This window comes from Eptesicus fuscus, chromosome 17 (assembly GCF_027574615.1).
Source record: "Eptesicus fuscus isolate TK198812 chromosome 17, DD_ASM_mEF_20220401, whole genome shotgun sequence".
Taxonomy (NCBI): domain Eukaryota; kingdom Metazoa; phylum Chordata; class Mammalia; order Chiroptera; family Vespertilionidae; genus Eptesicus; species Eptesicus fuscus.
Genome location: NC_072489.1, coordinates 16,462,176 through 17,038,891, shown reverse-complemented (window position 1 = coordinate 17,038,891; position 576,716 = coordinate 16,462,176). Strand labels below are relative to the sequence as shown.

General features: G+C 40.6%; 12 protein-coding genes, 1 long non-coding RNA gene, 1 other non-coding gene and 4 pseudogenes across 32 annotated transcripts; 7 read left to right on the top strand and 11 right to left on the bottom strand.

Moving 5' to 3' along the window:
• Positions 1–28,096: 28,096 nt before the first annotated feature.
• On the bottom strand, positions 28,097–111,220 carry P4HA1 (prolyl 4-hydroxylase subunit alpha 1). 3 transcript variants are annotated; one of them, XM_054728759.1, is made up of 15 exons: positions 111,059–111,220; positions 89,376–89,483; positions 86,079–86,175; positions 84,764–84,915; positions 82,232–82,369; positions 68,647–68,886; positions 66,164–66,360; positions 63,034–63,210; positions 60,909–60,979; positions 44,640–44,739; positions 37,674–37,727; positions 35,633–35,698; positions 31,717–31,785; positions 30,968–31,064; positions 28,097–29,186 (listed from the first exon to the last, which is right to left on the bottom strand). In XM_054728759.1, exons 2-15 carry the CDS (start codon positions 89,461–89,463, stop codon positions 29,116–29,118), a joined length of 1,617 nt encoding a protein of 538 aa, XP_054584734.1. In that variant the 5' UTR covers positions 89,464–89,483; positions 111,059–111,220; the 3' UTR covers positions 28,097–29,115. The 3 variants fall into 3 exon arrangements, with proteins under 3 accessions (XP_054584734.1, XP_008143614.2, XP_008143615.2); XM_008145392.3 differs by lacking the exon at positions 111,059–111,220 and adding an exon at positions 108,850–109,041; XM_008145393.3 differs by lacking the exons at positions 60,909–60,979; positions 111,059–111,220 and adding exons at positions 59,829–59,899; positions 108,850–109,041.
• On the top strand, positions 47,064–47,199 carry LOC114232950 (small nucleolar RNA SNORA29). The gene has a single exon (XR_003619062.1). It is a non-coding gene; the product is annotated as a small nucleolar RNA SNORA29 (small nucleolar RNA).
• Positions 47,959–48,716, bottom strand: LOC114232884 (enolase-phosphatase E1-like; annotated as a pseudogene).
• Positions 111,221–121,164: 9,944 nt separating the features above from the next.
• NUDT13 (nudix hydrolase 13) lies at positions 121,165–141,475 on the top strand. Of its 2 annotated transcripts, none has more exons than XM_054729215.1 (9): positions 121,165–121,184; positions 130,410–130,501; positions 134,132–134,271; positions 135,464–135,598; positions 137,016–137,122; positions 137,876–138,001; positions 138,164–138,275; positions 139,559–139,713; positions 140,692–141,475. In XM_054729215.1, exons 2-9 carry the CDS (start codon positions 130,419–130,421, stop codon positions 140,890–140,892), a joined length of 1,059 nt encoding a protein of 352 aa, XP_054585190.1. In that variant the 5' UTR covers positions 121,165–121,184; positions 130,410–130,418; the 3' UTR covers positions 140,893–141,475. The 2 variants fall into 2 exon arrangements, with proteins under 2 accessions (XP_054585190.1, XP_008143610.2); XM_008145388.3 differs by lacking the exon at positions 121,165–121,184 and adding an exon at positions 125,952–126,044.
• A 2,154-nt stretch (positions 141,476–143,629) lies between these two features.
• ECD (ecdysoneless cell cycle regulator) lies at positions 143,630–171,176 on the bottom strand. Of its 4 annotated transcripts, none has more exons than XM_054729203.1 (14): positions 170,995–171,176; positions 169,546–169,794; positions 166,014–166,131; positions 163,851–163,938; positions 163,586–163,764; positions 162,139–162,331; positions 160,582–160,710; positions 158,361–158,489; positions 156,448–156,533; positions 149,004–149,110; positions 148,688–148,871; positions 147,253–147,320; positions 145,222–145,436; positions 143,630–143,914 (listed from the first exon to the last, which is right to left on the bottom strand). In XM_054729203.1, exons 2-14 carry the CDS (start codon positions 169,748–169,750, stop codon positions 143,684–143,686), a joined length of 1,932 nt encoding a protein of 643 aa, XP_054585178.1. In that variant the 5' UTR covers positions 169,751–169,794; positions 170,995–171,176; the 3' UTR covers positions 143,630–143,683. The 4 variants fall into 4 exon arrangements, with proteins under 4 accessions (XP_054585178.1, XP_054585175.1, XP_054585179.1 ...); XM_054729200.1 differs by having other exon boundaries at positions 169,546–169,763; XM_054729204.1 differs by lacking the exon at positions 170,995–171,176 and adding an exon at positions 170,796–170,969.
• A 68-nt stretch (positions 171,177–171,244) lies between these two features.
• FAM149B1 (family with sequence similarity 149 member B1) lies at positions 171,245–216,235 on the top strand. 4 transcript variants are annotated; one of them, XM_008145387.3, is made up of 14 exons: positions 171,245–171,481; positions 177,641–177,745; positions 178,240–178,369; positions 187,308–187,450; positions 188,220–188,336; positions 196,151–196,318; positions 198,089–198,276; positions 203,032–203,156; positions 205,159–205,265; positions 206,103–206,327; positions 210,414–210,537; positions 210,771–210,896; positions 213,785–213,863; positions 214,975–216,235. In XM_008145387.3, exons 1-14 carry the CDS (start codon positions 171,414–171,416, stop codon positions 215,046–215,048), a joined length of 1,779 nt encoding a protein of 592 aa, XP_008143609.1. In that variant the 5' UTR covers positions 171,245–171,413; the 3' UTR covers positions 215,049–216,235. The 4 variants fall into 4 exon arrangements, with proteins under 4 accessions (XP_008143609.1, XP_054585182.1, XP_054585181.1 ...); XM_054729207.1 differs by lacking the exon at positions 214,975–216,235 and adding an exon at positions 213,957–214,086 and having other exon boundaries at positions 206,213–206,359; XM_054729206.1 differs by lacking the exon at positions 214,975–216,235 and adding an exon at positions 213,957–214,086 and having other exon boundaries at positions 213,785–213,842.
• DNAJC9 (DnaJ heat shock protein family (Hsp40) member C9) lies at positions 206,288–221,368 on the bottom strand. Of its 2 annotated transcripts, none has more exons than XM_054729208.1 (5): positions 221,038–221,368; positions 220,740–220,880; positions 219,804–220,058; positions 217,730–217,813; positions 206,288–206,365 (listed from the first exon to the last, which is right to left on the bottom strand). In XM_054729208.1, the coding sequence occupies exons 1-5, from the start codon at positions 221,215–221,217 to the stop codon at positions 206,312–206,314; spliced, it is 714 nt and encodes a 237-aa protein (XP_054585183.1). In that variant the 5' UTR covers positions 221,218–221,368; the 3' UTR covers positions 206,288–206,311. The 2 variants fall into 2 exon arrangements, with proteins under 2 accessions (XP_054585183.1, XP_008143608.1); XM_008145386.3 differs by lacking the exon at positions 206,288–206,365 and adding an exon at positions 216,172–217,386 and having other exon boundaries at positions 221,038–221,364.
• A 1,715-nt stretch (positions 221,369–223,083) lies between these two features.
• On the bottom strand, positions 223,084–224,572 carry MRPS16 (mitochondrial ribosomal protein S16). Its single transcript, XM_054728742.1, has 3 exons — positions 224,447–224,572; positions 223,730–223,990; positions 223,084–223,322 (listed from the first exon to the last, which is right to left on the bottom strand). The coding sequence occupies exons 1-3, from the start codon at positions 224,457–224,459 to the stop codon at positions 223,189–223,191; spliced, it is 408 nt and encodes a 135-aa protein (XP_054584717.1). The 5' UTR covers positions 224,460–224,572; the 3' UTR covers positions 223,084–223,188.
• Positions 224,573–224,618: 46 nt separating this feature from the next.
• On the top strand, positions 224,619–225,821 carry LOC129151991 (uncharacterized). Its single transcript, XR_008558700.1, has 3 exons — positions 224,619–224,877; positions 225,014–225,136; positions 225,744–225,821. It is a non-coding gene; the product is annotated as an uncharacterized LOC129151991 (long non-coding RNA).
• CFAP70 (cilia and flagella associated protein 70) lies at positions 225,790–329,230 on the bottom strand. Of its 4 annotated transcripts, none has more exons than XM_054728738.1 (27): positions 329,142–329,230; positions 327,768–327,954; positions 314,645–314,743; positions 314,394–314,473; positions 309,392–309,571; positions 305,713–305,895; positions 303,774–303,868; positions 298,693–298,792; positions 296,308–296,442; positions 292,132–292,257; positions 291,825–291,905; positions 279,697–279,788; positions 267,401–267,461; positions 266,891–267,085; positions 264,973–265,104; positions 259,311–259,436; positions 250,342–250,475; positions 250,108–250,223; positions 249,415–249,681; positions 244,768–244,920; positions 244,130–244,251; positions 242,389–242,541; positions 241,454–241,615; positions 237,271–237,360; positions 233,684–233,785; positions 227,845–227,892; positions 225,790–225,915 (listed from the first exon to the last, which is right to left on the bottom strand). In XM_054728738.1, the coding sequence occupies exons 1-27, from the start codon at positions 329,202–329,204 to the stop codon at positions 225,835–225,837; spliced, it is 3,363 nt and encodes a 1,120-aa protein (XP_054584713.1). In that variant the 5' UTR covers positions 329,205–329,230; the 3' UTR covers positions 225,790–225,834. The 4 variants fall into 4 exon arrangements, with proteins under 4 accessions (XP_054584713.1, XP_054584714.1, XP_054584715.1 ...); XM_054728739.1 differs by having other exon boundaries at positions 244,130–244,248; XM_054728740.1 differs by having other exon boundaries at positions 244,768–244,893.
• LOC114232883 (elongation factor 1-alpha 1-like) lies at positions 251,228–252,550 on the top strand (annotated as a pseudogene).
• LOC103289558 (nucleolar and spindle-associated protein 1-like) lies at positions 293,221–294,465 on the bottom strand. The gene has a single exon (XM_054729318.1). It carries the CDS (start codon positions 294,463–294,465, stop codon positions 293,221–293,223), a length of 1,245 nt encoding a protein of 414 aa, XP_054585293.1.
• Positions 329,231–339,219: 9,989 nt separating the features above from the next.
• Positions 339,220–365,243, bottom strand: ANXA7 (annexin A7). Of its 2 annotated transcripts, XM_054729340.1 has the most exons (14): positions 365,177–365,243; positions 357,434–357,488; positions 355,523–355,727; positions 354,634–354,732; positions 354,008–354,072; positions 353,247–353,312; positions 347,946–348,048; positions 347,642–347,736; positions 345,868–345,981; positions 345,461–345,631; positions 343,177–343,347; positions 343,021–343,096; positions 341,449–341,561; positions 339,220–339,646 (listed from the first exon to the last, which is right to left on the bottom strand). In XM_054729340.1, exons 2-14 carry the CDS (start codon positions 357,485–357,487, stop codon positions 339,524–339,526), a joined length of 1,455 nt encoding a protein of 484 aa, XP_054585315.1. In that variant the 5' UTR covers position 357,488; positions 365,177–365,243; the 3' UTR covers positions 339,220–339,523. The 2 variants fall into 2 exon arrangements, with proteins under 2 accessions (XP_054585315.1, XP_054585316.1); XM_054729341.1 differs by lacking the exon at positions 353,247–353,312.
• LOC103289581 (uracil-DNA glycosylase-like) lies at positions 357,946–358,858 on the top strand (annotated as a pseudogene).
• Positions 365,244–371,661: 6,418 nt separating the features above from the next.
• On the bottom strand, positions 371,662–374,673 carry MSS51 (MSS51 mitochondrial translational activator). Its single transcript, XM_054728709.1, has 4 exons — positions 374,667–374,673; positions 373,239–373,805; positions 372,846–372,939; positions 371,662–372,518 (listed from the first exon to the last, which is right to left on the bottom strand). Exons 2-4 carry the CDS (start codon positions 373,729–373,731, stop codon positions 372,299–372,301), a joined length of 807 nt encoding a protein of 268 aa, XP_054584684.1. The 5' UTR covers positions 373,732–373,805; positions 374,667–374,673; the 3' UTR covers positions 371,662–372,298.
• A 21,047-nt stretch (positions 374,674–395,720) lies between these two features.
• Positions 395,721–396,351, top strand: LOC103289579 (ran-specific GTPase-activating protein-like; annotated as a pseudogene).
• Positions 396,352–399,699: 3,348 nt separating this feature from the next.
• PPP3CB (protein phosphatase 3 catalytic subunit beta) lies at positions 399,700–455,435 on the bottom strand. 5 transcript variants are annotated; one of them, XM_008145379.3, is made up of 14 exons: positions 455,257–455,433; positions 439,543–439,743; positions 438,726–438,850; positions 436,302–436,413; positions 433,342–433,487; positions 432,958–433,097; positions 432,776–432,853; positions 432,576–432,670; positions 429,466–429,591; positions 418,681–418,758; positions 409,089–409,173; positions 408,334–408,431; positions 403,260–403,289; positions 399,700–401,954 (listed from the first exon to the last, which is right to left on the bottom strand). In XM_008145379.3, the coding sequence occupies exons 1-14, from the start codon at positions 455,339–455,341 to the stop codon at positions 401,776–401,778; spliced, it is 1,578 nt and encodes a 525-aa protein (XP_008143601.2). In that variant the 5' UTR covers positions 455,342–455,433; the 3' UTR covers positions 399,700–401,775. The 5 variants fall into 5 exon arrangements, with proteins under 5 accessions (XP_008143601.2, XP_028007121.2, XP_028007123.2 ...); XM_028151320.2 differs by having other exon boundaries at positions 409,089–409,170; XM_028151322.2 differs by lacking the exon at positions 403,260–403,289 and having other exon boundaries at positions 455,257–455,434.
• A 2,796-nt stretch (positions 455,436–458,231) lies between these two features.
• Positions 458,232–573,371, bottom strand: USP54 (ubiquitin specific peptidase 54). The gene is made up of 22 exons (XM_054728697.1): positions 572,903–573,371; positions 526,887–527,458; positions 524,563–524,655; positions 506,122–506,256; positions 502,359–502,472; positions 501,911–501,993; positions 501,387–501,492; positions 501,131–501,277; positions 498,933–499,082; positions 496,843–497,011; positions 495,348–495,518; positions 492,315–492,446; positions 491,769–492,149; positions 491,112–491,343; positions 485,941–486,065; positions 481,751–481,918; positions 478,959–479,078; positions 477,831–478,026; positions 474,690–476,086; positions 466,038–466,156; positions 461,490–461,568; positions 458,232–459,513 (listed from the first exon to the last, which is right to left on the bottom strand). The coding sequence occupies exons 2-22, from the start codon at positions 527,031–527,033 to the stop codon at positions 458,954–458,956; spliced, it is 4,824 nt and encodes a 1,607-aa protein (XP_054584672.1). The 5' UTR covers positions 527,034–527,458; positions 572,903–573,371; the 3' UTR covers positions 458,232–458,953.
• Positions 573,372–576,716: the final 3,345 nt, after the last annotated feature.

The window sequence follows — 576,716 nt, the reverse complement described above, 5'->3', positions numbered from 1 at the left end:
AGGGTAAATGTCATTACCATTTGAGAGGTGAGAAAACTGAGCTACAAAGATTAAATGACTCGATCAAAAATGGCCAGGCTTTCAGTGGTAAAGCTGGAATCAGGGCCAGGTACTTAATTCGTGTGTCCCAGTCAAAATGGAAATGTGGAACTCCTTTTCAAAATTCAGGAAAAGGTGCCATTAAAGAAACTGAAATACAACCCTGGCTGGTGTGGCTCAGTTGGTTGAGCATCATCCCATGTACTGAAGGGTCATCAGTTGAATTCCTAGTCGGGGCACATGCCCGGGTTGCAGGCTCAATCCCGTGCAAGAGTCAGCTGATCTACATTTCTCTCTCTAACTTTCCTTTCTTCTCTTTCTAAAAGTCAATAAAAACTTTTAAAAAAGGAACTGAAATATAAAACTTTTCCTTAAGAATATAATGGGGCCCTAACTGGTTTGGCTCAGTGGATAGAGCATCGGCCTGCAGACTGAAGGGTCCCAGGTTCGATTCTGGTCAAGGGCATGTACCTCGGTTGCGGGCACAACCCCCGTATGTGCAGGAGGCAGCTGATCGATGTTTCTCTCTCATCGATGTTTCTAACTCTATTCCTCTCCCTTCCTCTCTGTAAAAAATCACTAAAATATATTTTTTAAAAGAAGAATATAATGGGGTTATATTGATAACTGAGTAACACTATAAAGTTATAAATTGCAAAAGTATTTTGGTGTCATAATTTATATAATACAATATGTGATACTTTATTAATATGTGATATCTCAATTGATCATAAGACTTTCTGACTTGCTTCTCTGCACATTCATTTATCAGATCATCAACATTTCTACTTCAATTAACATTTTCCATTTCAATTGAGAGCAATGCCAGTTGCTCTTGACAAAGGCAAGGTCACAAATAATATTTTTTCTTTATTATTTTCATTATCGTTGTTATATAATATTATATTAGTTTCAGGTGTACAACTCAGCGATTAGACATCTATAAAATGTATGAAGTGATCACATGGATAAATCAAGTACCCATCTGACACCATATATAATTATTATAATACTAGGAGCCCAGCGCGATTCCAAAGCACGGCGCCGCCCACCCTGGAGTCACCGGTCTGGCCCTGCCTCCCTCCCCAGGCCCGCAGCAGTCACAGCTGCCGCCGGTCCTGCCCTGCCTCCCTCTCCAGCCCTCGAAGCAGCCGTGGGGCTGCTGATCAGGCCCTCCCCCAGCACAGGCACACGGAGGCCCCTGCCCCGACCCTGCGCGCACAACCTCCTCCTGTCTGGTGGACCCGTTACAGCGTCGGGTTAATTGTCATATTTCTCTTTTATATATATAGATTATTAATTACTAGAAGCCCAATGCTTGAAATTCGTGCAAGGGGCTTGGCCCTTACAGCCTCCCAGTCCCAGCTTCGTCCGGAAGGTCGTCCAGACCGTCATCAGGACTGTGTTCCACGGTTCGGTCTAATTAGCATATTAGCTCTTTATTATGTAGGATATTCCCTACGCTGTACTTGACGTCCCCATGACTATTCTGTAACAACCAGTATGTATTTCTTAATCCCTTCACCTTTTTCACCCAGTCCCTCAACCCCTTCCTACCTGGTAACTGTCAAAATGTTCTCTGTATCTGAATCTGTTTCTGTTCTGCTTCTTGTTTTTTTGTTTTGTTTTGTTTTTTTAGATTCCACATATAAGTGAAATCATCTGGCACTTGTCTATCTCTATGTGATGTATTTCACTCAGCATAATACCCTCTAGGCCAGTGATGGCGAACCTATGACATGCGTGTCAGCACTGACACGCGTAGCCATTTCTGATGACACGCGGCCGCTGAGGCGACCGCATGCCGAGGATGAAACATTTGCTGCTCCTGAGGATGAAACATTTGCTGCTCCCGAGGATGAAACATTTGCTGCTCCCGAGGATGAAACATTTGCGAAATAATGTTTTTTCCTCAAAGTGACACACTACCCGAGTTATGCTCAGTTTTTTGGCGAAGTGTGACACACCAAGCTCAAAAGGTTGCCCATCACTGGTCTAGGCCCACCCATGTTGTTGCAGATGCAAGATTTCATTCGTTTTCATGACTGAGTCATATTCCATTGTGTATATGCAGTACTTTTTTATCCAATTATCTATTGATGGACACCTAGGTTGCTTCCATATCTTGACTATTGTAAATAATACTGCAATGAATATATATATTTAGCATTTTGGATTTCTTTGGATAAATACCCAGAATCTTCTGTTATAGCCTTTGTTTTAAATTCTATTTTGTCTGATATGAGTATTGCTACCCTAGGTTTTTTTGTTTTGTTTACATTTTCATGACCTATCCTTTTCTCACCTGATTGATCTGGGAGGACTTACAAAAGAACGCTAAGTAAAAGTGGAGAGAGTGGGCACACTTGTCTTGTTCCTGATCTTAGAGGAAACTTTTCAGGTTTTCATCGCTGAATATGCTGTTAGCTGTGGACTTTTCATATATGGCCTATATTATGTTGAGGTGCATTCCTTTTATACCCAATTTACTGAGAGTTTTTATAATAAATAGATGTATTTTGTTGATTGCTTTTTCTGTGTCTATGAGATGATCATATTTTTATCTTTTATATTATTAATGTGGTGTATCACATTGATTGATTTGCATGTATTAAATCATCCTTGCATCCCTGGAATAAATCCCACTTGATCATGACATAGGATTCTTTTAATGTATTGTTGGATTCAGTTTGCTAATATTTTTTTGAGCATTCTTGAACCTTTGTTCATCAGGGATATTAGCCAGTACTGTTCTTTTCCTGTAGTGTCCTTCTTGTTTTGTTATCAGGGTAAGTGTTGTCCTTGTGAAATGACTTTGGGAGTGTTCCCTCCTCTTCAATGTCTTGGAAGAGTTTGAGAAGGATCAGCATTAATTCTTCCTTGAATGTTTGCTAAAATTTACCTGTGAGCCCTGTTTGGTGGCTCACTTGATTGGAGCGTCGTCCTGAAATGCCATGGTTGTGGGTTCAATCCCTAGTCTGGGCACATACAGGAATTAACCAGTGAATACATGGGTGAGTGATGCAGTGAATCAAAGTTTCTCTCTGTCTCTCTCTGTCTCTCTGTCTCTCTGTCTCTCGGTCTCTCGGTCTCTCTGTCTCTCTGTCTCTCTGTCTCTCTGTCTCTCTCTCTCTGTCTCTCGGTCTCTTTCTCTCCTTCCTTCCCTCCCTCCCTCCTTCCCCCTTCTTCTCTCTCTCTCAAGTAATCAATAAAAATTACCTGGGAAAACATCTGTTCCTGGGATTTTCATATATATATATAAACACACACACACACATATTATACACACACACACACACACACGTATATATGTATATATATACATATATGTATATATGTGTGTATGTATATATATACACACACACACACACATACATATAAAATTTTTTGAGAGAGAGAGGAAGAGTGAGGGATAAAGAGACAGAAACATCTATGAGAGAGCTCTCATCATCAATCAGCTGCCTCCTGCATGCCCCATACAGGAGATCAAGCCCACAACCTGGGCATGTCCCTTGACCGGGAATCTAACTGGTGGCCACTCAGTTCATGGGTTGATGCTCAACCACTGAGCCACCCTGTCCAAGCTGTTGAGGATTTTTGATAACTTACTTATCTCATTACTGATTTGTTCAGATTTTCTATTTCTTCATGATTCAGTCTTGGTAGGTAGTATGTTTTTAGGAATTTATCCATTTCTTCTAGGTTATCCAATTTGCTGCTGTATAATTGTTCACAGTAGTATCTTATGCTCCTTTGTACTTCTGTGGTATCAATTGTAATGTCTCCTCTTTCATTTATGATGTTATTTCTTTTTTTCTTAGTCTAACTAAAGGTTTGTCATCTTCGTTTAATTTTTCAAAAATCAACCTGATTTCATTGATATTTTCTGGCCTCTTTCATTTATTTCTGCTCTTTATTTCCTTTCTTGTAACTTTGGGCTTAGTTCTACTTCTAATTCCTTGAGGCTTACGTAGGTTGTTGATTTCAGATGTTTCTTTTTCTTTATGCAGCTGCTTATGGACATAACTTTCCTGAGAACTGCTTTTGCTGCATCCCATAAGCTTCATTTATTTCAAAACATATTTCTCCTTTGATTTCTTCTTTGATACATTGGTTGTACAGGAGTGTGGTGGTTAATTTCTACATATCCATGCCTTCTCCACTTTTCCTCTTGTTAATGATTTCTAGTTTCACACCACTGAAGTCATACCAGGTATCTTACATAACTGCAATATTCTTAAATTGGCTAAGACTTGTTTTGTGACCTGTCGTATGAACTAGCCTGGAGAATGATCCATGAGTGCTAGAGAAAATGTATTTTCTGCTGATGATGAAGGGAATTTTCTGTTTGTGTCTGTTAGGTTCATTTGGTCTAAAATATAGTTCAAATCCAGCGTTTTTCTTATTGATTTTCTTCCTGGATGATCTATTCATCTATTGTTGAAAGTAGGATATTGAAGTTCTTTATTATTATTTGTTTTCTATTTCTCTTATTTATAAATTAATTTTTTATTATTATTTATTTAATAACCCATATAATGGACATCACTGTCTTGGTCATAGAAAATAAACTTTCAGACTTTTGCCATTAATACGATGTTAACTGTGGGGTTTTTATTGATGTACCTATCATGTTTATTCCTAGTTTGTTGAGTTGTGTTGTTTTGTGAGTTTTTGTTTGTTTTTACTAGGAAAAGGTGTTGAAATTTGTCAAATGCCTTTCCTATATCAATTGGAATTATCACATGAACTTTTCATGTGATAATTGTATCACATGATAATTGTATCACATGATACACCATTGTATCAATGTGGTGTGTCACATTTTATTTATAATATCAGACTTGCATTTCAAGAACAAATCCCACTAGAAATTTTTTAGCTGAAATGACTAAGGAAAAGATAGAATTCAAGCGACTAAATCATAAAGGCGAGTGGAACATTACTATCAATTTTACAGAAATAAAAATGGTTTTAAGAGCGCTATGAACAGTTGTACTCCAACAATTGGATAACCTAGATGAAAGGGACAAATTACTTAAACACAGGCTAGAGGACTGCATAATAGAGAAATGGAAACATCTGAATAGACCTATGACTAGTTGCAGTTGAATCTATAATCAAAATCCTCCCAACAAAGGAAAGCCCTGGGCCAGATGGCTTCACTGTCGAATTCTACAAAACATTTAAAGAAGGACCAACACCAATTCTTCTTACTCTTCAAAAGGTTTTGGAGAGGAAAAACACTTTTTAACTCAGTCTAAGAGTCCAGTATCACTCTGATACCAATGAGAGACAAAGACATTACAAGGAAAGAAAAGTACAGACCAATATATCTTATGAATATTGATGCAAGTGTCCTCAAAATACTAGCAAATGGAACTCATCAGCATATAAAAGGATAATACACCAATACAATGTGCCTACCGCTTCTTGGCACCCTCCCACTGACACTGAGCTTTCAAAGCTAGACATTCTTTTCCTTTTGAACATAAGCAGCCTTTTATTTCTACTTTTACAGCAGCCTTTCAACCTGGTATTCTAGTTATTTGTATATGGCATGTTTCCCATATTTTCCTCTATACTCAATCATATAATCTGCAAATTATGATAAGTTAATTTTTTTCCTTTTAATCATGTTTTCGTTCCTTGGACAAGGCTTTTAGCTTCTTATAACATAGTACTTTATCTAATTTAAGCAAAAATATTATTTAAAATACTAATTAGGTAGCAAAATCTACAGGGGAAAGGATGCTGAGCTTGGATGCTACTCAGCAAGGAAAAATGCTGCCACTCAAAATCTACCTAATAAGAGTAACATGCTAATTGACCGTACATTTGCAATGCCCACCAGCCAATCAGGAGTGAGTATGCAAATTAATCCAACAAAGCTGGCAGGTTAATTTGCATACACAGGCGCCGAGAGGCTGGGGACGGGGTAGGCTGGGCCTCTGAGCAGCGTAGGAAGGCGGAAAGGCAGCGGCTCCGGCCAGAGTGAAGGCGGTGCCGGCAGCCAGGGAAAGGAAGGCCCATTCTGGCACGAATCTTCATGCATCGGGCTTCTAGTTTATGAATAAATGTCCAATACTCTGCCATAGAAGCTGCAGAAGAATCACCATGATGCATGCCAAAGATTCAGTCTTCCCATGTACAAATGTTTATGTTCTTGTCATTATTTTTACTTCATTTGTGTGAATGTATTTGTTATTATCTGTTAATTTATTATTATGATTATACATGATCTTCCTACTTTTGCATTTTGACCTTTGTTCTAGCCTTGGTTGATCCACTGCTTTTACTAAATGTTTGCCCTTGTCAATGAGCATTTTTTTTCTACATTTTCTTATTCACATTTTTTATCTTTGTTTTCTACTTAAAGAAGTCCCTTTAACATTTCTGATAATACTGGTTTAGTGATAATGAACTTCTTCAGCTTTTTGCGAGGGGTCTGGGCAAGTCTTTATCTCTTTCAATTCTAAATGATAGCCTTGTTGTGTAGAGTAATCTTGGTTGTAGATGTTTGCTTTTTATCACTTTGAGTATTTTGTGCCACTCCTTTAAAGAGTTTATGTTGAGAAATCTGACAATCTTATGAGAGCTCTCTTTTATTTATTCATTTTTTTAAATCTTTATTGTTGAAAGTATTACAGATGTCCCCTTTTTTTCCCCCCATTGACCCCTTCTAGCTCGTCCCTGCCTTCTGCAACAGGCCTTCACCACCCTATTGTCTGTGTCCATGGGGTTATGCTTATATGCATACAAGTTCTTTGATCTGTTCCTACCCACCCACCCTCCCCTGCCTTCCCTCTGAGATTCTGCAGTATGTTCTATGTTTCTATGTCTCTGGATCTATTTTGTTTATCAGTTTACTAGAGGCCCAGTGCATGATTGAATCATGCACGTGTAGGGTCCCCTACACGCTTTCGCTTTTCGCGGTGGAGCTGGGTGCCTCTCCGCTGGTGCACCAGGCCTTTCAGAAGCCTCCGGCTCAGCGGAGGCTTCTAAAAGGCCTGGTGCCGGAGCAGATAGGCACCCAGCTCCCCCACTTTTGATGGTCCGCGGCCGCTAAGGGGGGCTGCCACAGACACCTGGCTACCCTGCCGTTGAGAGGCGCAGCTGGGTGTCCACGGCAGGCCCCCTCAGCGGCCGCGGATCTGGCCGTTGAGAGGCACAGGGGGTGGGAGTCCTGCCCCCCTGCGCCTCTCAACAGCAGGGTAGCCCCCCTCAGTGGCAGCAGATCCGTGCCTCTCAATGGCCAGATAGGCCACCCCAAGTCCCGCCCCCCAGCCTTTCGCCGCCCAATCGTGGGCGTAGCAGAGTGATGGTAATTTACATGTTACTCTATTATTAGATAGGATTTTGTTCATTAGATTCCATATATGAGTAAGATCATGTGATACCTGTCTTGCTCTGACTGGCTTATTTCGCTTAGCATAATACTTCCCAAATCCCTGCATGCTGTCTCAAAGGATAAGAGATCCTTCTATTTTACTGCTGCATAGTATTCCATGGTGTAAATGTACTACAGCTTTTATATCCACTCATCTACTGATGGACACTTAGGCTGTTTCCAGATCTTAGCTATTGTAAATTGTGCTGCTGTGAACATAGGGGTGCATACGTTCTTTCTGATTAGTGTTTTAGGTTTCTTAGAATATATTCCTAGAAGGTGAATCACTGGGTCAAATGGCAGTTTCATATTTAATTTTTTGAGGAAATTCCATACTGTTTTCCACAGTGGCTGCACCAGTCTGCATTCCCACCAGCAGTGTACTAGGGTTCCCTTTTCTCCACATCCTCACCAGCACTTGTCATTTGCTGATTTGTTGACCATAGCCATTCTGACAGGTGTGAGGTAATAACTCATTGTTGTTTTGATTTGCATCTCTCTGATGATCTGTGTCTTTAAGCATTTTTTCATATGTCTCTTGGCCATCTGTATGTCCACTTTGGAGAAGTGTCTACTTAGGTCCTTTGCCCATTTTTTAATTGGATTGCTTGCCTTTCTTTTGTTAAGTTGTATGAGTTCCTTATATATTTTGGATATTAACCCTTTATCAGATGTATCATTGTCAAATATGCTTTCCCATACAGTGGCCTCTCTTTACATTTTATTAATGGTTTATTCTGCTGTGCCAAAACATTTTATTTTGATGTAGTCCCATATGTTTATTTTCTCCTTAGTTTAAATCTCCTTAGTTTCTCCTTAGTTTCCTTTGCCCTAGGAGATGTATCTGCAAACATATTGTCTACAAGAGATGGCTGAGATATGATTTCACGATTTACACTTAAGTCTTTTATCCATTTTGAGTTTATTTTTGTGTATGATGTAATTTGGTGGTCTAGTTTCGTTTTTGTTTTTGCATTTATCCAATTTTCCTAACACCATTTATTTCTTTTAATTTAAATTCCTTATTGTTGAAAGTATTACATATGTCTCCTTTTTCCCCCATTGACCTCTCCCCAGCCGTTCCCAACCCCCAGCACATGCCCTCACCCCCCTGGTGTCTGTGTCCATTGATTAGGCCTATATGCTTACATACAAGTCCTTTGGTTGATCTCTTCCCGCCCCCACCCCACTGCCTTCCCTCTGAGGTTTGATGGTCTGTTCGATGTTTCTATGTCTCTGGATCTATTTTTGTTCATCAGTTTACATTCATTATATTCCACAAATGAATGAGATCATGAGATACTTATCTTTCTCTGATTGGCTTGTTTCACTTAGCATAATGCTCTCCAGGTCCATCCACGCTGTTGCGAATGGTAAGAGTTCCTTCTTTTTTACTGCAGCATAGTATTCCATGGTGTAGATGTACCACAGTTTTTTCATCCACTCATCTGCTGATGGGCACTTAGGCTGTTTCCAAATCTTAGCTATTGTAAGTTGTGCTGCTATGAACATAGGGGTGCATATATCCTTTCTGATTTCTTGGGATATATTCCTAGCAGTGGGATTACTGGGTCAAATGGGAGTTCCGTTTTTAATTTTTTGAGGAAAAAAGTGTACGAGGGTTCCTTTTTCTTCACATCCTCACCAGCACTTGCTGCTTGTTGATTTGTTGATGATAGCCATTCTGGCAGGTGTGAGATGGTACCTCATTGTCACTTCAATTTGCATCTCTCGGATGATTAGTGACTGAGCATTTTTTCATATGTCTCTTGGCCTTTTGTATGTCCACTTTCAAGAAGTGTCTATTTAGGTCCTTTGCCCATTTTTTGATTGGATTTTTTTATCTTCCCTTTGTTAAGTTGTATGAGTTCCCTATAAATTTTGGAGATTAACCCTTTGCACTCGCTTGCTTTTTTCTCGATTCCTTTATCCTACTCGGGATTTAATTTTTTAAGATTTTACAAAGCGTGGCAGTAGAATAAAAAACTGGACTTTCTTTTCATACAAACTTATTTATTTGGATTTTTTTATATTTCAAATTATTGATACATTCAAAGAGTAATTTTAATCTTGACATCCGAGTGCAAAAGGTTAAACCCTTATCGGATATCACATTGGCAAATATATTCTCCCATGCAGTGAGCTTTCTTGTTATTTTGTTGGTGGTTTCTTTTACTGTGCAAAAGCTTTTTATTTTGATGTAGTACCGATTGTTTATTTTCTCCTTAGTTTCTATTGTCCTAGAAGATGTGTCAGTAAACATATTGCTATAAGATATGTCTGATATTTTGCTGCCTATGGATTCTTCTAAGATTTTTATGGTTCCCCAACTTATTTTTAAGTTTTTTATCCATTTGAGTTTATTCTTGTGTATGGTGTAAGTTGGTGGTCTCATTTCATTTTTACATGTATCTGTCCAATTTTCCCAACACCATTTATTGAAGAAACTGTCTTGACTTCATTGTATGCCCTTGCCTTCTTTGACAAATATTAATTGAGCATAATGGCTTGGGTCAATTTCTGGGTTCTCTGTTCTGTTCCATTGATCTATATGCCTGTTCTTGTATCAGGCTGTTTTGATTACATACTTTGTAGTATAACATGATATCTGGTATTGTGATCCCTCCATCTTTTTTTTTTTTTTTTAAATATATATTTTATTGATTTTTTACAGAGAGGAAGAGAGAGGGATAGAGAGTTAGAAACATCGATGAGAGAGAAACATCGATCAGCTGCCTCTTGCACACCCCCTACTGGGGATGTGCCCGCAACCAAGGTACATGCCTTTGACCGGAATCGAACCTGGGACCCTTGAGTCCACAGGCTGATGCTCTATCCACTGAGCCAAACCGGTTTCGGCTGATCCCTCCATCTTTGTTCTTCTTTCTCAAGATTGCTGCAACTATTTGGGGTCTTTTTTGGTTCAATATAAATTTTTGGAGTATTTGTTCTAGATTTGTGAAATATGCCATTGGTATTTTAATAGGGATTGCATTGAATCTGTAGATTGCTTTGGGTAATATGGACATTTTAATGATGTTCATTCTACCAATCCATGAACATGGTATGTTCTTCTACTTGTTTATATCTTCCTCTATCTCTCTTTTCAACATCCTGTAGGTTTCCAAGTACAAGTCTTTTACCTCCTTGGTTAAGTTTATTCCTAAGTATCTTAATTTTTGTTGCTATGGTAAATTGGATTGTTTAGTTTTTTTTGTCTGAGAATTCATTATTGATGTATAAAATAGCCATCGATTTTTGGGTGTTGATTTTGTATCCTGCAACATTGCCAAATTCATTTATTAAGCCTAGTAGTTTTTTGGTGGAATTTTAGGGTTTTCTATGTACAGTATTATGTCATCTGCAAATAATGAGTTTTACTTCCTCCTTTCCAATTTGGATGACTATGTTTTCTTCTTGTCTGATTAGTGGCTGTGGCTAGGACTTCCAGTACTGTGTTGAATAAGAGTGTTGGAAGCAGACATCATGTCTTATTCCTGTTCTTAGGGGAAATGGTTTTAGTTTTTGACCAGTGAATATTGTGAGAAATACTCACCTGTCCGAATTCAAAAAAAAGACTCAGAGACAGAAATATGGTGAAAATGAGACTTTTAATATGTTCTCGAGAGCGGGTGTCCTTTGCTGCAGGCACACCTGGGGCAGCGAACACAGCCTATTTATTCAGTCCCTCCTCCGGTTCCTCATTGGCCAAGCACTATGGGGTCACCTGTTTTCTCATATGTCGCCTAGGTCTTGCTGTCTCCCATTGGGACATTTTAAAAAATTGGGCTGAGGCCTTTCTAACTGTCTCCACCTCCCCCTCTCTGGCTGAGGCAGGCGCCCGGGGATAGGGGGTTTTCCACTGTGATACTGGCCCACGTGTACAGTTCTTTGTTCTTACATCCTCTTCCCTCCTCCTTACATTCTGTTTGCCCTGAGAAAAGTCAGAAAATTCCACCAAAAGCCAACCATGCTGGAGATAGATCACAAAGGTCATTTCCTACAATATGACATTTGCTATAGGTTTGTCATATATGGCCTTTAATATGTTGAGATAATGCTCCCTCTATTCCCACTTTGCTGAATTTTTATCAAACATGGGTGTTGGGTTTTGTTGAATGCTTTTTCTGCATCTATTGATATGATCATGTGATTTTTATCTTTCAATTTGTCTATGTGATATATCACATTTATTGATTTGTGAATATTGTACCAGCCTTGCATCCTGGAATAAATCCCACTTGGTCATGGTGTATGATCTTTTTAATATATTGCTGGATCTGATTTGCTAATATTTTGTTGAGGATTTTAGCATCTATGTTCATCAGGGATATTGGTCTGTAATTCTCTCTCTTGGTAGTGTCTTTATCTGGTTTTGGAATTAGGGTAATGCTGGCCTCATAAAAAGAGCTTGGAGGTATTCCTTCCTCTTAAATTTTTTGAATTAGGTTGAGGAGGATAGGTGTTAGTTCTTTGAATGTTTGGTTAAAACTCCCCTGTGAAGCCATCCAGACCAGGACTTTTGTTTGCTGGGAGTTTTTGTTGTTGTTTTGTTTTTTATTACTGCTTCTATTTCCTTAGGTGTTATTGGCCTATTCAGGTTTTCTGATTCAGCTTTGGGAGATTATATTTTTCTAGAAATTTTTCCACTTCATCCACATTGTCTAGTTTGTTGGCATATAGTTTTTCATAGTATTTTCTTACAGTCCTTTGTATTTCTGTGGTGTCAGTTGTTATTTCACTACTTTCATTTCTGATTTAATTTATTTGGGTCCTCTCTGTTTCTTGATGAGTCTGGCTAATGGTTCATCAGTCTTGTTTATCTTTTCAAAGAAGCAGCTCTTGGTGTCATTGATTTTTTTTTTGGGGGGGGGGGTATTTTTTTTAGTATCTATGTCATTTATTTCTGCTGTAATTTTTGTTATTTTCTTCCTTCTACTTACTCCAGGCTTTTCTTGCTGTTATCTTTCTAATTCTTTACATTGGGGGGTTAAATAGTTTATTATTAATTTTTCTTGTTTTTTGAGGTAAGCCTGTAGTGCTATGAACTTCCCTCTCAGGACTGCTTTTGCTGTGTCTCCTCATTTTGGCTGCCTGTTTGGGTTTGTGACTATGTATTAGGTAGATCTACATGCTTCTCAATCTCTAGTGCAGGACAGTGTCAAATGCTGTTTCTGACTAATTAGATCAGACCAAGACTCAAAGCCTCCCCACCTCTGCCTGCAGACTGATTGGATTCAGTTTTGAGTAGCCCCACCCCATTCTCCACAGGAGGGGTGAGAGGTTTTCCAACAGGGTGGGGCAATTGCTTCTGCCTGGAGGCTAATTGTTATTCTCTGGTCTCTTAATGGGCCTCAGAAACTTCACACTGTGGGGCAACTGACTTCCCCCAGGCAAAAACCTCCTGGATAGCAAAGGCATGCCTGGGAAAGATGTCCTCCACAGTGTGAGGGAATGCCTCAGCACAGGAAACTGGGGTGTCTGCCTTCTGAGCTCTAACCCTAGAGCCCCCAACCCTGGCTTCTGCTAACACAGCTCCAGTCCACTCTGCCCTCCCTCTGCCAGAGCCCAAGATGAGTGGCTGCACACAAAATTTTGTGTGTTGGCCCTTTAAGAGGCTGCCTGCATTTCCAGCTGTCTTTCCCTAGCAGACAGCAACCCTGCTGATTTTCAAAGCCAGATATTTTGTGGACACCTTTCTCAGTTCGGGTGCTCTCTGCTGGGGGTCAAGCTTGGGGTTTAGACCCCTGAGTTCTCAGTGGCAACCCCCCACAGCTGTCATATCTCTCCAGACTTTAGCTATCACCACACAGTTACAATTTTTCCTTATGAGAACTTTTAAGATTTACTATCGTAGCAAATTTCATGTACATATTACAGTATTATTAACTATAGTCACTATGTTGTACATTACATCTCCAGTATTTACTTATTTTTTAACTGGAAATTTGTACCTTTTGACCACTTTCACCCATTTCATCCCATCCCTACCCCTCACATCTGGCAACCAGTAATCTGTGCTCTGTATCTATGTATAAGTTTGTTCTGTTGTTTTTAGATTCCATGTATAAGTGAAATCATACAGTACTTATCTTTCTCTGTCTGGCTTAGTTCACTTACCATAATGCCCTCAAGCTCCATCAATGTTGTTAACAAATGGGAAGATTTTCTTCTTTTTTTATGGCTAAATAAGATTCCATCTTGTATACAGTTGGCCCTCTATATCTGCGCCCATGGATTCAACCAATGGCAGATTGAAAATATTCAAAAGAAAATGTCTCATTGTTGCTGATGTGTACTATGTAGTTAGACTATATGGTTGTGACTATGATGGTTGTGTCTATACTGAACATACACAGACTTTTTTCTTGTCTTTATTCCCTAAACAATATAGTATAACAGCTATTTACATTCTAGTAAGTATGTTAAGTAATCTAGAGATGATTTAAAGTAGATGTGTTTAGGTTATATGCAAATACTGTGCCATTTTATATAAGAGACTTGCATATCTGTGGATTTTGGTATCAAAAATTGGTCCTGGAAAATAAAATGGTCCTGGAACCAATCCCCATGGATACTGATGAATGACTGTATATATCACATTTTTTTTCTTGCAGTCATCCATTGATAGACATGTAGGTTGCTTCCATGTGTTGGCTATTGTAAATAATGCTGCAATGAACATGAGGGTACATGTATCTTTTCAAATTAGTGCTTTCATCTTGTTCAGATAAATATCCAGAAATGGAATGCTAGATAATTCTATTTTTAATTTTTTGAGGAATCTCCATACTGTTTTCCATAGTGGCTATACCATGAATACATTCATTTTAAATCTTTTTGGTGTCTATATATATAAACAGATAATATGCAAATTAGCCAGGCATCATGACTGCTCAGGAGGAGTTGCATGGGTGGGAGGAGACTGCATGCTGCCCCCAGCCCCAGCGGACACACACCAGGGGTGGGGGCGTACTCCGAGCGGCTCTGAGCACGCCCCTGGTGGGTGGTGGCAGTGGCAGGAGTGAAGCAGCCCCGGTCCCAGGTGCCTGGCAATGGCACGAGCAAAGCGGTCTGGGTCCTGGGTGCTGGAGGGAAGCCGGTGCCGGCAGCCAGGGGAAGGAAGGCCTATTCTTGCACATATCTTTGTGCATCGGGCCTCTAGTTATACTACAAACACTAAAAGCTAAATATTTTCCTGTAGCTGCTGCTATATCTCACATGTTTGATAATTAGTGCTTTCATTGTTTTTCATACCTATTCTATGAATTTTCATTCTGTGTGTAAAGCTCATTCTCTAGATTCCTTGGGAAGGAATCACAGGAACAGTATTTTCTGAGTTCCTGCATATACGTAGATTTGTCTGTGCCCTTTATATTTGAAAGCTGGTTATGCTGGATAAAAACTTTCACACTTTCTTTCCTTGACTCTCTTAAATATATTAATCTACTTTCTTCTGGGATAAAGTGTTGCTGTCAACAACTGATGATTATCTGATTTTCTCTCCCTTATAAGTAATGAGGTCTTTGGTCAAAACGCTCAAAGGAATTTTCCCCCCTCTTTAAAATCTAGTAATTTTACAGGAATGTTTTGGTGTTGGTCATTCTGGCTTATTATTCTCAGGTAGACAGTGGGCTCTTTCCATACATACTTTTAAATATTTTTCTCTTAAGAACATGTGTCATGTGCTTGGCTAGGAATGCTATTGGCCAGGAATGCCTGAGACACTTGCTATGTCTGTATTACTTGTGGGGAGCTCCTGGGCTAGAGCCAGTGTTGTGCCTGGAATAGCCCTAGTGGTTCCTGTTATGACTGCGGGGCACACCTCAGCAAAAACCATCAGAAAACCTTAGAGCACAAAATTTATTATTCACAGTCCCTGGGGGATACAGGGCCTGGCTAGAAAGGGGAGGATCACAGACCTGGCTTTATTAGGGATTGAGGGTGGGGTACCTAGAGTTTCGAGGGTTTATTCTTTATTGGAAAATTTAAAGTCTAAGAACAAATTTAAAAAGAACATAAATTAGTGCAGGGGAAGGGAAAAGCAGGGGCACGCGAGTGGTCAGTTTTCTAGGTTATCCCAGGTTTTTAAAAGGGGAGCTTCACGAGTGGGGGAAGCCTGGTCCTTGTCTGGTTGTTTTGCTTGTTGCTGTCACACAGTTGGGTGTGTTTATTCAAGACGGATGGCTTTGGCCGAAACCGGTTTGGCTCAGTGGAAAGAGCGTCGGACTGAGGGGTCCCAGGTTCGATTCCAGTCAAGGGCATGTACCTTGGTTGTGGGCACATCCCCAGTCGGAGGTGTGCAGGAGGCAGCTGATTGATGTTTCTCTCTCATCGATGTTTCTAACTCTCTATCCCTCTTCCCTTCCTCTCTGTAAAAAATCAATAAAATATTTTTTTTAAAAAAAAGAAAAGAAAGACGGATGGCTTTGAAACAGATGCCTCGGTAATCTAAAGCTTAATGTCAGGCCCTAGCCAGTATGGCTCAGTGAATAGAGCGTCGGCCTGTGAACTGAAGGGTCACAGGTTCACTTCTGGCCAAGGGCACGTGCCTGGGTTGCAGGATCGATCCCCAGTAGGGGGCGTGCAGGAGGCAGCCAATCAATGATTCTCTTTCATCATTGATGTTTCTATCTCTCTCTATCCCTCTCCCTTCATCTCTGAAATCAATAAAAATATTTTTTTTATAAAAAGCTTAATGTCAGGTACTTACACTATAGAGAATGTTCTTAAAATATAATTTCTAAGCATTATTTTCTTCACTTGGTTTGATTTAGGAATTCTATTATCTTTGTTAGGTCTTCTTTGCTTCTTTTGTTTTCTTCTAAATTCTTTATTTCTTTTTTTACTTTAAAAGTTGTCCTCGCCCTAGCTGGTTTGGCTCAGTAGATAGAGCACTGTGGACTGAAGGGTCCCAGGGTCCCATGTTTGATTCTGGTTCGATGCCTGGGTTGTGGGCTCGATCCCCAGTAGGGGGCATGCAGGAGGCAGCCAATCAATGATTCGCATCATTGATGTTTCTCTCTCTCTCCCTCTCCCTTCCTCTCTGAAATCAATAAAAATGTATCTATCTATATATCTATATATATATATATCTATATATCTAGAGAGAGAGAGAGAGAGAGAGAGAGAGAGAGAATATGCAAATTAGCTGGGATGCTGTAACAGTCACGACCAGCTCAGGAGGAGGCTGCACGCGCAGATGGGTGGGAGGGGACTGCGTGCACAGTGAGGCAACCACGGAGAGCGCAGGCCTGGAGTGGACACACACACAGGGGGGCTGCCCCAGCTGCCGTGGTGCAGCTGGAGCAGGCCCAGAGCGGACACTGCACCTGAGCTGCAGAGGAAACACCTTTTCTGACCACTCACTGGCTAAGCTCCCTGTACGCCACTCACAGTGTTCTTGGTAACTTGGGTAATAAGAATCCAAGAAGGTGATTTAGGGTTTTTCCACCTCACTCCTGGAGGAAAAAAACAAAGGTCCACTGCTGGAGGGCTAAGAAATGTCATATCCTGCCCTAGCTGGTTTGGCTCAGTGGATAGAGCCTTGGCCTGCCGACCGCAGGGTCCAGGTTTGATTCTGATCAAGGGCATGTACCTACATTGCAAGCTCCTCCCTGGCCGGGGCCCAGGTCAGGGCTCATGCAAGAGGCAACCAATCAAAGTGTCCCTCTCATATTGATGTTTCTCTCTGTCTCTCCCTCTCTCTTCCACTCTCTCTAAAAATCAATGGAAAAATATCCTCAGGTGAGGATTAAAAAAAAAAAGAAATTTCATATCCTATGAAAGAGACATCTTGAAAATGCCTGAAGGAAGTTGTCTTTTTTTTCATGGTGAAGGGACTGGAGTCCATGTTGATGAAAACACCTTGGTGGCTACAGCGGCTGGCATTGGCAGCAGCAGCAGGGTGACGGGGGTGGCGCCTTCCCCTGACCAACCTGGTCGCCTCTCGCAGAGGGAGGCCAGACTGCAGCTTAGGACCGTTCCCGAGTGGGCCTAAACCGTCAGTAGGACATCCCCTGAGGGCTCCTGGACTGTGAGAGGGGGCAGGCTGGGCTGAGGGACACCCCTCACCCAGTGCACAAATTTCATGCACCGGGCCTCTGGTATACATATATATAAAAAAGTTGTCCTCCATTATATCTCTATTTACCCATTCAACTTGGCTATTGTGAATAATGCTGCTATGAACATGGCTGTACAAATATCTCTTTGAGTGTCTGCTTTTGATTCTTTTGGGTATATACCCACAAGAGCAATTATTGGATTGTAGGGTAATTTTATGATTACATTTTTTTCAAGCATTTTTATTATAATAAAATATACATAACAAAATTTATAATTTTTAAATATATTTTATTGATTTTTTTTAATAGAGAGGAAGAGAGAGGGATAGAGAGTTAGAAACATCGATCAGCTGCCTCTTGCACACCCCCTACTGGGGATGTGCCCGCAACCAAGGTACATGCCCTTGACCGGAATCGAACCTGGGACCCTTAGTCCGCAGGCCGACACTCTATCCACTGAGCCAAACCGGTTTCGGCCAAAATTTATAATTTTTAACCTTTAAGTATACAACTTAATGTATTAGTGGCATTAAGTACATTACATTGTTGTTTAACCACTACCACCATTCATCTCTAGAAATTCTTTACCTTCTCCAATTTAAACTCTGTATTTAAGCAATAACTCTCCATTTGCCCCTTCCCCTAAGCCCCTAGCAATCACCATTCTACTTTGTCTCTATGAATTTGACTTTTCTAGGTAACTCATGTAAGTGACATCATACATTTGTCCTTTTGTCTTTGGCTTATTTCACTCAGCACGTTTCTAAGTTTCATCCATGTTGTAGCTTGTGTCAGAATATCCTTCCTTTTTAATCTATTGAATAATATGTATAGGCCACATTTTATTTATCTGTTGATGGACACATGGGTTGCCTTGTGAATAATGCTATTAAAATTAGTGTACAAATGGGTCTCTTCATCTCCTGCTTTCATTACTTTTGGATATGTATCCGGAAATGAAATTGCTAGATCATACGGTAACTGTTTTCTTTTTTGATGAATCACCATACCATTTGCCACAGTGGCTGTACCATTTCACATTCTTACTATTCGCATGGATTCTAATTTCTTGATAGCCTCACCACACTCATTTTTATTTTTTGTGATAATAGCTATCTTAAAGGGTATGAGGTGGCAGCTCATCGCGGTTTTGAGTTGCATTCTCAAATGATTAGTGATAAGCATCTTTTCATGTGTTTATTGGTATATCTTCTTGAATTGTCTATTCAAATCCTTGATCCATTTTAAAAATCAGGTATTTTGTGTTATTGTTGAGTTACAAGGGTTTATTTCTGGGCTCTCTATTCTTTAATTATTTATTTATTTAAAATAACTCTTTATTGCTGAAAGTATTACATATGTTGAAAGTATTACATATGTTGAAAGTATTACATATGTTGAAAGTATTACATATGTTGAAAGTATTACATATGTTGAAAGTATTACATATGTTGAAAGTATTACATATGTTGAAAGTATTACATATGTTGAAAGTATTACATATGTTGAAAGTATTACATATGTTGAAAGTATTATATATGTCCCCTTTTGTCCCCCGTTCGCCCCCTCTAGAACCCAGGTCTTCAGCACCTTATTGTCTGTGTCCATGGGTTCTGCATATATGCACACAAGGTCTTTGGTTGATTACCTCCCTCGCCTTCCCTCTGAGATTCCACACACCATTCTGTGCTTCCGTGTCTCTGGGTCCACTCTGTTCATCAGGTTATTTTGTTACTTAGCTTCCACATATGAGATAATGTGATACTTGTCTTTTTTCTGACTGACTTACTAGTATTTCACTTAGCATGATACTCTCCAGGTCCCTCCATGCTGTCTCAAAGGGTAAGAGATTCTTCTTTTTTTACTGCTGCATAGTATTCCATGGTATAAATGTACCACAGCTTTTTTATTCACTCACCTACTGATGGGCACTTGGGCTGTTTCCAGATCTTAGCTATTGCAAATTGTGCTGCTATGCAGTAGGGGTGCATGCATTCTTTCTGATTGGTGCTTTGAGTTGCTTAGGATATATTCCTAGCAGTGGGATCACTGGGTCAAATAGGCAGTTCCATATTTAACTTTTTGAGGAAACTCCATCCTGTTCTCCACAGTGGCTGCACCAGTCTGCATTCCACCAGCAGTGCACGAGGGTTCCCTTTTCTCCACATCCTCGCCAGCACTTGTTGTTGATTTGTTGATGATAGCCATTCTGACAGGTGTGAGATGGTACCTCATTGTCATTTTGATTTGCATCTCTTGGATGCTTAGTGACTTTTGCATCTCTTGGATGCTTAGTGACTTTGGGCATTTTTTCATATGTCTCTTGGCCATCTGTATGTCCTCTTTCGAGAAGTGTCTATTTAGGTCCTTTGCCCATTTTTTTTAATTAGGTTGTCTTTTCTTTCTATTTTTATTTATTTTTTAAATCTTTATTTTTTAAAGTATTACATATAGTATTACATATGTCTCCTTTTTCCCCCATTGACCTCTCCCTGGCCATCCCTCCCCCCCAGCACATGCCCTCACCCCCTAGTGTCTATGTCCATTGGTTATGCTTATATGCATGCATACAAATCCTTTGTCTTCCTTTTGTTAAGTTGTCAGAGAGACCCAGAACATCCTTCTTTTGGATGTTCTGGGTCTCTCTGACTCAGCTGCAGTTTGTTGGGTAAGCTTCCTTTTAACTTACTTTTGTTAAGTTAGATATTAAAGGGTTAATATCCAAATATTTATCAAATATTTATCAGATGTATCATTGCCAAATATGTTCTTCCAGATAGTGGGCTCTCTTTTCTTTTTGTTGCTTTATTTTGCTGTGCAGGAGCTTTTTATTTTGATGTAGTGCCATTTGTTTATTTTCTCTTAGTTTCCTTTGCCCTAGGAGATGTTTCAGTAAACATATTGCTATGAAAGATGTCCGAGATTTTGCTGCCTATGGTTTCTTCTAGGATTTTTTAAAAATATATTTTATTGATTTTTTTTTTTTTTTTTACAGAGAGGAAGGGAGAGGGATAGTTAGAAACATCGATGAGAGAGAAACATTGATCAGCTGCCTCCTGCACACTCCCTATTGGGGATGTGCCCGCAACCAAGGTACATGCCCTTGACCTGAATTGAACCTGGGACCCCTGAGTCTGCAGGCCGACACTCTATCCACTGAGCCAAACCAGTTAGGGCTCTTCTAGGATTTTTATGCTTTAACAACCTATATTTAAGTCTTTTATCCATTTTAAGTTTATTCTTGTGTATGGTGTAAGTTGGTGGTCTAGTTTCTTTTTCTTTCTTTTTTTCTTTTTGCATGTATCTGTCCAATTTTCCCAACACAATTTATTGAAGATTCTTTTGACTGCATTGTATGCTTTCGCCTCCTTTGTCAAATATTAATTGAGCGTAATGGCTTGGGTTGATTTCTGGGGTTCTCTGTTCTGTTCCATTGATCTATATGCCTGTTCTTGTCTGGGCTCTCTATTCTATTTCCATTGTCTATATGTCTCTCTTTATTCCAGTACAAGACTATTATTTTTATTTTATTGGAGTTAAGTTTTAGATTCAGGAAGTGTAAGACCTCTATTGCTACCTTTTCAAGATTGTTTTGGCTGTTTAGGATCTATTGAGATTCCATATTAATTTTAGGATGGCTTTTTCTATTTTTGTAAAAAAAAAATCATTGGGATTTTGATAGGGATATATTTCCATCTTTCACTTTCAATCGGTGCATGTCTTTAGATCTAAAGTGAGTCTCCCTTAGCCCTAGCCCATTTTGCTCAGTGGATAGAGCATCAGCCTGCAAACTGAAGGGTCCCAGGTTCAATTCCAATCAAGGGCATATGCCCGGGTTGTGGGCTCCATCCCCCAGGGCAGCTGATCAATGACTCTCATCATTGATGTTTCTATCCCTCTCCCTTCCTCTCTGAAATCAATTTTTTTTTTTAAGTGAGTCTCTCTTAGACTCAGGTAATGTTTTTTACCCATTATGTCAATTTATGCCTTTGATTAGGGAGTTTAATCTATTTACATTTAAAGTAATTACTGATAGGGATGGACTTACTTTTGCCATTTTGTTTTTTCTTACAGCTTTTTTGTCCTTAATTTCCTCCATTACTGCCGTCATTTGTGTTCAGTTGATTTTTTGTAACAACCTGTTTTGATTCCTTTTTCAATCCTTTTGTATATATTCAGTAGATAATTTTCTTGGTGGTTACTATGAGGATTACACAGCATCCTAAAAGTATAACAATCTAATTTAAATTGATACCAACTTCAATTGCACACAAAACTCTACTGATTTACAAATTACATCTTTGTTAGTGAAGTGACAAATTACATCTTTATACATTGTGTACCCATTAACATAGATTTATAATTTTTATGTAGCTTTAAAATCATATAGAAGTGGAGTTGCAAAACAAAATTACAATGTTGATTTTTCTATTGCTCATATATTTACTTTTATTATAGCTCTTTATATTTTGTTATGGCTTTAAGTCAATGTCTAGTGTCTTTTCAACTTGAAGCATTTCTTGTAGGGCAGGTTTAGTGGGAATGAACTCCCTCAGCTTTGTTTACCTGGGAATGTCTTAAATTCCCCCTCATTTTTGTAGGACACGTGGACTATAGAATTCTGTTGACATTTTTTTTTTCTTTCAGCATTTTAAATGTGTTATCTTACTGCCCTTCTGGCCTTGTAAGATTCTGCCAAGAAATTCATTGATAATTTTCAGAATTCCTTTTATATGGTATCAGTTTTCTCTTACTGCTTTCAAGATTCTGTTTGGATTTCAAGAGTTTGATTATAATGTGTCTCAGAGTTATCTTTAAATTTATACTATTTGGACTTAAGTTTTTGGGATTTGTAGGTCCAAAACTTCAACTTTGTAAAGTTGTTGGCCATTATTTTTTTTAATGACTTCTCAGCAACTATCTTCCCCAGAGGTTCATATAATTAATATACTGGGGTGCTTGACAGTGTCCTATAGGACCCTCATTCTTTCTTTTTGTTCCTCAGATTTGTATTTTAAATCCCTCTCTTTAAGTTTGCTGATTTATTATTCTGCCTATTCAAGCCTGCTAGTGAACCCCTCTAGCAAATTTTTCAATTCAGTTACTGTATTTTTCAGCTCCAGGATTTTTGTTTGGTTCTTTTTTATCCTTTTGCTGATATTCTCATTTTGTTCATATAACATTTTCCTCTTTTTAGTTCTTTGTCCATATTTCTCTTTAGCTCTTTGAGCATATTTAAACAGGTGTTTTAAAGCCTTTGTTTAGTGTACCATTTCTTCAGAAGTGGTTCTTTCCACATCATTTTTTCTCCATTTGAATGGGCCATGTTTTCCTGTTCTTTTGCATACTTGGTAATTTTGCTTTTTGGTTGAAAAGTAAGTATTTGAAGAAACACTTACCTCTCTCAGTCTTTGCAGACGGGCACTGTGCTGAGTTAGACTTTCAGTAACGAGGGCATTTTCTCATCCTTAGAATCAGCCTGGGATGGTAGCTTAAGGTCTCTTCTTGACATGTATCTTGCCCTACCCTGGATTTGTCCTTTATCTCCCCAAACATGTGCGTACTTTTTAATGTCTTACTTTCCCTAAAAGTCTGCCCCAGCCTGTTCTTAAGGCCTCCTATTGCATTCCACTGCCTCTCATCCCTTGCCTCCACCACCTGCAAGTCTGCAGTCCCCCTGAAGCTTTAACAAGCAGTGCCGGATGCTTCTAGCTCCACCCTTTCCCCTATCTGAGCCCTGAGTTAGGTTAAACCAGGGGTTGGGAAACTTTTTTCTGCCAAGGGCCATTTGGATATTTATAACATCATTTGCAGGCCATACAAAATTATCAACTTAGAAGTTACCTTGCTATGTTTGGTCAAACATTTAATTAACTCACCCCTAAAGCCTTGGCAGGGCCTTACCAAAGGATTTTTAGGGCCTTATACGGCCCGCAGGCCGGACATTCCCCACCCCTGGAAACAGACCAGCTTCCAGACAGACTAGAACATTATAAACAGGGTCTGCTCTGCTCACTCTGGTTCGAGAGAGGGAATTGGGTATTGGGCAGCTACTTCCTCCCTGCTATGCAGCACCAGGTTTGGGGTAGGGCAAGGATAAGTAAAAGCACCATGGAAATTCCTACCATTGTGATTTTACTTGAATGGGTCTTCACTTGGTTTCTGTAAACCTCTGGCTGTTTTCCAGGTTTCTATAAAGTTACTTTACCCCACAGCTAGTTGTTCCCCCATGGGCACATGAAACAAGTGTCTGGAGATTCTAGTCCAGTGTCTTCCTCTAGAACTGATATTCTGGTTGGTATAAGTTTGTAAAAAATATTTTTATTATTGATTTCTGAGAGGAAGGGAGAGGGAGAGATAGAAACATCAATAATGAGAATCATTGATTGGCTGCCTCCTGCACACCCCCCACTGGGGACTGAGCCCGCAACCTAGGCATATGCCCTGACCGGGAATCGAACTGGTGACCTCTTGGTTCCTGGGTCAACGCTCAACTGCTGAGCTACACCCGGCTGGGTGGTATAAGACATTTAAGAAATAGTCATATTAAGTGGTTTTAGAACTAGAGGAAATGTTGATCCAAACCTGTCACCTTAAGGACAGAATGCTAAAATGTAAGCATGTTGATTCCTTGAAACATTTGCAAAGCTAAATTATTCTGAATTATCTTTCTCATTTTGCTAAGACATATAAAGTCTGTCTTTCCTACCCTAAGACCCAAACCATGCATATGAAACTCTCTTAGTGCTCTTAAAAAATGTAGAATCAAAACAATTTGTACTGTTTTACAGCAGTGCTATTTAAAGCTGGTTCTCACTGGTATTTTAAAACTTATACTATAATGTAAATTAACACACTGCTTTCTTTTCTTTTTTTTTTTAAAATATATCTTATTGAGTTTTTACAGAGAGGAAGAGAGAGGGATAGAGAGTTAGAAACATCGATGATAGAGAGACATCGATCAGCTGCCTCTTGCACAACCCCCACTGAGGATGTGCCCGAAACCAAGGAACATGCCCCTGACAGGAATCGAACCTGGGACCCTTCAGTCCGCAGGCCGACGCTCTATCCACTGAGCCAAACCGGTTTCGACAACACACTGTTTTCTTCATCATGAAAAGCTTGCTATGTAAAAAGCCAACCACCCGGCCAGTGTGGCTCAGTGGTTGAGCATTGACCTAAGCACGAGGAGGTCACCAGTTCTGTTCCCAGTCAGGGCACATGAGTTTCAGGCTTCATCCCCAGTTGGGGGCGTGCAGGAGGCACCCAATAGATGCTGACTCTCTACCATCGATGTTTCTCTCTCTCTCCCCCTCTCCCTTCCTCTCTTTCTAAAAAAAAATAAAAATAAAATAAAAAACATATTTTTTTAAAAGCCAGCTGAACAAAACCATGTACTCTTTGATGTAGCTTATTTCTATTTTGACATAATCTCCTTATGTCATTGTGGACCAATAACAAGCCGCATGCCAATTCTTCTGCAACCCACACCAAGGGCACTCTTCCAAAGAACTTGTCATTATTACCGTACTTGGACCTCCCATACACTCTTTTCCCATAGTCAGTAAATAAAAATGGAATACGGGCAAGATAATACTGATTATTTTTACTCAAAACCACTTTTTTTCTCTCTGATAAAAATTTTAGAGGTGTTTCATGTCACAGCACCCTTTTTGCTTCTTAAACGTAAAGTAAAAATAGAACATGAACTAAATTCAACTATTAGTTAGTTATTTCATCTTCTAAGAACTAACAACTACAGTGTTTCATTATACAGGTATCAAATACGATATCTGTCATTAGGTGTTAACCATTATGTACTTATTTACATAATGTGATTTAACGCCTGATATACCCAAACCCATACAGAAACCTACATTACAGGGGAGTTTAATTACATTTATGGCTTTCAAGTCGATATTACAATAACCCTGGCTCTCTGTGGACTTAAAAATAAGAGAAAGCCTCTTCTAGAAAAGGTTGACTCAACACACGATTCATCAACATGAAAAGCCCTGAAATGTAAAAGTGCACATCATGCTGTTTGTTCTATTTAAAATGTTCTATTCTGAATCTTTTAAGGTGCTAAGCCCGAGACATATTTGTATTAGAAATAAGCCTGTTAGGAAATTGGAACAATCAAATAACAAAATCTTGGGATTTTCTTTTTTCATCTATTTTAGGGCCTATTTTATCTGTGATTATCTTGCTTTGTAAACCAATTTCAATAGAAACGTGCTGCAGTGGGGATTCAGCAGGTCTCCAACAGCGGCCTGCAGGACTTCCACTTTTATTTAAGATCTGCTTTTACATTTGATAGGGCTGCCTTACTATCAATGTGCGTTTTTTAGTAACTTGCTCTTCCTGCATCAAAATACAGTTTTATATTTAAGTGAAGGCTACATTTACATGAAAAGTAAACTTTACAGTCCACAAATAAAGGTTAATAAAGCAGGCAGCCAACAACTTCACTGGAACATTACAGTTCATTTTGCAAAACTCATCAGTATGGTGGGTAATATCCAAGGACATTAGGAGAATAGGAATCTGAAATCTGGCCATTTGGTTCTCTCTAGTGTTGATCATTCCTTTTTCTCTGAGCAATCTAATGCCGTTCTTCCAAAACACCAACTCTTACCGCAGTGAAGTAAGTGCTAGCCATACAGACTGAGGGGTCATGTCCATCCTGCCTTCTCCTGGCGATCTCTGGTTTGTAATTCTGTTTATTCTGCCTCAAGTGACTTATAATTATTTAATCATGGTTGGCTGTTTCTTGTTGTGTTGTTTTGGTATGATACTGTGAATTTCTTAATGGCAAGATCCAGTAATGCAGTTGTTTAGCCCATGGGGCCCTGCATATAAGTTGTTCATTTTTCAGCAGACACTTAAGTGGATACCTTGTATACACACAACCAGTTACACATGGCTATGTAAGGATATGGATATTTAGGTCCTTCTCAGTAGCAATAAGATCATACACATATACACACACTAGTTTACATATTATGTCTTTTCACTTTCATTAACTCTTCTCAATCCTCTTACACTATAATTACCATTTCATTATATTTTCAACAAAGTAGTTGATTACTTCTTTCATCATTGCATTTACTGTTTCGCTTTCCTGAGAATGCTAGTCATTAAATTAAAATAAAAAACCCTACCAAGTTACTACAGTTACCTCACTCACTCGCCCTGCTGTCCAGTGTTCTGGTGGTTATTTCATGTTGGTGATGGCTGTGATAACTCCGTGCTTAGTGATGAATGACAGGCACTTCGGGTTGACGAGGAAACCACAGTTCCCACATTTTCCATGACAGCCCTCAGTGATTTGAAAGTTCACCATTAAACAACAAAAAGGATTGCAAAGATCACTGGACCCAAAGCTTTATACTGGAATTTTTTTCTTTTCATTTGGAAAGAATAGTAATTATGAAACTTGAGAGGTTCTGTAAGATCTAACACTGAGAAGAGTTTACCAATCCCCACATGGGGTTGAATATAACAAGGAAATCTAAGATTATGGAATGTTATTTCCTTCTGACACTACTTGCTACAACACATGGCAATAAAGGTTTCCATCCTTTGAACCCCTAGTTTATTACTATATATTTATTGATTTCAGAGAAACATCAATCGACTGGCTCCTGCACGCCCCCTACTGGGGATCAAGCCCACAACCTGGGCATGTGCCCTGACCCAGAATGGAACCATGACCTAAGAGTTCTATGCTCAACCACACCAGCTGGGCTATTTCTAAATTTTTGAAGTAATGTTGCTTCCTTCTAAAAAAAAACAAAACAAAAAACGTTTTTTAAAAAAATCTATGGCCACAAAATTTGAGTAAAGTACTGAACTTAATTCAGTATTTTTTATAAAGTAGTCGTGGTGGAACAAAAGGGTAGCTGGGAAAAGGACTTTTTTTAAAAAATTGGTAAAAGTAATACCTTCTTTGCCAGAGAATCAAATTTTTTCTTAAATATTTAAATATTGCATAAAGGAAAAAGAGCCCTTGTATGAACTAGGATTCACCATGAGAAATGTAAAAAGTTAGTCTAAGGCAGTGGTCGGCAAACTCATTAGTCAACAGAGCCAAATACCAAAAGTACAACAATTGAAATTTCTTTTGAGAGCCAAATTTTTTAAACTTAAACTTCTTCTAACGCCACTTCTTCAAAATAGACTCGCCCAGGCCGTGGTATTTTGTGGAAGAGCCACACTCAAGGGGCCAAAGAGCCGCATGTGGTTCGCGAGCCGCAGTTTACCGATCATGGGTCTAAGGGGTCATTAACATACTTCAATAGATCCACAGCTTTACACGACCACACCATGTATTTTAGTAAGAGAAAGTCTTAAGTCCCATTATTGTAATAACCCCATAACCACAGAGCTCCCTTTGAAGGAAACATATTTAGGTTGATTAAATAGCTGAGAGTTCAGAGATCCTCTATTTTTCTTCCATAAAAATGAGATACCAGAGTGAATGGAAACCAAGAGGATAAGCCCAAGTCCTGTGTACTAAAGAATTACATAAATAGAAGTAACCTGTTGTCGCTATAGCATGCATTCACATATAAAAATACCACACGGAGAACAGAAACATTTTTAAAAAAAAGATTTAAGATCATAAATAGGTCATCGTTGTCACAACACATTTCAGAATTGAAAAAACAAACATTTTGGCTTTTTAGGAAAAAAGATATTTTTAAAATAATCAATTTCTCATCATTGAAAGGACTTGTGCATTTTTAAATTTCCAGTCTCCTAAGGCACAATATTTATTTAATCAGAAAGCCAGTATCACCACCCTGCTGTAGCAAGAATAAGAGGCAAGGTATTAGCATTAATAAAAACAGCAAATTTTATGGACAAAATCATCAGTCATTTAGGAAAAAGGACAAAGAAACAGACCAAGTGATGATCAGTTTAGTTAAGAAGCCCCAGTGTTGTTGTAGAGGACTTTCTGTTAATTTTTAAATCAAAGTATTTTACCTCAGATTTCATTACCCTCAAAGGAGCTGTGAGAGGAAGAGGGGCTGGTAAAACACAGTGCACTTTCCTCAAACAGGACTTGGGAAGGAAAAATCTACTTAGAACGTGGAGGGAGGGGCACACGTCGTCTGGAACCGAGCAGAGAGGCCTCGTTCACTCCGGGTCTTCAGGCAGAGCCGGAAACCAGACAGACTAGGTGACACAGTACCAGGTACATACTACAGGCATCTCTTCCTTAACCGCACGGCCCACTACCCGGCCACCCACCAACTGAGATGCAGTGCTATGCCATAATCAGATGCCTAAGGGGTATTTTTTATCTAACCAGAATGTTCTTTAAAATGTAACAAATGCAAAAATTCCTCATTTTTAACTGCCTTGCTTTGTCCTCTGTGATACCAACTGAACTTTAAGGTTTGATATTGTACAATGTGGTGATTTAGTGTTACTTTTAAAAGAAAAAACCCACAAAGTTAGTGATTGTCCACAGATGAAACACTGGATGAGGTTCATAATGAATCAGTCATGGAGTGTATGTTAGTCACTTGTAAACTCTTGACAGTTAAGACGGGGAACTGTGTATCAGTCACATCCGAGCACAGCAGGAGAGGAAGAGACACCTATGCGTCATTCCAATTCTGACAAGGCGCACGGTCTGCGAAATTCTTGTCCACGTTCATGGAGCCATTTATTGGATACTGTGAGAGAACAAAATATGTTAATTTTCCCACTAACTAGTATTTAATTTATTGATAAGAGCTAGTTCTAGAATAAAATGTTTACATGGTCTAAAAGTTCAGTTCAAGACCAAAACTAGATAAAGGCAGATGCTACTTAGTCTTTTAAATACTTCACTAAATGTTAGAAACACAGATTTTATTTTTTTAACCCTCACGTGATTTTTTTTTTTAATTTTAGAGAGAGAGGAAGGGGGAGAGAGAAATATCAATTGGTTGCCTCCTGTAAGCATTCAGGCCGGGGATCTAACCCAGTACCTTTTGGTGCACAGGACGATGCTCCAACTAATTGAGCCACAGAAGATTTTAGAAATGAGAGTCTACATATATGTGTATCTTAAAGTTTCTAATGTCAAATATAATGCTTGAAATGAAACACAAGTGAAATTAAAATGTAGGTACAAATAGAACAGAACACTGTTTTCACCTGTTTGCACAATACAACCTCTACTACAAAGACATTTTTAAGTGAACATAGCCTCCCTCTCAAGGAGCAGCTCTATGACCAGCCCTACTATTACATGTTCACTAAGTTTCCTGGGTTCCAAGATACTGTTTCCTAATGTAACCCCTAATGAATTAATTCCCTATTCCTTCTCCTATATCACAGAGTCTAATCAGTGGCATCAACATGTACAAAATATCTGAACTAGGACCCATAATTCTTACCTACTCGTTTACCTTTCTCAGCTCCTGTACCCAATCTTTTAGTCATCACACCTGCCACTTTTCTTTGCTCTCCAATCCTTTTGCTGTGGCCCGAGTCCACGCTTTTATCATCATCCACTTAGACAATGGAAAAATCTTTCTAGACTGATCTCCTTCACTAGCCTCTCTTCATTCTCGTCCAGTGGTTCCCAAACATAATCATCAGGGAAGATTTTTAAAATCCTGGTGATCAGGTGTCACTCCTTAATCTTCCTATGTCTCATACGGTAGGCACTAGACACACAGGGCACTTGAAATTTAGCTAGTGACACACAAATATTAAAATGGATGTATGGGGTTAAAAACATTAAAACAACTTCACCTGGCAAATCCTGCACAGTGAGTGCCTCTCTCACCCATGACAGTCCTGGACCCGGTTCCTGACATGCCTGGAAAAGTCTTTTCTATCCCCAAGACGAAATTTAAAAATGAGGCTTTGAAGAAGCCTCCCCAAGTGTAAGGAGTGGCCAGCTTCCATTCACACCTCTGTACTCGTATGTCCGCCACAATCACTGATCCATTAGCCTCAGGCAACTGTGAGCCCCTTAAGGGGAAACACTGTCTTACTCAACTTTGAGTCAATTAATGATTCTTAGAGTAACAAGTGGAAATAATCTGTCATCAAAATTCTGACCTATTAAAAGTACATTTATATTAAGATCAGTAACTTGCCCTGGCCAGGTGGCGGCGCTGGTGGGAGCATTGACCCGTACAGGAAAAGGTCACAGGTTTGATTCCTGATCAGGGCACATACAGGTTTCGGGTAATCCCCAGTCAGGGCGAGTACAGGAGGCAACTGACAGATGTTTCTCTCCCTCCCTCTCTTTTTAAAAATCAATAGAAAATATATCCTCAGGAGAGGATTAAAAAAAAACTGGTAACTTGCTTGGTTGAATCCACTCAATGTTAAAGTCATAGCAGGCAAATTTGTCAAAAGTTTTGTTTTCAATTTCTTTTAAGATGTAGATTATAATAATTTCAAAATATGGAACAATTATCACAAATTCTGTTCAGAGAATATAGAAAATATTTACCCCATTTGTTTCCAACTAGCACTGGACACGCTGCATGCCGTGTGCTATAATCTCCTTCTCCACTGGCAAATAGGTTATACCAGAAAACAGCAGTTCCCTGTGGAGAATACATAATTACCCCCAAATAAAACTTCAGGTTATAACTCTTTGCAGTAATTACATTTTCCCCTGCTCCTCTGAAAGTACTCCTCTATGGCAGCTCTATCTTCCTCTAATATAATTCTGAAAATATGATTGTCATTTATAAAATGTTGGTAATCACATGAAAACACTACTACCCAGCTGCTTGACAAACCGGTATTTGCCAAAACAAAACTAACATTAGCAGGCTGGAGGGGGAAACTCATATGGAACCTATTTTAGAAATGACAACTTTTAAATACTAATCCTTGGTGGTTCATTACTCTAGGCCAGTGGTCGGCAAACTCATTAGTCAACAGAGCCAAATAACAGTACAACGATTGAAATTTCTTTTGAGAGCCAAATTTTTTAAACTTAAACTTATTCTAACACCACTTCTTCAAAATAGACTCGCCCAGGCCGTGGTATTTTGTGGAAGAGCCACACTCAAGGGGCCAAAGAGCCGCATGTGGTTCGCGAGCCGCAATTTGCCGACCACGGCTCTAGGCAGTCATGGTAAATGGTGCCATAGAAGTATCCATAGTCTTACAGAAATATACTACCTTTAAACATTTATTTCGTGGTTTAATTAATGAATTGCAGATGTATCTGACACAAACCAAGTTTACCTTTTTGGGCCAAACACTCGCTCCAACTTCGGGGAAAACAGTCGCTCCTCCTGCTGACACATCACTCATCTGTAAGAGGTAAGAGAATATTACCAATGTGCTGATGGAATAAAGTTAAACGTGCCACTGTGTGGCGGATAGAATATTGAATACCAGAATACGTTAATATCTGGAATTCTACTTACATAGATGGGTTTGTGCATGATACTCAATTTTTAGAAAACAAAAGATGCTGTTTAGGTTTGCATACTTAAGTAAAAAATATATATATATAAAGCAAAGGAATTATAAAGCCAAGAAGAGAAATGGGACTATAATTTGGGAAGTCACTTCACTTATAGACAGGTAAAAAGAATGGTTTAAAATTGATAAGCTAGCCCTGGCCAGTTTGGCTCAGTGGATGGAGCATCAGCCTGTGGACTGAAAGGTCGCAGGTTCAATTCCGGCCAAGGGCATGTACCTTGGTTGCAGGCACATCCCCAGAAGGAGTTGTGTAGGAGGCAGCTGATCAATGTTTCTCTCTCATCAATGTTTCTAATTCTCTATCCCTCTCCCTTCCTCTCTGTAGAAAATCAGTAAAATTAAAAAATAATAATAATAAAATTGATAAGCCAAGTAATACAGGGGTATAATACATATTTTATTACACTAGAATATAATCTCTATGGGCAGGAATTTTCATGTTTTGTTCATTGCTGAGCTTTAGTGTCTAGAACAGTATCAAGAATAGTAGGTGCTCAGTAAATGAAATAAAAACCAAGAGAAAAATAACAATCAGTTTTGTCATTTCTTGTGGTAGGGAATCAACATATATTAACTGAGAAGTAGAAGATGAAAGGATTCTATAGTTAGTCTTAAAGGTAACCTAGAATGAAAACACAAACCTTCCAAATTAACTGAAGCACATGCACAAAACAAGGCAAAGGAAACAAATCCTAAAGTGATTTTTTTCAAAAGCAAGTAGAAGGTATCGACAGATTAAACCCCCACTCTATGCTATGTCCACAAGTCACATCTAATGTGAGTGACTTACAAACACTGAAAACATAAGGTTTGCCAGGCAAATGCCGTACAAAGAAAACACCAAGAAGTAGGTGTTTCCTTTAATATTGGCCAAAGGTTCACAAACAGTGTGAGTTCAAAGTGGGATTGTTCCCAGGAGGAGTGGCAGGAGGCTGTGGGGACAGGGCTCACATCCTGGGCATTCCTAAAGCATATCACTTGTGAACAGAAGTGGAGCAAGCCAAGAATGAACACACTAGGACAGAGTGAATCTGACATTCAGAGCTATGCTCAGAGAGAGAGAATGTGCTGGGGGAAGCAGGCCCCACGGAGGCTAACAGGACTTTGTGACCAACAGGTACCAAGGCCCTGTTCTCAGAGTCCCATGTTGTGGGCCACCATGGAAGGCTGACGGAAGGGCCAGGAAAGAGGGGAGAAGAAGATGAACTTCCACAGCTGTGGTGCTTCCCAAACCACACCACCCTTGCAGGCTGGATCCCCTCTGAACAGACTGACCTTAATATCAGACGAAGTCTAAAGGTAAAAAGCATTAAGTGAGAGAAAAGAGTATTTTACCATGAAAAATATATAACCAGTAACAAAGAATATTGATGTTTCTCTCCTTTCTCTCAGAAATCAATAAAAATACACACACACATATATATATATTAAAAAAGGGAAAATATTTAGAAAAGGGGGAAATACCTTTGGAGAAATTATGTGGCTCACCTAGGAATAGTATTCAAATAAGGGGGAATGAATATTAATCTAATCAATGTTATATGATTAGAAGGGAGTATAATAATTAACATAATCTAATATAAATGGATATTGGACCAAATAATATAGCATCATGATATTCATAAAACGAAGAAACAAATACAGCCAAAACAAATGTTTAATGGCTCTTAAACAACTGAAAAGATACTCAACCTCCCTAATCAGAGAAATGCAAATTAAAACCACAATAACTGCCAATCTGCTAAATGAAAGGGGTACAGACCAAGAAGTTTGACAAATATATCATACTTAAAGGTGGCATATAAATTGATACAATCTCTGAAGAGTTCATCTCTAAAAAGTAGAAGACCCACAGCATAAATTTTATATAATGTATCCACTTCTCTCCTAGTTTTCCCTTTGTGATCATTTGCTCTCACTTAAAATTTATAAGTCTTAAATCCTTTTTTGATGGTACCTTAAAACTTCTCCCTCCTCCTCCAATGGCATCTTAGATCTTTTTGGAAACAAAATGGAGTTATGAGAAGATGGAAATAGTGAAGGAGGGTGAAGAGGTTGGGTTGGATGCAGGGAGTGAGATACAATAGTTATATAATTTAAGTGGGGGTAGGGGATGGAAATTAAAAAAAAAAAAAATCCTCACCTAAGGATATATTTATCAATTTTACAGAGAGAAGAAGGGAGAAAGAAAAACATTGATGTGAGAGAGCAACAACGGTCAGTTAGTTACCTCCTGTACTCACCTCAACTAGGGATTGAACCTGCAACCTAGGTATGTGCCCTGACCTCGAATTGAGCCCACAACCATTTTAGAGTACAGGACGATGCTCCAACCAGCTGAGCCACCCAGCCAGGCTAAGATATCCTACCTAATAAAATAGTAATATGCAAATTGACCACACCTTTGCTACGCCCAAGCCACGCCCGTCAGCCAATCAGGGCGAGCATGCAAATTACCCAACAAAGATGGCGGTTAATTTGCATACGCTGAGGGAGAGAGGAGTGAAGACAACTTAGAAGGAAGAGGGAGGGAAAGCCGGGGCGGGGCGGTGGCAGCCGCTTGCAGGATTCTTCCTGCAAATGGGCTACTAGTCTTTTATAAGTTAAGATTACAACATTGCTGATTATATTTTTCCAAATATAATATTCTTATATGCTCTTTTTACATGACATTGTTCGTGAGTGGTTAGGTCTGTGTCCCCTCCCCTTGAGCCTTGGCAGACCTTTGCAGTTGCCTCAATTAATAAAATAGAGCAGAAGTGACACTGACTTCTGAGGATAGGTGCTAAAAGCCACACTTTCTGCCTATTTTGGGGGGACACTTGTTCTTGCAGTCACCATGTGAGGAAGCCCCATGGATGTCTTCTGGCCAACAGCCAGCCTCAATGTCAGCCTTCAAGATGGACCCTACCTCTCATCATCATCTGACTGCACACGCATGAGAGAGCCAGAAGAACCCAAGCAAAACCCAGTGAGCCTCACAACTGTGAAAGATAAAATAATTTTAAACAGCCCGGCCAGAGTGGCTTAGTGGTTGAGCATTGACCTATGAACCAGGAAGTAATGGTTCAATTCCTGGTCAGGGCACATGATCAGGTTGCAGGCTCCCCCAGTAGGGGGCATGCAGGAGGCAGCCAATCAATGATTCTCTCTCATCATTGGTTTTTCTCCCTCCCTCTCTGAAATCAATAAAAATATATCTCAAAAAATAAATATTAAACCATTCAGTTTTGGGATGATTTGTTATGCAGCAATAGTTAACTAGGGCAAAGAGCACAAAGTTTTGAAACGTTAATAATGTGAGAATGGTTCCCTTGATGGGCATCTAGGGTGCTACTTCTTGATCTGGATGCTGACTATATGAGGTGTTCACTCTGAAAATTTGTTGATATATATCATATCAGAAAAGTAGACCAAAAAAAATGAAAATGTGAGTGTCTGCAGTCCCCATTTGCCTGCAAATATACAAATTCATATGAACGAATGAAGCAGCTTATATACACATAGATACACAGTGACTGTCTCAAAGTAGTGAAACTACCAGTAATGTTAACTTCCGTCTTCAGGTTGTAATATTATAATTGAAAAAAATATTTTTAACTCCTGAACACATCAAAATAAGAGTCATGTGGTCAAGTCCCAACTTAAAATAAAAATCTTAGCTATAACTTACATAAAACAGCCATGTTGCAATTCTATTTCCTGTCCCCAGCTCTTTGAAAGCATCTGGCTCGTCTTTCTATAAATAAAACAGAACTAATTTAATGGTGAAAAATTCAGTAATGCAAATTTTCCAGTGGCAACTAAACATGGGTAATATGCTGAAGGGTATGCCAAAAACAACCCCAAAAGGTTCCTATATAATATCTAATGCACAATAGCAGTAGGCATTCATATTGTTGGTTCAGCTTGTACACTGATTACTTTTGATAAGACCGCGGGGAGGGGGGGGGGGGCCGGGGGGAGAGAAACAGATTAACCTAAATAATGAGAACCAATAGCTACTATTCACAAAATATTTAAAACATCAACATCTGTAGCTCTAGCTTCCCCCATTTATAGCTCAAAATGTTTAAAAAGATCCAATATTAATCTTAGGAATATTTAGGCAATGACAGCTTTTTAGCATCCTGCTTTGATACTATTTGTTCTCCAGCCTCTTTACATCTATTTTATATTTTTTATCTTCCTGTTTCTCAAAACGTATTCTTGGAATCTTTTTAGCTTTATCGGCCAATTCACTTATTTGCCTCAGCTGTCTCTAATCTGTTTTAACTTATCTACTAAATTTTAAATTTCAAAATATAACTTTTCAACTAGAACTTCATTTTTCAAATATGTTAAATCATTTGAGAGGTTAATTTTATCCTACCTTTTATTTTCTTAATGTTATATAGTTATTTTATATTCTGCACCTGGTAATTCAAGTATCTAATATCCTACAAGTGTCTCAATCTGTTGGTTGCTTTAGTCTCACCAATTGTGTCCTATTACCACTTAGTCATTTTTTAAAAAATGAGTTTGTATTTAGATGCTTAATCTTTGAAATTCTCAAGATGCTTCTCTTCAGGGAGCAAAGTATCAAAGAGCACTACTAAGTGGAACCACCTTGAATTAACTTCCTCTTCCAGGGAGTACAAATTGAAACCTGAGCTTCATGTGAAGGCAGGCCTATGCTTTAACTCCCACAAGCAGCTCCCCAGACACACCACACTCCAGCTAGGATGGTGAGAGGCAACTCTCCTTACGGCTCCTGACTCAAAGCAGATTATTTTCAAAGCCATTCTGCCTTTTCTGAAGGTGTAATCCTTCTGGAGATTTAGGTTTTATGCAGGGGTCTCAGGTTCAGTAGCTTACACTAAGGCTGCTAATCCCCAAGACTCTAGATTCCTGGAATACATGTCTTCAGCCTCAGCTTTTTTGTCCCCCTTTAACCTCTAATTTTAGTCTCTAGGTTTTCTTTGTTCAGTTTTTGCCTTTGGGAATTTCCTCTACTTTCTTCCAGGTTCAGCAATGCATTTAAAACTATTCTTATTTTATTGTGCGTCTAGGTGTTTTTTACTGCTAAAAAGGCTTTACAGAGTATTTATTCCACCGTGCATCCATGAATTCCAAATAGGCCATGGAATTTTTTCCTTTTTATTGAATTTACCGGGGTGGCACTAGCTAACAAAATTATACAGGTTTCAGGTGCACAATTCTACAACACATCACCTGTACACTGTATTGTGTTCACCACCCCAGGTCAAGTCTCCTTCCATCACCATTTATCCCCTCTATACCCTCCTCCACCTCCAACAATCACCACACGATTGGCCTTGTCCATGTGTTTTCTCTTTTTCCATTTTTGCTCAATCTCTCCACTCCCCCAGCCCCGCCCCGCTGAACGAACAGCTGTCAGCCTGCTCTCTATTTGTGTGTCTGTCTCTATTTGGCTCGTTAGTTCATTTTGTTCATTAGATTCCACATATGAGTGAAATCATACATTACTGGTCTTTCTCTGCCTGCCTTATTTCATTCAGCATAATGCTCTCCAGGTCCATCCATGCTGTCTCAGAGTAAGATTTCCTTCTTTTATATGGCCGAGTAGTATTCCATGCTGTACATGTACCACAGCTTTTTATCCACTCATCTCCTGCTAGCACTTGGGCTAGGCAGCTAACATGTCATACCTAAGCTTCAGTGGAACTACATTCCCTATTGTTTTTACTTACCCGTGCAAAATCAAAATGGGGTTCATACTGTCCTCCCACTCCATAATTTGCTACCTGAAGGAGAGAAACAAACCATGAATGAACTACCAAGATGACTATTCAAAAAACCTACCGGCCCCATTTTGGCCTCATATACCGTGGTTAGGTACTTCAAGAGAAATGAGAAGCAAAGCATTGGAAATCAATTAGAACTCCTAAGGAACCAAAGATGAAAAACTACGGATAGCTACTATATGCTATTGTAGAACCTTAATTAATATGCTTCAGCAAATGTTTGGGGGACATATTTTCCTTTAATATATAACAAACTAAATTTTGAATTAGAATTAAAATTTTCTAGAACTAGAATTATGAGGTTCCTATGATTCATTTTCACTAAACACTTTCCTTTGGAATTTAAATAAAGACTTGTTTTCTAAAGCCCAAAATGCTGACCAACTCCCAATATTTTCTAATAAAGTCCCCCTTCCCTCATATTTTTCCCTGTAAAGAAGGGAAGAAGTTAACACCAACTTAACTATTCCTGCTGGATGGCTCCAACAACTTCAGGTGGTTAGGACAATGTCCTAGTGTGAAGCAGCAAAAGAAAGTTAAGAAAAACATTTGGTCTAAGTTCAAGTTCCAGCTTTCTCAGTTATAACTTTGGCTAAAACCTCACTTGTAAAATGAGAAATATGACACCTTCCTTTACTCCCTCCTTCCATCCCAATATGATAAAATGCTGACAAAAATAAAAGGAAAATGTAAAGAGTAATGCTGATCAGCCCTAGCCGGTTTGGCTCAGTGGCTAGAGCGTCGGCCTGCAGACGAAAGAGTCCCGGGTTTGATTCCAGTCAAAGGCACGCACCTTGGTTGCGGGCTCCTCCTTAGCACGGGCCCTGGTGCATGCAGGAGGCAACCAATTGATGTGTTTCTCTCACATCAATGTTTCTATCTATCCCTCTCTCTTCCACTCTCAGTGGAAAAATATCCTCAGGTGAGGATTAACAAACAAACAAAAAAAAGAGTAATGATGAAGTGAAATGAGAAAATAATTACAAGAGTGTTGCCCATAGCAAGTCCAAGTCCTATATAAATTACTGTTACTCTGCATAGTTAACTTATGTTATAGACACCTTGAGCTGGATCAGCCTGTTAAGTAGAAATACATCAAGTCGCCTAAAAGAGCCTGTGAAGGTTAAACAGGGAAAGAAAAAGACATATCAAAGAGTTTCTAGGAATAATTGACAGCTTAATTGAGCAAATTTAAATATAGGCAGTCCTGCTTTGCCCAATTCCAAAATGCACAAATCTCAGATAACATTGTTAGCTAACCATTAACACCAGACCCCAACACACAGTTGAAATTTCAGTTACCAAGTACATTGTGAGTAATGTATAAAGTACAAATGTCACTGTAAGGTCTTCAGTCCCCAGGTTCCTATGTAAATAACAACTGCACATCATGATCAATGACCAATCACATCCCTTCTTTCAAAGTCTATCCGTGATTATCATTGCACATCTATTATGCGGTATAACATACTGAATAACATACTGGATGAATAACATGCAGACAGCAAATCATGCAATTATGTTGCCTCCTTATCTCCCAGGGAAAACCCATGTGATATTTTACAGGAATATATCATTGGAAAAGGGAATTGCCCAACAAAGATAAAGTACAACAGAAATGGAAAGCAATAATGCTTTAAGTGAAATTCAAATCAAACTTAAATGGAGATTTAGAAGAAATAGCTACAGGAAATGCTTCTACTTTTGCTGTTCAAAAACTCTATACATATTTTGAAGATGGCCACGGAGTAGGTGGAAGCTACACTCACCTCCTCCCAGTGCCAAACCAGATTTACAGCTAAATTATAGAGCAATCAACCTAAATAGCCAGCTACACAGAAGCATTCTAACAAAGGATTCACAGAAGAAGCCACAGAGAGACCGGTAGGAGGGCTCAGGCACGAAAAGGGCTAGCCCTGCACCCACAGGTGGCAGCTGAGAATCTGAAGGGATATCTTGGCTGCAAAGTCCTCCGTGAGGAGCATGGGCCTCACCCAATGCCAGGTTCCCCAGACCCCAGAGCCAGGAAGAGGAGCCCACATAGCACCTGGCTGTGAAAAGCAGCTGGGACTCTGTCATCCTGGAAGAAGGAGTCCGCTAGAAACCAGGTGCTCTCTTAAAGGGCCAATGCACAGGAACTTGTTCTCGGACACCTGGGGCTCTGGTAGAGGGAAGGTGACTCAGGGCATAGGGGAGTCAAAAAGAGAAGATCTGGGTGGCATGGCCCTGAGGTCCCTGTGCTGAGTCCCTATCCCACACCGCCCTCAGGCGGCATCGCCCCAGGGTCAAGCACTCCTATTCTTACAGCACCAGCTGGGCAGTGCACTAGCCCAGTCCTCCAACTACTGGCACCACCCTGCTGAGCTCTAGACCTGCAGAAAGATCTGCTGGCTGCACCAGCGGACCTTTGGTGCACTCTTTTTCTGGAGAAGCGACTGGCAGAGACTCAGTCATTGAGCTGTGTAGCTTTGGAACGGGGCCATTCTTCCCCCACTCCCACACTCAGCTGGTGCCCACCTACCTGATGTTTTCCTTACGACTCCCAGTGGCCCTGCCCCGCTTAGCTCAGTCCCACAGGGGGATCAGAGCGCTGCTCAGGGCCGGGACCTTCAGAGTGTGTCTCCCTGGGAGGCTCTTGTCCAGGGCTCAGGCAGGTCCTGAGTTGTGTGGCTATGGCGCAAGGTGCCATTTTTACCCCCAATCCCCTAAGTTGAGCCAGTACTATGGCTCCAACAGGAGACTCATTTGACCTGTCCTTCTGGCTCTGCCCTGCTGATCTTGCTCCTGCACTCCTCCTGGGGGAGCTAGGGTTAGAGACTCTAGCAGAGACTGAGAAGTATGGCTGTGGAGTAGGGGCCACTTTCCCCCCAATAACTGCCTGACCATGCTGCCTCCAAGCAGGAGACCCACTAGCCCTGTCCTCCCGACCCCAGTCACTCTGCCCCATGGAGCTCATGCCTATTGGAAGGGTCTGTGGGTAGCAGTCAGCCTGGGCCCACCCTAGTCTTTCTTCAGAAGGCTCTCAAGGAAGACCAGGCAACCTCAGGGGGTGGTGGAGTGGCCAACAGGTAGATGTGGACCTTAGGGTGCCTTGGACCTTTTATTGCTCTGCCTCCAGCTCAGAGCTGGACAAAGCCAACCCTCATTCACAGCTTGGTCTCTCCCACGTACACTCAGGCCCAGAAGAGGCAGCCACAAACAGCAAATTACATGGTAGCTCCAGACAGGTATCCCAGGCAGCATCTGACATCGACCTGTACCAGAACCCCACCCAAGTGGACCCAGAACCAACACAACCAATAGTGGGCTTTAACCACACCAGAGCTCACCCAACTAGCCGCACAAGTGGCACACCCTAAGAGGGGTCCTGCTAGGCACCAGACCCTGCTGGGAACAACTCCACCTCAGGGGCAGCCCCTGCACAGTGGCTGCATACACTGTGATTGAGATCTTTCCTTATGGACAGCCAGCCTGAGAGTTAACCCCACCCAAAACCAAACCAGCAGCATTCAAGACTCAACTACAACAGGAGGGTGCACACAATCCACACAAGAGATATTCTGGAGCACTCAGTTCAAGTGATCTAGAAGACTGCGCCTCTGAGCCCCATAAGACACCTACAACATAAAACCACCATAACAAGTTTGGGAGTCATAGCAGATATACCTAATACACAGAGACAAACAAAAAAAAAGCAGACAAAATGGGGAGACAAAGAAACATGCCCCACATGAAAGAACAAGAGAAATCTCCAGAAAAAGAATTAAATGAAATGGAAGTAACCAAGATACCAGATGCAGAGTTCAAAACAATGGCTATAAGGATGCTCAAGGACCTTAAGGGAAGAATGGATGATCTAAGTGAAAATAAACAAAGAGATAGTAAGCATTAAAAAGGACATAGGCCCAGTCAGCATGGCTCAGTGGTTGAGCATTGACCTATGAATCAGGAGGTCACAGTTCAATTCCCAGTCAGGGCACATGCCCGGGTTGTGGGCTTGATCCCCAGTGTGGTGTATGCAGGAAGCAGTCAATCAATGATGCTCTCTTGTCATTGATGTTTCCTCTCTCTTTCTCCCTCTACTCTCCTCTCTGAAATCTATAAATATCCTATCTAATAAAAGAGTAATATGCAAATTGACCATCACTCCAACACACAAGCTGGCTCCCCCCATGTGGACACAAGATGGCCACCACAAGATGGCCAGCAGAAGAGGGCAGTTGGGAAGGACCAGGCCTGCAAGGGAGGGGAGTTGGGGGGGGGGGACAGAGGCCTGCAGGGGAGAGCAGTTGGGGGGAACCAGGCCTGCAGGGGAGGGCATTTGAGGGGGGACCAGGCCTGCAGGGGAGGGCAGTTGGGGGTGACCAGGCCTGCAGGGGAGGGCAGTTAGGGGTAATCAGGCTGGCAGGGGAGCAGTTAGGCATCAATCAGGCTAGCAGGGGAGTGGTTAGGGGGTGATCAGGCTGGCAGGCAGAAGTGGTTAGGGGCAATCAGGAAGGCAGGCAGGTGAGCAGTTAGGAGCCAACAGTCCTGGATTTTGAGAGGGATGTCCGACTGCCCGTTTAGGCCCGATCCCAGTAGGATCGGGCCTAAACGGGCAGTCGGACATCCCTTGAGGGGTCCCAGATTGGAGAGGGTGCAGGGTGGGCTGAGGGACACCCCACCCCCCGTGCACAAATTTCATGCACGTTTATACTAGAGAGTATAAAAGAATAAAATCTTGCCATCTGCAACAAACCTAGAGGGTATTGTGCTAAGAATGAAGACAAATACCATATGATTTCACTTAAATGTGGAAGCTAAAAAAGAAGATAAATGAACAAGTGGAACAGAAACAGACTCATAGATACAAAGAACATTTTAATAGTTGCCAGATGGGAGAGGGATTAGCAGGATGGGTAAAAAAGGTGAAGGGATTAAGAATACACACTGGTAATTACAGAATAGTCATGGGGATGTAAAGTACAACATAGGGAACATAGCCAATAATATTGTAATAACTATTTATGGTGACAGATGGGTACTAGATTTATCAGGGTGATCACTTCTAATCACTGGGTTGTACACCTGAAGGTAATATAATATTGTACATCAACTTTAATTAAAAAATAAAAAATTATTGCTCTGGCTGGGTCGCTTAACTGGTTGGAGTATCATCCCAATATACTAAGGTTGCAGGTTCAATCCCTGGTCAGGGCACGTAAAAGAAGCAACCAATGAATGTATGAATGGGTGAAGCAACAAACTGATGTTTCTCTCTCTCCCTCTCTTTCCCTAAAAATCAATCGATCAATAAATTTTTTAAAAATTATTAAAAAGAAAAAAGTATAAAAAAATATATGTAGGATAAATAAATATAGGATGTGTGTGTGTGTGTATACTGTGAAAAAAATACATTTGTGATTCATGAGAAGAGGTAAAAATAACATTAACAGCAGTTTGGAAGAAGCTGATTTCAATGCTCATGGATGACTTTGTGGGGCTCAAGACTTCAGTGGAAGTCCCTGAAGATGTGGTGGACATAGCACAAGAACTAGAATTAGAAGTGAAGCCGGAAGATGTGACTAAATTACTGCAATCTCATGATAATGAGATACTGCAATTTCAGGTGTTGCTTTTTATGGATGAGCAAAGAATGTTGAGATAACAACAAAGGATTTAGAATATTACATATATTTAACTGATAAAGCAGGGCAGGATCTGAGAGATTGACTCCAATTTTGAAAGAAGTTCTACTAGGGTTACAATGCTATCAAACAGCAGTGCTTGCTACAGAGAAATCATTCATGAAAGGAAGAGTCCATCAATGTGGCAAACTTCACTGTTGTCTTAAGAAATTGCCACTATCACCATGATCAGTTAACAGTCATTTTAAACACTGAGGCAAGTTCCTCCAATAAGCAGCAAAAATACTACTGAAAACTCAAATAGGTTAGCATTTTTAGCAATACAGTATTTTTAAATTAAGGAATGTACATTGCTTTGTAGATATAATGCTACTGTACACCTAATAGACTATGTATAGTGTAAACATAACTTTAATATGCACTAGGAGACAAAAAATTGGTGTGAGGTTACTTTATTGTGATATTTGCTTTATTGCTGTGATCTGGAACCAAACCCATAATATCTGCAAGGTATGCCTTGCAGAGGTACTTAAAGTATATGAGGTTTCTTTCTGGGGAAATGAAAATATTCTGGAACTAGACAGTATTGGTGGTTGCACAAAGGCCAGGTCCTCTTTCCGGTAACAAAACCAGTGTAAATCTTATGGTACAAGAATTATGTCTCAATAGAAAAGAAAATTTAAAAAAAAAAAAAAAAAACTGCCCTGATTACCTGACAGGCCTAGGAATGAAAAGTACACACATTGTAGTGTGCTTAATAAATATTAGTGTTACATTTTTCTCATTTCCCTATAAATTTATACTCAACAGTATAAAAAATATATGTAGGATAAATAAATATAGGATGGAAGAGAAAGGGAAATATTTTTTTAATTTTTTTTATTGATTTTAGAGAGGAGAGGAGAGGGAGAGAGAGAGATAGAAACATTAATGACGCGAGAGAATCACTGATGGGCTGCCTCCTGTGCAGCCCCTACTGGGGATCCAGCCCACACCCGGGCTTGTGCCCTTGACTGGAATCAAACCTGAGACCCTTCAGTCCGTAGGCTGGTGCTCTATCCACTAAGCCAAACCAGCTAGGGCAAGAGTTTTTAATGTTTTGATAAATTTTAACAGAACAATCATATAATTTTCCCACTGATTATTAAAATCACTATTTGTGATTAAATTGAGTACTGCCTGTGCAATATCAAGAAATCTCATCTGAAGCATCTTTTGAAAAAGTGTAAAGTTAATTTAAGGATAGTGTGATAGCATGTAATTCAGGGATAATGTGATTACCCACCTGTAATTCCTCTGCTGTGGAAACATCTAGTCCTGTTAGATCTTGTATTCTCATATTAATTCGAGACACCACAGGGTTTTCATAGCCAGAGAGCCAGGCACTAAGAACAAGAAGAAATAGTCTTATTGATAATGTTTCAATACATGAAGACTATTAGCTGTCATTTAAAAAGCTGTAATATATGGGACAATAAGTTCTTATCTATAGGCATTTAGTTGATTTGCTTGTTTAATATGATGTTTACTAATGAATATTGCCTTTTTTACAAAAACGTTATATTTTACAGTTAGAAGCTGGAAAGGAAAATTAACCTCATTATGGTTTCTATGAAAATAAGTGGATTAATTTAAGAAGGCTATAGAGTGCTATTTACATTGAGAATTTTTTTCTTTTGGTAAATTCTGGAAAAATCCATACCAAACTTAAAACAACTGTTCCTTCTAGATAAGGTATGGGAACTGACTGCAGTGGAGGTCATAGGATTTGAGGCCTGATTTATACAATGCTAATATCTTATAAGAAAAAAATTTCATATTATTTGCATAAATAAATAAAAAAATTTTGGTTAATCCTTACCCAAGGATATTTTTTCCATTGACTTTTTTTTTAGAGAGAAAGTGGAAGGGAGAGAGGAAGGGAAGGGGAGAGAGAGAAAAAAACATCAATGTGAAAGAGACACACCAACTGGTTGCCTCCTGCATGTGCCTAGATTAGGGCGGGCCTTGAACCTGCAACCCAGGTTATGTGCTCTTAACCGGGAATCAAACCCGAGACCCTTCGGTTCATGGCCGACACTCCAACCACTGAGCAACACCAGCCAGGGCTCAACATATTCTTGCTAAAAGCTGAAATTCAACTGTCTGGCAAAAACTCAGTCATGAATGAATTTCTTTTCTCCACACTTACACCTGTGTCATGGAACCCTACTGAAGAAGTCATGAAACAGGGTGGGTATGTTCCACTAGAAATAATGAGCACCGACTTCAAAGGGCCCTTACTCTCACTCCCTCCTATACTCTGAACCCCAACCCACCTCAGCCTCTCCCTTCACTCAAAAGATAGCATATCTCCCACCTCACCGAGAAAACAGAACCATATCATCTACCTACATTTGCATCTACCTGTTCCTTTTAGTTCGTTCTAGTTCCTTCATTACAGCTCCAAGAGATTTCTCTCCGTTTTCTAAGGCAAATCCTCTGCCTTAGATTCTGTCTCCTGCATTTTAGGAGCCGTAAGTCACTGATTAGTCCTTTCTCTATTGTATAATTAACTTCCCTTTTCTATAATTCTTCCCACAGCTTTTAACTGAGCTAAAGTCTCTCCCATTAAATAAATATTTAAAAGTTTTCCCCTTAACTCTTCATCTCCTTCCAGCTGCCAACCTCTTTCTCCTCCCTCTTCAAGTCAACTTTTTCAGAGACTCCTCATTTCTCAATCTATTCCATCAAAAATTTTCTTACTAATATCACCCATAACTCTACTAGATTTTCCAATTCTCGTTGTATTTGCTCTTCCAGTAACATTACAATGTCCCTCCTTCTCAAAACTCTCCTCGTTCACTCATTCTCCCAGTATCCCTTCAGTCTCTGGCTGCTCCCTCCCTGTCTCCCTTACAGACTCTACCACTACATCCTGCCTCCCCGCCCCCCCATGCTGTGCCCAGCAACACTTCAAAAACATGCTTCCTCTAGCCCTAAGGCTAGTGGCACATGCTCTGCTCTCTGCCCAGAATAGTCTTTTTCACTTTGCAAAGTGAAGCTTTTGAATTATCACTCTTGTCATCTCTTCTTGACTCTTCCCCATGCCAAGCTCTGTCAAAGCTTCCTAATTTTTTTTTTGAGGAAGAGGAAGGAGGAAGTAGTTACTACTAATCATAACATGAAAATGATATGACATGAGAGTGCTATAAAACTTACATTTCTCACATCCATTTCAGAGGAAAATATATTAGGATTCTTTTGCATGGACTGACTTCATTCAGTAAAATCATTTTTAAAATAGTAACTGTGGTATGAAGTTGTCAGAAAGACCACTATAAAATATATAATAATAATAATAATTGACAGGATAAGAACCACATTCATGTACCCTTTTCATTGGTAAGGCAATTGTTTGCTATGAGTGCCACAATGATTAGCAATTTTCTCTTTAAGTAACAGATACTCAATTGTTCAAGAAAGAAATGAGTTCTCTAATTTTGCCCTCTTTTAAAGCACAAGCAAATATCTTTGTTTTTGTATATGTAGGGAAATACTGTAAAATGCAGCTGTTGTAGTCTTCTAAATTTTTCCTCACAATTAAACAGCGGTAATTGTTAAAAATATACCTTTGTGAAAAAAAAAATAAAAATAAAAATAAAAAATAATAAAAAAAATAAAAATATACCTTTGTAACATTTACAGTTTTTAAAATAGCAAGACTTCCTTTCCCATTTGACTGCCACGTTTTCTCCTAATAGATACTAGTGGCTATGCTTATGGGATAGATTAACATTACCGTGATCTGAAGGGGAGGATTTGTTTGTGTCCTCCTTCTGTATGAAATGGCTAAACAGAAAAAAATAAATAAAATAGCACGACTTCTAAATAACTTCTCAAAACTAGCTATTGTGGCACATAACCTATAACATTACACATATGATATGCATTTTAGTAATTTCTTCCATTGACTATACTTTGCCCTCAATAAGGGTTAGTATTGCGGTTTCAAACATTTTTACATGTTACAGACATTAAGGTAAGTTTTCATTTCACTGAACTGAGTTTTTTTTTCACTCAGGTACTTATGGAAGGGGTTTGAGCACACACATTTTGCATATATATATGTGTGTATATGTGTTTTTAAAGTAAGTTACTTGTACTATTAAAATAAAACTAGACTCCAGGACCAACTATGAGAAACAATTTTTCTTCCTTAGAAATCCTTTTCTAGGTTGAGAAGGGAAAGTACTGTTTGCTGAAGGATTTTTTGAGGCTATCATCTTTTTATCACCTATTAACACCACATTGCCATGTCTTACTGCCTACATGCATGTCCACTTCCTCAGCAGCACTAGCCTCTAAGAGCAGCGATTTTCAACTGAATTTTTAAACATGCAATATCTGACTAGTCAGGGCCACTGACCTCTCTTCCCTTAGACTGTCAAATAAAAAGTAAATTTTAAAAAGGACACCTGCCAACACAATAGCATTCCAGTGTGAATGAGTCAAAATTATACCTTTTTGGTCAGATCAACAAAAAACATATTTGCTGTTGTGCCACAGAATTTTGGTAATTAGTGTGTGTGTGCCATGAAGTGAAGAGGTCTGAAACTCGCGTCCTAGAGTAAGTACTGTGTCAGAAACAGGATGTTGCTGACTTGAGCACCCAATGCTGTTTGCATCTTTCAGTAACTTCCATTCTCCACTTTAGGCCCAATCTTGGTTCCAAAGTATCAACAAAGCTCAAGAATAGCTTCCTCTGTAGAACACCCAATGTTTCTATGCCTCTGTGCACTCCGAATAGCTACACACCTTCACTCCAACCCCTCTGCCTTTCCTAACTACAACTACATCTCCAGAGAACGCTGCTTCCACTTACCCAGCTGTGAATGCTGCCTCCACCTGCAGCCCTGTGTTATTTCAGAACCATGGTCTTTCGGTCTAGGGACATCTGCCGGCACATGTTATCTACCACAGCCCAGATCATCTATGACAGGTCATCCACCCCATTCCCATATGCTGCAGGGATCAGAGCACCCCCACCCAGTGGGAATCCTCTTCAGCCTATTTCCTCAAAAGGTTGAGGTCTTGTAGGCACACCACTTCTTTCCCAGAAGTGTCTTTGCCTGCATATACTCTTAACATTTTCTTTGATGAAATGAAATAAAATTCTTTGTAACTTTGATGCTTCACAGCTCACGGTGACTTTGGTGGGCACCTGCTGAATGCTACTATGGGCCTCTCCCTAGTGGTAGGGAGGATGGAGAACGGTGCCCTTTGTAGCCCTAGAATAATCTTGGGCTTCTCACCGCCTCCATTAATCAGGAGCTGGCAACTGCCTGCAGCCGGCAGCTCTTCGGGAAGAGGCTACCTTCATGCACCTGACAGTAGAGCAGGCAGCTGCCCCTATATGTTCTTATAGTACTATATATATATCCTCCCTTTGTAGCATTTATCACAATAATTGTACATTAATTTGTTATTTGATTAAGGTAAGATGTCTTCATTTAACTACTAGTTCCCAATACATGTAAATGCTGCCTGGTTTTGCTCATCACTTTATCTGCAGAACCTATTACAGTGCCTGGCACACAGAAAATGCTCATTCATTTATTTGCTGAATAAATGAATGAATCCTGAAGACTTCTTAGAACTAATCTAAGACTTATTCTATTTTAGCATATTTATCTGATGATCTCTTGCAAATTTATTGGGACTGCCTGAGTAGAATGTCTCAGTGTAGCAGAAATAGGAAGGATCCAATAATTTTATTGTTATGAAGGATGTAGTTTATAAATATACTAAGAACTTATTTCTCCCAAAATATGACCAAATTTCTAATGTAGTATAAAAGTATGTAGAACTAATATCCTACCTAATAATAGACAAATATGCAAATTGACCATACCTCCGATACACCCACAAGCCACACCCACCATCCAATCAGAGCGAGTATGCAAATTAACCCATGCAAGATGGCTACAGCCACAGAGAGCAAGGTTTCCCAGGCAACAGAGGGAAACAAGCTCTCCGCCAGCCGTTGCAGGCTAAGCCTCCACTCAAGCTACAAAGTTTCAATTATAGAAGGTAAACAAATTCAAACAGAAATGGCAGCAGAATGGAGCTTGAGAGAGCAGGCCAGGGTTGCCACCAGCAACAGGGGAAGCAAAGCTTTCCGCACACCCTGGCCGGGCCCACCTGCTTAAGGCAACAAAGTTTCAATTATAACCCCAACAGAAATGGCCGCCGAGGAGGGAGCCCCAGGCTTGGCTCTGCTCCAGGCTACAAAGTTTCAATTGCAGAAGGAAAATAAATTCCAGATACCAGGGCCTCTGCTTGGGTTGCCAGGGGGCATGGCCAGCCTGCAAACCACCACAGGCCCCTTGCTCAGGCCGCCCCACGCCCCAAGGGAACCCCTACCCTGATCAGGGACACCCTTCAGGGCAAACCAGCTGGCCCCCACCCCTGTACCAGGCCTCTATCCTATCTAATAAAAGAGTAATATGCAGATTGATCATCACTGCAACACACAATATAGCTGCCCCCATGTGGTCAAAGATCCTACCCCCATGTGGACACAAGATGGCCAGCAGGAGAGGGCAGTTGGGAGGCACCCAGCCTGCAAGGGAGGGCAGCTGAGAAGGACCAGGCCTGCAAGGGAGGGCAGTTGGAGGTGATCAACCCTGCAGGAGAGGGCATTTAGGGGTGACCAGGCCGGCAGAGGAGGGAAGTTGGGGGCAAACAAGCTGGCAGCAGAGTGGTTAGGGGGTGATCAGGCTGGCAGGCAGAAGCGGTTAGGGGCAATCAGGAAGGCAGGCAGGCAAGCAGTTGGGAGCCAGCAGTCCTGAATTGTGAGAGGGATGTCCGACTGCCCGTTTAGGCCCGATCCTACTGGATCGGGCCTAACGGGCAGTCGGACATCTCTCCAGGGGTCCCAGATTGGAGAGGGTACAGGCTGGGCTGAGGGACAACCCCCCTCCGTGCACGAATTTCGTGCACTGGGCTTCTAGTAGTAGGATAATGTACCTATGTTTTCTGCCTATCAATAATTTGATATTTTTAACTTTATAAGCAACCAACTACTGACATAACTTTTATAGATAAGTGCAACAAAAGATTGGCAAGTGGTCTAATATAGTATCAAACTAAATATTTTTTTATTGATTTCAGAGAGGAAGGGAGAGGTAGAGAGACATAGAAACGTCAATGATGAGAGAGAATCATTGACTGGCTGCCTCTTGCAAGACCCTTACTGGGGATGGAGCCTACAACCTGGGCACACTGACTGGAATCAAACCTGAGACCCTTCAGTCTGCAGGCTGATGCTCTATCCACTGAGCTAAACCAGCTAGGGCTAAATACATCTTGATAAGACATTTCCTATTCCATACTGGAACCTAACACGCACAGAGAACCTGCTTTCTACTACAGATATCTTCAACATCCTTGTTATCAACTCCCTGTTATGTTCATCTTTTCCTTGACAATGCTTTCTCATTCTTCAGTCTGAAGTCTCTTGCTACCCGGAAGAACACCTTCTCTTTGCCATTCTAGCAACTACTATTTCAGACTTTTACTTTACATTTTGCAAAAGCAAGAAATGCTTGTTATAGTCAACAAATGGTTCTGGGACACTGGATAAGCACATTCAGAAGAAAGAAGTTAGACCTGTAACTCTCACCATATAAAAAGTAATTAACTAAGAAGGTTTTAAAGACATAAATGTAAGAGCTAAATATCATTAGCCACCCAGGAAATGCAAAGCATCCCGCCACACCCCCGGCCACTTGACGCCTATGTATGCAAATTAACCTGCCATCTTTGTTTGGTTAATTTGCATACTCACTCCTGATTAGCTGGTGGGCATCATGAAGGTATGGTCAATTTGCATCTTACTCTTTTATTAGTGTAGATGTTTTCAAGTATCACTCGAATGCTTTCTTTGAGTAAGGAGCAATATTCTCACACTGCATGACTATATTTCTAATACATTAGTAAGGAAGGCATGCTCACATAGACAGACAATACCATTTTGGAGGTTTTAAAGACTGTTACAAAAACCTCCAAAATATGAGTGATATAATTTGAATACTATCACTACCTTCTTCTTCTAAGTCAACAGACATGAAAATGAACATTTTACAATCAGCTAACAAAACCACTATGTGACTTTTTTAAAAATCTTCACCCGAGGATATTTTTCCATTGATTTTCAGAGAGAATGGAAGAGAAAGGGAAATACAGAGAGAAATATCGATATGAGAAAAACACATTGATTAGTTGCCTCCTACATGCACCCCAACCAGGGTCTGGGCTGGGGGGAGCCTGCAACCAAGGTACAGGCAGTCCTCGGGTTACGTCGGACTCGAGGTACATCATTTCGTGGTTATGTCGCCATCTCCCATTTATTTATTTTAAAAAAAGTTCTGTCATTTTGACATATGTACATATGTGCTTTGTTTTTTATTTATTTACCACAAGTAAAGGTCAGGAATTGTTATCTTTCTTTTAAATTATTTTTACTGTTTCACTTCATTACTACTGTGTATGTGCTCCATGTGAGTGACGTAGGTGCTTATGTAGGTGGGTTCCGACTTACGGCGAAAATCGTGTTACGTTGCGCCAGAGGAACGGATCTCCAACGTAACCCGAGGACCTACTGTACATGCCCTTGACAGGAATCGAACCCGGGACCCTTTGATTCTCAGACCAACACTCTATCCACTGAGCCAGATTGGCTAGGGCCACTATGTGATTTTTTAAACCTTTCTATTCATTCATTCATTCATTCAACTGCAGTTTACATTCATTATTTTGTACTAGAGGCCCGGTGCACAAAATTCGTGCACTGGGTGGGGGGATGTCCCTCAGCCCAGCCTGCATCCTCTCCAATCTAGGACCCCTCATGGGATGTCCGACTGCCGGTTTAGGCCCATGTAAACAGTAATTGAATGAATGAATAGAAAGGTTTAAAAAATCACATAGTGGCCCTAGCCAATCTGGCTCAGTGGATAGAGTGTTGGTCTGAGAATCAAAGGGTCCCGGGTTTAATTCCCGGGCATGTACAGTAGGTCCTCGGGTTACGTTGGAGATCCGTTCCAGTTGGGCCTAAACCGGCAGTCGGACATCCCTCTCACAATCCGGGGACTGCTGGCTCCCAACCGCTCGCCTGCCAGCCAGCCTGATCACCCCCTAATCACTCCCCTCCCAGCCTGATCAACACCTAACTGCTCCCCTGCAGGCCCAATTGCCCCCAACTGCCCTCACCTGCCGACTCGATCACCCCCACTGCCCTCTCCTGCTGGCCCAGTAACCTCCAACTGCCCTCCCCTGCAGGCCCAGTCACTCCTAATTGCCCTCCCCTGCAGGCCCTGTCACCCCCAACTGCCCTCCCTTGCCAGCCCGGTTGCCCCCAACTGCCATCCCCTGCAGGCCTGGTCCCCCCCAACTGTCCTCCCCTGCAGGCCTGGTCCCCCCAACTGCCCTCCCCTGCCAGTCTGGTTGTCCCTAACTGCCCTCCCCTGCTGTCCTGGTCCCCCACAACTGCCCTCCCCTGCTGGCATGATCACCCACAACTACCCTCCCCTGCCAGCCATCTTGTGGCGGCCATCTTGTGCAAGGGCATGAGGGTCAGTTTGCATATTATCACTTTATTATATAAGATTAGTTTCGGGTGTATAGCACACCATATGATTTTTCTCCCAAAAGATCACTCAGGGCCCAAAGTACCAGTTACAGAGGACAAAACTTGCCAAATTTTTGTCTCTAAGTGCTTGAGTTAACAACGAAAGGCTAACCATCCAGACTCGTCCCTTTCACCTTAGTGGTCAATTACACAGCAATAATATAGATCTGTCCAGTTCTGTTATCTGAGAAGCACTGATCAACCCAATAGAGGCTAATGCTGTTGTTAAAAGTTATTTCAATTTTTAAATAACTGAAACCAATCAAAGCTATTTATCTGTCTCTATATTGTAAAAATATTAATATACTTTTATACTGTATTTGTTCCTTATTAACATGGATAAATTAAATTTCAAGCACAATAAAATATCTTATTGTAGAAAATCTGTACTCCAGTGTAATAAAAAAAAAAAGACCACTTCCAAGAATAACCCAACAGAAACAAATAAGCTTTTTCTACCACACAGAATAGATTATTTGCATATCTCATTTATATTACTTTAACTGGATTTTATGAGCTCATAGTTCAACTGTCTTTTTGGTACACATAACTGAATGCTTACCTTTCAAAATACTAAAATTCCATTCCTCTGATTTAGCCAAAATTATTAGCTCCTCCATTAAATAGCTGTAGTAAATATTTAAGGTTTTTTTTAAATATTGGCAAAGACAGAGATGGTGTGCTAAAAGTTCATGGTCAATAAAGTAAATAAAAACTTTATGGTTTTTAAACAGTAATGGATTTCCACACATACTTTTCCCCTCAAAAAAATCTATTTGCTACTATACTGGAACATGTTTTTACTTCCACAGAAGATGATGTAATCACTTAGAAATTTCTCAAACTATGGATATTTGAAATTCCCTTCTGACCCTTTCAAAATACAGATGTTCCCAGTACAAGAGAGATTAATTAACATCAAACACAAAAATTCTTTTACTTTGCATTTAGATGCCTTTTCAGAGGTGTAATTTATGAAGGAAACATAAAACACTCACTTATTCTGCTTGTAGGAATCTTCAAAATTCTGACTTACAGTGATGGTTAGAAAATATCTCGACATAGCTATTAAATCCCCAAAATAGTAAAATCTTTTTCTTTGTTAAAATGTGAATTGTATTGGACATTTTATGGAGTAAAATCCTCTTTAACAGGTAAGACCCTCTCTTTCAACATATATTTTATTTTATTTTTTAAACATTTTTATTTACTTCAGAGAGAGGGAGGGTGGAGAGAGGGATAGAAACATCAATGAGGACAGAGAATCATTGATTGGCTGCCTCCTGTACACCAGCTATGGGAAATCAAACCTGCAACCTGGGCATGTGCCCTAACCCGAAATTGAACCATGACTTCCTGGTTCATGGGCCAACGCTCAACCACTGAGCCACACTGGCTGGCCATATATTTTATTTTTAAAACTATTTTCCCAAGAGTAAAGATAAAATCACTGTGCTATGGAATTCCCTTTTAACTATGGAATTCCCTTTTAACTAGGATGTTTTAAACAGAAACACACACATACTTTGTATACTATGCCAAGACTGGATGAATTTATTCTGGTGTTACCCAGTCTTCTAATGCTACTCACTAAGTACTTTCTGCTGCTATCTATATATATAAAAGCCTAAATGACTGTCCAACCGGTAGCTATGATGTGCAATGACCACCAGAGGGCAGATGCTCAACACAGGAGCTGCCAAGCTGCAGCGACTTGGCAGCTGCGGTTCTTGGGTGATGCACCAGAACCAGAGAGGAGGGAGCCCGATTCCAGAGTACATCACCTGAAAACCACCCTCTCGCAATCCGGGACCCCTTGGGGGATGTCAGAGAGGCGGTTTCAACCTGATCCCTGCAGGCCAGGCTGAGAGACCCCACCAGTGCACGAATCCGTGCACCAGGCCTCTAGTATATAATATAAATTATGTTTGTGCCTTTCTCAGAAACTTAATAAAATTGCTTCTCAGAGCTATAAAATTAGAATATTTAAAAAATAAGTTCAAATGTTTAGAAATATTTAGTTCTCAATAAAAAAATGTTTGTAGGTCACCTTTCCAAGAATAATTATTCTGACTTGTTGGTAAGAGTCCAGTGACTCTGTGGACTGGATATTTCTTCAAAAGGTGCACTGTATGTATGAAAAATGACTTCCAAAACACTAAGTTCATTAAATTTTGTTTCATATCCTTCCCAAAAGCATCCAAATCTGGAGAATTTGGATATTTATAAGCTTTATGACAGTTAAAATGCCTAAAAACCATGCAATAATCTCTGATAAAATATGTAATGGCTTAAGTTACTATTTTTGAAAATAGATGAGGTTAATATTTTTAGACATGACACATAATACAAATTAGTTTCTGCAAATCCTATCATCTATTAGTGCTCCTAAATCAAAATAATATTATAGAAAATTTAATTATGTCTTCTAACTGGGGCAAGGGGGAAGGCAGTAGTATAGGGTAGACAGTCAAGAAACCAGGATATGTTTGTGGGGATGATTAAAGTTAATATATCAAGAACATAAAGCTCTGCCCCAAAAGAATAAGGAAACATCAACACAATCCCTCCAGCCTTCCTAGTACTTTTGCTATGACTTAACAGCAGTAATATTCAAATCTTTTTCATTTGAGTACCTCCTAAAATAGTTTTTCAAATCTATGTACTCTTTTGTACAATTTTCTAGTTGACAACTAATATTTTTTAACATAATAGTTTCAAAGGATGAAAATAGTGGTAATTTCTGAAAAATGATGACTTTTTAATATATGCAATGGACTCTACCATAATGATTTGATGCCCTCTGACATCCACTTTAAAAAAAAATACATGAATAGCCCTAGCCAGTTTGTCTCAGTGGATAAAGCATTGGCCTGCAGACTGAAGGGTCCCGGGTTCAATTCTGGTCAAGGGCATGTGCCCGTGTTGTGGGCTCAATCCCCAGAAACGAGCATACAGGAGGCAGCCAATCAATGATTCTCTCTCATCATTGATGCTTCTCTCTCTCTCTCCCTTCCTCTCTCAAATCAATAAAAAAATATATATACATATTAAAAAAATACATGAATAAAGTGATTTTTAATACTTAACAATTTTACATCATTTTCCCCTTGGACTTTCATTTCAATTCCATTCTTATCCTAGAACTGTGGTTCTCAACAGGGTGGAGAAGTGGAGTCCTGGGGGATGGTGGTGGCGATTTGCCTACCAGGGGACATTTGGCAATGTCTGGAGACATTGTTGATTGTCACAACTGGGGTGAAGGGTGTTAGTGGGTAGAAGCCAGAGATGCTGTTCAGCATCCTACAAAGCTCAGGACAGCTCCCAATGACAAAGAATTATCTGACCCAAAATACCCATAGTACTGAGGTTGAGAAGCCCTGTCCTAGAGTGATATATTTCTATGCCTAAAAGTTGTTTTTTATCATATTACTAGAGGCCCAGTGTACGAAAATTCGTGCACTCCGGGAGGGGGGGGACAGTCCTTCAGCCCAGCCTGTGCCCTCTCACAGTCCAGGAGTCCTCAGGGGATGTCCGACTAACAGCTTAGGCCTGCTCCTGGAGAGAGTTTAAGCTGCAGTCTGGCCTCCCTCTGTGGGAGGCGATCAGATGGGCCAATCAGGGGACAGCACCAGCCAGTGAGCAGCCGGCCCCACCTCCCCATCTCCCCTCCACAGCAGTTGGCTGCCACCACCTCCCCCCTATCACCATCCCCTCCCTCTGTCCACTGGCACGTGCCTTGGCTGGCCTGGCACCGCCTGCTCACCAGCCCTACCCCCCACTGACCGGTTGTTCTACCATTTGGTCAATTTGCATACTACACTTTTATTACATAGGATACTTCTCTACAAAAATATCTATGCAAATTGATAAAGTATAAATCTATAACAAAGGTCTAAGTGTTAAAAATGTCTTCTGGAATGATTTATAATTATTAGTAATACAGTTAATCTAAATAACATGACTAAACAATCATTATCCTACCTAATAATAGACAAATATGCAAATTTACCGTACCTTCGCTATGCCCGTGATTGGCCAGGAGGCGCGGGGGGGCGGGACTCGGGGTGGCCGGGGTGGCCAGGGTGGCCGATTGGGCTGGCGTGACGCTGAACTCGCGTCGCCAGCGGCGGCTTGAGCTTAGTGTCTGCGCCATGGCTGTGCTGCGGCACAGAAGGGGCCTCTGGGGCAGCGAGCTCACGTCCCACCGCGGACCACAAAAGCGGGGGAGCTGGGTGCCTGTCTGCTCAGGCACCAGGCCTTTCAGAAGCCTCCGCCACACTGGAGGCTTCTGAAAGGCCTGGTGCACCAGCGGACAGGCACCCAGTTCCCCCACGATCGAAAGCAAAAGCGTGGGAGCTGGGTGCCTGTCCACTCAGGCACCAGGCCTTTCAGAAGCAAAAGCGTGGGAGCTGGGTGCCTGTCCACTCAGGCACCAGGCCTTTCAGAAGCCTTCGCCCCGCTGGAGGCTTCTGAAAGGCCTGGTGCACCAGCGGACAGATACCCAGCTCCCCTGCGATTGAAAGCGAAAGCGTGTAGGGGACCCTACACGTGCATGATTCAATCATGCACTGGGCCTCTAGTCAAATATAAAAAGTGAAAATATATTAAAATGTTCCTATTGAGATGGATTGGGCTTATTTTGTTATTGTCAATTAGGTATTGTACCTGTGGATAAATACTACTTATTGCTAGAATGAGACTGGATTCAGCTCAATTATATTTCTACTAGTAGCCCTGCACATGAATCCGGGCGCCAGTAGCTTGCTAGTAGCTCTCCACTCACTGCCCCACCCTCCTGCTGATCCATGATCCAGTCATTACATGGTCGATCGTTAAGCTTCACCAGGTAATGACCATTTGCATATTACATTTTTATTATATAGGATTTTCATTTTTATGATATCTAAGAAACCTTATTAACATAATTAAGTAGATGGAAAAAGAGTTCTATTGGAATAATATAACTTATTCTGTGAGCTCCTTTTACCTTAAATACATAAATTACAGTTATCTCTTATTAAAAATTATTTCAGTGATCTAGACTTTGGTAGATTCTCTTTAAACATTGTTAAAGTGAAAGAATTTAAAACCAATGGATTTGTTTATAATCTTTAAAGACATTTACTTTCTTAATACCTACAGCTAGGTTACCCAGAGATTTTTAAACCCCTGCTTTAATATATAGACTAAGTTAGGCCTTGTTCTATGAAGAGTCTTAGGGAACCCCCTTCAATATGAGAATACAACTTCACTTAGCTGGCAGGGTTTGGGGAGTCACGGCAGGGTGTTTTTTATTATTATTGCTAGAGGCCTGGTGCACGAAATTCGTGCAATGGGGGGGGGGGGAGTTTCCCTCAGCCCAGCCTGCACCCTCTCCAATCTGGGACCCCTGGAGGGATGTCCGACTGCCCGCTTCTCCCCTGCAGGCTTGATCGCCCCCAACTGCCCTCCCTTGCAGGCCTGGTCCCTCCCAACTGCCCTCCCCTGCTGGTCATCTTGTGGCAGCCATCTTGTGTCCACATGGGGGCAGGATCTTTGACCACATGGGGCGGCCATCTTGTGTGTTGGAGTGATGGTCAATCTGCATATTACTCTTTTATTAGATAGGATAGAGGCCTGGTGCATGAGTAGGGGCCAACAGGTTTGCCCTGAAGGGTGTCCCGGATCAGGGCGGGGGTTCCCTTGGGGCATGGGGTGGCCTGGGCAAGGGGCCTGTGGTGGTTTGCAGGCCGGCCACACCCCCCGGCGACCCAAGCAGAGGCCCTGGTATCTGGGATTTATTTATCTTCTACAATTGAAACTTTGTAGCCTAGAGCAGAGCCAAGCCTTCTGCTCGCTCTATGGCGGCAGCCATTTCTGTTAGGATTTATTTATCTTCTATCATTGAAACTTTGTAGCCTTAAGCGGAGGCCTGGGCCAGCCAGGGTATTCGGAAAGCTTGGCTTCCTCCATCGCCGGGGAAACCCAAGCCTCCCTCCTGCTCTCTCCATGGCCGTAGCCATCTTGGTTGGGTTAATTTGCATACTTGCTCCTGATTGGCTTGTGGGTGTGGCTTGTTGGTATAGCAGATTGATGGTTAATTTGCATATTACTCTTTTATTAGATAGGAGGATTTATTTTAGAGAGAGGGGAAGAAGGGAAGGGAAGGGAAGGGAAGGGAAGGGAAGGGAAGGGAAGGGAAGGGAAGGGAAGGGAAGGGAAGGGAAGGGAAGGGAAGGGAAGGGAAAGAAAGGAAAGAAAGAAAGAAAGAAAGAAAGAAAGAAAGAAAGAAAGAAAGAAAGAAAGAAAGAAAGAAAGAAAGAAAGAAAGAAAGAAAGAGAGAGAGAGAGAGAGAGAGAGAGAGAGAGAGAAGAGAGAGAGAGAAGGAAGAGAGAGAGGAAGGAAGGAAGGAAGGAAGGAAGGAAGGAAGGAAGGAAGGAAGGAAGGAACAGAGGGAGGAAAGGAGGGAGGGAGGGAAATAGAGAAACATCAATCGGTTGCTTTCCTTACACACCAGGACTGGAACTGAACTGCAACCTGGGTATGTGCCCTGATGGGGAATTGAACCCGCAACCTTTCAATGCTTCAACCAACTGAGTGAGCCACACCGGCCAGGGAAGGATTTTGAAATTTAATAAATCTCTATTAATTGCCCATGACCATGTTTATTAGTCCATCATGAACAGTCAGGTGTGGTTGTCATCCAACACCTATGCCTAACAGCCTAGGTCTCTGGAACCATATCATGAGTTTTATGAAAATTAGATTTTCAATAAAGAAATGGTCCAAGTATGACTCAAGTTCTCTCCATTACTCCCTTACCTCTTAGATACTCTGTACTGTGCTGTGGTCAATTTTCCAGTCTCAGGGTCATGTACTGTAGCTCGGCTCAGCTACAAAAAAAAGAGAAAGGACAAGCACTTACTCACGTAGCAGGCAATTTTGGACTTTGGTTTGATTTTGTTTTGCCCAGCCACAGGTGATTGGAAGGGTTCAGATTGGTCTTGATGGTAGGTAATGGTTTCAAATCAGCAAAAACATTTAGAAAGGTGGCAAATAGAAAAGCCACTTCCGAATCAAGAGAAACGAGTTGACAAATTTTTGTTGTATATTTATTGTCCTTTCACTTTTTTTAAAAAAAAATCATTTGAAGCTGTATGTAAATGACTTATATAGCACTGGGTTTCACAGGAACTTTCTCAAATTTAGAAGTTTAATGTTCTTTAAATATTATGACAAAAGAATAATTAATAGTCTCTTTAAATTCATTTTTTTAAACTCTCAACAAGACAAAACTGTTGTTAAGTCTCTCTGACAAAATAAAAGGCAACTAAATTCACAAGTAATAGCAGTTGGAACAGAGAGCAGAAAAATAACTGTTCTTTCCATCGCCAACTTTTAAGTCAGCAAGTTTTTTAAAATAAAAACTCCAACAGGAGAAATACAGATTACTCCATATTGACAATGGTATTTTACAAGACATATGAACAAATGCCAATACAATCACCATGAAGGCTGATGTGAGTTCACAGCAGCATTTATGAATGTTAAGAGAGCTGCATAAACAAAGACCGCTGCTTTTGCTTTTTCTCCCCCTTGGCAAGAAAAGGGAAAAAGAAAACAAGTATCAAGCCATTTCTTGGACATTTAATTCCTGACCAGAACAGAGATGCAAAGCCTATTAATTCCCTAAAAATAACAGACCAATTAAAAATTAAAAACAGAACTTCTAGTTAATGGGAAAGACCTGTGAAACACGAAGCAGTTTATCCGTGTGTATGTAAACAGGCGGTGACTGGAGCTGGAGACTGAAAATGACCTACTTCCTTGAAATGAGTAATTCCTGTAGGATGTACAAAACACTCATTAGAGATCAAAATATGCAGCATACACATCTCTTACCTTTTGCTAATTCTGTAATGTACCGTCTCCAAGTCTCCTGTTATTGGATTTGAAATGGTGGCTCGCCTCAGCTGTGAAGCCAACCATCAAAATACTTGCATTACAAAACAAAAATGAATCACATTTACCCAACCAGTCAGAATTCTCGGATTTTTATAATGGAAGCTGAAAAGAGAAAATAGCTGCAGAGACTTCCAATCACCTTGTGTTGAGCTTTGAAAGCCCATGTGTTTTTTTAGGTTTTTATATATTTTTTAATTATTTTTAAAATGTTTTGTTTTGCATAAATAGAGGGTACTTGAAGAAAAGAGATTAAAAATTAAATTTCTCTCAATGGTTAGAGGATGTAACAGTGAGAAAAAGAGAAATTTCTAAAATTTGAAGTCTAATTTATAGTTATAAGAATGGTTATTTGCAATTAATGATCCATTCCAAACTTCTGATTTTAATTTTTTTTTAGTGATACTATTTCACAAAGGTTAATGTTCAAAGTTTATTTCAAGGTCCATCTTTTCTTCCTTCAATATATCTGCTCATATATTCACTTATACCGTGAAATAATCTTGGACTGAGCACAATGCAAATGAAAAGAACTCATAATGTAAAAATCATTTTAAAAAATGACAGTCGAGACAATGATTTTAAACTTTTTTTAAAAAGGAGGATGATTCTGAGGTTATCAAAAAGAATATAAAATTTTTACTGCCCCTGAATCTGTTGACAGATTAAAAATAAAACCACTGAGGCATCCCTTTGGAAGACTTTGGCCTCCATACCTAGAGACATGGACAATCTCCAGGATGAAATGAACTCTGTATAAATATTCTACCAAGATACTTTAGTTTACTGGGCTCACTGACTGCAAATTATGGACTACAATAGAAATCTTGGACTACAAGAGAATGATAGAATATTATGTAATTGTAAGTAGAAATTTTTAAGGATTCACTTGTAAATCAACCATATTTATTAGACTGCCTTTTCCATTTAAAATGTAATCTTTGGTAAAAAAAATAAAAAGTAGCCATTTGGAAAAGCAGTAAAACTTAACAATTCTAACTTTAAGGTCATTTTGCAGTACAACTATCCAGATAATTCAATCTTTACAATATAACTAGGATCAGCAAATGATGCCATGGGCCAAATTCAGCCTGCCACCTGCTTTTGGAAATAAAGTTTTATTGGAATATAGCCACACTCATTATATTCAATGGCTGCCTTTGCACTACAACAGCAGAGTTGAGTGGTTTTGACAGACTGTATGGCCTGCAAAGCCTAAAAAGTACTTACTATCTGGACCTATAAAGAAGAAATTTGATAACTCCTGTGTAATAAAAGAGCAAAAATACACCTACTATGTATTAAACAATCTCTTTATGAAAGTAATGGCAGTTTGTACTTTACAATGAAGACTAAACATGTTTTAAAAACAAGCTGATGGTAAAAAAATAAATAAAAAAGGCAAGAGCTTAAAGGGTAGTCTTTCTCATATTCTCACAAAAGAAGAATTTCTGCACTAAACACTAAGTTTATAGGATTGCATTTACATTAAATTGTTTTTCTTATTAAAATAAATGATGTAGGTTGAAGTCAGAAAACTATGATGTTATTATTTCAAATTAGTCTGATGCTTGTGCCTAACTATATATTTCCAGTAATAATGTGCATAAAAGGGAATAAAATACTTTAAATATTCTTTCAGATAAAAATAATAGAAGAATGAAAAAGTTTATTTTTGATTAGTCTCTGAGACTAAAGGGCTCCAAAGTACATAGAAGACTTTTTCAGGAGGATGCTGAAACAAATTTGTTAAGTGTGAAATAAAAATCTCATCTATAATTTTCATAATTAAGAGTTTAAAATCTATTTCCATATATTATACAATGTCACCCCAATAAATTTAATTTTTAAAAAAACAATTTGCAAGATATATTATTTGTGTTGATAACAAACTAAGGAAAAACTGGTATAAATACAGCTTAGTAAACAACTCCATTATGATGTGGCGACAATATCTAAAACTATCTGTGCGGTTACTGCCATATCAATGATCTTTTCTGTAATCTTGCAAAGGAAAAACTGATACACAGTTATGTAAATTAAGAGGGGGAAAAAAGTTATTTACCCTTGGTTTTGCTAGATCTTTGACAATTTCAATTTCTGCATCAGAAATAATATCATGGAAGCGAATAATACGAGGCTTGTCCCACTCATCCTCCTGTTTGGCTGGAGCCAGAATAAATTTAGGATTCCGGTTTCCATCATGGTAGCGGCAAAAGAGTTTTTTCTGTCTCCGAGGAGTCTAAACATAAAAAGATGATAAATATATTAGAGTAGTAATATTTTTAATGCTTGTTCCTATACAGATCAGAAACAGTAATCATGCTCATGTACACACAAAGTTATCTGTGGAAGAAGACCAAAAAAAACAGTTCTCGACAAATACTTTGCATCAAACAGGACTTCAGGATTTTTTTATTTTTAATATACATTTTTATTGATTTGAGAGAGGAAGGGAGAGGGAGAGAGAGATAGAAACATGAATGATGAGAGAGAATCATCGATCGGCTGCTTCCTGCACACCCGCTACGGGGGATTGAGCCTGCAACCTAGGCATGTGCCCTTGGCTGGAATCAAACCCAGGACCCTTCAGCCTGAGGCCAACACTCTATCCACTGAGTCAAACAAGCTAGGACAGGACCTTCAGGATTTAAAAAAATGTATTGATTATTTTCTGGGAGAGAGATGGTAGACCTTAAGTAAGAAAAAAGGTAGGGTTTTTCTTTTTATCCTCTCATCAAAATAAAGTTCAGGTGCTATAAATATGAAATAAATGTTTATGGAAATATGAAATAAATTATCAGCATTGTTCTAAACTTCACAAAGTAACTGGGCAACACTCTGAAAAAGTTTCTAAAAGGAAAACAAAACAAAAACAAAAAACCTAACCAACTTTTGTTAAAAACAAACAAACAAACAAACAAAACCTCTGTTAAATGCTTACGGCCAAAAAAAAATTTTTTTAAAGGTTGGGTTTTTTTTTAAGCCAAGATAAAAATGGGTAGCTCTAAACAAGAGAAAATAAGTTATTAAACTAAGAAATCAGGTGGTTTTATTAGTGGGTATTTAAAATAGAGTGGTCAACAGAGCAAATAAAAGTTTCTTTCAATCACCTATGTAGTATTAATAATTAAGTTAATGCATTGCTGATTGTTCTCTTGATTAAACAAGTATGTCATATATGAAGTAGGAATAATATTAGTTTTTGTTTTAATTATTAGTTAACATACTAAAACAATGATTCATGTTTATTCTCCATGTACTTTATTTACCTAGAATAAAATCCAAAGTTTCATATCAAATAAATGTTTTACCTAATAATGATATGAACTTATTCTGAGAAAAAGAATGCTCCTTTGATCTTGGGCAGGTTTGGCATGTGTGTGTCACATCAACAAACTGACAAATTAGCAGACTAATGTTTTTTACTTATAGATCTATTTTGCTCTCTTCTTTAAGAGTTATTAAGAGCAATAAAAAACATGTGCTGTCTAGCCTTTTTGGCTCAGTGGATAGGGCGTCGGCCTACAGACTGAAGGGTCCCAGGTTTGATTCTGGTCAAGGGCACGTACCTCGGTTGCAAGCTCCTCCCTGGCCCAGGCTCGTGCAAGAGGCAACCAATCGATGTGTCTCTTTCATATTGATGTTTCTCTCTGTCTTTCCCTCTCTCTTCTACTCTCTAAAAATCAATGGAAAATATTGATTAAAAAATAAAAAACAAACAAACCTGTACTATTTGAAATTTGAATACTTAACTAGATTTTGATGATATAATGGAACCACTGTGAATTCTTTTAGGTGTGATAATGGTATTGTGGTTATTTTTTTTAAAGTCCTTATCTTCAAAATATACTAAAATATTTAGATGTAAAATTTTTAAAAATGTTTCGTGAGGCTAGCAAAGTGTTATTATCCTTGTCTTTACTATTAGCTCCCAAAGAAAAAGTAGACTTGCTCTTCCAGAACTTCATCAACTTAAAACACCCAAAGATGCCAACAAAAATATGATCGACGTTTTGCTGTTAGAGGTGATGCTGTCAACAGTAAATCATCAAATATCAAGAAGTCAACAATACCAAACATAAAGCCCCGCCTGAGTTTATCAGTAGTAGAGAAAAAGTTAAACACTACGTATTCAAATGTTTACACTTAAAAGTACTTACTTTTAAAATTTACTAATTCACTTCCTCCCACTTACGCCAACCTTCAACTGAACACTAGTACCTTAAAAGAGGAGCCCATTACCAGTTAATGTTGGGAAGCAATGTATACCACATCCAGAATGCACATTAATATAAAAGGGCTCTGAAAAGTACTGAGGCTGAACAAAAACCTGTTTCCCAGACTTGAATGCTTTTGTTTTTGGCCTATTATCTAGCACCGTCCTAAAGTACGGTACTCTAAATTACAAATGCATAAATATAAGTACACAATAAACAAAGGGGTATTTATAGACATATTTTATTATTTTAAAGAAAAGTTAAAGCCAAAATCTCTTAAAAGTCTTTCTGCATTTTTAATATTTCTGAAATAGACAAACGTTTCACTAAACAATCCTGTCAAGGTTGAGCAGGAGCAAAACCACAAGAGATTGTTGTGTAGATGAATCCATTGTTTCAGAGGATAGATTGGGAAGGTATATTATTTCTACTGAAGATGCGGAAATCTCTTTTGTATTGAGACATAAGCAGCCCTGGTGGTGTGGCTCCGTTGGTTGGAGTGTTGTCCCATGTACCAGCAGGTTTGGGTTCAATCCCCAGTCAGGGCACATACTCTAGGCGGCAACCAATCAATGTATCTCTCTAACATCAGTATTTCTCTCTCTTTCTCTCTCTTCCCCTTCCTTCCTCTCTAAAATCAATTTTTTAAAAAGAAAGAAGAAAAAAACTTTATCACTTCCCTTGTATTATCTGATCCTTCACCTTTTAATCTATAAAAAGGGTAATATAACCAAAATTACAGGGAATGGTGTATGATTCACAGGCTTTATTTTAAAGCTATTTTATTAACACTTGGAGCATTTTAAGTGTGAGCCTCACAATAAGGTGATGTGGCATACAATAATACTTCCTGCAGTAATTCTGATTTTTATCACATAGACTTCAATATAAAAGAACTTGATTCTCTCTAGAACTATGTACAAACACATACACACACACACATATGCACACACACAATTGGCTTTTCCACTTTACCATTTTGATACCCTCCCCACGGCACAGCATTTCGTACTTCTGTCTCTCGGGCAGGTAATCCACAGCAGCCCCTTTTTTCTTCAGCGTGGTTTTCTGATCAGATTGGTCATCTGAAGCAGATTTATTGGCATCTTTTTCTTTAGCCATTATATACTCAAAATATTTTAAGTTACCATTAGCTCTCTGATGTTCCGGATCTATTAGAAGAGAAAGAGCACATCCATGAAGAAGCTTATTGTTGTGCAAACACCAGAATACAGTAATATAAAACAGAGGGCCATACAATTTACCTCCAAACCAGTATGCCTTCGAGAGTGAAGAAGGCACTAGTAAAAATTATTATGCCAAACAACAGGTGTAAACCAGTACTGCCCCAAGTAAAGCAGGACATACAGTCACCCTACAGAGTTCTGGAGACAGAAGCGGCCATTTATTTCAAAGTAGCAATTACTGCTTCTACTTTGAGAACTTACTAATTAGCCAAAGGAACTATGTCTGATCATTTTGATGTCAAATGGATTTTTAAAATATTTCTCATTCTTTTTTTAAGCAATGGAAAAGATTTTTTCTGAGACTGAAATGTAATTACCATGGGGAAGACACTGTGTAAGTTCAAAAGCAACCTTTACCACAGATAAATTATAAATGTAGAACACAGCCTACTTCTGAGGGCTGAGTGGATTTTAGCCCCAAAATTCTAAATGAGACAGAAAAGAGAAACTAAAGATGTAATTTTCAAATAAGCCGGAATCCACTAAATACCTCTGAATTGCTAGTCATAATTTTTAGCTATGTCTCAGTAGAGGAAAGAGGACTTACTCCACCCATCCAGGAGGAAAAACCACCACCACACACACAAATAAAAGCGGCAGAAGAGTTTGTAGAAACTTCACTTGTGACATTAGTTGACGTATTTAGGAAATCATCTTATTTCTAAAACATTCCTTGTCTTTGAGAAACTGCTCATAATATATGCTGTGGTATACAACATGAGCCTAATTTTGTAAAAGAAAGGGAAAAGTGTGTGTGTGAAGGGGGTATATACAACAAGGAAACAAAAAAAGTTTGTAGGTATCTTTGGGTGGTTGGCTTATGGATGACTTCTATATCTTTTTCTATTTTTAAAACTTTCTTACAATGAAATATATCCTAAGAAACCAGAAACACCAATCAGAAAGAATGTATGCACCCCTATTACATAGCAGCACAATTTACAAAGCTAAGATCTGGAAACAGCCCAAGTGCCCATTAGTAGATGAGTAGATAAAAAAGCTGTGGTACATTTATATCAGGGAATACTATGCAGCAGTAAAAAAGAAGATCTTACCCTTTGAGACAGCATGGAGGGACCTGGAGGGTATCATGCTAAGTGAAATAAGTCAGTCAGAGAAAGACAAGTATCACAGGATCTCACTCATATGTGGAATCTAACAAAATAACCTGATGAACGGAGACATGGAAGCAGGGAAAAAAGTGCGGAATCTCAGAGGGAAGGCAGGGGAGGGTGGATGGGTGGGAGGTAATCAACCAAAGACCTTGTATGCATATATGCATGGCCCATGGACACAGACAATAGGGTGGTGAAGGCCTGGGGTGGGGGGTGGGGGCGGGCTATAGGGGGTCAATGGGGGGTAAAATGGAATATATGTAATATTTTCAACAATAAAGAAATTTTTTTTAAAAAAGCAACTTTCCTACAATGAGTAAAGGTTTTTTTTCTTAAGTCAAGAGGGGGGGAAAAATCACTAAAAAATACTGGCGGGGGGTGGGGAGGGTACTTGAACCAATATCTCAATTTATTCATTCAAGTAAGATATAATAACCTCATTATCAAAAGTTCACTTTCTGATGGCCAATCTTTTTGAACTGTTTCACTCTTCTAACATATATATTTATCTATTCATAAAAATATTAACTTTTTTAAAGTCTAAAGCTTCATTATATACCAAAGGCCACCAGAATGTATTAGCATACAACTTTACCTCCAGAGATTCTGATTTAGTAGGTCTGGGGTGGAGCTCAAGGAATTTTCATTTCTAATAAGTATCCAAGTAGTTCTGAGGCACATGGTCCCTGGATCATACGTAGAGAAACACTACAACTCTGTCCAAAATACTAGTTGTAAAATCCTCATATGCTACTGCATTTTTCTATCATTTTAATATGAAATGCAATTAACCAAAAACACCCTTCAAGGGAAACTAGTTAATATTTAATATAGCAACATGGTAAATAAATATTTTTGACTGAGTTAGCTAGACTAGGTCCAATTTTGAAATTCCTGAAGAGGACAGAGCAGAGACACACCACTGTTGTAGTACTACTAGGTGAGAAAAATCAATTGCCATTTATTTAGAGACTAATCAGAAAGAGGATCAAGTATGTCTGACAAACAAGGTGCTTGAATTCTGACAAATAAAAAGTACCACAGCTATATGATGAGAAATACATCTATAATCTTGAACTATGTCACGTTAACATACCTAGTTCAAGAAGCTTCTTTGTAAGCAGAAGTGCCTTATCGAGGTCTCCCTGCTGGTACACGGCGTAGCTCAAATAATCTAGGACAGAGACCTTATCGGTGGTAGAAACCTCGCCTTCATCCAGCTGCCTGAGTGCCTGTTCCATCCACAGTTCCGTATGGTAATAATCTGCTTCTGTATAGGCCACTTTGCCCAACTCAAAACAGTCCTCAACTGTTAGAAAAGATTTGTGTTTTACTCCTATGGAAAGAAAATACAGAGCACGTTAGGATTCTTAATACTACTTCATATTTATTTAGGACTATACAGCTTTCAAAGTGCTATCTCACTTTCATTTGAATTTCACAACAATCCTCTGAGGGAGGAAAGCAGGAATTATCCTAAATTTATAAACCGAGAAAAAAATTACAAGGTAATGAAACATGGCAAAGAATCTAGTGGACATGGGACCTAGATATCCCAATATTTCAATTATCAGCCATCATACCAAAATGAAACATCAATTAAGTTGGAACGTGCAATTTTCTAACAGAGCAGGACTCATCATGTGCATCATGTGAGATATATCCATCTTCCTCCTACTAACCATCTGGGCAAGAGATGGATGGACAGGAAGAGAAGCAAACCTGTCAATTGGTTCCCTTACCTCCTCCTTCTCCTTCCCTTTCCAACATTAATGATATGTAATTTATATACCATAAAGTTCACCCATTTAAAAAATATAATAGTTCTTGGTATATTCACAGAGTTGTGCAACCATCACCATAATCTAATTTTAAAACGTTTTCATCACCCCAAAAAGGAAACCCTGTAACCATTAGTAGTCACTACTCATCTTCTCTCCCTCCCTATCCCAGCTCTAGACAACCACTAATCTACTCTGTGTATCTGTAGACTTGCCTATTATGGTTATGTCATATAAATAATATCATGAAACATTTGTTCTTTTGTGACTAGCCTTTTTCACTCAACACAATGTTTTCAAGGTTCATCCACGTTGTAGCATCCTTTTTATTGCCAAATAGTCCACTGTATGGAGAGACTATATTAGTTGTTTCCATTTCTCTGGCTTTTATGAATAAGTTACTATGAACATTGGTGTACAAGTTTTTGTATGGACAAATGTTTTCATTACTCTTGAGTAGAATTGCTGGGTCCTATGGTAACTCTATGTTTAACATTTTCAGGAACTGCCAAACTATTTTCCAAAGTGGCTACCCCATTTTACAATCAATCCCAACAGCAATATATGAGGTTTCCAATTTCTCCACACCCTCTCCAATACTTGTCATTGTCCATCTTTTTTATTATAGCCATTCTGGCAGGTATGAAGTAGTATTTCACTGTAGTTTTGATTGTATTTCCCTAATGATGATGTTGAATATCTGTCCACATACTTATTGTCCATTTGTGTATCATTCTGGAAAAATGTATGTTCAAATCCTTTGTTCATTTAAAAATGTGGTTATTTGTCTTTTTATTACTAATTGTTAAGAGTTCTTTACATATTCTAGATACAAGCTCCTTATCAGACATATGATTTTCAAATATTCTTTACCCACACTGTGGGTTGTCTTTTCATTTTCTTTTAACTATTCTTGATTTTTTTTAACCCTCACCCAAGGATATTCTTTCCATTGATTTTTTAGAGAGAGTGGGGGGAAGGAAGAGAGGCAGAGGGAGGGAGGGGGAGAGGGAGAGGGAAAGACATTGGTGTGATAGAGACATATCGATTAGCTGCCTCCCCTACGCAGCCTGACTGGGGCCAGGGATCGAACCTGCAACCCAGGTACCTGCCCTTGACTGGGAATCAAATCCACAACCCTTCAATGTGCAGTCCGACACTAAGCCACTGAGCAACACTGGCCAAGGCTATTCTTTTTTCATCCTCACCTGAGGATATATTTTCCATTGATTTTTTTTTTTTAGAGTGAGTAGAAGAAAGAGGGGGGGGAGGGGAGTGAGAAAGAGAAAAACATCCATGTGAGAGAGACACATTGATTTGTTGCCTCCTGTTCGCACCCCATCCAGGGCAGGAGATCGAGCCTGCAACCGAGGTAAATCCCCTTAACCGGAAACTGAACCCATGACCCTTCAATCTGAGGACTGACGTTCTAACCACTGAGCACCCAGCCAGGGTGACCAAGGCTATTCTTGATGTTTTATTCCAGTGTCTTTTTACTTTCTTGATGGTGTACTTAGAAGCACAGAAGTTTTAATTTTGATGAAGTCTAAGTATTCTCTAAGTATTCACATTTTAAAAAACAAACATCAATCCCTTCTGCCTACCATACAAAAAAAACACTCAGATTTTGCAATATTCCCACATACAATCTGAACAAGTACACACACTCCATGATTACAAAGCACATGATGAAAAAAGCCACTATGAGCAAAAAATAGAAACTATTACAAAACAATATTAGACATCCCCAAGTTCTTCAGATATTGGTGTTATCAGATTAAGAATACAAAATAACTATGAATAAAATGTTTAAGAAAAAACAGAATATATGAACATAGAAGATAACCTAAAAAAGACCAGTCAGATTTGAGTAGGAAAAAAATAGAACAACGTTTTGCTATTTTAGCTTTCACATGCTTTAGCTCCTTGGATTCTCATGGCAATCTAATGAAAAAGGTACTATGTCAGACCCCAAAATGGATATTGTCCACTACGCTACTTACATTTTCATGTTTCTACATTGGACAGTGTGTTGTCACACTTCATTGTCAATACAATATAAAACAATATAAAAAATTTGAATAGAAAAGGACAAAGATAGGCTATGAATTAAAAACTGAGCCTGTGACAAATTTGTTTTCAGTAAAAATGATGTAGAAGAAGGAAAAAAATAAGAGATAAGGGGGAAGGGGAATTTTTCCCAACTTTGACATCATCAGTAGAACAGTAATTGTGAGACTCACGGTGGTTTGACATTGATGTCAAAATATCTGGTCTCCTACCCCAACTTTTTTGGCCTAAATAAATGGAGAAATATACCATTTTCATGGATTAGAAAATTCCATATTGTTAAAATGACAATGCTGCCCAAATTCTCCCCAAGATTCAACACAATCTCAATCAAAATTCCTACAGGCATTTTGTAGAAACTAACAAAACCATGGGAAGGCAACAATATGAAGAAATGGGAACTCTCATACATTCTGGTGAAAGTATAAACTGGTGCATCCGCTGTGGAGAACCATCTAGTCACATATAGTAAAGGTGAAAGTATACACCCTTACTTCTTGTACCCTAGACACACTCGTGTGTGTGTGTGTACAAGGACATAAACAAATGTTTGCTGAAACCTTGTTTACCATAGCAAAAAATCGGAAATAACTTAAATGTCCATTCATCCACAGAAGAATTAATAAATCAATTGTTTCATACACTACATACAGCAGTTAGATGAAGTTGATCAACATGGATGAATTTGCTCAAAAACACTGAAAGGTCACAGAGAGATATAGAATATGATAATTATTTGTTCAAAATTATAAAACACAGCAATACAACATATGTAGTAAAGTATAAAAGATAGAAGAATACACACCAAGTTCAGAATAGGCATTATTACCTCTAGAAAGGAAGGGGAGGTGTGCACAGAGTCTTCAAACATATCCTATATAATAAAGAGGTAATATGCAAATTGACTCTCATGCCCTCACAAGATGGCTGCCTAATACCAGGCTGGCAGGGGGGTTAATGAGGGACGACCAAACAACTGAACAGCAGGCTGCATGGGGCAACCAGGCCAGCAGGGGGGTGAGTGAGGGACGACCAAATGACTGAACAAGCAGGCTGTGTGGGGCAACCAGGCCAGCAAGGGGGGGGGGGGCAGTTGGGGGTGACCAGGCTGGCGGCGGGGGGGGGGGGCGTTAGGGGCAACCAGGCAGGTGAGCAATTAGGAGCCAGTGGTCCAGGATTGTGAGAGGGATGTCCGACTGCCAGTTTAGGCTTGATCCCCGGGACATCCCCTAAGGGGTCCCAGATTGGAGAGGATGCAGGCTGGGCTGAGGGAACCTCCCCCCACCCCATGCACGAATTTCATGCACCAGGCCTGTAGTATGTGATATTTTACTGTAAACAACAGAAAGGTTTGGAGAACAAATAAAGCCTTAAAACTGTTTATTAGTTTACTTTAGGGTTATTTACAGGATATAATATGCTTGGGAAATTTCAGCCACTATACTAATAATGAATCTGCATGAAGGAAAACTCAGTAAGAACTAGCTCAAAACAGTGACTTGATGAAGAGAGTCAATAAGGAGATACAAAGTGCATGAGAACAGATGAACACTGCCCCAGTGAAAAATCATTACACGTATTCTCAAAGTCGTTTATTTTCAGTCATTCTCTATGAAAGTCTTACCAACTGATCTCTACATTAAAGGCTAGATACTCAGAGAACCCAGTGAATTTCCCAAGACTAGACACAACAAAACCAGGGTTCAATAATATTCAATGCCATTTTAAAGGGTAAAGTTTTAAATGAGAAGAAACATAGTAAACAAAATGAAATTTATTGTCCCCCCATACACCAAATCTGCTTATCTTGTGTTCTCTATTTTCCTGAATGTAATCCATCTAGTTGTTGAAGAAGCCAGAAACCCATATCCAGTCCATCATCAGATTCTACCATTCCATCTCCTAAGCAGGTTGATAGCCTACCCACTTCTCTCCATACCCATATCTACAAATGTCATTTCTCATTTTAATTTTTACAACAGCCTCCTCCCTGATTTGTCCCTACCCCCAGATCTCAATCCAAACTCCATTCTGCAGCCAGAATATTTCTAAAAAAGAAAATCATATAACTTCCCTGTTTAAAACTTCTCAGTGGCTCCTCGTTGCACTCAAAAAAGTGAAGATCCCACATGGCTTACAAAGCCCTTCAAGAAAATAGCGAGTGTTGGCAAGGATGTTGAGAAATTGTGCACCAGTGGTGGAATGTAAAATGGTATATCTACTATGGAAAATAGTATGGCAGTTCCTCAAGAAATTAAAAATAGAATTACCATATGACCCAGCACTTCCATTTCTGGGTATATACTCAAAGAATGGAAGGCAGGGTCTTGAAGAGACATTTACACACTCATTTTTGCAAAAGAGCTATTCACAATAGCCAAAATGTGAAAGCAATCCAAGTGTCCATTAATGAATGAATGGATAAGCAAAATGCAGTCTACACATATAATGGATTATTATTCAGCCTTAAAAAGTAAGCAAATTCTGACATTTGCTACAACATGGATGACCTTTGAGGTCATTATGCTAAGTGAAATAATCTAGTAACAAAAAGACAAATACGATTTAATTTCACTTATGAGGTACTTAGAGTAATCAAAATCATAGAGACAAAGTAGAATGATGATTTCCAGGGTCTGGGGGTAGGGGAAATAAGAGTTATTATTTAACGGGCAAAGAGTTTCCATTTTACAAGATCAAAAGAGGTATCGAGATGGATGGTGATGATGGTTGTACAACAATGCGAATGTACTTAATACCACTAAACTGAACATTTAAAATCGGTTAAGGCCCTAGCCTGTTTGGCTCAGTGGATAGAGCATCGGCCTGCGGACTGAAAGGTTCCGGGTCAGATTCATACCTTGGTTGCAGGCTCCTCCCTTACCTAGGCAGGAGGCAACCAATTGATGTGTTTTTCTCACATGGATGTTTTTCTCTGTCTTTCCCTCTCTCTTCCACTCTCTCTAAAATCAAGGGAAAAACATCCTCAGGTGAGGATTTAAAAAAATTTAAAAATAAATAAAATTGGTTAAGATAGTAAATTTTGTTATGTTTTTGTACGATAAAAAATAATTTAAAGCAAATTATTACAAAATAATCAGCTATAACAACAAAAAAACTTCTTGCCAAAATATGTCAGAAAGCAGGATGTTCTACCCTGCAGGACATTTTAAAAATCTGCATATACCCAACAGGTCTTGGTTTTTAATCACTGAACACATAAACTTTGATTATCAATTCCCTCATAACTTTATATACAAACATTGGGTATTATAAAGAAAAACATTTGGAAAAATTATTGTTTCTTTTTCTTACACACTAAAATTGCCTACTTAAGTTTAGTCCCTGTAATTATAAGCTTTCAAAACAACAAGCAAGAAGCTTATCCACAACTATTAAGTCCTACAAAAATGGAGGGTTGTTTTGTTTTCAAGGCTGTGAAACAAACTAAGGTTAAAAATCTTAAAATAGGAGAGGAGGAAAATGGCGACGGAATAGAGTCGGGTTTGGAGTCTGTTCCTGGGGCGGAGAGTCGGAGCAGCAGAGGCTTGCAGAGGGAGTGTATGTGGGCAAGCCAAGGGACAGCTAAACTCCAGGAGAAGGCGGGGGAGTGCTGGGCAGTGTTCCTCTGACCGCGCAGCACCCACAGGGGCTGGGTCCCCTCCTGGAGCTGCGGGCTCGCCGGGCGCCTCGCCATCTTGCAAGGAAAGGAGGATTTTAGTGGAAACCTGACTTTCCGCGACAACTGCTAACACTGAACTGCTGGGAGCACCAGACCACCGGTCCCCTATCAGCGCAAACATTTGGATTCAAAGAAACTCTTCACTGCACCACGGAAAGGTCAGATTTTGTCTGAAATAAGCTGCGGTTTCTAATCCCCGCGGTGGGTGAGGGAGGCGCTGGGTGAGGGAAGTGCGGCAGCCGCAGGACCGGCAGGAGCCGGGAGGTCTGTGCCTAGAAAAATCAGCGGCAGTTGGAACTGCCGTGATCCGTGAATGAGGAGGGGGGTCTTCTGAGCTGCTAACAGAAGTGACCTCTTGAAAGCAACTCATTTTAATCTGACGAGGAGGGTCAGACTAAGAATTTTCAAAGGAGTGCAGGCTCCTTAGTCTGGGGCACAGACCCACGGTCCGCACACCTGGGCTCTTTCCGACTCTGATTGCTAAGCCCAATACAGAGGTAAACCCAGGTGGAAACCCTGAAAGACTGCAGGGGGAAGGTGTTTTTTCGGAACCTGGGGCCAGAGCTGCGTGTGACCATCAGAGAGGCAGCTCTGAGGCGCACATCTCTACAAACCGGTAGTGAGTGCCATAGAAGGGGAAAAAAAAAAAAGAAAAAAGAGCTAGAGAGCCCCGGAAGTCAATTCAGAAACACTGCCACCCAGGGGCTGAAACGCTAATTGTCTCTGGTGTAATCAAAAATAAATACGAGAAATTAAGATAGGGCTGGCTTAAAAAGCAGGACTGGCTTCCAACACTGAGGAGCCCTGGAATGAAGCTGAACTGAAATACCGCCCAGACTGGGAAAAAGGCGTACCAAACAGAATAATAGAGGAAGTGAATGACAGCCGCTACTGCACATTTTAGTCTTCCTATTTTTTAATTTTCAATTCTTTTTTCAATTTTTTAAATTTTTTATTCTCATATTTTTTTATTTTCATTTTTTGCATCTTTTACTTAAACTAATATTTTTTTCTTTTTCCTCACTTGATTTTCACCTTTTTAATTATTACATTTTTATTTTCAATCAGCACTATTATTACTATTATTTTACTTTTTTTTTTTTTTTTTTTAATGTCATTTGATTTTCTCTTTCTTTTATTTTTGGATTAGTGTCCTACATTCGATTTGCATCTTTCCCTTACAATCGCTTTACCCTATCTCAAAGCTAACATTATGCCATCACTCTCCTAACCTTTCCCCTTTTGCTCCCAGTTTATCTTAACCCTTTCTGGCTTTAGATTTTCCCTACTTTTTCAGTTTACTCTCTGCTAAAACTTCACCCTACTTATATATCTAATTCCCAACCCCCTGCTCCAAATCCATACAAACCTCTCTCTACGCTACCTTTAAAAAATTATTTTTCTCTCGGGCCTTTTGTTGTTGTTTGCTTGAATGTTGATTAGATTGAATTTTTATGCTTTTTTATGAGATTGTTTAGATTATTCTTTTTGTTGGTTTGGTTGGTTCTTTTGTTTGCTTTGTTTTTGTTTGTTTTTTACTTTTGTTTTCCCTTGCCTCACTTGATATTAGCTGCTGTTGCAGTTTGTATTAATCTCCAGGCTCGTGTTGCTGGAATTTGCTGGGAATAGTGGTTGTTCTAGTGGAGTTTACTCCCCATATATATAGTTTGTTCCCCTTTTCTCTCTTAGTATCATTCTTGTCTCTCTTACTTTTTTTTTCTTTTCTTTTTCTTTTCTGTTATTTCTTTTCTTTCTTTCTGCTCTTTTCCCAAGTTCAGACTCACACTCTTTGTTGTTGTTTTTTTCTTCGTTGTTGTTCTTTCTTTTTACTCTCCCTCTTCCACTCCTATTCCCTAATTTGTCTTTCTCTGGTGGTTACCTCTATTGGAGGTTATTAATATCGTGAATACAATTCTGTTTAGTGCCTTGTCTGTTGTGCCTGGTTGTGTTGTATTTTATACCTTTAAATCAACGCCAGAGAGAGAAATCTATATAACCAGACATCCGGAGAAGAGAGACCATGGGGAGACAAAGAAACAGCCCCCACAGGAAAGAGAAGCAGGCATCACCAGAAAAGGAAGTAAACGATTTAGAGGCAAACAACCTATCAGAGAAAGAATTCAGAGAAATGGTCATAAAGTGGCTGAAAAGGATGGAAGACAAATTCGACAATATGAGTAAGAACCAAGAAGAAATGAAGAAGAACCAAGAAGAAATGAAAAGTGACATCGCTGCTGTAAAGAACTCAATAGAAAGCATCAAGAGTAGACTAGATGAAGCAGAGGACCGCATAAGTGAGCTAGAAGACAAGATGGAAAAAAATACCCAATTACAACAGCTTCTAGAAACAAAAATTAGAAAGATTGAGGAGAGCGTAAGGGAACTTCGGGACAATACAAAACAAAACAACATCAGGATAATAGGGGTGCCAGAAGGAAAGGAAACTGAGCAAGGAATAGAAAACCTGTTTGAAGAAATAATAACAGAAAACTTCCCTGATATAGGGAAGAAAAAACCCACACAAATCCAAGAAGCTCACAGAGTTCCAAGCAAAATGAACCCCAAAAGACCGACGCCAAGGCACATTATAGTTAAGTTGGCAAACACCAACGACAAAGTAAGAATCTTACAAGCGGCCAGAGAGAGACAGACAGTTACATACAAAGGAACCCCCATCAGACTAGCAACTGATTTCTCAACAGAAACTCATCAGGCCAGAAGGGAATGGAATGAAATATACCAAGTCATGCAAAGGAAGGGTCTAAATCCAAGAATACTGTACCCAGCAAGGCTATCAATCAAAATTGAAGGTGAAATCAGGAGCTTCACAGACAAAAAAGGACTAAGGGAGTTTATCACCACCAAACCAGCAATGAAAGAAATGCTAAAGGGTCTGCTGTAAAAAAAAAAAAAAAGAAAGAAAGAAATAGAGAAATAGGAAGCAAAGAAGGTACACAGGGGTATAGAATAAAAATGGCGTCAAATAAGTACCTATCAATAATAACTTTAAATGTAAATGGATTGAATGCCCCAATCAAAAGACACAGGGTAACAGACTGGATAAGAAAACAAAACCCAGATATCTGCTGTCTACAGGAAACCCACCTCAAAAAAAAGGATGCATACAGACTGAGAGTAAAGGGATGGAAAAAGGTTTTCCAGGCAAATGGAAATGAAAAAAAAGCTGGGGTTGCAATACTTATATCTGACAAATTAGATCTCAAAGTGAAGGACATAACAAGAGATAATGAAGGCCACTTCATAATACTAAAGGGAGAAATCCAACAAGAAGAAATAACTGTGGTAAACATATATGCACCCAATACAGGAGCACCAAGATACATTAAAAAACTCCTGGAAGATATCAAAGGAGAGATTGACAGTAATACAATCATAGTAGGAGACTTCAATACCCCACTATCACCATTGGACAAATCCTCTAAACAAAAAATCAGCAAAGAAACATCAATCCTAAATGACTCACTAGAACAGATGGAATTAATCGACATCTTCAGAACATTTCACCCCAAAGCCACAGAATATACATTCTTCTCAAGTGCACATGGGTCATTTTCAAAGATAGACCATATGTTAGGACATAGGCAAAGTCTCTCCAAATTCAAGAAGATAGAAATCATATCAAGTATCTTCTCAGATCACAGTGGCATAAAACTGGAAATCAACTACAATAAAAACAACCCAAAGAAATCAAACACTTGGAGACTAAACAGCATGTTATTAAACCATGACTGGGTTACCAAAGACATCAAGGAAGAAATAAAAAACATCATGGCAACAAACGACAATGAAAACACAACAATCCAAAATCTATGGGACACAATGAAAGCAGTCCTGAGAGGGAAGTTCATAGCTCTACAAGCCTACTTCAAAAAACAAGAAACAATGGTAATAAATTACCTAACCCAACAACTCAAAGAGTTAGAGAGAGAGCAACAAGATAAGCCCAGTGTAAGCAGAAGGAAAGAAATAATAAAGATCAGAGCGGAGATAAACGACATAGAGACCAAAGAAACAATACAAAAGATCAACAAAACCAAGAGCTGGTTCTTTGAAAGGATAAACAAGATTGATGGACCTCTAGCCAGGCTCACCAAGAAGCAAAGAGAGAGGACCCAAATAAACAAAATCAGAAATGAAAGAGGTGAAATAACAACAGACCCCGACGAAATACAAAGGGTTGTTACAAAATACTACGAACAACTCTATTCCAACAAACTGGACAACCTAGAGGAAATCGACATATTCCTAGAAAAATACAACCTTCCAAAACTCAATCAGGAAGATTCTAAACAGCTCAACATGCCAGTAACTATGGAAGAAATTGAAGCAGTCATCAAAAAGCTTCCGGCAAACAAAAGCCCGGGGCCAGATGGCTTCACAGGAGAGTTTTATCAAACTTTCAAGGAAGAACTAAAACCTATCCTCCTCAGACTATTCCAAAAAATTCAAGAGGAAGGAACACTTCCAGGCTCCTTCTATGAAGCCAGCATCACCCTAATACCAAAACCAGATAAAGACAACTCAATGAAAGAGAATTACAGGCCAATATCCCTCATGAACATTGATGCCAAAATCCTCAACAAAATTCTAGCAAATCGGCTCCAGCAGTACATCAGAAAGATCATACACCATGACCAAGTAGGATTTATTCCAGGAATGCAAGGATGGTACAATATCCGCAAATCAATAAACGTGATACATCACATAAACAAATTGAGAGATAAAAATCACATAGTCATATCAATAGATGCAGAAAAAGCATTTGACAAAATCCAACACCCTTTCTTGATAAAAACTCTCAACAAGGTGGGAATAGAAGGCTCATACCTCAACATAATAAAAGCTATTTATGATAAACCCACAGCAAACATCATACTCAATGGGCAAAAACTAAAACCATTTCCCCTAAGAACAGGAACAAGACAGGGATGCTCTCACCACTTCTATTTGACATAGTACTGGAAGTATTAGCTATCGCAATTAGGCAAGAAGAAGAAATAAGAGGCATCCAAATTGGAAAAGAAGAAGTGAAGCTGTCCTTATTTGCAGATGACATGATATTGTACATAAAAAACCCAAAAGATTCCATCAAAAAACTAATAGACTTAATAAATGAATTCGGCAATGTAGCGGGATACAAAATTAACGCCAAGAAATCTATGGCTTTTCTATACACCAATAATGAACTTACAGAAAGAGAGACTAAAAAAGCAATCCCATTTACCATCGCACCAAAAAAATTAAGATACCTAGGAATAAACTTAACTAAGGAGGTAAAAGACCTATACGCAGAAAACTACAGGACACTGAAAAAAGAGATAGAGGAAGACGTAAACAGATGGAAGAACATACCATGTTCCTGGATTGGTAGAATCAACATCATTAAAATGTCCATACTACCCAAAGCAATCTACAGATTCAATGCACTCCCCATCAAAATACCAACAGCATATTTCACAGACCTAGAAAGAACTCTCCAAAAATTCATCTGGAATAAAAAAAGACCCCGACTAGCCTCAGCAATCCTCAGAAAGAAGAATAAAGTAGGTGGGATCTCAATACCAGATTTCAAGCTGTATTACAAAGCCACTGTTCTCAAAACAGCCTGGTACTGGCACAAGAACAGACATATTGATCAATGGAACAGAATAGAGAACCCAGATATCGACCCAAACCACTATGCTCAATTAATATTTGACAAAGGAGGCATGAACATACAATGGAGTCAAGACAGTCTCTTCAATAAATGGTGTTGGGAAAACTGGACCGATACATGCAAAAAAATGAAACTAGATCACCAACTTACACCATACACAAAAATAAACTCAAAATGGATACAGGACTTAAACATAAGACGGGAAACCATAAAAATACTAGAGGAATCCACAGGCAACAAAATCTCAGACATATGCCACAAGAACTTCTTCACTGACACTGCCCCTAGGGCAATGGAAGCTAAAGAGAAAATTAACAAATGGGACTACATCAAAATAAAAAGCTTTTTTACAGCAAAAGAAACCATCAACAAAACAACAAGAAAGCCCACTGCATGGGAAAACATATTTGCAAATGCTATCACTGATAAAGGTTTAATCTCCAACATCTACAGGCAGCTTATGCAACTCAATAAGAGGAAGATAAATGATCCAATAAAAAAATGGGCAACAGACCTAAACAGAATATTTTCAAAAGAAGACAGAAGGAAGGCCAAGAGACACATGAAAACATGTTCAAAGTCACTTATTATCCGAGAGATGCAAATCAAAACAACAATGAGGTACCATCTCACACCTGTCAGAATGGCTATCATCAACAAATCAACAAACAACAAGTGTTGGCGAGGATGCGGAGAAAAAGGAACCCTCGTGCACTGCTGGTGGGAATGCAGACTGGTGCAGCCACTGTGGAGAACAGTATGGAGTTTCCTCAAAAAACTGAAAATGGAACTCCCATTTGACCCAGTAATCCCACTCCTGGGAATATATCCGAAGAAACTAGAAAAACCAATCAGAAAGGATATATGCACCCCTATGTTCATAGCAGCACAATTTACAATAGCTAAGATTTGGAAACAGCCTAGGTGCCCGTCAGCAGATGAGTGGATCGGAAAACTGTGGTACATCTACACAATGGAATACTATGCTGCCATAAAAAAGAAGGAATTCTCATCATTTGCAGCAACCTGGATGGAATTGGAGAACATTATGCTAAGTGAAATAAGCCAGTCAATGAAAGAAAAATACCACATGATCTCACTCATTTAGGGATAGTAAAGAACATTATAAAGTGGTGAACAAAAAGATAGATACAGAGACAGTAAAGCATCAAACAGACTTTCAAAGTACAGGGGGAAAGTTTGGGAAAGGTGGGGGAGTTATGAAATCAAACGAAGGACTTGTATGCATGCATATAAGCATAAACAATGGACGCAAAACTCTGGGGGGGAGGGCATGTGTGGGTGTGGGGTGGGGGGGGTAATAGTAAGATATGTACACATATAATACCTCAATAAAAATATTAAAAAAAAAAAAATCTTAAAATACGAAGTCTTTTTTACATTTACGTTGTCCTACTGGACTGCACAGAGAAACCAGGTGTTAGGCATTTTATAGGCTAAGAATTCTTACCTGGAAGATTACCCTTTGAGATAGTATCTGTATCCAAATTGTAGGTGTCCTGGAGACGCAACAGAGCTTTGGCGGCCCCAACCTGATCTTCATCATTAGGGAAGTACTGTCTCTGAATGGTTAGGTTAGAGATGAAGCCTTGAAATAAGAGAGAGAAAGACTGGAGAAATTCAGACTTCAAATTTCCAAATCAGATTTTTCAAAACTGATTTTGTTATAATTTTCCACCATACTATGTTCCACATGCTCAATGAGAAAAAAGCTGCACTGAATCAGACTTGACATGCCTCTAACTCGATCAATCTTCCCAAACCCTTTCAAATGTTGCTTACCGAGATCACTGCATAAATTACGTCTGTGTGTAAGTAGACAAAGATCAACTAACATAATAATTGAGCTTTTCGTTATACAACAAAGGCTCCACTAAGCTTGAAAAATGAACAGATTTATGGATTTGAAAATGATATTCAATTAGCAACCAATTATACTTTCAGATAACAGATAGTAAGTAAAATGTATGCTCTTAAATTCTGTTGTTTCTTCTTCCATGTGCCACACATTATATAAACATAAAAATAGAAAGTTTGGTGGAATTATTTAAGGGGAGGAAGAATTATTAATTAAATATTTAAGATTATCAGGTAAGCTAGTTTTATTAAAATATATTTAGATATACTTAATTATTGAATATAGTATTCATCAAGTATATTTTTTTTAGCTTTAAGGGCAGCTCTCAGTCACAATATCCACATGGAATTTTAAAAGCAAGTTTTACAGATAACTATATTTTTTATGCCCTAAAACAAAATCCTCTCTTGAATGACTACCACAATTAAAATGTCAAAGTCTCAAGGTTTATCTTATAAAATAGCTCAGGACATACAGATCATTATTTGAGAATTTTAAAATAAATAAATGAATGAATATTTCTTCATGACCTTTACAATGTTCTCATGGTGTTATATAAGAGTAAAAATATTCACAGTTATTTCCTCTCATTGTGAAAAAGTATTCATAGTTCTTGACTTAATTTTTCTCTTCAAGATTTCCTATCCTATGCAAAATAATTTAGTTTACTGCTCATAAATGTTTGTAAGCACCCTTGCAGTATTTCATCTATATAGCTAGCTCAATTTTCTCCCCCTCTCTTTTAAAAAAAATAATTTTTTGCAACCTTCAACAGATATTTGAGCCTCTACTATGTACTAAGCATAATCCCTTTACTTCCTTAAACTTCAGATCTAGTTTTCTGTGTCTGTATTAAGTATCTTAAATTACAATTTATTGTTTCAACTACAAAAACATTCATTATTACTGTTTGCAACCTCCATTTTAAAATTTACTGTCTACACTAAATAAAACAATCCTAGGGTTTCAAAATACTATGTTGAACACTAACACTTTTTCTTACAAAGTACCACTACTCCCAATACATTAAAAATTGATTAGAAAATAAGGTTTACCCCAAATTTTAAAATAATAAACAGAATTACAAAACCACCATTAATACTGGAATTCTTCAATTAGGTGCAACTATATATAGTTCAAGATAAAATACATTTTTAAAAAAATATATTTTATTGATTTTTTTACAGAGAGGAAGAGAGAGGGAGAGTTAGAAACATCGATGATAGAGAAACATCGATCAGCTGCCTCTTGCACACCCCCCACTGGGGATGTGCCCGCAACCAAGGTACATGCCCCTGACCGGAATCGAACCTGGGACCTTTCAGTCCGCAGGCCAACGCTCTATCCACTGAGCCAAACCGGTTTCGGCAAGATAAAATACATTTTTGAAGATTTATTTGGGATCATTCATACCCTTCAATACAATTAATATAATATGCTGACTTTATAAATACATTTTTTAAAGGATAAATAGTCCTTTCAATGCGCAGGAAAAGAACAGACATAGCTCTAGCACAAGTCAAAGCCAAACCCTTCAATTTCTACAGTCTGAAGGTAATCCTAAAATTGCCCTAGCCGGTTTCGCTCAGTAGACTGAGCATCGGCCTGCAAACTGAAGGGTCCATGGTTTGATTCCAGAAAAGGACTCATGCCTGGGTTGCGGGCTCATTACTCAGTAGGGGGGGGTGCAGGAGGCAGCAGTTCAATGACTCTCTCATCATTGATGTTTCAATCTCTCCTTCTCCCTTCCTTTCTGAAATCAATAAAAATATTTTTATGAAAATGACTACCTTCAGAAATGAAGCTATAGGCCAAATAATCAATTCACATTTGTAGATTTCAAAGCAAAAAGCAGTAGTGTTAGTCACTAACAGCACAAATTACTTGTTTTGACAATGAAGTTTTATTTTTATTTCTTTGTTTCCAGTTTTTATTCATCTTTATTTTTTATCAAGAAATTTGGGATCTAGAATAAATTAACTCTGATCAGACCAAATATACCCCAGCAATAATTCAGTTACAACACTGAACACTTGATGTTCTGGGAACTGAATATATCGCTACTTTTGGCATTTCTACAGGCGGTAGCAATAGTGCCTTACTTTTTGAGCTCATTAGTCTTACCATCTGACATATCCTTAAGGACTAGATTCTCCAACTCACTCCACTCAGTATTCAGACGTTTCATTAACTTGAATGCGTTTACAGGGTGCCCGACAAATCCTTCTGGATCTTTGGTCGCTGTGCTAGTTAGCCGATCTAACTTCTCTGCCCATCTATACATGTAAATGTATAAAAAGAAAAACACAATTTAGTAAAGCACTAAAAAATAAAAAGAGACTAGATTACAGTTTTTTTTTAATTAAAACAGTATCTAAAAATTATTTTTAAAAGTAAAATTATGAAGGTTTTTTAAAAAGCAAAATTCTCTTATGGGTAAAATCTAGAATGGCAGAATCAAAGTATATAACTACAAGACTTTTTTTTTAGTTTTGTTTCTCCCAGGTAGTTACAGTAAATGAAACTTATCTTAGTAAAAATTATGATTGGATCCCTCTAGTAATAGTCTAAAAATTCCTTTCCCCTCAGGTCCTTAAAGCCAAATAACTGATTATTACAAAGTATAAATTAGCTCAATCCAAACTCAGTTATATCTCCATTTAAATCAAACATTCACCAAAAGTTCACATTCATTACCTAGGAACTATATTTAAAAAAAAACAAACAACAAACTGATTACTTAGCTACTCGTTAAACAAAAGATAATAATTCTCAAGTGAGGATTAACTATGAACCTGAGTCAATTAAAAATAAATTACCGCCCTAACCAGTTTGGCTCAGTGGATAGACTAGAACATCGGCCTGCGGACTGAGGGTCCCAGGTTCGATTCCGATCAAGGGCATGTACCTTGGTTGCGGGCACATCCCCAGTGGGAAGTGTGCAGGAGGCAGCTGATGGATGTTTCTCTCTCATTAATGTTTCTAACTCTCTATCCCTCTCCCTTACTCTCTGTAAAAAAATCAATAAAATATATTTTAAAATAATAAAATAAATAAATAAAAATAAATTACCATTTGAGGAAAAACTATATAAATTAAATAATACTAACCACACTTATCACTGTAATCTCTAGAATGGAACCATAGGAGTGAAAGATAAGTAGAATTGGGGAACTGCTCCAGAAAGAAGCTTGATTAGGGAGGTTAGAGAACAGAAGCTATTAGGAACCATTTTAAATAATTGTCAGTCAACAACCAATATCCATTTATATTATCTCAACCCATGTTCTTCCATGTGAACTCTTGGCCCAGGCCTAACTATTGTTTTCTGTGCTCCTATTTAGGCCATTTCAGCTGGCTTTTTAAGACTGATGGCTTTAATTTCTACTCAAATGTTTTAGCTCTAGAAAGAAGTCATAATAAATAAAACACTGCTTACTTTTTTATTTGTTCTAATTTATCTTCTTCTGCCTTAATATAGTCTTTCAGGGAAGTCACCAGATCTTTCTCTGTATGAATCAAATCAGTCATCTGACCTAAAGAGAAGAAGGAAAGATTAGCAAATACCCATATTCATCAGCACAAGTATTTTAGACTAATCCTCCTATATAATAAAAGGCTAATATGCAAATAGATCGAACAGGGGAACCACTGGTCGCTATGATGCGCACTGACCACCAGGGGACAGACGCTCAATGCAGAAGCTGCCCCTTGGTGGTCAGTGCGCTCCCACAGGGGAAGCACTGCTCAGCCAGAAACACTGAGCCGGGCTAACAGCTGGCGAGCATAGTGGCAGCAGCAGGAGCCTCTCCTGCCTCCACGGCAGTGCTATGGATGTCTGGCTGATGGGCCTAAGCCATCAATTGGACATCCCCTGAAGTATTCCAGACTGCGAGAGGGTGCAAGTCGGGCTGAGAGACCCCCCGTCAAGTGCATGAATTTTGTGCACCGGGCCTCTAGTTTAGTAATCATCAAGAATGCTTCATGCTATGAGTCAATTTAACTGGCATAAATCAGATATGTTGGAGAGAGCATATTTTTCTAACTTTTTAACCAGATAAATAAAAATAAAGCCAAAAATTTTTCTACTCATGTGTTCCCATTCTAATTTTCAAGCTACTTAGTTTTGCAAGCTTGAACTGTATTGGCAAATTATCTTTTCACCTGAAAATGTAACAACAGCTCTAGCTGGTTTGGTTCAGTGGTTAGAGCGTCAGCCTGTGGACTAAAGAGTCCTGGGTTCAATTCCAGTCAAGGGGCACATGCCTGGGTTGTGGGCTCGATCCCCAAGAGGGGGGTGGTGCAGGAAGCAGCCGATCAATGATTCTCTCTCATCACTGATGTTTCTATCTCTCTCTCCCCTCTCCCTTCCTCTCTGAAATCAATAAAAATATCTATAGTAATAAAAGGGTAATATGCTAATTAGACCAGGTCAACCGGACATCTTCCAAACGTCCAACTTCCTTCCGGACAAAGCCATGGTGGTGGGGGCGAGGCAGAGGCAGTTAGGGGCAATCAGGCTGGCAGGGGAGCAAGCAGTTAGGGGCGATCAGGCTGGCGGGGGAGCAAGCAGTTAGGGGTGAGATCAGGCCGGCGAGGGGGAGCAAGCAGTTAGGGGCAAGATCTGGCCAGCGCGAGGAAACAAGCAGTTAGGGGGCGATCAGGCCGGCAGGGGTGGGCAGTTGGGGGCGATCAGGCTGGCAGGGGAGGGCAGTTGGGGTGAGATCAGGTCGGCGGCAGGGGGGGGGGGTCCAGTTTGGGGCGATCAGGCCGACAGGGGAGGTCAGTTGGGGCCAATCAGGCTGGCAGGGGAGGGCAGTTGGGGGTGAGATCAGGCCGGGGGGGGGGGGGGAATTGGGGGCGATCAGGCTGGCAGGGGAGGGTAGTTGGGGGCGATCAGGCTGGCAGGGGAGCAGTTAGGCAGTGATCAGGCTGGCAGGGGAGCGGTTAGGGGCAATCAGGCAGGCAGGCAGGCAGGCAGGCAAGCGATTAGGAGCCAGCAGTCCTGGATTGTGAAAGGATGTCTGACTGGTGGTTGTCCCTGCGGGATCAGGCCTAAACCGGCAGTCGGACATCCCCTGAGGGGTCCCAGATTGGAGAGGGTGCAGGCCTGGCTGAGGGACACCCCCCTCCCCGTGCACGAATTTCATGCACCAGGCCTCTAGTATTTAATAAAAATATAACAACACTACTTTCCAAGGATCAATGTCTCTTCTTTCCCAACTCCTCCCTCACCTTTTATTTGTTTGTTTAAAATATGTTTTTATTTATTTTAGGGAGAGAGAGAGAGAAACATCAATGAGAGAAACATCCTTCAGCTGTCTGCTGCATGTCACCTACTGGGGACCAAGCCCAAAATCTGAGCATGTACCTGACTGGAAATTGAACTGGAGACCTCTGGTTGCAAGGGACAATGCTCAACCACACCAGCCAAGGCACCTTTTTAAAAAACTTCTGAAGCTAATTAGAATTAAATTTTTAATCCATAAGTAAAAACTACACTAACAAAAAAGTATTCGTCACAACCGAAAATCAAATAATCCATACTTCTTTATAATGGGATGAGAGAATTCATCATTTTATATCCTGAAATTACTTGTGTTTTAGTTAGCTCTACAATCATTCAAGGGCTGGTCAACAGAAGGAAGGAAAACATCAGCTTTAAGACAGGTAGTATGCATACAGGAAAATATAAAAGGATGTATGTACATCAACCCACGAGGAATTATTTCTGGGGAAAGAGGACATGTGGATGTCTAATATTCCATGTACTCTATTTTTTCCCCTTTAATCAGTGTTATTTTTACAATACTTAAAAGATTTTTTTTTTTTAATTATGATGTACGCCCAGCCAGTGTGGCTCAGTGGTTGAGCATCAACCCATGGATCAAGAGGTCTCTTGGTTCTATTCCCAGTCAAGTCATATGCCCAGGTTGCAGACTCAATCCCCAATAGGGGACATGAAGTAGGCAGCCGATCAATGATGTTTCTCTCTCATCAATGTTTGTATCTCTCAATCCCTCTCCCTTCCTCTCTAAAAAAAAAAATAAAAAAATCAATAAAAACGTATTTTTAAAATATATATTATTAGTGTAATGATATCGGGGTCTATATTTTTAAAAAATTATGATTTAGGAAAAAATAAATTGTATTCACAGTAGATTCTTAAATGGAATATATGCATTAAATTATATGCTCAGAATTTTCTTTGTTATGTTTTCCTAAATTTTCATTAGTTTCTAACCTGTAAATGAATTGCTTTTGTAATCAGAAAAAAATATTTAAAGAAAAACAAGCCCTAGCCGGTTTGGCTCAGTGGATAGAGCATTGGCCTGCAGACCAAAGGGTCCCCGGTTTGATTCCAGGCAAGGGCACATACCTTGGTTGCAGGCTCCTCCCCAGCCTGGGCTCTGGTCAGGGCTTGTGCAGGAGGCAACCAATCAGTGTGTTTCTCTCACACTGATGTTTCTCTCTGTCTTCCCCTCTCTTTTCTACTCTCCCTAAAAAATCAATGGAAAAACATCCTCAGGTGAGGATTAACAAAAAAAATAATAATAACAAAAAAAGAAGAAAAATTTAATTTAAAAAACAAAGTATCTTTTAGTGGGGCAGGGACTAAAGCAATGCTTCAGTCCCTGGAAAGACAGTGTATTTCTTTTTACTGATTTAAAACAATAAAAAAATGGAAAATTTTAAATGCAAAAATAATACAAAACAAAAAAGAGTTCAGACTTACCAATTGAAGTAAAAAAGCCTGGATGGGCCAAAGACTGGGGAAGTAGAATCCCTACAATTAAAATATACCGGATCATCGTGGAAGTCATAATTTTACAGGTTCACACACCTACAAGAAAAATATGGCCATTACAAAATTATTTTTTTTTTTTACAAAACTTTTTTAAAAGGGTAGGAAAAGCTCCTAACTTATTTTTCTAATAAAAATGTAAGTCAGACCCTAAGGTTGCCCATGGAACTGTTGCTAATTATTGTAAATTGATTTAGTTATTTAATAAGCACCACTATCATATTTTTCATATAATTAGAGTACTAACTTGAGTTTTCATATTAAAAAAAGACGTTTGTTATCACCTGATAATTTATGCTTAACAAGTCAACCTGAGTTTATTTTCTCCTTAATACTAACTACTACAATTAGAGTAAATGGGTAACAGCTTTCATATAGCCTGAAAAATAACTTTCTGTGATCTGAGCTAAACCATCAATTTCCCATAACATATTTGACTTTGTTAAAGTAACTTAATTTAAATATTACCAAAATGCATTCTACTAAAATGTTAAGAGTATGTTTTAAAGTGAAAGAAGGTTTCAGAGATTTCTGATTAACCTTCTAATTTCCAACTTGATCCATCCTTTCCCTATATAGTATTATTATTTTCTTTCTTTTTTATTTCAGAAAGGAAGAGAGAGGGAGAGAGAAATATCAATGATGGGAGAGAAGCATTGATCAGCTGCCACCTCCACGCCCCCTAATGGGGATCGAGCCTGCAACCCAGGCATGTGCACTGACAGGAATCGAACTTGGGACCCTTCGGTCCGCAGGCCGACACTCTATCCACTGACCCACACCAGCCAGACAGTATTACATTTTAAAATAAGTTCAATTAGCCAGGCCGGTGTGGCTCAGTGGTTGAGCGTCGATCTATGAATCAGGAGGTCACAGTTAGATTCCCTCTCAGGGCACATGCCCAGTTTGCGGGCTTGGTCCCCAGTAGGGTGTGTGCAGGAAGTAGCTGATCAGTGACTCTCTCATCATTGATGTTTCTCTCTTTCTCTCCCTCTCCCTTCCTCACTGAAACCAATAAAAATATATTTTAAGCCCTAACTGGTTTGGCTCAGTGGATAGAGCATTGGCCTGTGGACTGAAGGATCCCAGGTTCGATTCCAGTCAAGGGCACGTACCTTGGTTGCGGGCACATTCCCAGTGGGGAGTGTGCAAGAGGCAGCTGATCGATGTGTCTCTCTCATCAATGTTTCTAACTCTCTATCCCTCTCCCCTCCTCTCTGTAAAAAATCAATAAAATATATTAAAATATATATTTTAAAAATAAGTTAAATTAAAAGTTGGGGATTTGGGAGTGATGAAAGATTTCTAAAATTGAATGTATAGACTGATGGTTGAAGAACATTGTGAAAGTACTAAATTATGAACATATAATTTGTATGGAGTATGAATTATATCTCAACAAAGCTGTTATTTTAAAAAAGTTGTACAGAATCCAAAAAGAATAAACAGCCCTGTCAATTTAAGCTAGTAATTTCTCTCCAAGGACTCAATGTTGAGTTTCTTATCTACTGTGTTCTATGTAAAAATCCTCAGCCTAGTACATAGCTGTGGTTTGTTTTTTTTTAACCTGGCAGCAAAGCCGTTCTTTTTAACTCATCCCTGTAAGCACTGTCTTCCTAGAATGTATTCTCCGTAGTGGATGCAGATATCAATAACCAACAGAAGGGTTTTACCCTGCTTTCCCAAATGCCCTGTTGGCGTTCTTCTCTTGCTCCTTTTCCATCATATACATGGACTTTAAGTCCTTCTTATTACCTTACAGGAGAATAAGTTACCATTACAGTTCCATTTGCCCCAGCAACAAGCCACTGGTTACTCTGACTTGTCATCCTATTTTTTTGTGCAGGTACCTCTGTCTGACTCTTCCCAAGAGACTTCATCTAAACCAGCAGGTTCAAGTCCACTTTGGAAAGCAACCTGTTCCAAAAACAAAGTAAAACCCACTTTCCTAATTTGAATCTCAATAAAATAGATCACCAGAGAAACCGACATTCTGGAAGTACTCCTAAGTCTCCTCCCTCAAGTTTGCTGCAAACTTCCAGATACTTCCAGAACCACACAGTAGTAAAATCCACTGCTCTCTTGGCTGCTTTACAGTAAGTCTTTTGGAAAGCTTCTAGAATGTCGCAGCTGCAGACACACTTCCTCTCCTGGGCTCCGGCCAAAGCACAAGGCTTTTTCAAAATCCTGGACTGTCTGAAGAGTCTAGAATCTTCTCACTTTAAACAGGTTTCTGACATAATTTTCTTCATAAATGTTATTTCCAGAAAATACAAATGCTTTTGCTGCACTAGATGTAGGCTAAATCAGAAATGTTGTCTAATGTTTAACTCTAATAAGAAAGTATAGATTTGTCAGATAAGAGGTTATTATCATTTTTTCATTGCTAAAATATATTCTGTCACTGAAATTTCTGTCATCTTTCCTCGTCCTTAAGCCTCACAATGAATCAAGAACCAATTAGCCTACACACATTACTAAAAAGAAGCTTGAAAATTTCATTTTAAAATGATAGAGCTGCCCTAGCCGGTTTTGCTCAGTGAATAGAGCATCGGCCTATGGACTGAAGGGTCCCAGGTTTGATTCTGGTCAGGGGCACATGCCTGGTTGTGGGCTCGATCCCCAGTAGCGGGTGTGCAGGAGGCAGCAGATCAATGATTCTCTCTCATCACTGATGTTTCTCTCTCTTCCTCTCTGAAATCAATAAAAATATATTTTAAAAATAAATAAATGACAGAATATAAAAATTAAAAGCATTAATCATATGGAGACTAAACATACCTTTACCTTACATTATGCTGCAAAATAAATTCTAGATGGATTAAAGAGTTAAAGTCAATAAAAAATAAAATAAAAATTTTAAAAAAGATACTGATCTCTCAAAGCAGAGAATTCCTAAATTTAAAAATGAATAAACAACCTACTGAAAGCCAGATGGTATTTAAATACACAAAACAGCCCTGGCCGGTGTAGCTCAGTTGGTTGGGTATCATCCCAGGCAGGGAAAGGTTGCTAGTTCAATTCCCGTTCAGGCGCATGCCCAGGTTGCAGCCTCCATCCCAGGAGGCAGCTGATGGATGTTTTGCTCTCACATTGATGTTTTGTTTTTTTCTCTCTCTCTCCCCTTTTCTCCCTTCTCTTAAAAAAAAAAATCAATAAATACACAAAATAATTTAGGTCTATATATGTTTAAAAAAAACAAATGTAAATCCTAGCCAGTTTGGCTCAGTGGATAAGAGTATTGGCCTGCGGACAAGAGTCCCTGGTTGGATTCCGGTCAAGGTCAAGTACCTCAGTTGCAAGCTCCTCCCCAACCCAGGGGACTCGTGCAGGAGGCAACCAAACGATGCGTTTCTCTCACATCGATGTTTCTCTCTGCCTTTCCCCCCATCTCTCTCTCTCTCTCTCTCTCTCTCTCTCTCTCTCTCTCTCTGTACTCTCCCTAAAAATCAATGGGAAAATATCTTCAGGTGAGGATTAACAAAACAAAACAAAAAGAATAACTATAAACTACAAACTGGGAAACTAAAGAAAATACAGAGGTCATTTAAGGCACTCTTACAACTCAATAAGAAAACCACTGACGTGTTAATAGATAAGTGGATTAGGAATGTAGAAAAATCACAAAAGAGGACCTACAGATAACCAAACAAACAAAAAAACCCTCAGTAATCAAGCACACAAAAAACTGAAATAAGATAGCTACTTTCTGCCCATTGAATAAACAAACAAATTAACAATTAAAAATATCTAATGATGGTGCTATATGTAAAGAAACTTAAAATGAACATATCCTTTAACTTGTGAATTTAAACAGAAAAATAAGGTTTGAACATTAACATCAACTTTCATTCATTACTGATGGAATAAAAAATGTTACAGCCACTTTGGAAGTCAGTTTGGCAGTTTCTTAAAACATTAAACATACATTTACCATACAATCCAGCAATCATGCTCCTTGGTATTTACTCAAGGAATTGAAAACATGTTCACATAAAAACCTGCACACAGATGTGTACAGCATCTTTATTCATAATGGCCAAAACTTGGAAGCAGCCAAGATAAATTGTGAATGTGTAAACCGTGGTACATCCAGACAATTGAATATTCTTCATTGCTAAAGAGAAATGAACTACCAAGCCATGAAAAGACATGGAGGAACATTAAATGCCTATTAGTAAGTGAAAGAAGACAATCTGAAAAAGCTATATACTATATGATTTCAAGTATATCACATTCTGGAAAACGCAAAACTATGAAGACAGTAAAAAGATCAGTATGTGTTGGGGGTGAATATGTGGCGCAGAGAGGATTTTTAGGGCAGTGAAAATACTCCATGATAAATACACACCATTATGCATTTGTCCAAAACCACAGACTATGCAACACCTAGAGTGAAGGGGTAATGTAAACTATGAGCTTTGTGTAATATGACGTGTCAATGTAGATTCACTAATTGTAATAAATGTACCACTCTGGTGGAGGATGTTGTTATGCATGTGTGTGGGCAGGGAGTATATGGGAAATCTCTGTACAGTCCTGTGAACCTAAAACTGCCCTAAAATAAATAAAATCTTAAATAAATAAAAATGAACATTATACAATACTCTAGTGCAGTGGTCGCCAACCTTTCGGACCTCACGGACCACTGGTTGGCGACCGCTGCTCTAGTGGAATCTGTATTGAGTGAGATTCAGTTTCTACTACTCTGACAGAATTATAAATATTGATCAAAATAAATTTTAAAAATTAACCATGTGTTCATAACCATGCAAGAAAATATGCAGAAAATTCACCAAAATGTAGTTGTCTCTGGACAGCAGAACACTAGATGATTTGTTTTGTTTATCTGTATTTTCCAGCATCCTAGGGTATATTAACTTTTATAACAAAAAATTAACTCTATACAAAATAATAAATCTAAAACATTAACTCCCATATTATGGCACCCTACGCCTTTAATGGAGTGGTTAACTACTCTCTAGCACAAAAAAGTAGCTAACTACACGTTTAAACATGTTCCACATGTTCCATTTTCCAGCTCTGCAAGACTCCAGACTTCTCTCCCTGCTTCAAAGACAGTTAAGCTTATTTGAAAGTAACCCACATATCTAGTAGGGAACTGTATTGTCAGAATAGCACACTTTTCTATTTTCCCTCTTCCCAGAGATGGACACATGACCCAGGCTAAGCCAGTCACTGGCCCTCATTCCCACGAACATAACTGTTGAGGGGTGGGATTTGTGAAATGGTCAAAAGCAGCTATTACTGCAGTTGCTAAGCTCAGAGAATATGAATTTGGAGCTGCCTGTGACCATCTTTCCAAGGATACATAGGAACCCAATCTACAAACAGGAAAAAGTCCTGCAGAGATAAGCAGTTCCCGGCTCCTCAGTACTGATTCTTCCCATTATTGCTTTGAATCTGTGAGCTACTCAAATAATCTTCCACCCAGCTAAGGGAGCTTATAAGTCCCCTCCCTTTTTTTATCCAAGTGCCAATCAAGGCCTCCTGTGAGTCCCAGGAGTCCCTCTTGCAGGGGCCAGATAAGTTCAAACCTTATAAATCCAGGACTTATAACAGTTGGGGCTGTCCCCATTTGGTTCTATAATTAACCCTCACCCAAAACACTTGGTAAAGCTGAGGAGGGCCCAAGGCTGTTCACTCCTTCTCCTCCCTCTACGCACCCCCAACAGGATTTCTGTCATTTGCAATAGGAATTTCAGACACATAGAGCATTACTCCCAACTGTCACGCCAACCTAAGCTAGTTAAAAATAATAATAAAGACAGCCCGGTAGAGCAGTGCTTCCCAAACTTTAGCTATATTGGAATCACCTACAGTCTGAGGTACCGAGACAATTTATTCAAGTTCTCAGGTGATGCTGATGCTACTAGTCTGGGGATCAAACTTTGAGAAACGCTAGGTATAAACATCCCTTCAAATCACACAAAAGGTGCTCCCTGCCTTTAAAATAGATCTTCCTTCAACTTATTTTCTTAAAAAAAAAAAAAAATCACTGAATTTCTAATTACTCTAGGGAATGGTTCCTCTAACCTGTCTTAATATTATGTTTCACCCATATTCCTTCAGAAACCTTAAGGGCATGTATGATATGACATAATATGTAAGTATATATCAATGAGGGGTTTTTAAAACACGATGGTTTCCTTATTAATGAAGTCTCACTTCCATTAATTTCCACACTCATTCAGTTAGCAGCTTTTAAAGCAAATCATATTTACAAGCATCTAGTCAAACATCCCAGAGACATTAGGGTTTTATCAAAAATAGTAAGACATGAATGTCTTCTGTTTTAATGCTCAAACAAGCTTGAAATACAATTGCAATGGGTTTAAGAGGTTGCAATCTCCTTTAAAAGTAAGGTAAATCACAGCTCCCTGAGAAGACAAACAGGAAAGAGAAATAGAGAAGGAAGAGAGGAAGAAAGCCAAAGAAGAGTCTGAGATAAAAAGATAAATTTATACTGGAATAAAATTTAGTATGAAACAGTATGGACCAGCGGTCACCAACCTTTCGGGCCTCACAGACCACCAGTGGTACGCGGACCACCAGTTGGCGACCGCTGGTATGGACAATATTAAGTTATCAGCTGAACAGTAAGTTCATGGGTATTTATTATCTAATTTTTATAACATACATGCATATTACATATAACATTTGGTATACATGAATATTATGTTTTAAAAACTGTTAGGGGGGAAGAAGATATGAAAAAAAATATTCCTGGGAAACATATTCTCAGGTGGGCCTGGATAAAAATAAATTACAAAGTGTATTATTAATCCAAATCTTTCCTAGAGTCTTTCTTCCAAGAAAGTCTAGTCCCCATACACTCAAAGGTCAATAAACCTGGGAACAGATTTTAAAACAGTTCTATTACATTGTAAATATTTACAACTTTGAGTTGTCAGAATTCATTGAATTGTACAAGTTATTCAATGAATTACTAGAACAGGGCATCTAGCAAATAATTCTATTAGCCTTTCAGTCTAACATTTTTCTTCCAAGAAAAACATTACAACATTTCTAAAAGTTTGTCTTTCCCAAACAAATCATTCAAAAATTAATAAAGCAGACTAAAGAATGCTTGATATTCTAATCTAAACTTTCTCTGACACTAAAAATTTTCCACAAGGCTCCTTCCAGCTCTTAACATACCTCCCACAACTGTTCCAACCCTGCTTTTAGAGGACTCCAGCTTTAAGTTTGTTTTTCCTACAGATAGCCCATATTCAACTGTTGGTCTTCCTGACATGTGTTAGACTTTAATCTTTTTGACAGTTTTTATGACCAATGCAAAAAAAACAACAACAACATAATTCAGGCTTTTAAATCAGACCAATACAATGTGGTATACCAGTACATCAAAAAATGTGGCATGTCTCTTTCATATAAGTAGGATGGATTTTCCAAGACTACTAAGAGTGATTACTAGTTATATTCCTGTTCTTCCCAATAATCCCTCGGCAAATTGCCATTTGTTTTAACTTAATTCCATGAATTCCAGTCATATTTCTGATCCCAAAGAGAGTGAGTTACATCTTTAGTACTTACAATCTCATGGACGAGTGCTTTAATGGTATGACCAACTTTTCTATCAAAAACTCAGAAATCACGCTAGCCTCTTTCCCACAGCTTTCTGTACTTGAGCAGTGAACCCAGTCATAGGCATAATCCCAAAAGAACAGCATTTCAAGCTTCGGTTAGAAAGAAGCTTTAAATCAAGACATTGTCCTTAACTGAAAGTGCTGCACAGGCTGTATTTTGGAGGTTCCTCCAAAGTTCAAAACTTCCCCTTCCTTTCCTGTCAGAAAAAACCTGAAGATAACTTAAAAAATACCTCTGCTTTTTACCATATAACACCCCTACTTCCTTCCTTATGGAAAATGCCGCTTTCTACCATTTTGACTGCCCCATTCCACCTGTAATTCATCCCTATAATTTCAACAGTCATTTTATATAGCACATTTCCCCTTACCAAATAGCTAGTCAAAATTCTTTACCAGAAATTCTGAAAATGAAACTGAGAAAGAAATGGCACTCTCTCTCTGAATGCCTGGACTATATAAATAAAGCTCAGGAGAAGTTAGGGACCAAGTTTTGACATATGGGTCAAAAAGCATACGAAGCATATATGAAAAGATTAAAAATGAAGCCGATATGCAGAGAGGAAGACAGACGAGGGACAGAAGAAAGCATTGTGATGTTCCTGTTACTCTTGAAGTCTAATCACACTCCTGACCTCTGGTTGCTGAGACAGCTCCCTATCCCCACAATATTTAAATAAATTCCACTTTGTGCTAATATGAGTTAGGTTTCTGTTTAACCCAGAGTCCTAATTAATATAGTTTCTCTCATCAACCCTATACTTAAAATTTCAACTGCAAAATAAATAAGACTTATGTTTTGTTTTGTTTTTGTGGGGTTTTTTTATATATATTTTATTTATTTTTTACGGAGAGGAGGGGAGAGGGATAGAGAGTTAGAAATATCGATCAGCTGCTTCCTGCACACCCCCTACTGGGGATGTGCCTGCAACCAAGGTACATGCCCTTGACCGGAATCGAACCTGGGACCTTTCAGTTCACAGGCCGGCGCTCTATCCACTGAGCCAAACCAGTTAGGGCAAGACTTATGTTTTTATTCCTCCCTCTTCCCTATCACCAGAAAGCAGTATTATTTTTCAATGATATTTTAACTCTTTTTGCTTAATTGTTGAGAGCCAATAAATGCTACTTCTTCTATACCACAGATGCAGAGTTTAAGAATAAATGTGGGCCAGGCCGGAGTGGCTCAGTGGTTGAGCATCGACCTATGAACCAGGAGGTCACGGTTTAATTCCAGGTCAGGGCACGGGATACAGGCTCGATCCCCCATGTGGGGCATGCAGGAGGCAGCCAATAAATGATTCTCTCTCATTATTGTTTCTATCTCTCTCTCCGTCTTCTTTCCTCTCTGAAATCAATAAAAATATATTTTTAAAAAAGAATGTGATTTTAATCTATTTTTTAAAGATTTAAATTGAAATTTGAATTCACAATTGAAGTTAAAACTCAATATTTAAAGTTTTTGTTTCAACTAAGAAAGTCAAGCTCCCCTACACCAGAAACATTTTACAAATAAATGTTGGCTGATGGGAAAGATTTGAGAAAGAAATTAATCTTATTATTAAAATGGTGCCATTCTCCGCTGACTTTTAAACTATGTAATACTAGAGGCCCAATGCACGAAAATTCATGCAAGAATGGGCCTTCCTTCACCTGGCTGCCGGCACCGCCTTCGCTCTGGCAGAGCCGCCTTCCCGCCTTCCCGCCTTCCCACGCTGCCCAGAGGCCTGGAGCGGCTGCTGCGGAACGCAACGATGCAAGGGTCCTGCCCTGCCCGCTCGGAGCCTGCATATGCAAATTAAACCCACCATCTTTGTTGGGTTAATTTGCATACTCACTCCTGATTGTCTGGTGGGTGTCGTGAAGGTACGGTCAATTTGCATCTTACTCTTTTATTAGTGTAGATACATCTCCACTATTTTGAACACTTCAAAAATATGTTTTTATTTATTTTAGAGAAAGAGTGGGAGAAAGAGAGAGAAACATCAATGATGAAAGAGAATCACTGATCGGCTGCCTCCTACACGCTCCCTACTTTTTAAATACTTAACCAGTGTTTTGATAGTCATGTTATGAAATACAGTTGCAGATTGAGCCCTGACCAGGAATCAAACTAGACACTTCTTAGTGCATGGGTCAACAACGATCAACTATTTCGAAACTTTAGTTAGAAATGCACCCATTTGGTCAGTCTCTTCCATGTTTCTATGTCTCTGGATCTGTTTTGTTCATCAGTTTATTTTGTTCATTTGATTCCACATATAACTGAGATCCTGTGATACTTGTCTTTCTCTGACTGGTTTATTTCACTCAGCATAATATTCTCCAGGTGCCTCCATGGTGTCTCAAAGGCTCCACATTGGCCAACTATATTAGATTGAAAAGCTTATCACTGAGAATCAAACCCAGGACCTAAAGACCAGCACCACCAGCCAGCATCAGCAACCATGGACCACCTCCAGCATCCACTCTGCTTGGAATTGCGGATCCCACAGGACCACAAGTAGCCTCTTGCATCAGCTTAAAATAATAACCTCTTGCTCAGCCTGCCCTGTAGGAACTGATAAATTGAGTGAGGTTTCCATTCTCCTGTAGCCTTAGTGAAAAGGTTGGCTGTCTCTCCTTGGTTCAGTGTTAGAATGAAGAGCTGGTGCTCACTCAGAGTAATGGTGCGTGTTATTGTGTCTCCCCTCCACCCCAACCCTGCTCATCACCATTTACACAGAGCATCTCCAGACTTTGTTTCTTAGTCCTCAACAATAAACAGAATTGCCTCCCTGAAAGAAAGGAAGAAAGGAAGGGAGGAAAGGAGGAAGAAATGCATTCCCCAATGTAGGAAAAAGGTCAGATTTATTGTTCCCAGTATGGAGAATATTAAAAAAATTACCATAAGTGTTATCAAGAACCCCAAATTAGTAAGATTCATCAGGAATGTCCACCTTTATTAGATGGTCCCTCTAATAGGAAGCATAATAAGCATAAAGGTAAGGTTATCAAAATATGAGGTCCAATCTGACCATCAGCAAGTAACAAAAAAAACAAAAAAACTGTAATTTAGAAGTGCCTAGGATGATACCTGGCACATAGAAGACACTTAAGAAATGTTATTTCTGGATGTGGGGCAAGCGCTGAATAGCTGGACTTGTTGCCAAGAGCATCTCAAGGCACGTTGGGAAAGAAAAGGCTTGGAGAATGGTGGGAAGCCCACACAACCTCAAACCTGGGCTAAGTGAGAAGAAACAAGTAGCACAGAAGAAACAAGTAGCACAGAAACAAATAGCACAAATCAGGCTCTTTATCGTTTAGGAATTCACGTGGGAAAAGAGAGTGGACAGAGGCAGTGGAAGGGAAGAAGGAAAACAAGTAAACATCAAACTGTACATGCTTTCCTTGTTGCTTAAATGTTGGTATTTCCAAATGTTAATATATAATTCTCATTTTAAGAAAGAATTTGCAGTATCTTCTCTTGGTTGTATTAATGAAACTGTATTTCATAACATGACTATCAAAACACTGGTTAAGTATTTAAAAAGCTGTAATATAAAAAGCAGCAATCCTTTAGAGATTTAAACTGTAAAACTAGGTTTGTTTTCTAATTTGGAGACTGCTAAATATATATATGGGAAGTTTTAAAGCCTGATTTTTAAGTTTAAAGAACATATTTAGATACATACGTAAAAACTTTAAAACTATATACAGCAATTAAAAGAACTCCAAAAATATTAACAATGTCTCAGAAATGGGTTCACAATCACTTCTCTTCACTCAACTTCTGCTTTTTATTTAGTAAACATATTGTTAATAGACTATTTCTATAAATAAACAAACAAATGAGCTAAAAAACAAAGTCAAAGTAGCACTAAAGTGAACAGACAAATTCGAATCATGGACAGAGTTCGAAAAATCCAAATGATTAACTCCACAGCTCTACTAGTTGGCATAATACCACCACCACTCCCTTATGCTCCAAAACAAATTTCATCCTGATAAGAGAACTTCAGTGTCTTCACCACCCTAAGGGCACAAGTGAAAAGTAAAATTTTGTACAATATATATTTTAGATTTTTTAAGCTTCAGTAAGGAGTATGAGGTGAAGGCCAACTATTCCCCAAGTAGAGTTTTCAATAAAACATCATTAAAGACTGAATTTTTAAAGCAAGTTATACTACTTAAAAAAATAATCATTTGAAAAAAGTGGCATTCCCTTTAGAAAAGAATGTTTTTATACAAATAATAACCAATCACAGGAAGCAATAAAAAGTTACCTCATTCGTAATACTAATAAATACATTAATTACCTGAGAATAAACTTAAGAAAATTTAAATTGACCCTAAAATGTTTAACTCAAAATGGATTAAAGACTACTTTGAAGTTTAAAACTATAAACCTCTTAGGGGGGAAAAGATATAAACCCTCATAACCTTGATTAGGCAACTGGATAATAATACCCAGGCAAGTTTCTTAGATGTGACACCTAAAGCGCAAATTTAAAACTTCTGTCCTTCAAGTAAAAGTCAATCCACAGAATATGGAAAAAATTTGCAAATCATATTTCTAATAGACCTTTAGGACCTGGAATATATACAGAATTCTTAGAACAATGAAAATATTAAAATAGTCCATTTTTTTTAATGGGAAACGAATTTTTTAATTTTTTATTTACTTATTTTTCAGAGAGAGAGGAAAGGAGAGAGAAATATCAATTTGCTATTCCACTTATTTATGCATTCATTGATTGGTTCTTGTATGTGCCCTGACTAGGGATCGACAATGCTCTAACCAACTGAACTACCTGGCCAGGGTTTAAATGGGAAAAGGATTTGAAGAGACATTTCTCCAAAGAAGATATAAAAAAAGCCAATAAATACATGAAAAAACACTCAACATCATTTTATGGAACTGCCAATCAATACCACAAAGGATATCACTTCACAGCCCCTAGGATAACTATAGTGAGGGGGGAAAGTTGATGAGGATGTGGAGAAACTGAAACACTCATACACTGCTGGTAGGAATGTAAAATGGTAGAGCTACTTTGGAAAAGTTTTTCAGTTCCTCAAAAAAGTTAAACATAGCCCTAGCTGGTTTGGCTCAGTAGATAGAGCATTGGTCTGTGGACTGAAGGGTCCCGTGTTCGATTCCGGTCAAAGGCATGTGCCTGGGTTGCAGGCTCGATCCCCAGTGAGGGGCATGCAGAAGGCAGATGAACAATGATCCTCTCATCATTGATGTTTCTATCTCTCTCTCCCTCTCCTTCCTCCCTGAAATCAATAAAAATATTTTTTTTTAAAGTTAAACATGGAGTTACCATATGACTCCACAATTCCACTCCTAGATTTATACCTGAAAGAAATTAAAAATCATGTCCATACAAATATTTGTACATGAATATTCATAGAAGTATTCATAATAGTCAAAAAGATGAAAACAACCCAAATGTCCATCAGTTGAAGAATGGATAAACAAAATATGATATAGCCACACAATGGAATATTATGCAGTGGTATACATGCCACAACACAAATGAACCACTAAAACATTTTGCTAAGGGAAAAAAATCTACAGAGATAAAAAGTAGATTAGTGGCTGCCTAGGGGAGAGGGACAGGAGTAATTGCTAATGAATATGGGTTTTCTTTTTGGAGTGATAAAAATGTTCTAAAATTGATTGTTGTGATGGTCCCACAGCCCTGTGCGTGTATTAAAAGCCATTGAATTGTACACTTTAAAAGGTCATTGTATAGTATGTGAATTATATCTCAATACAGCTGTTTAAAAAAAAATCAACATACATTCTCATTTCACTGGGTAAATACTTAGGAATAGGAATGCTGAGTTGTATGGTACATGTAAGTTTGTTTACCTTTATTAAGAACTGCCAAATGTTTTTCTAAAGTTACAATACCACTTGCATTGCCATCAGCAATGGAAGATGTACCAATTGCTTCACGTTCTCATTAGCATTTCATATTGTCATTTTTTCCTTCATTTTTTTAATTTATTGATTTTCTCACTAGGTATACAATGGTATCTCGTTCTGGTTTTAATTTGCAATTCCAAAATTACTAATGATTTTTAATATCTTTGGGTGTGTTTATTTGCTGTCCATACACCTTGTTTGGTAGTTTGTACTTATATCTTTTGCCAAATTTTTAACTAGGCTGTTTACCAATTATTACATTTTCTGAGTTCTTTTCTTTGTTGTTAATCCTCACCCGAGGATATTTTTCCATTGATCTTTTAGAGAGGGGAAAACAGAAACATCGATGTGAGAGAAACACATCGACTGGTTGCCTCCTGCACATGCCCTGACCAGGGCGCAGGCTGGGGAGGAGCCTGCAACCAAGGTACATGCTCTTGACCAGAATTAAACCCGGGAGCCTTTAGTCCACAGGCCAACGCTCTATCCACTGAGCCAAACCAGCTAGGGCCTGAGTTCTTTCTATAATACTAGAGGCCCGATGCACGAAATTCATGCAAGAGTAGGCCTTCCTTCCCCCAGCTGACGGCACCGGCTTCCCTCTGGCACCCGGGACCCAGGCTTCCCTCAGCCCCGCTTCATCCAGCAGGTTATCCAGAAGGACGTCCGGTCTAATTAGCATATTACACTTTTATTATTATAGATAAGTCCTTTGTCAGAATGTGAAAGAGGAATATTTACTACCAGTGTGCAGCTTGTCTTTCATTCTCATAACACTGTTTCAGTTGTTAATTTGGTTGAAGTTGAATTTATCAATTTATTCATTTATAGATAATGCTTTTGGTGTCATATCTAAGAAATCTTTGCCTGACCCAAGGTGAAAAAGATTCTGTTGATATTTTCTTCAAGATATTTTATAGCTTTCGGTCTTACCTTGAGGTCTATGAATCATTTTGAACTAGTTTTTGCATAACGTGTGAAGTATTTTTTGCATTGAGACTATAATAAAGGAAAAGATGCTACTTTATTGTTGAGTACCGATTGCTCTGAAATCCTGTTTCCCTCCCTCTTTTGACCCACATCTGGGTGAAGCAATAAGAGTTCAGCCTTTCACTCCCTCTGTGTTGGTGGGAAGTTACACACATGGGAACTATCAAACAGGTCCCTCCTCCGAGCCACAATATAAACTAAAACCAGCCACCCCGCTTCACTCTTGCTCCATTCTGGACAAAACCTAAGCCCTTGTCCTTGAAGAATCCTTTTGCACTTTATTGTGCAAGTAAACTTTATTTCATATTTCATATCCATTGGTGCTTTTAATAAATTCCTAGGCAGGGGGGCTGACTAGTGTCTAATAGGGGATATTAGGTGCCCAAATAAAACAGAGATTTTTTTGTATGAGTATCCAATCTTACCTAATAATAGACAAGCATGTAAACTGACCGTACCTCCACTATGCCACCAGCCAATCAGGAGTGATATGCAAATTAATCCAACAAAGATGGCGGTTAATTTGCATACTCAGACCCCGAGTGATGGGGGCAGGATGCAGGCGTTCAGCCCCACCCCCGGTCTCTCAGGGCCTCTGGCAGAGTGGGAAGGAGGGGCCGGAGCGGAAAGAGGCGGCTCCCAGAGCGGAAAGAGGCGGATCCAGGGCCTGAGCGGAAAGGGGCTGGGCCGGAGTGGAAAGGTGGTGCCAGCAGCCAGGGAAAGGAAAGCCCATTCTAGCACAAATCTTCGTGCACCGGGCTTCTAGTTATTCCATACTATCCTTTCTGTACTGAACTGCCTTTATAACTTTGCCAAAAACAAAATGGCTATTTTTGTGTGGATTCTCTACTTTGTTCCATTAATCTGTATGTTTATCTTTTCTCCAATACCACGCTGTCTTGAGTACTGGCAGCTATACAATAAGTTGAAATCAGGTAGTGTGAGTTTTCCAACTTTGCTCTTCTTTTTCAAAACTGTTCTGCCTTTTCTACTTCCTTTTTATTATATCAATTTTAGATTCAGCTTGTCAGTTTCTCTAAGAAATTCTACTGAGATTTGGATTGGAATTGTATTGAATCTACAGATCAGTTGGAGAAGAATAGAAATCTCACCAAGAATGAGTCTTCCAATCCATGAATATGATACATATCTCCATTTATGTAATTACTCTTTGGTTTCATTCATTGGTGTTTTATAATTTTCAGTATACAAATCTTGGACATATTTTTCAATACTTAAATATTTTATGGTTTTTGGTGCTATTGCAATGGTACTTTTAAATTGTAATTTTCCATTGTTATTGCTAGTATAAAGAAATACAGTTGAGCCCGGCCAGCATGGCTCAGTGGTTGAGCAACAACCTATGAACCAGGAGGTCGTGGATCAATCCCGGTCAGGGCACATGCACAATATTTCCATATCACATATGCATTTTTGTTGTTGTTAATCCTCACCCAAAGATATTTTTCCCATTAATTTTTTTAATGTTTATAATAAAACCCAAGCTAATATTTTTAAATGTTTTTATTGATTTTTAGAGAGAGAGGAAGGGAGAGGTATAGAGAAATAGAAACCCATGAGAAGTATCATCAATCAGCTGACTCCTGCCCACTCCGTACTGGGGATCATGCGCACAACCTATGTAAGTGCCCTGACTGGGAATCGAACCAGTGACCTCTTGGTTCCTGGGTGGATGCTCAATCATTGAGCCACACCAGCCTGGATTTTTTATAGAAAGTGGAAGAGAGGAAGGGAGGGAGGAGAATAAGGGGTGGGGGAGGAGAGGAAGATAGGGAATGAGAGAGAGAGAAACATCAATGTGAGAGAGATACATCAATTGATTGCCTCCCCCATGCACCTGGGCCAGGGATCAAACCTGCAATCCAGGTACATGCCCTTGACCAGGAATCAAACCCAAGACCCTTCTGATAGATCCTCCCTTCCCCCAACTGATGGATGGAGTATGACGTAAACTCCACCTGCAGCCGGACATTCCTGAACACCTTATATGGACTGTACATTGAACCACCAATCAGCACCTGCCAAATACCCTAAGCCCCTGATTCCTAAATCCCTAGGTGCCTAATCATGTGCCTTACATGAAACCACCAATCAGCGTGTGCTGAGTGCCCTCTTTTCCTCCCCTCAAAAGGCGCTTACACCCCAGCTCGCCCTCTCTTTTTCCCTCTGGAAGGGAGCCGGCAGGGGTCTTCTCCTCCAATAAAGCCTGTATCCTGGTATCCAGGTTCTCCGGCCTCTGTTTCATCTTTCACCTTCTGTGCTTGGGTCGACATGCTAACCACTAAACCACACTGGCCAGGGCTGTACTTGAATTTTTTGACCCAGGATTCACACCTATTAGATTCTCAATGGATTCATGACCTCAAAAGAAGTTGAAAATTGCTAAGTATTTCACAGGGTACACTTTTCAAATCTAAAAGGAGTAATTAAATAAAATCGGTGGGGGCTTGCCCAAGGCGGGAATGGCTGTGGGGGGAGGGGGTAATCAATTGGGGAAAAAGGAGACTTATGTAAACCTTTAGACAATAAAAAAATAATTAAAAAATAAAAATAAAAGGAGTAATTATATCCCAGTTTATTATTAATTGCTAAGTAAAATCAGACTTTCCATTCACAGAAATGAAGGTTCAGAAGCTTAATGACGACATCCCTGGAATAAAAGCAGGAGTTTGAATTTAATTGCCCTATGAAAGATACTGCTTGTCAGTATACAACCCACTCTGCAGTTTTAGAAAAGGTTAACATCTCCTTACCAAAAATCCAAGCTTCACCTGCAACAACCTGAACTACCTAGCTGATATAAACTTTCTTTTTTTAATAGTCTTTTGCACTGCTTAAATAATTATTATTCTGCAATAATTAAAAGTTATATACAATCTGTCATCTATTTTGCTACCTTAATTACTAAGACACAAAATGGCTATTGTAACTATATGCCTGCCAAAGCCCTGGCTTTCGGTACTTCAAAATAAAATACATTTTAAGAGGTCAAAGGAAACAGCATTAGCCATCTAAAAAAAAAAAAAGAAAGACAAAGTAGTCCTTTTTTCCAGTTAGTCTATGTTAAATTTATAAGAAGTATTTACCATCAGCTATTTAAATGTTCCAAAGCAAAAAAAAAAAAAAAATTGACATAACTTTTAAAGGTAAGTGATAACACCTATGTTTCCCACAGAAGAAATATTTAAAGTTCATATTTTTCTAAAACTACACTCAGGCTAAAACCAAAGTTAAAGAAAAATCATGAAGTGTCTATTTAAATTTCAAATCAAGGCTAAACATCTTCAAGACTGTCCACTTTCAGCTTCTTGGATATTCTCTGCTAAGGTGTCCACTTTCTCCATGGAAACTTGATCAGAAAAAAATCCCTTTGAGATGTGTTATAAATTAAATTCCAGTGTTCCTGCTATGCGGGATGAATATTTCATTTGATTATTTTAGGAAAAGACTAGCCTCATTCATAAACTACGTCTGAACCTAAAAGGGGAAATGTGTTTCCTTCCAGAACCTTAAAAAAAAAAAAAGCCAAAAAGTTGATGAAAGAACCCTGCTGCCACGTCCTTTCCCCTCCCCCACCCACGTAGCGGCCGCTTCATCCCTGAGCGCGCATTCCTGGGCAAAGTGGGAGCCGCGGCTCCCGGGAACCAGGAACAGTTCAGACCCATTCCTAAAAGGAGAGCGAGCTCCTTACTCATCCCCTCCTGAAGCAAACGGTGCAGGAACTCCAAGGCTTCTCCACTCCACCCCGACGCAGAAGATGGTTTAGTGTCTAAAAACTAAATTGTGTTTATTTTTTATTTTTACTTATTTATATATATTTTTTATTTTTTCCCCCATCACTATTTATTCCCTCTGTGCCCTCTTCCACCGCGCCCCCTGCGCCCCCGCAAAAAAACAACAACACAACACCGGATCGTAATTAATACCTTCAATTGTTTCGGAAAATAGTCTCATATTGACGGTACCGTTCTTCCTCCCCCTTTTAAGACACAGATGCGGGGGCCACGCATGTACCCTAACTCCAAGTTCTCACACAACCATGGAACACGGGTGGGCTTCAAAAGCAGCTAACTCCGCCGAGAGGCAGGCAGGCGGGGGAGGGGGAGCGGCCCACGCGCCTTTGGAAAAGTCTCGGTAAAAAGAGGGAAGGGATCAGCAGCCGCGCTTCCCCGACGACCGGCCGCCCCGACAGCCGACTTCCTCCACCCAAACGTCGGGAACTCGCCGCCCGGGGCCACGTCTAGCGGCTCCAGCGGCCCCAGCTGTGCGCAGCCCCGGCGTGAAGCCTGAACTTCTGCCCGGACCCGGAGACGCTCCCTCCGAAAGGGTGAGGATGCCCGGGGAGCCGCCGCTCGGAGCCTCACCACCCGCTCTCCGGGGCCACAGGCGAACCCTCCGCTGCCCTGGAGGCCAGACACCCCCCGCCCCGCACGCGCGTCCCCCACCAGCTCGGCCGGGAGGGCCAGGTACGAGGGGAGCTCGGGGAAATCAACAGGGTGATGCCTCCCGGGGAAGAAACATTCAAGAAAGTTCTGGTCCTCGGGGCGGGGACAGAGGCTGCCGCAGCCCGAACGGCCGGGGGCGCTCACCGGGCAGGAGGTGGGAAGGGGCGCACAGACGCGGGCAGAGGGGCCTCCGGGCCGGCCAGGGGTCGCGAGGCGCAGGGCGAGGGGCCGAGCCTCCAGCGAAGAGGCTGAGGCTGCAGCGGAAAGCTGGAGGACCCCCACCCCGCAAGCCATCCCACCGGAGGGGGGCAGGGGGCCGGACCACCGGGACCGTGGAGAAGGTCCACGGCTGCCGAAGGGCCTCGGCCTCCGTGTCCTCGGCCCGGGGAGCGTCTCACCTGGGAAGCGGGGCGGGAGCGCGTTCCTCAGTGCCCTGTTGCCTGCACCCGGGCGGGCTCCCTCCTCCGTCCCTCTGCCCGCTGGCGGCGCGACTGGGCAGCAGAGGGAGCCAGTAAGCCTTTTATAACCCCGGGCCGCGCCGGCAGCGCCGGAGAGGGGGCGACCGCAGCCTCTACGTGAGCCCGATCACACCAGCGTCCGCCGAGCGCGCAGGCGCCGCTGGCCGCCCGCCCCCGCCCCCGCCCTGCCCCGCCCACTCCCGTGGCCCACGCCCGCTCTCCCCACGAGCTCGTGGAGGCTGCGGCCGGGAGGGGGGCCCGGCCAGCGGCCCGGGACGCAACGCGCCTGCGCAAGGTTCTCGCCTGGCCACAGTCACCGTGGTTACCTCGAACGTGCCCAGCTCCTTTGCATCAGGTTCTTCGGCGCCTTCATTTCAGCGTCGGCCTCTGGCCTGAAGGACGAAGGCACCGGGAAGGAGATAGCTTAAACCGGAGAAGCGGAAGGGAGTAGCGTAGAAAAAGGAGCCGAAAGCGAGCTTCCGGTGCATCCCGGGTATCTCAGCGGTCCTGGCCCTGAGCCTTTTTTGCTTTACTAACTTCCCTTTTTCACCTCTCCTGTCGTGCAAATCTCTCTTCGCCTTTATATTTTATCAGTAGGTAATGGACTCTGTGCTCCAGAAACAGATTTTATTTTATTATTTTTTAAATTAAATCTCTATTGTTGAAAGTATTACAGATGTCCCTTTTTACCCCTCACTTGACCCCTTCTAGCCCGCCCCCACCGCCTGCCCGGGCCTTCACCACCCTGTGTTCTGTGTTCATGGGTTATGCATATATGCATACAAGTTCTTTGATCTCGTCCCACCCCAGCCAGCCTCCCCCGCCTTCCCTCTGAAGTTCTGCAGTCTGTTCTGTGCGTCTATGTCTCTGGATCTATTTTGTTCATCAGTTTGTTTTATCCATTAGATTCCACATAGGAGTGAGATCGTGTGATACTTGTCTTCCTCTGGCTTATTTCGCTTAGCATAATACTCTCCAGGTCCCTCCATGCTGAGACAGATTTTGATTTTGATTTTTTTTTGGTTCAATTCCTGGCCTAGTCCCCTATAACGTTGGGCATTAACCCCTCTGTGTCCCAGTTTCCTCATCTATGAGGGTAGATACCTCATAGGATTATTGTGAGAATTAAATGACAATGTATGTAAAGCACTTAGCACAAGCCTAACACAGAGAAAGGATTGGTAAATAGATTGTGTTGTTGTAGCACAGCATGTCAAACTGTGGACCCACGCATGAGGCCCACAATGAGTATTTTGCAGCCCAGCCAATGCAATGGTATGTAAGAAACATTTTAATAAAAATGTTGTAACTTAATTTTTACAATATCCTGTTATACATAATTATTATTAATAATGAACTACAACGTTCACTAATGACTGATTACTGTAATCGTGTTGCATTCATTTCCCTTATGCGCCTTACGTGCAGGCGCACCATTTCTCTCCACTAATACTAGCAGCAAATATTTTAGCAGCCGATTGCCACATCATTAGTCTTGTACTGACTTGTTTGGTGTGCGCAACAGGAAATATTCTGCTTTCGGAGAACAAGAAAAATAGGTTTATTTGTGTTACACTTATTAATTTGTGCAGTTATTCCGTGGTAAGTTAATGTTCAAGAAAAAATATTAATTTTTATTAAAATGTTCTATTATTTTATGTTAACGATGACTCATTTCTTTCAGCCCTTTGTATTCAGCATGTCTCTATCGAAATAAACCTACGTTTCTATGAAAATTGAAGCTTTTGTTTTTTTGCGGCCCACATAAACTTACACCTTGTTTATTTGGCACGTGTTAGCCTTTGGGTTTGACATGCTTGTTGTAGCATATAAGGCACCCAATGTTGTCTTAGTCTTAGTCAAGCATTTGCCTTGGTCATTACGTTGCTAAAAGAAGAAAGCTTTACTATCAGGAAGCATACCATGAAGGAGATAATCTTTCCCTTGTCAGTGAAAGGGAAGAATGACTTCTCTAAGACTTATTCTTTAAAAATTGCTTCTAAAGTTTTCCATTGTTGCTAAAAAGCATAGTAATTAAACACTAACATTTGACTCTTCCCTAGGAAGTGGGGTCAATTATACAGACGCAGAAATAGAGGGAGGGTCCTTTGGGAGCCCTAGGCAGTAGATACTGTAGTGCCCCCCTTACCTGGGATTTCGCTTTCTGCAGTTTCCGTGGTTTCTGCAGTCGTGGTCTGAAAATATTAAATGGAAAATTCCAGAAATAAACAATTCATAAAGTTTAAATTGCACGCTTCTGGATACCATAATGAAATCTTGAGCCATCCTGCTCCATCCCTCCCAGGTCATGAATCATCCTTTGTCCAGCTTATCTTCGAGGTCTACCCTTCCTGCCCATTTAGTCACTTTGTAGCCCTCTGGGTTATCAGCTCCGCTGTCACAGTATCACAGTACTTATGTTCAAGTAAACTCTTTTCCTTAATGGCCCCAAAGCACAAGAGTAGTGAGGCTGGCAATCCGGATGTGCCGAAGAGAAGCTGCAAAGAGCTTCCCTTAAGTGAAGAGGTGAAAGTTCTCACTTAAGGAAAGAAAGAAAATCATATTTTGAGATTGCTAAGAATGAATCTTCCATCTGTGAAATTGTAAAAAAGGGAAAAAGAAATTCATGCTGCCCTAACTGGTTTGTCTCAGTGGATGGAGCATCAGCCTGCGGACTGAAGGGATCCAGGTTCGATTCCGGTCAAGGGCATGTACCTTGGTTGCCGGCACATCCCCAGTAGGAGGTGTGCAGGAGGCAGCTGATCCATGTTTCTCTCTCAATGATGTTTCTAACTCTCTATCCCTCTCCCTTCCTTTCTGTAAAAAAACCAATAAAATATATTTTTTTAAAAAAGAAATTCATGCTAATTTTGCTGTTGCACCTCAAACTGCAGAAGTTACAGCCACAGTGTGTGGCAAGTGCTTAGTTTAGATGAAAAAGGCATTAAATTTGTGGGTGGAAGATGTGAACAGAAAACCTTGTGTTCCAATTGACAGCAACATGTTGCACCGGAAAGCACTGAGCCCCAGCAAGGGATCCCCTGACGTGAGTGACCATATTAACATAACTTTTATTTCAGCACATTGTTATAATTATTCTGTTTTATTATTAGTTGTTAATAACTTACTGTGTCTGATTTACAAATTGAATTTTATCTCAGTATGTATGTATTGAGACAAAACATAGTATATATAGGGTTTCAGGTATCCCCTGGAGATTTTGGAACGCATCCCCCATGTATAAGAGGGAACTACTGTATAGTGATGTTTAAATCAGCTGTCTTAAAGCATGGTTGGGAGTCCCTAGGGTCAAAATTATCTCATATTAAGACTTTACTTGCCTCTTACACTGTAATTAAAGTACAGTGGGGTTGTCCAGAGAGAACATGTTCTGTGCAACAGGTTGAATGCAGAAGCAGATATGAAAATTAGGCCAGATATTAAAGAGGTTTACAGAAATGTAAAATAATGCCACTCTTCTCACTAAACTCTATTTGCTTTGGAAAATATAGTTATTTTTCATTTTAAAATGTTATTTATGTGAACATGTAACAGACTTATTATTGTTTTAAATGAATTAATAAAAAATATTTTACATTTGTTTTGTCTCCTGATATAGTCAATGTTGATAGATATGAGCCACATAAAAGCTTTTGGGAGTCCTCAATACCTTTTTTTTTGAATATATTTTTATTTATTTCAGAGAGGAAGGGAGAGGGAGAGAGAGATAGAAACATCAATGATAAGAGAGAATCATTGATCAGCTGCCTCCTGCACGTCCCCAACTGGGGATCGAGCCTGTAACCCAGGCATGTGCCCTTGACCAGAATCGAACCCAGGACCCTTCAGTCTGCAGGCTGACACTCTATCCACTGAGCCAAACCACTAGGGCCTCAGTACCTTTTAGGAGTGTGAAATGGTCATAAGACCAAAGCGTTTGAGAACCATTCGTCTAAACAAAGAGCAGTGAACCAGCCCCTTGACACAGGAGGCCAAGATTTGCTAGAAAATCTTTGCCTCGAATAGAGTTGTAACCAACTTATCCATTGGCCCTATACAGAGCTGAAGATGAAAATTGACAATTTACCCTGTAAATAAAATAGCTCCAAACCTTGAGGCAGATTTCCTGTGAAGCTAAGAAAGCTCCAGGGGCCTTCATTTGCACTAGGCCTTCCCAAGGCCCAGAGAGGCCCCGGCAATGTGTAAACATCTTAACTGCAATCTTTAGACTGCTAATTCTTTCTTCACCCATTTCCCCTCTGCCAGGCCTCCTCTTGTCTAGTGGTGTTGGAGTGGTTAGCAGGCATTTAAAAAATTTAGCTGAAAGGAAGTTGAATTAGAATACATTTGGTATGAGTTTAATGGGATATATTTTTGTAATTTACAGTCACTTCCATGTATAGTTACGACATTGCCAGCTGTCCCAGTGTAGGAGTGGCATCCAAGAATGCTTCTACGATTCATTGTGCTGACCCACCCAGCACTGTAAAACAAAGGTGAAGGGCCAGGCATGTATAGCTATTTTAAGGTGTCCTATGTTCTAGCATCAAAATATATGGGTAGTGGAAGAGAAGCAAAGTTGAAAGGGTAGGGAGCCTGAAGCTAATCTATGGGAAATTCTTCCAATTATTGGATGTGAGAAACTTTAATTAAAGATTTAGTACTTACGAATGCTTAGTCAATAAAAGGAAATATTTTTGTCAGAATTTAATGAGGACATCCACAACAAACTAGTTAGTGTCATCTTTTTTTTTTTTTTTTTACAGAGAGGAAGAGAGAGGGATAGAGAGTTAGAAACATCGATGAGAAAGAAACATTGATCAGCTGCCTCTTGCACACCCCCTACTGGGGATGTGCCCGCAACCAAGGTACATGCCCTTGACCAGAATCGACCCTGGGACCCTTGAGTCCGCAGGCCAAGGCTCTATCCACTGAGCCAAACCGGTTTCGGCTAGTGTCATCATCTTAAAGAAAACTGAGGTGTGGCTCAGTGGTTGAACATCAACCTATGAACCAGGAGGTCACGTTGGGATTCCCAGTCAGGGCACTTGGCTGGGTTGCAGGCTCCAGCCCCTTTATAGGGCATACAGGAGGCAGCCAATCAATGTTTCTCTCTCATCATGGATGTTTCTAACTCTCTCCCTTCCTCTCTGAAATCAATAAAAAAATAAAATCAACAAAAAGACTGTGTCAAACAAGCATAGTTTTCCTACACATAGAAAATAATAAAAATAGATTTTATTTCACATTTTAATGATGTTTCTTTCTTTGACATTGAGCACCTGTATGGTTAACAAAAAGGGAAGCCAAAATAGAAGACTCTGTTATTGAAGGTGCTGTTGACCAAACTGCATTCACACATATGAAACAGTGAAAAATCATTGAAGAGCATAGATAACTTTAAATTGTGAGGATTATAAAATACTACATAGCCTTACTTGAGCGTTAGGAGAATGAATAGGCAATATTGAATAGGTTTTGAATAGGCAATTTTTTTTTTATGAATAGGCAATAGTGAATAGGTTTTGTTAGCTGGGGATTAAGATGATGGAAACAATATTTTAGAAATAGTATGCTATGTGAATTAGAAAAAGAAAGTAGAGTCTAGTCTAGAAATCTAAGACTCATTGACTAAATATTTATGGACACCTAGTTACTGCATCCTAGACACTACCTACTAGGCTAGGGAAGATCAAATTGTAATCAATCTATGTTCTTAAGGAGCTTATAATGTGATTGGATAGAGTGAAAACCTGCACTTGTGGCTATCGGAATACTGTACGTTCATCCCATAAATATTTGCATGCCTATATGAGCCAGACTATGCTAAGTGCTGGGTATATGATTCCTGCTGTCATAGAATTTAGAGTCCTTTAAAGGAAACCAACAATACACTAAATAAGTAACTAAGTAATTAAACAAAAATAAATATCGATAAGTGTAATTAAAAAATAAAATGCTATGGAAAAGAATAATAGGAAGACATAATTTAGATACAGATATATATTTAAAAGCATATGACCTCATATTGTACCTTCAAATAAAGCAGGACATACTAGTTACATAAAAATTGTGCCATGGTCTCTCACTTGGAAAACTGGCGGAATAGTGTTATCAACAACCAAAATAAGGAAGGTGAGAAAGTGAGCCAAGTTTGTAGAGAAGCTGCAGATTTGAATCTTATTGGATTTGAAATGACAGGGGCCATCATAGGCTTCAATCAATAATCAGTTTAATATTAAGCAGATTTCCATATTCCAATAGAAAATGATATAAAGGTTAAAATTCTGACTATTTACAGTTCTAACTTAAAACTGATATGTGATTTCTTTAGATTTCATTCTCCTCAGCTTGAGTTAACCACAGTTAACTACATGTGTTTTTCTGCTGTGAGTTGGCAGGGAAGGCTACCTGTGATGTTTACTAGTGTTGTTCACCAAATATTTCTTGGGCTTTTCTCTTCCCAGACCCAAAGGTCTGTTCTTCTCCACCTTCTTTGAAATTAGTTGTGGCCAACTAACTTGCTTTGGCCAATGAAAGTGACATGTTTGAAGATCAAATTGTGTTTCGCCATGTTCCCTCCCCACTGTTGTAGTTAACCATGAAAGCTTGTACCAAGCCTTCATCAGTCCAGGTCTCTGAGTTCCTACAGTGAACAGAACCCCAAACTCTTCCCTGCCTTGACAGTCTCCACTGGATGAGTAGCCTCACTAAAAAATGAACTTCTGTTATGCTAACTCATTAAAACTTAGAGATGTTTATAACTGCAGCATTACCTCATCTATATTAACTTATATACTGCCTGAACAAAGAAACTCAAACTTTTCCTTTATAAAACCTATTACCAGAATTGTATTTATAGATTATATTTTGTACCTAGAATGACCATTGTGGGTTGCCTACCTGGTAGTATTCATGTCTCCCTTCTCCAATCTTATTAAGACTTCCCAAATTGCCCAGCCTTTCAGTTTAGGATTGACTTCTACCTCTGCTTAGGGTGCAGAAAACTGCAAAAAAAAATTTTGCTCCCACCCTTACAATGAGAAAAAAGCCAGATAATCTACAAAATCGTAAAATCTCTTGAGCATATCAGACTGCTGAGGCTGAAAGACAGGTAACCTGAGATCCAAGGAGAAATAGGATACCCATTTGAGATCATAAACAGAGTAAGAAAAAACTAAAAATTTTAACAAATCGGTAAAGGCCATTGTAGGTTAGCATGTCAGCTGGGAACGTCAGACACAAGGGGAGATTGCACTCGTAAGTTCTTCCCACAATCTTAGTGGTGCTCAGATGAATGATTATGGGCAGGGCAGGAGACCATGAAGGACCCCTCAATGGTGCAAGCATAGAGATAATTGGTAGCTGCTAAGAATTGAACATGAAGCCTCCTCCCACTCTTTTTTCTACCTTTTTTTAAAAAATACATTTTTATTGATTTCAGAGAGGAAGGGAGAAGGATAGAGAGATAGAAACATCAATGATGAGAGAGAATCATCGATTGGCTGCCTCCTGCACGCCACACCTTGGGGATCGAGCCTGCAACCGGGCATGTGCCCCTGACTGGAATTGAACCCGGGACTCCTCCAGTCCACAGGCCAACACTCTATCCACTGAGCCAAACCAGCCAGGGCTTCTTTTTCCTATCTTATAAAGCAAAGCCCCAAGCCTCTGGAGAAGAGGCAGCAAACTCTCTGGCCCCCGAGGCACAGGTAAATATCTCTTGTAAATGGGGGAAATATAGAGGAAAAGGCCTTTATCCTTGGGGAAGAGATGGGAAATCCTCTTTTCCTCAGGATCCTACACTAATAGCAAGCTGAAGTCCACTATTGCTGAGGGAGGAGTAGGAAATTCTTGCCCAAGACAAACCATAGATAAAAGGCTGAGTTGGCTGCCACAGAGAGGAGAGACTGAAAAAGTCCCACCTCCCAAGGCACAGGCACACAAGGCCTGTCTAAGATTGAGACTGAACCAGGACAACAGAGAATCTCCATCACAAACCCATTCTAATGCTGAGTGTGGGCAGAGAGCCTCTCTGGTGGCATAAGAATGTATGGACAATCAAAAGCCAAGGGGAAAGCAGGAACACAGCAAAATCCTTTGGCACCCCAGCCATCACACTAAACCCCAGGAAACAGCACCTTCCTGCTTAAAAAAATAAAATAAAAATTGAAGTATGTGACTTAATAAAGATAACTATAGCAACAACAAAGCCCTAGCCCAACTCAACTAATTACATTGGTCCAACCCCCCACCTAACAACCTGACAGAAGAAGTGTCTTCATTGCCAGGTATGGATAATACTTACCAGAAAAATAGTGCTGTTCTGCACAGAATGTCCAGCACTCATTAGAAAACCATGAAACACAAAACAAAAAATTCCATTGTCAAGAGATAAAATAGTAAACAGAAATGGACTCAGAGATGAGCCAGATGTTGGAATCAATCAGATAAGGATTGAAAAAAAGTGAACAACATGCATGAATAAATGGAGAAGTTCAGTAGAGAGATGAAAATTATAAGAGTAAAATGAAAATACTAGGAGGGAAAGATCCCATGGTATTCAGAGATGAATAATCCTTTTGATGGACTCATTGGTATACTCAACACAGCTGAGAAAAAAAGATAAAATCACCCAAACCAATATACAGAGGGGGGGAGGGGGAGTGAAAAACAAGTGGAACAGAACATCCAAAAACTGTGGGATAATATCAAACAACCCTACATATGTGTAGTTGGAATTCCAGAAGAAGAGAGAGAAAATGGGGCTTTAGAAATATTTGCAAGTGAGAGGCGTCAGCAGCCATGGCTCCCAGCATGCCCTTGGCTTAACTGGCCCTAGAGAGTCCTGAAGGCATCCAGGCCATGCTGCTGGGGAAAGAGAAGCTTGATTCTGTGATTGAATTCCACATCCCAAACTGTTGATCTGAGAATCATAGGAAGGTGATTCACCCCCCTAAGTGGCTATTCCTACCACAAGGCGTTCAACCCCCAAAAAAGGGCCTAAGAAAGATGACATCACTGGGTCTGCTGATCAGATGATAATGAGAAGGCCTTGAAACTCCACCTTGAGACCTACATTCCTTTGACCTCAGGAATTGTTTGGTTAGGGGCTCAGAACGTAGAGGTTATAGCCTAAATTGATCCAAATAGAGACCAATCCTTTTGTTTCATGTCTGAGGGTGGACATACTCCTGGAAAAGAACAAGATCTCTGGGAAGCCATTTTCCTACCATGATAGAAGCCAACTTGAGGATAAAGCCAACATATGAAATAGGTCAGAGCTGAGATAAACTGAGTAAAATCTTAATTCAATAGTATCTGAGGCCTTACCTACAGTTGGATGTTTTAACTTGGCAATCCAATAAATTTCCTTTTTATTTAAGCAAATTAAACTTGAGTTTTCTCAAATCTCAATTGCAAGTAACCAAACATATCTTAACTGATGTAGTACCCTAACGCTAGTATTATGAGTCATTTTTAGTGGGGGCTCCAACTCAGCTCTCAACTGTTCTCTTGTTTTAAAACAAATTTCTAATTTCCAAAGGAGATGTATTTGTTTTCCAAAAGTAAAACAATGGTGTCCGAAGAATACTATCTTATAACAAACAACTGTTGTAATGAGGAAGCCTATTTATTTGTTCCCTCATTCAGTTGTTCACTGAGCACCTACAATATGCCAGGCATTATAACAGGCATTGGAAATATATTAATGAATAAGTTATTTACTTATTTTTAATCTTCACCCGACGCTCCTACCAACTGAACCGCACCAACCAGAGCAGGAATACTTTTAATAGATCTACTGTGCTAAACTGGTTGCACTAATAGTCCCAGTTCTTCCCTCCTTTCTGTATCCACTCCTGTGTGGTAAAAAAAAAAAAAAAAAATGCTTACCTTGTCCCAAATGATGTCTGCCTTTTGCCCTGTTTCTGGGAGGTAAGCTCATAACTGATGGGCATGCTCTTATTTGCTTGGGAGCCTTGAGTCACACAGGATAGCCTAACAATGTGATTTAGGGTGGGAGTTGGCCACACCCAGTATACCCAATAGTCTTAACGTAGGGGTTGGCCACACCCAACACTGTGACTTAGGTTGAGGACTTTGGGTGACAGAACCTCAGCACAGGTTCTGGACACCAATGCTTGGGTGAGTTTCCTTGGTTGGCAACATCCTATGTGCATTGTCACACATTGATGCTGGGAAAGTAATGCATCCTGGCTATGGGAAGAGGACAATGGAAGCTCCACGTTTAATGCTTCCCTAGCCTACCCTTGTCTGACTTTAGCCTGTACCCTTTCCCTGGTAAGCCATCTCCATGAGTATAACAGCTTCCAGTGAGTTCCACGAGTCCTATTGAGAGTGGTCTTGGGAACCCCTTGAACTTGCAGTTGGTATCAGAAGTGAGGGGGATCCCTTGTGGGGACTGTTCCCTCTCACTTTGTAGTCGTCCTAGACCCCTCACAACACCCTGTACCACGTAACCTTGCAATACCCTCTCATTTTAACTCTGAGTCTGACGGTAAAATATGCTTTGTGATGCCTGTGCTTTTGCCCTCTGCCATCATCATCAAAAGAATGTGCTCATGCTAGCTCACCAGCAAATGAGAGATAAAGGATGCAAGGCCAACTCGCCCCCATTGTCCCAGACAAGACCTGTTCGATCAGCTGGCAGTGTGCTAGAAAATGAGCCTGATCCAGATCAGCAGAATCACCCAGCCCGCCACTCCACGTTTGTGAGTATAAACCCTTGTATGCCTCTGTGATTCTGTGGTGTTTATAAAGCACTAGAGGCCCGGTGCGTGAATTTGGGGCGATAGGGCGGGCAGGCTGGGGGGAGGGGCCCTGGGTGGTTGGCGGGCTGACCCCGCCCCCTGGTCAAACTCCGGTTGAACTCCCCATCAGAGGACGATTTGCATATTACCCTTTTATTATATAGGATTATTGTGATAGTGGATAACAGCTGCCTCCTAAACTTCCACTGTAATATAGCAATAAAGAGGATAATGGATCATGTAAATCAGAGGGGAAATCTCTAAATTTTTTTAATCCAACATTGAAATTTACTGATCATGTGTTTTTATTATGCCTACATTATAAAATATTAGAGATTTAGCAATATCTCCAACTGAGGCCTAGGAAAGTGAAATAATCACCAGATTAGGTAACAGAAAAAAATACATTTGCCTTGGGAATATAACCACACACAGTATACACTTTGTCTAATACTCAGAACTCTTTTGGATATTCGGGGAAAGATGAAACTGTACCAGACACTGGAAAAGTGAAAAGCTATCTGTAGTTACAACACATCATCAAAAGCCTTTTGCCAGACCTTTTCATTGCTAATGAAACTGACCATTTTATATCTTTTTTGTTGTTGTTGTTTGTTCATTTATTGATAATAGCCATTCTGACAGGTGTAAAGTGCTATGTCATTGTGGGGTTGTTGCTGTTTTTATCATTTTCTATCTTTTTCTATCTTCAGCCAACCTGCTGATTGAATTGCTAGTGACTGCAATGAAATAGCCCACAGGAAATCATGTTTTAAAAAGGGGAAGAAGAAAAGCAAAGAGTTCAACTAATAGGAAACAGAAACCGTACTCGGTCTACTGACTGTATTTTACTAACAAATCATGTCTTCTAATTAATTTTGACCTTGGTATACCCTAATTGTTCTGTTTCATCTTGTCTTCCAGGTGTGCATGGCTTTAGTCTTGGTTCTGTTCACTGCTGCGTGAACAGAACCAAGACAAATCAGTTAAGCATTGACTAGATGAGGAGAAGGAAACCTACCATACTTCACTCTTGAAGAGAAGCATAAAGACCTGTCAGTGCTTACGGTACCACTGACTGTGCGAACAGACAGGGCTCTTTGCCTGTGGCTTATTATGTAAGGGGCCCTCATGTAAACACCTTCCCATCTCTGTCTACTAAGATCTATTTCTTGTCCCACAGGAAGTGAGACAATAATCAACTCTAAGTCTGCTTACAGAATGAACTTAAAATTTCTCTCCAAGTTTGCTCAGGAATGCCCTACATCCTAATGTCCCTGCCTGTAATTGGTCAAAGATAGAGTAAATGGGCTGTTGTCTCACCTGCTTGTGTGCTCCTGCACACACATACACACACATACATGCGTGCGCGTGTGTGTGTGCACACACACACACACACCATACAACATGTGCATGGGTAATTTTTTGATAGCAGAAACAATGTTATTTACCATTGTATCTGCAATTCTAGCATGAAGCTTGCCACATGAGGGGCTTGCAGTAAGTATCTGTCCAATGAATTAAACATATCTTTAAGTACATTGTTACTTTCACAACCTAGATTGTGATCCAATAACTTGAGGCTAAATCTATTTCCTTAACAGTGTACAGTATTAATTTATTTTTATTTTTGCTAATCTTCACCCAATGATACTTTTTCCATTGATTTTTATTTGTTGTTGTTGTTAATCCTCACACAAGGATATTTTTCCATTGATTTTTAGAGATAGTGGAAGGGAGGGGGAGAGACACAGAGAGAGAAACATTGATGTGAGAGAGACACATGGATTGGTTGCCTCCCATTTGCACCCCAATTGGGCCAGCGATCGAGCCTGCAACCGAGGTATGTGCCCTTGATTGGAATTGAACCCAGGACCCTTCAGTCTGCAGGCCAACACTCTAATCACTGAGCCAACTCCGCTAGGGCAGATATTAATATATTACATGGTTAATACATGCCATTGCTTTGAACTTATGCATGGGGGAGAAAAGATGATTTTTACCTCATGTCCTAAAAAAACTATGAGGATTAGCCCTGGCCGGTTTGCCTCAGTTGGTTGGAGCATCATCCTGTGCACCAAAGGGTCTTGGGTTTGAGTCCTGATCAGGGCACATGCCCAAGTTGGGCTTGGTACCCGGTGGGGGGCCTGCAAGAGGCAGCCAATTTATGATTTTTCTCATCACTGATGTTTCTCTCTCTCTCTCTCTCTCTCTCTCTCTCTCTCTCTCTCTCTCTCTTCCTCTCCCTGAAAATCAATAAAAACATATTTTAAAAAACTGCAAGGATTGTAGTTATCTATACTTTTGTTGCATTTATTAACCATGCATTATGATTGTTTAACACAGCTAATAATTGGTTAAATATTTTAACAGCTTTATTGACCTATCTATATATATAAAAGCCTAAGCAACCGAACAACCGAACAACCAGATGACCACAACCAGTTGACTGGTTGCTATGATGTGCACTGACCACCAGGAGGCAGACACTCAATGCAGGAGCTGCTTTCTAGTGGTCAGTGTGCTCCCACAGCCAACCTCCCACGGCCGGCCAACCTCCTGCACTGGCTGGCCCCCCCAATTGGCCCCAATTTGGGGGACAGCCGGCCAACCTCCTGAGGTCCCTCCCCCAGGCAGGACAGCCCTCCCCACATCAGCCCCGATAGCTGGCCAGGCCAAGGGACCCCACCCATGCACGAATTTATGCACCAGGCCTCTAGTAATTCAAATAATGTACCACTTACTTAAAGTATGTAATTCAATATCCTTAAGTAGGTTCACAGAATTGTGTAATTATTAAAATCAATTTTACATTTTCATCGCTTAAAAAAAGAAAAACAACCTCCCTTCCCAATAGTAGTTACTCCCCATTCTTCCCAGCGCTTCCCTAACCCCCACCCCTAGGCAACCTCTAAATCTACTTTCTGTGTTTACAGATTTGCCAATTTTGAACATTTTATACAAATGCAATATGTGATCTTTTGTGAATGGATTTTTTTCACTTAGTGTGATGTTTCATGCTTCATCCAGTACTTCATTCCCGTATATTGCCAAATAAAGTACTATTATATGGATATATCACGCTCTGCTCATCCATTCATAAGTTCATGGACACTGGAATTGTTTCTATTTTTTGGCTATTTTGAATGATGCTGCCACGAAACTTTGGGTACAAGTTTTTTATGTGGACATATGTTTTCAATTCTCTTGGAAATATACCCAGGAGTGAAAATGCTGGGTCATTTGCTAACTCTATATTTAACGTTTTGAGGAACTGCCAAACTGTTTTCCAAAGCAGCTACACCATTTAGAATCCCACAAGCAGTGTATAAGGATTCCCTTTTCTCCACATCCTCACCACTCCTTGTCATTATCTGCCTTTTTGATGTGTCCATCCTAGTGAGTATGAAATGGTTATCTCGTGATTGTGATGTGCATTTCCCTGGTGGCCAATGAGCCATCTTTTGGTACTTATTGGCCATTTTTCTACCTCCTTTGGATAAATGTCTATGCAGATCCTTTGCTCACTTTAAAATCCAGTTATTTATCTTTTTATTATGAGTTATGTGTTCTTTATATATTATAAATACAAGTCCCTGGTCAGCTGTATGATTGGCAATAATGTTTCCAAGTCTGTGGATTGTCTTTTCAAATTCTTGATGTAGCACAAAAGTTTTCTAATTATGATGAAGTCCAATTTTTTCTTTTGTTACTTGTGCAAAAAAAGTAACTGGGCTTTTGGCAGGAATGCATTGAATCTGTAGATCAATTTGGGGAATATTACTTTCTTAATAAAATTAAGTCTTTCAATCTGTGAACATGTGATTATTTCCATCATTCCAATATTTTCCCATGTGTATGTCAGCTTCCCTGCCCCATACATCCAGTCAGATATAACCCAGGTCTATAGCACATTATGGTAGTCAAAGGTATAGTTTCTGTTTTCTCATCAGTCAAGTGCAAATAATAATACATATATCATAGGATGTAAGGATTAATGATAAATATGCAGGACACTTTGCCTAGGACTCAGTAAATGCTCAGTTAATTTTAGCTATTAGTCTTAGTCTGTTTGGGCTGCTATAATAAAATACCACAGACTGGGTGGCTTATAAACAATGGAAATGTATTCCTCACAACTCTGGAGGCTGGAAGTCCAAGATCAGGGAGCCAGCATGGTCTGTTCTGGTGAAGGCCCTCTCCCAGGCTGCAGACTGCAGGCCTCCCCCGGTATCCTCACGTTGTCTCAGGCCTCTTATTAAGGACATTGACCTCATTCAACAGGGTTCTGCCCACGTGACCTAAGTACCTCCCAAAGACTTCACCTCCTAATAGTATCACCTTGGGCTCTGGGATTTCAACATATGAATTTGGGGGGATGTAAACATTCAGACCATAACACTAATTTTATTATATGGCACTTCATGTTTAGTTGCTCAAAAACAGTTATTTTGATTTAAAAAAAAATTTTTTTAGAGCCTAAGTTTCCCTAAATATGCATCCCCATCTCTTTGGAATTCTTTGACTTCATGTTTTGTTTCCCTCAAATTTTCTCTGCCTTCCTTAAGGATTGTCAAAAGCATGGTTCTCCCAGAGATGCACTCTGATAAAAAGAATGGGTTCTACTGGAAAGGTCCAAAAGAAATGGCTGGTCAACTAATCAGAACTATTACTCTCCCCATGTAACTAACATAGGTACATCTTAACAGTGACACTCAGAATTTAATCATTCTTTTCTCTTACAGTCTAATGTCCACACTGAGAGGGTTTCTTTTAAAATGTAAGTTAAATCATTCCACTTTTCCATTCAAACTCTTTTGTAAAATCCCATCCCTCTCAGAATTAAAAAACAAAACAAAAACAAAAAGCATTGGCACTCCAAAAATATCCATGGCTCTGTAAGAATTATAAGACCTGTAAGACCTTACGTGATCTGGTGTTTGGCTACTCTTTGACCTCATCTCTGCTAACCATACTTTGTTATATACAGCCTTTCCTCCTCCCCAGGGTCTTTGCATTTGCTGGGTTCTTTTTTTTGTTTGTTTTTGTTTTTTTTTGGGTTTTTTCCTGCCTACAAATCTCTTCCCATAGATATCTGTTAGGGTTGCCGAAGGAGGAATGCATGAGGCCAAAAGGTGTACAGAATTATGAATTTATTAGGTCATCTGGAAAACCAGATGGGCTGAACCCCAAAATGGCACCAGGACCCAGCAACAGGGAGTTAGAGATTTTAAAGGACTCCAGGCAGGTTTTTTTCTGGGCGGAGAATTCTCTGGGCCAATCCAGAGGGGAAAGACTGTGGTCTTAGCAAGTGGAATGTGGTCTAAGGGAAAGGGAATGTTGGTTGTGACGTGGTCTAAAGATCAGTTCCCAGGGGAGGGGATATTGATTCAATTATTTGATCAGACCTAACAATATCCACTTCGTTATTTTGTTTTGTTTTTTAGTTCCTTCATGGTCTTTGCTTAAATATCACCTTATCAATGAGGCTGACCACCATATATAAAATAGCAAAATCCTTCCTCATATCTTGCTTTATTTTTCTTCCTAGCACTTATAACCATGTAACACATTGTATATTTACCTTTTTGGTTATTTATTTTCTTCTCTAGAATAATTATACAAGCGCAGAAACTTTCCTGCTTTGTTTTCTGTGATATCATGTGCCTATAACAATTCCGGGCATATTTGGTGCTCATTAAATATATGTTGATTGGATGGCCTTAAAACTGTCTTCTCATATCAGTAAGTAACTTTAGTAGTGAGAAGAGAACAGCACTAAAGTGGTTTTGCTTTCAGTCAGATGGAATCCTCTTGCCCTGGTTGATCAAGGATTGCATTCTATCATTAGTGCAAATACATTTAGACACAGTCACGTCTGTTGAAATTGGCAGAATTTCATAAAATGTTAGAGCTAGTTCTAAAGTGGGCAGACAGAGAATTAGAGATACAGAGAAGTTGAAAGGTATCTTATTTCCTGCCCCAAACTCCTCGCCACCCCCCACAAAATATGCTTTCTGTGCATGATTAGTTTAATAATTTTAACCTTTTGTTATTTAAAAAAATGGATCTTATGCTGACCTGCCTTCTCCAAAGACACAGAAGTTCTGGTAATGGACTTAGAAGATCTTAGAAGATCATGCTTTTGACAACCATGGTTGCAGCTGGAGGGCATAGCAGCATGCCTATAGATTGAACTACATTTCCCAGAATGCATCTCTAGGAGGATTCTGGGAAGTGTGGCCGAGGCAGCAACGGTCTCTCTGGGCAAGGGAAGCCCAACTTCCCAGGAACACTTGGAATTTCCTGGTTTCTGCTGATTTTTGAGGCCTAGGACGGCACCCCCCAACACAACTCAGAGTGAGTACAGCAGGACAAACCTGTTCCGGTTCTAAGTGCAGGAGACACAATCAGAACTTGGAAAAAAAAACCTCTGTTACAGCATTTTGCAGTTCCAGCTTAGTCCCGTTTCCTTCTTACAGAAACCAGGAATGACCACAGCTTTGCATCATAACTTGTAGATCTTATTAACTACACGTAATAATTTTTTTGGAGAGTCACCTAAGAATGGAAGTTGCTAACTTCTCTGATTGTGCCTGAGTTATATTTGAATTAAGGGAGGGAAAATTAGTTTTCAGAACGTAAATTAGTATTCAGAAAATAAAGCTGGTGTGTGAGACTTTGAAATCTGTATCCGAGGGGCTCCTTGGTTTAGCCTCTCTCCCAGCCCATTCCGGCCGGTCGGCTGTGATGAAAAGACAGACTCTGAAAAGGGTTCTCTCAAACACCAGGGAACCTGCCTCCTGGCAGATTAACCAGGGAGATTCACAGTGGGCCTTTTGTCATGCTGTAGTGCTTTATAAATAAATCTTTCTAATGTTAAGATGAACAGGATGAGAAATGTGTGAATCATTCATTACAGAGGGATTTGCCGCATCATTTAATGGTTTCCAGTAAAAACAATATTTCCTTTTCTCTCCTTCAGTATTTGTACTAAAAAACCCACATAAATAATATGGGGGGAAGAAGGGGACATATGTAAAACTTTCAACAATAAAGATTAAAAAAAAAAAAAAAAAGAGCCTTAGAGCCAGATAGCCCCTGGGTTTGACTGCTGCTCCCTAGATTGCGATCTCAGATTGGTCAACTTCTCCAAGCTTTATCTTCCTGTAAAATGGGATAAATGCATGCATGCATTCATTATTCATTGATGTATAGTGTATTTTACACTGTGCTAGCTGCTGTAGGGAAGGGAAGACACAATCCTAGCCTTTAAGCATTTCACAGTCTAACAGAGCTGAGAATTAGTATGCAAAAGCTGACATAGTTGTAATACACCTGAGATCCATACTCTCTCCTTCCCCTGAGAGAGGTAAGACCAAAACCAAGCTGGCAGGTAAGGTGAGAGCCCCACGTCACCAATTCAATCAGTGGGAGAGCCAGGAATGAAAGGGCCGGCGTCTCCCCAGTGCTCGCCTCGCGGTTCCTTCCTTGCTTTGGAGACATGCATTTGTGCTGTAAAAACAGAAGGCAGTCCTACTGGTGAGCTTGTCCTGTCAAGTAATGGTGCCGCCAAAAGTACAAGGAGTGGCAAGAGTAGGTTTACAGTTGTTTGTATGGGAAATAACAATAATAATAACACAAGAACAAACTGTTTCACAGACTCACAACTGTAAACCTACTTTTGCTTCACCCTGTATTTTGTGAATAGTGAACTTTTATCCTCAGTGTGCTCTCAGGCATTAAAATATGATGATAGTTGTCAATTCAAACAATAACAATTATTCTGTTTGTAATGTGGCATTTGAGCAGATGGATGTAAGATGTACAAGGAGAAATAAAGTTAAAAAATACGTAAGGGCCCATTTAGAAAAGGAATTAGACTTAATCTTTATCTACTAGGCTTATGACTGTACCGATGAAGGTACAATTCTCTGTTAAAAGAAGTCTGTTTTTCCTCTTGATTACTGACATTTTCTTCAAAGCTACATTAAGAACTTTACCATGTTTTCTACAAGCTCTGCAACCACCATCCCTTGCGTCAGCAGGTCACCCCATGGGTCAGCAGGTCATGATACTTCACAAGGGGCAGTATTTCATAGCAGGAAGTAGGCAAAACATCAGGCAGTCAAGTGCAGTGGGCCACACAGATTAGCTGGTAGTCATAACTACAACCAAAAAGCTCTTACAGTTTTCAGGATTCAAGGAATTTATCAAAGGAATTCCTTTTGGCTCTGGGGGGAATGTGATGAGGTACTTACTAGAAACAGTGGCTTGGAAATAGCCTCATTGTGCCGTTAGTCCCAGGAATTATTATTTATTATACTTGGATTGTAAAGGAGTATGTACACTGGCTAAATTTTTTGAAGTACAGGAATGTATAGAGTAAAAATTACAGGTACCCTTTTCAATTTCTATCTTCATTCCACTCTACCAAATTAGTCACTGATAACCATTTGGTATGTGTACTTCTAGTCACTTTTAAAATATAAATAAAGGTCGGCTGGCGTGGCTCAGTGGTTGAGTGTCGACCTATGAACCAGGAGGTCATGGTTTGATTCCCGGTCAGGGCACATGCCTGAGTTGCGGGCTCCATCCCCAGTGGGAGGTGTGCAGGAGGCAGCCAATCAATGATTCTTTCTCATCATTGATGTTTCTCTCTCCCCCTCTCCCTTCCTCTCTGAAATCGATAAAAATATATTTAAAAGTATAAATAAATATGTATCTAGTTTATGTATTTTGGTATGTATATGTATATGCCTTTTCTTTATAAATTAATTAGATGAGGCTAAAACAACCAAAAAGTACTTGCTTTTCTTAATATATTCTGAATATATTCCCCTCTTACTACATATGTAGTCTTCCACTGTTATTTTAACAGCTGTGTATTATTCCTTTCTGTCATAATTTTCAGTTAACATTCCTATACATAGCCTTTCCTTCTTAGGATAAATTCCTAGAAGTGGAATTTCTAGGTGAAAGGAATGTTTATTACATTCTCAGAGCTGTATATGAGGCAGAAATATTGACTTTAAATACATTTCTTCCAATAATAACACAAGTCTGATGACTTTAATACTTTCTTAGGGCACGTTGTAACCCACATATCACATATTGCCTTCTGTGAAGTTCTTTTCTCTCTTCTGCTAGAGTCCCTTGAGGGCAGGATTTTATCCTGTACATTTTTTGTATTTCTTAACGGCCTTTGCATAAAGTCAGTACTCAATAAATACTTTGTTGAATGTCATTTGCCAAATATAATTTACCCTTGTCCAGGACAAAGTTAGCCAAAACTGCCCAAGGATTAGTCATCAGCATTTCGTAATTATGCAGCCAAGAAGTAGGCCTAAACTTCAGATGTTCTTCAGCACTTTCCTGTCAAAGTTTGTTTCCCTTGGGCAAAGTTAAAAGTGTGGCTGGTTATTTAACTGTACTGATTTTTTCATTTCAGTGGAGCTTCTTGCCTCTTTTATTGCTAATATGAAATGTACTTCTCATGGGAAATAAAATGCTTACTGATATACAATTTAAAAGGAATCACCTTCTATAGAATTTATTCTTTTCCCCTCATTGTATATTCTTAACATAGAGCATTTTTTTCTCTCACAATGAGATGCAAAAAAGTAGAAAATATCTTAGATCCATGTATTGCTGCCATACACACACACACACATACACACACATATGTATGTATACACACACACACACACACACACACACACACACACACACATATATTTCAGAGAGGAAGAAAGAGGGAGATAGAAACGTCAATGATGAAAGAGAAATCATTGATCGGCTGCCTCCTGCACGCCCCCTACTGGGGATCGAGCCTGAAATCTGGGCATGCGCCCTTGACTGGAATCAAACCCGGTACCCTTCAGTCTGCAGGCTGCCGCTTGCTCTATCTACTGAGCAAAACCAGCTAGGGCTTTTGCTGGTTTTTGAAATGTTTCCCTAATGGCCATGATTTTTATATTTTTATTATCTATAGGATTCCTCCTGTTTCATATTCTGAAAAATGTGGCTCCATTACTCTGGCGACCCTCGCATGCTTCCTTGGTCTATCAGAGTCATGCTAGCTGCTGTAACAAACTTTGAAATGTCAGGGGCTTAATATGGTAGAAGTTAATTTCTCACTCACAAATTGTCCAAGGCTGGCGGGGGGGGGGGGGGGGTTGGGAGGGGGTTGGTTGACAGGTGACTTTTCCCATGTAATGATTCAAAGATCTAATAGTGTGTCATTCTAGAATCTTCCAAGCAAAAGGGGAAAAAGAGAATGGACTAGGCATCCCCACTTCTTAACTGCTTCAGCCACTCACATTCCACTGGTTTTGGCTCTGCTTATATGCAAGGGAGGAGAGAAATGTAGGCCTTGGCTCCCCAGCTTCCTCCCAGCAACAATGCCCCAATCTGGAAGGACAGCACCCATTTCTCGTGGATAGATAGTTAGCTGATTCTCATAACAACAGAGTAGGTAGGCAGGACAGGTTTTAATTTTGTAAATTAGGAAAAAGGTATTGAAAAGTTAAAATCCCATAGCTAGTTAGTGGTAGGAATGCAATTTAGAAACCAGATCATCTGACTCCTATTCAGTTTCTCTTTCCTTAATATTTAAAAAGTAATATTATTCTGGCTTAAAGTATAACCCTTTTGGTGATTCATTATTTTAAATTGCATACTATGATCTTTTTTTTTTTTTTTTTAACTCCTCTTTCCTCTAAGGACCTGACAATGTCTCTGTATTGTGGAATTGCTTGCAGGAGAAAATCTTTTTGGTGCTATAGGCTGCTGTCAACCTATGTCACTAAGACCCGGTGAGTTAACCAACCTGAACTCTGATTACTCAATCTTTGGCCCATTAAATTATAAAATTCTCAAAATCCTATATTGAGGATTATGGTTATATGATTAAGATGTACATATAAGGATGTTCACTGAAAATTATTTATACTTGGAAAAATTCTAAATAAGTTAAATTTCTAATAATATCTAAAATACCTGACTTACTTAAATGTAAGTTCTAGTAAGATAGGAACTCAGTCTTTTCCACTATGGTAACCCTAGTGCACAAAACAGAACCTGGCACATAGTCTGCACTGAAGCCTTGTTGAGTGGCTGAACGAACAGGGAGGAATTAATTAAATTATGGTACACCCATATGATGGAATTAAAAACTTTACTGAATAATAGTTCATGACGTTTCCTGAAAATAAGGTAAATAACTCCAATCCTGGTACCCACCGCCACCAAAGAACTAAACTTTAGTGGAAGGTAGACTAGAAAAAAGAAATCTACACCAGTACAGGAAAATGACAAATGACTTCTTTGTCTCAGCCTGGGCAAATTTGATATCTATGAATTTGAAATCACTAGCCTGCTCTCATAGAGTTTTGGGGTTTAAATTTGCACCATTGATAAGGTGTGGTCCAAAGACCCCTTCCGAAGAAATGAATGTAAGTAGTAGTCCTAGACTGATACCTCGGGGGCACCTGCCAGGAGCAAATGCAACGCTTCCCAGGAGGGAACACTCACAACCACTGCTTCCCACGCGGGAAGCTCTCCCAGCATGAGTGCCCTTCCAAAACGAAAGGCACACAAGCAGAGCATCTTACATGAGCAAGGCTGAGGACGCAACAAAATTGCAGTACTTGTTTTAGTATTGTTGGGCATTTAGTTTATTTGCAGTTCTCAAGAAATGATAGAACTATTGAATAGTCTAAAAAATGAGTATGTTGATATGATTAAATATATTAAAAAGTAATAAAAATCATGAGAAAAGAATAAAATTCTATTAGTAAGGAATACAGTGTAAAAATGATAATATGTTTAAGAAAAAAGGCTACAAATTAGTAGGTCTGACTCTAAATAGACCTAACTACGTATAGATACACAATATTAATAAATAGTTTGGAGAATTCCAAGCGGCGAACAGTATTATATCTGAGTGGTGGGATTCTTAACTATTTCCTTTTTTGAAAAAATTGATGATTGTATTTCCTGATTTTTATAAAATGACTATTTTTTACTTTTATAATAAGAAAAAAAAAACCAGTTTAACTTTTATCTTAGTGTTATGGTTTCCATGCTATTATAACCAAATGGGGAAAATAAATTTTAAAAAAGTGTTTCTCATTAAGAAAACTGTAAGAAACTTTTGGACCTCAGTTCCAGTTCCAGGGAGGCCCCAGGTTTAAGGCCTTAACCTCGGTGTTTTTCTTTTTAGGGTCATTAGGGCAAAGCACACGTTGTACCACTTGTTCTGTTCTTTTGTGAAGGCAGCTGTGTTTGTTCTATTGTTTCTGTTTGGAAACTTCTGAGTGGCACATGTCTCTCCTTTGACATACATTGAGTCTTTGCCCTGGGAGGCTGTAGCCACTCACATTAAGTTTAAAAATATCACAAGTATTAAAATCTCAGGTTTCCTCTGCTTCTGTCTATAAAGAGATCATTGTAAGCCCTTTCATCACTCAGTCAAAAACAGTTTCTAAAGATGTTGCTGGGGTGTGTCTATCATTTTGCTTTGTGGTTTTTCATGTTGAGTCAACTCTGCTTACTAGGGTTATACAAGCTCACAAGATCCTACAGAAAATATCTGTAAACCTGGTTTCCTGAGTAAGTGACAAATATGCATATACCCAAGAGTCTGTTTTAGGCTTTCAACAGGCAAGAATGGATATCCCTAAGGCCCCGAAAGAGAATCCATATTCAGTCCCCGCCCCTCCCCAGCACCCCCACATCATAGGGTCATTGATCTGATTCTCAAGGCTCTTATTAAAAGGATAGACTAAGGCCACCCTTAATGAAGGTACTGGAAAAGCCTAGAATTTGCCACTGTATGATTTCCTTTATAATAGAAGCTAATTATAGAATACTAGTGGCCCAGTGCAAATTCGTGCACATTGAAAGGAAATGAATTAGAAGAAATATTTTAATATCGCTATTCGCCCTTTCTCTATAATAGAAGTGTCAACCAAATTCATGATCGTCAATGACAGATGGAAACACACCCATGCGATCAGCAGGAGAGCTTTATATGTATCGTGCATGCGCGAGTCTACTTAGCCTTTTATAGATACAGAACAAACTTGCTTAATTAGACCTGCTTTCTGATTTAGCTAAACTTTTTCCAGCCCAGTGAAGCACCCCAACTTCTCTTTCAGGTAATTGTCAGCAACACAGCATAACTATCAACACAAAGCAGATTATTATTATAGATCAGGCAGGGAGAACAAAGGGTAAAATATTTAACTGCAGCAGTATTTGACTATATTCTGCGCAGTGAAGTCATTTTCAAGGTCCACCATTTCTTACTTCTTTTCAGTCAGGTCAAGTTTCTAAGCTTTCTAAATTTCTGTTTTCTGGCTAATGAAAAGAAAATAGGATTTCACCAAATCTCCTATCTACCTACTCCAGGACTTCTGTGAGGATCAGAGATGAGGCACGGGAAAACGCTTCACAGACATTTGGTTACTGTGTAAAGTGTTTGCACCTGGCTATAAAGCAAGCCGTGTTCCTGAGCCGAAGCAACTGCAAGGAGGCTAGTTGTCGTTAGGGAGAGGAAGCTGGGCATTGCTTGGTGACATCATTACCCGGATGGAAGGAAGGACACTTAGCATATTGGCCTTTTATATCTATATCTATATCTATATCTATATATCTATATCTATATCTATAGATATATCTATAGATATATAGATATAGATATAGATATAGATAGATAGATATATTCTCTTTTCCCCATTTTTATTTTGGCTACTGAAAATATTACTTACTAAATAAGATCAGTAATGGCTTCACTTGCTGCCTTCAGTAAAAATAAGGAGCAAATGGTGTCCACCTGGGAACTAGATGTTTGAAACAAGGATGTACTGTGCATTGAAGATAAAATTTGCACTTTATCTCCCCTAGATCAAAGGCGAGTTACTGAAGGTATAGTGTTTTTACTCTTTGTCTGCAGTAATGAAGTCTGCTTGCATCTCTAGGTATTCTGTGGTTGATATTTTATCACTGTACTTGTTTTCCTCTCAATCCACTGCATGTGAATTCTTGCTTCACAGTGTAATATTGGCAATGTGCCTTGAGGTTCAGTTTAGTAAATATTACCCTTGAAGTTCAATTCAATAGATATTTATGGAATTGAGCCATAATTACTGGAGATACAGAAGTAAGGCAGACCTTGCCCTTAAGGAGGTCATACTCTTTTGGGGGAGACAGACAAATGAACAGACAGTACAACGTAAGTGCAACCACAGAAGTATTGGCAAGGTATACAATAGGACAAAGGAGGGGCTGATGGCCTGCAGCCACCTCGAATCCTTTAAAGAGCAGTTTTGTGTGCAAATAAATAAGAGGAAATAACCGTGGTAGGAGAGGGCTGTAGGAACAGATGAATGCTGTCTTGTAACTAAATGTGGTTTTGTAATGCTTTATTTCCCAAAATACAGGTATTTATTTGAACTGAAGGAAGACGATGATGCATGTAGAAAAGCTCAGCAGACGGGAGCATTTTACCTCTTTCATAACCTGGCTCCTTTGCTTCAGCAATCAGAACATCAGTACCTGCCCCCCCAGCATCGCCTATCAGGTAAGCCCAGAGTGAATCAGTAGACCATCCTGTGGCCTCTAAGAATTCAGTCCATATTGAATCCCTGAGAAGGATCTGCCAAGTTTAGAGTCCAGGTTGTTTCAGAGTCCTCTGCCAATTAAATACTTAGTGTATACACCTGTGTTGCCCAGGAAACTGTTATTTAGTGATGGTATGAACCACGACTGCCTTAAACCAGGGGTAGGCTAAAGTGATGTCCAAATTGGAACCCCTTACATTTTGTAAATAAATTTTCATTGGACCACAGCCACACTCATCTATTTATACTAGGTTGTCTGTGGCTGCTTTCGCATTATAATGGCAGAGCACAGCTGACAGAGCTTAAAAGCCTAAAAGATTTTGCCAACCCTGCCTTGGACTGGTGATTTCCAGCCTCCATGGAGTTGCACAGTGTCTTACTGGCCAGGATTTGCATTGTGACTGCATTTCTCCTAGAAGGGTAAAAATTAATAGTGAATTAATGTAACTAGAGATATCTAAACTATTGGGATTTGGCTTTCAAGATACTAACTTTCCGTTTTCTATGATGTCACTATGCACTGACTAACTTCTAAATACATTGCCAGTGAATTGCCTTCATGGGTCGGATGTTGGAGACCGGATAGGTAGTTTCCAGCACTGCAGAATATGAGGATGCCTCGGAAGGCACATTTAGAGATGTAGCAATGTTCTGCTGTATTATGAATATGAGTCGTACATGCACAGAATAGGTTTTCTCCTTATGCAGCACTTACGTTATACATACGGGGATCTCAGATGACTATTCTACTCTGGCCCACAAGAACAGCATAACCTGTTTTTGAGATTATAGAACTGATTTGGTCTCTACCATTTTAAATGTGACACATACTTTCCTTTGCCATAAGTTAACTATCACGAATCTCTTGAACTAGAGGATTTGCTCTTTCATGATACAATCATAGAGTAATACAGGGCTACGCAGAAAGAACTCCTTTTATAGTCTAAATTCCTCAGACTGCTGATGAGAAAACGGAGGTTTAGAGAGGTTAAGTGATTAGACCAAGTTTACGTAGCTAATGAGCTGCGGGGCAGCGACTGGAAGCCAGGTGTACCTACTTGAAGCTGAAGTGCCTGCTCTCCAGTAAGTTTAAGATGGCTCTGCTGGTTTAATTAAGGCTCTTGTTTTTTTCCTTCTCCTTTTGTTTCTTAGAGTTGGAAAAGCTCCTGGATAAATTTGGCCAGGATACACGAAGAATAGAAGATTCTGTGCTGATTGGATGCTCCGAACAACATGAAGCATGGTTTGCTCTGGATCTAGGTCTAAATAGCTCCTCTCCCGTAAACGGTACACATTTTCCTAATGGGTATTTCCCTGTGGTTCTCAGACTTTGTGATTTTACATGATAGTAAAATAAAATTAAAAAATTGGGAATACAGAAATATTATCAACTTTGTATTTTAAGCTAGAACATAAAAAGACATTACCAGCCGGCGTGGCTCAGTGGTTGAGCGTCGACCTATGAACCAGGAGGTCATGGGTCAATTCCCGGTCAGGGCACATGCTTGGGTTGCTGGTTCGATCCCCAGTGTGGGGCATGCAGGAGGCAGCCGATCAATGATTCTCTCTCATTGATGTTTCTATCTCTCCCTTGCCCTTCCTCTCTGGGGGAAAAAAAAAAAAAGACACTACCATCTACTATCATCATTTAAAAGAAAATAAAGGAATTTTAATACTTTCTAAGGTAGATGGTGGGTACAAAGATGTTCATTGTATTATTCTCTGTACCTTTATACATTTAATGTCATAAATATTTCATAAGAAATGATTTTAAATTTGACATCATTTTTGTATATCTTATCAATGCAAATGAATAAACATGTTACCTTGAAGTGGCTCTGGGTCTTCAGACCTGCATTTGGGAACCAGTTTGCTGTCGGCTCATGGCTCCTATCAGGCCTTCCTTCTCTCTTCAGGGTGTGGATGCCAATGTAATGATGCTGCGTGAGGGTCAGAGAGGAGTCTAGAGGTCCCATCTCATCCTTTTCCAGGGAGAGTGTATGGCTAGTCCAACTGTTCTTATGCCCTGAAGTCAATCTGGTGAAATAGCACTATGCTGTTTCCCAAATTTGCCTGAATATGAGAATCACCTGGTACTTGTTAAAATCTAAAGATTTCTGGCCTCACTCACCTGCTGTTCAGAATCTCCATGTGGGGGCTTGAGAGCCTGTATATAAAGTGTGTTCCCAAAAAAATGTATACACAATTTAACAGCTAATTTCTATCACATTTTGAAAATGAAATGTATTTTAATAAACACTGCCTTTATAATTATTCAAAGTGTGTATACATTTTGGGGACACACACTTTGAATAATTAAAAAGGCAGTGTTTATTAAAATATATCTCATTTTCAAAATGTGAACTATCAGCTGTTAAAGTGTGTAAACTGTTGTTGGGACACCCTATATATTGATTTTAGAGAGAAACATGGATTTGTTGTCCCATTTATTTACGCATTCATTGTTGATTCTTGTATGTGCCCTGACCAGGGATTGGACCCGAAACCTTGGCGTATCGGGGACGACACTCTAACCAAGTGAGCTACCCGGCCAGGGCTGAGAACCTGTATATTTTTTATTTTTCCTAGTTGAGTCTTATTAGGCTCAGAGTTTGGGAAACACTGTTCTAACGGGATATACTTGAGGAGGGCCCCGAGGCAGTTTGACAGTTGTTTCACTTCATTCTCTTTTCTAACTTCCTAGCCTCCTTACGGAAACCTGAAATGGAGACAGAGCTCAAGGCGTCTTTCATCGAGTTGCGGAAGGCTCTCTATCGGCTGAATGTGAAGGAGGCCTCCTTGCTGTCCACGGTCAGTTCTGATTCCTCAGTTCGTAGGAAACAGTAAAGCAGTGCAGAAGGGCAAATGCATGCTAACACAGGCGAGAGCTACACTCGATTTCTCCTTTTGCAGATTCTCGTTCTTCCTACAAACCGTGGAAGGACAGTGTGCTGTGGGAAAGTGCTTGTTCCTCTTTCTTTTGCCCTTGTTTTTGGCAGGACTGCGATCAGGAACATTTCCCCTGAGGACATGCAGATCTGTGGCATCTATCAACCTCCTAAACATGTTCAGTGGCCCACAGCATGTCACATGCGTTTTGTTTTTCCTATGAGAAATCATTTTTATTGCTTTGACTCATCCTCACAGCTTTACACTTCACTTGCTAAAGTGCTTTTGATTATCCATTTAATTTAGAGATGCCTCTAAACATTTTTTATTTGCAAAGACATTCAAACTTTATCGAGGAGGAATACATGTTGGAATGTTTCATATTGGAAATGTTTTATTTTTAAGCTGGGTCATAAGTACATGGGGTGTTTAATACTCTATATATTACGTATTCTTTAAATAATTCATAATATACTTGAACTACACTTTCTTTTATCCATGTTTCAGATGTGGAGGGATATGTCCAATAGCTTCCTTATTTAAAGGTCAGACAGGTAATAAGCCAGTTAAAATAGAGGAACTGAAAAGGCTCTGGCGTTTCCCTGAGCTCCCAGCACTGTCCTAGACGAGCCCCACGTTCTCTCACACGAAACCAAGCCCACCTCGCACTCCTAGGCGCAGGCTCTCCTCCGTTGGCATGATGCTCACCAGTTCTGCAGCCGAAGTGGGCAGCCCACCAAGAAGAATGTGGCTGGCAGCAAGCGTGTGTGCCCTTCCAATAAGATCATCTATTATCCGCAGGTAAGAACTGCTTTAGAGGGACAGTAATCCAAGAAGCTCTACACGGCTCTGTCCTGGGGTTGGGAGCCTGTATGGTACAAGGCTTTCCTTAGTGATTCATTCCTTCATCCTACTTACAGGCTCCATAGCCCGACTGTCTAAGTTGTCATCCCCTTTTCCTAGATGGCTCCTGTGGTGATCACTCTGGTGTCAGATGGGACTCGATGCCTGCTTGCCCGCCAGAGTTCCTTTCCCAAGGGAATGTATTCTGCCCTGGCGGGTTTCTGTGACATAGGTAAGGAGTTTAGAGACATGACAGCATATCGAAAGTAGTTATTTCTCTGTGTTGCTGTCATAGTGCTTGGAGCCTCAAGCACCTTCTTCCCTGTCATGTCAAGAAAACGGCCCCTGGCATGATAATTTTCCAATATTTTACAGGCAAACTTTCAAACATGAAGCATAGTTGAAAGAACTATACAGTGAAAATCCATACACTCACTACCTAGATTCTATAATTACTTTTTTTAAAAAATATATTTTACTAGAGGCCCATTGCAGGAAGATTCCTGCAATAGGACTTCCTGCTGTGGTCGCCGCCCCACCTTCTTCCCTCCCTTCTCCCCCGGCCCGCCTGCTTCCCTCCCTTCTCCCCCGGCCCGCCTGCTTCCCTCCCTTCTCCCCCACCCTGCTTGCTTGCTTCTGTGCAGCTTTGCTCCCTTCTGCAGCGCTTGGCTTCTTTCTATGCTGTCTTCAGTCTTCACTCTGGCCTGGATATGTAAATTAACCGCCATCTCGGTTGGGTTAATTTGCATACTCGCCCTGATTGGGCTGGTGGGCATGGCTTGTGGGCATAGCAAAGGTATGGTCAATTTGCATTTTTCTCTTTTATTGGATCGGATTGATTTTTTACAGAGAGAAAGGGAGAGGGATAGAGTGCTAGAAACATCGATGAGAGAGAAACATCAACCAGCTGCCTCCTGCACACCCCCTACCTGGGATGTGCCCGCAACCAAGGTACATGCCCTTGACTGGAATCGAACTGGGACCCTTCAGTCCGCAGGCCGACACTCCATCCACTGAGCCAAACTGGTCTCAGCAATATAATTTCTTATACTTACTTTATCACATATCTGTCCATCCATTCCTCTATCCATCAATCCTCCTTAGTTTTTGATGCACAGATTGGAGACGTTAGTACACTTCTCCCTAAATATTTCAGCATGCATAATATTAACTAGAATTAATATTTATTTACAGGTGTGTTTTCTCAGTCTATTGGGGTAAAATTCGCAAATGGTAATATGTCACATTAGAATTTTATTAAAACTGACGACAGCAGTAACCACTCCCACTGCCACTCTTATTTTGTATTATAACTCCCCTAGTAGGTTTAAGTATTGCAGTTCAACACCCAACTCTAGACTTGATTCCTACTGTTGTAGAGACTCGGAGATTTCAGGCTCTCCAAAGAGTATTTTCATTAAAGCTTTGGAGCCAGTTTTGCGCTCTTTCACAAATGGGCATCTGTATCACCCCTCCTGCTGCAGGGCTGTCCTGAATTAATCTGAGTGCTTGTAGGTGAAACTCTGGAAGAGGCTGTCCATCGAGAAGTTGCAGAAGAGGTGGGACTGGAGGTGGAAAGACTGCAGTACTCTGCATCCCAGCACTGGCCCTTTCCCAATAGCTCACTCATGATTGCTTGTCATGCAATTGTGAAACCAGGGCAGACAGAGGTAAGTGCTGCCTCCCTTATGCTCTGATATTTCCTTTGCCTCATCTAAGCTTGTCAGTAGGTACTTACTAAGCATCTGTCTAGTCCAACATTGTCTAGATTGTACAAAGGTGTGTAAGAAATGATTTATATCCTTAAGGAATTTTCAATCTCATAAAGAAAAGAATCACCACAAAAACTGGGAGTGCCAACATGGTCATCATTCTTCCTTGTACATATCTCAATCACAAGACAACTTACCTTTCATCATCAGGACTTAACAGAGCATTTCACATAGATTAGGCACATCATATATCAAATTTAATTATTGATTTCAAGATTGATCTTATTGCTCAAGTCAGTCAGGATGTTGAGCACTGATAATTTTTGATAATTATTATCAATTACATAATAATAATAATGATTGTAGGAACTTCTGGTCGAAAGGGACTTAGATATTGTCTTATCCAACCTCATCTTCTATAGCACCCCTTACAGATGGCATTGTGGTCCCTATCTACCAAAGTCTGTCTATTGTGTTTTGGTTTCTATGGAATGAATACTATCTAATCTGCCTCAGCTTCCTGTGGATTCAGTTTGTACTACTTTGCTCCTTGCAAAGAAGATACAATGATTTTGATTATCATTAATTAACCTTTACCTTTTAAAGAAGAAAAACATTTGTATGTTTATACAAGCAATAGAGGCACAAAGCAAAACAAGTATATTCATAATTTACCCCTCTATGCTAACCACTCTTAATATTTTAGTATTTGTACTTCTAAGCTTTTACTATTAAAAATATATTTAACTCTCATCTCTTACGTATGCCTCTTTTGCTTCTGGGCAATATCAAGAATTTATTTGTTCCCAGCCTATGGATCCCAGGTATTATCTTCTAAGACTGCTCAGTTCTAGAACTGTTTTCTCACCTTTGGCCATAGAATTCTAACTTTCGTAGCTCCCAATCTTACATTCTGTTTTTCCTTATGTCTTTCAGATCCAGGTGAACTTAAAAGAACTAGAAGCAGCTGCCTGGTTTAGTCATGATGAGGTGGTCACAGCCCTGAAGAGAAACCACCCATATGCTCAGCAACAGGATGGGACTTTCCCATTCTGGTTGCCCCCTAAGTTAGCCATTGCCCATCAACTGATTAGGGAGTGGGTGGAAAAACCGACCTGCCCCTCCCTGCCTGCTTAGCTCAGATCACCTAGGCCCCTCCTCAGTATCCCGGCGGGAGGGGGCACATCAAAGATCTGTTGAAAAGGGGAAGGTGACAAAGGCCATATCCAACCAAATTCATGTTAAGGCAGAGAAGGTGAGCCTACATACAGCAAGACATCTCTACCAGCAGAGTTAATGAAAGAAGTTCCTACTCCTAGGCAACAAAAAATGCCAGCGTGAGAAAACGAATGAGATGGCAATTGTCAAAGTCAGAGGGAAGTTGAAGCTTTATTTGAGATGTGGGCCCTTGTTTACCCGTTTTCTCCGAGGCCTTGGGAGTAAACATCTTTTGGCATGTGGCTTGTTAATGCTGGGTTTATATCGAACTGCCAAAATGTGCCTGGTGTAATTTTGGTTAAAACTTTTATCTGGCCCTAACCGGTTTGGCTCAGTGGATAGAGTGGCCTTCGGACTGAAGGGTCCCAGGCTCGATTCCGGTCAAGGGCATGTACCTTGGTTTCGGGCACATCCCCAGTAGGAGGTGTGCAGGAGGCAGCTGATCGATGTTTCTCTCTCATCGATGTTTCTAACTCTATCCCTCTCCCTTCCTCTCTGTAAAAAATCAATAAAATATATTTTAAAAAAAAAAACCACTTTTATCTGAGTAGTGAAAATATGTAGCAAATCTCAACCCACTTAATTACTTTTTATCCTCATAGAATTAAGACAAGGGGCAGGGAAAATTAAGCCTAGGGGCGGGAAAAAAATAGCACAACATAACATTTTTGAAATCATGTACAGGTAATTATTTTGTTCATGGTAGTTAAATAGAAGTCCTGTTTCTTTAAGTCACCTGAAGGGATGCGGAAGGTGGGAGCTAAGGTCTTCCGCAGGGTCCTCTGTAATAAATCAGGTGAATGAGGTTCTGTTGAGGTAACTTGCTCAGTTTGTAATGTAAGGCAGTGATTATCACTTTGCCATTCCTGTTTCCCTAAGTGTAAAATGGTTGCTGCTATTTGCATATCCAGTAAGTGTTGTAACTCAAACCAAGGGATTAGTGAGGATGAACCATTTCTTGAATTTTATGGGATAAACTAAATTTAGGAATTCTCATCGTTCATATATGCCATTTTATACCTTGTCATAGGGGAGAAGAATTTATCTGGAGGAAGTAAAATAAGTTTATATACCTCTGTTTAGATGTATTTTTCTGTCTTATGAAGAGAGGAAAGTGCAGGAAGTGAGAATTGGGAGGGGGCGGGAGAAAAGGAAACTGCATAGTGTGACCAGTGTTTAAGTCCAGGTTCCAAGTCTGTGGGACAACTGAAGCAATGTGCAGAAGAAACACTGTCGGAGGCCAGTTTGAAAAGAAGAATGGATGTCTGGGGAAAGCTGTATCCTCAGATGATTTCAAGCACTAACATGATTAAATACACGAGTGCCAAAAAACCGAAGATTATGCATACATCAAAGTTCCATAGGACTAAGAAAAAGCTTCTAGAACTAGAAAAGTTGAAGCACTGAATTTCCTATTGAAACCAAAAAGTCATTGCTGTCACATTGCAAACCATCATTGCTTTGGAAATCAAAGTACCTTCACCAGGAAACGCTGAGGGATAAGATGAGATGGGACTTGATTGTCCTGCTAGATTGGCAGCTTGCTCTGACCTGAGCTGAACCCAGCATGTAGAAGGGAAAAGCACTCTCGAAAGAGAGGTCCCGAGATTTCCCCATATCTTGCAGTCAGAAGAAAACAGTTCAGGGTCCATGTGTATTACCATCTCCCAATCTTTTCTATCTCTATGTGGGTGTGTTTGTGAGCACATGTGTACACATCCCTAGTCTGAAAATACAGGATAGAAAGGGGAGGGTGCGTGTTTCTCAAATTTACCATGGAGTAACTGTTTGCTTTTGGATTAATGTGTTGTTTTGGAAAAGAAAAGATGAGAGTGGCTAACAGGAGAAGCTGCACCATTGAACTTTGTTTCCCAGCAATGAGTGGGAAGAGAGCTTTGCTTTTCAGAACTCCAAGGATATCTGAAAGTTGAGGCAAAAGAGGACAAGGTTAGGATACTGCAATTGACATAAATAAAAGGACTTTGGTACAGGGCTTACCTGGCTGGAGAATATTTATGTGGCAATTAATGATGAAGGTGCTAAGGATAAAAAGAACCCACTGGGTCTATGAAGTAGAATAGTAAAAACAAGTTAAACATTAAAATCAGTTATTTGTCACCAGAGTGAGCCTGGCTCAAGGTCATTCCTGGTAACTAGAATAAAAAAGCAACTCATTCATTCCTCATTTTTGACTACCTTCCTTTCTCTACCCAACATTTAGTCCTCAATAAAAATAAACAATGTTCTAAACATGGCATATGTAATCTCTTCTTCTGACTTCAAAACCTGTGCAGCCTCTTGGAGATCACAAAGACCCTGGCAGAGAGGGCAACATTTGAGAAGTCAACCTGTGAAACTTGTAATGAAGAAATATTTTTTTAAATATACATTTTTTTTAAATTATTTTTTTTTTAATTTTATAGAGAGGAAGGGAGAGGGATAGAGAATCAGAAATATCAATGCGAGAGAAACATCGATCAGCTGCCTCCTGCACGCCCCCTATTGGGGATGTGCCCGCAACCAAGGTATATGCCCTTGACCGGAATCAAACCAGAGACTCTTCAGTTCGGGGGCTGACGCTCTATCCACTGAGCCAAAGCGGTTAGGGCTGAAGAAATATTTTTTACTAAATGAGTACTCTGAACTAGAAAGGAGCACACTCAGGTTCAATATTTATTTAAAAAGAGAAACGACAGGCTAGATGTGCTGGTCAGTCTTTCGCTGGCTTACTTGTGGGTCTGGGATCGGCGTTGTCGGGCAGCTGCACTCCCATGCTTTGTAAGAGGTTGGAAGCAGGTCCGGCCAGTCCGGCTTGGGAACTATACGATTCCAGTATGTTTGACACCAGGTTTAGGTCTACATCCACCGGTGTCATCACAGATTCTGCTGCACCAGAATCTTCCTCATCTGAATTGCTATTGGTAGTCTGGGCTACAGATTCCTTTTCATGGAGAGAAAGAAAATCATGGGATAATATGTCAATAGGTTGTGGTAGTTACAATGCAAAGCTAACCAATGATGTAAAATTGAATTCCAAATTATTCTTAATAGAAAGTAAAAACGAAGTCTAATAAACTATGTAATTTAACACATATATTAAAATTTCGTTCCAAAGATTATAATACACTTCTTTCGAGTAAAAGTTTCTACAAATTGAATGACTTTCTTCCCTATTTTGAAAAAGCCTAAGGGAGATAGCCAGGGTAAAGACATACATTTATACGGTGCCTAACAGTTTTTAAAAAATAAACAAAAACATTTTTTAAAATAATCTAAATTTTTTTCTAAGTAAAAGAAACTAAATTTTCCTTTCTTTTTCCCATGAAAAAGCAAAGTATAAACCTGACGCTTTTTGGAGCTGAACCACAGAGACTCTGAACAGTTACTAGAGCCTCTGATTTCACAGGTTGGAGGAAGGATTTGAAAGATGCAACTTGACCTACTCAAAGTGGTCCTTGTGCACCGCTTCAGCGCTTGTTAGGACATAAAATCTGAGGCCACACCTCAGACATACTTAACCAGAATCTATATTTTAATATGGTTAGGTGGCTCATATTCACACTACCACTTAAGAAACACTGCTTTAGATAAATCTAATGTACGGTTTCTATTAGGTTTTGGCAATATTAAAAGTGGCTATAATTTTAAATGTGGTTTAGATGATCAAAGCAAGGGAATAACATTAATTAAGGTCCATTATGGGTTTTACTGTTGTCTCATTTGGTTCTATGACATGAGGATTATTTGTTAATGGATAGTCACAGTGGATGGCAGAGATGGATTTCAAACACTTATCCATGAGATGCCTCTTTGTCTAGTGTTAGACAGTGCTGGTATAATCAGTAGGATCAAAACACGAATGGGAGATGAATTCTACATTTGGCTCTAAATTAGGGAAACTTACAAATCAAATACTATTAAGACTTGAAAAATATTTGGATTTTTAGAGACATTTCTCCTTTTAAAAAAAAAATCAATGTAAGCTCTTAGTCGTAGTATCACATACTAATTTCAACACATCACATGACATTATTTCAAATCCTGATAGATAACAGAGTAATATAATTAAGCTTGTTTTAGGAAAATAAAGTTAATAATCCATCATCCAACCAGAGTTAGGAAAAATTAGTATTCTTATTTATTTCAAATAAAAAAATCACAAACAAGAAAAAACCACAAGATAAAATACGTTTTTAGCTATCCTTTGTAATAGACTCAGAAAGGGAAAGAAGTTAAACACACACATACCGTTTGCTTCTGGGTGGTGAAACTTTTGCCAATGCTGGTATGTGCCAGTTCCCGGTCCATCTGGGCCATGTATGACTTGAGATCATCAAGTGTTCCTTTTACAGATGCTTCTTCCCCAGGCTCCTGTGTTTCAAAATCCAAGTCATCATCACTTTCTAAACTTTCAAAGTCTTCCTCATCCTGGTCATCGGAGTCCGATTCAGGAGGCCTTGGTCCTACACCCCAACATAGAAAATGCCACTTGGTAAAAAATTTTTTGAGTGATTACACCTTTCAAAAGACTTAGAATATTATTTGCAGAAAAGAACCAATATACACAGGCAAACTCATTCACAAAAATCAGTTCCAGAAAATGGTACTGCTGGCAGGTATTTGCAGAAAAGTACACAAGCTGAACTGAAAGATTCAACTCTTTTTTTTAAGTGAATTAGTTCACTATAAAATTTTAAAGCTATGATATGCATGAATAGATTTTTAAAAAATATATTTTTATTAATTTCAGAGAGGAAAGAAGAGAGAAAGAAACATCAATAAGAGAGAATCATTGATCAGCTGCCTCTTGCATGCCCTCTACTGGGGATCGAGCCCACAACCCAGGCATGTGCTCTGACCAGGAATTGAACTGTGACCTCTTGGTTCACAGGTCAATGCTTACTCAACCAATGAACTACACCAGCTTGGCTGCATAAATACATTTTGATGTGAACATTCAAGCCATACAGAATTACTGTCTTGGCAGGCTAGGGGCATGCAGATGGGATGCTCAGAATTACTGCCTCACATTTCACTCTCTTCCTTGAGTTAGGCATCTTCTAACAGATTGGTGGATATCCAGACCTTCATCCATGCAGCTCTGTCCTCAATATTAAATATTTCATAATAGGGTATACAGTTGACCCTTGAACAATGCATAAAACTTTTGACTTCCCAAAAACATTACTAATAGCCTTCTGTTGACCAGAAGCCTTACTGATAACATGCACAGTTGATTAACATATATTTTGTATGTTATATGTATTATATACTATATTCTTATAATAAAGTAAGCTAGAGAAAAGAGTGTTAAGAAAATCATAAGGCTGAGAAAATACATTTACAGTATTTACATGTAAGTGGACCCATATGGTTTAGTCCCATGTTGTTCAAGAGTCAACTGTACTATAATTTATTTAACCATTTCCCTATTGATAGACATTTAGGATATTCCAATTTTTCTGCTACTACAATGTTGCAATCATCATCTTAGCACATATATCTTTTTCACAGAGTAAATTCCTGGAATCGAAATTGCTAAGTCAAAGGTTATAAACGTTCTAGAGTACCAAACTGCCCTGAGAAAAGATGACTGACACTCCCCTCCCCCACTTTTGAACAGTGCTCATTTCTCTAACCCCTGAGAAAAATGGTTATCATCATTCTTTTAAATTTTTGCCAATATGATGGGCAAAAAAAATAACCTCTTATTTTTACTGTGTATTTACTTGCACACTAGAAACAGTTAACTATTTTCAAATATTTATTAACTATATTTCTTCTTCAAGGCTATGCCTTTTTATATCCATTGTTGATTTCTCTTATTGGGCTCTTGATCTATTATTAGTGTGTAAGTGCAGTAATTATAAGAGAAAAAATAATATAATATGGAAGCTAAGGTAAATTCTAACACACAGCATTCACTCATTCAATAAATCCTATATAATAAAGAGCTGATATGCTAATTAGACCAGAAGGCGGAACGACCTTCCTGAACGACCAGTGGGTGGGGCTGCGAGGCAGCCGGGTGATGGGCCAAGCCCCTTGCATGAATATCGTGCATCGGGCCTCTAGTAATTTAATAAGCAACTACTATGTTAAGCACTGAGCTAAACATCCTCTGCAGAATCATTCAAGACGGCAGGAATTCATTGTTGAAAGCAACTCAAAATTATGAAGAGAAAGCATTGTTTTGTCTTCTGAGAGATCTAATGCTCCACTGCCCACCCATACTACTTACAGTTTCAAAATGAAAACAAACATCACACTGTAACTTACCTAAAATCTTATCAAAGTAATTAAGAAAAGAATCTGCATCAAAAGTGATTGGAGTTTCAGAAGGGTCTCTGCAAAATTAAAAGAAGAAAACAATTTATCTAGAACATAACTCTCCAAAAGAGGTGCAACAAGGAAAACTGGTAGTTTAAATTTTATTTATTTAAAAAATATATATTTAAATATATTTTTTGATTTCAGAGAAGAAGGGAGAGGGGAGAGAGAGATAGAAACATCAACGATGATAGAGAATCAGGAGAGAGAGAGAAAATAGAAATATCAATGATGAGAGAGAATCACATTGGCTACCTCCTACAGGTCCGGGACTGGGCCTGCAACCCAGGCATGTGCCCCCAACCGGAATCAAACCCGGGACCCTTCAGTCTGCAGGCCGACACTCTAGCCACTGAGCCAAAACAGCCAGGGCTAAAATATATATTTTTTTAAATATATATTTTTTATTGATTTCAGAGAGGAAGGGAGAGGGGAGAGAGATAGAAAAATCAATGACGAGAGGAAATCATTGATCGGCTGCCTCCTGCACCTCTCCTACTGGGGACTGAGCCCACAACTGGGCCTGTGCGCTGACCAGGAGTCAAACCAGAAATCTTCTGGTGCCTGGGCTGATGCTCTACACCAGCTGAGCTACACCAGCTGGGCGGGAGTTTAAATGTAAAAATCCTTATACTTCCTGGTCTTGCAGGGCAACAGAAATGGGAAATACTGATGAAATCAAAGTAAAAATTGCACTGTGTTTATGCACATTTAACTTAAGTTCATTTAAGGATCTACCCACCCTTTTCAAACTCCCACAAGATATAGCTGAAAAAGGTTCTCTTTAAGAACCAAATCTTTAAAAATTATTAAGAACAAACTTTCCTTTACCCCTACTGTTTTGAAGAGAGAATATTGAACATAAATTGTAATCATATCATGAGCTCCACAGCATCAACATTGATAAAGATATTTTTGCTGTGCAAGTAACAATTCCATCTACCTTTTTTTTCCTATTACTTGCCAAATATAACTTCCCAATCCTTCTATTATTTCTTCCCACTCTTTTGAGTTTGAAGCCTCCAATATGCTTGCAGGTGGGAGATGAGAAGTCTGAGCTTGCTGAGAGCTAGATGTGAAGAGCCCATAAGGTTCTGAGTAAAGGTTGAAGGGTAAAGTGCACAGTGGCCCTAACAGCTCTGAGATGGTGGCTTTTAGATATGTTGAGTGGTCTCTCTAGCTTACTTCAAGGATTGATTGCAAAGGATAAGATTACTAGAACTCTGACTCCAGATAAATAAGTTATGCTACTAGATACCAAAACAGGGAAACAAAGCATTACAAATCATTTACTTTAAAAAAGAAAGTGTGCACTTGGCAGTGAGGGATGACTTCAACATCTTGGTTATGACTATATAAAGGTATATACTTTAACACAAATTACCGAGGCAGCTCTGCTCCTTTGTGCGTGGAGACTTTGGATATGAAAGCTTTCATGCTCTTTGAGACTTGAGTTAAGTCATAGTGCTCCTTCTCCTTGGAAATGGGCTCTTCTGGCTCTTTTTTGCCAGCAGCTTCTTGCAGTAGCTGGTCCAACTGATCTGGTGAGAGATCTAACCACTGGTCATCTGAAAGGAGAAAGCGTGATACTGCCATACCACATTCACATTAAAGGTTCTCTTGGGGAAGGACCCTATGAGAATTAGTGGAATGTTTTAATTTTTTCTAACCCATCTGCTCTCTCCTGGCCCATCACTTACCATCTTCTGGAGGAAGATTAGCTTCTTCTTTCTTAAGCTCTTCAATATCAAATGGTAATGTCTGTAATAAGGTTAAGATTTCTTCACCAGGGCTCATAGCAAGAGAGCTATAAAAAAAGAAAAAAGAAAAAAAGACTAGTATCCTATATAATAAAAGCCTAATATGCTAAGTGTCCGGTCGACCGGTCGGCTGTTCAATCAATCAAAGTGTAATATGCTAATGATATGCTAAGGTCACTCAACCACTCGCTATGATGTACACTGACCACCAGGGGGCAGATAGTTAAGCAGTCAACCAGTCGCTATGACATGCACTGACCACCAGGAGGCAGCTGCTCTGACCAGTAGGTTAGCTTGCTGCTGGGGACCAGCCGATTGGGACTGAGCAAGACGGGCCAGACACGCCCTGGAGCCCTCCCACAGCCCCTCCCCAGCTGGCCAACCTCCTGCATCTCTCCTCAGCCCCAATCGTGCAGTGGTGGGGTCCCTCGGCCTGGCCTGCGCCCTCTCGTAATCCAGGATCCCCCAGGGGATGTCTGAGAGCTGGTTTCGGCCTGATCCCACAGGCCAAGCTGAGGGACCCCACTGGTGCACAAATTCGTGCACCAGGCCTCTAGTTTTTATTTTTATAAGAGCACTCGCTCAGAATAATAATCACAAAAACATAGCATTTTAAAGTTGAAAGGAATTACCTAGTCTAATTTGCTTTTAAAATACAGACCCCACCCTAGCCATTTTTGCTCAGTGGATAGAGCATCGGCCTGCAGACTAAAGGGTTCCAGGTTCGATTCCAATCAAGGGCACGTATGTTGGTTGCAGGCTCCTCCCTGTCCCAGGCCCTGATCAGGGCACATGCAGGAGGCAACCAAAAGATGTGTTTCTCTCACACATCAATGTTTCTCTCTCTCTTTCCCTCTCTCTTCCACTCTCTCTAAAAATCAATGGAAAAATATCTTCCCATGAGGATTAACAAAAAAGATACAGACCTCCTTTTCTCAAATAAAATTTACCAAGAACTCTAAAATATAAAAAAGCTCAAAGAAAAACTGCTTTATATAGCAAAGAAAACCATCAACAAAATGAAAAGGCAACCTGCTAAATGGGAGAATATACTTGTAAAACATGTATCTGATAAGGGGTTAACAACCAAGATATATACAGAATTCATACAACTCAAAAGCAAAAAAACCAAATAACCTAATTTTAAAATGGGGAGAGGATAGGGGACACCTGTAACACTTGCAACAATAAAGATAAATTTAAAGAAATAAAAATAAAAAATGGGCAAAGGTAAAAAGAAATAAATAAAACTGTCGCTATTTGCAGATGACATGATTATAGAGAAACCTAAATATTCCACCAAAAAACTACTACTAGAACTGATCAATGAATTCAGTAAAGTAGCAGGATACTAAATTAATATCTAGAAATCAGTTGCATTTTTATTCACCAATAATGAAGTATCAGAAAGAGAAACTAAGAGAACAATCCCATTTACAATTGCATCAAAAAAAGAAAAAATACCTAGGTATAATTTAACCAAGAATGTAAAAGACCTGTACTTGGAAAATTATAAGACACTGAAAAAGAAACTGAAGAAGCTACAAATAAGTGGAAGCAAATATAAAATGTTCATACTACCCAAAGCAATCTACAGATTCAACACAATTCCTAGCAAGTGTATTTTACAGAACTAGAACAAATATTCCAAAAATTTATATGGAACCATAAAAGAACCCGAATAGCCACAGGAATCTTGAGAAAGAAGAACAAAGTCAGGGGAATCATGCTACCTGATATCAAACTATACTATAAGGCCATAATAATCAAAACAGCATGGGTGAAAAAGGCGAAAGGATTAAACAACAAAAAGACCTCACATACACACACACACAAAAAAAACATGCAACAACAAAACTCACAGACATAGACAACAGATTACCAGAGGAAAAGGGTGGTGGGGGAGGCAGAAGAGGGTAAAGGGGGGATAAATGGTGATGGAAGGAGACTTGACTTGGGGCTTGAACACACAATACAACATACAGATGATGTATCATAGAATTGTACCCCTGAAAACTATTTATTTTTATTAACCAATGTCACTCAAATAAATTCAATTAAAAATGTTTATAAATGGGCAGAGGAGCTGAATAGATATTTTCCAAAGAAGATATACTAGTACAAATGGCTAACAGGTACATGAAAAGGTGCTTAACATCACTAATCATCAGAGAAATGGAAATTAAAACCACAATAAGATATTACTGCATAACTTTTAGAATGGCTATTATCAAAAAGACAAGACGTGCACTAGCCGGTTTGGCTCAGCGGATAGAGCGTCGGCCTGCGAACTGAAGGGTCCCAGGTTCGATTCTGGTCAAGGGCACATGCCTGGGTTGTGGGCTCGATCCCCAGTGGGGGACTTGCAGGAGGCAGCTGATCCATGATTCTCTCTCATCATGGATGTTTCTATCTCTCTCTCCCTCTTCCTTCCTCTCTGAAATCAATAAAAACATATTATAAAAAAAAAAAAAAAAAAAAAGACAAGACGTAACAAGTGTGGCGAGAACGTGGAGAAGAGGGAACCCTTGTGCACATTCGGTGGGAATGTAAATTGGTATAGCCACTACAGAATACAGTACGGAGGTTCCTCAAAAATTAAAAACAGAGTCCCATATGAACCTGCTGATCTAGTATAACAACTCTTTCAGTTTGTATTTATATTATATATGAGGAAAAGAAAACCCAGCGGGAAGTATGAACAAAAAGTAATCTAACATGTATTATATGCTAGATTAGTACTTAAAAAATACATTTTCTTATTCAGTCCTCTAATTACTATCCTATTTTAAAGATGAGAAAAATCAGAGTCCAGTGAGTTCTATAACTTATGGGAGGTCATTTCAGCAGTCACCTTTTCCTCTGGTAATCGCCATACTGTTGTCTTTGTCTGTGAGTTTTGTTGTTGCATGTTTTTTTTGTGTGTGTGTATGTGAGGTCTTTTTGTTGTTTAATCCTTTCGCCTTTTTCACCCATGCTGTTTTGATTATTATGGCCTTATAGTATAGTTTGATACCAGTTGGTGGTCCGTGAGGTCCAAAAGGTTGGCGACGGCTGAAAGTGGCTTGAAATCAAGCCTTCTGACACTATTTTGTGCTCCTCCTACTATAAACTGATGAGGAAATATGCACTGAGATTGTTTACATGAGTGAGCTATTTTATGACGGTGATGTGACTTGTTATATAAATTGACAGAACACTGTCTGAACTATTCAGAAAGGAACAAATCAAGTTATATAATGAACTTGCTTTCATTTGATAAATATTTGCATGCCTTGCTAAATCACATTGGTGATAAAAATGTTGTCCCTACTCCATATTAGGTGAATATGACTAGGGAAGGAAAAAATATACAATAATTATTATAAATGATAAAATATAAAATCATACAGGAATACCACATGCTAGGGAAACTCATTCACGGAGATGAAAGCAGAGAAGCTGGAAAAAAAAAAGTAAGAGAATGGAAGTAATTGAGTTGGGCCTTTAAGAATGGGGAGGATTTTGACAGGTAAGACAGGTCAGAGAAGCTTTAGGCAAGAGAAAAAACGAGCATTTGTATAGAGACAGAGAAGTGAGGAATATGTTCGGAGAGCAAGTGGCATTTGGTTTGGCTTACGTGAGGAAGACGAGGCTGAACAGATGGATGGACTAGGATGAGAGCACAGAGAGCCTAAAAAGGATAAGAAGTTTGGGCGCGCCCTAACCGGTTTGGCTCAGTGGATAGAGTGTCGGCCTGCAGACTGAAGAGTCCCAGGTTCGATTCCGGTCAAGGGCATGTACCTTGGTTATGGCTACATCCCAGTAGGGATTGTGCAGGAGGCAGGTGAATCGATGTTTCTCTCTCATCGATGTTTCTAACTCTCTATCCCTCTTCCTTCCTCTCTGTAAAAAATCAATAAAATATATTTGGGCCGAAACCGGTTTGGCTCAGTGGATAGAGCGTCGGCCTGAGGACTCAAGGGTCCCAGGTTCGATTCCGGTCAAGGGCATGTACCCTGGTTGCGGGCACATCCCCAGTAGGGGGTGTGCAAGAGGCAGGTGATCGATGTTTCTCTCTCATCGATGTTTCTAACTCTCTATCCCTCTCTCTTCCTCTCTGTAAAAAATCAATAAAATATATATATATTTTTTAAAAAAAAATATATATATATATATTGTGGCGAAAAAAAGAAGTTTGGGCACAATGAAATAAGCAGCGGGTGATCAATGATGACTTCTTTGCTATTTTTACTTTTAGTTTAAGAGATTTGAACAATACAAACTAGTACAAAAGATAACATAACAAATGTCCATATTCCTACGACCTAGAATTATAATATTGTTATATTTACTTCTAAATACATGATTACATTTATATATTTAACATTGAAAAAATCAAACTAGTAACATGTATATGTACTTTTTTAAAAAAATGTCTTTATTAATTTTTAGAGAGAGAGGAAGGGAGAGGGAAAAAGAGAAACATTGATCGGCTGCCTCCTGTGCACACCCCAAATGGGGATCAAACCTGCAATATGGGTATGTGCCCTGACTGGGACTTGAACTTACAACTGTTCAGTGCACAGAGCCATGCTTTTATCTATTAAAACATATACACTGAGTGGCCAGATTATTATGATCTCTGAACGCTTAATAATCTGGCCACTCAGTATATATCCTATATAATAAAAGGCTAATATGCAAATTGTCCCCTCGACCAGGAGTTTGACCAGCAGGCAGGCCGGCCAACCCCCATGGCCAGGTTAGCTGGACCCCACCCATGCACAAATTCATGCACCGGGCCTCTAATACATACATACATACACACACACACACACACACACACACATACACACACTGAGTGGCCAGATTATTATATATTCAGAGATCATAATAATCTGGCCACTCAGTGTATAAAGCTAATGTTTCCTGTGATGACTTAGCACCACCGATTCCAATCAACTCTCTACTCTAACAAGTATCATTCTGGGCCCCTGTGTGTGTTTGTGGGGGTATTTCTCTGTTGTATTTGCTGTTTGTTCTCTTTACCTGGAACATTATTCCCACAAATACCTATATGCCTCATTCCCTCACTTCGCTCAGGTCTCTTCTCATTGGAAGCGCCTCCTTAACCAATCTAGCTAAAATAGCAGCCCATTTCTCTCTCCCATAGAAAGCTTTTTCTTCAAAGCACTTATCACCATCTAATATCATGTAGTGGCTTACCATCTTTCTACCACACTAGTATGTAAGTTCTATAAGGGCAGGCAGACTTTGGGTTTACTTGGATCCCCAGTGTCCGGAACAGGGTCTAGCACATAGGAGATATCCAAATTTACTTGTTGAATAAATGGATATACATGTGGTTTTCAACGGGGGACAATTTTGTCCCCCAGGGGACATTTGACAATGTGTGGTGACACTTTTGGTTGCCACAGCTGGGGGTGGAGGGAATCCGATTGGCATTTACTGGGTAGAGGCCAGGGATGCTGCTAAGCATCCTATGATGCACCGGGGAGTCACCCACAACAAAGAATTATCAGGTCCAAAATGTAAACAGTGCCGAGACTGTGAAATTCTAAAGTAGATTTATGTATATTTAGCTAATCTCTAAATAAAGACATTGTAATTCATGTATCTACTATTGATAGACACTTAGATTGTGTGTAATTTTTCACTATCACAATCTCAAATACTTTTTAGGAGAGGAGATTTATTTCAAACAGATTCTCCTGGCTCTAATAGTTGAATTGAAAGAGAAAGTAACTAGAGGTTGAGAAACACATAGATATTGTCATAGCTCAAGGAATAAGTAATTAGTGGAACTGGGCAGGAAGAAAGGAATGCAAGACACAAGATGTTTAACAGGATCTGCGATCTCAGATTCAAGGACAGCCCAGAGATCTGGGTGATAGGAGAATGGGGGTCCTATTAAAAGAGAGTGGGCTGGCTGGCGTGGCTCAGTGGATAGAGTGTCGGCCTGCGGACTGAAGGGTCCCAGGTTCGATTCCTGTCAAGGGCACATGCCTGTGTTGCGGGCTCGATCACCGGTGGGGGGTGTGCAGGAGGCAGCCGATCAATGATTCTCTCTCATCATTGATGTTTCTATCTCTCTCTCCTTCTCCCTTCCTCTCTGAAATCAATAAAGAAATATATATTTTAAAAAAAGAGAGAGAGAGAGAGTTGGGCCCGACTAGTGTGGCTCTGTGGTTGAGCGTCAACCCATGAATGGGAGGTAACGGTTCAATTCCCGGTCAGGGCCCATGCTTGGGTTGCCAGCTCAATCCCCAGTAGGTGGCATGCAGGCGGCAGCCGATTGATGATTCTCTCTCATCATTGATGTTTCTATCTCTCTCCCTCTCCTTTCCTGTCTCTGAAATCAATTTAAAAAAATTTTTTTTAAAGACAGTGGGAGGTAGTCTATGATATTAATTCAGCTATTGAAAAAATTGGAAATTCAAGAATAGGTCTGGAGGGAGATGTGAGGTTGGTTTTAAACTGTTTAGAAACTATCCTGATTGAGGGAATGAAGATCTCTCCTGCAACAGTTTTAAACTGTTTAGAAACTATCCTGATTGAGGGAATGAAGATCTCTCCTGCAACATAATTGAAATTTTAGACATTTAAGCTATCTGCAATTTTTTGCCAATAGTAAAAATGTTGAGTTTTGATTTGGAAGCTGAGTGCCTGCTCCATTCTCTATTTTATTTTTTAAGAATATATGTTTATTGATTTTTTTACAGAGAGGAAGGGAAAGGACAGAGAGTCAGAAATATCAATGAGAAATACCCATCAGCTGCCTCCTGCATGCCCCCTACTGGAGATAGAGCCTGCAACCAAGGTACATGCCCTTGATCAGAATCGAACCCGGGACCCTTCAGTCCACGGGCTGACGCTCTATCCACTGAGCCAAATCAGTCAGGGATTCATCCTGTGTTTTAGACCTTCCTAAAATAGCTAACCACAGCCCAGAACTCCCACAGGAATTAAGCACATGGCTGGATACCACCCTGTCTGAGTGTGAACCTTAGGTCTGTGTGACCTTAAGCAAATTACTTAATCTCTCTTGGCCCCAGCTTCGCAGCTGTAAATAGGGAACAATCATATTTATTTCATAGGGTTGTAAGGGGGAATGAAATGGGTTTAAAGTGGCCTATGCTTTGTAAGTACTGAATACATGTTAGCTATTATCCGACGATGATGGTAATAGCTACCAGTGCCAGGGATCAAATGCACAACACCTCCTCTCTCCCAGCCCCAACCCCTTCAGTAATCATGATCCTTGCCATTAACTATCTAAATATGTAAACTCCAACTTCTGCAACTGTCCTTAAGAGTAAGTAACTCGTTAACTTCTGGCAGTGACCTCTCTGCTGCCATGATTAAGTAGTGATAAGCTCACCTTTCTGGCCGGTTTACTGAGAGTTGGAAGTAGTTCTTTGCCATTTCTAGTCTCTCCTGGTACTGGGAAGAACCTTCTATCAGTCCCTAAAAAATAATAATAACCTGTCAGAACATTATTTACACAGTGTCATTGACCCACTGTACACCATAAGCGTCTGTAGAAGCAGGTGGCAGACCTTCCATATGCCACGTGCGTCTATTAAAAAAAAAATGTTTTCCCTAAGTGGCAGCCCTGACCAACTTTAAAATAATTTTTCATGAGAATTTTTAGCTGAAAATATTCAAGCACACCCAAACTGTAATATATTTATTTTTATAATATTCATTGCAAATTGATTTTTTAAATTAAATTCAAAATATCGTGGCGTGTGGGAATGGTTTCCATTTTGGATGCGTGGCAGTTAACTGGTTAAAACGACCTGCTTACCAGCAACTTTCAGGGAGGCAGAACATGATCCACTGCTCAGGAATCATGAGGCCTGAGTCCTAGTCCCTGTCTTGTCATTAATGTACCTGTTGGGGCTCTGGTTTCTTCAAATAAGGGACTGGGTGAGATGTAATGGTTCCTAATCATTTTCACTGTTAAGGGTCTTTTCCCAATTTGGAAGGTTTTCTACCATTTTCTATTAATTAATTATTAAGAAATCATTGATTAACCAGTAATTTATAAGTACAAATAGAACCAAAATAACTGTATAATCCCACCTTAACTATCATTTGTTTTTCACACACATGCTTACCGTGGCATTCATACTTAATATTTTACACTCATTAAAAATACACTATAGCCCGGCTGGTGTGGCTCAGTGGTTGAGTGTTGACCTATGAACCAGGAGGTCACGGTTCGATTCCTGGGTTGTGGGGTGTGCAAGAGGCAGATGATCAATGATTCTCTCTCATCATTGATGTTTCTATCTCTCTCTCTCCCACGTCCTTCCTCTCTGAAATAAATACAAAATTTAAAAATATAATCTTTATAATCATATTTGTATGGACTTTTCTATTGCTTTGATGTTTCCTTAAAATAGACTGTTCAAAGTGAAGGCTCTGAGTTTTAATCTTTCTTTAGTTCTTGGGACACACTACTAAATTACTTTGTAGTTAAGATTCTATTAATTTACAATGTTACCAGCAATGTATAGGAGTATTAATTTCACTATACTCTCAACAACACTGAATACCACTCATATCCTTTTTACCTACATGAAAACAGTCTTTATTATTGTGCTCATATGCATATCTCTACTACTGTGAGAGTGAATATCCTATCTAATAATAGAGTAACATGTAAATTACCATCACTCCGCTACGCCCACAATTGGGCGGCGGGAGGCTGGGGGGTGGGACTCGGGGTGGCCTATCCGGCCATTGAGAGGCAGGGATCCACTGCCACTGAGGGGGGCTACCCTGCTGTTGAGAGGCGCAGGGGGCAGGACTCCCGCCAACGGCCAGATCCGCGGCCACTGAGGCTTCTGAAAGGCCTGGTGCACCAGCGGACAGGCACCCAGCTCCACCGCGAAAAGCGAAAGCGTTTAGGGGACCCTACACATGCATGATTCAATCATGCACTGGGCCTCTAGTTTTAAAATAAATTTACTAGTTGTTTTTTGTAATTTTTTAAGTCCTTATCTTTGCTAATTTTACTATTTCTTAATGTTTGCTTTACAGATTTGTGACAATCATTCATCTGATACAAATAATGATTTTTATCACTTTAGAGAAATGTTATTAATTTTTCTAATCCTGGCAATGATTCATAGACACCCCCTCATTACCACTGAATTAGAATGGTTCCTTTAAATTCTAGCTCTTATAATTATGTTCCATATTAAACTTGGACCATAGGACTCTGAATCACTGGCTTGATTTTCCGTGAACAGTACAATTTAAAAATGCATGGCCAAGTCCTACCTTAAAGTAATTGTTCTTCTTCAGACTGTCAAGGAAGCCAGCCCAGAGTGGTGAGGTAGTCACAGGGCATTTCTTGGAGTCAGAAAAATGTGGGCTGCATTTGGAGCACAGAATCTCAAATCCGTGAGCCTAGATGGAACAAATAATATTTTTATTATTAGGTTACTTTCTTTCCCTTTAGACATGTTCAAAAATTAGGTGACTGGACACAAGAACATATGGACATTTATAACACTTTTTAAAGTTTATGAAAAATCTGACTTTATTTCCAAGATTCTCAATCTCCATAGATTACTAAAAATTATAGCGGGAATGCAAATAATACAAAACAAGATTCTTGTTCTCTTCAAAGAGATTTCTTTTTTTTTTTTTTAACATATTTTATTGATTTTCTTACAGAGAGGAAGGAAGAGGGATAGAGAGTTTGAAACATTGATGAGAGAGAAACATTGATCAGCTGCCTCCTGCACACCCCCTCCTGAGGATGTGCCCGCAACCAAGGTACATGCCCTTGCCCGGAATCGAACCTGGGACCCTTGAGTCCGCAGGCCGACGCTCCATCCACTGAGCCAAACCAGTTAGGGCTCAGAGATATTTCTTTTCTTGCTGATGATTAAACTAGAATTTAAACTTATTTCTTGTTTGCTTATAAAAAGGCTTGCAGGCTGCCGAAACCGGTTTGGCTCAGTGGATGGAGCGTCGGCCTGCAGACTCAAGGGTCCCAGGTTCGATTCCGGTCAAGGGCATGTGCCTTGGTTGCGGGCGCATCCCCAGTGGGGGGTGTGCGGGGGGCAGCTGATCGATGTTTCTCTCTCATCGATGTTTCTAACTCTTTATCCCTCTCTCTTCCTCTCTGTGAAAAGTCAATATAATATATTAAAAAAAAAAAAAAAAGGCTTGCAGGCTTCTTGTCGAACAGAAATTATCAATGAATTGATCATGGTCTCAGACATAGTAAAGGGAGAAAAATCACTTCATTTTAAGAATCATTTCATTAAAAAATATAAATGCACATGGCAAAATAATTCAAACAGGAAGCTTCCCTGGTCACTGCAGAGGAAGCGGCTGTTGTACATCACCTCAGAAGTGCTCTATGCTCTTAAGCGGATAGGGTGTACCTGTGTATGCACATCCTCCTGCTCCATCCCTTTTGTCACTCAAGGGCAACATACACACTGCTCTAAACCTGCTTTTTCATTTTGTCACATGCCTTGGAGATCATTTTCTATGAGCACACATAAGTTTATTTCACCTCATTTCATAAATAGACCATAATTTATCTGTTTCCCTTCTAATAGACATTTAGGTAGTTCTCAATCTTTGCTACTACAAACAATGTTCTCATGAGTATCTTCGATGTCTTTGTGAACATGCAAAGTATATGGAGGATAGATTTCTAGAAGTGAAGATGCTGAGAAGAAGGCTTTGTGCATTTTAAATGTTGAAGGATACTGACAAATTTTGTTCCAAGACACTGAATCAATTTATATACCCATTAATGTTTGATAGTACTATCTCTTTCTCTATATATTTTTACAAATCCAGTATGTATTATCAAACTCTTTGTTACTTACCAAATGGTGAAAATACTACTTTGTAGGTTTAATTGGCATTTATTTTATTATATGAGAAAGGGTCAGCATATTTCATGTTTAGATTAAAAATCTGTGTATTTCCTATTCTCTGGACTATCTTTTTATATCTCTGAACATTTCTTATTAATTGATTTGCATTTTTTCATATTAACTTGTAGGAACACTATATATTAGAGAAATCAGCTTTGTCATTTAAATTGAAAATACAATATTTTCTCCATGTTTACTTTCTTTTGACTTTATATATGGGGTTTTTTTTCATACACAGAAATGTTTACTTTTTACATAATCAAATTTATCAATCTTTTCTAGCTTATGACTTCAAGTCATGCTTAGAAGCCTTTCCTACAAAGATTATCAAAATTTCAAATTTTATGGTTTCAATTTTTTCAATTAAATATTTGGTCCAACTGGAATTTACTTTGGTTCAGGTGTGAGGGAATCAACTTTAATATTCAGAGGGCTTCACAGTTGTCCTATCATCATTTCCCTTCTCATTTGAAATGTTTTACCACATTTTTGCATAAATAGGATATATTTCTAAACTTTATATGCTGTGTGCCATTATTCTCTTAAGAGCCCTTATAGACATAGGAAGAAAGCAAATTTTTCCTGTTCAACTTTACCAGCTTCATGCCCAATTCATGGGCTCGGTACTGGGGATGAGATGGAGGAGGCAGTTTGTATCCACTCCGCCGGTCTGGCACAAACCTTTGTTGCATCAACTGTGCATACAGACATTTAGTGAAGGTGACCTAGACATTGAGACACAAAAGACATGTCTTTTCTTAAAATTAAAATTTGAATATTATTTCATAGTTAATAACAATAGCTTCATTTATGAGCTTCATATTCCTATGAAATGCAAAGACCCCACCTATTCACTGCCAATATTTCATAGTAGTAGCTTTATTGAGATATAATTCACATGCCATAAAATTTACCCTCACTGTCTGCTTTTTAGTTATCACTAATGAAATTCTTATTAGTTATATCATATGGCAATTTTGATGGGTAGAAGATAAAAATAATTATTTTTTTAAATTATTTATTTATTTATTTATTTATTAATATATTTTATTGATTTTTTACAGAGAAGAAGCGAGAGGGATAGAGAGTTGGAAACATCGATGAGAGAGAAACATTGATCAGCCGCCTCCTGCACACTCCCTATTGGGTATGTGCCAGCAACCAAGGTACATGCCCTTGACCGGAATCGAACCTGGGACCCTTGAGTCCGCAGGCTGACGCTCTATCTACTGAGCCAAACTGGTTAGTGCTTAAATTATTTTTTAAAAATATATTTTTATTGATTTCAGAGAGGAAGGGAGAGGGAGAGAGAAATAGAAACATCAATGATGAGAGGGAATCATTGATCGGCTGCTTCCTGCACGCCTCCTACCAGGGATCAAGCCCACAACCACGTGCCCTGACCAGGAATCCAACCATGACCTCCTGATTCATAGGTTAATGCTCAACCACTGAGCGACACCAGCCGGGCTAAGTGAATTTTTTAGAGAGAGAAACACCTAATTAGTATAAATCAGTTGCCTCCCATACACACCCTGACTGGGGATAGAACCTGCAACCTAGGTATATGCCCTGACTGGGAATCGAACCCACCACCTTTTGGTGCACGGGATGACACTCCCTCCAACTGAGCCACACTGGCCAAAGCTAAAAAATAATTCTCGATTCTCTAAAAGAAATGAAAATTTTTTTGTTTTGTTTTTTAAAATATATATTTTTACTGATTTCAGAGAGGAAGGGAGCGGGAGAGAGAAACATCAATTATGAGAGAGAATCATTGATCGACTGCCTCCTGCACAGCCCCTACTGGGGATTGAGCCTGCAACCCAGGCACATGCCCTGAACAGGAATCAAACCGTGACCTCCTGGTTCATAGGTCAACACTCAATCACTGAACCATACTGGTCAGGCAAGAAATGAAATGTTTTATGTTATGACAATATGATCAAAAATAGCTAGGAAACACTGGGATATAAAATAGGGAGTCAGGTCTCTTGAAATCTTTCAATGGATGGGAGCAAAGAAAAAAGGGAAAAAAAGCACATTAACTTACAATGAGGAAACAGAGTATTTCCAACGTTTTCGAGTGAACAATTAAAATAACATTTAACTCTTCAGTGAGACAAACGAAATGATCAAGAGTGATATCTTACTGATGTCATTATTCGTGTTTCAGGCAAGAATGTCTTGAAAATACGACAGGCTCGCAGGTCAATGGGGTCCCGCAGGTAAAAGGCCTGGACTCCTGCGGCCACCAGGCGGGGGCGCTGCTTTAGCACTGCCACAATGCCAGCTGGAAGGAAGCAGTGAGCTCGATGGAGGGAGGCTTGAATTTTTTCTGGGTATCTGTGACAAGAACATAATTACTTTAACTTTATAATATGTAAATATCTAGAATTTTTATACCATTTATTTCTCTTTAACATCTTATCTTGGTTCATCAATTGTGAGATAGAGTGACAAAAGAGTTAAAGATAAAAATATATATATACTAAAAACTGCAGGAAAGAAGAGAAAAGAAAAATTGGGAGGAAATTGAATATTTTAAAAAAGGACTAAGGTGGTTCAATAAAAACAAAACAAAAACTCTACTATACTTTTTTTTACTCTATTATACTTTAGAACAAGGATAAAATCAAAGTTTATTCTTCTAGAAAATGGTACAAAATATACTGAAACAAAGCTAAGAGGTTTATTTGAAAATATTTTAAAATTGATTTTTAGAGAGAGGAAGGGAGAGGGAGACAGAGAGAAACATGGATCAGCTGCCTCCTGCATGCCCTCTACTGGGGATTGAGCCCTGACTGAGAATCAAACCGGCAACCTATGGGTACACAGGATGATGCCCAACCAACTGACCCACACTGGCCAGGGCTAAAAGAAATTTTTAATATTGTTAAGACCTGGTGGTGCTAAATATTTAATAAGTACTGAAATTCGAATGGTTGAATTACTGTTATTAGATCTAGGCTTTCTCTTCTGAATAGAAGCTAAAGTGTTCCACACAGATGAAAGAATTCCACATATAACCCAAGAACCACTGAAAAAACCTGAGCACATTTGCTCCCTTAAGTTTTTATTTCTAAAGCCCTCAAAATTTTAATCTATGGATATAAATAATACTTTCTAAGGTAAGTAATGTAAAAATATTCGGACTGGATTATAACACTTTTAAATGGGAATTAAAAAAATATATTATTTCTTGATTTTAAATTATCCTATATAATAAAAGCCCAATATGCAAATTGACCAGTCGCTATGATATGCACTGACCACCAGGGGACAGACACTCAATGCAGGAGCTGCCCCCAGACCGCAGGCCCCAGGCCAGCCAAGGCGGGTGCCAGTGGGGTCCCCCCCCCCCCCATCACCTTACGATCAGCCCTGATCACTAGCCAGGCCTAGGGACCCTACCCTTGCACGAATTTCGTGCACTGGGCCTCTAGTTTAAGTATAATTTGGTAGTCAATTTCATGAAGAATGAAGACAGAATGAAAATTATTATTAATCTAGGTGAAATTCTACATTCAATATAAGATTTGAACTGCCCTAAAGCATAAGGCTCCTTGACCAGCAATGAAAATATATATATTTTTTTACCCTCTGATACGCCTATTCACAGCAGCTCGTACAGATTCTGAAGCCAAAATTTTTTCTGGGTGTGTTGAGATTATATTCAGTGCTTGTGGGATTGTTGGGGGTGTAGTCGGTAACCAGGATACTGCTCCAGGTTTCCTCGGTGCAGGAATAATGCACAATTCCCCATGGTAGAAAAACACCTGCAAAATGTTACATTTTAGTTTTCATACTAGGCACTGCAACATGATTTTATCTCCCTAAGTTTTCCAAATTTGTGTATACTTACCCTATTAGCACTATTATCAGGATCCAACCATTTAGGGAGATAGTCAGCAGCTTCTATTAACAAAAATTCACCATCATTGTCTTCAATCCTATTGCAAAAAAAATTCCACTTTTGCATTCATAAAGCACATATTTGCCAGTAATTAAACATTTTTTATTCATATACTTGTTTATTCTAATACACTTTTTCACTCATCTTAGTAAATATCTAGGTATGCACAGTGTGTAGATTGCTATTGTTAAAGCAAATGTTTAAGATACTAAGTTTGCTTTTTTAAATATGGAACGCTTCACTGAAAAAGACTATAAGATTGTATGGGGGCGTTGGAGAGAAAATAAGTATACAAATAAATAACAGTAGACAAAAGTATGAAAAAATATACAAAGTACTATAGGGTTTTAAAAGAAAAAAAATCACATATAGCCAAGACTAGTTAACTCTTTATAGAAGAGGTATTATTTGGGCCCTGAAAGATCATTTTATTTTGCCTCATTTGCATTACTTTTATTTTATTTTTAAAATATATTTTTATTGATTTTAGAGAGGAAGGGAGAGATATATGTATTATACATATTTTATAATATATAATATTTTATATATGTTTTATAATAAATAAAAATATATTAAAATGCCTACAATTTAAAGAGCTTTTATAGGCCTGGTGTTTATATATGAACCATCAATATATAAATATCAGAATCTGCACATAAAAGGTATTGGCCCTGCCCCAGGTGTGGCTGAGTTGGTTGAGCGTTGTCTCCCATGACCAGGAGGTCACTGGTTTGATTCCTGGTCAGAGCACATGCCTGGGTTGCAGGCTGGATCCCCAGTAGGGGGTGTGCAGGAGGCAGCAGATTGATGTTTCTCTCTCTCTTCCTCTCCCTTCCTCTCTCTGAAATCAATAAAAACATTTTTTCAAAAAAGGTATTGCCCCCTTCTTATTATACTTGTAAAGACAGAAACTAATATATTTTATTTGTTCATTTAAAATGCTATAATTTATTAAGAAATTATTGCTAATTATTTGTAGGTGTGATAACAGTAGTGTTTATTTTTATTTATTTATTTTATTTTTTTAAAATCCTCACTCCAGGACACGTTTTTCATTGATTTTAAAGAGAGAGGAAGGGAAAAAGAGAGAAAGAAGCATGATCGGTTGCCTCCCACCAGCACTGAACCCATCACCTTTTGGTGCATAAGAAGACACTCCAATCAACTGAGCCATACCAGCCAGGGCAGGAGTGTTTAAAATAACAGTTCGTATCGCTTAGACTTCCTTCCTTAAGTATTTAAAGACCAAATGGCATAGCATTGGAGATTTGCTTTAAAATAATCTTATGTGATATGGAAGTAGGGGAAGGATATAGTAGCTAGAATAACCATGAGTTGATAATTTTTGAAGCTGTGTGATGGGTACACATGAATTCATTTTTCCTACTTTTACGTATGTTTGAAATGTCGATGTTATATAAATTTTCCAAATTTGTTGTTTTTCTTTTTGTTCTGCTGGGGAAGAGTTTGGGTGGATAAAAAAAAAGATCAGAATTTGAGGGCTAAGAAACTAGGACAAGCGGTAAGTGGGTAAAACGTCCTCTGCTGGTAGAACTCAGTCATTACAGAGAACTATCAGTTTCCATTTTTTAAAACTGAATTAGAATTTACTTTGCTATCTACACAATTGTTCACTGATATCTCTCTGAATTTCTTACACATATAACTTCTCAAAAAAATGTTTGGCTATGGTCTAATAGACAAAGACATGGTAAAGATATCTGTGAAATACGTGGGATGTGTATGTGTATATGGAATTATTTTTTAAAGATCTACAAGAAATCGGATGATGATTACTTCTGAGAAATCAAAGCAGTACACCCTTTGTATTGTTTGAATTTTGTTTACCATGTGTATTTGTTCTTTCATGAGAATTTAAAAAAAAGGAAACCTAAAACAAGTGGGTTTTGTTTGAAGTATTTTGGAAGGTGAACTCTCCATTGATACTTTCATTCTTCCTCAAGAAAAGGAAGTCACAAAAGAAAAGGAAGGAAACACACAAGTCATTTTTAAAATCACCGCAAATCTGTAAAATTTCTACCAGACCACAGAAAAAAATTTACTAAATGAATAAAAATGTCATAGTTTATAAGAATAAAATAACTATAATACCTTGCTACCAATTCTGGAAATTCCTTTGTAATTTGCTTTACTATATAAACAATAAACCATTCATCCTCAATGTTATCCCCAAACTTTGTCATGCCAAACATATGAGCAGGAACACCTCCTAAAAACAAGAGAAAAGTAATCATATAACCAAATTAATTTGCCAGTGCAAATAAAAATACAAATAATCATTCAATTATACAAACATTCATTGGTTGTGCTCTGGAGACTATACTAGGATCTGAGGTTGCAATCCCCAGCTCCGTGTATCTGAACAAGATACAAGAAGCCTATTCTTGAGGAGCTGAGGGCCCCAACAATGATAGACAACCAAGTCATCTCAAAACAAGATGATAAACAGAGGTATGCACTGAGGACTATGTGAACATAAAGGATGTGATATCTGAGTTATGCTCATCAGAGGAATGACCAGAAAGAAGTAGGCTTTCCAGGAAGACAGAATAGTATGTGCAAAGGCACAGAGGTTCTGCGAATATTAGGTAGCTAGATTTGGATGGAACAGAATTTTTACTAGTAAACAAGTATCCAATTATATGCAGAAATTAAACAACATACTCTTTTAAAAAATATATTTTTTATTGATTTCAGAGAGGAGGGGAGAGAGAGAGAGAGAGAGATAGAAACATCAATGATGGTAGAGAATCATTGATTGTAGAGATCAGCTGCCTCCTGCATGCCCTACACTGGGGATCCAGCCTGCAACCCAGGCATGTGCCCTGATTGGGAATTGAACTGTGACCTCCTGGTTCATAGGTTGATGCTCAACCCCTGAGCCATGCCGGCCGGGCATAAACAACATACTCTTAAACAACCAATGGGTCAAAGAAAAAATCATAAGAGAAATTAGAAAATATCTTGAGGAAATAAAAACAAAAACTCAACATACCAAAACTTATGAGATACGGTGAAAGCAGTGCTAAAAGAGAAGTTTATAATTATAGAAGACCTCAAATCAACAACTTAACTTTACACCTTAAGGAACTAGAAAAGAACAAACTAAATCCTAAGCTATCAGAAGGAAGGAAATAATGAAGATTAGAGCAGAGATAAATAAAATAGAGAACAGAAACATAATAGAAAAAAATCAACATAAACTGAGTTGGTTTGTTAGAAAGATCAACAAAATTGACAAAATGTTAGTTAGATTAACTAAGATAAAAGAGAGAAGACTCAAAAATGAAAGAGGGGATGTTATCACCTATTTCACAGAAATAAAAAGGACCATAAGAGCACACTATGAATGATTGTATATCAACAAATTGTACAACTTAGAAGAAATGGGTAAATTCCTAGAAACACACAATCTATCTAGTCTGCTCAAGAAAAAACAGAAAACCTAAATAGACATATAACTTGTAAGAAAATTGAATCAGTAATCAAAATTTCCCAACAACAAAAGATGCCCAGGACCAAATGACTTCACTGGAGAATTGTGCCAACCATATAAAAAAGAATTAACATCAACACTCCTCAAACACTTACCAAAACACTGGAGAGGAGCAAATACCCAAACTCATTTTATGAGGCCAGCATTACTTTAATTCCAGACAGAAGACAATATAAGAAAACTAAGATCAAAATCCCTGGTGAATATTGATGCAGAAATCCTCATCAATATACTAGCAAACTGAATTCAGTAACAATTAAAAGGATTGTACACCAGGACCATGTGGAATATAATCCTGAAGTGCAAGGATGGTTCAACATATGAAAATCAATCAATGCAATATACCACATTAACAGAACGAGGTCAAACAAATGCATGATGGAGTGTCTCAAAAGCTGTCATGGCAAAAAACAGGTGGGAAGAAGAGCCCAGTCAACTCTTCTTCTTCTTCTTCTTTTTTTTTAAAATATATTTTATTGATTTTTTACAGAGAGGAAGGGAGAGGGACAGAAAGTCAGAAACATCGATGAGAGAGAAACATTGATCAGCTGCCTCCTGCACACCCCCTACTGGGGATGTGCCCGCAACCAAGGTACATGCCCTTGACCGGAACCAAATCTGGGACCTTTCAGTCCGCAGGCCGACGCTCTATCCACTGAGCCAAACCGGTTCCGGCCCCAGTCAACTCTTCTTATCCTCACCCCAGACCTCCCAAATTTGTTAAACTAGAGAAACTCCAATTAGGGTGTCTATCTCTATCTGATACATTAAACTTCAATTTGAACTTCATCCAGAAGCAACATGGAGCTGTTTAAAATGTTAGGCAGGCGAGTGACATGATCAAATTAGTGTTCTTGAAAAGTAAATTTAACAGTATGAGGAAACTGGAGATGCCTAAACTGGAGAGGTTAGTTAAGTGGCTATCATAATCTTCCAGATGAAGAGATAAAAAGGGCCTATACAGCCCTAGCTGGTTTGGCTCAGTGGACAGAGCGTTGGCCTGCAGACTGAAGGGTCCCAGTTCGATTCTAACCAAGGACACATGCCCAGGTTGCAGGCTCAATCCCCAGTGTGGGGTGTGCAGGAGGCAGCTGATCAATGATTCTCTCTCAGCACTGATGTTTCTATCTCTCTCTCTCCCTTCTTCCTGAAATCAATAAATACATATATATATATATAAAAAGAAGAGGCCTATACTGTAGCCAAACAGATGTAGAGAAGGGGTCACATTTTAGAAGTATTCACACTAGGACTTAGTCCCTGACTGAACATGGTGAAATGAGGAATTGAGCATGATTTTGAATGACTAACTAACTTGGATAACTAGGTAGATGGAAAAGCCATTAAGCAAGATGAGAAAACACTGGATAAAAATGATTTTCTAGAAAAAGAGTTGGTTTTGCATGTGCTGCATTAACGTGAAGTGTTCTTGCCAATAAATACCACCTGTATTTCAGTGAATAGGAATTCAATAAAATTAACCGTTAGAGAAGACATCTGACAACCAATTGAGAGCCAGACTTAGGGCCTCACACGATGCCATGCTCCTGATCTGAAACAAGACCTCACACAAATCCCTGTATAAGGAGAGCCTGGTCACCTATCCATGGTTCTAGAGGTCAGATCTCAACAACCAACAACACAGGGAAGACAATGAAAAATCTCAAAATGCTTCCAAGTGGCAAATAATGGTTATAAAGCCCAATCATTTCTCTTTATAAGCCAGGCAGAGCCACTCTTAGATCACTACTCAAAACAACCATATAAAACAAGGCAGCCTACTAATCACACCATCAACAGTGAGAAATACAGAGTAACAGCTAAAGATGCCTGAATCTATTTAGTATAGGTACCTAGATACATTGTGGCATAACAAAAGTAAAGTTTAAAAGAATAGCCCCACGTTTAATAATATTGCTTAGTTCCTAACGTAGTGACTATTAGAATGTTTTCATCAATACGAATGGAAAAAAAAATTTTAAGGGCTTACCTTAATATAGGCAAGCATCACTAATCTAAATCTCCTCACAAAACTGAATAAACTGTGGGCTATTATACATCACTGTTATCAGAATGACCTTAAACACCACCATATCAAATCAAAATAAGTAAAAGAGACTTCCTTACCTTTCTCAGGTTTGTATTTGAGATTGAAAGGCTGATTCTGCCAGATATAATGGACCAGCATAGGTGCAAACTGGGTCATTATTCTCTCAATATACTTTTGAAGAATCTCCCTGCGTTTTTCTGCATCCCTTGGTTCATCTGGAATCAGGAACAGGCGGTACTCCACAGTATCTTCCACTGTAGCAAGCTTCATATTCTCCTCCATTCTTCTTTGAAAACTACATTTAAAGTTTCAATAATATAAACCATCTAGAACAATGTAGAAGCAATATACCATTTCCTGAATTAGGGGATTCCATTAACATTGTTTACAAAATTCAATTATCCACATACATCATCATGATTTTTGCCTTTATCATTTACCAAATATAATAACATTTATTTAATGTTCTTTCAATGACAGTTTTGTACTTAAAATTATGTTCTTTATACTTAAAATTATGTTACAGGAACTTGTGATATAATACAATGAATGGGAATCCAGTATCACATTCCCAAATTATGTAAGAACAAAATAAAAATAAAAATTTGCCCTTGTAGTTGCAGTGGCGTGTGTAACAAACACACTTTGAGAACACGGCACTAACATCTTCTGTTTAAATACTATCCAAAGTCGCAGCTCTGCCACTGAATTAATTGTGTCATTTTGGGCACTGTACTCTCTCTTTCTGGGGCTTTTTCTTTAATTGTAGAATTAAATTGTTACTCTACCATCTCTAGAATCCTTCCCCAATTTAACTTTTTATTATTTAAACCCTCTTAAAAGCAATCTGCCTTACTCTGAAGAATTTTGATCATTCTCTTTTATAAACACTATATGACATAGGGGAATTAAAAACTACAAAACATTCATGTCTTATCCCAAAACAATTTGCCCATGGTTCTTGACCCTACAACTACCTGTCCAAAATTTGCCCCCTTTTCAGGTCTTGAGGGGGAGGGAGTGGGGGCGGGGCACAGCTCTGTCACACCAGGAGGTGGAGGTGGTCGATATATATCTTCTAAGAGTTTCCATTACAAACAAAAGTAGTTTATTATTGCTGCCAGGTGATGCTTTGTAAACAATGGCACAGCCCTGGATGGCCCACGTGATCCGATTTCTGTATCTACTCGGCCTTCTATCGGACTAATATGATGAGATGGAGACACTTCCTTTCATCACAGGCTGTCCAAATCATCATTTGGCCTTTCAACCCAGAGGGACAGACAGGAATTCTACCCACCTAACCACCCCCTAATGCCAAGCACACCTGATTGTGAAGAATTCCGTGTCAGAACTAGAAGGGACTTTGAGGTCTCTCGATCTAAGCCCTCATTGTACAGGTGACAAAACCGGGAGCACAGAAAAGAGAAGCGACCGGGCAGCAGGGGCCTGGCTTGCAGTCTCTGGCTCTTTACTCAGATAAGCTCCCTCCTTCCGTCTGACAAAATGAAGCCAATTCCTCTTACGGTTCTAGGGCCTCTCCGACACGTCTCCGCGGCGGCACCTTTCCTCAGCCGCCCCTCCCACCGCGTGAGCTGGTCGGGAACCGGGAACAGCCAGCAGCCGCCAACGCCTGGCCCCCAGGTTCAGCCCAGACATCCGTCTGGAACCAGAGGCCCGCTCAGCGCCGGAACCCCCGGCGTGCTCACTGCTGCGCTTGGGCGGGAGCATTAGGCGGGTGCGCGATGCCTTCGTCACTTCCGCCCCCGCGAGGAAGTAGGGAGGGCGGAAGATCGGGGAGGTGGGGAAGCAGAGGAGGTGGCGGTCCGGAGTCTAGGCGACGGGGCGTGACGGGGCTGGAAGGTGGAGGGAGGGGGCCGGGCAGGAGCCGGCCGGAGGGCCAGGCCTGGAGGCCCCCACCCTGGCGTGCCCGTGCCGGCCGCGAATGAGGAGGAGGAGGAGGAGGATGGTCTCCAGATACACTCGGAAGGCGGTGCCACAGGGCTTGGAGCTGTGAGTGCACTGCTCAACCAACCCAGCCGCGGCCAGGGGAGGCGAGGTGGGGCGCGGGCGCTCTGGGGACCCCTCGCTCCTTTCCCTCCCAGCGGGAGAAAGGAAATTTTCTTCGGAATTCTCTCCTTCCCGCCTTGCCGGACTTTGTCCCTTCTACTTACATTTCCAGCTAAGAGAGTGTCACCTGTGCTATCCCAGGGCTTGGCCCTCTTGGGCTGCATTTCCAGAACTCAGGTCTCCTAAGGCATTGGTAGTTTCCGCAGTGCTTCACGCCCCACTGTCTTGGCCACTGACGCCCAGGAAGTTATTAATAGCTGACTGTTACAATAAAGGTGACTATATCTAGTGCCAGGCACCGTGCAAAGATGCTCACATGTATTTGCTCACTTAATCCTACCCAACAAGAATAGCAGATGGGGACTGTTATTTTGCATTCTACGTATAAAGATCCCAGTTTAAAGAAAGGCTGCACTCAGCCAGAACGTGGTGAAGCTCAAGTACACACCCGGTGTCAACCTGATTCTGAAGCCTGTGGCCATAGCCATTACACGTACTGCCTCTCCATCTCTACAATTGAGCATCTGAATCCATAAGGATCAGTTCGCTTTGAGACTTCTTTAAATTTTATTTTAAAATGTTTATTGTTGAAAGTATTACATATGACCCCCTCTTTTCCCGATTGACTCCTTCTAACCCCTCCACACCCCCTGGGTCTTCACCATCCTATTGTCTGTGTCCTTGGGTTATGCATATAATTTGCTTTGAGACTTTAGAGAGCAAATATTTCTGGCTAAAAGACACACCTCCCACCCCTAGTGAAGTGTTGTAATTTAGTAAGTAATGATGTCACACATTTACTAATGCAGACTTTCACATCTTGACCCTTGTAGCGGCTCAATAAGATGAGTATGATTATCTTCAGTTTTTCAGAAGATGCCATATCAGACAGGTTACACATCTTAAGATTATATAACCAATAGGTTTTGAGTTTGGGTGTTTGTTTTTAACTCCCATCCCCCCCCCCCCCCTTTCTCCAATGAGCTATGTAATTTTAGCAACCATACAATTATTAATTATACATGGTAATAACAAGCTTATTATTTTTCCGTTATATCTGGGTTCTGGCTAGGGTCTTTTCTGGCCGTGTGACTTTTAGGCAAATTACTAAATTTTTGATCCCTCCTTTCTGTAATTTAGGGAAAAGACCTTATCTAAAAGAGTATCTAAAGTGATGGCACAAAGCTTGACACATAGTTGGTCCTCAGAAAGTGGTAATTTCCTGTCCCTTCCCACTTTACTTGGTACAATAACCATACAAAGAAAATCACTATGTGATATCTCCTTGCTTTCAGAAGCTTAGTATCCACAAAGTAATAGGATAGCTACATAGTAGCAATACAGATAATAAGCTTTTTAGAAATTAGAAGAAAGTTATTTCCTAAGAAAGCAAATAGGGATTAGCTAAAAATCTGCTTTTATAATAAATTCTGATTATTCAGAAAGTAAAAACTATCTATTATGGAAAAAATTGATCCAGTATAGTTATGTTGCTTGTTCTCTATTGTTAATCTGATACTCCCTAAAATAACTCTCCCAAAAGATGATTCCTGGAGGAGTCGGGGTGATCTGAATAATGACGATGAGGATTATATGCATCTAAATGACTGTAAATTAAAAGCAGTTTTTACTTTAGGTGTTATAATGGTAATTTGCTTTGAACCAGTAACTTTAGTTTTCTCCCCTAACACTTCTAAGTTAGACATGTTGAAAAGAATTTGGAAAAAGAATGATTTTCAACATAAAGCTTAACATTTTTTAATGCTAAATTTCAAACATAAATATAATGAGGCACCAATCACCCACATTAAACATTTATCAAAATTTTAATATATTTGTTTCATCTATATTTTCTTTGTTGTTCATCTGTGAAATAAGGGAGCAAAACAAAACCCCTGACAGCATCATTTTACCTCTATATACTCAGTATGCACCTTTAAAAATTTTTTTATTGATTGACTGACTTTAGAGAGAGAGAGGATGGGGCAAAGAGAGAGGGAAAGAGAAACATCGATTTGTTGTTCCACTTACTGATACATTTATTGGCTGATTCTTGTAAGTACCCTGGCTGGGGATTGAACCTGCAACCTTGGCATTTTGGGTTGATACTCTAACAACTGAGCCAGTGCCAGTCAGAATGCATCTTTAAAAATTACATGCATTTTCTATGTAACCACAATGCTGTTATCAAATTTAATATTTTTGGTATAATTATTAATCCATAATCCACTTTCTCTGACAGACTAAAAAAGGTCTTAAGTTTCTATTTTGTAACTGGAATCCATATTTCTGATCCCTACCACTATTTTAAAGACAAGATTTTAGCTGTAGGATCCTGAATAAGAGAAGTACAAATAGCTCTGCACAAGTCCATCCCCACCATTTAAGAAATAATTTAAAGTACAAGCTCCACTAACTGGGCCACTACCTTTATATTTGTATACAAAAAAATGGTACAGTCACTAAAATCTCAAACTATTCAATTGCTCTGAGAAGCCTTAGAGCTAGACTACTTGGATTTGAGTCCTGGCTCCATCACTGACTAGCCCTAAGACCTTCAGCAGGTTACTTAATCCCTCTGTGCTTCAGTTTCCTTTCCTGGAAAATAAGAGTATTAGAGATTTATAATATACATTTGCATATAAAAGGCCCTGGGAAGACCTCTTATAAAGAAACCTGTGTAACTTTGTTTAACCTATCGTATTTCCTAAATTTATTTGACTAAAGAATTTTGTGGGGAAGGAAAGTTTACTGTAAATGATTAGGATTGAAATATATAATTAACCTCATAGTTTATTCTCATGCACACATTGAACTCTACAGCAGCATTGCCCAATCTATACACAGGCAGTCCTTGAATTACGTCGGACTCGACGTACGTCATTTCGTGGTTACGTTGCCATCTCCCATTTATTTTTTAAAAAGTTCCATCATTTCAACGTATGTATATATGTGCTTTATGTTTTTTATTATTTATTTACCACAAGTAAAGGTCAGGAATTGTTATATTTCTTTTAAATTTTTTTTACTGTTTCACTTCATTACTGCTGTGTATGTGCTCCATGTGAGTGACGTAGGTGCTTATGTAGGTGGGTTCCGACTTATGGCGAAAATCACGTGCCGTAGGAACGGATCTCTGACGTAACCCGAGGACCTACTGTATATAAAAGCCTAAGCGACCAAACAACCGGTCGACCAGTCGCTGTGATGCACACTGACCACCAGGGGGCAGATGCTCAATGCAGGAGCTGCCCCCTGATGGTCAGTGTGCTCCCATAGCGGGAGTGCCGCTTAACTGACCGACCCATCTGTCCCAGTGGCCCACCAGCCTCACGGTAGCCAACTCCCGCAGTAGTCCTGCAGTTCCAATCTCTGGAGAACAGGCCAGGAACCAACAGACCAGCACCACTGGCATGATCCTGGCAGCGCCGCTGGCCTCCTGGAAGTTGGCCTTGGGCACCTCGGCTGCTTCCTCTCCCTAGATGCTCCACAAGGAAGAAAGGATATAAAAGTGGCCGCCAGGTGGCTCCTGATAACCAGTGCAAACGTCAGCGGGACGGATCCGGATCCTGGGCTGGCAAGGGTGTCCCACAGCCAGCCCAGAAGGCCAATTGCATCCCAGCCCCGCCCCCAGACGCAGGGCTCTGACTGGGCACGAGCCCATGGCAGGCGCAGCGTGGCTGGAATGGGCAGGAGCGGCAGGCGGCGTTGGACTGCAGGTTTTGGCCCGATCCCTGCAGGCCACCCTGAGGGACCCCCACCCATGCACAAATTTGTGCACCAGGCCTCTAGTAGGAATATAATACAAGCCACATATGTAATTTTAAATTTCATATTTTAAGGTAATCACATTAAAAAAACTAGAAACAGGTGAAATTAAATATTTTACTTTTTATTTTGAAACTAGAGGCCCAGTGCACGAATTTGTGCATGGATGGGGTTCGGCGGGAGGTTGGCAGGCTGGACCACCCCGATTGGGGTCCAATCAGGGCCAGGCCAGCTGTGGGGAGGAGCTGTGGACAGTGGGCCAGCTGGCCCCACCCCTGAATGGGGTGGGAGGGCTGATCGGGGGTGGAGCTGGCTGGGAGGAGGGGCTGTGGGAGGTTGGCTGGCCAGCCCCACCCCTGATTGGGGTGGGGGGGCCAATTAGAGGTGGGGCGAGCCATGGGGAGGGGCTGTGGGTGGTGGGCCGCTGGCCCTGCCCCTGATCGGGGTGCGGGGGTTGATCTGGGGTGGGGCCAGGCATGGGGGAGGGACTGCAGGAGGTTGGGGCAGGGCTGGCCTGGGGAAGGGTCTGCGAGCTGATTGGGGTGGGTCGGGCTGATCAGGGGCGGGGCCGGCTGGGGGAGGGGCCTCAAGAGGTTGGCCAGCTGGCCCCACTCCCCATTCGGGCCAGTTCACTGGCGACAGTGGGCATCATAGTGACCGGTCCTTCTAACATTCTGGTCACTGGCTTTTTATATATATAGATAATTATAGCCTCGCAGAAAGTTACAAAAATAGTACATAGAACCCTTCCTTAACCCAGCTTTGCCCAAAGATAACATCTTATATAACTACTAGAGGCCTGGTGCATGGATTGGTGCACCGGTGGGGTCCCTCGGCCTTGCCTGCGCCCTCTCACAATCCAGGACCCCTCAAAGGCTATCGGACTGCTGGTTTTGGCCTGATCCCCATAGGCCAGGCCGAGGGACCCCACTGGTGCACGAATCCGGTGCATATAAGATCTTTGGTTAATCTCTTCCTGCCCTCCCTCCTCCCCGCTTCCCTCTGAGATTCATCAATCTGTTCCATGTTTCCATGCCTGTACATTGAGCATCTGCCCCCTGGTCAAATGGTCGCTTAGGCTTTTATATATATAGATAATATAATTTCAAAGCCTGATATTGGTACAATACTATTAGACCATTCCTTAACATATTGCAGATGGATCACAAGAATTCTTGCTTCATATTACACAGTGTTTTACAAAGTATCATACTTTAAAAATATATTAGCTTGTAAGAACATGTAATAAATAACTTCAAAATGCAATGGGTATTTAATTTTAAAGCGTGCCTTTAACATTTATGTAAAACATTTTTTGTACTCGTTCAGTAGAAACTTATCTGGCACTGGATAAAGCTAGCAATAAAACTACTGGTCCACAATGTGTTAATTCACTTTTCACCAGTTTTTATAGCCACTCCTTTGTGTGTGTATGTTTGTTTAGTCTCATATTCCAATTTGTGTAACCACCTGTAAAATCAAGATAGATATTTCATTACCACAAAGGAACAGTTTTATGTATCGCTTTCTAGTCACATACACTCTTTTCTCCATCTCCTGATTACTACTGGTCTTTTCTCTACCTCTGTAGTTTTGTAATTTGTGAATGATATATAAATGGAATCATACAGTATGTGACCTTTTTTTTTTTTTTCTGGATCATATTCCATTGTGGATATACCAGAGTTTAGCCCTTCACCCATCAAAAGACATTTCAGTTATATTAAAATTATAAATAAAGCTGCTGTGAACATTTATATACATATTTTTGTGTGAACATAAGTTTTCATTTCTCTGGGATCAATGCCCAAGAATGCAATGGCCAGGTTTTATAGTAAATGCATGTTTAGTTTTATAAGAAAACGAAACTATTCCAGAGTGGCTGTACCATTTCACATTCCCCACCAGCAATATATGAGAGACACATCCAGCTTTTCCATATCCTCACCTGTATTTTGTGTTATCGCCATATTTTATTTTAGCTGTTCTAATAGTTGTGTGGTTATACCTTATTTTTGACAGTGAAATTAATTTTAATAATATATTTTGTTTAACGCACATCCAAAACACTTATCACTTTAACATATAATTAAGGTAAAATGATTAGTGAGATACTGTACATTCTTGTACTAAGACTTCAAAATCCTGTGTTTATACTTAAAATGCATCTGTGCATCTCATTTCTGACTAACCACATTTTAACTGCTAGTGGCTAATGTATTGGACAATGCATTTCCAGAGCAGCAAGAAGCAGGTGACCAATGTCTAGACTAAGTTTCTGAAAGGTATATTTTTTGTTTATAGGAAATATAACTTTCTTTTTATCTTTCACAGGAAAGGAATAACAAAATATGCTCTTAATCATCATCCCCTTCCAGAGCAGCTGGATGAAATTTCTTCTACCAATGACAGCCATGAAAAAGATACAAGTTCCCAAAGGTAGTAACACAGCGTGTATTTGTTTATTTTTATACTTGATAATGGCAAAGGTTTTGTTTTTTTAGCTTAGGATTGGTATCAAGCCTTGTACTAATGAAACAAAACAAATTTCAGATTCTTTTGTCTTTAAAATGGCATTGAATCCTGCATCACCAGGTTGTCGTGAAGGTAAAAGGGGATTAATATTTGTAAATGTTTCTTGGTAAACTGTGAAAGTGCCAAACAAGTGCAGATATTACCAATATTTCTGAAATGTCTTTAGTTGACAAAGGTACATGTTACAGGTAGAATGTTAAAGTATTCATTATAAACTGTGACTAGAATTATGTACAATGACTGCCATCAATTCTATAGGAATTAGGACTTTTTTATGATGTTTAAATTTCAAGTTCTTCACTGATTTTTTGCTTCTTTGGATATATTTGTACATATGCTTATCACATAATTGCTGAGTATTTAATGTTTTCTCTTTTCCTTCCAAATTCTGCCTTTAGTGAGTCTGACATCACACAAGAATCACCTTTTACATCAACTGACACTGGGGATTCAAGGTCTGCTTTTCCAAGTTATACAGGCACAGGGATCTCTACTGAAGGCAGCTCGGACTTCTCCTGGGGATATGGTGTGAGTTTTATGTTATTGGTCTAAGAGAGCACTTGGGAGATTATTCTGGGAGTTAGGACTTATCAGTCTTTTTCATTCCTTCACTCTCCTCCATTGTTTCTTTACATTTTAATACTTTTGTAAAGAAGCATCAGTCTTCACCCTCTCAGTATTTGTTTTGTTTTATAGATATAGTGTTTGATTTTTAGGTTTGCTTACATAAACAACTGTGGGTTAGTATGGATCTGGGTCTGTATTTACTCCTTTTGCTGTGCTCAGGTCACTAATGTGTCTCTTCACCAATGTAACACTAATTTTACTTTGTTTAAAATGTTTTTAAAAGTTTATTATTAAGCCATTATATATTGTTAAATGAAAAAGAGCAGGTTAAAAAGAGTTTTTATAGTTCTGATTTTATATGTTTTTTTCTTATATATACTAGAAGCCCGTTGCACGAAGATTTGTGCAAGAATAGGCCTTCCAAGCGTCCCTGGGTCCGGGTGAGACCATGCGTCCCTGGATCCGGATGAGGCCTCGTGCACCTAGGCCCGGGTGAGCCCAAGTGGCCCTGGGTCTGGGAGAGGCCAAGCGTCCCTGGGTCCGGGTGAGACCATGTGTCCCAGGATCTGGGTGAGGCCTCGTGCACCTAGGCCCGGGTGAGCCCAAGTGGCCCTGGGTCTGGGAGAGGCCAAGCGTCCCTGGGTCCGGGTGAGGCCATGTGTCCCTGGATCCGGGTGAGGCCTCGTGCACCTAGGCCCGGGTGAGCCCAAGTGGCCCTGGGTCTGGGAGAGGCCAAGCGTCCCTGGGTCCGGGTGAGACCATGTGTCCCTGGATCTGGATGAGGTCTCGTGCACCTAGGCCCGGGTGAGGCCACGTGCCCCTGGGTCTGGGAGAGGCTAAGCGTCCCTGGGTCCGGGTGAGACCATGTGTCCCTGGATCTGGGTGAGGCCTCGTGCACCTAGGCCCGGGTGAGCCCAAGTGGCCCTGGGTCTGGGAGTGGCCAAACGTTCCTGGGTCCGGGTGAGACCATGTGTCCCTGGATCCGGGTGAGGCCTCGTGCACCTAGGCCCGGGTGAGCCCAAGTGGCCCTGGGTCTGGGAGAGGCCAAGCGTCCCTGGGTCCGGGTGAGGCCATGTGTCCCTGGATCCGGATGAGGCCTCGTGCACCTAGGCCGGGGTGAGGCCACGTGCCCCTGGGTCTGGGAGAGGCTAAGCGTCCCTGGGTCCGGGTGAGACCATGTATCCCTGGATCCAGGTGAGGCCTTGTGCAACTAAGCCCGGGTGAGGCCACGTGCCCCTGGGTCTGGGAGAGGCCAAGCGTCCCTGGGTACGGGTGAAGCCAGATCCTGGGTCCGGGTGAGGCCGTGCGCCCCTGGATCCATCCGGGTGAGGCTGGGTCCCAGGCCCGGGTGAGACCACGCGCCCCTTGGGTATGGGTGAGGCCACGTGCCCCTTAGTCCGGGTGACGCCGTGCCCCTGGGTTCGGCCGAGACCAAACCAGAGGGAGTCGGACCTCCGTTACCACCATTTGTCCTCCATCCAGAGCTGAGGGGTCAGTGTTGACATGTACACATAAGGAACTACTGGACATCGAAATTGGGTCTCAAAAGAACTGTTGGTCCAGGGGGAAGCTCGCTACAGATTGATTCTTTTGCCTGTCAGCATAAATATTATTGCTCGTCTCACATTCAGTTCTTATTAGTATATATCTAGTGACATATGATCTCGTTCATCTAGAGGAAATGATGAACAACATAGACTGAGGAACAAGAACAGAACCAGAAGCAAGGAGGCATCGATCGGACTATCGGGCCTCAGAGGGAGGATAGGGGAGGGGAGGGGGAGGGTGGGGGGAGGGGGAGAGTTCAACCAAAGGACCTGTATGCATGCATATAAGCCTATCCAACGGTTAAGTTCAACAGGGGATTGGGGCATGCGTGGGGAGAGGGGTGGGATGGGAATGGGGGGATGAGGACAAATATGTGACACCTTAATCAATAAAGAAATTAAAAACAAAAAAAACAAAAAAAAAAAAACAAAAAAACAATAAACTGAAAAAAAAAAAAAAAAAAAGAATAGGCCTTCCTTCTCCTGGCTTCGCTCCTGGCTGTCCAGGAGCCTGCAAGTACTTGCTCCCGGAAGCCTGCAAGTCTTGGCTCCTGGCCGGAGTGCTGCTCCTGTAGCTCCCTCCGCCCCCTACCCTCTCCCTCATAGCAGGTGTCCCGCCTGGCGCTCTGCGCTTGCAAATTAACCCGCCTTCTTTGTTGGGTTAATTTGCATACTCACTCCTGATTGGCTGAGGGGTGTCACGGAGGTACGGTCAGTTTGCATATTTCTCTTTTATTAGTGTAGATTAGAAAAAGACTAAAGATATTTCCCAAAACATTATTTATCTTTTATTAATTGGGTGTTGAGATTTACTTATTTAATAGTACTTACTTCTTCATTTATTTATGGCTATCTCCCATTGTAAAATATTATTTTTAAAAGGCCAACAATTTTTTAAAAATTTAAGACAAATTTTATACATGTCTATCACCTTGATGCAATAGGTTTTTTTTTTGTATCCACTTTCAACCTATATTTAATTTGGCCTAGCCATAATCATGGTGTACATACAATATTATGCTCTATTTTTCACTTAATATTTTGTAAGCACTTTTCCACAATATGGACTTCATACTATATTGTTGTCAGCAACCTGCTTCCTTTGCAAAATGTCTGCTATTTGTTAAAACCTATTATTATCACCATGAATTATTTTCTAGGCATTTTAATTTAGATGTATATATACTTTCTTTATATAGTTATATGATATATGTGCATCCCAGTGGTCTAGTTTCTCATTCTCTATTATTTCATATAAGTATTTTCTTTTATTTCTTCCATACCTGTCAGTTTGAATATTTATATAACATTTCCTTGTTTTAATGTATCATATTTGAGTTTTCCCTCATTATTGATACTTGGGTTTTCAGTTTTTCTTTATTTATTCAACAAGTATTGAGCACATTTCCTGTCAGACATGTACTTGGGGATACGGGGCGATAGAGCTCTAAGAAGATGAAAGGGTGCTGAAATAGAACATTATAAGGGTGATTCACTTTATTTCACTTTTTTTTAGGTTTCAATATATGCATTTTTTTAATCCTCAAATGAGAATATTTTTTCCCATTGATTTTTTTTTTTTTTTTTTAGATTGAGGGGGAGGGAGAAAGAGAAAGATCAATTGGTTACCTCTTGCATGTGCCCCAACAGGGGCCAGGGACAAACCTGCAACCAAGGTACATGCCCTTAGCTGAGAATCAAACCAGAGACCCTGCAGTCCGTGGGCTGATGCTCTAACTGTTAAGCCAAACTGGCCAGGGCGTATTTCAATACTTTATTCAAGTTTTAAGTGATGTTAATTACAACATTTGAAAGGGAAGATCTAATTTCACACCAAGTGGAAAACTCTAAATTGTACCCATTAGCCTTAGCTGGTTTTACTCAGCAGTTAGAGCTTCAGCCCCCAGACTGAAGGGTATCAGGTTTGATACCGGTCAAGGGCACATACCTTGGTTGCAGGCTTGATCCTACCCTACCACCCACCCTTCTCCCTTGAGGCAACCAATCAATGTCTTTCTCATATTGATGTTTTTTTCTCTCTCTCTCTCTCTCTCTCTGTCTCTCCCACTCCCTTTTACTGTCTTTCTAAAAAGAAAAATGGAAAAAAATATCCTCGGTTGAGGATTAACAAAATAAAATAAAATGTACCCATTAAGCTGCTAAAAATTAAACTGAGTGGTGAGATTGTAACAGAAGTCTAATTTAGGTTTCAAGTGTTGTCACCATGTTATTACAGTCACCAAGATTCTTCCCAGCTTGCATCTGGAGCTTTTAGAAGCTATTTCATATACTCTGGTGCAAAAGCAAAAAAGCACATGAGAGGGAATTGAGTCCTGAATTACTGGCTTCATCACATCCACCTTCTCCACCCCAAAATGTCACAAAAGAAACAACTACCATACCCTGCAGGCTACTTTTGGTGCAAAAGAAGTAATGGATGGGGGTGGAAACAGCTCATGAAGATGTCTTACAATGTTCCTTCAGATTAATTTTTATACACCATCGAACAGTGAGCCTCTCTCAGGTAAGGTAGGAAATCATGGTTCAGGTCTCAGGAAGTCACAATTTCATTGAAGCAATACAAATTTACAAAATGCTTACAAATAATCAGCTTCCACTTCTAGCCATTTCTAGATGAAGAAACCTGGCATATCTAGAGAGACTGCCAAGTTCCTGTGAGGGGGATTCACTTTACATAGAGTTATCTTCATAGGTAGAGTAAATAAGAGATTCTCATAGAGAAAGCTCTAGGCTCAGGTGGTTTCACTATGGAATTATATAGTTATAGAAGAAATAAGTTACACAAAATTATTCTAATAAATAGGAGTATTTTCAATTCACTTTATGAACCCAGCTTAAGCCCTAGCCAGTTTGGCTCAGTGGATAGAGTGTCGGTCTACAGACTGAAAGATCCCAGGTTTGATTCCAGTCGAGGGCACATGCCCAAATTGAGGCTCGATCCCCAGTAGGGGGCATGCAGGAGGCAGCCGATCAATGATTCTCTCTCATCATTGATGCTTCTCTCTCTGCTCCCTTCCTCTTTGAAATCAATAAAAATATATTTTTAAAAAATGAACCCAGCATATTATTGATGCCCAAACCTGACAAAGACAATATAATAAAAGAACATTATGTCTGAAGGGACTTCGAGTATGGCAGAGTGAGTAGCTGGGCAAATCCTTTTCCTAAAAAGCAACAAACTGGATAAAGTGGTCAAAAGCAACCATTTCAGGACTCTGAAAACTGAACAAAGGTAATAACAAATATAGTAATAGTTATTAATGAAAATCAATAGAACTTAGAGTTAGGAACAGTGAGCATCTGTTCAACTACAAAGGCACAAGCTGTGAAAACTAGCAGCTTCAACACCAGAGGGGACTCAGTAGATGTAGAGTGGAACTTGGATGAACCCTGTACCCAAAAGCATTGTCAATAACAGTAGCAAAATCAGTGGCACATGAACAAGTAAAAACAGTGGCTCAGATAGCCTGAGGCTTCAGTACTGGTTGGGGCAATAAATGGATTGGCAGACTATCGAGAAATTTATCAAGGAGATCTTGAAAATTAGACAGCCTTAGGAGGCCCTGATAAGCTCTCCATATATCCATGTAGAAGAGATCAGAGAGGGCCGAAGCTGTCTATACATCCCTGGCTGGCAATGAGTCAGTATGCAGATGCAGAGGAGATATGAGAGGGTCCAAAAATGAAAAGCCAAGGCAATGGGGATCCAAGAATGGCTGTCATCAATAAATCAAGAAACAACAAGTGTTGGCAAGGATGTGGAGAAAAAGGAACCCTTGTACACTGTTGGTGGGAATGCAGATTGGTGCAGCCACTATAGAAAGTAGTATGGAGTTATCTCAGAAAATTTAAAATGGAACTGCTTTATGACCCCGTGATTCAATTTCTGGAAATATATATGCAAAGAAATGCAAACACGAATTCAGTAACATCCATTGCAGCATTATTTACAACTAGAGGCCCGGTGCACAAAATTCGTGCATGGGGGTGGAGGGTGTCCCTCAGCCCAGTCCGCGCCCTCTCGCAATCTGGGACCCCTTGGGTAGGGTCCCCGGCTGGTGGCAGCTGGACCCATCCCCCCCTAGCCCCCGCCACTGGTCACCTCCCTCTGTGGGTGACAGACATGGGGTGCGATCACTTGGCTGGCCTGGGCCTCCCTCTGAGGGGCGATCCATCACAAGGCCCCAGATAGATCACCCCACAGAGGGAGGCCCAGCCCACCCGCCACAGCGCCACCAGCCAGGTGGCCTGGGCCTCCCTCTGCGGGGCGATCGATCTGGGGCCCCGTAATGGATCGCCCTGCTAAGGGAGGCCCCGCTGCAGCACCGCCAGCTGAGTAGCCTGTGCCTCCCTCTTTGGGGCGATCAATTACAGGGCTCTGCAATCCATCACCCAGTAGAGGGAGGCCCTGCCCACCTGGCCAGGGCTCCGCGATCAATTACCGCGCAGAGGGGGTCCTGGGCCTCCCTCTTTGGAGCTTCCCTCTTCGGAGCAATCATGAGACGATGGTGGGGCCCCCCAACCAATCGCATCACACCCATTTTGGCTGGCCTGGCGCCAGTGCGTGTCATAGCGTGGTTGTCTGGAAGGTCATCCAAATGGTCATTCTGTGCTTTGGTCGATTTGCATATTACGCTTTTATTATTATAGACTAGTCTCGTTGCATGAAGATTCATGCAAGAATAGGCCTTCCTTCCCCTGGCTTTGTTCCCGGCCACCCGGGAGCCTGCAAGTCTTTGCTCCCAGCCAGAGTGCTGCTCCTGTAGCTCCCTCCGCCCCCCGCCCTCCTCCTCATAGCAGGTGTCCCGCCCGGCGCTTTGCGCCTGCCTATGCAAATTAACCCACCATCTTTGTTGGGTTAATTTGCATACTCACTCCTGATTGGCTGATGGGTGTTGTGGAGGTACGGTCAGTTTGCATATTTTTATTAGTGTAGATAGTCAAGATTTGCAAGCAGCCCAAGTAGCCATCAGTGGATGAGTGGATTAAAAAGCTGTGGTAATTTACACAATGGAATACCACTCAAACATAAAAACGAATGAAATCTTACCCTTTACAATAGCATGGTTAGAGCTGGAGAACATTATGCTAAATAAATGAAGTAAGCCCATCAGAGTAAGACAAGTACCATATGATTTCACTCATATGTGGAATCTAATGAACAAAATAAACAATAGAAACCGATCAATAGATACAGAGAACAGACTGACAGCTGTTGGAGGGAAATGGAGGTTAGGGGCTTGGTGAAAATGGTGAAGGGATTAAGCAAAAAACCCCCACAAAAACCATAAGAATACACAGTTATAGACTCAGATACCAGTATGGTAATTACCAGGAAAAGGGGGTAGAGGGAGGTAAAAGAGGCGATAGAAGGGATAAATGGTGGTGAACACACAATATAATATACAGATAATGTATTATAGAACTGTACACCTGAAATCTATATAATTTTATTAACTAATGTCACCCCAATAAATTTAATAAACAATAAAATAAATCTTAAAAAGAAAAGCTAAGGCAGCCATGAAAATTCCTTAAATTTGACTTCAAACAAAATAAACTTTAGGATAAAATTATACTAGAAACATAGTCATTTCATAATGAAAAAAGTCCAATTCATCAGGAAAATAAAGTAATTATCCTATACTAGAGGCCCGGTGCATGAAATTCATGCACTCAGGGGGGTACTTCAGCCTGGCTTGTGCCCTCTCACAGTCCAGGAGCCCTCGGGGGATGTCCGACTGCTGCAGAGGTGGGAGAGGCTCCTGCCACCACTGCTGCGCTCGCCAGCCGTGAGCCCAGCACAGGGCTTCTGGCTGAGCAGCACTTCCCCTATGGGAGCACACTGACCACCAGGGGGCAACTCTTGCATTGAGCGTCTGCCCCCTGGTGGTCAGTACGTGTCACAGCGACTGGTTGTTTGCCGTAGGGCCGAAACCGGCTCTCAGACATCCCCCGAGGATGTGGCCCCTTTCCCAGGGGGGCCAAGGGCAGGCTCCCTCCTCAGAGCCAGCGGCCAACCTCCCGCAGTACTCCCCCACCCCCTGTGCATGAATTTGTGCACCGGGCCTCTAGTGTTATGATATTATCTGAATCTCTACTTCATCTGTACATATACACCTTTTTACATTCCAATGTAAGAAAAGTTATACCTTCTTTTAAAAGCATAACTTGAGCCCTAGCCGGTTTGACTCAGTGAGTAGAACATCAGCCTGAGGACTGAAGGGTCCCGGGTTCGATTCCGGCCAAGGGCACGTGCCCGGGTTGTGAGCTCGGTCTCCAGTGTGGGGCATGCAGGAGGCAGCCAATCAATGATTCTCTCTCATCATTGATGTTTCTATCTCTGTATTCTTCTTCCTCTCTGAAATCAATAAAAATATATTTTTAAAAAACAAAAGTATAACATGACAGTCCGTCTGAGTGTCAACCTATGAACCAGGAGACTATGGTTCAATTCCTGGTCAGGGCACATGCCCAGGTTGTGGGCTTGATCCCCAGTAGGGCTTGATCCTCAGTAGAGGGTGTTCAGGAGGCAGCCTATGGATGATTCTTTCTCATCATTAATGTTTCTCTCTCCCTTCCTGTCTCTGAAATCAATAAAAACATATTAAAAATATTATTTAAAAGTATAATATGAGAAATACATATTTTCACTATAAAAATGAATGTCAGCTTCTATACAAAAGGGGCTTGCTAAGTAGATATGAAGATTAACTATAAAGACAATACATATATTTTTATGAATTACGGTTTTTCAAGCTCCATGGGGGTAAGATGAGCAAGAGCAGCATGGCACCCAGCCCCGATTTGGGCTCCTCCCTGGCCACCTGCCGCTTGGTGCACTGCTACATCCCCCATGGGGTCCCGGACTGTGAGAGGAGACCCTCCCCCTCCCCCAGTGCACGAATGTCATGCACTGGGCCTCTAGTATATATTGAATTATCTACCTTAAGCTCTAAAAAAATACTGGAATGTCTCCAAGCACCTATATCAAAATCAGCAATCATTATCTTGAGTGGTAGAATTATTGGTAATTTTTCTTTATACTTTCTGGATTTTTCAAAATGATTACAATACAGTATTTTTATTATGAAGAAAATGTTACTTTAAACAGGTAGATATTTCTATATGTTTTCTTTAAATAAAAATAGGGAGGACAGCTGAATATTCTAAGATCTGAAAACACTAACTTAACTTTTGTGGAAATTCAACAGTATTTCAAATGGACTAAATATTGAAAACAAAACAAAATCTTGTTTGCTTTCAATCTTTATGACTTTTAATGGAGATTGAAGTTCACCTAAATATTTTGGGGTGATATTTTCTTCTAGAAACTTGATCAAAATGCCACTGAAAAAGTCCAGGCAATGTTTATAGCCATTGACGAGCTCTTGTATGAGCAGAAGTTGAGCATACACACCAAGAGTCTACAAGAAGAGTGCCAACAGTGGACCTGTAGTTTCCCTCATCTCAGGTATTGGAGCCCTAATGTTAACATTCATGGATAATACTGAAACTTGAAAAGCTTGTATTATGAATCTTTATGGGCATAGTTTTGATGAACGTAAATAAGGTCATGCAGTGTAAAGCTTCAGTTGAGAGAAAACTAAGTTGATGGAAGTTTTTTGGAGTTTTCATAACTATCAATTTCTGTACCTGTAAAACAATTTCTATACCTGCAGCCGAGATATGTGTATTGTGGCTGTCCAAAAGCCCTTCTTTTGGGTAAGACAGTCAGAAAAAGTAAATATTTACACTCTTACCTACAGGTAAATTCTTAATTATAGTTGAAAGCACACATAAGCTGTTGGGAATCTTACTTCAGAAACCTTGTTAGTGCACTTAACACACATACTAATTTATAAAGCTCATGTTCTACAGAATATAATTCATGATTTTCATTAATTTGGTCTGTCACCCATTTTGACAGGTTTAATACAGAGGATGGAGGAAAAAATTACAAATGTTTGCTCAGTTTCCTTGGATTTTTATTGGGGGGGGGGTTGGCTATAATAGCTTTATCTTTTCCATGTCTATTCTATAGAAGATACACATATATATAGATATATATTTGTAATAAAGCTCTGTACTCACATTTTTCTTAAAAATCATTCTTAATCAGTATCAGAATAAGGGTATAGTAGACCTCTATTAGAGCCCAGCTACTTGTTCCAAAAATATCTACATTTTTTTATTCATGCCAGGTAAAGGTGCTTGATTGTCTTTTTATGTTCATTTTGAAGGATTTTGGGTAAACAGATAATCGCTCCAAGTGAAGGTTATGAACTGTACCCTAGATCTCCTTCTGCTATTTCAGCTTCACATGAGGCAACATTGTCTCAAGAAAGAGATTCTACTATGTAAGTATTCTGATATGTAAGTATTTTTGTATCTGAATGCCCAAGTATTATATTCTAGCAGTATATTAAGGAATTAAAATACTTCCTACTTTTTAAAATAAGAGTATTTATTTATGCATCTTATGCTTGACAACTTACTCTTTAAATATTTTCTTTTTTAAAATGTTTTTATTGATTTGAGAGAGAGAGAGAGAGAGAGAGAGAGAGAGATCAACCAGCCACCTACTGCACTCGCCCCCCACGGGATGGAGCCACAAACCCGGCCTGTGCCCTGACCAGGAATTGAACCGTGACCTTTCAGTTCATGGGATGACGCTCAACTAACTGAGCCACTCTGCTGGGCACTTGTTACTTTTTTTTTTTTTTTTTTTTTTAAATATATATTTTATTGATTTTTTACAGAGAGGAAGTGAGAGGGATAGAGAGCTAGAAACATCGATGAGAGAGAAACATCCATCGGCTACCTCCTGCACACCCCCCACTGGGGATGTGCCCACAACCAAGGTACATGCCCTTGACTGGAATCGAACCTGGGACCCTTGAGTCCGCAGGCCGACGCTCTATCCGCTGAGCCAAACCAGTCTCGGCCACTTGTTACTTTTTGATATTTAATAAAGCACAGCAAATTCTCTAAGATTGACCATAGTCTTTGTGCATATTAGAATTTTGTTGATAATTTTTTTGTTCAAAAAGACATTCCCTAGGGTTTAAGGATTTTTTAATGTAAATCTATATATTATCTATACATATATACATCTCTCTACAGATACAGGAAGTTCCCTTTTGGAATAAATGTGTAGCTAGACCAGTTTAAAGTTTAGGGGCCTAATAGGCCTTAAAATATTTTGAAAAAGTGACTTTGTTTAAACATGTAGTATTAATTACAACTTAATCTTTTTATAGACATTAAACTGCTATTAGGTTTTTAGCTTAAAAGGGTTATATTAGTTAAAATAGCTAATTCTTTTGAACAACTCAAGCTCTTTAAATAGCAGCAAAATAAACCCAAATAGGTTTATATCAAAACCTATGCTTAAATCTATTGAAAAAAAAAATCACAGTTTTAATTCATTTTTAAATTATTTATATACTTTTTCCTAAGACTGTAGTTTTACTTACTTGATACCATCTAAGAGTTGTCATACTTACTTTGGAAGGTTCTTTTGCTTACTGTAATTTCATCAGACCACAAAGTAAAGCATTACTGTTTTAGGTGTTAGGGTTATAGGATCTGGATTATCAACTAACTGACTTTTCATCAGAAATGGGATTTGTTTGCTTTCCTCAAAGTGATTTAAACTCAAGGTTCTGGTCACTAGCTGAGCTTTCTTTTTAATTTAAACCTCCATATTGCATCAATAAGCCTTTTTAAGTTTATTCCTTGTATATAAATTTCAGATTTTTACAAAATAATATATTCCACAGAGATTAAGTGTTCATTAATACTCACTGACAAAAATTGCATAGCTCATGTGATATCATTAAGATATATTTTCTTACCTGTCAGTATAAACTTTATATATACCTTATTCTTATTTTATAACTATAAATAGTAGTTTCATTTTGAGATTTGATCTCAAAGGAAATAAGGAATCAAGACTGAGCCGTTATCTCCCCAAGGGGCTGAATCATCATTTTGTAACATACTGCAGACCGCCTTTCTTTTCTTTCTACCTGCTCCCACCACTGCTGGTTGACCCTTCTTATTTTTGGTTCTGCTTTTACTGACAATTTGACTTACAGTTTTCAATGATGACTTTTCTTTACTATAGCACAGATAAAACAAATACCTATCTATGCTGACATATACTTAGATGAAACAATTTATCCAGCTATGTTATTATACCACTACTTATGGAAAGCAATAACAAATTAAACATAACCTGTGATATTTACTTTGATGTAACTACTACTTTGTACACATGTGATATTTTCTCTCTCGAGTACCGTTATGAACTCATAGCATTTCAAAGTATTTACATGTTTTGGGGCCATTTAAGTAAAATAAGGATTACTTGATCACAAAATCACTGCAATACCATCATGTTACTCAGAATGGCACGTAATTTAAAACGTATGAATTGTTTATTTCTGGAATTTGCCATTTAATATTGTCAGACCAAAATTGCCTTGGGTAATTGAAACGGCAGAAAGTTAAACCATGGGTAAGAGGGAACCATTATATCTAAAGTAGTCAAGATCATAGAAACAAAAGTAAAAATGTCATTACCAAGAGGGGGGAAAAGAGGGAGGGGCAATTAGTTTTTAATGGGTATTAGAGTTTAAGTTTTACAAGATGAAAAGTTCAAAAGATCTGTTGTGCAATAATATGAATATACTTAATACTACAGAACTATACAGTTTAAAATGCTTAAGATGGTAAATCTAATGTGAAATATTTTACATTTTATTTTATATTTTATTTATTTGCTAGAAGCCCAGTGCACGAATTCATGCACCAGTGGGGTCTCTCTACCTGGTCTGTGGGATTGGGCTGAAACCGGCTCTCTGACTTCCCCCAAGGGGTCCCAGATTGTGAGAGGGTGCAGGCCAGGCCGAGGGATCCCACTGGTGCACGATCGGGGCCAGGGAGGGACACAGGAGATTGGCCAGCTGGGGAGGGACTGCGGGAGGGCTCCAGGGCGTGTCAGGCCCATCTCGCTCAGTCCCGATCAGCCGGACCCCAGCAGCAAGTTCACCTACCAGTCGGAGCATCTGCCCCCTGGTGGTCAGTGCATGTCATAGCGAGTGGTTGAGCAGCCTTACCATATCATTAGCATATTATGCTTTGATTGGTTGAATGGATGACTGGACACTTAGCATATTAGGCTTTTATTATATAGGATTTATTTATGCTCACCCAAGGAGTAAGGATATTTTTTCCATTGCTTTTTAGAGAGTGGAAGGGGATGGGAGTGGGGAAGGAGAGAGAAACATTGATGTGTTAGAGACACATCAATTGGTTGCCTCCCACTCATATCCCCACCAGGTCTGGGGATTGAACCTGCAACTGAGGTAGGTGCTCTTGATCAGGAATAGAACCTGTGACCCTTTGGTCCTCAGGCCAACACTCTAACCACTTAGACAAACTGGCCAGGGCTTTACCACATTAAAAAACAACAACATTACAGTGATATGATATGGCTGCTATTTGTTCTAAGCATACCTCCCTCATGTCACTAGTCACATATTATAGCTTTTCCTGTAATATTCTTTGATTTTTATTTATTTATTTATTTATTTTTACTGTCCTAAATGCAAGAGCCAGTCAAGTTAATTACAAATAAGTGGGGGTTTTTTAGACACAAAGAGCTTAAAGCTCTCCAAAGCCATAGAGATACTCTCTTTCAATTCTTCTGGAAGGACCATCTACAATCATATTTCCTTTCCATTACACATTACTAAGTTATTTTTTCTTCCTTTTGCCTTCATGAAATTACACATTCATGTAAATTTCCTCTATTTAAGTCATTTCTAGAGGTCCACCAGGAAATAAGTTTGGTCTGAAATGGAGCTGAGAGTGGTTAATTATACTTTCCAGCTCCGGTCAGAAAGGAAAGCTCTTGGCCACTTGTTCCTCCCAACCACCCTGGAGGGCCTTGCAAGGGATCATCTCCAGAAAGGCTGCAGAATTCCACCCCCTAAGGCCTACACCTAGAGGAGCTGGCTCCAAATTAAACTCTTTGTTTAATAAAGCTAGCCAAGTCATTTCATTCTCCATGCATGTGGGAGAAGAAGAAGTGCCAAAGATTTTTTTCTCTCTCACAAGAAAACAGATCTCAACTTAAGGGCAATACATTATTAGGTAAGACCACTGTTATTCTTTTAGTAAGTAAAAGAATTACACACATTATAAAAGTTAAAGCTTATTTTTCAGACAACCTCAAGTCTGGTAGTTTAAAAGATTCCTTTGTTAGAAATAACATTTGCAAAGACAGTTTTATGATATAGAACATCTGTTTTTTTTGCTGCAGCTTTAGGGAAAATGCAACATTTCCCTTCTCATCTAACTAAAATTTTTTTTTACTAAGAGAATGGTCTATGCTTTGTTAGCCCTATTTTTTTCTCAAAGCAAATAATTTATTACCACTAAGTAATGATTGGTTTAATAATCACAGTAACATATGGAATGCTGGGTGTGCAGTGTTTGATAGCTTTTAATTTTTTGTGTTTTGGTAGAAAAAACTATTAACACAAAGCATGAAGTACATAATCTCAAAATAAGGACAGTCCTTTTCAGGAAAGGATATTTAGCAGTCTTACTGGTCATTTGTCCTTATTTTGGTATAGATTAATAAAAATTTTGTCATGATTGGCATAAATCTGTTAACTGGAATTTGGGAATCACCGTTTTAGAATTTCAGGACACTTAAAAAAAACTTTAAATCTCAAATTCAGAGACTTTTGTAAACAGTACTACCAGGTGGTTTAGATATGTTGGTTCTGCAAACTGTTTCTCTCTTACTGTCTCTCCATCCCCATGCCTCCCACCATCTTTAGTCCAGGCTCTCATCAGCTTACCAGTTCTTGCCTCATTTTTTACATTAGCCTCCTAACCTCATTAATCTCCTCATCATTATCCTGGTGATCTTCTAAAGCAAAGACCTTGTCATTCCCCTTCTTAAAAACTTTAGTTTTCATTGCAATCATTTAGCCCAAGTTAACACACAGAGTACTTCACCCGTCATACCTTTTCAACCACTTCCTACAAACCCTACACTTTATTTAGCGGCTTACATAACAGAGAAGTTTATTTCCATTTTGAAGTAAGTCTGGAGGAAGGGTATCTAAACATAGTATAGTAGTGGCATGGTGTTTTCAGGGTCCTGGACTCCTTTTATCTTTGTTGCACCGTGCTAGCAGATGATGTGTTTCCTGAAGTTTTCTTTGTGGTCCAAGATAGCTGATAGAGTTCCAAATATGACATTCACTTTCCAGGTAGCAGAAAGAAGAAGAGGCCGAAGGGCAAAAGGGCTCCCCTTATAGCCAAGCCAGTTCTCCTTAAACAGCCTTCCCAGAATCCCACCTAACAGTTCTACTCATATCTTATTGGCTCTATCTGGCTGCAAGGTAGTGGGAAATGGTAGTCTTTGAGGTGGTGGTTACTCTCCTGAATTAAACTGACGTGATTTACTAGGAAAGGAGAGAATGGATATTGGGGGCATCTAGCATTCTCTGCCATATATGTCTACAATTTTATGAAATTATTGTACATACTTTGTAATATTTTTACACTTACCATTTTATTGTAGGTATTTCACATTTTCTCCTACATTAATGTAAGGACCTTATACTATTCCATTGCATTAATATACCTTTCTTTTCAGCTTTAGAGTTTTTATTTCTCAAATGAAAATGAAATACTGACCAAAATAAGTGAATGTGAAGAACAACTTTACCCCAAAAAATTTGAAAAGAAAATAAAGCTATGTCTATGAAGGTTTTTTATTTTTTATTTTTGGTTAATTCCTTCACCTTCTCCACCCAGCCCTTAAACCCCATCCTTTCTGATCACTGTCAGTCTGTTCTCTGTAATATGCCATTATTTAAACAACCAATCCTCAAACCTGTATTTTGAAATTGTTGGGCTAGCTTTAATTTTTGACAATGATAAACAATTCTGTGAAAAATTTATAGCTAAATCTTGAAGGGCACATCCTTGAAGGTAATCCCAATAAACAGAATCACTGAATTAACAGGTATATTTATTTTAAGGCTTCTAATGCATATTTCCAAAATGTCTTCCAGTAAGATTTTACCACTGGCCTTGCTGAAAAGTGTCATGGATTTATCCTTTTTTCCCAATTTAAAAAATACATAAGGTACAAAAAGTATAAAGAATAATTTAAAACATATCTTGGTTATCTATATCTATATATATAAAAGCCTAAGCGACAGTTCGACTGCTCAACTGGTAGCTACTGTAAAAGGAACACCAGGGGGGAGACGCTCAACGCACAGGCATGGAAACATGGAACAGACTGATTAATCTCAGAGGGAAGGGGGAGGGGGAGGATGGAAAGAGATTAACCAAAGATTTTATATGCATACTAGACCCCAGTGCATGGATTCATGCACCAGTGGGGTCCCTTGGCCTGGCCTGCAGGGATCAGGCCGAAATTGGCAGTCCAACATCCCCCGAGGGGTCCTGGATTGTGAGAGGGTGCAGGCCAGGCCAAGGGACCCCACCAGTGCACGAATCCGTGCACCAGGCCTCTAGTATCTAATATTTAGTTAAACTAAGAGCCATTTTTTAAAATGGTATTGCTCAAATGATCAAATACCTCCTATCCTGAAACTGATTAATCAGTAGAGACCATGACCTTAACCATAACTCAACTCCTTTAGTCACCATGATCAATGTCATTCCCCTATATAACCCATCCTCTGAAAGACAGGTCTTTAAGCAAATTTGCTCACCTGGGACTCTGGGTGTGGTGCCAGTTCCTCAACTAATAAACTTTACTTTCTTGCTGGAAAAAAAAAATTGTAATGCTCAGATCTGACTTTCTCCACAGTAAGCTTGCTGAAGTGAATGAATCATCACATATTCATTGAATACCTGGGTTTGAAGAAAAATCCTATCTAATAAAAGAGTAATATGCAAATTGACCATCACTCCAACACACAAGATGGCCGCCCCCATGTGGACACAAGATGGCCGGCAGGGGAGGGCAGTTGTGAGTGATCAGGCAAACAGGGAAGGGCAGTTAGCGGGGACTAGGCCTGCAGGGAAGGGCAGTTGTGAGTGATCAGGCCAACAGGGAAGGGCACTTAGGGGGGACTAGGCCTGCAGGGGAGGACAGTTGGGGGTGATCAGGCCTGCAGGGGAGGGAAGTCAGGGGGGACCAGGCCTGCAAGGGAAGGCTGTTGGGGGACAGCAGGCCTGCAGGGGAGGGCAGTTGGGGGGGGAGCATGCTTGCAGGGGAGGGCAGTTAGGGGCAATCAGGCCAGCAGGGGAGCAGTTAGGCATCAATCAGGCTGGCAGAGGAGTGGTTAGGGGGTGATCAGGCTGGCAGGCAGAAGTGGTTAGGGGCAATCAGGCAGGCAGACGAGTGGTTGGAAGCCAGCAGTCCTGGATTGTGAGAGGAATTCCTGACTGCCTGGGCAGTCGGACATCCCTCAAGGGGTCTCAGATTGGAGAAGGTGAAGGCTGGGCTGAGGGACACCCCGCATCCCATGCACGAATTTCGTGCACTGGGCCTCTAGTTTAAATAAGAGAAGATGGCCGAAACCGGTTTGGCTCAGTGGATAGAGCGTCGGCCTGCGGACTCAAGGGTCCCAGGTTCGATTCCGATCAAGGGCATGTACCTTGGTTGTGGGCACATCCCCAGTAGGGGCTGTGCAAAAGACAGCTGATTGATGTTTCTCTCTCATCGATGTTTCTAACTCTCTATTCCTCTCTCTTCCTCTCTGTAAAAAATCAATAAAATATATTTAAATAAATAAATAAATAAGAGAAGATGCCTGCCCTTAAAGAGCATGCATTGTGAATAATGATGGAATTATTGAAATAAGCACATAACCTCCTGAGGTGCCTTTACAGATGTAATTATGAATGTAAATATGCTTAGATTTTTTTAAAAACTTATTTTATAGCCACAGCTGTTGCATCTGAAAAGATAACAAGCAGTATTCAATACTGCATAATATACTTAAGCAGAGTGTGTCTATGGCTAGTATCTACCCTTCCTGCTCTGAGAATTAATAAGCATTAAGGTTTATAGTAGTCAAGGGGAGTGTCATCAGGGCAAGGGAGTTTGCACTGTGAGAGCTATTTATGTTAATTAATATTTTCTTTTTCTTTCTCCCAGATTTGGTATTAGGGGAAAGAAGTTACATTTCTCAACTTCTTATGTTCATAAAGCATCTTCCATTGCCAAACCCCCTAGCTTGTGTTCTATGGAAAAAGAAGAGGAAGACTGTGTAATTCTCTCTGAAGGAGTAATAGAGGAATACTTAGCATTCGACCACACGGATATGTGAGTATTATGTTTTTTAAGCTTTTTTCTCATCTCTTACGTATTAATCCCTATTTTCACTAAAGTATACTACTAATATTACCAATAATTGTCATTTTGTTGTTGTTGTTACATCTTTTCCATTACTTCTCAGGTATCCAGAGTTCATGTGCTTAGTTTATATAAATCCCTGCTGCTGCCACAAACCAGATATCCTGGTGTGTTTCCCTCCTGCACATGTCATTTGCCTCTTCTTGACATTAAACATTTTTAAATGAGTTAATTTTTTCCTCCACATTAATTTGATTTTACCCTTTGTAAATTATCACCAGCAATTCATGGAATCACTGAAAATTTTTAAAAGAGCTGTTCAAGAGGTGTGAACTTCATTTACATAAATCCTGTTTTAAAAAAGGTATATACAGTTTATATAAAAATCTTATACTCAGCACAGACTTTATAATTAATAATGCTTATTTATATCTATTCTTATTGTAGTCTGACAATAGTCTTGTGACATAGATATTATTTACCCTCTTTACAGGATAAGTGAGAGTCAGAGTAGTTAAATGATTTGTCTGAGGAAAAGCTAAAACTAAAACCTATCCAATTCTAGGTGCAGTGTTCTCTTCACTATTCCATGCTACCTCTCTGAAACAACCTCTTAAATTATTCTTTTAGCTTTGATAGTCACAGCAGCATATCTGGAAGTGAGAGAATTTCATTTTAGGCTATGAAGGTTTGGTTAGGTCTAGTTAATATTGTGTCAAATGATTCTGGACTTTTCTCCCCATCTTATTTCCTACTGAGCCATGCTTACTCATGTGCTCAATGCACACATTCTAGGGCCAGCTAAACATAACCCAGATTCCTGTACATAATACCATTAAACTCCTCCTTGTTGCAAAAGAATGACAATTAGGTTCTTTGGTTTTCTAGAGTCTGCCCCCTTTCCCTTTATTTCACCTGGTGTGGGTCAGATTATCTACATTTTCTCTTCCTTTTTCCTTTAGCCAATCTTTTCCCTTGGTGCAGTACAGTATGTAATGTAACTTTCTCTAGATGGATGTATAATGTTTACTTTTAGAAATGTACATTGGGGGACAAAGATGTAGGAGACTTATTTTTCACCACATGCATACATTTCTATAATATGAATTTTTCATCATATGAATGTGTTATCTCTTCTAAAAAGAAATAGAGACAGACTTGACTCACTGAGAGTTTCTGGGTTACAGACACAGTCTCCAGAAGAGGCTCAGAGTAGCTTCCGGTGCTGTTGGGCTCTTTTTTCTTTTCAGGCAATTACCAAATGTTTATTTGGATTAGTACAAGTTTTTAAATAATCTGTGTGGACTCTTTCCCTAGCGAATCATTGCCTTAATTATGCAGCATAATCACAGTTACATGCACATCATTAAATGTCACATTAACATTAGTCTAAATGTTATTCAATTACAACAAAAGATTATTTCTGTATGCTTAGTTATCACAGCTTGTTACTCAATTGACAATGCTCATCTGTTTAAAGCTAAAAAATCAGTGATTCTCAGTCTTCTATTTCTTGTTCTGTTTTTGGGGCAAAGTAGTGGGGTGGGGGTAATAAGGGAAATGCAGTCTCCTCTGTTGAGAACTCCCTTAATTTACAAGGCACCTTAATACATGTGCTACATATGCTGGGCAAGGGGCAGGGAAACACGGGGTACAGATCACACTTCTAAGGAGCACAAAGGACAATAGTGAGCATTCAGTGAATAACCACTAAGTCTTCCCATCTTGCTTCTGTTACAGGGAAGAGGAGTTTCATGGAAAGAAATCAGAAGCAGCTACAGAGAAACAGAAATTAGGGTACCCTCCCATTGCTCCATTTTCCTGCATGAAAGAGGATGTCCTTGCTTATGTGTTCGATGAAGTGTGGAGCAAGGTCCTGAGCTGTATGGAGCAGTTGACACGCAGTCACTGGGAGGGATTTGCTTCTGGTAAGATTCTTTGTGAAAAAAATATAAAAAAGTAATTGTTTATGATTTCCAGGCCCTAACCAGTCTATTAGATTATATGCTTCATTAGTGCAAAAGACTCATATTCGTATTTCCCACAGAAACTAAGAGAAATTTAGAAATATTTGAGAGAAGCAGCAAGGCCTAGTCTATGATGACTGGACAGAGACTGTGTTTTCTCTTTGAATATAATTATTTGTGAGAAAAAACATGTACAAGTGGCAAGTACATCTTTAAACTGCTTTATTAAAGAATAATTCATATCCAACAAATCATGCATATTTAAAGTATATAAGTTGATAAGTTGACCTGTATATATGCATATGAAACAGCCAATAGAGTGAACATATCATCACCCCCCAAATTACCTTGCCCGAACCACCATCCCCAAGTGACAGTTAATCTGCTGTCACTATAGTTTTTGTTTTGCAGAATTTCATATAAATGGAGTCATGGTATTTACTCTTTTTCTATCAGTTTCTTTCACTCAACATGATCATTTTGAGATTCATCCATGTCCTCGTATGTACCAATCATTTATTCCTTTAATTGCTGAGTAGTATTCCATTGTTCCATAATTTGTCCATTTATCAGTTGATGGGCATTTGGGTTGTTTTTACCTTTGGACTGTTAGGTGTAAAGATGTTATGAACACCAGTGTATAAGAATTTTTTGGAAATATATTTTCTTTTCTCTTGGATAAACTTGTCTGAGTGGAATAGTTCAATTACATAGGTAAACATATATTTAACTTTTAAAGAATTGTTTGTATTGGTTTTCTGTGCTGCACAAAAAGTTAACAGATTTGTGGGTCAGAAGTCCAGGAACAGTCCTCTAATTGGGATCTCAAAAGGCTGCAATCAAGGGATTGACTGGGCTGAGTTCTCATTTAGAGGCTCAACTAGAAAAGGATCTACTTTCCCTTTTGTGTGTTCTTGGAAGGATCCCGTTTCTTGTGGTAGTCAGGGCAGCTTTCTTCTTAAAAAACAGCAAGAAAGACTGAGAACGAGTTTGCTAGCAAGACAGAAGCTAATATAATGTAACATAATAATGGGAATCACATCCCATCACTTTTACCATCACCTATTGGTCTAAAAAAAGTCACGGGTCCTGCCCACATTCAAAGGGAGGGGATTATACAAAGGTGTGACCACCAAGAGGTGAGCATCAGGGGAGACACCTTAGAGTTTGTCCACGACAATCCTCCCTCTGGCGCCCAATGATTCATGTGCTCCCACATGAAAAATACTTTCAACTCCCTTCCAAGGTTTCCAAGAGACTCATTATAGCCAGCACCCCAGAAGTCCAAAATATTACCATCTAAATCAGGTCCGTCTATGAATCAAGTGCTTGGATGTAATACATTAAGTAAAGCTACTGGGGCACAATTCCTTTCCATTCATACACCTGTGAAACTAAAGGTTATATGCATCGATATTTAAACATCTAACTATTCCATTCCTAGAGACAAGTTATCTGACTCCACACCCAACATACAGTAGTGGGCCGAGAAAGGATAATAGTTATAGACATTCCAGTTTAAAGGGTAGGGGTGGGAGGATGGAAAGTAAAAAGAGTCCAGGTCAATTCTGAAATCCAACTGGGAAAATATTGGGAGTTCATTAAGTTTCAAGGCCTGGAAATAATCCTCTCAACTCTCTGCTCCACTGCCTGGGCTCTTTGTTTCACTCTCTGAGTTATCTTTACTTTTTCATGAAAAGTAGCACATGTTTGCAGCTAAGTAGTCTTATCAGGCTGCTTCCTGCCAATAGAATTTTGGGGTTCTGACCGCCTTCTTCCATTTAGAATCTTTTGCCATCTAGAGAAACTGAGAATTTCCAAAATGGTTTACTTATGATTAATAATTTTTTCTTCAATATATCTCTCTCATCTCATATCCTATCTAATAAAAGAGAAACATGTAAATTGACCATACCTCTGCTACGTCCACCAGCCACACCCACCAGCCAATCAGGAGCGAGTATGCAAATTAACCTAACAAATATGGTGGCAGCCGCGGAGCTGGAGCCAACCAGAGGTTTGGGTTGCTCCTGGCGATGGAGGAAGCCAAGCTTTCCACCCCCTCTGGCCTGCCCTGGCCTCCGCTCAAGGCTACAAAGTTTCAATTATAGAAGATAAATATATCCCAGATACCAGGGCCTCGGCTTGGGTCACCAGGGGGCAGGGCCGGCCTGCAAACCACAACAGACCCCTCGCCGAGGCCACCCCATGCCCCAAGGGAACCCCCACCCTGATCCGAGACACCCTTCAGGGCAAACCAGCCGGCCCCCACCCGTGCACCAAGCCTCTATCCTATCCAAAAGAGTAATATGCAAATTGACCATCACTCCAACACACAAGATGGCCAGCAGGGGAGGGTAGTTGGGAGGGACCAGGCCTGCAAGGGAGGGCAGTTGGGGATGACCAGGCCTGCAGGGGAGGGCAGTTAGGAGTGACCAGGCCTACAGGGGAGGGCAGTTAGGGGTGACCAGGCCTTCAGGGGAGGGCAGTTGGGGGTGACCAGGCCTGCAGGGGAGAGCAGTTAGGGGCAATCAGGCTGGCAGGGGAGCAGTTAGGCATCAATCAGGCTGGCAGTGGAGTGGTGAGGGGGTGATCATGCTGGCAGGCAGAAGCGGTTAGGGGCAATCAGGAAGGCAGGCAGGCAAGCAGTTGGGAGCCAGCAGTCCTGGATTGTGAGAGGGATGTCCCAGATTGGAGAGGGTGCAGGCTGGCTGAGGGACACACACCCCCGTGCACAAATTTCGTGCACCGGGCTTCTCGTTTTATTATAAGCAGCAGGCATCTCACCTTCAACAATTTGATTGGAAATCTCCTTAGCTATATAACCAAAACTATCACTTAAAAGTTCTGCTTTTCACATGACTACAGGAGACCACTTCATTAACCTTCCTGCCGCCAAATAACAAGCATCTCCCTTCTTCCACCTTCTATAAATATATATTTGACTTCAGGGAGGAAGAGAGAGGGAGAAATAGGAACATCAACGATGAGAAACTTCATCAATCGGCTGCTTTCTGCATGCCCCCACTGGGGGATCCAGCCCGTAACCCGGGCATGTGCCCTGACTGGGAATTGAACCGTGACCTCCCGCTTCATAGGTCGACACTCAATCACTGAACCACACCACCCAGGCCCTTCTAATAAAATGTTCTTCATTTCCTTCAGAGCCCCTCCTCCAAATCCAGATTTCCACTAAGTCTGTTCAAGGCAATTTATGCGTTCTCCATCAGACTTCTCTCCAGCCTCTATCAATGAACAACTGAAAATGAACTTAAGAAAACAATTCATTTATAATAGCATCAGAAAGAACAAAATAAACTTAACCAAAGAAGTGCAAGACTTGTACACTGAAAACTACAAAACATTATTAAGAGATTAAAAAAGACCTAAAAAAATGGAAGGACAACTGTGTTTATGGATTGAAAGACTTAATATTGTTAAGGTGGCGATATCCCCCAAATAGATCTATAGGTTGACTATAATTCTTATCAAAATTCCAAGTGCCTGTTTTGTAGAAATGGACAAGCTGATCCAGAAATTCATATGGAAATGCAAAGTACCCTGAATACACAAAACAATATTGAAAAAAAAAGTGGGAGGATTCACACTTCCTGACTTTGAAACTTAATGCAAAGCTACAGTAATCAAAACAGTATGATACTGGCATAGGACAGACATATAGATCAATGGAATACAATCAAAAGTCCAGAAATAAACCCACACTCTATGTCCAATTGATTTTCAACAAGGATGCCAAGATCATTCAATGGGGTTAAATAGGATATAGGAACAACTGGATAGCCACATGGAAAAGAGAAGGAAGTTGGACCCTTCCTTGACACCATATACAAAATATCAACTAAAAATGGAAAAAAGACACACAATTAAGAGCTAAAACTATGTAACTCTTAGAAGAAAACATTAAAGTACATCTTCATGAGCTTGTGTCTTGAAATAATTTTCATGTTACTTCTTGAAGTTTGTTGAGCTATTTGCATCTGCAAGTTTATTATTTGGTTTGGCAGGGATTCTTAGATGTGACACCAAACCCATAAATGACAAAAGAAAAAATAGATAAATTGGACTTCATCAGAATAAACTTTTTGTATCAAACACATTATCAAGAAAGAGAAAACCACCTACAGAAAGGGAGCAAATATGTACAAATCATACAACTCATAAGAACCTCGTAGCCACAATATGTAAAGAACTACAGTTCACCTTGGCTGGTGTGGCTCAGTTGGTTGGAGCATCATCCTGTGCACCAAATGGTGGCGGTGTCGATTCTCAGGGCACTTTTCCAGGTTACAGGTTTGATCCCCGGACGGGGTATGTGCTGTAGGCAACCAATCAGTGTTTCACATCAGTGTTTCTCTCTACCTCCTCTCTCTTTCCCTTTCTCAGAAACAAACAAAACTACACTTCAACAACAAAAGGACAAACAACCCAATTGTAAAAATGGGCAAATAGCCTGACTAGACCTTCCTCCAGAGAAGATGAAAAATGACCAATAAGTACATGAAAAGATGTTCAACATCATTTAGGGAAATGTAATTGGTTTGAGGATTTTGGTGGGGTTTTTTTGAACCATGCAGGTAGTATGAAATTGGACTGCAAAGATGAGTTAAGCCTAGCTCCAGACAATTCTCAGAGATTATTTTTCACAGTACTGTTGCTGTGGGTCTGGAGATGGATAACATTCTGTTCTTTGCTCAGATGATGAGAGTAATGTTGCAGTCACCAAATCGGCTCCAGAAAGCCCCTGTCTGCTGAGTGAACCACAACCTTTGGTCTTACCTCGAGTGCCACAGTCTAAGGTGCTGTCCATCACCTCAAATCCGGTAAGCCCCATAGGGGACTATACTGGAGAACCTAGGACTATTCTTGCCAGAAGTTTGCTCAGTTATTTGCCTGAACTGTATTATTTATGACTTAATTTTTTTTCAGTAAAGTTATGTTTTTTTCACTATAATCCAGTGATTCTATGTATTGACAAATTTAATTTGTTTTAAAAATTAATAGCAAATTAGGGTTAAATTATTCTCAGTCAGCTCTTTTGAAAAGGCAGGTAAAAGCAGTGCAATCTCGACTCAACTATGTGTCAGCCTGTTCTGGGAAGAATGAAGAATATGATGAAAAGAGAGACCAAATCTCAAATTTTTTAAGGCCGTAACGTTCTGTCCTTTGAATTTTTTTAATTCCTTCTTTCTTTTTTTCTTGTCACTGCCTACTTGGCTTTTTTGTTTTTTCCCCCAAGTATTTGCATCTGTTGACTTGTTCCATACTTGGTGTTTTTTCTTGGGGTGTTTAGCACTTAGGTGTAAAAGGCAAACCAGAGAGGACAGAGAGAAGTGGTCTCAAGTCTATGGGCAAGCATAAAGATGGCCATTTCTTGCAGGTTGATGGGCCTGCTGATGAATCTGGTTTCATCCCTGTGTAATGATTATGTAGAACCAGTTTCTACATGATAGTTTCTCAGTGTTACTTGTGGCAAAAGAGTTGGGATAAAGGGAGCGTAGTGGAAAGGGAAAAAAAGGAAAGGACTCTAATCTTTGTGTGCCATGCTCATCAACCCTGCATTTTATGGCCATATCGAATATATGGTTTATTGATATACTGAGCAGATATTGTGCAGCTGGATTTATAAATGAGTTATTTAAAAATAAAATCAGCAAGGTTCATACCTCATCACATTAAAGGGTGAACCAGGTGAAATTATGTTCCTTGGGTGGTAATAAAATACTTCTACATGCTGAACTGGCTTGGCAATGGTTTAGGAAACCTAAGCCCTAATCAGTTAACTTCAATGGTTCTGGTTACTGATAAAAGTAAGAAGTGTTAATCCAAACATTCTTGAAAGAAAAAGCAAGAGGAAAATGTATGGCAAAGGAGATGACCAAACTGATGACCTGAGAGAGAAAAGAAACAGGACTCTGAGGTAGTGATGTGCGTCCAAGATTAAATCCTGCTAACATTGCAACAAGAGGATTAACTCCTTCCAGTAAACAGTCTGCAGAATTTTGGTTATCATTGAGAGCTGATGACTCCAGCTGTAGTGAAGAAAAAAGGGTTTGTGTAGAGTGATGGTGAAAAAAATCATGTTAGAATTTACCCTTATTTTTTCTTCTTTTAAGCCATTTAGTTGGTTCTATAATTACAATTTTGGGGGCAAAAATGGCACCAGGTGTTAGACTGGTGGAGTCAGACCAGACCTTGGTTCAGCCACCTCGGTACTTGAGTTCTGGCTAAGAAAGAATTCAGAGCCAAGATTCAAACTACAAGGTAAAGTTTATTTAGAAAGTCACAAAGATTAAAAAAAAAAAAAAAAGTGAGCTGTAGAAGGAATGGGATTAGGAAACAAGTTACGGAAGCAAAAGAAGGGCCCTGTAACTGGTAGACAAAATGGGCTTAGGAAAAAGAGACTGCGGCAAAGAAAACGCACCTGGGGAAGAAGGTGGGGACAGGCACTGGCATGCTCCCTAGAGAGTTGCGTTCCTTTTTTTTTCTTTTTGTTCCATACTTGTGTTTTCTTTTCTAATAACAATAATAATAAAGGTCCTCTCTGCCTTATAACAGTGGCTGCTAAGTGCTTTCATCTAGGTTGATTAGGCTTCTCCCACCTGTTGTCATTTAGGAAAAGAAAGAACTATGACCTTGTTGTTATCTTGACAGTGAACTTGGGGCCCCAAGCTGGATTATTGGCCAAGATATTACAAAAGTTAAAGCACAGGAGAAAAATGTATATGTGGCCTAATTTGGAAATAATAACTTTTGGCAAAGTTGGGAAACTAAGCAGGTATCTTCACCCACTAATAATGAGTAACATCTTCTTTTAACATGTAGATGACTCTCTGTCAAGCAACAGGTGGTCATCAGCCAAATGTCAATGGTCTCTTGGTTCATGGGATGCCTCTACAGCCAAGAAATCTCTCCCTAATGGACAAACTCCTGTAAGTGGTACAAAATTCTAATCGTCTACGGAGTTTAAGTAGAAGGAAAATCAGTCAATCAACATGTATGTATTGAGTAGCTACCATGCAATCAGACATCTTGGGAATAAAAACATCTAATGGAAATGGTCTCCACCCCCAGAGAGCTGATAATATAACTGAAGAGATAAGACACACACAGGTAGAAAGAGACCTAGCTTTATAGGGCATTTTTATGACTTAGTGCCAAGTGCGAGGTACCTAGAGTAAGTGTTAGGGCAACCCCAAAGAAGGAAGACATTCTGGTGGATAAGTGTAGATTTTGAACTCTTCCTTGAAAAATGGAGTTTGGATAAGCAATGAAAAGCAGTAAGGCTATTTTAGGTAGGGGAAATGATGTGCAAAAAGATTTTGAGATGGAAAATATTTTGAAGGACCATTTTTGCTATAGTAGGATAGGAGATAGGTCAGATGTTTTAATTGCTTTTTAGAGAGGAAGGAAGAGGGAGAGAAACATCGATGTGAGAGCGAAACATTGCTCAGCTGCTTCCTACTTGGGATCCAGTCTGCAATTCGGGCATGTGCCCTCACGGGGAACAGAACCAGCAATCTCTCGGTGCACAGGACAATGCCCAACTGAGCAACACCCACCAGGGCATCATGTCCTCCTTTTAAGAACACATTCTTGTGCCTGAGCTACATTATGTAACTTCTGAAAACTAGGTTACTTATTGAACAATTTTTCCTTTTGCACTTTTCTCCCTTGAATGTCTTTTAGTCTGTTTTTTACCCTTTGAGTCGTATCTCCCGGTACAGAGCAATCTTGATTTCACTGTGGGTTTCTGATTTGGCCACTAGAGATCTCGATGACAAGCTACTTATGAGGCCTGGGTCCAGTACCATCTTTTCAACCCGAAACTGGTCAAATCGAGCCCTAGAGCTTTGTACATCATCTCTGTCATATACAGTGCAGTCCGCCAGGAGACGCAATCCCCCACCACGTACCCTTCATCCTATCAGCACAAGCCGTTCACAAGCTGGAACTCCAAGACCTGTGGAAGAGATCTTCAGAGGATCCCGAGTGTAGGTTTCAAAAGCAGAATTTCTGGAAACTGGTAAAACTAATGAAGAATTTTACATACAGAATGAATTTAAATGTAATATTGAAATATATGTATAGAAACTATCATTATGCATTCTTATGATGATTGCACACTGGTTTAAATCTATCCACTACAGATTTAAAAATGAGCTTAAATATTAATTAAATACAGATATTGGGTCTGTTGATTTAGCTAGAGATTTCTACTTCTACAGATAAAATGTTGGCTAGAATATTTCGTGACACCAAAGAAAAGATATATAATAATATAAATATATGTATATATATATTATTCAACATTTTCCTTAGTGGGAACATGTTCAGTGAAATTCATCCCAAAATAATAGTTAATTCTTCTTTAATGTTTTTCTGTGCCATTGGGTACTGCTTATTCCATTGACAATAACTCACTTTTTTAACTTGTAAAATAAGGTAAACTTATTAAAACTGCATAAACCTCAGAGAAGTAGTTGCTTATAGCTTATATTCCAGGAAAATATCCCTTAGCAATTCTTAGGAAACAATACTAAACATATTCTCTCCCCTTTTCCCACCCTTCATTCAGTGGACACTCTGAGCCTCATTGTACAAAAAATACCTATAAGCCGATTTCTAAAATAAAATTATTTAGTTAATTCACAAAACATCTTAGAACAGTTTATTTATAAAACTATGATAAAAAGTATGAAATAATAAGGCCATAACTCTTGTTGTGAATTCAGCTTCTGAATTAAGTACATGTCACTATACTTATCTCCCAATATGTTATTTCTTGATTTTGATTTTTCCATTTCTCATTATAATTTATTCAAATAGACTCACTAAATGTCCAAAACCACCAAAAGTCTTTATCAGGACACCAGGGTTACACCTCACCTGATCACTATTTTATTATGTTGCTGAGGCTAATCTATACCAATGTAGCTATAGATTCATTTAGGAATGAGTGGTATTGATATATAATTACTCTCTCATCCATTCTGACAATTCTTTTTTTCAAAGTGGAAAAAGAAGTTGCTTTGTTTTTTTCTGGGAAAAGAAAGTATCATTCAGTTCCAATTACTGTCTTGGGTATGAGTAATAATATAGCAAACTGTTCCAAATCCCATGGAAGAAAATGAAAGTTTAGGACCTTTAGGAACAACATAGACTGAGGAACAAGAACAGAACCAGAAGCAAGGAGGCATTGATCGGACTATCGGGCCTCAGAGGGAGGATAGGGGAGGGTAGGGGGAGGGTGGGGGGAGGGGGAGAGTTCAACCAAAGGACCTGTATGCATGCATATAAGCCTATCCAACGGTTAAGTTCAACAGGGTATTGGGGCATGCGTGGGGAGAGGTGTGGGATGGGAATGGGGGGATGAGGACAAATATGTGACACCTTAATCAATAAAGAAATTTAAAAAAAAAAAAAAGAAAATGAAAGTTTAGGACCTTTATAGAGGATTATAGTTATTAGTTAAAAGGATAATCAGAAAGCCCAGAACAGTGGAGAAATCCATCAAGATGTGAATTTTTTTTTTCTCTTTTAAAAATTCTTTATTGTTGAAAGTATTACATATGTCTCCTTTTTCCCCCATTGACCTCTCCCAGCCCAACCCAACCTCCAGCATAGGTCTTCACCCCCCTACTGTCTGTGTCCATTGATTATGCTTATACGCATGCATACATGTCCTTTGGTTGATCTCTTACCCTCTCCCTCCCATCCTACCCTACCTTCCCTCTGAGGTTTCATGGTCTGTTCAGTGTTTCTCTGTCTATGGATCTATTTTTTTTTTTTAATGAATCTTTATTGTTCAGATTATAATTGTTTCTCCTTTTCCCCCCCATTATCTCCCTACCACCCAGTTCCCACCTCCCTCTTCCCTTACCTCCCCCCCATTGTCCTTATCCATAGGTGTATGATTTTTGTCCAGTCTCTTCCCATACTCCCCACACAGACACCCCTTTCCCCCTGAGAATTATCAATCCACTCCCATTCTATGCCTCTGATTCTATTAAGTTCACCAGTTTATTCTGTTCCTCAGATTTTTAATTCACTTGACTTTTAGATTCACTTGTTGATAGATATGTATTTGTTGTTCATAATTTTTTATCTTTTTCTTCTTTTTCCTCTTTTTAAAGAATACCTTTCAGCATTTCATATAATACTGGTTTGGTGGTAATGAACTCCTTTAGCTTTTTCTTATCTGTGAAGCTCTTTATCTGCCCTTCAATTCTGAATGATAGCTTTGCTGGGTCGAGTAGTCTTGGTTGTAGGTCCCTGCTATTTATCACTTTGAATATTTCTTGCCACTCCCGTCTGGCCTGCATGGTTTCTGTTGAGAAATTAGCTGATAATCGTATGGGAGCTCCCTTGTAAGTAACTAACTGTTTTTCTCTTGCTGCTTGTAAGATTCTCTTTGTCTTTTGCCCTTGGCATTTTAATTATGATGTGTCTTGGTGTGGTCCTCTTTGGATTCCTTTTGTTTGGGGTTCTGTGTGCTTCCTGGACTTGTAAGTCTATTTCTTTCATCAGGTGGGGGAAGTTTTCGTTCATTATTTCTTCAAATATGTTTTCAGCATCTTGCTCTCTCTCTTCTTCTGGTACCCCCATAATTCTGATGTTGGTTCGCTTGAGGTTGTCCCAGAGGCTTCTTACACTATCTTCAACTTTCTGAATTCTCTTCTCTTCATGCTTCTCTGGAGGAGTGTCCTTGGCCTCTTTGTATTCCAAATCTTTGAGTTGATGCTTGCGATCCTCTAGTCTGCTGTTGGGTCTCTGTATAATATTTTTTATCTCAGTCAGTGTATGTTTAATTTCTAGTTGGTCCTTTTTCATATCCTCAAGAGTCTCATTGAATTTATCGGCCTTTTCCATGAAATTCTTGAAAAACCTTATAACCGTGGTTTTGAACTCTATGTCCAGTCGCTTGTTCTCCTCCATTTCTTTGGTTTGTGATCTGTTTCCTTGCCTTCTCATTTTCGCTGCTTCCCTGAATTGGTAGGGTAGCTTTGTGTACTAGATGTCCTATTGGTTCAATGGGTCAGCCTCCCAGTTACCAGAGGTGGACACTCTTGGTGTACCCTTATGTACTGTGTGTCCCCCAGCAGGAGCTACAGCAAGAACTAGTTTTCTCCTCCTTTGCTTGGGCGGTTTTGGAGCAGTCTGACTGGAGCTGCAGTTAATTTGGTTGAGCTGCCACAGAACAGGCCATTTATATGCAAAAGCCACTGTGTGGAGCCTGGGCGGGTTTGTAGAATGTGCGGGGCGGGGCCTCAGGGCAGGGCGGGGTCTCAGGGCGTCACTAGGCTAGGGCGTGGCAAACGGCGATGGCTGGCATCAGCCGTCTCTGCCTTTCCACGTTTCCAAGTCCCTGCGCCCCGCGTTCCAGCGCAGTAAAACAATGATTGCTGGGCACACCTCTGCAAAAAAGTCACTCTCACTTTCCGACCGGATGGCTGAGAGTCCAGCTTCTCCCCGTAGGTGTCTGGGTCCCCCGAGTGTCCCCAGAAACTGGATTTCAGAGTGATCAGGAGCTTGTCTCCCTGCGGGTTGAAGAAAAACCGCGCACCCAGTCGCCTGCTGCCAGCCCGATTCGCGCGCCTCCGTACCTCAGCTTTTCAGCGTTTGTGCTCCTTTCTCCCCTTAGTTGTAATTCTACCACTCAGCCAGCTTTCCCGTGGTTCTGGGTGGTAGATGTTTTGTCTTTTAGTTGTATTTCTGAAATTGTTGTGCGAGGCAGCAGATTAGTTGTTTAACCATGCCGCCATCTTGGTTCCTCTCCAAGATGTGAAATTACAAATCCATTATTGATAGAGAACTGCAGCACCAGATAGGAAAAGGTGTTGTATTCTAGTTTTCTGTGAGAAAAGTTCAACTTCTGCTCTGTGCCCAGGATAGTTTCAACAAAAATCATACAATACTATGAAAAAAAACCCAAAATCCTTTTATTGAGATCTTATTACTTAAAAACTTAGCTTAAAGCTTTCTGTGCATCATGTTTCATTTTTTAATTCTCATCAGTTTTCTTGTATTGTTCTAACTTTATGCTTTCATGTCCTGGTGTTCACTGGTGGGATCTGCAGCCCCGTGGCAGCCAACTACCTCTCTTCTCCCTCACCAATGCCCCTGAGTCGAAATAATTTGCTGCCACCTATTGGCACAGCTGAAGAAGAACACATGAGCTCTGTGGGGACACAAAGGCAAACGGTATGTCTCTTTCCTATTGCCTTTCCATGTGCTTCCTCATGGGTAATAATTCAGGAGGATCTGTATTCTGATATTAATTTATACTATATTTTCTCAAAAGTACATGATGAATTCTATTTAATGACAATGGAATTGGAGGTCCTTGGCCTGCAGTTACCATACCCGGTAGGGTTGATATAGGACACGCACAATAAACTGTTCTAATTGTTTCTGTAATTTTGCCTCCTCCACAGAAAACCCATGGTGATTCCAATCGAGCTCGAAGTGCGGTGGTGAATGAGCCTAAACATCAGCAGCCCCAGGAGAGGCTCCTTTTACCTGACTTTTTCTCCAGGCCCAATACAACACAGTCATTTTTGGTAGTGACATGTTTCCTCTATGGTCTTGATAGTTGGGGAAAGGAAAAAACTAGTTTGGCAAACTTAAGACATTACATAGTGGCTTCATCAGCTCTAAGCTAAAAGTTGAGGTTGTAACAATAAAACGTGTTGTAAGTACATTTTGTTGAAATTCTAACTGGTCTTTGCAACTCACTTTTTTAACCTGTAGAATAAGGTAAAATATAAATTAAGCCTGAAATATCACTCTAGGCCAAAATGACAAACTGAAGCTATCCTACTTTAGGCACATTACAAGAAGGCAGGGTTCTTTAGAAAAGACAATAATGTTGGGAAAAATAAAAGGCGGCTGGAATAGAGGAAAACCAAATATGAGATGAACTGACTCCATAACAGAAACCACAGACATAAGTCGACAGGAGCTGAGCAGGGCCACTGAGGACAGAACACTGTGGACACCACTCATTCTTAGGGTCACCAGCAGCATGTAACACACACAAACGCCTGATGTATACATTACAAATTCTAAACAAATTAAAGTTAGATATTTCTGAGAATAAGCAAAAAGGAAAAAAAAAAAAGTGTTAAACCCCAGTGCATATCAGATCAGCCTAACTTCATTCTCTAACGCTGCTCTCATGGAATTATACCAATAGTGGTATCAGATGATGATGTGGACTGGTGGATGGGCTTTTAGTTGAGATGCTAACATTGTCTTACTACTTTGTACATTTCCTAGCCCTTTACTTTTAAGCAAGTAATAGAAAAAAAACTGGTTGGGAGATTTGTCATGCACTGACCTTGCTCAGTTGTATGCCAGGAGCTCAGCCCCACCTCATCTGCTTTGTGGCAAGAGGGCTTGTTGAGCCGGGAAAGTGCCGGGGCCACGCTTACTGCCCAGGAACCAGTGGCTGCACAACCTATACCAGTTTTCAGGATGGTGGTTAGCCCACTTATCCCAACTCATAACCCTAGAACTGTTAGCGCCTGAAACACCAAACAATCTTTCCTCCACTAGAATGAGAATGAATGAATGGGCGGACACTGTTAGTTTCCTAGGGCTGTCATAACAAACTGACAAACTGGGTGGTTTCAGACAATAGAAACTGATTTTGTTCCAGAGCCTCAAGTCTCAATGAAGGTGCCACGTTCCCTCTGCAGCCTCGAGGGAAGACTCTTTTCTGGCTTCTGATGGCTGCCAGCCATCCTTGCTATTTCTTGGCCTGCCGATGCTTCACTCCAATTTCTGCTGTCTTCACATAGCCCTCTTCCAAATTTCCCTCTTATAAAGATACCAGTCACTGAATTTAGGCCTGAAATTCAGTATGACCCTAATCCAGTATGACCTCACCTAACTTGACTATATCTGTAGAGATACTATTTCCAAATAAAGCCACATTCACAAATCCCAGGTGGATATAAACTTGGGGGGAACACTTCACCCCAACAGACCTCAGAAGGCTTGATTTAGGGTGAGATTCATATAAAACATGGGCAAAAGGGAAATGTGAGCATTTCTAATTCTTACTAGATGTGAATCCTAATCCAGAGCATTTGTTAAGCAGTGTTTTATGATTATATTCTATAGCTGGAGTCATATCAAATATTTAATTTTGGTTACCTTAGGAGTAAAGCTGAACACCTGAAAAAAAATCCATTTTCTTCATTTTCAGTTTATAATAACAAAAGTAAAAATGTCTTACTGTAGCCATCTCTCTCCCAGTTTGCTCTCATGAAAAGGGATATGAACTAGTAGCTCAATGTAACTGGGAGCACTAGATCAGAGTCCTGGCCAGGCACTGCCAGACCAGCACTCTGTTCTCACCTGAATGGGAGTCCATAAACCACATTCATGAGCCATCTGACTTACTGCCTGCGTTTGTTGTGTTAAGTGTTATCAGGGCAGAGCCACCATGCTCAGTCATGTGCTGTCTCTGGCTCTTTCCCAGTACAAATGCAGAGTTGAGTAGGTCTGACAGCGGCAGTGTGCGCCTCAGTCTAGAACCGTGATCTGCAAACCGCGGCTCGCGAGCCACATGTGGCTTTGGCCCCTTGAGTGTGGCTCTTCCACAAAATACGACGGCTTGGGCGAGTCTGTTTTGAAGAAGTGGCGTTAGAAGAAGTTTAAGTTTAAAAAATCTGGCTCTCAAAAGAAATTTCAATCGTTGTACTGTTGATATTTGGCTCTGTTGACTAATGAGTTTGCCGACCACTAGTCTATAACATTTACAATCTGGCCCTCTACAAATACGAAGTTTGCGCTGACACCTGATCAAAAACATGGGGCTTCACCAGAAAAAAATTCCAGAAATCTCTTGATTTTAGTGCTCTGACATGGAACAGAGGGAGGTTTGTGTTTTTTTATCCCAGAAGTGCCAGCGAGATGGCATGGATAGCTCTTTTTTCGATATTTTGCATTTTAATATTTTAGTCAGATCTTAAAATCTTTAAATCCCTTGTGGTAACTTTGTAATGTGTGAGATTCATATTGGAAGTCCTATTTCAAGTATACAAGTCATGGATATGTCAATGCTACTGAAAAGGCTCTGTTCTATTGTCTTAAACAGTCAGCAGGCAATAAAAATTGAATGAAATTCCTTGGGCAGCCAATTATACTTAGAAACATTAAACCATATGGATTATTTCTCAATGCTAAGATTTTTTAAAGGCATATTAATAAAATTGTAGTTTGCCATTTTTACAAGTTAACAAATGGCTTTATGGGCTTCTGGCTTGGGATTTTTCCTTGAAATATAACAGAATGCACTCAGCCAACCTGTCTATAGGATTAGCAGATAATGCCATTTAAATTGTTGTCCAATTTCAAGGTTTTCCCTTGTAAATCTACTAACATATTATCCTTTGGGAGACATAGCATTGAAATAAGTGTCTCCACTTTTTTTTTCCAGCCGGACACGCAGTATCGTCATTCATGTGCTGTTGAGTATCCTCATCGGGCCCGACCTGGTAGGGGATATGGAGGGACAGGTGGGCCATGACTTATTTTACTACTATGCAGCTATGTTAAGACCCTGCCTTTGTCTTATATATTTTTCCTATGCTTATTTCCCTTTCCTCCAGGTTTTATTATATTTTGTTTTCCTACATTTTCTAAGTCACCTCAAATTCATTTTGGAAGATGGGATATAATAAAAAGAGAAGAGCGCTATTGTTCATAGCCAAAAAGTTCTGGATTTCTGTTTTCTCATGTAAATCAACCTCTCACCACTCTGGCAAAGTATACAGAACTTTTCTTTTTAATCTAAAAATAATTCAGCCAAATAAATCATTTTCATAACATTTAAACACTGCATTATTATATAGGCAAAATCCATATTGCTATAGATTAAACTGCTTTGGTCAGTTAACCTGCTAGGCAAGGTAAGACAAAAGAAATTCTAAAATGTCAAGATATGCTGCTGAGTCTGAGTCTTTCCCATTTACTTTTTGGTTTCTAAGTTATATTCTATAGCTTCCATTTTTGCATAAGTGGTGGAAGAAAATTTAAGAATGTCTTAATTCTTCCTAAAATAGTCTTCTTACCACCACCAGGTCATTCTCATTACGTTGTAGGTGAAACTTAGAAATGGGGTAGTTGATACTTTTGCTGTTAATAAGATTAATCAGCTAGTATATTAAAAAATAATCTGCCTCCAACCATCTCTGTAGTCCAAGTGAATTCTCCTAGTTGTTTCTAGTGGCAGTGAGGTAGTCTCTGAATACTTTCAATGGATTATTTTATTGGATCAGTCATCACAGAGAAGCAATCCTGCCGTTGAGCTAAGTTATTACATTCAGCCATGCTGATGGTCAGGTGTAACTAGTATAACATTTACTTAAGTGAAACACATTTTAGTCTTTTTCAGTTAGTGGACTCCTCTTTAAAACTGTTCCTGCCTTCATCTTAGTATAGATTTTTGTTTTTCCATAAAATGTGCAAGGTTTTTATTGCCTTGGTAAATACATACTATACTACTTGTTCCCAGTCTCCAATTTAAATCCCAGCTGATTATTGGAGCAACAAAGCCCTCAGGTATGAATTTGAGCTTACCGAATCTAGAATGTACTGTTACTCTATGATGTCCTCTTTGTCCGACAGGTTCTCAATCACATGGGTCTACAAAAACTCAAAACAGAAGTGGACCAGGCTCTAGAACAAGGCAGGGACCTTAGAGCAAATGAGAAGAACCTCTTTCAGGCTACAGGGAACACGTGGGAAGACTTCATAAATCACTGTTCACTCATCGTGTGATGCAGTCTGTTTTCAAGAGACAACTTGAAGCTATCTTCATGAAGAGTTATTTTGGTAAAACTGACTGAGAAAACATAGTATCTGCCAAAGATTATATGGGTACTATTTCTATCCCCAGTTACTGTCTTCTTTCAGCATTAAGTTAAACTATTCCACTAGACAGTAAAGTTTTGTACCCAAAAAGAATAACTACTCCCAAGTCACTGCTCATGTTGTCTGTTAACAATGAACAGTTCAATTATTATAGGATTCTCTGCAACTACACATACACAGAAAACAGCAAATGATAACATTAAGCTGTCACTGGCATTATAATACTGCTTATATTAATTTCTGGAGAGTTGTACTCAGTTTTGAATCATTTTTAGGAGACAGGACTGACAAATTTTGAGCTACTCATCAAACAGATGTCATTCCTAAAGCTTTCTCTTTACATGTCCAATCCCATAAGCAGAAAGATATGGAAGGGTTAATTAAAAACAAAAATGTTGAACACTAGTGTAAAGTAGCGTATGTAATAAATTGTAATGCATATTACTTTTTTCAGATAGGACAGCTCAACCTCACAATGCCTACTTAATATCAGGTTATGCTTCTTTCTTAAAGTAATTTAGTGGTCACATTTTTTTTCAAACATTAAACTCAACTTGCCAGAATTTCTCCTGTAGTTCAAAAAGTCAATTAAAAAATGTATAGAATCTTTCTGTTAGTGAGCCAGCAAGACACAGTTCCCTAAAATTTCAGACACCTGGTGATTATTCCAGTATCAACATATCCTAAGAGCAGAAGTAGAGAACTTCGGCATTCTTTTCATTTTACCACAGATCTTTTCCTGAGTGTACTCATGAATGCAGCAATGGTTTTAACTATGGCTTAAATTTATTTTATTTAAATTTCATTGAACTTTAGTTTTGATGATCATACCATTTTTTTATCTTATTGTTAATCTTCAGAGGGATAAATTCAAGTGATCATAAATTGGGGTAATTTTTTTTATATCAAAGTGTTCTAATGCTATTATATGAAGAAAGATGCTTCAAACAATCTGCATTAAATTATATTTTAATACAATTAAAGAGTATTTTTTAACCTTGTTTATAATCACAAACTGAAAACATGTCATGTGCTTATATCGCTGATAAATCATGATACATAAAGGTACCAGGCTTGTTTCAGGCATATGGCATTGAATATATTAGTCTAAAATCAGAGATTTTGAGTTGAACAGTCCCTTAAAAACTTCCACATCTTCTAATGAATACATACAATTTGACTAAATACGTGAAAACCTCTGTACTATTCTCACAAATCAATACCATGAGTGCATGAAAACAAACCACTGATAGCTTGCCCTTCAGAGTTAGCGTTAAGTCAGGGAAGCCTCTAAGAAGTCGTTTACCCCAACTCCCTCGCCCTTTCATAGATGAGAAAACAAGTTCAGACAAGCTTAGTGACCCACCCAAGGACGTTCAGCAGTAATATCCCAGTGATCATTAAAAATTTAAGTCATTTTTTACTTGTTTAATCATGTATTAATCTTATAAAGATGCTTGAAGTAATGTGAACATCTGTTTCTCCTATACTTGAAGCAAAGAGTACAAAACCTGTTTGAGTAAAAAAAACCAAAAAAACAAAAAGGGAGGATCTATTCAAGAGTTTTAAGACTGAAAGCAAACTGTCAAAGTTTTGGAAGACCAAGTCCAAAAGTGTTCTGAAGACATTCTAGCCAGGTAGCGTACTTGTTCTAATAAACACACACGTCACTCTGAATACTCTGCAGCTCACTCTTGTGGCAAAACGACAGCTGGTAAAGGAAGTATGAACAGATCCACATTCTAGGTAAAGTTCCTGGTACAAAAGATCCACAGAAGCAAGTGCTGTCAGAAGTATACCAACCTCCCCCCGTTTCCTCAATGACCATCACCAAATTTCTTCAAGGACTGGACTTCAGAGAATGTCAGGGGATTTCTAGGATATAAGATCAGGTTGAGAGACTCTGGTTTACATACTCAATCTGAACAGTTTAGGTGGAAAAGAATTTTTCTCAAGGGTTGAATTGACTTTTGTCTTCAAATCTTGACTTTACTTTTCCTACAATGGCACTAATTAATTAATCTCTAATGACCTTTGAAAATTCCATTATTTCTTTTCTTTCTTGAGAGCTGTTTTTTTCCCTCCTCCTTTGGAAGTTTTGCAGTACTTTGCTTCCATCTGAGCCAGAAAATTGTCCATTTCCTTTTGCCGATCCTTTTGTCTGTTCTGTTTGAGAGTTAAAACACAAGCTTTCAAAACACAAGGCTATTGAAAGAGACAAAAGTACTCAGTGGTGGGAAGGAGGAATAAGGAGTGACTGCTAATGGGTAAAGAGTTTCTTTTTAGGGTGATGAAATATTCTGGAATTAGTGCTGATGGTTGTACAACTTGATAAATATACTAAAAACCATTAAATTGTACACTTTAAAAAGGTGAATATGACAAATGAATTATGTCTTAAAAGAAAACAAAACAAAACACTATCCAAATACTCCAAACTAGCTGTAGAAATCAGTACAAGAACATAAAGAAATGGCGGCAACCTTCACAGACAGCCTGCCAAGTTTACCTGAATGAGTGCTTTCAAATCATCATCTTCATCAAGTCCTAACTCCTTCCTGCTCATTTCTGCTTCTTTAGCCTCTTCCTGGGCCTAAAACAGATATTCACATGTGATTCCATGGCATTCTAAAAATATACCCTCTTTGCCAAAAGCAAATTTGTAAGATCCTTTCAATCTGAGGATTATTTAGAATAAAATCACATAAACATGGCATTCATTAAAAGGCAAAATTGCTGAGAGCAAGCGGTATATCCTCTGATTCCAGTAAGCATTTCTGAGTATTCTCCATTTCTATTTGTTAGGAGTAGCAAGTAGTTTGGTATTAATAACCATGTAGTGATAAGAAGGAAAACAAAATGCATGGAGAGCCTAACCAAGGATGTCCTCAAAAATATTGCCAGGATAAAGGCACCTCAGATTCTGCCTCTGGAAACCCAATTTACTACATGTGACTGGTGGCAGCTTTGAAATTTCCCAAGTAGTCAGAATAAACGCTAACAAATTCAGTTTTAACTTTTCTTTACCTGATTTCAAAGCCACCTTTTTTTGGCCAAAATTTACTAGGGCACTGATTCCAAAATACCACTAGAATACCTTGGTAAAGGTTAATAAGTTGGTTTTTTCCCTTCAGGGCAACAGCTAAAACTACTAAGAGGTCCCAACCCCAGTGAATTTTTTAAATAGTAATAAATACTATTAATAGTGGGAATGATGATACATTAGGACCTTGTTATTCCAATAAAGAGACAGTTTCCACTATCTACTTTCAGTCTTTTTATCCAATTTCTTTTGATATTGTATCCCCCTTTCCAAGTTCGCTGGAATCACTCTCAAAACTGCCAACCCCTCCTCACAATACCCTAGAGAAGTTTCTCAAGCTAATATCCTACTACTACATACTGCTGTGCTAAGTTTCACCTGAGAAAATAATCAACTAACTTAAACTGCTTGAGTCTAAACAAAGGTACCCTATGAGTCAAAACGATAGCTCTTGATACACATTCCACTTCTCAGCATACTTCAGCTCGTCGTCTTGTATTGAAAAGCTGCAGACCTACGTTCACCAAGTCAGCCATACAAAATAAGGGCAGTGTCTGCCGCTTACACTGTATATTCTCCATGGAGTTCCCATTATGAAAGCCAAGTTGAAGCAATGGTTACTTAGGTACCAGTCTGGTTTTTCCCCAGACCAGAGGCACAGATGTTTGCAACTTTGAATCAACGCCCTCCCAGAACCCCAGCTGTCCTTGAGTTCCTTTCCCCTACCATCATCCCTACCTCCACCAACTCTATCCCTGATTCTCCAAAAAGTGCTCCTCAAAGTAAATTTGTAATTTAAAAAGTAAACTAAATAGTTTTTTTTTAAATGTATATTTAGGGCCCAAATCACAAATAAATCTGGGCAAGAGCAAAGGAATTTGTATTAAGGAGACACAGTATTTTCTTTTTATTTATTTATTTATTTTTTTTTTTGGAGAAAGAGCATTTTTTTTTTTTAATATTTTATTGATTTTTTACAGAGAGGAAGAGAGAGGGATAGAGAGCCAGAAACATCGATGAGAGAGAAACATCGATCAGCTGCCTCCTGCACACCCCCTACTGGGGATGTGCCCGCAACCAAGGTACATGCCTTGACCGGAATCGAACCCGGGACCCTTGAGTCCGCAGGCCGACGCTCTATCCACTGAGCCAAACCGGTTTCGGCAGTATTTTCTTTTTAAAAGTCTCTGTTGCCCTCTCCCTCACCCCTTAACTGAGAACCGCTGTGTAGCCTAGGTATCTGAACCCCACTACTGAGAAATGCCTCAGCAAAGGTACAAGAATCGGCCCATATGACGAATATTTCAAGATGATATTATGTAAATAATCAGTAGTAAAATCCTCTGGAGCACAACATACCAGGGAAAACAAGTTTTTCCCATTGAACTGATATGCTCATTTTATTAGATGAGAACTACATAGCAAGTGAGTCCCTATCCTTATTTCACAGTTTTGTCTATATTTCAATTATTGTAAATACCCTCAAATTCTTTTTGGAAGCAGTCAAGATATAAATAATAAATAGCATTCCACGTCTTACCCTCCTTTTCCTAGCATTCATCTTTTGCTTCGATTCTCTGACAAAGGCCTTATAGGACGGGACTTCTCCAGCATCAATGGCTTGCTGAATGATGTTCCTTATCCTGGGTTCCTCTGTGTACTGCACGCACAGCACAGACTCCATGATCTGACCCATGTCCCCTTTGAAGTCCAGGTAGGCCTGTTTAATATCAGCCAGCTCTTCTTCAGAACCTTTGTATGTCTTTTCAAAAGCTTGAATGTCTTTTAGAGATATCTAAACAAATAAGAAACATATGCTTTAACTTTGAGAACATTATTTTAAAAGGTATTCTAGGAAAGCTAAATTTAGGTGTTGAAATGTTTCTCCCAAAATACAACAGTTGCTTGAGTTGAAATTATTGCACGGAACCCAAAATTTTCTCTGCCGAAGCTTTTCCAGAGTTCTCCCTACTCCAACCTTCACAATCACTAAATTATGGACCAGGACATTTTAAGTGAAGTTTCCAATGGTGGGAAGGGATCCAGAGAAACATTCCAGGACTTATATTTGGATATGTAAAATAAGGCACATCTTGTAAAATTACCCCCCTTTTTACTACAAGCACTCTACATCAACAGGTAATTAAAGACCCATTTCAGTAAGAGTGCATGTGTACATAGAAAAGTACCCATGGTTCAACCCAGCGGTTAAATACATTTTTTCTTCATCAAAGACGTACAGTATGTATTTCCCCGGGGGGGGGGGGGGCGGAGGTGGGAGGGAGGGAGGGAGGGAGAGAGAGAGAGAGAGAGAGAGAGAGAGAGAGAGAGAGAGAATTTCAACGCCAAACAAATTCCCCTTCCTTCACACACAAAATTCAGTGCCTGAATCATTCAATAAACATGTGTTGAGTAAATAATAGGAACCGTCGCGAATAAGTCTCCAGAGTCTTCTACCTTTTAATTTTATTTCTACCTTTTTAAAGAGTAACCTCCAATAGGTCTCCCAGTCCCGCTCTTGGCTGAGCACAGCAGAGTCCTCGTCCACTGTCCCCTGCTCATCGTACACTGCTCTCTGCTCCTGGTCGCTCAGAACGGAGTAGACTTTGCCGAGGATCTGCGGGGAAAGAGCATTCAAGTCACCCTCGCCCCTTTCACTGCGCGGCGAGCAGCAGCTTAGAAAACGCCAGGCCGGGCTCCGGCATCTACCGGAAGGGGCCGGCCAGCCATTAGACCGCAGAAGCCCGGGCGGCCGGCGGCAGGGATTCGCGCACCTGGAAGCGGCGGGTGGCACCCTCCTTGTCGTCCTCGCCCACCCGGTCCGGGTGCACCTGCAGGGACACCTTGTGGTAGCCGCGTCGGACCTCGCCGTCCGAGGCCTCGCGCCGCACACCCAGCACTCGGTAAAGGTCGGCGGTGCCGAACACCTGCTCGCACTGCTCCAGCAGCCCCATGGCCGGCAGAGGCGCGGGCCGGCGGCGGACTCCGCGAAAACAGTGGGTCCCAGCAGCACCGGCTGGTTCCGAATTGCCGCCTTTTCCCGCGCAAAAAGCCCAGGGCGCCTGCGTCACAAGAGCCGCGGGAAAGGGCGTGGTCACGACGCCGCACTTTACGGCGGCAGCAAAATGGGGCGTGGAAAGCCTAGCGTCGACGCGCCCTGGGGCGCAGGAGAGCAGGCGTCAGCGGAAGTAGCCCGCGAGCCGCCCCGCCCTCTCCTCCGCCCCGCCCCGCCCCGCCCCGCCCCTCACTCTGGAAACCTGGCACTTATCTTCTCCAGTCCCATCGCGGAATCTTTTTCTAGACGTGCAAGTCCGTATTAGGTTGAACCTATACGCTGTTTTGTTTGTTTTTAGCAAAAAAAAACCCCACAGCATAGGCATTTGGCAATTTCACATGGTTCATATATATGTATTTTTTTTAAGAAGAATAATTTTTTCAAAGACGATACTGACAGTACACAGAGCTCTAAGGCCCAAATAATTGTGCAGCCTATAGGGTAGGTACTTCCCCAGAGCCCTGCAAGAAGAAGTCTACATTAAACAAAAGGCACAAAAGACCTCTTTAAAAAATTCTTTATCTGACAGGACTTACGGAACCATCCCCACTAACTCTCCAGCTCCTGAATCACCTTCCACTTTGGTGGAGATAACATGACCCAAACCCTCCTCATCATAAAAATACAAGCTGCTGAAGCAAAGGTGCGTTATTTTGTTTTTTAATGCTTTCTAAAGTGCAGGGATGAATTTTGAGTATTTTAGATTTGAAGACGGTAGCAAGGTAGGCTGATGCAGTCATCTAGGACATGGTGAGAAATACAGGCCTGGAGATGAGGGAGCGGATGCTCACACAGGAAATATGTGTATAGATCTTAGACAAAGGACAGACAAGGGCACAAAGTGAACACATGAAGTGACAGAAACTCAGTAGCTAAAAATAAATACCTGACCTTAACTCATTTCACAGTAGTTCCCCTCACTGATCAATACTTTTCAAAATCACATTCTCTTCTGCACTATCAATTAAAGCTTCTCCCATAAAACTCTCCAGGGTTATCTTTTAAACTTCCAGAGTTCCTATCATTTTCAAATCATTTCTCTTCCCCATGTCCAAGATCAAACCCAGGGACAGTCAATTCCTGTTTGCCCTGCCTTCCAAGTATCCTCCTCAAAGCAGGTGGAGGCCAACCAGTAACAATCCTGGGAGACTGATGACCCCACAATTTGAGGTGGCTGTTAGTTGTTCTCAGAATATAAAATCCAGAGGATAAAATTAGCTGGTATATTCTTAGGGCTTAAGAATCTCCTCTATAAATCTCCTACATCCTAGTCCTGTGCCAGAATTTGAAATCTTCATTATCTAGCATGTGCACTAAAACCATCTAATCCATGCTTGTGATTGTAGAATCCTGAGGTTAGTTAGGGTGGAGCAGATAAAGTAATATTTTGTGGGGTTTTTTGGCACATGATCCCTAAACCTGATTCTATCACTGACTTTTTAAGTAGACACTTGAAAAGCCCCTCATCCTTGCTTATTCCCCCACCCCATCCCACTACAAACAATATGTACTGGAAAGGGCTCCCCAAGTAGGCAGACTGCAGCCTACATCTTAGCTCTGCCAATAGTAAACTGGGGCCATGGACATGTTGGTTGGGGACTTTGAAACGGGGAAGTTCTGGAAGGCAGCAGACTGTAAAGCTGTCCAACCCACTCCACAGCCACTCTGTTTCCCCAGACGAAGGCTGAGAAAGTGAATTAGCAGCCCTGTGTCACACAAGACAAACCTCTCCCTGGACCCCGCTCAGACCAGGCCAGAACATGGATGACATGGAAAACTCCATTTATTGACCTCTAAATCTAATAAAAGAACTCTGCACAAGTGTTTTAAGAGGACCTTGACCTTGTTCTTGCTGCTCTGCTCACTGAAGTCAGCTTGCTTCTGTCTCTGTAGCCTCTGTCTCTGTCTTCTGAGATGCTAAGAGGATTTCACGTGCCCGTTTCCGTCGAAGCCTCTCAGCATTTGTGATCACCATGGGATGCAGAGGGAAAAAACCAGCAAGTCCTAAAAACAACAGGATTTTCATTCATTACAACACAGTGCAAGCCACTGTTTCCCCGGGAATGCAGCCTCACAGAATTTCGGTCTAACAGAGACCTGACCTAGAGCATGGATTTGAGACATGCTCCTCACTTACCAATCCGCCTTACCTCTGCCACCTACTCCTTACTGCAAGCAGACAACAGATGGTACCTACTTCCTAACACTACTTTCCTTACCTAAGAAAGATAAACTGACACCCCTTCCAGACACACAGTTCCCATTTTTAGAATAAAATCTCAGTCTGGTAAAGGAATCCACAGAAGTCACTCAAGTCCTGAGCAGCCCAAAGGTAATGAAAATCATGAATTCTCATCATCCTGTAATCGACTTCAATTTAAAATCTCTCGGTTAGGCTAGAGCCACGTTACCCAGAAGCTTTTCCACGGGTTTAGAGAGGTGGGCCCCACAGCCGATCCAATGCCGGATCCGCTCCAGGTTGAGAGCAACGAGCTTCTCCCCATGAGTGTTGGGCAGTGGGTCATAGGAGCCGAGCTGCTCCACGAAACGGCCATCCCTGGGGAACTTGTTGTGAGCGGCCACGATGCGGTAGAAAGGCCGGTTGGTGCAGCCACCCAGGGCGAGACGGATGGTTACGTGGCCCCCGTGGTAGGTCTTGTGGAGCAGAGGAGCTGTAGAGAAATAAGTGGTTAAGGCACAAAACGGGCAAAATTAGGCACATGAGACAATCCTCTTCCTCCGGTGAAAATCCTTCCTTCTACTCAATTCTTGGCAACCCGGCTTAGAAAAGACCTTCTTTGTGAAACCTTCCCCATGCACTCTGGCCAGAATGCACCTCCTCCTCAACCCCCAGCCCGCTCGGCACAGGCCTGCCCCTGACCGGCTCTGTGACCTGGCCGGGGCCGCAGCTGCCGCATCTACTAAAAGCTACTTCTGTCACACGGTTTCAGGGGAATTAAATGAGAAAAACGGGCGGGGAGAGGGGAGCCCGACGTGAGGCCGTGAGGCTATTTCCGGTTCGGACAGCCTCGCTCGCCTAGGACGGCGCCGCTGCACCGGGTCCTGCACGCCCCGCAGCGCCCGCGCCCGCGCCCGCCCGCCCGCCGGCCTCCCGGCCCGTCACTCACTGAGCTGGACCATGGTGCAGCCCGCACGCCAGGCCCAGCGCCACTGGCGGCTCCTCGGAGCGCGCCGCCGCCCGCAAGGACCCACTCTACCGCCTCGGGCGGGGCGGAAGTGAACGGCCCACTCGCCCAGCCCCTTCCGCTCCCACATTTCCCACAAGGCAACACGGTGGGCTCTACGTCCTGGCTTCACCGGCTTCCGGGATGGCGCGCTGCCACGGGCGGGGAGCGGGTGCCGGTGCGGCCCTCCCCTGCGGGCGCTCCTGGCCGTGCCGAGTCCTCGGAGGAGCGAGGAGGCTGGGACCCAGGAGCGGCTGAGGGAAGCGCGGCAGCGCCCACCGGTCCTTCCTTCCAGCGTTTCGTGAGCGCCTGTTGGGGCCCAGGCGCGGTCCCGAAAACGCACAGCCGAAAGGGCGCTGTTCCTGCTCTAGGAGGTCACAGCCCGGTGGGGGGCGGTGAGGTGACACCGGACCAGAAAAGGACTAAATGATGTAGAGTTTACCCTTCTGTGTTTACTAATATGCCTCTCACCTTCCCTCCTGTTCTCTGAACCTTCTCCAAAAAATAAAGGAGGGGAGCCTTTTTCCTGGTTTTGCTGGGCAGTGAGTGATCCAGAACAGGGGTGAAGGATGGTTCCTTTGTCATCTTTAGCCCTAGAACAATTACACTTGTGAGTTTTGCATCTATGAGAAGGTAATGGACTCTTCGTGGAGCCCTTGTGCTTTAGATCCATGAAGGTACCGGTGGTTAGAGGGAGTTAGTACCTCCCCCTGCAGCAAAGACCTCCCTATTTGGAGTCTCTGTTCACCGTTGGATCCAAAGGTCCTGGCCACAACTAATAATCTCTTTGCCCTAATACAGCGACCCCGAATAGCTTTCTCCCGTTAGTTCCACCTTAGAAACTGATGCCTTAATTCCCAAGTTCCATTAAGTAAACCTGGCCAGGGACCTTAGCAGTTGACTTCCTACAAGAGTTATCCTGATTAGCTTTCATCAGAAACCCTATCCTAATAATGCCTTAATTACATATAATTATATTATTTATAAAATTATAAATAATTTTATACCTTAATTACATATATTATTTTTAAAATTATATTCTTATATATACTTCAGTATACTTTAAATCCAAAATCACACTGATGAATTTTGAATCTCTTATTTTCATTTTTTTATTGTCATCCAGTTTACTGTCAACAAGTAAGACCAACCAGTAACATTTGATAACCCAGTAAGATAGCAGTGGAAATAAATGAATGGGTTTCTCTTGTGGCAAAGATTCTCTTATCTTTATTCCCAGGTCTCATATAGTGAATCATCCAGGATTTAATTTCTCTGGGAAGGAAAAAAGCTCACAGTCCCATACAGAAAATTCTTTAGCTGGACAGATGTCAGAAAGATGGATTTCCAAAGCCAACAGTCTCCTGTAACATGTGGATCTCTGCCATCAGAACCTCGTCTTTCAATTTTAGCTGCAATAGAGGAAGGAAGGGGACACATGTCATATCTGGTATACCTATGTGGAGACCCCTGATTTCTAGGGCCATAGCTAAAGAACACAATTCCTTGGGATGGAATTTGGCTACATTCCCTATTTCATAGTAATTCCAATAAAAGACCTCAGAACATTGTGCTGGTTACTTGGATATTTTCACTCTATGAACATTCAAGTGATATGAACATTCACAGTTTGCATTCTTTGTAAAAGAACTTTAATATAAAGTTTATTTTGAAAAGGTTCACATCACCCAGTATACCTTGACTAATGTATACTATTCCTATTTGGCAAGTGACAGAAAGGAATCAAAGACATAGATCTGAATTTAATTTTAGAATCTAGATGTGTAGTAGAGACATCTAGTTGCCTACCCACTATCTCCTTTCTTTACTAAAAAAGTCTTCATTACTTTTCAGGGTAGCAATGCTGCCAGCTAAAAAGCTACATTTCCTGCTTCCCTTGCAAGGGAAGTGTTTATGACCAATGTGGCCAATGAAATGAAAATTGAAATCATTGCTCATTAAAGGGAGGTGAAATAACTAGCATAACGCCTTTGTCCTTTCCCTCCATTTGGTTTTTTATTGTGCCTGAAACATGGTTACAGTGGCTGGAGCTACAGTGGCTGCTTTCACCTCTGAGAGATGGAAACTCTGCTATGGTTGCTAGAGCAGAAAGGTAGAAAGAGGGTGGGTCTCTGATGGTACCAGTGGAGCTGTGGTACCAGTTCTGAACTCTACATTAGATGAGAACAATCAAAGTCCTAATTTGTTTAAGCCACTGTCTTTCAAGTGGCCTATAATTCATAACTGAGCCAAATCTAGGACTGTTTTTGTAAATAAAGTTTTATTTGAGCCCTAGCTGGTTTGGCTCAGTGGAGAGAGAGTCAGCCTGCAGACTGAAGGGTACCAGGTTGGATTCCATTCAAGGGCACATGCCCAGGTTGTGGGCTTGATCCCCAGTAGGGGGCGTGCAAGAGGCAGCTGGTCAGTGATTCTCATCATTGATGTTTATCCCTTTCTCCCTCTTCCTCTCTGAAGTCAATAAAATTTTAGAAGTTTTATTTGAAACACACCCATGTTCATTTGTTTATGAATTGTCTATGGCTGCTTTTTCACTACAAGTCAGAGTGTAGTTTCAATAGAGACTGTTTGGCCCACAAAGCCTAAAATATTTCCTATTTTGCCATTTACAGGGAAAATTTGTTGACCCCCTAGCTAGACTAACACCTTCATTTTATACTGGAGGAAATGAGGCCCAGAGAGGTTAACACAGTATGGTAATGGCAAAACTAGGACCATAATTCAGGTCTACTGACTCTCTGGCCATCTGTCTTTCCATTAACCCATATTCTCTAAAAAAATAAAATAAGATCCCCCATGGGGCACTCTCCTCCAGGGAGCATGCCCATGCCACCCCCTTCCTTCCCTCCTTCCCCCATAGGCATGTATCTCCTAAACTTCAAGGGACCACGGGAGACTTGCAACCAGGGGAGCAATGAGCAGCAGCAGCTCGTCCTGGGCTAATGCCCTGAACCTGTCTCCAAGGCCCCCTTTTCTCTGACTTCCCAGTGAGCCAAGGCAGCCCAGCCTAGGCTCTGTGGTTGCTTCTTCTATGCCCTTCTTTGTTTCACTATTCTAAGTGTGTTTTTGCTGCAGTCCATAAATTCTTGCTTGCTTTACTAAAAAAAATAAAATAAAAAATAGATCCCCCATGTTAATATGTGGGTTATTCCTACAAACCCAGGAGCCCTATGATAGTGGGAAGGATGGTAAAAAAAAAAGCTTCTAGAAAAGTATTCACATCATAAAATGCTATAAAGTTCTGAATTAAACTAGTAACTTCCTCTCAGTTTCTTAACCTCAGCACAGTGCAGACAAACAGCAGAGGCATCTGCATATCATACCTTCATCGTGTACTTGTAGGCTTGCTCAGCTTCCAGTTGCCGTCCAGCCTGAAAAAAAGAGGAGCAGCTGGTGACAATGATATGCCAAAACATGATGATGGGAAAGTCCATTACCAAAAACTTTTCTACTTGAAGCAGAGGAGTCCATACCGTCTCAGTTAGGAAACTGTGAATTCAAAGGTGAAGCAGGAAAATGAAAGGTGGTAGGAAAAAGCACTTATGTAAGATATACATCCTTTTTTTATTGTAAAAATCTTAAAGATAACGGCCTCTCATTTTTTTTTCTGAAAGTACCATGAGTCATTTGTTCCTCTCATGATTGAAGCCATCCTGTTAATAAGAACTAACACTTATATAGTGTTTATGCTTTAAATTGTTTACATTGTTTTAAGTGCTTTACATACTTTTCATCTTGTTCCTCAAAACAACCCTAGGAAATAACTATAATTCCCATTTTACAAATAGAAAAATCTAGGCACAGAAAGGATAAATAACTTGCAAAGATTATGAAGCTAATAAGTGGAGGAGCCAGATTTTAAAGTAATTTAGTCTGGCACCAGAGTCTAAGTTTTTAACTTTATCTTGTCTCTGTGCATTAGAAAAAGCAGATACTGGAATTACTTCCATGCAGATCTGGATATGAGATGAGAACACTACTCCTCCCAGTTATTCTTTTTAAAAATATATATATATTATTGATTTGTTACAGAGAGGAAGGGAAAAGGATAGAGAGAAACATCGATGAGAGAGAAACATTGATTCAGCTGCCTCCTGCACACTCCCTACTGGGAATGTGCCCGCAACCAAGGTACATGCCCTTGACCGGAATCAAACCCGGGACCCTTCAGTCCACAGGCCAACGCTCTATCCACTGAGCCAAACCGGTTAGGATGTACCCCAGTTATTCTTACATGAAGGAATTAAATGAGAATAATATGAATTCACTATTACACTTCACAAGTTTGTACATAACAAATTAGAGTATGCAAAGTCACTTGGGAAAGCTTAAGTCCATAAATATGAGATCCACAGAATGCTCAGGCTAGAAAGGAACTTAGAGAATATCTAGTCCAATTTCCATTGATTTTTTTTTTTTTTTTTTTTTTTTTTTTAGAGAGAGAGAGAGTGAAAGGGAGGGGGAGAGACAGAGAGAAACATCGATGTGAGAGACACACACTGATTGGTTACCTCCCACATATGCCCTAACGAGGGCCGGGGATCAAGCCTGCAACCAAGGTACATGTCCTTGACGAGAATATCAAACCCAGGACCCTTCCGTCCACAGGCTGATGCTCTATCCATGGAGCCAAACTGGCTAGGGCTAATTGCCTTTTTTTAAAAATTAACTTCAGAGAGGAAGGGAAAGAGAGATAGAAACATCAATGATGAGAGAGAATCATTGATTGGCTGCCTCCTGCACACCCCTACTGAGGATCAAACCTGCAACCCCGGTATGTGCCCTTGACTGGAATCGAACCCGGGACCCTTCAGTCCCCAGGCTGACGTTATATATATACTGAGCCAAACCAGCTAGGACTAGGGTTAATTTCATAATTCAAATACTTAATCCATTGATATTTCAGTTCTCTTTTCTAAAATATGTATTTAAGGCTATAAATTACCCTCTCTATATTGCTTTAATTGTATTCCATATTTCCAACATATAATAGCTTTGTTTTTATTCAGTCCCATTTCAATTATCTATTGAAATGTAATAAGCCATCTCAAGCACTTAATGGTTTAATACACAATATATTAAATTGTATATTCCTCACAATTCTATGGGCAATCTGGACCATTCTTCTGATTTTTCCTGAGATCATTCATGCAGTTGTAGACATCTGACAATTTGGCTAAGGGCTGGAGGGGCCAAGATGTCCTCACTTTGAGAGTGAGCATGTGGTCCCAGGGTTTCAAGAGAGCAAGAGCAGTAGCTACAGGATCTTTAAAGGCCTAGTCTCTGAGAACTTACACAATGTCACTTCCATCATATTCTACTGATCAAAGTAATTCACAAGTGCAGCTCAGATTCCAGGGAGTGGAGAATGAGGAGACATTACCTCTTGATGGGAAAGATGGCATTACATTCCAAAGGGGTATACATGAAAGCATAATTAAATGGGAGGCATTATTATAAAAACCTACTGAAAGGCCTGCATTATTTTTCTACGGCTGTGTAACAAATTACCACAAATTACTAGTAAGTGGCTTAAAACAATACCCATATATCATCTCATAGTTTCCACTGGTCAGAAGTCTGGCATGGCTCAACCGGTTCTCTGCTTAAGGTCTCACACGGCCAAAATCAAGGTGTCAGAGGGGGTGGGTTCTTATCTGGAATCTACCCCCAACCTCATTCAGGTTGTTGGCAGGATTCAGTACTTGTACTTGCAGGATGGAAGTCCCCATTGCCTTACTGGCTGTGAGCAGGGAATGCTTTCAGCTTCTGGAGGCCACCCACATTCCTTGATGGTTCCAAATCTTTAAGGCAGCAACTGTGTGCTGAATCTTTCTTATGCTTTCAATCTCTCTGACTTCCCTTCACAGCAGGACCTATATTAGTATTTGATGTAATAATCTTGAGAGATCATCTTCAGAATTCTACCGACCACAAGAAAGTATCATGATTTACTCTTTGACTCATGAATTAATTACAAACATGTTTTAAGTTTACAAATGTATGAGTCCTTTGGCCTATCTTTTAGTTGTTGACTTATGATTTTACTGCAGTGTGATCTACATGTATTTGTTGACTCTGTCTTTGTGGTCTAGCATATGAATAATTAATCCATTTGTGATTGAAAAGAATATGCATTCTCTAATTGTTGGGTGCAGAGTTCTATGTTGTTTGAGCTCAACATTGTTAGCTGTGGTTCCCCCGTTTCTTCCCATCCTCATCTGAGGGTATGCTCTTTTAGAGAGAGGAAATGAGAAAGAGAGAGAAACATTGGTTGAACTCCCAACCTAGGTATGTGTGCAACTGAGGTATGTGCTCTGACTGGGAATCGAAGCTGCAACCTTTTTGTGTGTGTATGGGATGATGCTCCAACCAACTGAGCCACCTGGCCAGGGCACCTCGTTAATTGTTTTATTCAAATCTTACGTATCTTTCATTTTTTCCTATTTGACCTATCAGTTTCTGTGAGAAATGTATTAACATCTTCCATTTTGACACTTTTAGTTTAAAGATGAAGAAACTGCCCAGTGGTTGAGCATTGACCTATCAACCAGGAGATCAGGGTTTGATTCCGGTAAGGGCACATGCCCGGGTTGTGGGTTCGGTCCCCTGTGTGGGGTGTGCAGGAGGCAGACAATCAATGAGTCTCACATTTATGTTTCTATCTCTCTCCCTCTCTGAAATCAATAAAAAATATATTTTAAAAAATTAAATAATAAAGATGAAAAAACTGAGGCCTGGTAAGTTTAACTGATTTCACAGCCAGTTGTGACAGAGCTGGGGTAAGAATACAGGTATTTTCATGTTGATATTCAGGAAGAGAAGATCCAGTAATTTTTATTTTGTTTATTTCTCTTATAATCACAATACTTCCTGTCAGTTTGGCTAATAGAAAAACTGAGGGACAATCTCATTCCAAATTTGACTTTAGACCGGTGTGTAAGTTATTTAAGCAAGTTATTTAATTTTGGGAGAGTTATTTTCTATAGGTAAAGCAGCTATCACAAACTCCCACAATACTCCCACCTAATTTTCCATCTATATAAAAAATAAACAACTCAGCCAGCAGTTCAACATGGAGGAATGGTTCAAAAAGAATAGTAGAACGTCTCCTTCACTGGTCTTGACTTTGTTTACATTCTGATATAATATCACTTCCATTTTTAAAAGAAGGTTAACTTTAAAAAATGTTTTTATTGATTTCAGAGAGAAGAAGGGAGAGGCAAAGGGGTAGAAACATTAATGATTACAGAGAATCATTGATCAACTGCCTCCTGTATGCCCCTAATGAGGATTGAGCCCACAACCTGGGCATATGCCCTGACCAGAAATCAAACCCATGACCTCCTGGTTCATGAGTTGACACTCAATCACTGAGCAACCAGCCAGGCATCACTCCCATTTTTAAAAACTTATTTTTTTTTTAAATGAAAACTCTAGTAATGAAAAAGGAACTCAGGAATGAGGTTGGTAAATACATTTAAAATAAAAATACCATGTATTTCCTGATTAGTATCGGGTAAATAGCTAAACTATCTATTCTGAATTCTGGTCTCAAATAAAACAAAGCCAGAGACAATTATGAAAAAGATGATTCACAGTATCAGGTTCATTTTTAAAACAATGGAATCTTTGAGTTAATCATTGAGTCTATCAGAGGTATCTGTTGGTCCTTTTGTTGGTAGTCCATATATATCTACACCCTTATGGCCTACTTTGCCTTTATTTTTTATCATTGGACTAGAGGCCTGGTGCACGAAATTCATGCACTGCGGGGGGGGGGGGGCTCAGCCCAGCCTGCACCCTCTCTAATCTGGAACCCCTCGGGGGATGTCTGACTGACGGTTTGTCAGACATCCCTCGCACAATCCGGGATGGCTGGCTCCCAACCGCTTGCCTGTCTGCCTGCCTGATCATCCCCTAACCACTCCCCTGCCAGCCTGATCGACACCTAACTGCTCCCCTGCTGGCACAATTGCCCCCAACTGCCCTCCCCTGCTGGCCTGGTCCCCCACAACTGCCCTCCCCTGCCAACCTGGTCGCCCACAACTGCCCTCCCCTGCAGGCCCAGTCCGCTCCAACTGCCCTCCCCTCCCAACTGCCTTCCCATGCTGGCTTGGTCCCCCCTAACTGCCCTCCCCTAAAGGCCTGGTCGCCCCCAACTGCCCTCCCCTGCCGGCCCGGTCGCCCCCAACTGTCCTCCCCTGCAGGCCCGGTCCCCACAACTGCCCTTCCCTGCCGGCCTAGTCATCCTAGCTGCCCTCCACTGTAGGCCTGGTCATCCCCAACTGCCTCCCCTGCTGGCCCAGTCGCCCCAACTGCCCTCCCCTGCTGGCCTGATCGCCCACAACTATCCTCCCCCTGCTGGCCATCTTTGACCACATGGGGGTGGCCATCTTGTGCGAGGGTGTGAAGGTCAATTTGTATATTACCTCTTTATTATATAGGATTCTTATCTAGGTTTTCTAGGACATACATAATGTACAAAGAAGGCAATCAGAGGGTAATGTATGGATCCAGGAATTTTTTGTAGATCCAGAGCATAATTGAATGACTATACGAGTAATACTTACCATTGTCCCAGGCTTGAACTCCTAAATGTGAGAGCACAGGCAGGTGGGGAGAGGTACCCAGGGGGGAAAAGGAGAAAGGCTCACTGACCCCAAGTCTAATCTGCTGTCCAACTGCACTGTCAGTCACTGCCCTTGCACAGCTCCCCATTCAGTGTTCCTAACCCCAACCCTAGGCCAGGCTCTGAATCCCCCCACCCTCCTTTATCTTGAGGCAGGCCACACACTGCGCTGGGCCTGTGGAGTAGCTCGAAAGTGCTGCAGAGAGCCTCCCCCACCCAGAATCCTTGCCCAGGAGTCAGCCCGGCCCACCCTACTCCTGCTTACCCACAACCACCAAGTCCACATGGCCCACTTCCATTTTTAGAATCTCCTTTCCAGGAAAACATACCTGAGTATATAATTTTAAGCACACTTCAAGTAAAGGCTTCCCAGACTTGGCCTCTCCTTTGTTATTTATATAATGATCAAATCTGAAGCTGATCAAACCTCAACTATTATGCATTAATGGCCATTCCAGTTATCTCTTCTTTTACTTAGTTCCTTATCTCTTTGCCTAAGAAGGCATTGTAAAAGGATAGCAAGCACTCACTTTCAGGCTGACCAGGGCCAGATATGCCCATACTTCAGCATTGTTGTTGTTCAATGCATTGGCTTCAGAGAGAGCATCCTCTGCTTCCGAGATCTCCTCCAGCTTGACAAAAAAAGATGTATGAGTTGTTAAGTCAATATAGTTTTTACTTAAGTCAGCTGGAATCAGCTTAGCTGAAAATACTATCCTATATGATAAAAGGCTAATATGCAAATAGACTGAACGGCGGGGCAACCGAACAATTGGTCGCTATGACATGTGCTGACCACCAGGGGGCGTGTGTGGAACATGGCGGGCACTGGCTGCGGCAGGATGGTGGAGCAGGTGAGGGGGGCGCCAGGTCAAGGCGGGGCACTGGTCTCTGTCATCAGGGTGAGCCTCTGCTGGTTACTGAAAATTCTTTGCTCCTGCATGCCGCAGTTCTGCCTGGCACTCGCACATGCTGCTGGCGCCGGGCCCTGCTCACACCCACTGCCAGTGTCGGCCCCGCTCACACCCGAAGCCAGCACAGGAGCTGCTGCTCGCACCCGCTGCCGGTGCCCGGCGCCAGTTCTGATAACTTGGCACCATCAGCGGGTGCAAGTGGTGGCTGCCGACCCTGATTGCCCCTGAGGGCTTCTCCACCTCTCCCTGTTACTGAGGGGTGATTGAGGCAGCAGCCGCTGCTCGCACACACCGACCCTGCTTGCACCCGCTGCTGGCGCCAGCCCCAATCACTCCTTACTGTTGGTGGGTGCGAGCAGGGTCGGCGCTGTAAGCGCGTGGGAGCGGCAGTGGTGTGAGTGGAGCTGCTGGCAGACAGGGGACTGGGCCATGGCGGGAGGGACTGGGTGGGGTCCTGGAGGATGGGCAGAGACCTGCCCCTGTGCCTACTGCAGCCTTGCGGCTCACAGTTCCTTTCAAGGTACACAAATTCATGCACTGGGTCCCTAGTGTCCAAATAACATTGGTGTACATGGCCTATACCAGTGGTCGGCAAACTGTGGCTCGCTAGCCACATGCGGCTCTTTGGCCCCTTGAGTGTGGCTCTTCCACAAAATACCACGTGCGGGTGCGCAGGTACAGTGCGATTGAAACTTCGTGGCCCATGCGCAGAAGTCGGTTTTCGGCTCTCAAAAGAAATTTCAATTGTTGTACTGTTGATATTTGGCTCTGTTGACTAATGAGTTTGCCGACCACTGGCCTTTACCAATGGCTTTCAAGATTTTTTTTTTTAAGCAACAGAACTTTTTCTTCAAACAAAATCCTGTGTGGTGGCCCAATATATAAACTAGTTAAAAGTAAAACTGCTTTGCTTAAAAAGCCAGGTAGGGGAATCTGGAGCCCTGCTTTCTTCCTCTTTCCTTTACAGCAGTCCCAGCAGGGCATCCATGACCCATGGAGCTTCCAGTGGCAGGCTTGGAAAACCAGAAGTATTTACTGTTGTGTGTGCATCATTCACATACACAATGGGCTATCAGATACATTTGTAGTTTTTTCCTTTACATTCTACATCCCTTTCTTAAGGTAAAAGTCCTGTCAAAATACTATCATTCAGAAAGCTTCCTTTCCCCTAAAATTCATTATTAACACCACAGTCTTGAATAATCAATACAATACTCAGTGACTCTAGGGTGCTTTCTGAGCTCTGGCTACATGGATATCAGTTTTGCTTCCTAAAACTGTGACTTTGCTTTGTAAAATCTTCCAAAAGGCCAGCCAAGGAAAGAATAAGGTACTCCTTTCCCCAATAAAGTAGTTCCTCATAGTTTCTGCTTTAGAAAATAATGGATTTCTAGGCCCAAGACAATATGAAGAATGACCTTTCAGCAAAGCCTATACCTTGGCCTACATTTTAAATGTCTCTGAAATACTGACTCATTATTCATTCAACATATATGTCCTAAGGATTTACTCTCTGTCAGGCAGTATGTTAGATACTGGGAATACAAAGAGTTCACTGACAGATACGTTAAAAAAGAGAAGGTGGGAAAAACTCAAACACATAAATAGTTCCAATATGTAGGAAACCGTGAGAGGCAATCGGGTAAACAATCCAGTAATCTTGTTTTCCCCGCTTTACTGGGGCACTTTGTTTCACATATTTAGGTTTGATACATAGCAGAGGGAGTAGCATAGTGGTAGGGACAAAAGTTGCAACATGTTTTCAATAGCAGGGACAAAAGCTGTAGTATGTTCTTGATATCAGGAACTAGGATAGGGAGGTTGGCGGGGAGAGAAGTATAGAGTGTACCTAGGATCCTGTGGAGGCGGGAAAAACATCTAGCCTTGGCAATGACCTTTATGCTTGTACAAGCTGTTTCTGCTTATAAAAAGGAGGTGAGAAAATAAACTCGGCGCGCAGTCTTGAACTGTTTGCCCTCCCGGGAACTAGTGTGTCTGTGTTTTTTAATCCTCACCCCCCTTTTCAGGTACCGTTCAACTGTAGTGCCGGCAGGCTCCGGCACCAATACAGAATAAACACGTCTAATAATAAAAGCATATATATGATTTAGTGGAGGGACAAAGGAAAATAGTAATAATTCTATCCTGAGATTAAAGGACACTCTGAAGAAACATTGTTAAAGTAAATCTTGAAAGATAAATAGGAGTTTGTTAACTGTACAAGGTGAAGAAAGGCATTCCAGGTAAAAGGAATACTATATATAAATGCAAAAATAGCATGGCATCTCAGAAAACTCTTAAGTATGCCTGTGTGGCTGGAGAGAGAGAGAGAAAGTGGTATAAGACTAAAGGGTTTGGCAGAGACCAGATCATATTACCAGGTAGTCTAACCTCTTTCAAACATTAGAGAGAAGGAAAGAAGGGTAGCTCTGGAGTTTTAGGGGTGGTAGAGCAAAGAGTGCAAAGGCAAAGGCCTACCCGAAGCTGTAGCAGCTCCTCCTGAATATGAAAAGGCACAGAGTTTAATAAATATCAACCAATTTATTTAATAGATTCTTTATTCCCATATTGCTTTTTTTCTTACAGATAATATAAAACTAGAGGCCTGGTGCATGAATTCATGCATGGGTGGGGTCCCTCAGCCTGGCCAGCAATCGAGGCCTATCAGGGGGCCAGCCAGCAGGGAGGAGGGACCCCGGGAGGTTGGCCAGCCAGGAGGAGGGACCACGGGAGGTTGGCCGGCTGGCTCCCCAATTGGGGCCGATGGGGGGGCCAGCCGGGCTGGGGGGAAAGGGAGGGATCATGGGAGGTTGGCTGTGGGAGTGCACTGACCACCAGGGGGCAGCTTCTGCACTGAGTGTCTGCCCCCTGGTTATCAGTGCACATCATAGCGACTGGCAGACTGGTCATTCTGGTTGTTCAGTCATAATGGTCACTTAGGCTTTTATATATATATATATAGTTTATGAGCTTCTGTACCAAATAACATGAAATTTTTATTATATAGCTTCCTGGTTCAGGTTTTTGTGGGATTTTTCTACTTCAGATTGACCTTCAGTTTACTAAACTGCTCTGAAGAGCAATTTTGCATTAGAAAAAACTGCCCTAATTGCCATTTCACTGTCATCCCAGGGTGCTTGAAAGACCAAGGAATCAAGGTCAGCTGTATGCACAGGCTTAGTGTCAAGCCCTCATCCTCTTACCCGATAACAGGCAATTCCCAGTCCCAGCCAGGTAAGGCATGAAGGTGATCTCTTACAGGCTTGCAGGTAGGTTTTCTTTGCCTTTCCATACTGTAGAAAGAAAGCACCACTAAACTATTGTTCTTTTAGAAGCTTCAAACACTGCATTGCTATGATAATTATGGTGCTTCTGCAGTTGAACTCCAATCTAAGTTCAATAAAGTTATATGTTTTTCTTTAATTGGGAGGGGGCAGTTTTAGGTTCACAGCAAAATTGAAAGTTCAGAGATTTCTCATATACCTCTTGCCCCGACACATGTATAGCCTCCCTGACTATCAACATCCCCCACCAGATTGGTACATCTGTTACAACTGACAAAGCTACATTGACACTTCATCATCACCCAAAGTACATAGTTTACTCTTAGGGTTCACCCCTGGTGGTGTACATTCTATGGGTTTGAACAAATTTGTAATGACATATATCCCTCATTAAGAGTATTTTTTCTGCCCTAAACATTCTCTGTGCTCCACCTATTCATCACTCCCCTTCCCCAATTCCTGGAAACCACCAAACTCTTTACTCTCTCCATAGTTTTGCCCTTTTCAGAATGTCATACAGTTAGAATCATGTAGTATGTAGACCTCTCATATTGGTTCCTTTCACTTAGTAATATGCATTTAAGGTTCCTTTGTATTTTTTCATGGCTTGATAGCTTATTTCCTTTTAGCGCTAAGTAATATTCATTCATTGTCTGGATGTACCACAGATTATTTATCCATTCACCTACTGAAGGACGTCTTTGGTTGTTTCCAAGTTTGGCACATTATGAATCAAGCTACTATAAACATCTGTGTGCAGCTTTTGTGTGGATATAAGTTCTCAATTCCTTTGGGTAAATATTTAGGAGCACAATTGTTGCACAGTATGGTAATAATATTTTTAGTTTTGTAAAATATCACCTGTCATTCAAAGTGGCTGTACCATTTTGCATCCCCACCAACAACAAATCAGAGTTCTTGTTGCTCTAGATTCTTGTCATCATTTGATGTTGTTGGTGTTCTAGATTTTGGTGTGTAGTGGTATTTCATCATTTTAATTTGTATTTCCCTGATGACCTATGCGGAGCATCTTTTCATATGCTAATTTGTCATCTACATGTCTTCTTTGGTGAGGTATCTTTAAGATCTTTGACCCATTTTTAAATCAGATTATTTTCTTATAATTGAGTTGTAAGACTTCTTTGTATATTTTAGATAACAGTCCTTTATTAAATATGTCTTTTGCAAATATTTTTCTCCCAGTTTGTGGTTTATCTTCTCATTCTCTTCATATTGTCTTTTTCAGAGATTAAGTTTTTCATTTCAATGAAGTCTAACTTATCAATTCTTTCTTTCATGGATCATGCCTTTGGTGTTGTACCTAAAAAGTCAGAACCATTCCCAATGTCATATAGGTTTTCTTCTATATTATCTTCTTAGGAGTTTTATAGTTTTGTATTTTACATGTATTCTATGATTCATTTTGAGATAATTTTTGAAGGCATAATAATGCCGGTGTGTGTTTCTCGGCATCTAGAAGGGGTTCAGGAATCTGGAGAAGGGCTGTGGCATAAATTAATCAAAAGTCCAGAGACGAAACATAATTTTGAAAGGCATTTTTGGGGAGCCAGAGAAAACTTAGCTAAAGAAACCAAGTTCTCTTGAATCTCCAGATCCCTTGGCTCTTTATTAACACAAATTGTCCTAAGACAAGGTAGATATACACATCAAAGACCAAGGTTTGGTATACAGTAGGCACTGTTAGATGGGGGGAGGGGAGGACTGCCTTTAGCTGTTCAGGTGTTTGGCTAACAGGAGGCAATAACATGTAGATTGAAATGCCCTCAGCTGTCTGGCAGCAAGCAATCATTTATGCATCCTTTCCAGGTTTGGGGAAATACCCTCAGCCATTCCAGATGATTCAGCCCTGCTGACATGCTGGAATTAGCTTCCAGCAGTATAAGGTCTTATGTCTAGATTTATTTATTTATTTTTTTTGCATATGGGTGTCTAGTTGTTCCACCACCATTTGTTGAAAAGGTTTTCTTTGCTGAATTGTATTACCTTTGTTCCTTTGTCAAAGATCAGTTGACTATATTTATGTGAGTCTATTTCCAGGCTCTCTATTCTGTTCCATTGATCTGTTTGCCTATTCTTTCACTTTTACCACACTGTCTTGATTATTGTTCTAGTTCATAGTGTGTCTTGTAGTCAGGTAGGGGGGTCAGTCTTCTACCTTTGTTCTCTTTCAATGTAGTACCGGCTATTCTGGGCTTGGATTGTATTTTATGTCTATTTTCAGGGAAATATTACAAGAAGACTGGTGAGAGGGAAGGAAAAACTAAGTTAAAGGGCAAACTTTGCTGTGAAAGCAGTTTCAAAAACAATTATAGTCTCTCTAAGAGTTGGGGCAAGGAGTTACACAGAAAATTCTGGGTGATCACAGTTATTACCAGAATTCCACCTAAACTTTATGGATTACCTGTTTTTGCTTAAAAGTGACATTATGTGGTAGGATGATACAGAATCTCTGAACTAAGGATTTTACTTGATAGAGCCTCATTATTCTGAGAGTCTGCTCCCTTATTATAAAACTTCTTAGAAGCTTTTAGTAGTACAGGAGACATTTAGAAAAACTTAAAAAAAAAAAAAAAAGGAGTAGGCCTCAAAGGACCACTTCTTGTTCTGTATCTTCAGTGTGAGAGATGGAACTATAGCTGAGCCTAGGCAATTAGCCTATGAACTCCTTGCCTAGTGACTGCATACGTCAGCAGTTCTGTGAAATGCAGCTTGCAATGACATCAGAAAGCTTTTTCTAGCCGAAACCGGTTTGGCTCAGTGGATAGAGCGTCGGCCTGCGGACTGGAAGGTCCCAGGTTCGATTCCGGTCAAGGGCATGTACCTTGGTTGCGGGCACATCCCCAGTAGGGGGTGTGCAGGAGGCAGCTGGTCGATGTTTCTCTCTCATCGACGTTTCTAGCTCTCTATCCCTCTCCCTTCCTCCCTGTAAAAATCAATAAAATATATATTTAAAAAAAAAAAAAAAAAAAAAAAGAAAGCTTTTTCTTATTTACTTCATTGTAATTTTTCCCTTTTAAACCTATGTGAGCTTTCCTACTTAAATTATAAGGCATTGTAACTTCTTGTTGCTGTTGTTTAATTTTAAATATAAGAAAACTAGGGCCAAAACCGGTTTGGCTCAGTGGATAGAGCGTCGGCCTGCGGACTCGAGGGTCCCGGGTTCGATTCCGGTCGGGGGCATGTACCTTGGTTGCGGGCGCATCCCCAGAGGGGGGTGTGCAGGAGGCAGCTGGTTGATGTTTCTCTCTCATCGATGTTTCTAGCTCTCTATTCCTCTCTCCTCCTCTCTGTAAAAAAGCAATAAAAAAAAAATAAAATAAAAATAAAAAAAAAACTAGGTATTCTGCGGGGGCAGGCGGGAGATAGAATAAAGTAAAAAAAAACCCACAGAATCAAAAGGGCTTAGGGAGAAGGCCGATAATTGTTGAAATGGGAGGATGAGTCATGTTGGTTCATTCTACTAGTCTGTTTACTTTGTGTGTATTTGAAATTTTCCATAAAAAAACGTTTCTTTTAGAAAGCTTTGGGGTATTTCCTAAAATATGGATAGGAATTACTCAAGAGTCAGGTCAGAGTACCCTGTGAAATGGGGTTAGCCTCAGCTGAATTAAATATAATCCTTTGTGTTGAGGAGAAAGTTTGGAGGATTTATTTTGAAGCCCATAACACTTTCCATTATTAAAGCAAACTGAGAATATTTCCACTACTGCTAACAAAGAAAATTAGCTAAAATCATAACTAAAATAAAATGTATTGAGTTTTTTCATCTTTATTGTTGAAAGCATTACATAGGTCCTCTTTTTCCCCCCACTAATCTCTTCCAGCCCACAAATTTATAGAATTCTTAATAACTTTAGTGTCATAATGGTTAAAACCACAGACTAGAATGAGACTGCCTTGTTTAAATCCTGTTTCTATTAATTACTGGTTATCTGATGTTGGGCAAGCCACTTTACCTTTCAATGTAAAAGTGCCATTATCATATTTCTATTTTTAGTCCACACGGATGTTAATACTTGACTAGTCAGGTCCCAGACCATGACCTGATATATGTGGTTACTCCCCTTCCTTTGTCCCTCACCTCTTTCTCTTCCAGATAGATGTGCCCCAGTCGCAGGAAGATGAAGTGCATCTCAGAAGCATCCACTACAAAACTAATGGTTCTCTCATAGCATGCCTTGGCCTCAGCATGATCTCCTCTCAGAAAATAGAGATGGCCCTTCAGACCCCAGACGTTAGGGTTCTGAAAAAGGAAAGAACAAGTCATACGTGGGATGAGGTAGCATTTAAAAGCACATTAATGAGCTTTGTCTAACATTTAAATTTAGATTACATCTGCTTGCTTTCTTTCTTTCTTATATACATATTTTATTGTTTGTTTTTTTTTTACAGAGAGGAAGGGAGAGGGTCAAAGAGCTAGAAGCATCAATGAGAGTGAAACATCGACCAGCTGCCTCCTACACACCCCCTACCAGGGATGTGCCTGCAACCAATGTACATGCCCTTGACCGGAATCAAACCCGGGACCTTTCAGTCCGCAGACCGACGCTCTATTCACTGAGCCAAACCGGTTTCGGCTGCTTTCTTTTTCTAACGCAGTTAGAAAGAGGGCCCCATTCAGTTGCACTGGAAGAGATTCTTCTAGGTCTGCCCTCTCACTTCTATCTTGCACTTTTCAAAGCCATTTTTGTCTTTGGGGCAAATATTAAGAAAAATAGTGAAGCATACAATGATAGAGTTCACAATGAGAAAAAGAGTAGTCCAAAAAACTTGAAATAGGTAAACTATCTACGAATGAGCTGTCCTTATCTTTTTCTCTGCCCTTTGCAAAACTCATGAGTGCTTAAGAAAAACAAATGGAAGGAAATAGATGGATGAGTTAACTGACAAATGATGACACCCTCCCCCACCTCTGGTAAACAGAAATCTACCTGTGATATAGCAACATCACCTCTAAGAAAGCCTGCTCATCCCTTCTCCAAACTACACTCAAGAGGCTCTAGCAAAAGTTATTACCAGGTAGTCCATCTGGGCTGCTTGTTGAAGGCATTCCTCTACCTTGACAAAATCCTTCTTGAGAAGGTGTGTCTGAGCCAGCACCAAGTAATACTCACAGCTGGGGCCTCCTTGAGGACATAACAGCTCATGTGCAAGGACTCTGTGCACATACTGCAAAAAATCAGATTATAAGGGACATGTAAATGGTTGTGCTGTTAGTTCCATAGCTCGTATGGTTGAAGGTTCTGTTTTTGATAATAAGTAATAAGGAACACATTACAGAATGAAATGATTATCCATTTCAAAAGGTTAGAGGTGAATTATAAACATTCAGCTGGTTCCATTACCAGCTATTCACAAATGTAGACTTTTTCAAGTGAATAATCAGCAATATTATACAATGCTAATCTTGCTAGTTATCATACTAGATGGGTTTTAACTTATAATCTGTTATGCAGCAGATGAAGACACTTCATTTACATTTACACACGAGGTAACGTTTTTAGGCAGCTGTAATTGTAAGGAAATTTAAAGTGAGGCAAAACCTCCCTTTCTAAAATTCTAGACTTAGGATTTTGGAAACAGTGTGTCTGTTTCTGGCACACTCTCAAACATTTGTTAAGTTCATCAGTTTTTACGTAGAGCTATTCCTTATTTTTAGTACTATACAAGGCCTGCAAATTTGACAAAATCACACTGACTTGCTAAACAGAGGGGGAAACCCTTCTTTTCTCTCCCCTCTGCTCCTCTCTCAGCCTATAATATAGAACCTCCCACTAGTACTTATACCATTTTAGGAAATACTGAGGGGAGGCTCTACCTGCATTCTGGCTCTTTGACATGGGTGGCAGGGAGAAAGCCTGTTTCTCTATTGGGAAAGTTTAATACGGCCCACTCCCACGAGCCATCATTCTTGCCCTTTTTTGAGCATGCCCACATTCAAGTGGAGCACACACACTGCAGGATCAGGACAACTCTTTTGGCTCCTGAATTTTGCTTTCTCTCTCCTACTGCTTGCTTCATGGATATATTTCTTGTTTCCCATGTGGTAAATAGACCTTTTAAGGTGCTCTTCTCTGGGAGGGGGCTGCCATTCTCCAGCTGTTCCACTGGTGACAGCATGGGTAAGTCAAATCTGGAACTAGTCACATCTCCAGCTCAATTTGTTTGTTTGTTTCTTTGTGAATCCTCACCCGAGGATATTTTTTACCTTGACTTTTAGTGAGAGTGGAAGGGAGGGGAGAGACACAGAGAGAGAAACATTGATGTGAGAGACACACATTGATTATGGTTGCCTCTTGCACCTGCCCCAACGAGGGCAGAGATTGAGCCCTTGATTGGAATCGAGCCCTTGACCCTCAGTCCGAGGGCCAACGCTCTAACCACTGAGCAAACCGGCTAGGGCCAGTTCAGTTTTACCAATAACATTTTTAAATATTTCTATCCCCCATTTAGCACTGTGTATCTGTTCCTGTTGGTTCAGAACCTGAAAGGGAAGAAGGATATGCTGAGGTGCCTGTGAACCCCCAACACTCACATAACATGAATCCCTATAATAAAGTGAAATCAGTCTACATATGACACAGAGTCTAAATTTGCTCTGCTGGTATTCCACAGGGAGCAGTCTTGCAGTGAAGTCTCAAAAGCATATTTGATTTCTGTGTCATACACATTTAAGCCTGCAAAGATACCATTATGAATTGAATAGGTAGCTCATTAAAATCTTTCCATTAACTTGCTCTTTTCCAAATATTCTGACCTGCACAGCATTGACCTTCATCAAGAAGCGTATGGTCTCCATGAAGATGGTGGTAGGAGTTTGAGAAACACTATAATGGGTAGGATGCAGAAACATCGATGAATCCAGACATTTTGATGCTTCTGAAGATATATTAAAAGAATAGATGATTAGATGTAAAGGAAAAATGTACGAAGCTCAGACATACTAATGTCGCAGGGAGAGTATTCTAATCTAATATATGAGGGAGGTTGTAATCTGGAAAGCAATAGGTTGCTCCATATCGATGGAACCCAAAGAGGAGATCTCAAAGGTTCTTAAGGTTAGTCTATGGTGTTTCCAAATGAAGTCACAACCAAATAAAAGGATTTTTACAAGTATTCAGATCTTCCCTAATGTGAAACACAATCTACAAATATTCTAAAAATCATTGTTAGAAAATCATAGGTGTGTAGTTGGCTACTTTCTGAGCTAAATGTAAATCCTGGTTTATTGAAAGAGTTGAATTTCAGAGCCTAGCCTCATATGAAGGCACTTAGGTAAAATGACAGATAAATAATCAACTTCAAACAAGTTAAAAAGTGCCATTTTGGTAATCATAGGGTTTTTCATTCTTGTCTATATTCCTCTTTTGATTGGAAATCTTTATTCCTAATTACCTCTTTTTAATGTCTCCTTGGGAAATAAGTTGGATGATTTTTGATTGATTGCTGGATCCTGAGGTGGTACAGACAAAATTGGTTCTGTTTGTGACTGCAGTTTGGAGGATTCTTCAAGAAATCCATCTAGAAGAGAAAACGGAGCTCCTGGTCCTAAATAGATTAATTTTAATAAAGGAAAAAAACACAACGTCTTGCTATATTGAATGTTAAAAGATTATTACAGAAGATAAAATACAATTAATTTTCAAATCATAAAAAACATTCCTGAAATATTGCATGGACAGACTTGTTTTCCAGACTTTTTATATTTCTGAATAACTTAAAGAGTACAAGCTAAACTGATAGTACAGCTTCTATCATTATAACTCCTAGTAAACTCCTACTGGTAGCCAAAGTCATAATAATGTCAAACAGATAACTCTTACAAAAGTTACTTGTTAAATCCAGATTCTCAAAAATCCAGATGAGCCAGGCCAGTGTGCCTCAGTGGTTGAGGGTCAACCCAGGAACCAACAGGTCACCGTTTCGATTCCCAGTCAGGGTACATGCCTGGGTTTTAGGCTCGATCCCCAGAGCGGGGCATGCACGAGGCAGGTGATTGATGAAGTTTCTCATCAATGTTTCTATCTCTCTATCCCTCTCTCTTCCTCCCTCTCTAAAAAATAAATAAATAAATACTTATTTTAAAAATTAAAAAATAAAAAGCAATGCCAGGTAGGAAAAGAACAGTGCCAACTGGCTCCAATTAGAAGAGGTCACTCACCTAGAGCAAAAGATATGGCTTTGAAAAATAGGTAGAACAATAGATAGAGAGGGAAAAGCATTCAAGGCTGGGGGCAAGCCACTGGCAAAAGCATGGAAGTAATGAGCTCATTTATTTTACTGGATATTGAGGAAATTAAGGAAAAGGCAGTTTGGGGCTACACTTTTGATTTGACATTTGAATGCTAGGATGTTTCTCATATAGGCAAAAGCAGAGGGTTACAAAGAAGAGTATAGAGCAGAAAAATTAGCTAAAACTAGTATTTTATGACGACTACTCTAACAGTGCAATGTAGCAAGGAGAGAGAAAGTGTGGATGGAGACAAAGGTTGTTACAACAGTGTGGACATTTGGTAATAGAAAGATGCAAGAAGCATTTTGAAAGAGAACCAACTTGTCTCAGGAATTACCCTGATACAGAGAGGTGGGAAGCTCAAGCAAGGAAGGAGGAACAGGGATGAGAACATGAACTTGGGTGCCTAATGTAAGGATGTAGAATCAATTTAGAAGATAAGGAGTTGAGTTTCCTAGTAGAATAATCCAGCTGCTGGTTTCTGGAGGAATGTCAGTGTTAAAGATAGACATTTGAGAGTTTTCAGTAGTGAAATAGAAACCCTGAGGGCAGGTGTATTATTGGGAAATGATTATATCTAATGCGTGTGATAAGAAAGAGAAGCTAACAAAGGAAACCCAAACTGTCAGAGATGTAGGAGGCAATCCGACAAGTATTTTAGGAAGTAGAGTGGTTAAATCACCTAAGGGTAAGTGATGATCTTAATGAAAAACTTGTTAATATTAAGCTTTTCTGAGGTGTAATTTACATATTATAAAGTGTTCACTTTTAGGTATATATTTCAGTGTGTTTTAACAAATACATATACTATGTAATCACTATCACAATCAACATATAAGAGATTATAATGTCCCAAAAAGCTCCCATGTGCTCTTTGCAGATAGTCCCCAACTCCCAGCCCTAGGCCACCACTGATCTGCTTTCTATATAGGTCAGTTTTGCTTTTTCTAGAATTTAATTTAAATGAAATCATACAGTATGTACTCTTTTGCATCTGCCTTATTCACTTAGCATAATGCTTTTGAGATTCATCCATGTTGTTTATTTTTATTGCTGAGTGGTTTTTTATTATGTGGTTATAAGTAACTTTATTGACCATTCACTTATCTTTAGGTGACTGGGTTGTTTCCAGTTTTTGCCTACTATAAATAAATCTGTTATGAACATTTGTGTATAAATCTTTGCAAGGACATGTTTCCATTTCTCTTGGGTAAATACCTAGAAGTGAAATTGCTGGCATATGTATGTTTAACTTTAAAAAATATGTTTCATTGATTTAGAGAGAAAGGAAGGGAGAGGGAGAGTAGAGAGAGAGAAACATCAATGTGAGAGAGAAACATCAATCAGCTGCCTCCCATACACACCCCAATAGGGGATTCTTCCTGCAACCTGGGTATGTGCCCCAACTGGGAACAAACTGGCAATCCTTTGGTACACAGGATGATGCTCAACCAAGTGAGCCATACCGGCCAGGGCTGTTTAACTTTATTTTAAAACTGCCTGGTTGGCTTCTTGGGAGAAGTGTCTGTTCAGGTCCGTTGCTCATTTTTAAATTGGATTGTTTTGTTTTTGATATTCAGTTGTATAAGTTCTTTATATATTTTGGATATTAAGGCCTTATCAGAGGTGCAAATATCTTTGCAAATATCATCTCCCATTTGGTTGGTTGCCTTTTTGTTTCATTGATGGTTTCTTTTGCTGTATATATTTTTAGTTTGATATAGTCCCATTTATTTATTTTTGCTTTTGCTTCCCTTGCTTTTGAGGTCAAATTAATAAAATCCTTCCTAAGACCAAGGTCCATAAATTTAGTACCTATGTTTTCTTCTATGTAATTTATTATTTCAGGTCTTATATTTGGGTCTTTGGTCCATTTTGAGTTCATTATTTTTGTATATGATAACAAGTAGCAGTCTAGTTTCAGTCTTTTGCACACAGCTTTCCAGTTTTCCCAGCACCATTTATTTTTTTTCTAATTAAGCAAATTTATTCTGTTTATATAAAAGGCTAAGTTGACTTGCACATGTGTGATACATATAAAGTTCTCACTGGCGCCAATCGCATGCGTGTGTTTCAATTGGTCATTGTTGATTATGAATTTGGTTGACATTTCTATTATAGAGAAAGGGCAAGTAGCGATATTAAAATATTTCTTCTAATTTTTTTTTATTGTTTAAAGTGTTACATATATTAGTATATATATCTCCTTTTTTTTTCCCGATTGACCTTCCCCCAGCCTCCCCTACCCGCTGTTGCATGCCCTTATGTCCATTGGTGTGCTTATATGCATGCATACAAGTCCTTCGGTTGATCTCTTTCCCCCCCTTCCCAACACTCCCCAGCCTTCCCACTGTAATTTGACAGTCTGTTCGATGCTTTACTGCCTTTGTATCTATCTTTTTGTTCATCAGGTTATAATGTTCTTTATTTTCCATAAATGAGTGAGATCATGTGGTATTTTTCTTTCATTGCTTGGATAATTTCACTTAACATAATGCTCTCCAGATCCATCCATGCTGCTGCAAATGGTAAGAATTCCTTCTTTTTTATAACAGTGTAGTATTCCATTGTGTAGATGTACCATAGTTTTCTAGTTTTCTAATCCAGCACCATTTATTGAAGAGGCTTTCTTTTCTCCATTATATGTTTTTGGCTCCTTTGTTAACAATTACTTGCCCAAGTACATGTGGGGGGAGGGTGGGAGGTAATCAACTAAATACCTTGTATGCATATATACATAACCTCTGGACGCTGACAGGGGGGGGTGAGGGCCTGGAGGTGGGGGGCGGGGCTGGGATGTAGGAGGTCTATGGGGGAAAAAAGAGGACATATGTAATACTTTCAACAATAAAGGTTAAAACCATAAAATAAAACAAGACTCATACTGCCTAAAAGAGACTCACTTCAAATCTAAAGGCACACAGACTGAAAGTAAAGGGATGAAAAAAGATATTTCATGCAAACGAAAATGAAAACAAAAAAAGCTGAGGTAGCAATATTTATATCAGACAAAATAGACTTGTATTACAAGAGTCATATAAGCATAACCAATGGACAGAGATAGCAGGGGGATGAGGGCATGTATGGGAGTGGGGTGGGGGACATTGGAGGGATATGGACACATATGTAATACCTTAATCATTAAAAAAAAAAAAACATGAAAAAAGAAAAGAAAAGAAAGCCCTGGTGGAGTTGCTCAGTGTTTAGAGTGGATCATGGGTTTGATTCCCAGTCAATGACATGTATCTGGGTTACAGGTTTGATTCCGGACAGGTCAAGGTGCATGCGGGAGGCAACTGATTGATGTTTCTCTCTCACATCAATGTTCCTCTCTCTCTTCCTCTCTCTCTCTCCCTCCCTCTCTATCTCTCTCTCCCCTCCTCTCTCTCTAAAAATCAATGGAAAAATCCTCAGGTGACGATTAAAAAAAAAGAACAAGAAAAAAGGGAGTGTACAAATAAATTTAAGAATCACAAGAGAGGGACCTTACATATTGGGGAAGAGAGTGAGGTGGGGGAAATTTACTCTGCTAGAACGATTCTCCTTTTAGGGGTGCACAGGGACAGTAAGTTATCTAAGATTTTTTTAAAAAACTGAATAACAACAGTAAAAGTTTCAGACTTTCAATCACATGAATGGGGAAATATTGTGGAAGATTTTTCCCTGGTATCCCTGTAACAACTCCAAATTCCACCTATTTTTTTCATTTCACAAATATTCACTGAGTACCTACTATGTGCCTGCTTCGGTTCATAAGGCCAGTAATCTTTTTCCAACAGCCACTAATAATTTCCATTCGTTGGTCCTACCTGCTTGGGATTCCACCTTGGCTGCTATTGTAGAAGAACCACTAGCGATTCCCCAAGGTCCTAAACTGGACTCTGCTTTCACTCCCTCTTCAACGTGCTGCTCCACAGTACCGGCGCTCTTCTGCATGGACAATCTGGTTGCACCGTCCAAGTTGGCAGTGCTCTTGGTTACTTGTGCCTGGAGCATTCGTGCCTGAAGCTGTTTGAAGGCCTCGTGAAATGCCATTTCCATTCGAATATCATTGTTTTGAATTTCATAGTATAAACCTGAAGAAAGAAAGATGCTGAAAATAAATGTGACTAATTTGCCACCATCAGCTACTAGGAATTGTAATATTTCATTCACATTTCCCACATTTTTACCAAAGTTTAAGAACTACATGAAGAGTGATTAAAGAGTGGGCAGATAGCCCTAGCTGGTTTGGCTCAGTGGATAGAGTGTTGGCCTCCTGAAGGGTCCCGGGTTTGATTCCGGTCAAGTGCACATGCCCAGATTGCAGGTTCCATCTCCAGTAGGGGGCATGCAGGAGGCAGCCAATCAATGATTCTCTCTCATCATTGATGTTTCTATCTCACTCTCCCTCTCCCTTCCTCTCTGAAATCAATAAAAAAATATATATATTTTTAAAAGAGTGGGAAGACAAAGGGGGAATCTAATAATGGAATAAAATCACATTCAGGAAAATATCATACCAAGTAAAGTCCAGGCTACAACGCTGGTTGGTTCCAAGCAAGTAGCATCCTCAAAGAAAATTTCTGCCTGTTCATAGTTCTCCATCAGGACAGCCAGGACACCGCACAGCAACAAGCTGAGAAGAGAACACTAACATGATTAACAACATGGGCCCATGTCAGTCATGGAATCAAGACAACTTCATATAGAAGCTTATCTGCTCCCACTCATTCCCCATCTCCCTTCACCCATACCTGTGGATATGACTCTGGTTGAGGGAAAGGGCTTTCCGAAAACACTCCTGTGCTTTGATGTTGTCCTCAGTTAGGAGGCAGAAGGCACCATAGTCCAGCCAGTGTTCCAGGTTCTGGGGCTCACGAACCAACCTCTACCACATGAAATATCAGAAGGACCAAGGATATTGTGATACTATGTCATATTTTTTAATGCACATAACATCACCCAGAAGCACTCCATAAATATTATAAGCTCTATGAAAGCAGAAACTATGACTTCTTTTTTTGTTTACCACTGAATTCTGAATGCCTAGTACAGTCAATGTTCTGGCTTATAGTAAAGTCAGTAAATATTTATTAAAATAATCTAAAAATTGATTACTTTCTAGTGTTAGTGTCTAGTCACTATAAGCTCATCCAATTACTTGGAAGACTAAAGATCAATTTTATGTTTTAAAAATTCGTATATAACCATCTTTGTCATAGTCTTGAGATGGCAAATGTAAGTTTATCTATAAATTTGTTTTAAAAAAGCACCTCAACATAAGTGAAAACTACAAAACATTGCTGAAAGAAGTTAAAGCAGACATAAATAAATGGAAATACATCCCACATTCATAGATTGGAAGACTAATAAGATGTCAATACTGCCCAAATCAATTTACATATGCAATCTCTATCGAAATCCTAATTTTTCTTTTGCAGAAATAGAAAAAGCTGTCCTAAAATTCATTTGGAATGTCAAGGAAACTGAATAGCCAAAACAATCTTTAAAAAGAAAAACAAAACTGGAGGACTTATACTTCCTGATTTCAAAACTTACAAAGCTACAGCTTTTTCCCCCACAACAGGTTTGCTGCCAGAACACAGGTGTTGTGAAAACCACCACTAAATCTAAACCAAAATGGGAAAGTAAAAGACTCACATCAACATCGTCATCATTGGATAAGTCTACCACTACTGGCCATCTGATCTACAAATGTGGTGGAATTGACAAAAGAACCATCGAAAGATTTGAGGAGGCTACTGAGATGGACAAATTGAAAGCTAGACGTGAGTGTGATGTCACCATTGACATCTTCCTGTACAAATACAGGACCAGCAAGTATTATGTAACCATCATTCATGCCCCAGGACAAAGATACTTTATCAAAAATATGATTACAGGTACATCTTGGGCTGACTGTGCTGTCCTAATTTGTTGCTGCTGGATTTGTGAATTTGAAGCAAGTACCTCCAAGAATGGGGCCGCCCTATGAGCATGCCCTTCTGGCTTACACACTGGATGTGAAACAACTAATTGTTGTTGTTAATAAAATGGATTCCATTGAGCCACCCTACAGCCAGAAGAGATACAATAGAATTGTTAAAGAAGTCAGCACCTACATTAAGAAAATTGGCTACAAACTTGACACAGTAGCATTTGTGCCAATTTCTGGTTGGAATGGTGACAACATGCTGGAGCCAAGTGCTAACATGGCTTGATTAAAGGGATGGAAAGTCACTTGTAAAGATGGCAATGCCAGTAGAACCACGCTGCTTGAAGCCCTGAATTGCATCCTGCCACTAACTCGTCCAACTGACAAGCACCGGAGTCTACCCCTCAAGGACTTCACAAAATTGGTGGTATTGGTACTGTTCCTGTAGGCTGAATGCAGACTGGCGTTCTCCAACCCAGCATGGTGATCATCTTTGCTCTAGTCAACGTTACAACTGAAGTAAAATCTGTAGAAATGCGCCATGAACTTTTGAGTAAAACTCTTCCTGGGGACAATGTGGGCTTCAATGTCAAGAACATATTTGTCAAATATGTTTGTCATGGCAATGTGGCTGGTGATAGCAAAAATGACCACCAATGTAAGCAGCTGCCTTCACTGCTCAGGTGATTATCCTGAACCATCCAGGCCAAATCAGTGCTGGATATACATCTGTGCTGGATTGTCACACAGCTCATATTGCTTGCAAATTTCCTGAGCTGAAGGAGAAGACTGATCATCATTCGGGGAAAAAGCTGGAAGATGGCCCAAAGTTTTTGAAATCTGCCATCAGCAATATGGTTCCTGGCAAGCCCATGTATGGTGAGAGCTTCTCTGACTATTCTCCTCTGGGCTGTTTTGCTGTTTGTGACATGAGACAACCAGTTGCTGTGGGTTTCAGCAAAGCAGTGGATTGGCAATGTCACTGTCTGCCCAGAAGACTCGGAAGGCTAAATGAATATTATTCCTAATAATTGCCACACCTGTCTTAATCAGTGGTGGAAGAATGGTCTCAGAACTGTTTCTCAATTGGTTATTTAAGTTTAATAGTAAGAGACTGGTTAATGATTGCAATGCATCATAAAACCTTCAGTAGGAAAAGAGAATGTTTTAGGGACCATTTGGGTTGTGTGTGTGTGTGTGTGTGTGTGTGTGTGTGTGTGTGTGTGTGTGGCAGTTTTTAAGTTATTCAGGGTTTGGTTTTTGTTTGTTTGTTTGTTTTTGAGAGAGAGAGAGAGAGAGAGAGAGAGAGAGAAGAGAGAGAGAAGAAGGGAGGGGGATAGGTAGAAACATCAGTGAGAAACATCCATCAGTTGCCTCCTGCATACCCCTTTATTGGAGATGGAGCCCATAACCCGGGCATGTGCCTTGACTGGGAATTGAACCAGTGACCTCTTGGTCCATGGATCAACACTCAACCACTGAGTCACACCAGCCTGGCAAGTTATTCATTTTTTTAAAATATATTTTCATTTATTTCAGAGAGAAAGGGAGAGGGAAAGAGAGATAGAAACGTCAATGATGAGAGAGAATCGTTGATTGACTGCCTCCTGAACACCTCCCACTGGGGATTGAGCCAGCAACCCAGGCATATGCCCTTGACTGGAATCAAACCTGGAACCCTTTAGTCCACAGGCTGACACTCTATCCACTGAGCCAAACCAGCTAGGGCTAGTTTTTAAAATCACTACTTTTCAATAGAAACAACTTGACCAAAAATCTGTCACAGAATTTTGAGACCCATTAAAACAAAGTTTAATGAGGAAAAGAAATTACAAAGCTATAGTAACCAGTCTGGTACTGGTATAAAGACACACATTTAGATCAATAGAATAGAACAGAGAGCCCAGAAATAAACCATTGCGTATATGGTCAAACTATTTTTTATAAAGGTGCCAAGACCATTCAATAGGGAAAGGGCAGTCTTCAACAAATGGTGCTAGAAAACTGGATATCTACATACAAAGGAATCAAGTTGTACCTGACATTACCTAATACTGCATACAAAATAATATAACTCAAAATGGATCAAAGACCTAAACATAAGACCTAAAACTATAAATCTTTGAGAAGAAAACTTAGGACAAGAGCTCCATGACATTGGACTTGGCAATGATTTATTGGCTATGATACCAAAGGCACAGGCCATGAAAGAAAAAATAGACAAATTGGACTTTACTACAAAAAAACTTTTGTACATCAAAAGAAACTACCAACAGAGTAAAAACATAACTCAGAGTGGTTTGGGGAGAATGAGAAAAATATTTGCAAATTATATATTTGGTAAGGGGTTAATATTCAGAATACTGTATATAAAGAATTCCTAAAACTCAACAAGAAAATATTAAACAACGTGACTCAAAAATGGGCAATAAATATTTTTGAATAAATATTTTCCCAAAGATCTACAAATGGCCATAAAACATAGGAAGAGATCCTCCACATCATTAGTCATCAAGGAATCAAACCACAATGAAATATCAGCTCTCACCCATTGGGATAGCCACTATCAACAAAACAGAAATAACAACTGTTGATGAGGAGGTGGAAAAATTAGAAGTCTTGTACAATGCTGGAATGTAAAATGGTGCAGCCACTTTGGAAAACAACAAGGTAGTTCCTCATAAAATTAAAAATAAAATAAAATATGATACAGCAATCCCACTTCTGTGTATATACCGATGAGAATTGAAAGCAGAGTTTCAAAGAGACATTTGTACATCCATGTTCATAGTAGCATTATTCATAATAGCTAAAAGATACAAGCAACTCAAGTGTCCATTGACAGATGAATAGATAAGCAAAATGTAGTATATACAAAAATGGAATATTACTTAGCCCTAAAAAGGAAGGAAATTCTGACATATACTTCAACATAGATGAACCCTTGAGGGCATATACTGAGTAAAAAAAGCCACTCACAATGGGACATAACAATTTATTCAGATAGACTGGTGTTTTAAACTTGTTGTAGTCTAATTTTCCTATCAATTAATTTTAAAAAATATTTCCTCTTGAAAAAAATCATAAATGTGAAAAGATGTTCAAAGTCACTAATCATTAGAAAAATGCAAAGTCACAATGAGATACTACTTCAACCCATGAGAATGACTATAATTTTTTTAAACGATGGATAATAACAAGCATTAGGGAGAATATAGAGAAAATGAAACCTACATCCATTGCTGGTGGAAATGTAAAATATTAGTACAGCTTTTTGGAAAACAGTTAGGCACTTCCTCAAAAGTTAAGCATAGAGCCCTAGCTGGTTTGGCTCAGTGGGTAGAGCATTGGCCTGTGGACTGGAGGGTCCTGGGTTCGATTCCAGTCAAGGGCACATGCTCGGGTTGCGGGCTCGATCCCCAGTGGGGGAAATGCAGGAGGCAGCCAACCAATGATTCTCTCTCATCATTGATGTTCCTATCTCCCTCTCCCTCTCCCTTCCTCTCTGAAATCAATAAAAATATATTAAAAAAAAAGAAAAAGTTAAGCATAGAGCTACCATATGACCTAGCAATTCCAATCCTTAGTATATACTCAAGAGAATTGAATACATTCATACAAAAACTTATATTCATGAATTTATACATGAATGCCCATAACAGCATCCTATCTAATAATAGACAAATATGCAAATTGACCATACCTCCGACACACCCACAAGCCATGCCACAAGCCACGCCCACCATCCAATCAGAGCGAGCATGCAAATTAACCCAAACCAAGATGGCTACAGCCACAGAGAGCAAGGTTTCCTAGGTAACAGAGGAAGCCAAGCTTTCCGCCTGCCCTTGCCAGGCCTAAGCCTCCACTCAAGCTACAAAGTTTCAATTATAGAAGGTAAACAAATTCAAACAAATGGCGGCAGAATGGAGCTTGAGAGAGCAGGCCAGGGTTGCCTCCGGCAACAGGGGAAGCAAAGCTTTCCGCACACCCTGGCCGGGCCCACCCGCTTAAGGCAACAAAGTTTCAATTATAACCCCAACACAAACGGCTGCCGGCCTCGGAGGGAGCCCCAGGCTTGGCTCCGCTCCAGGCTACAAAGTTTCAATTGTAGAAGGAAAATAAATTCCAGATACCAGGGCCTCTGCTTGGGTTGCCAGGGGGCATGGCCGGCCTGCAAACCACCACAGGCCCCTCGCTCAGGCTGCCCCACACCCCAAAGGAACCCCCACCTGATCTGGGACGCCCTTCAGGGCAAACCAGCTGGCCCCCACCCCTGTACCAGGCCTCTATCCTATCTAATAAAAGAGTAATCTGCAGATTGATCATCACTGCAACACACAATATAGCTGCCCCCATGTGGTCAAAGATCCTGCCCCCATGTGGACATAAGATGTCCACCACAAGATGGCCAGCAGGAGAGGGCAGGCACCCAGCCTGCAAGGGAGGGCAGTTGAGAAGGATCAGGCCTGCAAGGGAGGGCAGTTGAGAGGGACCAGGCCTGCAAGGGAGGGCAGTTGAGAGGGACCAGGCCTGCAAGGGAGGGCAGTTGGAGGTGATCAACCCTGAAGGAGAGGGCAGTTAGGAGTGACCAGGCCGGCAGAGGAGGGAAGTTGGGGGCAAACAGGCTAGCAGTGGAGTGGTTAGGGGGTGATCAGGCTGGCAGGCAGAAGCGGTTAGGGGCAATCAGGCAGGCAGGCAGGCAAGCAGTTGGGAGCCAGCAGTCCTGGATTGTGAGAGGGATGTCCGAATGCCTGTTTAGGCCCGTCGGACATCCCTTAAGGGGTCCCAGATTGGAGAGGGTACAGGCTGGGCTGAGGGACAACCCCCCCTCTGTGCACGAATTTCGTGCACCGGGCCTCTAGTTATTCATAATAGCCAAAAAGTAGAAACCAGTCAAATGCCATCAATAATGAGGGAAGAAACAAAATGTGTTATATCTATACAATGGGATATTATTCAGCCATAAAAAGGAATAAAATACTAATACATGCTACAACACGAATGACCACAAAAAAATTAAGCTAAATGGCCCTGGCCAGTATCCTCAGTGGTTAGAGCATTGGCCCACACACTGAAGGGTCCTGGGTTCAATTACCAATCAAGGGCACACACCTGGGTTGCAAGTGCTCCCTGCCCCTGGGTCAGGGCACAAGCAGGAGGCAACCAGTTGATGTGGCTCTCTCCCTCCCTCCCTCCTTCCCTTCCTCTCTCCATCTCTCCCTTGCTCCCTACCACTCTCTCTAAAAAAGCAATGGAAAAAAATATCCTCAGGTGAGGGTTAACAAAACAAACAAACAAAATTATGCTGAGTAAAAGGTAGTTACAGAATACTTCCTATTACATGATCCCATTTATATAAACTGTCTATAGTAGATAAATCTGTATATAAAGTAAACAGTGGTTGCCTCAGACTGAGGGTGAAAAGGAATGAGGAGTGACTATTAATGGGCACAGGACTTCTTTTGGGGTGATGCAAATTCTCTAAAATTAGATTGTGGTATTGCTGTGAACCCAAAACTTCTTTAAAAAGTCTATCAAAAGTACAACATTGGGAATATAATCAATAATATTGCTATATATGGTTCAGGTGCATACTGGAAATATCAGGGGAAACACTTTGTAAAGTATATGATTATCTAATCACTATGTTGTACATCTGAAACCAATGCAAAATAATACTGAAACTAAACTGTAATTGGAAATTTTAAAAATAAAAATTTTTAAAGATAAAAATAATGAAAAAAAGTCTTAAAATTAGATTGTGGTAATGGTTGCACAACTCTGTAAATACAGTATAGAAAATATGATTATATACTTTAAATGGGTGAATGTTATGGCAGGTGAATTATACCTCGATAATTAAATAAATATAAATGAAGATTTCAGACCATTTTTTTCATATGTTTATTCAGCTCATGAGGCATGTGGTAGGCAGTACTAACAGAACTAGAGAACTCAATTGTCATTCATAACACCTGTAAGGGCTCAGTAAATGTTTGCTGAATTTGTTGAATACAGGTGGGTTTTTAAAGACTTATTTACAAGAAATTAGTATTTTTTCTTTTGATATACATTTCTATGAATTTTAACACATGCATACCTTCTTGTTGCCTTTAGCGAAATCAAAATACAGAACAGTTCCACCACCCAAGAAAACTTCCTCATGCTATCTTTTTTTTTTTTTTAAATATATTTTATTGATTTTTTACAGAGAGGAAGAGAGAGGGATAGAGAGTTAGAAACATCGATGAGAGAGAACCATCGATCAGCTGCCTCTTGCACACCCCCTACTGGGGATGTGCCCGCAACCAAGGCACATGCCCTTGACCAGAATCGAACCTGGGACCCTTGAGTCCAAAGGCCGACGCTCTATCCATTGAGCCAAACTGGTCTCAGCCTCATGCTATCTTTTTATAGACTTCTTTTCCCCTACCCATAACCTCTGGCAACCATAATCTATTATCCATCATAGCTTTATCTTTTTAAGAATGTCATATAAATGGAACCATACAGTATGTAGTAACCTCTGGCACTGACTTTTTTCACTTGGATAATGCCTTTAAAATCCATCCAAGTTGTTGTGTGTCTCCGTTGTTCATTTCTTTTATTGCTGAGTAGTGTTTCATTATATGGATAGATCAATAGTTTGTTTATCCATTCACCCTTTGAAAAACATTTGAGTTGTTTCTGGTTTGGGCAGTTATGACTAGAGCTACTATAAGCATTTGTGCACATAAGATTTCCAGGAATGGGTTATATGATAAGTTTACAAGAGAGTACAAAACTATTTTCCAGAGTGGCTGTATCATTATTCATTTCCTCTAGCAAAGTATGAGGTTTCAGTTGCTTTTTGTTCTCACCAGTACCTGGTATTGTCAGCACTTTTCACTTTAGTTATTCTAATAAATATGCAGTGGGATCTCATTCTGGTTTTAATTTGCATTGAACATCTTTTCATGTTCTTATTTAGCATACTTAATTCCTCCTTAGCAAAGTGTCTGTTCAATTCCTTTGCCCATTTTTATTTGGTTGTTTTTCTATTATTGAGTCTTGAGGTTCTTAATATTCTGGAAACAAATCCTTTGTCAGATATATGTTTTGTAGATATTTTCTTTTAGTCTGTACCTTTTCTTTTTTTTTTTCTTAACAGTGTTTCTCACAGAGCATATGTTTTTAATTTTTATGAAGTTCCATTTATCAATTTAAAAAATCATGCTTTGTGTCATGTCTAACAATTCCTTACCTAACTTCAGGTCATGAAGATTTTCTCCTAAAAGTTTCCTAGTTTTATATTTTACATTCAGATCTACAATCTATTTTCGGTTGATTTTTTAAAATATGTTTTAACTGAAATTAGAGAGAGAAAGGGAGAGGGAGAAAGGGAGAAACATCGATTGATTGCCTCCTGCAAGCCCCCTACTGGGGACTGGGAATTTAACCAGCGACCTCCTGGTGCGTAAGCCACACCAGCCAAGCTTCAGCTGATTTTTATAGAATGTTTGAGGTTTAGGTCAAATGTTTGTTTGTTTATTTTTTGCATATGATTACCAACTGTTCTAACACCATTTTTTGAAAAGACTATACTTTGTCCATTTAATTTCTTTTACACTTTTGTCAAAAATATAATAACCTTATGTGTGTGGACCTATTTTTGGACTCTGTTTTATTGATCTATGTGTCTATCCTTTCACTAATCAAGTTGGATTTTAAATAATAAAATACTACTATTTACTATACCCATATTGTACAAATAACAGTAACAACAACCACTGGGAAGATGTTTACCTCTTCATAATATACTGCTGCCATTTCAAAGTCCTCATTGACTTCTGCTTCAAATGCAAAGAGTCGAAGCTGTTCGCTACTCTTATGAATGGTTGGGACAGCACCTTGGATGTCATCTGGCATGATCTTGTCAACATCAAAATGTTAATCAGACAAAATAAAACAATTAAAAGTAGAGAAGTTTTAGAAATATAAACCAGATGTGAGACTCCAGTCATGAGGTCTAAAATGATATTGAGGTTTCTTACGTCTTGCCAGTACAGTAAAAGAGTAAAGAATGAACCAAGAGAGAAATATCAATGGTGAAAGAGAAGCTCTTGTATCTAAATACCAACAGTTTGAGCTCATGGAAATGAATAAAAATTACTGCTCTCCTCAGTCCTCAGGGTAGTCACTATCCCTAAGCAAGTTGCCTCTGACCTCAAACAGATTTCTTTATTTTCTCTGGTGTATGGAAAATTATTATCATTTTCAGGTGCCATGATATGAAAAAGGTTGACACATACTAACTAAGGTCTTCAAATATCAAGAAAACAGGAGATAAAGGTTAAAGCTTTGGAAGCTTTTAGTGGGATAGATATACAGATGGACTCTACAAAGGATACATTATAGAAACAGCCAGAAAGGTAGGAGGGCACCAAGAAAAATAATATATTCTATACACCCAGATAGAAAAGCAAGTCTGGTGTATTAAGTAATATCCTGGATGAGAAACTTTGGCCAAGGAAGACACCCCAAAATTCTTTAATTAGAAGTCAAAATAATATCAGTGACTTTTTAACAAGTAGAGTTGCTTAGGGATGTGAAAAGTAAAGTAAATTTGAGATGGGCCTAAGAGAGCTGCTGAAAATTGATTTATGCCTCTGTTCTTTGTTCTTTTTAATTTTGATGATCTTGACCTCAAAATCCCTCCAGCAAGACACTTCCAGACCCAAACCCAAAATATTCTACCTCTATTATCCCACTCCCAGAACCCACATTATAAGTCTTTTACCCTTTGATCACTTAGTCCCCTTAAAACTGCTCTCTGACTTCATTTCCTTCACTTCCAATATGCCCATCATTTCCCAAGTGGATAAGCCTAGACCTCATGAGCATCCACACATACTACTCTATCACCAGCACACTCAAGTCCCAGGCATCCTTCTCCTTCTCCTGAACTTGTCCTGGAAACTCCCAAATTAGAGTACTCCTATAACCTGACCTCATTTTTAGATAGGGGCTGCTATCTGGTCCTGAGGAAAACTATATACAAATAGAGATATTTGAGCTGCCACAGACTCTTCTGGCATTCAGTCTTGGCTGAAGGCCTTTAATACTATTAGCAAACTATGTAATCTGTCCTTGTTCAGCAACATATACCATAAAGTGATGCAATATCTAAATTTTTTCTTTTTCTTCAAGCTTGTCATTCAACCCTTATCCTCTTCACTTTCAGTAAAGATGTTACTTCACAAAGGAAATAGAAATAATTAGGCAAGAAATCCCTCAACCTTTATATATATATATACTAGAGGCCCTGTGCACAAAATTCGTGAACCAGGGGGTGGGGGGTGTCCCTCAGCCCAGCCTGCACCCTCTCCAATCTGGGATCCCTCTCACAATCCAGGACTGCTGGCTCCCAACTGCTTGCCTGCCTGCCTGCCTGATTGCCCCTAACCACTTCTGCCTGCCAGCCTGATCACCCCCTCACCACTCCCCTGCCAGCCTGATCAATGCCTAACTGCTCCCCTGCCAGCCCGATTGCCACTAACTGCCCTCTCCTGCCGGCCTGGTCACCCCTAACTGCCCTGCCCTGCGGCCCAGTCACCCCTAACTGCTCTCCTCTGCTGACCTGGTCACCCCCAACTGCCCTCCCCTGTAGGCTTGGTTCCCCCCAACTGCCCTCTCCTGCAGGCCTGATCCTCCCCAACTGCCCTCCCTACAGGCCTGGGTCCCCCCCAACTGTACTCCCCTGCAGGCCTGGTCACCCCCAACTGCCCTCCCCTGCTGGCCTGATCGCCCACAACTGCCCTCCCCTGCCGGCCATCTTGTGGCGGCCATCTTGTGTCCACATGGGGGTGGCCATCTTTGACCACATGGGGGCGACCATCTTGTGTGTTGGAGTGATGGTCAATTTGCATATTACCTCTTTAGTATATAGGATATATTATTGGTTTCAGAGAGGAAGGGAGGGAGGGAGAAAGGGAGGGGGAGAGAGAAAGAGAGAGAGAGAGAGAGAGAGAAACATCGTTGATGAGAGAGAAGCACTGATAGGCTGCCTCCTGCACACCCTCTATTGGGAATCAAGCCCAAAACCCGGGCATGTGCTCCTGATCGAAATTGAATCTGGGACCCTTCAGTCCACAGGCTGACACTCTGTCCACTTCCACTGAGCCAAACCGGCTAGGGCAAAATTCATGAATTTTTGAACTCCACACCTAAAATGTTTATTTCTACATCCATCATATCTCTTCCTTTCAGTCTCAGAGAAAGAGGCATAGCATCCTTCCATGTTATAAGGCTAATCCTTCCATGTTTAAACTCTTAATCCTTTCCCACTTATATACGCTGAGCTTGCCATTGATTATCTCCTTTCCCTCTATTTTCACATTCTCCCAATCTGCTGACACCTTTTCCCAAATCTGTGGACATGCTAAAAGATTTTCTATGGTAAAAAAAAAAAAAAAATCTCTGTAATTTCTAGCTACTACTTTCCTACTTCTTCCCTTCATCTTTCAATTTTTTGAGTTTATATTTACTTGTTTCCTAAGCACTCATTTACTCCTCAATTTGTTATAGTTTGAATCCACTCTATTAGCCCAATGAAATTGCTATGTAAAAGTTAAAAATAACCTCCTTATTGTCAAATCCAATGAAAAACTTTCCAATTGTTTATCCCCCCAGTTTTATTGATATATAATTGTCATATATCACTTGTATAAGTTTAAGATGCACAGCATGATGGTTTGCCTTACATATATTGTGAAATGATTACTGCAATAAGTTTAGTTCAAATCCATCATCTCATATCCTATATAATAAAGAGCTAATATGGGGAGAGGGGTGGGATGGGAATGGGGGGATGAGGACAAATATGTGACACCTTAATCAATAAAGAAATTAAAAAAAAAAAAAAAAAAAAAAAAAAAAGAGCTAATATGCTAAGTAGACTGGACAGTGGAACAACCTTCCAGACGACCTTCTAAATGACCAGTGGACGGGGCTGTGGGGCTGCAAGGCAGCGGGGGCTGTGAGGGCCAAGCCCCTTGCATGAATTTTGTGCATCGGGCCTCTAGTAGATATAATAAAAAGATAAAAATATTTTTTCCTTGTGATGAGAACTCTTAACATAAACATTCATATATATTATATAGCAGAGTTAACTATGTTCATCATACTGTATATTGTATCCTTAGTACTTATTTATCTTATAACTGGAAGTTTGTACCTTTTAACCAACTCCTCCTCTTCCCACCACAGAATTTTGTTTTTCTTGAATTCCTAAAAATATTTGATAATGATGACTACTTTTTCTTCTTAAAAATTTATTCTCTGAGCTTCTGGCTGTCTTGCCATTTTAACAATTCACCTGCCTCTTTCATTAATGTTTTTACTCTCCATCCTCTAAATGGTGGTTTTCCTAGGGTTCTACCAGCAGCTCATTCTTCTCTCCACTTATGTTTTTCTAGGCAGCTTCATCTATATACTCATGGCTTTCCATATTTCATTTTGCTCTCTCTTGAGCAAAATCCCACTAAAACAAATGTTCAAAATTTAATTAAACATCAATTGCCTCCCACCAAATTTACTCAGGTTGTATTTCTTGACCTGGTCAATGGTACTACCAGCTACCCAATCACTAAGCCTTAAACTTAAGAAGTTTTTACTTCTTTTCCTCTATACAATGTAAGAATCAGTTAACATCACCAGTTTCACCACCTCTAACCCATCCTACATACTTCTATTAGAATGTTTTTTATACAAAGCCCACTCCACACTACACTCCCCCACCAAGAACTGGCCTCATCTCCTGTTTCTTTGGCCCTCACCACTTCAACCTCCACTCCTGAACTGTGTGTAGTTTCTATCCTACGCTCAATGCAGGAGCTGCCCCCTGGTGGTCAGTGCACTCCCATAAGCTGGGCTGACACCTGGTGTGCATAGCAGCCTGACTCTGTGACAGCACTAAGGATGTCCCACTGTGGCTTAGGCCTGGGGAGTGAGCCTAAGCCGTCAGTCAGACATCCTTAGAGGGCTTCCAGACTGTGAAAGGGCGCAGGCCTGGCTGAGGGACCCTCCCTCCCCCCGCCTTCCCCCCTAGTGCACAAATGTCGTGCACTGGGCTTCCAGTATAGATCATATTCTTCCAAGGTTCCAAGCCTTTTTTATGTTCCCTATGACTCCAATGCTCTGAAACATCCCCCTGGATAACTTCCTTTTAGCCTTCAAAGCCCAACTCAAGACACAGCTCCTCTGTAAATCCTTCCCTGAAAGGTCTCAGTAAAGTTTACCACTTTTTCTTTAGGCATCCTCTAACCTGCTCTACCATGGACACCCTTCTGTCCCAGCACTTACCTCACTCTACCACAGTTATTTGTGTTTTATGCCTGTCTCTACTAGACAGTGGCTCCTTGGAGACATAAGGCAACAGTAATTGCCATTTCATGCTCAACTGCTTTCCAACTCAAATCATTCAAATCATCTGTGCCTAAGGCAGAATTATAGTCTTAGTCTGAGAATACTAGACACTCCTCGCCTACCTCTTCAGGGAGGCTAAAGAAAGTGAGAGAGGCCTGGCCGGCATGGCTCAGTTGTCAGAGCATTGGCCCCCAGTCCAAAGGGTCCCGGGTTCGATTCCCTGTAAAGGGCACATACCAGGATTGCAGATTTCCTGCCCCAGTTCAGTACACATGTGGGAAGCAACCAATTGATGTGGCTCTCTCATATCAATGTTTCTCTCTCCCTCTTTATATCCCCCAACCCTCTTCCCTTTCACTGTGTCTAAAATTAATGGAAAAAATATCCTCGGGTGAGGATTAACAACAACAAAAAAAGAAAGTGAGAGAAAAGTGATGGTGGCAGAGAAGAAAGAAACAGTGAAGAAAAGAGCAAATAGAATAGGGGGTTTGAGGAAGCATAGCTGGTTAGAGACAGACTACGAGGGTGGGGGCAAATGAAGGCAAGATGCAAGCTGTGCAAATAATAGATATAAACAGACAAGTGGGAGGAAAGCAGACCGGCACCTTCAAATAGAAAAGGCATATTTGAAGTGTTATTGTCATTCAGGTATAATATCTGAAAACTCATAGTTTTTTCTTTATTTTTATTATCAGTCTTAAAGACAAAAAAGTGAGAATTGCACACATTCACAGAATAAACAGAATGGTCATTTTCATTTCATAATTTAAATAGCCTATTTTATCTCTTTTTTATCTATCACATTTATGAGTTATGAAATTAATTTTCTAGGAAGCTGAAAGAGCATACAGATTGTTCTCCCCCAGATAATTTAGGCATTTTCTTATTCATCTTTGTGTTTCAGTCCCTAGCAGAGAGCAGATACCTCACTAAACACCTGTAGAATTCAGGAAGAGAAGAAACAAGGAAGAAAGGAATCATTCAGGGGAAACTCTGATGCCCTACAAAGAAAAGGAAGAGCTCTTAGTTCTTGAATACCTACCTGGTTTAAGGCCACATGCATTTGATCCACCAGGAACACATAGAGCTCACTAATGAATGTCTGCAGTTCCTCTTGGTTTTCAAACGGTATTGTTTTCAAGTACTTCTCTCTCACAATCTTTACCACGGCATGCTGCAAGAGACACAGACCACTGGGCTAGAGCACAGGCAGCACAGGCCTCCCTTGAGTTTCTGGTCTAAGGTTCATCAGAATTTCAGAAAGTAATTGATTTCTCCCTTGGTGACTGTTAAACTTTTGGCTCACAGATTTCTCCCTAATCAACATACTCTATATGACTTCTTTTCCTGATGTCATCATCATCCTAATATGGTCAATGCAGGACTCATACTGTGTGGAGAGCATCATAAAGCTGAAGAAAACCTTAGCATTACGTTTATGCATTATGTCTCTTATGGTGGCCACATGATTCAAGGGGAAAAGGCCTGATTTGCGAATCTGGAGAATGAAATTCTGGTTTTAATTCTGCCACTGTACAACCTCATAAGTTATTTTATACTTAGTATCTCAGTTTCCTCATTTGTTAAATAGATATGTACTTTTGGTATTACTATCTTATTTCAGAAGATGATTGAGAAGCCAGAAAGAAATAACGGGTGGTAATGCTTAAGATGCATTACAAATAACATATTGCTATAGCCAGGACATCTGCTGCTTCTCTCCCCCCACTCCTGCTCCCCAAGCTAACATTGCCAAGTTTTATACCATAAAGGTTTTTAAAAAAATAGATTTTATTGATTTCAGAGCGGAAGGGGTAGAGAGAGAGAAAGAGAGACAGAGACAGAGAGAGAAACATCGATGATGAGAGAGAATCATCAGTTGGTTGGCTTCTGCACGACCCACAATGGGGATCGAGCCCGCAACCTGGACACATGCCCTGACTGGGAATCGAACCATGACCTCCTGGTTCATAGGTTGACACTCAACCACTGAGCCATGCCAGTCAGGCCCATAAAGTTTTTATAACATAAAGCATTTTGCATGCATTATGTTATTTAATGCTTATAACAACCCCATGTAATAATATTAATATTATCCCTCATTGTTAGGCAAATAAATTGAGGCTCAGAGAGGTAAAGTCACTTGACTAAGGTCATCCAGCTAGTAATAGAACCAGAATCAAACTGAGATGTGACCTTGCCACCTACTGAGAACAGCCTCTTGCCTCCATGATCATCTGTTGTTTTTTACTTTATTACTTCCACCTGATTTCTTTGTATTTGTCTATACAGTGCAGGGCACATAGTAAATGCACACAGAGAGGCAGTGCGGTATAGAAGTTAAGAACATGATTTCTGGAACCAGGCTGCCAGAATTTGAGTCCCATCTTTGACCTTTACTAGCTCTGTGATCTTGGGCAAATTACTTAATCAACTAATATTGCATTTCTCCATCTGTAAAATGCGGAGCACCTCATATGGTTGTTGTGAGAATTAAATTCGTAAGCATTTTAAAATTTGGTATAGAGCAAACACTCAATAAGCGTTAGCCATTATTATTCAGGAAATTATTATTAAGCAAATATTTCTCAAATCTTAGTAATTCTATGGATTAGGGAAAGGTTTGTAATAGGAGACAAAGATAATCAGTCATGGAATCAGTCCCAGGTATAGAGTTTCTGCCTGCTAAAGCAACATGAAATCTGACTCAAAATCTGGCCTAACTTCGAGAGAAGAATCAGTTTCTTAAAAGCTCACATTCGGAAAGCATACTGAACTGTTCTATGGCTCTGCAGGAGTGGAGCTTCTCCCTACATTCTATCATGGAGAACATAGTTCTCTGCACCAGTAGCAAGACAGGTGGGAGCACAGTCGAACATAACCATAGAAAAATGACAATGAGGTATGTAGAGTAGCTGCTTCATAAAACCCATAGAATAATTAAATAAATGAATATTTACCTTGAGTTGTTCTTTGAAAGCAAAGTATTTTCCAGAACAATTAAGTTCATAGTTGAGCTGGCATTTCTGCTCCTCCAGGGTTTCACTATCTATATCACCCTCCACTTTGGCCACCTGTTTTCCAAACATGCTGTGATACTCATCCAGAATGGCTCTAGAAATGGTCTTGATCTGCATGTGGTAGTCACTTACCGCCTAGGAAAATATATAATGCCTGGTAAAGAGACCTCAAAGAGGTCAAGACGTGGAATGGAGTTCTGAAACTGGATTGTGTTTTATATTCAATATACTTTAGGTATAAATTGCTCTTCTCTCCTCAGCTCAGAGACCACCAGCCAAAGATCAAACGCTGAATACTATTCTTTGTAAGCCACTGGTCACAAATAGATACAGGAAGATATAGATTAGAAGCTACAATTTCTCACCCCTTCTGAAAAATCCATGCCTTATTTTCAAATGATGCACTCAACACCTTATTACTTATAGTTTCACCTTGACTTTGGCACTTGCCTTCTGAGCTCCTCCTGTCCTGCGGGTAAGAGGTGGCCTTGGAGGAATCATTTCCTTGACCCTGTATCAGGAAATATAAATTATCTGCATATTTATGTTCTTTTATTTCCCACCACCAAAGAGTCTCAGAGGGGAGATCTAAGGTCTGTTCCCCCATCATACTTGAGCACTGTGCTATTCTCTCATGTAAAATCTGAGGCACGAACCCCAGAACATTATATAGCTATGGACTAGATAGGAAAGAAGCAAAGAAGCAGCTACTCAGAGAGTAGCTAAGTTGCAATTTTGGCTAATTTGAGCCCTGGCTTTTCCATTATATATTTTTAAAAAAACCATTGCTGTGTACAAAGGGATGCTTGACTCAGGGGTTAGAAATAAATGGGTGTTATGATTTTAGATGTACTCAATAGAGTCTTTGAAAACATAAAATTTTGGAAATATAAATGGTATAGGCAAATGAAAGCTTTTCTCCCCCCCTCTAAATCTAGGTCATAATTCATAAGACTGCTTTTAATTACAATAATGATATCAGGCTTTATGGTGAGTAAAAAAAATATATTTTGTCACTATCAAACTATTTACACCAAAACTTCTACCTTCCATTTTTATGACAGTTTACAAGAACCTAGATGTAATTAAGTTAGATTTTTCCCCTTATAATTTCAGATTTCTGCTGAAGTAAATTGCACTGCTGTAGAGTTTACATTCAAATTCACTAAGGAAACAATCCCATTTATAATTGCATCAAAAATACCTTGAAATAAATTTAACCAAGGATGTTAAAAAGACTGACAGCTGTTAGAATGGAGCTAAGAAAATTATAAGACAATGAAGAAAGAAATTTAAGAATATACAAATAAGTAGAAGCATATACCATGTTCATGGGTAGGAAGAATTAACATCATTAAAATTTCCATACTACTCAAAGAAATTTATAGATTCAATGCAATTCCTATTAAGATATCAATGGCATATTTCACAGAGCTAGAACAAATATTTCAAAAATTTATATGGAACCACAAAAGACTCTGCATAGCCACAGCAATCTTGAGAAAGAAAAACTAAGGTAGAGGAATCATGCTACCAGTATCAAACTTATACTACAAGGCCATACTAATCAAAACAGCAAGGTACTGGCATAAAAACAAACCTATGGATCAATGGAATAGAATAGAGAGCCCAGAAATAAACCCACACCTTTATGGTCAATTAATATTCAACAAAGGAGGCAAGAAGATACAATGGGGTAAAGATAGTCTATTCAATAAATGTTGTTGGGAAAATTGGACAGATGCATACAAAAAAATGAAATTAGACCACCTTCTTACACCATACACAATAATAAAACTCAAAATGTATAAAAGACTTAAATGTAAAAGTCAAAACAATAAAAATCCTAGAAGAAAACATAGGTAGCAAAATCTCAAACATTTCTCAAAGCAATATGTTGTCTGATATGTCTTCTTCGGCAAGGGAAACAAAGGAAAAAAATAAACAAGTGAGACTACATCAAACCAAAAAGTTTTTGAACATCAAAGGAAACCACCAACAAAATACAAAGCGAGCCCTTTGAATGGAAGAACATATTCAGCAATGATACATCTGATAAAGGGTTAATATCTAAAATTTGTAAAGAACGTACACAACTCAACACTAAAAACACACACCAAATAATCCAATTTAAAAATGAGCAAATGACCTGAATACACAATTCTCCAAAGAGGACATATAAATGGCCAATAGACACATGAAAAGATGCTCAATGTCACGAATCATCAGAGAAATGCAAATTAAAACCACAATGAAATATCACCTCAGACCTGTCAGATAGGCTATCATCAATAAGTCAACAAACAACAATTGTTGGCAAGGATGCAGAGAAAAGGGAACCCTGTGCACTGTTAGTTGGAATGCAGGTTAGTGCAGTCACTGTGGAAAACAATATGGTGTGTCCTCAAAAAATTAAAAATGTAACTGCCTTCTGACTTAGCAATTCCACATCTGGGAATATATCTGAAGAAGCCTGAAACATTGATTCAAAAGAATATATGCACCCCTCCCTCCATTCACTGCAGAGTTCGTTACAATAGCCAAGATTTGGAAGTAGCCCAAGTGCCTATCAGCAGCTTAGTGAATAAAAAAGTGGTGGTAACCCTGGCTGGTGTGACTCATTGTGGTTCAATCAACCAAAAGTTGGTTGAGCATTGTCCCATGCAACAAAAGTTCAAGGATTCAATTCCAGGTCTAGACACATGCCCAGATTGTGGGCTCAATCCCCAGTAGGGGGTGTACAGGAGATAGCCTATCAATGTTTCTCTTTCACATCAATATTTCTTTCTTCCTCTCCCTTCCTCTCTTCTCTAAAAAATCAATAAAAACATATTTTTTAAAAAGTGATGGTACATTACAATAACACTACTTGGCCATAAAAAAATGGAAATCTTACCTTTTGTGACAACATGTATGGTCCTAGAGAGTATTATGCTAAGTGAAATAAGCCAGTCAGAGAAAGACAAATACCATATGATTTCACTTATAGGTGGAATCTAATGAACAAAATAAATAAACAAAATAGAAACAGACTCATAAATATAGAAAACAGATTGATAGCTATTAGAGTGGAGCAGTTGGGGAGGATGGATGAAAAAGGTGAAGGGATTAAGCAAAAAAACAACAACAAAAATGAACACTCAGCCCTAACCGGTTTGGCTCAGTGGATAGAGCGTCAGCCTGCAGACTGAAAGGTCCCAGGTTGGATTCTGGTCAAGGCATGTACCTTGGTTGCAGGCACATCCCCAGTAGGGCGTGTGCAGGAGGCAGCTGAACAATGTCTCTCTCTCATTGATGTTTCTAACTCTCTATCCCTCTCCCTTCCTCTCTGTAAAAAATAAATAAAATATATATTTTTAAAAACAAAAACAAAAAAACAAACACTCATAGCCTGGCTGGTGTGGCTCAGTGGTTGAGCCTCGACCCATAAACCAACTGGTCATCAGTTTGATTCCCCAGTCAGGACACATGCCCAAGTTGCATGCTCAATCCCCAGTAGGAGGCATGCAGGAAGCAGCCGATCAATGTTTCTCTCTGTCCCTCTTTCTCTAAAAATCAATAAAAATATATTTTAAAAACACACTCACAGATGCAGACAACAGTATGGTGATTACCAGAGGGGGAAGAAGTTGGGGAGGTAGAAGATGGTAAAGGAAGGATAAATGTTGATAGAAGAAGACTTGACTTTAGGTGGTAAACACACAAAACAATATAGAGATGATGTATTATAGAATTGTACACCTGTAAACTATGTAATTTTATTAACCAACTAGAGGCCTGTTGCAGGAAGATTCCTGCAAAAATAGGGCTTCCTTGGGCCTATTCCTGCAAGAATAGGGCTTCCTGCGGCCGGAGCTTCCCTCCCTTCTCTGCTACCTCACTCCCTTTTCCGCCGCTTCACTCCCTTCTGCAGTGCTTGGCTTCCTTCTATGCTGTCTTTAGTCTTGTTCCATCGTTGTTGGGTTAATTTGCATATGCACTCCTGATTGGCTGGTGGGCATAGTGGAGGGATGGTCAATTTGCATGTTTCTCTTTTATTAGTGTAGATGTCATCCCAATAAATTCAATAAATATTAAAATTTAAAAAGTATAAAAGATGGTATAAGCCCTGGCCAGTGTGGCTTAGTTGGTTGAGTGTCATCCCATGCACCAAAAAGTCACCAGTTCGATTCCTGGTCATTGCACATACCTGGGTTATGGGCTTAATTCACAGTATGGGGGTTGCAGGAGGCAGTTGACAGATGTTTCTTCTCTCTCATATCAATGTTTCTCTCTTTCTCCCTATCTCTTCCTCTCTTTCTAAAAGTCAATAAAAACTTTTTTTACAGCCAAAACCGGTTTGGCTCAGTGGATTGAGCGTTGGCCTGCGGACTGAAGGGTTCCGGGTTCAATTCCGGTCAAGGGCATGTACCTTGGTTGTGGGCACATCCCCGGTAGGGGTTGTGCAAGAGGCAGCTGATCGATGTTACTCTATCATCGATGTTTCTAACTTTCTATCCCTCTCTCTTCCTCTCTGTAAAAAATCAATAAAATATATATTTAAAAAAAAAAAAAAACAAAAAAACTTTTTTTACAGGTGTTATAAAAGATGCAGATAATTCTCAAAAGGAGACTTCCAGCCCAGCCAGTGTAGCTCAGTAAATAAATAAAAATATTTTTTAAAAAAAGGAGAATTCCAAATGACTAATAAATATCTTTAAATGTTTACTCTTACTAAAGCATTTAAAATGTAGTTTAAAATTAAAATGAGAAACTTTCTTTCCCTGATAAAATAGCATAAATAAAAAATTATTGTGTTGGTGAATGTATGAAGGAACAATAGTCTCATACATCACTTGTAGTGTAGAACTGCAAACTTTTGGGAAGGCAATGCAGGACTGTTTATCAAAACGCTTAAAATATATCTGTAGTGAATAGCCTTTAAGATAAAAGCTATCATTTCCTTTCACTCTTGAGTATGGTGCTTCTCACATCAAAAAGTGAAGTCTAAACATCAGCAAAATGGCAGAATAGATAACTCCAAACTTCCATCCTTCCATAGAAATATGAAAAACAGAACCAGAAAATGTCAGAACCAACTTTGTCAGAACTCTGGAAAATAGTCAAAGGTTTAAGGCAATTTAAAGAGTAGAAAAGCTTTATACATTTTTACTGACCCTTGTCCCACTCCATCTCCAGTTTAGTGGCTGTCTTAAGGATAGGACGCTGCATTTCCAGTGTGACACACTGGTCCCTGGTTCTGGAGGAGTAGAGCAGAACTTATTTGCAAGTTACTGTGTTTGTTCTAACCTGTCAGGGGCTACCTGCAGGGCTGACATAAAGCACTCAGTTCTGTTTTTCCTAATTTGAAACCCACTAAGGGTAGAAAAGCAATGATTATGAATTGCTCAAAAACACTGTAAGGTTAGAAAAACTCACAGCTCTACGTGTGTGTGTGTGTGTGGGGGGGTGAAATATGGTTAAGACATACAATACAGTGCAAGGTTTAGGAGGAAAAGCCAGAGATTATCTTTAGGAAATTAGGGTATTCAAATGTAGTTGTATATACTGGTACATGCCCAGGATTGAAACCGTGCTCAGAAAAAACCCTGAGAAGATCCTAAGTTTCACCAATGACTAATCTATAATCTCAGTGCAAGCAGGAAGTGAAAGATGAGGTAAAATTATAAAGAGCTTGATTAAGTGTTAAAAGAATGGCCCAGCCCGGCCACTGTGGCTCAGTGGTTGAGTATCAACCTGTGAACCAGGAGCTCATGGTTCGATTTCTGGCCCGGGCACATACCAAGGTTGCTGGCTTGATCCCCAGTGGGGAGGGAAGGGTGCAGGATGGCCCAGCACAGTCATCTTCAAAGACGAAAAAAAAATTTTTTAAGTTTTGGTTTTGTTAGTTTGTTTATATTAAGGTACTGGCATTCAAGGAAATCTCAGTCAAAACACAAGCTATAACTTAATAAAAAAACAGCAAATCCTGGGAAAGGGTAAACTTTTATTTCCAATATTCCCTCATTCTAGTATACAAATGTCCAGTTTTCAACAACAACAAAAAATCACCAAATATACCAAAAACACAAAAACTATGGCATTTTCAAAATAAAAAATAAATTGACAGAAACTATTCTTGAAGAAGCTTAGACATTGGACGTGCTACAAAAAGATGTAAAGTAAACATGCTCAAAGAACTAAAGGAAATAACAGACAAAGGACTAAAAGAAACCAGAAAAATTATGTATGAACAAAATGAGAATACCAGTCAAGAGATAGAAATCATTAAAAAGGAACCAAATAGACCCTGCCAGCTTGGCTCAGTGGATAGTGCATCAACCCACAGACTGAAGGGTCCTGGATTTGATTCTGGTCAAGGCATGTGCCTCGGTTGCAGGCTCGATCTCTGGCCCTGGTTGGGGTGAGTGCAGGAGGCAGCCAATTGATGTGTCTTTCTCACATCGATGTTTTTAACTATCTGTCTCTCCCCATCCCTTCCACACTCTCTAAAAATCAATGAAAAAATATCCTGGGTGAGGATTAACAACAATAACATAAGGAACCAAATAGAAAGTCTGGAGTTGAAAAGTACAATAACTGAAATGAAAAAGTCACTAGAGGGTTCAATAAATTTGATCAAGCAGAAGAAAGAACCAAGACAATTGAAATAATTCAGTCTAAGGAAACAGAAAGAAAAATGAAAAAAAGTTAACACAGTCTAAAATCTGGGGAACACCATCAACATACATATTTGTATAACCAACAAACACATTATGGGAATACAAAGAGAAAACAGAGGGAAAGGAGAAGAAAGAATTTTGAAGAAATGATGGCCCAAAACTCCAAATTTGATGAAATTCATGAATCTAAACAACCAAGAAGGTTATCAAACTCCAAGAAAGATAAAATCAAAGAGCTCTACACTAAGACACATTATAGTAGAATTGTAAAAGGAAAGAAAAAGAGAAAATCTCCAAAGCAGTGAGAGGAGTGACTCATCGCATAAGATTAATAGATAATTTCAATAATCTCAATACAGATCATTTCTCATCAGAAATCACAGAGGCCAAAAAACAACAACAGAGGCCAGAAGGCATTTGGGTAACATTTAAAGTTCTGGGGGGGAAAACTGCCAACAAGAATTCTATCTCCAGCAAACTATCCTTCAACAATGAAGGAAAAATTAAGACAATCCCAGATAAACAAAAGTTAAGAGAGTGTTACTAAGATCTACCCTATAAGAAATACTAAATGAAGCCCTTCAGGCTAAAATGAAAGAAACTCAAAGGTAAATGAGGAAATAAAGAACACTGGTAAAGGTAATTATGAAAGCCATTATTATTGTACTTTTGGTTTGTAACTCCTCACTACTTCTTTTTTTAGAAGGCAAATGCATAAAATAATAATCATAAATATTTGTTAATAGGTATACATTGTATAAAATATAATCTGTGACAATAATAATACAAAGAGGAAGGGATAGAGATATATAGGAGGTACCAAGTGTATAATATTAAAGCTAAATTAGTGTTACTCAAACTAGGTTGTTACAAGTTTAAGATGATCATTGTAATCCCCAAGGTAACCACTAAGAATATAAATATAAAGAGAAAGAAAGAAATCTAAATGTTACATTATAAAAAGCCAATTAAATATTAAAAAGGCGGTGAAGAAGGAATTCAAGAACAGACAAGCAGATAACAGATATGTAGTAGAAGTAAATCTTTTATCAGTAATTGGATTAAATATAAATGGGTTAAACTTTCCTACTAAAAGGCAGAGATTAGTGGGTTGGATTTCTATTTTTATGTTCCCATTTTTCCCCCATTCACCCTTCTTCCCCATTTCTGCACCCTCCCCAGGCCTTCACCACATTATTGTCTGTGCCCATGGGTTATGCATATATGCATATAAGTTCTTTGGTAATCCCACCTCTCCCCACTCCCCCTTCCCTCTGAGAATCATCAGTTTGTTGCATACTTCCATGTCTCTGAATCTATTTCACTTGTCAGTTTCTTTTGTTCATTAGATTCCACATATAAGTGAGATCATGTGACTGGCTTATTTCACTTAGCATAATACTCTCCAGATCCCTCCATGCTGTCTCAAAGGGTAAGAAATTCTTCTTTTTAAAGCTGCATAATATTCCATTGTGTATATGTACCAAAGCTTTTTTATCCACTCATCTACTGATAAGCATTTGGGCTGTTTCCAGATCTTAGCTATTGTAAATGATGCTGCAACGAACATAGAGGTGCATATTTTCTTTCTGACTGGTATTTCAGGCTTCTTCGGACATATTCCTAGAACTAGGATGACAGGGTCAAATGAAGTTCCATTTTTAATTTTTTAAGGAAACTAAAAACTCAAAACAGTGTGCATCTGTCTGCTGTCTACAAGATACTTCCTTTAGTTATAAGAACACACACACACACACACACACACACACACACACACACACACAATGAAAGTAGGAGGATAGAAAAAGACATCCCATGCAAATAGTAACCAAAACAGAGTTGGGGTGGTTATATTTCTCGAGAACATAGACTTGAAATAAAAAAGATAACAAGAGATAAAGAAGAACAATATAGATAGATGATAGATACCTAAAAGGTTTCAGACTTGCCCTGACCAGTTTGGCTCAGTGGATAGAGCGTCAACCTGCGGACTGAGGGGTCCCAGGTTCAGTTCTGGTCGGGGGCATGTGCCTTGGTTGCGGGCACATTCCCAGTGGGAGGTGTGCAGGAGGCGGCTGATCGATGTTTCTTTCTCATCGATGTTTCTAACTCACTATCCCTCTCCCTTCCTCTCTGTAAAAAATCAATAAATTTTTTTAAAAATTTAAAAAAATAATAAAAGGTTTCAGACAGCAATAAAATATAACAATAATAAACATATATGTACCTAATAATAGGGACCCAAAATATATAAAGCAAAAATTGAGACAAATGAAGGGAGAATTAGACAGTTCTTTAATAATAGAGACTTTAATACCCCACTTTAAAAAATGGGTAGAATTATCAGACAGAAAATCAATTAGAAAATAAAGGAATTAACAGTATAAAGCAATTTGACCTAATAGACATATACAGAACATCCCTCTTAACATCACAGAATACACATTCTTCTCAAGTGCACATGGAACATTCTGCAGGATAGACTATATTTTAGACCATAAAATAAACCTCAATCAATTTTAAAAGACTGAAATCATACAAAATATCTTTTCTAATTACAATGAAATGAGAGTAGAAATCAATAACTAGAAGAAAACTGGAAAACGAGAAAAGTCACAAATATGTGGAAATTAAGCAACATGTTTTTAAATAATAGGTCAAAGAAAAAAACCATAGGCAAATGAGAAAATACTTTGAGATGAATGAAAACAAAAACACAGCATACCAAAACTTATGGAATGCAGTGAAAGAAGTGTTCAGAGTGAAATTTACAGCTCTAACTCACACAATAATCAATAATTTAATTGTATATCTTAAGGAATTAGAAAAGGAGAGCAAACTGAACCCAAAGCTCAAAGAAGGAAGGAAGTAATAGAAATAGAGATAAAAAAAAAAAAACAGAGAAAGGAAACACAATAGGGAAAATCAATAAAACAAAAAAAGACTGCTTCTTTGAAAAGATCAACAAAATGATAATTCTTAGGTAGATGGACTAAGAAAAAAGAAAACAGACTCAAATTACTTAAATCAGAAATGAGAAAAAGAAAAAAGAATGTCATGAACAACTGTACATCAACAAATTGGATAACCTAGATAAAATGGACAATTTCCTAGAAAAATGATCAAAGGACTATGGTACAATTTAAAAATAGTTTCTTAAAAATTACATACTAGTATATTAATATATGACATGGAATGTGTGTTTATATAGTAGAGGGGCTTTACAATAACTCTAGAAAGATAAATACCAACGTATTAAAAGCAGTTATCACTGGGTGAGAGAAATCTGTGTGTCTTTATACTTTGTGGCTAATCTCAATTTCTCAAATTTTTTATAATAGGCATATACTACCTTTATAGTAAGAAAATACAAGAAATTTTATCTGGGGAGAAAAAGCAGAAAATTGATGTTTGGCCTAGGGAAAATTACATTTATGGTCACAAGCTGGCTTTCTTTTACTTATAACTAAACTAGAGGCCTGGTGCATGAAATTTGTGCACAGGCACCTAGGCCCGGGTGAGCCCAAGTGGCCCTGGGTCTGGGAGAGGCCAAGCGTCCCTCGGTCCGGGTGAGACCATGCGTCCCTGGATCCGGATGAGGCCTCGTGCACCTAGGCCCGGGTGAGCCCAAGTGGCCCTGGGTCTGGGAGAGGCCAAGCGTCCCTGGGTCCGGGTGAGACCATGTGTCCCAGGATCTGGGTGAGGCCTCGTGCACCTAGGCCCGGGTGAGCCCAAGTGGCCCTGGGTCTGGGAGAGGCCAAGCGTCCCTGGGTCCGGGTGAGACCATGCGTCCCTGGATCCGGGTGAGGCCTCGTGCACCTAGGCCCGGGTGAGCCCAAGTGGCCCTGGGTCTGGGAGAGGCCAAGCATCCCTGGGTCCGGGTGAGACCATGTGTCCCTGGATCCGGGTGAGGCCTTGTGCACCTAGGCCCGGGTGAGCCCAAGTGGCCCTGGGTCGGGGAGAGGCCAGGCGTCCCTGGGTCCGGGTGAGACCGTGTGTCCCTGGATCCGGGTGAGGCCTCGTGCGCCTAGGCCCGGGTGAGGCCACGTGCCCCTGGGTCTGGGGGAGGCCAGGCGTCCCTGGGTCCGGGTGAGACCGTGTGTCCCTGGATCCGGGTGAGGCCTCGTGCGCCTAGGCCTGGGTGAGGACACGTGCCCCTAGGTCTGGGGGAGGCCAGGTGTCCCTGGGTCCGGGTGAGACCGTGTGTCCCTGGATCCGGGTGAGACCTCGTGCACCTAGGCATGGGTGAGGTCACGCGCCCCTGGGTCTGGGAGAGGCCAAGCGTCCCTGGGTCCGGGTGAGACCATGTGTCCCTGGATCCGGGTGAGGCCGCGTGCACCTAGGCCCGGGTGAGCCCAAGTGGCCCTGGGTCTGGGAGAGGCCAAGCGTCCCTGGGTCCGGGTGAGACCATGTGTCCCTGGATCCGGGTGAGGCCTCGTGCACCTAGGCCCGGGTGAGCCCAAGTGGCCCTGGGTCTGGGAGAGGCCAAGCGTCCCTCGGTCCGGGTGAGACCATGTGTCCCTGGATCCGGGTGAGGCCTCGTGCACCTAGGCCCGGGTGAGCCCAAGTGGCCCTGGGTCTGGGAGAGGCCAAGCATCCCTGGGTCCGGGTGAGACCATGTGTCCCAGGACCCGGGTGAGGCCTCGTGCACCTAGGCCCGGGTGAGCCCAAGTGGCCCTGGGTCTGGGAGAGGCCAAGCGTCCCTGGGTCCGGGTGAGACCATGTGTCCCTGGATCCGGATGAGGCCTCGTGCACCTAGGCCCGGGTGAGCCCAAGTGGCCCTGGGTCTGGGAGAGGCCAAGCGTCCCTGGGTCCGGGAGAGACCATGTGTCCCTAGATCCAGGTGAGGCCTTGTGCAACTAAGCCCGGGTGAGCCCAAGTGGCCCTGGGTCTGGGAGAGGCCAAGCGTCCCTGGGTACGGGTGAAGCCAGATCCTGGGTCCGGGTGAGGCCGTGCGCCCCTGGATCCATCCGGGTGAGGCTGGGTCCCAGGCCCGGGTGAGACTACGCGCCCCTTGGGTATGGATGAGGCCACGTGCCCCTTAGTCCGGGTGACGCCGTGCCCCTGGGTTCGGCCGAGACCAAACCAGAGGGAGTCGGACCTCCGTTACCACCATTTGTCCACCATCCAGAGCTGAGGGGTCAGTGCTGACATGTACACATAAGGAACTACTGGACATTGAAATTGGGTCTCAAAAGAACTGTTGGTCCAGGGGGAAGCTCGCTACAGATTGATTCATTTGCCTGTCAGCATAACTATTATTGCTCGTCTCACATTCAGTTCTTATTAGTATATATCTAGTGACATATGATCTCGTTCATCTAGAGGAAATGATGAACAACATAGACTGAGGAACAAGAACAGAACCAGAAGCAAGGAGGCATCGATCGGACTATCGGGCCTCAGAGGGAGGATAGGGGAGGGTAGGGGGAGGGTGGGGGGAGGGGAAGAGTTCAACCAAAGGACCTGTATGCATGCATATAAGCCTATCCAACGGTTAAGTTCAACAGGGGATTGGGGCATGCGTGGGGAGAGGGGTGGGATGGGAATGGGGGGATGAGGACAAATATGTGACACCTTAATCAATAAAGAAATTAAAAAAAAAAATAAAAAAAAAAATAAAATAAAATAAAATTAATATATAAAAAAAATAAAAATAAAATAAAATTTGACCTCATACACACACAAAAAAAAAAAAGAAATTTGTGCACAGGGAGGGGGAATCCCACAGCCTGGCCTGCACCCTCTCCAATCAGGGACCCCTTGGGGGATGTCTGACTGTCAGTTTAGGCCCGATCCCGCGGCAGTCGGCCATCCCTCTCACAATCCGGGACCACTGGCTCCTAACTGCTTGCCTGCCTGCCGGCCTGATCACCCCCTAACTGCCCCCCTGCCGGCCTGGTCGCCCCCCAACTGCCCTCCTGCTGACCCCCAACTGCCCCCCTGCTGGCCTGGTTGCCCCTTAACTGTCCAGAAGGAAGTTGGATGTCTGGAAGATGTCTGGTCACTGGTCTAATTAGCATATTACCCTTTTATTAGTATAGATTGCTTTTGCAAAACAAGTATGAAAACATTGCTACACACCGTCTGGCCAGCTCCTCTGGCAATCGCTTTGGAACCAAGGCTTTGTTCAGCTGAACCTCCAACACGATGTATGTCCCTGCTTCTACATATTGCTGTAAAGACATTTTTTTTCTAATTTATTCTTTTCAGTAAAACAAATATTTATGAAAAAAATTAGTAACATAAGGTAATATTCACAATATAATAAGTGAGAAAAGTACATCTACAGCTATAAATATAGTGTAATCTTAACTTAAAATATGTTTTACATAGAAAAATAACTGGACAGGAGGGGGACAAAATGGCGGCGGAATAGGCAGATGTGTCCTGATCTTTGTCCAGGAGGAAATAGAGGGAGCAGCTGAAACGAGAGGAATCCAGCCTGAATTGGCGAAGGAGAAGCGGCTGGTGAGACAGTTTGCAGCTGGGAAGGGCAGAGATCTCCTGGAAAAAGGTAAAACAAGGATCTGGGCAATAGAATCTGCCGGATCTCTAAACCCAGAAAGTCAGGGGAAAACTACACGGCGCCAAACCGTGTCCTTGAGGACAGGCAAAGCATCTGACTGTGAGAAAAAGGGTCCACGGGACTGCGGGAGGTAGTAGATTTTAGACCTTGGAGTCTGATTTGGGATCTGAGCTCAAAGGCAGCCCTGAAGAACTAACTGCCCTACCGTGCAGTTAGGAGATTGTAAAGACGCGGTCCCTCTTTGCGCCGGGGCCTGCGTCTTTCTCCACTGAACCTAGTTCGTAGGATCTTTCAGATACAGACACTTACCCATGCCTGAGGTGCAGGAGAAGGGGAGGAGTTGTGGAACCTGGGGAGAGTGGGCAGAGGTGGAAGCGTGTCTGGTGCTGAGTCACATCGGATCCCCGGTCGCCATTTTCTCCTAAGAGATAACCCCTCCCTCCAGTCTCCAGGCAACCAATATAGCCACACCCGGATTCCACTCTGATTAACACTATAAGATTTGAACAATCACTGAGGCCATAGGTACCGCCCAAAAGGAAAACCTTTAGCACAGTGATGGGCAACCTTTTGAGCTTGGTGTGTCAAACTTCACCAAAAAACTGAGCATAACTCAGGTAGTGTGTCACTTTGAGGAAAAAACTAACTCCAAGACTCTAGTCGCAAATGTTTCATCCTCAGGAGCAGCAAATGTTTCATCCTCGGCATGCGGCCGCGTGTCATCAGAAATGGCTATGCGTGTCAGTGCTGACACGCGTGTCATAGGTTCACCATCACTGCTTTAGCATCTAGGCACCTCAATTACGCAGTTACACTACCAGAGCTCTTCAGAGTGCTTCAGTGTGCCTCGCTGGCAAACTTACCATGGGTGCTCCTGTGAGCTGCCACTAGGAGCAAGCGCCTATCCACCACGGGTACAGCATTAAAAGCTGAGTCTGCCCACCCCACAACTACAGAACTCTGAGCAACACAGTCACGCCTTTCCAGAGTGCAGGCCCCTCGAGCCACATCACCCCGACAGACGGTTCCTTGGAGCCACTGTGAGTCCCCACTGGGCAAGCGTAATTTCAATTTAGGGTGCAAGACAGAAAAATTGGGATACTACCCTCCACGACTGCTGACCTCTAGACACAGCAGTTGTGCCTCTCAAACTTGCAGGCCTACATCAAGAGAACCCAAATAGTTCAAGTAGGGAACTACACTAGATTACCAAGCCCAGGAAAACTGAGAGATTATACCAGTAGCACCATCACCAAAAGAACCTGGGTAGCAAAGCAATTGGAATTACAATTAAAACATTACAGGAAAACATGGGGAGACAGAAAGGAAATTCTCAAAGGAAGGAACAAGAGGAATCACCAGAAAGGGAGTTAAATGAACTTGAGGCTAGCAGCTTAACAGAGAAAGAATTCAGAGTATTCGTTATAAGGATGTTTAAACGGATGGATGACAAATACACACAACTCAATGAGAACTATAAGGAGCTGAATGAAAACGTCACCAACATGAAAAGAAACCAAGAGGAGATGAAGAACGACATAGCTGCAATAAAGAACACAATGGAAGGCTTAAAGAGTAGAGTAGAAGAGGCTGAGGACCGCATTAGCAAATTAGAAGACAAGGTAGGAAAAAACACACAAACACAGCAGCAACTGGAAAGAAGACTTAAAAAGCAAGAGGAGAGCCTAAGGGAGCTTTGGGACGACAAAAAACGAAACAACATTCGAATAATAGGGATAAAAGAAGGAGAGGAAGAGAAGCAAGGACTAGAAAACCTGTTGGAAGAAATAATGACAGAAAATTTCCCTGATATTGGCAAGAAAAAAACTATCCAAGTCCAAGAAGCAATACAGAGTCCCAAACAAGTTGAACCCCAAAAGACCGACATCAAGACACATCATAATTAAATTGACGAACACCAACAACAAAGCAAGAATCTTAAAGGCTGCCAGAGAGAGATAGAAAGTTACCTACAAGGGATCTCCTATCAGAATATCAACTGATTTCTCAACAGAAACACACCAGGCCAGAAGGGAATGGAATGAAATATACAAAGTGATGCAAAACAAGGGACTGAATCCAAGAATACTATACCCAGCAAGGCTATCATTCAAAATTGAAGGTGGAATCAGAAGCTTCACAGACAAAAAAGGGCTAAGAGAGTTCATCACTACCAAGCCAGCAATGCAAGAAATGCTAAAGGGGCTGCTGTAAAAAGAAGAAAGAGAAAGGCAAGAAGAAACACAAACACTAAGGAAAAATATGTCAACAAACAGGTATTTATAACATTAAACGTAAATGGATTAAATGCACCAATCAAAAGACATAGGGTAGCTGAATGGATAAGAAAACATGACCCATATATTTGCTGTCTACAAGAGACCCACCTTAGAGCAAAAGATTCACACAGACTGAGAGTGAAGGGATGGAAAAACATTTTTCAGGCAAATGGAAAGGAGAAAAAGCTGGGGTTGCGATACTTATATCAGATAAAATAGACCTCAAAGTAAAGGCCATAATAAGAGATAAGGAAGGCCACTACATAATACTAAAGGGAGCAATCCAGCAAGAAGATATAACTCTGGTAAACGTTTATGCACCCAATGCAGGAGTGCCCAAATACATAAAAAATCTCCTGGAAGATATCAAGGGAGAGATCGACATCAATACAATCATAGTAGGGGACTTTAATACACCACTGACATCAATGGATAAATCCTCTGGACAAAACATCAGCAAAGAAACAGCAATTCTAAATGACACACTAGATCAGATGGACCTAATTGACATCTTCAGAGTATTTCACCCCAAAGCCATGGAATATACATTCTTCTCAAGTGCACATGGGACATTCTCAAAAATAGACCACATATTGGGTAACAAGCAAAGTCTCCCTAAATTCAAAAAGATTGAAATCATATCAAGCATTTTCTTAGACCACAATGGCATAATATTAGAAATAAACTACAATAAAAACATTCCAAAAAATTCAAACACTTGGAAACTGAATAGCATGCTACTAAACAATGATTGGGTTATCAATGAGATCAAAGAAGAAATTAAAAACATCCTGGAGACTAATGACAATAAAAACACAACATTGCAAATCCTATGGGACACAATGAAAGCAGTCCTGAGAGGGAAGTGTATAGCTCTACAGGCCTATCTCAAAAAACAAGAAAAAATGGTAATAGATCATCCAATTAAACAACTCAAAGAATTAGAAAGGGAGCAACAAGAAAAGCCCACAGTGAGCAGAAGAAAGGAAATAATAAAGATCAGAGCAGAAATGAATGGCATAGAGACCAAAAAAACAATACACAAGATCAACAAAACCAAGAGCTAGTTCTTTGAAAGGATAAACAAGATTGATGAACCTCTAGCCAGGCTCACCAAGAAGCAAAGAGAGAGGACCCAAGTAAACAAAATCAGAAATGAAAGAGGTGAAATAACAACAGACCCCACAGAAATACAAAGGATTGTCAAAAAATACTATGAACAACTCTATTCCAACAAACTAGACAACCTGGAGGAAATGGACACATTCCTAGAAAAACAAAACCTTCCAAAACTTACTCAGGAAGAGACTAAAAATCTCAATAGGCTGATAAATATGGAAGAAATTGAAGCAGTCATCAAAAAACTTCCAGCAAACAAAAGCCCGGGGCCAGACGGCTTCACACGGGAGTTTTACAAAACATTCAAGGAAGAGCTAAAACCTATCCTCCTCAGACTATTCCAGAAAATTCAAGAAGAAGGAATACTTCCAAGCTTCTTCTATGAAGCCAGCATCACCCTAATACCAAAACCAGATAAAGATAACACAATGAAAGAGAATTACAGGACAATATCCCTCATGAACATAGATGCCAAAATCCTCAACTAAATTCTAGCAAATCGAATCCAGCAGTACATCAGAAAGCTCATACACCACGACCAAGTAGGATTTATCCCTGGGATGCAAGGATGGTACAATATTTGCAAATCAATAAACGTGATACATCACATAAACAAATTGAGAGATAAAAACCATATAGTCATATCAATTGATGTAGAAAAAGCATTTGACAAAATCCAACACCCTTTCTTGATAAAAACTCTCAGCAAGATGGGAATAGAAGGATCATACCTCAACATAATAAAAGCCATATATGACAAACCCACAGCCAACATCATACTCAATGGGCAAAAACTAAAACAATTTCCCCTAAGAACAGGAATAAGACAGGGATGCCCACTCTCACCACTCCTGTTCAACATAGTGTTGGAAATACTAGCCATTGCAATCAGACAAGAAGAAGAAATAAAAGGCATCCAAATTGGAAAAGAAGAAGTAAAACTGTCCTTATTTGCAGATGACATGATACTGTACATAGAAAATCCTAAAGAGTCCATCAAAAAATTATTAGACTTAATAAATGAATTCAGCAGAGTAGCAGGATACAAAATAAATGCTAAGAAATCTATGGCATTTCTATACACCAATAATGAACTTACAGAAAGAGAGACTAAAAAAGCAATCCCATTTACCATCACACCAAAAAAATTAAGATACCTAGGAATAAACTTAACTAAGGAGGTAAAAGACCTATACGCGGAAAACTACACAACACTGAATAAAGAGATAGAGGAAGACATAAACAGATGGAAGAACATACCATGTTCATGGATTGGTAGAATCAACATCATCAAAATGTCCATATTACCCAAAGCAATCTATAATTTCAATGCACTTCCCATTAAAATACCAACGGCATACTTCACAGACGTAGAATGAACTTTCCAAAAATTCATCTGGAATAAAAAAAGACCCCAAATAGCTACAGCAATCCTGAGAAAGAAGAACAAAGTAGGAGGGATCTCAATACCAGATTTCAAGCTATATTACAAAGCCACTGTTCTCAAAACTGCATGGTATTAGCACAAGAACAGACATATAGATCAATGAATAGAATAGAGAACCCAGAAACTGATCCAAATCGCTATGCTCAAGTAATATTTGACAAAGGAGGCATGAACATACAATGGAGTCAAGACAGTCTCTTCAATAAATGGTGTTGGGAAAATTGGACAGATACATGCAAAAAAAATGAAACTAGACCACCAACTTACACCATACACAAAAATAAACTCAAAATGGACCAAGGACTTAAACATAAGACAGGAAACCATAAAAATACTAGAGGAATCTACAGGCAGAAAAATCTCTGACATATGCCAAAAGAACTTCTTCACTGATACTGCTCCTAGGGCAATGGAAGCTAAAGAGACAATAAACAAATGGGATTACATCAAAATAAAAAGCTTTTGTACAGCAACGGAAACCATCAATAAAACAACAAGAAAGCCCACTGCATGGGAGAACATATTTGCCAATGATGTCAACGATAAGGGTTTAATCTCCAACATTTACAGGGAACTCATGCAGCTTAACAAAAAGAAGATAAACAACCCAATCAAAAAATGGGCAACTGATCTAAATAGACACTTTTCAAAAGAAGACAGAAGGAAGGCCAAGAGACATATGAAAACCTGCTCTAAATCACTAATCATCAGAGAGATGCAAATCAAAACAACAATGTGGTACCATCTCACACCTGTCAGAATGGCCATTATCAACAAGTCAACAAATGACAAGTGCTGGCGAGGATGTGGAGAAAAAGGAACCCTCGTGCACTACTGGTGGGAATGCAGACTGGTGCAGCCACTGTGGAGAACAGTATGGAGTTTCCTTAAAAAACTAAAAATAGAACTCCCATTTGACCCAGTGATCCCACTTCTAGGAATATATCCTAAGAAACTGGAAACATCAATCAGAAAGGATATATGCACCCCTATGTTCATAGTAGCACAATTCACCATAGCTAAGATTTGGAAACAGCCTAAGTGCCCATCAGCAGATGAGTGGATTAAAAAACTGTGGTACATCTACACAATGGAATACTATGCTGCGGTAAAAAAGAAGGAGCTCTTACCATTTGCAACAATATGGATGGAGATGGAGAACATTATGCTTAGTGAAATAAGCCAGGCAGAGAAAGATAAATATCACATGATCTCACCCATTTGTGGAATATAATGAACAACATAAACTGATGGGGGGGAAATAGTTCCAGAAACAAAGAAACATCAATCAGAATGTCAAACCTCAGGGAAGAAATTGTGAGGTAACCAGAAACCCAAGAATGCATGAGAACACCTTTCCAGCCATGCTAGCAATCATCAGATGTACGGTAATTTTACCTGGGACAAGAGGGTAAGAATTTTGGACTTATGCTCCTGACCCTTCATAGGTAAGACCCCTTATGTGGGCTGATCCCCTGACTAATGTAGTTACAAATAATACCAAACACCTTGGTCATCCAGGAGGTCCATGGGTGGGGCAAGAAAGTATAAATACACAGGGGTCTCCACCCAGCTTCCCTTTTGTATGAAACAAAATCAAAACAATTCCCCTTTGTGTATAAAATTAAAGAGAGGTTTCTGGCTTGTGTGGACACCAAAGAAAGGGTGTCACTACCATTACTACTTGCCCGCGGTAGAGGTGCAAAACATGTAACTAAGACCTTGTCTATACAAAAAGAAATAGACAGCCAGTTTGAAAGGGAATTGCCATGGACTAGAACAAAGAATATCCTTACATGATATTATTCTACACTGTCATTAAAATTTTCCCCAGATTTGAATCACCCCCATTTCTTATAATAGTTCCTCACACCCGTGGGGATAAAAAAAAAAAAAATCATCTGTTTGGTGCTTGGAGACAAACGTAACACATCTCTAGATATTTTAGAATTACAACAGCATATTATACAATTATCCCAAACAAACTTACAAACTAATTCTTTGAATGTCTGGCAGCAATTTAAAAAGGACATGAAAGGGTTTAATACCTTCCACTGTGTAGAGGGCCCCCTGGGAAGGTACCTGAGCATTCTAAATTGGCCCCTCTTGCCCTTTTGGCCAAGAGGGACCCGCTTCTCACAATCCAATTGTCCACAGCTGTTGCCTGAGCTTCTGTTCATGCCAAGGTTGAAACCTCATGATGGCTAGTACCATGGATCTGTCTCTCGCCCAGTGGGGTGAGCTGGGCCTCCTTGGAGAAGAAACCTGGGTTCCACAAGATATGTGATCAGTGCTGGGACCCTGCCAGCAGGCGAGGGGATCCCAAGGCAGGTGCTGGGTGTGGAGGCCATGGGGGCATAGGCAACCAAGGAGACAGAACTAAACCTCACATCACCCTGCTTGGCCCCAGAGGATGGCTGGTTAGCCAGAGACGGGTAAGATTCCTGAGGGAAGGAACAACTTAAGACAGGCACAGTTGCATAGGGACCATCAGGAGAGAACTTGGGGGTCAACAGAGGTGGGGCACAGACCTTCACCCCCCCCCCAAGTTTGCAGGGGCCTGAACCCTCACTCCTGCTGAGGGAGATCTCCTGCCCCCATGGCTGCTCAGCTTCACATGCCCAGCTCAAATTGGGACCCAGGTAACAGAGACTTGGCCGACAGCAGATGCCCTCTCACTGCAACAAGACTTGATGGAGATGTCTTGCACCCATGATCCGGGGAACTGGCGTCTATGATATCTAAATCCAGCCTAGCACCAGGAATGCTCAGGGCCTACTCAAGAAGGCAAATAATCCTCTCCACTAATATTTACAGGGTAAAACAAGATGGTTGTTAGAGTATTAAATTTGACAGTAAAACAGTAGTCAAGTTTTCAGATTAATTTAAATTGGCCAATCAAAATAAGCAAATACTCTAGAAAATCAATTGTACTGGACAAAAAATCTGTTCCTAAAGTGTTAACTAAAATTTTTATTGGTAGTTCATCTCATGGTAAAGTTGCATAACATATAATGAACCTAAAGCAGTCACATTTTAGTGCAAAAAAGTAAAATTTAAAAGCTATCAAGATTACAGCATAAAATTTCCAAAAGCCTCCCAATATTTAAACCAAAAAAGGGGGGATAGTAGAAGAATATCATGTAAGGAAAAATATCCTGTAAATAAATTACATCTAGAAAATTTTTACTTTAGAAAATTAACTTTCATTTGTAATGCTAATAGCAAGACACCCAGGTAAAACATACATGGTGTCAAAACAAGCCAAAGGAAAATCGTTTGGGCAAAAAAATGAAAAAGGATCGCAAGTCAAATTTATAGAAAATATTCCTTTATTAACTTTTGGTTGAGAATATGTTTGTACATTTTCAGAAAACAACTCCGAGACCATGTGGATTCCTGCAACAGAGAGGAATTGACAGGAGTGCTCCAGCCATGAAGACAGAAGAGAAACAGTCCAGAGATGGAAGACGCTGACCATGCCTTGCCATACTAGCAGTCAGCAGATGTGCATCACTGCAGATTGCCCAAGACCAAATCAGAGAGGGTCGGACCTGCATTACCACCATTTGTCCACCATCCAGAACTGAAATATCATTGCTGTTATGTACACATAAACAATTCTTGGACATAGAAATCGGGACTCAAAAGAACTGTTGGCCCAGAAAGAAACTCACTATAGACTGATTCATTTGCCTCTCAGCATAACCATTATTGCTTGTCTCATTTTCGGTTCCTATAAGTGTATTCCTAGCATCACATGAGCTCACTCATCTAGGGGAAATGATGAACAACATAGACTGAAGAACAAGAACAGCATTGATCAGACTGTCAGACCTCAGAGGGAAGGTAGGGGAGGGTGGGGACAAGGGAGATAGATCAACCAAAGGACTTGTGTGCTTGCACATGAGCCTAACCAGTGATCACGGACAACAGGGGGATGGGAGCATGCATGTGGTGGGGGTTGGGATGGGAATGAGGGGGGGGGCGTTGATGAGAAATATGTGATACCTTAATCAATAAAGTAATTAAAATAAGAAAGAAAGAAAAGAAAAGAAAAGAAAAGAAAAGAAAAGAAAAGAAAAGAAAAGAAAAGAAAAGAAAAGAAAAGGAAAATAACTGGACAGAAAAATAGCAACAGTGCTTATCTCTTACAGGAAACCATTTTCAATTTTATTCTTGGAAACTTCTACCCCAGCTGAAGCCCTGTTCACCTTGTTCAATACCTTTCTTGGAACTATTTTAGGTGAATGCCATTCTTTCTTCCACCAAAACTCTTCCATGAGTTCTGCAGAAATATTCTCCTCATAACCTTCCGACATTCCCACTCACAGCCTGCTCACCACCATCTGCCAACTGCAACCTGATGGACATTTCTACCCAGATTTTTGCTAGCATCTTAAATGCAACATGTCCAAAATTAAACTTATCATTCCCCCTATATCAACCTTTCTTTTAAAGTTTCTCTTAATGATTTTGTCACCCTTCCAGAAAGAAAGGCTTGAAATCCGAGTTACCTTTAACTTTTCTTCATCACCTCAAAGCTTCCCAGTTCACCATGCCTCTACGGGTTTCTGACTTTCTCTATAATCTCTTCCTTAACTCAAACTGTCAACAACACTCATCTGTACTATCAGAAAAACCTATAAACTGATATCTGAAGTCCCTACCCTATGTTCCGTTTCTCTTTTTCACATCCTTGCAAGAGTTTTGCCTTGAAACACACATATGGTCTTATTTCCACGTAAGTTTAAAAACCTTTAATGTGAGTCCCTAAAATGAGGCTCAAGAGCCTTACTTATTACTTACTAGAGGCCCGGTGCACGGATTCGTGCACATTGAAAGTAAATTAATTAGAAGGTGCCTGGTGGGGCGGACTGGGCGATATGGGCCAAAATGCCCTGAGCCAACCTCCTACGGTTCCTCTCCGGCCAGCTACACCTGGGGTGGCACTAGGGCTCAAAGGGCGTCTGCAGAGTGAGCAGGGTCCCTCTGGCAGGTTGGGTCCTTTGGCCTGGCTTGGAGGGATCGGGCCAAAACCCACAATCCAACATCCCCTGAGGGGTCCCGGAGAGAGAGGGCACTCTGCAAAGTTGCTGTTGCTCAGCAGCTCCTGTGTTGAGCGTCTTCCCCTAGTGGTCAGTGTGCATCATAGCTACCGGCTGGTCGGCCGGTTACTTAGGCTTTTATATATATAGACTAGAGGCCCGGTGCACGAAATTCGTGCACGGGGGAGGGGGTGTCCCTCAGCCCAGCCTGCACCCTCTCCAATCTGGGACCCCTCAAGGGATGTCTGACTGCCCGTTTAGGCCCGATCCCGGTAGGATCGGGCCTAAACAGGCAGTCGGACATCCCTCTCACAATCAAAGACTGCTGGCTCCCAACTGTTCACCTGTCTGCCTTCCTGATTGCCCCTAATGGCTTCTGCCTGCCAGCCTGATCACCCCCTCACCACTCCCCTGCCAGTCTGATTGATGCCTAACTGCTCCCCTGCCAGCCTGTTTGCCCTAACGGCCCTCCCCTGCAGGCCTGGTCACCCCTAACTGCCCTCCCCTGCAGGCCTGGTCCCCCCTAACTGCTCTCCCCTGCAGGCCTGGGTCCCCTGCAACTGCCCTTCCCTGCAGGCCCGGTTGCCCCCAACTTCCCTCCTCTGCCAGCCTGGTCACCCCTAACTGCCCTCCCCTGAAGGTTTGATCGCCCCCAACTGCTCTTCCTTGCAGGCCTGGTCCCTCCCAACTGCCCTCCCCTGCTGGCCATCTTGTGGCAGCCATCTTGTGTCCACATGGGGGCAGCCATCTTGTGTGTTGGAGTGATGGTCAATTTGCATATTACTCTTTTATTAGATAGGATAGAATTAAGCCCAAACTTTTTTAGCAATCCTTTCAAAGTTTTCCTACAACCCAGATCACGCTCTCTCCAATTTCTCACCTCCTAGGACCTCTTCTTTCTTTTCATTTCTCTATACCAGCAGTCGCCAACCTTACGAACCTCATGGACCACCAGTGGTCCACAGACCACCGGTTGGTGACCGCTGCTCCAAAGGTTTCCTTAAACCAGTGGTCGCCACCTTTTGGACCTCGCAGACCACCAGTGGTCTGCGGACCATCAGTTGGCAACCGCTGCTCTATATCATACATTGAATTAATTGATGTACCTCAAATTCTGCTACCTTCTTTGTGCCTTGACTTCAGCTGTTCCCTGACCCTGAAATGCCTCTTCTTCCATCTTCATCTGGCAAAGGCTTCTCTTTTTCTTTCCCTACTTAGCTTGGATGCCACCTCTTCCATGAAGACTTCTGAGACTGCCCCATTCTAGTAGCTAGTAATCTATTTTGTTGGAGCCCACACAGCACTTTTATGCATTCCTCTACTACAGCATTCATCAAAATTCTGTATTGCCATTAGTTATGTACCAATTGTACTTAGCCCACCAGCTTGTTGAGTGTCCTGACAGCAGAAGAATAAATGCTGCAGATGATGCATCTTTGCATCCTCATAGTTCTCAAAATAGTAGCATTAATAAAAGACATAAATTTTTAATGCTGAACAGTCCTTCTCATTTCAGTAAGTCTCAGCAAGACAAAGAAATTTACCCAACTCTTGTTGGAGACTGGAGTCTGTGCTGCTTCAGCTGACTTTAATGCTGAACAGTAACTACTCATTTCAGTAAGTCTCAGCAAGACAAAGAAATTTACCCAACATCATAAACCAGTCATGGTAAATAAGGATGATAACTCAATAAGCATTTTCCTGAGCATTTCCCACTATACGATATTACCTTACTCAGTAAAGGACTGATGAAATTAAACTTAATTTTCCAACTATTTATGCATAGTTACCTGTCCTTCTGGATTGTGGTTTGGAGGGGCTTCCATTTCCACACCTGTATCTGAGCTCTGAGATTTTAAACTAGATGCTTGCTGAAAGAAATGAACATACCTTAAAAATGAAATTCTTATATGGTCTTTATAATGTCAGGAACACTAATCATTATGTTGCATCAAAATGCAAATCAAATTGAGGCAATTCACCAAATGAGAAATAAGTGTAAGCCTCTGGAATGTAATAAAATCAGCAAAATCATCACCTTCTCAACAACCTACCATATCCCCAGACCTAGGCCTTCCTTTTATATCCTTTTCTTACTATTTTATCTTCTTTCAGGTTCTTAGCAACACCTGGTTTGGACAATGGAGAATTAACTCCTCCTGCTTTGTTATTATGAAGCAAATTATGTCCAGTATCCCGGAACAAGCTAAATGAACATTTGGTCTGAAAAACAAACAAATAAAAATTTCAATGAATCATAGGCAAATAAAAGAAACCACATTATTCTTTAACATCACTTAGTTTTCTAGATAATTTCAACATTGTAGAAACAAAGAGAGATAGGGGAATTAAAAAACTCTATTGCAGCCATCCTTGTTGAACAAGTGAAACCATCACAGAAAACTAGCTGCCTATCCCATTATTTAAATTATTAAGAGACTTTTCAACCTGGCTTGATTTTGTACCTCATTAACCAGTTACCAGAGAGCTTTTAATCTTTGACACATAATTTCAAATTAACTTTAAATGGTTGAATTTATTTCTGTACAAGAAATACTATTTAACTACTGATTTATCAATTATGATTAGAAGAACAGGGCAAGTTTACAGTTCAAAATAAAAACTTTGCATGGAAAATTCAACTACAATGCTTGGAAAAGAGTCTTACAGAAATTTTAAAATTAAACAATATGGATGAATCTAAATATCATATATACTGAGTGAAAGAAGCCAGACACCCTCCATGCGCCCCCCTCCCCCCCAAAAAAACACAGAGGATTGAACAGAGGTAGGAGAGAAGGATAAAAGGAAAGGTCATGAGAAAACTTTGGCCAGTAATGGGTATTTTTACTCTCTTGTGGTGATAGTTCCACAGATGTATACCTATGTCAAAAGCTTTAAATTGTGCACCTTAAGTATACGTCTGTTGTACCCCAATAATGCTGCTAAGAACATGGTCCCACAATTTTAAAGAAAAAATTATAAATACTAATCATCACTCAAAATCCTAAATTACTGTATTTCATAGAGCTACTAGAGGCCCGGTGCACAAAATTTGTGCACGGGGTGGGGGGGTGTCCCTCAGCCCAGCCTGCACCCTCTCCAATCTGGGACATCCTCTCACAATCCAGGACTGCTGGCTCCCAACTGTTCGCCTGCCTGCCTGCCTTTTTTTTTTTTTTTTTTTTAATAGGTGTAAGAATACTTTAATATATGCTCAATGACATCTGGCCAATGAACATCCCAGTTGTTGGACCGGCGGTTCCCAGCAGCCTGGGATCCTTTGAAAGCTTTGTGTGGCTCATAGTTGAGGGGACGAGACAAACTTGCTTTGAGATCAAACACTGGTTTCTTGTTGGAGACTGGAGTCTGTGCTGCTTCAGCTGAAAACTTGAATGGGGTAATAACTGTAGCAGAACCCCCCTTTGTGGTCTTTAACTTGTTTGTCCCAAGCACAGCCTGGCCTTTTGGGGTATTTCCAGATATGAACACATGTGGAGACTTTCTGGCCGGAGTCTTAGTCAGTGAACACTTATATTCATTATCTTTAGTAGCAGCTGAAAACCTGACATTCATTTTAGTTGCTGAGAGAGTGGAACGTTTGACCGACCCCTTCATATACAAGGTGCTCAGATCTGCAGCACCCTGGGCCAGGCCTTGTGAGTGCTGCTGGCTTGAGGGAGTACAAGCCATAGAGAATCTTCCTTGGAGACCCACTGGAGTTGCCACCACTTCCTTAGTTATGGACCGCTTCTTCAGTTCATTAAGTGAATTGTGTTGTTCAAAATTTTTCTTTTTTCTCTTAATATATTGACCAATGGACTCCATTTCCTTAAAATGGGCCTCATGAAGCTTCTTAAAGTTTGGAGTAGTGATTGCAATTCTTTTATTTTTTCCAGATTTGGAAAACGCATCTGTGTAGACAGACTTCTTTCTTTCTGAAGGTACCTTTGAATCTTCATTACCATTTATTCCACTATTTCCCGAGGACACTGCATTCTCGTTTCCTTGTCTCTCATCTGGTGGAGATGGAACTTCTGCAACAGGTCTGAGAGCCTGGTTTTCCTGTTTTTCTTGATTCTGGAACTCAGTGGGATCACTTGTTTTTATCTCTGAATGATCCTGCTGGGAGTCAGGATTGCTGTGGACAGTCCTGCGCCTTCTCCTTTTCTTGGTGACATGGCCAGCTGGTTCCCACTCAGCTTGTTTCTGACTGCTGATCTGCATCTCGGTCTCATCACAAGAGGATGCAGAAGTTTGACTTTCATCGGGATTTCCATTTTCTTTTCTTGCTTCTCCTTTCTGGTGGGCTTTCAAGGCTTTTAGCATCTTGTCTGCCCTCAGGTTCGCCTGGAGGCCCAGACTCTCGGCTAAGTTCTGCAGGTCACTGTACTTGAAGGAGTCCAGCTCCTCGAGGGAGGGGATGGTCATTCTGACCAGCAATCCAGGCAACCTGGCGAAGTACCCTCCAACCTCCGGTGCACGGTTCAAAACTCAGGCGCACTACAATCGTTCCTGCCTGCCTTCCTGATTGCCCCTAACGGCTTCTGCCTGCCAGCCTGATCACCTCCTAACCACTCTCCTGCCAGCCTGATTGATGCCTAACTGCTCCCGTGCCAGCCAGTTTGCCCCTAACTGTCCTCCTCTGCAGGCCTGGTCACCCCTAACTGCCCTCCCCTGCAGGCCTGGTCACCCCCAACTGCCCTCCCCTGAAGGCCTGGTCCCCCCCAACTGCTCTCCCCTGCAGGCCTGGGTCCCTCCCAACTGCCCTTACCTGCAGGCCCAGTTGCCCCCAACTTCCCTCCTCTGCCGGCCTGGTCACCCCTAACTGCCCTCCCCTCCAGGCTTAATCGCCCCCAATTGCCCTCCCCTGCTGGCCATCTTGTTGCGGCCATCTTGTGGCAGCCATCTTGTGTCCACATGGGGTCAGTCATCTTTGACCACATGAGGGCAGCCACCTTGTGTGTTGAAGTGACGGTCAATTTGCCTATTATTCTTTTATTAGATTGGATAGAGGCCTGGTGCACGGGTGGGGGCCACCTGGTTTGCCCTGAAGGGTGTCCCGAATCAGGGTGGGGGTTCCCTTGGGGCGTGGGGCGGCCTGGGCAAGGGGCCTGTGGTGGTTTGCAGGCCAGCCACACCCCCCATGACCCAAGCAGAGGCCCTGAGATTTGGGATTTATTTATCTTCTATAATTGAAACTTTGTATCATTGAGCAGGCCAAGCCTCCTGCTCGCTCTGTGGCCACAGCATCTTGGTTGGGTTAATTTGAATACTTGCTCCTGATTGGCTGGTGGGTATGGCTTGTGGGTGTAGCAGATGTACAGTCAATTTGCATATTACTCTTTTATTAGATAGGATAATAGTGGCCCGGTGCACGAAATTCGTGCATGGGGGGGGGTTGTCCCTCAGCCCAACCTGCACCCTCTCCAATCTGGGACCCCTCAGGGGATGTCCAACTGCCCGTTTAGGCCCGATCCCAAAATGGCAGTCAGACATCCCTCTCACAATCTGGGACCGCTGGCTCCTAACCTGCTCACCTGCCTGCCTGCCTGATCGCCCCTAACCATTCTGCGTGCTGGCCTGATTGCTCCCAACTGCCTCCCCGCCAGCCTGCTCGCCCCCAACTGCCCTCCGCTCCTGGCCTGATCGCACCTAACCGTCTCTGCCTCGGCCCCGCCACCATGGTTTTGTCCGGAAGGCCATCAGGAAGGTCCCAGTCTTATTAGCATATTACCCTTTTATTAGTATAGATACTTATCTTATGTAACAATTTATAATTTATATCTTTCTGATTAATTGACCTTTACTCATTATGGCATGCCACTCTATATCTTTAGTAATGTTTCTTGTCTTGCAGTCTATTTTATCTGATACAAATATTGCCACTTAGCTCTGTTACATTTTCTATTTGCATAGTATGTCTTTTCCATTCTTTTACTTCAATTTATGTATGTCTAAGTCTAAGGCATGTTTGTTTTAGATGGCATATCATTAAATCTTGATATTTTAAAATCCAAGTCTCATAATCTCTGTCCTTTCATTGGGGTGTTTACACTACTCACGTATAACATTATTGTTGAAATATTTGGCCTAAAGTCTTTGACATTCAATGGCAGAATGAGAGCAAGGCTCTATATTTAAAATCCCAGTATATCAATTGGTTCCAAACATCCATTGCAAAGATGTATAATCTCTAGATTGTAAATGTAAAGTAAATACATATAAAGGATAAATTGGTATAGATAATACCTTCTCTACAATTTTTCTGACCTTTTCATAGACTGTGCTGTCTAGGTAAGGGTAAACATGAAAAGCTCCCCGAATCCTCTTCACACCTGGATACAGCAATGGGACCATATTAACATAAGCCACGCCATGAAATGAAAGCGCATTTTCATCATCCATCTAAAGGAATAAAACCAGAGACCTATTAGTACTATAGAGCAATGTAGTATATAAGGTATGGAGCTCTGACTCAGCAATTCAAAGACCTGGCTTTAGAAACTAGCTATGCTACTTAAGTAGTTGACTTTGGGGCAATAGCATAGACATTTTGGGTCTTCAATTTTTTTTCTTCAAATTATAAGAGAAAGTTTATTTAGAAAGTTACAGAGATAGCAGAAGGGCCCTTGGAGCCTAGGAGAAAGAGGAAGAGAGATATACACCTTGAGGGATGAAAGAACGAAGATTGGCCCTGGAATGTGCTCCAGAAAAAAGAGAGAGAGAATGCTGGGGAAAGGAGGAGGTGGGGAAAGGTGTAGGCATGCTCTATAGAGAGAGCTGCGGGGTCTTCATTTCTTTATTTTCAAAATGGGTTTAATAATATCATGATCACTGAGATAATGCATATCAACAGTATTAATGAATAGTAAAGGCAGTAGTTGAATAAACACACTCAAATTAATATATATATTCAACAAAAAAATCTATTTCACCATGTAAAACTGTAAAAAACAACAACAACAAAAATTTAAAAGAAATCAGAAGCTGTGGCTTTTAGTTCTAGTTCATAGATTCATATGAATGAAAGTGTCTTACAAATCATCTGGACCAGTATTGACAAATAGGCTTTAGCTAATGCCTACATTCTAATCAATTAGAATACTGTGCTGAGAAAGATTCTGTATCTTTATCCGGAATCAGAAGGAAAAAAATCCTTTGATTGATCACTACTATCTGCCATAGATGAAGGAGGATGAATGCCATCATGTATTTGCCATCCCTAATTTTATCTAAACTCTCATGTCAAAAGATGAAGAACATGTCAAAAAAATAGATCTTAACATCATTTTAATGGCTATATGGTTTGCCATAAAAAACTTTTATAAGAAAAAAAAACTAAAAGAAAACCCATTTAATTACCACAAGATTAAAAGTAATCTCTTTGATTTTACCTATTAAAATAATTAGAAATTAGGTTAAAGTCCTATGATCATATAATAATATTATGTTCTTTAGAAATCTAAGGAAACTTGTTTTACATATTACAAAGGGAAAAGTAGCAGCATTTTTATCCTTCCAAAAAGTCCATTTTAAAATCAATAAAAATCATTTAGGTACTTGTTAAGTGTATGCTATATGCAATGAATCATGCTAGGTACTGTGGAGGATACAAAGCAGTCTACAAGAGGATCAGACATAAAAGACCAGACATGCACAAGTAAGACAATAGAGATCATGTTCTAGGCTCATCAAAGCTATATCTTTTCAGAACAGTGGTATATCTACGAACCATATTACTCTAATAATTAGCAGGCTAAAACATTGTAAGTCCAAAGTCTAAAAGAAATTCAGAAATATGTATTAGGATGAACCATATTGCCAATATGTAACTACTTCTGACCTGTAAAAATGGCTATTTTGTAAGGTTTTACCTATGGTAAACTGTAATGAAGGGCTAAAGGGAATAGGATGTCTGGGAATAAAGGCTAAATATTCAGTGGACATTAGGGAGCTAGGGTGACCAGTCATCCTGATTTGCCATGGACAGGGGAGTTTCCTGGTACATGAGACTTTCAGCACTAAAGTCAGGAAACTATTAAACAAATAAGAATCAGTTGGTCACCCTAGGGAGTAGCCACATCAGTTCATATTTTCCATTGGTATTAGAATTAGAGGCAGCATTTCTTTTTTCTTTTTTTAAAATATATTTTATTGATTTTTTACAGAGAGGAAAGGAGAGGGATAGAGAGTTAGAAACATCCATGAGAGAGAAACATCGATTCAGCTGCCTCTTGCACACTCCCTACTGGGGTTGTGCTTGCAACCAAGGTACGTGCCCTTGACCAGAATCGAACCTGGGACCCTTCAGTCTGCAGGCCGACGCTCCATCCACTGAGCCAAACTGGTTAGGGCGGCAGCATTTCTTATATAAAAATTTTTTTCAATCCTCACCGGAAGCTATTTTTCTATTGATCTTTTTAGAGAGAGTGGAAGGGATGGGGAGAGACAGAGAGAAAGATTGATGTGAGAGACACACATCCATTGGCTGCCTCCTACATGCACCTTCCCTCCACCAGGCCTGGGATCGAGCCTTAACCGAGGTACCCACCCTTGGCCAGAATCAAACCTGGGACTCTTCAGTCTGTGGGCTGACACTCTATCCACTGAGCCAAACTGGCCAGGACTATAAAACTTTTAACTGAACAAATTTACCTTATCAAATTTGGCGGCTTTCCCTTTGGGTGCAGTAACTAGAGGAACTCTTGTGATCTCTACAGGCCACAGTCGGCAATCAGCAATTCGCTTCTGAAAACTGCATGTCAAGAATCAGACCATTAGTATTGTGTGCCAAATGGAGTTAGCATAATTTATGTTAAAGGAAAGTATTCTCTTCTTTTAAAAAGTAATGGAATACACATATATAAATGTTTATTAGGTAAGTGGATTTTTAAAATTTTCTCAAATCTATAAAATTCTGAAAATAATTCTGTACTGCTAGCAGAAGCAAATTATACATTTTTTAGAGCAATTTGGCAATATGAATCAAAAGCCTTAAATATTCATAATCTTTGATCCAGAAATTCCACTCCTAGTGATATTTTCTAAAGAAATAATTAGACAAATATGCAAAAATAGTAGAAAATATGTTAATCTCTACTGTGATAATGGAGTAGGACTTCCAGTATCAGGTGACTGGCACCTAAAGAGTTTAGAGGTTTCATTACTTTCCTCACAACAAACAAAAAAAGCTAATCAAACTGAAAATCAATTACTTTTCTTAGATCCATCTAAGAAACAAGGTCACAGAGCAAATTGCCACATTGAAATTTGGAGAGACAGTCAAGTACAGAGAATCACAGCTGAGATCAGAAGCCGCTGGAGTCCTGTTACAGGTAGAAAAAAATTTAAGGGTAATTTTGATACATTGCTGGAGGCTGAGTATGGATAAGCCAGAGAATTAAAAACTCCTTCGGGCCCGTTCCTAGGGGTTCCCCACACTTTTTTATTTTTTTTAAAATATATTTTATTGATTTTTTTACAGTGAGGAAGGGAGAGGGATAGAGAGTTAGAAACATCGATGAGAGAGAAACATCGATCAGCTGCCTCCTGCATACCCTCCACTGGGGATGTGCCCGCAACCAAGGTACATGCCCTTGACCTGGAATCGAACCCAGGACCTTTCAGTCTGCAGGCCGACGCTCTATCCACTGAGCCAAACTGGTCTCGATGGTTCCCCACACTTTTTTAGATTTTAAAACAAGGAGCTCAGCAGATTCTCACAGTGAAGATAAGATTAAAATCCTCTTAGGTAGAGAGAAGGAAAAAGTAACCATTTTGAAATATGCCGAGTGTTCTCCATAACACAGGCCTACTCTTTCAGGAAAACTACTTTACCAGGGCTTTATCTGACTCTGGGAAGGGCAAGTAGATACCTCCAGCCTCATCTAGGTTTCCTGCCTCACATAAGGACAGAAAGAAAAAAAAAAGGCTATTAAACGTTCTGAAGGTCAGAACCCAGGGACTCAAACCTATTAAGATACTGATATTTGATCATAGGATTATAGAACAATTCTCCTCCCCAATACCTTGCCACTATATCAACAGAATTTCACTATAATAACAGTGGATTATAACTGAGAGACTGCAAAACACAGACCCTATCTAAGAAAGAGTTCTTAGGCCAACCCACAGACAACAGGGGAAGAACAAAAGGAAAGGAAACTGAAGCCTTTAGCACCTACAACTAGAGCAAACATTAAGCACAGCCAGTTAACATAAAATCGCACGTTAAAAAACCTAATTACCAAAAAATATTACTCAGTACATAAAGTCCAGCTTTCAATAAAAAATTACAAGATCTAGAGTACTGTCATGAAATAATTTAAAAATGGGCAAAGGACCTACGTAGACACTTCTCCAAAGTAGACATACAAATGGCCAAGAGGCACATATGAAAAAATGCTCAAAGTCACTGATCATCAAAGGGATGTAAATTAAAATGACAATGAGGTATCACCTCACACCTGTCAAAATGGCTACCATCAACAAATCAACAAATGACAAGTACTGACTAGGATGAGGGGAAAAGGGAACCCTAGTACACTGCTGGTGGGAATGGGGACCGGTGCAGCCATTGTGGAAAACGGTATGGAGTTTCCTCAAAAAATTAAATATGGCCCTGGCTGGTTTGGCTCAGTGGATAGAGCGTCCGCCTGGGGACTGAAGGGTCCCAAGTTCAATTCTAGCCAAGGGCACATGCCTGGGTTGTGGGCTTGGTCCCCAGTTGGGGGCATGCAGGAGGCAGCCGATTAATGATTCTCATCATTGATGTTTCAATCTCTCTCTCCCTCTTCCTTCCTTTCTAAAATCAATAAAAAAATATTTTTTAAAAATTAAATATGGATCTGCCATTTGACCCAGTGACCCCACTTCTAGCAATATATATCCTAAGAAACCTGAAACACCAATCAGAAAGAATGTATGCACCCCTATGTTCATAGCAGCATAATCTATAATAGCTAAGATCTGGAAACAGCCCAAGTGCTCATCAGTAGATGAGTAGATTAAAAAAGCAGTGGTATATTTATACCGTGGAATACTATGCAGCAGTAAAAGAAGAAGAATCTCTTACCCTTTGAGACAGCATGGAGGGACCTGGAGAGTGTCATGCTAAGTGAAATAAGTCAGTCAGAGAAAGACAAGTATCACATGATCTCACTCATACGTGGAACCTAATGAACAAAATAAACTGATGAACGGAGTGGATCCAGAGACATGGAAGCATGGAACAGAGTGAGGTATCTGGGAGGTAAACAATCAAAGACCTTGCATGCATATATGCATAACCCATGGACACAGACAATAGGATGGTAAGGCCTGGAGTGGGGGGCAGGGGCGGGCTAGAGGCGGTCAATGGGGGCAAAAGGAGACATATGTAATGCTTTCAACAATAAAGATTTATAAAAACAAAAAGAGTGCTGTCATTAATAAATTATCATGTTCATGAACTTCAAAATAATTAAAAATTACATGGAATCCTAAAAGGCAAGAAAAATACAGTCTGAAGAGATAAAGCTAGCATAAGAATTATTCTCAGATATGACACAGATCTTGGAATTATGATACAGATAGGGAATTTAAAATAACTACGATTAACATGTTAAGTGTCTAATAGAAAAAGCAGGCAACATGCAAGAACAGATGGGTAATGTAAGCAGAGAGATTGGAAACTAAGAAAGAATCAAAAGAAAATGCTAGAAATAAAAAACACTGCAACAAATATAAAGAATTCATTTGATGGGCTAATCAATAGACTGGACATAACTGAGGAAAGAATTAGTGAGTTTGAATATATGTCAATAAAAACTTCCCAAACTGAAATGGAAAGGGAAACAACTGAAAAAAATCATAACAGAATATCCAAGAACTATGGGACAATTACAAAAGATGCAACAGGTATACCAGAAAGAGAGAAAGGAGCAAAAGATATATTTGAGGTCATAATGGCTAAGAATTTGACCAAAGTAATGACAGACACCAAACCATAGATCCAGGAAGCTGAGAGAACACCAAGCATAATAAATACTAAAAAATCTACACCTAGGTATATAATATTCAAACTGTAGAAAACCAAAGAGAGAGTAAAAATCTTGAAATAAGCCAGAGTTGGGGGTAGGGGGAGAGACACCTTTCCTATAGTGGAACAAAGTTAAGAACTACATTGGACTCCTCTTCAGAATCCATGCAAGTAAGAAGAGAGCAGAGTGAAATATTTAAAGTACTGAAAGAGACAAACTACCATCCTAGAATTCTGTATCCAGAGGAATTATCCTTCAAAAGTGAAGAAAGCCCGGCAGGCGTGGCTCAGTGGTTGAGCCTCAACCCAGGAACCAGGAGGTCGCTGGTTCGATTCCCGATCAGGGTTCATGCCTGGGTTACAAGCTCGATATCCACTAGGGGGCGTGCAGGAGGCAGCCCATCTGCGATTCTCTCTCATCATGGATGTTTCTCTCCCTCTCCCTCTCCCTTCCGCTCTCTGAAATCAATAAAAATATATGTTTAAAAAAAAAGTGAAGAAAAAATCAAGAATAAAGATTTTCTCAAACAAAAATGGAGGGAATTTGTGGCCAGTAGACCTGCCTTATAAGAAATGCTACAAGTATTCAGAGATAAGAAAAATGATAAGTCAGAAATTTGAATCTGTATAAAGAAAGGAAAAGAATCAAAGAATGAAATAAATTAAGGTGAAATTTTTTATTTATTTTTCAATAAATAAATTAAGGTGAAATTTTTTATTTATTTTCAATAAATAAATTTTTTATTTATTTTTCAAAGGGGTGATCAGGCTGGCAGGATATATTTTCCATTGATTTTTTTCAGAGAGAGTAGGAGGGAGTGAGAGGAAGGGATGGAGGAAGAAAAAGAGAGAGAGAAATAGAAAGAGAAACATAGATGTGAGAGACACATATATTGGCTGCCTCCTGCACGTGCCCCAACAGGGGCTGGGGATCAGACCTGCAACCCTTCGGTGCACAGGCCAATGCTCCAACCACTGAGCAATACCAGTCAGGTCTATTTATTTTTATTTTTATTTTTCTGTAATTCTAAAAATAATCTATTAATATAAAATAAAATAGTAGTTCATTCAGATTATAAATATATTGATAATCCTCTATTTCTCATCTTCCCCTGATTGCCAGGTCACTGTATCAGACTAATAGTTACCCATACAATATCAATAGTGTTTTTAGTATCTAAATCCTGATTTAATCTGGGGAACAATGTATCGAACAAAAACTTATTTCCTAGCCTCTCTTGCATTTAAGGTGACCAATGAGAAATAAACAGAGGTTGTCAGATTCCAGGAAGGTTCCATAAGAAGGGCTAAGACAGCCAGCATGTGTCCTTTTTTTATCCATAAGCACTACCCTCCTCTTCCAACATTCTGCCAGGAATGGGAATGTGTAGATTGGCACTCTAACAGCCATTCTGGACCATGAGACAACCCTATGGTGGGAAGCACATGTTAAGGAAGGTAGAGCAAAAAGACACATTGAGCCTAGATACCTCATAACACTGAGGAGCCATCATACATACCAACTCTGAAGTTCTTTTATCTGAAAAGGAAATAAGAACCTACCTTGGTTAATTCACCATCACTAGAAGCCTCTGTTATTAGCAGATGTGATGAAAGAGTCTCAGACCACCTTAACTCAAATGTAGATAAAGCTAACAAAAGCAACATTTCTTCCCACCTACAGTCTTTGCTGTTTAGATTCCCTTCCTCTTCCTACCTGACCACTGCAGGAGGATCAAGATAGCAACGACTTTCCAAGTCCCAAGTAATCCTTTTCTTTATGCACTCTGCTTGGATCCTCAATTCCCTGTCCTATAAAATAATAAGATAGAGACTTTTGTTCTCTCAGTGTGCCATGGTTTCATCTTGCTCAATTAGTGGGGCATTCTTTTAGTGAATTTGATCACAATTCTTTTATTACTACTACTATTATTACCATAAGTGCGCCTACAACTGTAGATACTACACGACCTTAAATTTTAGGGTGCTTTATTATTACTAAAGTACATAAGATAAATTACTTATATTATCCTTATATCAATCTGGTACTGATTCACATAACCTCAATCAGTGATTCTGAGCCCTGAACACGTTAGAATTATTTCGGAGTGTCTTTAAAAAAATAATCAACATCTTGACATTGGTATTATATTAAAAGTAAATTCTTATGTAATTGATCTGTGTTAAGGCTTGGCCATTGTTGTTTTAAAAGTTTTACAAGTGATTCTAATGAGCAATGAGGGTTGAGAATTAATGATTTAAACTAAAATCCTATATAATAAAGAGGTGATATGCAAATTGACCATCACTCCAACACACAGGATGGCTGCCCCCATGTGGATACAAGATGGCCACCCCCATGTGGTCAAAGATGGCTGTCCCCATGTGGACACAATATGGCCACCACAAGATGGCCAGCAGGGGAGGGCAGTTGTGGGTGATCAGGCCAGTAGGGTAGGGCAATTGGGAGGGACCAGGCCTGCAGGGGAGGGCAGTTCAGGGGGACCCAGGCCTGCAGGGAAGGGCAGTTGGGGAGGACATGCCCTGCAGGGGAGGGCAGTTGGGGGTGACCAGGCCTGCAGGGGAGACAGTTAGGAGTGACCAGGCCAGCAGGGGAGGGCAGCTAGGGGCAATCGGGCCAGCAGGGGAGCAGTTAGGTGTCAATCAGGCTGGCAGGGGAGTGGTGAGGGGGTGATCAGGCTGGCAGGCAGAAGTGGTTAGGGGAAATCAGGCAGGCAGGCAGGTAAGCGGTTGGGAGCCAGCAGTCCTGGATTGTGAGAGGGATCCCAGATTGGAGAAGGTGCAGGCTGGTCTGAGGGACACACACACACCCTGTGCATGAATTTCATGCACCGGGCCTCTAGTATAACATAAAATCTAAATATCTAAAATAAAATATCTGCTCTAAATGAAAATATAAATCTAAGAACAATATGAATTTCCAAACATCACAATAGTGAGAAAAGACACTGCGCAATGTTTTTCAAATATTTTAGCCTTATCTCTATTATTTAAAATATTTAGTGTCAGATATTGAAAGTAATTCAACCATCCTCATCTTACAAATTATATCACTGAAAATATAAGAAACTGTAAAAAGATGGCTTCTAGGTGATGATCTGGGAAGGAATTAGGAGGAAGGAGGGAGACTTTAACAGCATATTTCTTAATTTTTTATTTTGACCTGTGACTGTATTATTACATATATATATATATATATATACACACACACACACACACACACACACACACACACACACAAAATAAAGGGTAAATTTGAATTAATTCAATTATTTTGTTTGCTGGACTTAGGATGTCAGGATACTTTGAAATCAGAATTAGATAACTATTATTTTTGTTGTTGCTAATCCTCACCTGAGAATATTTTTCCATTGATTTTTAGAGTGAGTGGAAGGGAGGGAGTGAGACAGAGAGAGAGAGAAACATCGATATGAGAGAGACACATCAATTGGTTGTCTCCCAGGGGCTGGAGATAGAGACTGCAATCGAGGTATGTGCCCTTGACTGGAATTGAACCCGTGACCCTTTAGTTCCATTTTAACAGGTGATAATGCAAATAAATTATAGTGATTCACAAAATATTTTATCTTATGTCACACTGAATTTATCCCAGAAAATCTGAATAACTCTTTCACCTCAGGGTGGTTGAGTTCTCCATCTTCTTCCTCATAGGGCCCACCAATGATGAATGCATCAGGAATGTTATTAGCTCCTGGAGCCAGAATGTTGGCAATAGGCCATTTTTTGGGCCGGGGAGTAGGTTCTCTTTCCCCTCCAAGCTTCAGAGTTCCATTCTTGAAGAAAATAGGATAGTCTTTCTGCAGAAATAAATACCATACATCAGGAGATTTTGTAAAAGACTTTGAAATGGACAAAATGGATTAAAGAAATGTCATATTATTGTTTTTGTTAATCCTCACCCAAGCATATTTTTTTCCATTGATTTTTAGAGAAAGTGGAAGGGATGGGGAGAGACACAGAAACATCAAGGTGAGGCAGACACATCAATTGGTTAACTCCCTCATAAGCCCCGATCAGTGCCAGGGATTGAATCTGCAACCCAGGTACCTGCCCTTGACCAGAAATCAAACCCAAGCCCATCTGGTATGCAGGTTGATGCTCTAACCACTTAGCCACACTAGTCAGGGCTTGAAGAGTCTTTTCAATGCAATGCTGGGTATTATCTAACAGACCCTTCTGTGATTATCTGATTCTGTAGAAGGGCCTGTGCCCTTCATTGTCTTTGTGCTATTTTATAATTTTGTAATTTATTAAAAATTTATGATAACCCAAAATATTCTTATCCATAGATAAGCAAATGTAGTCTGTCCAGTGGAGATGTAACTGATTATTGCCCTGTGGCTGGTAACAAGGTTTGAATTATTAACAGATTCATTCCACCCAGCCAGTGTTGTTCAGAGGTTGAACATGGATCCAGGAACCAAGAGGTTCGATTCTCCATCAGGGCACATGCCCAGGTTGCAGGCTTAATCCCCAGGAGGGGGTGTGCAGGAGGCAGCTGATCAATGATGTTTCTCTCTCAGCAATGTTTCTAACTCTCTATCCCTCTTCCTTCCTCTCTCTTTAAAACTCAATAAAGGAAAAAACTTCATTTCAATAGTCCTGATTGCTTAAATAAATCCACAAAACATATGCATAAGGTAAACTGTGTAGAAATACATCCAAAAGTTGTCAATTTAAAGATATTTTACATATTTTCCATCATAAAGTATTTATTGATATAAATTACATATAATCTATACTATATTACATATAATATATAAACTATAAACATAAACATCTTACATAATAAAAAGGTAATATGCAAACTGCATCACTCCGCTACGCCCACGATTGGGCCGGCTGGAGGTGCGGGGGGCAGGACTCAGGGTGGCCGATTGGCTGGCGGTAGGAGCGGGAGTCCCCGACCCCCGCTCCTACCGCCAGCCTAAACTGCCAGCGCTGCTTAGGCCTGCACTGCGGAAGGACCCATGGGGCCCGCAGAAGACACTGGTGGCGGAACTCGGGGTGGCCAATTGCGTGGCTGCCAGCACCAGTTTTCCGCCAGCAGCAGTTTTCCTCTGGCCTGCACCGATCAGAGCGTCTCCGATCGGAGTTCCTCTCGGGGTGGCCGATCGTGCTGGCTGGAGGCACTCTGATCAGTGGGTGGCCAGAGGAAAACTGTTGCTGGCGGAAAACTGGTGCCGGCAGCCAGGTGAAGGAAAAGTCTATTGCACGAAACTTCGTGCAACGGGCTTCTAGTCTATTTATAAAACAGAAGTAAACTTTATTTTTTAAGCCTAAAATAAATCTCAGCCATTAGCAGAGCTTGCTTTGAATGAAATCTTAGCAGGTGAAGAAGAGATGCCCATATGAGAGTTTAAATATCTATATAATAAAGAGGTAATATGCAAATTGTCCATTACAGTGTCACAGTAATGACCAATTTGCACATTGACAGACCAGCAGGTGTGTGTGCAGCAGGGGGACTTGTGTGAGGCTCGCTTCCCTGCTCCAGGCAACGGAGTCCTCTTTTTCTCCCGGGTGCACAACAAACACCCCGCCCGACAAACACCCCCGTGAAACCGTGCCCTGTCCGAGAGCACTCTGCCCGGGATGCCACCAATTCCCCCCCTGAGGTGGGGGGAGCTGAGGGGCGACACCTGAAAGACAGAAGGATGGTTCTTGGGGCGTGGTCGGCAGATGCCAACCGGGGGGTGCATGCATCAGCGGTGACCCCGGGGAAGGGTTGCGCATGCAAATCGAGAGGGTGTGGACCCAACACCATGAAGGAAGGGCCTGGGCACAACAACATAGAGTGCACAGGCAACCTTCACACCACAGGGAAGCCACGGCAGCTTTCTCCAGCTGTCCATTCATTCATCTGACCGGTCCAACCCAGACGGGGGCTCACATCCTGGGCGGAATGCCCCTCTCCCGCCCAAGGACAAGCCAGGCCCAACCGTGCCTGTGCAAGCACGCCTGTCGCCTGCGAATTCTGGAGGGGAGTGGACGGCAAGCCGCTCCAGGCATGGGAGCGGGCACACTGGGGGGTGGGAAAGGCCTCTGTGTCTCCCCACTTCAGCACTCAACAGGAGAAAAGACTCACGCGCGCATGAATGCTCATGCGTGCATGTAATAGCAGTGGTCCCTGAGATGGATGCCGGCCCAGGCCAGCTGGACCCTCCCCCAATTCAGAGGGGGGAGGCACGGGCCACAGTAGGCAAGACACAGCTGCTTCATCACTCAGCCCCTCAAAGCCAGTGCAAGAGGGGCCCGAGTGCCCAAACAGAGGCAGCTACAGGTCCCAGAGAGGAAAGCATAGAATTTTTAATTAGCCTGTAAAAAGAGTAGAAGAATAAAGGAAGAGGGGGGAGGTGGGGAAGAAAGGAAGGAGGGAGGGAAGAACATTATAAAGGAGTCAGTAGAGAGCAGAGTTAAAGAAGGAAAGAGGATGTATGAGTGAACTGTAGGAGCTATAATGAAAATCAAGTATAGTTGTGTACTGGGGACAGATTTTAAAAGTAGGAGTCAGAAAAAAGATAAATGACAGTGAATAATTAGGCAGGTAGATAGATAGATATTAAAACAGTGGAAGTAAGTAGAGAAGAGTGTATGGGAAAGGTAGGATGAGAGAGAAAGAAGGAGGGAAGAAAAGTTTTAAAGGGGAGTCGGTAGAGCTTAAAAGGAGAATGGGAAGAAGGAAGAAATGGGGCAGGGAGCAAAGCAGGTCCGAGGGAGGAAGTGAAGAAAAAAATTAAGGTGGGAAGGAAGAAAAAGGGGAGGGAGGGGGGATAAAGATAAAGGAAAGAAGGAATGTGGGGGAGGGAGGGTAGGAGAAAGATGGGAAGAAGGATGATGGAACAGAAGTAGGAAATAAGGAGGAAAGAAAAGTTTATAAATGATGAGTCAGTAGGAAAAAGTGTTACATAAAGGAGAGAGAAAAATTGTGTGAGAGGGAGAAGCCAATAAGGAAGTCAAATACAATTGTGTGTGAAAGGGATAAGATTTTTTTTTAAAGTTAATAGGGGTGACCAGGCCAGCAGGGGAGGGCAGTTAGGGGGATCAGGCTGGCAGGGGAGAGCAGTTAGGGGGATCAGGCCAGCAGGCAAAGTGGTTAGGGCAGGCAGGCAGGTGAACGGTTAGGAACCAGAGGTCCCGGATTGTGAGAGGGATGTCCAACTGTCAGGTGGATATCACCCAAGGGCTCCCGCATTGGAAAGGGTACAGGTCGGGCTGAGGGACACCCCACCCCGTGCACGAATTTCGTGCACCGGGCCTCTAGTATATAAATATGTAGCTATAGGGCTTTACCTCTCCAGTTAATGGAACTTGCAGACCAACCATGTAGTTCTGCACAGGCCCTGTTGGCACGAAGGATTCAGGCACAGAGTAGGCAGCCTCCAATGTGACCTTTAGTAGATTTCCTCCTGAGATCTGGGCTGCCGTCAATAATGGCTCTGCCACAGATACTTTAACTTCAAGACTGCACTGCTGGAGATGAGAATAAAAATGGCGGTAGAGTCAGTGGATGCTGCACGGGCATGCTCCCAGGAACAAACTGGAATTAAAACTAAAATACAGAAAGACTACACTGCTGTCAAAAATAAAATTATGCAACATTTTGAAAATGCCAGAGACCTCCTTATCTCACTTGAATATTTTTTCCTTATCTCCTTTGAATATTATATCACTGTTCAAGGTAAAAATGGTCGTTTATTTCATTCAGAGGATTCAAATAACTTTCTCTAGTTATTTGGACAGAGATAGAGCCAAGGAAAGAACCTAAGCTATAGTGCTTCCCTTCTACCATGCTCAGGTCAAGTATGTATATAAATACATATAGAAGAGGAATTGGAAGGTTCTATACTGAAATGTTAATAGTGGTTGCACATGAGTGAGTGAGACTGGAGTACTTTTTTTGCTAGTCTATATTTTATGTTTATTCTGTAATTCAAATGTAGTGCTTTTAAAAATAACTTTGTGTTATGAAATATTTGAAAATCATATTCTTTAATATATTGTTATTTTTCAAATATAAAGAGGTATTTGTTTTTTGGCAGCATGAGTAAGCAAAAAGAATGACTTTTTTAGAGGGGCTACCAAGAATTTGATGTTAATAATGTACCCAAGTAGGGCAGTCAAGACAACTAGTGTTTTTTTTAAAAAAAAAAAAAAAAACAACAACAACAAAAAACAGAGAAGAGACAAGAATTTGTTTTCATTTCATTTCTTAGAAGTCAATATTAATAAGAACAATTAATATTGTTATTAAAGAATTTAGTATCCGTGCTAATGGGAAATTCCCAAGTTATTTCTCCAATAGAATTTCTGATTTGGTAAATGTAGTGCTTTTTAATAAGAACTATTTTTTCAAATATATATGTATATATCCATATGTAGGTATAGACATATATGAATATATGGTATTTTTATATAGTACACAATAAAAAGTAGGTTTAAAATGTGTACTTATATGTTAGGCACTTTATTATAGCACTAGAAATATAAAGATGAAGAAGACATGGCCTCATTCATCATGGAATTCATGCTATAATTCCATGATTTATGATAAAGACCTGTACAAAATGCCCAATGAGGAAGGAATAATTAATTATTGGGGTGGGGAGGAGTAAGAGATGCTAACATATGAATTAACTTTTACAAGATGAACAGGAATTCAGAATCTCGATAAGCACAGGAAGAAAAGAGAAAATAACTCTGAACAAAAAGAAGAGTTTTGTGTAAAGTGATATTGAAACAGCATATTGTACTCAGTTCAGGTGTAAGTAAGTAGTTCAGGATTTTAAAATATAAAGCACAAGGAGGAGAGTGCTGAGAGATGAGATTAAACAAGTGGCAGGCTCATATCATAAAGCCTGCTAAGGAATCTGGACCTTAACGTGAAAGCAGTGGGTGAATCTATGAACCGCACAGAGCTAAGCTAGGGAAGAGATGTGATCATATTCACTTTTAAGTCACTCTGCAAGGAGTGGGAAGGATGAACATTAAGGGCAGTTACAAGGCTACTTATAATGTTTCAGGTAAGCAATTATCCTATACTAGAGGCCCAGTGCATGAAATTCGTGCACTGGGTGGGTGGGGTGTCCCCCAGCCTGGCCTGTACTCTCTCACAGTGCAGGAGCCCCACGATCGATTGCCCCAAAGAGGTAGGCCCCGCCCACCCACCCGGGGCTCCTCGATGAATTGCCCCAAAGAGGTAGGCCGGAGCCACCCACCTGTGCACACCTGCTGCGCATGCATCTTCCTAGTGATTGCTCGTTATGGCGTGAGGGTATCATGGCGTAAGGGTGTCACAACCACATAGACTTTTATTAATAGGATAATAAAAGACTAATATGCTAAGTGTCTGGTCATCCAGTCAGCCTTTCAACCAATCAAAGCATAATATGCTAATGATATGCTAAGGCCGCTCAACCCCTCTCTATGATGTGCACTGACCACCAGGGTGCAGACAGTGGACCAGTCAACCGGTCACTATGACATGCACGGACCACCTGGAGCCCTCCCACTGTCCCTCACCGGCTTGCCAACTTCCCGTCTCTCCCCAGCCCTGATCGTGCACTGTTGGGGTCCTCTGGCCTGCCCTGCGCCCTCTCACAATCTGGGACCCCTTGAGGGATGTCTGAGAGCTGGTTTTGGCCTGACAGCAGAAAGACCAGTCACTATGACATGCACTGACCACCAGAGGGCAGATGCTCAATGCAGGAGTTGCCCCCTGGTGGTCAGTGTACTCCCACAGGGGGAGCACTGCTCAGCCAGGAGCTGGGCTCACGGCTGGCAAGCGCAGCAGCAATGGCAGGAGCCTTTCCCGCCTCCAGTGCAGTCAAACATCCCCCAAAGGCTCCTGAACTGCAAGAGGGTGCAGGCCAGGCTGAAGGACACCCGCCCCCCAAGTGCATGAATTTCGTGCACCGGGCCTCTAGTAAGACAATAAAGTATGAATGAAGCTAAGGAGACAGAGTCCAAAGGTGCTTAGGTTATAGAAAAGGTTGAATTTGGTGAGAGACAGATTTGAAAATTGGTTGTACTTAGGGTCTTTAGGAGCAGTCATGGATGTAACATAGGTTCTGTTATGTCCTATGATTTCACAAATGGGTGATGCCACTAGTCAAAATAACTAAGATAAAAGCAAGAGTAAGTTTAAGGGAGGATACTGAGTTTAGTTCAGAATGTTGAGTTTTAGGTGATATGTGATATCATTAGAGAAATCCAGCAGGTGGTTGTAAAGGCTGATATTCTGGAATTCAGGAGAGGGGTCTGGGCTGGAGCTGTTGAATTAGAAGTCTTCAACATACTGGTGGCTTTTAAAATCATGGATAACTCCCCACCACCCCCAGGAGTATGCACACAAAGAACAGTTGGTGGCCAAGAATAGACCTTTTGTACTTAAGGGACAGGCAGAGGAGAGATCTAGTGCAGGAACATGAAAAGGCTACGGTAAGTGAGTAGGAAATCAGAACACCAAAGGAAGGAAAGATTTTAAGAAAGAGTCACTGAAGAATCTGACACCTCTGGTCAATATGTCTCTGAGAAGAGAAATAAATGTCCCTAAGGTTTCTAACTTGTATTAATCAAGACAGGGAATATTGGAAGGTGAATTGGAATCTCCTTTCCAAGTGCAGGTTTTATATAATTTTAGTCTCGGAATCTTGCTTAAATATAAAATTAGTTAAACTGAACTCTCAAGCAAATGGAAATTAACTGTCATATATTTTTTTCTTTGAGTATATAAAAAAGTAAACAGTATTATTATGAGCAAAGGTCATGAGGACTGACAATCCATTTGACTAACTTTTCTTCTATAGGTACCTAAGGAAAATCAACAGTACATAAGCTGTGAGACTGAACCAAAGAAGTCAGACTGAGCTCAAATATATACCTCTTTCCAGCACAAATCACATGAAATGACAGATAGATACTAAATTTTATCTTTACTAGAGGCCCGGAGCATGAAATTCATGCACAGGTAGGGTCCCTAGGCCTGGCCAGCGATCAGGGCCAATCTGTGGGGCGACCAGCGGGGTGATGGGGGGGCCCCCTGCTGGCACCCGCCTTGGCTGGCCTGGGGCCTGCAGGCTGGGGGCAGCTCCTGCATTGAGCATCTGCCCCCTGGTGGTTAGTGTGCATCATAGTGACTGGTTGTTCCAACAGTTGTTCTGCTGTTTGGTCAATTTGCATATTAGGCTTTTATTATATTGGATATCCAATTAAAAGATAATGTTATAATAACTCCAGAAAACAAGAAATGCCATCAGCCCTATCTGGTTTGCTTAGTGGATAGAGCGTCAGCCTGCGGACTGAAGGGTTCTGGGTTCGATTCCAGTCAAGAGCACATGCCCAGGTTGCGGGCTTGATCCCTAGTGGGGGACATGCAGGAGGCAGCCAATCAATGATTCTCTCTCATCATTGATGTCTCTCTCTCTCTCTCCCTCTCCCTTCCTCTCTGAAATCAATAAAAATATATTTTAAAAAAAGAAATGCCATCACTAAACTATATGTTTTTAGGAATCATTGAAAGATAGAAATCAAATTAAATCAGATCTAAAAACAAAAACAAACACACAAAAAAAAACAAAACAAAAACAGAAGAAACCAATCACATCCTAAAATAAGAAGACCACAGCAGATACATGAGTGGATTGTGGTAGCTCCAAGGTTATAATCAACAAGAAGCAGAAAGGGGCCTATAGTGATGGTTACTTGGAGAACTGCAGTCAGAATAGTTGGATCAGTTGGGCCCTCCTTTCTCCTTTAGCTGTCAAAACAGAAGGCAGCTGTAGTATCTGCTGAGAGTGAATGCACCAGCACCAGAGCAGCAAACAGTACCCCAGACGCCACTGATCCTCTGGGGGGATGGGAAACACAGTCAAGACAACCAGTGACACATCCTACCGATCCAATAACCAGAGGCAGGCTACCTGCCAGAAAGGATGTTACCTGCATTCATGGACTATTTAATCCATCAAGACAGAGCTCGAGAGGCATTTCCATGGTTAAGCCTTCCCTACATCTACCTTAGGTACCTGGGCAAAGTAACTGATACCTATTCTGTGCCTAGGTGCCTTAGCCCACCATTTAATCACACTGGGTTAAAATAAATACTATGTAGATTATGGACTCCTAAACTAGAACTCTGCCTTATTTATCTTTGTTTACCAGAACCTAGCACTATGTGTGCCTGTAAAAAGAAGGTGCCTGATAATTTGGACTCAACTGAATTGAACCTTAACACCAGACAGATTTGTTAGACTGAATGGCAGGCTGAAATGTTGACAGTTAAAACTCTGATTACCTTAACACCTGGTTGAAGAGGCTCTAAGGGAGAGCCTGGAACAGGGTGCAGTGGGATGATTGTTTCAAATGAACTCTCTCCTGTAAAAAGAAGACCAAGTCAAGCCAAAAAAGGAAGGGCTAGGCAAAGATAAATGTGCTCATCTTTTCATCAAATCCCTCAAATTCAATGAGGCTGATTCTTTGCATTTCACTGGAGTTAAATTTTATGAAGCTTGTTATATCTGCTTTTGAGCAAATCATACATCTCACCTTCCACTAAAGGAAGAAGGTCCACCACAGCTTGACCAAGGATTAAGGTCTTCTCATCTTTCTGTTTCTTTTCCTTTGGTAAAACTTCAGTCATAGTTACTAGGAAAATCAAAACAAAGAAATGAGAGCATGTCTAACTCATTTATCAGATAACTGAGATGCAATAAGCAGTGCATTATCAAAGAAATTTAAGAGAAATGAATGTGACACCCAAGAAGGCACCATTATTGGTGGAAAATACTGGACTACCTTAACAATATTTTCTGTGACAACTCTGTAATTTAAAAAAGTTATATATATAATGTTAGCAGATTCTAGAAATCACATTAAACTTACAGATAAGTTTAGTGGAAATGACATCTTTATAATGTTCAGCATGCCTATCTAAGAACATGGTACTCCTTTTCTTTTATTCAACCTCATGTCTCTCAATAGCATTTTTTTTTTTACAGTTTGCTTGCAAGGTTCACACATTGTAATTAGTTAATGTCCCTTAAGTCTCTCTTTTTTTTTAATGTTTGCTATTTTTTATATTTTATTGATTTTTTACAGAGAGGAAGAGAGAGGGATAGAGAGTTAGAAACATCGATGAGAGAGAAACAGATCAGCTGCCTCCTGCACATCCCCTACTGGGGATGTGCTTGCAACCAAGGTACATGCCCTTGACCAGAATCGAACCTGGGACCCTTCAGTCCACAGGCAGACGCACTATCCACTGAGCCAAACCAGCTAGGGCATGTTCTTCGTTTTCTACATCCTTAAGTTGAAAAGTTAGATTGTTGATTTGAGATCTTTCTTGTTTCTTAATGTTAGCATTTTGAGCTATCAATGTCCCCCTTAGCACCACTTTTGCTACATCTCCTAAGTTTTGGTATGTTGTGTTTCCATTTTATAACTTTCCTTGTGAGTTCTTCTTTAAACCATTTGTTTAAAAGTGTGTTGTTTAGCCCTAGCCAGTTTGGCTCAATGGACAGAGCGTCAGCCTGTGGACTGAAGAGTCCCAGGTTCGATTCCGGTCAAGGGCATGTACCTTGGTTGCGGGCACATAACCAGTAGGGAGTGTGCAGGAGGCAGCTGATAGATGTTTCTCTCTCATTGATGTTTCTAACTCTCTATACCTCTCCCTTCCTCTCTGTAAAAAATCAATTAAAAATATATATTTAAAAAATAAAAAAAAAAATATAAGTGTGTTGTTTAATTTCCACAATTTTGTGAATTTTTCAGTTTTCTATTGTTATTGATTTCTAACTTCATGACACTGTATTTGTAGAAGATACTTTTTAAGTTATCTTTTTAAATGTATTAAGACTTAATATGTGGCCCAACATATAGTCTGTACTTGAAATATCCCATGTGCACTTGAGAAGAGTGTGTATTCTGTGCTTGTTGGGTAAAGTGTTCTGTATGTCATTTAGATATAAGTAGTTTATTGTATTGTTTAAGTTCCCTATTTCTTTACTTATCCTCTATCTGGTTGTTCTTTCTATTACTATGAGTGAGATATCTGAAGTCCCCAACTACTGTTGTAGTACTATCCATTTCTCCTTTCAATTCTGTCAGTTTTTGCTTTATATAGTTTAACTAGAGGCCTGGTGCACGAAATTTGTGCATGGAGTTGGCGGGGGTCCCTCAGCCCTGCCTGCACCCTCTCACAATCTGGGATCACTGGCTCTTAACTGCTCACCTGCCTGCCTGATCACCCCTAACCAGTTGCCTGCCTGCCTGATCACCCCTAACAACTCTGCCTGCCTGACTGATCACCCCTAACTGCTCAACTGCCTGCCTGATCACCCCTAACCGCCTCTGCCTTGGCCTCCGACGCTGCAGCTTCATCCAGAAGGATGTCCAAAATGACATCTGGAAGGTCATTCAGCTGTCCAGTCTAATTAGCATATTATACTTTTATTATTATAGCTGGTCTGTCATCCTATATAATAAAAGGATAATATGCAAATTGACCCTAACGGCAGAATGACCAGAACAACCGCTGGACCAGTCACTATGAGGCACACTGATCACCTCTTGTTTCCTTTCCCCGACTGGTAGGCTCCGATCACCTGATAGCCACCGCTGTGGGGGCAGGGCGGGGCCAGCAAGCAGGTGGGAACAGCCGACCTCTCAGTCCCTTCCCCCGGCTGCCAAGCACTGATCACCAGATGACGAACAGGGAACCAGGGTGGGTGGCGGCAGGGGTCGGGGCCAGCTGTGGACAGCTGGGGAAGATGGCCCTGATCGCAGGCCAGGCCTAGGGACCATATCCACGCATGAATTTCATGCGCTGGGCCTCTAGTTAGGTACATAAGTATTTATAAATATTTTATTTTCTTGCTGCATTGAATCTTTTGTTAATATATAATGTCTTATTTTAACTTACAATTTTTAAAATATATTTTATTGATTTTTTACAGAAAGGAAGGGAGAGGGAGAGATAGAAACATCAATGAGAGAGAAACATCTATCAGCTGCCTCCTGCACACCCCCTACTGGGGATGTGCCTGCAACCAAGGTACATGCCCTTGACCGGAATCAAACCTGGGACCCTTGAGTCCGCAGGCTGACGCTCTATCCACTGAGCCAAACCAGTTAGGGTAATCTTTTTTTTATCTGAAGTTAATTTTGTCTGATATTAGTATAGCCACACCTGCTCTCTCTCTCTCTCTCTCTCTCTTTTTTAAGAGTAATATTATTTTTTTTTTTTTTAATTTATTTTTAAATTTTATTTTTTAAGGTATTACAAGTAGTAGTACATATGTCTCTTCCACCTCCCCGACTGACCTCCCCCCGGATTCCTCTACCCCCCAGCACTTATCCTTGTCCCCCTGCCTCCAGTGTCTTGAGTCTGTTGGTTGTGCTTATATGCATGCATACAAGTCCTTCGGTTGATCTCTTATCCCCGCAACCATCCCCTACCTTCCCACTGTAGTTTGACAGACTGTTCGATGCTTCTTTGCCTCTATTTTTGTTCAAGTTTGTAATGTCCTTTATTATCATTTAGTACCATAAATGAGTGAAATCATGTGGTATTTATCTTTCACTGACTGGCTTATTTCACTTAGCATAATGCTCTCCAGATCCATCCATGCTATTGCAAATGGTAAGAATTACTTCTTTTTTACAGCAGCATAGTATTCCATTGTGTAGATGTACCACAGTTTTCTAATTCACTCATCTGCTGATGGGCATTTAGGCTGTTTCCAAATCTTAGCTATTGTAAATTGCACTGCTATGAACATAGGGGTGCATATATCCTTTCTGATTGGTGTTTCTGTTTTCTTGGGATATGTTCCTAGAAGTGGGATCACTAGGTCAAATGGCAGTTCCATTTTTAATTTTTTGAGGAAACTCCATACTGTTTTCCACAGTGGCTGCATCAGTCTGCATTCTCACCAGCAGTGCAAGAGGGTTCCCTTTCCTCCGCATCCTCTCCAGCACTTGTCGTTTGTTGATTTGTTGATGATAGCCATTCTGACAGGTGTGAGGTGATACCTCATTGTTGTTTTGATTTGCATCTCTCAGATGATTAGTGACTTTGAGCATGTTTTCATATGTCTCTTGGCTTTCTGAATGTCCTCTTTCAAAAAGTGTCTATTTAGGTCCTTTGCCCATTTTTTTATTCGATTGTTTATCTTCCTTTTGTTAAGTTGTATGAGTTCCTGGTAAATGTTGGAGATTAAACCCTTATCAGAGATAACATTGGCAAATATGTTCTCCCATGCAGTGGGCTTTCTTGTTGTTTTGTTGATGGTTTCTTTTGCTGTGCAGAAGCTTTTTATTTTGATGTAGTCCCATTTGTTTATTTTCTCTTTAGTTTCCATTGCCCTAGGAGCTGTATCGATAAAGATATTGCTGCAACAGATGTCTGCTATTTTGTTGCCTATGGCTTCTTCTAAGATTTTTATGGTTTCCCATCTTACGTTTTATGGTTTCCCATCTTACGTTTATGTCCTTTATCCATTTTGAGTTTATTTTTTGTGTATGGTGTAAGTTGGTGGTCTAGTTTCATTTTTTTGCAAGTATCTGTCCAGTTTTCCCAACACCATTTATTGAAGAGACTGTCTTGTCTCCATTGTATGCTCTTGCCTCCTTTGTCAAATATTAATTGAGCATACTGGCTTGTGTCGATCTCTAGGTTCTCTGTTCTGTTCCACTGGTCTATGTCTGTTCTTGTGCCAGTACCAGGCAGTTTTGAGAACAGTGGCTTTGTAGTATAGCTTGATATCTGGTATTGTGATCCCTCCAACATTGTTCTTCTTTCTCAAGATTGCTGCAGCTATTCGGGGTCTTTTTTTATTCCAGATGAATTTTTGGAGAATTTGTTCTAGGTCTTTGAAGTGTGCCTTTGGTATTTTAATGGGGATTGCATTGAATTTATAGATTGCTTTAGATAGTATGGACATTTTAATGTTGATTCTACCATGAACATGATATATTCTTCCATTTGTTCATGTCTTCCTCTATCTCTTTTTTTAGTGTCCTGAAATTTTCTGAGTATAGATCCTTTGTCTCCTTGGTTAAGTTTATTCATAGGTATCTTAATTTTTTGTTGCAATGGTAAATCTCTTTTGATTACTATTTGCATGAAATATCTTTTTTCACCCTTTCATTTTCAACCTGATTGTGTCTTTAGATCTAAAGTGAGTCTCTTCTAGGCAGCATATAGTTGGATCCTGTGTTTTTACCCATGCTGCCAATCTTTATCTTTTGATTGTACAGTTTAATCAATTTATACCTAAATTAATTATTGATAAGATTAATTAATTATTGCTGTTATTATGCTATTTGTTTTTTATATGCCTTCTACACTTTGGCCCCTCATTTTCTACATTACTGTCTTCTTTTGTGTTTAGTTGTTTCTTTTTTTTAAGTGACATGTTTAAATTCCTTTCTCATTTTCTTTTGTGTATATTCTATAGCTGTTTTCTTTGTGGCTACCATGGATATTAGCATCCTAAAGTTACAACACTCTAATTTGAATTTATAGCAGCTTAATTTTAACAAAATATAGAAACTGCTTTTTTTTTTAGCAAAATTGTTGAATAATACATACTTCATGATTTCTCCATCTCAAAAACAAAAACTGGCATCCATCCACAGACAACAGTACCTTTGTAGGAGCTCTGGGATCCAATACCACATTCCAAAAAACTCAGAAGGAGTTTCACATACCCACATGCCAGGTATTAGGCAGTCTTAAGTCCCAGCTGTGGACCCTGCAGTGGCCCATGAACCAGTTCCAGCCACACTCACCTGGAGTCCAGGAACCCCTGGAAGCCCCTGCCTTAAACAATCACCCACAGATGAGAGAGCCTTTGTACAGGTTCCCAATAGAGAAATTCCAGCATACCACTGGAGCAAAAAATAAAAATAAAAAGGAAGGAAGGAAGGAAGGAAGGAAGGAAGGAAGGAAGGAAGGAAGGAAGGAAGGAAGGAAAGAAGGGAGGGAGAGAGGGAGGGAGGGAGGGAGGGAGGGAGGGAGGGAGGGAGGGAGGGAGGGAGGGAGGAAGGGAGGAAGGGAGGAAGGGAGGAAGGGAGGAAGGGAGGAAGGGAGGAAGGGAGGAAGGGAGGAAGGAAGGAAGGAAGGCGGGCAAGGGAGGGGAGGGGAGAGTTTGCATGCATTGGAGAAGGTAAGAACAGCAGTTTGACTTTAGCTGCATCCTCCATCCCCAAGGCAGCACAGTTCAGAGCCAAAACTTCTTTGCCCATGATTGCTCCTATGAAGGACAGTTAGAGTGTGTGAATGAGCACCCATTTCCCCATCTGTACAGGATGCTGCCACATGGTCCAGTCTCTCTCTTGTCCCATCCAGACTACTAAACATGAGCTGCATCACCCGGGGTGGAGGTAGGGAGGGAGGAAGGAAGAATCTGGGACAGTGGCAGATAGGATGCCTAGAGAACATTAAAGAGATATGGATCCTACAAATTGTATCATGGACTCCATCAGGAAGCCCACCCACCAGCTGTGGGGGGTGCCTTGCCTTTGGATCCCAAAACTAGCCCATGGGCACCCCCAATATTCCATGTGCCTCACACACACACACACACACACACACACACACACACACATCCTCCATGCAGTGGCTGGCTCCCTATAAGCTCTCTCTTTTTTTAAATATATTTTTTATTGATTTCAGAGAGGATGGAGAGGGAGAGAGAGAGAGAAACATCAATGATGAGAGAAAATCATTGATCGGCTGCCTCCTGCTAGCCCCCTACTGGGGATGGAGCCCGCAACCCGGGCATGTGCCCTTGACTGGAATCAAACCTGGAGTCCTTTAGTGCGCAGACCGATGCTCTATCCACAGAACCAAACCAGCCAGGGCCCTAAGAGCTCTCTTGATAGCAGCTGCAAGAGTAAGCTATGGCAGATGGTTAGTAAGTGCATGTAAAAAGCTGGTCTGAATCTGTGGGCGAGGGGGAGATACCACAGACTTGAACTTTAGTACCGCTCTTTTTAGAAAACAAAAGGGGATAAGGGCTGACAGCACTCAGCCTGGTGGTCTGCAGTATCCAGAGAATGCATATAGCCCAGCCGTTGTGGCTCAGTGGTTGAGCGACGACCCATGAACCAGATCACAGTTCAATTCCAGGTCAGGGCACATACCCGGGTTCGGGGCTTGATCTGGGTGGGGGGCGTGCAGGAGGCAGCTGATCAGTGACTCTCTCTCATCATTGATGTTTCTATTTCTTTATCCCTCTGCCTTCCTCTCTCTGAAATCAATAAAACTATATCTAGAGAGAGAGAAAGAGAGAGAGAGAGAGAGAGAGAGAATCCAAACACATTTAAAAATTCTGCCACAAGAGGGTGCAAGAAGCACGCATGTCCATAGAAGGTCTGAGAAAGCCTCAGAATCCCTAGCATGGGCAAATGGAAGGTATTTCACTCTCCTAAAGGCAGTAAGCAAAGACTGGAGGAAGTGACTGCTACTTCAAATGCAAAGACTGCAACGCAAAACCGCAGGGAATATTTAAAAAATCAAAGAAAAATGTAACCACAAAAGGATCACAGTAATCTTCCAGGAACTGACCCCAAAGATGTAGATCTGCGTATTACCCAATAAATAATTCAAAATATAAATTTTAAGGGAACTCAATGAGTTCAAGAAAAACACAGAAAGACAGTTCAAGGAAATCAGAGAAGAATGCATGAACAAAATGAGAAGTTTGACAAAGAGATAGAAATCATAAAAAGAACCAAACAGCTCAGCAAGCATGGCTCAGTGGGTGAGCGTTGACCTATGAACTCTCTCTCATGATTCGATTCCAGGTCAGGACATATGTCCGGTTGCAGGCTTGATCCCTAGTGGAGGGTGTGCAGGAGGCAGCTGATCAATGATTCTCTGTCATTATTGATATTTCTATCTCTCTCTCCCTCTCTTTTCCTCTCTTAAATCAATAAAAAATATATATATATTTTTAAAAAGAACCTAACCAATTCTGGAGCTGAAGAGTACAATGAATAAAATGAAAAATGCAATAGACGGCACCAACAGAAGAAGGAATCAAGCAGAAGAATCTGTGAGTTAGAAAACAGTTACGTTGAAATTATCCAGTTAGAGGAGAACAAAGATTAAAAAATGAAAAAGAGTGAAGAAAGCCTATGTTATCATGGGATACCATCAAAAGAAATAATTTGCCGAAACCGGTTTGGCTCAGTGGATAGAGCGTCAGCCTGCGGACTGAAAGGTCCCAGGTTCGATTCCGGTCAAGGGTGTGTACCTTGGTTGCGGGCAGGAGGCAGCTGATCGATGTTTCTCTCTCATCTCATCAATGTTTCTAACTCTCTATCCCTCTCCCTTTCCTCTCTGTAAAAAATCAATAAAATATATTTTTTAAAAAAAGAAATAATTTAAAAAAAAAGAAATAATTTGTGAAATATTGTAGTTACAGAAGAGAGGGAGAAAGGGGAAAGACAGGTTATTAAAAAAAATAATGGCTGAGAACTTTCCAAATTTGGGGAACAATTTGAGTATCCCAGTTCATGAACCTCACATGTCACAAAACAAACTCAATAAGATCTCTCCAAGATACACCACAATAAAACTGTCAAAAATCAAAGACAAAGAGGTATCGTAAAAGTAGCTAGAGAAAAGGAACTTAGAGAAGTCTCCAGTGAAACTGTCTGGTTCTGGAGATTTCTACCGTAATTATGAATTCAATTTCCTTAATAGTCATAGGCCAACTTTATTTCATATAGGATGATTTGTGGTTAGTGTTTTTCAAGGAACTGGTCCATTTCATTGTCGAATTTATTTATGTAAAGTTATTCATATTTCCTTACTATCCTCTTTATGTCTGCAGCATCTGTATTAATTCCATTTCATTCCCAATATTGATCATTCATCATTTGTACTCTCATGCTTGCTGGGCTGTTTGGTTCTTTTTATGATTTGGTTTTTTTCATTTCTCCCTCTTTTCTCTATCTCCTCTCTCTCTCTCTCTCTCTCTCCTCCCTCCCTAGAGATTTGTTGAATTTGATATTTTCAAATAACCAGCTATTTTATTTACTTCATTAATTTCCCCTATTTTTATTTTTCCATTTCATTGATTGCTGATTTTATCTTGATTATTTTCTTCTGTTTGCTTTGGGTTTCTCTTGCTCTTCTTTTTCTTGATTCTTGAAATGAGAGCTTATTGGTTTTAAATTTTTCTTTTTTAATGTATGCATTTAGTGCTATAAATTTTCTCAGCAATGCTTTAGCTATGTCTGACAAATTTTAATATGTAGTATTTTTATCTCCATTCAGTTCGATGGTATATTTTTAAATTTCCCTTGAGACTTCCTCTTTGACACTTGGATTATTTAAAAGTGCAATTTTAGTTTTCAAGTGTTTAAAGAGTTTCCTATTATCTTTCTATTATTGATTTCTACTATGATACTATTATTGTCAGAGAACACATTTGGCATTATTTTCATCCATTTAAATTTGTTAAGTTTATGAGCCAGGATATGGTTTTGGCATATGGTGTGTGGGTTTTTGTAATACTGTATATTCTGCTATTGTTGGGTGTTCTATAAGTATTGATTACACCTAGTTGATTGATGGTGTTGTTGGGTTTTCCTATATCCTTGCTGATTTTCTAATTATTTTAGAATTTGTTTAAAGATGTTTACATCTCCAACTATAATTGTGTTGTCTATTCTGCCTTTCAATTTTATCAGTTTTGCTTCACATATTTTGCAGCTCTGTTTTCTGTTGCACACCTACTTAGAATTGCTATGTCCTTTTGGTGGATTTACCCTTTTACCATTATGTAATGAACTTCTCTGTCTCTGGTTATTTATTTATTTATTTTTTGCTAAGTCTGCTTTATCTGATGCTAGTGTAGTCACTTTTACTTTGTTTTGATTAGTGTGTGCCTGAAATATCTTTTTCTATCCTTTTACGTTTTACTTGACTATATTGTTCTGAGTTTCTTTATTTTTTTTTTTTATTTTTTTTTTTTTTTTTTTTTTTTTTTTTTTTTTTAAATATATTTTTATTATTGATTTCAGAGAGGAAGGGAGAGAGATAGAAACATCAGTGACAAGAGAGAATCACTGATCGGCTGCCTCCTGCAGGCCCCACACTGAGGATGGAGCTTGAAACCTAGGCATGTGCCCTGACCGGGAATCGAACCTCGACCCTCTGGTTCATAGGTCGACACTCAACCACTGAGCCACGCCGGCCGGGCTGTTCTGAGTTTCTTATAGACAGAATATGGTTGGGTCATTTTTTTATTCACTCTGTAATCCTGCAGAAATAACAACGTAATTATTAATGTATTAGGGTTTAAGTCTCCTGGACTTTTTTTGTTTGTCCTCTTTTTCATTTCTCCCTCTTTTTTTTCTACCTTCCTGTGGGTTACTTAAATATTTTTAAAGAATTCCATTTTGATTTATCAATAATACCTTTGAATATATCTCTTTGTATAATTTTTTAGTTGTTGCTCTGGGTATTACACTATATCATTACTTATTACAGTCCACATTTCATTATTGCACTAGTTCCATGTTCGGCAAACTGCGGCTCGCAAGCCATATGCGGCTCTTTGGCCCTTTGAGTGTGGCTCTTCCACAAAATACCACGGCCTGGGCAAGTCTATTTTGAAGAAGTGGCGTTAGAAGAAGTTTAAGTTTAAAAAATTTGACTCTCAAAAGAAATTTCAATCGTTGTACTGTTGATATTTGGCTCTGTTGACTAATGAGTTTGCCGACCACTGCACTAGTTCAAATGAAATATAGAAAATTTACCTCTTTTTATGTGCCTTTGCCTTCCCTATTTATAACTTCATGAAATGTTTTCTCGATATACATTTAGAACCACGTCAGATAGTATTATACTTTCTTTCCACTGTTGAACACAATTTAGAAAATTCAAGAAGGAAAGCTTTCTTTATTTATTCAATTTTTTGCTTACCATATTCTTTCTTTTCTCCTGGTGTTCCTAGTGCTTTCTTTTAAATTTCCTTTATGTTTAGAGAATGTCTTACAGCATTCGTTTAGGCTAGTTCTGCTAGTGACATATTACAGTATTAGTTTTCTTTCATCTGAGAAAGTCTAGGTTTCTCCTTCATATCTTTTCTCTGGGCATTGGTTTCTGGGTGGACAGTTCTTTTCATTTATCACCTTAGAAATATGATGCCATTTTCTTCGGTCTTCCATGGTTTCTGATGAGAAATTGATGACTTTTTTTTGCCCTGACCGGTTTGGCTCAGTGGATAGAGCGTCGGCCTATGGACTGAAGGGTCCCAGGTTCGATTCTGGTCAGGGGCATGTACCTTGGTTGTGGGCACATCCCCAGTATGTGCAGGAGGCAGCTGATAGATGTTTCTCTCTCGTCGATGTTTCTGACTCTCTATCCCTCTCCCTTCCTCTCTGTGAAACATCAATAAAATATATTTTTTTTTAAAAAGAAATTGATGACTTTTTAAAAATGTTTTTTAAAATTGATTTTTAGAGAGAGGAAGGGAGAGGAATAGAGAGATGGAAGAGAGACACATCATTGATTGGCTTCCTCCTGCATGTCCCCTGTTGGGGATCAAGCCTGCAACCCGGGACCAGGAATTGAACCAGTGATCTCTTGGTTCCTGGGTCAACATTCAACGGCTGAGCCATGTTGACCGTGAAATTGATGCCATTTTATTTATTTATTATTTATTTATTTAAATTGATGCCATTTTAATTGTTTTCCTCTGCTCTCAAATTTTTTCTATACCTTTAATTTTCATATTTCTTCGTATGAATTTTTTTTAGTATAACCTATTTAGAGTTAGTTCAACTTCTTGAGTCTATAGAGTTATGTCTCTTGCCACATTTGGCGAGTTTTCAGGCTTTACTTGTAGCTCCACCCTCTTTCACCTCTCCTTTCAGACTCCAATGGTACTTTTAAGGCCATGGTCCCACAGGCCTATGAGACTTGGTTCATTTTTTTTTTTTTAGTCTATTTCCTCTAAATTACTCAGATTGGGTAATTTCTATGGTTCTATATTCCAATTCACTGATTCCTTCCCCTGTCCCTCCATTCTGCTGTTGAGCCCCTTCACTGAGCTTTTCATAGTGGTTAATATATTTTTCAGTTCTAAAATTTCTATTAGGTTTTTCTTTAAATCTTCTATTTTTTTCAAAGACTTTCTATTTCTCTTCTGAGTATTTCTATCTTTTTCATTTGTTTCCAGCATGTTTTGCAATTGCTCATTGAAGCATTTTTTAAAAATCATGGCTTCTCTAAAATCTTTGTCTAATAATTCTAACATACCTCTCACTTTGGTATTAATGTGCTGATTGTCTTTTTAAATTCACTTTGAGGTCTTCCAGTTCTTGATATGATGAGTGATTTTTCAAGTGAAACCTGGACTTTTTGTATTACATTTTGAAACTCTGGATCTTACTTAAACTGTCTCTTTTAGCTGGGTTTTTTTACAGCACTCCAACAGAGTAACAGGAGGGGCACTGCCTCATTATTGCCAGGTGGAGATAGAAGTATAGGTTCCCCACTCAGCCCCCATACCTGAGGGGGAGAGCTGCTCTTTACTGCTGAGGGGGAATGGGAGATCTGGTTCTTTGCTGTTCTCCACTGATACCACAGTGGTGTAGACTCATTACCACTAGTATATATAGTGTTCAGTGAAAGTCTTGACCCGACACTAGGTCTCCTATGACACCATCCCAGTGGGGAATAGAGGAGCACCTTGTTACCACCAGAGTGGGGCAGAAGTCTAGATTCTCCAGGTGCTCTCCACTAAAACCATATGGTGAAAGAGGGAGCTCTTTACCAGAAGGCACAGAAGTCCCAGCTCCTTACTGGATCTTTCTGACACCACCTAGCTAGGGTATTGGGGCACCTAATTTTCAGCTTTATGAGAGTGAAAGTCTAGGTTCCCCACTTAGATTGGAGGTGGGTGGGACCACAGTTTCTTTCTGTGACATTTGGCTGGAGTAGAGCAGTTGCTGTCTAAAAGTTTCCTGTCTTTCTAGACTGCCCCTTTCCTGGTCTTTTGGTTAGAGACAGCAGATTTTTGTTGGACTTTTTGGTTTGCACCATTAGGGAAACCATCCATCCACTTAGTCATTCATTCATTCATTCATTCAACAAACACTTTTTTAGCTCTTTTATGTTTCAGATATTTCTAGGCAGTAGAAATTCGGAAATAAATAAGATCCAGGCCAGATTTCAAAAACTGCCTCCTCTAGCAAGGGAGGCAAATTAACAACTGCTAGACAGTATGGTGAGTATACAGAAGTATAGATAGGGTTGCCAAGTAAAACACAAGATGCCTATTTAAAATTTTGAATTTCAGATAAACAATTAATATTTTTTTTAGTATGAGTATGTCCCAAATTTTGTTTTTTGTTTTATTCTAAATCTGGCAGCCCTAAAGACAAGAATACAAAAGAAAAGCTCCCAACTCAGCTTAGGAGATAAGGGCTGCAAAGTTTAGTCATATATCAACAGGTCTTTGATACAAACTAGCTAAAACTATTAGGTCAGAACCAGAGCAGGTAGCTCTCAAAGTATACCATGTTATACCTAGATTAAAAAGGTAAGGTGTGTTCATCTGTCCCAACAACATCGACTATCACATCTCAGAATCTCCTCATACATACTCATGTAATTAACATTTTTACAGCCACAAGGACTTACAGAACACAGGTTTGTGTGCGAGGTCATCTAAAGTGATTCCTCCTTCAGGATTGAACTCAAAACTGCTAGTGAAGTTGTATTTTGCAGTTCCTTCTGAAGAAACGGTAATTTTTGCTGAGTCTCCCAGAACTGCCTGATTAAATTCTGCACGAATAAAGGTAACTGGGGTATCTCCTTTAGAACCTTTCTGTTGATAGAAACATACTACTTTACAATTATACTCAAATAGATAATTTTTCTACACATCTGGCAACCCATTTTTACTTGAACTAAATAACATTTTCCATGTTCCCATATCAAGCTATATTACAAATACAAAAGAAGTAGGTAGAAAGTCATTAAACAAATCTAATTGTAGTTAAATGCAACATTGTATTTAAATGCCATTATGTTGAAATTTTTTAAAAATAACACTCATTATGTTTATAAAATTATATCGTGGAACATGTGGAAAAGTGAGGAAAGCACATAAAAAATAAATTACCGCCCTAGCCGGTTTGGTTCAGTGGATAGAGCGTCGGCCTGCGGACTGAAGGATCCGAGGTTCGATTCTGGCCAAAGGCACATACCTAGGTTGTGGGCTCAATCCCCAGTGTGGGGTGTGCAGGAGGCAGCAGATTAATGATTCTCTCTCATCATTGATGTTTCTATCTCTCTCTCCCTCTCCCTTTCTCTCTTGAAATCAATAAAAATATATTTTAAAAAATAAACAAATAAATTACCTGTAATCTCTAATATGCAAGCACCATTAACATTTTCAAATATTTTTCTAGTGTTTTGTTGTGAATACATATGTGTATTTCTCTGTGTGTATATATATGCACACATATTTATATATACCTTTTAAAACAAAGTAGAGGACATTTATTACATCCTGCTTGGAAAGAGCTTTTTACTTAATACTGAATGAATATTTTGCCATTTCACTATTATTATAATTTTTAATAGTTATAACATATTGTAGTCTTATTATTTAACTTCATCAAATGAAATTAATCGTAAGGGAAACTCTGGAAGACTTCAGATCCTTTTCAGGAAAAGGGAATGAATTGCTGTCTAGGAAAACAAAAATGACTTATTTTACCTGTTAAATTTAGTATTCAAATTGCCAGGTATTTTATACACACAGTAATATGAACTGCTGATTCTAGACTATCAATGAGAAACAATGAGAAGGAAGGGCCATTGCTATGCAAAGCCAGTAGATTTGGTGATACAGGATGATGCAAAACTCCATTCCTTCCCATTGTGCTCCCAACACAGCCTCCTCAACCCACAGATTTTTGACAAGAGAGATCTGAGCTCAAAGATAAATAAACTTTCAAGAAGTATGAATAAACTAGGGACTTCTCAGATTTCCAAAAATTACTTTACCAATTCATATCCATCTATCACAGTGATCTGCACAGGCTTTCCTGCTGATGTGATCTGCTCCATATCAGCACTTGAACAAAGTCCCTCTGGTCTTCTTTGGTCCCTGTAAACATAATGAATGAACCTGTCCCCTCATATCCCATAGCTGCATAAGTACTCACATTACTCATAACCAACACCAGGGGAGAACTTAGGGAAATGCAATAGTCCAGCACTGTTTTGTAGCCTTTCCAACCTTTGCTGCTAGACGGGCAGGGCTTTAGGAAGCTGGTCACAAGGATGATTCCACTGATTAGTGCTAAAAGGATCCTTATACATGTAACTAACCCATTAAGCACAAATTATCACAGGACAGAGAGGGTAGAATGCCATCTCCCCAATTCCCATTCCCCAAATCCTTCATAGTATTCTTTGGTAGCTTTTATTTTAAAGTGCAAAACTCCACTCGAAGGTTATTTAATCTCCCAGGTGTGTGTGTGTGTGTGTGTGTGTGTGTGTGTGTGTGTGTGTGTATAAAATCAGGAAAGAAGCAGACACATAGAATGGTTAGTCCACTGGAAAAAGCCCTCACATATGTCTTATTTAGTCAAAGATGTTTTTTAATTATTTTACAACACTGAGGACACCATTTCAAAAATAAATTGGATATCTGTGTGTTTTTTTAAAGGTCATGTTTTCTGACTCAATTCAAAGTGGAACTTAATGCAATTCAAACGTTTACTTAGGATATACTATGCTAATTCTGTTTAGGACTGGTGGCACGACATAATGAGATATCTTCTTGCTGCCCCCAGACTTTAACATTATTCTGTCTCTTCACAGCTCCACCTTCATTTTCCCATTCACCTAAAAGTCTCATATCACTTGTTCAACACCATGTCTCCAGGATCCTTCAGGGCTAAGTGGCCCTGACAACCTAGCACGGTTTACATTTAAAATGACCTTTTGTATTCATTTTCTTCTTTCCTTTTCAATAGGACCACATGAATTGGGTCTTTACTAGCCTGACCCTGGACAAATGTCTAATTTCTCCGAGCCTCAGTTTCACCTTCTGTAAAATGGATAATAAAATTTCTGACCTGTTTCACCTTTGTTGTGAATATCCACTGTAATAGTAAAACTGTTTAACCTATGAAGCAAAGCACAAATGGCATTATTAATATTCACTGATTTCCTGAATGCTCAGTTACCCGCTTAAAGACAAGTAGTCGCCCTAGCTGGTTTGGCTCTGTGGACAGAGCCTCCACCCGCAGACTGAAGGGTGTCCGGTTGGATTCGGGTCAAGGGCATGTACCTCGGTAGTAGGCTCAACCCCTGGCCCTGGTCAGGGCGTGTGGGGGAGGCAACCAAACGCTGCGGGTCTCTCACATCAATGTCTCTCTATCTCTTCCTCCTTTCCGCTCTCTGTAAAAATCAATGGAAAAATGTCCTTGGGTGAGGATTAACAAAAAAAAATAAAAATAAAAAACAAGTAATCTGTCATTCGTATTTACAGCTGCTAAGGGCCGGGCACCACGCCTGTTCTGCAAGAGGCATTAGCGGCATATTGTTGAGTAATGAATGCAAGAAATATGGCTAATTACAAGTTATGTCAGGGCCGTCAGGCAAGGGCTCCTATTGCCCACACAAGGCACGCATTTCCTGTCATCTGTCCAGAAGGTGCAGGAGAAGAGTCCGTTAGAAACAAGTTAGACGAAGGAGACGATGGGAGGAGGTGTGGTCTGCAGCGGGGCGCAGTCACTGCAAAGCCGGAGGGGTCTCTGTCCCGCTTTGGGTGGGAGGCCTGGGCTTGGCGGGGCGTCGCTTTAGTGGGGTCGGTGGCGTTTAGGTGCGTTTGGGGGGTGCAGCCGCGCAGGGATGCGCTTCAGCTCAGCCATTGCTGAGGGCAGAGATTGAGGTAACGGGGTGTGGCCGCAGGGCGGGGTGGGGAGCCCGGGAAGAAGGGGTTTTTCTGAGGAGACAGCTGTCTTACCTGCGACAGCCACAGCTGTGTTTTCGCAACTATAGCAACCAATTACCTCTCGCGAGAACTTAGTGTCTGCAGTTACCAGAAGTTTCCCCCCAAGACTCGCGATAACGTTTGGAGGTAGAAACGGCCCGGTGGGAATGTGAGTTCTGCGCCTGCGCTCCGGAACGTGTGCTGATTGGCCCCCTTAGTCCCGTCTCCGCGGCGGCACGTTCCCTCGGCAAAAGCTAGAGTGAAGTGCAAGGTTTTCCGCCTTTTAATTTTGCTTTCTCAGCCCTTTTCTTTCACCATCCCTACGTAAATAGAAGGGGTGGAAAAGGAAATTTATTTAAAGATAAAACCTTTATTAAATGTTTTTGAAAACAGGTCATTTAAATATTTCTCCGTTAAAAAATGCAGATAAGACAGTATTTTAAAAGTGAGCCTGGACTCTCAGTGAGAGTGCACAAACGCTGCTTCCAGTGCTGAGTATTTATACAATATACAGACTTGAAGTTCATGATGTAATGAAAGATTTCAATACAGTTCTAGTGTAACATTAGAGTTGGAATAGCAAAAAACAATAGTAAACACCTGGGAAGAACCCAAATGCCCATCAGCAGAAGAGTGGATAAAGAAACACACATATTCACAAAATAGCATATTACAAAGCAGTCACAACGTGGAGGAATCTTAGGATAATACCTTAAAATGTTGCGATATTTTTAAAATATATATATTTTATTGATTTTTTTTTACAGAGAGGAAAGGAGAGGGATAGAGCGTTAGAAACATTGAAGAGAAACATCCATCAGCTGCCATGCCCACAACCAAGGTACATGCCCCTGACCGGATTCGAACCCTAGACCCTTCAGTCCCCAGGCGGACGCTCTATCCATTGAGCCAAACAGGCTAGGGCAAAATGTTGCAATCTTAACAGCCAGCTTGAAGGGGCTCCACTGGCCAAATCTGAGCATCAGTATAAGCAGTAATAAGAACGAATGACAATCCACTAAATAAAATAAGAATACACAAGTTCATATTGATATAAATAAATGGAAAGGAAAGCTCTAACCATAGAATGCCACTCAATAATGAAGAGGAAATAGTGGAAATAGAGAATTACCATTTGGCACCCACTATAAAGGTGTTAATGATTCAGGCAGAAATCTTCAGTGGTTGATGGGTGGAGGTTTGATGAGGGATAGGATATTAGCATGATTTTGAAATACTAATCACAAAGGGGAAAACTAGATAATTGAAGAAACCAACATGATCAGGTTATCAAGGTTAACATCACTAATGTTGGGAGGAGTCTGATGAGACTCACAGAGAAAAGGCAAAGCATCATTTTTTGGTATTCCTTCCATGAGGGACCCAAATTTGTAGGCCATCCTATAGAAAGTAAGGCCTGTACACTTTAAAATTGTCAAGGATAGGAAAGACTTGGAATTGCTCCAGACTAAAGGAGTCTCAAAATACATGACAACTAAATGCAATATGTATTCTCCTATAGCTTTTTGGATGAGAAATGAAAAGGGACATTGCTGGGACGGTGGGGGAAATGTGAATGGGCTTCGTGGACTGGATGGTAGTGTTGTGCCAATATTGATTTCCTGATGTGGAAGGTCATTGACTGTTGTGTAGGAGAGTGACCCTGTTTGGGGGAAAATACACATGGGAGTGTTTAGGAGTGACAGGACACCATGTCTGCTGTGGGCTCTGTTAACCCTCCAAAGGTCCAGAAAAAGGCTAATAACAAGAGTTATGCACACATGTACACACATACAGAGTGAGCAATGAACCAATAAAATGTTTACTTCAAAATCTGGGTGAATAGGGACACAGGAGTTCTTTACACTGTTTTGGGCACTTTTCTATACATTTGAAATTACTTTAAAACAAAATTTTAAACTACACATACCACTCTGTGATAAGTGAGTTCTAAAATTAATATGGAGATGCAAGGGACCCAGAATAGCAAACACAATCTTGAAAAAGAACATAGTTGGAAGACACACACTTCCCATTTCTAATTTATTATAAAGCTCCTGTTATAAAGTAATCTAGTACAGAAATCAAGGTCTAAGGATAGAAATATAAATGGAATCAAACTGAGAGTTCAGGAATAAAACTTTATATTTATGGTTGGTTTTTGGCATAATGGTGTCAAGACAATTCAATGGGGAAAGAATAGTCTTTTCAATAATGCTGGGACAACTTGCCCTAGCCCAGTGGTCGGCAAACTGCGGCTCGCGAGCCACATGCGGCTCTTTGGCCCCTTGAGTGCGGCTCTTCCACAAAATACCACGTGCGGGCGCACACGTACAGTGCGATTGAAACTTCGTGGCCCATGCGCAGAAGTCGGTTTTCAGCTCTCAAAAGAAATTTCAATCGTTGTACTGTTGATACTTGGCTCTGTTGACTAATGAGTTTGCCGACCACTGCCCTAGCCAGTTTGGCTCAGTGGATAGCGTGTCGGCCTGCGAACTGAAAGGTCCTGGGTTTGATTCCAGTCAAGGGCACATGCCTGGGTTGTAGGCTTGATCCCCAGTGGGGGACTTGCAGGAGACAGCCGATCCATGATTCTCTCTCATCATTGATGTTTCTATCTCTCTCTCCCTCTTCCTTCCTCTCTGAAATCAATAAAAAAATATATATTTTAAAAATAATGCTCTGGCTGAAACCGGTTTGGCTCAGTGGATAGAGCATCAGCCTGCGGACTGAAAGTTCCCAGGTTCGATTCCGGTCAAGGGCATGTACCTTGGTTGCGGGGCACATCTCCAGTAGGGGGTATGCAGGAGGCAGCTGATCGATGTTTCTCTCTCATCGATGTTTCTGGCTCTCTATCTCTCTCCCTTCCTCTCTGTAAAAAAATAAAATATATATTTTTAAAAAGTAAAAATAATGCTCTGACAACTCAATATAGAAATGCAAAAGAGGGAAGGTAACACCTACCTCACACCATTTATAAAAATCAACTAAAGTGTCAATGACTTAAATATAAGAACCAAAACTATAAAAGTTTTGAAAAAAAATAAGGGTAAATCATCCTGAGCTTACATTAGGCAATGGTTTCTTAGACATAATCCCCAAAATTACAAGTAACAACAACAACAAAAAAAGAAATTGTACTTCATCAAAATTTTAAAGTTCTGTGTATCAAAGGACACAATCGAGAAAATTTAGACAACCCACAGAATGGGAGAAAGTATTTGTAAATCTAAATTGTGTGTGCACATGTGTGTGTATGGGGAGGCAGCAAAAGTAGGTTTACAGTTGTGAATACATTAAAGTTTATTTTTGTATTATTAATTATTGTACTATTTTCCAAATGAAAACTGTAAACTACTTTTACCCAACCTGTATATAATTTTTAATATTTTAAAAATTGATTTCAGAGAGGAAGGAAGAGGGAGGGATGGAAACATCAATGAGAATCATTGATCTGCTGACTCCTGCACGCCCCCTACTGGGGATCAAGCCCGAAACCTGGGCATGTGTTCTGACTGAGAATCAAACCCGTAACCTCCTGGTCCCTGGGTCAATGTTCAACCACTGAGCCACACAGGCCAGGCATATATAATTTTTTGTATGTTATGTTACATCCTAAGAAAGCATTTTAGCCGAAACCGGTTTGGCTCAGTGGATAGAGCGTGGGCCTGCGGACTCAAGGGTCCCAGGTTCGATTCTGGTCAAGGGCATATACCTTGGTTGGGAGCACATCCCCAGTAGGGGGTGTGCAAGAGGCAGCTGATCGATGTTTCTCTCTCATCGATGTTTCTAACTCTCTATCCCTCTCTCTTCCTCTCTGTAAAAAATCAATAAAATATATATTTTTTTTAAAAAAAGCATTTTAGATAGGAGAGATCCCCTCCCAGAGTAGCCAGTTCTTACAGATAGCAAAGGGCCCAGCCAGGAGCGTGTCTTTGATATGCAAACTAGCCAATCCAGAGCTACACCTCCAGTATCTGGCTCTGTAACCCAGGAAGCTATTATTTCTCTACCTTAATCACACCAGGGCCAGTTACCAGGCAATTGAAGGCCACCCACATTTATTCAAACTAGCCAACCCTAATCTGCTTGCCTTGCCCTCCCTTGCCTTTCCCTCAGACCACCCTGGCATCTTTCCCATGCGACCCAGTGTGTGCAGTGCCTCCCATCTCTAGGACATTTGAATATAATAAATTGTTTTTCTGAGCCTCTATTGTGTTTCCTTTTGTGGCTGCACCTGTTAGTAAACCAAAATTAATTTTAGATTGTAATAAAGAATGAAAAGCATTTATGTGAGCAAAGGAGTTGCAGCATGGAGACAGATTCAAGTAACAACCTAAATTGTGTTCCCCCAAGACAAAGGGGTGGCCCTCTTTTATAGCAAAAGTCCCCACCCAGGTTCTGAATTAGGTCAGGTTTTTGTAAATGAGGTATCCAAATTGCACAGTTCTGATTGAAGGGCAGGTCTCAGTTTTCATTGGTAGAAAAAATGAAACCAGTGTTTCCCTGCAGTGATTGACACAGGCAGGTCATAGTGTGGGAAGCCAAGAGTTCAGTCTGAGTTTCTTCCTGGAATACAGAGAATGGGAGAAGCCCCTGACAAATAACCGTTAGACTCTTACTATGCATAAAATTTGGGCCTTCCGTTTAAAGCAGGTTAGTAAAAAGCTAGGAAAGTCCCCTGGCAAGTGGAATGGGGAAACTGAGACAGATGGTTAAGCATCCAAGCAATTAACAGCCAGTTAATAAATCTCAAGACCTCATCCACCCTAGCCAAGTGTTCCTGGGAAGGGACCAGGACCAAGGCAGATCTGCCCTGGCACAATCTGGAATGTGTGGGTTCTTGGCTTCCTGCAGGAAAGATTTCAATAAATGAGTCCAGGTAATTTTGAGAGTATGCTTATTAAAGCTGGGGACACTGAAACAAAGCAGGGGCTGAAGATAAAAGAGGCAAGATCTTAGCAACAGGAGTGAGCCTAGGTAGAGCTGAGTTGGCCCTCTGGAAACATGAGGAAGAGCCAGGCCTAGGCAAGCCTGCCTCAGCCCTTTAGAAATCACAGAGGCAGAAGCGATCCATGCTGGGCTGCATGGACTCAGGAAGCAAGTTACAGAGGCAAAAGGAGGGACCTTGGAGACAGGTTCAGGGAGTTAGCTCGAGATGAGTTGTCGCTGCTCACTGCTCCCCAGGTTGCAAGTCTCCTGGGAATCTTTAGAGCTTAGGAAAAAGAAAGCAAAGACACATGCCCGAGGAAAGAAGGGGGGACGAAGGCACAGGCCTGCGCAAGGGAGAGAGTGTGCTGGGTCCTTTGTCTTGAGTGTTTTTATGTTTTCTAAAGGCAGAAATTTTAGGGAAAGTCTCAGGGGAGAGTCTCAATATTAACAGAATACTGAACAGCTTTCCAGGTATCCTTTGATATGCTGATGCATCAAAATGGTCATTCTCTGGTCAGTTTCACCTTCAAAGAATGTCACCAGTTCTCAGATTTGGCTCCGTGGATTGAGCATGGACACTCAAACTGAAGGTCCCAGGATTGATTCCAGTCAAGGGCACAGACCTCAGTTGCAGGCTCTATCCCTGGCCCTGGTTGGGGCACATGTGGGAGGCAACCAATTGATGTGTCTCTCTCACATTGATGTTTCTCTGTGTCCTCCCCCCTTTTCCACTCTCTCTAAAAAATCAATGGAAAAATATACTTGGGTGAGGATTAACAACAGTAAAAAGCAACACAAAAGAATGTCACCAGAAAGGGACTGGGATCAAGGTTGGTCTGCCCTCAGCACTGTCAGGAATGTGTAAACCATTTGCTCCTAAGTGTCCTTAGTTAGGGAAGATAAGATCTTGTAATTTTATTAGCTGGCTGCAAATTCCTGGGCCATCTGTTTAGCTATCTATCTTAGTTTCCCCAATCCACTTGCCAAGGAATTCTCCTAGCTTCTTACTAACCTTCCTCACAAGGACACTTGGGGACAAATGGTTTACATCTCTCCTCCCCAACCAGAGAGAGGAACTTAAATCAGCCTAGTCAGGGAGGTAACAGAGACCCAGTTAGTGCCGTTAGTGCCAGCCAAACGGAAGAATGGATAAAGTCAGAGGAATAAATAACTAAATAACAACCAAAAATTAGAGCCAGACAAATCCAAGAAAGAGGTGAAGCTGACCAGAGGATGATCTCAAACCCCCCTACACACTCATTGTGATGCATCAGCATATTAGAGGACACACCGGGAAAGCTGATCAATATTCTGTTGAGATCCTCCCCTGAGACTCCCCTAAAATTCCCGCTTTTAGAAAACAGATAAAAACCCTCAAGACAAAGGTCCCAGTGCATGCTCTCCCTTGAGCATGCCCAGGGCTCCCTTTCTTCAGGCGTGAACTTCCTTTCTTCTAAGCTCCAAGGGCCCTCCTCTTGCCTAACTTTCCAGTGAGCCAAAAGCAGCGCCCCCTTGGCTCACTGCTGTGACTGTGGCTTGTATTAGGGAGTCTAGGCAGCCCCGCCTAGCTCACCTCTGTTACTGTGACCTCCTTTCCCGAGTCTATTTCTATCCTAAGGCCTACCTTTGTTTAACTATCCCAAGCTTTAATAAACATACTCTAAAAATCACCTGGACCCGTGCCTTGAATTCTTTCCTTGAAGAAGTCAAGAACCCACAAATCTCAGACCGTGCCACAGCAGACCTGCCTCAGCCCGGTCCCTTCCTGGTGACAAGTTGACCATGGGGAGTACATCTCAGGAGATAAATTTCTTCTTGAGCCCACATGACTGACCGTATCATAAAATAATACAAAACAAAATCATATCTGATAAGTGTCTACTATCCAGAATATATAAATAACCCTGCAACTTAACAATAAAAAGACCACACAATCTAAAAATGAGCAAGGTATTTGAATAGACATTTTTCTAAAGGAGATATGCAAATGGTCAATAAACGCAAGGAAATATCTCATTAGTCATTAGGGAAATGCAAATCAAAACCACAAAGATATCCTAGCCAGTTTGGCTCAGTGGATAGAGCATCGGCCTGCGGACTGAAAGGTCCTGGGTTCGATTCCAGTCAAGGGCACATGCCCGGGTTGCGGGCTCAATCCCCAGTAGGGAGCATGCAGGAGGCAGCTGATCAATGTTTCTCTCTCATCACTGATGTTTCTATCTCTCCCTCCCTCTCCCTTCCTCTCTGAAAACAATAAAAATACATTAAAAAACTCCACAAAGAAATAGATAATGATAGTGTTGGTGAGGATGAGGAGAAATTAGAAACCTCATTTGTTGCTGGTAGATGCTACTGCTTTGGAAAACAGTTTGGCAGATCCTCAAAAAGTTAAACATGAAGATATCATATGATCCAGCAATTCCTAGTTCCACAGCCAAGAGAAGTGAAAACATGTATTCACACAAAATTTGTACAATGTTCATAACAGTATTGTTCATAATAACCAAAAAGTGAAAACAACCCAAATGTCCATCAATGAATGGAGGTACAAACAAAATGTATATATAATCTAAACAATGGATTATTCAGCCATTAAATAGATGAAGTACTGATTTATGCTACAACAGATAGATCTTAAAAAACAGTATGCTAATTGAAAGAAGCCAGACACAAAGGGCCACATATTATATTGCTTCATTCATATGAAAAGCCCCAAATAGGCAAATCCAGAGAGACAGAGTATATATTAGTGATTGCCATGAGCTAGACAGGAGGAGGGGGAATGAGGAGTGATTGCTAACAGGTATAAAGTTAACTGAACCTGGGACTCGAGGGCCACTGCTCTATCAAACTAGCTAGGGTTAAATATATATACTTTTTAAATCAGGGGTCAATAAAGATATTTAGGGGGTTTTAATAGACATAAAAGTAGGCTGTGTATTTTATGCATATAATACTTAATCCCTTTTAAAAGTTGCTACAAGCAATACTAATCTATTTTCTATGTGTAAAGATTAGTGTTTATGAGTATAGAATACTAATTTATATAAAATAAGATGTAAATTACTCTAGGTTAAAAGAGTTAAATTTTTTTTAAAGTAATAGTTTTGAAATACCATCAATTATAACTGCCCAACGAACCTAGTAGGACTTTGGCAGGCAGAATTTTTAGCAACCTTCATAAAAATTCAATATTATTACACAGAATTAGAGATTGTTGTGATTTTTATTCGATTTGGTATCCTGATTAGAATAAGTACAGTGAGAAAAGTATACTTTACAAACAGTCCATTAATACTACATTATGATTATGGCTTTACATTGATTGTATAGAGAGAAAAATAACATTGGAATTAAGGCAATAATCGCATGTGCAAACTAAGCACAACCCTGACACAGTCTTTAATAAAAAGTTCTTTTAGTTACATGATGGTTGATATTGCTGCATGCAGGTCAGCACTGCTTTGAAAAATAAGCTTTGAACACCTTCATTCATTTAAAAAAATCCCTCCTACTGGCCCACGATGGCTAGAAGCAGCCTTCGGTAATCTCCGCTCGTGTCACTTGCAATCATTGTGCCCAGGGTCTTCTGATACATCTGACTGAATATCTGTTTTATTTGTACAAGATCAATCTGCATGCAAGAGATGATATTTTTAATGTTAGAAAAAAGCTGTCAAAAGAAAACTGGCATTTATTAGAATTACTTTTTGATAGTGAAAAGATCCTAATTATAATCAAAGCAGAGGGAAAATAACACCAAGTGACTGATATTTTATAGTCAGCAATCACCCAATACAGTCTGATTCACTGTTCTGTAAAAATATTGGATAAGGTTGGTACGAGTCTCCTCTATTATTCCAAAAGTATTAGTCATTTAAAAACCATTTGATAATCAGACAGCTATTATTAAAAACAGAGAAAATAACAAGTGTTGGCAAGGCTGTGAAGTTGGAACTCTTGTGGATTGCTGGTAGGGCTGTAAAATAGGCAACCACTGTGGAAAATGGTACGGTGATTCCTTAAAACAATAGCAAAGTATGACTGCCATATGATACAGCAGTTCCACTTCTGGGTATATACACAAAAATGAAAGCAGGGACTCAAAAAAAATATGTACCCATGCTCAGAGCAGCATTGTTCACAACAGCCAGAAGGTGGGAGCAACCCGAGTGTCCACTGACAGATGAATGGATAAACAAAAGGTGGACATACAATAAATATTATTCAGTCTTAAAAGGGAAGGAAAATCTAACACAAGATACAACATGGATAAACCCTGAAGACATTATCCTAAGTGAAAAGAAAAAACAAAACAGTCACAACAGAACAAATACAGGATGTTTCCACTTATTTAAGGTACCTAGGGGTAATCAAATATAGGGACAGAAAACAGAATGGTGGTTGCCAGGGGTTGGGGAGAAAGAATGGTGCATTATCGTTTAATGAGTGGGGAATTTCAGGTGAAAAAATTCTGGTGGTGATGGTTGCACAACAATGTGAATGTACTTAATGCCACTGAACTGTATTTTAAAAAATGATTAAAATGGTAAGTTTTATATTATGTATATTATATTGCAATTAAAAAAATATCTTGCATAGAAAATTTAGGTCTATGAACAAATACATAAAGAGCTTTTTTAAAACACCCTATTCAGGCCTGGCCGGTGTGGCTCAGAGTTTGAGCTTTGACTCATGAACCAAGAGGTAAGGGTTCGATTCCTGGTCAGGGTACATGTCTAGGTTGCAGGTTCAATCCCCAGTAGGGGATGTGCAAGAGGCAGCCAATTGATGATTCTTTCTCATCATTGATGTTTCCATCTCTCTCCCTTTTCCTTCCTCTCTCTGAAATCTATTTTTTTTAAAAAAAGATAAAACACCCTATTCTGGTTGTCTTTTTAAAAGTAATTTACCTTCTTTAGTATAATTTAGTTGTATATGTATGTTTTCTTTCAATAAAAATATCCAATAAATATTTAAAAATCAAAAGAAAACATTTGAAGCTATATTTAGGTAAAGAGACAAAGATAAATTTTTTATTTTATGATTAGCAAGGTATGCTAAATTTCAGGAACTTTTCATCTCCAATATGATTAAATAGGTCTTTTAGACAATTTTTTACATAAGCAAAATGAAAACCATCTTCCAACTTGCCTTAAACTAGTACTCTCCAGACCTTCTCAGGTGGGAACACCTCTTGGCTCTGCTGCTGCCCTCAGGTACAGTACAGTGGTCCGTCTCACTAAAGCAAGCCTCTCTCATGGCACGAGGAAAGGGATCACTGTGCTTTATACCAACTACCACTGCTTATCCCAGGCAGCGACAAAGACAGCCTTTCCTTAACATCATTCCCGGGGGACTGACAACCAACTGAGGAACTTTTAAGAAATCAACATTCAAAATTAATTCAGATCAGACAAAAAGAGAAAGGCTCACCTCACTTCGAGTGACCACGATCCTGACCAGGGTGGAGTCGTCCGTGCCGGCACCCTTCATGGAATAGTAGAGCCTCTCAGCGAAGAAGGCCTGGCGGTTCAGGGCGCACTGCACTGCAAGGCAGAGATGCTTCAGAAACGCGCCCATGCTCCAGGCTCCCTGATCACTGCTAGCCTGCCTGTGATCATTTCCCATGTCATCATCTCAGAAATCTGAAGTTGAAAATATTCTCCCCCTTGATTTTTATCACCTTTCTTTCTAGATGCACCAGACTAGCTCCTTTCAATTCTAAAAGATTCCTTCTGGCCCCCCCAAAACTCCATTTTCTCTCCACAGATGCAACAGCTTAGATTCTTTGTATTTTTTCCCCTTACAATGAGAAGATACATAGCAACTCTGCCCTAGTAGTATCTTACTTAAAAGCAATGATGAACTTTGAATTATAGGAGTCAAATATAACATTTTCCCAGAGAAGGATATGAGATACAAATAACATAAAAGAGAAAACAGATTTGAGCAAAGATTTCAGAATAATAAGAAATCTGCCCTGGCCAGTGTGGCTCTATTGCAAAAAATCTAACATGCTTTTCTTAGTAAAATTAACTTAGCAAAGTCTTTTCCTGCAGATGGTAGAGAATATTTCATTATTAATTTAGCTACAATACTATAGTATTATTTGTAAGACCTTCAATTGTTAATATCAATGTGTTACTAATACTTTCTTTAGTCCTATATTCTCCATGAGAATAATAGTTCCAGTTCATTAGGCATCTGAGTATCAGGACACCAGAAATTTGGTATTTAATTCCAAAAGGGAAGTCTCCTTAGGCTGAGTACTTGAAAAGTGTTTTGGGGGCTCAAAATAATGCTTTGTGTAGTGGCACTCAAAGTTGCATAGTGCTTTTCCTGTCACCTTAATGGAAATGTTACAATCTACCATATAGTGTGTGTGTATATATATGTGTGTGTGTGTGTGTGTGTATATATATATATGTGTGTGTGTGTGTGTGTGTATGTACACACACATATTTTTAAAAAATTTTATTGATTGATTTTTAGAGAGAGGGGAAGGGAAAGGTGAGGGGGAGGAAGAAAAGGGGGAGAGAGAGAAGGAGGAAGGGATGGAGAAAGAGAGAGAGAGAGAAAGAGAGAGAGAAAGAGAAAAAGAGAGAAAGAGAAAGAGAAAGAGAGAGAGAGATTTGTTGTTCCACTTATTGATGCCTTCATTGGCTGATTCTTTTTTTTTTTTCATTGGCTGATTCTTATATGTGCCCTGACTGGGGACTGAACTCACAACCTTGACTTACCAGGATGACACTCTAACCAACTGAGCTATTTGGCCAGGGCTATCATATATTCTTGCATAGTTCTCAAGAAGGGCATATAGAATAAACATCAAATAATTCTGAAACAACCCTAATTGATCATGCCACCAACCATTCACAGACTGGCTCAGCCTTTGCTTAAGCAGATTCCAGGGAGGTTATATTATCATTACTTAATAGGAACAAAAAATATTCAAAGCCTCACTCATTTATAAGCAAAATAAAGCAGAACACAAAAGTATCTTACAGATGGCCTTCAAACCACTTTCAACATTTCCGGAAAACTCACGACCAACACTGCTTAACAAATCTCGATTAGCCACCTGCAAACAAAAAGTATAGGTATTAAAATATTTTCACAACCTTAAAACAGAAGCCAGATCTTCAAAATAAAAGCTCATACCCTGGAATAAGCCTCCATGGTAGCTCTCAGCTGAGGAAAGCTTCTTGTGGCAAGAATCATGTTAAAGCAAGATTCATCTGTCCCCAGTTTCCCCTCGCCAGCTTGATAGAGACGCTGAGCATCTTCCTGAGCCATCTGGTGGTTAACATTCTGGTTCTCATCACGATTTCCCTGCAAAAGAAGGCAGACATTGGAAGGAAGTGATACAAGTTCTATTAAAAATGTTCTTTCCAATCCAGTCATTTATTAAAGATTAATGCATAACCCTGGCTGGTGGCTCAGTTAGTTGGAGCGTCGTCATGTACACCAAAAGGTGGAGGGTTCAATTCCTAGTCAGGGCACATTCCCAGGTTGGGGTATGAGCCCCACTGGGGTGTGTGTGGGAAGCAGCTGATCAATGTTTATTTCTCACATCAATGTTTCTCTCTCTTTCTCTCTCAAATCAATTAAAAAGTTTTAAATAAAAAGATTAATGCATCAAGTTTGTCATGCATAGCTTTCATTTCCAAAGGAACTACACTAGTGTAACGAGTACTTCATTGCACTGTGAACTTTGAATTTTAGAGTATGTGATCATGATTTAATGAGATTATGTTAAAATGAGAGATTTTCAAGGGCTTTGAGATCTAAGTTAAACCAGATTTTTATACACACACACACACCACACCACACACAAATCTCTACTAGGAGATATAAACTACCACTTAAATGAAGATGTTATTATTCTCCTTAGCAAGGATTTAAGATCAATATGCATTATACTTAACTCCACTTTGTATTCATTAATGCAACCTAAAGGTAGGAAGCACTTGCTTTGTGCCAGCCTATATTCTTCAGAGAAACAAACCAATGGGAAGTGCTACATGGTAGGAACAAGGTCTCTGCCCTCAAGGAATTTAAGTCAAGGAAGGGAACATACTAGTATAATACAGAGGCTTCGTAAACTTCCTTTCCTTTCCAAGTGTAATCTTATTATGTAAGTATTTATTATGAATGTATAAATAAAAATGATGCATGAACTTTTTAGAAGAAGGTATAAATCAAGTTCTGCTAGATTGTGCCAATTTGTATAACAAACTCTCCACTGGGGTAGGAGGGAGGGAAGGAAAGAGAGGGAGGAAGGGAGGAAGGAAGCTGTGAGCCTGAGCAAGAGTAAAGCTTAGATGGGCAGTTGGTTTCACTCCCAAACAGAAACACAAAGGAAAGGCTGTCCTCTAGAGTCTCGGTGTCTGGGGAACATGGAGAGGTGTTCCCTGAGGTGAGAAACTGTCTGAAGAGCCCTGGGCACAGGAACATGTAGAAGCTTATTCCAAGTGGACAACTGAATGCAGCAGGGAGAAGGGTTCAGGGGACCTTCCTTCCTTATGCCTTTAGACGGAAGCCATTCCTCTGCTTCCGCCCTGGAAGAGGTCCCTTTGCTTTATAAACCGGCTGGGCCTTGAACCCTGCAGAGACACTCCACACCTCATATAAAGTCTTAAGCATTTTTAGCGTTAAATCCGTTCCTGTCTGTTTTCTTCTCATTCTTTCTAAATGCTAACCTCCTCCCCTGCTGTTACTCTGTTGTAGGCAAATTCAGTTTCCTCTCATCCTCTTGTGTTCTTTTCTCACTTCCACACCCACTCACTCTGGCTCACTCCTTTTCCTGTAACTACCTCCCCTGCTCTGAAGAGCCTCTCTCCTTCTAGACCCCTCAGGGCTGTCGACCTTGTGCACTAGCAGGATAACAGTAACTGCTGATACGGAATCAGTATGCTAGTCTTTTGCATCATCTTGCTCAAATAAACCCTCATAGTCTCAGTCTCAGCGTGTTTATAATATCATTCCAAATACCCTATTTGGAGAATTTTCTATCCCCTCTCCAGCACATCTGGGGAATCAGAATAAGGAAGGTGCCAATCGCAATAGTTCTGTGAATCCTGAGGCACTTTTCTGCATTTCTGGCTTTCCTCACACAGTTCTTACCCTACAGCACTTCCGCGGCACGCCTGCGTATCCATAGTTAATGGTAGAACTTAACTGGCTAAGCTTGAAAGTACAGATTCATCCCATCCCAAGACACAGCTTCAAATTGATTTCTGATTCCTTTCAAAAGCCAGATGTACAGAAATAAATCTCAATAGTGACTACAGAGAAATTTGTATACTGGGTTCTGTGTTGTCCCTCTTAAAAGTGGCAGGATTCCAAGGGGGCTCAATATTAAAAGGAATGCAGGATGCTCACTGGCACCAGGCAGCAAAGAATGTTCCCTCCACCCTCACACAAACATCCACACTGTACTCACCTGGCACATGGATACAAGCAAACGTTCAAAATGCCCCGATGTATCTGACCTAATGTCCTTTTCAAGGTCTCGCCCAAATTCCGACTGATAACATCTGACAATTTCTTGGATTTCCCGATTACTTCTTGTGCATAAAATTTCAATCAATACACGTTCCTGAGTTCCTGCTCCCTATGTGAAATAATGAAAGGAAGAATTACACAAAAGAAAAACAAAATCTCTGTAAGTTATTAAATCTTACTGTTCTATCAAATATTTCTTTGGCCTCCAGACATAAAAAGCTCTATATAGTCAGATATATGAAAGAATGTATGACTTAGTTGTCACTGTGAATACAGAACTGCCACAATTTGGGGGGGAAGAGGTTTAAACTGGATAAGACATTCAAAGTAAATGACATATAGTACCTTCATTGCATTCCGTAAACTCCAGGCATCATAATATGTAGTTGGCATGAACAGGGCAAGGATCAGTTCTTCCATATTTCCACTTAACTCTGATTTGAGATCTTTGATTAAATCCTGTTTAATTACAAGTACAAACTAAGTATATGTGCTCTCTAAATTTTGTTATTTACATTTTTAAAGGAAAATACAGAAAGTGGAATTGAATTGTTTTATGAAAACCTAAATTTCAATTCTGAATATTATACAATAATAAGTAAACATACATTTAAAGTTTGTTATACTCAAGTAGACATTATTTTATTCATTCTATCAATAAAAACTTAAATTCTTACTGTAGTTCCATCACTATACCAGGTACAAAAACAAGAAATTCATGAAACAAACAACAATTCAAATGAATAAAATGATGAACAGATATTTATTAGTATAAGAAACTGTTCTTGTTCTATAAGGAAGTAGAAATCCTCATCATGGTGTTATTTGAAAAATAAGATAAACATCTAAAAAGAGATAATATAAGGCAGCCCGTACTCCAGCGCTGTGGATGAGTAGGTAGTACAGAAATTAATAACATAAAAAGTTAAAGTGAGCTACAGGAAGCAATGAAAGCTTTTAGTCCAGATCTTGAAGAGGATATAAAAATTAGCAGGCAAAGAGGAAGAAGAAAGGTATTTTAGGCAAGAAGGAAAAACAAACATGGAATAGAAAAATGGTTTCCAGCCTTGGCTATGCATTAAAATCATCTGTGGAATTTTTCTTAAAAACAAACAAATAAAAATTGATGTTGAGGAAAATACTCAAGAGATTCTGCAGGTGGTGTTCTTTGTTTTTGTTTTAATTTTGTCAGAGTTATTTGAGCCAAACTGACGACATGCCAGGGAGCAAGGTCTCAAATGCTCCTCGGCACGTGTGTTTAAGTTCTAAAGGAGATTATGATGATGAGCTAAAGTTGAGAATCACTAACTTAGGGGCAAGAATGACCACAGCGAGCTCAATGGGACAATAAGACAACCAATTTTGTTAGAGTGGGAACATTTTCACAGGTGAGTAAATCAAAGTTATAACTATATGCTTGGAATATTACCTTGAATACTAAGCTAGAGAATGTTGAATTTGGTTCTGCAGGAGCCGCTGGAAACGTGTATGCAGGAAAATGGCGCCGAGGTGGCAACAACAGGCAGTGTGGACTATGATGACAAAAGAGGCTACAGAAGAGAACATTTAGCAATGAGGGAAACTGCACAGAGTAGCTAATTTAAGCCAAATCCTGGAGAAGTTGTCTGCCGTGCAGAAAAAGAAATAAAGGTCTTCTAGGCCAAGAGAACAACATATACTAAGCACACAACTATGGTCATGGTGTGTGCAGAGAATGGCAAGAAGTTCCATGCAGTCGTGAACAGAGGATATGTTTAGAGGGAGGGAAAAGAGTGGAAGACGATGCCAAGGACCAAGAACAAGCAGGGGCTCTGTAAGAAGCCCTTGGATCCCACCCTACAGAGAGGATTGAGAACCATGCTACTGATTACGACTGCGGTCATCATCTCCTTTCTACTGAACATCTACCACACACCAGACCTACATACGGTATGCTAACATGACCAAGGACTACTCTAGAATTAGAAAGCCTTTTAAGAGAAAAAACGAATACACTACTCCCGGGGTCTCTGGAATGTAGCTGTTTTGTTCATCAGTAATAGTAAAACAATAGTATCCAACCTGACATGGATGCAGGGTCTACAGGTCACTGTTCATGCTCACTTAAGAAAAAAATTACCTTTCCATACATGGTCTTAAAAGCTGCTTTAATTTTTTGCCTTTGATCATTGGAACGGCTGGACACGACATCCACAATTGCCTGTTCGTCTGTCCCTGAAAGAACCATACATGTTTAAGTAAGGATAAAGTGCACTGGATGTTCCTTGAGGAAATCTCTTAAATGTTTGTAAGGTAACTGGTGCCAGATTAAACGGAGGAATGTGCACACGGGATGACACGTAAACTTGGTTTATGATATAAAGCTTATTTTTATTTTAATCATTTAAACTTATTATAAATAAGACAAAATCTATTTTCCTTACCAAAACCCTTCATTGCTTTACGAAGAATTTCTGCATCTCTCATAGCATCGAAGTTGGCAGCTGGTCGAATTGTTCCTTGAGTTCCCTGAGTCATGGCGGCAGGCTGGGAATAAGAGGCATAACATCCAAGTCAGTTACTGGGGCAATTGTTTCACAATATATACATATACCAAATCATCATGTTGTGCACCTAAAACTAATACTGTTATATGTCAATTACATCTCAATAAACTGGTGAAGGGGGCCGGAGAATATGAAAAAAATGTTCACCTTCTTTAATTAAGAAAATACAAATTAAAAATAAAAATTGAGGAACATTTGCAATCTTGCTCCCCAGCATATGTCCTCAGTTTGGCTCAAATAAACTCAGTAAAATTAAAAAAATTTAAAAAAAAAATCCAAGTCAGGATTTTCTGTTGGAAAGACAACTCAAGACTTCCCAGTCAAAACTCTTAGGCAAAGAGGCCAGTGTTTGCGTCTTAGGCCAAGGGTATGAGCAATTGTTATCAGAGCTCATTCTGGAACAAGCAGGAAAGACTTACTAGTATCTCCCTCCTGCCAATAGACAGTCAGATAACAAACTTTCAGGAGACTAGTAAAGCTGGTAAAATTAGTGACAATCTTCCTGTGCCTTGCACCCCCTTGGAATTTCTTGGGATATAGGATATGTTTAGAGGCAAGGAGAGGAGTGGAAGATGATGCTAAGGATCAAGAATAAGCAGGGGCTATGTAATATGTCTTTGAATCCCACCGTAAGGAAAAGATTGAGAACCGTCAAATTGTACTTGGAATTCCTTCTTGGTAGAATAGGAAGAGAAAAAGAGGTGATCCCTGGATAGTGTGAGGTGAGTAGCAGTGTTTGACTTAAAGACAAGAATATAATAATGGCTTTAGTAAAAGAGAACATGAGTAGCCCAATGAGGTTCTGAATAAGCAATATAATTTGGTTAATATCTCTTAAGTTCCTCTATAAGCCCTGATTATTAGACATGAAATAAAACATCGTATATTAAGAAAAGCACAAAAGGAAGCATCTTCCTCTAGCCTGCCCACGCTCTCTCTCTCTAGTGTACTTTTTTTTTTTTTTTTTGGGTTTAGTGCTCAGGCTATGTTTATTATCCAATAGCATACTTTCGCTTTTTGCTTTAATAAACCTTGCCACTATTACTTAAACTTCTCCTAAAAAAGGCACAAATGAAAGTGATGATTAGAGATTCCAGGAGGTACAATATTCTTCATAGATTTTATAAGGAAATAAACCAGAAAGCAAAATAGATATTATATTTTTAAAATAGAAATCTATGAAGAAATTTTTAAAAATTACCAGATGACAATACCACAGTAATAATTGTTTCAGGCAAGAACCATCAATGGATGTTAAAATTAGTGGGTAAAAGTTTGATCAAAATCAATTATCACCAGTAAAAGAATAAGTCAACAATAAGTGCCTACTGATAGGATACAGTGGGAATACAACATCATTTCTGTGGTATTCGTGCCCAAATGGCATAACCTGAATTTAATCATGAGGAAATATCCGCCAACCCAAATTAAGGAAGACACAAAAGAACTAGTACTCTTTGAAAGTGTCAGGGTCATGAACAACAAAAACTAAAGATTGTTTCATGTTAAAGGAAATTTAAAAGACATGACAATAAATGCAATATTTCATCCTGCATTTGATTGTGAACCAACTGCAGGGGCGATTAGTGAAATGGTTGGATAATAATATCATATCAATGTAATTTCCTGATTTTGATCATTGCATTATTTTTATGTAAGAAATTAACATTTGAAGAATCTGAGTCTAATGGATTTACAGGAATTCTATGTACATTTTTTGCAATTTTTTGTAAGTCTAAAATTAAAAGTAAAAAAATTTAAAAGTGCAAAGCTATGAAGCAATGCAATAGTTTTTCTTTTTTTAAATATATTTTTATTGATTTTAGAGAGGAAGGGAGAGGAAGAGAGAGACAGAAACATCAAACCTGGGACCCTTCAGTCCAGAGGCTGACGCTCTATCAAACCAGCTAAGCTAGGGCATCAAGAGTTTTCTTAAAATATTCACATCAGAGCTTAAGAAGAATAGAATGGCCTGGCTGATGGGGCGCAGTGGTTGAGCATCAACCTATGAACCAGGAGGTCCCAGTTCGATTTCCAGTCAGGACACACGCCTGGGTTTTGGGCTCAGTTCCCAAGTGGGAGGCATGCAGGAGACAGCTAGCTAGTCAATGATTCTCTCTCATCATTGATGTTTCTATCTCTCCTCTCCCTTCCTCTCTGAAATCAATAAAAACATATTTTTTTAATAGAAGAATGGAATAAAACAAGATGATATCCTACCACATTTTTTAAAATTCAATCTTAATAATATATTTTATTTAACCCAGTAAGTTATTGAATAATTTTATTCTCTAAAATATCATTTAAACATGCAATCGACATAATTTCAAATACAAAATTATTCCATTGACTTTTAGGTAACAGAGGCTGTGTTTATTAGACTTATACCCATCAAATACAGTAATGTGCCAGCACCTGGGGGGGCAAAGTAAATGGGATGAAGGGGACCAAGCCATCATTCAACGAACATATTTTCGGTTAATAATTCCTCCCACTCATTTACACTCTTTACAGCAACATTTTCTCCTACCAATAAGCTTTAACAACCAACCCTTCACTAGTTTCTAAGCCAGGAATGTAAGTAGAAAACCAACAAGAACTGTTTGTATAGTGGTTTTAGGAAAAAACTAAAATTATTTTACTTGTTGAGAATATCCAAGTATAAATTTTTTTTCAACATATTGCCTTTACATGAGTCTTAATGTATCAAGAAACTAAGGAAATTCCCTTTGGTGTAATCACTATCACTAACGTCCTAAGTAGGGAAGAAGCCTTTGTTTATAATATACTGGACTAGGTAGTAAAACTAACCTTCATCAATTACTGTTTGATTATTCTCATTTCCTGTCATCTCATTCTTTCTTAAAAAAACAACAACAAAATCTATTCCATTTTACATCTCTAGGGAAAACTAGTTTTGTTTATTCTTTGTTGAAAGTCTAATTTGCAGTGAAATCTTCATCAAGAATACTCTCATCCTTTAGGCAATATACTAAGTTCAAAGAAATCAGGGTCCATGCTGTTGAGGTCAAAACTCTAAGCGGAGATTTCTCAGCACAGCAAAGTCTACACTATCTGCTACCAAAAGTTCCAACCTTTGATACCCATTTGATTTCAATCTTCCTGCTGAAAAACTACCATAAGCTTAGAGAATTGGGTTCATCAAAAGAGGTTACCTGGCCCAACTGCCCAACCAAGACAGAAATTTTCTTTACATCTACACACACACACACACACACACACACACACACACACACACACACCCTCCCTCCCTCTACAGAAGATTCTCAGTGGCAGGGAAGTCACCCCTCACAAGGTAACCTATTCCACTCCCACCTAAAAGCTCTTCCAAAACATACCAATCTGTTAACTTCCATCTACTAGTTTTAGCTCTACCTTAAGATGGTAATTGTTACACAAAGGAAGTTGCTCATGTGTATGTTTTACTTTTAGTGCTTTATGTTTAAAAATCTTTTCTATTCAGTCATAAAATTATATGCATACTTCAACTAAAATTTAAAAATTCTCATACAAATTATTAAAATGCCTACAGATTTATAATATGACTCACAACTGCAACAATGAAAAAGGATTGAAAACAATTTACTATGTGCTTTGGAGGAATGTCATTTGCTCTATCAGCAAAGCAGCACTGTGTAACAGGAAAACCATTGGTCTGAGAGTCAGAACAGCTAGGATCTGGTCTCAGCTTTGTCTTTCACTAGCTGTGTGGCCCTGGACAAGTTTCTTAATCCATCAGGAGCTAAAATTCCTCAAATCAGGAAAGCCAGAAAATGGCTAAGGTATTTTTCTTCTAGTACTGTAATCCCTCTCCCACCTAAGCCTTAAAAACGCTTGAAAATGCTAGATCTTTATGCATAGACAGGATAAAAATAAGAAAGTTGCCTTGGCCAGGTGGCTCAGTTGGTTGGAGCATCATCCTGAACACCAAAGGTGGGGGATTTGATGCCCAGTCAAGCACATACCCAGGCTAGGGGTTTCATCTCAGGTCGGGGCACATATGAGAGGCAGTCTATCGATGTTTCTTTCTCTCTCTCTCTCTTCCCCAGGTTCTTCCCTCCTCACCTCCCTCTCCTTCCTTCTCTCTCTCTAAAATCAATAAACAGCCCTAGCTGGTTTGGCTCAGTGGATACAGCATTCTCGGCCTGCAAACCAAAGGGTCCTGGATTTGATTCCGGTTAAGGGCACATACCTTGGTTGCAGGCTCCTCCCCGACCCAGGCCCTGGTTGGAGTGCGTGCAGGAGGCAACCAACCGATGTGTTTCTCTACGTCTTTCCCTCTCCCTTCCACTCTTCCTAAAATATCAATGGAAAAATACCCTCGGGTGAGGATTAACAAAAAAATAAATAAATAAATAAAATCAATGAACATATCCTTTTGGCAAGGATAAATCTAATATAATAAAAGGCTAATATGCAAATCGACTGAACAGCAGAACGACTGGTAGGTCGCTATGATGCGCACTGACCACCAGGCAGATGCTCAACACAGGAGCTGCCCCTGGTGGTCAGTGCACTCCCACGGGGAGTGCCACTCAGCCGACACACCGCTGGTGAGAGCAGTGGCAGTGGCGGGAGCCTCTCCTGCCTCCGCTGCAGGCGGGCAGTAAGGAGCGAGGGGTCCTGGACTGTGAGAGCCCCAGACTGCGAAAGGGATGTCTGCCTGCCAGCTTAGGTCTAGGGGGATCGGGCCTAAGTCGGCAGGCAGACATCCCTCGAGGGGTCCAAGACTGCAAGAGGGCACAGGCTGGGCTGAGGGGGGACTCCCCCCGCCGCAGTGCACAAATCTTGTGCACCAGGCCTCTAGTAAATAAATAAAAGCATAAAAATACACTGCTTATGTTCTTGGTAACTTGCAAAAGACATAAAGAATTAACATTGCAATTAAAGAATAAAAATGTTAAAACAAGGAGCTATACAGCAATGAGGCAAAGATTTGACATATAGGGGACTTTCTGGAGCTATTGAGAAATCAATTCAACAATTAATTGGTTACCATGTTTAAAGCGCTGCCAAGCACTACCGGGACATAAAGGTAAACCAGAATACAGTTGAGCCCCAGGAAGTGGTGAGAGACAAATACACAAGAAATCAGAAACAAATGAAGGCATATGTAGGGAAACTAGAAATTAGTGAACATCAGAAAACCTTACTCACTTCACTGCTATTATCCAAAGAAACAGGAGAGAAAACAGGATAGGAAGAAAAGGATTCTGTATTGATCTGAAAGAAGAGTGGAGAGTTATAAAGGTAAAAATGGAAGACAAAACCACACTATATAAAACAGTGCCAGAAACACCAATCACCCAGTCACCCAAGTTGATATTTATAACTGCCAGAGGAGGAAGAGAAAAAAGAACTAAAACCCAGGCTAAGAACCCAAGCGAATCTGTATGAAAAAACTGTAAGTATTAGCACCTGTGAGAAATGGACCTAGGTTTGTCTTATCAAAGTCATCAGGCTACTACTTACAGCAGGTAAACCGAAGAGAGCATGGAGTCTATCAGAAGCAAAGTTTAAAGTCTTAAGTGATGTTATAGAACAGCGACTTTCAACCTTTTTCATCTCATGACACACACAAACTGATGACTAAAATTCTGCAGCACACCAAAAAACATACTATCTTTTTTGCTGACCTGACCAAAAAGGTACAATTTTTATTCATTCACACTGGGTGGCTATTGTGTTGGCTGTTGTCATTTTTTATTTGACAATCTAAGGGAAAAGAGGTCAGTGTCCCTGATTAAAGAGTCAGATATTGCATGTTTTAAAAATTCTTGTGGCACACCGGTTGAAAATCGCTGTTATAGACCATCTCATGCGCTTCCTGGAAGCCTCTAATGTGGCAAAGCAGTGGTGCTCTTCTTTGGCATTCGTCAGTTCCCCCGACTCAACTTAAAAGGCAGGAGCAACAATACCTGAGAAGAGTAAGGAGCTTGTCCTCCAGGATACTGAGAAGGCATCTGTCCTCCGGGAAAGCCACCTACATCCAGAAAAACAGGTTTTATATGACTCAATTTTCCAAAACAGCATTGGTTATTATGAATTATGTAAATATATAAGAACATTCACATTATGTTACTCACTAGGATAATTTTTTAGTATACCTTACTAAATCTAAAACAAACTAGGTCATAAGACCCTTTTAAAATACTCCATGTCCTACATCATATCCTAACAAATACACTTTTCTTTAAAACACTTGAGCCAGATTACATTCTGATTCCATCTGGAAAGGATGTGAGGACCTAGTTCCGGGGGTGGTTTCATCTGTGGTACAGGAGTGAGCAGAGAACTTCCACAAGGTTTTGCTTTTTTGGCTTTGGGACATTATTTTTTTAATTGAAAAAGTGGGTCTTATTTCAATCTTACTAATTATATTTTTCCACCAAATTAATACATTTCATGAAACCATGTATTTCAATTTATTTATAAAGGTACTTAACATAAATGTCTGTTGACAAACAGAAACTAAGCTCTCTCAATGGCAACTGAAAAATTCAAACTATCATGCTGTTGCTTTCTCTGAACAGCAGGTACGTACCAGGTAGGGGGCCCTGTGCTGGGACGCCTCCAAAAGGCTGTGCATAGCCAGGATAGCCTGCTCCTCCTGGGGGGGCTCCAAACCCTTGGCCTGGAGGAACTAGAGAAAAGAATCAACTCTAATGACAGTTCTCATGACTAAAGAGAAAACTTCAGGTGCTGTTAATGCTTCTGATCCCATTTGGTCTAAATTCAATTTCTCACCAACTCCTTCCCCATTAAAAAATAAATTTAAAATTTTACATCATTCATTTGCCTTCGTAAATTACAGTATAAAAATGCTAAGTTACTTGGTTTCCCTCTGGACAAAGCTATTCTAAAGGTCACAATCATGCTAACTGAAATGCCTTCATCTGCCTGGCCGGTGCGGCTCCATTGACAGAAGCATCATCCCCATGCACCGAAAGGTGGCTGGTTGGATGCCCGGTCAGAGCACATACCTAGCTTGCGGGTTCGATCCCATCCCCGGACAGGGCACAACAGGAGGCAACAGATCGATGTTTCTCTAATACATCCATGTCTCTCTCTCCCTCTCTCTCTAAAATCAGTAAAAACATATCCTCTGGTGAGGATTGGGGCGGGGGGGGGGGGGGGGGGGGGGGAAGCTTAGTAACTTCTAAGATTATAAATAATCAAACTGTTCTGGTCTTTTATTACCATGAGATTTCTTTCAATTTCTTTCCCAATTTTTGAGCTTGCTCCCAGTTGCTAGGCCCCCTGAGAACGTTTACCTTCTATGTTGCCAGCTGTGTCCTTGCTGTCTAAGGTAGAAAGTAGGCCAAGAGCTATTCTGACCTCATACAAAACAAGCAGGAATGAAGAGGAGAAAGGGGAGAAGGAAAAAGTGCTGTAGCAACCAAACCACCACGATGCCTCGACCCATCACTCACCTCCTGCATAGGATGGGGGCCCTCCTGGCTGTGGGGCGCCAGGGTAGCCTCCGGGGGCTGGATAGCCCCCGGGAGCAGGGTAGCCTCCAGCTCCGGGGTAGCCACCACCTGGGGCTGCTGGGTAGGCACCTCCTCCCATGGGAGGAAAGCCACTAGGATACGGATACTGCCCGGGAGGGGGGAACGATGACTCCTGACCCGCAGGCTGCAAAACCAGAAAGTATTTTCAGATGAATGTGACCATAGAGAAATGTGACCCACCTAAAGGAGGGAACAAACAGCAATAACTGTTAGGGTCTAGCTTGTTCTTTTACATATTAAAAGCCCCATTAGAAGTCTTGGTATCTTATACTAGTTGATCACTATCCTATATTTTTCAGGACACTTGTCTCTCAGAATTCAGGCTCTTTCCAAACGTTCAAGAACAAGTAACAAAGCTCATTAGTTCCTTCAATTTCCTAGCACCTAGAAATATGAGAAAGATCCATCTCTCTACCCTAAAGTAAGAAACTCCTAGTTCTCCTGCAACACACCTGGACCTGTTACACAACAGAAAAATGAAGGTGACCTGAGTCACACGTGGGGTGTGAAATTTTGGACATGGGTCCAGAACAGACGTCTACGTGAGGCAGAGACTGTCAGGTGGTCACTAAACTTCCTCCTCTGGCCACAAGCTAGACTACATTTCCCAGACCTCCCTGCAGTTAAGTAGGACCATATGACTGAATACTGGTGAATGAATGCAGGCAGTAATATACACCACTTCCAGCCTGGCTCCTAAAAACCTACTCTCTTTCTTCCTCTCTCTTTCCTTCATCTGCCAGCTGAAGCAGAGGGTCCAAGTGGAGGATTCCAAGGTGCTAGAGGGAGACAGAGCCAATACTTGGAAGGAGCCTGGGAACCTGAAGACCACCTGGAACAAAGCCTTCTCCCCACCCCCTCACCCCCATGGACTTCCAGGAGCCTGAAGGAAGGAAGAAATGAGCTTTTCTTGTGTCAAGTCATTGGGATGTTTGAATTGTCTGTTTCAGCAATTACCCTACACTGACTAAAATGATTGCCAGAGTCCAGTTTAGTACATAGGCATCTGGAAACATATTCGTAATTCTCATCTCTCCTATGATAAATCCAGCTATATATTCACTTTACATAAGGATACACACATTATCATTAATCTGTAGGCCCCTCTTTCTACTCTGTCAGAAAGAAGCCCTACATTCTTATGAGCATAAAACTGAAATGCATGACTCTCACTTATGCCTCTGCTATTAGTCCTCATAGTATAGACATCAACCAGGCAGAACTTGACAGCGCATTGGTAAAATGTACTCCAAACACTAGTCTCAGAACTACAAATCAAGGACCCTCTAACCCACTGCAATTTGTTATCTCTGAGTCAAGACCGTCCTAATTAAACCTTCTAACACAAAGGTTAAAAAACAGTGACTCATGGGATGAATTTAGCTTACACACATTTGATTGACTCATACAGCATTTAACATTTAAAGAAGGTAATTCCCCCGTAGAGAGCCAAGTGTGAAAGGCCACTGCATTGGGGGAGGGGGGGGAGAGATGGAGCCAAATGGGAAGAAATAAAAAAATTATTTTCCCAATTTTTCAACAAAATCAATTTCAACAAAATCCAGATTGCTTGTTTTACTTGAAGAAATGGAGTGCCTGGCCTCACTGGGCCCGCCTCCCTGCACGGCCCTATGGGACCAAAGCTGAACAGCTGCTGGCTCTCCACAGGTGAAGCGGATGCTCCCGTCCCCCACAGCACCCACTCCACTCTGGGCACTTGGATTTATGACCCCTGCTCTAGCCCATCTGTCAGACGTGTCATGGGCTGGTCCTACACAGCACCTGTTCCAGGATATAAGCTATTTTAGTATTATAAGTGGCAATACTTACAGGGTATCCAGGGAAAGGCGGGTAGCCCGTGGGGGGATAGCCTGGATATGACATTCTGTAACAATAAAAAATACCCTCTGTAATTTCTTATAAAAGTTGCGGCCTTTGAAGATATGTGTCATAGGATCTTATGAAAAATACACCTTCTTTCAGGAGTCTGGCTGGCATTCAAATGTGGATATGGGGGTTTGAAAAAGCAAAGCTGATAAAATGTTTCTTCATTTCACCATTGGTACCAATGGAGTCAGGATAGCAGAGCAAACGCTGCAACATCCTCCTCCTCACACCATACCGTTTTTGTCCGATCTGAATACTACCAGTACCGTTATTTATGAACTATCTTCTCTTAAGCCAATTAACTTTTCACTTAAATCTATTTTAAAGCTGCTCTATATTACTTCCACACATGGAAAACGTGGAAATAGTCTTGCCACAAAGAGAAGGTAACGTGCCCCCCTCTTCAGCCCACCCCCAGCCCACGCCCTCGGAGGGAGCCTGCGCGGCTGGACACCATGGTGGTCCCGGGGCCGCTTCGGGATGATGGGCCAGAAGACGCTCCACTCCTCCTCCCCGAGCCCCGCCAGCCCCGCCAGGCAGCGACGTGCCCGCGGCCCCGGGGAGAGCGGGGGGGGGGGGGGGGGGGGGGGTGCAGCGGGGGGGGGGGGTGCAGCGGGGGGGGGGGTGCAGCGGGGGCCCCGCCCAGAAGGCCCGTCCCGCGGAGCCCCAGCAGCCGGTCCGCAGCCGGAACAAGGCCCGGCCCAGCTCAGACGCGCGGCTCGCAACGTGCGGCTGGGTTTCGGTGAGAGTTGGCAGCACCTCAGCGGGACTTCGGAAACCGTATTTTATAACGCTAATGGGGTTTGTTGCAGAAGAAAGACGACGTTACACTGTTTATCCATCCCCTCGCCGTCTTCACAGGGACCCACACGTGCACCACCAGAGCCGTGAAGGTTGTCCTCCGGGGACAGGATCCACATCAGGGACCCAATCAAGCTCATGGCCGTTCCACCTCCGCCCCGGTGGAAACCATTTGTAAAGAGCGGTCTGCAGACACAGATGGCTCTGTGCATCCTGGCCACGGGGATTTATCCGGTGGGCCAAGCAAGGTGCTCTCCTACTCAACGCTGTCCTCACGCATCAGGCCAGTTCTCTCAAGGAGAAGGGTTGGGAGCAACTGACCGATGCGGTTGTGTCCAGGCTGACTCAGCACTCGAGTGGCCTCGTCTTCTCGCTCTGGGGCTCCTACGCGCAGAAGGAGGGCAGTGCCATCGATAGGAAGCGCGGCCACATCCTGCAGACCACCCATCCCTGCCCATCCCTCCCCATGGTCGGTGCAGAGGGTTCTTTGGGGGCAGACATTTCTCTAAAACCAACGAGCTGCTGCAAAAGTCAGGCAAGGAGCCCGTCAACTGGAAGGATCTGTGACCCGGAAAAGGAAGGGGGTTCGGGGGCAGGGTCCTCCGGGCAGTTTCTAGAAGCTGCTATTGAAGTATTTGTCTGCGACGAAGTTGAATTAAGAAAATAACTGCCCTAGTGATCCTTCAGCCCTATGCACACCAGGGAGAGTTTCAGTAAAGCGGCCGTGCGCCAGGCTGCCCAGGAGCGGCAGCGCTATCCAGCAGAGACTACCTGTGACCACGTGTCTGTCTCAGGAACGTGGCTTTGTCTTAGAAGACACAGCAAAGTTTTGGGAAAGGAGAGGAGGTCAAATTCTCTAGACTCTCCCCCCCTCTGTTTCCTTTATGGTTAAAGATGGGGAGATAAGCACCTTTTCAGGATCTAAGTCAGCTGCCACTCGCTTTTACCTGCAGGTTAGACGTTAGGTTATAAGGTGCTGGGTGTTTTTATGTAGAAAGGCCCTTGGCACATGGGCCAGGTCCACTGCCCTCAGATCCTTTACAGAGCCCTCAGGCCCCTCCTGGAAGGAAATGGGTTTTTTTGTGTGTGTGTTTGTTTGTTTTTGGCCAGTTCCCAGTAATTAGGGGTCAGTTTCCTGATTGTAGCAGAGGAGGAACAATCCCTGCTGTGAGCCTTTAGACTGGCAGAGGCCAGGAGAAGTGGGCCGGGCCTTGTTTATATTGTTCTCTGGGTGTTTCTAGGAATAAGCAGTGGACACTGAAAAAGGAGGAGAAAGGGTTTTGTTTTGTTTTTAAAAAGGGAAATGGTTTTCTCCCATGTGTATCTTAAACTGGGAGAAAAGGCAGCATAGTGGTAAATGCTGTTTTTTTTCTGGACTGAAATCACTTTGGGATACCATTTTCTGCAACACTGGAGAATTTCACTCTTTTAAAAAATACTTATATGCTCGGCCGACATGGCTCAGTGGTTGAGGGTCGATCTATGAACCAGGAGGTCACAGTTCAATTTCTACGTGGATGTTTATATTTTTTAAATCCTTTGTTTAAGAGACCATCTTTATTAGGGCTGAACCTCCATCCTAGGTCCTGTTAGAGATGCTGTTAGCTGGGCTCAAAGTTAAACCTGCTAGAGTTTGGTAATAAAAGGTTGTTGAAGTTTCAAAAAAAAAAAAAAAAGAGAGAGAGAGAAGGTAACATTGAGATGAATATATAAATATTAAAGTACTTCCCACAAACCACAGAAATCCTCTTATGTAGTGATATAACCACATTCTGGGAAACAATGTTATAATGGCTAAGAGTTAACATATAGTCATAAATACCTGGATTAAACCCTGCCTTTACTTTTATAAACTTCTCATTTTAGAAAATTTCAAACTTATTAAAAAATAAAAGTAATATATAAGAAACCCCACAGCCCTGGCCGGTTTGGCTCAGTGGATAGAGCATCGGCCTGCAGACTGAAGAATCCCAGGTTCGAGTCCCGGTCAGGGCACATGTCTGGGTTGCAGGCTCCATCCCCAGTAGGGGTCATTCGCGAGGCAGCTGATCAATGATTCTCTCTCATCGCTGTTTCTATCTCTCTCTCCCTCTCCCTGCCTCTGTGAAATCAATAAAAATATTTTTTTTTAAAGTTAAGCATAGAGCTACCATATGACCTAGCAATTCCACTCCTTAGTATACTCAAGAGAACTGAATACATTCATACAAAAACTTACATTCATGAATTTATACATGAATGTCCATAGCAGCATTATTCATAAAAGCCAAAAAAGTGGAAACCAGTCAAATGCCCATCAATAATGAGGGAAGAAACAAATGTGTTATATCTATACAATGGGATATTATTCAGCCATATAAAGGAATAAAATACTAATACATGCTACAACATGAATGACCTGATGCAGAGTTGATGCTTAATAAATGACTTTTTAAATTTTTTTTAATTTTTGTAAGTTTATTTGAGCCAAACTGTCGACATATGCCGGGAAGCAGAACCTCAATGAATTAAGATAATGCTCCGGAGAATAGCGGGTTACATCTGTATTTGGGTGCAGGAACAATTAACAGGATAATGACGGAATTTGTGGTATCTGTCCTGGTGCCCAGGCACATGAGGTTGTGCCCCAAGGCGTCCAGAAAAAGGGAAGTTACAAGTTACCCAGACACTTCAAGGGTATATTATTATAGATGCAAAAAGACAGATAGGCTCAGTTAAGGAAAAGGTTGACCTTGTCAGTGAAGATAAAAAAAAGATAGAAGCTAGTTAGGAGGTTTTTGTGTGCAATTAAATACTCATTTCCCACCAGATCACTCTTAATATCCCATATCTGTCAATAGTACCACTACTTAAATTACCTATTACTCCAGTATAGTAAGTAACCCAATACTATTTTTCTCTTCTTTGAAATGCCTCTCCTATTCTTCCAGTCATTTCTATTCTCACGGCCATATCCTTAGATCAGGTTTTCATTGCTTGATGCCTATTTTACTAAAATTACTTCATTTATTTCCTTGTTTATACTTTCACACTTCCAGTTTTCCTGGACACGATCACTAGGTGAATGTTCCTAAAATGCTGCTCTTTCCACGTATTACTTTTCAGGCCAAAACTCCTCAATGACTACTGCTGGAGTATCGAATGAAAATTCATTAGCCTAACAGTCAGATCTCCTTACTACTGGTTCCAATTTATCTATTCAACTTATCTTTACCAACACCTAACTCCCAATGCGAAATCTCTACCACCTGAACCATTCTCAACAGGTCTCTGCTTAAACCACTGTTATCTTTAACTGACCTGGCCTTCAAGCCTGGGCTCACTCACCTCTCCTCACTCATCCAGCTCAATCAAATCTTTTCTCCCTTCTTTGAACAATGTACTAGATAAAACAGTACTTCTTTAAAATGTTAAAATGCAGACTCTGACTCAGTAGTTTTGAGATGGAGCCTGAGATTCTGCATTTCTAACTAAGCTTCTAGATGCTGCTGCTGCTGGTCTATGAGTCATATTTTGGTACTAGAATATTTTGACATTTCCAGATCTACCATCTAATTTGCTAATTTTTTCAATATGTGTTTTGGCTCTTCTCCCTGATATGGCTGTAAAGGATTTGTATTATTTTTATATAAAGACCCCAAACAAATCCAAATCAAAATTTATAAAAACCCACAATGTAATATGCACTGTCCTAGGTGCTGATAAAGATGGGGAGAAGGTATCATGCCTTTTAAGTACACAATATAGGAAAATGAGGTAATAAATATAAGTTATTATAGTGTCTCTTATGACATAAACACAGGATAGAAGCTGAAAACTTGTTAAATTTAGAATAAATGGACATATACTGAGTCAAAGTTATCCTATATCAGTGATGGACAACCTTTTGAGCTTGGTGTGTCAAACTTCGCCAAAAAACTGAGCATAATTCGAGTAGTGTGTCACTTTGAGGAAAAAACATTATTTCGCAAATGTTTCATCCTCAGGAGCAGCAAATGTTTCATCCTCGGCATGTGGCCTCCTCAGCGGCCACGTGTCATCAGAAATGGCTACGTGTGTCAGTGCTGACACGCGTGTCATAGGTTCGCCATCACTGTCCTATATAATAAAAGCCTAATATGCTAATGATATGCTAAGGCCACTCAACCACTCCCTATGACATGCACTGACCATCAGGGGGCAGACAGTTGACTGGTTGACCAGTCACTATGACATCCACTGACCACCAGGGGACAGACGCTCAATGTAGGAACTGCCCCCTGGTGGTCAGTGCAACTCCCACAGGGGGAGCACCACTCAACCAGAAGCCAGGCTCCCAGCTGGCAAGCGCATCCGTGGCAGCGCTAAGGATGTCCGACTGCTGTGGGGAGCAGGCCTAAGCCAGCAGTCGGACATCCCCCGAGGGCTCATGGACTATGAGAGGGCACAGGCTGGACTGAGGGACACTCCCAAGTGCATGAATTTCATGCACCGGGCCTCTAGTAAGTTAATAAGAAAGATAGTAAGATATTAAGAAAACTGATTCAGTTCTAAAATAGCTATTTGGTATACAAAGGCCTGGATGTAAAAACAGGAACTAAAATGTTTTTGGCTCTCTCTTTCTCTAAGCCTGGGTGGTACAAGGAGCAAAGGGACACCATCTAACAACAGTCAGATAGACCAGTGGTCGGCAAACTCATTAGTGAACAGAGCCAAATATCAACAGCACAACGAATGAAATTTCTTTTGAGAGCCAAATTTTTTAAACTTAAACTTCTTCTAACGCCACTTCTTCAAAATAGACTTGCCCAGGCTGTGGTATTTTGTGGAAGAGCCACACTCAAGGGGCCAAAGAGCCGCGTGTGGCTCGCGAGCCGCAGTTTGCCGACCACGGAGATAGACCATTTGAAAATAAGTTATGAAAGACATACATAACATTTTTAAGGCAACAAGTAGTTACCGTACCACAGACTACAAAAAGCAATTAAATTTCTAAATCCCAGAAATAGTTCCAGTGACAAAGTCCTATTTCTGCATTTCTTAAATCTTACCTTTAAAGGGCCAGAGGAATTATGTCAACAAGAGTTCCAAAACAGAATGAAAATAAAGACTATCTGCACATGAGGAAACTTAATGCAATTTTTAAGAAAGTGAACCTGGTTACATTTTGAAAAATGTAAGTACATAAAGAACTAGAACACAATTCCATTCCCAGAGATGTATCTTATAGAAACATTTGCACAAATACAACACATATATGTACGAGACTATTAATTACAACACTCTTTGTAATAGAAAAGAAGTTAGAAATAATCTAAAAGTCCATCAATAAGAGACAGGTTAAATACATTATGGATAGCCTTACAACGAAGTGCTATGCAGCTACTGAAAATGAGCAGCTCTTTTTTTTTTTTCTCTTATATATTAAATTATCTCTAAGTCCTATTAAGGGAGTGTTGAAAACGACATAGGTCATTTGCAACCAGATGTGGAAAAAATACATTTCCTTCCTTAAACATGTCGGGAATACCCCGAAAGTCCCCTCAAGGAAGTAGGGAACCGGGGTCCGCCTCCAGGAAGGAGAGCGAGGGCATCATGTACCTTTAACGCTTTTGGAATTGGGCAAGTACCGTCTATGCGAAAGCTTGTGTACAAAGCTTACACACACCCCAGGGTGACTCAACAAAATTACTCAACTTCGCCCAAAGCGTAACAAGGCCGTCCTGGTGAACCGGAGCGTTTCTTTTTCACGTTCTCCCTTGGCAACTCCATTTAAAAGGCTAGACAATCCCTCCTGGTCCTCCAAAACCATCTCCACCCAGTGAGTCAGCCGCCGAGAGGGGTGGCCCCCGCCACGGGCGTGTCCGATGGCGTGCAGCCCGGGAGCACCGGAGGCAGCTGCTGGACGCTGAGGAAACCACTAGGCAAAGGAAGAAGGGATGGCATGGCCCAGAGCAGATTCAATTTCCAAACCCTGCCTCTTGGTTGGGAAGGGCCACTTACACCCGTCAGCAGGGGCCCCGGGATGGCTTCTGCACCGACAGGCAGGCGGCCACCGCCGGGAAGAGCGGCTGCCACGCGCCGCGGTCCGAAGCTCTTCCCCGCGCCTCCCCGGCCTGGAAACCGGCTCCGGGCCGGCGGAGCTCATTCCACTCTCACCGGCCGGGACAGCCCCTGCCCGGTCAGCTCCCCGTCAGCTGGCAGAACAGGCGGTGAACAGGCAGCTGGGTGACTCCTTCCCACTCGCCGCGCGTGGCGGACGCCGGCCATTTCCCCTCCGCGGGCAGGGTTCGCGGGGACGGGCTGGTGACAACAGCGCGCGTTGGCGGCGCCGCTCGGGGCCAGGAATGGGGTCGGGAAGCTACGTCCCGGCAGTTTCCAGCCAGAACCCGGAGCCAGGGCACAAGTGCGGGCTTCGGCGCGGCGTCCCGGGTTCGCTGAACACGCACAGCGCACGTTTCCCGCGGCCCTCCATCTGCTGTGTCACCGGGAGTCTCGTCACCAGGCCGCCTCCGCCCGGCGCGCTGCCCACGCCCGGCCCGGCCGCCCCGAGGCCCCCGCCCGGGCCGCGCTCGGCCGCAGCCCCGCACCGGCGGGCCACCTGCCCGCGCGCGCCCCGGCTCCCCCGGCCTCCGCACGGCGAGCGGCCCGCAGAACCGGCGAGCAGGGCTTCCCGTTCCCGCCCGCCGACCCCACCCCAAGGAGCCCCCGCCGGGCAGGGGGTCCGGAGACGCGCACCCCGGGTCGCCCGCCTCCCGGGAGGGCCGCGAACCCCTGCACCAACCCCGGGTGCGGGGACGCGCGCGGGGCCCCCTCTCCCCGACGGCCCGGCGCGTGGCCCCGAACGTCCGGGGCGAGGGGGTGAGGGGGCGAGGGGGCGCCAGGGTAGGGGGCACCGTTCCTCACCTGACACCGGAGCAGCGTCACAGCCCAGCCCAGTCGGCGGCAAGATGGAGCCGGGGGCGGGCCGCGGAGGGCGGGGCGCGGGGGCTGCCGCGCGGGCCCGTTAGCGGCGCCGCCGCCGCAGGGAACGCCCCTGGGGCGGGGCCCCGCAGGGGGTGGCCGGACCCCCGGCCCCGGACTTTCCCGGTCCCCGCCCCGCCGCTCCACCTGCGGGAAGAGACGTTCCCTCCGACGGGCCGACCAGTTTCTCCGCTTTTCTCCACCCCGGGCCACGCCCGGTCCCGCTGGGCCCGGCAGGTCCGGGGAAGTTTCCGTGGTTCTGAGGGACCCCCGAGCCCCTGAAGTGTGGGGGGCGGGCCAGGGCTGAGACGGGAGGCCTGGTGCGGCCGCTCCGCCGGGGTCAGCCGGCCGCCGAGCATCTCCCCGGGAGGAGGACCGAGTGGGTCCCTGCCCTCGGTGAAGGGAGTGTTTGTTTCTGGAGCGGGAACTCCCCAGCCCAGAAGGGGTTGCTGGGTGTTGCTGGGCTCCCCCTGTACCAGAGGGAGCACTGTCATCTGACACACACACTGTGTGCAGGAAACCGGGCCACGTGCTGCCCGGGCAAGCTCAGGGAGGGCCTGCCTGGCGGCCTTGCAAACTCAAGACCTAAAGTAACCACAAAGGATGGTCTGAAGTTAACACGTTGGCTGGTTGGGCTCAGTGGATAGAGCATCCGCCTACGGACTGAAGGGACCTGGGTCTGATTCAGGCAAAGGGCACAGGCCGAGTTGGGGGCTTGGTCCCCAGGGGGGGGGAGAGGGGGGGAGGCGTGCAGGAGACAGTCAATTAATGATTCTCTCCATTATTGATGTTTCGCTCTCTCCCTCTCCCTTCCTCTCTGAAATCAATTTAAAAAATTGTTTTTATCTTTAATTAAAAAGCAGTCTATGGTGGGTAGTCATGTCCTAGGCCAGTATCTTCCCTGACAAAGATCATTTTCGATCTTTACTGAGTCTGTTGTCTTTTTGCATCTAAGATAACTGTACCTTGTGGAATGTCAGGGTAACTTGAAACTTCCCTTTTTCTGGACCCCTCAGGGCCCAGCCAATGGGGTGGAGACCACTAATTCTCTGATTTTATTATCTGTTAATTGTTGACTGTTAACGATCCTGTACTCACCTGTGTCTGGCGCTGGATAGAGCATCCGCCTTCGGACTGAAGGGTCCCGGGTTCGAAGCATGTGTCTATCATTTTACTTTTTATCCAATCACAGAGGTTCCCCCCACACACACCCCCGCTTCGCTTTCTCCCACCTCTCTATCACCAATGGATGTCATGTAACTCCTCCTTTGATTGTAAAGTATAAAACGAGGTGAAAAACCACCATTCTCCAGAGCATTATCTTAATTCGTTGAAATTCTGCTTCCAGGCAATTGTCAACAGTTTGGCTCAAATAAACGCACAAAAATTATTCACAGGTTTGAATGTTTCTTAAGTTTACACTAGCATTAAACATTAGAGGCAATTTCTAGGCCCCAGACCAGTGTCTCCAACTCATTAAGAGAGTTTGTATTCCACAGCAGAAATCAGTCCGTTACCTTTACCGTGGTTCTCACATTGTGGTCCCAGACTGGCAACATCACTTGGGAACTTGATAGAAATGCAAATTATTGGATTTCACCTTAGATCTACCTAATCAAACTCTAGGGATGGAGCCCAGCAATCTGTTGGTGTTTTTGTTTTTTAGTTTATGGATTGATTTTAGAGAGAGAAATAGCTATTTGTTTTTCCACTTATTTATGCATTCATTGGTTGGTTCTTGTATGTGTCCTGACTGGAATCAAACCCACAACCTTGGTATATAAGGAACATGTTCTAACCAACTGAGCTACCCAGCCAGGGCCCAGCAATCTGTTTTGTTTTTTTCAGGGTTGTTTGTGGTTTTTTTCTTTTAATTAATGTTAAAGAGAGAGAGGAGAAAAATATCACTGTGAGAGAGAAACATCAACCAGTTGCCTCCCACACTCACCCCAATTGGGGTTTGACCCACACCTTGGGTATGTGCCCTGACTGGGGATCGAACCAGCAACCTTTCCGTGCAGGGGACAATGCTCAACCAACTGAGCCACCCAGCCAGGGCCCAGCAATCTGTTTAAACAAGCCCTCCTGGTGACTCTGATGCACACTAAAGTTTGAAAACCATCATCCTGTTACTCCACATGCTTCTCTACCTGAAAGCTTCCTCAGGGGAGTGGGACAGGGGAGGTTAAAATTCTAAGTGGGGCCTGCTCTCTCTCTAGGGAGCACACCAGAGCCTTTCCCTCCCCTCTCTTCTTCTCCGCTGGGCACATTACCTCTGCCTTTCTCTCTCCTAAGTCCCAAGGGCCCTTCTACTACTTGTGGAACTTTCTAAATAAACTTTCTCTTATAATTTGGGGGGAAACGTTTTTTCTCTTATAATTTGGGGGGGAAAGAGTAAGATATACATGTCTCCAAAAGAGGAGTGATGTGAAAGGCACTTGAGGGAAGTCACTGTCAAATTTAAATAAACTGCACAACACTTTGGATCCCCAGCATTTTTCTTCAGACCCTTCCAGTCTGTTTACCTGGCAAATAGCGGGCTTTCTGTCCAATCTGCCCCGAGAGGCCTCCGGGATTTAAGCACTCCCTAAGCAGCCTGTCTTTACCCATCTTCAATCGGCACTATTCCCTAGGTGATCTCATCCCCACTCCGCCCTCTGCCTTAACTATCACCTTAAGAGAATATTTCCCAAACCTCTTCTTTCCAGCCCACCCTCCTGCGCTATAGGCCCAAATATCCAATAGCCTGTTCAGACACTCCCTCTAGATTTCCCACTTCATCCTTTCAATTCGCCCTTCTTCCTTTCCTCACGCTTTCTCTGCCTAGACATCATGGCCTGCCTTTGAACAATTATTCATCTATTAAGACAGTTCAAAGACTGTCCACCTCCTTCCTGCTTCAAAAATGTTTCCGGACCTCCCCCTGCTGTTCCTTCCCTTCCCCTGGGGAGACGTGGTCACTCCCCTTTTGCACCCAACTAAACCTTTACAGATGTCTGCCGTGGCACATTCAACAGCGGCCACAGCACACGGGCATTTAACTTACCTGCTGTATTCAACCACGTAAACTTCGCAAAAACAAAACAAAACAGCTCTGAAGATCATCATCCGCTCCAGAATTCATGTGAAATAGGAGCCATTATGCTCCTCATAATGGAGCATTCCATCGTATCAGAGTCTACTTTCTGTACAGTGAGAGCAGTAATTTTGTCCCCCAGGGAACATTTCACAGTTTCTGAAGATGTTTTTGGTTGTCACAACTGGAGTGGGGAGGTGTTACTAATATCAAATGGGCCAGGGATGTTACTAAGTATTCTACAATACACTGGATAGCCCCCTACAACAAATAATTTTTCAACCCAAAATGTGAATAATGCTGAGGTTAATAACCCTGTATAATCTTTCTAAAAGATAAATCGGGTCATATTATTCCCTTGATTAAACTCCTCCATAGCTTGCCACTGGAACTGGCATAAAATCCAACTTCCTGGCCATGGACTAGTAGGTCCTCTGTAATCTGGTCCCTGCCTACCTCTCTGACCTCATCCCTCTCCCTCTCAATCACTAAATCTGGTCAAACTGGTCTTCCAAACATACCAGAGATTCTCTGGATCTCCGCACTTGCTATTGCTACTACTGGGAATGTTCTCCAGTGTATGTATCATCTCAGATGTTATCCATCTCCTCAAAGAGGTAGGTATTCCCTAAACATTCTAACATTAGTAGCCACCACTGCCATCAACACCACTAGCAGTTATATACACTCATTATTCTATTGAACCTTCTTCATAGCACTTTAAAAAAAATCTGATATTTTGCATGTTTACTTTTATTTCCTCCTACTACAATATAAGCTCCTTGAGAACAGGGATATTTCTAGAGTCTAGTAATAAATGTTTTTTGTTTTTTTTTAAACTTTTTTTTTTTATTGATTTTTTACAGAGAGAAGAGAGAGGGATAGACAGTTAGAAACATCGATGAGAGAGAAACATCGATCAGCTGCCTCTTGCACACCCCCTACTGGGGATGTGCCCGCAGCCAAGGTACATGCCCTTGACCGGAATCGAACCCGAGACCCTTGAGTCCGCAGGCCGACGCTCTATCCACTGAGCCAAACCGGTTTCGGCTAGTAATAAATGTTTAATAGATATTTGCTTGACTATGACAGGGCCCCCAAAACTCAAGCAAACTACTTCATCTGGTAATGAACTAAACAGAGATTTGTTTCCAGTACTGAAGGAAAAATTGATGGACTGTTGAGATAAGGATATGTTGAAATTCAATGTAATGTTATCCTAATGGATTTTCAATGTATTTTTTTAATGTATTTTATTGATTTTTTACAGAGAGGAAGGGAGAGAGATAGAGAGCTAGAAACATCGATGAGAAAGAAACATCGATCAGCTGCCTCCTGCACACCCCCCACTGGGGATAGTTAGAAACATCGATCAGCTGCCTCCTGCACACCCCCTACTGGGGATGTGCCCGCAACCAAGGTACATGCCCCCGACCAGAATCGAACCTGGGACCCCTCAGTCCATAGGCCGACGCTCTATCCACTGAGCCAAACCGGCTTCGGCTCTATGTATTTTTTACAAATATATTTTTATTGATTTCAGAGAACAAGGGGAAGGGAGAGAGAGAGAGAGAGAGAGAGAGAGAGAGATTAAAACATCAATGATGAGAGAGAATCATTGATTGGCTGCCTCCTGCACACCTCCTACTAGGGATTGAGCCCTCAACCCAGGCATGTGCCCTGACTATGAATCAAACCTCAATCTCCTGATTCATAGGTTGACACTCAATCTCTGAGCCACATGGGCCAGGCTCAATGTAGTTTTGAAGATACTGTGTGTTGTTGTTTTTTTCACTTAATCTGCTGACTTTAGATATAAAACTCTATTATTCTGCCCTTGCTTATGTCAGTCTTCTCCTATTAAAACTGTAAACACTTTTATGTACTATTTTATTGACTTATGTCTGTCCTATGTCAGTACCGCATTGTCTTACCATTCTTTGAAGTAAGTTTTGAAACAGGGGTGTGTACATCAACTTTGCAAGCATTCTCATTTAACTCTTTTTTTTTTTTTAATATTTTGTGGCTTTTTTTTTTTTTAATATATTTTATTGATTTTTTACAGAGAGGAGAGGAGAGGGACAGAGAGCTAGAAACATCGATGAGAGAGAAACATCGACCAGCTGCCTCCTGCACACCCCCCACCGGGGATGTGCCCGCAACCAATGTACATGCCCTTGACCGGAATCGAACCTGGGACCCCTCAGTCCGCAGACCGACGCTCTATCCACTGAGCCAAACCGGTTTCGGCTCTCATTTAACTCTTAATGAAACTCTGGGTACTTCACATTATCCCCATTTTACAGATGAGGAAATTAAGGAAACTTAAAGAAGTTTAGCTTTTCCACAGACACAAAATACTTGGTGGTTGCCCCAGGATTCATACTCAGATCTATATAAAGCTGACCTGTTGGCTATGCTCCTATAATCTGGTCCCAATCTACCTTCCAGACTTAATTTATGCTAATCTTCCAACGTGCCCTAAAATAAATACCTCTGATGCTTTTCTGCTCCTAGCATTCCTTCCATATGAAGTGCCTTGCCCTCCATCTGTTTCTGACTCACAAAATCTTCACCTTAGCAAAGTGACCCTTTTTTTTACTCTATTTCCTTAGCACTACAAGGTTTTTATTCCACATTACATCTTGTAATCAAGATATCTATGTATATGTATTATTTCCCTTCCTAGGTTAAGAATAAGGACAGTGTCTCATTCAACTTTGTATATCCCCAAAGCCCTAATACAGTACCTTTTACATGATAGGTACTAACTAAATACTTTGAATGAATAAATGAATTCTGACATTACCCTATCAAAGCAGGCAATAAGAATGCATAGGTGTGTGTTAGGGCTGGGAGTGGGGTGTTGAGGTCCTGGCAAGGTTGTAGGAATGAATACCTAGGGAATATCCTAATCCTGAGAGTGTGATGAAAGAAGGAAGACATGCCTAGCTGGTATGGCTCAGTGGTTGAGCGTCAACCTATGAACCAGGAGTTCATGGTTTGATGCCTGGTCAGGGCACATTCCTTGGTTACAGGCTCAGTCCCCAGTGTGGGGCATGCAGGAGGCAGCCTATCAATGATTCTCTCTCATCATTGATGTTTCTATCTCCCTCTCCCTCTCCCTTCCTCTCTGAAATAAATAAAAATGTATTAAAAAAGAAGAAGAAGTAGAAGAAGGAAGACATGAGACTGGGTGTGATAGACTGGCAGGCCTGAACAGGGAGCTGATGTTCATCACTCTTTTGACAAGAGAGAACCCTCCAGTTGTGAGGTGGTGTGTGTGTAGACAAGTAATACTTGCCAGTGAATATGAAATAAGATAAAAACAAGTGACTTAAGAAGCCCCAAACTGAGTTTATTATGGTATAGGCCAGATGATAACAAATAACTCAAGTATATTTAAGTAAAGTCTGATATAACTGGAATATCTAAAATATAATGCCAGGGCAAAAAGCTGCTTGCTCTAGGGTTAAAAGTCCCCAACAGAAAATACAAACATGAGATACTTATCTTGAAAATGCCAAGAAATAGAACACTGTGCCAATCCTCACCACCTCCCCAGGTTCCCAACCACTTCTCTGACTTGCCCATTCTTGCACCACCTCAAGTCAGTAACACCTCTCCATTTTTTTAGACCAAATTACTGGATAAGAAGTCTTTCAAAATAAGGTGCCATGCTTCTCCTTGATGCCATCTGGTTCAAGTCAAAAGGGATAACTTTTGCACAAAGGAAACTGTTAGGCCTCTCGGCTCTGGAAAGACTGACACCAAGGCCCCTTGCCACACACCAAATCTAGAATCCTGACTCTAGAAGCTACTTGTGGCTAACCTCTCAGAAACGAGTCACATCATATAGGAGTTCCCATGCTGCTTAGAAGCTTTACCTGGACAATGAGGTTTCAAAGTTGCCAATAAACTGGCATCAGCAGGGTAATTTTACCAACCCCCCCTTTTCTAGGTATCCAGTGAGAATCTGGCTCAGCTATTCAATCCCCACCATCTACTTTCTCTTCCAACTGCCTCTTATCCAGCTGGCAGGAGCTTCCAAGAAATGTGATATAGTAGGCACTGCAGTAAACTGGCTGCTTGTTGGGGTTGGAATAGACCTGCTCAGGTTTGAGGGACGCGAAAGGGTTGGCTCCATAGGCAATGATGTGTGCGTCCAGGTCCACCAGAATCTGCAGAGAGGCTGCCAACTCCTGGTGGCTAAGGGAGACAGAAGAAAAATTGCTCTGCTGATAAGAGAGATAGGAGAGAAAGTGCTCAGAACGTGACATTTCTGGACTCATCAAGCCCCCAAATTACCTGAGGCTGGACTAGGCAAAGGCTGTCCTTCCCTCCCAGATGTCTCACTAATTACCAACTTACTAACATAGGCCTTTGTTCCAAGGGGACGAGAAAGCCAAGTGTGAGAAGAAAGAAAGTCCTCACCAGAAGGCAGAAGATGAGCAAGGGAGCGAGAAATTAGCTCATCTATATAAACAGAGGCCTGAGTGAGGCAGGGAGGTGTCACAGATAGGAAGAGGTCCAAACCTGTAAACAGTAATCAATGCAGGGATTTCATAATCGCGAAGTAGCAGAAGGGTGGGCAGCCAAGCCTCCATCAAGTCTGGGGAAGCGTGGAAACCTACGGAACAGAGAGGGGAACGGCGGAGGTAGACCGTAAGCTAGATACTTCTCTGATTGTGTCCATCCTAACCGTCACAGTCTCACTGCTAATGCCCATTTACCACTATCACCCACCCCAGGTTCTTCAGTGGAAAATTCTGAACCCAGGTGTGGCACATAAGGCTAATGATCAACAACGTCACCATCATATTGTGTTTAACCTGACCTAATGAACGTGGCTCCAAAGATAGAAAATACAAGAGTCAGAATAGAAAATTCCCAGAGAACCCACCCAGTATTCCCCGGAACCACTCTTACCTGGATGGAAAGCCACCACCAAATCTGGATGGGCTGTCTGCCCGGTCTCTACCTGCTCCTCCCAGAAGTTATGGTAGAGGCCCCTATGGCCACTAAGCTGAACTGTGCCAGCTTCCACAGGTGAAGTTGAGGTGCTCTGTGAAAAGCCAGTAGCAACGTCTACACCCACCATGATTATATGGAGGCCAAGGTGTCCAGGAAACATGTAACCAAGCTCATCATAGTCCCCGGGGCGAGTGAGAAAGGTCTCCACGTGGGAAGCACCAACGACATGCACTGTGCTCCCTCCAGTCTTCTTCACATTTACCCCCAAGGCCCGAAGCCCGAAGCCCAGGGTCAAAGGCCGTGACAGGACATCTGTCAGGAGTCGCTTCAAAGAGCCCTGCAGGACATCTGGGTCTGGCCTTGGCCTTCCTGCACTGGCCCACAGTGTGGTCATGGCATGACTACCTAGCACAGTATCCAGTGCAGCATCTAGCTGTAGGCGGCGCATAGAAAACCAGGTGTCCCAGCCCTGTACCACTTCAGCCAGCCATGGCCAGGGTCCTGAGGGTAGGACAAAATCTCCTGCAGGAAACAAGGAACAACAAAGAAGTGACCTAATTCTTCTCTGGCTTCAATGTTCCTTCTAGGTTCATTCTCCCATTCTGTGACCAGGAAGGCCTCACGACCCTGCCACACTCCGCTCTTCATTTTCCCCTCACAACAACATGCTTTCCTATCTCTCTCTAAGAACAACAAACTTTGACCATTATGGCAGAGTTCCCCAACACCACCACTCCACCTGTGACCAGAAGCCATTCCATGAGACGGTCCACGGCTACAAGACGCAGCTCTTGACAAACCCTCCTGTGTGCTGGCCAATCTGACCTCTGGCACTCTGGACCACAGTAATAGACATTTCTGCACCTGAGAGGAGAAGCCCCAGAAATATTTGTTCCTATAATTCAAAGGTGATTGGGAGAATATCTGGGGAAGAGAACTGATATTCCTGTTCTTAGGAAGAAAGATTACTGGGTAAGGAAGGCAGGGAGAGGAATGACAGCTATTTGCAACCAAATTTGGGGACTAAATTAGAAGGGGAGGCAGGAGAGACTGGGAATGCAGTTTTTCTCTTGGGTCAGAGTAACACCTCAGTCTCTATCTGCAAGAACTCACTTTTTACATCCCTTAAAGAAAAAGTAACTCCAGGAGTTTGTGGCTGCCCTCTTACCATGTGTATGTCTCAACCCTAACCTCCCCAGAACAGATTATGGTCTTACCGTGTTCCTTACCGAGTACTCAAGAGGAGGAAGTAGAATAGTACTGTGGTCTCTGTCTGACTTCCCCACAGCACCAAAAAGAAGCAGGAGCCCAACCCTTTTCTAATCTGTGGCCTGGATCGCATAAAATGAGGAGTAGGCCTTAAGTTTTTGTGAAAACGCTGACCTTTCCTCCTACAATGAGGTCTTCGAGCAGGGTAATTTCTGGATCTCTCTCCTATTAGCCCCTGACTAGTCACCTCTTGCAGTGCCGGAGGACCCTGGAGTCTGAAAGGCCACTGGGGAGTGCTCTACAGTGAGCACAGAATCGGAATGTGTCCTCCATCTTCTGGAACATTTCTTGAAGGCATCGAAATCCAAAGCCTGATACAGGAGTATCCCCATCTATCACCAACCTGCAGAGACAGCATGAAAAGGTACAGCAATAGGAAAAAGAGTATCTCCAAAGTCTTTCCTGACTGCTCCCTTGCCTCCTATATACTGTATTTCTACATACTCCCATCATTTTGACTTAATTATATAATATATATATTTTTTAATATGCACTTTTATTTTTATTTTCTTTTTTATTGACTTTTATAGAGAGAGGAAGGGAAAGTGAGAGACAGAGAGAGAAACATCGATGTGAGAGAAACATCAATTGGCTGCCTGCACATGCCCTGAGCAGGGATTGAAACCTGGGTATGTTCCATGACTGGGAATCGAATCTGTCACTTTTTGGTGTATGGGACAATGCTCCAACAAAATGAGCCACACCAGCCATGGTGCAAATTATATTTTTTAATTTCTATAGTAATGAACTGGCAAAAGTCAGGATGAGAAAAATCCCTTGTTGCAAATGCTTCATTATTCCCAAGTTATACTCCCTCTCCACCTTTTGAAATCATTTCTAAGAGAGACTACATATTGCTTTTCCACAGAGCTAGTTACTCACTTGTATTCTTCATAGCTTTTCATGTTCAGCTTCTGAAGAATCAGCTGGGATAGGCCAGGAACATTATTGTCCAAGTAGTAGAAGCCAAGTGCATCAATGCTAGGGCCAGGTTTTGAGAGGGTCAGAGGCACAGGGGTCACAGCTGTAGGCTGGGTCACAGCTGTGGGAGGGGTCACAACTATGGGAGGCGTCACAGCTGTGGGAGCCACTGATGAGGAAGATTTCTTGTGCCTTCGTCGCCGGGGCCGTGGAGCCATGGCCTGTCCACTGATACCTGGGGACTATATGTAGACAAGATATAGAATGAAATTTTGCAAGCTGGATACATATGATGTGTTTTCATATGTTTGACCTTTCACTTCTCATTCTAATCTTTCAGACCCAGGTATCAGTAAGATTTATTTCTGATCTACTGATTATTGATCACTACAAAGAAAAACCAAGGTGGAAATATTACATATGAAGTTCTATATCTATATATATAAAAGCCTAAGAGATCAAACAACTGAACAACCTGTCAACTGGTCGCTATGACGCACACTGACCATCAGGGGACAGATGCTCAATGCACAGGATCAGGCTCCCTCCTGTCTGAATCAGGCCTGCTGGAATCGGGCTCCCTCCTGTCTGAATCAGGGCAGTGGGGAGTGGGCCGAAACTGGCTATCCGACATCCCCCAAGGGGTCCTGGATTGCCAGAGGACACAGGGCCTCTAGTCTATATATAAAAGCCTAAGCAACTGTACAACCGTTCGACCATTCGACTGGTAGCTATGATGCACACTGACCATCAGAGGGCAGGCACTCAACACACAGGCATGGAAACATGGAACAGACTGATGAATCTGGCCAAAACTGGCAGTCCAACATCCCCTGAGGGGTCCCAGATTGGGAGAGGGAGCACGAATCTGTGCACCAGGCCTCTAGTAAAATATAAATATGTCTGTAAGTAATGCATAGAAAAAGGTCTGACAGGGCTTCTCTAAAACCAATAACAATGATTAACTGAGGGGAAGAGGCACTAGGATAGGAACTGAGTTGATCAAAGGCGAGTTTATACTTAAAGGCAACTTTTGATTTTTTTATACAAAAAAAAATTTATAATAATAAAAGCATAATATGCTAATTAGACTGGACATCCTTCTGGACCACCTTCCAGACAAAGCCGGGGCTGCAAGGGAAGCCTGAGTCCCAGGTGCCTGCTGATGGCCAGAGGGAAGCCCAGGTCCCGGGTGCCAGAGGGAAGCCTGGGCCGGCAGCCAGGGGAAGGAAGGCCTACTCTTGCATGAATTTTGTGCATCAGGCCTCTAGTATTCATATATTAGTGTATTTCAAAAAATCAACTAAAAAGAGAAGAAAAGGCAATGGAAGTTTGGGCTGTCCCAAACTACCATCTAATTGAATAAGTCAATCTAATTTAGTTGGGAAAGTAAAACATTCATTTTAAAAGGCCTATCATCACATTTATAGGCAATAAATCAAGACGTGAAAATTAAATGAGCACCAGAATGCTAAGCGTTACATAGTCAACGCAAGTAATGCAAATTATGAGAAAAATTTCCTAAAGAGTTAAGTTTGTATTTTTTTATATTTTTATTGATTTCAGAGAGGAAGGGAGAGGGGAGAGAGATAGAAACATCAAGGATGAGAGAGAATCATTGATCGGCTGCCTCCTGCACACCCCAACTGGGGATCGAGCCTGCAACCTGGGCATGTGCCCTGACCAGGAATTGAACGGTGACCTCCTTGTTCATAGGTTAACGCTCAATCACTGAGCCACGCTGGCTGGGCAAGAGGTGAGTTTTGAAGTAGAACTAACCCCGAAACCACACCCATACCTACACCAATACCCACCCCCTACCCAGTAGGAATTCTGCGATGGCCTCCCTCCCTGGCTTACCATTCCTTCTCCGAGTGCCGAGTAAACCAAAAGAAGTACATTGACAAAAATAAAATTATCCATTCATTAAATATATATTTATTTATAAACATATAAAATAATGTACAAAATACTATAATGAAAAAACTTGTGAAAAATATACTTAATATCTAAATGTCTTATAGAGGGATTAAATGTAAACTATAGTATAAGGCATATATATATGAAAGCAAAATTGGGAAATCTCTGAAATTGAATAAAAAAGTAAAACAGAGAGACATACTTTTAAAAAAAATAAATTTGTATTGATAGCCTATAAGAAAAGTGAAAGTAAAGCACTAATAGGAGATCAGAAGAAGTGAGTCTCTTCATAGGAAGACATTACAAAGCAGGGAGCAAAAAAATAAAATAAAAAGCAGGGAGCAGTTGGAATAGATGAGCAATTTTCAACCTGTGTGCCACAAGGATTTTTAAAACCAATACTGGACTATTTAGTCAAGGGCACTAACCTCTCTTACCTTAGATTGTCAATTTTAAAAATGACAACAGCCCTGACCGGTTTGGCTCAGTGGATAGAGCGTCGGCCTTCGGACTGAAAGGTCCCAGGTTTGATTCCGGTCAAGGGCATGTACCTTGGTTGCGGGCACATCCCTGGTAGGAGGTGTGCAGGAGGCAGCTGATCGATGTTTCTCTCCCATCGGTGTTTCTGGCTCTCTATCCCTCTCCCTTCCTCTCTGTAAAAAATCAATAAAATATATTTTTTAAAAATGACAACAGCTAATACAATAGCCATCCAAAGTGGATGAATCAAAATTATATATATTATTTATCAGATCAGCAAATATATTTTTTGATGTGCTGCAGAATTTTAGTCATTAGTTTATGTGTGCCATGAGATTAAAAAGGTTGAAAATTGCTAGAAGAGACCATGAAAGATGGTAATACTGTACTTTGAATACAAGGAGATAGAAAAAAAGGATTTCTAAACACAGAGAAGAGCATGAGCATAGAAATGTAGATGGGAACATTCTGTGAAATTAATGAAATAGAATGGTTTGAGCTTGATGATTGAGTTTAAAGACCTAAAAATAAGAGCTAAAATTACAGTCTTATAAAGACACATAGGGGGAAAGCTTCATGATATTGGATTTGGCAATTTCTTGGATATAACACCAAAAGTACAGGCAACAAAAGAAAAATAGATAAATTGGACTGCATCAAAATTAAAAACTTTTGTGCACCAAAGGACAGAATGAAATAGAAATCCATAGAATGGGAGGAAATATTTGCAAATCATATAGCTGGTAAGAGATTAATAGCCTGAACATGTGAAGAACTTCTAAAACTCAACACCACCAAACAACCCAATTCAAAAAATGGGTAAAAGATCTGACCAGACATTTCTCCAAAGAAAATATATCAACTGCCCAAAAGCACATGAAAAGATGTTCAGCATCACTAATGCTGACAAAAGAATGTCCAGCCTAAAAAAACGTTTTATAAGAGTTTATTTGGGGGGAAAAACGTTTATTTGAACCAATCTGAGGACAAGTGCCAGAAAGCAAACTCTCAACAGATTGAAATAAAATGCTCCAGAGAATGACAGTTTTGCAGCTTATTTTATACATTAGAATAAAATAAAGGAAGAGACAGAGGAAGGTTTACATGAAATCCACCGGTGGTGATAGGGGAAGGACACATAATAGGAATAGAATCATAGTTGTTTAGTGTTATTCACCTTACTAACTATAGAGGTTTTCTTACAGACCCTGGGAATGCAGTGTGAAAAAGGAAAACGGTCTTAAAGATAAATCGACCTTGAAGTCCAGGTGGCTCATCACTCAGAAAGAAGATACATTTTGAGAGCAGACCAAGGACAGAGACAAACGCTGAGAGCTAACCTTTACAGGACAATGATAGAGAGCAGGCCCTGGGAACTCAGTAGTTAGATTTCCGCCCCCCACCCCCGCTCCTGCCCCTTTAACCTTATATAACACTGACTTGAGCGTCTTTTCAGGGCGTTACACCTGCCGCTCTCTCAGATGGTCGGCTATCTGATTAAATAAACGCCTCATAAAGCTTCAACCCGGTCTCTACTTAATTGACTCCGGTAGCAGCAGGCAGCACAGACCCTTTCATTTCCAGTTTTAGTGGTAGATTAAGGGGGAGGAAGAAAGCAAAATAGGGAAATCTCTGGAATTGAATAAAAAAGTAAAACAGAGAGACATACTTTAAAAAAAAAAAATTGTATTGATTTCAGAGAGGAATGGAGAGGGAGAGAGAGAAACATCAATGATGAGAGAAAACCATTGATCAGCTGCTTCCTGCACGCCCCCTACTGGGGATTGAGCTCGCAACCAGGGCATGTGCCCTGACCAGGAATCAAACTGTGAACTCCTGGTTCATATGTCAATGCTTACCCTCCTGGCCGCACTAGCCGAGCGAGACAAATTTCTTTTACATAGGTGGGTACAGGATCATTAATAATTAACATTTACAGTACATAGAGATGGCATTCAGGAAAGTGAGATAATGATGGGTTCTCTGGTCTCCTGCTCTGGTGAAGTGGGTGTGCCCTCGGGGGTCTGGAAAAGACCATTACTCTGACATTTCAGAGGGATGTTAGTTTAGATGCAAAAAGACAACAGACAGGCTCACTTTGTCAAGGAAGACTGACCTTTGTCAAGGAAGCTATAGGTCTAGGACATACCTGCCAGCATAACCCACTGTTAGTTAGAAATTTTTAGGTTCAGACTATCCTATGTGGTTACTTTTGGCCTGAGTTTGTAAAGCCCACCATACTGTTCTCTCCTGAGTTTGTCAGGTTTGATATGTGGCCCCTTTTTCATTCACACTACTTAGGAAAATGCAAATCAAAACCACGAGATACCACTTCACACCCTTTAGGATGACTATTATAAAGAAAACCACAGAAAATAACGAGTGTTGGTGAGGTGTGGAAAAATTGGAACATTTGTGCACTGAATGTAAAATAGTACAGCCACTATGGAAAACAATATGGCGGCTCTGCAAAAAGTTAAACACGTAATTACTATATGACCCAGCAATATCACTCTTAGTATATACCCCAAATAATTGGAAACAGGTAGTTAAACAATGCTTATACACAAATGTTCATAGGACCAGTATTCACAATATCCCAAAAGTATAAAACCCCAAAAGTCCACCAACAGATGAATGAATAATGTGGGGATAAAAAGGGGGAGAGGGTTCTATGGAAAGTAACCTCACAGGGTGATCTGATCATAAATTCCTAACTGGGTAGGTTACTCCCCAGGCATATAACTTTTTAGCAAAAGAGTTATCTTTGCCTTGCCCAGTTGGTGTGGCTCAGTGGTTGAGTGCCAACCTATGAACCAGGTCACAGTTCAATTCCAGTCAGGGGATATGCCTGGGTTGCAAGCTCGATCCCCCGGGGGAGCGGGGAGCATGCTGATCAGTGATTCTCTCTCCTCATTGATGCTTCTATCTCCCCCTCTCCCTTCCTCTCAGAAATAAAAAACAAAACAAAACTATTTTTAAAAAAGGATTTATCTTTGCCTTAAGGAAGCTCTGTCCATTGTTTCTTTGCATCTAGGTTAACACACCTATGAAATAAGCCTTACCACCTCATGAGAGCAAATAATCTTGTTAACTATCCTGCAATCCAATCCCCATCTTGATTTTTTCCCATCTCCAAGTAATCTTCCTTAATTGCCTCCTTAATTCAGTTGAAAAACTTATTCTCCAGAGCTTTTGAGATCTTGTTCCTCAGTTTGGCTCAAACAAACTCATTAAGAACTGTGACAGGTTTGGATGTTTCTTACTTTGACAATAAATTGGGTTATGTATATAAAGGAAAATTATCCAGATGTAAAAAGAAATGAAGTACTGATATATGCTACAACATGGATGAACCTCAAAAAGATTATGCTAGTGAAAGAAGCCAGACATAAAAGGTCACATTATACGATTACATTTATATGAAATATTAAGAATAGGTAAATTCAGTCCTGGCCAGTGTGGCTCAGTGGCTAAAGTGTCGGCCCCTGTGCACCGAAGGGTCTGGGGTTTGACTCCCAGCCAAGGGCACATATCTGGGTTGCAGGTCCAATCCCCAGCCCCACTTGGGACGCTTGTGAGAGGCAACCAATCAGTGTCTCTCTCACATCAATGTTTCTCTCTCTCTCGCCTCTCCCTTTCTTCCACTCTTTCTAAAAACCAATAGGAAAAAATATTCTCAGGTGAGGATTAACAACAACAAAATTATAAGAATAGGTAAGTACAGAAAAAGAAAGCAGAATTGCAGTGGCAGAGTGGAAGGGGGCATGGGGAGTAACTGCTTAATGGATATGGGGTTTTCCTTTGGGATTGATGAAACTGTTGCAGAACTAAACAGAGGTTGTGTTTACACAACAATATGAATGTACTAAATGCCATTTAATTGCTCAGTGTAAAAAAGTTAATTTTGTTTTGTGAATTTCACCTCAATTTTTAAAAAAGGTATCCATAGAGATTGAGAAGCTAGAACATTATTAACACCCAGATTAATTGTCTCCAGGCACAGGGAAATATGAGAGGATAAAAATACTGACAGTGGTTGGTTTGAATGAGGTAACTAACTATTAAAGTTCAAACCAGGGATCATGTTTTGTTACAAAAATGGTCTGACATTTAATCCTTCCAGACCAAATTTGTTAGGAAAAAGTCTCTAGGTCATCATTCAGCTTCGACGTAGGCAGCAGAACAAACAAACAAAAACCTTCCCAGAATCATCTAGCTAATATCCATTATCTTGAGGACCCTTCCTCAGGTTAATGGAGGAACTAATTTATATTTTCCTTTATATATTTTTTTCTCCTCATCCTTTCATCCCACCCCTTTAATCTCTCCCTTTGACCCAGAGATGAATGGATGATTTCAGAGTCTACAAAACAGAGATAGCTAATCTGATCTGTATAACCTCTCTTCTAAAAATCCTACCAATAAAGAAGAAATTAGACCTAATGATAGATTATTTTAGGACTTAAGGGTCATATCCCTTTACTAAAGGTAGATGGAATTGCCTTCATGCCTTCACATCTTTGGATCATAACTGACTTAACTCTTCCCTGCATTTTTTTTATCCTCACCCTAGGATATGTTTATTGATTTTAAAGAGAGAGGTAGGAAGAGATACCGTAAATGATAGATAGATAGATAGATAGATAGATAGATAGATAGATAGATAGATAGACAGACATTGACCTGGAGGAGAAACATCAATTGGCATCAGGAATAAAACCCAAAACCAAGATATGTGAAACTGACCGGGAATCCAACCTGCAACCTTTTGGTGTAGGGGACAACACTGCACCCAACTAGCCACACTAGCCAGGGCCCCTCCACGTTTAAAGACCACACACTCCCATCACCTTTCTCTGTAACCACTGCATTTCTAGAAGAAGCACCCAGCCCCCTCAGGCAAGATAAGCCTTGAGAGAATGAGCTCATCTTTTGTTTGTAGGTAGGGAGGAAAAGTATCTTTGAGAAAACTCAAGACTCTTAAAATTGAAGATATAATAATAAATACCTTCCTGATGTTCAATAAGGAACCTTTATGCTACAATGGAAGCCAAATAAGACCAGAGAGGTACTTATCTGCCTTTGCAGAGAGAGGTCTTCCTTCAATAAGAGGTTAACTCTTGGTTCTCTGCGGGTTGGTGGAACTGGCTGGAAGTCAAGGGATCACGCAGCTTGGGGAGGAGGAGTGTTGCTGGTGAAACCCCTGCTGTCATAGTTTCCTGTGTTTACAGCAGATTCATGATACAGATGAATTAAATAAGGAGCCTGGTCTCTGCACTTGCACCCACAAACTCGAACTCTTGTGTGAGTTGTTGTACCCCAGCCCCAGAATCCTCCCAGTTCAAGTTGTTGGGGTGGGGACAGTTACTGAGAGAAAGACAAAAAACAGAGGGGGCCAGGGAGACGTTGGAAAGAATTAGAGCAATCTTACAGAATTTTTCAGAGTTCAGAGTCTACTCCACTGAGAAAGGGAATCATTTAAACTTTTTTCTAACCGTCTCCAGTGACTTGGGCTCTAATTTATGAGAGAAAACACCAAGGACTGGAGAGAAGACAAACTGGATGGCCTAGAAAAACTTCTATTCTTCATCACCAACCCCCCTAAATGGTTAGTTTATTCCCAGACCTAGTTCTCCCATCTTTTCCTCTCCTTACCACAAAAAGCCTTACGTTTCACCTTCAGACCAGGAAGGCCCATTTAATTTTCTCTAATTCACCAGCAAATAAAAAATGCCCTTGGAGAGGTAGGGAAGAGAAGGGGAGTGAAGTTAGTCATTGGGGAGCCTCAAAAGGGGCTGAGAAAAAGAAAGAGAAAAGGAGAAATACATTGGGAACATTGCTATTATGACCACATTCAGCTGCTTGAGCAGTGATTAACACTCCCTGAGGTGCTAATGCTTTAGTCAACTATAAACTAAGCCAGCAAACTGGTTGATGAAAAAGTTACTTACCTTGCTAAGCCCTCAGCTTCCTTCCTTCTCTATTTCTTCCAAGTGAAGTGAGTTTGACCTCCTCAGATCTAGGTTGTGGTTGACTCGAAGCTGTCCCTTCATATCACTTTCCTTGCAAACTGCTGAAATGCTGTGTCTCTGCAATTATGTGTGCCCTGCCAGCCAGACAGGCTTAATTCTCCCTAAGGAAGAAGGTAGGGACCTGGCTCTCTGCCTATCGACCTCTCTCTTTCTGACCTTCCTTTTCTGCCAAGAAGGCTCAGAACGCTGTCAACACTCCCATACTTGCCAAAGGCCAGGCAGGTTGAAGAAAGATGAAGCCTACTATTTCCTGGACCTCTCTCACGAAGGCAGCATTCTGCTCTTAGAACACAACATCAGAAAAAAAACACCTTGGGATTAGTTCAGACATCAATATTTGGTTGGAAAGGCTAAGCACTAGCCCAGAGCAAAAGAAACCCTTTGGTTTCTGGATGTCAGTATAGACCCAGGAGGAGTTCCCCCAAGCCCAAAGTACATTTGAGCATAACACTGCTCAAACACAACCCAGCAATGACCAATCTAGGCTTAAGTACAATACCCAAGAAAGGCCCTGCCCAGGGTAACTCAGTTGGTTGGAGTGACCTCCAGATACACCAAGTTTGCAGGTTTGATCCCCAGTCAGGGCACCTACAAGAATCAACCAATAAATGCATAAATAAGTGGAACAACAAATCTCTCTAAGATCAATCAATAAATAAAAATTAAAATAATAATAATAACCAAGAAAGACAATAAATGATCATTTGATGGTAGAGAAGGAAATCAATTATAGGGGAAGCAATCTATAATTAATTTTTAAAATTCACTCTCCCTGAAAAGAGAGCAAGGCACTTTCTGAGTGAATGTCATCAGAGGCACTCCCCTGTTTATTTCAAAAGAGGAATATAGTAGTCCCCTTACCCACTGGGTATACCAGTGTATTCCAAGACCCTCATTAGATGCCTGAAGCCAACAGTTTAATTTATAAATCAGGCACAGTAAGAGATTAACAGCAATAACTAATAAAATAGAACAATTACAATATTATAACAAAAGTTATGTGAATGTGACATTAAGTAAAATAGGGTTACTTGAACAAGTACTGCAATATCTTTTTTCTTTAATATTTTTTTAATTGATTTCAGAGAGGAAGGGAGAGGGAGAGAGAGAAACATCAACGATGAGAATCATTGATCGGCTGCCTCCTGCACGCCCCCCACTGGGGATGGAGCCCACAACCCAGGCATGTGCCCTTGGCCAGAATCAAACCTGGGATCCTTCATTCTGCAGGCTGATGCTCTATCCACTAAGCCAAACCGGCTAGGACAGTACTGCAGTATCTTTTTTTTTTTTTTAATATATTTTTTATTGATTTTTTACAGAGAGGAAGAGAGAGAGACAGAGAGCTAGAAACATCGATGAGAGAGAAACATCGATCAGCTGCCTCTTGCACACCCCCCACTGGGGATGTGCCCGCAACCAAGGTACATGCCCTTGGCCAGAATCAAACCTGGGACCCTTCATTCTGCAGGCTGACGCTCTATCCACTGAGCCAAACCGGCTAGGACAGTACTGCAGTATCTTGATAGTCCATCTGATAACCAAGAAAAGAAGGCTATTAAGTGACTCATGGGAGTATATACAGTGTGGATATGTTGGACAAAGGGATGATTTGTGTCCTGGGCAGGATGGAGCAAGAGAGCATGAGTTTTCATCATGCTACTCAGAATTGTGAGCAATCTAAAACTTATAAATTGTTTATTTCTGGAATTTTCCATGAATATTTTGGATCACAGTTCACTGAAACCATGGAAAGCGAGATCATGGATAAGGGGAGGGGGCCACTGTAAATATTAAAGTAAGACCAAAATATTAGTGACTAAAAATGCATACTATTTTTTTAAATAAATCTTTATTGTTGAAAGTATTATATATATCCCCTCTCTCCCCCATTGACCCCCTCCAGCCAGCCCCTGCCCCCCAACGCTCCAGGCCTTGCACTACTACCCTATTGTCTGTGTCCATGGGTTATGCATATATGTATACAAGGTTTTTGATTACTTCCCACCCATCTGACCTCCCTGCCTTCCCTCCAAGATTCTGCAGTCTATTCCATGCTTCCATGTTTCTGGATCTACTCTTGTTCATCAGTTTATTTTGTTGATTAGATTCCACATCTGAGTGAGATCATGTGATACTTGTCTTTCTCTGACTGACCTATTTCACTTAGCATGATACACTCCAGGTCCCTACATGCTGTCTCAAAGGGAAAGAGATTCTTCTTCTTTTACTGCTGCATAGTATTCCATGGTGTAAATGTACCATAGCTTTTTTATCCGCTCATCTACTGATGGACACTTGGGCTGTTTCCAGATCTTAGCTATTGTAAATCATTACAGATATTATAATACATACTAGAGGCCCGGTGCACGAAATTCGTGCACGGAGGGGAGTTGTCCCTCAGCCCAGCCTGTACCCTCTCCAATATAGGACCCCTTGAGGGATGTCCGACTGCCCGTTTAGGCCCGATCCCACCGGGATCGGGCCTAAACGGGCAGTCCGACATCCCTCTCACAATCCAGGACTGCTGGCTCCCAACTGCTTGCCTGCCTGCCTTCCTGATTGCCCCTTAAACCACTCTGCTGCCAGCCTGTTTGCCCCCAACTTCCCTCCTCTGCCGGCCTGGTCACCCCTAACTGCCCTCTCCTGCAGGGTTGATTACCTCCAACTGCCCTCCCTTGCAGGCCAGGTGCCTCCCAACTGCCCTCTCCTGCTGGCCATCTTGTGGTGGCCATCTTGTGTCCACATGGGGGCAGGATCTTTGACCACATGGGGGCAGCTATATTGTGTGTTGCGATGATGATCAATCTGCATATTACTTTTTTATTAGATAGGATAGAGGCCTGGTACAGGGGTGGGGCCAGCTGGCTTGCCCTGAAGGGTGTCCCAGATCAGGTGGGGTTTCCCTTAGGGTGTGGGGCGGCCTGAGCGAGGGGCCTGTGGTGGTTTGCAGGCCGGCCACGCCCCCTGGCGACCCAAGCAGAGGCCCTGGTATCTGGAATTTATTTTCCTTCTACAATTGAAACTTTGTAGCCTGGAGCAGAGCCAAGCCTGGGGCTCCCTCCGAGGCCGGCCGGCAGCCATTTGTGTTGGGGTTATAATTGAAACTTTGTTGCCTTAAGCGGGTGGGCCCGGCCAGGGTGTGCGAAAAGTTTTGCTTCCCCTGTTGCCGGCGGCAACCCTGGCCTGCTCTCTCAAGCTCCATTCTGCCGCCATTTGTTTGAATTTGTTTACCTTCTATAATTGAAACTTTGTAGCTTGAGTGGAGGCTTAGGCCTGGCTAGGGCAGGCGGAAAGCTTGGCTTCCTCTGTTACCTAGGAAACCTTGCTCTCTGTGGCTGTAGCCATCTTGGTTTGGGTTAATTTGCATACTCGCTCTGATTGGATGGTGGGCGTGGCTTGTGGGTGTGTCGGTGGTATGGTCAATTTGCATATTTGTCTATTATTAGAGAAGATAATATCCTTTACATTGAATTTATTGGGGATTAATACATTATTCATATGTTAATATAATTAATACATATTGGGGGATATATATTAAAAATATTAAACTTAAAAATACTTCTATGGTTTGTTGTAAAACTATTTATGAAGAAAGACTAGAAAGAGGTAGGAAGTGGTCTGTGGGGCACAGGGTGATATAGTAAAACCTTGATATAACAGACTAATTTGAGTGAGGGGGTGTCCATTAAAGCCAAAAGTCCACTATATAATAAAGTAGGTTTTCCGATGCATATGTTAAAAAATTGACAAATTGGTTAGTTTACCTCTTTTTATTTTTTTATTTTTTAAAAATATATTTTATTGATTTTTTACAGAGAGGAAGAGAGAGGGATAGAGAGCTAGAAACATCGATGAGAGAGAAACATCGATCAGCTGCCTCCTGCACACCCCCCACTGGGGATGTGCCCGCAACCAAGGTACATGCCCTTGACCGGAATCGAACCTGGGACCCTTGAGTCCGCAGGCCGACACTCTATCCACTGAGCCAAACCGGTTTCGGCAGTTTACCTCTTTTTAGTTATGTAAACATGTTTGTGTAATTAAAATTAAGTATGCATGAAAAGTTTAATTTCACAGAAAAGCTGTCTATATGTATTGCTGTAATTTTAAATTTATACTGAATAAGTCTAGTAAATGTGTGCATTCACCAGTCACGAGTGAGCAAATGCACAAGGCTGGGGCGTGGCTTAGCTTATGTGGGAACTTGGCTGGCACACATTCAAACTGCTGCAGAAAGTCATGCCACAGGACAACAGAACCAATTACCTCGAGAGATGCAGGGTGAGCGCATGCTATTCATTCCATAAACATTGTTTATGAGCAGTGACTCTTGGATTTAAATATGTAGACTATAGTTGTAGACATGTAATATTTATCTATGTCAGCAAAATTACTAGTGTTTTATCCAACATATGGCTATTTGCTAAAATTTGTTAAAAATAACAGTGAATTAATATAAAAAATAACCTATTAACTATAAGCAAATCTAGGTTACAAGTATTTTAAATATATATATTTTATTGATTTTTTACAGAGAGGAAGGGAGAGGGATAGAGAGCTAGAAACATCGATGAGAGAGAAACATCGACCAGCTGCCTCCTGCACACCCCCTACCAGGGATGTGCCCGCAACCAATGTACATGCCCTTGACCAGAATCGAACCTGGGACCTTTCAGTCCGCAGACCGACGCTCTATCCACTGAGCCAAACCGGTTTTGGCAAGGTTACAAGTATTTTAAATTAACATGGTGTTAATTTTCATATACTAGTATGATATACAGATCAGAAATTTTGTCCATTAAACTCAGTCTGTTAAATCAAGGTCCACAAAATTGAGGGTTTACTGTAATCTACCACTCTTCATGTATACCAGTTTTTCAGAGTTCCATTCCTTTCTCTTACTTTCTCCTTTTTAATTTTTTTAAAATAAATTTTTATTGATTTCAGAGAGGAAGGGAGAGGGAGAGATAGAGACATCAATGATGATTCATTGATCGGCTGCCTCCTGCATGTCCCCTTCTGAGGATCGAGCCCACTAGCTGGGCATGTGCCCTTGACCGGAATCCAACTGGGGACCCTTTAATCTGTAGGCCGATGCTCTACCCACTGAGCTAAACCGGCTAGGGCGCCTTTTTAATTTTTACTATGAACATATAATTCTTCTTAGTTTGCTAATTATGCTTTATATTTACCCATCATTCCCACAAACACTATATAACCCTAGTGATTGACTTAAGAAAGGGCTAAGGAAATCTCCAGTACCTGATATACTAGTTAAGCATCTAATTCAGAGATGCATAAATTTCATTAAACAGTAATATCAAGAAGAATCTTTTAGGTATGCAGTGTGTAATAACTTTAAAGGCAGCTCATGAACTGGTATGCAAGTAGAAGTTGCAATAGGAGATCCAAGATGGCAGTGGAGTGGTGGAGGCTACATTCACCTACTCCCAAGACCAAACTGGAATTACAACTAAATTATAGAACAATCATCCTGAATAACCAAATGAACACTAGCTGAAGAGAAGTCTTAAAACCAAGGATTATAAAAGAAGCTGCATTGAGACTAGTAAGAAGGGCAGACACATGAAAAGGGCTGGCCCCGCTCCCAAGGTGGCTGAGATTCCGGAGGAATATCTCAGCTGCAAAGGTGCCCTCTGAGAAGCATGAGGTCTAAACTCCAAGCCACGCTCCCCAGGCTAGAGCACCAGACCTGGGAAAGACGCCCACATAACACAGGGCTGTGAAAAGCAGCAGGGTTTCTGTCCACCAGGGAGAGATGGGAGTCCGCCAGACACACAGGCACCTTCTTAAGAGCCAATGCAAAAATTCCATTTGCAGACAGTCACCGTGGGCTCCGGCAGAAGGAGGGCAGAGCGGACTAGAGTCTCGAGGAGAGTTTGGGATTTGTTTGTGGCTCTGGAGAGAAAGCTGAAGGGACAGACTCCAGGATCCCTGTGCTGAGTCATTCTCCCATATGGTAGATGCCACCTTTCTTAGATGCCATCTACTCCCCTCCCTGTGGCAATAGCCTGGGGGAATGTAATAGCCCCACTCTCTGGACTCCCTCTTACCCACCCTGTGGAGCTTAGGCCCTGCTGAGGAGTCAGTTGCCTTGGTCAGAGTATAGAGGTCTGGGCAGACTCAGGTTGTGTCAGTGACTGAGCTGTGTGGCTTCAGGGTGGGGGACATTCCCCCCACTTTTCCATGAAACTGGTGCTTTCCTCTCACAGGAGAACTGCTGGAACCACCCTCTGGGCTTCAGGCAGAACCACCCTCTGGGCTGTGGCTCTTGAGGTACCACAGGCCTGATTCCTAGTGGCTCCATTCTGCCGAGGTCAGGGCAAAATCCAGGACAGACTGAGTTGTGTCTGGGGTGAGGGCCACACCTCCCCCTCACAGGAGATCACTAGCCACATCCTTCTGACTCCTGGCAGCCCCATCTTGCTGAGCTCCCTCTCCTGGCAGAATCTGGGACAGATTCTGTGACTAGAACAGGGGCCATTTTTCCCTCACATTCCTGATTAGTGCAGAGCCCTCCCTTAACAGGGCCCAATCTTGGTCTGTTTGGGCCTGATAAACTCTGTTGGCCTCACCCTGATGACTCCATGTGACCCACCCGAACACAAAGGTGTGTGAGCACCCAGTGGGTGGTAGCTAGACTTGGTAAACCTGGGGACATTTGCTGAGTGGCCTTGGACCCCGCACTGGCACTGAGTTTGAGTCGGTATCAATCTGGTGAACATCACTCACCCCTACCTGGTGACTGACTCACTGTGAACCTCCCTTATGCAACTCGGGTACCGCCAGAGGCTCTTTCAGTGACGGAGCCTAACGGGCAGCTGGCAGCCAAAGGCAGGAGGAGGAAAATCTTGGGGTGCCTTGGGACACTTGCTGGCCTGACCCTGGGCCCAGTGCCAGCCTTGGTGTGTAGTTTGGTCCTTCCTGTGCACACTCTGGCCCAGCAGAGGCAGCCATTAACTATGAATCGCTTGCAGCTCTGATAGGTTGTCCAGGGCCAGATACAGGCAACATCTGACATTGGCCTGCACTAGAGTCCCTCCCAAAAGGCCCAGAACCAACACACTCAGTGGCCAGCTTCAAACAACATCAGAGCAGGATACAATTAGCTTCACAAGCAGTATATACAAAGGGAGATCTCAGCAGGCACCAGACTCTCCTAGGCAAACTCTGCTGCATGTGGGCAGCACCTGCACAGCAGCTCGCATGCTGTGGTTGGGATTGAACCTCACAGTCAGCCAGCCTGATGGTTGATCCCATGCATAAATGGGCCAATAGCAATCAAGACTCAATTACAAAAGGAGGGCCCATATAACTCACAAAAGGGACATTCCTGGAGCAGCCAGCTCAGGTGATCAAGGAGTGCACCTCTGAACCACACAGGACACAGACCACATAAGGCCACCCAGCAAGACTGAGAGTCATAGCATATCTATCTCATTCACAGAAACAAACACAAAGAGACAGCTAAAACAGGGAGACAAAGAAACAGGCCCCAAATGAAAGAACAAGAGAAATCTCCAGAAAGAGAGACAAATAAAACAGAAGCAAGCAATTTATCAGATATAGAGTTCAAAGTAAGGGTTATGAGGATGTGCAACAGCATGAAAAAGGACACAGAAACCATAAAAAAGGACCAGTCAAAAGTGAAGAATCCACTGGAAGAAATAAACAGTAGGTTGGATAAAGCAGAGGATCGAATCAGCACTTTGGAAAACAAGGTAGAAAATCATTTAAGGTACCTTTGTGACAACATACTGCATAACATCCACATCATAGGGGTACCAGAAGGAGAAGAGAGACAGCAAGGGATTGAGAAACTATTTGAAGAAATAATAACTAAAAATTTCCCTAACCTGAGGAAGGAAAAAGTTACACAAATCCAGCAAACACAGAAAGTTCCAAACAAATGAACCCAAAGAGGCCTACACCAAGACACATCATAATTAAAATGCAAAAGGTTAAAGACAAAGAGAGAATCTTAAAAGCAGCAGTTAGTTAACTACAAGGGAGCTCCCATAAGACTGTCAGTTGATTTCTCAAAACATTTCAGGCCAGAAGGGATTGGCATGAAATATTTAAAGTGATGAAAAGCAAGGACCTACAACTCAGACTACTTTGCTCAGCAAGGCTAACATTTAAAATTGAAGTAGAAATAAAGAGTTTTCCAGACAAGAAAAAGCTAAAGGGGTTTGTTACCACCAAAACAGTATAAAAAAATATTAAAGAGCCTGCTTTAAGAAGAGGAAGAGGGAGAAAGAGGAGGAGGAAGAGGAAGGATAGGCAGCAGGAGGAGAAGAGGCAGAGGGATAGGGAGGGGGAGAGGAGGAGAAAGAGGAGTAGCAGGGGTAAGAGGAGGGGAAGGAGAAGAAACAAACAAAAAAACCATGGAACATAGTTAAAAGAATAAAATGGCAATAAATAAGTACCAATTAATGATCACTTTAAATGTAAATGGCTTAAATGCTTCAGTCAAAAGATATAGGGTAGCTGAATGTATAAGAAAATAAGACCCATACATATGCTGTCTACAAGAAACCCACCTCAGAACAGAAAATACACAGAGTAAATGTAAAGGGATGTAAAAAGATATTTCATGCAAATGGAAAGGAAAAAAAGCTGGGGTAGCAATATTTATTTCTGACAAAATAGACTTTAAAACAGAGGCTATAGTAAGATACAAAGAAGGACACTAGTAATAATAAAGGCAGCAATCTAACAAGAGGATATAACCCTTGTAAACACTTATGCACCCAACAGAATGACCCCTAAACGTATAAAGCAAATCTTGATGGACATAAAATGATAGAGTGATAGTATTATAATCATAGTAGAGGATTTTAATACCCCATTGACATCAATGAATATATCTTACTGGACAGAAAATCAATAAGGAAAATAGTGGCCTTAAATGACACACTAGATCAAATGAATGTAATTGATATCTTCAGAGCATTTCATCCCAAAGCAGCAGAATATACATTCTTTTCAAGTGCACATGAAACATTTTCTAGGATGGACCACATCTTAGGACACAAAACAAGTCTCAGTAAATTTAAAAGGATTGAAATCGTATCAAGCATCTTTTCTGACCATAATAGTATGAAAGTAGAAATCAATCACAAGAAAAAACTGAAAAACAAACAAAGACATGGAGGCTAAATAACATGTTACTAAACAAATAATGGGTTAATGGTAAGATAAAGGAAGAAATCAAAAGATACCTTGAAAGAAAACAAATGATAATGAGAACACAACCACTCAAAATTTATGGGGGACTGGGAAAGCAGTCTTAAGAGGGAAAGTCATGTCTGGCCCATGTTGCTCAGTGGTTGAGCATCGAACTATGAACCAGCAGGTCATGGCTCGATTCCCAGTCAGGGCACATGCGTGAGTTGCAGGCTTCATCCCCAGTAGTAGGTAGCCAATCAATGATTCTCTCTCATCACTAATGTTTCTATCTCTCTCTCTTGCTCTTCCTTCCTCTCTGAAATCAATAAAAATGTATTTTTTTTTAAAAAGAGGGAAAGTCATAATGAGAGGAGTTAGCTTGACACAAAGGCGGACAGGGCAGGGGTTCAGTGGAAAACACAGGCATGTGGAACATAGGTAGGGCAGACACAGCAGTTTGAGAAAGCCTAATCACAGGAACCAACGATGCAGAAATAATAGAATGTTTTTGGACTCTGAGCAGGAGGCATGTGAAACTCGGGAGGGTTTGCAGCAATAAGATGAACTGACGCAGAGGAAAAGTTCAGGTCCATTGCTGGGCAAGAACTACTGAGGGAATCAAGCAGGTGGCGACACAGGTAGATATTGAGAAGGCTTGTAGTAAATATATACCACTAGACTACAAGGCTTCACTGGAAACCCATTATTTGGGTTGGGAGTCTGAATCTGCTTATAAAATTTCCACGCTTTTGCTTAAATCTTCTGGTCTGTGGAGCTCATTCTTTAGAGTCACGAGACATGACCCCAGGAACAAAATCTCAGCTTGCCGTTACAGTTATCAATAGTATTACAGGCCTATCTCAAGAAACAAGAAAAATCTCAGATAAACAATCTAACTTTAGCCCGGCCGCTGTGGTTCAGTGGTTGAGCGTCGACCTATGAACCAGGAGATCAGGATTCAATTCCCAGTCAGGGCACATGCCCGGGCTGCGGGCTCAATCCCCAGTGGGGGATGTGCAGGAGGCAGCCAATCAATAATCCTCCTCATCATTGATATTTCTATCTCTCTCCTCCCCTCCTCTTTGAAATCAATAAAAATATATTAAAATAACAACAACAGTCTAACTTTACACTAAAGGAACTTGAAAAAGAACAACAAACAAAGCCCAAAGTGAGCAGAAGGAAGGAAATTTAAAAAACACACACATAAACAAACATAGTCGAAAATTCAATGAAACCAAGAACTGGTTCTTTGAAAAGGTAAACAGGATTGACAAACCTTTAAACAGACTCATCAAGAAAAAAAAGAGGACCCAAATAAAATCAGACATGAAAGAGAAATAACAACAGACATAAAGAAATACAGAGGATGCCGAAACCGGTTTGGCTCAGTGGATAGAGCGTCAGTCTGCAGACTGGAAGGTCCCAGGTTTGATTCCGGTCAGGGGCATGTACATTGGTTGCGGGCACATCCCCCGGTGGGGGGCGTGCAAGAGGCAGCTGGTCGATGTCTCTCTCTCATCGATGTTTCTAGCTCTCTATCGCTCTCCCTTCCTCTCTGTGAAAAGTCAATAAAATATATATTTTTTTAAAAATACAGAGGATTGTAAGAAAATATTACAAACAACTATATGCCAACAAATTGGACAATCTGGAAGAAATGGACAAATTCTTAGGAACATACAATATTCCAAAACTGAATCAGGAAGAATCAGAGAATCTGATTACAACTAATGAAATCAAAGTAGTAATAAAAAAGCTCCCAACAAAAAAAAAGTCTGCCCTACCCAGTTTGTCTCTGTGGATAGAGCATCAGCCTGCGTACTGAAAGGTCCCAGGTTTGATTCCGGCCAAGGGCATGTACCTTGGTTGCGGACACACACCTAGTAGGAGGTGTGCAGGAGGCAGCTGATTTATGTTTCTCTCTCATTGATGTTTCTAATTCTCTATCACTCTCCCTTCCTCTCTGTAAAAAATAAAAAATAATATATATATATTTTTAAAAGTCCTCACTGGATGGTTTTACCGATGAATTTTACCAAACATTCAAAGAAAAATTGCCCTGGATGGGTAGCTCAGTTAGTTAGAGTGTCGTCCTGATACACCAAGGTTATGGGTTCAACTCCTTGTCAGGGCACATACAAGAATCAAGCAAGTAATGTTCCTGTCAAGGGCGCATGGCTCCATCCCCAGCCCTGGTCAGGGTGCATGTGGGGAGCAACCAATGGATGTGTCTCTCTCATCGATGTTTCTCTCTCACGTCGATGTTTCTCTCTCTGTCTCTCCCCTTCCCTTCCACTCTCTCTAAAAATCAATGGAAAAATAGCCTCAGGTGAGGATTAACAAACAAAACAAAACCAAAAAAAGAAAGAAAAAAAATCAAGCAATGAATGCATAAATAAGTGGAACAAATTGATGTTTCTCTCTTCCTCCCACCTTTCCTCTCACTATCTATAATCAATTAATACAATTTAAAAAAACTGGCAAAAAACAACAACCCCAAAACCAGCAGTCACTAGGTGGAGGGAATAGGTGGAGGTATGGGAGGCACCGGTGCCAGCGCCAGACTTGGAGTGAAGGAGCCACTGAGCCAGTGCTGAGCCACCGGGTGGCCACCATGGCCACCCATGAGGACCATGATACCTCCATTGAGAATGCAGATGAGTCCAACCACGACCCTCAGTTTAAGTCTATAGTTTCTCTTCCTGAGCAAGAAATTAAAACGCTAGAAGATGAAGAGCTTTTCAAAATGAGGGCAAAGCTGTTTAGATTCGCTTCAGAGAAAAATTTCCCAGAATGGAAGGAACGAGGCACTGGTGATGTCAAGTCCTGAAGCATAAGGAAAAAGGGACCATTCGCCACCTCGTGAGGAGGGATAAGGCCTTCAAGATATGTGCCAACAACTATTTCATGCCAATGATGGAGCTGAAGCCAAACACAGGCAATGACCATGCCTGGATCTGGAACACCCATGCCGACTTTGCTGACGAGCTCCCCAAGCAGGAGCTGCTGGCCATCTGCTTCCTCAGTACTGAAAATGCACAGAAATTCAAGACAAAGTTTGAAGAATGCAAGAAAGAGATCAAAGAGAGAGAAAAGAGAGGATTGGGCAAAAAGGATAATGCTGAGAAAGTGGCTGAAAAGCTAGAAGATCTTTTGGTGGATGAGACGAGGAGACCAAGGAGAAAGCTGAGGAGAAGCAATGCGTCTTTTGCCCTTGTTTTCTGTTCCTTCCTTTTACTTTTTAAAAAAGTTTGCCTTGTCCTTCTTTTCAGTTTGTTTTTACAAGGGAACTGAATTCCAACAAAAAATTAAAAAAATAGAAATAAAAAAAAAGAACCAACCACCTATCCTTCTCAAACTATTCCAAAAAATTCAAAGGAGGGAAGACTCCCAAACTCATTTTACCAGACCAGCATTATCCTAATTCTAAAACCAGATAAAGACATGACAAAGAAAGAAAATTATAGGCCAGTATCCATGATGAACATAGATGCAAAAATCCTCAACAAAATATTAATAAACCAGATCCAGCAATACATTAATAAATTCATACACCATGATCAAGTCAGATTTATTCTGGGGATACAAGGTTTGGTACAATATCTGCAAATCAATAAGCATGACACACCACATAAACAAAATGAAGGATGAAACCACATGATCATATCAATAGATGCAGAAAAGCTTTTATAAAATCCAGCACTCATTTATGATAAAAACTCTCAGCAAAGTAGGAACAGAGGGAACATAATGCAACAAATGCATAGCCAACATCATAGTCATGGACAAAAACTACAAACATTTCCGTTAATATCAAGAACAAGACAGGGATGTCTGCTTTCACCACTCTTATTCAACATAGTACTGGAAGTCCTAGCCACAGCAATCAGACAAGAAAAAGTAATAAAAGACCTCCAAATTGGAAAAAAAAATAAGTAAAACTGTCATTATTTGCAGAAGACATGATACTGTATATAACCTTGAAGAATTCACCCCCCCAGAAAAAACACTACTAGAAATGATTAATGAATTCAGTAAAGTAGGATATAAAATAAATATCCAGAAATCAGTTGCATTTTAAAATTTTATTTATTTATTTAAAAAGATTTTTAATTGATTTTGAGAGATAGAGGGAGAGGGACACACAGAAAGAAACATCAATGTGAGAGTGAAACTTCAATCAGCGGCCTCCTGCATGCCTCCTAGTGGGGATTGAGCCTGCAACCAGGCCATATGCCCTGAGCAGTAATGGAACCGGCATGGGTCAACATCCAACCAACTGAGCCACACTGGCCAGGGCAGTTGCATTTTTATACACCAATAATAAACTTTCAGAAAGGAAAACAATCTCATTCACAATTGCTTCAAAAAGAATAAAATACCTAGGAATAAATTTAACCAAGGATATAAAAGACCTGTATTTGGAAAATTATAAGATACTAAAGAAAGAAACTGAAGAAGATACAAATAAATAGAAGCACATACCATGTTCATAGAGAGGAAGAATTAACATCATTAAAATGTCCATAATACCTAAAGCAATCTATAGATTCAATGCAATTCCTATTAAAACACCACTGACATATTTCATGGAACTAGAACAAATATCCTAAAAATTTACATGGAACCACTAAAGACCTTGAATAGCCAGAGCAATCTTGAGAAAGAACAAAGTTGTAGGTATCATGCTACCTGATATCAAACTACACTACAAGGCCATAGTAATCAAACAGCATGGTACTGGCATAAAAACGGATATATAGTCCAATGACACAGAATACAGAGACCAAAAATAGTGAATTAATATTTCATGAAGGAGGCAACAACACACAATGGGGGCCCTGGCCGGCACTGCTCAGTGGTTAGAGTGTTGGCCTGTGCACCAGAGTGTCTCGGGCTTAATTCCGGTCAAGGGCATGTTCTGGGGTTGCAGGTTCGATTCTGGTCGGGCTGAGTATGGGAGGCAACCAATGGATGTGTCTCTGTCACATCAATGTTTCTCTCTCTCCTCTCCCATCCTCCTCCCTTCCACTCTCTCTAAAAATCAATGGAAAAAATATCCTCACTCCTTGGGTGAGGATTAAGAAAAGAAAGAAAGGAACACACAATGGGGTAGAGATAGTCTATTTAATAAATGGTGTTGGGAAAATTGAACAGATACATGGGAAAACAATGAAATCAGACCTTTCTTATACCACACACAAGAATAAACTAAAAATAGATTAAAGACTTAAATGTTTGACTCAAAACCATAAAAATCTTAGGAGAAAACATAGGCAGTAAAATCTTTCTCTTAGCAATATTTTTTTCTGATATACTGTCTCAAGCAAGGGAAACAAAAGAAAAAATAAACAAATGGGACCACATCCAACTAAAATATTTTTGTACAGCAAAGGAAATCATCAACAAAATGAAAAGACAACCCACTGAATGGGAGAATACATTTTACAATGATACATCTGATAAGGGGCTAGTGTCCAAAATTTATTAAGAACTTATACAACTCAACACACACAAAAAAACCCCATCTAATTAAAAAATGAGCAAAAAACCCAGGTAGACACTTTACCAATGAGGACATATAGATAGCCAACAGACATATGAAAAGATAAGCACAATGAAATAATCACCTTATGCCTGTCAGAATGGCTACCATCAATAAATCAACAAGTGTTGACAGAACATGGAAAAAAAGGGAATCCTCGTCGTGCACTATTAGTGGGACTGCAGATTGGTGCTGCCATTGTGGAAAACAGTATGGTATGACCTTCAAAAATTAAAAATGGAACTGCCTTATGATCCTGCGATTCTACTCTGGGAATATATCCGAAGAAACCCAAAACATTAATTCAAAAGGATATATGCACCCTTATGTTCATTGCAATATTATTTACAACAACCAAAACCTGGAAATGCTTAGGTGTCTATCAGTAGACGAGTGGATTAAAAAAGCATTTACAGCCCTGACTGGTTTGGCTCAGTGGATAGAGCATCGGCCTGCGGACTGAGAGGTCAGGGGCATGTACCTTAGTTGCGGGCACATCCCCAGTGGGAGGTGTGCAGGAGGCGGCTGGTTGATGTTTCTCTCTCATCGATGTTTCTAACTCTCTACTTCTCCCTTCCTCTCTGTAAGAAATCAATAAAATATATTTAATAAAAAAAAAGCATTGACACAGTGGAATACTAATTGGCCATAAAAAAAGAAGGAAATCTTACTTTTTGTGACAGTATAGATGGACCTAGAGAGCATATACTACATGAAATAAGCCAGTCCAAGACAAGTACCATATGATTTCACTTATATGTGGAATCTAATGAACAAAATAAAGTAAGAAAATAGAAACACAATTATAGATAGAAAACAGACTGACAGCTGTCAGAGGGGAGGGGAGTTGCAGGGCTGGGTGAAAAGGTGAAGGGATGAAGCAAAAACAAAAAAATAAAACAAAAAACCCTCATAGACACAGACAACAGTATGGTGATTACCAGAGAAAAAAGAGGGTAGGGGAGGTAGAAAATGGTATAAGGGGGATAAATGGTAATGGAAGGAGACTTGACTTGGGTGATGAACACACAATACAATATACAGACTATGTATTATAGAATTGTACACCTGAACCCTATATAATTTTATTAATCAATGTCACCCCATTGATCAGTAAAGAAAAAGTTGTAATAGTCAACAATTTGAGTTCTGTTTGCTACCTGCAAGTAGGCAAATATATACATTTTTACTTAAATTAATGCTTTAGAATGTGTATTATTATAATCATTGTTGAAAACTGTAATTAAAGCTGTTACATAATCAGATTATATAAAATGGCAGGAAAATGCAATTATCACTAATATCTTTTTTTCTTACTGTTAAAACACCCAGTAAATTTCCAATACTATTGTAACAAAATTCTAGACTATAAGATTTTCTTTCAATTAAACGTTAAGTGAAACAGTGATTTTAAATATTAGATTCAGAAGGCCTATCTATATAAAATCGGCACCCAGTCCTCTCATGCTCAGGTACTATTGCTCATGCAAAACAAGTGTAACAAAAATTTCTTAAAAAGCAAAATTTATGAAGACAAGAATTTAACTCATTAAATTAGCATAAATTATCCATGAGATAATCTTCTCTGAAGGATATGTCCCAGTTCTATTAACAGGATTTTCTGATATGCATGAGAAGGTCAAATCAGACTACATCCAAATAAAACCCAACACAGAGATAGGAGCAGCGGCCCATGCATGGAATTTATTGTGTGCTACTATTTATAAAATACTCAAGATAGTCCTGCACATGCATAATATTTCCAACTCAGACAGGAGACCATACAGAATACACTTTCTGGCAAACAAAACAATAGTTGGTTCCGCTGCCTGGAGCTCTGAGTTGTATTCCAGGGCATGAGGGAAGCAGGCCACCAAAGTAAAGGGAAATACCAAACTACAGTGGCAATCAATACAGTTCAATAATTGTGAAAAATTAGCACATGGTTCCATTTAATTTAACCAAGCAGTTCTGTAGCTATCAAAAGAAAATGTTCAACATGCAGTCTTGACTTTTATGCCTCCACTAACATCTGAATGATTGAATAGAAGCATTGTTGCTTCTATGCTGCATTGCTTAATCAAAAACACTTCCAGATCATTTTAAAATTTCCTTTGCATCAAAACATAAAAAATGATAAAAAGCCAGCAGCAAATCATCCTGGTGGCTATTTAAGCAACTTGAATACTCACAATAAACTAAAATTTCTCATAACATCTAGGTAACTTATACATGTTGTACCTGTACATCATAGGTCTATATATTAAATATTTGCAAAATGAAAACATGCATACACAAAATACGTCAAGTTTTACAGACATGATTTGAATTAAAATTTACTTTGACAATGTACAAATTTCTTTTAATGTATCTTAAATGAGTAATTCTGTAATTCTGCATTAATTTTGAAATTTAGAGGTTTTCTTCTTAAATCTCTGGGATGTAAATCTCAGAAGATCTGGACAAAAAGATTTTGAATTAGTTTTTGGAGTTGTGTTCAAGTAAGAGAGTCTGTCTAGAAATAGGTTGTGCATTCATAATTTAAAAATACCAAGACTATATTACAGAATTAGCCACATTTAAGAACTATAGACCTGAGGTCAGCATTTTGTATAAACACCAACTGGGTTTCTCAGTATTTTTCAGCCCATAATTCAAAATACAGCTTAGTAACCTCAGAAATGTATTTTAAGACCATGCTAGTTCACCCTTTAAAGACATTCCATGGGGGAAAATGTCCACATTAGCTCTTAGGATTGCATTTGAAGTCATGGTTGAAAAAGAAAATCTAATTCTACTGAAGGGAAAAAGAAATCTCATTTGTAAACTTAAATGTGTGAACCACAAGCATAAATGGAGGTGCAGTGGCCCTCCAATTGAAATTGCCCCAAGCCCCTTGCTCACTGCTCTCTACCTTGGCAGCGATGACCCAATCTTATCAGATAGCATAATATGTCCCAGGGCCCTCAAGCCTTCATCCAGGAAGGGGGCTGAGGTCTCAAAAGCACAATGGTTTCTCCAGAGGGATTGTGACATTTACAGTCAGCTTGGCCGACCCCTCCAGCTTCTCGGGTAATCTGTCCATTTGGGGCCCGAGATGTGAGAGTCCCTGGGAAGCCGTGGGTCACTGGGCACTATGGTTGCCAGTCCCGTGGTTCTCAGTGGCATGTGCGGTGTTCAGAGAATTGAAACCATCTGGTTGTACAGCATCTTTCCGGGGTGGCATTCTCTCATTGATCCTATCCAAACCCTTTGCCTCTTCAAAACTGCAGATTCTATGTGGTGGAGAGAATCCTCGTATTGCTTAACAAAATGCAAATTTGATAAGTCAGTAATTGAAAAACATTTGAGATTTCAAAAACATAATCAATAAGTTTTAAGAAGACATTAGCTGTATATAGTAACATTTAAATCTTATTTAATCCTATCCCCATTCCAGACTTCCCCTTAAAATGTGAAATGTTTAAACCTAAATGTAGACATGACAGCATCATAGATGACAAGTGTTAGCAGAGCCTTTAAAACACACACACACACACAAAAATAACCCTTCTGTCTCCAAAATCAACCTCTAGGCAATGGTCTCAGGGTCTCAGTCTGACTTCTACTACACCAATTATCCCCTACCTCAGACCCCCAACATCACAAGGACTATCACAGTAAGGAGGCTAAACAAGGTTAATCCTCAACATACAAACCTGTGTCAAAAGCTTGGGGGAGAAAAGTAAAGTTAAAATTTAGCAGATCAGACCTATCTTGAAGGCCAAGGTATCATCACTCCATCACCACCAATATGAAAAGAAAAAGGTGGGAAATGCCTCCAGGAGTTAGATCTGTGTTTGGCTGATAGCAAAAAAATATTTATAGTTTCATATTTTAGAAGATTTCATCTTTAATTCACTGGCTATCCACTGCATATTCTTGGGAAACCCACATAAAAATAAATGGTAATTCTCCTCCAATTGTTATAGTTTCTCATTTACTTCATCTGGAATGATGTATCCTACATTAAAATGTGCATAGAAAAGATTTCCATACTACTGATTGTAATCTGGTTGCTTTAATATGTGTAAATCCTGGGATTCAGAGTCAGCAAAGCATTTGCCAATGTGTCATTTTAAGGCAATACATGGTATACATGAATATATTATTATTATCAGCAAACACTAGCCCAAACTGCAACAAAAACAAAATCATAGTGACAGCTTCGGCACTTATGTCTAGTGTGGGGTTAACTTAGGGAAAAAATAATCTGAGTAACACAGAATCATGCAAAATATGTAATAGATTTTTATATGCAACTTTAAATGCTATAATATTATAGCATAACATGCAGTACTCTAAAGAATTCAGAAACATTAAATGCTAGTTGGATAATATACTATAAAAGGGGAAAACCCAGATTGTCATTATGGAAATCAGTCCTTGTGATTAAAAAAAGAGAGAGAGAAAAAAAGAAAGAGAGAGAAATGTGACAAACTGGATGAGTCAGTGAGTCTGATTCATCTTGGGTTGTGCAAGGTAGGAGTAAGACACATCCACAGGACATTCTCTGATGCCCACCCACACACCACAGTTCCCTGCCCAGCGCAAGGACTCTTATCGTACCTTTTTCAGCCTCAATAGCCTCAACTGTGGCTGTACAGAAGTGAGCAGAGGCATGCAAAATGAATGAGAGAGATGAGAAGGGTCATATTGTACAGCAGAAAAGGCAATGATCACTTAAAATATCACAGTACCCCATACTACATCATCATTTACAATTTAACATAATAGTACCCGTATTACAGAGCCCCATCCAATCCCCCTTCCTGATACAGCAGTTTACACACAGCACTATGACAACATTGCTCAGAGCACAGAACACACAGACCTTCTGTATACACAGACACCGCAGCACCCATGCAAATGCACTCCAGTATTAATTACCCATCTTGAGTTCAGTATTCTGATGGCCTTAGAATTTTCCAAGTTTATTATATCATACCCTTCACAATCACAAGGAAATTCTCTAGGGTGAAATTATGATGGTAGAATTGTAGCAGGAGAACAAACAAGAGATTCTTTACTTTCTAAAGTAATACTCATTACCAGTTGGTTCCCTAAGATATAAACTAGGAAAAGTTAGCAGTGTTATTCCTGTTGCTTCTGATTCATAGGGCAAAGCATAAGCTGCAAAAGTTGGTATGGCTACAATGAAATTTAAGGGCAGTAAACTTGGTGAGTTACTCTAAGTAGAACAGTTCTGTAAGCTCTGTTCTTTGTGGGTAATCTAAAAGGACCCCCTCTTGTCTACGAGGAACTTCCTTTCTATTCTAACATTTGTGTTCCAAATATCTGAAGATATTAATATCTATAGCCTTAATAAAATCCACTTATGTTCAGTTTATCATGAACTCAAATCTGCCTCAGGTACTAATAACCTACATTCTCAAGTAAAGACAGATAAATGGCTATTGAACATCTTTTCAAACCCAGCTACCAACTAGAGAGGAATCAAGAGAATGAACTGAGGTCTTACGGGCAATAAATCCTAATTATTTCATGATGTGAACATACACATAGGTCATATAAATAAGAAATGTGTTCTTGGTAAAGCTTGTCTCTACCCCATTTAGAGAATTTCAACATATTATTTATACATTTTATAGTCAAAGATTCCTTCAGCTCACTTCTGGGTTCAAATTGTATAAAACACTCACATTGAGAATGAGGACAATACTGCCTGACAATATTGCCAATTCTCCACATTAGCCAAATAAACACACTCAGAATATTTACAACAATAATGCCATATCCCTTCTATTTTGTTTCTTCTACAATAGGTCACTTAGAAGAATTATTCTGGAAACAACCTTTTAGCAGTACACATCATTTAGAAATAAATTTTATCCAAAACAATTTTTAATGTGAAAGGACATTGGTGAGTCTAAGGAATTAAAGCAGACTACATTAGAAAAGGTTGCTGATCTCAACCAGATACTAAAATGAAATGGGGACCCAAAAGAAGTAGGATAGACACTGAATAAGAAAGAGAAGAATTAATTCTCCTTAACCATTAAATATAAATAAAAGCAGACATACTTATTGTATACCACTGTACAAATCACCATTTACAAAATCTAGCCCTGTACATTTGGACAATACTCTTAGAATTTTCCCAGACAGAAAACTGGGATAAATGACCTATCTTATCTTGACCAGCCTTGGAACATCTATTCTTCAAAATATGGACTATTTTCTTTATAATTTAGAAAATGCCAATCAGAATATTTTTAGTTTGTAGTAACAGAAGTAATTTTATATGAAATATTTTATAACTTGTATTATATATGGCAATGAATTAAAAATAAAAACATGTCACTATAAGAATTCGTATTTGAGTGTGTCAATAGTTTGTTTTTTAAGTTTTAAGGATGTCGTGTACTTTTTTTTAGTGTGTCAATAGTTTAAGTCTGCTAATAAACTTTTAAAATAATGAAATATGACATTATACTTTTGAAATTGTTCTATGGGCTTTAAATTTGATATGTAAAAATGTTTTCTAGGTCAAATGATAATCTCTGTCCTTTCCTGAGGCCTCTAAATGCTTCTAAATTCTTTGTAGAATACAAAATAGCTTATCATACTCAAAGCTGCATAACATGTCAAACTTGAATGTCAAACTTAGAATTAAAAGTTAATTTGAAACTTGAACACTGAAGTGAAAAGAAAAAGATGTGATAATTGCAAAATTCTATTTGAAAGGCACTATTTTTCTTCTACTTGTTTTCAGTTTTATAGACCATCTTGACATGGCCTTAAAAAGTTTGAGTATAGTGCTGTCTCAAATTGTGTTCCACAATATTATACAAGATAAATGATCAAGAGGAATTAGACATTACTAAAAACAGAGATGGCCATATATTTTCCCATATAGGTCTTAATGAAGTTAGCAATAAAGAGCTAGCTCTCAATCAAATTTCCATGAAGAAAATGCACAAAAAATATATTAAGTACTACTCCAATAGAGTTGTGCAGTTTGTAGTAACACTTGAGAAATATCACAAATTAACATTAAAGTTATTGAGAATACAATTTTTATTTTCTGACAACAGAACTGAGATCTTAGAATTTAAAAATTTCTTTTTGCAATACTTAATTTCCAGTTATTCAGATCAGGAAACGTGTCTACTAAAATTTAAAATGTTAGATTTAAAATGTTAGATAAGCTTGTAAAAAAAAAATTGCAGCTTTTGTATGAGTTTTATGATTTGTTTCAAAATAAGTTAATCTTATGCTAGGGAAATCACTTCAACCAAATGGTCAAACCACTCTATCAAGAGCCATCACTGGCAGAACTAGGGAGCTATCTAGTTTTCCAAATTGGACCTCGTTAGCTCAGCACCAACCAGTAACTCATTCTATGCTGGGAATAGACAGTTCCTTCCGTAAAGTTGTCTTTCAAACCTTCCCTGAAGCCCCTAGCTGGTTTGGCTGAGTGGATAGAGCATTGGCCTGCGGACTAAAGGGTTCTAGGTTCGATTCAGGCCAAGGGCACATGCCCGGGTTTCGGGCTCGATCCCTCCCCCGACCCTTCCCCCCCGGAAGGGGCGTGCAGGAGGCCGCCAATTAATCATTCTCTCTCATCATTGATGTTTCTATCTCTCTCCCTTCCTCTCTGAAATCAATAAAAAATGTATTTAAAAAAACACACAAACAAAAAAACAAAAATCCTCCCCTGAAGTTGGGGGTGATTTCAAAGTTGAAAACTGAGCTTCAGGCTGCATGCAAATTAAAAAAATAGAAGTGACAACTGCCAACAAAGCACAAATTAGCAGGTGCTAATTGTGAAACCTGAAAGAAAGGATGATTTATTTATGTATGAAACCCTTCCAGTTTTCTTTTTCTTTTCTGAACAAAGAAGGGGAAGGGTATAACATTTTTCAAGCTATTAAAATTCATCCTTTTTCTATTAACACTGTTACAAGTTTTATTGAATGTTTAAGATTTTAATTTGTTTCAATCAAATTCTTTTAGTTCATTTGTCTAATGTTTACAATATAATAAAAAATGGAGGGCAAGGGATATAAAGAAAATAAAAGCAGATTTGTAAATAAATAAAAAAAGAAGACCTCATCCAGAATAAAAATTTGAAACTACAATTTCAAAACATAGCTGTATTTCTCACACATGCCAGTGGTGGTAGCAGACAACACAATAACACATAAAATAGAACATAAATAGGCTACAAGTAGAAATTATTTGTCTACAGAAAAAATTATTTTTATTTATTTATTTAAGCATTTATTATGAGACTGAGTGAAATGAAATTGTGAAAAGCCAATCTAATTTAAATTTATCTTAAACTTTAAATTAAAATTTTGTTTTTGCTTTAAACATTTCCTAATTATAACACCAAAAAGAAATTGTTAATCATGAAAACATCAGATTTGTTGCTGCCCGTTTTAAAAGAGCAGTGACCCTTGGAGGGCTGTCAAAAGTGGCTACAATAAAACATAAATTAAGCTTTCATATTACATTTTTTGCTTTCCAACCACAAGGGAAAGAAATCTAGACTTTGAGTTACTGTGCATAGTCTATAACATTCACAACACTCTCGTCTATTTAATCTGTAATGGGCTTTCAAAAAGTTAACCCAGTATTTTACACAAATATTTACTAAAAAAAAAGGAAAAAAAAAAGGTGTTTTTTTAAATATAAAATATTCAATGAGCCAGATTACAGGAATGCTTTACGTATAATTCTTTTTATTTTCATGCAAAATAAAGGCACACTTAATAACACCCTTTCGATTTTGACTTACAGGATTTAAATTTAACCCCTTATAACAATGACTTAATATCTAATGTTACATTCATGTTCAGAATGCACAAAGTGCAGCAACGGAATGCAGCAAACTTCAAAACAAGGTGCTACAAAGTTGCTTCTACATCAAAAGGCAGACAAGTGCCTGATAGAGTAGTTTAACATACTTTTACAGACATACAGCTAACCTAAAGAAAGACAGACAGATTTAGGAAAGCAGCTACATCTGCAGAGGAAGGAAACAGCATGTTACAGACAGTTGATTATACATAGAACATTTGACAAACACCACAGAAAACAAACTTTGGCATCATTTACCAGGGTACAAAACCTTGCACAAATCTTTTAGCAAGTAAGTGCATAAGTAATGTTCTGGGCCCAAGCATATTATTAATTCTAAAATTAAGTATCTGATAATAAAAGCATAGTCGAATACAATTATATAAATTTTAAAAAAATAAGAAAGTTGAAATTACATTTCCATTTTAGTAATATAGCATATCCTAGATTCACATTCTGAAACTGGGGCTCTTAAAAGAAAAGGGTGCATTAGATCGATAAATAAATAAATAAATAAACAAACAAATAAATAAATAAAGATTTCAGACATTATGATATGAGCTGCTCCCATATCATTTCATGAAAAGCTGAGACTATTATTTTCAATTGAAATGAATACTCATTGTCAATTTTCTGCCCTGCGCAGGTTATTCATCAGATACTACCTATCATATAGTATTCCACCTATGTCAGCTGCTGAGACAGGAACTAAAAAGCAGAAGGAATTCCCTGCATGCATTATGTGTATTGTTAGCAAAAGAGTGAGGTGTGCCCCAGTCCATCTGAGGCACAGCAAGTTGCATAACATCATTACCACTTTGCAGGGTCTGCCGTCCTCCAGCCAACACTCCACTAGGCAACATTCCTGTGGGAGTCAGACCCTTGAGTGTCAGCACACTTTCACTCTCCTCCCTATAGCAGAAAGATATAACAAACATCAGAGACATCCAATAAGTTCTTAGTTTAAAAGAGAAGATGGGCCCAGATATAGCCCATGTATAGAATTTATGATGTGCATTACTATTACCATATTTTCCTCAATTGCAAGATATACATTTTCCCCTATTCTAAATGCTTCAGATATGAAGTTGTACCTTACTACTGAGGCATATATTTTTTTTTCTGAAAACCTTTATTTAATATATATATGGTAAGGTTTATCATCAATGGGACTGATCCATTCATGTGTACCCTTCCTAAATGAGCCCCAGGAAGACAATTTGTAGCTCCAACAAAAGGGACTTCTTATACAGATGAGCAAGTTCATAAAAAAAAAAAAAATACTCTAAAAAGTGCCCCCTTCCTTCTTAGCTTGCTTTAATTTTCAATGTGTAGATTCTTTATCACAAAGGACAAGAGATACCAAAGGTGAAGAATAATCATCACCAGGGTCAAAAATCCTAGTTCCAAAGGGACTTGTGTTCCCCTCTTCAATGTGTAAATGCAGAACTTCTTTATAGGGAGAATACTACTATATTGCTTTTAGATGTCAAACAGGACACTGCTTGTTAACAAAGCACAACAAAAATAATTTCTCGGAAACAAATAATTAGAAAAATGTATCATTACCTGAGAACAGAGAAGACTCTTGCCATCTTGCCAATTGCTCGAATTTTGTTTCTTATGATTTCTTTCCGAGCGGCAGCTGAACCTACTTTCAATGGAATAAATAAAAACTCAGGTTTAGGACATTCACTTGCACCATTCTATTAGCCTGTTCCACACTCATGTGAACCAACACCAGGCCCCCTGCCACCAGCTCACATGGAGAAGACTAGATAAACTCATGCCAAAAAGCTTCTTACTCCTTTAATGTTTAGCTCAGCATTGATCTAATACTGGGATCTGATACAGATGAAAATGAAAAGTAATCCATAAACTTCATGACTCACACACTACTGAATAATTAATAAAACGGCAATGGGAAAGAAACTACAACCCAACCTGTATCACAAATGACAAAAAAATGATAACAACCCTACAGTCTTTAATTCTCATGAGAGCCAATGGCATGCAGACTAACAGATAAAAACTGGTAGTAGCCTGTAGTTTTCTGTTTAACTATTATAAAAGCCTTTGGCATGCAGGCTGGAAATATCTCATTATACTATGATAAAATAAGCTTCCTTGCTCTCTAAAAATAATGGTATGAAGCCACTATTACGCAGGTGACCCAGAACCGAGGGCCACACCAGGCATTTCAACAATGCGCATCTCAACCTCATAAACTAGGTATCTCCTAAGGTCATGCAAATATATACAAGTTCTTGCATCCCTAGGTGAGTATGACACAAGGAGAGTGAGCAATGAGAAAAGACTCCCTAAAAAATATCTAAAGGATCACTAATGCTTCATTTCGTTCTTTTATTTTTTCTTTGTTTTCTTTCTCTCCTTCCTTCTTTCCTTCCTTCCTTCCTTTTGAGAATTTTTATGACTTTATTTGAGCCAAAAATGAGGACAATTGCTGAGGAGCAAGATCTCATATGCTCTCTAATGCTTCATTTCTAAAGGGTTAGCTGTGCTGTCTATCACTGATACAGAAGAGAACATACCAAAATAACTGAATATTTAGCTGATGAAACACTAAAAAGAACAACATCAATCTCAGTCCTGTCATCTCATATACAGCATCTAGAATCACTTGGGACCCAAGAGTGTGGTTTCTTAGAACTGTGCTTCAGCATGATGAAAACACACATAGGGAAGCACCATGGTTGAGGAGAAAGTTAAGGAAAGCTTAAAGACACTGGACCAAAAGGGGCCTTAGGTATACAACAGTCTGAACAATCATAGTCTTCTGGGCTAGAGCAACTCATTTAAAATTCAAGCATCCCACAAACATATATAATTAAAAACTAAGATGATGACTGGACCTTACTGCAAGGAAACAGAAAAGACATCCAATTTCAAAGATGAAAACAAGACACATTTTAGAGAAAATAGGCTCCATGACCATCTTTATGGTGCTATAAAGGGCAATATTATGAGTACTGAAGCTACAGCTTTTACAAGTCCAAAATGGTGTTGGTACCATGGCACCACAGGTATTTTTAAGATGAAATAAAATGAAACAAAACAACAACAAAAAACTAAAAGTCTCAGAATTGTATATTAGAATTTGAAAAAACATTAAAGATATTGCAAAGTTCAATCTCCTCATTTTATAGACAAATAAATCAAGTTTACTAAGTATTTTATCCAAGGATATAAAGTAAGTCTGATTCTCCTAAAATAAATTAATATATACATTTTGTTTTAAAATTGACAAAATTTTTAAAATAGCTAGGAGAGGGGTATGGAGATGGGGGAAGATGGCTGTAATGAAGTATATTGAATTTTCAGTCTTAATTTATATACCTGTAAAACTGAATGCTATGTAAACTACAGATTTCAAATTTAAAAAGTCACTCGAATATAAACGCATTGTACAAATCAGGATTTTAAATCAGTCTACAAACACATCATGCATAATATTAAAGTAAATGCCCACAGTAAAATTACTTCGGGGAATAACAGACAATCCAACACCCCTAATCATGCAGGGAAAAGTACAAAACATTACAAATAAGCAAAAGAATGAAATTTAAAAACAAGAGGAATGAAAAAGAGGGGAAAATATTTCCATGCACAGAAAGACAGATATCTTGGAATATGACTTCTAAAAACATCAAATTCTAACATAGATAAAACTTAAACTAAATTTTCACAAGGCCCAAGAGGACTCTGCATAAATAGTACTCAATGAATGTGCTGACTTACATGGACATGAGGACAACTTATGAAGTCATATTTCAAAACAATGTTACTCTGTCTGGTCTGTACCTTTTTTATTGCCATATATGAGCCGTTCTTCAGATGGAGAGTCCAGAAAAAAGGAAGTGAATGATGGAGAAAAGGTGGTTGAGACAAATAAAAAGATAGAGATTTAACTTGGCAGTGATACTGAAGAATGAATGTAGAAAGAGAGAAAAATGAAGACCCTCATATTTGAAACTTGAAAAATGTAGTATTGTAGGATGTGGTAAATAAAAGAGGGATGCCACTGTGTAGAGCTCTAAAGGAAAGATTTCTTAAAAGATATATGTTCAGAAGAAATTATGGACAGAATGAGTATAATATTTGGTGAAAGTAGACAAATTAGGGACAAAAATACATGTGAAAACACATAAGACTGATAAAAGACTGTGCTAACAACAATTGCACATTTATACTGATACCCCTAAAGAAATGTATCACTCATGGAAGTATGTTAAGTGAAAGGTAATGACACAAATATGATACAAACTCATGTGGTTCTTCAAGGACACCAACATCTGCAAAATCTGTAGTATATACAGAGAAATGTAGGTAACTTTATTAACTACCTCAGTGGAAAACCTCACCCACTCCCAATGAAGGAAAGACTAAGCCTCCCGCACTTCATAATAACAGGAGCACACAATTTCTTGAATCTGAATTGTAGAAACTTTGCTCATACTCAGGATCAATAGTATGTGCTTTTTGTTCCTAATAGAATCTGAAAGTTTGAGGGACATCTTTTTGCAGAAATAGTAACAGACTGTTTCAAAGCAAGTAATAGCTCTAAGAGTAGGCAGCAGAGATGTTTCATCTGGGCTTTCCATATCTTCCATTCTAATGCTGAGTGAGATACATGATTCCAATTATAGGAAATGCAAAGTTTTAGTTTAGTAAAACTATAGTACATATGAGTTATGTATTTTCTTTACCAAACTCAAGATATCACAGAAATCAGTGTTCAAAAATTCTTTAACGATTAAATAATACCTCTAAAATGAATGCTATGTGCATTTATACATGCAATGTTTATGCAAATATTTGACTTAACAATAACCCCATATACATTATTAAACAATACAGAAAACCAAAGACTATCACTTAAAAAGGAAAATAATCTTATTCCTTCACCCAATTTCAAACCTGAATATGCAAAAATTTCTCTTTCCTTCCTCCCACTGGGAAATCTCCAATCTTGCTCTCTCCCTTTTCCCACAGAAAAGCTAAACCCTTACAGAAATCCCTGCCCAACCAAGTTTTATTTCTAAGTCGGATTTCTCCCCAGGCCCAGTCCATAGGATGGTTCCACTGCTGAATAGAAAAAGGAAGAGAGGACAGAAGACATGCTATCATGGTGAAAGGAAAGAAGAAAAGATGGACAGAGTTATGGGAAAGAAATGAAGAAATATGAATAAGAAAGAAAAATAAACCTACTTCCCGAAGCTCTTTTCCCTATCCCAGCCCAGTATCTATCCTAATTTTCTCCCCTTTTCCTCATTCCTCAGTGTTCTTCCTCCCCTAAACCACTCTCATCCCCTCATGCAGACTCTAAGACCCATACTCTTAAAATTTTCTTGGAGTCCTTGCTTCTAATACTTGAGTATAAAGGTGAAAAAAAGGAATTCATTATATTTTCTTATAGAAACACTGTCATAATAGTGCTACCAATTTTTTAAATTACTTAAGAGTGGGAAAGAATCTTCATCCTCTCTATTATTCCCTCAATCTACAGATGAGAAGATCCTGAGAAGTTAGGTAACTTTTCCAGGATTACACAGCTAGTAGTACAATGGTAGCTCTGAGACACCTGACCCACTGATCCTTTCCACACTGCCTATTTAATAATCAAATGTGATTCATCCCTGGAGTGTAAAGATGATATAACAAGTGCATGAATAAGCATAATTTATCATTGACAAGGAAAATATTGATAAGACACATTAAATCTCAGAACTATAATACTAGTATTTTATTTCCAATCGAATTCCCAAAAAAGATTTAGTGTCTGTATTCATATAAATCATAGGTATTTAAACCACATACTATCCTAGATTTAACCAGAAAACTTTTTTCCTTTTTATTACAGGAAGAGGACTGAAGCATTACCTATCATTGCTCCTATTTAACATACTATTAGCAATATTGATATAATTTTTAAAGAATAAAACGAAAAGGGAACAATACAGAAAATAAATAATATCAGCTTTTTGCAAATGACTTATTTTTAAGAGAAACAAAATAAAAATTACCATAGGAAATAATTTTTCTGATCCAAGCTGTTGAACATTAGATAAACCCACAACTATGTAATTACTTTATACACAGAAAATTACGCTCAGAGATAACCAGTTATAATAGTAACAAGAATATAAAATATTAAAGTATTAATTTAACTTGAAAATAATAGATTTTTTTCAAAGGAAAATGGTAATTTTAAATGGAATAATTATGTGTTAAATATATTAAATAGAGTTATTATAGTAAGTGAACTAATTATATAGAGCAAGAGAGCTTGATCTTAGTTTGGAAAACTAAATTTTTTTTAAACTTCCTAGATTTAGATAGTTTTATATTGTTTTTTGTTAATCCTCACCCAAGGATATTTTTCTGTTGATTTTTAGAGAGAGTGGAGGGGGAAGAGACAGACAGAAACATCAATGTGAGAGAGACACCTCAATTGGTTGTCTCCCGCACGAGCTCTGACGAGAGCCAGGGATAGAACCTGCAACCGAGCTATGTGCCCTTGACTGTAATCGAACCCATGACCCTTCAGTCTGAGGGCCGACGCTCTATCCACTGAGCCAAATAGGCTAGGGCTAGATATAGTTTTAATATAATTCCAATGAAAACTCTTACTAGGTATTTCACAGAATTTGGCAAATTAACACAAAAATGTATCTGAAAATATTAGTGGGCTATGTACCAAAAATTATTTCAGTCATTATATCAATACCTATAACATTATGAAGTAGTTACCATTATCTTCATTTGGAAGATAAAAAAATTGAGGTTCAGAAAGGTTAAGTAACTTGCCTGAGGCCACATAGCCATTATAAGGAACTAGAATCTGAACCCAGACCTAGCCTTAAAAAGGTGGTAGCAGAACAGGGAAAAGAAATACTTAATTAAAACTATTTAAAAATTGTATGGCCCGGCCAGCATGGTTCAGTGGTTGAGCATCAACCTATGAACTAAGAGTACACGGTTTGATTCCTGGTGCGGGCACATGCCTCGGGTGTGGGCTCGATCCCCAGTGGGGGGAATGCAGGAGGCAGCCAATCAATAATGATCACTCATCACTGATGTTTCTATCTTCCTCTTCTCCTTTCCTCTCTGAAATCAATAAAAAAAATGTTTTTTAAAAATTGTATGGAAAAGACATATGAAACATGTTAAAATTAAAAACTTGTACATAAACATGAAAAAGAGAGATAATCAAAATAAGGAAAAATTAATATTATTCAGTAAAGCTCCCCCAAAAACCTGACATAATTTATTTTACTCTAACAAACTAGAGAGAAAAAAAGCATATCTCTGCCTGCCACCAACAGATGGCAATTGCAGACACTGCACACAGACACTTTGAACAGACGGGCTTACAACAGGGTTTAAGAATCAAACCTGGATAAAAAAGTGCAGGTTTGAAACCAAGATGGCGGCATAGGTAAACATCTAAACTGCTGCCTCACACAACAATTTCAAAACTACAACTAAAAGACAAAACAGACATCATCGAGAACCACAGGAAGGCTGGCTGAGTAAAAATTCTACAACTAGCCGAAACCGGTTTGGCTCAGTGGATAGAGCATCGGCCTGCGGACTGAAGGGTCCTAGGTTCGATTCCGGTCAAGGGCATGTACATTGGTTGCGGGCACATCCCCGGTAGGGGGTGTGCAGGAGGCAGCTGGTCGCTGTTTCTCTCTCATCAATGTTTCTAGCTCTCTATCCCTCTCCCTTCCTCTCTGTAAAAAATCAATAAAATATATTTTTAAAAAAATTCTACAACTAGAAGGAAAGAGAAAAGCACACTGAGACTCAGAGGAGCTGCAGGAGGCAGAGGTACTGAGATGCGTGCACGGAGAGGACTGGCAACTGAGTGCGTGGCTGGCTTTCTCAAGCGGGAGGGAGACAAAAGCTCCCGACTGCACTGAACTCCAGTTCCGGGTGAGACTCTGGGGACCCAGACTCATTCCGGGAGAAACTGGACTGTCTGGCAGCGGGCAGAACTCGAGGGCGGCTTTCTCTCAGAGGTGCTTGCAGCGATTACCACGGGACACTGAGACACAGGGGCCTCTTAGGGCAGGGCTGATGGGAAACCAATGCTATCTGCTCCGCCCTGAGACTCCGCCCCATTCAAGCTGAGCACAGAGGCTTTTGTAAGTCTTCTCCCATAAGGGTGTCTCCAGCACAGAAGTTCTCCCAGCGTAGACACAGCTGATCCTCACAGCCAATTGGCCTGGAGGTCAATTCCTCCCAGTGATACCAACAACAATCAAGGCTTAATTACAACAAGACTGTGCACACAGCCCACAAAGGGGTGCACCAAGAGTGTCTACCTCAGGTAACTGGGGAGGCTGAGCCACTGGGCCCTATAGGACACCTAGCACACAAAGCCGCTCTATCAACTCAGGGAAGCAGCCAAAATGTGGAGACAAAGAAACAGATCACAAATGAAAGAAATGGAGGAAAGCAAATGACTGGATATAGAGTTCAAAACCACGGTTATAAGGTTTTTCAAGAATTTTATAGAAAAGGCCGATAAATTTAGTGAGACCCTCGAGGATAGGAAAAAGGACCAACTAGAAATTAAGCATACACTGACGGAAATAAAAAATATTATACAGAGATCTAACAGACTAGAGCAGTGATGGCAAACCTATGACACGCGTGTCAGTGCTGACACGCGTAGCCATTTCTGATGACACGCGGCTGCTAAGGCGGCCGCATGCCGAGGATGAAACATTTGCTGCTCCTGAGGATGAAACATTTGCGAAATAATGTTTTTTCCTCAAAGTGACACACTACCCGAGTTATGCTCAGTTTTTTGGAGAAGTTTGACACACCAAGCTCAAAAGGTTGTCCATCACTGGACTAGAGGATCACAAGAATCAAGTCAAAGATTTGAAATACAAAGAAGCAAAAAACACTCAACCGGAAAAGCAAAAAGAAAAAAGAATCCAAAAATAGGAAGATAGTGTAAGGAGCCTCTGGGACAACTTCAAGCATACCAACATCCAAATTATGGGGGTGCCAGAAGAAGAGAGAGAACAAGATACTGAAAACTATTTGAAGAAATAATGACAGAAAACTTGCCCCACCTGGTGAAAGAAATAGACTTACAAGTCCAGGAAGCGTACAGAACACCAAACAAAAGGAATCCAAAGAGGACCACACCAAGACACATCATAATTAAAATGCCAAGAGCAAAAGACAAAGAGAGAATATTAAAAGCAGCAAGAGATTAACAGTTAGTTACCTACAAGGGAGCACCCATACGACTGTCAGCGGATTTCTCAACAGAAACTATGCAGGCCAGAAGGGAGTGGTAAGAAATATTCAAAGTAATGAATAGCAAGAACCTACAACCAAGATTACTCTACCCAGCAAAGCTATCATTCAGAATTTGAAGGGCAGATAAAGAGCTTCACAGATAAGAAAAAGCTAAAGGAGTTCATCACCACCAAACCAGTATTATATGAAATGCTGAAAGGTATTCTGTAAGAAGAGGAAGAAGAAAAAGGTAAAGATAAAAATTATGAATAACAAATACATATCTATCAATAAGTGAATCTAAAAATCAAGTGAATAAAAAAAATCTGATGAACAGAATAAACTGGTGAATATAATAGAATCAGGGGCATAGAAAGGGAGTGGACTGACAATTCTCGGGGGGAAAGGGATGTGGGGGGTGCGGGAAGAGACTGGACAAAAATCGTACACCTATGGATGAGGACAGTGGGTGCAGGTAAGGGCAGAGGGTGGGGTGGGAACTGGGTGGAGGGGAGCTATGGGGGAAAAAGAGGAACAACTGTAATAATCTGAACAATAAAGATTTATTAAATTAAAAAAAAGAATCAAACCTGTTTGTAAATAGAGAAATATCAAAATAGTTTTTACTCAGATTTTACTTGATAAGGGGTCAACTGAAATGGATGGTTTACACTGTTAGAAAAGTAGACAGTAATTTCTTCCCTTAACTTCAAGGAAATGTAAATTAAGCCAACTATAATTTCTTTCTACATAGCTACCAAGCAAAATAAGTAAAAATGAGCAAAATCCAATGAGGTGGGCCTGTGGAGAAATAAGATTTATGGATTCATTGCTAGAAGCACTTCATACTGGTTCAATTCTTCTGCAAAGTAATCTGGAAATTCATAGCTAAAATTTATATTCTTTATTCTATAACTTTCTTCCAGAAATTTATTCCAAGAAGGAAAATAAAACTATTGTACTAATATGTTTACTCATAATAAAGATAACTTAGTTACTCAAATGCCAAAAAATATGAAATTAACTATGAAAACTATTATATATTAATATACTTAGAAATAGTTATTAAATTTTACCAATATACAAACCATGTTTAATACATGGGAACAATTTATGTACTGCTTATAACTATGAAAAGTATGCTACAACAAAGATATGAAGGGATATGGAAGAAAATAAAGTTTTTAGCTTATAAGTTATTTATGTCCTTATTTACTCAGTGAATTAAGTTTAAATAAATATTTAAATTTAAAAGTTTAAAATAAAAATTTCAAAACAAAAATAAAAGGAATTGTTTCTGTGGTTTTAATTTATACTACAAATGCACATTAGGTACATAGGCTGATTGGCTTTCATAAGAACTAACAACCATGTACTGGTATAACTTTGTTCCTATGGAAAATATGCTTTCTGAATCTCAAACTAAACAAACATGTGATTTCTTAGAACATAACCACTCACTCATAAGTTGGGACAGCCTACCTTTATTTTTGGAAAGAAGTAACAACAAAATTCTGATGCACGAAGCAATATTGTGCCAATAAAACAAAGAGCATTTTTATCCTTCCTTCTCTAAGCAGTGTCTATATTCATGAAGAACCACATCCTTTTACACCTTCAGTTTTCCTTTCCTTCTGTTCTTTCTTCCAAATTCTCCTTTCCCCAAAATTTACCTTCTTCCCCATACAAACAAAAATAAAATCATTAAAGTTATTTTAAAATCTTAAATAATATCTGAAAAAGTGACCATTACTTATCAAATAGCATAGTAATTTGAGATCAATGACTATATTTTGCAAAAGAGTGTGTACTAAAGCTGGCAGTTCAAAAGATACCATTTCACAATGAAAAAAAATAGTAAAATGAATAATCATACCATCAAACTGGTCTTCACCTTCAGTCATCAGTTCATCATCAGAGCAAATACTCAGAACATTTACCAACATTTCTGTCACTATTCCAAAGGAAAAAAAGAAAACACAAAGTTACACATTTACTGCTTGTATTCAACTGTCTACATATGTATACACAGCAACTATTTATATAAATGGTCAAATGATTAACACTAAACTAACACATTCTGGTAGTAGGAATGTCAAAATTAAAAGACTTAAAGGCTTTCAAAGTGAAAGAAATTCAATGGATAACAACTCTGAGATTCTTTATGGAATAAATTTTTAGGTCTCTCAGGGGAAAAAAAAGAAGTCCTATAGAGATAAAAAAAAAATCTACATATATACATTTAAATTCTTCATTTATGGATACAGCATTAAGGAGTACGAAAAACATCATAGTACAGTTTCACTGTTGCAAAAAAGTCCTAGGACTCAATCTCTTTTTTAAAAAAATTTATTTATTTTAATTTAAATTCTTTATTGTTTAAAGTATTACACGTATCTCCTTTACCTCCATTGACCTCTCCCCAGAGGACTCTTAAAATCTGGCTCCAACAACTCTCCTGAAACTTAATTCTTAAGATTATCAATGACTATCTAACAACCTGAACCCATGATTTGTTCTTAGGCTTAATCTACCTTTACCATTCTATATATTTTTCTCTTGGTTTCCAGAATTCTACTCTTACGGTTTTTCTACCTTTAGACTATCCCCTTCCCCGCAAATTTGGATATTCTGAAGATTCTCTCTGCAGTCATGTTCTTTTTATATACTCAAATTTCTTAGTGATTCTATCTACTACTATATAGTTTAAAGTATCAACTTTTTTAAGACAATTCCAAATTCTGTATCACCAGTCTTGACCTTTCTTTCAAAATGGATTTCCTTGCTGGTTTTATTGGCAACCATCTTAAACTACTTGTATATTATCTGTTTCCCCTACTAGAATGAAAGCTTCACGAGTGCAGGGTGCTGTTTTGTTTGCTGCTGTATCCCCAGAGCCTAGAACAGTGGCCTGGCCCATGATAGGCATTCAATAAATATCTGACAGACAAGTAAATAAAAAAAGAAAGGTATAATAAATTTCAATAAATAAATAAAAATGTCTATTCAATCTTCTGATGGCACCTAGAAATGGACAGCTCTGGGATTCATATATAAAAGTCCAATCCCTACTCTCCAAAAGCTTACTAACTACTGAAGAATATGTATGCATGTATATTATATATGCATGCCACAGAAGAGTGATGAGCACAGCACTGTGCTGTAAGTATATACAGGTATGCCAAAGATATGCTAGGGCAGTGGTCAGCAAACTGCGGCTCGCGAGCCACATGTGGCTCTTTGGCCCCTTGAGTGTGGCTCTTCCACAAATTACCACGTGCAGGTGCGCACGTACAGTGTGACTGAAACTTCGTGGCCCATGCGCAGAAATTGGTTTTCAGCTCTCAAAAGAAATTTCAATCGTTCTACTGTTGATATTTGACTCTGCTGACTAATGAGTTTGCCAACCACTGTGCTAGGGAAAGGAAAGCTTTTGGTAAAAGAATCATGAAGTAGGGGTTTACCCAGGCAATTATGAAGTAGGAGTTTACCCAGGAAAGGGCAGATAAGACATTCTAAAACAAAAGTTAGAAAAACATGAAGTAGTCATATAGATCAATGGAATACAACTGAGAGTTCAGACATAAAACCTCACATTTAAGATCAATTGATTTTTGACAGGGATGCTAAAAAAATTCAGTGGGGAAAGAATAGTCTTTTCAACAAATGGTGTGAAGGAACTGAATATCCACATGCAAAGAATGAAGTTACACATACTTACCACTTCACATCATACACAAAAATTTACTCAAATTGGATCAAAGACCTAAATATATCTGACTAGAGGCCCGGTGCATGAAATTCGTGCACTGGAGGGGGGGGTGGTCCCTCAGCCCAGCCTGCACCCTCTCCAATCTGGGACCCCTCAGGGATGTCTGACTGCCTGTTTAGGCCTGATCCCAGGATTGGGCCTAAACTGGCAGTCAGACATCTCTCTCACAATCTGGGACTGCTGGCTCCCAACTGCTTGCCTGCCTGCCAGCCTGATCACCCCCTACCCACTCCCCTGCCAGCCTGATCAATGCCTAACTGCTCCCCTGCCAGCCTGATTGCCCCCAACTGCCCTATCATGCTGGCCCGATCACCCCCAACTGCCCTCCCTTGCTGGCCCGGTAACCCCCAACTGCCATCCCCTGCTGGTCTGGTCACCCCCAACTGCCCTCCCTTGCTGGCCCGGTAACCCCCAACTGCCATCCCCTGCTGGTCTGGTTGTCCCCAACTGCCCTCCCCTGCTGGCCTGGTCACCCCTAACTTCCGTCCCCTGTAGGCCTGATCCCCCACAACTGCCCTCCCCTGCTGGCCTGATCACCCACAACTACCCTCCCCTGCCAGCCATCTTGTGGCGGCCATCTTTGACCACATGGGCGTGGCCATCTTGTGCGAGGGCGTGAGGGTCAATTTGCATATCACCTCTTTATTATATACGATAAGGGACTTGCATCTAGAACATATAAAGAATTTTTACAACTAAATAATAAAAAGACAAATAATCCATTAAAATGAATAAAGAATTCAAATAAACATTTCTTTTTTTAAAATATACTTTTATTGATTTCAGAGAGGAAGAGAGAGAGAGAGATAGAAACATCAATGATGAGAGAGAATCATTGACCGGCTGCTTCCTGCATGCCCCACACTGGGGATCAAGCCAGGAACCCGAGCATACGCCCCAACAGGGAATCAAACCATGACTCCTGGTTCATAGGTCAACGTTCAACCACTGAGCCATGCTGGCTGGGCCAAATAAACATTTCTTCAAAGAAAATATTCAAATGGCCAATAAGCACATGAAAATATACTCAAAATCATTATTCATTAGGAAAATACAAATCAAAGCTACACTGACAGATAACTTCATATCCAATATGATGGCTATAATAAAATGATAAATAATAAATAAGAGTTGGCAAGGAAATGAAAATATCAGAACTATTATACACTGCTGGAGGGATTGTAAAATGGTACAGCTGCTTTGGAAAAGAGTTTGGTCAATGCTCCAAAGGTTAAACATCCATATGACCCAGCAATTTTACTCCCAGTTCTATACCTAAGAAAAATGAAAACATATGTCCATACAAATACTTGTACACAAATGTTCATCACAGCATCTATATATATAAAAGCCAAGCAACTGGAACAACTGGAACAACCACTATGATGTGCACTGTGGCTGGCCCCTGCCCCAGCCGGCCCAGCCCTGATTGGCCCCCATCGGGGCAGGCCGGCTGGACCCCACCCGTGCATGAATTCATGCACCGGGCCTCTAGTTATTCATAATAGTCAAAAAGTGTAAACAACCAAATGTCCATCAGCTAATGAATGGATAAGCAAAAAGTGGTAGACATACAACAGAATATTATTTGGTCACAAAAAGGAATGAAGTACTTATTCATGCTACAACAGGAGTGAACCTTGAAAATATTATGGAAAGAAGCCAGTCAAAAAGACCACATATTGATTGTATGATTCCGTTTATATAAAATGTTCAGAATAGGCAAATCTATGCAGACAGAAAATAGATTAGTGAATGCTTAGGGCTGGCAAGGAGAGGTGGGGGGAAATGAGGAGTGACTGCTAATGGATACAGCGTTTCTTTGAAAAATGATGAAAATGTTTCAAAATTTATTGTGTTAATAGATGCACAATCCTGTGAATATAGTAAGAAAACATTGAATTGTACAATTTGAACAGGTTAACTGTACAGCATATGAATTACCTCCATGAAACTATTATGAAAACATACAGAAAAAGTGTGAAGGCATGAAACTTAAAAGAGCACAACACATTTAGGAGATTGGCTGTTCTGTGCTGTGTTATGGCTGGAACATAGAGAATATGAAATAGAAAGGCAAGAAATGAAGCTAAAGAGAAAGTAGGGAAAGTCCAAAAATCTTGTGTGACAGGTTAAAGTTTATCTTGAAAGCTACCAGAGGGAGAGGAAGCTGACTAGTGACATAAAGGATGTTTGAGTGCTATTAAGAGCCCAGCTAGCCCAGCTGGAACGGCTCCGTGGTTGAGCATTGACCTATGAACCAGGAGGTCACTGGTTCCATTCCTGGTCAGGGCAAATGCCCACATGGCAGACTCGATCCCCAGTAGGGGATGTGCAAGAGATAGCTGATCAATGATTCTCTTTCATCATTGATGTTTCTATCTCTCTCTCCCTCTTCCTTCCTCACTGAAATCAATAAAAATAAAAATTAAAAAAAATATATGTATATATATTTTTAAGAGCCCAGCTAATGCTAGAAATCAAAGGGTGGTACCTATTTATATGGCTGTATAAGTATCTTCAGCAGTGCTCTATACCCTGGCTATAAGAACAGAGATAATGGATGGCTGGACTTTACTGGGGCTGAGTTATAGGACAAGCAAAATAGAAAAACAAGAGATAAAGGAGTTTGAGGGTGTACTAAGAAGGAAGAGAGGGAAGGAGGGCTCTGACTAAAAAGAACAGACATGGTCAAAGGCTTAGTGATTCCAATGAAGCTTATATAACCAGAATGAGGGGTTGCTAGAATAACAGGGGTTTTCATCAGAGGGTGCTAATGATAGTGTCATATCATTATGATTCAAATCATCCAGGTTATCTTTAACCATTTCCTCCCCTTAAACATGCATTAATGTTAAGTCTCACTGATTCTACTTCTACAGTTCTTGCAGTTCTCCCCTGCTTTCTATTCCTAATCCTACCAGAGCTTCATTATGTTTCCATTTGATTCTTGATGTACCTTCATAACAGGTCTCCCAACCTTTAGTCTTCCTTCCAGTCCATTTCACCAAAATAATTTTTCTAAATAACTATCATGATCATATTCGGTTTCAATTGCTTCCCACCATTTATTAAAGTTCCAAATTCTCTGTATGGTGATCAATAGCCTCATGATCTAGTCATGACTTAGCTTTTCATTATTTTCCTCTACTGTCCTCCATACATCTTACCAGCTAATCAAACTGAACCCCTCAACATTTGTCAGTGACCTTATGCTTTCTTGCTTTCAGATTCAGGTTCAGGAAGTTCTCTTACCTAGAATTCTCATGCCCATATGTACCAGCACAATTCCACCATTCTTCAAGTCCCAGACCAATGATACCTTAATCCCTCTGACAGATATAATCTCCTTTCTCTCTTAATTGCTATAAAACTCATTTTGTCTAAGACTGCTCACTGTATTATATTTTACCATTATTTATGTAACTTAAATCCCTTATTAATCTGCAAAGACCCATATCTTACTTTATTTTTGTATCCTAAGTACCTTGAATAAAACAGTTTCAAAAAACATCTGGTAAATGAATAAATCTTACAAGTATGACCTTCTATGGAAGACCACAACATAGTGAATCCTCTAGAACAGAGGTTCTTAAATTGGAGCCAATAAACCCGAGGGAACTAACCAATTGAATTCAGATCTATGAGCGTCCTGAAAATGTTATGTGTATGTACAAATGTAAGCATATTTGCACATGAATTTTTCTGGGTCAAAAGTCCCTAACTTTCATCAGATTCTCAAAAGGGTTTTAGCTCAGCCAGTGTGGCTCAGTGATTGAGCATTGACCTATGAACCAGAAGGTCACAGTTCGATTCCATGTCAGGGCACAGGTTGAGGGCTTGATCACCAGTGTGGGGTGTGCAGGAAGCTTGATTCTCTCTCATCATTGATGTTTCTCTCTCTCCCTCTCCCTTCCTCTCTGAAATAAATTCTTAATGGTTTTATATCTAAAAATTAATGTTTGTGCAGTTACCTTAATCTAAAAAAGAGTCCTTACTATAAACGTTTTTCCATTTTCTAAAACATTTACAGATACAAAAAAACCCAGCTGAGATTTGATTCAAAATATCTGAAGTGTGGGATGGGGAGCAGTGAATGGGAATATAAATGACACAATACTGGCCATGATAACTGTTGGAGTAATTGGTTCATGGGAACTCATCTTATTAGTTACTTGGCCTTTGTACATGATGGAAATTCCAACTTTATTTTTTAATGAGGAAAAAAAAAGCCCCAAAAGGTTAAAAACACGGCTTGAATCAAACTTTAGGATTAAACCAGCCTCTCAGGAAAGCTCTGGCTTACGTTAGTTGCTTCCCAGGAACTAGACCAAAGTCACACTGGCTTATTTGAAGTAGAACAAATGAAACATCATTTGCTGCTTTCCATACCAAAAGAAAAGTTTTATTAGAATCAAGAAGTAGTTAGGCTATCTAAACAATTAACATGCATTAAAATGGAAAAATATGCAACAAGTTTGAGAAACTTTTCTTATTGTGCTCAACATCTAATCTAATAATAGACAAATATGCAAATTGACCATACCTCCGACACACCCACAAGCCACGTCCACCATCCAATCAGAGCGAGCATGCAAATTAACCCAAACCAAGATGGCTACAGCCACAGAGAGCAAGGTTTCCTAGGTAACAGAGGAAGCCAAGCTTTCTGCCAGCCTTTGCAGGCCTAAGCCTCCACTCAAGCTACAAAGTTTCAATTATAGAAGGTAAACAAATTCAAACAAATGGCGGCAGAATGGAGCTTGAGAGAGCAGGCCAGGGTTGCCGCCGGCAACAGGGGAAGCAAAGCTTTCCACACACCCTGGCCGGGCCCACCCGCTTAAGGCAACAGAGTTTCAATTATAACCCCAACACAAATGGCTTCGGACCTCGGAGGGAGCCCCAGGCTTGGCTCTGCTCCAGGCTACAAAGTTTCAATTGTAGAAGGAAAATAAATTCCAGATACCAGGGCCTCCGCTTGCATTGCCAGGGGGCGTGGCCGGCCTGCAAACCACCACAGGCCCCTCGCTCAGGCTGCCCCACGCCCCCAGGGTACCCCACCCTGATCAGGGACACCCTTCAGGGCAAACCAGCTGACCCCCACCCCTGTACCAGGCATCTATCCTATCTAATAAAAGAGTACTATGCAGATTGATCATCACTGCAACACACAATATAGCTGCCCCCATGTGGTCAAAGATCCTGCCCTCATGTGGGCACAAGATGGCCAGCAGGAGAGGGCAGTTGGGAGGCACCTGGCCTGCAAGGGAGGGCAGTTGAGAGGGATCAAGCCTGCAAGGGAGGGCAGTTGGAGGTGATCAACCCTGCAGGAGAGGGCAGTTAGGGGTGACCAGGCCAGCAGAGGAGGGAAGTTGGGGGCAAACAGGCTGGCAGCAGAGTGGTTAGGGGATGATCAGGCTGGCAGGCAGAAGCGGTTAGGGGCAATCAGGAAGGCAGGCAGGCAAGCAATTGGGAGCCAGCAGTCCTGGATTGTGAGAGGGATGTCCCAGATTGGAGAGGGTACAGGCTGTGCTAAGGGACAACCCCCCTCCATGCACGAATTTCGTGCACTGGGCCTCTAGTTGTATATAATATTAAATTGTAAGCTTCACATTTTTATTTTTATTTAATATTTTTATTGACTTTTAGAGAGAGAGGAAGGAAGAGGAAGAGAAGCATCCATCAGCTGCCTCCTGCATGCCCCCTACCAGGGATCGAGACCACAATCCAGGCATGTGTTCTGACTGGGAACTGAACCAGCAATCTTTTGGGGTACAGGATGACGCCCAACCAACTGAGCCACACCAGCCAGGGCCTGAGCTTCACATTTTTAGAAAGGCATGAGTAATTTAGAGCAGATTCGTAGATACAACAAAAATGGTCAAGATAAATACTTCCTGATCTTATAATAGACTAGAGGCCCGGTGCATGAATTCGTGCATGGGTGGGGTCTGGCCGGCTGGCCCCAATTGGGGCCTATCAGGCCAGGCCGGCTGGCCAGGGGGAGGGGCCGCAGGCAGTTGGCTGGCCAGCCCCACCCACTGATAAAACTCCAGGGACAATTTGCATGTTAGCCTTTTATTATGTAGGACTAGAGGCCCGGTGCATGAAATTTGTGCATGGGGGGGGGGGGGGAAATCCCCTCAGCCCAGCCTGCACCCTCTCCAATCCAGGACCCCTTGGGGGATGTCCGACTGCCGGACATTCCTCTCACAATCCTGGACCGCTTGCTCCTAATTGCTCACCTGCCTGCCTGCCTGGTTGCCCCCAACTGCCCTCCCCCTGCCAGCCTAATTGCCCCTCACTGCCTCTGCGTGCCAACCTGATCGCTCCTAACTGCCCCCGCTGCTGGCCTGGTCGCCCCCAATTGCCCCCCTCTGCCAGCCTGGTCACCCCTAACTGTCCCCCCTGCCAGCCTGGTCACCCCCAACTGCCGCCCCCTGCTGGCCTGTTCGCCCCTCACAGCCCTCCCGCCAGCCTGGTCGCCCCACGCAGCTTGCTATTCAATTGTTTGGTCATCCCTCTCTAACCCCCCTGCTGGCCTGGTTGCCCCATGCAGCCTGCTTGTTCAGTCGTTTAGTCGTCCCTCACTAACCCCCCCTGCCGGCCTGGTCGTCCCATGCCACCTGTTGTTCAATCGTTTGGTTGTCCCTCACTAACCCCACTGCTGGCCTGGTCATAGGCAGCCATCTTGTGAGGGTGTGAGGGTTAATTTGCATATTACCTCTTTATTATATAGGATAAGATGATTTAGAGTGGCAAAAGAAAGTCCTGGATGTTTTGGCTCAGTTGGTTGGGGCATCATTCTGTACACCAAAAGGTGGCAGGTTTGATTCCAGGTCAGGGCACATGTCCAGGTTGTGGGTTCAATCCCCAGTCAGGGCCCATGTAGGAGGCAACCAATTAATCTTTCTCTCTCTTTCTCTCTACCCCTTCCTCTCTCTAAAAGAAAAAATTAGAGTGGCAAAGAAGAACAAAAGATCACCTAGTAGCAGACTTCAAATGTAGAAATACTGATAGAAATCTGTTCTCCATCTTCATTTATGAGAGATCAACAGAAAATAGATGAAATTTTCTCATCTTTCTAAAGGAGTTAGACTACATGATTGTTAAGTTCATCATGAGCTCTAAAATTCTGTGATGTCCTGGTGTTTTGGTCTTTTTTTTTTCCCCTTTTTTTTCTTTGATGTCCTGGTTTTTGATAGATACATTACTTGAGAAAAACTATTCTCAACTATTTCTTTCCTTGTTTAAACACGTATAGCAAAACATTTAAATTAGGTGTAAATATTTCCTTATTGTGAAAGCATTAGAGAATCAAATTAGAATTTATAAAATATCCATATTCCTTTTACTTTAGCCTTCCTGCTCTCTCTATCCCACATTCTACTGATATTATTCTATATAATAAAAGCCTAATATGCTAAGTGTCCGACCATTCTAACATTTGCTATGACGTGCACTGACCATCAGGGGGCAGATGCTCCAACTGGTAGGTTAGCTTGCTGCTGGGGTCTGGCCAATTGGGACTGGGTGAGACGGGTCGGACACGCCCTGGAGCCCTCCCGTGGTTCCTCCCCAGCCCCGATCATGCACTGGTGGGGTCCCTCGGCCTGGCCTGTGCCCTCTTGCGATCCAGGACCCTCAGGGATGTCGGAGAGCTGGTTTTGGCCCGATCCCTGCAGGCCAGGCTGAGGGACCCCACTGGTGCATGAACCCATGCACCGGGCCTGTAGTATTAGAATAGTTGAGTTGCAGTCTAGCTTGGAGATAGGAGAATGAGCAAGATGAATTCTTAAATTACTTTAGCCTGATGATGCTATGATTGAACTATTTCTCATATACCAAAGATAGAAGGTTATAGTGTAATGCATCCCTTGCACCTAAGCCCTTTACTGGCCCCCTTCTCAAATGCTAAAGTGGGTAATTCTATCTCTATTAATTTAATGCTGACCTATTAAGTAACTGACAAAGACTGAAGGCAATCTAAAAACAAACAAACAAATAAAAAAACACCTGTTTGACATGAACGGTTTAAGTATTAACTCTAAATTTTAGAACCAAAAATTGCCAGCAGAAGTACCATATCTAAAACAGAAAGAAACATTTTCTAACATGAAAGAGGTGAGAAAAAAGAGAAGGTTATAGAACAAAATGTTTTCCAATCATGTCTGTACTCTCATACTCTTCCACATATGGAAACTAAAGCATTGCCTTGTGGAAAAATTAACACAAAACTGGAAAAGGAGAATGTGATAAAGTAAGCTTAAGAATTCTATAGAACAAGAACAAAATATAGAAACAAAACTTAAATAGCATTTATGTTCTCTTTAAAAGCCTATTAAGTATATACCAATAGATATCCTTCTAAATTATTAGAGAAGCACCACTAAAATTGCATACATACATATTTTTATATGAAATATTAAGTTAGAACCTGAATTTTTCTTTATTTTTCTCAGAGTACAGAACTGCTATAAAATGACTAACATTGCCCAAAACAAGGCCTATTAAATTCTCCCATGAATTGCTGTGACATCTCCAAAATTGTTGTTAAAACATACAACAGTGTCTTTTACAAAGCAAAGCTATTCCTCTACACCTTCATAAAAGATTTAAGCTAAAGAAAAAAAGATAGAAAACCCAACAGCTGAAGACAACATTGGGCTATTTATAAGTCTTCTCCCAATCCCACAGACACACTCCCATGGAGGCTGTAAACAGCTAACTAAAATATCTCTGAGGCCTTCATATCCACACCCACTGACACAAGTAGAATTGTACCCACAGTGAAACTAGACTTCAGCTTCTTTAGCAAGTATGTGCCTGCAATAGTAAACTGGAGTGAATGTAACAGTAATAAAACAATTTTTTAAATTAAAATTATACCTTTTTCTCCAACAAATGGTAAAGACCATGTGAAGACATCCATAAAATTGGGCAACCAGTAAGGATGTGGAGAACAGTTAAATTGTCGAATATTCATCACATTATTTTCATACTTTAATACAGCAGCTGCAAGATAAGTATAAATGTCAAATGTAACAATTTGTGCTTAGCTCCAAAAGTCTAAAACATATAAAAGCAGAAAAATATCTTTTTAATGGGGTGAGGAATCAAGGATGAGTAGAATGAGGGCTAGTAGAGGGAGGTAGGCACTAATTTTTAATAACACATTTTTTTAAACATTTTTATGTAGAGCATAGTCAGATTTTGTTATTATTAATAAATCTTCTATTCTTTTTTAAATGTTTGTTTTACTTTATAATCCAATGATAAATATACACTTTTATTAAATCCAAAATTGTGAAAACTCAATTTATAGAGGAAACACAGAATGGCAATGAACAATTTTCTAGGTTTAAAAGTTCACTTAAGTTACAGGAATTTAAGAGGGTCTTTTTAGTTGTAGGCAACCTAAAAAGGATAGCCGAATGGTAATAAAGAAAAACAAAACAGAAAACAAAAAAAATGTAATGTGAAACATTTTATTTATAAATGTAAATATATTTATTTCATTTAATATGGAAAATCAAGTTAAACTACTACAAAAAATAATATTTTACTTCATTTAGAAAAAAACACACAAAACACTAAAGTACCAGACGAGGGAATATTATAACCAAATAACTCAAAGATAACATACTCATCTCAATTTTAGGTATCTTTCTAATGTTTCAATATGTTAATATAAATAATATCTTAAATTAATTGATGTATGTTAGATGGGCTACATTCTAATCTAAGCTACAGTACATACCAGCTTCACAATGCTTGGTAAATTATTTAATTAATCTATTTCTCATTTATAGAAAGGACTAGTATGTCCAACCTGCCTACCTCAGAAGTTTATTTCAAGATCAGAGAATAATGTATTTTGCATGAAGATATATACAAGTATAAAATACTGTGCAGATATTATAATTACGTGGATACTTTTTTTTCATTTGAATAAAAAGCACAGAAATGCAGGTGTTAAATTCCAAGATTTGAGATTCTGGCTAATATAGAATCACAACTAACATGTTTGTTTCTTTTATGAAATTCCCATGAAATAAAAAGTATTTTAAATTTAGCCTCAGAAATTAAAAGCTGATACCAAGCTTTCAGCTTAAAAATAAAGGAGAATCTAGAAAATTGTCTTACATAGAGAATGAAACATTACAAACATACGCGTATCACATAAGCACTCAAATCATTAACACTATGTACAGACTCAAAACTACCAAGAGACATTTGATTTTGACGAGACAGATTCAATGGTTTGAGTTTCTTTTCTGAGTACTAAGAAAAGTGATCCCCTAACCTCCTGAGTCATCCTGGCAAAGGACAACTGTAAGGTAGCAGTCAAACGAGCACTGAACACTAGCTTCATTAATACTGACAAGGGAAAGTCACAATTGAGAAGTGAGGGAACTAGGAGAAAGTTAAATGTAGCATTTGATTCTGTTCTTGAGAATGTAATCAAAACTTAAGGTTGGTTTCTCCTAAAAAATGAAGACATACCTCATTAGGTATCTTTACAAGTTTAAAAATTTACAAACCAAAATATAACTTTAAATATTTTAGCACTGGCATAATTGTTAGAGGCACCAGTTTCTAAAGATGAGCAACTCGCCGAAACCGGTTTGGCTCAGTGGATAGAGCGTCGGCCTGCGGACTGAAGGGTCCCAGGTTCGATTCTGGTCAAGGGCATGTACCTTGGTTGCAGGCACATCTGTGCAGGAGGCAGCTGATCGATGTTTCTCTCACATCGATGTTTCTCACTCTCTATCTCTCTCCCTTCCTCTCTGTAAAAAATCAATAAAATATATTAAAAAAAAAAAAAGATGAGCAACTCAATTAACATCAATAGTTTGGCTGATTTGGTAATTAACATAGTATTAAGTTCCTGCAGCACATTCTGTATCAAAGTTATTATATAGCATTCTACAGTTTGACCACCTCTGGCAAATGTTTTAATCTTTTAACCATCACTTCCAATCATCCAGCAGAATTTCTCATTCTGCTCCTCTTCTGAACTCACACCAGGACCCATATTTAACCATGACCTCATTATCTCTCTAAATGTACTTTTATAGTCTGTTCTTTCTTCCTGGCACATCCACTCCAGTCTGATCCTTGAAACTATGGCATAGTACACTGAATTCCAGACACATCAAGAGAGAATAGGAGCTGACTTAATATCCTCTTCTGAAAATGTGAACTACGTAAACATACCCAAGCTCATCTTCAATGACCTTGGCACACACTTAACTAGATTAAAATCTTTTGATATCATCTGTCAAATAGCTATGTTCAAAGTTAAGTGAAACCCAGTTACTATTATGCACAGATCAAATTTGAAGGGAAGGAGGGGGAATGAAAACCAATGGAATAGAAGGTAAAAAAAAAAAAAAGATTGAAGAAAAAAGGAAGACAAAACAGTAAAAAGAAAGGAAAGGGAAGAATGTATCACTGAAAGGAGGTCCGAGCAAATTAATCAAAGAAAGCTCAATTACAAATCTTCATGGGGCAGTGATAAGACTGTGGAGGTAAAAGTAGGAAATAAGAAAGGGAAAGAGAACCTAGATCAGTGAACATAAAACAAGAAACATGATAAACTAAACAACTATACAATATAAATACACAAAATGGTCAAAGCAGCAGCAGTAGCTTTATGTAAACAAGAAAACATTCTCTTGATTATAAGGGGAAAGATTTAAGAAAGGGAAGTTTGAGAAAAATCATATTTGGTTTTGCTTGATGTACTTAACTCAGCATTCTTTTACAAGACAGCTTTTGTAAGTAACAGGTTGTGCAATGGTTACATATGACTTAAGTTTTACATTTTGGATTTTTATTTCTTGATCTCACCCCTCCCTTATATCTTATACCTTTTTATAAGGAGATTTTGGTAGTTATAGATTCAAACAATGCCCACTTTCTATTATATTTTTTTAAAAAGTTAATTAAAATGCTAAGTTGTTTAACAATTTTTTTTATCAACAACATCTTACCTTTATTATTGTAGACATCTAAGTAATTAGGTGCCGAAAAAATTGTTATTAATGAAGGGAACCCTGTAGTTTGACTTTTTCTGTACATTCTATAGCTGCAAAACAAATAGCTTAATATGCATCGTAAAGCATCAATCATTGTTACTAAGTTTGATTTGTACATAAGGTGTTAATTTGGGTCAGGGAAACAGAATTCTTACCCTGCATCTTGAGCTTCATGAGCTCTAATAATCGATAACAAATTATTGTTTTGCAAAAATTCACATACTGCTGGATAGCTGTGGGGGGAAAAGAGTAAATTAAGTAAAATAATGGTTTTCTATGTGAAGCATATTCTATTTTAACAACTAAAATGTGATTAAGCTTGGATATTTTTCCTTACTTATAAAAATAAGAACATCCTCGAACTGTATTGTGACTAAAATGTTCCTGTGATTTTTCATTTCCAAAATCTTCAGAAGGATCGGACCATAACAAGTCACACATTGGTCCAAATGCAGGTGGCTCTTTGAATCTATCTAACTGTGAAAGAAAGAAAAGAAAGAAACAAAAAACAGAAATAACTTGTCAAAAAGTGAGAATACACTAGACATAGGAAAGTGATACCAACTTTGAATACTGTCCATACCACATTGTTTTGAATGGTTAGAAGGTATTTCCTTAAAATATCAGTATACTAATTTTTTACCACACCTAACATTAGCAGTGAAGAGAAGTTTGAAGTATCTATAAAATAATCAACCTTGGAATTAAATTATGTACTTACTCTCCTAATATCATCCAGTGTGTGGATTTCTGGTGAAAGTCCACCATGAACACAAAGAAATTGTTGGTTTAAAAGTGCAGCAAGAGGCAGACTATCAAAAGCTTCCATACAAGCTTCATAGACTCTTTCTGAATATTTAATTTTACCTAGAAAAAGAAAAAATTAAATTGAAAATTACATTACTAGTTGATCATTTTGAAAACATGTATGCTTGAATATTAACACAAAGGCAAGGAAACTAAAGACAGAAAATAGCCAAGTGGTGACCAGAGGTTGAGAACACGTGAAGGGGTGACTGTAAAAGGTAGCAAGAGGAATTTATGAAATGATAAAACTTTTCTGTATCATGACTGTGATGATGAGCAGCACTTTGCATTTGCCAAATCTCAGAATTAAACACAACAAAGAGTGAAGCAAGTATCTTGCTCTATAAAAATCAACAAAGATAATGTTATCGGTCTTATACAAAATATTTGCTCTTCTAAATTTATTTTGGGTATGCAGCAGATAGTCATAAAATATTACTAAAAATAAGTTAAATCTCTAAAAATAGCTCAACCCTTCACCTTTTAGGCCAAGTAAAGCAAAATTAGAACTATACTTAAAGCTAAAACAGTTTTAATATTTTATTTTAAGTGTCAGTGACAACTTCATTGTTATAAGCAAGACTACAAAACTCAAGGTCAATCCAATTAAAAAATAAATAAAAGAAATATCTTTTCATATGTTGAAGAAACAGAGGGGTTCCTCAAGTCTATAACCAATGCTTAAAATGGGCAGTGAAGCCAAAAGTCAATATAATACAAGACAAAACTCCACCAAATCAAACTTATCATTTACTTTTAAGATAGCATACACATTCTTTTACTCTTTTATACCTTTAAATGCCTAGAGAGTTTGTTTTTGGTGGAATTTTGGTAAGTGGTTTGTTAATTATCTAAAGAGGCGGAGCTTAGTTCCTATTTTCCTTTTTAATATTGTAACATTCAAATGAGAAAAGCTATTATCCAGCCACCAGAGGTCCTAAACTGATAATCTATTAGACCTGTTTTCCAACATTATCTTATATAATAAAAGCCTAATATGCTAAGTGTCTGGTCATCTATTCAACCAATCAAAGCATAATATGCTAATGATATGCTAAGGCTGTTCAACCCCTCGCTATGATGTGCACTGACCACCAAAGGACAGTCGACCGGTTGACTAGTCGCTATGACATGCATTGACTACCAGGGGGCAGACGCTCCAACTGATAGGTTAGCTTGCTGCTGGGGTCCAGCCGATCAGGACTGAGCAAGACGGGCTGGACACACCCTGGAGCCCTTCCATGGTCCCTCTCCAGCTGACCAACCTCCCGTGTCCCTCCCCAGCCCTGATCATGCACTGGTGGGGTCCCTTGGCCCGGCCTGCACCCTCTCACAATCCAGGACCCTTCATGGAATGTCAGAGAGCTGGTTTTGGCCCGATCCCGCAGGCTAGATCGAGAGACCCCACTGGTGCACGAATTCGTGCACCAGGCCTCTAGTGGTTTAATAAACATTTTAATTTGATTGCTTGGTTGCTTTTAGGGCAAATTTTAATTTGATTGCTTTTAGGTAAAGCATGCACTTTCTCATCTTATATTCATTTAGATTATCCGCCTGATCCTTGAAGTTATATGACTTTGCCTCGTCTGCAATTACCTATCACTTTTTCTTCCTTTACTGTAAGTCTCTACTAATATGATCTTTACTGGATCATGTTTGAATCTCAATAATTCTGAAATTACCTATTTTTAGAACTTAACTCTAAGGCTTAATTATTAACAACCATACAGCTGTAAGGTGTGAAAAATGGCCAAACATTGTTCTACTAGAGGCCCGGTGCATGAAATTCGTGCACGGGGGTGGGGTGAGTGTTCCTCACCCCAGTCTGCACCCTCTCCAATCTGGGACCCTTTGAGGGATGTTTGACTGCCCGTTTATAGGGATCGGGCCATGGGGGTGTGGCCAGGCTGGGTGAGGGGCTGATGGCTGTTTGCAGGCTGGCCACACCCCCTTCAGGGTGGGGGTCACCGCTGGGCTGTCTGGCCAGCCTGGGTGAGGGGCTGATGGCTGTGTGCAGGCTGGCCACAGCCCCTGCAGGGTGGGGATCCCCACTGGGGTGCCTGGCCAGCATGGGTGAGGAGCTGATGGCTGTTTGCAGGCTGGTCAAAACCCCCGGCAACCCAAGCTCCAGCCCCTCCTTTTTTTCTTTCAGTGCCTCCTTGAGCAGACGCCAGGGCCGGCTGGAAGCAGGTATCTGGGGTTTATTTATTTTCTATAATTGAAACTTTGTAGCCTTGAGCGGAGGCCAGGGCAGGCGGGAAGCTTGGCTTCCTCCATCACCGGGGGCAACCCAAGCCTGCTCACTCCAGCTCTGTGGCCGCCACCATCTTTGTCAGGTTAATTTGCATACTCGCTCCTGATTAGCTGGTGGGTGTAGCGGAGTGATGGTCAATTTGCATGTTTCTCTTTTATTAGTGTAGATACCATGTGATTTCTTATAACTATTTGATTATCACTGCTATAATAATTTAAGAGAGAAATGGGGTACACATTACAGGCTAAGAATGCCAATTCATCAAAAAATGTGCAATGATGACAGGATGAACAATTTGTTAAGAAATTTCATAGGAATGCCTCAATATTGGGAGACAAAAATCTCCAATGCAACAACAATTTCTTTTTAGTTTTATCGTCCTTGTTAACATTACTATATATAAGTAACTATATATAAAACTCAAAACTGTTCTTAAGGACATATGTTAGAATAAAATGCCATTAAACACTAGAAAGTTCTTGACAATCTTCCTCAATTCTTTATATGTTTGTACACAAAATCTGTTCTTATATATTACACTATAAAGTCTTCAAACTCTTACTATCCATGTCACCCAGAAAGAATGAGGAAGTGAAAATATTTCTGATGGCAGTACTCACATTCCTGCTTAAAGGTAAAATATTCAGTAAGGTGTCTGCATTCATGATTGCCTCTCAGAAGAAATAATGTGCTTGGGTATAGTATCTTCAGGACCCATAAATATAAGACACACTGCAAAAGAAAATGTTTCCAGTGAATTTATATTTTTGTTTAACTTAGTTGCTTGATCATTGCTCCTTTTCTTCTAACCCTATTACACTTACATTCTCTATTACTCATTATCTTTCTTCTTTGTTCCTAACTAAAATGTAAACTCCTAGCCGAAACTGGTTTGGCTCAGTGGGTAGAGCGTCGGCCTGCAGACTCAAGGGTCCCAGGTTCGATTCCGGTCAAGGGCATGTACCTTGGTTGCGGGCACATCCCCAGCAGGGGGTGTGCAAGAGGCAGCTGATCGATGTTTCTCTCTCATCGATGATTCTAACTCTCTATCCCTCTCTCTTCCTCTCTGTAAAAAATCAATAAAATATATTTTTTAAAAAAATAAAATGTAAACTCCTAGAAAAGTACCTAGCAAACAGTAAAAGATCAATAAATATTTGTTGAATGAATGAGTCAAACAATCTATTTAACTACTTTAGATTTACAAATTGTTTGCTGTAAAAACAATTAGCAGGTTGGTCTCTTTCTTAGGTAGATCAACAAATAATAATGTAAGAAATTATAGCAGCTAACATTTATTGAGTACTTACGATGTATCAAGCACTGTAAAATTAATCCTGCTCACTTATTCCTCTAACCCTAGGATGTAATATTATCTCTATTTTACAACTGAGGAAACTAAAGCAGAGTTAAAGTAACTTGTCCAAAATCATGAAACTTGTATGTAATGGAGATAGAATTCTGATCCTCTGATGTTAAGCATTAGGCCATGCTACCTAATGAAGGAAATAACCACGTTTATGTTTATTTTGTAATAAACAAATAGATACTTTCTCTAAATAGATTTAACATAAGAAACAGTCACATTTTACTTATTTGGATAAAAAAATAAGGAAGGACTATTTACTATGGAAATAATCTTGGTTTATATTATATATATAAAAAGAAAAAACAAACTTTATTTTTAACAAGTTAAGGTCTACTGAAATGTGTAACTATTCACACCTTCATTTTATTCACAAGAAAAGAAGAAGCCAGAAAAATACTTATTTAAAAAATACTTATTAAAGGACTACCTGTCCTTCTTGCGTATTTTGATTTTTTGTTATTTTCCTTTCATAACAATAAAATGTATTAAGGGTCAGCTACAAGGGTATATACTATCATGTTCAGTTACCAACTAAGTTTCCTAAAAATGTTTATTGTTTTTGTCAAAGCCCCCAGTCTTTTTGTTAAAGACTATTATCTGTTTTTCTTGAAGCTTTGAGGGAAGATTGAACAGACTGTCAAATCTCAGAGGGAAGGTGGGGGTGAGTGGGTGGGAAGAGATCAACAAAAGAACTTTTATTACATATGCATAACCCGTGGACATAGATAATAGGGTGGTGAAGGCGTGGGAGGGAGGAATGGGGTGGACTAGAAGGGGCCAATGGGAGAAAAAAGGGGACTTATGTAATACTTTCAACAATAAAGATTTAAAATTAAAAAAACAAAAACACACAAAAAAATGATGCTTTAAATTTATATTTACTGACTTGGAATACATCACAGTATAAGGATGTGTGAAAAAAAGCTAGTTACAGAAAAATATTATAATATAGTCTCATTTTCATTAAAAAAAGGAGCATATATAAATGTCAAATTATGTTATATGCCCGAAATGTAATCTTATAAATTTTCAAAAAATTTTAAAAGAAGATATAAATATTAGAAAATACATATTGTTCTATTTTAACCTGATTTTATTTATATAATTAGAAAAGTAAAAGAAGAAAAAGAATCATCTACCATTAAGTGATAACCAACAGGTCATTTTAATGCCTCTTAAGTTTTTAAAAACAAATGAATAATTTCAGAATACACAGGATTCCATATGATATACTAGGGGTCTTAACAGCTATAGAAGGAGGAATAGAAGTACTAGTTTAAGCAATAAAAGCATTATAATGTGCTTTATTTAATCAGAGAAAATTCAATTACTCTTCTTTCACACAGGTTAATACCTTTAGGGCTAAGAGAGAGAAACAGCACTAACTCCTTAAGGCTACCAGATAACAGGGCAATATAGACCCCTCAGTTTGCTTATAATTTCCACTGAGAAAAATGGCAATTATATAAACAGAGTAATACAGGAAAAATTAACAGGTTATTTTGAATAACAGAAGAGGAATAAATAGTAGCTTTACCTAAAAATTTCAGATAATACTGAAGTATTAAAAAGAACCCAACACAGGTACTTTAAGAAACTTATTTTACTAGGAATTAATGAAAATCATCTATGATAACACTTAAAAGCAAATCAAATGACAGTACATGATTATTACCTCTATACTGAAATAACCTCTGTCCACATAATCACCAAGAAAAAGGTATCGTGTATTAGCAGGTGATCCTCCTACTTCAAAAAGTTTCATCAGATCAAAAAATTGGCCATGGATGTCACCACACACTGAAACAAGAAGATTATTAGATATGAAAAAAACACTCCGAAATAACAAATTTTACTTAAATTCTAATTTATTTTACATAAGAGATAGTATAAATTCTATCAAGAAATGTCTAAGAAGGCAGTCAACTGTGAAGAATCATGATAGGGATGATGTGTACCCAAGTGTTCATGTGCTCAAGATATAGAACAAGATGTAACAAAAGTAATAAAACTTGAAGCCAGCAACAAAATTTGTCTATATTTTATGAAGCTTCTCTTTAGAAAACCAACCATGTGTGTTTTAGGATGACAAAATTATAATGATGGCAGTAAAAACGCCAATCTAAATCAATACTTTCTGTAGACTTCTAAATAATTATCTTTGTTATCTGATATGATATTTAGGTATTTGTCCCTAATGATAGAAAGCAAAGTAAATAAGTATTTGTTGAATCAAACTGAATTATGGCCAACACAACTAATGAAACCTTCAAAATAGCATATTAGACTAACTTCTGTACTCAGATTATTTAGGATCATATTTATTCACTGAAAATAGGGAAAAACTTAAAAAAATAACGTGAAATTTCAAGATAATGTCCATGTAATATTAATTTAGTATATGCTATAATTAAAAAGGAGAAAGCTCTATATCAAGGCAATTAAGTAATGGTGTGATAAAAATATAATATCTAAAACATAAATAAATGTACCTGTAATTGGAGCCTCTACTTCTATCATGGTTTTCTCTCTCCGAAGGATGGCAGCACCCTCATTGATAATTCTAAGTGCAATTTCTTCATCTACCCGACCTTCTTTTACTAAGTGGTTCTTCAGAACATCAACCCTAGGTATCCCATCCATATCAAATACTTCTTCAGATGTCAAGCGATGTGTTGGAGGGAAAGGAACAGCTGCAATTTTATTTTAATTAAGAAAAAACAAATCACTATATATTATATTAACATAAAACTAATAAATAGATCTAGGTAAATAAGAGTAAAAAATAAAAAGGTGGTTTTTGTTCTTCATTTATTGAAGTATTAATTTTTTAAAAGCCTTTAAAAAAGAGCAAAGTATACATCTTTTTATTAATCTGTATATATAACATTTTGTTTGTTGAGAATTATTAGAGAAATAAATTGTCTCACAAAATTAAGTTCTTTCAGGATAACCAAAGCTTTTTTCTTTAAGATAAAACATTTTTTTTTGGCAGAACTCTCAAAACATATCATACACCCTACACCTGATAGGAAGTACAATAAATATAACTTAATACTACATAAGCCTGAATAGACAGAAATCCCAAATACAAGGCGATCCACCATGTTTCTAAGAAGAATATAAAAAACATTGTTTTCTGGCCAACTTGAATAGAAACTTTTAGGGATATAGATAAAACAGCCAATGCTTTCTTATGAAATTTAAATTAATTTAGATGCATGTATAGATTTCAAACATTAATAAATGACAATTTTGAAATACTGCTTTTCTCCTACCTTCATGTTTCACAAACCACACATTTGAAACAGTTATACACACCTTCAACATCAGTGTATTCCTTATCATTGGAGACATTTTTTAAGTCATCTAATACTTTTTAAAAGCAAATTATCTTCACTTCCATTTAAGTTGTTTGAGAAAAAGCACTTTTTGAATATATGTAAAAAGTGATCATTGAAAATTTATTCTAAGCTACAGTCTTAACTACTGAAATAATTGGCCTTTTTACTCCTGTAGTACATATATATAGTTTCCACAAGTATTCACCAACTATACTGTTTTAAACTGATGTTTTTAAAATGGAACAGAAAACAGAAAGGTATATTTTCAATGGTATCTAGCACAATGTGAAGTCATATATCTAGCAAAACTTACTATATATCTGTTAAGTTTATTTGATTCATTTTTCACTGAATCCAACAAATGAGTTCTTTATGCATTCAAGATCACTGAAGTTGTTTGAGGTTTTTTATCAAATACTACTTTGTTTTTCAAGATAAAGAAAGAGAAATTTATAGTAAGAGTCTATATACAGACTCAAATGTAAGGCAGCTCCCTCTTTTCTGAGCTAAAACTTTTTTGGGGAAAAAAACTCATATGCCTATACAGTTTATAGTATTTTCTTGATGTTTCATTGTGATTAGCAATCTATATATATATTTAAAAGCCCAGCGACTGGAATGGCAGAACAACCAGAAGGACCAGTGTCTATGATGCACACTGCGGCAGCCAACCAGCCTGATCCAGGCCCTGATTGGTCCCTCTTTCCCCCGGCTGGCCCGGCTCCCAATCGGCCCCCAACACCCCGATTGGGCGCAGGGCTGGCAGGCCAACCACCCACAGCCCCGCCCCCCACAGGCCCAGCCCAATGGGTCCCCATCAGGGTGGACCGGCTGGACCCCACCTGTTATTATATAGAAGACTAGTAGCCCATTTGCAGGAAAATCCTGCAAGCAGCTGTTGCGGCCGCGTGCGCTGCCTTTGGCGCCTGCACCCGCTCGCCACTGCCGCCCGCCCGGGCTTTCCCTCTGGCAGCCACCTTGCTTTCCGCTTTTCCTCCCTCTTCCTTCTAAGTTGTCTTCAGTCTTCACTCCTCCCTCTCTCAGCGCATGCAAATTAACCGTCATATTTGTTGGGTAATTTGCATACTTGCCCTGATTGGCTGGTGGGTGTGGCTTTGGCTGGTGGGCGTGGTTTGGGCGTAGCAAAGGTGCGGTCAATTTGCATATTACTATTTTATTAGGTAGGATTGGAAATATATAGGAACAACTGCTTCTTCATATTTCATAACTTGGAGTAACTAAAGACGGGGCTGAGCTAGAATTACATTAATTACAGAAGGAAAAATATTAAATAAGCATGTTCTCATACAAGGAAAAAAAACCCTCAATCCTTTAAAAGTGCATATGAGGAAAAAAATTTTAGGAAAAACTCAATCCCTTAGAAGTGAGATAAGAACTGATGTAGAGGGATTGTCAACCATTTCTAAAAGATTCTGAAATCACCAATCCCTCTTGCTTTCTTCTTCTTTGTTTTGACACTTAGTAAAACAAAACTTGAACTTGCTTTTCCCCCCTTGATTAGAATACACTTATTCCCATTTCTTTTTACTACCTGGAACAGGCACTGAATACATTTTATTTCCCCAAATATACTATTTATAGATTCTAATAAAATAAAAACCACTGCTAAAATACTGTATTTTCCGGCGTATAAGACGACTGGGCGTATAAGATTTTCCTGGGTTAAAAAGTCGTCTTATATGCCGGAAAATACGGTAGTCCAATATATCTAATCCATTATATCTAATCCCATCAATATAGTCCAATATACCGTATTTTCCGGTGTATAAAACGACTTTTTAACCCAGGAAAATCTTATACGCCCAGTCGTCTTATACGCTGGAAAGTACAGTATGTTTTTCTCCAACTAAAGATTAAAAAGCCCAGTGGGTGTGGCTCTGTGGTTGAGCAGTGACCTATGAACCAGGAGGTCATTGGTTCCATTCCAGGTCAGGGGACATGCCCAGGGTTTCAGGCTCAATCCCCATAGGGGGGCGGGGTGCAAGAGGCAGCTGATCGATGATTCTCATCGTTAATGTTTCTCTCTCTCCCTCTCCCTTCCTCTCTCTGATATCAATAAAAATATATTTAAAAAATTATACAAACTATTATATATGATATAACCAAATTTTCCCTCATTAGTAAACCAACTGTTTAAAAGCTACAGAAATTAACAACTGGTTACTCAATAAATCAAAAGTTACTTTTGGGACACAAAAATGAGAAGTTTAAATATTTCTTAAATACAAATTTCTGAGATCAAGATAAGATCATATTTTTCTCATTAGGCCAAGAGAATTTCTTAATCACTTTACTCAGGAAAACAGGCACTGTTTAAGAGGCTGCATTCTAGATTATGTATACTTTGTAATAATCAACAATATAATTCCACTAATAAATGAATTCTGTTCAAAATATAGAACTTCTTAAAAATCTATCTGGTAGCTCCCACCCATATTGGTCCAGTCAGCCAGTCATCGGTTGGCACTGCATGTTTTCATGCATGTTGTGAAAGTCACACTGAGTATTACCCCCTCTTTAACCAAGAGCCAGAATGTCTTTATTTATGGGGTGGGGGTGCGGGAGTGGAGTATAAACTGCCTCCATGCTCATCAGTAAGCTATCTATAGACCTATGCCTTTTCACTTCTTTTTCAACTCAAGGTACACTTTTACATTTCATGACCAGCTGGGATACCTTTTATTTATTTACTAGAGGCCCAGGGGGAGGGGAGACCGCTGGCTCCTAACTGCTTGCCTGCCTGCCTGCCTGATCGCCCCTAACCACTCTGCCTGCCTACCTGATTGCCCCTAACCCCTCTGCCTGCCTGCCTGCTCACCCCTAACCACCTCTGCCTGCCTGCATGATCACCCCTAACGGCCTCTGCCTGCCTGCATGATCACCCCTAACGGCCTCTGCCTGCCTGCATGATCACCCCTAACGGCCTCTGCCTTGGCCCCTGCCACCGCAGCTTTGTCCAGAAGGACATCTGGAAGATGTCCGGTCTATCCGGTCTAATTAGCATATTACCCTTTCATTAGTATAGATTTTTTTAAGACCTCAACCGAGGATATTTTTTCCATTGATTTTTTTAGAGAGTGGAGGGGGAGAGAAAGAGAAACATCAATGTGGGAGAGACACACTGAGTGGTTGCCTCCCGCACACACCCCAACCTGGGCTGGGGATTGAGCCCTGCAACCAGTATGTGCCCTTGACTGGGAATAGAACCCGCAACCCTTCAATCTGCAGGCCAAAGCTCTATCCACTGAGAAAACCAGGCCAAGGCTGGAATACCTTTTAAGGAATGGGTACAAGTTAAGGAATGAAGAAATGCCACCCTAGATAAAAGTTAGGTAAAAAATATGGAAGATCAGTGTTGTTCTAAAAATACAAACTGAAAGTGGAGAACAGGGAAGTTTCAAAATAATATGTTTTAATATATCAGTACATAAGAAAATAAGAGGAAAAAGGCATGTGCTCTTTGGCAGGTAGGGAAAGGAGCTTTAGCAGGTGGTCTAATCAGGCAAAAGAAAACTTACCAAATAGAATTTGGCCTAATAAGGTATTAATTATTGGCCCTATTGGTCAATAGAGGGTTCAATATTTTTCATCAAAAATTAATATCACCCTGGCTGGGTAGTTCAGTTCGTTAGAGCATTATCCCAATACTAGAGGCCCAGTGCACGAAATTCGTGTACAAGGGTGTGTGTCCCTCAGCCCAACTTGCACCCTCTCCAATCTGGGACCCCTCGAGGGATGTCCGACTGCCCGTTTAGGCCTGATCCCAGTAGGATCGGGCCTAAACGGGCAGTCGGACATCCCTCTCACAATCCAGAACTGCTGGCTCCCAACTGCTCGCCTGCCTGCCTTCCTGATTGCCCCTTATCGCTTCTGCCTGCCAGCCTGATCACTCCCTAATCACTCCCCTGCCAGCCTGATTGATGCCTAACTGCTCCCCTGCCAGCCTGATTGCTCCTAACTGCCCTCCCCTGCTGGCTGGTCCCCCCCCAACTGTCCTCCCCTGCAGGACTGGTCCCCCCCAACTGCTCTCCCCTGCAGGCCTGGGTCCCCCCCAACTGCTCTTCCCTGCAGGCCCGGTCGCTCCTAACTTCCCTCTTCTGCCAGCCTGGTCACCCCTAACTGCCCTCCCCTGCAGGCTTGATTGCCCCCAACTGCTCTCCCCTGCAGGCCTGGTCCCCCCCCCCCAACTGCTCTCCCCTGCAGGCCTGGGTCCTCCCCAACTGCCCTTCCCTGCAGGCCCAGTCTCCCCCATCTTCCCTCCTCTGCCAGCCTGGTCACCCCTAACTGCCCTCCCCTGCAGACTTGATCACCCCCAACTGCACTCCCCTGCAGGCCTGGTCCCTCCCAACTGCCCTCCCCTGCTGGCCATCTTGTGGTGGCCATCTTGTGTCCACATGGGGGCAGCCATCATTGACCACATAGGGGCAGCCATCTTGTGTGTTGGAGTGATGGTCAATTTGCATATTACTCTTTTATTAGATAGGATGCCAAGGTTTCAAACTCGATCCCTCTGTAGGGCACATTAAAGAATCAACCAACGAATACATAAGTAAAACAACAAATCGATGTTTTGCGCTTTCTCCCTTCCTCTTTCTAAAATCAATCAGTAAAAATATTTTAAAAATCAATATTCTCAAATTACTACTTTGTTTGGCAACTCCTAATTTTAAAGCATTTCCATCTATTTTTAAGCTTTTAAGAGGTGTGGTTTTTTATTTCTAATTCATCTTCAGCTCATTATTCCTGCTTTCCTAGTTTTTTCTTCCTATACATTTTTCTCCTTATTTTCAGACTATTTTTCCTGCTCTTCTATATTTGTAATAGGCAAAAACCAGAACATAAATGTATATAATTGTAATGCAAATGGTCAATAACTGAAATGGCTAAAATGGAGGATTAGCTGGAACAACCTAAAGAGTTATAAAATCACCTCAAATCACCAAGTTTCCAACACTAGCAAACCTGATTTGATAATATTCATTTTTGACCAAACTGTCCTGTTCAAAAACTTTCGTTAACCCAAATTTTACTATGATGAGCATATCTTTTTAGTAATCAATAACATTCACAGGGTATTTCATTCAGATTTAATGTATTGGTGGCTAAAAAACAAGGCCTAAAAAAGTTTTAATTTAGGAAGTTGGAAAAATAAACCAGGAATACAGATTGATGAGGGATGTGGGAAGGATAGAGATCTTACTTTTTCTACTACTGAGTAAGAAATCCTGAAAATTAATCCTGTTCCCCAAGTATAAGCAAAGGCTGCAAACTATTAGGCCCCCTGAGGCTTCCAACACCAATTGGGTTGCAGCTGGTGCCAAATGAACAACTTTACTCCAAAGTATCATTCATGCCAAAGTGCTACTATTGGCAATGATATAAAATGAAGTCCTCCCTGTCATCTATACTTCTGAATTTTTCTTTGTATTTTTTTTTTTTTACTTAAAATTTTTTTTTAATTGACTTCAGAGAGGGAGGAGGAGAGAGAGAGATGATGAGAATTATTGATCGGCTGCCTCCTGCATGCTCCCTACTGGGGATAGAGCCCACAACCAGGACATGTGCCCTGAAGGGGAATCAAACCATGACCTTCTGGTTCATAGGTCAACTTTCAACCACTGAGCCACACTGGCTGGGCTCTCTGTATTTCTTTTATTTATTCCATGCCATCCTCTGGCTGTTCTCCTCCCTCTGAATCTTTTTCACTGAGGCCTCTAGAATTCCCATTATAAGAAGAAAAAAAAATCCACCTCTCCCCACCCTCATTTTACTCTTGTTCAAAGAACTCTTGTCTTCATCTCTCCAGTTTAATTACATCTTAGTTCCCCTGAAGGACATTTCTCAAACACATTTTTCAAAGTGAACACTCCTCATTAATCCACACTCCACTACTCCAGCAGAGAAAAAAAGTTCAGGCTTTAGCTCCCTATTACCACTTCCAACATCATCACTTCACTGAGAAAAAAAAACACCTCCTCCTTTGAAGTCCCTGCCTTTGTTAAACTTCTAGTCATCTCTCATATGAAACTCACAATATATAGGAATGAGGAGTAAGGGAGAATTACTTGTTTTTTAATGTTTTTATTGATTTTAGGGAGAGAGGAAGGGAAAAGGATAAAGAGATGGAAACTTGGATCAGCTGCCTCCTGCACATCCCCTGCTGAGGATTGAGCCCAGGCATATGGCCTGACCAGGAATCAAACTGGTGACCTCTTGGTTCATAGGTTGATGCTTAACCACAGAGCCACACCGGCTGGGCTGGGTTATTTTTAAGATCAGAGACTTAAATATGTTTATCTGCTCAAAGGAAAGACCCAATGGAGAGTCAGAGGCAGAAGAAACAGAATAGGGGGACATACGTGGGGTATGGGATTCAGAGCACAGATAGAATGTTTAGTATTGGATGGGAGACATACCTCTTCCCTGAGATAGGAAGAAATATAAAGGTAGCTATCCCTTATTTTGACAACTAAGCTTCTTGAAAAAATAATCTACAACGGATATCTTCATCTTCTCACTTTTTGTCTATTTTCCACCTGGAATTAGCCTAGAAGTCTCTTTCTTCCTCACCCTATATGACCAATAGGTCTTAAATAATTCTGTGATCTATTTTTGTCCCTTTGGTCCTGGAAAACTAAGGAGGGAATTTCCCCCACACCCCCTGGAATTATTATGACCTTTTCAATTATTCCCATACTCCACAATAATTAGAATACTTATTCTAAAATTCAACATTCTTGCCCTGGCTGATGTGGCTCAGCTGGCTGAGCACCAAAGGGTTGCCAGTTCAATTCTCAGTCAGGGCACATGCCCAGGGCTGTGGGCTCGATCCCCAGTTGGCGGCAAGCAGGAGGTAGCCAATCAATATTACTCTCTCACACAGATCTCCCTCTTCCTTCCTCTCTATCTAAAATCAATAAAAACATTTAAAAAAATAAAATTCAGCATTCTCCTGTTTCAAGACAGGTTTCATTATGTAATATCTAAATTCTTTATCCTAACATGGCATACAAGATTCTGTGATCTGACCCTTCCCTACATTTGCAACCCTCATCTTTTGCACTACCTCACATTCCACATACATCCTACACTATGGACACTTTCATTTTTGAAATTACATCATTTTATTTTAAATTTTTACCTTGCATGCCTGTTTGGGGGTACACTATTCCTATCTTTTGCCTAATTTCTCCTTGTCCTTAAACTCATCAGTGTTCAAATTATTGAAAAATTTTCCTAATGTTTCCAGACTAGGTTAAGGTCACCACCTCCTTTGTGGTTCCATAGCATAACATATGATGCACACCTATATCATGGCACTTATCAACCGCACTGTAAATATGTTTCCCCCATGAGCTTACGAGATCCTTGAAGGGAGGGGGCTGTCTTTCATCTCTACATACCTAGAGATTGGAACATAGGTAACTAATAAGTGTTTACTGAATTGAAGATATACTATAGTTCCTAAAATATTTGTACATCTTGATACTAATTTATAGCGATAAAAACATATTTGTAGTGCTTTATTTATGGTTAACAAAGTATTTTCACATACATAATCCTGTATGATTCTCAGAGACATCCTGTGAGTTTGGTAGGGCAGGTTTTTATCTCCATTTCACAAATGAGATAACAGTTTTGACTTAAATGACTCTCTCAAAGTGTTTCAATTAACTGGGTTTGAATCCTAGCTCTACCTTAATAACCATGGTAGAGCCATGATTGAAATTGAGATCTTCAAATGCTAATCCAGTACTATCTGTCTTATACCAACGCAATGACAATGCTTTTGTAACTAAAAGATTTATCAGAAGTCTTCTTAATAATGAAAAAACGGTATAACCCTTTCAGTCGCCAGAGGTAGAAGCATGGATTGGCCACATGCTCTTAAGGCAGTGGTCGGCAAACCGCGGCTCGAGAGCCACATGTGGCTCTTTGGCCTCTTGAGTGTTCTAACGCCACTTCTTCAAAATAGACTTGCCCAGGCTGAAAACCGACTTCTGTGCATGGGCCACGAAGTTTCAATTGCACTGTACGTGCGTGCCCGCACGTGGTATTTTGTGGAAGAGCCACACTCAAGGGGCCAAAGAGCCGCATGTGGCTCGCGAGCCACGGTTTGCCGACCACGGATCTAAGGAAAAGGTTCAATAAATCCTACAGCACTGTCTTCAAAATTTCAAAGTATCCTTTGGGTTCCTTTTAATTTGTGGTGGTTCTGTGAATACACCTTTCTGTCAAAACTGATTCCCTTTCTCAGCTTATTTTTGTTATGATATTACCATTCTCTGTCACTCAGACTTAAAATTTTGGTGTCGTTTTTTTAGGTTCCAAGTCCTATTGATTCTTCATATGCTCATTTTCTTACATCTCCATTATTGCAATCAATGTTAGCTAATTCAAGGTCTTACCACTTTGTGTACTAGAAAAATCTAAGCTCTACTTTTTCTCCCCCTTGAGTGTGTAAAGCACAGCTAGATTAACCTACTCAAAAACTTTGGGCAGTTTCTTAAAGGGAAAAAAAGCCTGAAACTTATTTTCTTTCTAAAAAAATATTTATTGTTTGATTTTTAGAGAGGGAAACATTGATTTGTTGTTCCACTTGGTTAAGCATTCATTGACTGATTTCTGTATGTGCCCTGAACGGGGATGGAACCCACAACCTTGGCATATTTGAGACAACACTATAACCAAGCTACCTGGCCAGGGCCTGGAACTTATTTTCAGGGACCTTCTCCATTTGTCTTCACATGTCATTCCAATCTCTGCCTCTAAATTTAATCAATTTAATCAATTCCTAAAGCAAAATTAGTCGGATTATTGTTTCCTTTAAAAAGTTTTGCTCTTCCACCTCTTTCATTCCCATATCCATTAACTGATCCAATATAAATCTCCTGTTTATTACTCATAAGTTTGTCATATCTGGTTTCTCTCTTTCCATTAATTCATGCCTTGGTCATTCTTTATTTGAACTACACCATTAATCTTCTGACACCATGATTTAAGCCTCTCCTTTTCTAACATTTTGTTCTACACAATACCATGTTAGCTTTTAAAACTATGATATTGGATCATTCATCTACTTTGAAACCTTCAACAATAATAATGGTGATGGCTACCAATGACTGAATACTTATCATGTGCCAGGCCAGACATTGTGGTACACACTACCTGGACTATCTTCATTAATCCTTCAAAAACCCCATAATAATACTTCATTAACTCTATTTCACAGATGAGAAAATTGAGCTTAATGATATTAAGTATATTGTCCACAGTAAAAAGGTTATTACGGTAGAGCTAGGATTCAAACCCAGTCAGTCTAACTCTAGAACCCATGTTCTTAATCATGCAGAGGTCATACTGTTTATTAGCTTAAGTTCCAGCTTTTCAACTGGTATACAAAAGATCCCTTTCAACTTCATCTCCTGCCATTACTTGCCAAGCACTTTACACAGTCACATATTTCACGCTTAAAAAAAACAACAAAAACAAAACACTTCCATGCCTTTCTGCTGCTGTTTGTGCTACCAGAAAATATTTTCTCTACCCAGCCATAACTTCTATCTAGAGAAATTCTACTTATCCTTTAAGGCCCACCTCAAAACATAAGCCTTGGTGGTACTTTCTCTCCAGGTAAGATAGTCAATTCCTTTTTTATAGCTCCAACAGCACTTTGTACCTAGTTCATTGTATTATTTATTACAATAATGTCCCCTCCTCTAGACTGCCAGCACTCCAAGAGAATCTATCTTACTTAATATATTTAATTCCTCAATGTCTAATATAATACCTGGTACAAAGCAGGTACTTAAATGTTGCACAAATAACTGGTTCCAATCCTCTACTTATCTGAAACCTACCCATCCTTCAAGGCCTCTTTCCTCCTATACAAACTCTTGCTAGACCATTCCAGTCCAGAGTCATCACAACCTCCTTTGAACTCAAACAAATTGCTGGCTCTGCCTCTTAGCTCACACTTATTAAACACACCCGTCCATATGATATATAACCTTTCATGAGTATTTACTTCTCCAAGAACCAATACTGTATTTTATCTTTTTACACTTCTGTTGTTTTTCTACAGTTTTAGCATACAGCAGGCATTTAATAAATATCTTCTATTTGATTATTTGAGGTATCAAAATAAATTTTACATACCAAACAAGGATATCCAATTAGCTTCAGCTTATTTTATCTCTGTGCATAAGCATTTTTATGATGAAATAAAGCCAGATGATTGGCAGTAAAACATAACTCATTTAATAAATCAAGGTTCTTTTCACTAAACTTCCTTACACTCTTTTTTTGAAAATGTTTTTATTTATTTGAGAGAGAGGAAAGGAGAGGGAGATAGAAACATCAATGATAAAAGAGAATCACTGATCAACTGCCTCCTGCATGCCCCGATTCGGGCTCGAGCCTGCAACTGGAGCATGTGCACTGACCAGGAATCAATCGAACTGTAACCTCCTGGTTCATAGGTCGACGTGGAACCACTGAGCAATACCAGCCTGGCACTTACAACTCTTACCAATTCATTCAATGGTTCTGGAACCTGAAAAACCTTTGCCTCACTAGTAAGCAGCTGTATTTTCTCCTTGGCATTTTCCTTCTAAGATGTCTTGTTACCACAGTGTTCTCTCTCTCTCTCTCTCTGTCTCTCTCTCTCTCTGTCTCTCGATGTCTTGTTACCAGTGTGTTCTCTCTCTCTCACACACACACAATATTCTCTGTTCTTTTGCTTTCTCTAGGACACATAGTACTGAAGAATTATTTTATTAGGCTTAAGAGTTTAATGGGGGTAGGGAAAAATAAAAAATCTTAACCTTTTGCACTCGGATGTTGAGATTAAAATTACTCTTTGAATGTATCAATAATTTGAAATATAAAAAAATCCAAATAAATAAGTTTGTATGAAAAGAAACTCCAGTTTTTTATTCTACTGCCGCGCTTTGTAAAATCTGGGGTATTTAAAAATTAAATCCCGAATAGAATAAAGGAATCGAGAAAAAAGCAAGCGAGTGCAAAGGGTTAAGAGTTATCTTTTTACATAGGCAAATCCACAAAATACCTCTAAAATTAAAATTCAAGTTGGTTTAAAATATAATGAAATTAGCAAGAAACACTGAAGTAGCTATGTGTTTCATCTAAAAATGTGTAATGAGCTGGGCCAGTGTAGCTTAGTGGTTAGCATCCATCTATGAACCAGGGGGTCACGGTTCAATTCCTGGTCAGGGCACATGCCTGGGTTATGGGCTTGATCCCCAGTGTAGGAGGTGCAGCAGGCAGCCAATCAATGATTTTCTCTCATTATCGATGTTTCTATCTCCCTCTGCCTCTCCCTTCCTCTCTGAAATAAATAAATATATTAAAAATAAAAAAATAAATAAAAATCTGTAATGAAAAATAAGCAATCCTAAAAAAGCTAAGGTACTGGAAAACACTTTAGCCAAATAACCTAAGCAGGGCAGGCTAGCAACAGAACCTAAATAAATCAAAGGCTGCCCATCAGAAATATATCAGCTTTAAAAATTTAAAACACATATACTTCAGTGTTTTTGCTTTAATCAGAAAATCTGATAATTTAAGAAATGAGGTAAAACAAAAATATTGAATCCAAAAGAAAGTCACATCGTGTATGCTAAAATGATCATACACACGATACAGACTTTAAGTGATAAAGTAGACTTTTTAAAATATCAAGACTAAAAGATTCAATCATCTGAAGGGGCAATCTAGTCTTACAAATCTGGGTACATTTTTAAAGTATCTGGAAAGAAAAGGAAGTGTCTGGACAATTCAGGTCAAGCAAATTTTGGGGGGAGAAGGGAGAGCAATATACATAAAATTCAAAGTTTTATGCTTTACTTAATTATCCATACCAACTTTGTTGATACGGAAGTAAGGCACTTATGCAGATGCAGTTAGCTATTTTTCCTAGTTTGTTTCTATTTTCTTATTTCCAACTTCTTATCTAAAAGAAGAGAAAAATGCTTAACCGAAAACAGTTAAGAGGGCATATTCTCACCTAAAGCACTTGGGCTACATAAACTTTAAGAGAAGCATTATACCAGAGCCATCGGCTGGAGTGGGCTCAGAACTAAATTTGCTTTAACTAACCAGAAAACCTAATTACTCATTATTAGTGATATGGAATTACCACTAATAATTTCAGTGAAGAGCTAATTACCTTTATACATGAATCACCTATAGTATTCCAAATCTCAAACTTCACATGAAGTGAATTTCAGGCATCTGATATTCAACACTGAAAGATCTATATCCCCCCTTTAAAATCCATGTGACTATAAAATACAGGTCTCTTGACTAGAAGTGTAAGACTATAAAACTGAGAAAAGGAAAAGTTTCAGGGTGTAAACGACCACTTGTATTCGATACCAACGATGGTCTCCATAATATTACTAATATGAAATGGTACAGCTGCAAAACTAGCACATATTGTACTTTGTAAAAAATCTGGATTTTAACAAGTTTTAAACTTGATTGAATTAACACTGTGGATATCTTCTGTGTCATCAAATGTAACATTATGGTATACAATTATTGAATGAGAATGCAAGAAAGAAGCCGTAAGATGAAATCTAAAAATGGGTTTCTGTATGAAAGGTGAATTTCCCAGTAATTTCTGAGTAAGCCAGAGATGAGACTCCATGTGCAAACTAGTCTGTTGCAAACTATCTCTATAAACATGTGATCCATATCAGGCATTCCAACTGGCTAACAAACACAATAAAGAAATGAAAGTTGTCTTGATGAAACATATACTATTTTGTACATGAGATCTTATATCTATAAACTCTATTTAACTATGATTTTCTATTTACTAAATCAAATTATTTTTATTCCATATTCAAATATGACTGTTTTGGAATCACATCTTACCCCTAAGGAATACACCTTGTTTAAAATCTTACTTTTACTGCATTTAAGAAATACAGGGAAAACATTACCATATATATATCTACACTAATAAAAGAGTAAGATGCAAATTGACCGTACCTTTGCAACACCCACCAGCCAATCAGGCGTGAGTATGCAAATTAACTCAACACAAAAATGGCATGTTAATTTGCATATGCAGGCGCTGTGTAGCTGGAGGCGAGGTGGGACGCTTGCATTCCACACCACCCCAGCCGCTCTAGGCCTCTGGGCAGCATGGGAAGGCAGAAAGGCAGCTCCGGGCCAGAGTGAAAAGGCGGCTCTGGCTGGAGTGAAGGTGGTGCCAGCAGCCAGGGGAAGGAAGGCCCATTCTTGCACGAATCTTCGTGCATCAGGCCTCTAGTGTATATATATATGTATGACAAGAAACAAGAAGATACACAGCATAAGAATAGCATAAACTCATTCAGAATGTGATTGGTTGTCCCATCTAATAGTAGGGTGAAAGTGCCCAGGAAATGACCATATAACACAGATATATAATCAGAAAATGAAGAGGCAGCCCATGTCTCTTGTGCCACCTGGACAAAAACTCCAGTATTTCATAATAGGATGAATGCCTGAACTACCTAGGATCCCATAAACTCTTTATTCAACTCATTCCAATGCCTGGCCCAGCCGGATATACTACTAACTTTTAAAAATTATCTGCAGAAGCCTGGATACAAATTAGTGTTATTATTAAAGGAGGCTCAAATTGAAAACTTAAAATAACACAAAGGAAAAACTTTTTCTTGTTTTTAAATATTTTAATGGAAACATACCTGGTCACTAGACTTAACAGTGTTTAAACATTGTGCCAGTGTATTTGAGAAACTAAATTAAAAATAAATAAATAAATAAATAAAAGAAGTATCTATCTTTCAAAAACAAACATAATACAATAAAAAAAAACTTTATTCTATAATGATTTCAGTTTATTGACCAAGCTACATGGTAAAGAAAAAATCATTCCAAATCGTTTTTCACCTCCACATAAGTGTTTGCAGTTGATGGGCTCTCCCAGAAAGCATGGAAATCTAAGTAACTCTCCATTAGCCCTCTATTTTTCTATTTTAAATTAATCTGCTGACCTGTTGTGGGTGAACATCCATAAATTCGGCCCCAGCTGAGAAATATTTAACTTTTCCTTCTACGGGGAGTGTATGGGTGTGTGCTCAAAGGGAAGGGGTAACCCTTTAGGCCTTTGACCAGTGTTGCCCGTTTTCTAAATTTTGTAAATGCTTCTTTCTATACACGACGCTTTTTTTTTTTTTTTTTTTTGGTCTTTTATGCTGACTTTTCGCCATCTATTCTGCACTTAAAGCCGGGTCCCCGAATCCTCCCTCGTCCCTTCACCCGGGTCTAATCCCATGTGGTTTCCCCCGCGCAGGGTGGCAGCCGAGTCCCAGCGCGAACCTGGGGGGCTGGCTCTAACTGGGGGCGCGCAGGGCGGACGGCTGTCACTGGGGAGCGGGCGTGGGCCAAAGCCGAGATTTCTGACTGCTCATCACCCGCCCCGCGTGGCGGAAGGTCTGAGCCCCTCGGTCCGTCCCGGCAGCCGGGCGTGCAGCTGTCGCAGAGCAGGAAGCTCACCGCGGCCTCGGGCCGCTCTGACGGACCCAGTGGGAAAAGGAAGGGGCCCGTCGCGGCGCCCAGCAGCCTCAGCCCTTCGGCTACGAGACCGGGCGCGAAACCCCCGCCCCGGCCTGAAGGCCGGCGAGACCGCGGAGCCGCCGCCACCAGCTCAGCCCAGCCCAGCAGGGGCCCGCCCAGGGGCCACTCCCCGAGGGAGGCAGCCAGTCACTCGCCCGCCCTTCCGGGCCGCTCAGGAGGGACGGTCTCCGCCCGCCCTCACTCAGCGCCTCGGGCCGGGCCCCCAGGGCTCCGTCCACCTCTCACCTTTGACGACGCGGTCAGCCCCGGGAGGGGGCGGCGGGGGCGGGGGCGGGGGCGGTGCGGCCCGGGCCGGCTCCGGGGCGGCCATGCTGGGCCCGGGGCTCGGCTCGGCGTTGGGCCGGGCGGGGTTGGGGGCGGGGGCGGCGGCTACCAGAGCCAAGCGGCGGCGCCGCCGGGGAACATGGCGGACCCTCTTTCCCTACAGAGGGGCTAAGACCGGCATGCACCGCGCGTGCGGGGGCGGGGGCGGGGCAGGCTCTAGGGACTTGGTCAAAATTACTGAGGCTAGAGAAACAGGACGAGGCCAAGGGATCAAGTTAAAATTCTGGGCAGGCAAAAACCAAAGCCTGAGGCCTTAGTTGCCCATAGCTAATCGCTGTGGTGAAGGAGTGCTAGAAAGCTGGACGGGCTCTCATGGAGCTTCCAGTAAGATGGAAAGACGTGATGAAATCTCAGAATCTCCTACCAATAGGAAAACAAGTGTATAACAATTTGGCTACCAGATCTGGGCATTTTGGTTGGTAAGGGACAAGAGAAATAGAGGAGGCATTGCAGGTTCTACAAAGTGATCGTTCACAGTGGTGTTTGAGAGAGAATCTGGCCCTTGTGTTTAGAACCTGGAATTGTTAAGACTGATGGCACAGAGTAAGAATGAATGCAGGTAGGGAAGTTTAGGCTCCAAGGTTAAGAACCAAATAGGTAAGGGAAAGGAAGGGATGACATCAAAAGATATTCCAAGAGTCTACAGATTCACCTGAAAAAAAAACAAACCACCTACCTCTTGATTCATACAGAAATTAGATTTGGAAGGCAGAGGAATAAGTAGAGAATTGGAAATTAGTTCCTCATAAGAAATACCTCATGTGGTGTTTCTGTGCACATACAGAATCCGGGCACAGGTGACTTATGAAACCTAAATAGGGACGGATATTCATGGGAAAGAGGACAGTGGGACAATAACTGATTGGTGCCTGGCTGGCTCAGTGGTTGAGCATCGACCTTTGAACCAGGAGGTCACGGTTCGATTCCCGGTGTGGGCACATGCCTGGGTTGGGGTCTTGGTGAGGGGCATGCAGGAGGCAGCTGATCAATGATTCTCTCACACTGATGTGTTTCTATCTCTCCTTCTCTCTTCCTCTATGAAATAAATAAAAAATATATTTAAAAAAGAACTGATTAGCCGAAACCGGTTTGGCTCAGTGGATAGAGCGTCGGTCTGCGGACTGAAGGGTCCCAGGTTCGATTCCGGTCAAGGGCATGTGCATTGGTTGCGGGCATATCTCCGGTGGGGGGTGTGCAGGAGGCAGCTGGTCGATGTATCTCTCTCTCATCGATGTTTCTAGCTCTCTATCCCTCTCCCTTTCTCTCTGTGAAAAATCAATAAAATATATTTAAAAAAAAAAAAAAAGAACTGATTGACTACTCAATCAATAATTATTAGTAGTGTGTGTCACCAGCAGATGTACTGGATCATGGATAGAGACTAGCACATCCACTAAGATGTATGCATCTTGATGGCACAGGATGCAAGTGGGAGGAGTGAGAAATTCCTGCCCATCCTCCTGCTCAGTACTGATTGTGCTCAGAATCTGTTCATAATGGGTGATAATTAGGTAAGCAGTGGTCCAAAGGTCTCAAAGAGCACCATCCTACCTCTTCTTTTTGTCAAACTCAGTGATCCTGAGGCCTGGGGTAAAAGAGAAGAGGAATACCCAATAGGTATTCTTTGCAAAGGGAGCACACAAAATACCTTTTAGAGGGAGGAAATTTGGGAGTGGGACAGGGATAAAAGTGGACTTCAGGCATGGAAGTGCAATAATTCCACAGGGGAAGGGAGGAACAGCCATGGAAAGAGCAAGGGAGGGAGAGGAGGCACAGCACAAACTTATAGAGGAAGGGCACCAAGATACATAGATCAGGAGTGAATTTGTAAGAGTTCGAATCTCTAGAAAATCTACCTAAGGAGGGAAGGAGAAAGCAAGTAATGTATTTAGTGCCTCTTGGAAAGGGGTAGAAAATATACTGGCGGCAGCAATAACAAGGAAAGTTACTCCATTTTAGGGCACATTGACTCCTACCTTGAATATATATCCTTCAACCCTTAAATTTTTTGGCTCCTCACTTTCACTCATTCAAAAGCCATATATATCCTATATAATGAAAGCCTAATATGCTAAGTGTCTGGTCATCCGTTCAAACAATCAAAGCATAATATGCTAATGATATGCTAAGGCCGCTCAACTGCTCGCTATGATGTGCACTGACCACCAGGGGACAGACAGTTGATTGGTCAACCAGTTGCTATGACGTGCACTGACCACCAGGGGGCAGGTGCTCTGACTGGTAGGTTAGCTTGCTGCTGGGGTCCGGCCCATTGGGACTGAGTGAGATGGGCCAGACACACCCTGGAGCCTTCCCGCAGACCCTCCCTGGCCTCAGTTGTGCACCGGTGGGGTCCCTCGGCCTGGCCTGCGCCCTCTCGCAATCCAGGACCCCTTGGGGGATGTCGGAGAGGGAGTTTCAGCCTGATCCCGCAGGGGGAGCGCCGCTTAGCCAGAAGCCAGGCTCACGGCTGGCAAACGCAGCGGCAGTGGCGAGAGCCTCTCCTGCCTCTGTGGCAGTGCTAAGGATGTCTGACTGTCAGCTTAGGCCCACTCCCCCCAGGGGCTCCCATACTGTGAGAGGGCACAGGCTGGGTTGAGGGACCCCCCCCCCAACCCCAAGTGCACGAATTTTGTGCACTGGGCCTCTAGTATATATGTATATATATGTGTGTGTGTGTGTGTGTGTGTGTGTGTGTGTGTGTGAGAGAGAGAGAGAGAGGGAGAGAGAGAGAGAGAGAGAGAGAGAGAGAGAGAGAGAGAGAGAGAGAGAGAATTGGTATTTATTGCTTATCCAGGCCAGCCCACACCAATATAAAAGAACAAGAGCATAAAAAAGAGCTTAAAAAGACAATTAAATGACAAGGAATTAAATAGAACTATATTATAGATTTATTAATGAAAAATACTTTACAAAAACAGTATGTTTGGCCCTAAAATAGGTCAGCTGACTCTGAGGGTTTACAATGGGGGCTGAGCAAGTGGCAGTAATGGCTCTGCTGCTGAGACAAGAGGGTATATTAGTGTGCCCAACTCCATCTGTTCAGAGGGCAAATGTTGGCAGTTCCGCATTCTAGGCCTAAGGTTTGGGAGCACAGGGAAGGCTGACAGTCTATAACACTTGGGTAGATGGGCTGCCCTGTGGTCAGGACAATGACCACAAGGCTTCATGTCCCTTCAAGGGGGGATGGGGAAGACAGGTAATATGGATAAGTAGATAAAATGAAGGGTAGAATTTGGTAATATAGTAGAGGAACAGAGGATGAGGGCTCAGATACAGGTATGGGCATAAAGTATCCAGGACTAAAGTGATGACCTAAGGAATGGCTAGTGTCCAGAGTAATATGGATTCATTTTTAAAGTGGCTCAAATAAAGCCCTAAATAGCAGCTGCTTCCTTTTGCTAGGTGAATGGAAATTAGAATTTCAAATATTCCTTCTCAAAGAGCCATATCACATTAGAGATTCCTGGCACCCTTAGGAGAAACTGCCAACTCTATGATGAGATGAGATTAGCACAACCCTGGCAGGGATGTAGGGTATGAACTCTGCCACGTTTCAAAAGAAAGCTGTGACTCTAGGAAAGGAAAGGGGTGACCTTTACCACCTGCTGTGCTGCAGGGCTCTAGCCCTGATCTGCTCTCTTCTAGGGGCATCTGCTAGAACATACAGAAACTCCTGTCCCCCTGTCCTCCTGTGCCCAGATTGTGGGGTATAACTGTTTTGCCTCCAGTCATCATCTGGGGGCATATCTACTCTCCGAGGACCAGGGGATCGAGACCCTGGAACAGGACCCAAATTCCAAGCTGACCTCAGGGGAACATGAAGACTGCTTAATGGTGGGGACACAGTGTGAACAATGGGAGCAGGGGAGGATGAATGGAAAAGATCTCCCCATGACTGAGCATGAGGAACATGATGACCCTGGTGTCTTTCAGGTAGTGTGGCAGAGTGGGTTAGCTGAGGCTTGTATCCTGGAGTAGTCAGGAATCTAGCCCCAATATGCTGGTTGGCCTCTGACCACAGTCCCCAAGAGGCATCTGTTCTGTTACGATGGGGGAGACTCCGGTAGTTCAAAGTTGTTCCTGTGTACTTGACCCCTTGGGAAGTTTCACCCCTGTCACACATAGCCAGAAACGGCTGGACACTCCTTGAAGTTCCTGGGAAGAGAAAAGAACCAAAGATTGAGCATTTTCAGTAAACCATTCTCCTTCCCAGAGGACCATTCCTGGCTGTTCCTCCCAACTCTCCACCCCTCTAAGAGCATACACACAAGGGAAGGAGGAGCCTACCTTTGCTTTTAATTTCATTTTTAATTACATCAAAATCAAGTCTCTTACCTTCAACCTTGGCAGATAAAGTAGTCTCCTGGATGCTGCCATACCTCATTCAACTACACACACACACACACACACACACACACACACACACACACACACACACGAATGTCTCCCTAATATTGCAAATGTATACTCTCATTGTGACAGCTCTACTCCTAGAGCCACCACTCCAAAACATCACTCATTTTCTTAACATGGTACCTTCACTCCAGTTAAGCTGTCTCTGCTACATTCTTGCACATTCTGAGATCTCTGCTTTTGTTCTCACCTCCCACATATGCAATGTGAAATGTCTTTTCTACATATTAATTCTCCCTTTATGTAAAATAAACAAAATAACTAACTTCAAAAATCACTTCTAAAAAATACTTCCCATTCTTCCATTTTATATCCCATCAACATCTGTACTATATTGTCATATGATGTATGTATGCATATTTTGATTTAAACACTGAGCTTTTTAAGAGTAGAGGGCTGCCTTCTTTCTCCTCTGAATTCACTGTAGCATTTGGTGCAGGACAGGCGGCAATAAACGCTGACTGTATGATCAGACGCCCCTAACAATTGTGAAAGGAAGCTGGCTAGCTGGCTGCTCCACAGAGTAATAGAAAGTCCATCTATCCAGAAGGCCTGCTTATCCAAATCTTGCTAAAATGTGGACACAGTCCTAGCTGGTTTGGCTCAGTGGATAGAATGCTGGACCATGGACTGAAGGGTCCTGGGTTCGATTCCAGACAAGGGCATGTATCTCGGTTGCAGGCTCGGACCCCAGCCCTGGTCAGGCTGTGTAGGAGGCAACCAATTGATGTGTCTCTCTCACATGGATGTGTTTTTTTTCTCTCTCTCTCTAAAAAATGAATGGAAAAATATCCTTGGGTGAGGATTAACAACAACAACAACAACAAAAATGTGGACACAAATATCAACAATATTACTCTATCTTCTGTTCTAGAACCACAACCACCCCCTGCCCTAAGGCATTTATATCCATAATCCAACATTCCTCAACCTTAGAACTACTGATATTTGGAGCTGATAATTCTTTGGGGGATAAAGGAGTGCAGGGGAACTGCCCTGTGCATTGTAGGATGTTTAGCAACATCCCTGGCCTCTACCAATTAGATGCTAGTATCACTTCCCCTTTCCCATGAGAATCAGTGCCTTAAACTGTAGATTCAGCCCATGAAGAGGAAAGGAAGCAAATCTCACTATGTACTAGTAGGAAACCAGATGGATGCTGCCCACCTTCCCTAAGATTGTTTGGATCTGTATGTGGCATGGGTATTCCATGTACAGGGTCTTCCCAAGTCTCCCATTCACTCCTTATCCTCCTAAACCATCCTTCAACTGATACTTAGGGATAGAAGGAGAGAAAACGAATAGAGATGATTCTTTGTGTTTGTTTTTTGTTGTTTGTTTGTTTTGTTTTGGGGGGGGGGCGGGAGGGATGCTAAAGACTGGGTATTAACTACACTGGGTTACTTAAAAGCTTATTCTATCAGGACTGAAGCAGTTCATTTTCATGGGTAGTTAGATTCTGGGAACTCTGGTTTAGACCCTTAGTCTAAGAACCATGTTGCCTAAGAAATGAGTCAATCACAATTCATCTAGCTCAATGCTTCATCTTAAAACAATAATTCATATCCTTTACAACCCCACCTTGGGACACACACACACACACACACACACACACACACACACACACACCCCTACCTATAGTTGGGCTAGTTTGAACCTTTAGGTTCCTGGAAAGGTACCATATTCTGGCACATAATATTAGACTTGGGGAGAGTTACCTGGGGGTCTATGGGGCTCCCCTGCTATGCTGGGCATCAAGACTTCTGGGGACAGGAGCTGTGGTTGGGGTGGGTAGAGCTGGGGACCAAGGAGAAACACAGGAGGGTCATGAGTGACAGGGAGGGAAGAGGAGCTGGAACAACGGTGCCCGGTTTCCAAAGCCTTTTTCCTTGCGTTTGATGAATCCTTATAATGAGACGACAAAAAACACAGAGATGAGAATTAACACATAGCAGGATATGGTTAGGTAAACACAGTGAGGCAATGAGGGGGAGATGGAGGGAACTAAAGTGCAAACATGCCTTGTTCTGGAAAGAACTCAATTTACTCAGTCACTCTTCCTGTTAGTCTTGTTAGAAACTCCTGATCACTATAAACTGGAGACACCAAACTGTAGATCCTCTTCTCTTAACTTGTCTTCTTCATAGCCTTCACCTTCCCAACCCTACCATCTACGTCTTTAGCAAACTCCTTAATGCTAACAGTAGAATTAGAGAGAGAGAGAGAAATAGAAATTTAAAAATAAAGAATGAGAGAGAAATTACGAAAGCCTGAGAGATTCAAAAAGAAAATTCTATATTTTCTCTAAATATTGGAAACCAAAATATATATCCATAAGTGTACAATCAAGAACTCTACTACTAGATTTTCTTTCCTCTCACTGCTACATTCCACAATCTCTTTGTTTGCCTGTCACGTTTGCACCCACTTATGTTTACCAGTATACCATGCTTTATACTCCATTAGTCACTTATTTTTGTGGCAAAATCTCAGAATTTTCCCCTTTAACATGTGAAACACTAATATGTACACAGTGAACCAACATTCTTCCAAACTCCTCCTCCAGGTACTATATTTTTTAAAGCCATCCATACTCAGATGTTGACATTGCCCTTAATTTTGCACTTTTTATCCACAATTCCATTAGTTGCCTTTGCCAAGTACTGTTATTTCTACCAATAGGTTTCATATTTCAACTTAACTGGGCCCTAGAGACAACATCTGAACTGATCTTCCTATCTCCACTATAGCCCCATACCTCATTACCGTGGCCTGCAAGTTCCTATGTGATATGGCAATGCCAATCTTTCTCATTTATCTCCAACACCATTCCCGCACCTTTTACACTCTAACCTTCTTAATGTTCCTCAAACATGCCACGCTTATTTCACTTTAGGCCCTTAATACTTACTGCTTCTGTTACCTGGAATGCTCTTCCCATGGCTCACACCTTCAAATCACTGAGGCTTCTGATCAAATATTACTTCCTTAGAGCCGATTTCCCTCTCTACTCTATCAAAAATAACCCTGAGGCCCTGGCTGGTTTGGCTCAGTGGATAGAGCATTGGCCTGCGGACTGAAGGGTCCCAGGTTCAATTCCATTCAGGGGCACATGCCCAGGTTGCGGGCTTGATCCTCAGTGGGGGAAATGCAGGAGGCAACAGATCAATGATTCTCTCTCGTCATTGATGTTTCTATTTCTCTCTCCCTCTCCCTTCTTCTCTAAAATCAATAAAAAATATATTAAAAAAAAATAACCCTGAGAATAACCAGTTACCTCCTTATTCCTTTTTTCCTTTTGCTTTATTTTATTCTTCTTTATCATACATTGTCTAGGATTAACTTGTTTATTGTCTTTCTCTCCTAGCAGAATACATTTCTTTTTACTCCAGTATCCCCAGCACCTGGAATATTATATGCACTTTATAAAAATTAAATAAAATAATCTATATGCCAGTATATCTTATTTCCTTTACTAGATTGCAAGCTATTCAAGGACAGAATTTGTGTTGTTTTATCAATATGCTCACAGCATCTACCATAGCATGGCACATAGGCATTTACCATAGCCTAAGGACCAGCTCCTCTTAGCATGTGACACAAACAACTATTCCTTTCTTCAGGACAGATGAAAGTGACACCACACTTCCCCGTTTTCCCTCTATCTCTTTGGTCCCTTTTGCCAAGTCCCCTTTTTGAGTTCTTCAGAACTACCTTGAATCTGATACTCTTCAGAGATATATCCTGGTCTTCTCGTTAACAATATTCTTTTCCTCTTTTCAATGGCTATGATGCACAAATCTCAACTTCAAGCCTATATGTCTCACATCCTAAGGCCTACCATATATCTCCACTCAAGCTTAATATAGGATGGGCAAAAGCAGGCTTACAGTTATGACTACACAAAACACAGAGTTTGTTCTTGTATTATTTATTAATTCCCATATGAACTGTAAACCTACTTTTGCCCCACCCTATATATCCAAAATTGTATAATTCTCTTCCCTCAAATATATTCTTACTTCTCTTCCCTCAAATATATCATTATCGATCAACTCATAATTTCTGGCTATGATCTTTGATTCTCCTTTCCCCATATCCAGGCAGGCAGGCACCAACCCACTGATTTTTGCTTCCTAATTGGCTCTCCAGTATGTCCACTTCTCTCTATCTTCCCAAACTCCTTACTGTGGTTCATGATATAACCCTTGTTTATATTCTTTCCAGTCTCACTTGTCAACACTCTCCATCCTTCCCTTGTCAGACTCTAATTTTGCTTCTTTTAATTCAGGTCCCTTTATCTGTTATATATATACTAGAAGCCCAGTGCACGAAATTAGTGCACAGGGGACCTGGGAGGGGGGGCAGGGGGAGCTCAGCACGGCCTGTGCCCTCTCGCAATCTGGGACCTCTCGGAGGATGTCGAACATCCCTCTCACAATCCGGGACGCTGCATGCACCAGTGACCATACTTTTCATACAGGTGAAAGGCATCTTGCTGTTGTATGGGCAGCTACATATTTTGCCCTGATTATAAAAAACAGTACATAACATGATCCTTCTGAGGCAGTAGTACCATTTTCCCCACCTTATGGGTGGAAAAACTGAAGCAGAGAGAAGTTAAGTAATTGGCTTTGTCACACAGTTTTAAGTGTCAGAATCAGGGCTGACCACAAATGTGCAAGCCAGAGTCCATGCATGTCATCACTGCATCATCCTGTTTTTCAGTGTTAGAGTAGCCTTGCCAGGTTTTAATTTTTAAATCTAAGAGACTGTTCTCAATATATAGGGTAGGGTCCCTAGGCCTGGTGGCGATCAGGACCAATCTGTGGGGCAACTGGCGGGGCAATTGGGGGGCCCCCCGCTGGCACCCAACTTGGCTGGCGGCCTGGCGCCATCTGCTCACAGGCCCCAGTTTCATTCATTCTTTCTATTTTTATACCACATATTTAAAACCTGTCTCTAAATTTTTATTGAACTAATCTGGTGAATAAGGTTCAATGCACTGGTGCTTTGCATCTTGACCTCTATTGTAATGAAAACTCAACTTGCTTTGGGCAATTGTGTGAACTTCTCAAAAGGCACAATTTATAAACCCAGGCACTGAAGCTATTTGAGTTTGTGATCTCTGTTGATATGGGTGTCCCTGTCCCTTTCACCTACAGATTACCGCATTAATTATGTAAGGAAGGCCTCAGGCCCAGTTGGCGTGGCTCAGTGGTTCAGCATCGACCTATGAACCAGGAGGTCATGGTTCAATCCCCAGTCAGGTCACATACAAGAATCAACCAATGAATGCATAAATAAGTGGAATGACAAATTGATCTTTCTCTCTCTCTCTTATCAATAAATAACAAATTAAAAAAAGAAAGGCCTCAGAAGGAGGATTTTAAAATCATTTTTCTTTTATTGCTAATGCAAATGCTTCATTTCAACTTGAAAGCACACTGGACTTCACTCAATCATGTACTGAGATGGAGAGGAAAAGGCAAAACAATATTCCATCCCATCTCTTCCTTTGATCAGTGCAATGGGTTCTGACCCAAATCAGCAGCCATTGCTTCTTAGAGACCTCTCTCAAGCTACTAGGACTCTTCTCACGCTGGGAAACCCTATAACACACCTGGCAGAACTGCTACAGGGAATGGACATTCCCCTGGACTCCAATTAAATGTGTGTCAATAAAATAATGATTATGTGTCCTAATTTTTGCTGAGTGCACATAGCTTTCCCCCAAATTACAACCTTCAGTTTCTTCTTCCCTTTCACTTACACCATATTTTATCTAGCAAGAGAAAGAGGTGCTCTGAATAGATAGACACAAAACTGTGAGAAGGGACTGGGACCTCCTCCCTCTCTAAGACAACAGTGCCGTTGAGATTACATGAGATGCAGCAAAAATTCTCTGCACTGTGTTTATCCCCATACTCCCTGCTGGGGCCTCAGCAAGGAGTAGCCTTCAAATACACAGACACACATAGATAAACACATAAAACCAGACCTATGGTTTTCCCACAGACCCTGTCCCCAGGGATTTGGGAGAGAATAAGGTAAGAGTCACTAGTAGAGACCTGAATTAGATGTATTTGAAAGGTAGTGCCCAAGTGGCAATCTCCTCTCACTCAAAAGAAGCTCGATCATAGACCTGGTTTTCATCTAATAGCTCCACGTTACCATGCCCCTGCCTTACCACCAAGCCAACCGCTCATATCGCCACAATTTCTTCCCCAACACCACACCCCATGCCCAGCACCTGAGACTGCTACCTGAGAAGCAGGCACTGTGCTGGCTTCATGGAGACTCTGCTCCATTTCTGCTGTTGGGGTCTTTGAGAGACCAAGGCCAGGGGCTGAGTGCAACCTCCTTCCCATGTCATCTGCAGAGCCTGAGGAGGGAAAGGTAAATACAAGTTGAAGCCATCCCTTTTCTTAGAGCCTAAACTCTGAGCCTCACAGCACAACATTCAGGAATTGTTTCATTAAATAACAAATATGCATCCCTAAATCTAATTGAGGGTATGAGGGTATACTCCTGGAATGTAGAAACAGGAGTTTCAGAATATGGGTAGTTTCGTATAGGCCACAAGACGGTCTCAGAGCACAGGCCTTGAAGAACCTTGTAGAGAAGGGGCTCTGTGGAGAGATAGCTGAATGTCCCCATCTTGCCTCATTTCATTTTTGTAAACACATTAACTTTGCTCTGTCAGACTTGGCCCCAAGACTTATAATACATACAAAGGAAATTTTCAGACACAGTGATTCTCTAGAGCAGTGGTTCTCAACCTTCCTAATGCCGCGACCCTTTAATACAGTTCCTCATGTTGTGGTGACCCCCAACCATAAAATTATTTTCGTTGCTACTTCATAACTGTAATTTTGCTCCTGTTATGAATCGTAATGTACATATCTGTGTTTTCCGATGGTCTTAGGCGACCCTGCTAGCGGTTCTCAATCTGTGGGTCGCAACCCACAGGTTGAGAACTGCTGCTGTAGAGCCTAAGACCACCGGAAAACATAGATATTTACATTACAATTCATAACAGTAGCAAAATTACAGTTATGAAGTAGCAACGAAAATAATTTTATGGTTGGGGGTCACCACAACATGAGGAACTGTATTAAAGGGTCGCGGCATTAGGAAGTTTGAGAACCACTGCCCTAGAGCATCTGTGATGACAAAGAAACTGTCTATAGTCTAGTTAGAAATTGAAATGATCGAGTAATCATCTATCAAACCTCCTCATTTTACATTATGGGAAAATAAGTTCCATGATCTGACAGGTAGTAAGTACTTTAACCAGTATTAAAATTCAAGTCTTCCAATTTTTGCTTCCTAATATTATAAATAGGAGCTCTTCAGTAACATTTTGTATGTGTAATGCTCTTTTATTTCCATTAGCTTCTCTCAATCACTTAAATTCTTTTTAAAAAATATATATTTTTATTGATTTCAGAGAAAAAGGGAGAGGGAGAGAGAGAGAGAGAGAGAAACATCAATGATCAGAGAGAATCACTGATTGGCTGCCTCCTGCACTCCCCACACTAGGGATCAAGCCTGTAACCTGGGCATGTGACCTGACCAGGTATCCAACCATGACCTTCTGGTTCATAGGTTGAAGCTCAACCCCTGAGCTATGCCAGCTGGGCTCAATCACTTAAATTCTAAACAATCACTAAATGCTTACCTCTTCCTCAAAATCCTGCTAGACTGTTAAGAACTGCTACAAACTGGTTATGTGACTCCCAAGGGGCTTGCCCCAATATAACTAAATAAGCCTTCCATTCTGAAGATGCACATGCCCTTGACCTGTATTTGATATATCTATGCCTACCGCCAATTCCTGTCTTGATTTGGTATTTTGATTCTATATGTTATCAGGCTGACGCATGATATTGCTGATATTAAGCTAGAAGACCAGTTATTTTTTAATGTTTCCTGGAGCTTAAATGTAGTTGTTCTAAAACCACCTCAGATTCATCTAGGAGCTTTAAAAAATACAGCTTCATGTACCTCTCCACAGACCTAATGAATTGGCATCTTTGTGGTTAGAGCATAGAAACATATACTTATTTATTTTAAATATGTTTTTATTGATTTGAGAGAAAGAGAGAAAGGGAGGAGAGAGATAGAGAGAAATATTGATGAGAGAGAAACATCAACCGGCTGCATCCTGCATGCCCCCTACTGGGGATTGAGCCCGCAACCTTGGCATCCGCCCCAACTTGGGAGGGATTTTCATGAAAAAAAAAAAAAAACACAAACAACCACCTGTAATATTATCCCCCCAAAAAAACACTATATGTAGATCTACATAAGATTTTATAAAAAGTAAATAAAAAAATATGCACATTATATTATTACCTGGCAAGGTGGGAATAAAAGGTAGGGATTAATGTGAGGGGAGGAGAGAGAAACAGTAAAATTATCCATAATAAAAACAGCATGTGTGCTATGATCCCATTTATATAAAATTATTTCTGTTTTTTTAAAAGCTACTCCTCAGGTGACTATGATGGGCAGTCAGATTTAAGAATTACAGCTGTGATGATTAGAATCTGGTGCTCCTCTAGTCAAGTCAAACATGATTCCCTAGACAAGGAGGTGGCTATTGAAACTTCCTGAAGCAGCGGTCGCCAACCCGTGGTCCGCGGACCATTGGTGGTCCATGAAGTCTGAAAGGTTGGCGACCGCTGCCCTGAAAGGAGTAGACTCTGATTCCTTTAAAGATATTTAAGCAGAGGTGGAGGTGGCCATCTGTTAAGAGTACTGTTGAGGGATTTCTGGATTTGATAGATGGTGAGATGATGTCTACTACTGATAAAGAATAACAAGAAAGACTACCAGATATTATGTACTTCCTGATATAAGAAGTTCAAAGTACTACCTATGAAACATTTTTTTAAATAATGGAACCTGATTTTAATCAAGCCTCTAGCCCTAAGTACCAGGTTGTAGGAAAAACAGGGGCTAGAAGAACATGTTTAGAAAATTTAAAAAAACTCTACTAGAATATAATCAATAAAATCTAGAATGAGGAGGAGAAATGATGAAATTTCTTTAACAAATAAATGGGGGTAAAAGCGAAAGGAATCTTACAGGTCTAAAAAAAAAAAAAAAACCCTTGAAGCAAATCAGCAAAATGCAATGTGAGAATCTTGTTTGGATTCTGATTTGAAGTAAACCAACTGTGAAAAGACATCAAAGGGACAACTGAAAAAATATGAATACTGGTAACTGCATTATATTAAGAAATTATTGTTACTTTTACGTGTAATGTTATAGTTTTGCCTTTTAAAATAGTCTTTTAACAGGAGAAACCAAGATGGCGGCATAGGTAAACACCTAAATTGCTGCCTCGCACAACAATTTCAAAACTACAACTAAAAGACAAAACAGACATCATCCAGAACCACAGGAAGGCTGGCTGAGTGGAAATTCTACAAATAGAAGGAAAGAGAAAAGCACACTGAGACTCAGAGGAGCTGCAGCAGGCAGAGGTACTGAGACGCGTGCGCGGAGAGGACTGGCAACTGAGTGTGCAGCTGGCTTTCTCAAGCAGGAGGGAGACAAAAGCTCCCGACTGCGCTGATCTCCAGTTCCGGGCGAGACTCTGGGGATCCAGACTCATACGGGGTGAAACTGGACTGTTAGGAAAGAGAAAAGCACACTGAGACTCAGAAGAACTGAGGAAGGCAGAGGTACTGATGCATGTGCGGAGAGGACTGGCAACTGAGTGCGCGGCTGGCTTTCTCAAGCGGGAGGGAGACAAAAGCTCCCAACTGCACTGAACTCCAGTTCCGGGCGAGACTCTGGGGACCCAGACTCATTCCGGGAGAAACTGGACTGTCTGGCAGTGGGCAAAACTCAAAGGCGACTTTCTCTCTGAGGTGCTTGCAGCGATTACCACGGGACACTGAGACACAGGAGCCTAGTAGGGCAGGGCTGACGGGAAACAAATGCTGTCTGCTCCGCCCTGAGACTCCGCCCCATTCAAGCTGAGCACAGAGACTTTTGCAAGTCTTCTCCCATAAGGGTGTCTCCAGCACAGAAGTTCTCCCAGCGTAGACACAGCTGATCCTCACAGCCAATTGGCCTGGAGTTAATTCCTCCCAGTGATACCAACAACAATCAAGGCTTAACTACAACAAGACTGTGCACACAGCCCACAAAGGGGTGCACCAAGAGTGTCCACCTCAGGTAACTGGGGAGGCTGAGCCACTGGGCCCTATAGGACACCTAGCACACAAAGCCACTCTATCAACTCAGGGAAGCAGCCAAAATGTGGAGACAAAGAAACAGATCACAAATGAAAGAAATGGAGGAAAGCAAACGACTGGATATAGAGTTCAAAACCATGGTTATAAGGTTTTTCAAGAATTTTCTAGAAAAGGCCGATAAATTTAGCGAGACCCTTGAGGATATGAAAAAGAACCAACTAGAAATTAAACATACACTGACGGAAATAAAAAATATTATACAGAGATCTAACAGCAGACTAGAGGATAGCAAGAATCAAGTCAAAGATATGAAATACAAACAAGCAAAAAACACTCAACCGGAAAAGCAAAAAGAAAAAAGAATCCAAAAATATGAAGATAGTGTAAGAAGCCTCTGGGACAACATCAAGCATACCAACATCAGAATTATGGGGGTGCCAGAAGAAGAGAGAGAGCAAGATACTGAAAACCATTAGAAGAAATAATGACCAAAAACTTCCCCCACCTGGTGAAAGAAATAGACTTACAAGTCCAGGAAGCGCAGAGAACCCCAAACAAAAGGAATCCAAAGAGGACCACACCAAGACACATCATAATTAAAATGCCAAGAGCAAAAGACAAAGAGAGAATATTAAAAGCAGCAAGAGAAAAACAGTTAGTTACCTACAAGGGAACACCCATACGACTGTCAGCAGATTTCTCAACAGAAACTATGCAGGCCAGATGGGAGTGGCAAGAAATATTCAAAGTAATGAATAGCAAGAACCTACAACCAAGATTATTCTACCCAGCAAAGCTATCATTCAGAATTGAAGGGCAGATAAAGAGCTTCACAGATAATAAAAAGCTAAAGGAGTTCATCACCACCAAACCAGTATTATATGAAATGCTGAAAGGTATTCTGTAAGAAGAGGAGGAAGAAGAAAAAGGTAAAGATAAAAATTATGAACAACAAATACATATCTATCAACAAGTGAATCTAAAAATCAGGTGAATAAAAAAATCGGATGAACAGAATAAACTGGTGAATATAATAGAATCAGGGACATAGAAAGGGAGTGGACTGACAATTCTCATGGGGAAAGGGGTGTGGGAGTGCAGGAAGAGACTGGACAAAAATCGTATACCTATGGATGAGGACAGTGGGGGGGGGGGGCGGATAAGGGCAGAGGGTAGGGTGGGAACCGGGTGGAGGGGAGCTATGGGGGAAAAAAGAGGAACAATTGTAATAATCTGAACAATAAAGATTTATTAAATTTAAAAAAATAAAAATAAAAGCTGAAACTTACAATAAATAAATAAAACAGTCTTTTGGACTGAAGGGTCCCAGGTTCAATTCCAGTCAAGGGCATGTACCTTGGTTGCGGGCACATCCCCAGTAGGAAGTGTGTAGGAGGCAGCTGAATTGATGTTTCTAACTCTCTATCCCTCTCCCTCTCCATTCCTCTCTGTAAAAAATCAATAAAAAATATTTTTTAAAAATAATAAAATAGTCTATTTCTTTGAGATAGATTCTAAACTATCTATAATAATAAAATCTATAATAATAAAAGCGTAATATGCTAATTAGACCGGACAGCTGAATGACCTTCCTGACGTCCTTCCGGACGTCCTTCTGGACAAAGCCGGAGCTGCGAGGGCCGAGCCCCTTGCACGAATTTCGTGCATCAGGCCTCTAGTCTGTAACAATAAAAGCATAATATGCTAATTAGACCAGATGTCCTTCCAGACCACCTTCCAAACGAAGTCAGGGCTGCAGCTATGGGATCAAGGCAGCTGCTGTGGCTGCGAGGGAGGGATCCTGGCAGCCATCGTGGCTGTGAAGGCCTACTCTTGCACGAATTTTGTGAATCAGGCCTCTAGTTTATAGATGAAATGTCTGGGGATTTGCTTTAAAATAATCCAGTGGGAAAGGGGAAGGGGAAGGTGCTATAGCTAAATCAATTATTGGCCATCCTATATAATAAAAGCCTAATCTGCTAAGAGTCTGGTCGTCCATTCAACCAATCAAAGCATATTATGCTAATGATATGCTAAGGTCGCTCAACTGCTCACTATAATGTGCACTGACCACCAGGGGGTAGACAGTCGACCGGTCAATCAGTCACTATGATGTTCACTGACCACCAGGGGCAGACGCTCCAATCGGTAGGTTAGCTTGCTGCTGGGGTCGAGCTGATTGGGACTGAGCAAGATGAGCCGGACATGCCCTGGAACCCTCCATGGCCCCTCCCCGGCTGGCCAACCTCCCGCGTCCCTTCCTGGCCCTAATCGTGCACCAGTGGGGTCCCTTGGCCTGGCCTGCGCCCTCTCGCAACCCAGAACCCCTTGGGGTATGTCAGAGAGCCGGTTTTGGCCCGATCCCGCAGGCTAGGCCGACGGACCCCACTGGTGCATAAATTTGTGCACGGGGCCTCTAGTGTTTTTGTAAATCTTTAGGTACTATAACCATGTCAAAATTAATCTGGTCACAAAAACAGTATTCTATATTATCCTATTTATATAAAATGTCCCAAAAAGAAAAAAAAAATGTCCCAAAAAGGCAAATCTATACACAGAAAATAGATTAGAGGTTGCCTGGGCTAGGGAAAAGGGATAGGAGGAAATGGATTTATTAAATTTAAATGGGTAGTGACCACTAATGGATACAGGCTTTCTTTTTGGGGTGATGAAAACACTTTAAAATTGTGGTGATGGATGGACAACTCTGTGAATATAATAAAAACCTCTAAATTGTACAGTTTAAGTTAATTGTATCATATGTAAATTATCTATATCCTATATAATAAAAGGCTAATATGCAAATTGACTGAACGGTGGAGTGACCTGACATGCACTGACCACCAGGGGGCAGATGCTCAACACAGGAGCTGCCCCCTGGTAGTCAGTGCACTCCCACAGGGGGTGTGCTGCTCAGCCAGAAGCCAGGCTCACGGCTGGTGAGCGCAGAGGCTGCGGCAGCACTAAAGATGTCCAACAAGGGCTTAGGCCATCCCATAGGGAGCACTAAAGATGTCCAACAAGGGCTTAGGCCATCCCCAAGGGACCTCCCCGTCCCCCTCGCCCCGCCCAGAGTGCACAAATTTCGTGCACCGGGCCTCTAGTATATATATATAAGCCTAAGCAACCGAACGACCAGTCGACTGGTCGCTATGACGTGCACTGACCACCAGGGGGCAGATGCTCAACACAGGAGCTGCCCCCTGGTGCTCAGTGCACTCCCACAGCAGGAATGCCACTCAGCTGACCTACCCATCCTGGCAGCCCACCAACCCGGTGGCAGCCACTCACTCCTTCAGTAGTCCTGCAGGTCCAATCTCCGGAAAACGGGCCAGGCACCAACAGACCAGCACCGCTGGCATGATCCTAACAGTGCCACCAACCTCCTGGAATTTGGCCTCAGGCACTGCTGCCACTTCCCACTCCACAAGGAAGAAACAATATAAAAGCGGCCACCAGGTGGCTCCCGACAACTGGCGCGATTGTCATCAGGACAGATCCGGATCCCCAGCCGGCAAGGGCATTCCACTGCCTGCCGGGAGGGCTGATCATGTCTTAGCCCCATCCCCCCCTTAGGACGGGCGCCAGATGCAGGGCTCACGGGTGTGTGGCAGGCACAGAGGGGCCGGGATGAGTGGGAGCGGCAGGCAGGAGCGGCAGGCAGCATTGGAATGCAGGTTTCGGCCCAATCCCTGCAGGCCACCCTGAGGGACTCCACCTGTGCATGAATTCGTGCACCGGGCCTCTAGTATAACAATAAAGCTTTAAAAAAACCAAGTCAGAGAAAAACAAATACTATATGATCTCATATGTGGAATTTATACTCATAGAAACAGAGAATAGAATGATAGTTGCCAGGGGTTGTGGGGGAGGGGGTTGGGGAGATGTTATTCAAAGAGTATAAACTTCCAGTTATAAGTTCTGGGGAGGTATCTTTAAAAAAAAAAAATCATTGAACTAATTTTCTCTTTTTACAGGTAAAAACCCGATACTGGGATATTAAGTGACTTGTCCAAATGTATACTGACAGTTAATGATAGTTCAGGCTTTGAAATTCTTAAGTTCATCAATCTAAGCTATAAATATTCTTCATTTATTCAATGTCTAGAACTAAGTCTATAATATGCATTTAAAGTGTAGAATTCACACAATAAAATCTCATGAAAAGTCAGCGAACGGGTACCCTAAAGGCATACCACCTTGGAAATTCTAAACCTGACAGTTCCTGGAGGGATCAGGGAAGGTCTTGATATTGCTGGTTCAGTATGATCTGACAATGCCCTTTGCAGACTTGACTCAACGGGCACATCCTCACTGCAAGTTGGATCTGGAAGCTGGATTTTGGGATTAGTTTAGCTTCTAAGCCATGAAAGTCTCCCTCACCCAAGCCACACCAGTCACTCTCAAAGACATATGTGCCATTCCTTAGTGTATATTGAAGAAGCTCTAGCATATACTCAATGGTCTCTCTCTTTAGAAGAAGGGAATGGGCCCATGTGTGATGATTCTATCCCCATTCTTCACTCTAGCCAGAAAATATCTAGCCCTTGTCCTGAGTCTTTACAAATACAGTCAAAAGTTTTACTACCACCTCCTAAGCTGGGGATATTATTTGGACAGAACACCACCCCACCTCTGATCTTGTCCTCACGCTTTCAGCTTTTATAGGTCCCCCAACCCCACCCCTGGTAGCACGCTTACCTGTTTGGCTAGGTGGATGCCAGGCCACATCCTGCTGCCCCCATCCAGACCAGCCTGCTTGAGAAGCCTGAAGGCTGGCCTGGTAGAGAGACTCCAATTCTGAGGTCTCCTGCTCTGTATCTTGGTTCCAATGTGGATGAAAAAAGATGTGGTTTCTGTCTGGACAGGCTACATAAGTACGGGGATTGTTCGGGGAGGACTTCATTTCTGGCCCAGGGACCCCATGTTTAAGCTGAGAATCACAGAGCCTTGTGACATTCACCCAGGAATCCAAAGACAAGGGTGTCCCCAAGTCAACATTGCTGCCCAACTCCTTAGGCCTAGCATCTCTTACTTGAGATGGCTTCCTTTGGTACATATCTGGCTCTGCCAACCTGGGTTGTCCTCCCCAAGAAGTTTCACCATTAGGTAACCCAGAGTTCATCACAAGGGAAGGATGATCAGGAGTTTCTTCCCGGGAAGGCAGTCTGTCCCTACCATCCACAGAGGGATGCTGTTTAGCCCAAGGCCAATGGCCTTTCCCTTGACCTTGTGGGAAAGAAGGCTGAGAGTCAGGAGGAGGAGAGTTCTTCTTTCGACTATTTGGAAAACTTCTATCCTGGGAGCCTGTGCCATCCCTTGTGGTGGTGCCTTGCATCCTTTGGAACTGTTCTGTCAGAGAGCGAACAAGCCCCTTTGTGCCCGGAAACTCTGGCCTACAGGGCTCCTCTCTGCTTCCGTCCCCTTTTGACGGCAACAAAGTTGTGAGGCTTTTGGCTTGGAGGCATTGGTTAGTTTTCTGCACAGTATCAGGAGAGTGAAACACAGATGAGGAAGCAGCAGGCATTATAGGGTGGCAGGCTCTGTAAAGGGGGAGGCCAGGCTGAGCTGATGAACTTGCAGGACTACAGCTTAGGGTGTGTGCATCTCCTCTCTCACACCCAGCTGTTCCAGTTGGATGCGACCAAGGCATCACCTGGGATGAGTCAGCAGTATCCCTCTTTTCTTGAAATAGCTCTTCTTGATCAATGCCTCTTCCTTCTTGAGGAGGGAACCTGTTGCAGCTGCTGTTGTCATCCCTGTAGCCTTGCAGCTTACCCTCTTGTACATCCAATGGTTCCCAAGCATGATGAGAGTTCTTCTCAGTCCTCCCTGGTGTTTTAGGTAAGCCCTGCCTGTGGAACACAGAGGGGTCAATGCTATCTACCTCAACTGAATTAAGAAGGTTTGAGGCAGACCTACTGGGGGAGTTACGCTGTGGGGCAGAGAGGGCAGATGACTCTGAGAACAGTGATGAGTGTGACTCATGGCAGGAAGCAGATGAGTAGACGAAAGAACTGGCCCCAAACTCGGTATTCGTGTAGGGTTCCAGTTGTGCCTCCCGGGTTAACAATACTTGGAGCGGGATAGGCTGTTCACTGAAATAAAGGGAGAGAGCCAGTTGTAAGCTGTCTTGATTGACAAGATCACTTACAAAAAAAACTGTTCATTCAGTTCCAACTTCTAGCTATCCACAGAGGGAATGGTGAAAATAAATGGAAAGACAAGCACAAGTAAGTCAACAGTTCAGAGGCTCACAAGAGAAGGCACATGGTCTGCTCACACCCAATTAAATATTAATCTTCTTTATTACATGTTCTCACCAAAACTGCACTCAGTAATATTAAGTAAAGCCCTTGCCAATATTCTTTACTACCCACACAGTCCTATTCCAATCATATTTTACTTGCAAATTTAAAAAAAATTGCTAGTCCCACATGCAGATGACCTGGAAAGTAAGCAAAACCTAGAAATCACTCATACCTGGGGTCATGAGAGGCAGAACAGCCAAAAGAACCAAAAGGCCATATTTACAGGGTACATGGTGATTTGGGTTCATGGGGTTACATAAAAATCAACCATTTCAAGTATGTTCTCATAATCTGAATTTGGTTGTATTACTCACCGAGATGTTTCCCCAAAGTAAGGTACTGTGACAGTCTTGGAATTTGGGAGTGGAAGTCAGGATTAACTGTATTTACTAGTATTGGTTTCTCACTAATTGTTTTGTATTTCTGACCTAAAAATTGTGTTAGAAGAACTAAAATAAAACCCCGATCACTCACATACATCAAGTGGCATAAGTTTTCTGGAAAGAGTTTAGTTGCCTAAATTGCTTATATTCAAAACATATCTGATCAGGCTCTCATTCTGCTGGTGGAGTATACAACGGGAGAATTACATTTAAATGACAATATGCTATAAACTTTTGTGGGTACAGTCACTCAGTCACTCTTACAATATTATGGAAAATATGATATTATACTTATACGGGAAGCCTAATGAAGTCAAATAGACCTACCTGGATTTGAATTCCACGCTTGGTAGACTTATTAGCTGAATAATACTGGGTACCTTACTTATCTTATCCTCTAAGCCTGATTTCTTTATTTATACAGTATCACTAAATAATAGTCCTTATCCTAAGTTTATTGTGAGAATTAAATACAATAAAACATAAAGTGTTTAAGCTTAGTGCCTGGGCATATGCAGATATTCAAAAAACGCTAGCTGCTTTTATAATGTTTATGTTCTGAAAACTACTCAAGTTTATTAACAGCCAATATTTACTTTTACTTAAATCTATCTCTTCTAAGGAACAGCCAAATTCAAGGGCTAAATTGTGAGAACTACATTAATGGCCAGTCCTAACCATAGCAAAGCAAAACAAAGGAAATCTTCATGTCACTTCTCTATGGTTTCATCAGAGCAAGGAAGACTGTTTTCTCTGCTTCCATGAGGGACAATAAGCCACTGAAATCCCAAAATAATTCACATGGCTTCTACAACATGAAATGTAGCTTGGATTGCCATGTCTAAGAATGTCATATGTATAAATTTAATAATCGTGTTACTACACAAATCCAGGGACAAACTCCCCCACAGGAAATACGAACAAGTGGTCTATTTATTATGCTACACTTCCTGCATCTTTCCAGGAACTATTAAGAAAAGAACCAGCAGTGGGATGAGCTTTCACTGTATGTCTGACCTAAGAGAAGCTTTTTCAGAGGAGTCTTCTCTCCCCTGTAGTCGCCAAGACAATGAGAGCTCTGGCTATGGAGCACCCCAGGGCTCTTCCTCCCCTGGCAAACATGAACTACTGTGGTTCCCAGGCACTACCTTGTTGGCTGAGGGAGGGCCCCTGCCTGTGAGGGGAGGCAGGCTGAGGGCTGCGACGGCTGCTGCGATGATTGCTGCTGCTGCATGCGATCCTGCAGGCTCCGTGCTTTTCGAATACTGATTTGCAACTTCTTATCGACTAGGGCTCTGCTGTGCGTGCTAGAGCTGGCACCATGCAGGGCAAGTCTTAGTTTAGCTAAAATGCAAAAGAAAATATAGCAGAAAAAGAACACAAAATACAAACAAAAATAAAAAGAATAAAATTGAACCAAAAATGAGCAAAGATATGCAGTAAAACTCAAAATATGCAGCAGAAATGTAAGGCGTGGACCATGCATATGCTGTCAGGGCACAGAGCTGGCCCTGGCTATAAGGAACATTCGCAGAAGCCATGGAGGCTAAACAGGTTAATTCAAATTTTAAAAACAAACAAACAAAAAGTTAAACTAAAATAAATTAGGAAGGTAAACCGGTGTTTCCATCTTAGAGGTTGCCACTCTTGTCCTTTGCAACTGATCTATCCAACTCTGGTCTCCACACTCTGCTCCCAACTCCCCCTTCCCGGCAGCCAACAGGAGAAATAAGATCCACTCCTGCATGTGTCTTTACAGAACACAGGTTCTTGTGGGTCCCACTTATGAACCAGATAAAAATTCTAAGCCTTAGTCCCTTGCTGTACCCTAATGGTGTGGCACACCAGAAAGGCAGGGGAAAAACATAAAGAACCAAATATGCAGGGCAAAGTCACAGGCCTGGGAAGTCACAGCCAATTCATTCCTTCTTTCCTGCCATAAGCTGCACCTCACTAGTCAGTGACCAGAGAAAGAGCAAGCCAACCTCACATCTGAGGTCTAACTTATCCTGGGATAAGAAGGTAGGCCTGGCTGGGTAATTCATCTGTGGATTCCTGCTGAGATTATTCCAGTAAATATCCATAGGCCACAGTGTCAGTGCCTGGCACACTTACTAGTAGAACTCCGAAGAGCAAAGATAGCTAAAGGGCCTCTCACTTTGGGAGAATGAGTGAGGAGACATAAAAGCTGCTTTTATCCTACCTGAGTGACAACACTAATACCTGTTATGAAGTTAATCAAAAGTGCCATAGGCATAGTGGTTAGAGTTACTTACAGATGGCTTCGTTACAGAGAGCCAAGGCTGCAGCACAGTCTCCCTTCTGTTCCAGATGAAGTGACTCTTCAAATACTGAATCTGCCTCCTTCAGGGACCTCTCAAAGCCGTCACTCCTCCCTGAAAGGGCCAGCACTTTTCATTTTCATTACAATTGCTTCCAACTTTTCCTAGGTACTGTTGTTTCCCTTCAGTGCACAGAGATCCTTGCTGCTGAGCCTTCAGTCTACCCTTATTCCAACCATCCATTGCTATTAAGAATTCTCTGAAACATGTAGAACATCCATTTTTGCCTTAACTGACACCTTACCCAAGGCCATGAAAGAGGGTATGTCATTGTCTACCACATATTCCAACTCCAAGACCTCTTGGGCGGGGCGGGGGGGGGGGGGGAGCGGGGGGGGGGAGAGGGTACTTCAAGGAAAGAATAAAGCACTGTCTATAGCAGAAGGGTGGATTCTTATGCCTGAATTGACCTTCCTTTCCACAGTGCAACAAGATACATCTTGCCAACCAGTATCAGAACACCCCAATCTCCAAGAAACCTCAGCTGCTGTGTTAAGGCAAAAGTGGCTTCACTACTCTGGAAAGCCATCTATTAACACTTCATTCCTACCTCAACTCACAGTCCTTTCTGCACACCCTCATCTGGAAGACCAGGACACCTCTTGGGCACAGAGGGTCTACAGTTCCTAACCTTAATATATCTGTTGAACTGCCTTTGTTGTTGGTTTGAATCCACATACCTTTCATCAGCACGACTAAGTATTTACTTTTATCATGCCCTTGCTCACAAAAGTTACATTCCCATACAGAGAGCATGAGATATTCCTTCCTCCCCTGAAAGTGAATGTGTGCCAAAGCAGGTGCAGGAGAGTCCAAGTACAGAGCCAGATGAAAAAGCAAGAAAGTACTATAAGGGCAACTTTTGCAAAAGATTCCTCAAGTTTAGGTACCCATTTGCCTTAAATAACCATCAATTGGTAGTAAGCTTAATATAAGTTCATCTACAATTGGGATTAGTGGTGAGTTTCCCCAAGCTCACAAGAAAAAAAAAAATCAAAATGTCACTCATTTCTCCCATAATGTCTCAATCCTCCACTTACCTTTAGTTGGACATGGTAAAAAAGGCTCTTCCACATCCCTAACGTTCACTCCCTAATTCACCACGGCTCTTGAAGAGGAATGGGAAGGTGGTGGAAGTAGCAAGTTGGTTCTGAAGAACTTAGCATTCAGGTTCTACGCCACCTCCATAGACATAATCCCCTGACCTCCAGGCTTGAAGTTCAACCTTTATAATAACAGGTGGTGGCTACAGCCATTAAAACAAAGTTCTCTACAGAGATATAGAGAAACTATAGTTGACTAATCACTGTACTACATTTTAATTCATATCCTCTAGAATCTTAGCATTCCATTTCTTGCTTTTTCAGAAGATACTGAACCGAAGTGTATGGAAAACTGAAAATGAAATATAGCCAGAGGGATTCCATCTCAACTTTAATGTACTTACTACCCTACAGACAAAGGGAGGTAAAAAGGCAAGGGAGGGAGATAAAAGGCTCCTCTTTCAAAAGCAGCATAATCCTGAGATCCAATGCAATACAGCTTGAGGATAAACAGGAAGAAGAAACTATCCTTAGGGACAGCTAAGGAATGAGGAATTTAAAACGGATAAATACAATGCCTTGGTAAATAAAAGTCAACAATTGACTTAAATCAAAAGACTGCAAGGTTAGAGGAGAAAAGTGGCCCCCAAATTAGCCCAGGAAGCTTCTCTAAGTGTTGATAAAAAGAGGAAAGTGATCAACAGAAAGCACCCAAAATAGCACTGACTCCTGTTCTTTATGCTGGTTTAGCACAGTTTATTACATACAGGAATTCTGAATAATGAGAATAATAAATTCATTTTATTAAAAAATACACAACAGAGATATACTGTACTTTCCGGCGTACAAGACGACTGGGCGTATAAGATTTTCCTGGGTTAAAAAGTCGTTTTATACACCGGAAAATACGGTATATTGGACTATATTGATGGGATTAGATATAATGGATTAGATATATTGGACTGCCGTATTTTCCAGCATATAAGACGACTTTTTAAGCCAGGAAAATCTTATACGCCCAGTTGTCTTATACTCCGGAAAATACAGTAGGTTTTTGGGCCTATTTAAGGTAGATAGATAGCTCAGCTTTTTTTAACTGATTTGAAGGTTAGTCTCACCTGGTACAAAGTGACATCCTAAAGCAATTGAAGGAAAAAAGTGACAGATGTGGGGCAGTTAAGAAATTGAAGTAAAGCACATGAAAATCGTATGAGATTGGGAAATGGATCATCAGAGGACCAGAAGGCAATCAGGTTCTATGTTCCTAGAACATGTTTGGTAGATTGACTTCCCTAGAACTCCCGGAAATCCTGAAGGTATGTTTCTGCCCAGCAAGTAGAATTCCCCCGTCAGTGTGGCTTGCACACTGCCCTTTCCTGCTGTTTCTGAACTGTGACTAGTTTTATTTACACCTTCTATAGATGTTCATGGGAAATATTTTTCACAAACAATATACTATCTCTAATCTATAAGCCTTAAATAGATGGACCCCAAATCAGTGCCTATCTCCAATCAAGAGGCCTGTTACCTCCTATTTTAACTAACTCTCACCAAAATGGCTGAATTAAGATAAAATATAACTTTGCTAATGAAGTGAAGACAGGAAATTTATGAGCTTGAATATTTTTTTCTTCCCTCTCTTGCTGTCCCCATCACCAATAATCTAATGCTCACAACAATTACCCTGATTCTGCAGTTCATCCAAGTCCATAAAGCGGCTGGGATGAGGGTTAAACCCTTTAGCTGCCTCTAATTCCTTCTCTTGTTTCTTTCGAAGTTCCTGTTCCTGGGCCCTCCTGGCCACCTCTTCCTGCAATTCATCCAGTTCACTTTTGGCAGGTGTCTCCCCACCTGGAATGCAAGCAAAGGAGAAGGGAAGTTACCACATTTCCATAACCAAGACTAAGCCCCTGCAGCAGTTACAGCCACTGTACTGCTTTTCCCTTGGAACTCTTAGCTCCATGTGAAGTTCATGTTTTGAATACGGCTTTCCATATCAGATTCAGGGTGAGACCTGGGCTGTGAAAAATAATAATCCTAATATATAAAAACCCAGGGTCCATAGCGACCGAAGGCTCGACCGACCGGAAGTCAGTCCTGCAGTCAGTGCTGGGTTGCTGTGGCCCGGAGAGAGGCCTGGACAAAGAAGTAGGGTCTGATCCGTAGCCTCCGTGGCAGCTGTTGATCAGCCCTTGCCTCTCTCTTTCTCTCAGGGCCTGGCCAGCAGCCGCGCCTCTCTTTCTCTCCAGGCCTCCACGGGGGCTTGCTGATCAGCCCTGACTCTCTGATCAGGCCCAGAGACACTGATTGGCATAGAAACCGACCAATCAGAACCAAATCTGGGTGAAGTGTGAGGAGCCAATGGCTGCCTAGGAGGTGGAGCTTTTTATTAAAAAAAATATATTTTATTGATTTTTTACAGAGAGGAAGAGAGAGGGATAGAGAGTTAGAAACATCGATGAGAGAGAAACATCCATCAGCTGCCTCTTGCACACCCCATACTGGGGATGTGCCTGCAACCAAGGTACATGCCCTTGACCGGAATCGAACCTGGGACTCTTGAGTCCACAGGCCGACGCTATATCCACTGAGCCAAACTGGTTTCGGCAGAGGTGGAGCTTTTGACGCTGACTGGCATAAAAACCGACCAATCAGAACCAAATCTGGGTGAACTGTGAGGAGCCAATGGCTGCCTAGGAGGTGGAGCTTTTGATGCTGACTGGCATAGAAACTGACCAATCAGAACCTAATCTGGGTGAACTGCGAAGGCAGAACCTAAGGTGGGGCTGAGGAGGGGTTTTAAGGGCAACAGCTGTTTAGTGTAAGGTGTAAGAAAGCAGTTCAATTTTTTAATGACTGGTTTGGCAGAATAGTGCATATGGCTGGCTATCAGTCCAGATATAAGGATTATGTATTTTTGTCTGCCAAGAGCATCTTCTACTGCTGAAAAAGGCTACCCCCCACCCCATTTAAGCAATCCTATCCTATATAATCTATCTATACTAATAAAAGCGTAATATGCTAATTAGACCAGGTCAACCAGCCATCTTCCGGACGTCCGACTTCCTTCCGGACATAGCCATGGTGGTGGAGGCCAAGGCAGAGAGGGCAGTTGGGGGCAACCAGTCTGGCAGGGTAGGGCAGTTGGGGGCAAAATCAGGCCGGCAGGGGAGGGCAGTTGGGGGCGAGATCAGGCTGGCAGGGAAGGGCAGTTGGGGGCAAGATCAGGTCAGCAGGGAAGGGCAGTTAGGGTGATCAGGCAGGCAGAGGCAGTTAGGGGCAATCAGGCCAGCAGGGGAGAGCAGTTGGGGGCGAGATCAGGCCTGCAGGGGAGGGCCGTTGGGGGCAAGATCAGGCCGGCAGGGGAGGGCAGTTGGGGGCAACCAGGCTGGCAGGGGATGGCAGTTGGGGGCAAAATCAGGTCGGCAGGGGAGGGCAGTTGGGGGTGAGATCAGGCAGGCAGGGGAGGGCAGTTAGAGGCGATGAGGCAGGCAGAGGCAGTTAGGGGTGATCAGGCCAGCAGGGGAGAGCAGTTGGGGGCAACCAGGCCAGCAGGGGATGGCAGTTGGGGACGAGATCAGGCTGGCAGGGGAGGGCAGTTGGAGGCAAGATCAGGCCAGCAGGGGAGGGCAGTTGGGGGCAATCAGGCCAGCAGGGGAGGGCAGTTAGCGGTGATCAAGCAGGCAGAGACAGTTGGGGCAAGATCAGGCTGGCAGGGGAGAGCAGTTAGGGGCAAGATCAGGCCAGCAGGGAGGGCAGTTAGGTGTGATCAGGCATGCAGGCAGGTGAGCAGTTAGGAGCTAGCGGTCCCAGATTGCGAGAGGGATGTCCGACTGCCGGTTTAGGAGAGGGTGCAGGCTGGGCTGAGGGACCCCCCCCCCTCCCCCAGTGCACGAATTTCATGCACCGGGCCACTAGTCCTATATAATAAAAGGGTAATATGCAAATCAAACGAATGGCAGAACAACCAGTCGCTATGACGTGCACTGACCACCAGGGGGAAGACGCTCAACGCAGGAGCTGCCTCCTGCTGGTCAGTGCGCTCCCACGGGGGAAGCGCTGCTCAGCCAGAAGCCAGGCTGACGGTTGGTGAGGACAGCAGCGCAGCGGTGGTGGCAGGAGCCTCTCTGCCTCTACGGCAGTCGGACATCCCCCAAAGGCTCCCAGACTGCGAAAGGGCACAGGCTGGGCTGAGGGAACCCCCCTACCCCCCAGTGCATGATGTCATGCACCGGGCCTCTAGTAATAATAATAAAAAACACTTATTGAGTGTTTTGTAACAACATGACAACTAACATTTGTTGAGCAATTACTATAAAAGTGCACAGTTTTAAGCACTTTTACATATAGTATTCCATTTAATTCTCACAACAAACTCTGAGGTAAATACTCTCACGGCCCACATTTTAGGAATGAAGAAACTAAGTAAAAAAGAAACTAAGTTTTTAGTGTGCTGAAAAAGTATTGGCTATCTGAAGAAAAGAGAAGGGGAAATAGACTCATGCATGATCACAGTTTCTTAGAGCAAAGTTAGTCAACACAAAATAAATTAAAATGTGGGAAATAAACCAAATGTATGACTTCATTAGAAACATGAATTTCTTCTATGGGTTTCTAATTATAACCTACTCCAGCCTAGGATTTTAGAGATGTCAGCAACCTATGGCACTCATATCTAAAAGAGTTCGTGCCATTTCATTACTGCTGCATACCTCCCTTCCAGCTATCTCTAAGAACTTTAAGTGGCTCTCAAGAGAATTGGTGGTCAGACTAGCAATGTTCCTGGTCTCATCTCTACAGGCTGACACATAGTATTCTGTCCTCCTCTCACTAGTAAGTTGGCCAGATCTATATCCAGAAGGTCATTAAATCAGAAAATAGTTAGGTTTCTGCCCACACACCCTATTCTAACAGAACAGGAAAAAAAAAGGGGGGGGGGGTGGAGATAAAACACATCTTTCAGATAAGGCTGATCTCTAAGTTAGGAGCTCCCAGAACTCCTCATCAGACTACATGATACTATATCCTCACCATCTTTACTCAGGCATTCCAAAGTCTCCATGTTGAGGAGACTGCCTAGTTATCAATTTTCAGCTCTAAGTAAAGGATTTATTTTGACCCATTTGGACTGGGTCTCTACTTAAGTGGAATATGCACTAGAAGTATATATGTGTTGTGAGAGAAATGTAAAAAGGAGCTAAAACCTATGATTACCTCAAATCTCTATCTGAAGCTCTAGTATTCCCTTATCTTCAGATTTTGACTTGTTAAAATGCTAGTTACTCTTAGAGAAAGCATATTTTAAACTATTTTTAGTCACTTATATTTAATATGAAGGAGTCACATCATTCCTTCAGAGCTTGTTTTGAGAAAGAGGGAGTATGAGGAAACAAGGCAACTCAAGAAGGAAAAACAGAACAGGGATACTGCACAGGGTATGGAGGCAGGGGTAAGAGTAGGTTTGACCTACTTATTTCTCAGTTTTGACCACAGTCTATATGTCTCCCTGTGTAATCTCAATTCATAGTACTAAACAATAAGAAATGCATTCCCAAGAGGCTGCCTCTATACCAAGGAAAGCCCTAGGGCTTATTCTTCTGCGGAATGCAGATGCTACTGACACTATTCACCAAATTTCTGTTCCTTCTTGCTCCCACAAGGGGTCTTTCCAAGGTAGAAAGAAACAATTAGGCAAACTGTGATAAACCCAAAATAGATAATCCAAAGCAGCTCAAATGCCTCCACATTTATATTCTGATGGAATACTCCAAGTGCAACTGTCCTCTAATTTCAAATGTTCTCAGGTAAGGCTGTTTCCCAAACTAAATTGGCAGACAAATCAAGTTCTCCAAATCCACTGTCCTTTTGCTTACCTGATAGGGGCTGATTCTTTGTCCAGATACTCCTGGAGTCCGCCTCCAGGATGCTACTGCTGTGAGATTTTGGGATGTGACGCCAGGAAGGTGCCAACCCAGATGATCTCTTAGCACTTGAATCCCTTCAAAAGAGAAACTAGAGTCTAGTGAAAGCAGAAGAGTGATAACTAGCAACATTCTTAGGACAAAATTCCTTCAAAAAACCAACCAAGTATTGAATTAGTGTAATTAAAGTATCTGCTAAACTATTTCTGAAAAAATGAAATACTCACTCATTCCCCATCTTATTTCACCTCAATCACATTTTGTACATCTAGCACAAACCTTATTTAATGAATTAATAAACATATGCTCTAATATGGATTGCCTTCCTCTTTCTTATTCCTTTGTAACATATTCTCATGAGTAAAACTGAACAAGGTCCACCAAGCTGGTGTGACTCAGTGGTTGAGCGTTGACCTATGAACCAGGAGACTGTGGTTCAATTCCCGGTCAGTGCATATGCCCAGATTGTGGGCTTGATTCCCAGTGTGGAGCATGCAGGAGGTAACTGATCAATGATTCTAATCATTGATGTTTCTATCTCTCTATCCCTCTTTCTTCCTCTTTGAAATCAATAAATATATATTTCAAAAATACATATATATATTATAAAAACCCAGTGGTCCTAATGCCGTAATGACCAAAGACTGGTCACCAGGAGGCTACATGCGCAGCGAGGCACGCGGGGTGGGCGGCGTGGCGGGACTTGACTCTGGGTCCTGTGGTGCGGCTGGACTTGACTCTGGGTCTTGCAGCACGGCGGGACCCGGGGGAGTCCCACGGCACGGCGGGGTCTGGGGTCCCAGGTCTCACACGATTTCCTGCGGGTCTGGGTCTCACGCGATTTTTTCATATATATATATATATATATATATATATATATATATATATATATATATATGAAAAAAACTGAACAGGGTCCAGTGGCCAGAGAAGAGCAGTGGGAAAGTATGAGGATGTGGTTATCACCCCTACAGAAGATATAATCACTCCTTTTAAAGTTGTTGTACTGTTAGGAAACTTGCCTCTGTGGCAACTCAGTAAAAACAATATATGGAGAGCTGAAATTTATAAAGCAAACTGAGCCCTATGGACAAAATGCAAGGGCACTATTTATTTTTATTTTTATTTATTGATTTTAGAAAGAAAGAGTTATGCATTCATTGTTTAATACTTGTATGTGCCCTGAGTGGGGAATTGAACTTGCAACCTTGGCATATCAGGACGATGCTCTAACCAACTGAGCTACCCAGCCAATGAGCAATATTAAATTGTCATTGTTACCTTATGTAATTATGAATCATTGGCTTAATAAAACACAGGGTCCCCAGTGACCCTAAAAGCAAGAACTTATCCTAAAATGAAAGACAAGAATAAGTAACAATTGGGTTTTATCTCTGATCTTAGAACTCTATAAGTTTTGATTCACTAATTCATTTTTTATTAAAAATTATTTACTAAACAATTATTTTATACATAATACTTTAAAAGTTGTCTCTTCTACCACATCTTAGGACACAAAATAAGTCTTAACAAATTCAAAAAGATTGAAATCATATCAAGCATCTTCTTGGATAACAATGGCATGAAACTAGAAATCAATTACAATAAAAGAAACTCAAAAATATTCAAACACATGGAGAATATTCAAACACATTGTTATTAAACAATGAATGGGTTACCAATGAGATCAAAGAAGAAATAAAAAATTTCCTGGAAACAAATGAAAACAAACACACAACAACCCAAAATCTATGGGACACAGCGAAAGCAGTCCTGAGAGGGAAGTTCATAGTATTACAGGCCTATCTTAAAAAAACAAGAAAAATCTCAAGTAAACAATCTAACCCTACAACTAAAAGAACCAGAAAAAAATACGAGAAAAGCCCAGAGTAAATAGAAGGAAGAAAATAAGTTTAGAGTGGAAATAAATGACATAGAGACTAAAAAAAAAAAACAATACAAAAGATCAACAAAACCAAGAACTGATTCTTTGAAAAGATAAACAAGATGATGAACTGTTAGCCAGACTCATCAAGAAATAAAGAGAGAGGACCCAAATAAAATCAGAAATGGAAGAGGTAAAGTAACAACTGACATCATAGAAATACAAAAGATTGTAAGAAAATACTATGAGCAACTGTATGCCAATAATTGGACAGTCTGGGTGAAATGGACAAATTCCTAGAAGCATACACTCTTCCAAAACTGAATCAGGAAGAATTAGAAAACCTGAATGGACTGATAACAACTAATGAAATTGAAGCAATAAAAAACAAAACAAACAAACAAAACTCCCAGCAAACAAAAGTCCTGGACTAGATGGCTTCTCAGGTGATTTTTACCAAACAGTCAAAGAAGACCTAACACCTATCCTTCTCAAAGTATTCCAAAAAATTAAAGAGGAAGGAAGATTTCTAAACTCTTTTTACAAAGCCAGCATTATCCTAATTCCAAAATCAGACAAAGGTACTACACAGAAAGAAAATTATAGGCTAATATCACTGATGAACATTAATGCTAAAATCCTTAACAAAATATTAGCAAATCAGATCCAGCAATACATTAAAAAGATCATACAACAGGACCAAGTGGGATTTATGCTGGGGATGTAAGGTTTGTACAAAATTCACAAATCAATAAATACATCACATACATAAAATGAAAGATAAAAATCACATGATCATATCTATAGACACAGAAAAGAAGCATTTGACAGAATCCAGCACCCATTTTTAATAAAAACTCTCAGCAAAGTGGGACTACAGGGATCATACTTCAATATGACAAAAATCATATATGAAAAACCTACAGCCAACATCATACTCAATGGGCAAAAACTAAAAGTGTTTCTCTTAAGCTCAGGAACAAGACAGGGATATCCACTTTCACCACTCTTATTCAACATGGTGGTGGAAGTCCTAGCCATAGGGATCAGACAAGAAGAAAAAATAAAACACATCCAAATTGGAAAGGAGGAAGTAGAACTGTCATTATTCATAGATGACATGATATTGTATATAGGAAACCCTAAAAACTCCACCAAAAAACTACTACATTTAATAAATTTGCCAAAGTAACGGTATAAAATTAATATTCAGAAATCGGTAGCATTTTATACACCAATAATGAATTCTCAGAAAGAGAAACCAAGAAAACAATACAATTACCATTGCAACAACAATGAAAATAAGGTACCTAGGAATAAACTTAACCAAGAAGGTAAAAGACCTGTACTCGGAAAATTATAGGTCACTAAAAAAAAACAAAAATAGAGGAAGATACAAACAAGTGGACTCATATACTGTTTTTATGGATTAGAAGAATCAATATAATTAAAATGTCCATGCTACTCAAAGCAATCTATAGATTCAGAGCAATCCCTATTAAAATACCAATGGTATATTTCACAGATCTAGAACAAACACTCCAAAAATTTATATGGAACAAAAACAATACCCCGAATAGCCTCAGCATTCTTGAGAGACAAGAACAAAGTTGGAGGGATCACAATACCGATATTTAACTATACTACAAAGCCAGTGTAATCAAAACAGCCTGGTACTGGCACAAAAACAGGCATATAGATCAATGGAACAGAACTGAGAGCCTATAAATAAACCCATGCCTTTATGGTCAATTAATATTTGACAAAGGAGGCAAGAGCATACAATGGAGTAAAAACAGTCTCTTTAATAATGGTGCTGGGAAAATTGGACAGGTATATGCAAAAAATGCAACTAGGCCAACAACCTATACCATATATAAGAATAAACTCAAAATGATACAAGACCTAAATGTAACTCATGAAACCATAAAAATCCTAGAAGAAAACACAGGCAGTAAAATCTCTTGGAGTAATATTTTTGCTGATATGTCTCCAAGAAAAAGGGAAACACAAGAAAAAAAATAAACAAATGGGACTACATCAGACTAAAAAGCTTCTTCACAGCAAAAGAAACCATCAACAACAAAAAGGGAACCCACCATATGAGAGAACATATTTGCCAGTGATCCATCAGATAAGGGCTTAATCTTCAAAATATATAAAGAACTTATATATCTCATCACACAATCCTACTAAAAAATGGGCAAAAGAAGACAAACAATCCTACTAAAAAATGGGCAAAGGACCTGAATAGACACTTCTCCAAAGAGGACAGAGAGATGGGCAATAGACATATGAAAAAATGCTCACGGTCACTAATCATCAGAGAGATGCAAATAAAAACTACAATGAGACATCACTGCACACTGGTCAAAATGGCAACTATCAATAAATCAACAAACAAGTGCTGGCGAGGATGTGGAGAAAAGGGAACCCTCCTGCACTGCTAATGGGAATACAGACTGGTGCAGCCAGTATGGAAAACAGTATGGAGTTTCCTCAAAAAATTAAAAATGGAACTGCTTTTTGACCCAGCAATCCTACTTCTGGCTACATATCCTAAGAATCCCAAAACACCAATCAGAAAGGATATATGCACCTGTATGTTCATAGAAGCATTATTTACAATAGTCATGATCCGGAAACAGCCCAAGTGCCGTGGCTGTAAAAAAGAAGGAACTCTTACCCTTGAGACAGCATGGATGGACCTAGAGATTATTATGCTAAGCGAAATAAGCCAATCAGAAAAAGACTAGTATCACATGATCCCACTTATATGTGGAATCTAAAGAACAAAATAAACTGACAAAATAGGACTAGAAGCTAATGAATAAATGGAACAGACTAACAGATCTCAGAGGGGAGGAGAGTGGAAGTGCGGGAAGAGATCAACCCACATAGCCCACGGGCACAGACGATAAAGTGGTGAAGACCTAGGCAGGGCGGGAGTAGAGTAAAGGGAGGCAAAGTTGAGGGGGGAGGAAGGGAGAAATGGGGGACATCTGTAATAGAGTCAACAATAAAAATAAAGTAGTCTCTCCTCTCTCCTTTCTCAAATGCCATTGCTCTTTCTCCCAGCAGAGGGGGCTGTTGTCATAGAAGGTTGATAGAGCACAATACTTTGCTTGCCCACAAGATGGTAATAAAGTGCACCTCTCTACTTGCCTGAGTTGATAAACCTCTTGGTGGCTCATACTGCTGCTAGGAACAAAGCCGCTATTCAAAGGCCAAACAATACCTGCAGACACTGGAGCTCTCAGGCAGGGCTGCATCCAGGCTGACAGGGCTGCTGCTGTTCCTCTCACTGCTCTCATAGCCAGATTCCATTCGCTGGATAAGGCGAGGGTGCTGCTCTAAAAGGTAAGAGCCTGGCCGTGCTGGGCCCCAAGGCTTGTACTGGGGGCTTGGTCCACCAGTTTTAAGGTCGTAAGTAGGTGGCTTGCTTATGTCATCTGGTGTAAATTCTTTAGCTATCCCGATCAAGGCACAAGTATGAAAAAGGAGTTAGAGTTAGCATCTGCTTAGACATGACTAACACCTCCCTCCAGCTACTCATTTACTAAAATTATATCCCCCAAAGACCCAACAATGGGGTGAAAATGGACCTTGTCAAGTCTACCAGAAAACCAGGTTTTTTAAATCTATAATAATAAAAGCATAATATGCTAATTAGACCGGATGTCCCTCCAGATGAAGTTGGGGCTATGAGGGAAGCCGGGGTCCCGGGTGCCTGCCAGCAGGCAGAGGGAAGCCCGGGTCCCAGGTGTCAGAGGGAAGCTGGTGCCGGCAGCTGGGGGAAGGAAGGCCTACTCTTGCACGAATTTCGTGCATCGGGCCTCTAGTACATAGATAAACTTTATTCAAAAGCCCAGTTCTTCCCTAATTATCTCCTCACCTGAATCCTCAGAAAATGGGCTAAGCTGAGTATAGCCACAGTGCTTCCTTTTGTCTTTACTAAAGATACTGTCAATATTCAGAGACTCTCGTTTGGGTCTCCATGTTGGACGATACTTGCTAGAAGAACTGGATTTTGACTCACTGCTAGTACTCTCTACTTCCCAGTCATGAGAGTGTAAAAGCAGGTTCTTGGGAGGCTTTTTGTCCATCTGGTCTCCTCCTTTCCCCCCACAGGGAGACCCTAGGTTGGTCTGAGAAGCCAGAGATGGTCTGTTATGGATCATATTGCTGACTGTCTCTTTAAAATCCCTTAGTCTGTTGGTGCTGCTGGATGGTTTAGAGGCATTCCTAGGAGCGTGCTTCTCTTTCAGTGTTTCTCCTAAAAACACAAAGAATGAAACAAATATAAATGTTTAAAGTGCTCGTGTATACCCAGATCCCAAAGTTAAGAAAGCAAGGAAAGCCCTTTCAGCAGAAAAGATAAGTCATGGCCTGGAGTGTGACAAGTTTGGATTTAGGAGAGAAGCAATGCAGAGTGGCTTGCCTTCACTGTGGTACCCTGAGGCCTGTGGCTCATCGCCTTTCCTCCTAAGCCGGCCAGAGCTCCTCTTGCGCTCTATCAGCGACCCTTTCTTGGATGTGAGTTTCTGATTACATTCACTATCAGTCAGGTGCCCTAAAAGAACAAGAAAATGGGGGTAAGCTGGTATCTGGGACTGACCTCCATCTTCCTGCGAAACTAGTCTCCCTTTGGGATTCATGGCAGTGGCACAAATTTAGTGTACCCATGGGTTGAAAGCTTCAAGGGCCATGGCTACCTGATTTAAGTATAGCAGGAATCTCTCAACAGATAAATGCAAAGAAGCTCAAGTAGTTAATGGGAGCTTCCAAATTTACAAGTTTCCTGAGCAATTACCAGTCTCAATCCCAATCATAAATGTTCCCAGTAACCTGAGGGACCTATTACTTGGTACTCATTAAAAGGTGAAAGTTTTAAAGATTGCATAAAAATGTCAAGTACCGATATATTTTCACACTCATAAATAGAACACAGAGCTTTCCTTTTACTTATTTAGCAACACATATCAAGTAAAGTCTAATTTTTATTATATCTGGTATTATCCCAGGTGTTCCAGTCTCTGCTCATAAGAGCTCTGACTGTGTATGGCTTTAAGACCCAGTTCCAAACTTTCCTTAAATGTGAGTCATTTAAAAGAACATTTGAACTTTGAATAATTCTCATTCTCAACCCCAACCATGTTTCACCAAAACCCAGAGATTATACTTCATAGTTCCTCAATACCAATTGCTGGGAAACCCAGGAGATCTGGGCTTTTTATGTAACTTGCCTTACTTCATGCCCAGTGTATGTGAATGTATGAGGGTGATTTGACAACAGCAAAGGTCAGATTTTAAAGGATATAATCATCTAAGCTGCTGTAGGCCAGAAGTGAATTAAGCAACTGAACTTAATCGGAAGACAGACTTAGAACAATTACTTATTCAGGTATCAGCAATATAATGATATGGCTATATTTTCCAATGCAATCTTTTATTGCTTTTATCTGATCCCTTGCTACCTCTGGACCCATAAGAAGGACTAAGAAATAAGGAAATCACTTGGAGCTCCTAGAACTACAAATACTAAACCACTGGGGATATGTTCCCCTACCCTCAGCCATTCACAAACCTTAACATAAACCTGATTCTCCTGGAAAATATGCTTTATTTATCCTGTGACTTAACTCCTCCATGGTTCACAGTTTCAGAAGTATGGTTTTAAAAATATCACATTGCCCTGGCTGGATGGCTCAGTTGGTTAGAGTGTCATCCCATGCACCAAAAGGGTGCAGGTTCAAATCCCAGTCAGGACACTTCCCTACATTGCAGGTTCAATCCCGGTCGGGGTGCATACGGGAGAAAACCAATCTCTCTCTCTCTCTCTCTCTCTCTCTCTCTCTCTCTCTCTCTCTCTCTCTCTCTCCCTTCCTCTTTCTCTAAAAATCAATACACAAATCCTTGGGTGAAGATTAAAAAAAGGAAAATATATCACACTTTGAAGTAGTCATTTGTGCAATAGTTATCGAAAATAATTCAACATGAATCTGAACAAACCTACTTACAAAACACACAGAGCACAGAGAAACATGCTAAAGTTTACCATAGGAACATACAACAAAATTTAGAATGTGCAGAATCTATAGGACAAACTGCCTACTTCTTCAACAATAAATTGCAAGGAAAAAAACAGAGGAGAAACCTACAGAGTAAAAAAATTCAAAAGACTTATCAACCCACTGCAATGTATAGATCTTATTTCGATTCTGAGTCAAGCAAACAAATAAACCATTAAAAAGTTATAATATTTAGCCTAACCGGTTTAGCTCAGTGGATAGAGCGTCGGCCTGCAGACTCAAGGGTCCCAGGTTCGATTCCAGTCAAGGACATGTACCTTGGTTGCTGGCACATCCCCAGTAGGGTGTGTGCAGGAGGCAGCTGATGGGTGTTTCTCTCTCATCGATGTTTCTAACTCTCTATCCCTCTCCCTTCCTCTCTGTAAAAATCAATTTTAAAAAAAAGTTATAATATTTAAAAGAAAATTTGATATTTAAACACTTATTATTTAGGGTTTAAAGGAATCGTTAATATTTTTAACTGAGCTAATGGTATGTTTAAAAATGATTTCTTATATTTTAGAGATATATACTAAAATATTTCTACAAAAAATGACATGTCTGGGAGTGGGGTAGAGGTACAGATAAAACTAGATTGGCCATAAGTTATAATTATTGAAAATAGGTGATGGGTATGTGGAGGAGCAGTATGCTATTTGGTATACTTCTGAATATATTTGAAATTCTCTATTTTTTTTTAAAGGCCATGCACAGAATATAAACCACCAATCTGAAGTCATGAGCTCACTAATCCCCAAGTTTCTAAAAGTATGGGCATTGTTCTAAGCCTTGGGTGATTAACTTTTCATCTCAGCAGTCAGTTATTCACTGTTCTTCCTTTTATGCCCTGTATTGATTTTTTTCCACTGACACTGGCACACTCTCCATAGATAAACAAAAAAATTTAAAAATGTTCTATGCATGGAACTCACAATAACAAACAAACAAGTTTTCATTCTTTTGCGTATCTGTTCTTCAGAAAGCATAGCAAGTGATAAGCAGGTACCCCTGCCTATAACATGCCCCTCCGCTCAAAGCCCTTAACTTGGGACAAAGCCTGGCATGAGAACCTTATGAGGTACAAGACCACAATAATTTAATGGAGCATTATTAGAGGGGTGGGGATTAAGAGCATAGCAGGAGAAAAGCAGATTTCAGAATAAACAATCACATCAATGATCACATTACAATGGTCCTTACTGATATGCTGCTGTTGACAGAAATATATGCAATGGAACATCATCATTTATTCAGTGCTGTGTTGCTTCTTTCGATCCCACTTAATTACCCATGTTCTGTGCCTTCTTCCCTTTGCATGACAAACATTTCTGACTTGCCCCAGTTTCTTTTTCTTGGACAACCTCTATGCAGGAACAAGCAGGACCCACTGCATAAGTCCCTACCTGTGTCCCGACTGCTCTGAGACGTGGAATCATTCTCCACATTATAGATGACTGTCCCCTGAGACTCAGAAGAGAAGTGACTGACCACAGACTGATGGTGGGAGTGTTTGTAGGGATAGCTCTCCGTTGAGGAATCTGTTCGGGTATCACTTGAGATGGAGGGCTCCCTCCCTGAGAGAAGGAGGAGACACATAGGCAAAAGTGAGGAAAGAGAGGACAGTGGTAGAGAGGGGGCAAAGAGCTGGATGGCAACAAAGATCCATAAGGCAAGAAAGTCCTAGATGGAACATGAAAAGGATATACCAGAGCCATTCTTCCCAACACCCAACTTCCAGGTAACACAGACACACAAACAATTCTTCCCACTCCTGCCCCTACCTTGCTGAAGCCCTCACTTTGCCTGCCACTGTGAAAAACTGTGGGGCTTTTAGAAAACCTATGGGGGGAAAAGTGGGAGAAAGGAAAAAGTTGTGAAAAATAAACTCTACTTAGATAAAGAGTCCCAGGCTGACCTGGCATATATAACTACTATCCCCTAAGTTTTCTCCTATACTGCCAGAAATGTCACTTAAAATTTTTTAATTGACATTATAAGCATTTTAAATATTTCTGAGAAGTTAATAGTGCTGTTATTTATACTTTAGTGTGAACTAGACTACTTTTCTCCTAACACCTAGCTAAGGTAAGTAGTGGAAATCAGTGTTTGATTGGAGAGAGAAGTAGAGCAGGTTTGGGTAGGGTTACAAAGGTGGGAAGAACACCAGTTACCAACCAGAATGGAGATAAAAAAGGGAAGGAAAAAGAATCCAAAGACAAAGGTCTTCTCTTTCAAAATTATACACAGCCCTAAAAATAAAAATGAAAAAGAACATTTCTTTTTCCTCCTTTTAAGAAATCAAGCCAAAACCATTAGGGCTATATTTCTAATGTATTATGAGCCTCTGTGGGCTAACCTGAGACTAACCATCAAGTGGCAAATTGTTTCTACAGGAAAATATAATTTTGGTTCCAAACAATTGAATTCGAAGTAAACAACTGATTCATAAGCTGAAGAATATCACTACAGCACTTGGCATTTTAAAACAAAAATCTCTCATCCCTAACAATATGACTACTTTTGTAGTAACATCATTTCTCTTGGTCTTAACTCACTTAAGTCACTGTTGAATTGCTAGTAAGAATCAGTCATCTTTACCAATATTATAAGGTTAAATGCTGAGGTTTCCCTCACAAATTTATTATCAGTCTTAATCAACATAATTTCCTTTGAACTTTTGAACTGGGGCTGCATTGAATACAGGCAACGCATTCTTGGAGGCTGAAGGAAACAAAGCCTGGAGCAAGTTGGGCTTCAGCACGAGTTGGCATTTCCTCTTTTCTCTAATGGGTCCTCTTTCTCCAAGCTGGTTATGTGCTAGGCTCATGATCAGGAGTCCCAAATATGCAATGATCACATTGGAGAGAGAAAGGGGGAGGTAAGAGCTAGGCTTCTCACCTGAATCTTCACTATCGTAGCACATCCTGCCGTATGACTGGAATTCAACTTGGGGAGGCAGGTCCTGGGTGGACACTGGGGTACCTTGCGGGTCTGCATAAAGCAGCAGCAAAGGCTGGTAATGCCCCTTGATGCATTTGGTCACCACATCCTTCCATTTGGGCCCAATCTGAACCAAAAACAATCAGAAGAACATAACAATTATATTTCATACCAACAATTCAAAACATAACTTCCTGTTCTGTTTTTCTAAAGAAAATAAAAGATGAAAAGACAAGAATCAGGCCCTAGCTGGTTTGGCTCAGTGGACAGAGCGTCAGCCTGCAGACTGAAGGGTCCCAGGTTCGATTCCAGTCAAGGGCACATGCCTGGGTTGTGGGCTCAATCCCCAGCAGGGGGTGTGCAGGAGGTAGCGAATCAATGATTTTCTCTCATCATTGATGTTTCTTTCTCCCTCTCCCTTCCTCTCTGAAATCAATAAAAATATATATTTAAAAAAAAAGAATCAGGTAAAGAGACACAATAGAGATCTTATAGCTACACTTAATGATTTTTTTTGTTAAATCCTTTTAGAAAGCATTAAAACCCTTTAAAAGACAGGAATGATGAATAAAATTACTTTTATTCCCATGAAACATCAATTCAGTTGTGAAATATGAATAACAGTTCTCAAAGGTGAATATGCTATGTGAAGGGACATCAGCTGCCTTGCTGATCTTTTTCTTTTCACAGGCATCAAGTCAAAGCCCTTTTTTGAAATTTGCTTTTCTAGAATTTCTCCTAAATATTAAAATCACTTTTAGGAAGCTAAAGAACAGACAAAAACTCTCTCACAGACTGCCTTAGAATAAATGACATGAGTTCACACATGGCAGGACATAAAACATCAAACTGCTTAGAATAGACATCTGGACCTCTCTGCCTTAGCTTTGTGCTGGATTCAATGCTGCCATGGCAGTGGGAAAAAGTACCCGAATAGCCATGGAAATAACAACCCAGTCAAATCCTCAAAGTCACCCTCTCGTAAGCTTAAACTAGTAATGTTAGGTGTATTCTAGGAGTCAGATAACTATCATAGTCCTGATTTTATAATAGATGTTCAGTAAATTTTTAACTGGGTTATCATTATTTTAACTAAAACACATTTATATGCTTCTTATATAATCTTATTTAATATCTTATAAGGCATGTATTATTATTTAAATAAAAAACCTAACTCTGGCTGGTAATGTCCAAGTGTCATCCCGTATAAATTTGATTCCTGGTCAAGGGGGAGGGAGCTGATCGATGTTTCACTCTCACATCAATGTTTCTCTCTCACATCCATGTTTCTCTCTCTCTCAAAGTCAATAAAATAAAATAAACAAAATTTAAAGCTCAAAGAATTTATATGCTGTCCGAAATGATATCAGCAAAAAAGAGATGAGAATTTGACATAAACTACTATTTGTGGAAGATGCTGTTTAAGGTCCATGGGTTGGTATAGAATGTCTAAGTAGTCTCCTAGCTGCTGACCTAATCACAAGTGTCTTTCTAACTCATGCAAATCACCTATACTATTTCATCCAGACTCTGTGGTTTAGAGAATACCAAGTTTCCAGCTTTAAATATCATCATAACCCCATTTTCTCTATGCTATCTCAAAATCATGTTAATTGGTGATAGGGTACTTCAGGGAGCTAACAATCAGAAACTATTTTATAGTAGCCTGAGACAAAGTATTACCCACTAATAATGCCAAGATTTGGAATTCTGAACTTGCTGCTATCCTTTATAACCTAATATGACTTATTAGACTGTTGTCGCTCAAATCAATTAATTAACACATTTAAAAAAATAATTTGTCAATATAAATGTTAACTGTGCTGAATGCCATGTGAAGGCATTTAGAGACAAGAACAGAAGATATATTCATCCTGTCCTTGAGGAACTTGCCATTTATTGGGGAAGACAAGACTAATACTCTCATAAATCCAATAGATAAGTGATAGACATTAAAATTATGAAAATAAAACATTGAAAATAAATAATTATCCTTAGTTTTTTGTTGCAGTCACCAAACACTTTAAGCAGGGCTTGAATATTCCTACCTCCTTAACATGAGCATCATCAAAATACATCCATTTGCGGATCTTTGTTTGGAAAAAGAATGTAGAATAATGTTTGCCGTAGTAACAGATCATTCCTACTAAGTACAGTTCAGACTGCTTGGCCCGGTCATCTGTCACTCTGAAAAATAGCTGCAAGGAAAGAAGAGAAAGGAAAGAGCAGTGACATAACCCTCTCATGTCATCTGCCAGCAGATTGACTCCATTATTTCTTAAGGTACTGACTTGCTTCTCTGCCCTTTAGTATAAGATTTTTTTGCTAATCCATATTAGTCATCAGAAATTAACCCAAAAAGGCAAAATGTAGAGAAAAGCAAATTAGTGGCCAGTAATTGGTAAGGCGGTGATGTTTCCACATAACTTCCAATATTTTCTTGATGGGGCCGATCACAAGAGGAGTCAGAAAAAGTTGACAAACCAAACCAAAACAAAACAAAACAAAAACATTCTCAAGTTTCAAAAGTTATTTATCAGCTGGCACCACAAATATAAATTTCCTGCTGAGTCCCTAAGTAGGGGGTAAGAAAGCCCTTAGGAGAAGCAATACCAGCATTTCAATTCCTACATGTCCAACACTGTACTAGGTAGGTGCAAAGGGACATACAAAAAAAAAGAAGAAAATTATTCTTGCATGAGGAACTTATATGATTGGAAAAACAATCATAAAAATAAAACTAGAACAGTATAGGATATACTGTAGGCTACAGAATTTTAGAAAAAGGAGATTTTGTTATATATAGCTTATTCATGTCAGAGATTTCTTGGGAAGAAGACCTAAAATAAGATCACAAAGAATTCACTTTTTCTCAGTAGTGGTTTAATAAAACTAAAACACAACAATAAGGGATCTCGTTAGTCATAGTACTATCCCAGAGCAAAACTAAGAAAGAAAACCACAGAGTTTCTGGTTCTTCTCTTGAACCAAAGGAAAACTATGGCTGTACCTACACTAGGGCATGGAGCTGATGAGGTTAAGCCCCTAGGTCTGAAGTCTGTTTCCTGTGTACTTTCCTAAATAGACCCACGGAAAACCACTAACCCACCAAATTCTCTGCCAAGCTACTTCATTATCTTAACAGATACTGGTTCCTCACTGTGAATTCCGTACTGTAGGACTCAAGCCACCAATTTTCACCTCTGTCACCTCCCAAAGCAGCTCTAGTCAGGATTGCTCACTTCTTTGACCTTACCGCCTCCCGTGGTTGAATACAACTCCCTGTTCTACACTGGTATAAACTAATAGTGAGTAGAGTACACAATAACTTTATAAATTACAAGATTTTTACCAGTACCTAAGCTTGGCTTATCTTGTCTTTCAAAGCCATAGTCATCCCACTTTTTATAAAAAGCCTTTGCTGCCTATCCAAAGGAGGTAAGTGAGCACTGAAATGCATGTACATATACAGTAGTGCCCCTTATCTACAGGGGATAAGATTACAAGACTCCCCTGGCGGATGTCTGAAACTGCAGATAGTACTATAAACCCTATATATACTGTGTTTTTTCCTATACAATTTAATTTATAAATTAGGCACAGAGGAGATGAACAATAATAACTAATAATAAAGTAGAACAATTATAACAATATACTGCAATAAAGTTATATGAATGTGGTCTTTCCCTCTCTCAAAATCTTCTTTTACTGCACTCACCCTTCTTGTGATGATGTAAGATGATACAATACCAACTTAAGAAGAAGAAGTGAAATGAATGACGTAGGCAGACATTGTGATGTGACATTGGGCTACTTTAAGGGTTACTTGAATACAAACACTGCGGCACTGTAATAGTCACTATATATGTATATGTACGGGTATATGTATATGTATATGTACAGATACATAAAAGTGTGGATACACTGGACAAAGGGATTATTCAACTCCCAGGGAGCAGAGAGTGAAAACAGGGTGAGATTTCACCACATAACTCAGAACTACATGTGACTTAAAATTTACAAATTGTTTACTTCTGGAATTTTCCATTTAATATTTTCAAGACCACGGTTGACTGTGGGTAAGTGAAACCATAGAAAGTGAAACCATGGATAAGGGGGGATTACTGCACACAAGTATGATTGTCCAGAACTCTATTTGTCATTTAGGATATACCTTTGTGTTCAGTGTTCACACCCTTGAGCAAGAATAAGATGCAATAACTCTAAGAGTTAAACTAACACTCACATCACCCAACTTAAGGCAGGTACCCAGGCTATGAATGACATCCTCTGCCAAGTCTGAATGGTCCGAGTCCCATACCAGTCCAATTGTGATAATCTGTGGAGCATTCATCAACACACGGCGAATCCGAATCCTCTCTCCACAGTTGCTCTGAAATACATATATAAGCTAGTTTGATGTGTTTCCCACTGGCTCTGCTTCAATTCCACTAATCCCAGGGTTCCCCTCTCTACCCAAACCCCACCACTGACTTACTCACCGGACAATTCCGGAGATCCCCCATGGTGCTGGCATTCTGTAGCAACTCACCAAACATGCTTGGGGAGGGTTTTTCTCGTCTTTCCAGCATACAAATAGCCTGATTGCTTCAAGGTGGGGAATAAAAGGGTGATGATGGTGAGAGTTACAACTAAATCAAATAAATAATTCATGCGAACGCCTAACTCATATGTTTGACTTCCTTCCTCTGCCCACTAAACTGAAGCCCCTTGTCCTGACCAGCCTCAGAGTCTCACAAACACAGTGAGTGCCTCTGCCTGTCCCCAGATCCAAAGCTCATAGAATCCCCATTCCTCCTCCCACTTTGCTGGCCAGAACTGAGCCTAGGAAAAAATGAGGGATGGAAAAGAAGGAGAACAAAGGTTATTTTAAAATTATAGTTCTGAGTTCCTAACAATATAGCATAGACTCAGCAGTAAGGATATAAGCTATTTGGATGCTCCCAGTTAAAACCCAATCAACTGAATGCATGCCTCAGGAGACAGAGAGCCCTGTAAGACTCACCAAAGGGAAGTGGTAGAGATGTAATGCACCATCTGGATGAAAGGCAGCGGATCAGACGTGGCGCCACAGCTAGTACATACACACTGGGCCAGGAAGGAAAAGCAAAACCAAGCAGCCACAGTCATTAATTGTTTTGGCACCCATCGAACACCCCACATCTCAGGATAAAGTGTCCTTGAAGAAAAGGTATAAGAAGTGATGGGGCCCAGCCAGTATTGCTCAGTGGTTGAGCATCGTCAACCTATGAACAAGGATGTCACAGTTTGATTCCCGGTCAGGACACATACCCAGGTTGTGGGCTCAATCCCCAGTGGGGGGCGTGCAGGAGGCAGCCAATCAATGATTCTCTCTCATCATTGATGTTTCTAACTCTCTCTTCCTCTCCCTTCCTCTCTGAAATCAATAATATACTTTTTTTTTAAGTGATAGGGATAGAAATAAGGTTCACCTGCTCAAACAATGTCATTGCAAATTTCTGGTGGGAGATGCAGTGTTGGGCAGTACATATATCCTCTTTGGTTTCATCAGCAATATGGAAGTGAATTCTCATCAGCAGGTTTTCCTAATAGGGAAAGAACAAAAGCAGTATATCAACAATACTTAATAGACAAATGTACAAATTGGTTGTCAGTTTACTCAGAGAAATAGCAATCCTTCTGGAAGATAGGAATACTTCTGATTTTTTTAACTCTTTAATTTGAAATGACTATAAATTCTTAGGAAGTTTCAAAAAAATTATATAGGAATTCAAATGTACCTTTCACCCAGTTTCCTCCAATGGTAGCATGTTGCATAATTATAATACAATATCCAAGTCAGGAAATGGACATCAATACAATCCAGAGTTTATTCAGATGTCTTCATTTGTGTTTGTGTGTAGCTCTGTACAATTTTACCTCAGGTATAGAGTCATGGAACCACAACCAAAATCAAAACATAAAACTGTCCCACCCCACAAGGCTCCCTCATGCTATCCTTTTAGAGTTTTACCCACCCGATTCCAACCCTAATCTCTAGAAAACACTGATCTATTCTCCAGTCTCTATAATTTTGTTATTTTTAAAATGCTAGCCCAGCCGGTATAACTCAGCATTTGAGCGTTGACCCAGGAACCAAGAGGTCACTGATTTGATTCCTAGTCATGGCACATACCCTGATTGTGGCTCGATCCCCAGTAGGGAACATGCAGGAGGCTGCCAATCGATGATGTTCCTTTCTCATCATGTTTTTATCTCTCTATCCCTCTCCCTTCCTCTCTCTCTAAAAATCAATAAAAATATATTTTTAAGAATAAAAAATAAATAAAATGCTACATAAATGGAATCATACCCTATCTAATTAAAGAGTAATATGCAAATTGACTGTACCTCCGCTACACCCACAAGCTACGCCCACCAGGCAATCAGGAGGGAGTATGCAAATTAACCCAACCAAGATGGCTATGGCCACGGAGAGAGCAGGAGGCTTGGGTTTCCCCGGCAATGGAAGAAGCCAAGCTTTCTGCACACCCTGGCCAGCCTAGGCCTCCACTCAAGGCTACAAAGTTTCAATTATAGAAGATAAATAAATCCCAACAAAAATGGCAGCAGCCACAGAGCTGGAGAGAGCAGGAGGCTTGAGTTGCCCCCGGCGATGGAGGAAGCCAAGTTTCCGCAGCCCTGGCCTGCCTTGGTCTCCACTTAAGGTTACAAAGTTTCAATTATAGAAGATAAATAAATCCCAACAAAATGGCTGCGGCCACGGAGCGAGCAGGAGGCTTGGCTCAGCTCAAGGCTACAAAGTTTCAATTATAGAAGATACAAAAATCCCAGGTACCAGGGCCTCCGCTTGGGTCGCCGGGGGGGCATGGCCAGCCTGAAAACCACCATTAGCCCCTCCCCTAGGCCGCCCTACGCCCCAAGGGAACCCCCACCCTGATCCGGGACACCCTTCAGGGCAAACCAGCCGGCCCCCACGCGTGCACCAGGCCTCTATCCTATCTAATCCTATCTAATAAAAAATAATATGCAAATTGACTGTCACTCCAACACACAAGATGGCTGCCCCCATGTGGTCAAAGATGACTGCCTCCAAGATGGCCACCACAAGATGGTCAGCAGGGGAGGGCAGTTGGGAGGGACCAGGTCTGCAAGGGAGGGCAGTTGTGGGTGATCAGGCCAGCAGGGGAGGGCAGTTGGGAGGGACCAGGCCTGCAAGGGAGGGCAGTTGGGGGTGATCAAACCTGCAGGGGAGGGCAGTTAGGGGTGACCAGGCCTGCAGGGGAGGGTAGTTAGGGGCAAACAGGCTGGCAGGGGAGCAGTTAGGCATCAATCAGGCTGGCAGGGGAGTGGAGAGGGGGTGATCAGGCTGGCAGGCAGAAGCGGTTAGGGGCAATCAGGAAGGCAAGCAGGCAAGCAGTTTGGAGCCAGCAGTCCTGGATTGTGAAAGGGATGTCTGACTGCCCGTTTAGGCCCGATCCCATTGAGTTGCTAAGTTACTAAACGGGCAGTAGGACATCCCTCAAGGGGTCCCAGATTGGAGAGAGTGCAGGCTGGGCTGAGGGACACACACCCCCGTGCACAAATTTCATGCACCGGGCCTCTAGTAATATATAATCTTTTGCTATTGTATTTTTCACTCAGCATTATTCCCTTCAAAATTTTTTTTATTGATTGATTTTAAGAGAGAGAAACATTGATTTACTATAGGCCCGGTGCATGAAATTCGTGCACTCAGGGGGGATCCCTCAGCCCGGCCTATGCCCTCTTGTAGTCCACGACCCCTCGGGGGATGTCCACCTGCCAACTTAGGCCCAATCCCCTAGGCCGGGCCTAAGCCAGCAGGCAGACATTCCTCTCGCAGTCCGGGACCCCTCGCTCCTTACCACCCCTGCAGCGGAGGCGGAAGAAGCTCCCACCACCGCCGCTGTGCTCATCAGCCGTGAGTCCAGCTTCTGACTGAGTGGCGCTTCCCCTGTGGAAGCACACTGACCACCAGGGGGCAGCTCCTGCATTGACTGTCCATCCCCTGGTGATCAGTGCGCATCATAGCGACCAGTCGTTCCACCGTTCAGTCGATTTGCATATTAGGGTTTTATTATATAGGATTGTTCCACTTATTTATGCATTCACTGGTTGATTCCTGTATATGCCCTGAGCAGGGATCAAACACACAACCTTGACATATCAGGATGACACTCTAACCAACTGAGCTACTCGGCCAGGCTCAGCATCATTCCCTTCAGACCCATCCTGAAGACTACATAAATCAAGAGTTAATTCCTTTTTATTGCTGCATAGTATTCCACAGTGTGGCCGTACACAGTTTGTAACACCATTCACCTATTAAAGGCATCTGCGTTGTTTCCAGTTTGGGGCTATTATGAATAAGTCTTCTATGAATATTCATATACAGGTTTTGTATGAACATAAATTTTCATTTCTCTGGGATACAGGCCCAGGAAGGCAACTGCAGAATCATATGGTAGTTTGCAAGTTTTACTTTTTAAGAAACTGCTAAACTTTTCCAAAGTAGCATTAACATTTAACAATCCCACCAGCAATATAGCAGTGATCCAGATTCTCAGGAGTACCTCTGATTTTGGCCTACATTTTACCCTGTAATGGGATGTATATCATTCTGAGTTGTTTAATAAATGCACAGTCTTTTGGAGGTTGATGGATAGAACCCAGAGTTCAAAAGAGTTAGGGTAGTTCTACCAAAAATCACTGGGAGAAATGTAGTTATCCAAACAGCACATTACACTTGGGCTAAGAACTCAATTATTCTCTGTTTAATTATCTTTAGTAATGCAGGGGTTCTCAAAGTGTAGTCCCCAAACCAGTAGCATCAGTGTTAGCATCACCTGGGAACTTGTCAGAAACAGATATTTTGGGGCCCTATTCCAGAACTATTGAATCAGAACTTCAAGGGGATAGGACCCAGCAATTTGTATTTTAATGAGCCCTGTCTGCTCTGAAGGTGACAGCACTGTTTTATGCAATGGCAAGCACAAAACTACCCTAAGCCTAAAGGAAAAAGAGTAAACCTGCAAAGCTATTCATACTGCATTAGCAGAGATACCCTTGAGCTCTGAGAAACTGGGGAAATGTCTAGTTCTAACTGTAGAGACTAGGAGCACATTAAATAGCCACAATACAGTAGCCAGTCCCTGATGGAGACCATCAACAGTCCCACCCCAAATCAAAGAGAGGCCAGAGGCCAGCACTTACAAAGCACTCCGCAGCATCATCCATAATTCCCAGCTGGAAGCGCTGTTCATCCTGGAAAGTCTTTGCCAGAGCACTTCGGAGAGTGTCAGACGGAAGGACTTTTTCACTACTACACTGAAATTGGTTAAAGATTCCCTGTAGGGAAGAGGTTAGACAAGGGGAAAAGCACAATGCTGTTATTAACCTTCTAAACATCCCAATCTGTCATGCTAGCATCTCCATGCTCATAGCTGTGGAACCAAATGTACCTCCTACTAGTTGATATGCTTGCAGTTAGTAATAAATTTTTAAAAAGTAAAAAATGAGGAGTCAGAATAAAGGACATGATCCTGTGCTAACAACAATAAGGATTCTTGCTCTTCCAACTGAGTATGATACCATCAAAGACACATTAGCAGAGACCATTGTCACGAGTTAATATAATTCAATGACCTCACTTCCTCTGATATAGACAGAGGGGGATGTTCTTCAGTAAATAGAGATAAATTATATGTAAGTGGATTGGTAAATTATTCTCTGGGGGCTCATTCTATGAAACTTGGCTCCCTTCTTTTTTAAATTGTTTAGCTAATTCAAAATTACCCAAAAGTACAAATAATAACATAACAAACACCTACATGTCTAACACCAAGAAATGAACATTCCCATCATTGTTACTTCCAATCTACAGAATAAAGCTAAAGTCCCATTCAAGACTGCCCACTCTCTATCAGCCACTCACTATCATGAGTTTGTTGCATAATCTTTTGTCTTTAATACTTTGACATATATACATATACATACACACACACACACACACATATATATATAGAGTGGGTTAAAAGTAGAGATGCAAATCAAAACAACAATGCGGTACCATCTCACACCTGTCAGAATGGCTATCATCAACAAATCAACAAACGACAAGTGTTGGCGAGGATGCGGAGAAAAAGGAACCTTCGTGCACTGCTGGTGGGAATACAGACTGGTGCAGCCACTGTGGAGAACAGTATGGAGTTTCCTCAAAAAACTGAAAATGGAACTCCCATTTGACCCAGTAATCCCACTCCTAGGAATATATCCTAAAAAATTGGGAACACCAATAAGAAAGGATATATGCACCCCTATGTTCATAGCAGCACAATTTACAATAGCTAAGATCTGGAAACAGCCTAGGTGCCCATCAGCAGATGACTGGATCAGAAAACTATGGTACATCTACACAATGGAATACTATGCTGCCATAAAAAAGAAGGAATTCTTAGCATTTGCAGCAACCTGGATGGAATTGGAGAACATTATGCTGAGTGAAATAAGCCAGTCAATGAAAGAAAAATACACATGATCTCACTCATTTATGGATAATAAAGAACATTATAAACTGTTGAACAAAAAGATAGATACAGAGACAGTAAAGCATCAGTCTGTCAAATTACAGCAGGAAGGTTAGGGAGAGGTGGGGAAGATAAGAGATCAACCGAAGGACTTGTATGCATGCATATAAGCATAACCAATGGACGCAAAACTCTGGGGGGTGAGGGCATATATGGGAGTGGGGTGGGGGAGGGGGCAATGCTAAGATATGTACACATATAATCCTACCTAATAATAGACAAATATGCAAATTGACCGCACCTTTGCTATGCCAAGCCACACCCACCACCCAAGCCACGCCAACCAACCAATCAGGATGAGTATGCAAATTACCCCAACAAAGATGGCGGATAATTTGCATATCAAGACAGCTTAGAAAGAAGCTGAGAGATGCTGAAGGGAGCAAAGCTGCAGAGAAGCAAGCAAGCCGGGGGGGAGGAGAAGGGAGGAGCGGAGGCGGGGCTGGGGGAGAAGGAAGGAGAGTGGGGAGGGCTGGCGGAGAAGGCAGGCCAGGGGACAAGGGAGGAGCGGAGGTGGGGCCGGGGGAGAAGGAAGGAGAGCAGGGCGGGCTGGCGGAGAAGGCGGGCCGGGGGACAAGGGAGGAGCGGAGGCGGGGCCGGGGGAGAAGGAAGGAGAGCGGGGCTGGCTGGCGGAGAAGGCGGGCCGGGGGACAAGGGAGGAGTGGAGGCGGGGCCGGGTACAGTGCAGCAGGAAACCCTATTGTAGGATTTTTCCTGCAATGGGAACGCTAGTACCTTAATAAAAAAATTTGGGAAAAAAAGTAGGATTACAGTTGTTCGTATAGAAAATAATACAATCCTATCTAATAAAAGAGAAATATGCAAATTGACCACCACTCCAACACACAAGATGGCTGCCCCCGTGTGGTCAAAAATGGCTGCCCCCATGTAGACACAAGATGGCCACCACAAGATGGCCAGCAGGGGAGGGCAGTTGAGAGGAACCAGGCCTACAAGGGAGGGCAGTTGTGGGCGATCAGGCCAGCAGGGGAAGGCAGTTGGGGGGACCAGGCCAGCAAGGGAAGGCAGTTGGGAGTGATCAATCCTGCAGGGGAGAGAAGTTAGGGGTGACCAGGCCGGCAGAGGAGGGAAGTTGGGGGCAACCAGGCCTGCAGGGAAGGGCAGTTGGGGGTGACCAGGACTGCAGGAAAGGGCAGTTAGGGGTGACCTGGCTGGCAGGGGAGCAGTTGGGAGCCAGCAGTCCTGGATTGTGAGAGGGATGTCCGACTGCCCATTTAGGCCCGATCCTACCTACCGAGATCGGGCCTAAATGGGCAGTCGGACATCCCTTGAGGGGTCCCAGATTGGAGAGGGTGCAGGCTGGGCTGAGGGACACACACACGCCCCCGCGTACATGAATTTCGTGCACCGGGCCTCTAGTAATTAATAAATAAAAATATAAGTGTTTCACATACATACTTTTGTGTGTATTTTTTGTTCATTTACAAAGTATCACACCAAATTTCACTTTTTAAAAAAATTTAGCATTGTTTTGAAATCTACCCATAATGATATAATATATATATACCTGGTTTATTCCTGTTCCCTGCAGTATTGTATTTTATCAGGTGATGATACCACATCTATTTATCCATCTCTTTATTGACAGATATTTTGGCAGCCTTCAATTTTTTGCTATTATAAAGTCTGTGCAAATTTTTACTTCCACCAGTGAATTAATATAAATAAATTTCCCCATATCTTTATCAGCAATTAATGCAATCAGACTGATTCATTTTAGTCTTTCTAGCTACATTTGGTTTTTCTAGGTCTTTGTAAGTATTACTGTGGCAAATATCTTATTCCAGTCTCTGGTGTCTTTTATATACAGCAGTTTTTATTTATTGCATCTGCTGTAATTAAATGCATCTGTCTTCTCCATCTTTACCTACATCTGAAACAATGATGAGTGTTATGTCCACAGAATGGAAACAAAGAGTGGCAACGAGTAGCACCTGGCTTGATGAGTCCTTCCCAAGTGGCATTGAATCTTACCCACAGAGACTAGAATGCACTCCTTGACAGCCACAGCTCATGGCCCAGATCCTCACTAAACCACCCAGATAAACACCTCACTCAACAATGAGTTACATATTAACAGTCCAAAGAATGTCATTTGCTTAAAATTCTTGCCAGTAAAAAAATCTCGCCCTGATTGGTTTGGCTCAGTGGATAGAGCATCGGCCTGCGGACTGAAAGGTCCTAGGTTCGATTCCGGTCAAGAGCATGTACCCAGTAGGGGGTGTGCAGGAGGCAGCTGATCGATGTTTCTCTCTCATGGATGTTTCTAACTCTCTATCCCTCTCCCTTCCTCTCTCTGTAAAAAATCAATAAAATATATGTTTTTTTAAATCCCAGGGTCACTTTTCAGACTTACTAATGAGACCACTTTATAAACCTACCTAAGTGATCTAAGAATCGAAGGCCTCACCCATCTAGAATGGTCAATTCTTTTTTTTTTAAATATATTTTATTGATTCTTCACAGAGAGAAAGGGAGAGGAATAGAGAGCTAGAAACATCGATGAGAGAGACACATCGACCAGCCGCCTCCTGCACACCCCCCACCGGAGATGTGCCCGCAACCAATGTACATGCCCCTGACCGGAATCGAACCTGGGACCCTTCAGTCCGCAGGCCGACGCTCTATCCACTGAGCCAAACCGGTTTCGGCTAGAATGGTCAATTCTTGGTCCTCATTTTATTTGACCTATCAGTAGCTCAGTCACTCATTCCCTTCAGGTTTTTATCCAAATATTATCTTCTCAATATAGTATTTCCTGATCACCCTATTTAAAATTGCAAACTCCACCCCCTCTTCCTAAATCTCCCACCCTTGTCAGTTTTATTTTTCCCTGTGGCACTTATTACCATCTGTCATAACATGTATTTTACATATTTATTGTCTGATTGCACTCTCTAGAATATGTATATGAAAACAGAAGTTTCTGTCTTTTAATTCCCTGCAAGACTCCCAGCACCTTAAAAGGTCCTGGCATACAGAGGGCAACCAGTTTATTTATTTAACTAGTTTTAAATAAATAAATGAAGAATTGAACAAATTAATCAATCATGTGATATGGGTAGATCTTATTAAGGGAATATATTTTTAAGTCCCCTCTCTTTTTTTAATATGTGTTTTTATTGATTTCAGAGAGGAAGGAAGAGGGAGAGAGATAGAAACATCAATGATGAGAATCATTGATTAGCTGCCTCCTGTACCCTCCATACTGGTGATCAAGCCTAAAACCCAGGCATATGCCCTGACTGGGAATCGAACTGTCACCTCCTGGTTCATGGGTCAATGCTCAACCACTGAATCACACTGGCCGGGCCTCTCTCTCTCTCTCTCTCTCTCTCTCTCTCTCTCTCTCTCTCTCTCTCTCTCCCTTTCTCTAAAGCAGGTAAAGAATTAGCTAGAAAAGGTGAACATTTTTCTTAAGGTAATATAACTGGCTAGAGCAAAATGGGACTAAACCCCATTCTGCTCATTACAAGTAGGAACAGTTTCCTCATTCTACTCTCTTACTAGCATCATTTCTCCTCATACACATCGAACATCCATCCCTATAACAGTTTAAGAATATATTACTATAAACTGCTAGTATTTCCCTACATATGATTTTATATGCTGTGGAGAAAGCAGTACCAGCAATACATATTTAGTACTATTTAATAAGCTAGGAGCTGGGAGGGAAATCCTATATAATAAAAGGCTAATATGCAAATTGTTCCCTCAGGAGTTCGACTGACCAGGAGTTCAACATGTGCTGACAACCAGGGGGTGGCGCGGAATGAAAGAAGATCCCAGCCGGCAGCCAGCAGCCAGGGGAAGGGGAAGGAAGGCCCCGATCAGCCCTGATCGCCAGCCAGGCCTAGGGACCCTACCTGTGCACGAATTTCGTGCACCGGGCCTCTAGTCCATTATAATTACTCCACATTATTTACAAGTCTTGATAAAGGCAGGGTTGGGCCTTCCATAATTTTTTGCTGGAAGTAGAATAATATCTGTGAATGACCTCTTAAACTAGACCAAAAGAAAAGGTCTAGATCCATAGTTAAACACTCTCAGGAGGCAACTGGACATCTGCCAAGTGACCTCCGGGATTTTGAAACTTGGAGGAATTTGAAGAAACAAAGGAAAATGCTGGTGGGAAAGAAGCAGTGATTACTTCTATAAATAAATAGTGGTCTGAGCACTTGAGTTGCTGAAAGTCACCTCAGCTTGGCAAATCTTAGTAACCACTATCATAAGCCAACCTGCTGCTCTTCTCAATTGTTAATGGTAAGACATTACTGCTGATAAAGGCTCTATCTCTACAGGTTTGATGTATTAGGTTTGGTCCTTTTTGTTCAGAGTCAAAAACTAAGTAATGGTAAATTAGTTCCAGAATACTTCTGTATAAACATATTTGCAAACTACAGCTCCTTTAATCTTTATCAATTGGATTTCCTCAAGAAGTAAGCCCTAATACTCTAAGACATCAACAGTTTCTAATGAATTAACTTCTCTCCCAGCATAGTACTAGATATGTTAGCATTCTAGGGAGAAAATTAACTTTCTGTGTTCACGGTTCAGTCTGAGGAAGGACAGGGCTCCACTAAGAGATGGTGTGGTGTAACAGTTAAAGAAGATGAACTCTTGCCGAAGCCGGTTTGGCTCAGTGGATAGAGCGTCGGTCTGCGGACTGAAAGGTCCCAGGTTCGATTCCGGTCAGGGGCATGTGCATTGGTTGCGGGCACATCCCCGGTGGGGGGTGTGCAGGAGGCAGCTGGTCGATGTATCTCTCTCATCGATGTTTCTAGCTCTCTATTCCCTCTCCCTTCCTCTCTGTAAAAAATCAATAAAAATATTAAAAAAAAAAAAAAAAGAAGATGAACTCTGGAACCAAACTATCTGAGTTTAAAATATCAGCCCTGTTAATTACCATTTTTATGATCTTGGACAAGTTATTTAACTACTCTAGGCTTTAGTTTCCGCTTTTAAAAAGAGAATTTATAATAGTATTTACCTCCTTGGGTTACTTAAGGATTAAATAAGTTATCTGTTTTTCCATAGCTTAGACTAATTCCTGGCAGTATGATAAGTGCTATCTCAGTGTTAGTTGTTATTATATTATCATTATTATTATATTTAAGAGCCCTTTTAGGTTGCTAAGAAACATGTCTGCCACTGACCTCTCCTGACAAAGAGCCTTGACTCAGAGATGTTTCTACCTTCAGCTACCTCCCCAGTCTCTGAGATCTGGGTAGGAAGGACCAAACTTCTCATTCCATTGCTGCTATTTAAGAGAGGAAGATTTCCCATGACCTAGATCCGTGGTCAGCAAACTGCGGCTCGAGAGTCACATGCGGCTCTTTGGCCCCTTGAGTGTGGCTCTTCAACAAAATACCACGGCCTGGGTGAGTCTATTTTGAAGAAGTGGCATTAGAAGAAGTTTAAGTTTAAAAAATTTGGCCCTCAAAAGAAATTTCAATCGTTGTACTGTTGATATTTGGCTCTGTTAACTAATGAGTTTGCCGACCACTGACCTAGATAACAAGGGTTTCAGCACAGAAAGGGAAAGACCTCTGCCTGCACCCACAGTGGATATGCAACAACAGATCTGGCTCTTGTGTTCAATGGCATCCATGTCTCCATGCTATACTCTTAATTAAGCTCCACCGCTTAATTACAGACAGCTTTCTCCATACACATTGAGTATCTGAATGCATTCAGAATGGCCTCTGCCTGCAACTTCTTTATTTTTTTATGTTAATTATTGTTATCAGTCTTGCTCTGCTATTGTCAGAAAGAAGCAAGTGTATCAGGGATGAAGCTGCCTGAGCCTGCCCAGCATGCATCTGTGGAGCCCCAGCTCTGGAAGAAGCTAGAGCACAAAGCCCCTCTGTTAGGGCAGCACACTAACCCCTGTGTGTCCCTCTCACATGAGCACAGGGCTGCAATGGGCCTCCTCCTGTTCCCTTTTCACCCTCCTCCCACCTTTCCCAGAGGGAGATCCTGTTCACACCAAAGAAAGCCAAGAACATTTAGTTCAGCAGCAAGAACAGGTGGTAGCACCAATAAGGAACAAAAACTGGTATTCTTCCAATTGCTGAGTTCTATGGCAGGGAGGGAGAAAGGGCAGGAAGAACCAAAACCCAGGAATTTTTCACTGTGGGGGCCCTGATGGTTTCATTTCAATAAACAGAGAAAACCCACCTTTGAGGTTTCTCCTTACTTTTCTTCACAGGATGAAACCAAAGAGGTCTTCCTTTTCATTCATAGGAAAAGGCAAATTAAAAAAATTAACTATTTTCTTGGATGCAGTGCAAAAGCAACAAGACTTTAATGGCTAAAAGCAGGTGCTGCCCCACCCACCTCTCTTGGATCCAAACAATTCTACCACATGAGCACGTAATTATTTGGATTAGCAAAAAAATATGTAAATATGAGAGAAGTGCCATAAAGGCAGAAAGTCTTTGTGCTTTGGCAACTACAAATGCAGCTGTTGCTTAAGTTTTTGTCCCCTCGGCCCCAGCCCCAAACAGACTTTTATCTGTAGGCAGGGAACAGCTGTTTATTTCTCTCCCAGGACAACCCAGCCTTACAACTAGAAGAAATCATGGTTACAGAAAATGGGGAGAAGGACTGTCACTAAATTTGATGCTTTATGGGCCTGAGGTTTTTGGAAAGTGCCCTAGTCAGCAGTCCAGCTTATCCCTGAGAGGTGACACATTATGCCCCTCTCTGTTCAGTTCCTAGGGTTTTTCTTATTCATCTGGGCTTCCCAAATCTCTCATCATTTTGGCTCTCATAATTAGTCCTTCTCTCCACACCTCCTGGAAATAACAGACCTAAATATTACAAACCTAAATATGGCCAATCAAACCTCTGAAAGTAAGATAAAGGAGTCAATCCTTGACTATTACTGACTACTGGAAGAGAACTTTCACACTAGTTTTGTGTTCAAAAGAATGTTAAATGTTCTCTTTCAAGAGGAAAAAGAATATGTAACTGTTTAACATTATGGCACCCAAAATAATAACATTGGATTTTCAATATTTTATTGCAGAAAATTTCAAAGATACAAGGGTAGACAAAATAGCACAATAAACTCCCATGCACCTATCATCCATCTTCAACAATTATCAGCCAGTGGTCAATCTCATTTCATATATACCACCCAAACACTCCACTCCCAGATAATTTTGAAGCAAATTGCAGATAGTATTCATCTATAAATATTTGAGAATATTCCTCTAAAAATTAAGAAGTCAGTCCTAGCCGATTTGGCTCAGTGGATAGAGCGTCGGCCTGTGAACTGAAAGGTCCCAGGTTTGATTCCGGTCAAGGGCACATGCCCAGGTTGCAGGCTCAATCCCAGTAGGGGGTGTGCAAGAGGCAGCCAATCAGTGGTTCTCTCTTATCATTGATGTTTCTATCTTTCTCCCTCTCCCTTCCTCTCTGAAATCAATAAAAATATATTTAAATTATATATATATAATTAAGAAGTCTCTTTATTTAAAACATAACCATAATATCATTACAACACACAGAAAAGCATAATAATTCCTTAAATATATAATTATATAAATATAATTCATTAAATACACAGTCAGTTTAATAGAGATTCTTGCTCCAACTTTGGGAAAAGCAGAAAACAGCTGGCTAGTTTCTCTCTTGGGACTCTTTAACCTTATATCTAAAAATAGCTACCTTCTGGACTTCTTGATCAGAAAATTGCCCACATATCCTCTACCAGTGCCTTTCAATTAAATTCAGTTAATGTCGTATCTTCCCATGAGTTTAGGATTTTATTTGCACCCAGTACAAATTTGCACCACTTTAGCTGCCATGAAGTTAAAGATCATCATAAGCTATCACACTCATTCGTGTTACCTATAAAAAACAAACACCTACACACACACAAAGATATATACATAGGTAGAGAAAAACACCAAGATTTCAAGACACTGAACAGAGACACACAAAGGCAGAGGCAAGCCAAATTCATCAGAGAATCATATTGCTTTTAGTGGGAAATCACTAACTAATGTAGAGATTTTTATAAAATACTAGAGGCTAGGTGCATGAAAATTCATGCACTGGAGGGGGAGTCCCTCAGCCCGGCCTGCCCCCTCTCACAGTCTGGGAGCCCTCATGGGTGGGAGGCGACCTGGTGATCAGGGGAAGGTGACGCCCCATCACACCTCTGCTGCTGCCACTGCCGGCAGCGCAAGCCTTGGCCAGCCCTGGTTACCTGAGCCTCAGGCGGCCCTGGGCAAGGGGTCTGGGGGACTTTGGAGGCAGGCGTGTGGAGCAGTCAGGCGTGCGGAGCGGCCAGGCCTGCCTAGGAGTGGGCCCAGCCTTGCCGTGCACCTGCCTTCCTGGCGGGGCTGAGGGGACTGGGTGCCGCCATCTTGTGGCTGTGGGCGCTGCCATCTTTGAGGGCATGGCAGTCAATTAGTATATTCCCTCCTTATTGGCTGTGGGTGCCACCATCTTTGCAACAGTGTGAGGGTCAATTAGCATATTCCCTCTTTATTAGATAGGATAATACTCAATTGCTAATTTTTGCCAAGATAAAAAAGATAAGATCTTATTAGAGTACCAACAGTATTGAAATCAAATTTTGAGGATGAATACTATAACCACTTTCCCCACAGGGAAAATTAAAAGGGGGGCCCTTCTGGACAAACACAAATATTTTAAGATTATGTAAGTTTCAGGTTCTTCCATAAACTCTGGAAAGGAGAGACTCATGATGACCTATTTTTTTCCTTGCAGTCATACCCCTCTATAAGAATATCATGTGAAATTCTGAACTCCAAACTTTAAAAAGGATAAAAGACTCAGAGTTATATTATCCCAGTTATGTCAGTGGTAAAATTTGTTGAAAATATTTAGGTTACAGCCTACTAGGATTTTAAGACTAAAAAAGCTGAACCAAAAGACCACACAAATACATTTGTATCCCATAGGTAAGCAAAATAAGGAAGTTCAACTCAAGTAGGTGATATATTCATTAAACATAGGACATATCTTCCTGTTTATTTTCTTTTTTATATTTTTTATTTTTCAATTACAGTTAACATTCAATATTATTTTATATTAGTTTCAGGAGTACAGCACACTGATTAGACAATTATATAATTTACAAAGTTATTCCCCAATAATTCTAGTACCCACCTGGCACCATACATAGTTATTACAATATTATTGACTATATTCCCTATGCTGAACTTTACATCCCTGTGACTATTTTGTAACTACCAATTTGTACTTCTTCTTTTTAAAAATACGTTTTTATTGATTTTAGAGAAAGGGAGCGGGATAGAGAAATAGAAACACCGATGAGAGGGAAACATTGATTGGCCACCTCCCACACGCCCCCTACCAGGGATCAAACCCGCAACCCAGGCATGTGCCATGACCAGGAATTGAACCAACCTCCCTCCCATCTGGCAACTCTCAGTTTGTTCTCTGTACCTATGAGTCTGTTTCTGTTTTATTAGTTCATTTATTTTGTTCTTTAGATTCCACATACAAATGAAATCGTATGGTATTTGTCTTTGACTGACTTATTTCACTGAGTATAATACCATGAGGGCTGTTTATTACAAGCTAAAATTTCCAGGGAACATACTAGAAATCTAATTTCTTGGTTTAAATAGTCCAGGATAATGGGTTCAGTCCTCTCTGACACTGGCCATGAGTATAGGACAATGAAGAGCCTTCCATACCTATAATCTACACACACAAAAAGACTGGATTACTAATGAATGATACATAGTTTCTTTCTTTCTTTTTTAATTTAAATTCTTTATTGTTAAAAGTATTACATAAATCTTCTTTTTCCCCCATTGACATCTCCCAGGCCACTCCCATCCCTCAGCACATGCCCTCACCCACCTACTGTCTGTGTCCATGGGTTATGCTTATATGCATGCATATAAGTCCTTTGGTTGATCTTTTACCCCACCCCTCCTCCCCTGCCTTCCCTCTAAGGTTTGATGGTCTGTTTGATGTTTCTAGGTCTCTGGATCTATTTTTGTTCATCCACTTATGTTGTTCATTTTATTCCACAAATGGGTGAGATCATGTGATACTTATCCTTCTCTGACTTAGCATAGTGCTCTCCAGGTTTATCCATGCTGTTGCAAATGGTAAGAGTTAAAAAAAAAAAAAAAAAAAAAAAAGACTGGATTGCTAATGAATGATACATAGTTTCTTATACAACTTTAACTCCCTGTGCTTATGCTTCAGTACCCAATACAGGAACAGCTACATGGAACATGCTCAAAAATATTGAGGGATTTGTTCCCTGAACTCTCAAATTTCCCCCCAATTAACAAATGGGCTATTAGCAGAACATAGACTTTTCTGCCCCTTCAGAACAGTCATACTGTTCTACAGAATCAGACTTATGTTGGGGAGACCTTATATACAAAAACCTATTTCCTCCCTGTCCACCATTCCCTGGGATTTATGCCTTAGCCTAGCATTCTTAAAAGAAAAATGACTAATTGAGATTTGTTGAATTTAATCAATCAATGCAACATTCTTCTTAGCCTATAACAAAAAACACTCTGTCCTACATCCTGGCACTGCAAAGCCTCTAAGTACAATCCCTGGAAGGAGAACAAAATCTTTGTGGCATACTAAGTACAGAGGACGGATTTCCTCCCCTGGACTGAGATAAATAAATAAGCCAACACCAAAGTAAAGTCATACCCTGAGGGTGTAAGAGTAGATTCAATATGAATAATAACTAAGAGCTCTAAGCTATAGGGAATAACAACAGTTGAGGTCAGGAAAAATCTTTTAGTAACACTAGATGGAAATAAATTTGGGTTTTAGAAGGGACAAGGTAACTAGCACACATCTCTTCTACTGTCTTAGTCAAAGTGGAAAGGCATTGCAGTTCAAAGTAAGCAGAAAGACAATGACACAAGTTATTTTAAATGAAAGTCATCAATAAAAATTCTAGTGGCCCTAGCCGATTTGGCTCAATGGATAGAGCATCGGTCTGTGGACTGAAGGGTCCCGAGTTCGACTCTGGTCAAGGGCACATGCCCCGGTTATGGGCTTGATTCCCAGTAGAGGGCATGCAGGAGGCAGCCGATCAATGATTCTCTTTCATCATTGATGTTTCTATCTCTCTCTTCCTCTCCCCTTCTCTGAAATCAATAAAAATATATTAAAAAAGAAATTCCTATGCAAGATTCTGAGGCTGAAATTACATTAAGGACTTAATATCAAATAACACAGAAAAAAACCAATACATTTTGCAGGACCAAAAGAAATGGATTATCATTACTATTGTGTACAAACTACCAAAAAGCAATATTAAGCACTGGATACAACATGTACTAGTACCTGGTGAAGATCACAAAGCACCAAAATACTGACAGACATTCATAGAGCAGAAGAGAAAAAAAATAGTATATATATTAAACAAAGACATGAATCAAAAGGTGTTTACATAAGGCCAACAGTACATGCAGTTTAAGGGTTTGTTGCAAAGGAAAGTAACAACTGAAGAAAAAGCAGATATACATAACTTTCAACCAGACTTGGAAGGGCAAATCCTTCATCCAAACATCAGATTAAGGGCAAGCTGTCTAGCTTCTGATGCATCTAAGAACATGTTTGTGTTTCTTTTTGTCCTTAATAATGGGTTCTGGAACTAAAAAATTATGTTCTAACATAAAAAATTTGGACTTCATAGAATTGGCAAGTATTTAACAAAGTACTCAAATTCAGGAATTTTGGAGTTTCCTGGATTTGTTTGGTTTTTGTTATGTTTAATGTGTCCCTGTACTACAGAATACTTTTATCCAAGAATTCATAAAAGACTGCCACTAGGATGTAATTATCTGAAGGACACTCAGACTATTCAGCCTCTTGAATAGCATATAATTACATGGGAAAGAGTGATTACTTTAGACTGGAGTATCCTATTTTGAAAAAAATCTTTGAAATAAAAATTTTACCTATCAAACTTACCATTAAAGAATATAAACAGGCCATGAAGTATAAGCAAAAAAGAATCCTTACTAGCCTCATCAACTACCCCTCTAAATTTTAAATAGGGGGCAGAGGAAAATGAGAAAGAAAATATAAAATTACATCCACAAAGAAAAAAATACCATAGAATGACACCCACACTGTGACACCCCAAAGTCAACATGTAACTTAACTACAGGATACCAGGTAACTCCTTTGCTGACAGACTCCCAAGCTTTTTCATTCAGCAGATCTTTCCACCATCAACACTGGCCACACACACACACATCACACCCTTCCCTTTCTAAATGAGGCATGAAGGCCTAGATAGGCAGACCTACCTAAAAATATGTGAGACCAAAAGTCACAATATGAAAAAGGGAAGTACCCAAAACTCCATAACTAAAATCCAAGACCTACTAAAACAATATATGAACCCAGAAATGTTAAGTGTTTTTGTTATGGTGCAGGCACTGTAAGGAACACCAAGAGGGAAGAAAAGCTGTGCCACCTTCCCAAAAACTCATTCCATGGTAACCACTGTGAAGTCAAGCAATCATGGATCTGGACAGAGACAGTATTTTTAAAACTTCATGAAGATAAATTTCTGAAGTGGAGTTCTGAAAGGTGGGTGCGGTTTGGATTAAAAGGGATGTGTTATTGTTTTGTTATTGTTTTGGGTGCCAAGGGATCCAGGCAAAGTGAACAATATCTGTAATGTCTACAGGGTAGCCATAACAATTACACCATCTGCTATCATTGCTTAAATGGAGAGTACCTGGAAAAGGAAAAGAAGGGAAAAGAGAGTTTTTTTTAAAATGTCTATAATCATGCATTTTCAAGTGATTTAAGAGATAATTAGGAACCACTTCGAGGTTTTAAGAAGGGAGTAACTCTAGGGTAATTCTTAGGTTAGAACAAATGAAATAGGAAGATACTAGAGATAGAGAAGCAATTTAAGAATCTAAAAAATTTATTTTTACTAAAACAGTGAGCAAAAAAACTTATTACTAGAAGTATCATAGACCAGAGAGGAAGCATAAAGAGAAATGATAATCTCTGTAGTGGAATTAGGAAATTTTCAGTTTTTCTCTTTATACTTTAGTGTACTTTCTAGAATGATAGCAAAGATTTTTTATACTTATAATAAAATCATCATTCAAATAAAGAAAAAACATGACATGTATATAGCCAAAGAATAATAAATTAATGCCCATGTGCCCACCACCCAATTTAAGAAATAGAAAAATTAACGAATTTGAGACTTCCCAATTGATTACATCCTCCTCCCTCCATCTTCCAGAGATAAACACTATCCTGAATTTCTTTTTCTCTAGTTTTATCACACAAGATGGCTGCTACAAGATGGCCAGCAGGGGAGGGCAGTTAGGGGCAAACAGGCTGGCAGGGGAGCAGTTAGGCATCAATCAGGCTGGCAGGAGAGTCGTTAGGGGATGATCAGGCTGGCAGGCAGAAGCGGTTAGGGGCAATCAGGAAGGCAGGCAGGCTAGCAGTTGGGAGCCAGCAGTCCTGGATTGTGAGAGGGATGTCCCACTGCCCGTTTAGGCCCGATCAGGCCTAAACGGGCAGTCGGACATCCCTCGAGGGGTCCCAGATTGGAGAAGGTGCAGGCTGGGCTGAGGGACACACCACCCCGTGCACGAATTTCATGCACCGGGCCTCTAGTCATATAAAGACAGGGAATATGCTAATTAGCTGGGCGTCACAACCGCTCAGGAGGCTGCATCATGACCGCTCAGGAGGAGCTGCACATGCAGATGGGCGGGAGGGGACTGCATGCCGCCCCCAGCCCCAGTGGCCGCGGGAAGGCTGGGGCTGGGGACGGGCCACAGTGGAGACACAACACACAGAAGCACCTGCCCCCACCCCAGCGGACACAATGCGGCGGTTGGCGCTACGAGGGTCAGGCACGGGTCCTGGCCCCCCACGGGGTGCTTCCTCCCGCGATTTCAATCACGCATTGGGCCTCTAGTTCTTTATAAGATTTCTTCTCTGAAGTTCTATGCTTGATACCAGTTCTTTGTTGGTTATATGTACCATACATATTTTTTATGTTTTTTTACTGATTTCAGAGAGGGGAGAGGGAGAGAGATAGAAATGCCAATGATAAGAGAATCATTGACTGGCTGCCCCTTGCATGCCCCCTACTGGGAATCAAGCCAGCAACCCAGGCGTTTGCCCTGACTGGAATCGAACCATGAACTCCTGGTTCAGAGGTGGATGCTCAACCACTGAGCCACACCAACCGGCTGTACTACAGATATTTCTCCCAACTTGTAGCCTTATGTTTTTACTCTCTTTATGGAGTCATCTGTGAACATGAAATTTTTTTTGTACTGAAATGTATCAATACTTTTCACTTTGTATTTTTCATGTCTTATTGTGGGGGAGAGGCAGTTCCATGACATGACCGCTGTGTGTCCCACAAGCTGGACCTGGGCCAGAAAGGGGGTTAATTTCTGAAAAGCCCACTTAGAAACTGATTATAATTAATGTTCACTTTGACATAAATCAGCACTCCTCCCTTGTCCTCTGCTATGTACTGGTTCCTGGAACAGGTTGTTGTCCTGACCTAGTCAAGCATATGAAGTAATTTCTCATACCTGGTAGCATTCATGTACTAGTTCCTGTCACTATCCCTCTCCTTTTACCCTACATAATTCTTTGGCACCTGCCAAATGGCACATGGATATATTTCATCTTGCAGCCACAAAAAATATGCCTCATATGTAAGTTTGTTAATAATTCTACATATATCAACTTAATAAATTCTATTAAATACTACACTGGAGTGGCTAACCTTTTTCTTCGATCTTTCCCTGCCTCCACTTATGGAGGTAGATTTTCAGTCTCAAGGCTTTTCCCTGGATCTGCGTGTACTAACACTCATTTAATAAATCCTCTCTATCCCTGATGTCATGTTATTTTCTTGTATTTCCTTCTAAATCTTAAAAAATTTTGCCTTTCACATTTTGTCCTTAATTCATCTGAAATTCTTAATTTTGGTATAATATGAAGATAGAGATCTAATTTCCTTTATTTTTTTTTCCTATATGCATAACCAATTTTCTAAGCTCCATTTATTGAAAAGTCCACTTTCTTCTTTGATTGGCAGGGCAAGGAGCAAGTTTCCCTATGTCTGTTTCTGAACTCTTGATTTTGCTCCATTGGTTTATTAGTCTTACTGTGTTGATACCACATTATCATAATGACTACAGTTTTATAAGTCTTGATATCTGATAAAGTATGGTAGTGATTAGTGTTGCCTACCAAATATTTCTGATTCTCCCTTCTCCCAAAAATTATAATAGGACCATACTTCATGGCCCCCTTGTGATTCATTAGAGTCACATGATTAGCGCTGGTCAATGAGTTGTGAGCAGAAGTGACCTGCTGAGCAAACAAAACTGCCTGTGCAAAACCCTCCACAGCTCTTTTTCCCTTTGGCTTCGCAACTAGAAATATTCACCTTGGTTATAACTTGGGCACCTCAGTTCCCGAATCACTATCATCTGTAGGGTTTTCCTACTAACCTGCAGTGGACAAGTAACATGAATAAAAAAATAAATATTTTCCATGTTTATCACTATGATTTTAGTTTGTTACCAGAACATAACTTAGCCTATTCTGACTGATACACAAAGTAAGTTACTCATTTTGTGCAGGAGGCAGCCGATCCATAATACTCTCTCATCATTGATGTTTCTCTCTTTCTCTCTCTCTCTCCCCCCTCCCCCTTCCTCTCTAAAATCAATGAAAAATATATTTTAAATTAGAATATGTCAATATACCTCCCAGAAAATCAAGCCAAATGCTCTTTTGAATAGAATTGTCTGAATGAGGCCGAAACCGGTTTGGCTCAGTGGATAGAGCATCGGCCTGTGGACTGAAGGGTCCCAGGTTCCAGTCAAGGGCATGTACCTTGGTTGCAGGCACATCCCCAGTAGGGGGTGTGCAGGAGGCAGCTGGTCGATGTTTCTCTCTCATCGATGTTTCTAGCTCTCTATCCCTCTCCCTTCCTCTCTGTAAAAAATCAATAAAATATATTTTTTTAAAAAACAGAATTGTCTGAATGAGCACAGTAAGAAATCTAACAATTTGTAAAGAATTTGATTTTATTAAAATTTCATACTTAAACTCCCAATTAACCAATAATTTATATTCTATATTTTGCTAAAAGTTATAGTGGTTCCAAACAAAGAGTGGAGAAAAAAAGATATTTGTGACTCAAGTAGCAAAAGTTCAGAAGACTCAGTTATTTCTTTCTAAAGATATCTACCTATCATGGACTTAAAACTCATGCTGGTCAAAAAACTGTTTTGAGCCCTAACCGGTTTGGCTCAGTGGATAGAGCGTCAGCCTGCGGACTGAAAGGTCCCAGGTTCGATTCTGGTCAAGGGCATATATGTACCTTGGTTGTGGGCACATCCACAGTAGGAGGTGTGCAGGAGGCAGCTGATCAATGTTTCTCTCTCATCAATGTTTCTAACTCTCTATCCCTCTCCCTTCCTCTCTGTAAAAATCAATAAAATATATTTTTTAAAATACTGTTTTGAGTCAGTTGTTGCAATAACCAACATTACTGGGAAATTCTGAATTTTTGGGTCACAATTCATTTGGTCACAAGCAACTAAACATATAGTCATCACATCCCAGTATCTCTGTGACAAACCCAGAATTCAGACTTGGCTTTTCTTAGTAGGAAGAATTTATTGCTAAATTTAGCTTTAACAGACAATAGTTAATAACATTAAGAATACTTGGGTTGTTTATGCTTTCAAAATAAAAATTTAGAATTAGCTTTTCAGTTAAACACTCAAAGTCTAAGCACATTTTAATGCTATCCTATCACCTTAAATAGAGCTGCATGGGCAAAAAGGTTAAAAAAAACAGACTACTTAAGCCAAGTAGTAATTCTTTGAAGAAAAATAAAACTAATGATAGTCATCCTTTGTACTGAATCACAAGCAAATAACCTTGATTAATCAAAAGCATCTCAATATCGATCATTTGGCAACCTAATGGTAGTGAGAAGAATCAAATTTCAAGTACTTACCTTGAGAGCACAAAAGATGCAGGAATCTCCCATGCATTTGTGAGTTGTAAGCTGCCTAAAGCTACGTCGGAAGATGTCCAAGTGCCATAAAACCTAGCAAAGGAGAGAAAACACATTACTCTATAAGAAGCCGCCATTTAATTTTAAATTCAAGAGTTCAAGCAAATATTAGTAATGATTGCAGAAGATATCTTTATTATTCCCAAGTGAAAAGTTTATTCTAGTATATTAAATGGCAAAAAAAAGATCAAGAGGCATTTAACAAGAGGGATAGATGACTGTATTCTGGAAAAGACAGTAATTTGAACACGAAGGAAGGTCACACAGATTATAGTATGCAGTCCAAAATCATCAATGACACAATCCTTAAATATGGGTATTGAAATATGTATGTGTGTTATATATAGCATATAACACTGAAAATTAGAACAGAAAGTCATAAATATTGTTTCAATTGACAGTATAGACAGAAAATATAGAAAGAAAGAGAATTATAAAAACAGGACTATGGCCAGAAAGGAGGTAAACACAAACATACCTAAAGCCAACACCCTTTTTGCCTGCTTCTAAATTACAAAAGTATTACTAGTTTATGCAAAGTCACTCAAAAACCTAAAATGCATCACCTACAAAAAAACCTAACCAACCCACTCAACTGCAAGAAATTTGTGGTAGTAATTAGTGAAAGTGCTTAAACTCTTCATATAGGCTTCATAGCATAGGATTTTTTATTTATTTATTTATTTATTTTAAATATATTTTATTGATTTTTTACAGAAAGGAAAGGAGAGGGATAGAGAGTTAGAAACATCGATGGGAGAGAAACATCGATCAGCTGCCTCCTGCACACTCCCCACTGGGGATGTGCCTGCAACCAAGGTACATGCCCTTGACCAGAATCGAACCTGGGACTCTTGAGTCCGCAGGCCGACGCTCTATCCACTGAGCCAAACTGGTCAGGGCTCATATCATAGGATTTTTTAATGTTTCCAAATAAAAATCTGGAAACTGGGAGTATGAAATCTTTATTACACAAATAAGCTTGACAAGATTCTTTTATTATGAATGAGGAAACTGAAATACTATTACCTATACAAGGTCACAAGACTAGTCTACAGAAGGCCAAAGAGTAGAATCCAGGTCTCCTAGTTCCTAAGTCCAATGCTTTTTATATCAATTACTCTTGTCTTTTCTTCTTGCATTAACAACTTATTTTCTCATTAAATCTAAGGTATAAAACTAATACTTAAGCAAATAATTGTCTTGGGTGGAAAATTTCATTTACTTTTACTCTGAAAAGTATAAAAGAGAGGAAAGGGATTACTTCAAAGTTAGGACAAGGGGTATGAACCTAACACTATGGGCCTGATTAAGTAGATCAGGAAGCTTTGGGATTCTGCGACCACTAAGGTGGCAAGCAACACCAAAAGAGAAAATCTAGAGTAGATAATCATCTTAGGAAAATTTACTTTCCACTAGCTCTGTTCAGGCATATTTAACCAGACACCAATTATGAGCTACTACGTGTGATCTCAGAGAAAGGAGATGAAGAAATGGACAAAGACTGGACTCCATTCAATATATATGCTAAAAGCCTGAAAATTATGATACAAGAAAGTCTGACTTGTGGAAAGAATTTTGCTTTTTTCAAAAAATATATTTTTTTATTTCAGAGAGGAAAGGAGAGGGGAAGAGAGACAGAAACATCAATGATGAGAGAGAATCAATAAAACATATTTTTTTAAAAATCAATAAAATATGTTTAAAAAAAGAGAATCAATGATGAGAGAGAATCATCGATTGGCTGCCTCCTGCATGCCCCACACTGGGGATTGAGCCCACAAACTGGGCAAGTATCCTGACCAGGAATCGAACAGTGGCCACCTCGTTCATAGGTCGACACTCAACCACTGAACAACACCAGCTGGGCAGAATTTTGCTCTCTATATTAGAGAAAAGCAACTAGGATAATAAGACACCTTGGTGTGAAAGGGGAAAAAAAAGGAAACAGGAGACTGATCAGGAAAAAAGGTCAATAAACAAGTAGTAAGATCATCTAGTCTGTGTACCTCCTCCCCTTTAGGCAGGTAAGTAGTAGTAGTTACAGTTATTATTTCACTATCATATTAATCCCCTTTTTACCAATGAGGTAATTGAGACTCAGAGATAAAGTGCCTTGCCTAAGATCACACAGATAAACCTAAAAAATGATCTTAGGGTGCTGACCTCAAACAGAGACTGTCAAGTATTACATTTAAGAGTTATTAGAAATACAGCACCAGTAACTAAAATACATTTACCAAAAAGAAAGAAATAGCCCTTACCTGCAAGGCACTATTAAGGAAGCAACTGTTTTGTCCTGGCTCATTGCTGAGGCCTTTGCTGGGGGCTATAGAGGTTGAGCTTCGAGGTGCAAACATCCCTTGGACACTACCACGGCCCCCTGAAAAATAATTTCTCTTCCAAGACATGATTGTTCACATTTAGCATGAAAACACAGAGGAGGTTTTGTGTCTTTTGATGAGGGAGTTTCTGTCTGCTGAAGTCCTTAATAGAAAGAGAATCCAGAATTTAATGAATATGTGTTGAAAGAATTTGAGTTTACAGCCTTCCAAACATCATATATGTAGCTCGAGGAATGCAGGTATCCACTTATATCCACATGAAAGAGCTGTCCCCAACTTGCTCCAAACAATGCCCAAAATTTAACATGGCACAGGACTAATATAAACAGAGAAATTCTTGAGTATTGTTTCCTTCTATTTTTCTTGAACTACCTCCATAAAATCCTGGTGAAGTGGCTGTAATCCTCTATTCCAACAGAATCCAGGATCAGGGTAAGATGTATTCCTTAGGCTTGTTAACAATGCTTCTTGTGGATTGAAGATTTTTCCAACTGGAAGGAGAGGCAGACAGATAAGCAAGAATCCAACACAACCCTCCTCGCCTTCTTTTGCCTTGTCCCATCATCCTCTGAAGTAAAAACTCAAGTTCTAAGCAACTGACATAGATTCCACAGAGCTAAGAAGCTTGTTTGAGTTATATGGGGCATTTGCTGTTGCTGCTGCTGTTTTTTAATATGCTCCAAACATCTTCTATCATTCCACCCAGAACTTCTTCTCCTCTTTTCCTCTGTGACTAGAATAGCCAGCTGTGCCAGAGAGCTTTAACAGAAAGGAAAAAAAAAGCAAAAGCTTGCGTCACTTAATGACTCTACTGGCTTTGTGCTGTTCTGCCAAGATCAACGTTGCCTCACCTCTCACTATAAACTTGAAACCTTGGCAAACAATTCCAAGAAGAAAAAAAACTAACAACAAAAAGGAGAAACCAAAGTGGGGGGGAAAAAAGTATGAGCAGCTTTACTTTCATGGGAAACTTCTCTGAAATTTTCTAGAAGAAAATTGATCTAGACAAAAATTAAAACGAAATACACACTTTCCAAAATCGGGCTAACAAAAAAATTACCAAGTAAGTACATACCAAACAAGGAGTTGAAACAGTTTCTTTTGGATATTGTAAGTAAAGAAATTTTCAAAGGTATTTTACATATTCATGGCTATTGAAAAGTTGGGAGGGCCAAGTTATCAGTCTGGACTCTGTTCAAGTAAAGATGTCACATCCCAGAGAACTACTCATGGTAAGTAAACTGTATGTCCTTAACATTAGTCCAAGAGAACTAAATCTTATCCTGCCCTGTCTGTTAGTATGTTATATTTTTGCCAGAAGATCAGAGAGATAATTTGGGCTATAAATCACTTAATCCTCATATTATATCCGAGGTGCTTACAATCAGAGACCATCCATTGACCAACATGAGTTCTCAACTAATTAAAATGCCAGTGAGGCAACAGGGAGAAATACCAAAGCAAGAACCTTCCTTGGAAGGTAATGCTTCTAATCTCCAGCTTCAAATTTTCCTATAAGGCTGCCATGACCACATAAGGAAAAAATTAAGAATAAGTGTCAAATTTGGTTTCTAACAGCTCCTCAACCTTCTCCCTTTTTTCCACCATCACATAAACCACCTAAAAAGGCTAAATGCTCTAATACCTTAATCATTCTCGGGGATGTCACCTAGCATCTCCACAGTGTGTCCATTGGAAAAATTGAGGCACAGAAACATTAAATGGTTGCACAAGACTGTTCTTTCTCTTCTCTAAATTCCCAGACTATTTATAATTTACATGTCATAATTTAAGTATTTGATTACACACTGTAGAGTTATATTATTCTCTATTTGTTTTATTACTCTCTATTTGTTTTATATGGTGTCAGTCATAAATCCTAAATATGACTGTATGAAATGAAATCCTAACTAGTGTCAGACATGTGCTAAACACTATACTTAAATTCTTTATTCAATCTCCACAACAGCCCTATCATGTAAGATTTAATAGCTACATTTTATAGAAAGTAAAGTGAGGCTTAAAGACATTAACTTGCCCAAATCAAAGCTGGTAAGTGGCAGAGCTAGAATTGTTTGCCTAATATACTGTGATCTAATTAAATATTTTGTTATACTACTAGAGGTCCAGTGCACGATTCGTGCACAGGGGTGGGGGGAGGGACTTTGGGGAGGTTGGCCCACCACAAGAGGGACCACGATGGGAGGTTGGCTGGCTGTGGGGGAAGGAGGGACTGCGGGCGGTTAGCCGCCAGCCCTGAGGAGGGAGCCAGCCCTTGGCCCCCCTGAGAAAGGGACTGCTTCTGCCGCCACCCACCCCCAGTTCCCCATCCCAGCCCAGGGCCTGAAGGCCCCGGCGGGGTCTGGAGAGGAGGCAATGGTTGCTAGGCCCAGGTGCAGAAGGAACAGATGCCGGGAACAGACACCAGTCGCCCAGCCACTGTGCGGTTCCCCACTTCCCCCCATCCTCCTTCCCCAGGGAAGGGAGAGGACAGAAGCGAGACAAACCCTTGTGTCCCGGGCTGACTTTCAATAGATCACAGCAAGGGAGCTGCTCTGCTATGTATGAAACCCTAACCCAGAAGCAGGTCTCTACGAATGGTTTAGCACCAGGGGCGGATGGGGGCCAGCTGGCTGGGGGAAGGGGCCATGGGAGGTTGGCTGTGGGAGCACACTGACCACCAGGGGGCAGACCTGCATTGAGCATCTGTCCCCTGGTCAGTGCGTATCATAGCGACTGGTTGACTAGTCATTCCAGTCTTTTTGGTTGTAACTGTCGCTTAGGCTTTTATATATATAGATTCCAAGAGCTCCTATCACAGTGCTAGTCATAAGGAGGTATTCAATAAATACTTCCTAATGATTAGCATGATACAATTTCAGGTCTCCCACACAAACTACACAAGACCCTCAACTCTACACACACACACCCTCACACACACCCAACGCAAGGTGCTAAGCAACTTCCAACAAGCCCTGTAGCATTCCTTCAGCTCAACTGCTGCAGAGGAATGACAAGTACCAAGCCTCCACTTTGCTCACAGCCAAAAGGACTTGGCAGGCAGGTGGGGCTTCCAATGTCCACATTAGGAGCTCACTGAAACTCAGCCTGCCCGAAGTACACACCCCTGGGTTTAGGGAGCAAAGGGAAAATAGACAATAGCAGAAAAAAAGATTCCAGGCTCTGAATGGCAGTATTATGTAGGGTAAAGCAATCAGTTCTCACATTCTAGGTGTGTCAGAAACTAGAGGTGAGAGCCAAAAAGAACAAAGCCCAGAGAGGCAATAACAAATGGTCCAAAGAAGTACTGATGACAAAATATTTCACTTAAGTGGCAGGGCTAGCACCAAACAACATGATTCTTTTCCAATATCATCTACTAAAGGCACATGAGAAAATAAGAGTTCTACCCACATGGCTCTAACAACCTATTTAAAAAAAGAAAAACATGCCCTGGTTGGTGTGGCTCAGTTGGCTAAACATTATCCCATGCACAAAAAGGTTGCTGGTTTAATTCCTGGTCAGGGCATATGCCCAGGTTGCGGATTTGTTCCCTCGTTGGGGAGGCAGATCAATGTTTCTCTCTCACATGGATATCTCTCTCCCTCTCTCTCTATTTCTCGCTCTCCTTCTCCCTTCCTCTATCTGTTTAAGAAACATTTTTTTCAAAAAAAAGAAAAGAACTTCTTAAGCAATACTGAAGTATTTAGGGGTAAAAGAGCATAATGTCTATAACTTACTCATAAATGGTTCAGAAGAAAAACAAATTCTAAGTATATATGTATATATGGAGAGTGTATGTATTTATATGTATATATGAAGAGGGAGAGAAAGAGAAAATGGTAAAGCAAATCAATATAGCAAAATGTTAACATCTAAATCTGGCTAAAGGGTATATGGGAATTCTTTGTACCATTTCTAACAACTTCTCGAAGTTTTAAATTATGTTTTTAATCTGAAAAGGAATTAATATCTACAAAATAAAAAGATTTTAAAATTATGTAAAAATTACCTTGTACTATATGCATATTAATGATCCAATGCAAAATTATAACTAAAATTACTAACCTGGTAGATAATAGTATCATTCCAGATGACACTGGCAATCTCAAACTAAATATATATAAAAGTATAGATATAATGACAAAATAAAATGGAAAAAAACTTGAATGCATTTCTGTGAAAAGGACAGCTCAAATACAGTATAATATCAAATTGCTATAAGGAGCAAGTGATATAGAATAATTGTGATATTATACAAAGAGGACTAGGACTAGACTTTGAGTTAGAAGAAGTGGGTTCAATTTCCACATTTTTACTGCTTTGTAAAATCCTAAACTACTTAGGTGTCCTGAACTTTGTTTTCCAGGTCTGTAATACAGTGACACAATACCTATTTCACACAATGGCTGAGATTTAATGTGATAAGCAAATGAGAGTACTAGCAAGTTTTCAAAATAAGCAATGAATAAGTTCACTTAGTGAGTGACCTACTATGCCTAAAAGCAGAAAAGTAAATTTTGGGACCTCAGGATACCAGAAAGTTGTAAGTTATCAGGAATAAGTCTTCTAATTGTATAAAAAGAACAATAAACCTCACATAGGATAAGTGATATGTCAGCTTAGCTAAGTGCTTGGAGAAACATTTGAATTTTACGATTATTTTAAAAATACAAAATTTCGGCCCTGGCCAGGTAACTCAGTTGATTAGAGCATCATTCTGATATGCCAAGGTTGCGGGTTCGATCTTTGGTCAGGGTACATACAAGAATCAAGCAGTGAATGCATAAATAAATGGAACAACAAATTGATTCTCTTTCTCTCTCTCTTTCTGCCTTTCTCTTCTCTCTCTCTCTCTCTCAAATCAATCAATCAATCAATAAAGAGCAGTTTAACTTAAAAAGACAAACAACTGAACCTATAACAAGGAATAGGGTAACATTTTAGAAGGTCATCAAAGAATGACCGTGTTCAACTAATCAATGATTCAAATGGAAAAACCATGAAGAGTATCTCTGTTTCTAATGAAGGAACAGTAAGTAACCCATTACTAGTGATTAAAGCCAAAAGTAACCCTAACATTAGAAGTCAAAGTGCACCTACAAGATATCCAAACAGTTTAACCAGGAAAGTTGCTCACATCTCTAGATTCTGTTATTCTATTGTAATTTACTTAAGGAACTATATTTTCCCTGATAAATCAACAGCCAATTACCTTAATTCCTTGGTACACTCCACATGTCATATTTAGCTAGTTTATTAATATTAATAACAGGAAGAGAGCAAAGAGGAGGCCAGACATTATAAGCATGGACACCTGAGCAGCTTCACCAAGAAGCTATAGCTTTATGCTCCCCAGGGAACCACCTGTCCATTCTCTGAAGATCACTGGGGGAATGGACCAAACAAAGGGGGTGATGGACAGTGAAGTCAGGGAAGGTGCTTGCTGTCAGTCTACTTGGGGAAGAATGGTTGGCTAGGGGGTAGATTCCAATGCAAGCTTGGATTTTAATCTTGAAAGGTTAAAATCCCCAGACAGAGAGTTCTCTTTGCGCTCTTGTTCTTGCTTTCTCTTGCTCTGTGACGCCCACTCACCCGTGCACTCACCTCCATAGCCATGTGGCCTTAAGCAGGCACATGGCCCTTGGCCATGCAGACTCCACAGGCAGGATGCTAGAATGGACTACTTTACATGTGGAGCAGAAATTCTGGGCAGTGGCCCTAATTCTGGCCCTGCTGAAGACAAGATTGGATTTCTTCCATGTGAGATGGACAGAGATGGGACCTAAGAGGGGAATCCCCCTAATTTACACCATCAATAAAGCTTTCCATGAAACCCCGTCTTCCCATGGAGGCCTCAGGAAATTATTTTCCTCACACCATCCCAAGAACTCCACCAGTAACAATTCCAAACTATATCTGTACTATCTTATTGGTTATTATGTGGACTGAAATTAGTTAATACATACAAAGTGCTAATATCAATGGCTGGCATACTATAAGTGTTATGTAAATGATTGTTATTATTACCTTTCAAACATCCCTTCCTCAAGGGCTCTTTTCCCTTTAACTATAACCACACAGAGATATCTGATATTCTTTAAAAAACAACAACAAAACCCAGCAACAACAAAGGCCACCTTGAACTTATCACCTATACCTACTGTCCTAATTAAAAATTTTTCAACCTTTCACTACTAAATGTCTCTACAATTAATAATTTACAACTGCTGCCTCTCCTTGATTACCATCAGAACATGGTACTCCTTACTCTGCCACCACAATTTTACTTCATGGAACATTCACTTTCTAAAGAAATCTAATTTCAAAACTTACTGGCTCTTCCCATAGGCCTTATTCTTCTTTTCTGCAACACCTAACTCTGGCTTACCTGATACTATACAATCCTGGATTCGTTGGGTGAATTAAGAAAACAAGAGAATGAATAAAATGAAAGAATGACAAATGAACAGTAGACCTATTGCTGACAGTTCATTTTCTCTATCCTTTGCTACTTTATTAAAAGTGGGCATTCCCTAAAGTTTAAATCAGACCTTCCTGCTCTTTTCTATAGCACTTCCCATGGTGTTCTCATCCCCTTCTCTGTCAGAACTTCAAACATTACTTCTGATCTGATAAATCACAAATCTTGTGAACCCCGAAACCAAATTACCAATACTTGCAAATTGTCCCACTTTTGTAACAAGTTGTACATATCCAAATCTGAAGTTATCTCTTCCCCTCTCCCTAACCCCCCCACACCACCACCTAAAATAATTCCTCCTCTGATCCTTCTATTTATTTATTTATTTATTTATTTATTTATTTACGTACTTACTTATTTTTACTAATGGTATCTCCAAAAACTCAGGTTTAAAACATCTGTAATGTTTTATTTCTTCCTATCCCTCTCACCCTTTCCTATCTACATCACAAAGGCCTGTCAATTCTCCCTTCAAAATCTCTGTATTGAGCCTTCTTTATCACTTCTATTGTCATCCCCCTAGTTTATACCACAATTACCTCCCATTTAGATTATTACAATAGCTAAGTTTTTCGGGCTTTCCATCTCTTGCCATTCCATTTCATTGATATTGGGGTTTTTTTATTAATATTTCTTTTTAACATGTGCCATTATTTATTTTTTAAAATATATTTTTATTGACTTCAGAGAGGAAAGGAGAAGGGGAGAGAGAGAAAAACATCGATGATGAGAGAGAATCATTGATCAGCAGCCTTCTGCACGTCCCCTACTGGGGATCAAGCCCCAAATCCCAGGCATGTGTCCTGATGGGGAATCATCCCATGACCTCCTGGTTCATAAGTCGACACTCAACCACTGAGCCACGCTGGCCAGGCCCATTATTTATTTGTGTACATTTTACACAAAAAAAGCAAAAAGCTTAAACTTCCTTAGCAGTAGAACAATATCAGTTACCAGCCAAAATGAGTTTTTGATAGGATCACTTCTACCTTTTTCAGGTCCAAGCAAGGAAAAAAGGTCTACTCTTATTGGTACCATTGTAATAACCTGGTTATTAATTAGTAACTGGAAAGGAGCAAAGGGAAGCTGCAATTTACACACATGCCCAGTAAGGTCTGGATGATATGGGAAGATGCTTGCCAATCACACCTGGGAGCAGGTCACTGGCCAAAATAGGCATAGCCACTGCAAGCCCAGGAAGATTTGATATTTAACTCTTGAATAAAGAAAGTTCCCTCTCTCTCTCTTGCTGCTCACCCCTGACTCCTACCTTATGGGGCTCTCTTGCTCTGCACTCACCCAAGTGGCCCACAACCATGTGGACTCCACACAATGGACTAATGGACTTTAACTAGCCTGATGCTACATCGAACCCAGCTCCACCATAAAATGGAAACTCTGGACACTGGCCTCGCTTTAGCTCTGCTAAAGCCTCAGCTGAACCTTTTATAGGACTGGAATAAGGGAAATGGAACTTTGGAACCTGAAAAATGTAACTCCATGAAAATAAAGCCTTTTACCGCATCTTCATCCTCCCATGTGGGCCTCCGAAAATGCTTATTCCAGCAGCGCCCCAAGAACCCCACTCCCACTAGCAATGGAGAAATTCAATTCTCCGGTAACATTACCACTCCTATTCAACACCATACTGAAGGCCCTAGCCTGTGCAACAGACAAGGAAAAAGAAGTCTAAAAATATATAGATTATAATGGGAGATAAAACTGCTTTTATTTTATTTACAGACAACATGATGTTCTACATTATAAAATTCCAAGGAAATTACAAAAAAAAAAATAATAATAAAACCTCTAAGAACTAGTAAATGAGGTCAGTAAGGTCACAAAATACAAAGTCTATTTTTAAAAAGTCAACTGTGTTTCTATATACTAGCAATGAACAAATGGAAATTTAAATTATTTTAAAGTACCATTCACAATAATACCACAAAATATAAAATACTTAGGTATAAATGTAACAAAATATATGTAGGACCTGTATGCTGAAAACTACAAAACATTGGTGAAAGAAATCAATCATTTAGGTCATAGTCGTAAATAAAAAACCTAAACTAAAAATTCTAAAAGACAGAAGAAAATTTTGTGACCTTTGGTTAAGCAGATTCCTTAAATACAACAACAATAGCACAACCCATTAAAAATATTATAGAACTGGACTTCATCATAATTAAGAACTACTATGTTTTGTAAGACACTGTTAAGAGAATGAGAATACAAGTGAAAGATCGGAAGAAAACACAGGGATGGGCAAAAGCAGATTTATAGATGTGAGTTTGTGAAACATAGTTTATCCTTTGTATTACTATTTATTTATTAATTATTGTATTTTCCATACAAACAACTGCAAACCTACTTTTTGCCAACCTCATGTTTTCAAATCACATAATGGATAAATTACTTGTATCCAAAATATACACAGAATCCTCAAAACTTGATAAGAAAAATTGCTCAGTTTTCTTAAATAGGGAAACCATTTGCGTTCACTGGTTTGGCTCAGTTGACAGAGCACTGGCCTACAGACTGAAGGGGTCCCAGGTTCAATTCCTGTCAAGGGCACATGCCCAGGTTGGGGGTTCGATCCCCAGTGGGGGTATGCAGGAGGCAGCCCAATGATTCTCTCTCATCATTGATGTTTCTATATCTCTCTCCCTCTCCCTTCCTTTCTGAAATCAATAAAAAAGGGGGGGGGGGGGAAATATACAGGCTTCCAGTCAAGATGGCAGCGTAAGTAAATGAGTACTCCTATCGTTCCACAATCACATCTAAATTACAACTAACTTACAGAACATTCATCATTCAGAACCACATGACATCTAGCTGGACAGAAGTCCTATAACTAAATATATAAAGAGGCTACACTGAGACTGGTAGAAAGTCTATAGATTTGGAGAGGCTGGTCCCACACCCATGTGTGATGGTTAAAAAGCAGGAGAGATATCTCTGCTGCAGAGGTCCCCTCCTGAGGAGCAAGGTGTTCCAGCCCCAAACCAGGCCCCCCATCCCAAGGTTCCAGTGCCAGGAAGCCTAGTCCCCATAACTTCTGGCTGAGAATACCAATGGGGGTGGTGGCTGAGTAAGACAAGGGCTGCTGAAGTCCTGGGCATTTTTCTTAAAGGGACCATATATGGACTTACTTGGACTCACTCCATCTGAGCTCCAGTGCTGGGGCAGCATCTCAAAAGGCACCAGGGACATAAAGGGAAGAACTGAATTGTCTGGCTCTGGGGCTAGGTCTGCAGGTTTAGCTTACTCCTAGACAGAAGTGCTGGCAGAGGCCATTGTTCCTATGCTAAGCCCTCTCCCGACAGAGCTGGCAGGCAGGCACCATATCTGAGTCTTCATCAACCTGATTAACACTGTTCACCTGCCCTGGTGATTTGCTGAGACTCCACCCCACCCAACTCACAGGTCCACTCAAGCCATTTCCAGGGGCTTTTCCATACCAACTAAATTTTTTTAAAACATACCAACTACTTTTTGGTGTTCGAGACAACGCTCCAACCAACCATGCCACCCAGCCAGGGCAATGGATGGATTTTTCACAAGTTTATTTTCCATAATTTTTTCTTGTCCACTATTCTATTGCTAACAGGGCAAAAACATAAACAAATAGAAAAAGTAAAGAAAGAAAGAAAAACCAAAGCAGTCAATCAGATCTATTTTGACAGCTTCTTAAAAATGGATTCATGTTCTTGATTGTGAATTTTTTACATTCCCATATTTTTATATTCATACTAGAGGCCCGATGCATGAATTCGTGCACGGGTGGGATCCCTCTGGGTGGCCTGCAGGGATCGGGCCGAAACCCACCGTTCAATGCCACCTGCAGCTCCTACTTGCCGCTTCCACTCATCCCAGCCCCACTGTGCCTGCCACGGGCTCACACCCAATGAGTCTCGATCAGGAAAGCCCTGCATGAGCCCTGCCATGAGCCCTGCATCGGGCGCCCTCCCAAGGGGAGTGGCCTGCGGGATGGGCTGAAACCGACTCTCCGACATCCCCCTAGGGGTCCTGGATTGTGAGAGGGTGCAGGACAGACTGAGGGAATCCCCCCACCGGTGCACAATCAGGCCAGGGAGGGACCATGAGAGGGCTCCAGGATGTGTCCGACCCATCTTGCTCAGTCCCGATTGGCGGACCCCAGCAGCAAGCTAACCTACCGGTTGGAGCATCTGCCCCCCTGGTGGTCAGTGCACATCATAGCGACTGGTCAACCAGTCAACTGTCTGCCCCCCTGGTGGTCAGTGCACGTCATGGCGAGCGGTTGAGCAGCCTTAGCATAACATTAGCATATTACGCTTTGATCGGTTGTTTAGTTGTTCTGCCATTCGGTCTATTTGCATATTACCCTTTTATTATCCTAATATATAAAAACCCAGGGTCCGTAACGACTGACCGAAGGCTGTACCCAACACCAGAAGTCAGTCCTGCAGTCAGTGCTGGGTAGCCATGGCGACCGAGCACTGACGGCTGCAGGTGCAGGCGCAGCAACCCAGCACTGACTGCCAAGGGGGCTGTGGATCTGTCCCGGGGAGAGGTCTGAAGAGAGAAGCAGGGTCTGATCTGCAGCCTCCGTGGCAGCTGTTGATCAGCCGTTGCCTCTCTCTTTCTCTCAGGGCTTCGCCAGCAGCTGCGCCTCTGTTTCTCTCCAGGCCTCCATGGGGGCTGCTGATCAGGCCCAGAGACGCTGACTGGCATAGAAACCGACCAATCAAAACCAAATCTGGGTGAACTGTGAGGAGCCAAAGGCTGCCTAGGAGGCGGAGCTTTTGACGCTGACTGGCATAGAAAGTGACTCATCAGAACCAAATTGGCCGGCAGGGGAGGGCAGTTGGGGGCAAGATCAAGCCTGCAGGGGAGGGCAGTTGGGGGTGATCAGGCCGGCAGAGGAGGGCAGTTGGGGGCGAGATGAGGCTGGCATGGGAGGGCAGTTGGGGATGAGATCAGGCCGGCAGGGGAGGGCAGTTGGGGGTGAGATGAGGCTGGCAGGGGAGGGCAGTTGGGGGCGAGATGAGGCTGGCAGGGGAGGGCAGTTGGGGACAACCAGGCCGGCAGGGGAGGGCAGTTGGGGGCGAGATGAGGCTGGCAGGGGAGGGCAGTTGGGGGTGAGATCAGGCCAGCAGGGGAGGGCAGTTGGGGGCGAGATCAGGCTGGCAGGGGAGGGCAGTTGGGGGCAAGATCAGGCTGGCAGGGGAGGACAGTTGGGGGCAAAATCATGCCAGCAGGGGAGGGCAGTTGGGAGCGAGATCAGGCCGGCAGGGGAGGGCAGTTGGGGGCGAGATCAGGCCAGCAGGGGAGGGCCGTTGGGGGCAAGATCAGGCCAGCAGGGGAGAGCAGTTAGGGGTGAGATCAGGCTGGCAGGGGAGGGCAGTTAGGGGTGATCAGGCAGAGGCAGTTGGGGCAAGATCAGGTCAGCAGGGGAGAGCAGTTGGGGGCGAGATCAGGCCAGCCGGGGAGGGCAATTAGGAGCGATCAGGCAGGCAGGCAGAGAGGTTAGGGGCAATCAGGCAGGCAGAGGGGTTAGGGGCAATCAGGCAGGCAGGCAGAGGCAGTTAGGGGTGGTCAGGCAGGCAAGCAGGTGAGCGGTTAGGAGCCAGCGATCCGAGATTGCAGGAGGAATGTCCCACAGGGATCGGGCCTCAACCGGCAGTCGGACATCCCTCAAGGGGTCCCCGATTGGAGAGGGTGCAGGCTGGGCTGAGGGAACCACCCCCCTCCGTGCACAAATTTCATGCACCGGTCCACTAGTATAAAATATTCTACCAGTAAAATCACTAATTTATAAGATTTAATTAAATGTCTAGCAACTTCCCAAATTTGAGAAACATTAGATGTTACCTCCAGGTCTAGCTACATCTTCTACTCACCCACTCCCTAATCAGACATTTCACCTAGCACCTAGTATGTGCTCCTCACTCTTCCTCCACACCAGGTAAACTTAACTTTTTTGTATAATGAATATGCTCTGCACTCTATTTCCTCAGTGTCTGGTCTCTAATAATGCCTTTACCTGGAGTGCCTTTCCTCTCCTTTTCTTTTTTAAAATAATAACTATTATACAAGGAACAGCTACATCAAAAGCATTCTCAGCCAAAACCGGTTTGGCTCAGTGGATAGAGTGTCGGCCTGGGGACTGAAAGGTCCCAGGTTCGATTCCGGTCAAGGGCACGTACATTGGTTGTGGGCACATCCCCAGTAGGGGGTGTGCAGGAGGCAGCTGATCGATGTTTCTCTCTCATTGATGTTTCTAGCTCTCTATCCCTCTCTCTTCCTCTCTGTAAAAAGTCAATAAAATATATTTTAAAAAAAAAAAGCGTTCTCAGATTTCCTCCCTCTCTCACCTTTCCATTTTCTTCATTTATTTCATCTTCTCTGCTCTCAGTGCAAGTGGGGCTTAGATTACAGCATTCCCATCCTCCCCCATGTTATTCGTGTACATAGACTACATTATATAACATTATATATTCCGTAAGAACAGCTTTTTATTCCAAACAGAGGTTGAATATAACAGACATTGAATCATTAAAAATTAACTAAAGAAAAAACTTGCTGTTTGATGGGTAAGTACCTAGAACAATCAATTCCAACATCCTGATAAATTCTAACTCTCCTTAAATAAAAGAGCCCGCAAAATGTCTATATTCAATTTGAGATACTGCAGACAAATTTTTGTAATGGAGATTATATCAATTGAATTAATATTTCCTTCTGATTCAAGCTGGAAAATAAAGACAGATAACCATCTACAACCATTAAAAAAAAAAAACCTAAGTGATTTGTTGATTCATGGGCTGGTTTTCTCAAACTCCCTAGTGAACACAATTACTCAACTCAAATGATTTTCTGAGGGTTGGTCTCTGGCAACTTCAAATTATTACATCATGTACAACAAGAATTGTATGCTGATAAAGGAAAGAAAGCTTTATTTTTCCTTTCATAAGAACTTAGGAAAATGTCGTTTATAATAAATTTGTCTAAAACCAGTAGAAAAACAAAAGTAAAAAGACATGAAAACATATTTCACTTTGTTACAAGTGACAAACTTTAAGAACTAAGAAATAACAACTGAAGGCTACTTAACCACTCCTTATGAAGATCCAGAGCTGTATACTAGTATATAATTTACTGACTTATCTAAAGAATGCAGCATGATAGTAGGAAGAACATAGTGGTTAAAAGTGCAGCCTCTGAGCCCAGCTGGTGTGGCTCAGTGGTTGAGCATTGACCTAAAAACCAGGAGGTCACCATTTAATTCCAGGTCAGGGCACATGCCTGGGTTGTGGGCTCGATCCCTGGTAGGAGGCATGCAGGAAGCAACCTATCAATCATTCTCCCTCATGTTTGATGTTACTATCTCTCTCTCTTTCTCCCTATCTGAAATCAATTTAAAAAAATATATTTTTTTTTAAGTGTGGACTCTGAGGCCCTGGCTGGGTAGCTCAGTTGGTTAGAACATCATCCCAGCACCCAAGGTTGTGGGCTCGATCCTCAGTCACGGCACATACAAGAATCAACCAATGAATGCATAAATAAGTGGAACAACAAATCAATGTCTGTCTGTCTGTCTGTCTGTCTGTCTCTCTCTCTCTCTCTCTCTCCAGCTCTCTCTCAAATCAATAAATAAACATTTAAAAAATAAATAATCATAAGGTTATTTTTTAAAAAGTGCAGCCTCTGCAGGGCCAATCATATTGAACTAGAGGCCCGGTGCACGAAATTCGTGCACGGAGGGGGGTTGTCCCTCAGCCCAGCCTGTACCCTCTCTAATATGGGACCCCTTGAGGGATGTCCGACTGCCCGTTTAGGCCCGATCCCGGTGGAAGATAGTACAATCCAGGACTGCTGGCTCCCAACTGCTTGCCTGCCTGCCTTCCTGATTGCCCCTAACCGCTTCTGCCTGCCAGCCTATCACCCCCTAACCACTCTGCTGCCAGCCTGTTTGCCCCAACTTCCCTCCTCTGCCGGCCTGGTCACACCTAACTGCCCTCTCCTGCAGGGTTGATCACCTCCAACTGCCCTCCCTTGCAGGCTTGGTCCCTCTCAACTGCCCTCCCTTGCAGGCCGGGTGCCTCCCAACTGCCCTGTCCTGCTGGCCATCTTGTGGTGGCCATCTTGTATCCACATGGGGGCAGGATCTTTGACCACATGGGGGCAGCTATATTGTGTGTTGCAGTGATGATCAATCTGCATATTACTCTTTTATTAGATAGGATAGAGGCCTGGTACAGGGGTGGGGGCCAGCTGGTTTGCCCTGAAGGGCATCCCGGATCAGGTGGAGGTTCCCTTGGGGTGTGGGGCGCCCTGAGCGAGGGGCCAGTGGTGGTTTGCAGGCCAGCCACGCCCCCTGGCAACTCAAGGGGAGGCCCTGGTATCTGGAATTTATTTTCCTTCTACAATTGAAACTTTGTAGCCTGGAGCAGAGCCAAGCCTGGGGCTCCCTCCGCTGCGGCAGCCATTTGTGTTGGGGTTATAATTGAAACTTTGTTGCCTTAAGCGGGTGGGCCCGGCCAGGGTGTGCAGAAAGCTTTGCTTCCCCTGTTGCCAGCGGCAACCCTGGCCTGCTCTTTCAAGCTCCATTCTGCCACCATTTGTTTGAATTTGTTTACCTTCTATAATTGAAACTTTGTAGCTTGAGTGGAGGCTTAGGCCTGGCAAGGGCAGGCGGAAAGCTTGGCTTGCTCTGTTACCTAGGAAACCTTGCTCTCTGTGGCTGTAGCCATCTTGGTTTGGGTTAATTTGCATACTCACTCTGATTGGATGGTGGGCGTGGCTTGTGGGTGTGTTGGAGGTATGGTCAATTTGCATATTTGTCTATTATTAGATAGGATAACATCAGGAAACACCATGCTCGTAGTGGAGATCCAAGGTGTACCATTCCCAAAGAATATAGTAATGTGAATTATACAACTTAGGGACCCAGAGTTAGAATTAGGGACCCAGAGTTAGCAAAGTAAAACAGGTCTGGGCTTCATCACCTAACAACTGTGTCATCTTAATCAAGTTATTGAATCAGTATTGAAGTCTCCCAGCACTACATCAGCAAAATGGAACTAATAAATAAGATCCATAGCATAGGATTATTATGCAAATTAATGAAATAAAGTATAGTGTATGTATAATTAGCCCAGTACCTGGTATTTAGTGAGGCATAAATGTTTTGATGATGATGATGAAAATGATGATGAATCTATATTCCAATCCTGCTCCATCACTTTCAAGTCATTTACTATCTATAATAAATGCAATTTGTTGAGAGTATTCAACAAATTATATATGCAAAGTATCTTCGGGCCAGGTACAAAATAGGAGCTCTATAAAGAGTAGCTATGATTATGATGACTGACCATCCCCTATACCCATCCTCTCTCCCTTCTCCATTTCTCTTACTAACACATCCATACACTTACCATAAAAATTCCATAAGATTAAATTATAACTGATGGCATAAACCCAAAGCAATATCAAATTGAGTGAAATGTATTCTAAAAATAATGCAGTCTCAAAACAATTCATCTAAGTATTATGATAACTTCCAAATTGTTCTTCCCCTTCTAATTCTATCTATAAAATATTGCCCAGAGCAGACTCAAATCAATCACTATTTAGTTCAGAAAACTTTAGTGATGAAATACTGTCAAAACTCCTTGGCCTTGCCCTGGCCAGTGTGGCTCAGTTGGTTGGAGCTTCGTCTTGTACACCAAAAGGTGACCAGGTTCAATTCCCAGTCAGGGCACATACCCAGATTGTAAGTTCCATCCCCGGTTGGGGCAATCTCTCTCTCTCCCCCTTTCCTCTCTCTAAAATCAACAACAAAAATTTGTTTTTAATTATAGAAAACCTACTTGTTCTTAAATGGCCTTCCACAATCTTAACCTATGCACATTTACAACCTCATCTACCATCATCGCCCTTAAAACACACAAGGGCGATGATGGTAGATTATCTGTCTATATTATCTTCTTCTCCACCCCGATCTTCCCAGTCCTATCTAATGCTACTAATCTTTTTCACTCAGTAAAACTGCTTGAAAAAGACATTCTGCTGGCAAATTATAGTATTAGATACTAATAATAGTCATACCCTATCAGGAAGGAATAGTTATTTATATTAATTCATTTTCCAAAGGATTGTCTAAATACCACTTCCCACCAATTGGGACTTAATCTCTCCCTCCCAGGAACTTGATTAATCAGTATTTAACCAGTGTAAGAGTACTTTATTAGACTACAATGTAAAAAGTTACATTGCTTCACACTCAACAGAGGCTCAATAGTAGTTAAATAAAAGAATGAATGAAGAACTAACTGTTGTGAAACACATTTTTTGGTTTAGAGATAACTTAGTTTATAAGCATGACCATCTCTCTAGCTCTTCCATGAATCTACTGTCTGAATCATATCATACCCAATTCAGTATCTTGTGTTTGGTCTATGGAAGAAAGATACTCTATGGCCAGTAGGACAAACACAACGTTCTTTCTCAAACAGATTGCTAATACCCAACCAGTTAACAGCTATGGATAAAGGAAAGAGAATCAATAGCAATTATATTAGACCCCAGGATAGCAAAATCATAACTATGAGTTCCATAAAGTTGCCCTATATTATCCTCTGATTCAATAATTTAGAACCAGAGATTTCCCCTAATTTTTAAACCACTAAAGCTTTTTAATTTAAATCCTTGGTTGCAACTATGCATTATTTATGAATCATTATAACACACCACTACCCAGATTATTTCATCACAAACAATAATGAAAGCATGATGGCTCTATCAACAAGAGGAAAATAGGAAGGGAAACCACTGACTGCACCAGCTTGACTCATTTCTGCTGGGAGAACACTGGTACTGAATGGCACAAGCAACTCCAGTGTGACAGACCAAGCACATGACTGGGAAGGTGACAGAGGATACCAGGGAAAGAAGGGCATCTATTTAAAAAAAAAAAAAACCTCCTCTGTAGGGGAAGGAGGTGGAAGGATGGGCAGGGATCCACTGAAATCTATTCTGAAAGCCTTGACAATACTCAAGCAAAAACATACCAGACTCCAGGTTTTGAGCCAGTTCAAATCCTAGCTCTACCACTTACTTCAGGAAGTTACTTAGCCTCTCCAGCTTTTTCAGCTGTAAAATTATGATAATAGTAAATACCATTTAGTGAACATCAACTCAGTGCTAGGCACTAGAAACATGGTATACCCTTTAATTCTCACAATTAATCTACCAAACAGGGATTATTTTCCTCATTTTGCAAAAAAGAATACTCCATGTTCTTTCTACCTATGCATGACTGCTTGGGGGGGGGGGGGGGGGGGGGGATAATACTACCTACCTGGCAGGACTGTAGTGGGAATTAGAAGCAAAGCACTTAGCACAGGAACTAATACCTGCCACATAGTAGGAGCTCAGGAAATCACTATTGAACAGTAATAAAATCCCATGAACAAGTTTTTCCTTACAATGTCTACCATGAAAATGGCTTTTAATTAGCAGTACTTCTGCAGAACCCAAGGCTCCAACTTATAGCGCCTTGAAATATCAGAGTACCATCCATTCTGTGTAAAAAATAATAACATACACACACAGTTTCTGTTTTAGTTGAAGATCAAAACAAACAATCCAAAAAAATAGAATGATATGAAAGTGACATTGACTCAAATATTAAATATTTTACTTTCCAAAGGATTATAGATCTCATGCCTCTAGGGAGCAGGTATTAATGAACAAATCTAACATCCCAAAAATAATTCCCAGAAGCATCTGTTATCCTGAAGTATTCAGAAAACCATTTCCCAGACTTGACAACATATTGCCAAAATCTTAGTGAGTTTTGCCAACAACATTCTGCTAAGAGGAAAAAAGAATCATTCTGATTCTGGAAGTAAATGCTACTTTCCACCTTAGCCACAAAATAAGATCTTTTCTTCATTTTTATTTTTATCAGTGAAAATATGTATAAAATCACAAATAACCTTCTATTAGAAGGAAATTTAAAATATTAAACCCCAAAACCCTTGCCCTTAATTTTAACAAGCTCAAGAAAATCTATGAGAATAGCTTTTTAAACCAATAATAAAAATCAAATTATCAAAGCCTTGATAATTGAAAGAAAAAAGGGAAGAACAGAAACAACAGTCAGCATGAATGAAGCCTCCTGAAAATTAAGAGTCCTAAAACTTCAATTTCAGAGTTTGAAATGTGGCTGTTAAAGGCAATACTTCACAATGACTAACCAGTTTCCTACATTCCTCATCTACCCAATTTTACCACAAGAAAGATACTTACCCCAGTGCACACTCAACCTCCAGCAAAAGGCCTCCAGCAATCACAAGGACATTTGTGGGGCAAGGGATACAGGAATGGGGAGGGACAAGGGGGAAGAGCTAGAGTTGTGGGGAGGGAAGGGTCGGAGGGAGGAGACAACTGCAGCTAACAACAATGGGAAACTGTGAATCTAAACCACAAAGTTTTCCCACAGAACAGGATAACAGGGAAAGAGCAATTCTTTATACCACCTACCAGGAACTCGGCACTGACAATTCATGATAAAACTGAAAAGGTGGAGCCCCCAAATAAATGCAAACAAAGTAAACTTAAGAAACTAACCAAAAGTAACTTGAAAGGACAAATCACAAACTTCATAGAGGCTTAACAAAAACAATTAGGAGGCTGTTTCCTCCAGGGGCATTCCTGATGACAAAGGTCAGCAGTATAACAATAAGGTTTGCAGGGTGGCAGCTGCTTCCAAAAGAAGGGCCAGCAGTAAAAACAGTCCTTTGCGCTCAGTCAAAAAGAGCACTAAAAGGCACTTTTATAGTGCTTTGGCGAAAAACTAAAACAATGTCATTATTTGAATTCTTTTTTCAGAATTCCAAGACTGTCAGGACTTAAATGATTTTAACAGGCAAAATTCCTGCAACTTTCTTAAACAATGCACACTCTTAAAGAAAAAATGTTGTGTAAACTGAGCTGTTGGGTTCAAGAATCCATTTTTAAATGCACTGGATCTCAAATGTTTCCAAGCCCAAAGGCGAGGACAGAGAAAGATCTCCACCCCTCTCTTAGGGAAGAGGCCAAGTTCTATCACCAAAAACAAATAGCAGGCAAGGTCTTGCCCCCAAACTGTGACCAGTCAGCCCAGAACTTACATTTGTAGGCAGGGCACAAAGGCCCCAGAGCACCAACACACCCTTCTATGTATCACTCCAGTTATAAAACAGCTTTATTGAAAGGAGTTGTTTTATAGGCATACTCATAAAAAACTTCATCAGCAGAATCCTAGCCAAATATGAAGGTCTGTTGTATTTCTATAGGTTGAGAAAAAATATGAGAGTTGATGTTTAAAAAATATTTAAGATTTATTGGTAAAATTAAACAGATGTGGGCAATGCCCAAAACGAATTAAGCTCTTACATTTTAACAATATACTAAATTAAAGTAGTACTTTGGCAACAAGAAAATACCCCCATAAAAAAATTTTTTTAAATAAAAAAGAAGACCTGGCTAAGTAGCTCAGTTGGTTAGAGTGTCGTCCCAATATGTCAAGGTTGCAGGTTTGAACCCCCGTCAGGACACATACAAGAATCAACCTGTTAACATAAAAACATTCAAACCTGTAAAGAATTTTTGTGAGTTTATCTGAGCCAAACTGTCGACAAATGCCGGGAAGCAGAACCTCAACGAATTGAGATAATGCTCCTGAGAATGGCGGGTTACATCAATATTTATACATTGCAATCAAAGGGGGGACCATAGGACATGGGCTACATGAAATCCATTGGTGATAGACTAGAGAGGTGGGAGAAAGCAAAGGGGTGCGGAATCCCTGGGATTGGATAAAAAGTAAAATGATAGACACATACTTAGATGGGTGCAGGAACAATTAACATGATAACAATGAAGGAATTTGTGATATCTGTCCTGGTGTCCAAACACATTAGGTTGTGCCCCAAGGGGTCCAGAAAAGGGAAGTTACAAGTTACCCAGACACTTCAAGGGTATGTTAATATAGATGCAAAAAGACAGGCTCAGTTAAGGTAAAGGTTGACCTTGTCAGTGAAGATACCAGTGTAGGATGTAACTACCCACCATAAATGCTTTTAGTTAAAAGTTTAATTTCAGCCCTGGCCGGTTTGGCTCAGTGGATGGAGCGTTGGCCTGCGAACTGGGGGGTCCCGGGTTCGATTCCGGTCAAGGGCACATGCCTGGGTTGTGGGCTGGATCCCCAGTGTGGGACTTGCAGGAGGCAGCCGATCCATGATTCTCTCTCATCACGGATGTTTCTATCTCTCTCTACCTCTTCCTTCCTCTCTAAAATCAATAAAGATATATATATATATTTTTTTTTTTAAAAAAGTTTAATTTCAGACCATCCTTTGTGGTTACTTTAGGTCTCTGAGTTTGTAAGATCGCCATGCAGGCCTTCCCTGGGCTTGTCAAGTTAGCATGTGGCCCCTTTCGTCCATAAACCAATGAGTGGATAAATAAACGGAACAACCAATCAATGTTTCTCTTTCTCTCCTCCTTCCTTTCTCTCTCTAAAAGTATTTTTTTAAAAACAGGGGGAAAAGCCCTAGCTGATTTGGCTCTGTGGATAGTGTTGGCCTGCAGACTGAAGGATCCCCAGTTTGATTCTAGTCAACGGCACATGCCCAGGTTGTGGGCTATATCTCCAGTGGGGGGCATGCAGGAGGCAGCCGATCAATGATTCTCTCTCATCACTGATGTTTCCATATCTCTCTCCCTTCCTCTCTGAAATCAATAAAAACATTTTTTTTTAAAAAAAGGGGGAAAATATATTCCTTTTCTTTCATTAACATTAGCATTCTTAACTCAGATCTAGTGCTGGGTAGGGATGAGGCTATTAGTGCCATTTCAAGTGTGAAGCACAGCATCTCTACTGATCAGTGCTAAATGCAAAAAAAAAAAAATGTGCAAATAGCAAGGTCAAGCTCTCTAAGTCATTAAGAGATGGTTACATATTTTATTATGGAACTAATCAAATAAAACTAGAGTACTGGAGCAGAGTTAGAGAGTTTCAACCCTGATTACAATGCAACTAGGTAACATGACTTTCCAAACCTCAGCCAGGCAAGGTAGATTATCCATGGGGAAATCTCACCCTAATAGCTTGTAATCTCTTTTGAAACCCCTCAGAAACTATATATATACATATATGGCTAATATGCAAAGTGTCCCCTCGGGAGTTCCACCAGGACACCAGGAGTTCGATCAATCGCTATGACGTACGCACGCTGACCATCAGGGGGTAACATGGAAAAAAGGAAGGCCCCGGCCAGCAGTTGGAAGGCCTCAATCAACCCTCATCTCCAGCCAGGCCTAGAGACCCTACCCATGCACGAATTTCATGCACCGGACCTCTAGTTTTACATAAAATTCTCATACATACATACTTCCTTGCATAAGTTATATTTGGACATTTCTTATTTCCTTTTTAAGACTGCACAGTAGATTCTGTCTCATAGAGAAAGAGAGAACTGCATCAAGCACTGAGCCTCTCCACCCAAAATAAATTGAGTAACTAAAGATTTGTTCTAGGTAAATGCCAATTTGCCAAATTGCCTTTAGGGGAGCTTTCCTGGGCATGACTGGTAGGTCAAGAGGGAGAGTGATATATATGGTTTTATATTAAAGGACTGAATGAAGAAAACAAGATGAAGTCAGTATAGCTAAGCTGACTTAAAATGGAGTCTGTATAGTCATCCTGATAAAACTGGTTTAGACCAAATGGGCTAAAGCATGAGGAATAGATTTTATTTTACTTTTAACTAGTCTGAAAACTTAAACTTTTGAACTTTTCAGTTATGCATCTGTCAGCAGGGGCGGGGGGGGAGGGGGGAGGGATGGAGAGGAGGTACCCCAAAAAACGAACTAAAAAAAACAACTTAAGAACCAGCCTGGAAGCAAAATCTCAAAGGATTGAATCAAAGGGGAAACAAGGAAGGTTATGAAATCCACTGGTGGTTAAGATTAAGGAGATGGGAGAAATCTCTAAAATGGAAAGATACATACTTATTTTACATTGGTGGGTATAGGAGAGTTAACATTTACAGTAAATAGAGATGGTATGGGGCAACAAGATCACAATGAGGAGTCCTGGTGCAGGTGGTTATGTAGTAGGTAGATAGGCATGAGCAGAGAACGAAACATAGGCCAGGTGCAGAGGGTTACCAGGACAGAGAGCCCAGGGTGCCTAGCAATAGGCAAAACTACAAGCTCTTGCACGACCACTCCCTTAAACATTAATCCCTGGAGATAACATCTAAGCCTCAGCTGTGTTTCAGCTCTATACCCAGAGAAGCAGCAAAATCAGACAGAGTGACACCATGGCTGACATCAGGACCAACTGCACTGACTAATGGCCCCCTGCCCTGGCACCAACCAATCAGTGGAGACCATGACCCTGAGGGGGCACACCTGAAAAAGTTGATGAATATTCTACTGAGATCCTCTCCTGAGACCTCCAGGTAAAAGCCCTTAAGATGGGGACCCTGAGTGTGCTCTGTCTCTTTCTGGAGCATGCCTTTGCCTTTCCTCCCTCTTTCATCTCTCAAGGCCAGTATCTCCCTCTCTCCTAAGCTCCAAGGGCCCTTCTTTCTGTAACTTGTTTCCTGAGCCCATTTCTTCTGTGGCTCACTTCTTCTGCCTCTGTGACTTCCTAAATAAACTTTCTCTTATAGTTTGAGTCTTGGCTCTGAATTCTATCTTAGCCAGAACTCAAGTACCAAGGTTGCTGAACCAAACTCTAACACCTGGTGGCATTTTACAGCCAACAATTATGCCTCAGAAAGGTCTGGAAAATGTAGGTACTTACATTCCAAGGGTATGTTATTTTAGATGCACAAAAACAATGGACAGGATTCACTTAAGGTAAACATGAACCTTTTCTAAGGAAGCATACACCTGGGACTTGACTACCCAACATGCTGCCCAGTTAGGAATTTATGATCATATTATCCCAAGTGATTACTTTTGGTCACTGAGCTTGTCAGACCTGCCATGTGGTCCCTTTTTTATTCATGCCATCAATGCCTGGAGATACATATAAATCCTATAGATAACACTATGCAGAACTTAGGGAAAAACGTTCATGTGTCCAGACCACCAGACATCTGAAAGATTACCATCTCAGACCAATCCAGAGGCTAAGAATTCAGGACAGATTCTTCTCAACAGTGTATTTTTTACTATAAGTACTCTCAGCTTTTTTTTTTTTTTTTTTTTTTCTTTCTTTCTTTCTTTCTTTCTTTCTTTCTTTCTTTCTTTCTTTCTTTCTTTCTTTCTTTCTTTCTTTTCTTTACCAGGTAGCGTTTTTGATTTGCAAATTCTAAGACCTTGGAATAAAACGTGGTGACTTTTCATTTTAGCAAAGCCTTCTGATTCATTTATGCTCAGTCTAAAGATGTCATGTTTAAATGTCCAGGGATCCTACATTTGGATGACTAATTCAGCAGTACTTTGAAATAACTGTGCTTCAACAAAACTTGTCATATTATTTCAAGTATTTTGCAGGCAATGTTACACCCCCTTGGTCCACCTTTGACAATAACAGACAAAGGCCTCTGGAAAAATCCTCCTATCTAATAATAGAGTAACATGTAAATTACCATCACTCCGCTACGCCCACGATTGGGCGGCGGGAGGCTGGGGGGCGGGACTCGGGGTGGCCTATCCGGCCATTGAGAGGCACGGATCCACTGCCACTGAGGGGGGCTACCCTGCTGTTGAGAGGCGCAGGAGATCCGAGGCCGCTGAGGGGGCCTGCCGCGGACACCCAGCTGAGCCTCTCAACAGCAGGGTAGCCAGGTGTCCGTGGCAGCCCCCCTCAGCGGCCGTTGAGAGGCGCAGGGGGCAGAAGTCCCGCCCCCTGCGCCTCTCAACAGCAGGGTAGCCCCCCTCAGCAGCCCCGGACTATCAAAAGCGTGGGAGCTGGGTGCCTGTCTGCTCCGGCACCAGGCCTTTCAGAAGCCTCCACCGAGCCGGAGGCTTCTGAAAGGCCTGGTGCACCAGCGGACAGGCACCCAGCTCCACCGTGAAAAGCGAAAGCGTGTAGGGGACCCTACACGTGCATGATTCAATCATGCACTGGGCCTCTAGTATAAATAATATTAGCAGAAAGAACCTACCTTTAAGATTTAAATAAAGCAATCAAGAGAAATGGGGTGAGGGATGAAAAAACACAGGCTGAAAAGTCCTATCTGGTCAGATCCCACAGCCTTTCATTATTGGTCTCCATAAGCAAGCAGGGTAGGATACAGCAGAATATTCATTTTAATGAAAGAATAACTTGCTTAAGAGACAAACAGAATTTCTCCAGGAAAAACAAAGGTGACTCCCTCCTGGAGTAACCCAAAGCAAAACCATTATTATTGGTTTTTACTTCTGAAATGCTAATGATAATGTTGATTTTGGCAGTAAAGACAGGAGCTGAGTGGCTTCATAGCAGAAGCCAAATTGGAAAATAAAATCTAAATGAGCCCTAGCTGATTTGGCTTAGTGGACAGAGCATCTGCCTGTAGACTAAAGGGTCCCAGGTTCGATTCCGGTCAAGGGCACATGCCCAGGTTGCAGGCTCGATCCCCAGTGGGCGGTGTGCAGGAGGCAGCCAATCAATGATTCTATCTAATCATTGATGTTTCTATCTTTCCCTCTCCCTTCCTTTCTGAAATCAATAAAAAAAATATATTTTTAAAAAATCTAAATGAAAGAGCTAAAACTATAAAATTTCAGAAGAAAATATAAGCCCTGGCTGGTGTGACAATTGATTGAGCATCATCCTATGCACCGAAAGGTCACTGGTTCGATTCCTGGTCAGGGCACATACCCAGGTTGTGGGTTTGATCCCCGGTCAGGGTACATTCAGGAGGCAACCTAGCTGTTTCTCTTTCACATTGAGGTATCTCTCTTCCTCTCCCTTCCTCTCTATCTAAAAGCAATAAAAACATATTAAAAATATATAAGCATATATATATATATATATATATATATATATATATATATATATGTATGTATGTATATCTTCATGCTCTTAGGTTAGGCAAAGTCTTAGATATGACATAAATAGCAAAAGAAAAATAGATACATTTTACTTCATCAAAATTAAAACTTTTATGCTTCAATGGATATCATCAAAAAAGTAATGAGACACCCCAAATAATGGGAGGAAATATTTGCAATTGTTTATCTAGTAAGGGACTTGTATTTAGAATATATAAAGAACACTTACAACTAAGTAATAAAAACAACCCAATTTTAGAATTGGTATTTTTTTTTAAATCCCAATTAAAAAAACGATCTTAACATACATTTCTCCAAAGATATACAAATGGGTAATAAACACATGAAAAGCTGCTCAACAACAGAATATGAAGAGAGGCAGGAAGAGTGACTTTACAGTAGAGAACCCTAACAACTAGTGCCTTAGCCAGGTGATCAAGGTCAATATGATGTGATGAGAATGGCACTGTATCTCTGTAATCTTCCTCCCCTAAACTGATAACCCTAGTCTAATTATGAGAAAAGTATCAAATTCCAATAGAGGGATATCCTGCAAAATTTTGACTAGTACTTCCCAGTACTGTTAAAGTCACCAGAAAACAATTAAAGTGTGAGAAATTTACAGCTAAGAGGAGCCTAAGGAGACATGACAAGTAATGTGGAATTTTATATGGAAACAGAACAGAAAAAAGAAATTAGATAAAAATGGAAGAAATCTGAATTATCTATGGACTTTAGCTAACTATAACATATCAATATTGGTTCCTTAATTGCAACAAATAAACAATACTAATGTAAGATGTTAATAATAGGGGAAACTATTGGGATGGGGACATATGGGAACTCTCTCCACTATCCACTCAATTTTTTTGTGTATCTAAAACTATTCTAAAAATAGTGTTATAATAATGAAGGGGTTTAGAACAGGCCTCCCCAAGAGGCCTGTTGACACTGGATTATTTTGAGCTGAAGGCAGTCAAGACCCTGCAGGCCCAAGAGAAACTTTTACCTCTCCCTTAAAGAATTTAAATTGTGGGCCTTGCTCATAATAAGGATTATTATCAGAAATAACTTTTTATGACCTATCTATGGGGCAGGGCAAACGTCTAATTATTGAACTTCTGCTCATCTCACTGTCCTAAGAATGACCTTCCTCCCTCTGAAGCTCAGGCACCTTACCTCAACCTTAAATTCAGATTGCCATACATTTTAACTTTATGTCTCTGAACCACTCATGTATATGAGGTTTCCAAATGTACATATGCAATTAAATTTGGTTATTTTCTCTTATTAATCTGTCTTATGTCAATTCTTATGGAAGAGTCCATAAAAATAGAGGAAAATTTCTTCCTCCCCCACAATAACAAACAAACACAGATTAATTAAATTAAAACAACACAATGAAAATCAAAACCACAATGAGATACCTCTTCACACAAGAGTTGGCACAAATGTGGAGAAATCTAAACTCTCCTAAATTGCTGGTGTAAATGTAAAATGGTACAGCCACTTTTGAAAACAGTCTGGCAGATGCTCAAAAGATTAAACATAGAGTTAACATATGACACAGCAATGCTACTTCTAGATATATGCAAAGAGAAATTAAAACTTACATGCACTCAAAAACTTATACACCAGTGTGCATAAGAGCATTATTTATGATAGCCAAAAAGTGGAAATTCAAATATACATCAACTGGGAGATAAATAAAATGTGGTTATTCATACAGTCTAATATTATTCAGCCATAATAAGAATGAAGTACAATACATGCTACAACATATATAAACCTTGAAAATATTATCCAAAGTTAAAGCTGGTCACATATTGATTATATGATTAAAATTATAAGAAATGTTCAGAATAGGCAAACTATAGAGATAGGAAGTAGATTCGTGGTTACCTACGGCTGAGAGGAAGTGTAAAGGAAATAGAAAGTAACTGTTAATAGGTACAGTGTTTCTTCTGGGGATGACAGAAATATTCTAAAATTGATTGTGGCGATGGCTGTTCAACTCTGTGAATCCTACCTAATAAAAAGGTAATATGCAAATTGACTGAACCATCGACACACCCACAAGCCAATCAGAGCAAGTATGCAAATTAACCCAATCAAGATGGCTACAGCCACAGAGAGCAAGGTTTCCCAGGTAACAGAGCAAGCCAAGCTTTCCGCAAGCTGTTGCAGGCCTAAGCCTCCACTCAAGCTACAAAGTTTCAATTATAGAAGGTAAACAAATTCAAACAGAAATGGCAGCAGAACTTAGCTTGAGAGAGCAAGCCAGGGTTGCCAGCAGCAACAGGGGAAGCAAAGCTTTCCACACACCCTGTCCGGGCCCAGCCTCTGCTTAAGGCTACAAAGTTTCAATTATAGAAGGTGAGTTAACTGCCACAGAAATGGCTGCCAGCAGTGGAGGGAGCAGCAGGCTTGGCTCCGCTCCAGGCTACAAAGTTTCAATTGTAGAAGGAAAATAAATTCCAGATACCAGGGCCTCCGCTTGGGTTGTCAGGGGTTGTGGCTGGCCTGCAAACCACCACAGGCCCCTCGCTCAGGCCGCCCCACACCCCAAGGGAACCCCACCCTGATCAGGGACACCCTTCAGGGCAAACCAGCTGGCCCCCACCCATGCACCAGGCCTCTATCCTATCTAATAAAAGAGTAATATGCAGATTGACCATCACTCCAACACACAATATGTCTGCCCCCATGTGGTCAAAAATCCTGCCCCCATGTGGACACAAGATGGCCACTACAAGATGGCCAGAAGGAGAGGGCAGTTGGAAGGCACCTGGCCTGCAAGGGAGGGCAGTTGAGAGGGACCAGGCCTGCAAGGGAGGGCAGTTGGAGGTGATCAACTCTGCAGGAGAGGGCAGTTAGGGGTGACCAGGCCAGCAGAGGAGGGAAGTTGGGGGCAAACAGGCTGGCAGGGGAGCAGTTAAGCATCAACCAGGCTGGCAGCGGAGTGGTTAGGGGGTGATCAGGCTGGCAGGCAGAAGCGGTTAGGGGCAATCAGGAAGGCAGGCAGGCAAGCAGTTGGGAACCAGCAGGATCGGGCCTAAACGGGCAGTCGGACATCCCTCCAGGGGTCCCAGATTGGAGAGGGTACAGGCTGGGCTGAGGGACAACCCCCCTCCGTGCACGAATTTCGTGCACCGGGCTTCTAGTATATTAATAACCATTGAATTGTACACTTTAAATGGGTGACTTGTATGGTTTGTAAATTATATCTCAATAAAGCTGTGTGTGTGTGTGTTTAGGTCACAGTTTCCCTTTTTGCAAAACAAGGACAGGACCCTGTTTCATGTCTGTTGTTTAAATTGGATCTCTACAAATAACAGCAGCTGCCACCTGGTAAAACTAGATGGCTTCAAATGTTTGGCAAGCAACTTCTGTGCATACAAGATTTTTAATCATTTTTTAAAATACATAAGCAAAGAAAATCAGGTTGTCAGTGCATTCTACTCTCTGATGTTGTCATTTAACTTGGTACAGAATGCAATAACCATTTCCCTAATCAAGAAGCCAACGGTAATACCACCAAATACACATATGTCCAAAGTAGATAGACACAGATAATTCACTTTGACAAAAATAAGGTTGAAAATGCCACCAAAATAGCACAGCAGCAAAAATCAGAGTACATGTCTTATGTCTGGCTGGAAAAACAGAACAGATGAACAAAGCAAGCTGGAGTGATACTTGCTGGGCACACCCTTTGCTAAATAATTACAAACATTCCCCCACATACTTTTTGAGCATGTTTCCCTGGATACTTACTCAGAAGCTGACTTAAAACTCTCAAAACATATCCCTTCTCACCACCTCCACTGCTACCATCCTAACAGAGTCACCTAGGATATTACCTAGAACAGTGGTCGGCAAACTCATCAGTCAACAGAGCCAAATATCAACAGTACAACGATTGAAATGTCTTTTGAGAGCCAAATTTTTTAAACTTAAACTTCTTCTAACACCACTTCTTCAAAATAGACTCGCCCAGGCCGTGGTATTTTGTGGAAGAGCCACACTCAAGGGGCCAAAGAGCTGCATGTGGCTCGAGAGCCGCAGTTTGCCAACCACAGACCTAGAAGACTGTAATAGTCTTCTATCTGGTCTCCTTGCTTCCATTACAACCACTTCTTCACACAACAATCAGAATCATCTTTAAAAAAAATAAAATGAGCCAAGCTAGTGTGGCTCAGTGGTTGAGCATCAACGTATGAACCAGGAGGTCACAGTTCGATTCCCGGTCAGGGCATATGCCCCGGTTGGGGGCTCAACCCCCAGTATGGACCATGCAGGAGGCAGCCAATCAATGATTCTCATCAGTGATGTTTCTATCTCTCTCTCCTTCTCCCTTCCTCCCTGAAATCAATAAAAATATATTAAAACAAAAACAAAAACACAACCTTAAAAAAAAATCAGCTCGCTCTAGCCGGTTTGGCTTAGTGGATAGAGCGTCGGCCTGCAGACTGAAAGGTCCCAGGTTCAATTCCGGTCAAGGGCACATGCCTGGGTTGCAGGCTCGATCCCCAGTGGGAGGTGGGCAGGAGGCAGCCAATCAATGATTCTATCTCATCATTGATGTTTCTATCTCTCTTTCCCTCTCCTTCCTCTCTGAAATCAATAAAAATGTTGTTGTTTTTTTAAATCAGCCCTAGCCTGGTGGCTCAATTGGTTAGAGCATCCCCATACACCAAAAGGTTGCAGGTTCGACCCCATGTCCAGGGAGCATATGGGAGGCAGCCTATTGATATTTCTCTCTCACATTAATGTTCCTTTTTCTCTCTTGCCCTTCCTCTTTCTCTAAAAATGAATAAAAACATATCCTCTGGTGAGGATTTAAAAATCAAATCATTATTCCACATAAAAAACTTTAATGTCTTACCATTACATTCTGAATCATATCCCTCCTGATACAGCCCCTACTTCTCTCGATAATTTCATCTTTACTGCACTCTGCCTATCATTTTTTAAAGATGCCAAGCTAGTTCCCCTCTCAAGGATTTTTCACTTGCTAATCCCTCTCCATTGAATGCCCATTCCCCAGCTCTTTGAATAGTCTGCTCCTTCAGTTCATTCAGCTCTCTACTTAAATGTTACTCTCCTCAAAGGGACTCCCTGAACACCTCATTTAAAATTTTTTCTTTTCAATCCTCCCCTGAGGATATTCCTCCATTTATTTTTTAGAGAGAGAGAGAAATATCAATGTGAGAGAAACACATCGATTGGCTGCCTCCTGCATATGCCTTGACCAGGGGCCTGGGCCAGGGAGGAGGCTGCAACCGAGGTACATGTCTTTGACCGGAATCGAACCCGGGACCCTTCGGACTGCAGGCCAACCTCTATCCACTGAGCCAAACCGGCTAGGGCCTCATGTAAAATTACCACATGCCACTCTGTCACCCAATAAATAAAATGAAAAGAAACAATATAAAATAAATAAATAAATGTTAGGTAGAAAAAAATTTTTAAAGCTGTGGTATATTTACTAGTACACAATGGAATGAATACCACTTGGCCATAAAAAAATGAAGGAAGTCTTACCGTTTGGACATTATGGATGGACCTGGAGAGTATTATGCTCAGTGAAAAAAGGCAGTCAGAGAAAGACAAGTACCATATGATTTCACTTATATGTGGAATCTAATGAACAAAATAAACTAACAAACAAAATATAAACAGACTCATAAATACAGAGAACAGACTGACAGCTGTCAAAGGGGAGTTGAGTAAAAAAAAAAGGTGAAGGGATTGAGAAGAAAAAAAACACACACAACAAAAACCTCATACACATAGACAACAGTACCGTGATTACCAGAGGGAAAGGGGGGTGAGGAGAGGTAGAAGATGGTAAGAGGGATAAATGTTGATGGCAGGAGATTTGACTTGGGGTAGTGAACATATCTATATATATAAAAGCCTAATATGCAAATTGTCCCCTCAGGAGTTCGACTGAGAGTTTAATCGCTCACTATGATGTGTGCTGGCCACCAGGGGGCGACACGGAATGAAAGAAGGCCCCGGCCAGCAGCCGGCAGCAGCCAGGGAAGGGAGACCCCGGCCAGCTGGAAGGAAGGCCCTGGCCGGCAGCCAGAAGGCCTCGATCAGCCCTGATTGCTGGCTAGGCCTAGGGACCCTACCCGTGCACAAATTTCATGTACCGGCCTCTAGTAATATAATATGCAAATGATATATTATAAAATTGTACACCTACAACCTATATAACTTTATTTTAAAAAGAAAATTATAATCATTGTATATTACATAGCTCAGGCTCAATATCTGTATATGTAAACAATAAATAATTATTTAATCCTCCAAATTACATAATTATATTGAGACTATAAGGGAAAAGACATATATGCATGAAAGAGACAAAACTGCCCTGGCCGGTGTGGTTCAGTTGGTTAGAGCTCACGAAGGGTTGCTGTTTGATTCCCGGTCAGGCACATACCCAAGTTTTGAGTTTGATCCCCAGTGGGAGCACATGGGGGAGGCAACCAATGAATGTTTCTCTCTTTCTCCCTCTCCCTTCCTCTCTCATATCAATTAAAAAAAAGGGGGGGGGGGGGCAAAACCATATGGCACTTTATATGTTTAGTACTTTATATTAAGTGATAAATTATGCTATTAGAAATATTTCAGACAAGTGAATATGGTTGCCTCAAGGGATGGGATAACTTATTTTTCCTTCTAAGCATATAACACTATTTGAATTTTTATTTTTAATCCTCACCCAAGGATATGTTTTATTTATTTTTAGAGAGAGGGGGAAGGAGAAACATCAATGTGAAAGAGAAATATCAATCAGTTGCCTCCTGTATGCGCACCAACTGGAGATGGAACCTGCAACCTAGGTATGTGTCCTGACTGATAATCAAACTCTCAACCTTTTGGTGTTTGGGAAGATGTTCCAACCAACTGAGCCACCGGCCAGGGCATAATACTATTTGAATTTTTAAAACTATGCACATGGCCTTAGCTGGTTTGGCTCAGTGGACAGAGCGTCAGCCTGCAGACTGAAGGGTCCTGGGTTCAATTCCAGTAAAGCCTGGGTTGCAAGCTTGATCCCCAGTGGAGAATGTGCAGGAGGCAGCTGATCAATGATTGTCTCTCATCATTGATGTTTCTATCTCTCTCTCTCTCTCTCCCTTTCTCTTCCTCTCTGAAATCAATAAAAATGTATTCCAAACAAAGTAGTTTAAAAAAATAATAAAATTTGTACATGTTCCCAGTAATCCCACTTCTAGGAATATATCCCAAGACATCAGAAACACCAATCAGAAAGAATATATGCACTCCTATGTTCATAGTAGCACAATTTATAATAGCTAAGATTTGGAAACAGCCTAAGTGCCCATCAGCAGATGAGTGGATTAATAAACTGTGGTACATCTACAAAATGGAATACTACACTGCTGTAAAAAAGAAAGGACTCTTACCATTTGCAACAACATGGATGGACCTGGAGAGCATTATGCTAAGGGAAATAAGCTAGTCAGAGAAAGGTAAGTATCACATTATCTCATTCATTTGTGGAATATAATGAACACCATAAACTGATGAACAAAAATAGATCCAGAGACATAGAAGCATGGAACAGACCGTCAAACCTCAGAGGGAAGGCAGGGGAGGGTGGGAGGAGGGCAGTAAGAGATCAACCAAAAGATTTGTATGCATGCATATAAGCATAACTAATCGACACAGACAATAAGGGGGTGAGGGCCTGTGCTGGGAGGCAGGAGCAGGCTGGGAGAGGTCAATGGGGGAAAAAGGAGACATATGTAATACTTTCAACAATAAAGAATTTTTAAAAAAAGGATCAAATGAAAAAAACATGTTAATATTAGTGGAAACTGGGAAGAGGGCATATGGGAATTCTTTATACTACTTCTGCACCTTGATGTAAATTTAACATTGTTTCAATTAAGAACTTTAAAAGATTTTAGAGGAAAAAACTATGCACATGTATTACTTTGATAAATATGAGTTCCTACCCTGGCCTGTGTGGTTCAGTGGTTGGAGCATTGGCCAGTGCATGGAAGGGTCGTGATTGGATTCCTAGTCAAGGGCACATACCTGGGTTGCAGGATCGATCTCCAGCCCAGGTTGGGGCATGTGTGGGAGGCAACCAATCAATGTATCTCATGTGGATGATTCTCTCACTCTCTTTCCCCCCCCCGCCCCCCCCTCTCTCTGCCCCTCCCTCCTCCCTTCCACTATCTCTAAAAGAATCAATGGAAAAAATATCCTCAGGTGAGGATTAACATATGAATGAATGGATGTTCCTTGTAGGGAAGGAGAAGAAGAGAAAGGCTTTATCTATAGTGTTTTTATTTCTAAGATAGAGGAGAAGAAAAACAAATTGTTAAAGTGCTTAATTCTGGTAGGACTATGAGTATTTGTTTTTGTGGGGTTGTGTTTTTTATTTTAAGTTTTAAAATTTTTCAACACTCCCTTCCTCAAATCCCAAGTTTCCTATATAGATGGTTTTCAGACCATTTATGGTTCTGTGTACCTTCCTTGAAATGCTCTCAACTTTGTCAGTGTCCATTTAAATAAATCAATATACAAAATGTGTTTCCAATCTAGTACAAAAATATATTGGAACCAATACTTTTGTGACCTGGATAAACTCTTGGTAATATAGCTGAAGGTGTTTTTAGCTGCTACATTGCATAGGCAGTTCCTGCTACGTTTGTGATTAACCAATATTCCCAGATATTACTCATACGACCTGCTGCCCAACCAGCTCCTCCTCATACTGTTCTTGAGCATTTCAGGTTTTGAATTAAATTTAATTTCAATTTGAGCCCATGATTTCATCCTATGGATATAAGTTTTTTAAAATATATTTTTATTGATTTCAGAGAGTAAGGGAGAGGAAGAGAGAGATAGAAAAATCAATGATGAGAGAGAATCATTGATCGGCTGCCTCCTGCATGCCCCTTACTGGGGATCGAGCCCATAACCCAGGTATGTGCCCTGACTGAGAATCTAACTATGACCTCCTGGTTCATAGGTCGACGCTCAACCACTGAGCCACACCGGTTGGGCTGTAGATATAATTTTAAAGGCTTTATTCATCTGTCATATTAACTACTCTTGCAGCTTTGCAAATTATATATCTGATTAATAATGATTGTTTAAAATTTCTACTCTATCCAAAGTCCAAAGATAATCCACCAGAGACTTTCCTGGTGAAATTAAGAGTCTAAGTGGGTACAATTATTCAATTTTTTACACATTCATTTAATCAACCAAATCATATCTAATTATATGTCAGCCACAAATGTATCATGAAAGAATATGAAACTGTAGGATTATATCTATAACTAGATCTACTAACCTCATAATTCTAAATAAAAATAGAAGTATAGGATTCAAGAATAGAAACAGAAGGAATTTGTTATGATAAATCAACCCATGCTTTTTTTTAAGATACTTTTTAAAAATATTTTTAAAATATTTTTATTGAGTTCAGAGAGGAAGGGATAGGGAGAGAGAGATAGAAACATCAGTGATGAGAGAGAATCACGGATCGGCTGCCTCTTGCACTCCCCACACTGTGGATCAAGCCCGCAACCGGGGTATTCCCCGATGGTAAGTGCCCCGACTGGGAGTCAAACCGGGACCTCCAGGTTGCTAGGTCGACACTCAACCACTGAGCCACATGGGCCTAGCTTTATTGAATTTTTAGAGGGAGAGGCAGGGAGAGATAGGGAGAGAAACATCGATGTTAGAGAGAAACATCTATCAGTTGTCTCCTGTACGCACCCAACTGGAGATCAAACCCGCAACCTGGGTATGTGCCCTGACCAGGGATCAAACCAGCAACCTTTCAGTGCATGGGACAGTGTTCGACCAACTGAGCCACACAGGCCAGGGTCCATGCTAACTTTTTAATACTCCATATCAACTGAGTTTGATCATTTGTAATTGAATTTTCCCAGGAATTAATATCAATTTTCACAAGTTTGTAGTTTTCCAAATACTTTCCTCACTTTGTATATCAGAACATTTGCCTCTCACTGGTTTTTATGATTTATGATTAACAATAGTGGCTCTGAGATCATTAGCTAATTAATTAATTCAGCACTCTGAAATTCAATTGAGCCTTAAGACTTCAATTCATTTTTAAGTGTTCAGTCTTACCATTTCTAGGGCTACAATTTCTATTTTACAATTTGCTATATACTTTCTAGTTTGAAAACTATTGTTCTTGCTGCTAATAATAATCTACATAGTACTTTTTTTCTCCATAAGGTCATGATGATATTGTTTCACATTCTTTTCTAGAAGCTTTATTATTTTAAAATTCATGTTTTAAATCCATAATCCTTCAAGAATTCTTTGTTGTATATACATAATACTTATTTTTTTTAAATATATTTTATTGATATATTACAGTGAGGAAGAGAGAGGGATAGAGAGTTAGGAACATCGATGAAAGAGAAACATCGACCAGCTGCCTCCTGCACACCCCCTACTGGGGATGTGCCCGCAACCAAGGTACATGCCCTTGACCGGAATCGAACCTGGGACCTTTCAGTCCGCAGGCCGACGCTCTATCCACTGAGCCAAACCGGTTTCGGCCATAATACTTATTTTTTTAAGGAACTAATTGATCAACTGCTTCCTGCATGCCCCACACTGGGGATTGAGCCCGCAACTCCGGCATGTGCCCTGAGTGGGAACTGAACTGCAACCTCCTGGTTTATGGGTTGACGATCAACCACTGAGGCACACTGGCTGGGCTAAAGAACTTTATAATTTCTAAAAAATCCTATAAATAGGTTAAATAAAATTAATATACCATTATCCCATCCTATCTAATAAAGAGGGAATATGCAAATTGACTGTCACAAAGATGGCAGTGCCCACAGCAGACGAGGGGTTTCCGTAACACAATATGGCTGTGCCCATAGCAGAGGCCAAGTTCCCGTAACGAGCCTTAACGAGCAATCAGCAGGGACCTGAGGCTGCATGGCACTGGGCCGGGGCAAGGGACCTGAGGCTGCGCCCCCCCACCCGGTGGGGCTTGACAGGGGACCTCAGGTTGTGCCCCCCCGCCCTGGCACCAGGCTGGGGGATCTCAGGCCATGCCCCCCCGCCCCAGTGCCAGGCAGGGGGACCTCAGGCCTGGCAAGGCTTGATGGGGGACCTCAGGCCACATCCCCTGGCCCAGCACCAGGCCTGGGGACCTGAGGGTGCGCTGGGGGACCTGAGGCTGTGCCCCATACCTGGCGAGGCTTGACAGGAGACCTGAGGCTGCGCTCCCCGCCCGGCGCTGGGCCAGGAAACCTGAGGCTGTGCCCCCTGCCCAACGGGGCTTGACAAGGGTGGGGCTGGCCGGGTCTGGATCTCGCCCAATGAGGGTGGAGCCAGCTGGGTCTGGGTCTCGCACGATTTTGAAGTGCTGCGGGTGGGCAGGGGCATGACTCTGGGTCCCGCAGCGTGCCCCAGACTCTGACAGGAGAAAGATTTTCATATACATTTTACTAATTTTCTTTCATCTCTGACACTTCTATTATAGAGAAAGGACAAATAGCAATATTAAAATATTTCCTCTAATTAATCCCCTTTTAATGTGCATGAATTTCATGCACCGGGCCACTAGTTTTATATATAAGGAAACTGAAGCACAGATACATTAAAATTATTTGCCCAAGGTCAAAGAGCTACAATGAACCAAAATCTCCTATTGCAGTCTAGGGCTCTTTTCATAAAGCCATGTGGATCTCTAATACAAAACTACTATTGCCCTAGCTGGTTTGGCTCAGTGGATAGAGCTTTGGCCTGCAGACTGAAGGGTCCCAGGTTCGATTCCAGTCAAGGGCACATGCCTGGGTTGTGGGCTTGACCCCCACTAGGGGGCCTGCAGGAGGCAGTTAATCAATGATTCTCTCACATCATTGATATTTCTATCACTCTCTTCCCTCTCCCTTCCTCTCTGAAATCAATAAAAATATATATATTTTAAAAACTACTGAAGATTTGCGCATAAAATTTCTTGCTTAAAAATTGATTTTCAAAGCCCTGGCTGATGTGGCTCAGTTGGTCAGATGTCACCTGCACATGGAAAATTTGCCAGTTTCTATTCCCAATCATGCCTGGGTTGTGGGCTCTATTCCTGGTAGGGGGCATACAGGAGGCAGCCAATCAATGTTTCGCTCTCACATTGATGTTTCTCTCTCCCTCTCTCTTCCTTTCTCTCTAAAAAAAAATTAATAAAAATATATTTTTACATCGATTTTTCCATTAGTGGTTGATAGGGGTTAAGAGGGGGTAAGATACAAAAGAAATGGGTGTGGCTATAAAAGAGCAATAACATAGATCCTGTGAAGAAAATATTCTTTACCTTCACTGTATCAATGTCAATATCTTGGTTGTAATATTGCACTTCAGTTTTGGAAGACATTACCATTGGGGAAACTGGGAAAGGCATACATCAGATCTTTCTAATTCCATGTGAATCTAGAATTACTTCAAAATAAATGTTTAATAAAAAATAAAATTGATATTTCTTTTTAAAACCAATTTCATTTAAAAGAGGCTTACTTAAAGTGAATAATTTAGGTAATTTAATACAAAACAAAATAGAATCATGCCTAGGGCTCTGAAATTCAGCACAGTGGACTTCAAAAATGGAATAAGTCCCATCAACCAGAGCTCAAAAAAAAAAAAGCCATAAATATCCTTGGAAACTGAAAAAGCCCCCAGGATTCTTTTTTTTTTTAATTGATTGATTGCTTTTGAGAGAGAGAGAGAGAGAGAGAGAGAGAGAGAGAGAGAGAGAGAGAGAGAAGAAGAAGAAGAAGAAGAAGAAGAAGAAGAAGAAGAAGAAGAGAGAGAGAGAAACAGAGAGAGAGAGAGAGAGAGAGAGAGAGAGAGATCAATTTGTTATTCTACTTATTTATACATTCATTGGTCGATTCTTTTATGTGCTCTGACCAGGAATCAAACATGCAACCTTGGCATATCGGACAACACTCTAACCAACAGAGCTACTTGGCCAGGGCAAGCCCTCAAGATTCTTATTTTCCAAAGCAGCAAAACCAAACAAGACAGTATAGAAAACAAATTATTAAGTCACCTCAAAAAGAATCACTGGAATAAAGTTAGAACCACCAAAGCTTTTCTCAACCCCACCACACACTTCACTGCAATCCTCAACTGAGAGAAAGACTGAATGTGCATGTGTGTCACCTTCAACCTGATATTCACAGCCACACATTCTGAGTCCCAAAATAGCTTCCATATTCTTGCTACTCACCAAGTACCTGAAGCTTCAACCATTTCCTGCTTCTCCCAGCTGCAGGACTTGCAATTAGGAAAACATTCACTCAGCGTCTGGAGCAGGTCTGGCTAGAAAGATGAGCTCATTCCTTCAGATGTGCACCTGATCCTCAGGAAGGTGCTCCTCCTCCAGCAAGCAGGTTTCTGTATGTTTAAAGTGACACCCACAACCTGTGCAACCACTTGTCCAGAGCCAGAACAAGTCCTTCCCTATCCACGCCTAGTGCCATAGAATCATTTCCTGCTCTAGCCACTTCACGCAGCCACCAAGTTCAAGCAGCAGTGGCTGCAGCAGCAGCTGCTGCTTCTATTACAACGTCACTAGAGAAGGATTTCATTTTCAGCTGTAATAGAGCTCAGATTCTTCACCACTATCTTGTGAACATCACACCGTTTGGTCCAACAGGCCTTGCCCAGAGTCAGACCTTACCAGAATCATCCCCTTTTTTAGAATTTACAACTCATTTTCCTGAACCAGGAACATAATGCTTCCCCATCTCTCTTAGTCTGTTTGTCCTGTCTCTAAGTCTCAATTAACTCAGCCAGCTAAATGTGCCCCATGCAGTTAGAGCTGACTCCTTCAAACTCAAGTTTGCCCTCAGTTTCACTACTTCTATGAAAACATTTACTCTGCCATAGTGGTCTATTTATTGGTAAAGCACATAATAATCCTAATCCAAAAGATATGCAGACTTCATTTCAAAGTGATATAATATTGGTACTAAATATATTCAATCAGAAGTATCTGTGTAGTAAACAGTCATTCAACAAGTATTTTTGTGCACCTATTATATACAACCATCTCTGATAGGGTGCTGATCTGGGCTTTAAACTAAAATAAATAAATAAAATAATATCTGAGAAAGAGCCCTTCCCACTTTAACCTTCCACAGGACTTCTGTGGTGTTTTTACTTCTTCCATGATAAACTTCTCCGCGGACCACTGGTGGGCGACCACTGCTCCAGAGGTTTCCTTAAACCAGCAGTCGCCAACCTTTCAGACCTCATGGACCACCAGTAGTCAGCGGACCACCAGTTGGCGACCACTGGACTAAGGAAACTAGCCAGAGAAACATCAGACTTACTAGTGGTTTGAGAGATGGCAAGGGACTTGCAATCAAGAAGGGGAAACCTTCCCTGGCTTATTTTGCTCAGTGGTTTGAGTGCTGGCCCACGGACAAAAGGGTCATGGGTCATGAATTCGATTCCTGATCAAGGTTACGTACCATGGTTGTGAGGCAACCAATTGATGTGTCTCTCTCATCGATTTCTCTCTCTCTCTCTCTCTCTCTCTCTCTCTCTCTTCTCCCTCCTCTCTACTCTCTCTCTAAAAAAAAAATTCAATGGAAAAAATATCCTCAGGTGAGGATAAAAAAAAAGAAGGGGAAACCTGCCTTTGCCAGGTGATCAGTTGGCTGGAGCATCATCCTATGAACAAAAAGATGTGGGTTTGATTCCCAGTCACTGCACATACCTAGGTTTCAGGTTCAGTCCCCTGTTGGAGCACATACAGAAGACAACTGATGGATTTTCTCTCTCTGTTGATGTTTCTCTCTCTCTCCCTGCCTCTCTCTAAAAAAATCAAACATATCCTCAGGTGAGGATTAAAAAAAAAAAAAAAGAAGGGGAAATGTAGGAGCTTTCAACTAATTTAATAATGTTTAGTTTCCTGGATAATGACTATAAGAAAGCTTACTGTGCCCTAGCCGGTTTGGCTTGGTGGATAGAGCGTCAGCCTGCGAACTGAAGGGTCCCAGGTTCGAGTCCGATCAAGGGCACATGCCTGGGTTTCGGGCTCGATCTTCAGTGGGGGGCCTGCAGGAGGCAGCTAATCAATAATTCTCTCTCATCATTGATGTTTCTATCTCTCTCTCCCTCTTCCTTCCTCTCTGAAATCAATAAAAAATATGTGTTTTTTTTTAAAAGAAAGCTTACTGCCGAAACCGGTTTGGCTCAGTGGATAGAGCGTCGGCCTGCGGACTCAAGGGTCCCAGGTTCGATTCCAGTCAAGGGCATGTACCTTGGTTGCGGGCACATCCCCAGTAGGGGGTGTGCAAGAGGCAGCTGATGGATGTTTCTCTCTCATTGATGTTTCTAACTCTCTATCCCTCTCTCTTCCTCTCTGTAAAAAATCAATAAAATATATTTTTTTTAAAAAGAAAGCTTACTGTATTCTTCTTTTTAAATAATAATAAAAAACTTTTTTAAAAGATATAACTGTGCCTCAAAGACACAACCAACAGAGTGAGAAGGCAACCCACAGAATGGGAGAAAATATTTGTCTGACAAGGAGTTAATATCCAGAACATATAAAGAATTCCAACAACTTAACATCAACCAATTTAAAAGTGCACAAAGGGCCCTGGCCAGTTTGGCTCAGTGGCTAAAGTATCAGACCAGGGACTGACAGGTTGTGGATTCAATTCCAGACAAAGGCATGTACATCGGTTGCAGGCTAGATCCCCAGCCCCGGTTGGGGTGTGTGCAGGAGGCAATCAATTGATGTGTCTTTCTTACATCGATATTTCTCCAAAGAAGATATACAAATGGCCAATAAGCACATGTAAAGATGCTCAGCATCACAAGTCATTAGGGAAATACAAATCAAAACCACAATTAGATACTATCTCATATCCAATAGAAACTAACAATTGTTGGTGAGGATGTGGAGAAATTGAAACACTTGTATACTGCTGGTGGGAATGTAAAATGGGTTAGCCACAATGGAAAATGGTATGGCAATGCCTCAAATATTTAAAATAAGATCCAGCAATTCCACTTCTGGTTATATATCCAAAAGAATTGAAAGCAGGGTATCAAAGAGATCAGTGTACACCCATGTTCCTAGCAGCATTACTTACAATAGCTAAAAGATGGAATCAACCCAAGTGAATGGATAAGCAAAATGTGATGTGTGTGTGTACAGTGAAGTATTATTCAGTCTTAAAAAGGAAGGAAATTATGACACATACTAAAACATGGATGAACCTGGAGGACATTATGCTAAATAAAATAAGCCATGCACAAAAGGACACTCTATGATTCCATTTATATCAGATACATAAACAGTCACATTCAAAGATAGACAGTAGGATGGTGTTTGCCAGTGACTGGGGGAGAGGAGTAGGGAGCATTTTTTAATGGGTATAGAATTTCAGTTTTGCAAGATGAAAATTGTACAATGTGAATGTATTTAATACTACTGAACTATACATTTAAAAATGGTGCCCAGCCAGCATGGCTCAGTGATTGAGCATCAACCTATGAACCAGGAGGTCGAGATTCAATTCCCTGTCAGGGCATATGTCCAATTTGCGGGCTTAATCCCCAATAGGGGGAATGCAGGAGGCAGCTGATGAATGATTCTCTCTCATCATTGATGTTTCTATCTCTCTCTCCCTTCTCTTCCTCTCTAAAATCAATTTAAAAATATTTTTTTAAATTATTAAGGTGGTAACTTTTATGTTGTGTATTTTAAAAATACAGAGAACTAATCAAAACAGGTCTTAGTTAGCCTGATCAACATTAGATATTAAGTAAGAAAAACTCTAAATTCAGTTTCAAACAGTCTGCTGCTTTTTTCCTCTTTGAAAAATCGAGTCAAACATTATTTGTTGAAAAAGACTCATGTGCTATAGGCAACAGGCAAATTCATTACTCTGATCAGTTTCATACAAATGAAGAACCTAATATACTGGCAGTAGCTAATGTACTCCCAGAGAAGTAGAAAGTAAATATTATCACTAAGTTTTGCTGGGGGAAAAAATGCTTAGCCTAAATAATGGTCCCCAAATATTAAGGATGGTAGCTTAGAAATAAAATAGTTATTATTTGTTATCTGCTTTACAAAGTTTGAAATCTGCATTAAATTGTACTAGCCCCATTCCTAAGGCTTATTCAGAAAGGGTGGAGATGAGAAAACTGTAATTAAAAAACTAAGAAATAATCCTTCAATGGAAGAAATGTGCTTCATTGGGTTGTTGTATGGATTAAATGGGTTATTTCATGCAAAGCATTGTAACACAGTGGATGGCACATGGTACTGCTCAACAAGACATTCAAACTTTTTCCATACAATTATCTTATGTCTCCATATTCCCCCATAAACCAGCATAATCTAAATTAGTTTGACTACTTGAACACAAACATGAACAATATTTGAAATAACTATATACAGTTCACAGTATTTCTAAATCACTATAATTTGTTATTTAAAACAGTTGAATAAAGAAAAAATAAAACTAAAATTTGAATGCCTATTACATGATAGCTACTGTGCTAAGAATTAACATCTATTATTTCACCTAATTTGTTCCAGTAGTGTAATCCTAATTTCACAGATAAGGGAACTGAGGTTCAGAAATATTTAGTAATTTGCTCAGCTTTCCATTTATAGTATTAAATTAAAGGGTTGAGATTTTAATTCTGTCTTGACTCCAAAACTCACTTTTATCACTAAAACTATCTTAAGCCCTGTGAGAGATAATTTCTCATTCTTTTGTTCAATTATTCATTCACTGACTCTTTCATTTAATCAAACAATTCAATGCTGCCAGGCATACTGTACTAATCTAGTGATATAAAAATGTATAAAACAGCCACTGCCCTTCATAGCCTAGAAGGTGTATGTGTCTGAGAAGGAGAGGGAAGGATGTTACAATTGAATAAGAGCTCAATAATAGTAGAATACGCAGGAAACATGGAGGGTGAATACTAGGTTGGAGAATCTGAAAAATCATTGCAGAAGAATTACCATTTCAACCGAAATTTTTTAAACATATGGTTACAACCTGATAAAAAGCATCTACACAAAAACCTAAGCTAGTATTACACTTAATGGTGATATACTAAATGCATTGCACCCTACTTCCCCCCAAAGGTAAGGAACAAAGCAAGGATGTCTGCTCTCACTACTCTTATTCAACCACAATATTGGAAGTTCTAAGCACTGTAATAGGCAAGAAAGAGAAATAAAAGGCATACAGATTGGAAAGGGAGAAATAAAACTATCTCTATTTGCAAATGATATGTTTGTCTACATAGAAAATCCCAAGGAATCTATTTTAAAAACTCCTATAATTAATAATAACAAGGTTGCAGGAAATATAATATGTTTTTGATATAGCATACAGTTTAGAATTTGCTTTAATATTTTGTAATGTTCTAAATTCTTTCTTTCTTTTTAGTCTTGTCAACTACTATGTAAACTCTTCAGGGCCAAAACTTGTTTCAGGAGTCTGTGCTCATATATTGTGCTTTATTACATTGTAATTATTTGTTTCTCTGTCACTCTCCCTTCCTAGGCTCTGGACAATTTCAAGGCAGAGAGCAAGGATTACTTGCATCGAATCCTAAAGGTTTAGTAATCAAACACAAAACAGGTCTCAATAAATGTTTGTGGAATGGATAAATGAATTCATCTCCACTCCATGCCCCCACCTTGCAATGCCTTATACACAGTACTCTACACATAAAAAGAACCCAGTAAAGCTTGTTAACGGATTCATGTAGAAATCTTTTGGACCCAACCACATAAGCTTTCTCTTGCCTCAGAAAAGCACTTTAAAGTTTAGCTACTAACGCTACAAATTAAAAGTTTTAGTCTAACACATATCAAATAAATAGGTTCAATGACTAGCCACATCAAGGCTAGCTCTAGGATTTAAAAGCCATCATTCTAATTAATGAATTTGTCAACTTCAACATGGAAAAATCCAGTTATATCATCAAAAGAGAGGTTATCCCTTGCAAATTTATACCTACAAAAGATAGTGAGTAAAAATATCCGAAAGCTGTATCTCTAGATTGAAATCATTTTTATGATTTCATTAGGCTTCATTGTTTTCACTAGAAATACAAGTTAGACAGAAAAGCAGTGCAAACCTGTTTCCAGAAAACAGTCCGGGAGACTCAGAAACTAATGTTTTGCCCTCTCCTTTATTTTCACTCCCGGGAGACTCCTTTGACAGATATTTAAAACATGTGCAGTCTTCTAAGATAAAATCTCACCCATTTCTTTAAAAAGGCACTTAACCTGAATACGCACACTTAGGGAACACTAGGTTTTATATTCAAGTAACTAAAACTATCCCTAGTGTTCAGCCTGGTGCTGCGGCAATAAAAACACTGTTCTTGGTTTTTAAAATTACATTCGTGGAAGGCTCAAGTGTCGAACTGCACATTCTTTCACTGTATCCTCTAAACTGATTTTACACTGCACATATAATTTAATAAATGCTCCGTAAAGGATCCTACACTTGAATGAATCTGGGAAGAAAGGTGATCTTGGCACACACCCTCTTCTTCCAACTCAGTACGCTCTAAAAGAAGAACAGCTGAGTATTTTTTCTCAAAAACTCTATCTCCGGATCCCACCCCACACTTTATTTTGGAGCAGCAATCACTCATTACCCCACTCACAGTCTCTCTGCAGACTAAATACTAGCTCACCTCCTTTCACATCTCAGAGTCGCGGGAATTTCTGTGGAAGGGGCGGGGGGTTGGGGGGGTGGGGGAGCGGTGAAGTCCGGGACGCCACCATTCCCGCCAAGCCATTTAGGACCTAGGTCCTGGCGCAGTCAAGTGTGGCACCAGCCTCAGGCGGACCCCCGGGACCCCCGAAGGTCGGTCTCTCTCTCTCTCTCTCTCTCTCTCTCTCACACACACACACACACACACACACACACACACACACACACGCCAGTGCAAAGCAAAACGGGCCCAACCTCTATGCTCCCATTCAACATACCCTCTTCCCAGCTGTACCCCAGTTCTGCCCACTGATTCCTCAATGGAGTCCGGTCCCCTTTATCCAGTTCTCAGTCCCCGGAACCCTGCTACTCCCACCACACACAAGCTTTCACGCTCTGGTCCCTGCTCCTTGAACCCTACTACACCCCGGTCCCTCCCTCTGGACTTCCCAGAGACCAGCCCTCCCCGTGTGCCCTAGTGCAGACCGGCGCCCTGTCCCTGTACCCACTGGACCCGGGTCCTTTCCTAAACGTCACACTCGGGTCCACTCCTCCCGTGACCTGACCTTCCCCACCACCCCCCAGGCTCTACCCCCAGCACCCCATTACCTCCAGCCCCGCCCCCCTGAGGGTGTCGCACTCACAGCTCCTGCCGCCGCATCCTGAACCGCCGCGGCTGCTATAGCTACAGGGAGCCAAGGCAACCAGCTCTCGCGACACTTCCCACAGCTACGGCGAGAGCCACCTCGAGGAGCCTCTCGCAGGAAAGTAAATGAGTCAGGCTCCAGGCCGCTAAGTACATCTCGCGATAGTTACTGTAAAATGGCGGCCGCGAGGCGTTCCAGGGATGGCGTGCAAGGGTCTGAAGGTGGGCGAGAGCGAGGGAGCATCTAGAGCTGGCGGGAAAGCCGGGAAACTATCGCAGGCAGGACGGTCTGGGTTGCGGGGCGTTAGTAGAGCGAACCCCCACGCTGGGATAACTTTTCCCAAGTGCCTCCGCGCACTTAGAGCCGTGTCGCCTTTAGCGGAAGTTTCCTTCTGCAGGCCGTTGTAGAGATGGGACGAGCAAGACTGAGATCAACCGTCCCATCCACCTCCTCGTGACCTTCCTTCAGGAAGTTTTCATCTGTTCTTCCCCTGCACTGGTTTGCAAATGGTGTTTGGTTCCACAGAAATGTTTATGTTTACCCACGAGGGCCACACCCCCATCAGTTAGCCCGACCAAAATAGGAAATAAACGTGTGTGTTTTTTAATGGAACATAAACACAGATGTTTGAATGCGGAAGGGGACCGCATTGTTGTGTGGTTTCAACTTTGCACTTGTTGCTTGCTGCCCAGTGGACACATCCTTACTCAGTGACTCAACACTTAGTTGCAGGGCGTTGTCTCTCTGCTCAGACAACTTTAAATGCAGACTGAGTAGCATCTGGGAACAGAAGGTGAACTTAACGTTGGTCAACAAGGAAGAATAAAACCGAGGGTGATAATAAGGAAGTAGAAATAATTAATGGAGAATTCATTTTTTTTCTCTTAAAGCCCCTGAATAGCTCTCATAGTCTAGACCAGTGCTGGCCAGTAGACATATATTGTGAGCTGCATTGTGCAATTTAAAATCTCTAATAGCTACATTTTTTAAAGTAATACATATGAAATTAATTTATTTTTAACCCAACATATTCAAATTATTTCAGCATGTAATATCTTAATTATTAATTAGATAATTAATGGCTAGTGACAATAATATTAGCAAAGCTCCAGACCCTCATCTAGAGAATGAGCTATCTGGGTGATTTTAGGGGCACAGTATTATGGGCATGTGGTTTATGTAAAAGAATCCCTTGAAGTTGCTAACTCAAATGGCTGCAGAGGCTAGGCAAGTAACAATAAAAGATGGCCTGGTGTAAAACAAGAGGTAGAAGTGGGGACCAGGACCCACTGGAGAGCACACGCTCATATCTAAAAGGGAACTCTAGCCCTAACCAGTTTGGCTCAGTGGATAGAGCGTCAGCCTGCGGACTGAAAGTCCCAGGTTCGATTCAGGTCAAGGGCATGTACCTTGGTTGCAGGCACATCCCCAGTGGGGGGTGTGCAGGAGGCAGCTGATTGATGTTTCTCTCTCATTGATGTTTCTAACTCTCTATCCTTCTCCCTTCCTCTCTGTAAACAATCAATAAAATATATTTTAAAAATAAATAAATAAATAAAACAGTGATGGCAAACAGAAGATGTGTATGAACAGTATAGTCGGTTAGCTGTGCTGCCAATATGTGACATCTGTGAACTGTGGCATTCAAATGTATGAACATTTGTGAAGAAGGGTTGCTTTAACAGAAGAATAATTTCCAAGCAAATGGATAGCAAAGCTTAAGGATTTGACTGGATTTCTGGCTGGATCCTGTACAAGTGTGCACTTCTAATGCATTCGACCACCATTGCAATAATTTCACTTTCAAGTAGACTTTTCTAAGGAAATAGTTTCACAACCAACCTGGGCTCCCTGTAAATTAGTAAACTTGTATCATGATTATTTTTATTATATTTAAGATTTCAGACATTCTGAGCTTGGAAAAATTAAGTTGCTAGGTTTTCAGGGCTGTTGACCAGCAGACCCTGGAATTATTTTTATCCCAACCTTAAGAGTAGACATATAATAATTATTTTATGGTTGACTGTGAAATATCCTTGTCACATGAGTTATTTTTCTTTGTACCTCTAATGTCTGACTTAGTACCTGGGATATAGAGGCGCTCAATAAACATTTGTCCTTAACTTCTGGGGAGGCTCACAGAGTTTTAAACCTGAGAATATGATGAAAGCTATGACCCTTATCCAGATCCTGTCAAACCCATATTCCCTCAGTCCACCTCAGAGTTTACTACAGCTTTGGTAGACAGATCTTGTACAAGCCCATAGCTTCTTACCGCAAACACCTTTGTCTGGAATTGCCAGCAGAGTTAACAGTCCTAATAGCAATCTGTAACCAATGAGAGATGAGATTTGGAGGCTAAAAACTCCAGTTCCCTATGCCCTCAATGGGGCAATTCTGAGGTATGATCTATAATGTTTCTCAAAATTTACTAACACATAGGAGAGCTTAGTAAGCCATCGATTCTTGAGTTTGTACTTTTAACCATGCTCCCAAGAGATAATCATGCTGCCAATCCATGGACCACAATTTGAATAGTATTATTCTGAGTCCCCAGTGGGACTTAGTCCTAATTGCCCAGAACATTGTTTTTGGCTTTCTTCTCACTCCCTTACACTTCTTGAATTCTGGGATTACCTCTCAAATTAGCTGCTTGCATTCAGATTTTTGTTTCAGGGTCTGTTTGGAGGGAAATCAAATTATAACAATACTCTCCTTAGAAAAATGCACATAGAAATAGAGCTTTGTGTACAACTTTATAGAAAGAATCCCTGGAAGTTACTTAGGTTGTAAAGGAAAGTGCCAGGTAAATGTCATGTGGCCCAAGGTTCATGAAAATTGTATCAGTCTATGTAGAGTCTAGCAACTTAGTATAATCTTTAATAGCTCGAGAAGTTGGCTGATTTCAACCAGCTCTCAGAATTTATTTTTCCAGAACCTATTAAGTCTTTTCTTTATTATTCCTGGTTTGCATCACTCTTATTTTATGGAACATAGTAGTAAGTCCTGGGATTCTAAAGAAACCCCATGCTTGAAATCAATAAAAAGAGCAATGTTAATAGTCACAGGGATGTAAAGTAAAGAATAGGGAATATAGTAAATAATACTGTAATAGCTATGTATGTACCATGTGGGTACATACTAGAAATATTGGGGAGAACGCTTTGTGAAGTATGTAAGTGTCTAACCACTATACTGTACACCTGTAACTAATACAAAATAATGTTGAATGTAAACTGTAATTGAAAAAAAGTAAAGTCTGTTTAATCATGCCAAAGAGAGAGAGAGAGAGAGAGAGAGAGAGAACTGTTACTCATTCCTATTGGCTCTCATTGTTTCTTCAGAGTCATAGTACTTTCTGGACACCACTGCCGTGCCCCTGTGACCCTTAGTTCTTTTCTTGCTGTGTTCATTCAGAGCCAGGCATATCATAACTACAGCTGGTTTCTCCCACTTCCTTCTATTGTTAATCCTCATCTGAGGAACTTTTTCCATTGATTTTTTTAGAGAGAGTGGAAGGGAGAGGGAGAGACAGAGAGAAACATCGATGTGAGAGAGACACATCAATTGGTTGCCTTCTGCACGCACCCCGACCAATGCCGGGAAATGTGCAACCAAGGTACGTGCCCTTGACTGGACTCAAACCCGGACGCTTCAGTCTGCGGCTGATGCTCTGTCCACTGAGCCAGACTGGCTAGGGCTCTCCCACTTCCTTCTGGATTCCAACATGACTCCCTATTCTATCTCATCCTTTCGGGAATCTATAACCTTTAACACATATATTACTAAGCCCACTCTGGTGTCATCTGGA

What these genes read in the sequence shown, in the direction of transcription:
- PPP3CB (XM_008145379.3), bottom strand. Translation starts at nt 455,341, where the DNA reads ATGGCCGCCCCGGAGCCGGCCCGGGCCGCACCGCCCCCGCCCCCGCCC. An exon ending in TTTTACCTTTAAGCAGGAAT is followed by an intron (nt 433,488 to 436,301) that starts GTGAGTACTGCC and finishes TTCTTTTTCTAG; the next exon opens with GTAAAATTAAATATTCAGAA. An exon ending in CATGAAGCTCAAGATGCAGG is followed by an intron (nt 432,671 to 432,775) that starts GTAAGAATTCTG and finishes TTTGTTTTGCAG; the next exon opens with CTATAGAATGTACAGAAAAA.
- MSS51 (XM_054728709.1), bottom strand. Translation starts at nt 373,731, where the DNA reads ATGCGCCGCCTACAGCTAGATGCTGCACTGGATACTGTGCTAGGTAGT. An exon ending in GGTGGTGGCTTTCCATCCAG is followed by an intron (nt 372,940 to 373,238) that starts GTAAGAGTGGTT and finishes TCTGTTCCGTAG; the next exon opens with GTTTCCACGCTTCCCCAGAC. An exon ending in GCATTGATTACTGTTTACAG is followed by an intron (nt 372,519 to 372,845) that starts GTTTGGACCTCT and finishes TGTCTCCCTTAG; the next exon opens with CCACCAGGAGTTGGCAGCCT.
- FAM149B1 (XM_054729205.1), top strand. Translation starts at nt 171,414, where the DNA reads ATGAGGAGGAGGAGGAGGAGGATGGTCTCCAGATACACTCGGAAGGCG. An exon ending in CAAGAAAGAGATTCTACTAT is followed by an intron (nt 188,337 to 196,150) that starts GTAAGTATTCTG and finishes TCTTTCTCCCAG; the next exon opens with ATTTGGTATTAGGGGAAAGA. An exon ending in ATCTTCAGAGGATCCCGAGT is followed by an intron (nt 206,328 to 210,413) that starts GTAGGTTTCAAA and finishes TGGGATCTGCAG; the next exon opens with CCCCGTGGCAGCCAACTACC.
- DNAJC9 (XM_008145386.3), bottom strand. Translation starts at nt 221,217, where the DNA reads ATGGGGCTGCTGGAGCAGTGCGAGCAGGTGTTCGGCACCGCCGACCTT. An exon ending in GGAGGTTACTCTTTAAAAAG is followed by an intron (nt 220,059 to 220,739) that starts GTAGAAATAAAA and finishes TTATTTGTTTAG; the next exon opens with ATATCTCTAAAAGACATTCA. An exon ending in TGAATGCTAGGAAAAGGAGG is followed by an intron (nt 217,814 to 219,803) that starts GTAAGACGTGGA and finishes TATCTGTTTTAG; the next exon opens with GCCCAGGAAGAGGCTAAAGA.
- CFAP70 (XM_054728738.1), bottom strand. Translation starts at nt 329,204, where the DNA reads ATGGAGCAGATCACATCAGCAGGAAAGCCTGTGCAGATCACTGTGATA. An exon ending in CGCACACAAACCTGTGTTCT is followed by an intron (nt 314,744 to 327,767) that starts GTAAGTCCTTGT and finishes TGATTTTCCTAG; the next exon opens with TAACTATGACTGAAGTTTTA. An exon ending in TCTATCTGGAAGAGAAAGAG is followed by an intron (nt 237,361 to 241,453) that starts GTGAGGGACAAA and finishes TTCTTTCTACAG; the next exon opens with TATGGAAAGGCAAAGAAAAC.
- P4HA1 (XM_054728759.1), bottom strand. Translation starts at nt 89,463, where the DNA reads ATGACTTCCACGATGATCCGGTATATTTTAATTGTAGGGATTCTACTT. An exon ending in AAGATCTAGCAAAACCAAGG is followed by an intron (nt 60,980 to 63,033) that starts GTAAATAACTTT and finishes TTGGCTTCACAG; the next exon opens with CTGAGGCGAGCCACCATTTC. An exon ending in CATTACAGAATTAGCAAAAG is followed by an intron (nt 44,740 to 60,908) that starts GTAAGAGATGTG and finishes TCTTGTTCTTAG; the next exon opens with TGCCTGGCTCTCTGGCTATG.
- ANXA7 (XM_054729340.1), bottom strand. Translation starts at nt 357,487, where the DNA reads ATGTCATATCCAGGCTATCCCCCCACGGGCTACCCGCCTTTCCCTGGA. An exon ending in AAGCTCCTTACTCTTCTCAG is followed by an intron (nt 353,313 to 354,007) that starts GTATTGTTGCTC and finishes CTCTTCTTTCAG; the next exon opens with ATCAATACAGAATCCTTTTC. An exon ending in TAAAGCAATGAAGGGTTTTG is followed by an intron (nt 347,737 to 347,945) that starts GTAAGGAAAATA and finishes TGGTTCTTTCAG; the next exon opens with GGACAGACGAACAGGCAATT.
- MRPS16 (XM_054728742.1), bottom strand. An exon ending in ACCCGTGGAAAAGCTTCTGG is followed by an intron (nt 223,323 to 223,729) that starts GTAACGTGGCTC and finishes TGTTGTTTTTAG; the next exon opens with GACTTGCTGGTTTTTTCCCT.
- NUDT13 (XM_054729215.1), top strand. Translation starts at nt 130,419, where the DNA reads ATGTCTCTGTATTGTGGAATTGCTTGCAGGAGAAAATCTTTTTGGTGC. An exon ending in ACCTATGTCACTAAGACCCG is followed by an intron (nt 130,502 to 134,131) that starts GTGAGTTAACCA and finishes CCCAAAATACAG; the next exon opens with GTATTTATTTGAACTGAAGG. An exon ending in AGATCATCTATTATCCGCAG is followed by an intron (nt 138,002 to 138,163) that starts GTAAGAACTGCT and finishes CCCTTTTCCTAG; the next exon opens with ATGGCTCCTGTGGTGATCAC.
- LOC103289558 (XM_054729318.1), bottom strand. Translation starts at nt 294,465, where the DNA reads ATGACCATCCCCTCCCTCGAGGAGCTGGACTCCTTCAAGTACAGTGAC.
- USP54 (XM_054728697.1), bottom strand. Translation starts at nt 527,033, where the DNA reads ATGTCTTGGAAGAGAAATTATTTTTCAGGGGGCCGTGGTAGTGTCCAA. An exon ending in CCTGCCTTAAGTTGGGTGAT is followed by an intron (nt 499,083 to 501,130) that starts GTGAGTGTTAGT and finishes CTTTCCTTGCAG; the next exon opens with CTATTTTTCAGAGTGACAGA. An exon ending in GGATGAACTGCAGAATCAGG is followed by an intron (nt 479,079 to 481,750) that starts GTAATTGTTGTG and finishes TGGCCCTTTCAG; the next exon opens with GGAGGAGTGACGGCTTTGAG.
- ECD (XM_054729203.1), bottom strand. Translation starts at nt 169,750, where the DNA reads ATGGAGGAGAATATGAAGCTTGCTACAGTGGAAGATACTGTGGAGTAC. An exon ending in CAAATACAAACCTGAGAAAG is followed by an intron (nt 166,132 to 169,545) that starts GTAAGGAAGTCT and finishes TCTTGTTTTTAG; the next exon opens with GAGGTGTTCCTGCTCATATG. An exon ending in AGAAGAACAATTACTTTAAG is followed by an intron (nt 156,534 to 158,360) that starts GTAGGACTTGGC and finishes ATTATTTTTTAG; the next exon opens with GGACTGATAGAAGGTTCTTC.